General features: G+C 38.9%; 1 protein-coding gene, 1 long non-coding RNA gene and 1 other non-coding gene across 5 annotated transcripts; all 3 read left to right on the top strand.

Annotated features, from left to right (window-relative positions):
- Nucleotides 1-135,125: 135,125 nt before the first annotated feature.
- Nucleotides 135,126-393,999, top strand: APP (amyloid beta precursor protein). Of its 3 annotated transcripts, XM_058522957.1 has the most exons (18): nucleotides 135,127-135,311; nucleotides 189,864-190,031; nucleotides 211,991-212,120; nucleotides 242,089-242,201; nucleotides 244,104-244,297; nucleotides 276,095-276,285; nucleotides 292,163-292,330; nucleotides 294,945-295,001; nucleotides 307,129-307,262; nucleotides 313,115-313,189; nucleotides 313,912-314,070; nucleotides 331,122-331,250; nucleotides 332,154-332,253; nucleotides 365,271-365,492; nucleotides 373,039-373,092; nucleotides 379,133-379,233; nucleotides 382,410-382,556; nucleotides 393,038-393,999. In XM_058522957.1, exons 1-18 carry the CDS (start codon nucleotides 135,255-135,257, stop codon nucleotides 393,137-393,139), a joined length of 2,301 nt encoding a protein of 766 aa, XP_058378940.1. In that variant the 5' UTR covers nucleotides 135,127-135,254; the 3' UTR covers nucleotides 393,140-393,999. The 3 variants fall into 3 exon arrangements, with proteins under 3 accessions (XP_058378942.1, XP_058378940.1, XP_058378941.1); XM_058522958.1 differs by lacking the exon at nucleotides 294,945-295,001 and having other exon boundaries at nucleotides 135,128-135,311; XM_058522959.1 differs by lacking the exons at nucleotides 292,163-292,330; nucleotides 294,945-295,001 and having other exon boundaries at nucleotides 135,126-135,311.
- LOC131393048 (U6 spliceosomal RNA) lies at nucleotides 342,856-342,959 on the top strand. The gene has a single exon (XR_009215838.1). It is a non-coding gene; the product is annotated as a U6 spliceosomal RNA (small nuclear RNA).
- A 16,069-nt stretch (nucleotides 394,000-410,068) lies between the features above and the next one.
- LOC131392798 (uncharacterized) lies at nucleotides 410,069-458,679 on the top strand. The gene is made up of 3 exons (XR_009215786.1): nucleotides 410,069-411,228; nucleotides 431,208-431,361; nucleotides 458,248-458,679. It is a non-coding gene; the product is annotated as an uncharacterized LOC131392798 (long non-coding RNA).
- The last annotated feature ends 18,844 nt before the right edge of the window (nucleotides 458,680-477,523 follow it).

The following is a 477,523-nucleotide window of genomic DNA, read 5'->3' as shown; positions in this document are numbered from 1 at the left end:
TGCAATGAACTGGACAAAACAGTTGTTTTTGTGGGAGGGGATTCACACAAACGATCTCCCTTGAGCTGTAGAAAACGAAGATATACAAGAGGAAGCACAAGACAGAGATTCACACTTTTTCACAGGAAAAAAAAATTATGAGTTTGGGCTCAAGTAATAACAACATGGAAAATTTTCTTGCTAAAAAATAAGAAAGAGAAGTTGTGAGAACATAATATGATTTAGTTCTCAAGATGAAGAAGACAATACCAATTACATAATGCTCTTCATTTCGGGAAACTATTGTCCTAGAAGATAGATTTTGAATGCTGAACAGGAATATGTAGTGATTTAATTCCACGCATTCCGCATCTATTGGGTCCCCACTTTGTCACTACAAATTTTCAAAGGCCCAGGGGAAACAGACATGAAACTGCTTCGCCTCTGCCTTCACTTTAGATATACTCTTATGAGGAAGGCAGATATATACAACAAACGGGCAAACAAAATGCAGAATGCTATAAGGGCTTTCACGGAGGTATCAGAAAGATAAATATAAAGAAATCTGCCTGGGGGAGACAGGAGAAGATCACAGAAAAGTTGATGGCCCCTGGCACAATCTGGACCCCTGGCATTCAAGCTCTTGTATATGGTTTCCTCCCACACTGACTCATGGATGGCCTTGGTGACCAATAGATTACTGAGGAAGTGGCAGTGTGTAGGGTCCAAGGCTAGGTCATAAAAGGTATTTCCACTTCTGCCTTTCTCTCTCTTGAATCACTTTCTCTGGAGGAAGTCAACCTCTGTGTTGTAAGAATACTCAAGCAGCCCTAAGGAGTAGTCAACAACCAAGGAACTGAAGCCTCCTGCCAACAACCAATACCAACTTGCGAGTCATGTGAGTGAGCAATACTCGAAGCAGAATTTCCAGCTCCAAGCCTTCAAACTGACTACATCTTGACTATAGTTGCATGAGAGACCCCAAGCCAGAACCACCCAGCTACGCCAATCCCAAATTCCTGAACTATGTGTGAGATAAATGTTTATTAATGTTTTATGTCACTAATTTGGGAGTTAATTTGCTATACAGCAACAGATAACTAATACAGGTCTTAATGAATCAACTGGAATGAGGTAGATAGAGGAGTGATAAAATTCGTTCTAAGAATAAGAAACAGAATATGCAAAGGCACAGAGATAAAAACCACATGATCATCTCAATAGATGCAGAAAAATCATTTGACAAAATTTAACATCCATTCATGATCAAATCTCTCAACAAAATAGGCATAGATAGAACTTCACATGATACAATAAAAGCCATATATGAAAAGCCCTCTGCTAATATCATGATCAATGGGGGAAAACTGAAAGCTTTATCTCTAACATCTGGTACAAGGCAAGGATGCCCAATCTCACCACTTCTATTCAACATAGTTCTGGAAGTCCTAGCCAGAGCAATTAGACAAGAAAAAGAAATAAAAGGCATCCAAATCAGAAAGGAAGAAGTAAAATTATCTCTGCTTGCAAATGACATGATCTTATATAGAGAAAACCCTAAAGATTCAACAACAACAAAAAACTGTTAGAAATAATAAGTGAATTCAGCAAACTTGCAGAATACAAAATCAACATACAAAAATCAGTGACACTTCTATACACTAACAACAAACTATCCAAAAAAGGAAATTAAGAAAACAATTTCATTTATAATAGCAACAAAAATAATAAAATACTTAGGAATAAACTTAACCAAAGAGGTGAAAGACTTGTACATTTAAAACTAGAAAACATTGATGAAGGAAATTAAAGAAGACATGAATAAATGAAAAGACATCCTGTGCTTATGGACAGGAAGAACTAATATTGTTAAAAGGTCCATACTACACAAAGTGATCTACAGATTCAATACAATCTCTATCAAAATCCCAATGGCATTCTTTGTACAACAAATAGCCAAAGCAATTTGAGCAAGAAGAACAAAGCTGGAAGCATCACACTCCCTGATATCAAAATATATTATAAGCTACGGGAATCAAAACAGCATAGTACTGGCATAAAAATAAACATAGAGAATAATAGAACACAACAGAGAGCCCAGAAATAAATATACACATTTATGATGAACTGATCTTCAACAAGGGAGCCAAGAACATGCAATGGGAAAAGGATAGTCTCTTCAATTAATGGTGTTTGGAAAACTGGATATCCACATGCAGAAGAATGCAAATAAGGTCTTATTTCACACTATATGCAAAAATTAACCCAAAATGGACTAAAGACTTAAAGGTAGAACCTGAAACTGCAAAACTACTAGAAGAAAACATAAGGGAAAAGCTTCTTGACATTGGTCTTTGCAATGATTTTCTAGTTATGTAACCAAAAGTGCAGACAACAAAAGCAAAAATAGACAATGGGATTACATCAAGGCACAGCAAAAGAAACAACCAAAATGAAAAGGCAACCTACAGAATGGGAGAATATATTTGCAACCATATATCTGATAAGGTGTTTATATGCAAAATAAATAATTCATACAACTCAACAGCAAAAAAAAAAACAGAAATAAATCAATTTAGAAATGGACAAAAGGGGCTGGCCCGGTGGCATAGTGGTTAAGTTCACGCATTCCACTTCGGCGGCCCAGGGTTCGCCAGTTTGGATCCCGGACATGGACCTACCCACCACTCATCAAGCCATGCTGAGGTGGGGTCCCACATAGAAGAACTAGTAGGACCTACAACTAGGATATACAACTATGTACTGGGGCTTTGGGGAGGAAAAGAAAAAGAAAAAGAGGAAGATTGGCAACAGATGTTAGCTCAGGGCCAATCTTCCTCAAAAAAAAAAATGGACACAAAACCTGAATAGACATTTCTCAAAAGAAGACATTCAAATGGCCAAAAGTACATGAAAAGGTGCTCAACATCACTAATCATCAGGAAAATACAAACCAAAACCACAATAAGATATCACTTCACACCTGTTAGAATGGCTGTTATCAAAAAGACAACAGATAACAAGTGTTAGTGAGGATGCAGAGAAAAGGAAACCCTTGTGCATTGGTGGGAATGTAAATTGGTACAACCACTACAGAAAACAGTATGGAGGTTCTTCAAAAAATTAAAAATAGAACTATCATATGATTCAGCAATTCCACTTCTGGATATACATCCAAAAGAATGTATCTGCAAGAGAATCTTGCAGAATCTCGAAGAGATAACTGCACTCTCATGCTTATTGCAGCATTATTAACAATGGCCAAGATATGGAAACAACTTAAATGTCCATGGACAGATAAATGGATAAAGAAAATGTGGTATGCGGTATATACATACAAATATTATTCAGCCATAAAAAAGAAGGAAATGCTGCCATTTGCGACAACATGGATGAACTTGAAGAACATTATGCTAACTGAAATAAAGGTAGATACAGAAAGACAAAACTCCATCATCTGTCTTATATGTGGAATCTAAAATAGATGTAAAAGCAGAGAGTAGAATGGTGGTTGCCAGGGGCAGGGGATGGAGGGGGAAATGAAGAGATGTTGATCAAAGGATACAAAGTTTCAGTTGTGCAAGATGAATGAGTCCTGGAGACCTATGGTACAGCACAGTGACTACAGTTAACAATACTATTGTGTACTTGAAATTTGCTAAGAGGGTAAATCTTAAGTGTTCTCAGCACAAGCAAGAAAGAAAACAGTAGCTATCTGAGGTGATGGATATATTAATTAGCTCGATTGTGATGATCATTTCACAATGTATACATATATCAAAATATCTAGTTGTATGTCTTAAATATATAGAATTCCTGTGTGTCAATTATACTTCAATAAAGGTGAAAAAAAGACCAAGCTATGTATGAGGAAAGAGCTCCTTCTCTACATCAATCTTATAGTCAGTTTGGTAGGGTAAAATGAACTGACAGAAGCGTAGAATCAAATATTACATATAGAATAACTCTACATAAGATGGGTAACTCTTTTGATATGTACACTTAAGATCCTATCTGGAGGTTTACCACTTAACTAAATGCTGACTGATACTGCTAATAGCAAATACTTATTGAAAGATTGCTATTGTTATAATAAGTAACAGATGTGTCTATAACCAACGGTCCCTCTGTAGAAAGTTTGGTTTATCACAAGAAAACTCTTCACTCAAAGATATTTTTCGAGTAGCTATAAATTAATCTTATCACCTCACTTGTCTTTTCTGCAGAGATTCTCAGGGAAAACTCCCTCTCTAAATGGAGGCTATGATTTTTGTCACCTTCCCACTGGGAATTCTCAGTGTCTTTGTTTGTATTTCACAAGATGCTTTAAACTCCTAGGGGGAAAAGGCGTTGTGATATTACTATTATTATCCAACTCCTGTTTTCATCTGTCCTTATTTCTCTGCTAAGTCCTATTCATGCTTTCTGTAAAAGCCAAACACAGAACATTACCTTGGGGTGTTAATGAACCATTAAAAAATCAGCCAGAATTGCTTCTGAAGTGAAAGTTAAGTGCAGCAAAAAGAAAAGACCATCTAGAAAGAAAATCAGAATGAATACACTTATTATTTAAAAATAAGCATCCTTTTAACCTTCACCCAAGATGTTTTTAAATAATCAACTAATGACTTAATTTATCACCTTGATAATGAGTTTCCATCAAAAACCACTCCGTCTTGGTTGCACCATCTTATAGAATAAATATGAATAGAGCCAGCAGTGGCCCCTGAGGTACCCAGGGTCTCAATAACAGGGTTTATTATCAGTTTAAGTTCTTCACTCCCTCCTCCACCTGCCCCCACACTGTTTACATACTTTATCATAGCACTTATAATATTGCATTGTGATTGATTTTGTTCTTGTCTGGTTTACCTAGTTTTCCTTAAATTCATCTAAATAACTAACTACCTCTTCTTCATTTTGAATCATTACAGTTCCGAGCAGAGTTCACAATAAAAGAGAAGTAAATGTTCTTATACTAAATTACTCAATTGATCAATTCTACACAAAGATCAGTATAATTGCCTAACATACGTCAGCTCTATCTTCATTTAAAACTAACTTTTTTTTAAATAATTTTATTTATTCATTTATTTTTTCCCCCAAAGCCCCAGTAGATAGTTGTATGTCATAGCTGCACATCCTTCTAGTTGCTGTATGTGAGACGTGGCCTCAGCATGGCGGGAGAAGCGGTGCGTCGGTGCGCGCCTGGGATCCGAACCCAGGCCGCCAGCAGCAGAGCGCGCGCACTTAACTGCTAAGTCACGGTGCTGGCCCTAAAACTACCTTTCTAAAACATGAAAGGCAAAAGTCAAAATTAAGGTAAAAAGAAGTGCTAAATAGAAAATAGGCTGAGTGAGTAGTGTCAGGAATGTGCTTACGGGAGCCTGAAACCCACTAATGGGTCAAGACTCCTTCCTCTCATTACCTCTATGTTAGCATATATCAAATATGTTAATTTGCGCTGCACTAGATTGGAAGTTTCTTGTGCCTTATTCACTTCTGCACCCCAAGTGCCTAGCACAGTGCTTGATATGTGTCCAATAAATTTCAACTATTAAAATTTCAAGTCCTGAGATTTAACTGTATAAGAAAAATAAAGCTCTTAACACTAAAATGGATGAAATTTAATATTTTAATCCATCTTTAAAGAAATAACTTTCCCAGGGCCAGCCTGGTGGTGTAGCGGTTAAATTCACGCACTCCACTTCAGCAGCCCGGGGGTTCACAGGTTCGGATCCCAGGCGCAGACTGAAACAGCACTTGTCAAGCCATGCTGTGGCAGCATCCCATATAAAGTAGAGGAAGATGGGCACGGATGTTAGCTCAGGGCTAATCTTCCTCACACAAAAAAAGAAATAACTTTCCTTCTCTGCTCGTCTTCTCTTAGCATAATAAATTCATTCAAGTTTCTGTTCACTTCTCACCTCCTCCAAGAGGGCTTCTCTGACTGCTTTTTCTAAGTAGCTCCCCACTGTTACCTCTCTATCCTTTCCCTCTATTTCTTTCCTCCCCATTGAACTTAACCCTAGATGAATTGATCTTATCCAGCTGTTTATGGCCCTCCTTTTTCACTCCAGAACGTAAGTTTTCTGTGAGCAAGGCCATCATTGACATGGTGTGCCATTGTATCTGGCATCTAGGACAACTGTGCTCAAACCTGCTCTATACTGGAAACACAGAGAAGCTTTATAAACAGATAGAAGCCCAGGCCCAATCCAAAACAATGAAATCAGACTCTCTGGAGCAAGACACTCAAGCATCACTGTTTCCCCTTGTTTTAAGACTAACAAGTAATTGTAATTTGAAGTCAAGTTTGAGAAACTAGAACATAATAGATGATTAGTAAGTATAAGTTAAAAGAGTGAATAAATGAAAGATCAATTGACGACAGCTCAGTGCTCATTGCTCAGCGTCTGATTTTTATATAGGAAATGTCCCTTTTCTTAGTTTCAAAGCCACAGCTGTAACTCTAAATAGCTGTCTTGGAAATGATGCTTTTGATTTAAGCATCTTTCCTTTACTACCACTGGAAAAGCTACTCGTAGTGGGTCAGTAGCGAATTCTCTTTTTATTAAGAGGAAAGCATTATGGAACCAGAAGGAGTAAAGGGAATCCTCAAAAACTCTGAAGATAAACAATCTTGTATGTGACAAATGGATAGGTGTGATAAGGGAATTGATTAGCACAAACCAAGCTATACACAGATTTTGAAAAATGGGAGATGTCAGCTATCCAGACAAAGCAAATATACAATATCCAAAATCACCATAACGTGAAATCTTTTGAAAATATTCTTGAAAAATATTTATTTTACTCTGCCTTCTCTCAGTCAATAAACTCCTCATGCAGTTCTCAGAGGAGGAGATATTCACAATTATACCTTGCCCTTCGGTGAGCTTCTTGGACTAGATGGATTTATTCCTGTGTTTTGTAAATTATTCCATCATTCACATTCTGCTGCAGTCAGTAGTAGAGAAAACATTAAAAATCCTATCAACTTTTGACCCTCTAAAAGACAGTTACTATTCTCCCTTTGAGTAATCCACATTTTTCCTTAGTTCTTCCCATCAGCCACAGGATAGCCAAACAACAAGCTGATTGAAAAGATGATTTATCCTACTTACTGGAGGAGAATCTTTTGTTTTCTTCACAAAACTCTATTCCCTCCATCCTGGCTACCAGTGCCTGGTGCCAGGCCATGTGGATTTTGACAAGGATCATCATATCTGGTTTCTAAATTGTTAAGGTTCTACAAGTAACAACTAGGAACGATAGTTATTCAATAGAACCAATCATTCTTCAGTGTGGATACAAACTTGGAATTAACTTTGGCTTAAATAATATTGGCTAAACTATTGCTTTCTAAAGTGAGAATGATTTATTTGACTATAGTTAACACTGAAGAAAATAAAAGAGATAGAAAGGAATTCTACAGTTTAAAAGAGATACCAACCAATTGCAATATGTGGATCTTATTTAGAACCCAATTCAAATTAAGTAAAAAATAATTATAAAATTCTAAAAGACAATTGGGGAAATGTGAACACTGACAAGATATTTTCATGATATTAAGGAAATATCAGTTTTTGTGATAACGGTATTAGGTTGTATCACATTTTAAGAATCCTTTTCTTATAGAAATACATACTGAAATATTTACAATGAGATGATATGTCTGGGAATTGCTTCCAAACTATTTAAAAGTGGGAATGGATGGGGGTATTGATGAAACAAAAATGTCCATATATTAATAAGTGTTGAAGCTAGATAATTAGTACATAGGGTTTATTTTACTCCTTTCTCTTTCTCTCTTTCTGTATATTTATATGTATCTATGTGTGTGTATATATATGTAGATATAAATATATATATCTATCTATACTTTTTATATTATAGGAATTTTCAAATATATATATGATATGTATACAGTATATATATATATTTGAAAATTTATATAGTATATATATTGATATGTATTTGAAAATCCCCATATAAAAAAGTAAATAACCAAAAAAAAAACAACCAGATAATACTAAGGCCAATGATTACAATTAGGTATTTCTTGGTTGTGGTAATGCCAGAAGAAAATAGTAAATAAAAAATGTGTATAACAAACTTTGATTACTTATGCCCCACTTTCATATCATTGAATGAAGAACAGATGTCAGTCCAGAACAATTCTATCTTGAACTCTATGCAAGGACACTTAATTCTGAAAGTAACAGAGTCTTATTATATAAGATAGTCCCTCACATGGACTATAGAATAAGGGTCTAAGATACTCTGTTTAAATATTGTACTGTCCTATTTAAACAAATTTCCCTCTATCATTCATTCCTTCAATGAGTGCTCTTCACGGTCTACTATGTCCCAGAGATTGTTCTAGGTGCGGGGGAGGCAAAGATGAATTATATGATCTCTGTCCTGAGGGAGCAGACAGAGTATGGGATAAAAGCTATTGAACAGATAATAAACAAATATATAATTGGATTTGTGATAAGTGCTATAAAGTAATAATCACAAGATATAATGGGAGCTTGTAACAGGGCCATCTAATCTCCTCTACGGGGTGGTGATGAGTGGGTTCATAGAGGAAGATTCCTTGAGTCTTGCTCCTAATAGGAATAGGAAGCAATTGCAAGGTTTTAAGTAGATATGACACAATCAGTTTTTCATTTTTATAAACAACTACAATATGCCAGTAGAGTATAGAGGGTAAGTACATGACAAGTCCTGGTTTTGCTACTTACTAGCTATGTCACCTTCAGTGTCCACATCTTTAAAGCAGTAAAACAATCATGCCTCCTCTGAGGATTGTGTTAAGGATTAAAGGAGACAATCTATAGCAAGTGCTCAAAAATATTACCAATTTTTAACAGAAGAGAAAGAAGAGGGAACTTGGATCAGTCTGGGAAATTCCAAGGGTTTGATTTGATGATGAAAGAAAAACCACATTTCCTTTCCATTAAGTATGCCTTTTTTAAATCAATAATTGACTTTTGAAAGTCTATAAAATTATAAACAATTTTTCAAAATAAAAATAGTCAATTTTCTAACTGGTGACTGATGTAGAATATTCCCATGTTAAAAGATTAATAACACTTCTAAAGAATCTATGTTACATTCATACGCTATGCTCATTGTTCATTTACAAGAATATCAATTCATCTAAAGTGCGTTAATAACACCAAAGTATTCAACCACAGCAATATTTTCCTAACTTCATCATCAGGCTGTGTCATGTCCTTAGTCATGAAAATTACAGCTTGGCTAAGTTAGGAATTAGCCTGCATTTTATAACTCCTACTTAAATATCTCATCTTATACCATTCAAACAATTTCAGATTGTTATAAACCCCCAGATTTTCCATATATTCTATCCTCATTACCACCATAAAAAAAACACACACACAGAAGCCTACTCTCTTTGTTCACCAATTTTAGCTGCTGTGAGCTTCTTGACAAGATAAAGAATTGTTATTCCTTTGCTTCTTAAAAATATTTGACAAATGTTAAAATTTCTCTTCTAATAACATAGCTATGTTTAGAATTCTGTTTCCCTATTTTTGTTTTTCTTGTGTAATAAGTTTCAGTGTTTGTCTATCACATGTTAAAAATGAAGAGCAAAAATGAACGATTCCAGTCACTTTCACTAGTACAGCATCATGCCCGTATCAGAGATTACTTTAGAGAGAAAAGGGAGCTGCCCCAGAAGTGAAGCCAGTTGGCTTCAGGGGGCCTAACTTTGAAATTGATAGTTGTGCGGCTTCAGTAAACTTTTCACTGATGATGGGACTCTGGTCCTATCTGCAAAATAAAGGAGGTTGACTAGATTGAGGGTTACAAATTGGGCATCTAAGGACCAGGTTTCATCGCAAGCCAAATCTGCTGTTTTTTCAGTCTGCAAGATGCTATATAGTCAGGACACTTACTTTCTAGTACACCATAGTCCTACTGCTTTCCTTTAACCTTTTTTAAATTAATAGACAATTTTTTGAACAGTTTTATATTTACAAAAAAATTGACCAGATAGTACCAAGTTCTCATATATCCCCTGCACATAGTTTTCCCTGTTATTAACATCTTATATTGGTATGATACATTTGTTACAAGTAATGAACCGATATTGATACATTATTTAATAACTAAAGTCCATAGTTTATTGGAATTTCCTTACTTGTTGCCTAACGTCCTTTTTCTGTTCCAGGATCCCATCCATCATACCACATGACATTTAGTCATCAGATCTCCTTAGGCTTCTTTGGGCTGGGACAATTTCTCAGATTTTTCTTGTTTTTGATGACCTTGACAGTTTTGAGGAGTACTGGTCAGGTATTTTGTAGGATGCTCATCTATTGGAATTTGTCTGATGTTTTTCTCATAAATAGACTGGGCTTATGGGTTTGAGGGAGGAAGATCACAAAAGTAAAGCACCATTCTCATCATATCACATCAAGAATGCATACCATCAACATCACTTCTGACTATCGATGTTGACCTCATCACCTGGCTGAAGTAGCGTTTGTCAGGCTTTTCCACCACAAAGTTACTCTTTTTTCCCCTTTCCACAGTGTATACTTTAGAAGGAAGTAACTATGTGCAGCCCACATTTAAGAAGCGGGTAGTCATGCTCCTGTTCCTCAAGGTGGAGTATCTATGTAAATTACCTGGAATTCTTCTGCATGGGAGATTTGCCTCTTCTCCCCCTTTTCTAATTTATTCAATCAATTGTATCAGTATAGACTCATAGACGTTTATTTTACACTTCGGGTGTTAATCCAACACGACTTTATTTTATTGTTCGATTGTTCTAGCATTTGCTATTTCAAGCTTTTTCAGTTGGCTCCTGTTCTCCTTTGACATACGCCCATCAATGTGGAGTTTTGGGTGTTTTTTTTTTAGCACTGTCTTACTTTCTGGCACTATACGATGCTCCAGATTCATATTTTATACTTCCTGCCTCAGTCCTATAATCATCCATTTCTCCAAGAGCCCTTATTCCTTTTATTGGATAATGGATGGAACTAAAAACAAAGATCTGGGTGGTAGGTATGCTCATTGCTACTGTTGTTTTTTACGTCCTCTAGATGTCTTCCCTTTAATTTTACACCTGATCCAAGTCACATATTTGGTTACTAGTCTGGCCATTGAAGACATGTGAGTTTTCCTGACCCAGGATCTAGATTACCTCTAAGATTCCTTCCAACTCTAATATCCTTGTTAGGATTTGATCATGCAAGGAAAGGATGGCCAATTATGACCCAAATTGAAATGCAAGAAATGAAGGTGGGGAAATTTCAGGACAAGTTTTTATGGGCTCTACCCAATCAGGCGCATACTTCCATGGGTTCATTCTTTGCAATGACTCTGATATATATTTCTTCCTTTATTTACATTTTACCCTAGTCCAGATCTACCTCATCCCCACAGAACTCCCTAATGCAGGATTTCTCGATATTAACACTATTGACATTTGGGGCTGGATCATTCTTTGTTGTGAGGGACAGTTCTGTGCAATGTAGGATGTGCATCCACGGAGTCTACCCACTAGATGCCAGTAGCACCACCATCCATTTTGGTGTGACGACCAAAATTATCTCCAGACACTACCAAATGTTCTCTAAGGGGCCAAATCACCCTGAGTTGAGAACCACTACTCTAATAAGGAAAGTCAGATTTTCAAAACCCGCTGCCAAATCCTTCTAACACCACCGTTCACCTGCCTGCCTGGACAGACATGTTCCCTGAGAATAGAGTCAGTACCACAATCAGTACTATATTAAACTAGCCCAAACTACTTGCCCTGTCCTGTGATCTCAGGGGTCTGGTTTTCATACACTGTCTTATAAACAACTCATTGTCTCTATACTTTCAGTATTTGTCATGCAGAACCTTGTGCTATTATCTCTTCATGTGAATGCTTCTATCTCGACATCTAAACGGCAAACACTTCAAAGTCAATGACTATAATTTGAGCTTCTCTTTATCTCCAACACGTCTAGAAATGGCTACAATATATAATTGTTGGTTCACTGATCCTTTTTCAACTCTCTACATTAAGAAATCTCAGTACATCAAAAGACTTTTCTAAAAAAAAATCAATAGTAATTGGGAACAAGAGTAAAGCAAGTTTAAGTTATCTTCTTTGCCAAGTTAACGATATTACTTTAACGGAGTAATAAGCCTTTATTGTTCTGGATCTCTTTTCAAAGGTTTATAAGGCGCATTTGGGGAATTATTTTTCCCCAAAATTGATTTTTGAGACCTTTTGCAATCTTTATCTCTTGATCGTGACAAAGATTTTTGTGTAACTGTGGGACTAGGGGAGCAAAAACTTAAAGTTGGAAAAATTCACCTTTTTATATTATCTCTTTATACTCTGGGCTACTACATTTCAGTGATGTCATCTCTATACACAGTGGGCATCTTTTCTGGTCTTCCTAGCACCTGTACATGCTTCTAGCAACAACATACCCTGCCCTCCTTTAGGGAAATACTCCTCTCCCATTCAAGACATGATTATGGATGAGCTGATATCTCAGTGCTCTTCTTTTAACCACATAAAATGGACACATTGCTATGACCAATCAGCCATGTTACTATAAAGCAAAAACTCCTTCTAACAAATCAGTCAATCAGGGATGTTCAAAACTAATACCTGGAAAGAAGTCCTTCTGGTTTTTTATTGCTAATTAGGGGAGTGTAAACCTAGGATTACTGTTGACTTCCTCCTACTTTTCGTAGTTGGAAAGAATACAGCTAAAACAGAGAGAAGCAGAGATGATTACAATTGTGCCCCTATTTCTAGGCCTGTCCTCATCTTCACTGATCCATCACAACATCTGTGGTAGATTCTGTTATCTGTGAACAGATCTGTTCACACTGATCTGTTGCCCTCTCTGTAGGAAAACTCTACGTCCCTCCTATTGTCTTGTCACTTGCAGTACCTCCCTGTGGGTGGTGATACTTCCCTCACCCATTGACATCAGGCTTGGCTATATGGCTTACTTTAACTGATAGAACACAAGCAGAAGTAATTTATGATACACCCGAGCAGAAACTTTAAGAGCCACCTCCTGGCTACATGATTATTTTTTTCCTTCTTCCAAAAGACTGAGATAGGGGCTGCTCCTTCAGCCTAGGTCCCAGAATGAGAAAGTATGTGGAGCAAAGCCACAACCAGAATGTAACATGAACAAGAAACAAAGGTTTGCTATTTTACAACAAAAGCTCCTTCTAATAAATCAATTTCTCTCTTTCTCAATCTCTCCCAGAAGATGCTTGCACATAGGTTTCTATCCCTATTACTGGAAGTGCTCTAACTAATTATGCTATGATTAATATATTCTTTATTCCATGACTAATACATACAATTCAGCAACACATTTGTACAGCAAATTACCAAGGTCAACATGTGTGAACATGTATACATTGAACCAGTCTATCCCAGAAATGGTTATTTTAACGTCTAATAAGAAATTATCTTCAACATTAAACGTATGCTCAGAGATGCTAAGCAAGGTTTCATAGTAACACTAATTTGTTCTAACACTCATGTTTACATTCTAGCTAATGTTTGTTTTAACTCTCTTGTTATCAAATACAATAATTATAATTTGAACTTCCTTTAATAATTCTTTCAATGTATTTTACTATAAATGTTTCTTTTTATAGCTTTATCAAATTTAATTAGCTCTTAAGAATTGTTCAGTTTACTTTGAACATGCAATATTATTTGTTTTATGTTAAAATTGAAACATACTAACATTTTCATATATGTTTAGATATATGTATAGTAAAATGATGAAATTTCTCCATTTCCATTAGCTAATGTATTACAGACTACTAGTGCATATCCATTCCTGCTTCTCCTCTCCTTCCTATAAACACAAAACCATTTTTCCTGAATAATCTTGCAGTTAGAGCTATATGATTAGTTCTAGTTCAGTGGTTTTCAACCAAGAGCAATTCCCCTCCGCCCACCACCACCAGGGGACATTTAGTAATTTCTGGAGACATCTTTGGTTATCGCAGTTGAAGGGGGTGCTAATGGCATCTAGTGTGAAAAGGCCAGGGATGCTGCTACCCATCCTACTAAGCACAAAACAGCCTGCCAACAACAAAGGATTATTCAGTCCAAAATGCCAATAGTGGCAAGGCTGAGAAATCCTTTTCTAAGCAATAAGATTTAAGTGGAAGTAATGTAGGTCACTTCCAAACTGTGGCCTTCCAGAGCCTATCTTCTCTTTAGGAAGCAACCATGGAAGCCATGTGTTGAAATGGAGTTACCCACAAGAAGCAAATGGCCTGGGTTCCTGAGTCATCACATAGAAAAGAGCTACTCTGCAAAGTTGCCTGAGCCTTAACAGTCTACACAATCATTACATAAATCTCTTTTCATCTGTAACCTTTGTTGTATATCTTAAATTGGATTTCAAGGCTAATTTGTTACTCCAGCATAATCAATCCTATCCTTACTAATACAGCTAGTTTCACAAATTTTTGGTTTTGTGCATATAAATGTACTACATTTTTAAAATGCTAGCTTATATCATATGCAGCATCAAGTAGCTTTCAAAGATAACTTATTTTTCAGGCAAATATCTTTTATTATTCCAGGCATTAATATATGCCGAAGATAGAGATGACATTATTCAAGCAAGAACAGGATTTGAAGAATGTATTTTAAAGACCAGTTGGCAGTACACTCAATAATCTAAATGTAGAACATAATTGTATTTGCATGAGAAGAGGAGATCACCCAGGTCTGAAAATGAAACTGAGAAACTATAACTTCCAGGGAGTGTAGAACATTTTTGTCTAAAAGTCATAAGAATATAAAATAAGAAGTTTGAAAATGATTTTTTTCTCAGCAGAGTAGACACTCTGCTGCATTTCACAGCCGCCTAGCTACAGCGAGAGATGGATGTTCAAAACACAGTGGATGGTGTCTTAGGAAGGGAATCCAATAAAATCTATGTTGGAGCCAAGAATAAAATCTGAGGAAAATGCCTTCAGTTAATCACCCTAATCACTCCTCCTTTGTGCCAGAGAAGGGCTCACTTTCAAACTCAGTCTTACTATAAATTATTTAAACTAACCAAAACCAGCACTATAACGTTATGCCCCCAAATTTTTAACTTAGAGGCGAGTTACCTATTTTTTATACTTTTCACTTTTTTCCCTTCTTAAAGGAGTAATAATAATTTGTAAAGCTTTCAATTCATGCTTGAAAGTCTTTAACGTCCATCTTATTCTGAGACATAAAGTTGTTTGAAAAGGAACAAAAAACAGATAAGAAACGCGAGTTCTACTGTGATGACGCCGATGTGCAAAATATTAACAAGTTCCAAAATGGCGATACCTGCAGCAACTGTGTATTTAACGTCAGATTCTCCCAGTGGTTACATTTTATTGCCAAGGACGCCATTAAAACCAGAACTCATACATATCATTTTTTAAAAGCTGAAGTTAATTCTACATGAGCATATCTCATGGCTGGAGATCATTTTGATGTAAGCAAAGGAAAAAGATTCCCTGTCAAGTAAACCTGATCTTGTGATATTGTTCATTTCTCTAATACAGTCCTGTGGAAGTGACACTGTATGAGGTGCACTTGACTGTTAGTTCTGGGATTCGAATTCTGATACTAAAGAACTTTAAGAACTCCAGCGTATTGTGCAAATATTGCTAAGTCTCAGACTGTCTGCACCATAAAACACTAGGTCCTCACTCTCACCTAGAGTAAGAGGAAAAGTCCACATTTGAGACCACTGGATACTCAACTCTGTTGTAGGAGTAGCCAACAAATTAATGTATTTTGTTCAGTGTCATGTAGAGAAGCCAGCCTGGTTCCCACAGGTATGACTACTCAAGAAGGTCCAATCCAAGGGATGGGATGGACCAATGGGAGCATAGGTGACAAGACTGGTTCCCAATGATGCTCAGAAAGGGATGACAATCAAGTAGCTGGAAGTACAGGAAGGATGATATAGCATCACAAGGAAAGCATCAGGGCCTTGACCTCACTGATTGGAATCAGGGCTAGGTTCCACGCACTACAGGAAACTGGAATGATAAAGATACAGAGGCACAAACACAACCCCAAGATCTGGGCTACCTCCGCAGAGGGATGCACAGGTTGTTCAAGCACAAAGAATACTAGGACAGTGTCTGTAATAATTATATCACAATATACCTCCTGGTAAAACTAAAACTCCCAATTTACTCCCCACCCTAGTCAGAACTGGTGTCAAGACCAGAAGTAAGGGATGGTTGTTGCTACTCGCTTCAGATTCAGGGAAAGGCAATGACCAGAAAAATATAAAGAATGACTAAATTTAGCTCCTGAAATTTTTTCGTTTATCTTAATGTTAAAAAAAAATGCTTCTATACTTTCCTTGGTAGTACTAATGTAACATCCTTTTAATCCAAATTCTATTCAACATATAAGCATTCCAGCACTGGGCATAAATGGAATCAGTATTATAATTTCACATTCATAGTACATAAGAAGTTAGAAATTCAAGGATTAATAGTAAGAGAAAATACTCAGATGTTTAAAATTGTTACATAATTAGAAATCAAAATAAATATTGAAATCAGTTTGTTCAAAGAATAAAATAATTTATCATTGTATGAAACATGTTATATTACATGACCTTTATTTTCTGACTGCATTTAAATTGTATCCGCCAGTGCCTTCGTTAGACTGTGACGATGGATAATACATATTATTCATCTCTATAACTCTTCCAGTTACGTGACTCATAGTAGGTACTCCTTTGATTAATGTTCTCCAAAGGAATACATTCAAACTAAGGCAGTGACATTGATGAAAGACATTAGCTTTATGATCTCAATTTTGACAGTAGGTTTACTGTACTGAAAATATGGCTCTTCTACCCACATAGTTGATCAATAGAGCAATAACATTTTTAACAAGTTCAAAATCCCCTGGGGTTTCACGAATTCAGTTCTAATTTTGTCAATAGGGAAAATCATGGTGATTATAGCTCTAAAATATGATTATCAAACTGCAACAATAGACCTTCATGCACTTGATTGGAGTTGGGTCATAGCTGCCCCTTTAACCAAGCATGAGCTCTCTGGTTTCTCATAGTCACAACCACTTCTTGACTCCGAGGTCTGTGCTATTTGCTATTTGTCACTCAATTTGAGCTGTTAAACTCAGCTTACCCAGTTCCTGTGGGCATGTGAGTTTGCCCCTGCAGTTTAGCCTTGACCAAAGAAAGATCCTGCTTTATCTTGCAAGTGTCCTCTCATAGCTCTTGATGTCTCTCTTATCTCTTGCAAAGCTTTAGAAAGGACACTTGGAGTTCTGATGAAGGCGGAGGACACTCACTCGTGTAGCCAGCCAGACCAACTGTCTCAACCCACACTATCAATGGGAACAATATTACACTTAAGATCATCCTTTTTTCATGTTTCATGTGCAGATATCCACGAGGTCAATAGCCTACTTTTAAATGCCTAGTAAGAGTGATTTCCACTAACTATGTATTTTTAAAATGCCAAATATATCAAGAACCAGTTCTTCTATTGTTTTATATTCCAACATTTTTTAAAGGCAAAAATTATAGAGGTTTTCTTGGTATCATGATGTTATCATTACTTATCATCACTTCACAGGCTAGGTAGGTAGTTGCCCAACAAAACTCAAAGATGAGGTCCTCATAAAATAAAGAGAGATAACAGGCCATTGAGAATACATTATTTTACTGAAGGTCCTTAGTCATTCACTAGGTTCATTTTTCTGAATGCCTACTTTTCTCCTTCAGTGGCTTTGATTAAAATTCTGGAAATAGATGCAACTCTCTGGTAATATAGCAGGCACAACGTAAAGCAGACCATATTAATCTGTCACTAAGCTTTAAATATTCCTTCTCTTGTCTCATACAAAACGAGCCTCATCTATCATGTATTTTCATTCCTCTGGCTCCTTTCAGATTATTGATCTTTGTGTTATTTCTGCAAGCACATATGTAGAAAGGTTTTATTATGTATATGAATTAAATCTATGATGCATAGAGGCTGCTTTACTCAGCTGAATATGTCTTTAATACACTTCAAAGTGAATCTTTAAAAAAAAAAATCCTCATTAAGAGCTGTTTCCCATTATAACTTCTAAAGTTACTTGATAGCCTTATGCAGTTTTATAACATGCACTAAATATAAATGAAGAGCAAATAAAAATAAATATTACACATCAGGAGTGCTCATAAAACCACTGTGTAATTGTTCTGTCCTCTAACCAAGCCCAAGAAAGTAGCACCTAAAATTCTACTTTTAATATTCTACACTTTCTATTAAAACCTTGTGACTGCTCCCAAGATAAGGCCATATGTTTAAAACAACATTAGGCAATTTTTCTTTTTCTCCCCATTAAAATAACAAAACAACACAAAAAATCCAGAAGCTAAGCAAATCTTGGCTTTAGCTTTTTAGTATCAACTTTTCTAATTAGGAAGATAAAGCATTTTAATATTAAAAGCAAATTATTTATTCCTCAGGGATTTATTTTTCCATAATATGTAATACTAAATGTTCTAACCACATTATTTTAAATAGTAGATGGGTCTCTTTGCCCTGGGGCATAAATACACACCATGATCTTCTAACAACCAAGAAACAGTTTATTCTCTTAATTACTTACAATGGTTTTATTCTCTAATAACATTTATGATGTGTTAAGAAAATAAACCAAGGGGCCGGCCTGGTGGCGCAGCGGTTAAGTGGGTGCGCTCTGCTTCTGTGGCCCAGGGTTCACAGGTTCGGATCCCAGACACGCACTAAAGCACAGAATGTCAGGCCATGCTGTGGAGGCATCCCATATAAAGTAGAGTAAGTTGGGCACGGATGTTAGCCCAGGGCCAGTCTTCCTCAGCAAAAAGAGGAGGATTGGCATCAGATGTTAGCTCAGGGCTGATCTTCCTCACAAAAAAAAAAAAGGAGAAAAGACACCAAGAACAGTTTCAAAGTAGAAAAATATGGAATAGTCTCTATAGAAGTCACAAAATACAGCTGAATGAGAAATGGAAATCTGAGTAGTTGGGGCTCTTATACTAATCTTGGGTGTCCACCTTCATATAAATCATTTATTCTCTCATTAATTACTATCATTAATAATATTATTACTATAAAATTATAGCAACTATATTAATGTAAATTAATATTTAAGTATTAATCAATATGTAGGAATATATAATCTACATAGCCATCCAAAAGGTTGTGCATTCTGGTAGCACACAATATAACAATAGCTTTGTCATCAACAAGCATTTGGGGGACTAAAATTAACATAGAAAATTGAAGAACCAGAGTCAAAATCCACAATATATACAAAGGTGAACACAAAATGCGGCAAGGCTGAAAGCTCCCCGGGAAGAAATCAATGCACAGAAAACCTCCATTCCGCCCATGAAGGAGTGACTGACTATTTCTGCCTCTGGTTTGCCCAAGTAACAATAGAAAGGAATTTTCAATAAAAAAAGGAAAAAAAAATTTTAATGGGCCAAAGACTTGAACAGGCATTTTATGAAAAATGCTATCAAAATAGCCAATAAGCATATGAAAAAATGCTCAACATCATTACTCAATAGGAAAGTACCAATTAAAACCCAAAATAAGGGGCCAGCCCAGTGGCATAGTGGTTAAGTTCACATGCTCCATTTCGGCAGCCCAGGGTTCGCAGGTTCAGATCTCAGGCGTGGACCTACACATTGCTCGTCAAGCCATGCTGTGGCAGCGACCTACATACAAAAAATAGAGGAAGGTTGGCACAGATGTTAGCTCAAGTGACAATCTTCCTCAAGCAAAAAGAAGAAGATTGGCAACAGATGCTAGCTCAGGGCCAATCTTCCTCACCAAAACAAAATAAAAACAAAATAAGATACCACTAAACACCTACCTGAATGGCTAAAACTAAAAAGGCTAACAATTCTAAGTGTTGACAAGAACATGGAGCAAGTGGAACTCTCATACATTGTTGCCAGCTGTGTGAATTGATAAAATAACTTTTTTTTTTTAAAGATTTTATTTATTTATTTATTTATTTTTCCCCCAAAGCCCCAGTAGATAGGTGTATGTCATAGTTGCACATCCTTCTAGTTGCAGTATGTGGGACGCGGCCTCAGCATGGCCGGAGAAGCGGTGTGTCGGTGCGTGCCCGGGATCCGAACCTGGGCCGCCAGCAGCGAAGCGCGCGCACTTAACCGCTAAGCCACGGGGCCGGCCCGTTAAAATAACTTTGGAATACTAGTCAATAGTACCTGTTAAAACTAAATATGTGCCTACTATGACCAAATAATTCCACTCTTACATATATACCCAAGAGAAATGAATGCATACGTCTGCTAAAAAACAAGACAAGAATTCTTAGAAACTTTCTTCATAATCACCAAAAACTAACAACTCAAATATCCATTAACAGTAGAATAAATAAATATTTTGTGACTGTTTTGTAAATATTTTTTGTATATTTATATTTAAATATAATTTGTAATGTAAATTTATATGTAAATATATTGTAAATATTTTGTAAATATTTTAACTACCTAACAGTTAAAAAGAAAAAGAACTATTGCTTAACACAATTAACATGGATGATTTTTATAGACGTAATCCTGAGCAAAATGACACAAAAGAGTACAACCTGTGTGATTCCCTTTGGGAGGGAATTGTGGATAGGTTGGTTTTGATAGGATAGGGGCACAAGGGAGGCTTCTGATATGCTAGAAATGTTCTATTTCTTCATCTGGGTGGCGGTTACAGCTATGTGTGTGTGTGCGTTTGTGTGTGTGTGTGTAGAAATTCAAAATATATTAATACATAAATATACATGTAAAAAGTCATCACTTGAGATTCGTGTACTTTATAGGGTGTGTGCTATATTCAATAAAAAATTACTAACTAAAGATTTTACATCTTGGTAGTAGAGGTAGGTGTAAGACTTATCAGAGTTCTCCTTTCAGTGGAGAGCACAAAAGATGAACATTCCGGATGACCTTCATAATCAGACTCCATATAATAAAAAAAAGAGAGGGGGCCGGCCTGGTGGCATAGTGGTTAATTTCGCATGCTCTGCTTTGGCGGCCCGGGGTTTGTAGGTTCGGATCCTGGGCATAGACCGATGCACCGCTTGTCAAGCCATGCTGTGGCGGCATCCCATATAAAGTAGAGGAAGATGGGCATAGATGTTAGCCCAGGGCCAGTCTTCCTCAGCGGAAAAAGGAGGATTGGCAATGGATGTTAGCTCAGGGCTAACCTTCCTCACAGAATAAAAAGAGAGAGCAAGAGATTTGCTGTGGTAACCAGGACATATTTACTTATCACCCTTTCATTTATTTAACCAATAGGAACCCTACTAGAAGGATACAGTGTTGCAAGTTTTAGTCCTAGTTTATGAAAAAGAATTGGTTTGAGTTAATTTTAAAGAAGGAGAGTATGACATTTAACTTCTAACTCACTGACTAAGGTGAGTCAGCTAATATGCTGGCGTATTAGCAAATACTGAGCAATTATTTATATAAAACAAAAATCTTACTAACAGAAAAGTATCCTATAAGTAATTTATGGGTATTGTATATTTAAAATGTAATTCTATTTACAAAAATCTGATTTTCATACAACTATTTATCTATGCATAGAACAAGACTCATCTGTGTTACTTATTTAAAATGCAGTGGTTATTGCATTATAAAATAAAACTTTGGCTTTCACCAACAGTGTAAGTGATTATCTCAAACCAAATAACCTTAACTACTCTTTTGTCCTCTCAAACTTAAAAGGGGAATTTCAATTTGCTAAATAGCTGCATGGAAATGGAGAATTGCCTTTTATTGTCGTGCAAAAGACAAGATTCTATGAAAACTGCTAAGAAGCATTTTCCTGCAATAGCATATTATGAGGTGTGGACTTAAAAAGGCTTTTCTATTACCAATATTGTAATGGGCAGATGTCTGCTGTATATACCATGTCTGCATTAAGAGCCAGATTTTCCTAAGAGTTGATTATTGGAAGCATTTTAGATTATAGCACAAAATGCTCATTGATTATTTTGCAAATGAAAATTTTAGTCCGCCTGACAATATTGTAGGTATTTTGGAAGACAGCCTTTAAAATGGAAAGCGTAAGCAATAGGACAAGATGTAGCAAGCCAGATACAAGAACACAAAGGAGAAAAGCAGAAGCTGAGGGCTAGACCTTTCACAAGATCCAGTAGCTGTGTCCTAACTATGGAGGCATTTTCCGAAAGAAATACTGGGATTCCAAATGGTCTGGCAAGATGGGAAGGATGTCAGAAACTCCTTCCAGGGTTAGGAGGGACCACTTGGCTAGGGATGAAAGCTAGGGGAGAAGAGCTAACAGTATAGCACAGTAGTTAAGGTGTGCTTAAGTTTCAGGCAAATTCAAGTAAATTCTATGTCAATCATTTACTAGTTGTGTGACTAGTCAATAATCTATTCTGACATCCTAAGACTTAGTTTTCTTATATGAAAAAAACAGGGATAGAAGTAGTATCTACCTTGTGGAGTTATGATTGGCATTTAGTGAATAGTCAATAAATGGTATTATTATTATCATCATCATTATTATTTTTTATTGCATAGGGAGGCTCATTCAGAATTTATCCCACAATATCAAGAGGGACAGACTCTGCTAGAGACACGTCGTTATGAACTAAATTATGTCCACCTCAAAATTCATATGTTGAAGTCTTAACCCCAGTGAAGTAAGACACAGTTTTAGTTGTTTGTATTTAATTAGCATCTGAGCAGTGACTCCATTGCACAAACAGCAGTTTCTGGAAGGTGGTGCTGTTTGTTACCACATCAGTGGTAGGGCTGGTCACTCTTTTTGGTGTGAGACCTCAGATAACACTTAGTAGTAGGGGAGACATTGGTATTTCAGGAAAGTTATGTATCAGAATCTCATCTGTAGTATTTTTTGTTTGTTTCTTTATCTGTTTCAATAAAAGTACATCTTTTCTATTCCTTCTTTTCTGAAGCAACTCACTAGGGATTCTGATGCTCAACCCCAGAAAAGCCTCCACGCAAAGGAGAGAAGTTTGTCAAGAGCTAAACAGAATATCGAGTCACCACCATGCAGACTAAGATATAGGGCAAATAGAATATGCATTCAGGGATCAACAGAAAGAACCAGATATGCAGATTTGGGAAACTCAACGAGAAGATCGCATCTCTGTGGACATGTGGGTCTTAGAGTCTCAGCCCAGATCCAATTGCTTATCACAGCCCAGATCTCATGCTGATGGGGTCATGACCCTTATTCTATCTCAAGGCTTGTTTAGAATTGGTTCCACAATATCAAGGGGGAAAGACTTTGCTGGACACGGGTTGTTATAGGCTGAATTGTGTCCCCCTCCACCCCCAAATTCATATGTTGAATTCTTAACCTCCAGTGTCTCAGAATATGTCCATATTTGGAGATAGGGTCTTTAAAGAGGTAATTAAGTTAAAGTGGGGCCATTTGGGAAGAACCTAATCCAAAACTACTAGTATTCTTATAAGGAGAAGAAACAGTCCTATAAGTATGGCCTTATAAGTATGTGGCCACGGTCACATACAGAGGGAAGATGATGTGAAGACACGAGAGACAACAGCCATCAACAAGTCAAAGGAGAGAGGCCTGGAACAGATTCTTCCTTCATGGCTCTCAGAAGAAACCAAACCTGAAGATACCTTGATCAAACTTCTAGCCTCCAGAACTGTGAGAAAATAATTTCTATGTTTAAGCCACTCAGCTTGTGGTACTTTGATTTGGCAGCCCTCACAAACCAATACACAGGCTTTCATGGGCTCGGGAGGTACTGACAGGCAGAGAAAAGGGAAGTGTTTCTATATGGAAGATAGCGACTTCTGGTCATGAGTTCTCTACAGGAATAAAAATTAGGGGCAAAAAGAGACATGAGCTCATAAAAGTAGAAATCCTAGGAGAAAATGTGAGGCAGAACAACAGTCTTAGGTGTCCAAAGCTACTGAACATGCTTCTTCTCAGCCCTCCTGTGAGGCATCTTTGAGCCACCACCAAGCATCTGGTATTATTTGGACACTGTTGACTGAAAAATTTCAGCAATCCCAGATCAAAAGGAAGACTTAAAATTAAGGCTAAGAAAGAATAGCATCTAAGTTGCTTCTCGACACTTAACCTGCATTCATAAATAGGAGACACTGGACGTAAAATAATTAGCTTTAAACAATGGCAAGGTATGTTTGATGTGTTGCGTTTTGTTCTTGAGAAAAAAGGACTAGGCTTTCCTAATGTTTTCTTATTGTGACCTTTTCATCTGTCTTCACATAATCTTGATCATGCAAACACACCCACACAAATATATCCTCACAAGTTAGCCCATACAATGGAGCAATATTTTATTGAGTAGATTCCAAGTTACAGATTTTCCTTAGAATCAGGGAAGTTTATTACGACTGTACACCAATGACCCTGAGTCTCAGGCATTTGTTTTGCCACGTATGTTTTAGAGTCATCTGTACTTCTGATTCTGATCCTATAACCCCTATCACTACCAAAAAGTTGATGTTACTGCTAATTAACCAGGTGTGTATTGAAGGTATTTTTGGATGGGGCCTCTAATTATTAGAGATGCAACTGTCTATTTTTAGCTGGAAAGCAAAAAGAACATTGCTTATTTCTTTTCTCTTATAACCGTGAGATTAAAAAATATATGTACGTGTTGGGTAATTAACACATATAATTCTTAAATGTAAATGCTTAAATAATGGTGGTTTTTCCTTCATACAATATACATTTCATTGCAGTCACTGTGCTGGGCATTACGAGTGCCACTAGGTGTGATTCTTGCTGTTAAGGTGCTTACAGTCAGGTGAAGTAGAAAGGAAAATAAATAAGTAAACAAACAAACAGTCAAATAACTAAGCAACTATGAATGGTGGTAGCTGTGTGAAAGAAACTAAGAGACTGAGCTGGAGAATGATAGGGGAGAGTAGCTATTTTAGAGGATAGTCTGGACAGACCTCTCTGATGAGGTCGCATTTCTTTCAATCTTGACAATTAGGCCATAACCATGGTAAATTCTGTTCCATGATCAGAATCCTAACATTTTAGCCATAAGGTACAGTGCAAAAATAACAAGCTTCTTCAACCAAACCAAAGTTACATGCCTCACATCCCTCTAAAAACATTAAGGTTCCTTGGACACTAAAAATTTCATATAAAAAGAGGAAGATAATTGAATAAACTCTGGTGCGTTGTCTTCTAGTTTTATGGAATTCCAAACTTGCTGTAAACAGTTCATAGAAATAGGCAGTTCATTAAGTTCAGTCCCTGGCAGGATTTAGCACACAGCACTTAATCCCAGCCAAAGCACTACTTGTACATTCAAGTCTACAAGAGAAATATGTTTCAGCACTCAATTATCAGCTCTAGTCTCAGTAAATAGAAAAAGAGACAGATGTACTTACCCTGTGTGACAGCAACCTGAGTTCTCAAGCACGTTAGTAAGTTTTAGTAAATTACTAAGTACTTTAGCCAATGGGATAGCCAAATATATATAATATATAAAGTTCTTTCTAAGTTTTCAATGATTTCAATCTGCTCTAGTTTGGAAATATTCCTTTATTAAACAAGCTGTAGCTGTTTATTGTAGAAAGATCTTAAAATGCAAAAAAGTAGAAAAAAAAGAAATAAGAAAAATTAATCCTGAGGTAGATCAAAGGTAATAATGGCCCCAGTTTGTCACTCCTCCCTACCTCTATAACCTTTGTCTGTAACTCTATAGAGCTCTCCCATTCTGTACTCTGCCATTTGACTTGCTTTAGGCCAATGAAATTCTGATGAGTGTGACATAAGCAGAGGCATGAAAGGCATTTGCATGATTGAGCTTACTTGCTCTTACTCTCTGCCACTGCCATGAGAAGGACATACCCAGACTAGCCCTCCCATGCCAGGAGGAGAATGAGAGACACAAGGACCACAGCTGAGTTGCCCCAGTCATCCCAGCGAAGCCCATCTAGAAGCCACCCAGACTTGGAAGAGAGCCTAGCCCAAATCATCAGAGCCACCTACCCAATCTACAGCTGACAGTAAACACATGAGATGAGCCAAATCCAGGCTGAAATGGCTGAACCCTACAGACTTGGAAGCTAAATAAACACTTATTGTTGTATTCCATTGAGACTGTGATTGTTTATTAGGGAGAATTATTGTGAAAATCAATTTCTGATATACACACCACCCTGAAATAGAACAATTTAACAACGCTCTAATTTTACTTTCGCATTTTGTCTAATTTATGGACTTTTTAAAGGTTAAAGATTGCTATCTACAACAGCACAGAGCAGGTTGTTTGGGTTCTAGTTTCCTGGATTTAACCATCACATGGTTCTAGAAGAGAGACTAGGAGAAAGAATCCAACTGAAGCTCTGATAGTGAAAGTTCACTGTAGTAATTAGAGCAATTTCTGATTTGCCATCCAGGCAATCAGCAAGGAAAAATTCTAGGGGGGGAAAGAGTAGACTATGCCACCAAGTCAGGAAAGTAAAACAGGCTAAATGTGGGAAATAAAGCTGGAAGTAGGGTTGGGTTGGAGGGAGACATTCCAAATGGAAGGAACAGTGTGACACTTGGGGCTCTTTCCTTGCAAGCAACTCTGGCCAAGTTAGGTAAACAAAAGAAAGATTGTTATTGGAAAAGAATCTCATTGGAAAGATTCTGGGTAGCTCACAGAATCAAAAAGAAAGCCAATCCAGTAAGGATAGGAAAAGGGTACCTCTAGAGAGCTCAGTAGCAGTGACATGTCTCTTGGATGCTTCCTCTAGAGCAAGTCAGTTTTAATCACCTTTAGCCTAAGTTGTTACTCTGCTCAAAGTCAAAGACCTGGCAAAGATTATCCAAATGGGCGAGGGTCACATACACCCCCTCCCTCCCTTGGTGAGCTGGGGAAGGAGGGCAGGGCACTGTGACTGACAGCCACCCCTGTTCCATGGAGTGAGTAGGAGAAATATCCATAAAGCAAGAGGGAAGCATTTCAGGACTGGCAAAACCAATAAATGTCTACTGGAAACAAGAAGAGCAAGTGAGCAAATGTAGTTTATGTGAGACAATAAAAGGAATCATCTACCCACTTTAGATTGGGCTCCAGCTGAGAAGGGGAATGGTCCATTTGCATCAAGAGACAGATGTCTCCAGGAAGGTCTCTCTGTCTAAGGGAGAGCTGCTCCAACTGACTTGAATGGATAGAAATGAATATCACCATAATTCCTGAGAAGAAATTTTGTATGCCCCATTATTTTTCTCTAAACCAAGTAGACTTAGGTATAACATGAAAAAATTGAATTTCAAAACTTCCATTGGGAAAAATTTTACTTTACAAGGTGTGCCAAATTGGCCCTTGTGCCATGCAAAGTTCTACTGCAGAATTTATCCAGAAATGCTCCAACAGGGATAGGTAACCAGCCACAGCCCCCTACCACATTTGCAGGGCTCAGGGCAAGAGTACAAACAGAGGTCCACATGCCTTCTGTCTAAAGATTTTAAAAGATTGAAAGCAAGCTAATAAACTGTTCAACAAAATAGATTCTACTCTTCTGCCTTGACAAATATCTGGGCATAACAACCTGGGAGGCCAGGTTCTAATTTAGAATTCTCCAGCCCTTTGGGTTACTGTTCCAGAACATGGATTGCAGGGAGAGCCGGCCTCCACCCTTAGGCCTGAGGCCTGCTCCACTTTTTCTCCTCCTAGCTCCATCTTGCACCTCAAAGGCCATCATGAACACACATGTAGAAATTCCAGCTCATGAATTTAAGCTCATCCTCAATGTCCCACATCCCACAGTCAGCCTCCCCTTGGCCACACTTGGGAGCAGAGGTATGTGCACCAGTGCGGTTGTCTCCTCTTATAATGACAGACTCTAGGATGGGGTCTGCTGAAGTGAGCCCTGTGATGTGACACCAAGATCCCCCTAAATGAAAGACTTGTTGCCCCATCTTATGGGAGCGGTGTAGGCAGATAGATAGTTTTTAGTCATTAGCCCCTTTCAGATTGCTTCAGCTGCAGAAAGCTGCCTCATCCAAGGTCATGCTCCTTCCAGGGGCAACACACATTCAATGACTGATTGATGTGAGACTACAAAGGCCTGCCCACCCAGGCCCAATTTGGGACAACTTAGAAAGCTCATTCTAGCTCCAGAGCTCCCATGCAGTCAGCAAGACATTCGCTGGACCTGCAATACAGCTCAACTTCTCCCTCTGCTCAGTCCTGCTTCCTTCCCTGAGCTTCCCCAGGTGTCCTTCTCAAGGCCATCCTTTCTAAACACGCTACATGCTAAACTCCTCAGAGTCTGCTTCCCGGGGAATCCAACCTGAGCATGCACAGAGACACTGGAAGCAGGTTCAGTGCTATATGAACAGGAATTTCAGGATGCTGTGGTCCAAAAAGACAAGGAACAGGCTCGGATGGACATTTTCCCTTCACCCATGGAAACTTCATCCTATGGTGAGAGGCCCTCTAAAGAATGGAGCCTAGATTAGGGATCCTCTTGACTGGATCTAAGTGCACTAATCAGCTCTCCTGCTTTTTAAAGGTCCTCTGTGGTTTTTCCCTTATGTATCATATTAGCTATATCAAATTGCCACACACTTAATAGCTCAAAACAACACAAGTTTATTATCTTACAGGTCTGGAGGTCAGATGTCCAAAACTGGGTTTTATGGGACTAAAATCAAGGCATCAGCAGGGCTGCACTCCTTCTGGAAGCTCCAGGAGAGAATCGTTTTCTTGCATTTTCCAACCTCTAGACGTATCACATTCCTTGGCTGATGGTCCATTCCTCCAACTTCAAAACCAGCAGTGTAGGATCTTCAAATCTCTCTTTGACTCTGACACTGCTTCCTCTCTCTTATAAGGAGACTTGTGATTAGGGCATGCCCAAACAATCCAGGATAATCTCTCCATTTCAAGACCCTTAATTTAATCACACCTGCAAAGTCCCTTTTGCTGTGTAACATAACGGTCACAGGTTTAGGGGATTAGGACATGGACATTTAGAGGAGGATATTATTCTGCCTACCACATCATCTTACAGTGGGACGTCTAAATTTTAGCTAATTTTGTGAGTTTTACTCCATGTTCCAACAGAACAGTGAATCCGCCAAATTGCTCATCTCCACTGATAAGGCTTGAGGTCAAGACTACAGCACGATGTCCTTAAACAACTGGTTTAAAAAAATCCTTGAAAGAGTTATCCTTATTTCCTGCCTCTGATTTCTCTTCCCTTCCTTTATTTAATCTTGAACCCACTCCCATCAGGTGTTCATCCTCATCACTTTACCACTGCAAATCTTGTTAAGGTAACCAATGATCTCCACATTTCTAAACTCAATATTCATCCTCAGTCCTCATCTTATTTGACCTATCAACAGCCTTGACACAATTAATCACTTTCTTCTTTCTTTCTATCTCTTCCTACTTTCTTTACTTCATATGATATCGTCTATTTTTTCTCCATACTCTCCATCACAGTCTTGTTTGCCCATTCCTTCTCATTTCCCCACCACCCTAACTTCAGAATGTCCCAGATATCCACCTGTTATGAGCTGAATTGTATCCCCTCAAAATTCATATGTTGAAGACCTAACTCCTAGTATCTTAGAATGTGACTGTATTTGGGAATAGAGCCTTTAAAAGAGGTAATTAAGGTTAAATGAGGTCATAAGGGTGGGGTCCTAATTCAATATGAGTGAAAAGACACCAGAGATGTGCACATACAGAGAAGAGGCCACGTGAGGACACATGGAGAAGGCCATCTGCAAGACAAGGAGAGAGGCCTCAGAAGAAACCAACCCTGCCGACACCTTGATTTTGGATTTCCAGCCTCCAGAACTGTGAGAAAATACATTTCTGTTTTTTAAACCACCCAGTCTGTGGTATTTTGTTTTGGCAGCCTTAGTAGACTAATATATCATCCTTGGATCTCTTTTCTATCTATATATACTCCCTTGGAACTCTCATCCAAGGGGGTTCAAAATATCATCTGTGTACTAATGATTCCCTAAATTATATCTGCAACTCTGACTTTGTTGCTTAAATCCAGACTCATATAGACGGCCACCTACTTTCCTTGAAACTCCTCATGGGAGCATCTCATATTTAACACGTGGAAAATCAAGCTCCTGATAGACCCGCTCAAACCTTCCCTTCTCATTCACTTCCCCAACTCAGTAAATGGCAAACCCAATTCTTACAGTTTCTCAGACCAAGCACATTAAGACTGTCCATGACTCTTCATCTCTCTCATGCCCCACATCCCACCCATCCAATAGCGAATTCTGTCAAATCCAGCTTCAGAATATACCCAGAATTAGACATTTCTTACTACCTCCACTGCTAAGACTCAGCTCCAAGCCACAATCATCTTTCTTCTAGATTATGGCAACAATCTCCCAACCTTGTCCTCCTAAAGACTATTTTCAGTACAGCAGCCAGAAAAATCGTTTTGGCTGTGAGATTTTTCTGCTCAAAACTCTCCGGTAATTTTCCAGCAAACTCAAAGCAAACACCAAAGACTTTCAAGTTCCTTTGTGATCTGGCATCCTATTCGCTCTCTGACCATACTCTTCCTCTTCTCCTCTATCACTTTGCTTCGGCCACATTGCCCTCCCCAATACTGCTACATACTCCAGGCAGGCTCCTACCTTAGGGCCCATGCATCTGCTGTTTCTTCAGATGGAATATTTTTCCTACAGATATTGACATGGTTCATTCCCTCACCTTCTTCAGATTTTTTTTCAAATGAGACCTTCTCAGTAAGGTCTCCCTTGGCCATGCTATCTCAAATTACAACCCACCCCTTCCCCCATCCCAGATTTCTTATCTCTTTTACTTTTTTCTCCTTGGTACTTATGAAGTCTAATATCTTAGTTATTTATTGTGTTCACTTTCTGCCTCCCTCATGAGAAGGTAGTTCCATGATGGCCAGAATCTGAGCCTGTATCCCCATCCCTCACAAGAGTACTGCCTGGTACATGGTCAGCACTTAATACATAATGGCTGAGTTAGTTAACAGAATGTTCTAGGGTAAGGAGAAGAGCTCAGCATGGCTAGAAGAAGGGAAAAGGATGATGTCTTAGTTAGGGTTCCTCTAAGAGGTGAGCCCAGAATAAAGATTTGGTTACAGTTAGTTTATTTGGAAGCTGATCCTAGGAAGCAGGAGTGAGGGAGGAAAGAGAGTCAGGGAAGGAGGAAAGCCATTATACAGTGATTTATTGAGGTCTCTGCTACAGGCATCAAGAGTGGGATTCTGCCAGAACCTGAGAAGCATGCATAGAATGCTTCCCAGAATTGATCACCTGAAACATGGGAGACTAGAACATTTTTCCACTGGCTCCCATCTCCCATTGGTTGAGGAATCCCCCTAGACATGAATCCCTCCTCCATCCCTGCACCTTTGGGCTGCCCAGTGTGAGCCTGCTGGGAGACGTGTGCATTGGAGAAGGCTCTGGGGAGGAATGCAGAGACAGATGCAACTGCTTGCAGCAAGATCCTGGCAGGGAGAGAAGAGTCTGAGCTTTCACGATCTGTCCACCACAGCTATGATTGAAATTAGAAGAGAGCTGAATAAACGCAACATGGGCACCAAGGGCCTCTTGTCAGATAAGGACAACAAAGCATGGGGTATGATATTTGCAATTGACTATCACTTAATGAAGATTTTCTTGTTCTTGCCTTAACGGCTTAGAAACAATAATAATTCCTAATATATGTATAGTACTTTCATATATATTTGTTTTTCCCAATTTCCCCGTGAGGCAAATATTATCATTATTTTTCAAGGCTAAAAAAAGGAAAGAAAAGGGGCCGGCCCGGTGGCGCAAGCGGTTAAGTGCGCGCGCTCCGCTGCGGCGGCCCGGGGTTCGCTGGTTCGGATCCCGGGCGCGCACCGACGCACTGCTTGGCAAGCCATGCTGTGGCGGCGTCCCATATAAAGTGGAGGAAGATAGGCACAGATGTTAGCCCAGGGCCGTCTTCCTCAGCAAAAAAAGAGGAGGATTGGCGGATGTTAGCACAGGGCTGATCTCCTCACAAAAAAAAAAAAAAAAAGGAAAGGAAAAAGAATATTCCTTATGGAGGAATTTGGCAATCAGAAATAAAAAGATAAAAATAATTAAAACAATCAGAGATAATTTTGCCCAGCAAATTGGCAAAGTTGTATTTAGCATTGCATTCTCCAGCGTCAGTGAGAATACAATGAAATGGCACCCTTGTACACGATGAAGGGAGAAACTAATACATGGCTTCCAGAGGAAAATTTGAAAATGCTCCCCAAATAGCATTTAAAAGTCGTCATTCATGACTTTCGTTCCCGTAATTCCCTCAAAGGTGAGTAGAAAATTGATATACAAAAATATTCATTATAATCTTATTATTTAATAACGAATGATTGGAAACATCTGAAATGCCCAACGTCATAGGATGGTAAAATAAAATATGGTACATCCATGTGTTCTTATCCTCTGGTGCTTTAAAATTCATGTTTTTTGAGGAAGACTCAATGACAAATTGTTAAGTGACAAAACATCATTTAAAACTATTTATCCAGTATACTACATATTGGTTTAGGTATAAACATATACATATATACACATATACCATACACAAGTATGGTATATGGTATATTTATATATGTATTAATATATCTGAATAGAAAAAAAACACTAGAAGCAAGTAGATCAATATATTAATAGTGGATAATTCTGAATAGTTATCACAGTAGTTAACTTGAGTAATAGTAGACAATTCAAGACACTTTTTATTTTGTTTTTATACTGTTCAGTATGTTTTAAATTTTTAGGCATAAATTCAAAAATGACTGTTTTTCTCTAAATATATAAGAGAATCAGTATCAGCTTTCCCAAAATGTATAACCTAAGGGGAAGATTGAATTACCATAACTTTAAAAATCCTAAAAACGGTATCAGAAATTTATACATAAATTATTACACCTCAGTGTCAATGATTCACGGGCTCTTTGTTTAAAGAAAGAGGATGCTAAGTGTTCTGAAGATAAATAAGATACCAAATAATCTGTTTTCCTTTCATTTGGACCCTCTACATTTCTAATTAACTGTTTTTGCTGTATCTGGAAAGACTAAGAAGTAACCTGTGTCTCTGAAAACTAGAATTTTAAATAAATCAATATTGAGGAGGTAAAGTGATCTACTGAGTCCTTTTGGGGGAAAAAACTGTAGACTATATTGATTGTGAAAATTCTTAAGGGCAGATGAAAGGCAAGGCAGGAAAACTTTATGTTTAGTACAGATTCTGGCCTCTAGCTATAACATAGTTATCCAAGCTCACTTCACTTCGGCAAGATCACAGGGGAGTCTGACTGCAAAATTCTTCGAAGGTCAGCCAGGGTCATTGAATCAGTCTGGGTTACAGGATAAGAGTCAGCCTCAAGCAAAATTGGGAAGCCAACAAATTTTGTCTTCTGTGCTGTATGTGGCACACACATGCGGGCAAACCTATCCTTCTTTGGAGTTCCTCCTTCCACTCTATATCTGCAAAGCCCCCGGGTCCTGTATCTGAACACATAGTTACTCTCACCCCAGCTATCAGAGTTGACCCATGATAGTTGACTTCCTAGTACTAACTCCAGCTATGTGACTTTCCCCACTCCTCCCCTTGTGTGTTGTCCTCAATCTCCAATCCATCTGGAGAACTACTTTGCCCTTTAAAAAAGTTTTAATGGCTAATGAGACATGAAAATTGGTTATGGGGTTTCCCTCTTTCAGGCAGCAGACTCAGATTAACAAGGCCCTTCCAGAGGTCATGAGTAAGACAGAAGAATGGCTATAATAGTGAAGTCTGACCAGTGGTGGAAATACTCTGGGCAGACAAGCCTTTTGAGTCACACCATGCCGACAGTCACCCATTCTGACTGCTAGTGCCAAGCCCTGAACAATGGTGTAAATGTTGACAACTACAAAAATAGTTAAGCAGCGTTTTGTTGGAGTTAGTGGAAGTGGTAAAAAGGGAAGAAAAAAGAGAAAGATGAAAGAGAAACAGAAAGATGAATATTCAACTCAACAGGTCATCTGCCGTAAAGCTGAGGTGTAATCTCCCTTTCCATTACCCATGTCCTTCAGTCAAGTTGGTGACTCACACAAATGCCTGTGTGCTCAATGGTCCTCATTGGGAGCAACTAGATGAGAAAAAGGATCAGAATTCTCAAAATGAGTAAATGAGCCATTTCCTGAATTTCTTCAGAAAAAATCAGAGTCTCTGAGACAAAAAAGATTAAAAAAATGTGAGCCAGCTTCTCCCCGGGATCCCTATGTGCTGCTCAGTCTCCTGTCTTCCACCACCATTGCAAAGGGGTTCTAGCCAATTTCATCTGATTCTCACTGGTCTCAGATGACATCTGAGCTACAGAAGCTAAGTTGAAACACAAGTGACATCAATGCCACCACATAGTGTAAGAACATGACCAAGATATTGGGTTCTCATTTCCTATGCAAGTTACTGAACAGCTATCAAGTCATGAATTTCTTTGCTGTCTGTAATTTCACTTAGGTTTTGCCGGACTAGAAGTTCTACCAAGATGTATCTGAGCAAACATCTCCCAGAAATGGTGAGCCCAGGGCAAGCTGATTAGTACCTGTTGTCTAATTACTTTAGATAATTTGAATGCCCAACTGGTCATTATGTTGCTTCTTCGTGTTCATAATGAAGCTACAGAAAATAATCACTCAACGTGCCACTTGCTGGGTGGTTCAAACAAACAGCATCAGCTGGTAGCACACCAATATTTTTACCTCTTTCTTAGTCAACTGCCTTTCCTCTCTCTCCCCTCCCCCCTCAACCCAAATAAAAGTTATCATTTTCCTGAATCTTTCAATCCAAATATCACCCCCTTAACTCACCAATGACTCAACTTGCAACCTAAGTAAGAGTTTATATATGTGTCTCCACTACTTCTCCAAAATGCCTCTTTAGATCAAGGACATGACTTTTACATTTGACACTGAACTTGGCATTTAGGAAATGCCCAATAACTGAATAAATGAAAGGTTCTTTCCCCCTTCAGGGGCTTTGCTCTTCCCCTGGAATTCGTCTTCCACGGCTTTTTGGATGTCTAGAACAATCTTATGCTTCGGTCTTCGACTCAACTGTAACATTTTATTGACTCTTCTTACTACTTTCTCTTCAGCAAGCTTCTGCCCCAGATACTCTCTTAGGCATCACCTCGTTGATTTTCTTCATAGCAATGGTCACAATCTGTAACTATTTTATTTCTTCTGTACTTTGTCATTAATATCTGTCTTATAAATTATCTGAGAGAAGGAGCATTGTGTGTGCTGTTTACAGCTTTCTCCTTAACACACAGAACATAGAAGTCATCAAATTGTTGTTGAAAGGATGATTACGAGGTCTGGGTTGACAACAGAGCTCTGTATTGGAGCTTTCTGCCCACCGCACAAACTAAGAAATACCGGATACCCAGGCAGTAGTTTCTGAGTGTGAATGTTTTTGCTTATGTGCTAGGTTTGCACGTACTTGTGAGGCCTGTGACGTGCGACACTTGATACAACAGTATGAATCTTACCAGATTATTTGCACAGATGTCTATACACAGTGCACCGTTACCAACGGCAAGCCATTGGCAGAGGTCCAAATTCATGTTAGCGCTCTTTACCAGCCAAGAGCTACACAGCTGCGAAACAATGCTGAAGATTTTTCTTTAACACACATATAAATCTTTTGTGGTCTTTGGCTTTATTTTGTTCTGATATATCCAAGCTTTTCCCTAATATTTTTTTTTGTGGTGGGAGGAGAGGATTTGGTTGTTCAATCAAAAATATTTCTAAGTCTTAAAATTAATTTAATCTTGTTCCAAACACACAAAAACAGTGATTTCTTAGGAATGAAACTTATGCTCACATGTGATGATTACTTACCACTTTACCTACTTGAATAAATTTGCCTCTAAAGCTCTGCATGTGTGCATAAGAGCCTTCAAATATCTAGAGAAGCACATTACTTTTTTCTTTTCAGAAAATTCAATTTATATTGTTCATGATTTTTCCTAATCATGGCAAATCTTTTATGATGAAATTAAAATTCCAAATAATGTCATCATGGAAAAACTGGCATTCTTCAAATTCTCTTTAGGGAAAAATTATGGTTTTGAAACATATGTTCATTTCCCTTAAGAGTATGACATTTCTTGATAAAGAGAAAATTTTTTTCCATGAAAATATCTTGCTGCTTCAATTATGTATATAGTTGTTGAATAATCCACGTTAATTTTCTGTCAAAAGCTAATGTGGAAAACATATTTTGTTGTGGTCAAACAAAATTTTATTTTATTTTCATTTGCTTTTCCTTTGTGTGTGCAAATGTCACAAAACTGGTCAGTCAGGAGAAGTAAATTTGTGAGTATTTTTGAAATAAACCATTATCTGCTTAGAAGTAAAAAGCAAATTACGGGAAGAGGGGGAAATGAAAAGCCATGTAGTCTAATATAAAATAAAATTTGACGTAAACTTTTGTCAATAAACATTCCACATCAAGTAGATATTTTTGACTGATGTATTTTTGTTAAAGTTCGGTATTTTTATCAAAACCAGTTCGTAAGTCTACTCACCAATGAGAGAGAAACCATCAGTGATAAAGTCTCTCAACCACCCTTCTCTCCACAGCTCATCCTCAACCTTTCCAATAAAGGAAGGACCCCTCAGCCTGGCGTCCAAGGTCTTCACAGTACAGCGCCTGTGTCCTCTCCCACTCCTCTTTCCCTCATCCTATTTTCCAGGCACACTGGATTATTTTCCAACCTCGGATGATTGGCATAAATATTCAGACTTCTGTGCTTTTCTACATATTTCCTTTTTCTCCTTCCCAACCATTCAGGCTGGAGAAACAATTAATTCCTCTGTGTTCCCATACAACTTGATATATCTATAGTTATCAGATTAATTGTTCATACATCTGTCTCCCCATTTCCCCACCTCCTCAATTCCTCCAGAACAGAAATAATTTCTGATTCTTTTTTGTATTCCTGGTACAGAGCATCATGCTAGCATGCTCTGGCCTATGTAAGCTCTCAAAGGTTGTCTCAACTTTGTTAATTGTTTAAATCTGCATGTATATGTTTCTGCTTTGGTCTGATTTTTCCAACTATCACCAAAAACAGAAAGAAGTTACATCTAACAAAAGTATTGTCAGTTAATTTTTGGTGAGTTAAACAATGGTCAAAGAAAATGGTAGAATTTATACTCCTATGTATTTAAAAAAAAATCCTATTGGCTGACTGTTATGTAATATTATCCAGGTGAGTTGTTGAATTGAATACCCACATCTTCCACCTTCTCTTTAAAACAGAGGGGAAATTATATGCATTATTCTGAAAACTAGGGGGAAAAAATCAATATTGCTCATTCCTTAATAATTCTTACTAATTTAAATAATTCATGTTTTGTGATTAAGTCACTGAAATCAAATGAATACTGGGAAATCAAATGAAGAAGAGCATATTTGCTGAAAGCCCTGATGAAAACATTATAAAAAGGATAAATCTACACCAAGAAATGATGTGTCTATTGTTAGCAATCTATGATTTATATCAAAACAAAATCATAGATCAGATTAGCTGTCTCTGTCAATCTCCCAACATAAATTACCTTTCCACCTTTGCTCAAAATGAAATTTTTATCTCTCTGGTACAAATGGAAAATTGCATAAAATCCAGCTCTTTTTGCTGCAGTCAGATCTATTAATATACATAGAAATGATTTTTTTTATGACCATACCTTCATCTTTGTGTGACTTATAGTGACACTGATGAAAACACTGAGGCTCAGGGTTCAGCAGTGGTTCTTCAAGGCCATGCAAACAGACTGTCTTTGCAGCTGGTGTAATTATACCAGAAGGTCACTCTGAGATTACCATTACTATGTATTTTCCAGCATTATCATATTTACTGAACATATAAAATATTAGAACTCCTGTGTGCATATGAAAGTGTACATATGAAGATTTCTTTTTCTAAATGTCTATTGAAAGAATAAGAGGCATGACTCCACCAACCTCTAAAAACTCTCCTACTATGACATTGTGAGCATCCTTAAATTAAAGCTCATCTTTAAAACTTGGCTTTAATCGAAGCAAAGTCTAAAAGTAAACAGCGAAGTGTTAGAATACACAAATGCCTAGCAGGATCTTTTTCCCATTATGGAACCAACAAATTAGGGAGTTACTTTGAGCAAAACTTATACAGATATGTGCGTACACACATACACACACTGACACACACACACATACACGTATAACATAATGCCTTTCTTTTAAAAAATAGTTTAAAATTCTAAAGATTCTCAAGCTGATAATAGTATAGTACTTTGCCCTCTCCTCTAGAAACCAGATAATATGACACTTCAGAGTATGGGTTCTGAAGGCATACTACTCAGGTTTACATCCTGCCTCTTCCACTAAAGGTGTATGAACTTGGGAAACTTATTTAACTTCACAATTTCTCAGTTTTCTCATATGTAAAATGAGAAAATTGTCGAGAAGTAGCACTTGAAATATGAAAAAAGCAGCACATAAATATTAATATTTTTGTAATAAAAAGAACACTTTTAGTTCTGCTCTAAAATATTGTTTTTGCAGTTTTATTGAGATATAATTGACATACAGCACTAAGTTTAAGATATAAAAAATAATGACGACTTACATATATTGTGAAATGATTACCACAATAAGTTTAATTAACATCCATCATCTCATACAAATACAAACAAAAAGAAAAAAAAATGTTTTTTTCCTTGTGATGAGAACTCTGAGATTTACTCTCTTAACCTTCAAGAATACCATACAGCAGTGTTAACTATAGTCATCATGCTGTACATTACATCCCTAGTGCTTATGTATCTCATAACTAGAAGTTTGTACCTTTGACCACCTGCATCCAAATCCCCCTTCCCCCAATCCCTGCCTCTGATAACCACAAATCTGGTCTCTTTTTCTATGAGTTTGGGTTTGTTTTTTTTTTTAGATTGTTCATATAAGTGAGATCATACAGTATTTGTCTTTCCCTTTCTGCCTTATTTCACATAGCATAATGCCCTCAAGGTCCATCTATGTTGTTGCAGGTGGCAGGGTTGCCTTCCTTTTTATGGCTGAATAATATTCTATTATATATATATATATACCACAACTTCTTCATCCATTTATTTTAGGTTGCTTCCATGTCTAGGCTATTGTCAATAATGCGGCTATGAACATGGGTGTACAGATATATCTCTTCAACATAGTGTTTTCGTTTCCTTTGGTTATATTCCCAGAAGTGGAATTGCTGGACCATATGATAGTTCTATTTTTAATTTTTTAATCCATTTCAAGTTAATTTTTGTGAGTGGTAAAAGATAGGGGTCTAGTTTCGTTTTTTTGCATGTGAATATCTGATTTTCCCAGTACCATTTATTGACAAGACTGTCTTTTCCTCCATTGAGTATCTTGGCTCCCTAGTCAAACATTAATTGATCATATATGCATGAGTTTATTTCTGGGCTCTTGATTCTGTTCCATTGGTTTATGTGTCTGTTTTTATGCCAGTACCATACTGTTTTGATTCCTAAAAGCTTTATAATACAGCTTGAAATCAGAAACTGTGATGCCTCCTGCTTTGTTCTTCTTTCCCAAGATTGCTTTGGCTATTTGGGGTCTTTTATTGTTCCATATAAATTTTAGGGTTGTTTGCTCTATTTCTGTGAAAAATGCCATTGAAATCTTGATAGCGATTACACTAAATCTATAGATGGCTTTGGGTAGTATGGACATTTTAACAGTATTAATTCTTCCAACACAGGAACATGGGATTCCTTTCTATATCTTTGTATCTTTGATTTCATTCATCAATGTCTTGTAGTTTTCACTGTAGATACCTTTCACCTCTTTGGTTAAATTTATTGCTAAGTATTTTATTGTTTTTAATGCTATTGTAAATGGGATAATTTTCTTTATATTTTCAGATAACTCATTGCTAGTATATAGAAACATTACTGATTTTTGTATGTTTATTTTGTATCCTGCAACTTTACTGAATCATTGATTATATCTAACAGTTTTTTGGTGAAGTCTTTAGGATTTTCTATATATAAAATCATATCATCTGCAAATACAGACAATTTTACTTCTTCTTTTCCAATTTCAATACCTTTTATTTCTTTTTCTTGCCTGATTGCTCTGGCTATGACTTCCAGTACTATGTTGAATAGGAGTAGTGAGAGTGGACACCCTTGTCTTGTTCCTGACTTTGGAGGAAACATTTTTAACCTTTCACCTCCATTGAGTATGAGGTTAGCTGTGGGCTTGTCATATACGGCCTTTATTATGTTGAAGTACTTTCCTTCTATACCTAATTTATTAAGAGCTTTTATTGCGAACAGATGTTGAATTTTGTCAAATGCTTTTTCTGCATCTATTGAGATGACCAAATGATTTTTTTTCATTCATGCTATTAATGTGATGTATCACATTTATTGATTTGCATATGTTGATCCATCCTTGCATCCTAGGGATAAATCCCACTTGATCATGGTGAATGATCCTTTTAATGTGCTGCTGAATTCAGTTTGCTAGTATTTTCTTGAGAATTTTTACATCTATATTCATCAGGGATATTGGCTTGTAGTTTTCTTTTCTCATAGTGTCCTTTTCTGGCTTTGGGATCAGGGTAATATTGGCCTCACAAAATGAGTTTGGGTGTGTTCCCTCCTCTTCAATTTTTTGGAAGAGTTTGAGAAGGATTGGTATCAATTATTTAAATGTTTGGTAAAATTCACTAGTGAAGTCATCTGGTCCTAGGTTTTTCTTTGTTGGGAGATTTTTGATTACTGATTCAATCTCCTTACTCATAATTGGTCTGTTCAGATTTTCTATTTCTTCCTGATTCAGTCATAGTAGGTTGTATACACCTAAGAAATTTTCCATTTCTTCTAGGTTGTCTGGTTTGTTGGTGTAGAGCTATTCATAGTAGCCTCTTATGATCCTTTGTATTTCTGTGATATCTGTTGTAATGTCTCTTTTTTCATTTATAATTTTGTTGATTTGTGTCCTCTTTTTTCCCTGGTTAGTCTAGCTAAAGATTTGTCAATTTTGTTTATATTTTCAAAGAATCAACTCTTAGTTTTGTTAATCTTTTCTATTGTTTTCCTAGCCTCTATTTCATTTATTTCTGCTTTAATCTTTATGATTTCCTTCCTTCTGCTAATTTTGGGCTTAGTTTGTTCTTCTTTTTCTAGTTCCTTGAGGCATAGAGTTAGGTTATTTATTTGAGATCTTTCTTGTTTCTTAATGCAGGCATTTATTGCTATGAACTTTCCTCTTAGAACTGCTTTTGCTAAATCCCATAAGTTTTGGTCTGTTGTGTTTTCTTTTTCATTTATCTCAAGATATTTTTTATTTCCCCTTTTATTCTAAAATACTATTAGAAATTAAAAGGTAGACAAAATTTTCATTAGTTATGTAAAAAAGCCACAACTGGCTTATTTTCTTTTTCCAGAAACTAATTATAAGTAGTATCACAAGTGATGAGTTTTCTGTAAACAAGTTTTGTTTGTCACTTATTTTATATGTTCAATGTTTGCTAATTTATTCATTTATTTAGCTAGTGGAGGGGAAAAAAATCTCTGCAAATAATATTTTAATTTTATCCTCATAAATATGTTCAATATTAATAAATCTCTACTCTTTACACATGAAATTATTTTAAAACAGAACATCATTTCTAAAATAGCTGCATTATAATTAAACTTTAGAATAAAATATGCTATCTTTCCTTCATAACTTACCAGTTATTCATATCTTAGGTAATATCTTTCCAAAACATAGAAAAAGTTATAATGGGTCTGCATTACATTGTTAATCAACAATCCAGTTTTTTTTAATCAATCATTTTAGGATCTATATGCTAATAAGTTGTCTAAATCTCATTTGAAGTAGAAAATATTGCTTCTAAGTAAACTGTGAAAAGTTAAGTATGTATATTGTAATCCTTAGCATACCCACTAACTAAACTATATAAAGAAATATGGTTGACACTATAAATCAACAAGAGGAAAGCTGAAAAATTTACAAGCTTGTGGAAACCAAACAACACACTTCTGAACAACCAATGAGTCAAAGAAGAAATCAAAAAGGAAATCAAAAAATATCTCAAAACAAATGAAAATGGAAACACAACACACCAAAACCGATGGAATGCTGTAAAAGCAGTTCTGAGAGGGAAGTTTATAGCAATAAATGTATAGATTCAGAAATAGAAAGATCTCAAATAAATGACCTAACTTTATACCTCAGGGAACTAGAAAAAGAAGAACTAAGCCCAAAGTTAGCAGAAGGAAGGAGATAATAAAGACCAGAGCAGCAATACGTGAAATAAAGACCAGAAAAACAATAGAAAAGATAGCAAAATTAAAAGCTGGTTCTGATGTTGATAAGAATAATAGATTCCAGGTATTAAGTACAAGCTATATACTAGGCATTGAACTAACCACTTTGTAATCATTTTCTTGTTTCATCTTGAAAGGAATATACTGTTATATCACCACTTTACAGATGATAAAATCCAAGGGCCAAGAGAAGGTAATTGTCTGGTCCAAGGGCACACAGCTAGAAAGTTCTATGATAAGCATATAGAACCCAAATAAAATATAACTGTATTGCATAATGTATCTAGCCTACCAAAATGAATATGCCAGCTATAATAACAATTAACAAACCATTTAATTACCAATAATTTAGTTTTCCTTTAAACTTGTAAAAGAAATTTTATGATGATTTGGATGGCTCATTTCAACAAAGTTATTCAGTAAAATTTCAAGCAATAACTTATTTTATTGAGTTTTCCAGTAAAATTCTCTGAGGCAAAAGAAAGTGTTTACGTCAAAGCTTCTCTCAAGGTAGAAATAAATAAATAAACACTGCTCAGTATCATATTAAATTATGTCAATTTTTTTGTTTTGATATTGTACTACAGTTATATAAGCTATCATTCACCATGGGAAACTGGGTGAAGGGTTGAAAGTATTCTGAACTATTTTTGCAACTTCTTATAAGTCTATAATCATTTCAAAATAAAGAGTTAAAATAAGTAAACTTTGCTGCATCCAAATATTTGAAGGTTCTCCAAAGCTAAGATATGGAAGTATGGAGAACTTCCCTACCCTTAGTCCTCTCTATATCCCAAATCACAACTTAGAAACAGCTTTAGAAGAGAAAAGAAGTCTCATATGGGTGTCCATATGTGGGAAAGAGTAGACCAAAGAGCAGTAAATCCTTGGCCTTGGTGCTGTTGAGTTGTTGGGTCTCTCGGAATGATTTCATTTGTAAGTAATAGACAGCCCAACAAAAACTGGCTTTAACTGGAATGCACGGGCACATGCAGCCCAGAGGACATTTAGGCTTCTGGTATGGTTGGATAAGGACTCTGGTTTGTTTCTCTGTAATTGACTGAACTCTGCCCACCCTGGTACATCAGCTTTATCCTCAGACTGGCCTGCCTCATGGTAGCCAAGCATCTGTAGCAGTTTCAGGCCTCACATCAACATGCCACATCATCCAGAAGGAGAGAGAACTTCTCTTCTCCCAAGCCTTGAATAAATGCCATGGGCTTCACTCTGATTAGAACAACTCATGTCATATGATGCTCCTGAACCAATCACTGCGACCAGAGAGATGGGTTTGTACTGTGGGCTAAGCCAAGTAGAATCCACTTCTGAAGCTGGAGCTCATGCCAATTATCTAGATCAGTGGCTACCCTATAATAAAAGAGAGATGGAATTGATGCTAGAGAAGCAACAATAATGTCTACTGCAGACAAACTCACATTTAAATAACAGAGGCTGTGCCTGCCTAACAACCATTTGAATAGTATTAACCAGAAAGCTGTGTTCCTTCATTCATATAACAGATTCATTTAATCAAGTATGCAGGGTGAAAGATATTTCTTACTTAATTGATCAGCCAGTCTTTTTTAAAAATGATTAGAGAATTGAATCATTATTTCACTACTTTAACAAGATGCCTTGATAGAGTGGGTATCCAAATATTTGTTAAATTTATATGAGTGTGTATTCAGACTGTGTTTACATAGGTCTAGTGTTTTTCAAGTTTTACTGTCAATTTAAAAAATCAATTAATTAAAGCAATCAAGTAACTTACTCTTTTTAAGAGGATTAATCAATAACCAAGTACTAACACAATCACATTTTGTCTGCACACTGTAAATTCAACCAGTTGAAAAGTTGAGGAGATTTGGAGAATAAGCAAGTACTTTCTTTCTTCTGCAAGTTGATGTATAACTGATTTATTACTCCTTTCCCCTCCACCCCCAAATTTACTTATAAATTTATCAGATCAACTGGTTGTTTTGACAGCATAGAGCGACAATATATATCCAAGCTGTTTGCTCAATAAATTAACTACAATATTATGGAAGCATTTTTCATATGCATAAGTGCACCAAACTGAAAACCAACAGAAGTTTGCTCTAAAATTTGAAAATTAACTCTTAAAATTGGTCTTCTTTAATAATCTGGTCATAGTGCTAAATAACTTGTAGAAAAGTTGTTTCACATTTTTACTGGCTTGAAAGAGAGTAAATTTTTATTTTCAATATTTTTCATTAATCTTGTATTCAAAGGAACCATTAGAGAGCACTAATATTGTATATCTACTAGGTAAAGCTCTGATACCTACTGTGTATATATACTATTTCTGATCTTCTAGAATTGTTCTTTTCCACATACTCCTACTTAATATTCCATTGTTATTCTCTTCTAGCCACATAGTTCTTTTAAAAAAATGGTTTTATACATTAAAAAAGACCTTCTCATTCCTTTATTCTTTTGATTTATCTTCTTACCCAGACTGATTCATTGTCATCCCCCTCTTTTATTTTAATTATACTGTCATCCTCTACCGGGTCCTCTTTAGCCTATTAAGTACAAAGGACTAAGCATATCCACTGAGTCTCTTTTATTTTATTTTATTTTATTTATTTTTTGTGTGTGTGTGAGGAAGATCAGCCCTGAGCTAGCATCCATGCCAATCCTCCTCTTTTTGCTGAGGAAGACCGGCCCTGGGCTAACATCTGTGCCCATTTTCCTCCACTTTATATGGGACGCCGCCACAGCATGGCCTGACAAGCGGTGCCTCGGTGCGCACCCGGGATCTGCGCCCAGGATCTGAACCTGGGCCGCCAGCAGCAGAGTGCGCGCACTTAACCGCTTCTCCACGGGCCGGCCCCCGAGTCTCTTTTATTTTTAAAACACAATGTAAACATTATTTCTTCCATGATTTCTAGATCAGTATATTTTTCAATAATTGAAGGCTCTTCTTCACAAATTCCCAAAAAGAAATTTTGTTCTTCTGTTTCTCTCAAGATTTAGTCCTCAGTGATAACTTTGAGACTTCCCGGAAGAGAAGAAAGATCTCAAGTCACTTTCTCTATAGAAGAAAGTATGTTAACTGAGCAACTATAAGAACTGTCCAAACGTAAGATTTTAGAAATTTCAAAACCCACATTTATCTTTTTCTCTCTGATCTAAAGGTAGTTCTATTCCATATTATAGTTTTAAAAAAATGCAAAGCTGATTTCCTAAATCAACACAGCATTCTGTAGCAGAAAAGATTAGAAACAGGTCTTCAAGAAGACAATTTCCACCGCCAAAGCGATTTCCTGTAGCTATTTCTTCTTCTATCTCCAAATATCCATGAAAGAACTACAAGACAAGGTGTCTTGAGGCAGACATATGTTGAGAGGGCCAGCCCGGCGGCATAGTGGTTAAGTTTGCGCGCTTGGCTTCCATGGCCCTGAGTTCGCAGGTTCGGATCCTGGGTGCAGACCCACACACCATTTATCAAGCCATGCTGTGGCAGGCATCCCACATATAAAGTAGAGGAAGATGGGCATGGATGTTAGCCCAGGGCCAATCTTCCTCAGCAAAAAGAGGAGGATTGACAACAGATGAGGGCTCCGGGCTAATCTTCCTCAGCAAAAAGAGGAGGATTGGCAACAGATGTTAGCTCAGGGCTAATCTTCCTCACCAAAAAAAATATATATATATAGATTCCCAGTGGCCTCTGGCAAACATTAACACCTTTTCTTACTTATATAACTTAATCATAACCAGCCAAAAAAAAAAGAAAAGAAAAAAAACTGGTGTTTTGAATGATACAGGATAGCTTTGTCTTATACTCTTGAGGAGACATACACCAAGGAATTTAGTAATTATGTGACCAGAGAAATTTTTATACTTTTTGTTCTACTGAATTAATTAACTAACTAACCCAAAGACAAATGGTCCCAAAGAAGGCAAAGCAAATGGTTCTGCTGTCATGAATTGACCCCAGGAGAAACACCTTTGCAGCTGGTCACAGTGAGGAAAGGACTCTGGCTATCCGTATTCTGCACACACATTGTCCAAGCTCAATTGCACCGCAGGGTTCCACCACCCTGCCCCACCCCTGACCCAGCACTGCAACGACATGCAATAATTTAATAGTACTTCATTACAGAGAAAACTAGTTCCCTCTTATATTTTTCTTCAAAAAAACACAACTGAACATTATAATAGCAAACATCTACAAAGCGCTTCCTGCCATGCACACATATTAGTCATTTAATCTTTAACACCCTAGTACAATTATTATTATTATACTCATTTTAGAGATGAGAAAATTGAGTAATAGAGAACTTAATTTTCCCAAGGGAACCAAGCAAAAAAATGGTAGAGCTATGCTCTGAATCAAGCAGAATCTTGACTACTTTTAACTACTACATACTGCCTCCCCATAGATGAGATCCTGGGATTGGGCCATTCTGATGTTATTAATGGCTAGCATTTGATTCCTACAGAATATAACCCAGTTCTTTCCTATGAGACCTCTGTGACGCCCCTCTTGAGATGGCAAGTTGCAATTTTCTATTCAGAGTACATAAAACAGTACATTTTACAACACAGTTGTTTAGCTTTAGGCCCTAACAGTTTGGCCTTCAGCAGCCAGAGAAAGGGCCTTGAAAATAAACATCTTTGATGATTTAAATTATCTTTATGGTTATTAACAAAAATCATCTGGAATGCATTCATTTTCCTCTTCCACTCACAAATAAATACAAGAACTGCTGCAAATCTGCAGAAACTTGAAGCATTTTACACAGGAACTTCTGGAAATGGTACAAGTCTAACATGTCACTGCCATGAAATTAATCACAATCATCTGGTGATGAGAACTAGTCTGATGGATCTTGAGCTTGATTATGATGGGTTTTGAATGGCAATTTATTCCCTCAAAATAAAGCTTCCTTGATCATTTACATTTGATAACCTAGGTTCTATGGTTCTATCTGTGGTGTGTCCTCAGTAGCTAAAAAAACTTCTATGGTAGATTCTTGGTGCACCCCCATCAGAACCGAGACACTTATTCCCCTAGCTGCTGCAAGCATTGATTGCTGAGAGTTCTCAGCTGAGCCTCTCTCCACGAATTGTTTGTGTCTAAGGAGAGTCACTTCACCCAAAGTTCTGCCCCCTCCTTTGGGTCAGCCTATATCCAATGATGGCTAATATTGGGATGTGAGGCCCTAGCCCCTTTGCCTCTGTTTGGTAAACTCTATAGCCATCCCAACTCCACCACACCCCACTGGATCAGCTGAGGCCTTTGTGGGAACCACATCAAAGTTCAACTTCACCCTCTGCCCAATCCTACTTCCTTCATTCTCCCAAAGCTGTTGATCCCAAGAACACTCCCCAGTAAACCTCCTGCCACAAACAAAACCTCTGTTTCAGAGACTTTCCTGGGAACCTGACCTGCAGCAATTGTTTAACAAAAGTCTACATATTTTCTGGGGGAAATATTTCCTGCCTTCTGCAGACCACACCAGCCTCCTCCTCTGTCTTCACATGATGAACAATATTTGTATTCTGTGATATACCGGCACAGTGTTTCTGGCAAGGACATTTTCTGAGGTCAATATAATTATGAAAATTGCTTCAGTCAAGGGCTTTCATTGAAGGACTTTATTGTAAACTCAATGCACAAGTCAATCCAATAACATCATCTAAGAATTCCTTAAAATTTAATGTTGAAACAAATAGTACAGTCTGCAAAAGAAGCAGTAATAACTATACTGGACTACTGACTCAAACTGTGAAATTCAAATCTCTTAACAATGGCCCACAGTCCAAATGAAAATTATGATTTCAATGACCATAAAATTTCATAAACCACTCATCTCAGTTAAATAAGGAGAATATTCTTCTGGAAAATTCTACTTTCCCCCCATTTTTCAAGAGTATACATACATCTCTTTAGAGTTCTCCAATTTGTCTGCTCAAGATTGAGAAGTTCTCATTGTAATAAATGGAGAGAGATGACATCAAAGCAAGGTGTGCTCCACAGCAGGAAGCTTTTTTCAGTTACCAACAAACCCCAAAGTGTCTTCTTTACATACATTGATCTCGTCTAGCTTTTTTCTCAACAAAGTTTCACAAACGGGGGGAAGAAAGTTCCACTGGACTACAGCTTAACAGGCAAAAAAAATAGCATCTCACTAACAACAAAGCTTTTTGCTTTTACGAAACTGCTCTGGGTTTAGAGGACCCTATTGGCAACTATAAAATCTTAAATCAACCTATACATCTGGGACTTCCATGAACCTAAACAATTTTCCAAAGAATCTAAAATCTTAACCTCGGGCTAAGATTAATATATTATTATTGTATTCACCAGCCAAGTTTCCTAGAATCTGTAACTTTTCACCCACTGATTATTTTTTATTAATTTAACATTACCTCTATATTTGGAGATATTTTTACATAATCTCTATATTTCTTTAGTGTTTTATCTCTGGTTCAAAAAATAGAAGTGATTTAAACCCAAATTTGTATTGATTTACTCTTGTTTTACTTATAGCCGACTATATTTTCCAAATATGGCTGCAACAATAGCTCCCATCCCACTGGTTTTTCATACAATGTGATCTTGGACATCCCTCTCATGAATTTATAGTGCCCATGTCATCCTTTCTTTGAAACTTATGACTTGTGACTTGTGACTGCCTTATCCAAGAGGATGGTAGAAGTGCGGCAATGTGACTTTCAAAGCTAGATCATAAAATGCTGCGCACTTCAGCGTTGGTCTCATGGCATTTGGCTCTTGAAACCTAGTTGCCATGCTTTAAGGAAGCCTAAGGAACTTGAGCAAAGGCAACCCTTCATAGGAAAAAAACTCTCTTTGAAGGCCAAAATTGGGTTAGGCCCTCATACACTTTCATAATACTGTGTATTTTTCTTACAAATCCATTAAAAAAATATTAATTAATTAATTACTTGAATATTTATTCATTTACAGACATCTTCTCCGACTAGAATTTAATTCCAGGAGGACATCAACTAAATCTGTCTTATTCTTGTCTCCCTTATGTCTAGAATGCCTGCCATATAATGGGCAGTCAACAAATGTCAACTGAATTAAAGAAGGAACAAAACTGCCCAGCAACTGGCAATACCTCGCATCAGGTATTTAACCTTAAGGATGAGGTACAGCTTTTACAGAAGATTTGAAAGCCTATAAAGGAACCAAGACTACTATACTAAAAATTATATGCTGATAAAGCTTAAATCTGAACAAAGCTGGACACGCAGGAGAGACTTACATGCACCCCACGTTTTCCCGGATCACAGTTCCCTGGCTCCATGCCCCTCTTTCTTGGCAGGAGTACCTTCCCTTTGAAGCCCTCTCACAAAGCTCTGGAGTCCCCATCAGGGTGTTTCACATGTGCCTGTGGAACGGATTATCTCATTGCCCAGAGACACCTCCATTGTCCTCCTTTCTTGTTGGAAATCACTAGAGTGATAGAGTCGTAGATGTAAATTAGTCACAGACCTTGGTACTATTGACATTTTGGGCCAGATAATTCTTTGTTTTGTGGGAGAGGAAGGGACTGTCCTAAGCACCGTGGGACATATAGCAACACCCCTGGCTCCACCCACCAGATGGCAGTACCAACATCTCCCCCCCCCCCGCCCCGCCCCCGCCTCCCACCTCACTCTCCTGAATCGTAATAACTAAAAACGTCTCTGGACACTGCCAGACGTCCCTTGGCAGGGAAAATTGCCACTGCTTGAGAAGCACGAGTCATAGAGAAAACACAGAAAAGCTGCCAGGGAGTCATCAAGCCTCTGACTAACAACAGTGCTGTTCGCGTCGGCAACAAGGGTGTTAGTGCGCACAGTGTGGCTGCTGGCCTTTCCAGCTTCCCATCATAGTCAGGTCCAGGCAGCTTTGGCTTGACACTACACAGTCTCATTTTGACCTATGTAGGGCTCACGTGTCTACTGATCCTCAATAGGTAAGCACTCTTCACCCTCCTCTAAGGCTATACTCTGCAGTAAAACCCTCAAAGTAACGCTCTTGTGCATTAAATACCTTCCAGAGGTTTTAGACAAACAACTCTTTCATATGTGTTCTATCTTTTATTGTAATCCCTCTTCACAGGGTCTGGGATGAGGCCAAATGGCCCATCTAGAGTACAAGTGATAGACACATGCTACACTCAGGACCCCCACTACCTTCTCAAATGGCTCCTTCAGGACTCATCACATACCCAAATATCTATCCAAAGATGAGCATGGCTTAGACTCAGCCTGGCGCCTTTACCATAATCGTGTGTGAAATAAGTAATGCTCATAACAGGACGGAGCAATAAATAACTATATTGAGTTTCTGCTCACATTTTTATTCCCAAATCTTGTTGGAAAGCATTAGCTAAAAATCATTAGCTAACATTGGCTTTATAACAATGATGTTCACTCATGGGGATACCAGGCAAGTTAGTGTCATGAAAAGAGTATCCCTTCACATTCCTTAAAGTAGTCCAGGCTTTTCCAATGATCATATTCCCAATGAGATTTGCTCAAAGACAGTTCCACATTTCAGTGCGTTAAAATTGATGTTGTCTTCCAAGCCCCAGGCAATAGAGATGCAATAACTCGCATGGCTTTCTGCTTTCCTACTGGTCTGTTTATAGAGGAGACAGCCTGCTTACAAATTATTGAAACAGAAAAGCCAGATAATGATGTGTTTTGAGAACAGTCTCAAACATATTGCTTGTGCTCACTCCTTCTTGTGTTTCAGGGCTGTCTATATTCTCTGGCTGTGAGAGTTCTAGTTTAATGGGAGTGATGCCGCTGTGGCCCAGCCCCCACATAGCTCTCTTTAAAAAGCAGGGATCCCTGTGCAGAATATAGACACTCCCAGGAAGCATTTGGAGGCCACCGTCTGTGACTTTAAAGATTATGATTGCAAATATTCTCACCTAGGATTGAAAAGTTAGAATGAGGAGAATTTGTCTTCCTTCTCAATATTTCCCAGTGCTCTGGAGATGAATTTAAGGATGCCTTTCAAGACTGATTGTCTCACCACCTCTTGCCTCAGCTTCTATGTGGAATATCTGAAAATTCTTTAATGTGGTTTAGAAGTTCAGAGAACTCTTTACCTTCAGCGGAGTGATCCGACATTGGAAATCATTTTTTTGGCAACTAGAATATTGAGAGTGAGAATTGAGGTTATTTTCCACTGTGGCAAAATAGGTATATGTGTTATTCTTATTGCATCTGTGAATAGGAAAGTTCTAGAATCTCAAGCAGTCTAGGACATGAATATTCAGGTTTTCTATGATGAAAGAGAACTAATCATTCACATAGATGCGAATGACTCTGAGCTGCCTGCCCTGTATAAAAGGGAACCTGTCAGTGAAGCATTGGGGATGCAGAGCACATGCTACAGAGGGCCATGCAGCTGAGCGCAGCAAAGCCCCAAGCAAGAGGAGCACCCTGTTCCTTCCCAAAGGGGACACGTTAATGGCGAGTCACAGGGCACTGGCCAATAGTCTTTAACAACTGCCTGTATCGTAAACAGTGACAGGCTCATCGGCTTTCATCTGAAGCAATTATTTCTGTCAACCAATTAAAATCCCATTCCAGTGGGAAAATTATTTCAGGCAATGGTGTTCTTTGATTTATCAAAAGAAAAGAAATATAATATTAAAAATAAAAACTCATGACAGACCATGACCTTAGTGTAATTCCGAAGGGAAAAAAATATCATCAAATCTAATAAAATACATAATATATTTTACGTTTTATATAATATATATTTATGTATATATAGCATATATATTTTATATGATATAATAAAATACCATCTGCATAGCCAATCTATAGAGCAGATGTTAAGCCAGCTCATTTGGGGTGAAACTTAACAGCTTCTCTGTCTTATCCATTAGACTTTCCGTGTGCTTGACAGTGGATGTTAGTTTTTGCTTCAAGACTCTCTAGGACGAGAATTGCTGAAATTTTCCACCTAGACTCTTTCCTGAGAACCAAAGTAGGTAAGCCTCACTAGGAATATAAGGGAGAGAAAACGAAATGCAGAAGTCATGGTATTTGAAATCACTAACCCACGCTTGGGGAAGCATTTGGGGTAGATTTCAGAGCTCTTCTGCTTCTATTTATATTGTCAGCTAGCTGCGGAAAAGTAAATATGGTGGAACAAATGAAGTAAAAATGGCAGAGAAAGGAAATTAAATAAGCATATTCTGAAATACTCTCAGGAACAACAGGAGCTATGCCAAATAATAAGCATAAACTAAATGTTAAACTAATTTTAGCCAAAACTGTCAAAACTTTCAATATTTATTTAAATGTCCAATTTTACCATTGCTGTGACCAGTGTTGGAATGTCTTTGTTGCTACTTGGAAATATCCTAGTCTGTGAACTGAAAATTAACGTGCAGGAGAAGAAAATGTTCAAATTCTATTGTTCAGCTGTGTCCATTCTAGTTCATCTTATGCATTCTCAGTAGGACATTAATATCGGGACTGCAATTTGGCTATAGCACTGTGGTGCTCTGTCCAGACCCTTTTTTGAAGGTGGTGAACCCAACTCCCAGTTGCTGAGGGCTCACAGCTGTATCCCACACTGGGAATTGCCTCTGTCACAGAGCATTGCCTTGCCCAAGGTTACACCTCCTGGGAAGCGTGGTCCCACAGCTAAAGACTGGCTTCTAGGAGATACAAAGGCCAAGCCCCCTTGCCTCAATTTGGGAGAACTTAAAGGACCATTCCAGCTCTAGAACTCCCCTTGGGATAACCTGAAGTCTCATTTGCAATGTATTTGAGGTCAGCTTCTTGGTCTTCTCAATCCTACCACCAGACTTCCTCACCAGTGGATTTCCCATGAACGTGCCCCAACAAACCTTCTACTTCTGCCTGCAACTCCTTATCTCAGAATCTCTTTCCAAGGAACCTAATCTAAGTGAGTTGATGCCAGGAATGGTTCCAGGAAGAAGACCTTAAATTGGGATTTTGGAACTGAATGACCTGCCAGCTGGCTGGCAACGAGGAGCCCACCACTAGTGGAAGGTGGAATATAAATAGTATCCGGCATGCTACAGCAGTGCAATTGTTAAAACTTGACAATGGATGTGACACCGGTGGAAGAGGAAGGACTAGCTAATGCAACTTTCCTGGTGTTGGAGAGATATGAGGGAAAAGGAAATTATAAGGATGGAATTGGTTAGCTGTTGAGTGCCATTAATTCATAAAAAGAAGTAATGACTGACTAAGGGTGATTAAGCACCAATTCAAGGCAATAGTGAAAGTACCTATGGTGTGCAGGATCTGGTTAACATATACTACCAGGAACATAGAAAGTAGGCCTGTGAATATGGATTCTAAGGGAATGTTGGATCAAGGGGGAAAGGAGAGGAATGTGAAGTTAGATTGGTTGTTGTTAGTGCCATTGAATGGATTCCAACTCCTAGTGACCCCTGTGTACGGCAAAGTGGAACCCGTCTTTTTGCGCCATCCTCTCACCCTCCAGTGCTGTATCAGACAATGCTCCATTGCTATTCATAGGGTTTTCATGGCCAATTTTTTTGGAAGTGGTTGGCCTCATCCTTCTTCCTAGCCTGTCTTAATCTGTCTTAGTCTGGAAGCTCTGCTGAGACCTGTCCACCATGGGTGACCCTGCTGGTATTGGAAATCCTGGTGGCATAGCTTTCAGTATCACAGCAACACGCAGTCACCACAGTAAGACAACCGACAGACAGGTGGTTTGGTTCTCTGACCAGGAACCAAACCAGGCTGTGGTGGTGAAAGCAGCAAATCTTAACCACTAGACCAAGGCTGGCTGTGAAGTTGGATTATGGAGAGTTTATTAACATGGGAACATTCTCTCAGAAAGCAGACTTAATGCTCTGGCAAGGACCCTGGGAAACAACGTCTATACACTGCTAGAATGGCTCTTGGACGCTCAGACAAAGCACTAGCCCACACCAAGTGAAGTGGAAATGCCAGAACTAATATAATAGTGAGTAGGATGAGGAATCAAAAGACTCAGAGAGGTGGGCATGGTAAAGTGGATATACTACTAGGTAAAGCCTACCGTCTTCTGCAAGGAGGCACACACAACACTCCGTTTGCTGATGCAATAGGAATGCACTGGTGAGAAGGGCACCAGCACCACTGAGAAGCCCAGTGGTGGCTGTCCTCTGAAGAGCAGGGTCAGGATCAGCAACATAAGTTGCAGGGCCCAGTGCAAAATGAAAACATGGAGTCGCTTATTTAAAAAAGAATTTCAAGACTGCAACAGTAGAGCATTAGACAAAGTATGGGGCCCTTCCAAGTGCAGGGCTCTGTGTGACTGCATGGGACACATGTCTGTGAAGCTAGTCGTAAGTAGGGTTAATACAGGTTGTTCTGTAGGTTGTTACAGAACTAGGCTCCCTCATGACAACGGGGATGATAGAATCCTGAAATAATGTGACCACGTGGCAGCACTCAACCCTCAGAAGGAAATGAGCACAATTATCACAATAAGAAACAAGGTTGGAATAGCAGCTGGGAAAGCCTGACTCTCACAGACTATAAAAATGGTCAATAGAAGACAGTGTTCCTAGAAGCAAAATAGATGAGCAGCAAATGAGAGTAGTTCTTAACTTAAATAATCTAGATGATCAGGAAGCTGAGAGCAGCCACCTCAATAGAAACCGGGTCCCTCGCCCAATTTCCAGACATGACCCTGTTCTGAGGCCCAGAACCATTGATTAAAGGAGAGACCAATTTCCTTTGAAGAAAGATTCTAAAATTCCGCAATAAATATATTCAGTAGTAAGTTCCAAAGTCCTTCTTCAAAGAGGTATAACGTCATTTACTTAAGTGACCATGTGTTGAGGACAAGGGAATGCCCAGACCTTTCAAGAATTGAAAGAATCTAACTTGGCCTTGATACCCAGGGACCAAAAGCATCACCATGGTCCCCCATGTTGGGGCACATAGAGACCAGTAATAAATGGAGTCCCAGCCGGGGTCTGTCTCACAGTTCATTCACTGGGTCCATGAACCCACCCAGTGGTCATTTCTATCAGACTCCAAATACATCATTGGAATAGACACACTTGATAGGTGACAACATCCTCACAGTGGTTTCTTAATATGTGGTGTAGGAGCTATCACAGTGAAGAAGGCCAAGCGAAAGCTCTGAAACTGCTCAACCTTGACCAAGATAGTAAATCAAACCAAAGGCTCATAGGGGTGGGGTGGCAGTGCCCCCACCACAAACTTAAAGAAAGGAGAGATGGTAGTCTCTATGATTTCCCAGTTTAATCACCAGTCAGTTTCCTCAAACACCAAATGGATTATGGTGGATGATAATGAACTGCCACTAAATTAAGCCAGTATTAGCCCAATTGAAGCGGCTGTGCCAGATATGGCACCTTTGCTATAGCAAGTTAACAGCTTCTAGCACAGGGCATGCTACCATTACTCTGGCAATTTTGCATTCTTCTCTCTCCCTATCATAAAGAGGATCAGAAGTATTTCGCATTCACATAGAACAGAAAATAGTATGCAGTCATGCATCGCTTCACGTTGTGAGATTAAGCGTTCTTAATCTCAGTTCTGAGAAATGCATCGTTCTGGAATGGACACGTCCTCTGAAACGCATCATTAGGTGATTACGTCATTGTGCAAACATCATAGAGTGTGCCGAGGGGAAAAAAATTTGTCAACCCGAAACATATCTCTTTAACGTGAGGATTATTTTAGGCTGATTATTTTTAAGAAACAAAAATTCAGAAAGTTTTTCTTGTTACTTCCCCCTTAACTACCTAAAAGAATTCAGATAAAAAAAACTTGTCTCAAGAAGAGAGCTCTCACCTTAGCATAACATGAACCACGTGGTAGACAGGGAGGAACCTAGAAAAGCCTGTTTGTTGGGCTCCCTGTGTGTTGTTCTGTTTCTACGTGGCCCCAAAAACACTTGTTTTCCAAACGTTTGCTCCTTTTCACCTACCTGTGAATTGCCTTCCTTCCATTTGAAATCCCTGACTCTCCCCAACCCCAACATCTTCTCTTGTCTTTAGCTAAGGATAGTGTTTAAGGTGAGGGCTTCAGCCATTTTGGCAAGTTACTCAGTTTTTCTGGGTTTCTCCCAGGTATACATCTTATTAAACTTTTGTTTGTTTTTCTCCTGTTAATCTGTCTTATGTCAATTTAATTCTTAGACCAGCCAGAAGAACCTAGAAAAGTAGAAGAAAATTTCTTCCTCTCCTACAGTGCTTACACAAACCTGATGGTATAGCCTACTACACACCTAGGCTGTACGGTACTAATCTTCTGAGACCACTGTCGTATATGCGGTCTGTCATTATCTGGCACATAACTGTACATCTATGGCCTTGCCCCAGGGCTAGATTAACTCTCTCACTCTTGTTATAATACAGTTTGAAGGGACCTGGACTATATTTTTGCAGAATGTCACATTGGTCCACTATATTAATGACATTATATTAATCAAACCAGATGAACAAGAAATGGCACATACATTGGAGGCCTTGGTAAGGCATGGTGGCATAAGGCCACCATATCAGTGATGTTTCCAGGAGTCCAGAAGTCTAGGCTTTGCCAGAACAACTCCTCTGAAATTAAGGGCAAATTATTGCATATTGAACCTCCTAAGACAGAAGCGTGTTGCCTTATAAGCCTTTTCAGGTTTATAATTCCCTACTTGGGAATACTATTTGGACCTATTCAGCAGATGACATGGGAGGCTGGTAGCTTTGATAGAAGCCAAGAGCAGGTCCAGTCTGTGTTTCACACAGCCCTGTCTCTTAGGTCATACAACTTGATAGACATTATGGTCCTAGAGGTATGTGTGGGAAAAGACACCATGCGGAGTTTATGGCTGTTCTGAATAGGAGAATCACAATGTAAGCTCATGGAGTTCTAGTGCAGGGCCATGCAGTCTGCAGTAAAGAACTATACACTCTTCAAAAAGCAGCTTCTAGCATGCTATTGGGCCCTACTACTGTCTGACTGTGGGACCCCAAGTGGGCATGTACCTGGACCATCAAAAGCTGGGTTCTATCACATCCACTAAATTAAAAGGTTAGGCAGGTCCAATAGCAGTCCACCGTAAAATGGAAATGGTAAATCCTGGGTTAGATGCAAGCAAATACAAGTAAGCTGCCTAATCAGGTAACCTAGACTCCCACGTAATCCACAATTATTGCTCCATCACCTCTCCCTCAGTTCTCACCTTTGGCCACATGGAGAGGTCCACTATGACCAGCTGATAAGGGAGCAAAAAGGCCAAGCTTGTTTCTTGGACAAGTCAACTCAGTAGGTTGACTTTATGTTGGCTCTATATTATTTCGTACGATCTCACTCAATCCCCATGGCTAGATGGATTGAAAGCTTCACGAGGTCAGAAAGTTTCCTTGCCTTGTTCACCATTTAATCATTAGGGCCAGTACGGTGTCTATATGGTAGGTATTCTTCCAATAAATATTTATTGATCTCAAAATACATATATGTCAGATCCTGTGCTGTGTACTAGGGATACAGCAGTAAACACAATAGAATTTATTGAGTTATAGTAGATTCAATAAATATTTATTGAAGAATAAGAGAACAACAACATTTTATCATCCAGGATCCCACCAGGAATCAGAATCCAATTCAAATGGCTAAAAATTTTTTCTTATGATATGGTCAGAGACCAGAAATAGTGGGAAGTCTTTATCACCCATAAGCCTAAAAGCAGGAGAGGCAGCGATGGTATTAAGAGTTAGATTTGGAAATATGAACCAGAACCATGAACAGAAGCTGTAGTTGAAGGATCCAAACATTGCATAAAATATGGCCCACAGCAGGAAGAGAGCCTGGAAGAGACACCCCACCTTTCTTTTCCTTTATCCTCTGATCTCCAATGGTGTCTCTCTTTGGCAACAATCGGAGACCAACTAACTGGCACAGGAACCCTGGTGATATGATCTGCAGGCATCTCCCTCCCAAAGAATTGATCAGAGGAGAGAAGATGAAACAATAGATGCGGGAATGGGGGAAAGAGGGCAAAAGAAGAAAACAGAATAAACACTTTTAGAGAAGTATCTTTTTCCCCATTTTAACAGATGAGAAAACTGAGGCTACCCCTGATCACACAAGTAAAATTGCAGAGACAGTATTCAAACCCAGGGCAAATGATTCTAAAGTGCTTGATTTCTGGAAAATTTGAATCTGCATAGATTGCATAAATTGTATTTTATATTCCCACAAGCATCTACGAATTAGAGTCTCGGTAAATGTTAGCTGATAAGATGACAACCCTCTAATGACATACCTGGGAATTTGATCATAAAAAGTCATGCAATGGCCAACTCATTTCAAAGGAGAGTATGCACCAAGTTTGGGGGTTACTGACCCTTACAGAGGACAGTCCTTGCAACACTGGCCTTATTGATAAGCTTGGCATGAGATAGCAAGGGAAAGCATTGTACTCCCTGCCCGTCCTCTGCATCTGGGCTGTATGCTCCTTGGCTGGTACATGAAGACTTCCCAGAAAATATGCATCATGGTGGTTTTAAGTGAGTCCACTTCCAGATCCTCAATTTCCTGCAATAAATTCATCCAATAATGTTTCCGTAGGCTGCTGGTTCTCCTTTACCACTTCTCATCTCATAATCATTGTTTCCCCACTTTATAGAAGAAAGGCATCCCCCTTCTCATCTTGAGACCTACCATGCTACCCTGCCCCATAGTTTACTACCCTCCCTGGCACCAAACAAAAGAACAATTGGAGAGCACATTGTTCTTGAGGGCCTGTCTTTTAAGTACTAATTAAGAAATACTCATGCTCCCTGCTTTAGCTAGCTAGCTAACTAGTTTTCTGAGTATCTGATTAGTTAATCACCCTAGAATTAGTATTCTGAAATGAGATGGTTGTCAACAGGATTCACGTTAACAAATATATTTGAATAAAAAAATAATGTCAAACTTTTCTGATGAAAAATAAATCTGATTTGGCTGAATGATTTAACAATGAGAACTGGCTTTGTTAATCAGATGATGTGGCGACATATACCATAAACTGAACAAGCTAAAATCCACAGTTAATGATAAATATATATTAAAAACCCTCATACAATACACAATATGCTGGAAACCACATCCTTTGTAATGAATTAAACTTACGACATATGGACTTGAAAATGTGGAGGTACGTGCCTGTTTAAAATTCTTTTAGGGAGTACATGAGCAAAACAGTTGGAGGATACTATTCTAGATCCTATAGTAGAACAAATTTTAGATCTGGAAGGGATATAGTTATTTGGTACGACTTTCTTTACAGAGAAGCAAACAAACAGAGAGAAATTAAATGACCTGTGACAGAGCTGACATTAGAACCTCAGCTTCCTGGTCCCTAAGGAATGTTTCCACTTGACACATTTCTCTCCTAGAATTCTGCCCTCTATCCCACCCCCACCAGGCCATCAAGAGCCCCTAACACAGAAAGCAGACATTAGTTAAATAAATGAACAATTCTTTTCAGAATAGAAGTGCCAAAGTAGGCAGAATCTGCTCGATTGCTTACCCTTAATAGGCATTAGCTGTGACACCAATGGGAGGAAGTGGGATGAAATCTCTGGAGTCTGAAGGATTAGTGTGAGTCACAAAAATATCTTGATCGGCCACAGGTTATTTCACAGTCCCGGGCCAGCCATTGAACTGGAAGATCAATTTCATCCAAGCCTCACACAGCGATCACATCTGTCTTCTGAAATGTGTGTACCTTGAGCTTACCCAACTCCTCTCACTCTACTGCCAGACCTCAGCCTGACGCCTGGTAGCTTCCCAATATGTCTCCCTTTCAGATTTAATTAGCATGATGCTCTAGGGGAGCCCCTCACAGAGGTACAGGAGCCCATGTCCCTGAGCACATTTGATCATGATTTTGCCTCATAGGCAATGAAATTATATCCCCCGTTGATCCAGTCATAACTTCTCTATGACATAGTTCATGTTCTCTGCTTTACTTTCTCGATTTTGATTTTTGTATGTGTGTGTGTGCTATTCCAGAGAATTTCTAATTTTCTGTTCAGCTTAACTAAAGATGTTTACCTGCTTTGGGCTCAGAGGAATGACGGCATATAAATTATCTCTGGGAGCAAGTGAGGGAAGGCATTCGAGTTTGTAAGATTCCACTGACTTTTCATTTGCAATGACTAATATTGCTAACTAGATTAAAATCGAAAACTATATATTAATAGCAAAAGAATCGTCCATGTTAATTGGGCATACAATTACAGCAGAACATTTAATAAGCAAACTTCAAGAGCCAAGAGGGTTCACAATAAAAATCATTGCAAGAAGTTCAGTGACCATTGATTTTGAATGGATGGCATTAATTTATGAGTAATCAATACTGTTTTAATTGGAATTTTGCTGTCTCTGGGTACATACACAGCACAGTCTATTAAGGTAAACGATAAGTCCTCTTTGTTTTAGAGCTTACAGCAGGGAATTAGAGATGAGATCTTGGATTAGCGCCTTATTCCATTTGCTGGTATCATTTAGCTATGAAATAAAATCAGAGAAGCAACTCTATTTACACCAGAGACTTCAAATTTAAAGAGGCATTCTCTCCCTCTGTATATATAAATACTGCTGCCCACTCCCCACCCCGCCTCCTTACTCTCCACTGTTTCAGAGAAAGCAAGGCCATGTACTTTAGAGATGGATTTTTTTTTCTGCTTGGGAGATTAGATACTAGAAAAATCTATAGACCAGAGTGAGAGCTCCAGATTTCATTCAGATGCCATCACTTATCACATGTGCGACTTCTCTGAGCTTTAGTTGCATCATCTATAAAATAAGGATAGGAATATTTACTTCCTCAAGAAAATGTTAAGGATTAAATGGCAGAAGCACTATACAGTGTAAGTCAGTGCGATGGCATCTGCAAATTAACCTTTCTGGATGAGGATTTCATTTGCAAGCTTAAATGCTCACCCACTATTCAAAACATAAAAGTACTGGGGTTGGCCCCGTGGTGTAGTGTTTGGGTTCAGTGTGCTCTGCTACAGTGGCTCAGGTTCACAGGTTTGGATCACGGGCGTGCACCTACACCACTCGTCAGCCATGCTGTGGTGGCGACCCACATACAAAGTAGGGGAAGATTGGCACAGATGTTAGCTCAGGGTAAATCTTCCTCAGCAAAAAAACAGAAAAACAAACAAAAAACAGAAAAGTTCCCAAGATTCTAGGGGACCAAGTGGTTCCGTGGGCAGTACAGCACGATCACTTCCATATCACATTTCTGTGCCTTCTCTGCACCTTCAAAATTCACATCATTCCACAGGCCATTCCCAGAAAAAGCCAACTGCCCTCTGAGCTAGCCTGACCCAAGCTCGTTGAACAAAGTCAAATCCTCTGCCAGTTTCAGACAAACTGAAGGACAGGTGGGATGTTGCCCTCAAAATGAGGGAGGGGAGTGAAGGAAGATGCTAGAGAGCCTTGCTGTCCTGACTGGCCTGATTCTAAGGAAATTTTAAACATAATCTCTCCCCTTTCAGGATTAATGTTCAATGGAGAAATATGCGATAGAAACAGCCCCTAAAAAGGATAAGTTGCAGCAAAATTCAGAAAGCCTTGACAATGAGGAAGACAGCTGCCATAAGAAGAAACTAGGAGCATGTTATACCCAAATGCATCATCTGTTCTGACAGGCGAATTTCACAAGGAGCCTAAACTTCACAATTCTCCTCCCCTGTTTTTTAAAACTGCTTCCCTGGCAACCCCTTACTAAGCTGTGGCAGTCACACCACCTTGCAGGTGCACACTTTGCTGTCATCTCCCTCTCCGTGAGGCTAATTTATGCAGATGAGTGGTACAGGTGGAGAGCAACGACGTGGGCAGAAGATGGGAACCGCGGCACATCTCTCCCCTCCCCCAGGGTGAGTCCTAGGCTTTGGGTAAGACAGCACATCTTCCCCTTGCTCAGCTCTTATAATTGACAAATTTTCCATCTCTGAAACGCTATTGAGAGGTAATGAGTTAGTTAGATTATTTGTTTGGGGGTGTTTGTTTTATTTCTTTAATAGTAAGTACGATAGCAAAACAATGCCAAGTCACCATAGGGTGTTGACATATTTTATAAACATTATAGAAAAGCTAGCAACATAATGGCCATATTTCGCACAGTGAGGGTTTTGTATATTTAAATTGTGGTAGTGGGAGGGAATAAAGAAGAAGATTGAAAATAAGTAAACAAAACCTCCATTACAAGTGTTGGCAAGATGATTGTATAAGATGTGAAGCACGTGCACACACATACACACACACACATGCATAGACACAACGAAGTTTAGCAAATATTAGACCACCAGAGAGAAGGGACCCTATCCTTAAAATCTACCATTTTAGCAGATGAAGAGCTAGAGCTCTGAGTTATTTCAATAAATAATTACTTAATATGGCTATCTGAGGTCAAAAGAGGTGAAAGCAACAGAAAGTTTGCCTTTAGGCATGGCTGAAATACTACAGGCGGATGCTAATTCCGTTTTCCTGGATGTTTGCAGCAGTAATAGAAGATATACCTCTCCACTGACCTATGTGTTTGTATTTTTAGCTCTAAACCATCTCTATTGTCTTGACCCAGAAGGGATTTAGGAAGTTGAGCCAGAATATCCCACAGAAATGTATCAGTCCTTGAACCTCTTACACGAGCTTGCTATTTGTCTTAAATGGTAACTCCTTTCTTAAAAGGACAAATGCTAGATTGATGTTTTCCCAATAAATTCAAATAAGTTACATCTCTTGCTCCAAATCCCAATTCCTCTCCCCAGTATGGCTCGCTTGGTCAATAAACATTTATGTACTCTTCCAAATCAAGATGGTGACATAGGAGGCTCCTGAATTTCCCTCCTCCTACAGATGCAGCAAATGTACAGCTAACACACAGAGCAATTCCCTCTGAGAGAAATTCTGAAACCAGCTGAGTGACTCCTACACATGGGATGACTGAGAAAATTCCCACATGGAAACAGGTAAGAAAGGCTGAGATACCTTCTTACCATAAACCCCATCCCAGCACAGCCTCATACAGCAGGGAGGGATCTCCAAGCTCCCAGCTTCTGCCTGAGGAGAAAGGGGTTTGGACAGCACATCTAGCTCCCCAACTTTTAAGACTCTCACTAGATGGATGAGTCTCCAAGTCACTTAGCTCTGATAGCCAGTGGGGCTTTCATTCACCAATCCCACAGGACTATAGCAAACAAAGAAGTGGCTGTCAAGGAAGGGAGTGGGAACTCACCACAGCTATCACAGCCTCAGGGCCCAGTGCAGTGGGAGCAAGTGAAAACACCCATCTCCCAGTCTTTCCCTGAAAGGGGTGTGACTGCATATTTTACAAGCTGCTGCCTGAGAGTCTGGCTTCTAATTAGCACGCACCTAGGTGATGACTGCGATCCTCCCCAGAGCCTGAATGAGCTGGTGAGCACTTCCCCATCCTTCCCCCTCTGGCTCACTCCAACAATAAAACTAGGTCTCCAGTATCTCCCTGGAAGGACCTTGTTCACATAACTGGTGCTCCAACTTGTACAGCAGCCACCTGAGGGACTGGACTCAAAATGACCTCACTCTGGTAGCCAACAGGGCTTGCATTCAAAGTCCCACAGGACTGTAGCAAAGAAGCGGCTTTTAAACCGGTGCAGGAGCACACACATACCCGGTGGCTATACACCCAGGCTCCGCACAGAAGGAGCAGGCAAAAGTGCCCATCTCTCAGTTTCCCCCTGGAAGGAGATTGACTGCATACTTTCCCAGCTGCTGCCTGAGGGTCCAACTTCTAAACAGCCTACATCATCAGGGAAATGCAAGTCAAAACCACAATAAGATATCACCTCACACTTGTTAGGATTTCTATTATCAAAAGACAAAGGTTAGCAAGTGTTGGCAAGGCTATGGAGAAAAGGGAACACTTTTACACTGTTGGTGGGAATGTACATAGATACAGCCACTATGGAAAATGGCATGGAAGTTCCTCAAGAGATTAAAAATAGAACCACCATATGACCCAGCTATCCCACTCCTGGGTACATATCCAAAGGAAACAAAATCATCTTCTCAAAGAAATATCTGCACTCCCATATTCACTGCAGTATTATTCACAATAGCCAAGGTACAGAAACAACCTAAGTGTCCTTTGATGGACGAATGGATAAAGAAAATGTGATACGTATACATATAGTGGAATATTACTCAGCCTTTAAAAAGAAGGAAATCCTGCCATTTGTGACAATATGGATGAACCTGGAGGGCATTATGCTAAGTGAAATAATCCAGACAAAGAAAGACAAATACTACATGGTATCATTTGCATTTGAAATCTTAAAAAAAAAGGTTGAACTCATAGAAACAAAGAGTAGAATGGTGGTTGCTAGGGGCTGGGGAGTGGGGGAAATAGGGAGAGGCTGGTTAAAGGGTACAAACTTTCAGTTATACGATAAGGTCTGAGTATTTAATGTATAACACGGTGACTATGGTTGATCACACTCTATTGTATCATTAAGATTTGCTAAGAGAGCAGAATTTGCATTTTCATCAAAAAAAAAAAAATATGTTGATTAACTCCATGGTGGGAATCCTTTCACAACATAAATGTATATCAAATCATCACGTTGTACACTTTAAATATATTACAACTTTATTTGTCAATTATACCTCAATAAACAATAAGTGAAGAAAACACTTATTTACTGAGCTTTTGTTATGTGCAAGGTACTGAAAAGATATATGAAATTTTAAAAACTAGAACTTGCCCTTAAGGAAATTTCTATTTAATAAAAAAGTTAAGACAGTCAATGAATTGTTATAATTCCAGATTGAAAATAATACACAAATCAAAAATGTAATAATAAAGTACTATAGTGACCAGAGATAAGCGAGATTATTTGCTGGGGTTAAGAAAAATTTTGCAGAAGAAATGACATTTTAACTGGATTTTGAAAGAAAGATAAAATTTGGAAATTTAAATCTAGAAAAGCACTCCAGAAAAGGCAAGAGCTTGAGTAAGGCAGAGAACAGTCGAGAATTGTGAGGATAACAAGTAGTTCAGCCTGGCTGGAATATAAATTTCATGACAGAGAGGTCGGCCTGGTGGTGTAGTGGTTAAGTGCGCACGCTCCGCTGCGGTAGCCCGGTTCAGATCCCGGGTGTGCACCGATGCACCGCTTGTCAAGCCATACTGTGGCTGCGTCCCATATAAAGTAGAGGAAGATGGGCACAGATGTTAGCCCAGGGCCAGTCTTCCTCAGCAAAAAGAGGAGGATTGGTGACAGATGTTAGCTCAGGGCTAATCTTCCTCAAAAAAAAAAATTTTCATGGAAAAGACAGAGAGAAGTAGAGTTGGAAGATTATGGAAGGCCCTAAATGCCAGGATAAGGATTTTGAGTGAAGACTCTCTAAGGTATTTTGAGCAGCAGTTTGGCATAATCAAATGCTTTGGGATGATTGATCCAGCAGCCACAGGTCAGATTTGTGTAGGGAGAGAGGAACCAACTGAAATTGTTTAAGCAAGCAGTCAAAAAGAGCCAAAATAAGGCAGTGAGAATGGAAATGGACAGAGGGGAAGAGAAGTGAGAGCTAGGAAAGCAGAATGGACAGGAGTTGGCATCAGCTGGGGCAAGAGAGAAATTAACAAGGCTCATGAATTTCAGAGCCCACGTGATTAGAAACACCACAATATCTTTGAAAGAAGACAAAGAGCTACTGAGACATGATTCCATCAGGAAGACACTTCCGTGAATAAGTGATGTCAGTGTAACTACTGCCAGGCTACGGTGATGGTTGCCTGTGGGGAGAGTGTTATAAGGCTGCTGAAAGCAAAAATAGCAATTCTTTACACATAAATATGCACACACCTACACACAGAGCCATGGTCTGTTGGAGGTGGGTATTGACATGACAGAGTCACAGTTTGCTTTCAGGAAGAAACAGTGGAGCCTTCCTGCTGAGGACTAGTCAAAATGTGTCAAGGCGATCACAGAGAAAGGACTGAATGAGGCTGGTACTCTCCACTACCTGGTGAGGATATATATTGATTTTACCCTTTGGAAAGCATTTTGGTACAACGTCCGTTAAAAATTTCATAAAATGAGGCCACATTATTTCACTTCCAGGAGCACTGCCTAAGTAAATAATCCAAATATAGGAAAGCTTCTTATAGGTATTCATCACCGCATCACTAAAATGAGTCAAGAAAATATCCTATATCTGGTTGGGGTTGTGGTTACTTGGATGTAAATATTTATCAAAACTCATCAAATTATTCATTTAGGATCTGTACATTTCACTATAAATTTTATCTCAAAAAATTAAATAATTAATGTGTATAAATAAAATTTCCTTCTTAATAATAGAAGAGCCAAATACCAAATTAACCCAAATGGCCCAAAACAGGGAAATATTACCCTTGGAGAATCCATTTCTATATCTTATGGTATTATTAAAGTAAGGATTTGATCATGAGTGTTTCTAATAATATAGGAAATGTGTTAAGATGTAAATTGAAAAATAAATACAAAATGCCTTAGAGAATATAATCACAAGAATGTTAAAATATGAATAAGGAGAAGACTGAAAGTAAATATATCTAAATATTAACAGTAATTCTTGCAACAGGATTATGAATGATTCTTTTCTTCCTTTTATTTTTCTGTTTTTTCTACATGTTATCTAATGAGCCTTATTATAATAAGAAAAAAAGCTTCATTATTTTAAACAGTGAATAAAGTGCTGCTCCCAGGCACACCTGTCCCCTCTCCACTCCACTCTTGAGTAAATCAGCAGATTTGGATGGCACCATCCCTAATCGAGGATAAGAATTAATCGAAAAGGATCTCACATGAAGCCTGTGCATAAATACAATTCAACGCCCCTCCAAAAAGGAAAGAAGTTAGCAAATTTATAATAACATTGGAAACAAGGTACCAGAAGATCAGCAAAATGAGGGGTTGCTAGAAGTGATAGAACAATAGCAAATAGATTGGCAATATATCTCAAAAGAGCTGAGGAAGCCCTCTCAATAGACAAATAAAACACCCCCAAATAGTGCTCTTTCCCAGCAGTATTCCAAAGTAATGCCACAGTCAGAGGCAGTGGAGGCAGGAAGGAGAACGTGACAGTGTTTTAGGTAATTAACTAAAGAATGGCACAGATAAGACAGCAACTCCCCATTCCTGCACCTAACGTATTTGTCCTCAGATCAGAGTTATGACTGCCCCCTCCTGAGAACTCTGATATGCGAGACTACCAGGGCAGCTGTTGAGCAAAAGAAGAGGGGAGTTTGTATCTGCCAGAAGGTAGCAGGAGCCTCATTCCCAGAAGTCAAGCCTCCCTCACACCTTCCTAGACTCGCTTGGTCCTCTTCTCCCGCAGACTCACAGAGGTGACTAGAGTTTTCATCAACTGTCAGACAAACAGGGATCCTCATCTGGGTTGAGAAAATACATTTCCAAAGCAATAAACTGCTCAGTCTAGAACCTCAACCACAAATAAGAGCAAACGAGAAACACTAAGTATTTAAGGAATTTAACACCACAAAAGAGACCATCTCAACTCAATAAATACCTATTACAGGAAAAACTGTAAAATGTTAGGAGAAAAAAATAGGTGTAAACATTGGACAGGGAAAGACAAAACTATTACTATTATCAAACAACGTGAACATCCATCTAGAACACCCAAGAGATTCTACTAATAAACTTTTAGATCAGAGGATTTAATTAGAGGACACAAGATCAACATATGAGAATTAATAGTACTTTTTTTTATTTTTTTGAGGAAGATTGGCCCTGAGCTAACATCTGCTGCCAATCTTCTTCTTCTTTTTTTCTCCCCAAAGCCCCAATATAGTTGTATATACTAGTTGTAGGTCCTTCTAGTTCTTCTATGTGGGATGCCGCCTCAGCATGGCTTTGATGAGCGGTGAGTGGGTCCCCACCCAGGATGCGAACCGGCAAACCTCTGGCTGCCGAAGCGGAACGTGCGAAGTTAACCACTACGCCACCGGGTTGGCCCCAATAGTAGCTTTTACATACCTGAAATAATCAATTAGAAAGTGTTTAAATATCCCATCATAACACTAGAGAAAATAACATATTCATAATTAAATCCAACAAGAGATGTACAATACATTTATGAAGAATGCTGTAAAATTTTACCGAAGAAAGTAAAAGAAGCTCTAAATTAACAGAACGGCAAACCATGTTTCTGGATGGGAAGACTCAATATTAAAAGACATCAGATCTCTACAAATTTATATACAAATTTGATACAATCCCAATCAAAATTCTAAAAAGATGTTTTACGAAATGAAATGAAATTGCCAGTACAATTCTCAAAAGGAAAATAATGAGGAAGGATTTGCCTGGCCATTCTAAATTTGAAGAACAGGGTGGCATTGGTCCAAGAATAGATAAAGAGATCGATATGAAAAGATAAAGCATGTGATATTTCAAATCAGGAGAGAAAAGACCAACAATTCGACAAATGATGTTGGAAAAACAGGCTAGCTATTTGCAGACAGATAAAAAACTAAGCTTAATAAGACAATAAAAGCATTAAAAATGATATAACTATTAGTCAAAATATAGGAGAACTTTATGTCTTAATCTTAAAGTGGGGAATACTCTCATAAGCAAAGACACAAAAGCCATAAAGTTAAAAGATTTGGCTATATAAAAATTCAAATATTTTGAATAATGTAAAAATTATAAATAAAATTCAAAGATGAGAAATGACTGGGAGAAAATATTTCCAGCATCTGTAACAGAGAAGTATTAACAACCAATATAAAAGGCCCCTGGAAATCAATAAGTAAACTGAAAAAAAGCCTACTAAAAATAGACAAAGGAATTCATAGAAGAAATACACGTCTAATGAATATTCTTAAAATATGCAGAAATTCCATTGTCATTTGGAATATGCAAATTTTTAAAATAATGAGTTAAAATGTTTAACTTATCTAATGGGTAAAAATGAGAAAGCAGGATAATACTCTATTTTGACACAGGTATGTGTAGGGAAACAGACTCTCATTAGTGAAACAGTAAACCAAAACAGACTTTTTGAAGTGTAATTTTCCAGTACTTACCAAAATTTTACTTGTGTATTTTCTTATACCTAAAAAATCCACTTCTAGGATTATATGCGATAGAAACTCTCACAGTGGGCCGGCCCCGTGGCTTAGTGGTTAAGTGCACACACTCCCCTGCTGGCGGCCTGGGTTTGGATCCCCGGCGCGCACCGACGCACTGCTTCTCCAGCCATGCTGAGGCCGCGTCCCACATACAGCAACTAGAAGGATGTGCAGCTATGACATACAACTATCTACTGGGGCTTTGGGGGGAAAAATAAATAAAATTATTAAAAAAAAAAAACAGAAATTAAAAAAAAAAAGAGAGAAACTCTCACAGTATCCACATAGAAATCTCTTCGTTGCAGCATCTTAGGGTAAACGTATGGCCAAGAACAGCAGACATTAAATGAACAATAGAGCAGTCTCAGTGTACAATACTACGAAAGTCATTATTATAGTAGAAAAATCGGTACTGGCATAAAAAGATCACCAAGATATTAGTAAAAACAGAAAATTCTTATGTATAAGCATACACAGGAGAAGCTCAAAAAGTAATATCAAAGCATTAAACAGCAGTTACTTCTTAGGGAGGGTGTGAAGGATTGGAAGGAAGTAAAGACTAACTCTCACTTTTACTATTTATATTTTTTATTATTTGATTTTTTTTAAATGAGCATATGTGGAAACCAGCACAAATGGTACACTCAAAAAAGCTTTTAAAGCTTTTCCACTCAGAAAAGCTGTAAGTGTTAACCAAGGTAAAATAAAGAATTTGGTCATTGAAAGCAAAGGTACACTTGATGGCAGTGTGAACATGGTTTCCTAGAGCTTTCCTTGAGTGGGTGAGCTTGTTCAGGTAGGTAGGGTAGGGGTCTTACCACTTAGACCAGCCCTGTTCCTTTCTTCACACTCAGGCTCTTTTTCCTACCAGCCCAGGAAGTCACATCCTAGTGCCAATCCCCGCCTTACACAATGATGCACACCCCTGTCTCTCCCACCATCTAGATCCATTCTTCCTATTATCGATGTCAGATTGCTAGCTCTCCCACCTAGGGATTGCTCTCAATATTGCATAAAGACTTTCCAAGCAGCAGACCTGGCCATGATATACCACAGCATGTATAATTTACCACTTGCATAACTCTTAAACAAAAGGGGAAAAAGCTTAAATGGAATATATATCAGAAGAATGATCATAGGAAACAGAAAAAGAAAATATTTAGACAAATAATTCTCTGCACTCTCAAAGAAATTAAAGAAGGAAAAGAACTATCTGAAAAGGAGAACTTTGTGAGGAGAGATATGAAATTCAAGAGGAAATAAGGAAGATGGAGAATGTGAGCAGGCAGAGTTCACAAAAGATATCAAAGTTAACAATACAAACACCATCGAGATAAAAATGATACGGAAACACAAAAACAATATAATAAATACCATGTTTAAAAAGAATTGGGGGGCTGGCCCCACGGCTTAGTGGTTAAGTGCGCGTGCTCTGCTACTGGCGGCCCGGGTTTGGATCCCGGGCGCACACCGAGGCACCGCTTCTCCGGCCATGCTGAGGCCACATCCCACATACAGCAACTAGAAGGATGTGCAGCTATGACGTACAACTATCTACTGGGGCTTTGGGGGGAAAAAAAAAAGGAGGAGGATTGGCAATAGATGTTAGCTCAGAGCCGGTCTTCCTCAGCAAACAGAGGAAGATTAGCATGGATGTTAGCTCAGGGTTGATCTTCCTCACATTAAAAAAAAAAAAAGAATTGGAAACATGGGAAAAAGGATTATAAAAATCCAAAAACAGAATAGAAAGATAGATATGGGGGAGAGACCAAACAGGGCCAATATAAGCTTGACCAACGAAGAAAATCAAATGGATCCAAAAATAATACTCAAATATGAAATAGAACACGTTTCTGAAATAAAGGGAGACCTGAATCTGAGGATCTAAAGGGCATACCATTTTCGGAGGAAAAGTAATTTGTTCCAGTAATCAACATGTATTCTGGTGAGGCTGCTTACCTTTAAGAACAAAAATAGAATTATATGAGCATTCAGTCAGAAAAAGTAATTCACCTACCAAGGAGGAAAATCAGAGTGGCCTCAGATTTCTTCTTAGTACCAAAAGAATTGTGAGCCAAGAAGTTTATAGACAGCCCTTCTCAGAGAATAAAAAACTACTTGATGATAAATTCTCAGCAAACATGTGCTGTAGTGAAAAGCACGAGAAAGGAAGAATTAATGGCATGAAAGTATTGTTATTTGCACTGAATTGATGAGAACATAGAAGTAAGGTGGAAAATCATGCCAATTTAAAAACATTGAAATGTATAAGTAAGAGTATAGCTAAGAAAAAACGGGCAATGGTGGAAAAAGACAATCAGAAAAAAAGTACAAATATGCCAATTTTTGAATCTTTCATAACAGGAGTTAAAAGAGATTATTTATTCCTGATGTTCCAAATTTCCTTCTGATATTTCCTTTCTGTCTGAAAAAGTTCCTTCAGCAATTCTTTAGCAGTAATGTAAGGTTGGCTTAATATTAGGGAAAAAAAAGTGAGTCATCACATACTCATAGACCAAAAATGAACAACCATATGATCATCTCAATGGATAGAGGAGAAAATATTTTACGAACTTCAACACCCAATTGTGATAGAAACACTTACAGCAAACTAGGCATAAAACAGAACGTCCTTAATCCAGTAGAAAGGCATCTATAAAAAAACTTAAAGACAAAAACCTACTAAATATTGCTGAGGGGAATTAAAGAAGACCAGATAAATGGAGAATCAAAAACTGTAAAATTGTTAAAACAAGATATCAATTCTCCTCAAATTGATCTACAGATTCAACACAATTCCAAAATCCCAAGTGTTTTTTTTGTAGAAATTACGAGTAGATTCTAAAATTTATATAGAATGCAAAACACTTAGACTAGCTAAAATAAAAGAAAAAGAAAAGTTGGTAGACTCTTGAAAAAGAAAAGCAAAGTTAGAAGTCTTAAACTCCCACTCACTGTAAAGTGTACACTTAGACTTGGAATTAAGCTACAGTAATCAAGGTGTTCTGATACTGACACACGGTCAGATGGAACAGAATAGTGGATCCAGAAATAGACCTACACACACACACATAGTTCATTGATTACAAACAAAGCTGTCAACGTATTTCAGTGCGGAAAGGATATCTTTTCAACAAATGGTGTTGGAAAATTAGATAGTCACATACAAAAAACAGTAGAGGGAACCTCAACTCTCATCTTCTCACCATATCCAAAATTTAACTCAAAAGGGATCATAGACCTAAATATAAAACTTTAAAACTTCCAGAGAAAAACATAGGAGAAATATTTTGTTATTTTAGGTACACTAGATTTCTATAAAAGCATAAACCATAAGGGAAAAAAATTAATAAGTGGACTTCAAAAATTAAAAAGTTTGCTCTTCAAAAGATACTGTTAAGAAAAGAAAAAAGCAAGCCATAGACTGGGATAAAATATTGGCAAAACAGCTGCTAAAGGATTAGCTTCAAGAATGTCTAAAGAACTCTTACAACTCAAGACGAACAATCCAATAAAAATATTGGGAAAAAATTTTGAAAAGACACTTTATCAAATAAGATAGATACATGCTAAGTGAGCACATACAAAGATGCTCAACGTTGTTAGTCATTAGGGAAATGCAAATTAAAACCACACTGATATACCACAAAACAGTCACTAGAATGTAAAAAACAAAAAAAAACTAACTCACAATACCAAATGTTGGCGAGAATGTGGAGAAACTGGATCGTTCTTATGTTGCTGGTGGAAATACAAAATGGTACAGTCACAAAAAAAGCAGTTTGGCAGTTTCTTATTAAGTGAAATATACTCTTACCATACAACTCAGCAAGCAATCTCACTCCTAAGTATTTACCCAAGAGAAATGATAACATATGCCCAAAGACATGAATTTGAATGTTAACTTTTTTCATTAATAACCAAACATTTGCAAACAGCCCAAATGTCCATCAACTAATGAATATAAACAAATTGTCTTATATCCATATAATGAAATACTAAGTGAAAAAATCCAGACACAAAAAGACTGCATACTGTATGACTTTATTTACACAAAATTCTAGAAAAGGCAAAACTACGATGACAAAAAACCATTTAGTGGTTGCCAGGGGCCAGGCATAGGGAGAGCAATGGACTGGAAAGGAACAGGAGGGAACTTTCTGGAGTGACGGATATATTCTACATTATGATTGTGGTAGTAATTACACAACTGTAATATAAACTATATTTTGTGTAATTACAGAAAAATACAGTTTATAGCACAAAATACAACTGTATACGTTGTCAAAACTCAGAATTGCAAACTTAAAATTAGCAAATTTTATTGTATGTATATTTTCTTCATTAAAGGTGATATTTTTAACAGCAGGAAATTAGAGGAAAAGGTCATATTCTGCAATAAAATATATTCCATAATAAAAATCTAATTTCATAGATAAGATGCTTTATATCATTTGTAGGTGATTATTGTAAACCTGAAAAACCCATAAGAATCCTCTAAAAATTAACAGAAATAATATGAGATTCAGTAAGATGATTGGTTATGAAACTAATCACAGAGATATTAAGTTTTCCTATATGCAAATAATTAGCAATAAAAAACTATAACGGGAGAAACACATTTAAAAGTTCACAAATATGTAAAATACATACAAACATCTATATGAAGAAAGTTTTTCTTTTTTCTTTTTTTATTTTTTGTGAGGAAGATCAGCCCTGAGCTAACATCCATGCCAATCCTCCTCTTTTTGCTGAGGAAGACTGGCCCTGGGCTAACATCCGTACCCATCTTCCTCCACTTTATATGGGACGCCGCCACAGCATGGCCTGACAAGTGGTGCATTGGGCATGCGCCTGGGATCCCAACCCGGGCCGCCAGCTTCGGAGCATGCGCACTTAACTGCTACGCCACGGGGCGGGCCCCTGAAGAAAGTTTTAAATAACTCCTGAGGAAAAAAGAAAAAACGACTAACTATAAAGATGTTCTCTGTTCTTGGTTAGAAAAACTTGGTATTAAAAGTCTTTTTTTCCCCTAAATTGAGCTATACATTAATTGCAATGTCAATCAATGAAATAGACTCTAGAAATAATCCCAAATATACATTCTAATTTTGAATAGGATTAATAAGTTACTTCAAATCATTAGAGAAAAGACAGATTACTTAATAAATGAAATTGGGATAATTTTAAGCCTTTGGAAAACATACATTTACATGCATACTTCACTCCTTAAGTAACAATAAATTCTGTTTACATCAAAGATTACATGTTACAAATAAAACTATAAAGTTTAGAAGAAAATATGAGTTTTTTTATTATTCTAGAGTTGGGAAAATCTATCTAAGCTTACATAAAGTTCAAAATTCAGAAAGATAAAAACTAATAAATTTGACTACATAAAAATTTTAACTATCTGTGATGCAAAAATTTACTGTAACTAAATTCAGATGATAAATGACAAAATGGGTAAAAACAAATTGGCAACCAAAGAACAAAGGACTAATTTCTTTAAAATTAAAATTGCTCTTACAAGGTAATAAAGTAAAGACAACCAACCAATAGAAAATATGGCAAAGAATATAAAGAAATAATAAGGAAGGGAGAAAAAAGTGCAAACGGCCTATAAAATGAAAAAATGCTCAACTTCGCTTAAAATTAAAAAATTAATATTAAATAGTAATGAGGTGCCATTTTTCAGATAGACAAGAAGCCAAAATTTTTTAATATTTGGCTACGTCCACTGTATGCCTCCTAATGCAGTAAGAAATAGGACACAGAGCTTGACAGCTATGGGGCAGCAGGTGTTGCCCTGTGTGGGAGTAATTACTCCACTGAGTGCCAGTGTGGCCCCTGGCCCATCCAAATGGTGCAAGATGCAGGGAGTATGCAGCCCTGGGCACCTTCAACCTGAACCAGAGAAATTCCAGGTTCACCTCCGAGAGGCATAAAGGAGGCACTGGGAGACTGCGTCCTCACTTTTATCAAGCCCTACTGCACTGGTTCTCAAACTTCCGCGAGCGTCCAAAGGGCCGGCCCGTGGCTTAGTGGTTAAGTGCGCGCGCTCCGCTACTGGCGGTCTGGGTTCGGATCCCAGGCACGCACAGACGCACTTCTCTGACCATACTGAGGCTGCGTCCCACATACAGCAACAAGAAGGATGTGCAACTATGACATACAACTATCTACTGGGGCTTTGGGGAGAAAAAGGGAAAAAAACGAGGAGGATTGGCAATAGATGTTAGCTCAGGGCTGATCTTCCTCAAAAAAAAAAAAAAGAAAGAAAGAAATACATTAAAAAAAAAAAAAAATCACCTGGGAGCCTCGTTAAAACACAGATTGCTGGGTCCTGCAAAGAGAATTTATGATTCAGAGGTCTGGGGTGGAAGCTGACAACTTGCATTTCTAGGTGGTGCTGGTGCTCCTGGACCATCGACCACACTTTGAGAACATCTGGTCTAGTGAATACCCATCGCCCTGCTTGCTTGCTGTTTCAACGGTGAACTGAAGTAAAAGCAACACTGATCAGTGTCCCATTCTTCCTTGCCAATCTTCAAAGCCAGACCAGCCCTCTGTGGTTTGGCTTGGTTTACCAACTGGTAAAGACATAAATAATAAAATACTTTCCCACAGCGCTAGTGAGAGAATAAACATATGCAGCCGTTTTCAATTTGGCAATGTTACTCAAAATTCATATGCATATAACCTTGGCCCAGAAATTCCACTTCTAGGTATTTATCCTGCATATACTTTCCACCCAAAACGCACAAAGATTATGTGGACAGAGATGTTTATTGTAGCATATTGATAATAGCTGAAAATTGGAAACAATTTAAATGTCAGTCAATCGGGAATTGTTTAAATAAATTAGGGTACCTCTCAAGGGAATACTTTGCAGCCGTTAGGATGAATGTGGCAGATTTATCATACTGAAATGGAAATATGCCCACAATGTATAATTAAGTGCAAAAGATAAATTACAAAATAGTATGTAGAATGTGATCCACTTTTTGTCAAAATTAAAAAGATATATCTTATATATGATATGACATATGACATGTATAACGTGATATATACAAAGATATAATTGATACCTATGCACAGTGTATGCATGCATGTGTGTGTTTGCATGCACATGTATGTATACAGAGGTTTCTGAAAACCTCCTTACAGACTTAGCTGGGGGAAAAAGAAAAGGCAGTGACACTGCATGGCTAAGGGGAGAGCAGGTATGACATTGACAGACATGTACTTTAAAATTTTCCTGTTAGAATTATTTTACAACAAGTACATGTACCTTGTTTAATTTATTTTAAAAACTATTTTTTAAAAGTTAAAGCAAGAACAACAACTTAACACCTCTGATGCTTCAGTGTTAAACAATTTTTATCTATTGATTATAGATGGTTTGCCAAAGCCTCTAATTGGGAACATTTTTTTGCTTCGTTTTTAATCACTGTGTATAACTGAAATGAATAAAACAATGTCACATGAAGAAGATAAAAATAAGATAGGAAATAAGATGCATCACCAACAGAGAGGGACCCAGTAGGCCTATGTTTCTGCCATGGCCTGTCCTTTGTCCCCACTTTAATTCTCTCTCTCCAACGTCTTGAAGAAAATTTAGCATCATTACATAATTGAAAATGTAAATGTTTATCTTCAGTATCTGCAAGTTCTCTGTTGACTCAATAATTGCTTCAAAAACCATGTACTGAGTTGATATGTCTCCTGCCTACTTCATGTGGCCACCATTTCTATGAGTTCTGGAAAAGGAACAGTAGCAACAGTATACCATGACAATATATACACCAGGATATGTTAAAAATACTGGGGACCTAGAATCTCCTCCTGGCAAAAGTGTACCTGAAATTACCATTCCTTAGGAGAACAACAGGAAATCACCAACTTGTAAAGAGAAATTAATGAATTCTGTTGTGGGCCTGACATTCAGGAATTCCAGGCAGCTGGGTCAAGCTGGCATTTCAATATGCAAACCTTCTGCTCTGAGGTATAAGGCCAGCTCTCAGGGGGGAGAGAGAGCAGGGCTAGAGGTACAATCCAATCTTAAACTTCTCTGTAGAGTCATGGAAGCTGAAGCCATGAGATAGATATTTATATGCTCTGGATTTTTTAAATAAAAAATCCAAAAAGCCATGATGGAGCAGTATCTCCCATTATTCCTCAACATGAAAGAATAAAATAAGACTTGGAATTCCACAGAATCACATCTTTCCTTATTCTCTCAAAAGCGTATGGAGGAGGCCCTGATGCAATCTCTCATAAAGAGGCGCCGATATTCTCCGTAAAGGTTCTATCATTTGGTGGAAAATTCTGTAAAACTGGACCAAAGACATCAAAATACACCCAAAATTTTATGTGTCAAATAATATGAACTAAGAAATTTCTTTACATCCTGGAACCAGTTACTCTTTTTCTTTAGCAGGCCAAAAGCATCATGTGCTATATGTCATATGGCAAGTGCCAAAGGACACAACATTTTGATTATATAACTGATTGCTTCAGTCACTCACTAATTATCTTTCTCCACGCAAACCACCTTAAGTGTTTTCCTTAGTCACCTAAGACAGACTCAAAATCCTCTAACTCTTCTAATCGTTTACATCTACTCAACAGGTTAATTTGATTATCACACCATCGTTTGGGATACATGATAGAATATCATTGCACCCTTGCAATTGTGTAAAGGCAACTAGGCTGGAATTGGGAAAGCCAGAGGAAAGCAGTTGACCTACAAATAGGAATCAGAGACTCAACCAATGCAAAAAGACTTTCTAATAATCCCAATTAAATCTTTTGTTCCTGGCTTTCTCTAAGGAACTCCAAGTGCTTTACAGCCATTATCAAATGAATCACCCAAACATCCTTGCATATTGGCAGGGAGAACGTACTGTAATAGTCACTTAAGGGATTGGAAAAACCACAGAAAGCTTAAGTGATCTACCAAATATTACAAAATAAGTCAAGATTAGAACAGAAAATAGTGCTAAATTACCCTGATCTGGTCATGGGTCCTAGCTGAATAAGCACCTTCGTTTGTCTCTTTTAACTTTCTCCAGGTGATAGCCACTAGCAGAGGACTTAATCTTCTCCCAGTTGACTGCTGTTTGTTGGTTCTCTTTTGTTCCTCCTTATATTTACTTCATAATAATGGAAATGATGCTAGTAATATTTGGATAGCATCATATCTCACAGAGCGCTTTTACATTTGAAGGGGGAGGAAGAGTATCCTGTAATCACTCTGGGTCCTTCCTGGCTGGGCTACAAACTAAATTGACATGAGATCGAATAGCAGGAGAAAATCAAACAAAGTTTAATAACATGTATACATGAGAGAAATTCAGAAAATAGAAACTGAGCAACTCAAGTCATTCTGACTAAGCTGCTCGCTTAAGTATTTTCAGCTAAAGGCGAGGAGGGTGTTGGGGGGTAGTGGTTTGGGATTTCAGAGGGGAAGAAGACAAGTCACATGGAAGTGGAAATGCAAATGTTTGTCAGACAACTCTTTACAGGGCCACCTATACAAAATGTGGCTGGAGAGAAAGAATTTTTGATAAGATGGGCTTGTTGGTGCCTTTCTTATCGCATCTATTTTACATTATACTACAGCCATCATATGGTAGTGGCTCCTTTCTGTAACAGGCCTTCTATGTTAAATTCTTTAGGTGGTTAGTGGGGGAGGTCAAATATCCATCACAAAAAATAATCAAGGTAAAGAGACATATTTTGAGGTGGCCAACTTTGATCTCCCACACATTCATGATCTCCTCTAATTAAGCAAAGGCCATCTCTGCATTTGATTCAAGTAGGCTTGAAATTGCCAAAAGACACCACACATGAAATACAATAGGGAGAGTGGGATTTCCTCTCAGCCACTATTTTCCTTATAGCTACCTAAGATATCCATGCCATCTTTTGTCCATTCATTCAGCAAACATTCAGTGGGCACCACGGCGTGTGAGACAATGCTAAGTACTAAGGATATGAAGATAATTAAGATAGTCCTTAAAGAAGGAGTTTATGGTCTAAACATGGAAATAATTTGCAAATGTAATATCACAGGTATATCAGTTGAGGTATGAATAAAATTTTCTTGAAACATCAATGAGGAAGAAATGAGCTCTGCCTGGGAGATCAGAAAAAGCTACTGCACTGAACTGTCATCATGTGTGCCCCCCTCCTCCCCATATCCTCTCTCCACCTGCTCTGTACCCCAGGAAGCTAACCATTGTGAATAGCATCTTGCCCTCTAGCTTTTGGTAGTGTTTGGCAATGGACAATTCCAGCAAGAGATCAGAGGACACCCAGAGACAAGTTGGGGTGTTTATTTTCCTGCACCACCCTCTTCCTAGTTTGGCAGTGACTATATTCCTCTATCAAAGGCCAGTGCTCCTGTCCTAAAGTCACAAGTCACTCTGGGTCACTCTTCCCTTACTTGCTTCCTTAGGCCCAGGGGTGGTAGGCTGCCATCCTTACTAGCCCCAGGGAGCTCCACCATCTTTGTATTATCTTAACCCTTTGTAAATAATTTCTGCATTAACATTTTTAAGCAGGAGAGTGACCGAATGAGTTTAGAGTGGGGAGTCATTAAGGAAGGAAGACCCTGGGAGCAGGGGTACTAATTAGAAAGCTGCTGGGATCTTGAATTCCTTTAGAACATGTATTAAGGCAATGGTTGCTCAGGATGGAAAGGAGATAACTGACCTGCAAGGTATTTTTGGAAGCTGAATTGCTAGGCCAGGTGACCAACTGGACACTAAGGAGAGAGAGGGAATGAGTGAAGCTGAAGATAACTTCCAGGCTATTAGAAAAAAAGACGTTCCTTAAAAAATTTTTTTTAAACTAAGTGGTGCTACTTGTGATATATTTTTAATTAAAGATCATTTGGCAAAAATGCTGCTATTTATTAAGCTCCCTGCCCTTGCATTTGGCATGTAATCAATAGTCACCTTCAAGAGGGCTTGCATAGCAAACTGTGCAACCTGAGCAGATGTATCCTTCTCAGGTGCACTCCTCCCACTACTGTGCATGGATGCAAGTAGCAAGGCCTCTTGTGGAGGATATACAGCCATGCAAAGCCATGTAGGAGAACAGAGATCACACACCTTTGGAGTCCAATCTTTTCATGTACATTGAAGTCAATATCTTTGACAGTCTGGACACTGAAATTATCCCTTGGTCTAACTACACTGGAATGTAGATGAGAACATACTACATTCTAACATTCCTGTGAATGGCAAGAAGCCTGGTGTTATTATGCTAATTGAAATAAGCCAGACAGCGAGAAAAATACCATATGATCTCACTTATATGTGGAATCTAAAACAACCAAACTCATAGAAACAGAGATCAGATTTGTGGTTGCCAGAGGGGGTGGGGACGGGGGGAATTGAGTGAAAGTGGTCAAAAGGTACAAACTTCCACTTATAAGATAAATAAGGTGTGGGGATGAAACGTACAACATGATGACTACAGTTAACAATACTGTATTGTATATCTGAAAGTTGCTAAGAGAGTAGATCTTAAAAGTTCTTATCACAAGAAAAAAATTGTAACTACGTGAGGTGATGGATGTTAACTAAACTTATCACAGTAATCATTTCACAATATATACATATATCAAATGATTATGCAGTATACCTGAAACTTATACAATGTTATATGTCAATTATATGTCAATAAAACTGGAAGAAAAACACCTGGCTTTCTCTCTAGGGCTCTGTTGCTCTTTGAGGAGGTCATCAAGAGGACATGTGACCCAGGCAATAGGAGGGTCTTTACCCCCTCCCCCATCCTTGGAATGTATGTTCTGCCCGCTATTCCCATAGCTGGAGCCATTTCAAGGACATAGCCTTCAGAGAGCAATGTGTTGTTGAGACCATCTGGACTGAATACATGACTAAACCCCCTTAAGGCCTCTATATAAACTTTTAAGATTCTGGCAGGTGGGTGTGGAGATCCACTCTTCCTGCAGCTGCCCGAGACAAGCCTCTTTTGTAAGTTTCCTTGCTTGTTAAACCTGCCACCTACCAAGATGGAGTGGTTTACCTCTTGCTTCTGTCTCTCCTTGCCCTTTGTGTATGGGGGTCAGTTTCAGATTTCACCCAGGAAGCTCCCAGCAAACCAAAAGCTACCCACCCACACTTGAAATTTCCGTTAACTTTAAAAGCATAAAGTACAAACAAAGGCTTCTTTAATTTTGTCATCAAACTACTTCTACTTGGTCAAAAGTCCTATAGAAATACTTGTAAAATATATACTTATAAATAGGTATAGGCCTAGGTAAAGGTGAAATCCTGGAAGTCATAAAAAATACATCCTTCTCTCCAGAATATTAATAATTAGATATTATAATCACATTATAGATGCATTCCAATTCTATCAAAGGTGGAAATTGAACCTTAACAAATATTCATACTCAAATAAAAACAGGTTCAAGTGACCTGAATATTCCTTCCATTTATGAAATAGGAGAGAAAGAATTTGTTAGGTCATTATAAGGAAATCCTTTTCTTCAAATAAGATCACATTAAGTCTGGGGGCCAGCCCGGTGGCACAGTGGTTAAGTTTGGCATGTTCTGCTGCGGCAGCCCAGGGTTTGCAGGTTTGGATCCCTGGCACAGACCTATACCACTTATCAAGCCATGCTGTGGTGGCAACCCACATACAAAATAGAGGAAGATGGGCACAGATGTTAGCTCAGGGCCAATCTTCCTCAAACAAAAAGAGGAGGGCCACTCTTCCTCACAAAAAAAAAAAAATCACATTAAGTCTGAGGAACAGCAACTTTTCTGGAGATACTATGGCACAATGCAACGTGTAACATGTGCATAAAAAAATGAATAATGTGCAAAAATGCATGTACAAGGATATTGATGGAATTATTCATAATGGCTAAAACCATATGCATTGGGAGCCAAGGAGACAGTTCTTTTGTTCAGCCTCATGTAGCCAACCCTTAATCCAGCAGCACAGATACAACACTGGGTCACCAGTACAGTCTCTTCTCAAAGAGAACTTCTCTCTGGAGTTCTTGGTGTTCTTTCTCGTCTGCAGCCCTTGATCATTGCAAAAGTTTCCTTAACATTGAATTTTTAAAAGAAAGATTAGTGTCTCTTCCACAAGGCACTGGGGCTTCATATGCAAATTATCACCCCCCACTACCACCAAAATCCGCATACTAAGAGAAAGGGCAGACTTGAAAAGTGATACAGCCTTTTAAAAGTGGCTCAGATGGAAAACATGTGTTTACATCTTCTGTTCTCTCTCAAAATACTGCTACAAGGATGATTTTTTAAAAAATTCATCTGCAAAAACAAGGAGATGAGGAGAGGAGACAAGAGCAATCAAGCCTGGACGCCAGAAAGCAGATGGCAAAGCTGTAACTGAGAGAGAAAAAAAATAGGTCATATTCACAGGTCAGGAATCAGGGGCATCTGCCTTCTTAACAGAAGCACTAGATGCCAGAGCACAATAAAGCAATGCCTTCAAACCCCTGAGGGAAAATGACTTCCAACTGGGAATTCTATATTGAGCTATCACACTCTTATTAGGAAATGAGGGTAAGATAAAGATTTTTCCAAACATGCAAAATTTCGAAGAACTTTACCTCCTACACAGCTTTACTCAGAAAGCTACCAGAATAAGGTGCTCCCCCGAAATGAGAGGGTTTACCAAGAAAGCAAAGAGTAGAAACCTAGGGGTTCATTCAAGACCAGCTACATAATTTGTGGAACCCAGTACAAAATGAAAATGCAGGGCCCGTTGTTCAAAATGTATTAAGAATTTCAAGATGGTGACAGTAGAGCGATAAACCAAATGCAGAGCCCTTCTAAGTATAAGTGCTTAGAACACAGACTCCATGAAACCAGCCCTGGGTCCAATCCAAGAGAGGGAAGAGGGAATTCCCAGAATGAAGGTGAAGGGATACCCCAGGACAACAGATGTGCAGCAAGTCTAGACAATCACCAGTCCACACTGGAGCTAGAAAATGGAGTGCTCCAAGAAAGATATTGATAAATAAATGGCAAGCAATAGTACATATCGGAGTATATGAGGAAGCCATTTGGTGTAAAACTAATTTAGCCTGACCTTGGTTTTCCAAAAGGGCCTGACTGTGGCCTTTGAACATGCATGTATCTCTGCTTTAAGCATTTACCATGTCCCAAAGACAAGAACAAATGCCCTTAAGATAAGGATGCAGGGGCTGGCCCCGTGGTGTAGCAGTTAAGTGTGCATGCTCTGTTGCTGGTGGCCCAGGTTCAGATCCCGGGGGCACACCGACACATCGCTTGTCAAGCCATGCTGTGGTGGCGTCCCATATAAAGTGGAGGAAGATGGGCATGGATGTTAGCTCAGGGCCAGTCTTCCTCAGCAAAAAGAGGAGGATTGGCATGGATGTTAGCTCAGGGCTGATCTTCCTCACAAAAATAAATAAATAAAAAAGATAAGGATGTAACTTCCCCCACATTGGCATTTCCTTAAGGATAAGCATTTCTCTCTAGGCTAGGATTTGATTGCTGCACTCATCCTGTGACCACCCAACTTGAGACAACAGACCTGCTACCTGCTGTGCCCATCTGAGACAGCAGAGCTGCTACCTGCTGTGTCCATCAATCACTGTGCCAACAAGACAATCTCGTAAGTATTGTAAAAGGGACATTGCAATCATATGTGATACATGCTCTTTGATGGTATATGACTGCTCTGTACACCCTACTTCTTTGGTGCCCTTCCTTCCCTGGAGAAGGAAGGCCCCAGGCTATATGGTCCTCAAATTTGGCTCATAATAAACTCACCCCAATTTTGATTTATAGATTGATTATAAATTATTTGCATCTACAATATCTTCAAGGAAAAGAATGAAATATAGAGATTAGCTGATGTGTTTTATTGGGTTGAGAGGACATTTCCACTTCCTGGGGAAACTACATGGAAGAATTAATGATGGGTACAGTTAAAGCAACTTTCCAGACAAATCAATTACCAGCAAGTGTCAATATTTTATGACAATCTTGCTGCAAGAACAAAAGCACAGTGCTCTGGAACTATGAAGAAAGACAAGCAAGAAACTGACCTCCAGACAATTACACAGTCTTGGGAGACATAGAAGTGAATCAAAGCCAGTCTTGGGAGAACAGTGGGACTTTTCTAGGAATTCGAGGTAGAGAGAGGCCTTCTGGCCAAATACAGAACAACATGTACAAAGGCATGACAGAACACAAACAATTCTGAACAAGCCTGGATGAATCAAACCCTCTTGGCTGATGACGACTGTCAGAATGGGGAAATGTCCTAGATTTCTCTCTCATCATTCTCCACAAATTTCCATTCAAAGACAGATGTGCTAGAAATACAACCTAGTAAACAGCTCCAATTTGGGATCCTAGTAGAACCCGTAACACAAGTACACTTTGTTTTGTGCATATTGATTCCAGTGTCTTGATTTTAATTTATTTGCTGTAATTAAACTTGTATAATTATTGCAGGGAAATTCAATGCAAACTGGCTCAGGCATTTCTGTTACACCAGATCTCCATGTTGCTAGAGCTAAATGGGATTCTCTTACAGCTTGAAGGTAGGAATTCAGGGTCAAAGCGGTATGCTCCCCAGGAGTAAGGGGACAGAGTAATAGTCAGGCAGAGTTCAGAGCAGAATTCTCTCTCCTTCAAAAGTAGCTTTATTACTGTTCTTATGATACATGCTGATTTTTTTTTTTTGAAAGCTCTAATAGTAAAGAAAATCTCAAAGGAGAAACAAAAGAGTAATCCCAAATCCCACCACAAAGAAGTAAGCACTGTTCACTTTTACCAGTCATGCTGCTGGACATCTCCCTGTGTACATAAATACAAAGAGAAGAAGGTGAATACTTTCACACACATGGTAAAATGGCATGTTACTCTGGGATCCATTTTGTTCATTCAACAATATAGAATGGGTACTTTTTTTTTATGGTGAACAAGATTAGCCCTGAGCTAACATCTGTTGCCAATCCTCCTCTTTTTCCTGAGGAAGATTGGCCCTGGGCTAACCTCTGTGCCCACCTTCCTCTACTTTATACGTGGGATGCCGCCACAGCATGGCTTGATAAGCAGTGCATAGGTCTGCGCCCAGGATCTGAACCTGCAAACCCCGGGCCACCAAAGTGGAGTGCACGAACTTAACCGCTATGCCACTGGGCCGGCCCCTATAATGGGTACTTTATATGTCAAAATATTTATTTCCACATCATCATTTTTAATAGCTACATACTAGACCTTTTTATGTATACCAATAATTTCTTTTAAAAACTTCTATGCTGAATGTATTTCCAGTTTTTTTTATTATAAAAAAAGCTGCAATAATTTGAGCACATTTCCTTTCATACTTCTCTAATTATCTCAAGGTAAATTCCTTTAAGTGGGTTTGTTGGCTCAAAGACAACAAATTGCCAAACCATCGTCCAGGATTCGTTATTTGTAATCAATTTACACCTTCACTAACAGTATAAGAATATTCAAGTGGCCAATAAGCACATGAAAATATTTCAGCATCATTAGCCATCAGGGAAATGAAATCCAACTACAGTGAGATGGCAATTCACACTCTAGCATGGCTATAATCAAAAAAGACAGATAAAAACAAGTATCGCTGAGGCTATGCAGAAATTGGAGGGCCAGCTCTGATGGTCTAGTGGTTAAGTTCGGCACGCTCCGCTTTGGTGGCCTGGGTTTGGTTCCTGGGCATGGACCTACACCATTCGTCTGTCAGGGGCCATGCTGTGGCAGCAGCTCACATACAAAAAGAGGAAGATTGGCAGTGGATATTAGCTCAGGCTGAATCTTCCTCAGCAAAAAAAAAAAAAAGAAAGAAAGAAATTGGAACCCTCATACACTACTGGTGGGAAGGTAAATTGGGCAGCCACGTTGGAAAACAGTCTGGCAGTTCCTCAAACAGAGTTATCACATGACCCAGAAATTCCACTCCTAGGTATACACACAAAAGAAGTGAAATGAGGCACTCAAACAGATATTTGTATGCCAGTGTTCATTGCATCATTATTCACAATAGCTAAAAAGTAGAAACAACCCAAGTGTCCATCAACAGATAAATGGATAAACAAAATGTGGTATACCCATACAATGGAATATTATTCATCCACTGAAAAGAATGAAGTTCTGATACTCACTGCAACATGCATGAACCCTAAAAACATTATGCTAAGTGAAACAAGCCAGACACAGAAGGACAAATATTGTATGCCTCCACTCATATTAAATATCTAGAATAGGCAAATTCATAGAGACAGAAAGGAGATTAGAGGTTATCAGGGGCTGGGGAGAGCGGGGAATGGAGATCTTCTGTTTGGGGTGATGAAAAATTTTGGGAATAGTTAGTGGTGATTAATACATGACATTGTGGGTGTAATTAATCCCACTAAATTGTACATTTAAAAATGGTTAAAATGGCAAATTTTATGTTATATATATTTTATCACAAGAAAAAAAAAAAATAAGTTCTAAAGTTAAAAAAAACAAGGAATGCAGTACTGACACAGGCTGTGATATGGATAACCCGGAAAATATTTTGCTAAGTGAAATAAGCCAGTCACAAAAGACAACTATGATTCCAATCTATATAAAGTGTCCAGAACTGGCAAATCTATAGAGCCAGAAAGTAAATTAGTGGTTGCCTAGGGCTGGAGGCCAGGGGTAAGATGGGCTGAAAAGAAGATGGTTACTAAAGGGTGTGGGGTTTTTATGGAGGGGTTAAAATGTTCTAAAATTAATTTGTGGTGATGGTTGTACAACTCTGCAAATATACTAAAAACCATTGAAACATACACTCTAAATATGTGAATGATGTGGTATGTGAATTATATCTCAAGAAAGCTGTTTTTTTTTTATTGCATATTTTTCTGATGATGGATGAGTTGGACCATTTTTTCATATTTATTGGCCATTTGTGTTTATTCTATTATAAATGGTTTGTTCATATTCTTTGCTCTGGTTGTTTTGCTGGTTTTGTTTTTAATAATGTAAACATCCATTCAGCGTCTACACTGACAAGTATTTTGTAAGTACATTATGTTCTTGAAGTCGGTGCAAAACACTGCAGGTGGCATGCCTCGAGCCAAAAGAGAAGGTCAGTTCTGAAGATGCTGACACTCTAACAGGTTGAATTAATTTTATTTGTAACAGAGCAAACACAGCATGGAAGGGCAGTGCAAAGAGAATCCTCCTTGAATTTTCAGTACCATCCTAGGCGCTTTACAAATATGATCTCACGTAATCCATCATGCCTATTTACAAAGGAGAGAGGTCAAGTTCCTCAAGGTTACACAGGCAGCTGTTGCAACTGGGATTTGAACCTAGTTCTCTCTGCCTGCAAAGTTCTAGTCCGTCTTAAGAGCCCTCTGAAGAGTATTGATTACATATGCATGACGTATAGGGAGCTATGATGATGCCCTTGGCCTTTATGAGTCCCAGACACCTGTGACTAGGATAGCGCTGAGCAGCCGCTGGCGTTATGAAGTCGGAGCTGTCAGGATGTACATTTCCTTCATTGCTCCCAGGGAGGCCATGCAGAGAAATTTACCAACACAAACATAAATTCTTCAAGGTCCCTTGAATGTCTCTAGGAGAAATTATGAGCCTCCCTGGCTCATAAGGATTGCACTTGGACATCTCTGCTCAGCCAAAGCCCTGATTCAGGACATAGCAGTAATAGGTCACATGTCACACAGACCAGGAAAAGTCAAAGTCACACAACAAACAACACACAGCCATCAAAAGATGCAATGAATATCATGCTTGGGAAATTAATTTGTAGACTCCATAGAATTAGATTACACATTGGTGTAATTATGGATAGTGTCATACAAGGATCATATTTTTAATTTGAAAAGGACCTTAGATTTTATCTATTCAAAGCTTTTACTTTACTGATGCAGAAACTGAGATCCTGAGATTTTAATTAACCATTTTACTTACAAAAATGTCAGTAGGGGAAGACAGCACAATTTCTGCTGACTCCAAACTCTTTGGATTTCTTGCCCTTCCTCCTCACTCTGAAAAATCTCCAAAGTCAGTTTTCAATGGCAAAATCTTAGCCTGAGAATTTAATATTTTCTAGCTCTCTGTGCTGCACTGGGAGTTGTTCAACTCTAACTCCCTTTAGCTATGAGGACTGGAAGAAAATATAATTCTCAACACTGCTCATGTTTTCAAGTCATATGTCCTCAGGTTGCTAAAAATTTCTAGTCTGTAAGGCACGAAATAAAATGCCAGGATGCTATTTTTGATTGACACCAAAAGCAAGGAAGCAGATTTACATCCACTGGCAAAATCTTATGCTGATAAGGAGAAATTGCTAATGATGAGATATAAATGTTACCACATTGCACTGATGAAGATTCCACTTTTCCTATTGATTAGATAAGAGTGCTTCCCGTCGGCCTCCACTTACTAATATTCCAAAATTAGACATTTAATTTTATTTTTAAATTAATTGTAAATGTAATTGTATCATAAGTGTGATTCAGCAAGGAAGAGTAAAAAGAACCAGAAATGGAGCTCAGGAAACATGTTTTTTGGTCATCTTCCTTTTCACCTATGTTTTCCTTCACTTGGAATTTAATATATTTTAATTTTTAAAAATACTTCTATAAATGGGTATGCTCAGAAAATTTATATGAATTAATTTTTCAAGTAGATATTACAAAGGACAAAACCTAGTTTAATAACTAAATATGCTTTTTAATCTCTTTGTACGATCTAGGACAGTAGAATGGATTGCTCTAAAAGATAGAAAATGTTCATTTAACTTTTTTAAAAAGTTAGTATCAGCCAACCCTGTGCCACAGTAGCAGGAAATTCAAGATAAGCACACTTAAAATATAAGGAAAGTGCTTAAAATGTCAAAGTCTGTGGCACATTACACAGCAATATACAACGCTTTGGTTAATGGACATAATGGTCAAACTTAAATATAAGTATTTAATATATATAAATATCTAACATGTTTATATAATATTAAATAATATATACTTATATTTAATATATATTAAATAAATATTTGAGAATATAATGCAATCTGAATCGAATGGAAAGTTCAAAATATAATTCTGTGTACATAGATATATATACTGAATTAAATATATATTACACATACAAATACATGGCAATATAAAATTTATATATACATCAAACAAAAAGCTGACACCTTCCTTTTTTCCATTCAATTAACCGATTGTGAAAATAACCATTTATTTTCACAATCATGTAGATACACATACAAACGAGAATGTGCACTTATATTGCCAAGAAACAACCTGTGGTATTATCTTGTTATTTTAAGTCTTCTTTTATTGTCCTTCATTTCCTAAGGGATTTGACTACTTCTAGACTTCAGTGTGTTTATGTTAGTTTTTACCAAGTTGATTTTGCTTTACTCTTTAAGTTCATGCTATTGTTTGCTGACATAGTGAAATACGATTTGCAGCAGAATAACCAGCCAACTGGAGAACATATTATTTGGAAACTGGGAATGCAAGCAGTAAAGAACGTCAAGATCCACTAAAAATAGAAGGTTTTCTACATCCAGTTTAGTCATCTTTGTTTGGTGTAAAAATCTCTTACTTCAGCTTATCGTGAGTTTTGAGGTGTTTTTTTTTTTAAGCATAGTAGAGGGAACAATTCAATGTGAAAGTTATTTTTCAAAAACTGTTTTTTTAGCACATCAAATTTCGGTATATATGGTTAATAACCACTTCAAATTGCTATGCCAGGAGAAACTACTCTTACCTAATTGCCTGCCAAGGCTCATAAAGTGCCTCTGAGTCATTGGCAATATTTGGTCTATTGATATCATAACTCACATTGATATTTTCTGGCTCTCATTTTTCACTCACACTGATGCTCACTTCCTTTGATTTTTTTACATCCAATAGTTCCAAACTTAAGAGATATGCCTTGGCTATACAATTTTTATAGGTTCTATACAAGTTCTCCTAAGTGGATTTTCTCTTTGTCTACACCACACACATGCGTGCACACATGCACTTTAAATAGTTGAATATATTCTCTTCCAAGTGGAATTTTTTCATTAGACTGAAACATTTTCCTTTCATATTGCTCACAGTGCCTTTTAAAACTACTCCAAAGCCTCCTTATGTGACATCCTGGTGATCAAATCACTTTATCTCGGAATGCCAGAATTTTACAAGATCACAGCTAATGAGTTCGTTTCCAGCGTGGCATCATGAGGCTCAGTTCCCAGAACCAAATCCTATCTGTCAGTCCTTTTCACAGTAGCGCACACCTTCTCTGTTGGTCTAGTGTCATGCAGTGGCCAGCACTGTGCAATGGGAAACAGCTCACATCAGGACATCTCCGTCATTTTCCCCTAGATGACTCTGCCTGATGTGAAGAAAGAATGTTCACATCTGCCAATTCTGCCAAATTCCATCCTCTCATGTTGCACACCAATTAGTTTTACATTCTCTCCGGGAAGGCGAGAGTGTGAAAAGCTGTCTTTGGCAGTGACATGACTGTCCTCTACTACCTCAGAGGAGGCTAGCATTCATCGTCACTTGTAGAATGGAGAAAAGTTTAACATGTGATGGGAAATAGTTCCTGTAGGGAAAAAAGTTTCCTTGGATGTGTCAATTCATTGTTAGCTCAGTAAACATGGCGACTCAGCTCCAGCTGGGTAGAACTCCTCATTCCTCTCAACACCACCTTCTGGGACATTAAATGACCCAAGCAAAGGGTGGAAATGTGGTCGATGAGGGCTGTGTAACCCAAGGCTGGCCAGGTTAAATGCCACAAAGAAATTAGAAAATTGTACAGATATCAGTCCACTTCAGCTATAGGACTGCCACATCAACCACAGCTTACAATTCTGATTAAAAAATGTACATTTGGATCATTTTCCAGAGAGTGGCCAAGACATTACACACCAATTGCATTTGCCTTTGAAAAAAATTACTCCAATATTTTTAAAACTGGACAGCTTACAATGACAAGCTATTGAATTTATTGCCTGCATCTACCTCACAGATCTTAAAGTAACTCGATAGAGCCATCTGAATGACTAAACAGTAATCAAGGAACTGTTTGCAAAATCATTTTCTCCATCAAAGATCATCTCACTAAGCCAGGTCCTCTCTGGACTCTTCCTCCAGGACTGCTACTACTTCTGCCACATTTCCTCTGACGGTTGTGTGAACTTTTTTAATTTTCTAGTTGTTGCTTCATTAAGAGTCATATTCTTGAAAATTTCAAAAGAAATGTTATTGCCGTCAAGTCAGCACTCAGCGTTCGTGTAAGTGATGTTGTGATATTGTGATTTATAATAAGAAATATATATTTGATCTTCCTCCCTGTTTCTGGTACAGAGCTCCTAAAACTCTTGGAATTTCCTAAAGGTGTCTTTCGTTATGTCAATGAGGTGACTTTTGGAAAGCACCTGAGGATGGGGGCTGGTGGCCAGGGGAACCAACCAGGGGATTAGAGGGTTGGAACTTTCAGTCTCACCTCCCCACCTCCAGGAAGACTGAGTTCAATCACCAATGGCCAATGATATAATCAATCATGCCTAGGTAATGAAGCCTCCATAAAAACCCAAAAGAACAGGGTTCAGATGTTGGTAAACATGTGGAGATTCAGGGAGAGTGGTGCACTCACAGACAACATGGAAGCTTCTCGTCCCTCCCCCATGCTGGCCCTATGCATCTCTTCCATCTGGCTGGTCCTGAGTTATATCCTTTTATAATAAATCAGTAATCTAGTAAGTAAAATGTTTCTCTGAGTTCTGTGTTCTCTCTAGCAAATTAATTGAATCCAAGAAGGGCATCATCAGAACCTCAAATCTATAGCTGATCAGTCAGAAGCACAGGTATAAACTGGACTTGTGATTGGCATCTGAAGTGTGTGGAGGGGAGCAGTCTTGTAGGACTGAGCCCTTAACCTGTGGAATCTGACGCTCTCTCCAGGTAGATAGTGTCAGAATTGAGTTGAATTGTAGCACACCCGGCTGGTTTCAGAGACTTGCTTGGTGGTCTGGGGAAACCCCCACACACCTTGAAATTGGAGGCAGAATCGGAGATGTGCCCCGAGGGAAGAAGAACCTGAGACCTAAACGTTGTGAGCTTTTCTGTGTGGGGATGTGACTAGTGGAAAATGGATAGAAGGGTGGTGGGAGGGCATGGAGAAAAGAAAACGTGAGTGAAAACACAAAAACAATCTGGTGAAGGGCCAAGCTTTCCGCCAATTTGTATTTACAAATAAAATTAAAATTAAATCTAAGAAGTCCGAGACATACACAGTATAAGCCCACCGATTCCACACTTAGATGTCGTAGCAATGCCAAATTGCCATCAAGTTTTCTCAATATTTACTCTCAATTACTTGCCTAGGATCTAAGAAGCAATACACAGGCCAACACCCTCACCTCACCAGTGAAATCAGCAGCCAGTTCCCCCGGGCCTGCTTGTTTGATAGGTCTGGTAGAATTTTAGGATCTGAGTTTTCAGTCTTTTCAGCGGCCGTGGCCCCCAGAGAGCAACCCCTTTGCTCTCAGTTGCTGCATTTCAGCTCTGCAGCTACTCTGCCCCTCTGGAGAGTTCTAGAACTCTGATCCTCAGATGAGAAGAGCCTTTCCCAATCTTTGCCAACCTCTCTTTCACTCATCTAGAGATCTCTATGGTCCTGGGGCCCTCAGTTGTGTTCTCCCCTCCTAGCTAGGGCAACTTCCTAAAATACGTGCTTTCTCTGTTAACAACTGCTTTAACTGCTTGGAGAGGCTCAACTTTCTCTATGCTTTCCAACATGCTGAAATGCCCCTTTTATGTGCAATAAGATGATGGACTCCATGATCTTAATTCCTCCCTCTCCCCTTATGCGTTAGATGCATTCCAGAGCTTTCTCTGGGGCCCACTTTGATCCTCCTGCTCATTGTGAGTGTTCAGTCTGAGAAATGCAACATATCCACAGCTTATTCGCAGTTGAGGTGATTTACAGACACCAGACAGATCAGTGCTGGCCTTCACCCGCCCAAATCTCTAATTTCGCTCCTAACTGCAGGATGCTAACTCTTGCCACCCACGATCTTGGCACACAAATTTGACATCAAAAGCCTTCCCCATGCATTCAGGAATGCTGTCACATGTAAAAACAGGACAGCTGTTCTCTCGTATCCCTTCAGGAAGGAAAATGGAAGATTTATGGACTTTCAGTGGAATTTTTCCTGACCCTTGGTGACTGGCTAGACAGAAACAGGGAAGATTTATTTTCTGACTGGCTCTCATATGTGCAAGCTCAGTCATCGGCAACCCAGCTAATTAAAAAGGTCAGTGGTACCTTTTGAGCAAAGCAGAGAAATAGACCTGAGCCAAACTGCAAATGTACATATTACTGATGACTGTGCCGCACTGAAGCAGTGGGAGGACTAAGAATAATGCTCACGCCTAGCAGACAACCTTTGTGGGAAATTTTTTAAGGCAAAGGAGTGAATATTATTGCTGGAGAGGTCACCATCAGCGGGCTCTGTGCAAAATTAATAACACAGCATAATTGGTACTGTGCTTCTTTGTTCCCGTAGAAGGGGATGGCTGCCTTATGAATAAAGAAAAATTATAATAAGAAAGAAAAGATGAAATATTGCAAGCTCAATAACAGACTGTAGCTGAGCAGACAGAAGCTACAAAATGCCACCTAACTCCTTCCTGTAGTGCAATGAAGGGCATCGTATTTCTTAAGTATCCGGTATGTTCTAGACACTGTTGTAAGGTGATTTTCTGTATTATAGGAGTATTATACTGTTGTCCTCTTCTTACAGTTGAGAAAGCAGAGACTGAGCGAAGTTAAATAATATGTCCAAGGTCATACAACCAGCAAGTGGAAAAGCTGGGACCAATTTCTGTCTGAATCCAAAGCCCCTCCTCTCTACTAACTTCCACCCCAAAGCAGATGGATAAAGTGTCTTCGATATCAGATCACTAGATACACCATTGCTACTTCAATTCTACTCTTCTGTGAAAATTAAATAACAATATGAATTAATATTACATTAGATTATAATTAAAGCACTAGGACAGCATCTAGCCCATGTTGGTTAAATAACACGACATCAAAATAATATGCAAAACTTGAACTTATATAAGTACACAGAGAGAAATCCATTTGTCCTACTATGTTATCCAAACGGCTCGATGAAATTTTATTCTATTAGATTACATTCCAATGCGAGAACTACAAGCACACTACAGCCTCAGCACATGTATTTATCTGAGAGAACTTGATGAAAAAATGAAATTTCTCCAGAACATATCAGAATTTGAGAACAACCGGAAATTATGCCACCCATGGAGGCTGGAATATTTTATGAAGCCCTTTGCTAAAGATGTGACTATTGTTTTATTTATAATAGGAAGCTCTACCAAAAATATCCCAGCCCATTTGAGCTGCACGCTCAAAGTTCTACCTTCATTCCCAAGTGGTGGGTTTCATATATCCCCAGGGATAAACATCTGCCAGTGGTGTGAATAAGAACCTTCTAGTATGTTTGTGAACGTGCCGATTCTTAGATCTTACCTCACAAAACTTTTGCTCCTGTCAACCTAAAGTGGGACCCAGGAATCTGCATTTTAACATCCATCAATTTCTGACACAGATGACCTAATGCCTATTGATTGAGAATCACTAGACTTGAAGATCCTTCACTCCCCTTTGGAATGAGTCGCTCAGGTTCATGCTCGTACTCACAGTAGGGCTGTCATAAGGTTTTCCAGCTGGGTCTAAGGTGTTTGAGGTTTTCGCAGATTCTCAAAATGCTGGCGCATCCCTTAACTAAATGGAGTCCACATATGATAAATCTCAAGGACATGTCTGCATGAGACTAGCCTTTACAAGCAGGATTGTTGAAGTTCTGTTCAGATAAGAATTTGCTTCCTTTTATCTGCTCTGGGCTGTTCTCAAAATAAAGCTGTGAACTAGAAGAATTCAGTCTTTGTATCCTACTTCCTATGTCTTCATCACTTCTAGCTTCAATATCCAAACCAGACGTGGGAAACTAAAGCTTCTTGCTGCTCAAGATCATCAACTGAGGCATCTAACCAAAGCAGCCTGGCCCTCCTTCCCATGCTCTGGATTTCTATTTCCTCCATCAAAACGTACTTCATCTATTTCCCATCTGGCCAGGAGTCTAGCATCAGCACAGTGACAAGACTTTAACATGATACACTAAAATGAACTAATGGATTAATACTTTATTTGAGAGCCAGCTAGAACTAAGAGAGGCAGATTTTATCTTGGGTCTCACACACTGCAAAATACAGTTAGTGAATAAAGTTAGAATGATGGTGTCAGGTGATATGGAAATGCAATATGGACATTCCTTCATCTGCTTTTCTGTTAGAATAAAAACATAATTTATCAGTAATCTGCTACCCTTGTCAACAATTCAACAAGATCATAGAAATTAGCCAATTAATAGGACTTGAAAGTCAATATGACAAAACCCGAACTCTAAATAAGTTTTAATTTTTTATAAAGGGAAATTCAGAATAATTTACTAGCATACAAAATATAATCAAAATCAATGATAAGGATCATATACTAAAAATTGCTTGGTTAACCATCAGGTTCCATGGCAATGTACAAAATCACAGTTCCAACCTGCAACCAACTACTGTAGCATTAGGACAGACACAACAGCCGAGCAAAATTCTCAGGGGAAAGCAGAGAAGAAAACCAATTCTCCTATAAAGCATTGAAAAGGAATCAACCTCTTACTATATTTTAGACCATCTTTGATGACCTCACAGTATCTGTCATGATTAACACTGAAATATATCATGAAATGGTAGCAGCTTAGGAAAAGATAAAGGGGAGGAAGGGAGGATCCCATAATTTATTGATATTTTTGCATCATTAGAATCATTTGAACTTTCACCCTGTTCTTGGATTCAGACACATCTAGAAGCCTTTGGCTTCTTAGTAATAAGTCATTTAGCCATAACTTTCAAACTTCATGATTACAATTAACGCTTAAGCCTTAATGGATGCTAATAGATTACTTTTTTTAGGTAGCATGTTATTTTAACAGGGGCTTTTCATTTAGAAGTCTTTATGATTCCAAGGAATGACTCCAACAGTAGAAACTGTAGACACTATAATAAGATAGGAGGAAAGACATCGGGAAGGGAAGTAAGTGGTCTTGTAACCTCTAAAATAAGTAATTCTACATTGTCACCTACTATCCTCAATATATAGAAAAAACCCTTGCTTTATTACAGGGCTTACTACATGGTGCAATTTCAGCAGCAATCTCTAAGGTGGAGAGTAGAAATATGACTCATATTGAAAAAAAGATCCACCAGCAGATAAGCATAATTCTAGCTCAAATGGGTAGAATGTTTAACATCATCAATACCTTTAGGGCAATTCATTTTGCTGTGGCTTGGAAATCTCTCCTTTGGACTGAGCTGCAGATTTCTGATGAGATCTTCATTGGCTTTGGAGAGTAGAAGAAACACGAGGAGTCCTCTGTGCAACCTCATTTCCTGGATTAAGTGAGGTCCTGGGAAGTCGGTATGTCTGGATTGTATATCTTCTATACGTGAGCACATATTTGAGGCTCAAAATGACACAACGGTAGTAATAAATGGTCCTAGCTGCCATTAACTTACAGCCAACCGCTGCACTCAATTCTTCACTGCGTCAAGGCAGTGTAGCTCTGCATTTCTCTCAGCCTTTGCTTCCACATCTGGACGATGGATATGAAGATAATACAGATCTACAAAACCATGGTGAGATGAAATGAGACTGCAAGTAAAAACACTTCACAAACAGTCAAGCATTGCGCAATTCATAAGTAGTTATAATACAAAATCAGGCGATTTTCTCTTCTACGCATATCTTTCCATAAATGAGTAATGGCTCAACCCAAATACAGTGAAGCCTTAAGAATCACAAACAACTAGAATTCTAACACTGGCTCTAGGAGTTGGAATTCAGCCTGACTTGGAACTCAACAATAGGACTTGCAATTCGACATGACAAAACCTGGACTCTAAATATGTTTTAATTTTTTTATAAAGGGAAATTCAGAATAATTTATCAGACAAAATACAATCAAAATCAGTAATAAGGATCATATACAAAAAATTGCTTGGTCTAACACTCTTTAGAAGAGCTTCTGACAAATACAATTGGCAGAATTATTAAATATATTTTAGAGACTTGTGAGGAATTTTGGTGCAATCAAGTAGGAGAATGGCTAAAGAGCCAACACCCCTGGCTGTTCATCTGCAGAAGAACTGATATCAAGTGGTTAATTCTCCAGCGTTATCCCTCTCTCCTGGTGTTCCAAGCCATGTTGACCTTGCGTGCCCTGGTGGCAAACATCCTGCCCTCACTTCACTTAGGTAATATCTCAGTTCAAGGTCATTTTCTCAGGGAAAAGTGAACCACTGACCCTATTCCAGTCTAAGTCAGACCCTTCTGTTATACTCTGTTACATTTTGTATTTTGCTTCTTAGCACCTAGCGTGGTTGATGAATAACATTGATTTGTGTGATTCTTTGACTAACGTCAGCCTCTTCTCAAGTATAAGCTCATTAGGGTTGAAAGCATGACTGTTGAAGTCACCATTATATCAGCCCAGAGCCTAGTACAGGGTCTGGCACATGGGAGGAGCTAAATAAATATCTGGTGCTTTCATGGAGAGTAAGGCCTTGAAGCCAGATCCTCTGACGCCAAAGCCAGGGTTCATTTTACTACCAAAGTAATGGCTCTAAGTGTTACATGGGGAGCCTGGTAAAATACAGATTCCCAGTCCTTGCTATAGAATCAGAAACCCTATAGAATCAGAAACTCCCCAGGCCAAAGGAATCTGTATTTTCCTTGGTTCAGCCAGTCCACGGACCAGCTGTAGGAACTACTGCACTACACCAGCAGATGCATCAGCTCTAACCCCAATGTGCTCAAAAATAGAGGATCCAGGATCCTGGTGTTTTCCCTTCCTACCTTCTGCTCAGTGCTGGAAGGGAAAGCCCTCCAATCTGCCCCATACTGTGTCAAGGAAGCCAACAAATATCAAAAGCAGCTCCCACATCTTCACATAGAACACGCACTGTGTAATCCTTTCCATTAACTGTAAATCACATGCATTAAAAAAAAATGAAACTTTAAAGTGTATTGCTAAAGGAAAGAAACCAGTCTGAAAAGGCTACATACTATGTGATTCCAACTCTATGACATTTGGAAAAGGCAAAACTATAGAGACAGTAAAATGACCTGTGGCTTCCAGGGGCTTTGGGGGAGGGACAGAGTGATGAATAAGTGAAGCACAGGGGATTTGGGGGATGGTGAAATTGTTCTGTTTGAAACTGTAATGATAGATACATGACATCATGCACTTGTCACAACCCAGGAAACCATACAATACACAGAGTGAACCCTAATGTAAATTATGGACTATAGTTAATAATAATGTGTTGATATTGGTTCATTAATTGCAATAAAGGAACCACACTAATGCAAGATATTAAGAATAAGGAAAATAATGGGGGAAATGGGAGGGTGAGAGTGGGGTGGGTCTATGGAACACTAAGTACTCAATTTTTCTGTAAATATAAAACTGTACTTTTTTTAAAGCATAAAAAAATCAAAACATACCAAAAAAATGATTGTGGGAATGAAGCACAATAGCAATCATTACATTCATATTTACTGAGTGATCACTGTGTGAGGAGCATCAAGCTAAAAATTTTCAAATATCGCCTCATTTAACCCCAACAACACCACTCTAAGGTAGCTAATATCAGTGCGTCACATGCACTTGAGGGATGAAGGAACTGAGAGGGTCAGTTAAGTCCTTGCCCAAGGTGACACAGCCAGCCAACGTCACCAGGTTTCAAACTCAAGTCCAGGCTGCCCCAAAGCCCACAGCTTTACCCACGGTGGGAACCTGCTTCGATTTACTTACTTGTATTTGCTTTTGCCCATGCACAAAACGAGTGGGTTACTATGAAGTTTAATCAATATCTATAAGCCAAAATGATTAGAATAGTAAAATGCAAGGTCAGATGAAAAGATTCTCAACAATAAAACAATGCCCACTGCTAAGCCAGGGACACACACACAGTAAAACAAACACGGCCCCCCAGGATGGTGGAGGCCTCAGATGGTGGAAAAGAAGGTCTGGTGAGCAATAGCAAAATGGTGTCAGCACAAAACCATGTATCAAATGTTGAAATAACTTTCTAGGCCCGAGATGGAGCCGCTCTTGCCCGGGCTGCCATGTCAGCAAACGGAAACTTAGAAAACTTTCGTGTCCCGGTAAACCCTTCACTTGAGCAGAAATGCAGTATATCCAGTCCACCAATCTCCAAACGCCAAGCCAACTCTGGGATCTAGCTTATTTCCTTGTTCCTTCGCACAAACAAGGTCGACTGTGTGGCCCCCGCCAATCAGATATTTTCTATTTGTCTCTTTCTTGTTCTTTATTCTTTATCCTATAAAAGCTTCCTGCCTTCCACCCTATTTTGCAGTTCTCCAAAAGGAGACTGTCTGCTTCATGAGGTGTTAAATAAAGTTTGTGTACATCATCTAAATTGTCGTCTTTAATCATTTTTAACACAAATAAGCCAATCACGATAACAATGATGTATAAACTTAAATGACAACGTTTTGCTTAAAACCTACTCTTTAATAACAACAACAACAAAAAGGTCAGAACAAAAAAAGAGAAAGAAAGACTGAGAACCATCACAGATTAAAAGAGACTTAAGGGTCGTATCAGCTTAATATAATGTGTGAGTCTCATATGGATCTTTATTCAAACAAACTGACTAGAGAAATCAGTAAAATTTGAACACAGATTAGACATTATATGATGTTAAGGAATTGTGAAGTTGTAGGTGTAGTAATTTTATTAAAATTAGGATTTAAAAAAAACTATTAAAACTATTAAAGATAAATCTAATAGAGATGAAGTATTATGTCTGGGGTCTGCTTCAAAGCAATTTGAAGAGGGATAGAGAGTGAGTACACGTCAAATAAAATTGGCTGTGAACTGATAATTGTATAATTGTTGGAGCAGTGATGGCTACATGGGGTTCATTACTCTAGTCTCTCTCCCTTGAAATTTTCCATTATGAAAGGGTTTTTTTCTTTTTTTTATTGAGGTAATACAAACGCGTTTTTTTTAAGTCTATCATCTAGCATTAGTTCTAGCGCTTGTCAACTTTGTGCATTGTTTTCATTCAACAAATATAGATACAAACATTAATTATAAAAATAATAATAATTGAAATTAAAACATGAGTACCATATATGAGTATTTTCACTCTGATTGTTTTAATAAATCATGCTCTAAAGTTTCTGTTAACCTTTCCAGGAAGCAGTCCACATCAATCTTCATTGCCTCCGTGGTCCCTCTGTCCTGGGCCTCTCATTATGCCTTTCCCTCAAGTGCCTGTGACCAGAAAGGGGATCCCTGGCAGAAGGCAGGAGTCCAAGGGGTGCTGTTACCTGTTGATATTTTCCCCTCAAGAGGAGGCCAGAATGAAGTCTCAGGGATGCTTGCTGCTGCTCTGAATTCAGTCACAGGTCTCCTTCATGCCTGGGCATCATCTACTGCCACAGACACCCATCAATAGACCTAGGTGATCCAGAGCATCGGAAGAGAGTCTGTATCATCTCCCCTGAGTTTGGACTAGTTCTTCACTTGCGATACCCAGGAAGGATGAGTCCAAGGACTCTGAGTGATTCACAGGAGATGAATAAAGGAAAATGAGGTTCTATCTCCTTCCCAAACAGTGCGGGAAAAGCTCTTGGCTAGCCACGTGAGACAGCCTGGGGCTGGTGCCAAACAGGAGGAAACAGTGGAAATTCCATTTCCCCAGCAACAGAAGTAAAAGCCAAAGTCATGAAGCAACTTCATGAAACCCAATTTCAGAGGCTGAAATTATTTTGTTGCAGAAATGTCTTTGTCAGTAATGCCCTAGGCCTTCACAGACATGGGATGACCACGGTAGTCTAGATCCCACACCACGGCCCCCTTGGATGAAAAAGTTGAGTTTTGTGTTATATATAGCACGTACGAATAAACATGCAGCACATTCTGTTTGCAGTGGTAGCAACAGGTGACTGTGCTTACCTGTTACCCTTTCTCTCCCAAGTTCTCCCTCAGTTCGAGGATGAAAAATTCCACAGACAAGTCAAATGAACATTTCAACTTTGGTTGATTTATTCAGCCAGCTGTTAAAGCATTCTTTTTAAACTCTTGTCATTTACGTTTACAGTTTTGGCTTTTGGTATTCAAAACATTCCAAATGCCTGCATTCATATGCCTTTCCACAAGTTTTTAAAGGTGTCTGGGGAATTTCAGTGATTTAAAATTCTAAAGGTCAGGAAGTGTATCACTTCGTACTTAAACAATGACCCTGCGCGGTACAAAAGTGAAATATTGATTATGCAAATTGACAAGTGGATATTATCTACGATGCTGTTGTAGAATATTGAACTGAATTCCAGGAGGGGCAAGTTCTAGTCCCTGCCTGTCCACTCACAAACTATTTGATGCCAGGTAAATTATTAAATTCCTACGAGCCTCTGTAAAGTAAGGGATACAGATTAGATGGGTGTTGATGGTCATTCAAAATCTCAGATTCAACGAAATGCTTATGACTCTAAAAACTCTACCATTTACAACTACGTGGTTTTTTCCAGGATGATAAGAATTTGAAACATGATAATAAGCTTCACGAGACTGCCTCAGACCAGAGCTTCAATATGCTATTCTACATATTGGGAGCTTTGTCTGAAAAATGGCCATTTGCACAGGACACTCACTTCCTGAGGGTAAGTCCATCTGGAACACCAAATTACGGATCAGATGTGGCTTAATGAATTTAGGAGCAGAACATATGACATTGTGTTTCTGAAAACCTGCTTCCTTCAAACTAAAATGGCTTGTTAGACTTTAGCCATTATAGAAATATATCAATTTAGATACTCTGCATTAATCCTGAGAATCACAGCATTCTCTCTTCTGGTGAATGCTAGAGAAATGCCTTTAATGCTCATTTTCCACTCCATACAGCCCATGACCCTACAACTATGACATTACCTCACCTCAATTATAAATAATTAGATAATGGCTTCTTTACACTATGTTCTTTTTCTTCCCTGTAGCAGACTCTTGTAGTGCCTCAGCCCCATCCGTTGGCCCAATGGATTTCAGCACAGCTGTGAAGGACAATTCCATGCAAGCGACCAGCATCCCACCTCATGCTGTGCTGTGGTGCCTCTCAGATTTAGGGCTTTCTCTGAAGTCATTCAAGGCAGCTCAACTCACAACTCCCCCAAACAGGCACAGCTTGGAAGTGCATGGTGCAAAAGTGCCTCTAGGGGCAACCCTCAACCAACAGGAGACAGGAATTTGTGGATGGTGCACCAGCCTCCCTGTCCTTTGCTGGAACATCTCTGAGGTGAATTCTACAAAGTTCCTTAAAAGGGCTCTGTTACCACACAAAAAAGGGATTTTCCTACCCAATGCCCATAAACAAGCCAATTAATTATGACACCAGCTTTTGGAAAAAGAATGCAGCTTTATTCTGCGAGATTGACATTCAGGGAGACAGGGAGCATGTGCCCTCAGATCTGTCTCCCCAATTCAGGATTTGGGGTGAAATTTAAGAGGTTAGGGAGAACAGGCTAGCATGTGGAAAGACTAGTGGGACAGGTTTTGATTGGTGGGCTTCAAGCATTTATAGTAAGTTTCTAAACATTTATGATCAGCTTCTAAACATTTATGGTAAGGTGGAGAAGGAATTTTAACACCAAATCTTCCTGAATGACAGACTCCTTTCTTCTGATAAGAGTCCAACTTTCAAGTTCTGGTCATGTCCCGGTCCTTTGGTTCCATGAGGAGGAGAATCTTTGGTTCTACAGTCATTTCAGGTCAAGATCTCTTCTGCTGCACATTCTCTGCCTATGTGACTTTGCAAATTTTCTGCAAGACAATTCTTAATCACTCTGTTGATAAGAGATGGGCTCAGTTGAACTGGTCCTGGAGGGCCCGTGGTTACAGCTCCAAGAGAACTGATCACCAATTGTCCACGGAGGTACCCAGCTCAATAACTTGCCATTTCCCCCACTTCATGTCTCACTCCCCTCCTCCCTCACTTCTGCTTCCTGGGATTAACTCCCAAGTAAACTACCTGTGCCCACATCTTTGTCTCAGGCCTGCTTTCATGGAGACTCAAACTAAGTTAATCTTCTTGATGACAGCTGGAAGACACTTCACTCTCAAGAGCAAGACACACTAAGGTCATGGAGCCCTTAAGGGAAACATTTTATTAACCTTTCCCCCCAATTTTGGAATTGCCTCCTGTGTGGTACATACATCCCCCTGCAAGGTAGAAGAATATGCCACCTTAAAATAAGCCCTTTGGCAAAACAATTATTTTGAGCTGGTAATTTGAGGAACAGAAGACACAGGAGATGATCTGAAAACCGAGTAGAAGTTACCCTTTTTCTATTTCTGCAAAAAACATCATTAGGATTTGGATAGGGATTACATTGAATCTGTAGACTGCTTTGGGTAATATTGACACTTTAACAATAGTAAGCCTTCCAATCCATGAACATGGGATGTGTGTCCATTTATGTGCGTCGTCTTTAATTTCTTTCTAAAATGTTTTGTAGTTTTTATGGTGCAAGCCTTTCACCTCCTTGGTTAAGTTAACTCCTAAGCATGTTATTCTTTCTTTTTTTTTAAAGATTGTATTTATTTATTTTTTCCCCCCAAAGTCCCAGTAGATAGTTGTATGTCATAGCTGCACATCCTTCTAGTTGCTGTATGTGGGACGCGGCCTCAGCATGGCCGGAGAAGCGGTGCATCGGTACGCGCCCGGGATCTGAACCCGGGCCGCCAGTAGCGGAGCTCACGCACTTAATCGCTAAGCCACGGGGCCGGCCCCATGTTACTCTTTCTGATACTATTACAAATGAATTGTTTTTGTAATTTCCTTTTCAGAGAGCTCATGGTTCATGTATAGAAATGCAACTGATTTTTGTGTATTGACTTTGTGTCCTGCTACTTTTCTGAATTCATCTGTTAGATCAAATGGTTTTTTTGTGGAGTCTTTTGGATTTTCTACATATGAGATGATATCATCTTCAAACAGACCATTTTACTTTTTTCTTTCCAATTTGGATGCCTTTTATTTATTTATTTTTATTGCCTCGCGGTTCTGGCTTGAACTTTCAGTACTATGTTTAAGAGATGTTTACATTTATAAAGGAAATCTCCACTTATACCAGGAAGTGAAGGATGGCTCTAAATCTCCGGACACTCTCTTCAATGGAGAAGACAATGACTTAAATCTGTATAACAAACCTTAGCCTTGTTTACCATGCTTTTCCTGGTAACCTCCCACAACCTGGCCTCCCCCCTCAACATCTTTCTTTTGTGTGTAGCTGAAGATAGTATTTAAGGTGGTGGTTTGTGTCGTCTTGTAGAGTTACTCATTTTCCCTGGGTATCTCCCATACATACATAAGGTATATATGTTAATATTAATGTCTGTGTTTCTCTTATGTCTTTTAGTATAGGAGTCTCAGCTAAGAACTCAGAAGGGTAGAGGAAAAATTATTTTTCCGACTACCTAATATCACTTTATGATTTCAACAAAATGGTCAGTCATTAAATTGCTAAAAGCCAAAACCAGAATATAGGGCAACCTTACCATGTACCTAAGGAGAGGTCTGTGGCTAGGTTTTCGAAGTGAATGCCAAGATTCTACACAAGTTTTGTTCATAGAGACTACTATGATACTTAATAGGGGAATTAAAAAGACTTTGCTAGGATTTCAAACTGTTCCAACTGGATTTTTCAAATTGAAAAATCAGTACTAATTTCCAATTGTAAGACAGAAGAAGTTAAATACAATGAGTATTTGTTTCAAGGAAAATTAGAACAAGTGAAATTTTTACAACTGTAGAGGAGGAAGAATTATTCTTCTACCCTCTAGGTCCTTCTGGCTGGTCTAAGAATTAAATTGACATGAGACAGAATAACAGGAGAAAATCAAACAAAGTTTAATAACATGTATACATGGGAGAAACCTAGGAAAACTGAGTAACTCGACAACATGGCCAAAGCCTCCACCTTAAATACCAGGGACTTCAAAGGAGAGAAAGGTAATTTACATGGAGATGGAAAAGCAAATGTTTGGTAAACAAATGTCTGCTGAGCTATTTATAGACAATGTGACCTGAGAGAGGACTTTGATAAAATAGGCCTATCAAAGTTCCTCCCAGTCTACCACACCTAGAGTTATCTATGGTGACATGTTCCTGGGAGAGGCGTTCTATCTTAAATTCTTTTAGGCAGTTAGGGGAAAGGTCAAAGTTTCTTTCCAACTCTTGTTGTTAAAAATAATCAAGCCAGGGGCCGGCCTGGTGGCACAAGCGGTTAAGTGCACGTGCTCTGCTGCGGTGGCCCAGGGTTCGCGGGTTTGGATCCCGCGCGTGCACCGAGGCACCGCTTGCCGAGCCATGCTGTGGCGGTGTCCCATGTAGGGTGGAGGCAGATGGGCATGGATGTTAGCCCAGGGCCAGTCTTCCTCAGCAAAAAGAGGAGGATTGGCAGATGTTAGCTCAGGGCCGATCTTCCTCACACACAAAAAAATAATAATCAAGCCAAAGAGACAAATTTTGGGGTGGCAAATTCTGATCCCCCACACAACAAATACATATATTTTTAATCTTGAACTTTAAATCACAACCAATTAAGTAAAAACAGTTCTATTTTAACAAAAAAATCATCATTTAAGAAAATATTTAATTTTTAAATCGTTTCGATTATTTAGGATGATGACAGTCAAGATGCTTCTTCCCTTTGTCTAATATTCCAGGTGTGTTTACGGGAGATAAACATCTTCCAGTCTGCTGGGGCCGGTACAGTTCTCCCAAGATGGAGAATTTTAACACATTCTTAAGTTAACATTGGCTAAAAGAGGTACAATAATTGGCCCATTTTATGGTAATATCTGATTGCTTCTTCTGGAGTCTCTAAATCACTGTTCCTCATTTTCATTGTCTTAGAATACATGCTAGCTCACTTGGAATCAGCTGTTCAATTCATTTTGAATAAGACTTAACACCTCCCCTTACATTAATAGACTCTTAAGACTTATTGCTTAGAAATGGTTTGTGGAATGAATAGGTATATTGTTCTTGAAATTAAACTTACTTTCAAAGCAAGGCAAAGACTTTTCAGAATTAACATTTTTGAAACTTTTTGAAACATACAATAACTACTTAAACATTAAAAGAGTAAATATATTTGCATTTATTAAACCAAAAACAAATTTATACTTGCAAACCAAAATTCTCTCAACAGCTCTTAAGATAATTTTATTTATTACTTTGCTTTCATTTGGATTTTTTCTTAATGAATTGTTTTACCTTTAAGAAATGACTTTTTACAAAATACTAATCATGCTTTACATTTGCATGGTGCTTTCAAGTATTGAAATGACTTTAACTTGAATGTTTTTAACTGAGGCTCAGAAAAAACTTTGTGAGATAATGACAATACCTAGTTTTACAAATAAGGAAACTGAGGCCATATTGCTAGTGAGTAGCAGTGTCATCATTCAAATCTAGGACTTCCAGCTCCAAGTTCAATAATAAGCCATTTGTCTCATAAGTATTAACATTCCGATGAAGAATGCCTTAAAAATCACTTCAAGAATTTCATAGGGTGAAATAGAAGCACACTTCTCAGCAATATTATTTGAAAAAAAGTCAAAAAGTGGGGCCGGCCCAGAGGTAGCAGTTAAGTTCGCACGCTCTGCTTTGGCAGCCCAAGGTTCACAGGTTGGGATCCCGGGCGCGGACGTACACACTGCTTATTAAGCCATGCTGTGGCAGTGTCCCATATAAAGTAGAGGAAGATGGGCATGGATGTTAGCCCAGGGCCAATCTTCCTCAGCAAAAAAGAGGAGGATTGGCCACAGATGTTAGCTCAGGGCTAATCTTCTCCCCCCCCCCCGCACCCCCCCCAAAGAAAAAGTCAAAGAGTGAAGTCTCTCCTTCATGGAATGAACAACAGAAACAAGTAGCTACGCCAATTTGTCAAGAAAACACACTGGTCACCTCCCAGCTGTCTGGATTCTAGGAAAGACGTTTCATTGAGCATGCAACCCTGATAAAACATGAGAACTTTAAAGGACTCATTTTGATTTATCAAATCAATGATCCATAAAGTCAAAAATCTCTCTAAAGTAGAACTTGACATAATAGACTGTTACAATTCTGTGGGAGCCGTTAGGGTTTATCATGTTAATGGCATTCTGCATTTGCCTGATAGACTAGAGCAAATCTTAGAGACATGCTGATGCTCAGGAAAGAAGCAGCCACGGATCAATGACACGACATGGTAGGGTGCCAATGCTGGAGCCCTAGACAAATGCCCCCTGTGGTTCCGCCTGGATACCCCACAACCTGCTTCTGTGTGATGACGTCAACTTTACTATGCTCCTGTCTTTCTCCCCAGCAGTTATATTTTGGGGAAGTGGATCCCCATCCCTCATAGAAAATGTGTTTCTTAGGTACTCTGTGACCTAGTAAAGTAACAAATGTCTTAAAATGACTCAACGCCTCCAAGAAAATATTATTTAAAGGTGTTAAGATTGATGGTACAGAAAGATAAGTCCCTTGCAATCACAAAATCCAGGACCATTTCTCAGTAGCGAAGAAATGAAAGAGAAAAAAATAAGTATGATTAAACGAATCTTGACTTCAGGAAGGGAAATGGGTCCTAAAGCTTTGTCTTTGGTGGAAATTATATTTGGTCGCTCACCTCCACCACCTTTAAGCCATTGATTAAGGCTTTCTCTTCCACAGTGCTACAATTAACTTTGTGAGCAAAGCTTATTCTTCATCTAGCACTCTTTTTATAAACTAATAGCAAAAAAAAAAAAAAAAATTTCCAGAAATCCACTCTACCTCTCTCCTTTAATAATATACTGAGCTGCTTAAATATTTTAGAAGTTTGGCATTTAATTTTAAAATCTAATGAGCTGTTGTCCCCTTTCCCTTCCTGTCCTTCCTGAACAATTTAATCGTAAATCCAATAAAGTAGACGAAGAGACCAGCAGGGTTGGGGGTATGGGGAGCTGAATGGCCCAGCTCTGGGTACCAGAAACTGAGGGGAGTGAGAAGGACATCTGTGTAGGAAGGCTACCCAGAGGGGGGTGTCAGAGCCTAGAAGAGTGAGAGGTCATCCTCATGGAAGGGTGGTCTGCACAGGAGAGTGAGAAGAGCATCCATACAGAGCAGGGAGTGGGAGGAGCAATGGAAGCTTGGTTACATCCAGGCAGGTGATCAAATAAGTACATATGATCAGTACAATTGGAGCCATTCACTGTCAGAGAAGGAAGACACAAATATTGAAATGGAAAGAACTCAATGGCATTGGATTGAAATTGAACGTATTGGTACGAACTCATGGATTTCAATATATATTTCTATCTAGATATAGATGTATACATAAACAGAGACATAAAGTAATGAATAAATACATGTGTGTTTGTGTACCTATTATCATATATTCCTTAGTTTTGTCCTCTAAGACTATCTGGGAGCAGTGATCCTCAAATAGCAATGAGCACATTAAGCACCCAAATCTTGGCTTCTAAATACTATTCTCACTAAAAGGAAACCGGACTCCTCGGAAAAACGATCAACTCGAGGATGGGACAAGGAAAGTATAAGATGAGCCTACAATGTTTTGTTGTGCCAGAAGGTAAAAGAACGTTCAAAGGATAATGGAGACACATCAAAAGAATATAGAAACAATCAAAGTGCCACCTACAACGACAATTTTAGCATGAAAATAAATAATGATAGTAGCAGGTTTTAGTCCACTAAATCAAATAGTAGACCAGAATCTATAAAGACATAAACAAATAAATGAATAACTTGAAAGTTTGAAGAAGAATGAGACGTTTGCTTTGTTTTAAAGTGCTTCACCATGAAATACTCATTATTTACAAAGGAAGAAAGAGTGACTTTACTGTGAAGGAACCTGGCAGACACCACCTTAACCTAGATGTCAAAGTGAACATCATCAATAATTGGATAAGTCGCAATTCTGTATCACAGACAGGATGAAAAAGAAGAAAGTAGCATCACTTTTGTGATATTCCTTTCAAAGATGCATGAATTTTATCGTGGGGTAAAATGTGACAAATCCAAATTGAAGGACATTCCACAAAATAACTGGCCCATAAGCTTCAAAAGTCAAATTTATAAAATTCAAGGAAAGACTGAGGACTTTCCTTAACCTACAGAGGCTAAAGAGACATGGCAACTAAATGCAGTGCATTATTCTAAACTGGATCTTTCTGTTCTAAAGGACATAATTGGGACAAACCGTGAAACTTGAATGGGATTGAGAATTAGACGATAGTAATATATTGATGTTAATTTCCTGATTTTGATGGCTAAATTGCAATTCTGTGGTAGAGTGTCCTGGTTTGTAGTCTATTGAAGTATTCTGGGATCACAGAATACCATGTTGGCAACTTGCTTTCAAATGGATTGGTGGGGGGGGTCGAAAATTCTTTGTACTATTCTTCCAGCTTCCTGTAATTTCACGATTGTTTCAAAAGAAATTTTAAGCCTAATGAGTTGTAATAAATATTCGATATATATTAAGTATACAAAATACATGAACTTCACTTTTCATAAAATAAAATATGTAATACCTGCAAGAGACCCCACACCTTAAATGATGTTCTTATTCTAAACCCTATCCTGAGTTTAGATTAAAACAAATAAAAATGGATTAATTTATTATAAGTATAAATAATAAAGAGAATGGGGAGGAATTAAACAAATTAAATTTGACTCAGCTATTATCTATCCCTCAACCCACACCTAAGAAGTTGAGGAAATCATGCAATCAAATAAATACAGTTCTATGAAGCTTCAAAGCTTTGCAGAATGAGAACTGTTAAACTTCTTGTTTTGACCTCTCTGGGTTATGTACACATAAATTTGACAATGAAACAAGCTAGTCTCACATCATATCAAAAGGAAGAAGGAGAGAATTTTATGGCCAAAGAAAATACCATCCCTTTCCTCTGTATAAAACTTAAATGTGTATAATTTTCAAAAATTTGATTCAATAATTAAATTTCACTGGTAGCATTTGTCTCATTATACCAGTGATTGATAACTGGTAAAAATAAAGTTGCAGATTGTCATTCCAGCTTGCCAAGTCTGAGATGGATGTTCCAGAATGGTGTTTCCTCTCCCAAAGAGTCATGAATATACTAATGTTATTTCAGCCCATGTGTGATGACGGTTCACAATTTTTTCAATTGGTGTTTCTTAAGCAATTACAAGTAAGTGGCATGTGTCCTGTCATAGGAGGCAGTGTTGTGCAATGAAAAGGAGACCGGACAAGAGTTAGGACCGAGTTCTGCCACAGTCTAACCAGGACTTTGGATAAATCACTTAACCCCAACATGTCCATTTCCACTCCTATAAAATTCAAGTACCAAACAAGACAATTTCTAATGCTCCTTTGGACTGTCTTATGTCTTCTTCATTTGCATTCAAGATCTTATCTTAATTAAATTGCAAATGACCAACTCTAATTTCTTTTTCATTTTCTCACAGTGGCTAGTACAGTTTTCTGTTTGCTTGATTTTTGTTTTCATTTTGTTTTTTGCTAATCATAGGGCCTCATGCATGTCAACAAATTGTGAGTATCTTGTCTGCAATTTGTAGAAACTTTTTACAGAAAAGTACAGCAATTATCCACTATAAGCACACATGTGATTTCAGTGTTGTTTCAATTTATGGTTCCAATTTTGCACCTGCTAAGAAAATATATTCTTTATTGGTAATGAGAAAAGCCTGCTAAATTTCAACCATCTCTGTGTTTGTCTTCCGATATGCGTACCTGAGGACCAATGCAATAATATGAATCATGTTAAAAAGTTAAGCTATTTATAGGATACCAATAAATCAGTAAACATAGTAGAAATGTATGTATTGTAGAAGCCACCAATAGAATCTATAAAATGTTAGAAATTCTATAAAACATACCTATGCTATTTCAATACACTCCTAAATTATTTTGCTTATTAAGGCTTTTCTTAGAAAAAACACTTCTCTTAGAAATTAACAATTTAAGTATTGATTTAAAACAAATGAGCTATTTGAATTTTTAATGTTTTAATTTTTAATGTATATAACTTATGCCCATTGTTTCATTATGTGAATTATTTGCAAAATATAAGCTTTCAACAATGTGGTGAAATGAATAGAAGGTTGCTAAAATATCATTTCTTCCTCATAAGTTAACTTTCTCAGAGATTGAATGTCGAAATGAAGAGCTCTTTGTAACATCAAATAAAATATTGCTTTTCTTTTTAATTAGATACCTACTCTTCTACAGAGAATCTACTTGATCCCAATGGATCTTTTAAAATCTAACAACCCATAAATTCCAAGAGTCTCTATGAGCATTAAGTCGACACAGGCACAAACACACCGGTAAGATTCCAGTGACAAAGAGAATTAATATAAAGAATTTGTTTATACACTAAATTAAGGCACAATAATATGAAAGTTCTTCTCAGACAGTGTGGTTTGATAAAAAAGAAGACACGGAAATTCAAAGTACTTGGTTTTCAAAGTCCAAATTTCATTTACATATTTCTATTTAAAAATTAAGATATAAAAATCCTTACAATCATTAAGAAAAAATAACACTCTTCCATTAACAGATGAAAGAACCATCATAAGCAATTTTCTTTAAAGTACTTGGGAAATTTATTCCTATCAGTTTATCTCAGAATTTAGTCACAATATTCATCAAAATGTAACAAGTCTATATTAGCACAATAGAATAAACTCCTGTTCTCTAAGAGGTTACATTCCAGCTGCTCATTTAGAATCCTAACTGCTGTACTCAGCAAAACTACATATGCTGTTAATATATTTAATTTACTAAAATAAAATCCTCCAAGTTTTGACCAATCAGATGTAATGAAAAGATATTTCACAAATACTAGTTGCTGTGATGACTGAAATACAGATGGGTTAGGGACTGAACAGCATAAATAAATCAAGCCACTAAACTCCAATGCATGACACAAGATGGACTAATCTCTCACATGTGTGGGTTCTTGTGTCCAAAAGTCTTAAAATATTTTTCAACTTGGATGCTAACACTCAGCGTAAGACTCCCAGGGATATAAGCAGCATTTTCATTTTTTCAGAGAAAAATAATTAAGAATTAGTTAATTCTTAATAATTAATAATTAACAGAATATTTAATGAAGAATATTCACCCATTAAATTATCATAACTGTAGGGTTGATGGGGCTGGAGGGGAGGAGATCTATTTTTCCCTGTGACAATTCCGGAATATGAATTACCTGAAGAGTTTAAGGCAATCAGGGAAAGCTCAGACATTGTTAAATATTTGAAATCCCTAGGAAACCACACAAATGTAGACAGAGTCTATAAACTCTAGAAATCATTTGCAAAAAGCATAGTCAGACCAGGAATGATTACAATACAGCAAACATGGCATGGAAACTCATTTCTGCCTTCTCATGTCTGTAACCACAGCAACAAGCAAAGGACCTCAGCACAGTAGAGGTGCTCTCTAAATATTGGCTGAATCAATAAATGAATGAGCCTCAATCTCAAATCTGTAGTCTTTTTCTTTTGAAAAATCAGAACAGAACTTCTCGTCCAGTGTCTGACTCAGCATTTGGCATTTCTCTTTCTGCTCATTCCTGCGTTTTGTGCTTTTCTGGACTTACATAAACTCCTCCGGCCAAACTGGCCACGTGAGCACAATATGATGGAGAGACGTGCCTTCCATCCCCTGATCATTTGCAGTAAAATAGGATTGTTTCAATTTCGTTGCCCTTTGGGAACCCTATTTAAAACATTTGTAAATTTTGTCCTCTCCAAACCAACAGTCTTTAGTCAACACTTCATAAAATGTGTTCAAGATTCTGTTTTTACATGATTCATAATGCTAATGAATTCATCAACCCCATTACCACGCATCTTTCTGTAAATGTCAAACAGAATGTAGCTGACACGGTCATGACCATTAAATACAAGTTCATGGACAGACACATCTGTTCTTGTCAGGGTCATCTATGGCTGACCTTCGACTTTCTATGCTTCTATTACTTGAATGTCAGTAATTGTATACAATTTTCACATTACTCTGTCACCATATGTCAAAATTTCCAAACATCTATGCATATTTTTACATATTTCAATGGATATCCTTTATTACTTTGTAAATATCCCTTTTCTGAAAATGGTTTATATCACTTTATTTTAACATTTTTCAAGATTTATCTTCATTTGGGACTAACAAGCATTTTCACAGACAGTCTTAGTTGGGGCTTCCTAGAAGCTGAGCCCGAGATAGGGATTCTTTTGCAAGGGATTTATTAAGGGAGTTTCAGAAGAAATTTGTAAGGACAAGGAGGCGAAGGAAGCAGGATAGGGCAGGGGTGAAGCAAAGCAAAGATGTGGTTTCAGCCTAGTCTCAACCTGGTCCCATGGGGAGTTTTGGAACAAAAGTGACACTGCAAAAATCGCGCCACCTTGAAGCAAAGGAGTCAAGGGGGCGTGTGCTGTCCCTGGTTGGGGGTGGGGTATATCAGACAAGCAACTTCTGGTTGGGTTTCCCCATCTGTTGAGGTCAATTCTTCAGCAAATGGGGCAGCTGTGGCCTTTAGCAGCTAACACTCACAGCATCTGGGGGGCAGGCACACAGTCCTTCCAGAGGGTTTCTTTTCTGACATATAATTTTACAAAAGAAAAATAGAACTTTGTACAGATTGATGGTCTGGTTTTATTGTCTTAGCAATATATGTATGAATCATATATTTCAATAGGTAAACATTTTACTTAAAACAATAAAACTGCAGTGATTTGGTAACCCATCACTGAACAACTAAAGAATTACGAAGCAAATGAAAACAGAATGCTTAAGTGGTGCTCATAATAGTAAAATTTTAAATTCCAAACACAGCCTTATCCTAGGCATTCAGTTCTGGAAATTGCATTCCATGAACAATAACCATGGTGCAAATTCCAGTAGATTATGCAACTTTCAAATTGTGACGTCACAAGTGGTGTAAATTTAGGAAATTGCTGAACCACCTAAGTCAACAGCAGCTTTACCAGCACTGGCGGAAGTTTTACTTTCCCCAGGGTAAGGTCTCCCTTTGTTAATAACAGTGGCCCACTTTAGCAATGGTCCTTCTGGAGGAGGACTGTAATGGAGAAGGCACTTCTATATTATCCTAGAACAACTTGGGAACACAGGCTTTAGTTACTTCATTTAAGCCTGTTCCCTGATATCATAGTGTGCCTCCATTTTTTTCTTTCCATGCCCCTTACATTTAGCGTCTCGCAGGTTCCATCCTGCCTTCTTCCTTGTCCATTTTCCATGCCATAGATTTCTTGTTACTGTTTCGCGGGGATGATTACTAAAAAAGTAAGACAACCTCTCGAGTGGATCAAGTGGGTAGAAGAATCAGAAACAGCTCTATCTCTTTCCTTCTTGTGCTTTTGTATATTTATGACTGAGCCCATCATTTGGGGACAGTTACGTATGGGCATCAAGGCAACACCCTGGTCTTCCTTGTTGTGTTATCAATAGGAAGTAATGGATGAAAGCAAAGGCTCTGGAGGCTGGCACGTGTCCAACCTCAAAGGTTTGCTGTGATACTAGGACTATCAAGCTCTTTCCATTCTATTTGCCTGTATATGGCTGCCTTGAGCTAGAGGCAATAAATGAAGATCAAGCATAAAGATGTACAGCTTTCAAAAAGGAAGAGGGAAACCAGTGACCATGCTAGCAAACATCTAAGAATAAAACATGATGCAGCCCCTACAGAGCCTCCTATATGACCTTAAAGACCTGGAAATATCCAAGTTTTACAGGAGAACATAGCCACCACTTTATCTATGAAGAAATGTGTACAATGGGATATCTACATAGGCTTAGAATGTTATAAACTATCCACAATCTGTAGAGACACATAAAATGTTCCAAAACAACTATTAGGAGAGGGTTTGAAGTCAGATAAAAGGTGTGTCCTTTGCATGAATCATGGAGGGTGGAGTTGGGGAAGGACAAGCGCAGACTTGAAATTGGGGTTTGGGAATTTTGTTCTCTAGGCAGTCAGCATCACTGGGGCACAAAGCCAGGTTTGAAATTCATCTGCTTCCTTTTCTTCCGAGTTCTTCACTTCAATCTGTTTAATCTAATCTATGACATATACCTCCTTCATCTTATATAGTTTTATCTGTCCAAGCCTTGGCTATATTTGGGACAATATTAGAAAGTTTTTTCATGGCTTTTGTGTATATATATATATATATTTTTTTTAGCAATTCATGTATCACTTTAAAAAGGAGATATTCATGAAGTCTATTTCCCACTCAACATTTGATGACAAATGAGGCACAGAGAGGTTAATGGCTTATCTGTTGTCACACAACTATTTAGTAGGCAGTTGTAAATCATTGCATAATCTTTCTTCTCTTAATCATTAATTCCCACAGGCAAGCTACATATTAAGCAATTATATTTCTCCTTTTAAGATTCTTTATCCCAGAAGCACTTTAGGATCCAGAAATACTAAGCTACTTGTACCATGACATTTCTTTCTTCTATGTCTGCCTACACTGTTCCCTTTTCCTGGAAAGTTCTCCACTCCAACCCCAGCCTGTCTCTATATCCACACTCTACATTTCTACCTTTTAGGAAGCCTTCTCCAGTGACCCCAAGATGTGTTAGGAACATCTCATCAATACCATATTGTATTATAACAAGCTATGTATGTATATCTCTCTCCAACAAGAAGTGCATGTCCTATATATCTTGATATCCACCAAGTCTAGTACAGTGATTGATAGAGTGTAGGTGCTTAATATATTTGCACTGAATGAATGGATGAGCAGATTAATGAATACAAATATGAATGCATAAGTAAGCAGTGTGAACAAGAATCTTCCATGAAAGGTTATGGACAGTGTTTATAAGAGGAGCTAAGAAATGATGATAGATTATTTAGATAACCAGAAAGATGCAGGTTAAGTGCTATTTTTGTTTTCCTGCAAAAGATAGTCTACAATTATGTCTGCTTCAGATAAAAGTAGTTATCCTACTCTCAGATTCCATCCAGATCCTGAAGAGACTAGAACCCAAAGTGCCCACCAAAGCTGCCCTGCGCCTAGAACATTACGCGGTTTGCAGTAATTGCTCAGTGATTATTAACTGAGTGAATAAATTCCAGAAAATTTAGGATTATCACATGAAAGTGTTTTAGGGAGATGTGTTTTAGGGAGATCATTAACTCTTAAGAAGGCCAAAATCAAGCAATTCCACTCCTAATTATATACCCAAGAGAAATAAAAACGTATGTCCATACAAAAAACTGTACACTAATGTTCACAGCAGCATTATTCATAATGGCCAAAAGAGAGGAGACAACCCAAATGTCCACCACCAAAACATGGATAAAAAAAATGCAGTAAATCTATACAATGGAATATTTGGCCATAAAAAGGAATGAAATACTGATGCATGCTACCATGTGGATGAACCTTGAAAATATGCTAAGTGAAAGAAGCCTTTTACAAAAGTCCACATATTAACATGATTCCATTCATGTGAACTGTCCAGAACAGGGAAATCCATACAGATAGAAAGTAGATTAGTGGCTGCTTAGGGCTAGAGGGAGGGAGAGAAGGGGGTGATAGCTAAAGGATATGGGGTTTCTTTTAGAGGTGATGAAAATGTTCTAAAATTGACCATGGTGATGGTTGCACATATCTGTGAATATACTAATAACCACTTATTGTACATTTTAAATGGATGACTTGTATAGTATGTGAACTATACCTCAAAAAAGCCGTTAAAAAATGAGAGAGAGAGAGAGAAGGTTGAAAACATCTCAGACTAAAGGCTGCTCATCAGAATCCTCCCAGTATGTTAACAAGATTCATTTCGGGCTTTTGCTGAAGATGTGCCAGTCTGGCCCTCATTTCTACCTTGCAGATTTCTGAGGCCCTGCCTAGAGCTCATTGCTACTCAGCCTCTTTTAGCTGACTATTGCATTGTGAACTCTTCTTTTTTTGTTGTTGTGTATAATAACCAGCCGAACCAGATAAAAAGTCCTTGTCCAAGCCACATCCATAGTTTCAATACCAAACTAGCATTTACTGAATGCCCATTTTGTGCCAACCACTTAGCATATGTCATCTCTAAGCCTCACAATAACCTCAGGAAGTAGGCTGTATTACTTTATTTCATAGAGGAAGATACGATGAGACCAAGCTTAGCTAATTGTCATGGTGTCACTGTGCGGAAACTGACAGACCCAGGTTTAAGGCATGTGTGTAATTCACAATATCTGGGCTGTATTCACAATTTGTGTCCTCAAAGTCTAGCGTGGTAGACAGAAGTGCATAAAAGCAGTACAAGAGAGGGAGAAGGAGAGCATAGAATGTCTGATAAAGACAAATAACCTGATTTAGTGTTCCAGTGTGGAACAGTGATGTGAGAATCCTGTTTTAAAATCCTGCCCTAATGGCCTGCACCGTGACAAAGAGTTCTCTTGGGTCTGGGACTACTCAAGCTGTCTGCTTGAAGAAGGAGCTTTTAAATCTTGTTCTAGCTGAGTAAGCAAGAGCGGACTCCCAAGTCAGTTTCTTTTGAAAAAGACCTACGTTTTTGTTCCTAATTCTAGTTGGCAGTCCCATTCCACTAACACTTGGTGCCATCCCTAAAGCCATATTTACTTCCCGGTGTTAAAATATCAGATTGTATATGTCATACACTATGAGCATTGGTCCACAGACAGCAGAGGCATCATTCCAGTTTTATTCCCGAATCTACATCCTGGTTTTTTTATGTGAGGATGTCTGAGGACTCCCTTTTTTCTGCTGTTTCTCTCTGTGTCACACTCTTTTCTCATCTTCCTTGGTGCACTTTTATCTAGACATTGGCCTCCATCCACTCCCTGTTGGCAATTTTGAAAGTAGATTGACCAATTTCTTGTCATTTGATCCTCCATGAAACGCAAGCTCCTTCTTGATTGTAACATTCTAGAATCCAAAGTTCAGGAACAATAAATCAAATCCAGCTTTGCAACCATCTATATAGCAAGTGGTTGTTCACTTCACCCTCCAAAGTCAGTAACTTCAACTATCAGAAAATAAGAAAATATTACCATGTGGGCTACGTTATTAAAAGATTGGCATAAGGACACACAGAATAAGAAGCAGAGATCTGTGCAAGCCAAAGCTGGCATAGATTTGGGCCAGCCCCGTGGCTTAGCAGTTAAGTGCGCACGCTCCGCTGCTGGCGGCCCGGGTTCAGACCCCGGGCGCGCACCAACACACCGCTTCTCTGGCCATGCTGTATGAGGCCGAGTCCCACATACAGCAACTAGAAGGATGTGCAGCTATGACGTACAACTATCTACTGGGGCTTTGGAGGAAATAAATAAATAAATAAATAAAATTATAAAAAAGCTGGCACAGATTGACCAGGAAACGCATGCCAGACCAAGCCCTATTGGATAAGTGTGGCTGGCAATGCATTTTTGGTCTTTAACAGAGCATATGACTAAGACTCTCATGATACTTTTATGAACAGGCTACATTGGGTTAGATAAGAACATAATTAGTTATAGTCATACCTGGTTGGACAATCATCATAAAAACATGTAACTGATTGGTACTTGGTAGTCCTGCCTTCACAAACTTCCATAAAGATGCCCAAGGCAAGCATATCCAATTTTGGGGTGACTGCGAGGAATATTGTACATGAGAGTAAAATTTTTAAATTATCTCAGTAGAGTGGATAATAACGCAATGTTATTATCAAAATAATTTTAAAATTGGTTATATTCCATATGCCAAGTTAACAAAGGGTTAAGATTGAATATATTACAGCATGTTTGTATTCTGAAAAGAATGTCCCATAGAAATCATGCAACATTTACATCCTCATCACCACCACCTAGACCCACACTGTCCACTATGGGAGCCACCAGCCACACGTGGCTATTGAGCACTTGAAATGCGTCCACTCAGAATTGAGATGTGCTGTAAGTGTAAAATATAAACCAAATTTTGAAGACAAAGTATAAAAAAGGGATGTCAAATATCTCATTAATAACTTTTATACTGATTACATGTCGAAATAATATTTTGCATATATTAAGTAATAGGAAATGTATTATTAAAATTAAGTTCACTTGTTTCTTTTTCATTTTTTTAATGTGGCTACAAAAAATTAGGCCAGCCCTGTGGCGTAGCGGTTAAGTGTGCGCATGCTCCGCTGCAGGTGGCCCAGGTTCGGATCCCAGGCACGCACCAAGGCACCGCTTGTCAGGCCATGCTGTGGCGGCGTCTCACATAAAAGTGGAGGAAGATGGGCACGGATGTTAGGTCAGGGCCAGTCTTTCTCAGCGAAAAGAGGAGGATTGGCATGGATGTTAGCTTAGGGCTGATCTTCCTCACATAAAAAATAAAAAGTAAGTTTAAAATTATCTCTGTAGTTTGCATTATATTCCTGTTGGCTGCACTGATTGAGACCAGCACTGGCAAATCTCATTGTGCCCTTGACCTGGTTTGTATTGGTCACCCAAGAAGCCCTGGATTCTCAGCTCATCCTTCATCACCCATCAGCCTTGAACACCCCCCAATCTGATCCTATCTCCTATCCACAAACCCTGAATCCCTTTCATTGCAGCTTGTGGAGCCCATGGTCCACCATTAGCCAAGTTCCCCTAATCCTCCCCTCTTCTCTGCACATTTCTTCACCTTCTTGCTCTAACTCAGTGGTTCCCAAACAGATCTGTGCATTAGAATCATCTTGGGAGCTTTAAATAGATCAATGTCCAGGCTCCATTTTCAGAATGTTCAATCAGAAACTCTGCAGTGGAGATAAGGCTTCTGAATTTTTTAATAGTTCACCCAGGTGATCTAATTGCAGCTGGGATTGAGAACCACTCATTAAACCAGCTTTGAGTTTCCACCTACTCCAACACTGTATCCATGCTGTGGCTGGAGAAAAATACACAGCGTGCAGACTGGGCTCCTTAAATTACAGACCACTAACCTAAAGTGGATCTTTAAAGCTGTCCAGTAATCCTACCATTTTTCCTTTGTCCATTCACTGCCTTTATCTCCTACAGAAATATCCTTCTCTTCCATCCTCCTCTCAGCCCATGACCTTGCTTCCTAAATTTAAGTGAGAACATAGAAGAAATTAGCAAAGACCTCTCACAAGCTCCCTTCACCACATCTACCCACCTGTCTGCATATGTGTCCATACATATGTCTGCTTTCCCCCATTACAGTCATGTGCCACATAATGACATTTCGGTCAACGACAGACTGCATATACGACAGTGGTCCTACAAGATTAGTACCATATAGCTTAGGTGTGTAGTAAGCTATGCCATCTAGGTTTGTGTAAGTACACTTTATGATGTTCACAGAATGACGAAATCGTCTAGCGACACATTTCTCAGAACATATCTCTGTCGTTAAGCCACACATGACTGTACAATAGCTCAGGCTGTCCAACAGAACTTTCTGTGATGATCAAAACGTTCTATGTTGGTGCTGTCCAGTACTGTAGTCACTAGTTACATGTGGCTATTAAGCACTTGAAATAAGGCTAGCACAACTAGGGAAGTAAACTTTAAATTTTATTTAATTTTAAATTAATTTAAATGTAAATAGCCACATGTAGCTAGTGGCTACTGTATAGGGCAATGCAGCTATACAGGTTGGTCCCATCCAAGACCAACTCCTCCACTTGCATTCTGCGAGCCGTTCCCTCTTACCTACTCTAGGACGTTGTTTCAGCAATTATCCCCTCTCTGTTGCTTCATCAATTTTCCTTTGTTCCTGTATCATTCTGCTCAGCATAATAATATATTGTAATATCTTCCATTAAAAAAATAAACCCTCTCTTGGCCATGCTGTGGCGGCGTCCCATATAAAGTGGAGGAAGATGGGCATAGATGTTAGCCCAGGGCCAGTCTTCCTCAGCAAAAGAAAAAAAGAGGAGGATTGGCAGATGTTAGCACAGGGCTGATCTTTCTCACCAAAAAAAAAAAAAAAAAAAAAAATCCCTCTCTTGGCATTCCCCTTTACTACTACACAATTTCTTTGCTCCTTTTACAGCAAAAGTCCTCAAAAAAATACTGGCATAATTGCTGACTCAAATTCCTGTCCCCAACTCTCTCTTGAGCCCATGTCAATCACACTTCTGTCTCCACCACTCCCTGAACTAGTTCTTGTCAATGTCACCAGTGACCTCTCCATCACTGTTGGTTCCTAACCTCAGGAGCTTCCCAGGTTAAACCATGAAACTGGCTCCCGTACACGGAAAGCAAGGAGAGGCTGAAGAAAGAGGCAGACCACTCCAGATTGGTAAGCAGCAGGTTTATTAATAAGCAAGGGAACTTACATACAAGGCTAGTCTTCGGCAGCCGAGGGATGAGTGGATCTCCACACTCACCAGAATCTTAAAAGTTTATATGGAGGGCTTAACAGGGTTCAGTCATGTATTCAGCCCAGATGGTCTCAACAACACATTACTCTCTCTAGGCTACATCCTTGAAACGGCTCCAGCTATGGGAACGGTGGGTGGAAAGTACATTCCAAGGACTGGGGAAGGGAGGGGATGAGGAGTCTCTGATTGCCCAAGTCCAGCTCGCAGGTCAACTGGCGGTCATGTCCTCTCGATGACCTCCTCCAACAATCACTAAATCCAAGTGAGTCCTTGTCTTACTTGTTGTATCTGCAGCATTTATCCCAGGAATCATTCTCTCCTCATGAAACACTTTCTTGATTTGGGTTCCTAAAAAGCACTCTCCCATTCTCCTCCTACTTCACTTGCTCTTCCTTCTTTGCTTCCTTTCCTAGTTCCTGCTTATCTTACCAACCTTGGAATTTCCGAGTACACTAGGGCTTAATACCAAGTCCTCTCTTTTTGCCCTCATTACACCCTAACTGATCTCATTCAGTACCATCCATGTCTTTACCCTAACCACTCCTCTGAATTCTCAATTCATACACCCAATAGCCTAGTCAGTATTTCAAACTTAAAAATGAGTAGGCATCTCAAACAATGTGTCCAGGATTGAATTTCTGGTCCTCCCCATTAAAACCTGTCCTCCCGTGAAAATACCAATGCATAAAGATGCATGCACCCTTGTGTTCATTGCAGCGTTATGCACAATAGCCAAGACTTGGAAGCAACCTAAGTGCCCACCAAGGGAGGAATGGATAAAGAAGATGTGGTATATACACACAACGGAATACTACATTAAGTAGTAGATAATAACAACAACAAACAATCACACAGAGACAGAGATTGGATTGGTGGTTACCAGAGGAGAAGAGGGGAGGGAGGAGGGGGAAAGGGATAATAAGGCACATGTGTGGTGATGGATTGTAACTAGTATGTGGGTGGTGAACATGAGAACATGATGTAATCCATGCAGAAATAGAAGTATAATGATGTACACCTGAAATTTATACAATGTTATAAACCAATGTTACTGCAATAAAACAAAAAAAAACTCTGTACTCCCCACTAAAACTTGCTACTCCTACAATCTTTCCCATCTCAGTGCCTGTTAATTCCATTCTTCCAATTGCTATGGCCAAAAGCCTTGGGTCATCTTCGACTCCTTTCTCTCTCACACCCCAAATCCAATTCATCAGAAAATCTTTTGGCTCAAACTTCAAAATATATCCCCAAACTTCTCTCTTCTCACCACCTCCCACCCTCACATAAATTTCTGCAATAGCCTCCTAACTGGCTTTCCTTCTGGCCTTGCCTTCCTATGGACTACTTTCAATACAGAAGCTAGAGTGACCCCTTTGAAACATAAGCCAAATCATGCTCTTACTGGGCTCAACCCCACCCTGGCTCCTATTGCACTCAAAGTACTTAAAAGGACTTTCAAAATCCTACATTATCTGGCCCTTTTCACCTCTGTATTAGTTTGCCAGGGCTGCCATAATACAGTACTACAGACTAGGTGGCTTAAACAACGGATATTTATTTTCTCACAATTGGAGGCCAGAAGTCCAAGATCAAAGTGTCAGCAGGGTTGGTTTCCTCTGAGTCCTCTCTCCTTGGCTTGTAGAGAGCTGCCTTCTCCTTGTGTCCTCATATGGTCTTCCCTCTGTGAGTGTCTGTGTCCTAATCTCTTCTTCTTATAAAGTCACCAGCCCTACTGGATTAGGGCCCACTCTAATGACCTCATCTTAATTATCTCTTTAAAGACTCCGTGTCCAAACACATTCACATTCTGAAGTACTGAAGGTTAATACTTTAACACATGAATTTGGGGGGGTGGGGACACAATTCAGCCCGTAATCTCCCTGACTTCACCTCCTACCACTATTCCCCTCATTCCCTCCATTGGAGTCTCTAGGGCCATGTGGCTGTTCTTCAACCATCAGGCTTATTCCTGCCTCCATATCTGCATCCTCTAGCCCCAAACAGTTGCAAACCCTCCTCTCTCATTTCTTTTATATATTTGCTCGAATGTAAGCTTACCAGTGAGGTTATTCCTGATCACTCTGAGCATGATAGCAAGCCTCCGACATCCTGACCATACACATAGTCTCATCTCTCCTTACTCTGCTTAATTTTGCTCCATAGCCTTTATCATTATGTACCACACTATATATTTTCTTATTTACTTGCTTGGTTTTTTTTTTTATGTCACTCAACTTAGTAGATGTTCATTAAATATTTGTTGAATGAGTGGATAAATAGAATACATTCATTTGAAGAAAGGAACACACCCAAAGTTCCACATCATGAGGAATCTCTCAACTATATCCTATAAGCCACAGTTTAGAAAGCCAGATGTTTAGGTTTGAGAAGGAAAAAAAAGCCTAAAGGATAAATGTTTTTAAAACTTCTGAAGGAGTGGCCTGTGGATGAAAGCAAAGTCACTCTGCATTTAACCTTACTCCACGTGGCAGAATTGGGACTAATGGATAGAAGTGAAGAGAAGGTAAACTTTAGCTCATATAACAACAAAAAAATTCTACTGACATGTTTATGTTTCCTGAAGATGGCTCCCAATAATAGAAAATAAAGAAACAGAAGCCACATAATTGTCTCAAGAATATTGCAGGCGAGACACTTGCATTCGTGGGAGGATCAAACAGGTGATTTCTAAGTTGGGTTCCAACTCCAAGTTTCCAGAAAAATAAACCAACTTTAGAAGAGGAAAAATAACACCACTTCGCAAAGTATGGCTGGTCTCCGCGTCCCACTGCTTTCATGACTCAGGTCTGGTGAGATTGCCAGATCTGGGAAGCATCACGAGATGAAATGAGAATGAGAAGTCAAGGTGACTAGGGCCAAGTTTTGCCAATAAATAGTCATATGACCGTATGAAAGTTACTCCACTTCTCTGTCACCAATGAGTCCTCATTAAATAAAAGCCTTGGCCGAGATGAGCACTATATCCACTCCAGTTCTAAACACTGTAATTCTAGGTTCTTTTTCAACTCAGAGGAACTAGAGGAGAGTTGGAGATGAAAGGGTTCAGGCAATCATAGGGTATTATGAGATGGAAGAGGAGGCACCTGGCATGTTCAGAGCAAAGGAAACCATGTTAAATCAAATTCGTCCTTACCAGAGGAGTTCAGAAATGAAAGAAAAAGTTCCTCTGGGCCAGCCATCGAACATCTTCTCTTTAAGTGTGTGAAAGGTGAGAGAGCTCCAAGCTTGAAAACTCAAGACGAAACTGCTACTCATACAGAGAACTGCTTCTTACTCCCAGGGGGCTAATAAAGCTCTAGGTTGGGTTTGGTTCATGGAGACTAAATCTTATACTGAATGATAATCACTGAAGACTAATTCCAAACAGAAGTAAGCCTATGAGTGAATGCACATCATTGTGCTTGCCTGAACTTCTTCATCTTGGTTGAAAAAATATCTCTTGCGGATGTTGTCTAGGTGTTGAATTATTGAGACAAATCAGATGGCATTAAACACCTGAGTTTTTCCAGCTGTTTCTAATATCTTGGTCTACCTTCTTCTAGACACAACCTACATGTGGCTTCTGGAGTTGTTTAAGAGATTTTGGTGGAAAAGCACCAAACAATGTTGATCGAATCTGATTTAAAAAAAAAAATTTCCCAGTAGCTCCCAAGTAGTTGAGGCTGAAATGGTACAATTGAGTTTAAGCAAATCTATGACCTGTTTTCTTATGTAGGCCAAAAATTAGTACTGAATTTTATATTTTCCACAATTTAAGCCAGGGTTGATGCTAGGGCTCTAGAATGATCTGAAAACCAAGATTTGTGTGTTCACCATTTTTCCAGTTTATTTCCATCTCATTTTACCCTTCCTCTGCAAAAGGAAATGGACCTGCCTGGTTCCCATTTTTAGTCAGTCTCTCTTAACCAGGCTTCACAAACTCACCAGAACAAAGTGGTTATCTGGACCCTTGGCCTGTGAGGTTCAGATAACAGAATCTGTTTCACTGATAGTTGAAAAACAGAAATGACAACATGCCTTTTCAGACTAGGCTCCCTAAACCTTCTCCTTATTTTGCTTTTTGCTACAATAACAAGGGCTGACAGGGCCGCTTGACACTATTACCAGTAAATGAATTTTTCAATAAAGACTAACAGAGAAAAACTATGGAAATTCAGATTTATTTTTTTGACCCAGCAAATTCTATATCTCCTTATGCCTCTGCTCTCCATGTATACTTTATCAGAAATTGCAGCACAGTCTTCTTAAAATTAATCCAATAGCTGTCTCCTTCAATTCTCCTTCCTGGAACTCTTCACTCATCTTGGTAGAGGTCCCGGCCCCTTCTTGAGGACCCCTGTCCCGGAGATTAAAGGCAGTGCAGTGAACTCAAGTCTTATCCTGAGGCTTATCTTTGTAAACTTAGCAATACTTCTTCCTTTTCACGTAGGAAAATTTAAAGAGAAGCAGTCTCCAATGTGAATTGGATTCTGTTCCATTTCTCCCCCAAACTGGGAAAAAGCTGGTCATATACTTGCACATTTGTATTATAAATATTCAAAGACTCTAATCCAGTATCTTCCACATAACACACATTTTAACTCCTATTTTAAACTTTCAGAATGCTTTTTATGGCATCTGTTATGCCCTACTTTAAAATGTCTGTCAGCCTAATATTTCTACTTTCTTCCTTTACTAATTTATCTTCAAGGTCATGCGTGGAAACACCTTTCAGTGGAAAGAACGCATCTGCTTTGACAAAAATGTACACTATAAACCTTCATTTCTACCAGAGTCTTAAAAAAGAAATCCAAGAGTCCTTTGAATGAATGCCTTCAAAGCAAAGTTCCCAAAAGCTTGCTTTGTGAAACACTAGCCCCAGGATTCGATGCAATAACAAAAACAATAACAATAACAGAGGAGAGCGAAGGATGCTGCATAAAGAGCTACCATCTTCAAAATTAAAAATGCATGGTAGCATTTTAAAGGGTTGTAGGCATTCTAAAGTAAAAATATTTGTTTAATTTTATTTAACCGCTTATTTCTTAGACTTATTTGGTTACAGAACTTTTTTCACGTATATATGTAACAATTAGTAACATACTGTTGAACTAGGATTCAAAGGTACACAGTTTAGAAATTGTGCTAGAAGACGTTATTCTTCATTTTGCAAAAATTATCATTCTAACACATTCATTAGAATGCACTGATATTGAATCAGGTATTGAAAATAACCTTGAGATATAAATATAACTCGCTTCTTTCTCACACTGTATTTACAGGGGTATTTAGAGTTCATCTCATAAACATCAATTCTCCAAGTGGCTACTTGGTTCTTTTTTTTTTTTTTTTTGTGAGGAGATCAGCCCTGTGCTAACATCTGCCAATCCTCCTGTTTTTTTGCTGAGGAAGACTGGTCCTGGGCTAACATCTGTGCCCATCCTCCTCCACTTTATATGGGACGCCGCCACAGCATGGCTTGCCAACCGGCGTGTCGGTGCGCGCCCGGGATCCCAACCGGCGAACCCCGCGCTGCCACAGTGGAGCGCGCGCACTTAACCTCTTACGCCACTGCGCCGGCCACCCCAGGTTCTATAAGTAAACACAAAACATATCTGCCTTTTTGTAACATCGTGTTAACTTCATCTGAACAGTTTTCAGCTCATCTGTGGAGGATAAATCATTATCACAGAAAACTACTGCAGCCACATCTCCAACATTCCTCTCTCATTCGCCTTCCCTTCAGTCTTCATTCACCATATTCAAGTTACTTCCTATTGTATGTACTTCTAATCCCTAAATACAAACAAACTAAAAATCAAACTTATTATTTCCCTCATTTAAAAAAATCGTAATTAATGGTGTCCAGGTGAGACAGAACCAGACACAAGTCCTCCTTCCTCTACTCCTTTCTGGCTGAGTTACCCTCTCTCATTGGAGGGTTTTGTGACACGGAGGGTTAATCCAACACAACTCACAAGTATTCAGTGAGATCCTGGGTGTAAAGTCCTCAGCTTGACACACAAATCCTTAGGCCTTATTAGTAATGAAGTGTCCTATGATGATTTTTCCACAAACTTTTTACAGGTCTCATCTATGGTCATACCTCTAGAATTTCCTTTCCCTCTTCTTCCTGATCCCAAATTTTTCATCCTCCATGTTTCCCTATACCTTCCCCACTTTCAGTTCTTTCTCTAGAAAAGTTAGAATATGTCAGAGTAACTAGGAAACCTGTAGTGAGTGGTAGCCCACTGCTGCCCATTCCATCTCACCTAAATTCCTCACCTTCTCAAACATTAACACGTCCCCCCACGGCTAACTCCCACGTACCAGCCTCATCACAAACACTCTTGCTGTATTTACACGGTTCTTCCTTAGAACATTCTCCTTCTCGCCCTCTTTTCTTTTGTCTTTAAGGTTGCTACCAAATTCTCCGCAAACAAACCTCTTCCTGACATCCCTAATTTACTCATCCCAGTGCTACAGGTCTGTAATTTTCTTCCGATGAATTTACATATATACCCACCAATACTTTACTCTGTACCAAATTGTACTTACTGACATATGTTTTCTCACTGTCTTTTTTTTCCCCAGATATTTTTCCTTACATAAATATAAGCTTTTTAAGGGGAGGGAATGTATTAGTTTTTTACCCTGCCCACAGTGGAAGCGTAAAAATTTTGATTTGATCCACCAACACTAAACACTTCCATTTCTAAAATTTATACTTACTTTAACTGGAATAAATTACACACGGGACAAAAAAACGTTAATTGAGAGATATGGCAAAGTTGAGTGTTTGCTGAGGGACAAAAGTTGTATCCTGAATGACTATGAGGCTTTAGTTATTTGTTGGTTGGTTTGTGTGTTTGTTGTGTCATTGAGGATGTTTATTTACAAAACGTGTTCATGAATACTCAAGGCTTATCTGCCTGAATCTTCCCATTTATTTTAGGTTTAGGTGACACTTCGGCTACAGTCTTCAGTTGGATTTTGAAAGTTAAGTTACTTATCAAAGACTCTAGAACATCTCTCTTCTTAAGGAGGAGAACATGAAGGACAATCCCTAGGTGTGATACGTGTGGAGACAAAGAGATCTAGTTACCTTGGAGCATAACATCCCTCAGCCTCAATTTTTGTCATCAATGTTGAGTGTTGGCAGTGGCCCCAGGGCACGGCATCTCCTGGTGAGAGCTGTGGTTTCCTGCAGCTGCTCTGGGGAGCGACTCTTTTGACCACGTGACGTGGTCCTGCATTCTGCAGGAAGGGGCCAGCCCCATGCAACCCTCTCACCATCTCTGGCAAGCAGCCTTTCCAAGCACTATGCTATCTGCAAACAGGATGCATATCTTTCACGTACCTGGCACACGCCCTTGGGAGTGGTTTAGGGTTTTGCCTAATCTTAGCATATTGCTTAATTCTACAGCTCCATCCCTTTCTCTCCCATTCAAGGCAGCATATTGGAATACAAATGAGTAGCATGATATAAGGATAACCTTGAGTTTGCTCTCATTTATGTTTTAAAAAAAAGTAAACCACTCACAAATTTGGAACTTTTCTTAGCAACATATTACTTAGGGACCCACCTACGTGACACTGGTTTGAGAGCCACCACTCTAACTGGCAATCCCGGGTAAGGTCAAAGTCAGGATTCCACTAGTCACTTAAGTGACAGCTACTGTGAATTTCTGTTCTCTCAAGAAAAGAGAACTGATTCCTATTATAAACCAGGCACTGTGCTAGGCACCTTCTCAGTTCGTCACCACACCATCTGATGAGGGGGGCATTTTCAGAAATGGAGGCTCTTGTAGGTTCCATAACTATTTCCAGAACTGATATGTAGTGATCAAGCTTTCTCAAAGCCTGAGTCCTTTTCCACCATTGCCTATTGCTGCCCTATTACGCAAGTTCCCTAAAGAAGCCAACCTGTGTAATGCCCAAATGGTTCCATTAAATCTTCCTGCTATTGGATTGATTTCACACTTCCTACCTTCGAGGTTGGCATGTATGGCCTATTTCTTTCTCCTCTCTTGTTCTTCCTTTTTATTCCATAAACTGTAAGAATATTCTTTTAAATTACTCCTTGCGGCAACCTTGGAATTACCATCATTCTTCAAACAAGTTATGTAAACCAGCTGCCAATAGTGCTCCCTGGTTAAACATTTAATTTTTCTGTCCCATAAAGTTGCTACTGAAATACATTTAGCCCATTTGTAAACTATCATTATTTGAATCTGAAGGCTGTCTTTGAAGTAGTTATGTGTAATGATTGCAGAGAAAGACTAAATTTTTAAAGTATGTATCGTTTGAAAATATATGAACACTTCACAGATGCACTACTGAAGTAAAGACCTATGAATGAAGTAGTGACTTAAGAAAAAAGACAAACAAAATGTCACTTCTTCTGTCTGCAAGCAGGTCTATTAGATATGGGTGGTTAAATGTAGGTATGTTAAGTGCTAATTATTAATTAAAATTGTTCTTTGTATCTATTCATTAAAAAGAATGAAAAAAATCTTATGTGAAAGACCATGCCCGTCATTGGAGAAAGGATTTTATTATAAAAAGTTTGAACGTTACTTATAGTTTAGACTTCTGTAGATATTGAAAGCTGCAGATGAGATAAAGAAATTAATAATGCCCTTCTGTCTTAGAGAAGGTAGAATGAGATGAAAGAGAAGACAACTTAGGATCTACTTCTGGTCTACAAACAAGAATTGGCCTGAGGTGCTCGAAGGAAGGACAGGTTAAGAAGTGTACGAAACTCTCAAATATGTCACAGTGTCTGCCATCACTGCTAATACTCAGCAAGGTAGCACCTCTGTAGAAGGTACCATAATTCCCAACACTATTAGAAGTCTGGAATGGCCAAGTAATGCAAATATTCAACCAGCAGGCAGCTAAAGAAACCACTCTGGTTACCTAGAAAGCATTCTGGTTTCAAAATGACATGAATAAAAGGTGGAGAGAATCCACGCTCAAGGACAGAGTTGACGGTAGCTTAAAATGTAAAAATAATTTTAGGGGGTCCATTATGGACTGAATTGTGTTCCTGCAAAAATCATACATTGAAGCCTAACTCCCAGTACCTCAAAACATGACTGTATTTGGGGATAGCTTTTAAGGAGCTAATTAAGTAAAAATGAAGTCATTAGGGAGGACCCTAATCCAATCTGACCAGTGTCTTCATAAAAAGAGATTACGACATACAGAAAGAGATGCCAAGGGTGCACGCTCACAGAGGAAGGACCAAGTGAGGACATAGCAAGAGGGCTGGCATCTGCAAACCAAGGAGAGAGGCCTCAGAGGAATCCAATCCTGCCAGCACCTTGATCTTAGACTTCCACCTTCTGGAACTGTGAGAAAATAAATGTCTGTTGCTTAAGCCACCACTCCATGGTATTTTGTTATAGCATCTCTAGCAAACTAATACAGATTTTAAATGTCAATACAAGTTCAAGGTTTGATAAAATTTTCTAAGGAAAAACGTAACAGGCCATTTTATTTATTTTCAGCACTGGACAATCTTGGGAGGGATGAGCTAGCTGTTGGGGATCATGATGCAATGGTGATGCGTGATGGAGAGAAAGAACTCTTCAATTTCCATTTTTTTCTGTTGAGCTGAATGATTTTCTGTTTGAAAAGGGTAGAATAACCATTGGTCGTTGGTAATAAAGGTCAAAGATTAGTATAGAACAAGTCCTAGCTGCTCCAAATGAGATCCTCTTATGGGCTGAATTGGGTTCGTCTCCCATATTCATATGTTGAAATTCTTATGTTGAAATCCTAATTCCCAATACTTAGAAGTTCATATGTTAAAAGCCTAATCCTCAATATCTCAGAATATGACCATATTTGGAGATAGGGTCTCTAAAGAGGTAATAAGTTAAAATGAAGTCATTAGGGTGGACCCTAATCCAATATGACTGGTGACCTTATAAGAAGAGGACAGGACACAGACACACTGAGGGATGACCACGTAAAGACAGAGGGAGAAGACAGCCATCTGCAAGGCAAGGAGAGAGGCCTCAGAAGAAATCAACCCTGCTGATGCCTTGATCTCGGACTTCTAACTTCTAGAACTGTGAGAAAATAAATGTCTGTTGTTTAAGCCATTTCTGTGTTACTTTGTTACGGCAGCCCTAGCAAACTAATACAGGGCCCATCTCCTGGCTAGATTAAGATTGCTTTTGGTGATATTTGCTGGGCACAGATAACACCCTAAACACAAGATAACAGAGATGTGGCTCGCAGCACTACGCATAAAATAGATTTGGGAGAATTGGTGGCAAGTGTGACCAATCTGAGTCCCCAAAGTCAAATGCAATGTCAGGCTGCAGACAGAGGTGAGCAACAGATTACTCCACGCTGCTCTGAGTGGTCAGAGCACTCCTGGAGTATTGTAAACAGACGTAGACAAACCAGAACACACTTAGAGGAGAATGGCCAGGGTGTGGAAGGACCCAGAAACCATGCCATTTGCACACTGTTGAAGGAAGCGCCGTGTTTCCTCACGAAAAGAGGACTATGGGGGCAGAAGCAGCATGAAAAGTGTTGGCAAATATGTGAAGACCTGTGGTGTGGAAAAGATCTATTCTGCATTGTCACGGGGGTACAACAAGGACATCTGAGTGGGAGGTTAAAGGAAAAGTATGTGGGCTTTAAATGAGGTAAGAACTTCCTAGAAACCAGAAAAGCTCCAAGACAGAATGCACTGTCTGAAGGGCTAGTGAACGTCTTACAAGCCGAGGTATTTAAGCCTAGGCTGGGAATGTCGTGGAGAGTCCAGTGGACGGGTAGTGGGTCCCTTCCCCAGTGTTGCAGGATTCTAAGGAGGGATGTTCTTGTATCTCCTGCTCAGGGGATGCGGAAGATACCTCAGGGCAGGAAATGGCATTAAATGCAGAAGAGAGATAGCGGCTAAGAAGTAAAAGCCATCAGAATCTCTGAGCAGTGATAGCACAGGAGAAAATGTAAAGAATGTCCATCAATCTGACACAGCAGCTAATCATCTTCCCCCAGGGAATATCTTGTCCAGGGAATGTGTGAGTTTGGTGAATTTCAGCATTGGAAAGGCAAGCTGCAAATCTAAGAACTTTTATTTTTATAGATTATAACCTCACCTCTATATTTTTGAATTTTGTGCTCAATAAAAGTCCCTTAGTAAATGGCTTCCTCCCTCCTAGGACTGGCTTCATGGGCGTGGAATTGTGCAATCACACAGCGCCCTGTGCTCAGAAGGGCTCCACGGTTGGTTTAACATTCTGCTGTCACCAACTGAAAATTCTTAATTTCGGAACAATGGGCCCCACCTTTTCATTTTGTACACTACTCCGAAAAGCTTGTAGCTGGCCTTGCTCCCTCCCCATCTCGAGTCACACTCCTCTTTGCATTCAGATGCCTTCCATTGCTCCCACAAACTGGGACAGATGGAATTGGAATTATGGTGGAAGGTAAATGTGTTTGGGAAGCAACTGTTTTGCTGTCACTTAGGCTTTTTCCTGTAGTCCCAACTTCATGTCACTTACTTGTCAGATTTGGAAGAATTTCCTTAGCTTCAGTTTCCTGATTTATAAATGGGAATAATAATAGTAAGGGTCACACTGGCTTTTGTAGAAAGTAAATGACATAAACAAAGCATGTAAAGAAATACTGCATGATAACAAATAATTGTTATTATTTGTTGAAGACTTTCCAAGGACATTCAGGGGAAAAAGTAATCCAAGGATCAGGATTGGATGCCTAGAAGGGGAAAAGATAGAAGAGAACATTTAGGGGAGCTGGCAGAAAGAAGGTGACTTAGAAAGGAAGTCAGCATCCCCCTGGCTGAGCCACGATCTCACCACCAGAATCCCGGGCTATATTCCCTCCCACTAGCCCCACTGCAGACTGAGGCTCAGAGACTGGTGCTCCTTCAGGTCAAGAGCAGGGGATTCATCTGGGCAGTTCTAGACCATTCTAGACTAAGTGGACACTAGCTGCGCACTAGATGAATTGTGTTTAATCTAGGAGAAAGTGGCTTCGCAGAAAGTTCATTTCTGTAATTTAGGACAGACACAACGAAGAACAAGGGCAGAGTTCGAGGTCAGAAGTTCTTAAGTTATGGGGGTCGAGTAAGAATCACCTCTCCAGATCCTTTCCCTCTTAACTTTCACTTCACCCTCATCTCAGAGGTGTGTTACATCCTTGCCTGATAAAAACCCCACCCCAAAATAAATAAATAAAAAATCCTTTTATCTAAGAGAAGTAAATGGGTCGCCAGCTTCTTCCCTAGGTCCGTCGCCTTTTTCCTTTGGTTCGTTCTAAAGATAGAAATTCCAGGTTGCTCGTGGCTGCTTTTGGGAAAAAATGAAGCTTTTGCTCTCTCAACAAGCAAAGCAATCCTATTTCCTTTAAGCTTGTCTTGTTCTCATTCTCTTCCAGAAACGCCTCCCCCATCGCTCCAAACCCAGACAAAAACCGAAATGCGGACAAAAACGCACCCCAGCAGCAGCCTTTTATACAACCCTGAGAGGCCTGCGGGGTCGGATGAGTCAAGCTCACGGGAACGAGCGGAGAGTGCTCTCGACTTTTCTGGAGCCCAAACGTCCTACGACTCACCTTTCCCTGAGCCTGCACCGTCCCTCTCTGGCCCCAGACTCTCCCTCGTACTGCTGGCGGAGCCCAGGTGGCCGGCGGGCGGGGAGGCGCGCGGGGGGCTGGAGGAGCCGGGGGCGCTGCACCTGTGGGCGCCGGGGGCGCCGGCCCCTCCCGCCCGAGCGCGCGCAGCTCCCCGGCGGCTCCGCTAGGGGTCTCTCTCGGGTGCCGAGCGGGGTGGGCCGGATCAGCTGACTGGTCGGGCTCCGAGCCCCGCCGCCGCGCTCCTGCGCCGTCAGTTTCCTCGGCAGCGGTGGCAGAGAGCACTCGGAGCAGCGCGGGGGCCACCACAGGCGGCGGCGGCGACGGCGGCGGCACGGGCAGAGTAAGGGCGCGGCGGATCCCACTCGCACAGCAGCACACTCGGCGCCCCGCGCAGGGTCGCAATGCTGCCCGGTTTGGCACTGGTCCTACTGGCCTCCTGGACGGCTCGAGCGCTGGAGGTGGGTGCCGCGCCTCAGAATGGGGGGGTACAGTGGGGACCCGATCCCCCCAAGTCTTTCATCCCGAGAACCTGGGGGCAGTCAGGGGGACTCCTCTCGGCTCCGCGCCCTACGCCCCCGCTTGCAGGCGCCCTGCGCATCCCCGCCTCCGGCCCAGCCCTGCCCCTGGGACGCGCGCTCCGGCCCACGGAGAGGGAGAGGGCGAGGCGTCCGGTTCCCTGGCCCGCGCTAGTCGGGGGCGAGAAGAGGAGGAGGCGATCCTGAGCTCAGACCCTGACTCAGTCTCTGCCGCGGGGGCCGGGGGCCGGGGGCGGCGAGAGACATCCAAATGGGGGGAAGGGAGAGGGAGCACGTGGGGAAAACTGAAAACGCAGCGTCCCTGGATCCTGTCCTCAGCTCTGAATCGCTGCCCTTCCTTTCTCTCAGGCCCTGGGGAGGAAAGTCGGGACGGTTCGGGAAGCTGGGCGCCCCCCGACCCCCGCTTCCCTTGGGCTTTTCTGCCCGGTTTCACCTTCCTTTCGCATCTCCACGGCCCCTTCCCTGCCCGACCTCCTCCTCCTTCCTCTTGGGGCTGCTCGGGGCGGCCGCCTGAGTGCGACCCCAGCCGGGGTCGCGCGCTACCTTTCGCAGGCAAACTTTGTACATTTCTGCGTCTCCCTTTTGTGTAAGTTGCGAGAGATGGGAGTGGGTTGGAGACCCGCAGCCACCTCACACCGTCCCCAAGCCTGGACGTCCCGGACGTTCGCTCGCACCTTGAGCTTCTCCCATAGAGGGAGAAAGTCCCCGGGAACAAAAGCCGCGACACCCCGCCCTCGCCAGCCCGGGGCGCGGTGGCTGAGCCGCGCTAGTCTGCGCCACCGAGGCTCCCGCCCGACTCCCTTCCCCGCTCTGCGCGTCTGTCCCGGAGGGGGTTGGGGTGCTGCTGGGGCGGCTCTGGCGGAGCCTCGGAACCCCTCCGCTTCCCACCCCCGTCACCTCCGCGACTTGTTAATTCTATGCGGGGCTGTAAAGTCCTTGAGAAGAAATACGCGAAGAGTGGGGTGTGCATTGGAAAGGGCAGTGGCGGGTGGTGGGGAGGCAGGAGCTCTCCCCTCTGTGCATCAAAGGAGGCGTTTGTCTGATTAAGGCGCGGCCTCTTCCCTGGCAGAGCTGGGCACTCTGGTTTAGGCCCCTTGGGGACGCGGGCTGCTGGGGATGGTCTTCAGGGTGTTTTTTTTAGGGTACAGATAAAAGGATTGAATTGAGTGAAGATTAAGACGGAGAAGATGGCGCCTCTGCAGTGCAGCAAAGAAAAGCTGTGTGGAGGCTGCAGCCTGGTGAAATCCACCCACCACTAGGTGTATATAACAAGTCTTCCCCATTCATCCAACTCTCGAACATTCAGCTAACGCCTGTGCAAAATGACTGTTTTTCTTTTCATCTAAAGATGCTTAGAAGTTGTTTGCGTGACAGTTGGCACAGAGGAGGTTGTATTTCGCATCGTTTGGGTTCCCATTCTGTATCTTACTATTGGCAACCTCCCGTCCCCATTTTTTTTCCTCCTTTTCCCCCTACCTCATGGTAATTTTCCAAAAAAGCAATTTCCGGACAAGTGTTTTCCTGTAATTCCACTGAAGCTATGACACCATTACAGTTTTTTAGTTCCTCATTTACAAGGTCATTGAACTTTTTTTTCCCTTCTGGTTTTACCTACAAGAGTGTCTCAGGAATCACCTTAGGGCTAGTTAAGACATTGTTTTAAGAGTTGAAGAATTCGGTTTTCCGTATTTTTTAAAAATGCATTTAATTAAGGGAACTCTAATTTCTCCAATGACTTAAATTTACTCCTACCATTATTTCACTTTTGCTGATTATCTTACTACACGTTGAAAAACACAAATTAAGTAATTAAAAGCAAATCATAGCCTTTATTTGAAGCGTTCATCAAAATATAAGTATTTAACTTTTTTGAGCAATATTTTTTCCTCTATAAAAGAGGCACCATGTAGGCAAATACAATTCGGATTTATTTTTTGGCCTGTTTGATTGCATTTCTTTGCTCTTTCTGCCATCCTTTTGGACATTTTCACTGGCTATTGGCACCTCCCTCAAAGGGTGGAGGTGAGATTTACATTGGTCCATTTTGCAAAGTGTTAGTGGAAGGGTAGGCAGATCACTCTAAGGAGGTTTGAGGGGGATTTATCCAGCTCTATCTGTGTTCACTGAAAAGATGTAATTATGAGTTGACTGTCTTTTGTAGGGCTTAGAAAATAGGCCTGTTGCCGGTGGCTTTAAAAAAGAAATGAATAAGCGCAGTGATAATGGGGCCTCAGTTGGGGGAAACGTGATTACCTGAGTTGATGATTTTGCCTGGTGTATTGATAGACTATGAGTTTAAAAGACCCTGACATTTATTTATTTAAACTTGCTTCTTCTTAAGTTTTATTTTCCTATAGGGGGAATGTTGAACCTAATCACCATTATTTGCTTTGATGGTGGTGCTATTTCACAGATTATACATACATACTCATACTGACTAGTACTGCCCTAATGGTAGACGGCACACACAATAGTGAAGCTCAGATTTGATGGTAATCTATAAGGAGTCACTGTATCTTGCTAATCAATGGGAAGCCGTGATAACCGGCAAGGCACAAAAGCTTCTGTCTTGTCACCCTAACCAGCAGAGGCGCCTGACAGCACTCGCGAGGCTATTAGTACTGCGGGGAAGTCCTCCAGGTAGATTAGGATCCCTGGTTCTGACTGGGGAAATGAAAGGAACATGCAAGTTACATAGATCACAAGGTTAAATGAGCAATGACTGAAAAAAATGAAAAAGAAATAATGTGGTCCATTGAACGTGGGTTTGAAGGAAAACGGGAAGGTTATCTCTATGGGTAAGGCTTTCTCCCTGCTGCTAGAGCATCCATACTTTATGTTACTGTTTATGGCATACTCGTGACTTCTGTACAGATATTTATATGAAGATGAAGGTTGTCAGTCATTCTGGAAATAAGCATGGCTATTATGTGCTTTTCCTGTGGCCACTAAACTATCACTGAAGAAGTGTAACAAAATTAAGTAGAAATGTACATTCTGTTACTGCAAATTCGATCTAGGTAGGGACATGTATTACCTTGAGACTTACAGAGCATCTATCATTAATATATTTCTTTTTTAGTCTCTGCCTCCATTTTATCAATTACAGATGCAAAGATAAACCTTATAAATGTACTTTAAATGTAAAGCTCCGGGATGTAAGGTTTAGTTTGACTGTATCCACCTCATTACCTCCCACCTTCACTCCTCTGCTCCCAGGAAGTTTGCAGCGTAAATAAGACAGGCACATGCTTATAAAAGAAAATAGAAAGTGTTAAGTACCAAGAAGAAAGTACCGATTAAGTGGTATAGTGAGTAAAAGCCTTATAGTGTAAACATCTGTATTTAAGGAATAAAGGAACAATGGGATGAGATAATCCTAGAGAATTTCCTGGTAGTTCATTTCCAGCCAGGTTTGTATCCCAGGTCTAGAGAAGGGAGGTTATTAAGTCTTTGTGTTTACAGTATTTGTTTACATGCCTCTCCCCACCTTTTCCCTCCCAGAGATAGGCAGACAACACACACGAGCGCACACACACACACCCCTGAGGGTGTGGGTGGAGCGAGTGTGGGATTTGATTCTTTCCATCTATTAATTTGGGACATTTTTATTGATTCTCTTTTTGGGCCAAGCTCTGTCTGCAGCTCTGAAGATATTGTGAACAAAACAGCCTTTTCCTTCGTCAAGCTTCCAGTCTAGTGAGGAAGACAGATAATAAACAAATCATTATAAATGTAAATTCGTGAACTGTGACAGATGTTGGGACAGAGAGGACAAGCGCATAGTACACTCTGGAGAGGAGGAGGGAATTCGAAATAAGGCATTGAGGGTCTGAAAGCAGGATCTGAGAGCTCTGATACCATATCTTCAGTATGACCTTGACTGAGGGAGTGAGTACATGATGAAAAACGTGATTCACTGGGCTGCAGCCAGGAGGTTGGGGAAAATACATGTTTCGTTGTGTTTTGTTTTTTTGCTGTTAGTTTTCTACCTCTCTGTTCTACCTGACTATAAAGTGGCTTCTGTTCCATAGTGGCATCCCAGATACAGATGTACGGAATAGGGATGGATGCTAGCGACCATCTTCTGCAAGTCTTTGGAAGTGCTGTCACCCTGTGTCTCACAGCCAGTGTACAGACACACCCTTGTGAGGGGCTGGAGTAAGCTAAGGTGAAGGAATGAGGACGCCCCCTGGATGAGTGGCAACTTTAAGCAGGAAAATATCTTATTTCTTAATTTTTTTGTTGTCATGAATAAAAAGAAAAGCAAATAGTACCTAACCCCTCAAACTGAATTTGCCAATGAAAATCATAGTGAAGGGGAAAATGTTATGTAACTATTTATTCAGTTTAATGTGGATAGTTTAAGAAGTAGCCGTTTCAGTGAGGACACTGGTGTTTTTCTTTGAAAAAAATATTTGGTGAATTTTCCCCTTCAGATTAATCTTGATTAATAGATATGCTTTACTGGTACCTTTGTAGAAGTAGAAATCCACCAAAAATTGCATTAGAATGACTGCTCTAGGGATAAAGAAATTCATTTAAAAAAAAGTCTGGACATGTTCATCAATTAATATTTCTATGAAAAAGGCATGCTTGATAGATTGGTTAGTTGACTGTTCAAAGTGGGATGGATACAGAGGACTCAGGTTCACATGTATGAAATCTTAGCTGCAATAAGAAGCTAAGAGACCATTTTATTTAGATTTAGTTTGTGTGGCTACGTTTTGAAGAAACATAGAATCAGATTCAGCTTGAACTTTGCTAGGATTATAGTATTTCATGAAAAAAGGTAGTGGTTGAAATGGGCAAGGTGAGAGGTTTTTAAAAGCCCAGCTCTATGGAAAGTAATGGAATTGTTCCCACATTTATAATGTTGATTTCCATACCAGCGAGATGTTAGGCCAGCAACACTGAGTCATTGAGTTCTTCACATGTTCAGGGGAGGCAGCATCCTGCACTGATCAAGATCCTGGCCTGGGGCGAGGTGGCCTGGGCTTAAATCCTGGCTCTGTCTCTTTTGAGCTGTGGACTGTGGGCTATCTCCATGCCTCAGTTTTTTCCTTTGTAAAATAGGGATAATAATATTTATGGTTATTGAAGATTAATTGAGTTAATATATACATAAAATGTTTGAAACACAATATAAGTTAATATATATGTATGTAACATGATGCACCTTATAAGCCTTATGTGTTAGTTTTATTGTTAGTGCCATCCATTCAGTTCCAACTCCTAGTGACCCTGTGTACAGCAGAGCGGAACCCTGCCTGGTTTTTCTGTACCATCCTCTCGCCTTCTGGCACTATATCAAACAGTTCTCTGCTGCTATTCACAGGGTTTTCATGACCAATTTTTTCACAAGTGGGTGGCCAGGTCCTCCTTCCTAGTCTGTCTTAGTCTGGAAGCTCTGCTGAAACCTGTCCACCATGGGTGACCCTGCTGGTGTTTGGAATGCCGGTGGCATAGCTTTCACCATCACAGCAACACGCAGCCACCACAGTATGACAGCCGACAGACAGACAGACGGGACAGACAGACAGACAGGCAGGCGGTGTGGTTCCCTGACTGGGAGGGAACCCGGGTCTCAGCAGTGAAATCACTAAATCTTAACCACTAGACTACCATGTATTAGTTAGTTACTACTACTACTAGCTATGATGATGATGATGATGATGGTGTAAAATAGATATATTTAAGTCTCACACATAGTTGAAAGTTAAAAGAAAAATCTATATGATGTTTCACTTATTGACTAATGCACTCACCAACCAGATAAGACTATTGCAGGAAATAGGCTGTTTGTTCTCTATAAGAACGAATGAATTTGATCTAAATTAAAGAAGGACACTGCAGATAAAATTTTTAGAATACATATTTAAAAATTTCATTTGTTAAATATTTATATATATTTTATATTTCAATTGGCTTTTTAAAGAACATTAAAATAATTTCATGCTCACTGAAAAATTTAAACAGTATAGAAATATGTAAAAAGTATAAGCAGTTTTTACACAAATGGGAAAGAACTATTATGTGCATGCTGGCAGCTTGCCACACTTGTCTAATACTGAGCAAGTGTGTATGCTGGCTCGATTATTAACTCAGCTGTTAGTTGACTATCAGCTATGTGTAAGGAGCTGTGAACAAGTTTGGTTTAGTTTTCAACAAAACCTTTTCTAGAAAAATGAATAAACAAGTTTTGTCAATCAAGCAGAAATGGAAGATTTCAAATTCTAGCAAAAGAATTTTGGTCCTATGGAATTATGGTACTAGGAAGAAGAGAAGCTTGAAATGATCTTCACCAGAGGATGAGGAAACCAAAAAGCAGACTACTTGAGAATGCAGCATTTCTATAAGAAATCAGTTTTCAAAATGAAATGAATTATATTACCAGCCAGATGATGGTAAACTTGATAGTGATCTACTGCTTAATTAAAAGCATAAATTTTTTTAATCAGCATATTTTGCTCATTATAAAATAAAAGGTTTTCAATCTCAGTTTCAGAATTAGGCTAAGGATATTGAAGAGTACATGCAATTAGTGATACTGTGGTTAAAGTATGATTAACACACTGAAGAATCAATAAGCAAAGTCCTAAGGAATCTCTGTGGGTTTTTGTTACACCACTTCGTGGATTTATCATTGTCCTGCTCCATCAGAAAAAGTGGGTTCAAGTTGGAGGATGTAATTATTGTAGCCATGTTTGGAATAAACATCCTTCTCCGAGTAGAAAACAGTGAGGAATGAATTAGATGGTACCACAACCACATATGTAGAGTCAATGAGCAGCGACAAGGAATAAGCAAGATAAACCTTACAGAAAGGGAAAAGAACAATAAGTCTGTTTTGTAGATGTCTGAATTCTAAAATTCTTAAGGTTTTATTAGCGATAGACCCCACATAGTGTTTGTATCTCCTAATTTCCAGATGGTCTCTCAATTTTTCTTTTTTCTCCCAAGTTCAGATGATTTTTAGCTGAGGAATTTGATTGAGCAAGAAAAGTTCCTTTTTTTTGGTGATTCATTTTGTTGCTGTGAAATTGTTCTTTGCCTGATTCTCTTTCTTAGAGAATCTAATAATTTGTCTCATGCTCTCAATTCACTTCCACAGAAACCCACATACTATCTTTATTGAAGAAGGTAAGGCATTCTGAATGATAGAGACTGATAAATTACTTTTCAGCCTTAAAGGATACTTATGAGAATAAGAGATCTGCAATATCAAGAAAAGTCATTTGTATTAAGTGAAGAAAAGCATGATTATTCTTGTTGCTTTGCTAAATTTCAAAGCTTTAACGACTGTAATATATTTTGACCCCGTGGAGACATTTTACAGGAAGAAAAACCAGAGGTTTAATCCCACCCTTGAGATACATTTGTGTACTTTAGACCTGACCCCACACCCCCAGTTACCACAAACTCATTTGTTTAGTTTTTCCATGTCTGCACATGCTTGATTACAATAAAATTAATAAGGCAACACAATTCTTATTTTTAATCAAAAATGAAGAAAATAGAATTGTCTATTAAGACTTGATTAGTCCAAAAAAGGGCTTTTAATATCTGCTCTTACTATTGGATGAATTTTCAAAAGCATAATTACTGTTTTATAAATAACACTACTCAGTTATTTTGTAGTGGAATTAATAGGCACACATGATAAAGATAGATATGTGCCATTTCTTAGCCATATTTATTGATTTTTTTATCTTTCAAAAAAAAGAATTCTCATCTTCTCTGAAGGCTGAGCCTTTAAAACTGATGCAAATTTTTTTAAATCTTAGTTTAACTCTTGAGAGACTAATATTAAAACCTATCATATGAAAAGTGATATTTGAGAGCAGATATTCCCCATACTACTGATACTCTTAATCCTTTATTATGATTTGTTTAAAACAAATACAATTTTGTCATTGCAGTATGTTGGTTTGAAGATAGAAGTGATAAATTTTTAAGAAACTCCCATAGAAACTTGCAAATATGCAGATTAACTATTCCAGGAATAATTTATTCACAGATACGTATTAAACTAATTAACAATTTAAAATTAAAATTAAATTTCTATGGAAAAATGACTAGCTTATTTCAGTACAGAGAGAAATCTAGATTTTTCTGAGCACACTCAGAAAAGGAAAATGCACTGCTTCATTTAACAAATGTGTCTGAGGTCCCTGCCCTCAATGGGAACTTACAGTAGATTGAGGGTAGACAGAATAAATAGGAAGTAGTCAGGGACTTAGAAAAAATTATGTTGGGTAAGGGATATAGGGGAATGCTGTGTGGAAGTGTGTTGTGGGTGTGATATTATATGTGGTATTATCAGGAAAGGTCTCTGATCTGGTCACTACCCAAAATGTAAACTTACATATCTGGAGGAGAGAACTATATATTCACCATGATGTAAAAGAATAACTGTGGGCAGGGAATCTACTTCAGAGTGGTTAAATATTGAAAACAAGAATGATGGCGGAGAGATGTTAATACTGATTGTGATCACAAACTATTTCCTATAGTTTGTTTCATCATCAACACAGTACCTTACATCTAGTGTTTACTAAATATTTGATAAATATTTTCAATGAGTACTCTAGGAATTTTGTATTGTGGTGATAAAAGAATTATGTGTTTGATTCTTGACAGTTGAATTAACTTCTCTTAAGTTTAAAAAATTGTGAATGACACCTAACTACAAACGTTAAGAGGAAAATTAAAGCCTTTTAAATAAGACTTATTTTTTCAGCCTCTTTTAGAACATTTTATTGTGAAAAGGTTTCGCAAATGCTGTCAATAACTTAAAAATGGTCAGTTATTTGCAACTCTTTATTTCAGAAATTCAGTTGGCCCGATAAAAATTGCCTCGTTCTTAAAATATTTCCTCTGTCCTCTAATTGGGACACTTTCAATTGAGGGTGCCTAGAAATTATTTTGTTTAAATGAGATAGTGGAGTTTAGAAAGAAAATGTCGTGTATTGGAATTAAATTGAGTGGCCATCCAAATGAATATTTCAATATAGTTGTCTTTTTTGTTTGCTGCTTTTTTGCCGTTTTACAGCTAATTTTTATTTTTTACTTTGGTGTGAACCAGAATCAAAATTGGCCCTTTAAAGAAAATAATTGAATTGTTATTTCTGTTCTCTTAAAAAAATTGTACTTTTCAAGTTCAAGGGCTTGAAGCCAATGCCACTTTATGCTATTAAGTTGACAGGCATTGAAAATCTAATTGAGGTCATTATGATTAGCCTTGTATCTTGCTAGTGTTTTCTCAGGCTTGTTTTTAATGTTTTGTGTCAAGTATTAAATCCTCTTACACCACAGAATCAAGAAAATTTGAATCTAATAAAAGTAAACTGAATTTTATAATCCTATAGTTGTTTTGTGTGGGGGAGGTTCTTGGCTAACTGATAGGACGTTTGAATGTGAAGGCAACTTTTTTTTTTTTTTTTGTGAGGAAGATCAGCCCTGAGCTAACATCCGTGCTAGTCCTCCTCTTTTTGCTGAGGAAGACTGGCTCTGAGCTAATATCTATTGCCAATCCTCCCCCTTTTTTTTTTCCCCAAAGCCCCAGTAGATAGTTGTATGTCATAGTTGCACATCCTTCTAGTTGCTGTATATGGGACACGGCCTCAGCATGGCCGGACAAGTGGTGTGTCAGTGCGTGCCCGGGATCTGAACCCGGGCCACCAGTAGTGGAGTGCGCGCACTCAACTCCTAAGCCACGGGGCCGGCCCAAAGGCAACTTTCATATTGCTGTTAGTTTGAGGAATTGTGATGGGCTCCACTTTCAAGAGTCCATTTGTGACAAAACTGCAATTTTGGAATCACTGCATACTTGTCCAGTGAAGTATGAGAGGAGGGATTCCTCTGAGGGTGGCCATGTGACTGAATGGCTGAAACAGCGGAAGCAAAGGCTGCTGGCTAGAGATGTTGTTAAGACAGTGCAAGTCCCGGGAACTGGGGGTTGAATAATTTATCAGCATGGCCATTCCAGATATCCAGGACAAAGATAGTGAACATTCCCAGGCAGGAAGGACATCCTTCAGTAAACAAGATAGGAAGCTGACCCACCTTGTTTCTAGGCAATTCGTTTCCTTGTGTGTACTTGCCATGTGAATATTTCATTTCACTTTTGTGAGCTGGACTCATAGGTTAAATTTGTGTCATTGTCCATTTTCTGGGTTATGTTGTAAGGACACAGATGGGAAGTATTCAGTTGGTTGGAGTGTATCTTGTGTGTATGTGTTTTTAGTTGTATTTATTGATTTCATAAATAGCCAATAAAGAGATAAGAAAAAATTTTTAGTGTAAGTTTTTCCTGGAGAAAAAAAGACATCAGTTAAAATATCATTCCAAGAGTTTATTACTGTTGTTAAATTATTTATGCTTTTAAAAAGTTTTGACATGTAACCTCATTGCTCATTTGCTCTTTCATCTCAGAAGTAGAACACATGAACATAAACCAGGGCCCATTGATCAATTCTTCTGTTAGCAGATGAGGGGAAGGTTTAATGCAGGGTGTTTAATTGGCTATTTGGATTATATGTTCACCTATTTTGTCTCTTTTCCAGATTTTCTCAATTTGTGATTGACTTCTGTGATGTTGACACTGATTTGGAGTTATTTTTTATTATTATCATTCATTATCTTACTGCATTTTTCTTCCCCTTACCTTGAATTTTTTAAAATATCATTCGTTGTGTGGACATGTACTGGATGCTTCCTGTGTTTTGGTAGTGACAGGAGCCCTAATATCTTTGTGGGATGTGAGTAAACAGAGAAGTAACTCAGTTTGTGCCTTGAAGGATTTTGCAGCCTGATGGGGGAAGAAAGAAAAGCAGAAATAATTAGGCACCATGTGCCAAAGGCTACAATGGAAGAACTTACAAAGTCTTCATAGAGAAGGCAGGCAGCATTTGAACTGGATTTCAAGGATGAGTGGAAGTTAACTGGGGCATGGTAGGGCTTTCCAGACAGAAGGAACAGCTAGGGTGTAGAGGTTCAAAAGAGGAAGCCATGGGAATGTGGGTGGGAGAGGTGGTGTGGGGATGGTAGGAGATTAAAGGGTTTGGATGCCTTGATGAGTTTGAACTTCATTTTCTGAGCAATGGGGTACTCTTAGATGTTCCTAAAATGGGCGTATCATTGATGACTATGGTTCAGTTAGGTTTAGGAGCCTTTGCAGAAGTCCTTGTGAATGTCTACTTAATCTCATTAGCCAGATGGTAGCACCTAGCTGCAAGGGAGGCTGGTACACACCATCCATTAGCTGGGAGTTTTGCCACTAGGAATGCATTGCAGTTTCTCTTCTTAAGGAATAAGGAGAGGTAGGATATTGGATGACAGCTGGCATTCTGGGATGCAGAGTAAATACAATACAAAGGGATGCAGAGAAAAATGGGTAGACTAATAAACGTTCTGAACCAAACCAAAGGAAAGATTCTCCATGAACAATTAGAGTAGGTTTTTGGGATCTGCCCACTTAGTTGCTCACTAACCACATCGGAAGCACATCTTTGGGGAGTGATGGAGGAGGAGACAGGAAATGCTTTTTTATTTTTATGGCAGGAACACCCAAGAGCTTGAGCCTTCACTCCACCTAAGATGATTTAGACTTGTGTTCCTTGGAAGTCCTTCCAATCAGAGTGATAGAAAAAGGGGTAGTTCCAGTGGCTCTGTGGATAGTAATGGCAGTGTCAGTTCACTCTCCCCGTTGGTAAACTATCATTCACTTGATCTGGAGACTTCCCTACAGCAACTTTGTTGTGCTTGTTCTTTGAAAGGAATAGCAGATAAAACAAGCTTGGAGGTTGTTAGAAAGAGCATGATGCTGAGAACGTCTTTTGAGCTAGATTTGCCTACCATGTTCAACTTCTTTTCCATTGCTACGCAGCCATTCAGATCTGTTTATTGCACCCATGTTATTAAAATAGGGTGGAAAGATCTATGGAAAAGAAGAAAATAAACCTTAATATATTTATATCCATAAAAATGGGACTGCCATTTTAAAGTTCATCTTAATTACTTATCTATTTTCTTATTCATTTCAATTATTCTAGAAGTGGTCAAATGAAGATATTTACCAGAAAGTATGTGATGAAATAAAGATGTGGGAAAAACCTAGAGTCCTGAGCAGGCTTGATATAATCATCACCATTAGGGAGTGTTTGGGGTTTTATAGTAGGCATTTTATCAGCACCTAAAGATTTATTTAAAATATGTTCCAATAGTTTGACATATACGTGGTTCTATCTTAAGGGAATATCTAAAATATCAAGGTTCCTTGAAAACTACTGTTGGTTTTATTTTCTGCATTATTTCTTTCTGAACCCGTGGTTCTCTTTAAGAGTAATCAAAGCGTAGTTCAAGTTTGATCATCTTAAATCTTGGCATTTCTTTTCTTTTTTTATTTTGAAGTATCTATCAAGGAAATATTTTCTCTTATCAATTCTAGATACTGTCTTCAGAAAAACAAATGACAAGTTGTATGTGAATCAGAAAGAGTAGCCAATATGTGTTTGAATGTATGTTTCTCTCATATTACCCTGGCCCTATTATGAAATTATACTCTTTTTTTTTTCCTGCTATAAAGAGTGGGTGGTAATTTACCTCTTGTAGATTTGAAAATTTGTTTTAATTATATTAGATAGAATTTGAAAATATAAAGAAAATCTTGTTCTTTAATTCCTGCATAATTTTCTAATGGTCGTATAGTTTATATAATTTGAGAAACTTCATTTTTTTTTAATTTCCCCAAAGAACATATATTTTATTCTGAATTCTGTTGTGTTTTCATGTATCTGAAAATATTTGACGTAATTACTGGCTACAATTTAAGCCCACTCTGAAATGGGTATGCCTTAGTTGGCACTGGATTGCAGAGTTGGAGACAGTTGCTTGCTTTATTTACTTGAAATAATTGGTAGTTGATTTTGCAGGCAATTAGATGTATACCTTTGTTTAAGGTCACCTAGCTGAAAAAGTTGGCGGTCCAGGAATATGTTGAGCAGTATACTTGAGCATTCCCTCTCGACTTACTTGAATCTTATAAGTATTTTGTTGGCTTTGTTCATAGTCTGTTGTATTTCTGAGTAAATGAGCTCTCCAGAAACAATCTCTGCTTCTCTGATCATTTAACATACATTAAATAGATGCATACTGCAAAAATTAGTGGAAAAATTGCTAGTAGATATCAGTGAAATGTGGTCCATCCATGCAAGTTCATTTTAGTTGTTCTTATTAAATTCAAACGTGAGTTTTAAAAAAAGAAGATTGTGATCATCTTTATAAAGTAAACTAAATTATTACTTTCAATATGTGTTCAATTCAAAGGAAACTGAAAACAGGCTACAAGTGCCTGTGTAAAGGTGCATCCGTTTAGCATTATGCTTAGAGCCTACAGTTGATAATTAAGATTTAGCCTTAGAGTAAATGAAGTGACATTGATTATTTTTAGGCCCAATATCATTTGCTATTGATTCACTATTGGTGAGCAAAATGAGGGACCAAAAGCGTGGCTTCGAAACAGTCATTTATAAGTGTTGTATGGAAATGACAAGCTCCAAGTCTTAATGGTGCGGAGCTAGGGAATGGCAGTGTTCCATTGAGATGCTCTTCTAGTGTCAGTTCATCTCAGAATTCCTCTTGCCTTCACTTGATGTCCAGGCCTAACTCTAAAGCAAAGCTGTCCAGTAGTATAATGGGACCAGAGATGTGATTTAAAAATTTCTAGTAACCACCTATCAGAGTAAAAGAAACAGGTGAAACTCGTTTTAATATGTTTTATTGCTCCCAGTAAATCCAAAATATTGTTTCAACATGTGGTCAGTATAAAAATTACTAATGAAATATATTACAATTTTTTTCATTCTATGTCTTCAAAATTATACTCAGCATATTTTAATTCGGACCAGCCACATTCCAAGTACTCAATAGCCACATGTGCCTAGTGGCTACCATATTGGACAGTGCCGCTGTGGAAGGGCCAACTCAACCTACTGTTGCCTAGGGAAAAAAATCATAGGTTTTGGACCAGGTGGTATCCATAAGATCTCTCTAAGCCCCCTCATTTTACAAATAAAGGAACTGGGATCTGGAGACATTGAGTTGCCAATATCACTCAAATATGAAGGGTCAAAGCCCAGTCCCTGTCCTCTGACTTCCAGTCTCTTTCTTTACCCTTTTTCTGTTCCACGTTGCTGTGTTCTTCCTTTTTGTGTTCTGTGTTGCTGTGTCCGTTTCAGTATGTACTAATGTTAGGTGGGTGCTATCAGTGACATATTGAGCCGGGAGCTTTCAGAAAATCTGGCCCACTTGGAAAGGCATGACCTCCTTTGGACAAAACTCTCATTTGGGGCAGGGTAAATAAAATTACCAGGCATATCTAGAATCTTTCTGGAATGGTAATGGGAGGTGATGCTGGGTCCCGTGATCAATTTGTCTTTTTCTGGTGTGGGCGCTGTTGGAGTAGGAATTAGGGGGACCGTTAGGACCCAGGGGATGTGACTCTGAACACTGGTTGAAATGTCAGCTGCCCAAGGAAAGGAGAGATCGACAAGGCATTACTATACACGTTTTGTTGTGTGTATGGGGTCTGTTCCTGGAAACACTGGGGTTAAGCTTTTTTTTTCTTTCAGTTCTTGGAAGGCTGCTGGTATGTGACCATAGTTCTTACCTAATTATACTTAAAGCATGATATTTTTTGACAGCTTAAGCCCAGTGCACTTCTGGCATGTTATTTTCAAAATGTAAGCAAATGTGGAAAGCTTCCCACATGGCGTGGTGGTTTGGTGAAGGCAGAGGATTGGTATGCTCCTGGGATCATTGCTGCAAAGTATTTGTTTTATAATATGAAAATGCATGATGGGTGAACTTTTAGAGTTGGAAGTTGTTTTTCATTTCATTGCTAAAATATTTATCAGCCTGGATGTTGTAGATTGTGTAAGAGTGCTTTGAAGAGAGTTTACCTTTATTCATGTGACTTAGGTTTAGTGATTTTAGATTTCGTGTTAAACTCACCCATTTTTCTGTTTGAGCCTTAGGACTTCTCATCTGTGGCTAGGCTTTACCCAGAAAGGCACTATTGATCCTTAAACATGCACTGTATTTTCTTCATATTCTATGATGAAATAATTATATTTTGCAATGCTGATGTGTAGGACAATACTTAGAGTATTTACGGCTTGCAGGAATGAGTTAAAAGTACAGGAATATATGAATTTCCTTTGGCAGGTGTCTATTAAACTTAAAAAATTGTCTTTTTTGTGTGTGTGTGTGAGGGAGATCAGCCCTGAGCTAACATCCGTGCTAATCCTCCTCTTTTTGCTGAGGAAGACCGGCTCTGAGCTAACATCTATTGCCAATCCTCCTCCTTTTTTCCTTCCCCGAAACCCCAGTAGATAGTTGTATGTCATAGTTGCACAAAAATTGTCTTTAACCTTAAAAAATTCACCATATATTTTTACCAATTTTCTCTGTATTTTTCATAGTAAAATATAACCAAGAGGAACAGAAGTTTAGAGCTTTGAAATGTTTGGGGGACTCATATGTTTTTTATTATGTTTAAGTTAGATTTTTTGAATTAGAAAAGTGTTATAAATATATTGTAGGTTACTTAGAGAAAATTTTAAAAACATGCATAATCCTACCACCCACTGATGTCCGTTTTATATCATTTTTTAAAGCATTTTTGAGATAATTTTATATCTTGCATTTTATTCCTTAACATTAAATGTCATGCTATTATCAGCTCTTTGTAAATTAATGTTTAATGGATATATGAATCTGTTTGGGGCAGTGGGAGCTATGGAATTGTGAGTGTGTGCATTTTTATTTGGCATTTCCAACCCGAAGTTAGGCTGGAGGCAGTGATGTAAGGAAGGCGCGTGTGCCAAATACCTGTGACTATTTTAAGTATTTATTGAGTGATCTAAATTGCTGCTCTCAATAGTATTCAACATGGTGGTCCTTCAGCTATGACGTAGTACTTACAGACGATGAGATGAACCGAAACCATAGAGATTCACCGAAACCATAGAGATTCACAAAGATAAAATAAGGAAAATCTGACGTAGTAATTCACATAAGCAGTCCTCTTATTTAATAGTTTCGTGGTCACTTGTGTCGGCGGAAGTTTGACTGTAAGAAGTGTAGACTTGACAAGCAATCGTAGCCGGGGCTCAAATGTGACCTCAGTGAAATTGTGGTTTCACTTTACTAGAGCCATTTGACGGGAGCATTAATTGGGTTGTGTGATTACACAGATGTAAGTAAAGCACCCTCCTTCCCATTTCCCAACTCTTTAAGCCTTTCCTGATTTTATGTGGTTAATAAGTCAGAAACGTTTATTCTGTGAAGTTCCCAAAAATAAGAACCTTTAGCCACAAAAAAGAACTAGACTTGTCTTTAAATTTAACAATGTGTGACGAGGCGCTGCTTCCGTAGAACCCTTTGTAGGATTATGGAGCCCATTCAGCCAGACCCGTTTAATCTTTGATTACTAACTGCTATTTACTTGGTCAGTTAACTGGTTTTATATTATTATATTTCATATTATAGGTTTTTGGAGCAAGGACTATGTTGTTTATTTATTGTTTACTTATTTTTACTATATATAATACTGTAAATATATAGTGAATAAATGCCACGCCCAGAAGCCCAAACTTCTTTTCCTTTGTCATGTCACATCTCCACAATTTACTACTCTTTGTTAAAATGCACTATAAGCACTGAGGCCTAACTGCTTCTTTGGGGCTTTCACTTCTTTTCTATGAAGCTCCCCCTCCATGTAAAAATATTAACATCAAATAAAACTTGTATGCCTTTTCTCCTGTTGATCTAGCTTTTGTCAGTTTAATTTGCACGGGCCTGGGTTATGAACCTAAGAGGGTAGAGGACAAACTTTTTTCCTCTCCTTTAATATTCAACCTGGAAGGAACAGTAAATGCAAGGCTGTGAGGTGGGAGCATTCTGGGGTGTCTGAGGATGTACATGAACTGTTACAAACATCCCACCAACTATATGTACATAATTTACCAATGACAGTTCACATTGATGAATCATTTATAAAAACTGATGGTAAGTGTCTTCCATGCTGAATTTACTCAGTCTTGGAGAAGAATGTGTGTTTTAAACAAGAGGAATTTATGGAAGACATTTGGTATTCTAAATATCTAAAAGAGCTTTTAGAGTATATAATAATTCATCTTTGCCTCTATATTTTAAAATTTTAAGACAGGAAGAAATCCTGTCTTTTAGTTATTTTAGGTTTGTTGTTTTCTGAGTTGTTTTTTTTTTTTTTTTTTTTTTTTAGTCCCAATCGAAAGAACTTGCATTAGAAACTTGGCAGTCAGTCGTGTCGTATTGTTGTGATTTATTAGATCTGGAATAAACACCTCTGTTGCAGGCATATGTAAAAATAGATGCGTTTGGCTTTTGTAATAATAATAATACACAGGTATATAGCTCTTTCTGTGAGCCGGGCACTGTTGGAAGTGCTTTGCATGTAATCTTCAACAGCAGCCTGTGAGGTATCCTTGTTCCTATATGAAGCTGGTAAAGTATGAGCTAGGAGGGAGCTCACAAACTAAGTTCAACATCCGTGCTCCTAACCACTTATCTGTCCTGCCTCTAGCAAAATGGAATGATGGGTGGAGTTCACGCGGTGTTTCCTGTTTGACTAGGCAATTCGCTCCTTGAGAAAACAAGCCGTTAGAGTGGCTGCTTGATAAGGAATAAGACTAAGCTGTTAGGGCTTCACTTCCTGGCTGTGTCCCCTCCCTCCATGAACCTCTGAGCACTGATGTCTCTACATGGCATCTTCCCCCCCCCCCCCCCCCGATCCTACAATCACTCCTTCCATCCCAATCCCATTCCTTCTTTTTCTCTTAATCGCACATAAGATCGTCCAGAGTGTAGATATTGGAGTCATTCAGACCTTGGATTTGAGTCACAACTCTTTGAATTACTAGAGTTATGACTGCAGGAAAATGACTTAATTTCTCTAAACCTAAATTTCCACATCTACAAAGTATCGTTAAATAGGTTAGTCAGGAGGAAAATTGAATTAAGTATAAGGTACAAAGCCCAGAGCCTGGCCAACAGTAGGCCTTGAGTGAATAATGGCTCTGATTTTCATTTTAAGCCCCTTTGTAACATCTCATCTTCTTGGACCCTTCAGAATGGTCCTTAATGTTCAGATCAGCCACCCTTCACCCCTATGAAAATGCAGAGGCTGGGGAAGAGACCTGGCTGCCTGGGGAACTGTGCCACTTAGCTTTACATTTCAGTGCTCTCAAATGGCTGGAAGGCTGTATCATCTCAACATTTCCTTGATAACGTTTTTGATATCTGAAAACAGGAATGACTTATTTGAATTCTGCATAAACTTTGTTTCTGGTCTAGTTGTTAGAGTTTGAAATGTCTGTGAACCCAGAAGAAAAACCACTTGGAAAGGAATCTAAAGAATGCTTGTCCAGGATGCGGTTCTCCTGCCTGTCCACTTTCCTGCCCCTCCTTGGCATTTTCACTTGACCCTGCACAAGTGACAGCCCTGGCTGCCCGGACCAGCTGGAGACAGCCACAAAGTTCCTGGCTACTATCTCTCAAAGATCTCTGCTAACCCCTTTGAAAACAAAGGGATTGATTACCACATTTCAAAGGGGACTGAGAAGGAGGTAATTGGGAGATCTCTCTGAAGGGACCTGTGGCTTCTAGCACCGGCAGAAGCTTCCTGAAATGGTAGGTAATGCTCGTGCCTTAGGCAGGATGATGTCATCTCCTGGGGACCTGCTCACACATAGCATTGACCGTGTGTTAGAAATGTGCATTTCTTTTTGTGTGTGTGAGGAAGATCAGTCCTGAGCTAACATCCATGCTAATCCTCCTCTTTTCGCTGAGGAAGACCGGCTCTGAGCTAACGTCTATTGCTAATCCGCCTCCTTTTTTTTCCCCAAAGCCCTAGTAGATAGTTGTATGTCATAGCTGCACATCGTTCTAGTTGCTGCATGTGGGAGGCGGTCTCAGCATGGCCGGGGAAGCAGTGCATCGGTGCGCGCCCGGGATCCGAACCCGGGCCGCCAGCAGCGGAGCGCACGCACTTAACCGCTAAGCCACAGGGCCGGCCCGAAATGTGCATTTCTATTCACATTTTATCAGTGTATTTCTATACTCTTGTCGTGCAGACATTAGAGACAGGAGAAAATCATCCTGTACCTTTGGTGGTTTTATTTAATTAATGAAATTAATAAATTTCATTAATTCACAAAACGTGAATCGAATGGAGCAGTCCGTTTTTGTTTTGGGAGGTTTTATTTTAGGATGGGGAGAGATTGAATTTTTCAAGACAACCCAAGAGACTTCGGGGGTTTTTGATGTTTTGATTCTAGAAGGATATACTTGCCCTCCTCTCCATTTCTTCCTTCTGACCTGGCGTGTGTAAGGCCCTATCAGGTGTTAATCTGTTCTGTCCTCTTACACCCACGTCCTGTAGCTGCATCCAAGTGCGTTGAGGCCAGTTTAACACGGATTAATTTAACAGTCGCTCTGTGAAAACGGATGTTCTCTGCTGCTTATTTCTAATCAATTATCAAGCCATATAAAAGATACTTTCCCGTTTAAGAAGTCACATCGTCCTATGAAGCTGTAAACCAATAAAGTAAAACTAAAATGCTTATGACTAAAATTAGAGGATTATATTTAAAACCCTTTGCCTAAGACTGATGATGACATGCTCTTTTATTGAATTTCTAGTCAGGTGCTTATTCATAAAAATAAGGCTTATGTAAATGGTAGTGTTCAAATGTTACACCAGTCTGTTTTGGTAGTTTGACCTTTCACAGTAGCTAAATAAATATTTTTTACAGTGAGAAAAGAATTATTTAACATTTGTGTGCTAGCAGTATGTCAAATGAATTCAGAGTCTGAATGCAACAGATGAGACCGTAGATAGAAACACAAAAACACAGTGATGTAAAACAGAAAATCAGGCTACATGGTGTCAGAGAGACAGCTCTACAGGGAGGGATGTTCATAAGTATAATAGACACTTAGGAAAATTAACACAATTATTCTAAAAGTCATCTGGGAAAATCATTAGCATTAGGTAAGAATAACCAGAAAAAAATCCAAAGAAAAATGTGAAAGTATAGAAATTAAGACTGCATGGCACATGGAAAGACAAATCAATGGGATAAAATAGAAGTCTAGTATATATATTGGAGATTGGTTCAGGATACAGGTGGCTTTCCACATCAGAGGAGAAAGGATGAATTCTTCAATAAATGGTGTTGGGATATCTGTCCATAGAGGGAAAGAAGCTGGGTGATTATTTATGGTGTCTGTAACAAAGGGCAAGTTTCTTTATTCCACAGTGTTCTTACAAATCAATTAGAAATACTGATTATGAATCTCTTAAGAGAAATATAAGTAAAGCATTTTTAAAAAGTTTTATTGGGGCCAGCCTGGTGGTGTAGTGGTTAAACACAGACTCCACCTTAGCGGGCTGGGGTTCTCAGGTTCGAATCCCAGGCGCGGACAAACACACCACTCATCAAGCCATGCTATGGCAGCGTCCCACATACAAAATAGAGGAAGATTGGCAACAGATGTTAGCTCAGAGCCAATCTTCCTCACCAAAAAAAAAAAAAAAACAATTTTATTATGAAAACGTAGGAAAGAGAATATGATGGATCCCCAGGTACCTGTCACCCAGCCTCAGAAATTATAAACTTATCACCAACTTTATTATCTATTATTATCTTGTTGTGTCTGTGACTCTTCCCCTCCCATTCCCCTTTTCCTCACTGGATTATTTTGAAATAAATTCAGTCATATTATTTTATCTATACGTATTTTAGTATGAATCTCTAAAAGAATTTAAAAGAAATAGACTAAAAAAAAAAAAGCAAAGAATTTAACAGATCATATTCAGGAAAAAAACACACATAGCCAATAAACCTATGAAGATATGCTCAATCTTATTAGTAATTAGGGAAATGCAAATTAAAACAGAGAGATAACTTTATTTTTTAACCATATGATTGGCAGAGACTAAACAGTCTTGCCAGAGTTGGCAAGAATGTGAAGAAACACATTTTTTTCTACTATCAGTGGTACAAAAGTTTTCAAGAACAGTTGTTCAAAACTTTGTGCATATCCCTCAATTTAGCTATTCTAGGAACTAGTAACATAGTATATTGTGTAAGTGCCCACTGATGAGGACATTACTGGAGCATTATTTGTATCAATTAAACAAGTCTATTTTTTTACTGTGTTGCACCAAACTGGAATATTATGCCATCATAAAATTAAAATTTTGTATTTTTTTTTGTGAGGAAGATCAGCCCTGAGCTAACATCCATGCCAATCCTTCCCTCTTTTTGCTGAGGAAGACTGGCCCTGGACTAACATCCTCCACTTCCCATCTTCCTCCACTTTTTTTTTTTTTCACATGAGACGCCGCCACAGCGTGGCCTGACAAGCGGTGCCTCGGTGCGCGCCTAGGATCCGAACCCGGGCCATTAGCAGTGGAGAGCGTGCACTTAACTGCTGTGCCACAGGGTCGGCCCCAAAATTAGACTAATTTCTAAGTGAAAAAAGGAATTTGCAGAAAGCAGGCATAATGAGTAATTACATTAAGTAAAATTTTGTATATGAAACAAAATTTATGTGTATAGAATATATCTGCAAGATTCAGGCAAATCTAACAAAATTTGACTCTGGAGATATAGAATGGAAGAGACTAGTACATATGTACTTTTTACATTATCACCTTCTGTATTATTTGAATCTTCTTAACTGCAAGCAGATACCTTAGAGATGTCCCACCACGATGTCCCCCTCATCTCAGATGTGTAGCTCCCTGGTTCTGTCATTCCTGGTAGGTGATCAACTAGTTTCTACCAGTTGGCCCAAGGGGATTCTTTCCACAGGCAAGCCATCCCATTCCATTCAAAACATCCCTAATTTTAGGAAGATGTGTATTTTGATGTGCAATCTAGAATCCTCCCAATTGTTCTTCTAAGGAATGCTACTTTTATAAAGTTGAAAATAGCCAGTTTTATTGTATCATAAAACTAGGTCATTTCAGTGTATTTCCTCTGTTTGTTTTCATGGGTAACTGACTCATATCAAAACTTGCTTTTGAAACTACTGGAAATGTCACTTATTACTTCAGCCTCCTTTGCTTTACGTTGAACTTCAAGAAATAACTCCTTCAATCCAAAATTTCTAGTGTTGGTGCTTGTAATTTCATTTCTCAAATTGACACTAATGCTAGCGATGGGATTCTCATGCTAAGGCAGAAGAAAACAATTTAATGGAGGTATTCTCTCCCATTGAATTCTCCTCACTGAATTTTATACTGAGGTTTGTTATATTTTCTGCATTGTAACCCAGAAAGTTATCAAAAAGAATTGCCTATGATAAAATATTTGTCTTTATCTTATTTCGTATTTTCTTTACAAGTGGAAATTATAACTGACTTTTTAATTTAAGGTTGAGTGTAGGACCTCCTAAGTCTATCACGAATATTTTAATGACTCTTTGAGTATGGGAGATTAGAATAAAAAGCACTTTTGTTTAAGATAGAAAATACTTGTGCGGTAACATCGAGATTGTATCGGGAATAATGTAAACCAAAAGTGAAACACGGAGAAAATTCTTTCCAACTTACGAAGATGTTTGTATTACAAAGATTCGTTTACTAATTTGATATTCTTAATAGCTTCGTAAGAAAGGGAGGGCAAATACTATCTCACAGTGAAATTTGAAGAAAATTAGATTCAATGAGGCTAAATTTGCCCCAAATGGCACTAAACAACAGGATCGAGGCTGGAACCCAGGCTGCTGATACTTAATGTAGAAATGACCCAACCAGAGCACCTCCCTGTAGCTCCTATGGAAAAGTCACAAAGGACAGTAACCAATTACTTTTGATTTTCAGAACTCCGTTATTTTTGAAGGCATCTTCACTACTTACCTTTTTTTGGATTAAATATTTAACTTTTTTTTTAATCTTAAATTGATTTTCCCACTCATTTTATGGATCAATACTGTTATCAGAATCTATTTCTATTCCACAGTGGTTATAAAAGTTGGAGGTTATGGCAAGCAGAGTAATCTTGAATTTTTCTAAAGCTGTCTCTGACCTTGAATACAGGTTTTAAAATTATAACTTGAGTGATTTTTTAAAAAATTCAACCTCTTTTTATAAAAATCCGGTATAGACTGTTTCTTCATAAGTTTTGCCTATGACTGAGATACAGATAGGATTTATTTTTACTAGTTTTCTGAAGTGATGCTGAGTGACATTAGCTTCATTTTGAATAGGTCCTGCAGAAAAGTGGTTATGAAGCTTTACTGCAAATAAGCACAATATACACCCGTATTAGAGAAGTGTTAGTTACTGCAATTAACCAGCAGCGTCCTTCTCAGCAAAGCCGGTAGGAGGCATCAGGCTAGGGCTGGGTGTGGTCCTGCAGCTGCTTGAGTTTCCCTAGTTGGTTGCCAAGATAGTTCACCTGTCCAAGATGGGGCTTTCCAGCTTTAAGGAAGCCCCAGTGAGTATTTACCAAGCCACTTAAACCCATAAACATGTTTCATGAAACCCCAGCATAATCATCAAATGGTTGCAAAAACTCTTTTTGCGGTACCCCATCCTTTCGCCACGTAACATCTGGATTCTGGTACCATTTCTTATCCTTCCATCTTGCAGCCTTGGTCATAGGTGACATAGTGTGACCGGGTATTACACATATGCTCCTTGCAGCCATATAGAGGTGACCTAACTGGGCATACACAGTTGGTTATCTATGAGGTGTTGGCCATCTGTGCAGGTCAAAGGCCTTCCGCGGGTCCAGCCAAGCAGTTCATTGCCTTTCTGAATTCTTGAATGCTTTATTTGTGAAACCCGTGATGTAATAACTGTTTATGTATATATATATTTTTAAAACTCGCCTTACTGTTCTTAGTTTATCTGTAATGTAGAACTAATTAGAAAAGTACCTAACTTGTAGGGTTGTCATGAGGATTAAAAGAAATAATACAGTCTGTAGGACATAATATGTGCTCAGTAAATATTTATTATTGTTATTACTGCTGTAAGCCAGCATTGGTAACTGCTCAAAACATTTGCCAGACATTTTCAGTGGCTCTGCTCATGTACACACCCATGGTGATAAGTGACAGCATGTAATCTTAAGCCTCCGCCTTGTCCTCTAAGTAAAAGAACTCAATCATCCACAACCCAGTCTGGCAAATCTGTTTTTCAGTCGAAAATTAAAAGCAGTCTATTATCTTTCCTTTGGTTTTGTTGTTTTCCTCTGGTAATGTGGCTGTGCCCAAAATGTAGGCAAAACCAGGAAATTGTAAAATACTCTATCAGGCTATTCATAAAACATGAAGCAACATTCAGGTTAATTTGTGGCTTTTACAAACTTTGGAGGCTCATATAATGGACAAATAATATGTAATGTTCTGCAAGTTTTAGACTCTGTGTTGGTATTTGCAACTTCAGATTTCTGTCATCATTAGCATCATTATTTTTGCTTTGTAAGCAATTTACACGCTCATTTAATTCCCAGTCTGTTCCTGTGAGGTGGGTACCATTCTATTCCCAAATTTGCAGATGAGCCCAAATTATAGCCTTTTGTCCACGATCACAGTTAGGTGTTAGAATTTCAGCCTATGCAATCTGATTCCAAACCTTGTATCTTTTCTACTCTGGAATGTCTATGTAAATGATTTATTTTCTTAGACTTCTGGCTAAGAGTTAAAGCTAGAAGGGAACTTGAGAACCTCTGGCTCAACCACACCCCATGAAGTTTGCAATATTTGTTGCCATTCTTTCAATAGATAATATATTTGAATTTAAACTAAGGGAAAGTCTATAAATTGATACCAGCACCAAAACCCCAGTGAGAAGATAATGTAGGCTGCCACTATTTTTTTTTAAGCTAGATTTTTAAAGGTGTTAATTCAGCTATCTTCTACCTAACAGATTTCCTATATCAACTGACTTAAACTATTTTCATTCTGGTGCAGATGCACTAGACTTTGAATTTGTTGAAATCCAAACTGTCATCTTGACTCCAGCTGTTTTTTAGAGGCCTGATTTGGAGGAAGCAGTTACTGGGGGTTAAATCACTGATCAACCTTTGGTGGAATTTCAGCCCCCAGTTCTTTAGGATTCTGTTCCTCCTCCCACACTCTGACACTGGGCTTTGTGTTAAGAAATTTACAAAAGGAAATTGATTTGTTATACCCAGGCTGTGGTTGTCCATTGTTGGCTCTGCATCACCTCTTCACTTGGCCCCAGATCCACACCTAAATAGCACTGCCTTCCTGTGCCTGGTGGAAGTTGGGTTACGTCTGATGCTCTGTTGACTCACCCTGCCAAGGATAGAAGCTCTGACATGGGTCATTTGTGGTCACTGCAGCAACAGTTTGTTGATCACAGGGAGCATTCCACAGCTGCTGATGTGATTGAAGGTGATTGGAGCCAGTTCTCCCCCAGATCCAAATGGACCAATTAGAGGACTTAACACTGAGTATATCAGCTGTTTAAGTGAGTTTTGTGAAGGAGGCATTGTATGAAGACTGTGTTTGGGTAAGGTGAAACTCTGTTCTCTGATATTAGTATCTTTTTGTAAGTTAAAACATTGTAAAAATTTACAATTACCTTAGTAGGGATGAGGTTTACAAATTATTTGGTACCTATTTAATTTGTTAGTCTTTGAAATGTAGTTCTCTAACCAGGGTGATCATTCTCTTTGTCAAACACTCTTACTCTGAAAATTCTGTTTAATAAAATGCTTCTCATAGAATGTGTATTGAGTTTTTAAAAATTGTGGCTGCTTTTAAAATGTGGTAATTTGCAGGAATTGATCATGGAATAAGCCCATGGTTTTCAGTGTGGTCTGGCGGTTGGCCCCACAATCTGACACATCCCTCCAGTTGATTTTGATGAAAGCTCAAGTTGAGAACCACTAAGGTAAACTTACCTGTAGAGTCACAAAATGTTGTCCAGATTTTGAGCTTCTAGAAGAAACAACCGTTTGTATCTTTCATAAGGTAAAGGATGATTTTTTATACAATTATTTGATAATAAGTTAGCTTCGAAATTAAGGTATGTCTGCGGATAAAGTGCATTCTTCTCAAGGTCGAGGGGGATCCACCTTTGGCTCTTCGGTCCTTTTCTTGCCGATTGTTTGGTTTTGTGCATTAACATACCATCTCCCATTACTTATTTCTCATCTTGTACTTACATTTCATCACAGTGTTTCTTGTAGCCCCTCTAGTTCAAGAGATTGGTCAGCCTTTTCTACCATATTAAAATGTACAGACTCCATCTAAAATCATGGAGTTGTGATATATTCAAAAGTATAAGGAAGGATGTCACAGTCTTGCCTCCCAGTGTTCATAAAATTGCAAACACCTTCTTGCTTGCCAAGAAAGTAGGCAATAATGTTGAAGAAAGCCTTCCTTTTCCATTCCTTTGACCAAATAGCAGGCAAACATACATCATTTTGCTTTCTGAGTCATTTAGACTTCTGTTTTGTGTTTACAGTGGATAAATACTGAGTAACATGCTGCGTTGTTGTATCCATTGGAAACTTACCACCTGACAAATTATTTGTGAAATCGAAAGAATGAGGTTTTATAAATTCTTTTAATCCTTTAGTTTAATTCCATATTTTGATCCTTTAACATGTACAATTGTGTATAGGTTAAATAATTTGCCAACCTTCCAAAGGGGTTTTTAAAAACTTTTTATTACGGGAAATTTCAAATATGTATCTTGTCCAACTTCAACAATTGACCTTCTTTTGCCCTTCTTGTTTCCGCAAACACACCCCTAGGCGCATCACATATTTTTTTTTTGTTATTTTCAGTAGTATTTTAAAGCAAGTCCCAAACATCGTATCATTTTACCTGTAAATACTTCTGCCCATAGGTTTCTAAAAGAATTTGATGCATGATTTTATAGTATAACAGTATAGACCAGAAAAAGGCCACCAGATACTAGTACATGTTTTGCTATAAGGTCTTATGAGTTTTCTAAAATATTCATTAGAGCCACAAAAAATACCTATCCGACAGCTCTCACGTAAGAGGAAGATAAGTTCCCTAGGGAAGCCCTTTGTTTATAGAACAAATACGTGTTTTGTTTCGTAGTAAAATCCTAGGCACAGCCATGACTCATACCCACTAAATGAAGGAACAGAAGTGGGATCCCGCCCGTCTATTTATCCCTGGGATGGGAGACCAGAATATTTTTACGTTATTGCTAAGTAATTTTTTTAAAACTCTGACATATTACTTGAATTTCAGAAATATATCCGGTTGTTTTTTTAAACATTCTATCTAGAGTTTCCAAATGAGAGGTTGTAGCTCCCAAAACTTGTCTGGTTTTAGTGTCTTGGTTTCTGCTCTGACCCATGGGAGTGTTCAGTAATTCCCAGCAGGGAAGGGGTCCTGCTGGGAGTGTTTCCATGTTATGAATAGTCTCCCTACCCAGCCCATCCCCCACCTGCTTGTTTTGTGACAGTGAAAATTATACTTATAGCAACTTGAAAACTCTTGGAGTGTGATGTCTACTTCTGATTGTAACATTTTTAGTTAAATTACAGGGCATGGGTTTTCAGTTGGATTAAAAAAAAACGGCAGCATAACCCGTTTTTTCAGACAAAAATACAGATTGGGTAGGATCTCAATCTATAAAATAGGTTAAAAAACCCCATTTGCTTTCACTGAAGCTTTAAAATCCCATTCCCTTATTTGGCCTCCCCTCAAATCCTGAGGCACCTGTAAGGGTTCCTCAGAGCACAGTTTGAAAACCAGTGGTCTAAGGGGACTAGTTTGTGGTTTCTCGGGGGGAAGTCAGTCTAGTCTCTTCCAGAAGACAGATTTGTCTTGGAGTCAGGGCCTGGACTTGACCCTGGGTTAGAAACCAGCTTTATTTTTCCAGGAAACTAGCCTATGTTCTGGGTCCAATATCTGCCTTATAGGTTGCTCAAAGCTTAGATACAAGGAAGTAGTCACAGCCAGCACAGCTATTTTTACAATAGCATTCCTGAAAAAATACATTAGGTGGGCTGAGGAGAACAAACTGCTCTTTAAAAATCTACATTTTGAAATTATGTATGAATCAAATTGCTGTGGAAGCCGAAGATAAGTTATAGAAGTCAGATTTCTGTCTTATAATTCAAATTTCAGTTTTTGTTACAGGGAAAAACATTGCAGTAACCTTACTGAAGCCTGAACCAGCTTGTGCACATTTAAAAAAGGATGTTCCCTAGAGCCTGATGAATCCAGGATGGAGTAGAATCATGAAATCATCTATTATTTTGTAAAGATTTATCATGATTGCCTGGCAATTGCATATTATGTGTGTAGGGGTTGGGTGTGTGGGGTGTGTGGTGGGTGTGTGGTGTGTGTGGGGCGTGTGTGTGTGTGTGTGTTCTCATTCAGAGAGGCAATGTAGTGCAGGATGAGAGGATCACAGATGTGTATGTGACAAAACTGTTTCTAAAAGACAATTCCAGATATTCCTACCAAGGGGTCTCTTTTACTCCTCCTGAGTAATATGCAAAACACTCCTGGTTTAGTGAAGCTGGAAGTCTGGGATGAAAAAGAGGGAAGAGCAGATAGGGCTCATACTTCCAGTATCTTCCAGATAGGGCTTGCATTTAATTTAACCTCTGATGGAGGACTCACCATTTGGCAAAAGATATTTACTTACTTACGAATGAGTTGGAGATAATAGCCGAGTATGTTGACTTCTCTAAGTTGTTTGCATATTTCCTGATGTATGACTAAGGAAATTGAAAATGAAAATTTGGGGTGGTTAAAATGAAAGAGGTCTGTATGAAGTAATTGGATTGAATTTGCATTGAATTACAGAGAAAACTTTTACTTTGTATGTTTTTTCATGGTTCTATGTTTACTAGTTAGGAAGTGGGATAAAATTATTCATGTTTGATATTGAATGTCTTTAAGTTGCAGGAGTCATGCATGTAATGTGGCTTGTTTTCAACCCTAGCTTTCTGGTAGATTGGGGAGATCTTGAATTCCTGGGTGAGGAAAGTCTGGTGCTGCTGTAGAGGTAATCACATTCCCCAGCTTTACCTTCTTGATCAGCTAAGAATTTAAGAAGGTAATTCTAATCCTGGCTTTATCTTTGGCTTGCTATCTGATTATGCACACGGAATAATTATAATACGGGATAATATCTCTTGTGGTCTATCTATTCACTACCAATTGTGTGAGTGCAGGGCTCTTTAAAAATCTTGGGAGATGGGCACCGTTGTATATACAGAGAGATGTGATGAAATGTTAAAATGGTGGAGGATTTTGAGTGAGAATGTTATTGAAATTGGAGTGGTGAAGATTTTATTTTTAATCTTGTGGACACCTTAAATATTTGGAAGCATGTAGGTTATAAGAAATACCAAATTACTCCAAGAAAATGTCAGTAGTGTTTTTTTGGGGGAAATTTTTATAAATCTTGTGTTAAAACCATGTAGTTTCATTCTGAATTTTGCCTTATTTACGATAGATTTTACAAAATAATCATGGAAAATTATTATCATCACTGTTCTGGGGCAAAGGGGAAGGAATTGAAGGGAACAAATGAGTGGCTCTGTATTTTCCGCTAGAATCGCACTTAGAAAATTGCTGTGAAAAGCAAATGGCTTTTTTTCTGTGTGTGAGGAAGATGAGCCCTGAGCTAACATGCTAACATCCGATGCCAGTCTTCCTCTTTTTTTTTTTTTTTTTTTTGCTGAGGAAGACTGGCTCTGAGCTAACATCTGTGCCCATCTTCCTCTACTTTATATGGGACGCCACCACAGCATGGCTTAACAGGTGGTGCGTCAGTGTGCACCTGGGATCCGAACCGACGAACCCTGGGCCGCTGCAGTGGAGTGCACGCACTTAACCGCTTGCGCCACCAGGCCGGCCCCAGCAAATTGTTTTTGAAAGAAAAGGATTCACTCTTTGTGTTAACTAACAAGGGCTGAAAATTCTCATAGGAAGAATTTTCAAGAGTGGATGAATGTTTTTTTTAACTCTGCTTCAGAAAGTGGCCTTGATTGTATTAGTCCATGTTGCCTGATTACCTGTTTAAATTAATTATATACTCTTTTAGGCTGACTTTTAATTGATTTGCAGCCAAGGCTGTCTTATTTGCAGGTATTAGTAAGAGTGATGGTTTCATATTTATTGTTCTCAGTAATTTTCTTTAAGAGTGTATATCAGCATGTTGCTTTTTAGATTGTATAAAATATGGGCTAGAAACTGAAGCAAATAGATAATCATAAATGGGCAAACCTCTCTTTCCCTCTAAATGCTGTACTTCTTTAACATCTTTGGAAATTCCTGCAAAGGATTTCCAACGTCAGAGAAGTCAGTATAAAAAGTTGAATGTCATTGTGTAGATGTCTGAAATTAAACCACGTTAAGTTCTAGATCAGAGCCAGGAAGAGAGATTTATTATCCCGTCACTTGTAACAGATCTCTATTTTGATGAGGGAAATTTTCTTGTATTGGTTCTGATTGGTTTGATACTGAAAGGGGGAGCATTTTCCTTTATTCTAATTGTTAATCGGCCAAAAAGATGTGGAACAAGATTGTACACCTAATCCATAGTCTAGAGATTCATCTCCGTAGTAATTGTAATGAATAATTAAGACATTCAAGCTTAACCTGGATCTAGCATCACGCAAACATTAGGCCAGTCGTAAAATCAGGATGCTGGCAAGTGTGTTCATAAAACTTGCATGTTCAATATTAGTAGATTCCTTCTGATTACTCAGGAACTACTAGATTTTTTATCTTCTCTTTGACATTGAGTTTCAGCAATGAAATATACATAGTGAACTTCGAGTGTAGAAGGCATGAACTAGGAAGACCACTTACCCATTTATTCACTTTTTTATGTCAAATAAAGCCAATTCTTAATTCATTTTGACCTTAGAATTTAACATAGGCACTAAAAAAAAGTTCTGTTGTGAGTCAGCGCAGGTTATTTTCCTTAGAAATGGTTTTACAACTCAAAATACTACAGTCTGTAACATAATTTACTAGTTTTTTTTTTTTTTTAACTAAGTTGAAATAGCCAAATATTTGTGTGTTCTTTGGGCAAGCACATGTCAGTGGATTCAGGACTTGTGGAGATAAATACGTTCCGTGGATGCTAAACAAAGATCTAGGTAATAAGGCAGATATCACATGCTGCACAGTGAAAGTGTCAAGTTCTATGGAGTTGAAGAGTAGGAGAGATTTTTTTTTAATGTGGGGGCGAATTAAATTAATTTCTTAAAGAACAGTGACTTTTATATATTGAACTTTAAAAGTCTAATTCAGTGTAGTGGGGCCTTGTTCCTTTGTAGATTTTGGCTTGAACGGGCTTTGGTTTGCTGGCTTGTCTAATGGGTATAGGGTGCAGATTTAATTATAAGGCCGAGCTACAATCTGAATTCGGGCAAATGGCATATATAATATGAATTTAATTTTTTTCCCTTTAGATTGAGTCATTTCTGGTGAGCCTCTAATGCCACTTCTTACCATGGCAAGGCAATTTTATCTTGAGTTTGTTTGTTTTTAACTGTCCCTGTTTACAAGGTTAATCCTTTGTCTAGTGGCAGAGCTAGATGGATCAGCTGTCATCTAAAGATTAGATGGGGAACTTGTTTATTTATAGCTGTTTAATGTGGTAAGGAGTTTGTTGTTGTAGGGTTTTTTTCCCCTTGATTGAGAAAACAAGATCTGGGTGGAAAAACCTAATTAACTATCACTATCCCCTGGGAAGTAGAGACCCATCTCTATAAATTGGTTGTCAAATTTGAGTTTCATGGTTTATCATTCTGAAGGTTTGAGATTTCAGAGGATGCTCTCTTTTAACCATATTGTGTTACAGATAACGTTTATATTATATAATATTTCTAACTGATGAGAACAATTAGGTGGATCTCTTAGATGGCTTGAAGTAGGTATTAGTTCAAGTCAGTTGTCAATAATTGGGCTTTATAATTCAGAGGAGCTTGTTATGATTGGGTATTTTTCTCAATTATGACTGAGTAGCTCATTTTGGCTATCAAGTAGTGTCCTCCAATGCTTACATTTTATTTGGTACAGTAGACATTTTCGTATTTCCCTTACTATTTAATCATGTGTCCGTCACACAGTTGATGTCTCTGCAGCAGTTGAATAATCATTGTTTTGGCTTAGTAAAAGGAGCCAACAAATATTTTGAGTGACTGGCCGAGTATATTGCTCTAGACTCAATTGTTTTTAGGAAAAAAAAGTTTATAGAACCACTGTGAACTGTAAAATGGTTACATTTGGCTAGAAAAACCTTGGTGCTCCTTCAGTAAATAATGAAGTGTTTTATTTTATGGTCCTTTTCCCTACTTTATTGATAACGTAAAGTTATATTACCCAGGAATAGGTATACTCAAAGGAAAATGATAGAATTTATTCTTAGTAGTGCACGCCCATCTGAAAGATGGTTTGGCAGTGTAAGTAGAATTTTTTTCCTGCTTTGTTCTTTTTTGTGGTGGTGAGGGAGGAAGGAAGGGAAGACTTACTGCTAAAAATATGAATTGCTAAGTAGAAGTCAAGTCTTTGTTTGCCTGTTAAAGCTCACATATTTGTACTGTCCAGACCTGACACATTTAGAAACAGAGTTTGCCTTTAACATAATCTTAGCCAAACGGTTGAGTCATTTCTAAGTATTTTAACGTTATAGAATGTCTTATGGAATATTTTGAATATCGAAAACAGGTTTTCTTGAGGATTTCATGAGTTTTGTAAAATATGGAGAGGTACTTGATTCTCAGAGCCTGTACCTAAAATTCAAAGACAGTTGTTAGTTGGTGTGCTTTTCAGCTATAAGCCATTCTTGTCATGGTCAAGCTTGTCTCCTTATGAAGAGAGGCCTTGTTCTTTTCTGCAAAGATTTTCCCATCTCTTGAAAAGTCAGTGCAGTGCTACCTCCAGAGAAACACTGAGAAACTTGGTGATCTTCAAATGGGAAGTTAAAACAAGAAAAGTTTTCTTTCACAGATGTTTTAAAACTTTTGGCTGAATCTAATCTGTGAGTAACTATGAAGCCCCTAATTATAGCATTTATTTTTAAAAACAGCAATACAAATTCTGCTGTCTTAAACATTACAGAATGGTGCTGTGTCTAGTTTTGTTTGTGAATGTAACCTTCATGTGAATTATATAGTCTATTCATTTCTTTTATTTTCTATTATTTTTTTATTTTTATTGAGGTCACATTGGTTTATAACATTATGTAAATTTCAGGTGTACATCATTATATTTTGGCTTCTGTATCAATCTCTTCATTTCTAATTGGAAGCATCACCAGTCTGGCTTTTGTGTGATGTTGAACACTTTGTAACTTCTTCCTAGTGAAAATTAGCATGACTTTTCTTTTTTCTTTTTTTTTTTTTGTGAGGAGATCAGCCCTGTGCTAACATCTGCCAATCCTCCTCTTTTTTTTTTTTTTTTTTTTTTTGCTGAGGAAGACTGGCCCTGGGCTAACATCCCTGCCCATCTTCCTCCACTTTATATGGGATGCTGCCACAGCGTGACTTGCCAAGCAGTGCGTCGGTGAGCACCCGGGATCCAAACCTGCGAACCCCGGGCTGCCGCAGTGGAGTGCACGCACTTAACCGCTTGCGCCAACAGGCTGGCCCCTAGCATGACTTTTCAATATAATATTTGAGAAAAACATTATTTAAGCAATAGTGAAGTTGTGGGTATATATTACTTATCTTTTAGTTACGTGGTATTTTTTACTTATCACCATAGATGAGCTCCTCAATAACAGAAGACAAATGTCAAGGTCTGTAAAAATCTTCTAAAGGTCTTCCCTTTATAGAAAGGGAAATTTAATTTAGGAGTTGGGCTGAACTCTCTCTCACTTGAGTGAAAATGAGAGAATCAAAAGTAGTTTGTATTTGCTGTTGTGAAATCAGTAGTAACTCATTCTGTGTATTGTGGAAACAAAAGCACTAATTGTTTCTCCTTTCGGGTATGTGCTGCTGTTCAGAGTTGTAATGTCTATGTCTTCTGCCTTTTCTTTTTTTAGTTCTTACTCACCCATTGTTTTTACTTAGTATCACTTTATTGAATTTTACAAATGTGGTTTTGGAATTTAGGGATATGATTTAAGTACCTGCACCTGTAATCACCCTTCTCACATTTATTTCACTAAAGGAAAATCTAAGAGGCCAGCCTGGTGGCGTAGTGGTTAAGTTCATGTGCTCCGCTTCTTCGGGGGCCCTGGGTTTGCAGGTTTGGATCCCAAGCGCGGACCTACGCACCGCTTGTCAAGCCATGCTGTAGCAGGCATCGCACATATAAAGTGGAGGAAGATGGGCATGGATGTTAGCCCAGGGCCAATCTTCCTCAGCAAAAAAAGAGGAGGATTGGCAACAGATGTTAGCTCAGGGCTGATCTTCCTCACACACACAAAAATAAATAAAATAAAATAAAGGAAAATCTAACTTTTCTTTTAACAAACCACCGTGATTCGATTTACCTGTATACTTTAAAAATGCAAAAGACGTGGAATTTTGCACTGTATTGGGACCTTATGAAGTTCTTGATTTTCACTTTTTTGCCTATTTCTGAATGCTCATGATTTGCTTTTGAAGTATTTTGGGCATTTGGAAATACGTCTTCGTTCTTATCATCTCTTTTCTTGCTCTGCATTCTACATGTCACATAATTGTTTTGCCTGGAGCCAAATCTGATGCGTTATTATCATCAGTTCTGCGGGCGCCTGGTAACACTCACTGTTCTTGTTCCCTCTAAGACTTCTTTTTGGTTTTATTTATTTTGTTTTACTCAAAATGACCTGGTTAAATTGTGCTTGATCATCCATTTCTCTTGGAATGTTTTTCAAATTCTCTTCCAAGTATGTTAAATGTGCCACAATGGAAGGGTTCCATGGCCAAATATGTTTGGGAAACCTCGGTGTAAAAAAAGTTATACTGGCTGCATTATTGTAGGCTTTTCTCAAAGCCTCCAATAACCATCTTGAAGGATCCATTTCTCGTATGTGTTTCACAACAGAATTCCCCCCCTCCACCAGGAAATAACTGTTAACATCTTTTGGGAACTTTTTGAGACCACTGATTGAGGAATGAGGTGAGGTGTATGTTTATACTTTGAAAAACACGTCTTAAACTCCACTGGGCCATTTTGAGTATACATTATTAGCGATATATTTAATAATTTATTGGTATGAGCTTGCAACAAAAAATGTCTTATGTAAAAGAAGCTCTGTAAAAAGTGAATTTAACACTGTGAATAAACCAAAAATTAACGTCTTGAAATTGGCTACAGCTCCTTCACCCAGTTTAGAATTGTGATTCACTGATAGTAAACTGTCAGAGTGGACTTCATCAACTTTATGTTAGACATTTTGAAAGGCGTTAAAATTTGCCATTTACCCTGCATGAATTAAAATATCTTAGATGGTTTAAAAATATTACGAAGACTTGGTGAGTCAGATCTGCCACATTGAGCTTACAGGTTGTGCTAGCTACAGGGTCGTTACTAGTCTGCAGACAGACACCTTGCAGATAAAAGAGGAAAGATTGTCTGTTTCAAGTGGCATAAGACACTCTTTAAACCAGTATATCATGTCTGCTTATGTAGTCAGCATTTTCTTTAGAGCAGAAAATCCTCTTAGGATTCCTGAATAAACAAGCAGACATCTTTGCAGGGATAACTCTCAGGAGATTTTAAGTGGTCTGTATTCATTAGTTCAGTCTCTCCAGATGTCTCTGGAAGTTTCTCATATTGGAATTCCTTCTTTCCTTTCCTCCTAGATACAAGCTGAATCAATATGGTTAGCTCTTAAAACAAATTCCTCACTATCCATTTTATGTATATTATTGAATTTTAATCCTCATAATAAATGTGAGGTGAAGTGTTAATATATGCATTTTGAGGATAAAGGACATCAAGAGTTAAGTTAAGAAGTTCTCCCCCAAACAGCTGGTAAACGCTAAACACAGAATTTGACCTTTTCCTTTTGATTCCAAGGTTCATATTGGTACCTTCAGGTGTGGGTTGCCTCAGCCAGTTTCTCCTACAGGTACCCTGAACCAGCTATAAGTCCCCTGAGGTCTCTAGAGCTCTAGGAAGTGATAGACTAGACCAGGTTCATAGTTGCAGGTACAGGACATGAAGAAGTTTTTGGAAACATTTTTTTTCATCATGCCTTTTCATAGCGTTTTTGATTTATGTAACTTGTGAGCATACACTTGTTATTCTAGTAGAGTTGATAAATTATTCAAAGAGATTCCAGTGGTTTATCCCACTCTCTCCTTCTCTAACTTATTCATTATGAAATGACTGGCTAGAATTAGAAAGTCGTTACCCTTGGAGAGATTTGGCTGAATTGCTTGCTCTTGAAACCCTAGTTATGAGTGTGTGATCCCGATTTCATGTGAATTTTGCTCAGAAGCAGTTACCACCCCTTTTGTGTGTGTGTGTGTGTAGTTTGCATAATTAGTCCTCAAGACTTCTTAACTGATAGATTACTGTTATAGATCCACCCATGGGAAGTTAATACAATAAAATTATTTTTTATTATTGTATACAGAATAATTACAGGCCAGTCTTGAGCAGAGGGGTTATTCCACTTAATGTTAATAACCTTTGATATCCCAAGTACCTTTAAAAATTAACATAGATGTACATATTTTTGCATCCGTGGAAGGCAAGCTATATTTTGTCGGATTTACATAGTTACACTGTTTACATTATTTCAACTGGATTATTTCAGTGTGTTCTGGAAGGAAATCTTTTCAATTCAACCAATATTTGAGTGCCAATATTGTTCTGAATATTTTCCTGGAAATATAGAGATAAGTAAGACATTAACTCTCTCCCCCAAGGAAAAAGCTTAGGTCGGAGTTTTCAGCCTAGGCAGTATTGACCATTTTGGGCCAGATAATTCTTTATTATACATCTGTAATGTCCTGTGCATTGTAGGATGTTTAGTAACATCCGTCACCTCCACCTACCAGTAGCACCACCCAAGTTATGACAATAAACTTTCCCAAGCACCTTGAGCCTCCACCTACCAGCAATTCATGGCACTCGAAAAGCAAGGTAGCTTATGATCTTTGTGGGTTAACAAGCTTTTCCCAGTGGAGACCCACTACATAGCTAAACAACATGGGCGAGACTAGTGCCAGGGTAAAGCAACTCTTTACTAAAGAGTGGCTGTGCTTATAAAAAAAGTGAGTGATATGGATATTTGAGAGTTTACCTTCATCAGGACCGAATAGTTTAGTGTTAGGTGTACATCCACGTCATTCCCTCTTTAGAAAAATGCCATGCCTATAAAACACCTTTGAGCAAATCTGAAAAGGTGCCTCCATTCTAGTTATTTAAAATTCTTATGAGAATTAGATACCATGAGCAATTGCAGTAAGGTAGGAAGCCTAAATCCTCATGATGTCGTGTGCGTGTGTGTGTGTGTGAGTGTGTGTGTGAGAGAGAGAGAAATTACAGCTGTGTACTTCTTTGGTTTATTTGAACAAATTTGTTTAAAAAGTTTTGCTTACATAAAGACTGCATGGTTAGATTTCTTGGTAGAACGTAAATCTTTCTAACACAGTATAATGCCTCTCTTCCTCAAGGGAGGATATAAATTGTATTGCATACTCATTCCCTATTTTAGGGCTTATTCTTCTGTAGACATGTCAGTAAGACATCCGTGCAGATCAGGAATGGATGAGCGAGGCAAGATTCCAGATCATTCTTTCCCCAGGTTACATAGGCACGGTGTGCAAAGACAGAATGGCAGCCTTGCACAGCTCTGTTAAACATCTGCTAGTTTTGAAAATTAAAATAATTTCCCATCACTCAAGGCAACAAAATGTAAATGGATTGATCTACCAGATTGACTCAGAACTCCTGGTGTGGTCTGGGGTGCGTAGCAGTAGTGGCGGAATAGGATGTTGACTAATAAATCAGGGAGGTGGTGACTAGTGCCACTGTTTCCTTCTTTCTTCCACCCCTTGGGGACAAAGTTAGTTCTCTTAGCACGATGTGTTCTGACGATTGTTGCTAGCTGGGAAGGCATTGCAAACTCATATTCCGCTGCTGCTGCCCCACCGTGTGCTCTCATCTTTGAAATTTACAAGCCTGATGATCTTCTCCACCTCTACTTCCATTTTCTGCCCTCACTGCTGTTCTGCTTCTGGGGCTTAAGCTCATGCTGTTGTCTTAGCTGTGCACATCTTCCTTTTCACCACTCCCTGAGCTAACTTCTCCATTATGCATAGTAGGCACAGTGCCTTGGGCCTATGATACCTTTAGGGGCCTATGAAAATGTTTCAATTTTAATTTCTTTTGAAATCAGAAGAAAAAAATTGACCATAATAATATATACTAATGAATCCAGCCTGAATTACAGTCATCTTTATATCAAGCCCTAAAATGTAACTTTTAATATCTTCTTAGAGAGGAAGGGGCCCACGGAAGAGTCAGACACCCGTGCATGCCCCTCATACACAGATGGGATGCGGCTCTTGCTCTTTTTGAAACGTGGCACTTACTCCCCGTGTCTTCAGACATTTATTACAAATTCAGGGTCATTTGCACCTAACCCTATCCTACGTTTCACCCCACCTCTCGCCACCCTCATCCAGTGTACCTTTTCTGCCCCAGTCTTTGGTCTGCCTAGTCTGTGCACGCTCCATGCTCCACCCTCCTCCAAATCAAACCAGTCTGCTTTATCGCTCAGCACCTTTTTATTAGTGAGTGGGGCCACCTCATTTTAGTCTTCACCATTATATGTCCATGGAAGTCGAGGATGTTCAGGTCACCCCATGACCTCCAACCTTGAATGTGTTTGGTACTTGAGAAATGTTTATCTTAATATTAGGCATTAAGCCAGAACTTTGCTGAAACTTAACCCAGGAATCAAACAACTCTGAAACCATGTCTATTTGAAGTGGGAAGGACGGGTATTTGATAACTATCAGCATATGCTGTTTGGCTTAGCTGTTCAACAGTCAGTTTCTGTCCCTTCCCCGTGGTATTTTCAGGTGTATTTTTTTACACTAGCCTTCACTTTAGGTGTTAGGTTACACAGAATCTCTGAGAATCAGTTCCGTGCTGCTGAGAGCTTTTAGCTGCAGGAATTTTTTAAACACTTGATTGGATGCTTTATTCAAGGACTCTGGCTGCCTACGCTAATTGTGCAATTCTTGGAGTCTAGTTAGATAAGCTGATTTTTTTAATGCTGCTTGAGTTACAGAATGATGCTCCTCTCAGGAATGTGTTACCAAAGAGTCAAGAAATTAACACTGAAGCTTATTGACCCACATAGATCATAAGCCACCTTGCTTTTTGTTTTTGTTCTCAGAGGAGCCTGAGGTTCTTGAACAAGTTGAGCTGTAGCTGGTATTTGGGAGTTGGTAAAGACAAGGGTGTGGGTGCTGCCTTTTCTGTTCTCCACATTAGGAAATGACTCTCCTGGTGCCCCAATAAAAAGTCTCACAGGTATCTACGTTGGAATTATTTTTCTATGCCTTTATCGTTAATTACATTTTCTACATTCTAGTTTATTATTGCTGTTGTTTTTCATGCCAGGCATTCCTTAATGCTTTCTGTAAATATTTATTGAGTGCTTGCTTGTGGGGGGGAGAGAGAGGTGAGTAGTGAAGAACAAGGAGGATCTCGGATGGACAGTGAAGTAATAATTCTCATCTTGTTTGGGTTTACATAAAAAAAAAGAACTAGGAATCCTTGTTCCACGTGCTTAAAGTGTTTAGATATTATCCTCTTCTACTAACAGATAGAACTTAGATGAATACTTCCAGGTGGTACCATCACCTGCGTCCTCATAGTGATAGCATCCCATTCTTCTACCATTGTCACTTTCAAATCGCCTTCATTTAGATCATATGTGGGCAAACACCTGTTTGGTTCTGTCCTCACTTAGAGATACCTCACTTAGAGATAAAGAAGCTGACTCAGATGTTGTGTCACTGGCACTGACGTTAGAAGTAAGTGAAAGAGAAATTTTTGGCTCCTGGTCTTCTATTGTTTCTGCAACAATTTTTTTATGTAGGCAAGAAAATAGAGATAGAGTCTTCATTGTTACCTCACCTTCAGAATTTTTTTCTCCTAGTATTGTAGTTCCTAATAGTCTTCATTCTGATAGGAAAGGCAATTTGAAAAATTCTTACTGTGAGTCTTAGGGCTGGAGAGAAGGAAAGCTTTGAGAAGTGGCTTGAGGCCTTAGTTAAGAAGGATAATCTATTCGTGCTTATCAAGCAAATAGCCTAAAACTTGAAACGGGGTTATTCTTCAGTGTTTATAACTCTGGAAGAAAAGAAATAATCTTGGATTACACTGAGTGATAAGTTAACAGAATACAATTTGAACAGTGAACAAGAATGCTATTTGAAAGTTACTGTAGATTTTTCACATCAACTTAATATTCTCTCTGAATTTCTATTATGTTTGCAAAGCAGTTTTCACCTTTACCAAAAGTCCTAGTAATAAAAACACAATAGTATGAGAGTTTAATCCAGGCCGAGAAAGGAAGATAAGTAAATATTAAGGAACTTTGAGAGGATATAAGCCAAAGGCTATAATGTAAATATCCTTTCTGCTTATCAAAAATAAAGTAGTTCATGTTCTCTTCCTGAAATAGTTCTGTAAATATTCTAAAAATAGAAAAGTAAAGTTCTAAGACCTTGAATTCTTTGATACCACTTACAGATATTTGAACTCTTATCCCATGTAATGTAGTTATTTATAATCTTTCTTATTCCAACAGACTGTAGGTGGCTTCTCATTTTCTATACATACATGTGAACATGTGTGCATGTATGAAGAGATAAGAACAGATATAAGTGGTAAATATCGAATTCCACTGTCTCCAGTTTTCATGGAGTAAATTCTTTTATTCTTTCTTTTTTCCCTTCCCACTGGCCTGATCTCCTCTAGTATGACTTGCTTTTAAAAACTTTTCCTAAAATTTGTTAATTATCATTCTTCACTTACGATCTTCCTCATACTGTTAGTTGGAAGCAATCTACCAATGGTGAGAACCAGTTGGTACCATTTTATAAAACACAAGCTCATGGGCCTGTACTAAACATACAAGTGCCTTAACTTTGACACTGATAACGACATGCCGACTAACTCTCAGAGTGTTCTGACCCGTCTGCCTCAGGCTGGTAGGAAACCAGAGGGAAAAGACTTCCTAGAGAGAGTTTATCAGGGCTCTGAGGTTGATGTGTGCGCCCCTCATACCCCTGAGAGCTGCTCTGAGATTTTAATGCGCACTGAAGGACAGTATTATATCTTCACTTACCTGGAAAAAGAGCATCTTTGTAAGGGTCTTCAACCTTATTAGTATTTTTATACCATTTTAGTACTAGAAATTATAAAGATATGAAAGGATGTGGACATTCTGGAATGTACCAGGCCCAGATATGGGTGCTGGCTTCCTCACTGCAGCCCAAGACTAGGAATCCCATTAACCACCTCTCCTCATTCTAGTCCTAATTGTCTCTCTACCTACGTTGGTTTCATGATGGCCTGAAGCCTGAAACCTGGTAGAGGCTATAAAGGGAAATAGGAATGAATTTCTGGGCTGACAAAAGGTAGAGAAATATGCCCTTTTTTCCCCCTTCTCCAAGTAGTATGTGTAACTAAGATGCAGATGTCTAAGTAGAGCCCTACTGTACGTGTTCCAATTAATGATAAACTGGCTCCATTTATAAACCCATTACCTCTTCTGGAAGCTTGTTTTCCATTTTTTTCCCCACCTGCAGCTTGTGCAAAGACTTCTTGTTCTCTTCTCTCCGTCTAATGATCCCTTGATGCTTTATTTCTTCTATGCTATACATTGTGAGTGGGTCAACACTGCAGTGGGTAAATGAGAAGTAAAAAGAAAAAAAATAAGAACTAAAAAACTTTTAAATTTGCGCTTATTTGTACCCTAGGAATGTTAGCAAAAGCCTTACACTCTAGAAAATTTATTGTAGGGCTACAGATAAAGTGCTGTTGATAAAGTAAAAGTCCATTTTAGAGCTGTGTCATTAATATATAGTGCTGAATATGATATCGTGTAAAAGATAAGCCCATCTGCCCAGTGATGAGTGAGGTACCACAAATACCATGGCAACATCCAAAGTCTCATATTGAGAAGAGAAATGACCCAGGGAATAGTCATAACAATTTAGCTTGCAAATTACATGGAGATAGTATTTTCCCAGGCGAATAAAATAAACTTTTTCCAGAACTCGTAACTATTCCACTTACTTGGCTCTGTTGTGTGCTAAACCCAGGTGATATTGAGGCTTTAACTCGGGGATTTGTTTGGTGCCACATGGGTGAAATCTGGTATGATCCCAATGTGCGGTATCAAGTGACGGAGTGCTTGACCCAACAACATTCCAGAACTCCACGTGTCCCCATTTGTCACCCCCTCTTCTTCTGTGCACACCTACTTCCTAGAGAGGGCTGGGCCAGGGTTATGTGGGGTAAGAACCCTCACCGCTTGTGTTACATGGATTCCAACAAGCGCCTACTGCTTGGTGGACTGTGGTCTTAGTAGCATGAGTATTTGCTGATGTAATTTGTATGTCCTTTGCCGGGAGAAGTGTAATTAGAATAAGATCCTACATTCACACAGCCACATGTAAAATGTGAATCAGGAGCATAGTCTATTTAATAGCATTAGACTGTTTCAGATTTCACATATTTCCTTTTAAAAACATATTGAGTGAAAACAAAACACATTTAATTAAAAAAAAAAAACCTCTGCATTTAAATAGTTTATCATTTTCAGAGGTATAAAGAGAGAGAGAAAAAAAGTTAAGTCCACAAAATGAATCAGATTTAAAGATCACAACAATTGATTGCCGTCTCCTTAAAAGCTTCAGTGCATGTGTTTGTAGCATCATCTTATTTCCACCTGCTCAGATCCTTCGTTTCCAGTTCTAGGAGATAAAACTAAGAGAGCGTTGCTCATATACCATAACTGAGCCATTTTCTTATCTGATCCCTACCTCATATAATACATTAAATTTCAAATATTTACTAGGTTTCTGAATATAAATGTGCTGGTCTATGCCAATTGAACTAATTGAAATCCTCACTTTCCAAGGGTTGATAAAAAAGGCCAAGAGGCCATAACATGCATGCACTGAGATTAATAAAAGACAAATGGGCAGTACGTTGACATGAACATAATTTTTGTTTGTTTGTTTGTGAGGAAGACCAGCCCTGAGCTAACATCTGATGCCAACCCTCCTCTTTTTTGCTGAAGAAGATTGGCCCTGGGCGAACATCCATGCCATCTTCCTCTGCTTTATATGGGACGCTGCCACAGCATGGCTTAACAAGCGTTGTGTCGGTGCGCGCCCGGGATCCGAAGTGGCGAACCCCAGGACGCCACAGCGGAGTGTGTGCACTTAACCGCTTGCGCCACCTGGCCGGCCTGACATGAACATAATTTATTATTGTGCTGTAAATTTTCTGTTGGCTTATGTCTGGCATGTTTAAGGCAGCACTGTTCAATAGAAATATAATGTAAGGCACATATGCAATTAAAAATTTTCCTGGAGCCACATTAAAAAGCGTAAAAAGAAACAGTTGGAATTAATTTTAATAATATATTTTATTTAACACATTGTTAATATTTCAGCATATACAAATTATTAGTGGGGTATTTTACAACATTTTTCATACTGAGTCATCAAAATCTCAATTGGGATACTCAAGTTTCATCGGAAATCTTTGATAGAGTTCATAAAATTTACAGTCAAAAAGTAGATTTGCTTACCCGGCTTGTTCTAAACGTGTTTAAAGGCTTTTCAATAGTAGGATTGAGTAATTGTTTTTTTAAATTTAATGTTTAATTTAAATAATTACACTTAAATCAAATGAAACATTCAGTTCCTCAGTTGAACTAGCTGGTGCTCACCCTTATTAGATAGTCCAGGGTCAGGGTGCTCAACTGTGCAGTCAGCCATTTTCTTGAGAACTGTGTAAGGGGGCAGAGCTCTCAAGCACACAGGCCCAGCAGGAGCCGAGATTTTTGAGGGTGAGGAGTATTAAGCCCATAGGCTAACAATAGAAAAGACAGTAGAAAAATAAATTTTCTGGGAGACGGTTGCTTCACAAGCTTTTGAGGCTGAAATCCAGGTTCTGAAGGGAGAACTGCCCGCCTGTGAGGGTTTCACCCCAAATTTTATTTGAACACAAGGTCCTACTGCTTAAACACTTTTGAAAACTGTTAACCTCGTCTAACTTCCCACCCAATTGAGCAACCTCTTCTAAAACCCTAATGGATGGTTATCTATCCATTCAAGTGGCTCCTTGATGAGGGACTCACCATCTCGTGATGTTCCTTCACAACCACCCTCCATGACTGTTGGTCATATTTATAGGCTCTTCCCTGTGATTTTCCTTCAGAGGGTGGCTTCCACCCTTATTTTTTCCTGTTTTCTTTCAAGTCCCCTAATGAAATTTTGTTTCTCTCCAAGGTAACCTTTCTTTAATTTTTTAGTGTTTATCTAAAAATGTGAATACATCATTCTAGATGTGATTTGACACAGCTAGATTTCCCCATGATCATCTGGGGCTCAGCTTTTTCTTTCTTTCATTTTTATCTCTTAAAACCTTTGGACCAGGGGAAGAGAATTGAGGAGTGAGCACAAGGGGTGAAGGGGAGCATTTGTATGGTGACTGACAAATAATAATGTACAACTGGCATCTCGCAATGTTATACACTATTATGACATCAATAAAAAAATATATTAAATAAAAAAAAAACAAACCTTTGGAACTTCTTCATATGGAACTGCTACCCAGCTATGCCTTTCCTGTCCTATACTACTTCAAAGAATTGTTTCAGGCAAAATACAGGATCTTGTATATACTTTGAAAAGTCAATTTGAAAAAGTTTCTACCTTTTGAAATAATTTTGAGCCCTGATTCTATCACTTAGTGTTTTAGTTATTCCTACAAATATATGCCTGTATATATTTGCTACAATAATGCTGGAAAGCAGCAACTCACCCCAAAATTCCGTGGCTTAAAATTAGAACCATTTATTATAGCTCATAGGCCTGTGGGGCCAGCAGATCTTGGCCAGATTTGAAAGAAAACAATAAAACTTCAGAAATTGAACTTATATAGAATATCCCTCGTATCTGAAACGGAGAGGAGTAGTAGAATTTGATTTTTCTGTGTTGCATTATGTGCTACATGCTAATCTGCCCTAGCTGTCAGAACCAGTGGAAATCATACTGGAAAACTGTCCATTTGTTACCATCAAATCTCCTTACAATGATTGCCATTCAAGCCAGCATCTCTGAGGAGCCCAATTTCCAAGTCCTCCAGCTTGTTAGCAACATGACTTAAATGCAGTAACTCTAGAATGAGATTTCAGCAAAGCACTGTCATTTGAGATTTGCTCTAATTGATCTCTACCAGTAAACCATGTGTGTGTGTTTATTACTACTACTGGCACCATCACTACATACTATACACATAGCTGTATAGTAGGTATGCATACAGGGATATACACATGCAGGTATATGCTCACTCTTGAAAAATTAGAACATACAGATTCTAATCTGTATGTTACTCCATGCAGTTGGAGTAACAGTTGGAATTTGGGAGATTTTGGACCCCTGCTATGCAGATTCAGTTGGGTGCTTCTGATTTAAGGGAAGAACTAATTTAGGAGAAAGTTTTATATTTGCATGTCAGGGGAGATTTCTTAAAGAGGAAGCTACCAAAATTACTAGATGTTGACATCTAGTAATTTAAATTTAAGAAATGCAGATTAAACATTTAAACTGTAGATTTGTGCCCCCTTTTACTTGCTCTAAAAATAATTTTTTAAAGCCAGTAACAAAGAACTGAAAAATACTACTACCATAGGGGAAAAAAGTTATTTGAAAATAATATTTAAAATTTAAAAATAAAAACACTTGAGAACTAGTAGCAGGAATGTCAGCTGGCTTATTATGAAAAAAGCACGCCTGGGCTATGGAGTCAACAGCCTTGATTATAGGCCTAGGCAGGTTTTAAGGCTTTCTCATTATCTAAGTAGATGTGGAAGTGACTTATCTCGGTTCTTTAGAGAGTCAAATGAGATAAGGAAGGGAAAGGCCTACGTAGATGCTTTGATTTTTGCCCTTAACTCTTTTCCTATCTCCGTGTTCACGAGTTGAAGGCTGGTAAGATATAGCCATATTGAGAGAGTCAAATAGTATAACGATCATATTGTATATTTTTGTATGGTGGCTATATGTAACATGTCAGTAAAACTTAAAATTAAAGACAGAATTAAAGAGATAAACTATTTCTACATCAAAATGACATTGAAAAGAATTTGATTGTTACCAGTGTAAGAGCACATTAGACACAATTATACATGGTATAGTATATATATATATGCATGCAGTTAAAATATAGAACATTAAATGGGCATTAATTGGATCAAAGACTATGTTTTAGGCAAATAGTTTGGTTGCCATACATGAGGATCTGTTTTTTAAAATTCCAGTTTTATATCTGTTCTAGGCAGTGGTAATCATTCTTTCTTGAGCCTGCCCAAAATTCATGCTTTAGACATTGGTAATTAGTTTTGTGGGTGTTGAATAACAAAGGTTTCTATTGAGAGAACTCTTGATTTCCTACTGGGCACCAGCAGCAAGAATTATTTACCAGCCTTACTATGAGATCGAAGGAGTTTTGGGTCCACTTTAGAATATCTATCCTTTGAGTAGAAAGAAAAGCTTGATGTTGTCAATGGCAAAACGATGACAATTTAGTAACAAGTTTGATGACCTTTATCCAGGGGAAAACAATCCAGGGACTGGAGGAGCACAGTGCCTCGCAAGCAGGGGAGCACTGTTCCTGAGGGATTTGAGGCAAGAGCGAGTTGTAGAGAGCATTAGAAGAGGCAGTGTGGAAACAGGCATGATTGGCTAGGAGGTCAGAGATTTCCTTATGAGGCCCTACAGGTCCTGTTTTCTAGGGTCAGGTGAGCTATCTAAAGCTGTGTTGGAGGATTGTAATTGGTGTATGTCAGGTTTCCTTGGCAGATGTTTCCCTTAAGTGCAGGTTGACTTACAGTTAGATTTGTGATGTGGGCCGGACCACTGGGGCAGCCTCCGTTTTGTGGGTCAATATACGAATTAACTTGATCAACAGAGGCCATGTATTTATCCAGGAGCAATAACATGTAATTTGAAGCCAGGTCAACAGTGCCCCCCAAAGAATGTCAATTTCAGGGAGTGAAATATGTCGGTTAGTTCTCTCAGAAGAGTTTTTTCTCTCTTCACTCACTTTTGTGACAAATCGTTTTTAGCCTGAAACTCGAGCTCTGAAATAATTGCACAGCAAAGAGTGGATGTGATGAACTGGCCGACTTTCCACACAGGTAAATTGAAGCTGTGTACAGTTTCAGTAACCACGTTTCATTTTTCTGTATGCTTTAATTAGCTTCTCCATTCTTTCTCACCACAGATACATGCACGCACACATGGGGCAAAACCTTAGAAAATTGCAATTTTCCGTTTTAATTTGAGAGTCAGCCTGGTCACATCAACAAAACCCTTGATGGAGTAGGTCCAACTCTCATCTCTGCCTCTTCGGAATTCTGTGGCCTTGGACCAATCCTTACCAGAGCCTTTTCCTTCTCAGAATCTGGATGCATGATTTTACAGATTCTCCCAGTTCTGTGATTCTAATTTTAATTTCACTTCTCCTCTGTTAGAGATAAAACAGGCAATTGCAGATGTTCTGGTTCTGTTTATGGGTTTTTTTGGCATTTAAAGGAAAACCTTACAGATAGTCTTTTCCTTTGGAGAATGAAAATTTGCTTATATTAAGCATTAAGTGATATACTTAAGTCCCCCTTGAAGGGAGTTCACTCTAAAATCTCCTACGTTATGATTTTAAGAACAGTTAATTACATTCAAAATGGAAAATTTGTATGTTTTAAAAGTAAAAGCATTTTTGTGGGATATAATTGAATTATGCCCAAGTTAAGAGGAAAACCGTATTTATGTGAGGAAACGACGGATGTGATAGAAATAGTATCGCTGTGTGCTTTTAAAAAGATACTTACTGTACAGGAATCTGACCCTGAGGAAATTGTGAACTGATTAAATAGCACCAAATACCCCACTATATGAGACCAGCTATTCAGACCAGTGAGAAGTCCGTTTCAATGCAGAAACCAGATGGTTTTCATTAGCCACAAACCTTAAAATTACATAAATCCACGGATGCAACTAAGCTATGGATCTGTGCTCTCGCCTTGCCAAGCAAGACTTTTCAGCCAGTGAAACAGAGAGTCCCTTGTTCCTTTGCCTTTTAGTTGGGGCTGTGTGGGGGGGAATGCTGCCAAGCCTGCTCTATAAGGAATTTTGATCTCCTTGATGATAATAGAGAGAAACTTTTTGGGGAAAGGGAACACCCAGTTTGAAAGACAGCAGGACAACTTGTTATGAAGTTCTAGAAGCCGATTTTGCACTGGTAAATTGCAGCGATTCTAGGTGTAGGTTTCCAGGTTCACCTCTGCAGATTGGCCCAGATTAGGTATATATATTTATCTTCTCCTTAAGCCCTTTTAAAGCCATTTTCTAGCTAACTTGCTTTGGAAAGTCTGTTTTCACTTTTACTCTATATATTATGACCCTAAGATATTTTTCTGGCAGCAAAGGGTTGTTTTTAAAAGATTTGCAGCATTTTTAGCTGTAATATTTAGGTCTCTGTAGCTCAGAGCACTCTGTAAATAGCCTCTTGCTTTTGAGGCAATGTGTGGATGCACCATTGTTTCAGCCAGTTATTTTGTTCATTGTCACTGAACACTGTTTTCCCATGGGAAAGCATCTCTGCTCTTATGATGTCAGTGGAAAGTCATTCCATTTACAAGAATTGTCTTCATCTTCAGTCCCTCAGAGGTGCATGGACCATGAATAACCAGTGATACCAGGGTTCCCATGTTTTAGGTATTGTCTTGGATTTCTGCAAAGTAATTTTAAGTCACCTTAGATAGTGTTAAGATGAAAACAGAATTAAAATGTAATCGTTGTTTAAGTGGTTATAGTTCGCATCTACTAAAGCTTTTATATTTTTTATTAAAGAGAGAAATGTTTTTAAAAAGTTAGGAATAATCATCTTTAGGACGACTTGGACAGTGTGTGCGTTTTCACCGGCAGCAAGTAACTTACTCTAGGACCCAAAGATTTCAGTTTTAAGAGTGTCCATATTAACAGGTCCTGAATAGGAGCCTGTGTATGACTTATTAAGCCATTTCCTTGAAGCTTCATTCAGAAGAAGGGATTTGAATAAACCTGTTTGGCCTTTGGAAGGCTGTGTATTATCTCCTGTGTGACCACCTTGGCTGGTGATGGTTTCCTTCTGACTGAATGCCAGAGAGTGGGCTGCTAGCAACCAGGCTTTGTTTTTCAAATGGGTTATTTGATGCCGATGAGGATCCTGTGAGTTGTTGGTCTTGCTTTAATTAACTGAGACAGGGATATGTTACTTAAAACTTGAAATTCTTTGCAGGTGGGCTCCAGTAAGAATAGAAAAGCTTCTTGTTCAATTTGCATCTCCCAGCCAATTGCTCTGATCTTCTTGTACATGCCTGGTGTTGGTTTGGGAAAGAATTTTACTGAGAAACATGTTTTTGTGATTTAAGTATTTATTTGTGAAGGGCCTCTTGTAATGTCACATGTAACAGATGTAAACATCCAGCCGATTTAATAATTTCTAGTATAATAATTTGCCCTAATTATTCAGGAATCAAAGTTTGAACTATTAAATAATCTCCACTCTAAAAAAATGGGGCCTGTTGATGACCGTGACTCTCCATGCTTATCTATTAAAGTTAGTATTTGATCTCACCTCGTGGAAAATCCAAAAGGAACTGAAGTGTATGCTTTCTGGTCTAACTCCCATTCTTAAAAGGAAGAGAACATAAGGCAGTTAAAGATGTAATATGATAGGGCCATAATCCATTCATTTGAAGAGATGTGAGAAAGATCATCACCCTGTGGTAGTCGGCATATACAAATATACAAACAAATGGCATTAAAGTAACTGAAAAGTCAGGAAAAGGGAAGGATGACAGAGTGAAGAATGGAAAAAGTAAAAAGAAATTAAGAGATCAAAATAGGAAAAAATGAAGAAGCATTTATTTGGTGTGTTTGTCAGGTAGGGTGACCAGTTGTCTCAGCTTGCCAGGGACTTTCCTGGTTTTAGCACTAAAAGGCTCACATCCTAGAAACTCTTCAGTCTCAGGCCAACTGGGATGATTGATCATCCTGTTGTCAGGGCAGAGACTTGGCCTGATTTACTGTGTTGTCACCAAAACTACATCAGTGCCTAGCATGTGTTGTATACTCAAACTTCTTTTTTTTCTTTTCTTTTTTTTTTTTTGAGGAAGATCAGCCCTGAGCTAACATCTGATGCCAATCCTCCTCTTTTTGTTGAGGAAGATTGGCCCTGGGCTAACATCCGTGCCCATCTTCCTCTACTTTATATGGGACGCCGCCACAGCATGTCTTGACAAGCGTTGCATTGGTGCGCGCCTGGGATCTGAACCTGCGAACCCAGGGCCGCCGAAGTGGAGCGCGCGCACGTAACCGCTGTGCTACCAGGCAGGCCCCGTATGCTCAAACTTTTGAACCAAGAAAGAAATGTTAGCTGCTGCCATTTATTGTTGGTTGTTTTATTGGAGTTGCCTCTCTGCAGCTGTGAGTTGAAAGAGTGAGAACACCAAGACTTTTTCAAGTAGATAAAAGAGAAGCAATGGCCCAATCTTTAGGAATGTCTTATGCTGTGGAATTGAAGGACTGTGAGTTATTAATGGGATAATCAGAGAAGTAAGGAGAGCCGGGAGAGTTCATTGAGACAGAAGCCAAGGGAAAAGACTTCCAAGGAAGAATTCTTACCTGGCAGAGAAGTTGAAAAGGGACCAGTACTGAAGAAAAAGCCTGTGTGGTTTCTCAGGAGGTCATATGGAACCTTTGAGAAAGCAGTGAGTGGGGGGAATGGAAACCAGATTATAGGGGGCTTAACAAGCAGGTGAGAAGGTGGTATCAGTGAGTATTTATTAAATCACCTGCTGATTTAATTTGGCAGTTTGCAGAAATGGGAAAAAGATAGTTCCTCTAGAGCAGGGATAGGCAAACCATGGCCCACTGGTCATATCTGGCCTACTGCCTGTTTTGTAAATAAAATTTTATTGTAAAACAGCCACATCCAGTTTGCATGTTGTCTGAGGCTACTTCTGCATTGCAGCACAGTCGAGTAGTCACAACAGAGACTGTTTGGCTCACAAAACCTAAAATATTTACTATCTGGTCCTTTACAGAAAAACTTTGCTGACCCCCTGCTCTAGAGGATAATAGGATGGAGGAAAGTATTTTTTATGTATTGTTTACTTTTTTCAGTTGAGGAGATCAAAGGCTACTTATGGATGTATTATGGAGCTGGAGAAAAGGAGGAATATATTAGGTATCTGTGGCTGTGGAACAGTTTACCCCAAACTTAGTGGTTTAAAACAACAGATGTTTATCATCTCGGATTCTGTAGGTCAGGAATTTGGGAGTGTCTTCTGGGTGGTTTTGGCTCCAGGTCTCTCTTGAGGTTTCAGTCATGTCTGCCAGAGCTGTAGTCATGTGAAAGCTTGATGAGGGCTTCCAAGGATGTTTCCAGGCTCACTCACAATGCTGTTGACAGGACATCTTGGTTCCTCACTACATGGGCCTCTCCATAGAGCTGCTTGAGTGTCCTCACAACATGGCGACTGACCTCCTCCACAGCAAGTGATTGCAGAGAGCAAGGAAGAAGCCATGGTGCCCTTTATGACCTTGCCTTGGAAGTCACATATCATTTTTGCCGTATTACAAACCCTGATGCATTATGGGATGGCACTGACACTGACAGGAGCGTGAATACCAGGAGGCAGGGATCACTGGGAGCCTTCTTGGAGGCTCTCTACTACCGGGAGAGAAATTGGCACTCAAGTGTTTCTTGAGGGGAGGATATGGAATAAAGGGCATTTGTGTTGACAAGGTAGAAGCTGTACTGAACAGATTGTGGAGAATCTGAGGTGCAGAGAAATTTTGAGGTGGAGATGAGGGAGTTCAGTCCACAAAATGATTACCAGCTGTGGTAAAGGGTCATTCGTCTCTCTGTTCAGTGAGGGATAAAGTACCAAGATTCTGCTAAGACTGGAAATCTTTGGGACAAGAGTAGGTTTGAGCAGAATAAAGTACCATGGGGAATACAGTGGTGATTCCATTACTGGCTTGTAAGTTCCTTGAGGGAAAGGCCCATATTTTATAAATAAAGGAATAAATTTTGTATATTTGTGTATATAATAAAGATGCTTCATATTCTCCGTAGCATCTGATATAGGGCCTTATCTGTAGGTGTCTGATTATTATTTGGCTTCCTTGCAATGTTATTATCTTGCTACTTATTTCAATAAAGTTGAAAAAATTTGTATTCTCATTTTTAGGGTCAAGGCATTGAATTTCCTCAGGAAAGCTGTGAAACTTAAGTTTATAGAGCACTCTGCTTAGGCTGCTTCTTTGCGTCCATTGGAGAATGAGCCCCTCAGTTTCTCGCTTGGAAACTGTAGGAGGTGGCAAGAGGCCCAAATTGGGGAGTTGAGGGGTCCCAGCTGTTCCTTCTGATGATCCGATGCTGTGGCCTCAACTGCTGTTTGTTAGAGGCAGAGTTTTGTTAATTAAATATACCTTATAAAGTCAAATTAGAAATGTAGAAAATGTGGGGCCAGCCCGGTGGTGTAGTGGTTAAGTTTGCGTGCTCCGCTTCAGCGGCCTGGGGTTCGCGGATTCAGATCCCAGGTGAGGACCTACACCACTCATCAAGCCATGCTGTGGCAGCGTTCCACATACAAAATAGAGGAAGATTGACACAGATATTAGGTCAGGGCCAATCTTCCTCACCAAAAAAAAAAAAAAAAAAGAAATGTAGAAAATATTACCTGAGACAGGGTTTTAGAGATTTTTTGCTGGGAGCTTTGGCACTCAGGACTGTGATAGGTCTCAAGTGAGTTCAGTGCAAGATTTTTTTTTAAAGGTCATAAATCCACTGTCGTGGTTGGACAAAATATATATAAATATGACTAGAATGGACAGATGTTTCATCTATTTTTACATTTCTGTGGGAAGAAATGTCAGGAAGCTATTTCTTTAACTGAAATCTCTCAGTGCAATTTTAGTGGTTTTTTTTTTTCTGCTGTGAACAATTTTTAGACATGATGCAAGTTATTATAGAATCATCCAGTTCTCAACTGCATGAATAGCTTTTGTTGGAAATGAACTCTTCTTGGCATTGATATCACAGATTTCCTCATCAGCTGGATTTAACAAGGGAGGAATTATTTTGCTTAATGTATCTTTTGATTCCTTGGTTTCGAATAACACTCCTGTGGATTTATTTTTCATCTCTTGATGATTTTTTTTTTCTTTTTTGAGATAAAAGCACCTGTTTCAGTGAGGGAGTATAGATATTTCAGAACTTCCACTTTCCCTTTTAAAAATATTTATATCAAGGTGATACCCGTGAGCAGAAGGGTTTGGAAATATAGAAGGGCCCCCTTGTCAGAGTTATTTTCATGAATGGTGTATTGCCTACAGTGGTAATAGCTAAGACCTATTGAGAGCTTCCTACACAGCAGACACTCTGCTGGGCTCAGAATGAGAACTTGTTGCCTCCTTCCAGTATGGTTGGGGAGATAGGATACCAGCACCTTTAACGTACCCTTAAGAGCTGAGAGAATGATAACTGGAGAAAGTTCTAGGGAAAACCAGTGGAAGCCAACATATCCAGTTACATTTGTGCATGGTAAACTCTACAGTAATTTTTCTGTTCAAAAAATCATAATGTAGTCACTTGCTAACTAATGCGCACTAACGCTGTACCCTCAGCTCTGGGAGGTGACACACAACATTACTCCCAGGCCTGGTCATCATACAGGGCCTTGGTGGTGTTCTTTGTGTGGGTCAGTTGGAGGTTATTATGAGAATGTGGTTTCCTCCAGAGTGATTATATTTATTTCAGGAAAACATCTTATTTTATTGTCAGAACCTTTTAGCAGGCACTACAGAACCTGCCATGGGGAAATGTATAAACTCTTCAATGCATAAATTCTTCTCACTATTGCTAATTTCTTCATTTCAATGTAAAAAAAAAAAGCACTGTATTATAGGTGGTTGGAGATGTATGTAGCATACATAATACTTAACACCAAGGAGTGCTGAAGGCAGGGCTAGTTCATAATTGAGAATTAGCAAGAATAGAACCATTTTTGGTATTGTTGCCATGTTCCTCTTTACAGCCCTGCCCCAACCTCTACCCAAGAGCTATGGATTTCTATGACTAACCAAAATTTGTTTTTTTTAGGTGCCCACGGATGGCAATGCTGGCCTCCTTGCAGAACCCCAGGTCGCCATGTTCTGTGGCAAACTGAACATGCATATGAATGTGCAGAATGGGAAGTGGGAGTCAGATCCATCGGGGACCAAGACCTGTGTTGGCACCAAGGAGGGCATCCTGCAGTACTGCCAAGAAGTAAGTCCCCTCTGGTGGCCAGTGGTTCATGTTGAATCACATGCATTTATTTATTTTTTTAATTTAACTTCTTACACATTTGTATTTTATCTCTTTCAGTGAAGATCTTAGTTGCTAATGCTTCACCATACCATTAATATATTTGCTTGCTTTACCCTACAATATGCATAAATGTTTTTTAAAATTATGATGTCATATTACAACCATGAATAAACCAACTGGGTAAAGTTGAAGGTATCTTGGCACTTCCTTTTATCTTTAGGATATATCCCACCCCTGCTGTACCATCAAGGTATTGTGTTTAAAAGTGACTGCGATTAATTTTTTCTATTTATGTAACCAATTTTATCTATATTAGTTCATTTATTTGTTTGTATTCAATTTTAGCTTTTCCCTCATTAATTTTATTTTTTTAATTTTTTTTATTTAATTGCTGGGAAAGAGTCTCCCTGAGCTAACATCTGTTGGCAATCTTCCTCTCCTTTGTTTTTTCTCCCCAAAGCCCCAGTACATAGTTGCATGTTCTAGTTGTAGGTCCTTCTAGTTCTTCTATGTGAGCCGCCACCACAGCATGGCTACTGACAGACGAGTGATGTGGTTCCACACCAGGGAACCACACCCGGGTCGCCAAAGCAAAGCATGCCGAGCTTTAACCACTAGGCCATCAGGGCTGGCTCTAATTTTATTTTTTGAAAATGTAAAACATGTACGTTGTTAAAACACCGAAACTCTATAAAAAATTGCACTCAGAAATCTCACTTGCCACTCATCTGTTGGTAAACATTTCCGTTATTCCTAATTTATCCTTCTTGCAAAAGAGAAGGTAGTTGTCCCTGGGTATCTGTGGGGGATTGGTTCCAGGACGCCCACGGATACCAAAATTCGTGGACGCTCCAGTCCCGTATATACAATGGCGTAGTATTTGTGTATAACCTATGCACATCCTCTCTTATACTTTAAATCATTTCTAGATTACTTATGATACCTAATACAATGTAAATGCTATGTAAGTAGTTGTTATACTGTATTGTTTAGGGAATAATAACTAGAAAAAATAGTCTGTAGTTCAGGACAGACACAGCCATCGTAGGCCTTTCTATCCACAGTTGGTTGCATCTGCGGATGTGGAACTCTTGGATACAGAGGGCCAACTGTGTTTTTTTCTTCTTTTTCTTGTAAAAAGGGTGTCGCTTACTGTAAGCACCGTTCTGCACTTCGCTTTTTTAACTTTTATATCCTGGAAATCACGCCCTTGCCATTCATAGAGATCTTCATCCTTTGTGTAATTTTTCCTAGTTTACTTTATTTTTTTATATTTTTATAAAAATATTATTATTTTATAGGGCCAGCCCGAGTGGCCTAGTGGTTAAGTTTGGCGTGCTCTGCTTCGGCAGCCTGGATTCAATTCCCGAGCACGGACCTACACCACTTGTCGGTGGCCGTGCTGTGGTGGTGGCCCACATACAAAATAGAGGAAGATTGGCACAGATATTAGCTCAGGACTAATCTTCCTCAGCAAAAGAAAAAAAATTATTTTATAGATTATTTCTTCCTTATTAATTCAGTTTAAAATAACTGGAGTCCAAAACATTTTATCCCACACTTCTAGACAGTGATCTGTTCTAGGATATGTGGCTATTTGTGTTTTAGGAACATTTAAAGCAGTTAGTCTTATGCTTCTTGGCAAAGCAAAAATTCTTTACTCTCTACAGAAAAAAATGGATAACCTGGCAACATTTTCTTTGTTGTAATCTTTTATGTACTAGAAAATTTCCTTTAACCTTTTTGAATCCAAAATGAGAGTTTAATGAGAAACATTATATATTTTATATATATATATCTATATATATATATCTATACACACACACACGTATGTATGATTTTTTTTGGTAGCACTCTAAGAAAGGACAATCTCTAAATATAAACTTGTGTTTTGAGAAGCAAAAAAGCATCTGCGTTATCAAAATATATTTTTATCTTGAAGGAGTATGAACCATGATGTGAAAAAATTCTTCATATTTAAGTAGAAATTACTAATATTTAAGACCTTTATATTTCTTTTTAAAAACATTTCTTAAATAGTGATTAATAATTAACTTACTTTTGCCCAGCTATGACATTTCTAAAACATACATCTTGGAAATAATATTCACATTGTACTGAAGAGTTCCTCTAGTACAATTTTGCAGATATGTTGAGTTTGGTAAATTGGAAGTCTGTGTGCGTGCTTAGAGGTTTTTGATACCATTTCAGCTTTCTGGATATGCATGCAGATTATGCATTCTGAACGTTAAGTAAAATTTTTTTTGAAAAAGGCTAGAACTCGAAGTTCGTTAATGACGTTGCCCACATCCTCCTTTCCTGTCGAATGGCTATTATGATGTGTGTATCATGGTTTGCATCTAAGTTTTTCCTCCCTTAGTTTCGCTTATGAATAAGCAGATGTTTTTGCATTTGTATGATGACCTTTTAAAAATTACTTTTCTTGACCCTGAGAACAACCCTTATTCCCACTCCACTTAGAGATCCCACTAATGCCTGAGTAGCGTCACTTCCTGTTTTAGCTGTTGTTTGTCCTAGAGCTAAGCCACAGAGTGGTTCTTCCAGGTCCCAGACTTTGTCAGACTGTTGGTGGCCATGGGGTGGGATGAGAAGAGAGTAAATCTGTTGCAATTCTGGTATTATCTGCCTGTCTCAGCTCACCACCCACAGACGTCTTATAGGACGATGCACACAGGCCAGAATCTTACAGTGGATTAGACAAACATTAGACTGGAGAAGTCAGAAAGGGCCAGAACATCAGGCCTTGTGAGCCCTTTTAATAAATTTGGGCTTTATTCTATAACAACAGGAAGTCATTGAAAGTGTTTGTTTATTTTTTTAAAAAGGGGAATGACTGTAGATTTGCATTTCAAAAAGTCCTCCTTTTGCTTTGTCACTCTGATCTTGCATCTAGCTTCTGGGTTCCCTTGGGGCCTACCCTTCTCCTGTGCTGTCCTGACCAGTGGCCACTAGCCTCATGTGGCTGTTGAGCACCTGCAGTGTGGCTAGTCCAAACTAATGTGTGCTGTAAGTGTAAGATAAATACCATATTTCAAAGATTTACATGAAAAAAGAATATAAAATATTTACATAATTTTTATATTGATTTCATAATATTTTGTATATACTGTCTTAAACATCATGTATATGTTACTAAATTGTGAGTATATATGTCATTAAAATGAATCCCCTCTGTTTCTTTTTACTTTTTAATGCGGCTACTATGGAATTTAAAATTACATAGACATTATATTTCTGTTGAACAGTGTTGCTATCCCCCTTTGCTCCGTGCCACCAGTGACTCTGGGCTATAAGGGTCTTAGATCCCATGATCTGGCAAGTGGGAGAAGGAAGCAGAAGTGAGGAATCCTCCCAGACCTTCCACCAGAACTTCACTGGTGTTTGGGAGTCAGGGAGGAAGGCTTGTTTGGGGCTTTTTTAATACATCTTTCATTAAAAATATTTTAGTGCAAGATGATTATATGAACACCTTTCTAGAGCCCAGTGGTTCTCTCTTCCTCTGTCAAACATATATCTTGGGTGCTAAGGATGCAGTGATGAGTAGAACACAGGATCTGTTCTTAAAGGGTGATCTAAGGGGAGAGAAAGGTGTTGGGGGTGAGGGAAAATCCCCTTTTTACCCTTCTTGTGTTCTTATGGCTGGACTAATAATAAAATTGACACAAGACCAGATTAATGGGAGAAAAACCCAGTTTAATGCATACGTATTGGAGATCATAAAGAAATGATGCTCAGAGAGTGAACAAAGCAAGCAGTATGTGTATGTTTTACACAAAGAAACATAAATTTGTGAGGAATGACAGGACAAAGAAACTTTGATTTCAGGTAAGTAGTTAGTGAGGAATTTAAGCAGTGTTTAGGCTTGAGGAAGTAAATTAGCAAGGTTTGCTTATGCAGGCTTCTCAGTACTGAATTCCCTAGCTCTGGTGGTAAGGATGCAGGGAGAGCACCTTTCACATGGGAGATTTATTTCCTGCTTTCAGGGGGAACAGAGACAGGAGGGTGAGACTGCCTTTTGCTTCTCAAGTAACTTTAAATCAAAATAATCAGTATGCTATTGTGGGATATTTTGGGGTGGCCTGCCCTGGGCCCCAACAAAGGCTTATAAAATAATTTTAGCAACATAAAAACCGATGCTGGTGATGATGGTCCTTGGCGACGATGGTGATGGTGATGGTGGTGGTGATGATGGTGGTGGTGATAGTACATGGCGATGGTGATGATGATGATGGTGGTGGTGATAGTACATGGCGATGGTGATGATGATGGTGGTGGTGATAGTACATGGCGATGGTGATGATGATGATGGTGGTGGTGATAGTACATGGCGATGGTGATGATGATGATGAGGATGATGATGCTCCTGCTGCTGCTAATACCAGCTTACTTTTATTGAGCAATAACAAAGTGCCACCTACCTTGCCAAGTACTTGCTCTCATTTCATCATGATGCCTCTGGGGAGGAATCCTAGGAAGGAACTTTGGGGAATTACAACATTTAAGGGGAACAAAGAGAAAGAATGCCATCATGGAGGACAGCAGTGGCCAGAGACCTAGGATCAGAATTGGGAGATGTCACGTATTGAAGTTAAGCTAAGTTAATTTCTAAACTAAGCCAGTCATGAGAGTGCTAGTGTGATGCAGACTGAAAGTGGTTGAAGTATCATTTTTGACAAGGCAAAATCATGACTCTCTTGCAAAATGAACACACATCAAAGATTTTATTTAATTCATTAATTAATGAGGTAACTTGTAAGGTGTTAAAATTCGTCCAGTTTATCTTGGAGAGCTTTAAATTCTTTTCCCAGCAAACTTTATTTACATAGCTGTGGGTAGGAATTATCAGATCTGCATTGCATAGAGCATGCATTGCTTGTTGCTATTTGTTTCTACAGTATTTACCCATACAGAGTTGTAAAAGAGCTTAGTCAATAGCCAGTCAACTTGAAGAACACACCCTGTAGAATCAGATCATCTTTCCCCCTACCACCCCCAGGCTCTGGAAGACAGCACCTGCATTTCACTGGTAGGACACCCAGTAACCTCTTTTGCCCATTTCTAAGTCTTGGACATTGTTTTATAACAAAACAGTCTTCCAATTTGGCAAACAAAAGGTCATTGTTGATCTTTGGGCTAACAATTTAGTGGAATAGAAGTCAGATTGCAGTAGGTAACAGGAAGAATAACAGGAATAGATGGTGAAGACATCTGTGGACTCTTTTAGGAAAGACCTAGAGGCAGAGAGCCTGAGGGCAATTCAAGGAAAAGGGAAGGGCTTTATTTTTTAAAGGGAAGGAACTTAAGCTAAAGGAAGCTCAAGCTCAACTGTGGGAAGGGTAGGTGTCCATCATAAGAAAACTAGGCTCTGGTATGCGTAAGAACTGGGGAAAAACGCGATCCAGTGGATAAATCCTGAGTCTTGGATTGGCTGAGTCTTGGAAAGGAGAGGAAACAGGTGGGGAGATGGTAGGGGTGGGTTAATTAGACAGTTTCTCTTGCCAGGTGACAGAAACCCACTAAACAATATATACATGGGGAATATTTTCTCCCACAGATGAGAAGGATCTTGGGGTGGGGGTAGCTTACAGAATTTTAATGAAGGCATCCAGAAACTGGGTCTTCAGATATTGGAACTGAGACTCAGTGCTACCTGGAATTTCTCTGTGGGGTCTTTCTTATCCATTCTCCTGTTTGTTCATTTTCTTCTAAGGTGGGCTTTTTCTAGGAGGCCAGGGAAGATGGCAGCCGGTAGCTCTGGGAGTGGGTCATCCCAGTTTGACATCCCAACTTCGTCCTGCCAGGGTATTATAATTTCAAGGAGGGATTCTGGTTGGCCCTGCTTTTGGCCACACGTCTACCTTTGGAGCAGTCATCATATCCATAAGGACTCAGTACTGGGACTGGCTGGCCTTGGCCCTGAGGGTGTGTGGCCTGTTTGACAGCTGACCAGAGCCACATGGTGTGGGGAGAGGGGCTCTAGCCAGAAAAGGGATGAAGAGTGGCATGGGGCGACATAGAATAATGACCACAGCCCAACACAGTGGACTTAGAAACACACAGTGGATTAGAAATTTTTATAGGTTGAAGAGTGTGTAGCTGAAGGAATTAATAACGCATCATGATTTTAACCAGCTTTTGGAAAGGTATGGGGAGCAGAGAGATGTTCGCTCAGAACTTATAAACAGTGTTTGACATTTTCTATTGAATGGTGCATCTTGAACTATCTAGGACATTCCTTAGTGATATTTTAGGATCTTCCTGCCACTTCTTACTTTGTAGATATTCTAGTATTTTTCTTTTATAATTAGAAATAGTGGGTAATTTTCATTTGTAGGATTGAATATTTTTGTGTGTTGTTGGAAAATGTTTATTTTCCTTTATTCTTTTTTTTAACTCCGTGTTTTTATTTTAGACAGTATCGCTTGATTCCCTGCTAGGAAAGCCAGGGAAAATAATAATCACAATTTTTCTGCCTCCCCTTCTCACAGGTTTTTTAAGGTATATAAATATATTTTAAACATTGTAATACTTCAGTCTATTCTTCTTTTTTTTTTTTTTTTTGTGAGGAGGACCAGCCCTGAGCTAACATCCAATGCCAATCCTCCTCTTTTTTTTTTTTTTGCTGAGGAAGACTGGCCCTGGGCTAACATCCGTGTCCATCTTCCTCTACTTTATATGGGACGCCGCCACAGCGTGGCTTGACAAGCAGTGCATTGGTGCGCACCCAGGATCCGAACCAGCAAACCCCGGGCCACCGCAGCGGAGTGCACGCGCTTAACTGCTTGTGCCACCGGGCCAGCCCCTATTCTCTTGCCATAATTCTCATAGTTGTAGGTTCTGTCTTTAACTGGATTCATTGTTTACAGCCAATCCTTTCACCACAGCATCTTTATTCCTATATGTATTATTTATTTTGATTACTCTTTTTTTTTTTTTAGATGGCTGTCACCTTAGGTATTTCCGGAAGTAGTTGTTCTTATTGAATAATGGCTTAATTAAGTCTAGCATTCCAGGTTGACAAGCATATTTGTTCAGCACCCTGAAGATATTTATCCACTATATTCTGTCATCTATCATTGTGCAAAATCCTTTTTTTTTTCCTTTGCTGAGGAAGATTGGCCCTGGGCTAACATCCGTGCCCATCTTCCTCTACTTTTTGTATGTGGGATGCCTGCCACGGCATGGCTTTATAAGCGGTGCATAGGTCCGTGCCCAGGATCCGAACCTGTGAACCCTGGGCCGCCTAAGGAGAGTGTGCAAACTTAACCACTACACCACCAGGCTGGCCTCTGCAAACTCCTTTTTAAAAAAAAATGTAGAAATTATTACCATTAGTTGCCATTTACGGTGCTACTCATTTACGATTATTTTTCTCCCAATAGTGACAAATAATTTTTTTCTTTATGTGCTCACTCAGTCCCTCTTGTGACCAAAACACAGATGTTTTAGAGATGGCTGGCTGAGTCAGAGAGGCAAGTGTTAGCAGTCTGTGATCCTGGGACAGAGCAAAACCGACTGAACTCATGACTGTGACCTCATTTTGACCTTTTGCTAACCAGTGTAACTCACTTGTTAAATTTGTTTTTCCAAAAGATTGCCCCGGATAGCTGCACATTGTATCTGTTGGTGCTTAGCTTAATATGACATGTCAAATATTATTATTTTGATGGTGAATTATCTAGTCCATGTCTTTATAATGCCATGTTTCTCTCAATTTGTATTCCTTGCTATTGGTTGTTTTGTTGTTATTATTATGAATATTGTCATTTTTGTCCCCTGATTTCTTCTGTCTTATTCTTGGTCAAGGGCAAAATTAGGGAGAAAAAGTAACAATTGAGTCTTTTATCTTTGTACCTGGTTTAAGCCCTTAATAAAGGTTGATTGGGAAGATAGGTTGAAACTTATGTTTTAACTTGAGTATTTGTTTATGCTGCATTTTATCTGAAATCATCCAAATTCTTGGTGCCCATAAATTCCTTCCTTTTTCCCAGTTGTAATAGTTGTGTTTCTACCCAGTCAAATACTTGTCTTTCTTTGCATTTTTCTTTTTTTATTAACATAGCACCATTTGAGGATTTTCTTTAATTTCTTCATCAAATGTGTATTGAGGACTGCTGTGAACTGAATGCTTGTGTCCTCCCCAAATTCATATGTTGAAGCCCTAACTCCCAGTGTGATGGTATGTGGAGGTGGGGCCTTTGGGAGGTAATTAGGGTTACATGAGGTCATGAGGGTAGGACCCTCATGATGGGATTAGCACCCTTCTAAGAAGAGACACCAAGAGAGCTTGCAAAGAGTCTACTCTCTTTCCCTGCTCACACAAAGAAGTAATGTGAGGACGTAGAGAGATGGCGGCCATCTGCAAGCCAGGAAGAGAGGTCTCACCAGAACCTGACCATGCTGGCACCCTGATCTTGGACTTCCAGTCTCCAGGATTGTGAGAAAATAAATTTCTGTTGTTTAAGCCACCCAGTTTATGTTAATTTGTTATGGCAGCCCGAGCTAGGACTAAGACTTACTGTGGCTCCTGCGGGCAGAAGGATTACAGACCCAAGGCATTGCTGAGGATTATCATTTCTAGGGATCATGCCTTACAAAGCATTTTATCCAACACTTAACTCTGACCCAGAGTACGCTAATAGTCATTTAGTAACTGCTTGTGGATGGCTTGTTGGCATGGAGATTGGAGCAGTATAGGCAGGGTTTCTGCATCCTTCTTTATGCTGAGAGAGCGTACTTTCAAATAGAGCTTGTGGTTTTCTTTTGCAGAGACTGTTTCTTCTTGTTGATGGAATTCTAAAGAGATTTTTAGGCAAGAGTTGGGGGAATGTTGGCACATTGTTCAGATTTGCCCTCAGTTTATTTTTACCTGGTTAAATGCAAGTGCCTTGATATACACTCAGTGGTAGGGGGATAAACATGTAGCACGACTTTAAATATACTAAATGATCACTAAGTACACTTCCTGAAAACATTAAGCCAACCAACTCCCTGGATTGTTCTTTATGTGACCCTGTGTAATATGTTCCATTGTTGCTGTTCATGTATTATGCCTTCCAGTAGTTACACTCTCCCTCGGAATCTTGGTTGGAACTGAGACTTGCTTTAACCAGTAGAGCGGAATGGAAATGACACTGGTCTAGTTCTGGGTCTAAGCCTTAAGACAGCCTTTTGTGTTCTGGGAAGGCAGAACTATGCTATGTAGAAAGTCAGACCACCCGGAGGCTCCCATGCTCTGAGAAAACCCAGGCATTTGGAGAAGCCCAAGTGGAAGAGAATGGAGGCTCTCATTCACTGGCCCTACCTGAGCTCCTAGGCAGCTGCCAGCACCAGCCAGCCATGTATGCAAGGCCAGGTTGGACCTTACAGCCTTCCTTGCAGTAGGTTAGCTTACAAACCCCATCTGAAGAAGAATTGCCCAGTCAACCCACAGAATTGTGAGAAAGTCTAAATTCTTACGTGGTAGCTAGCCTCCAAGCCAGCCCTAGTGGTCTAGTGGTTAAGATTCAGTGTCCTTACCACCGTGGCCTGGATTTTAACCCAGTCAGGGAACCACTGACCCATCTGTTGACTGTCATACTGTGGTGGCTGTGTGTTGCTGGCATGCTGAAAGCTGTGCCACTGGGATTTCAAATACTAGCAGGGTCACCCATGGTAGACAGGTTTCAGCGGAGCTTCCAGACTAAGAAAGACTAGGAAGAAGGACATGGCCACACACTTCTGAAAAACTGGCGATGAAAACCCAAGAATAGCAGTGGACCATTGTCTGATATAGCGCCACAAGGTGAGAGGATGGTTCAAAAAGACCGGGCAGGGCTCCACTCTGCATAAAAGACGTGTGGCTTCTACCTTACATACTTTTACTATGGTGGAAGCCAGCTGCCATGTCGTGAGGACACTCAAGGAGCACTGTGGGGATGTGCCTGAGGTGAGGAACTGAATGCTGCCATCAGCCAGCATTAGCTTGCCAGGTGTGTGAATGAACCACTTGGAAGTGGATCCTGTAGCCTAGTCAAGCCTTCATGTAAGCACGCCTGACATCTTGACTGCGGCTTTGTAAGTCAGGATCACTCACCTAAGCCGCTTCCAGATTCCTGAGCCACAGAAGCTGTGTGAGATAAAAAATGTTTATTGTTTGAAGCTACTCAGTTTTGAGATAGTTTGTGTGTAATAAGAGATGATCACAAGAGATGCTCCCTCAATTATTATTTTCCTCTGTTGTCCTTTGTTGGAAAACAGTTCCATTCCTCCGTTCTATACCAAATGTGGAAAGTGCTGCTATCTTGGAAAGAACTTGAAAATAATCATATAAATTGTGCATCATTTAACAGCCTAAAGTGCCACTTGCCTTAATGAACTCTTGCATTACCCAAACATTGGCCTAAGGAACCTAGGAGTCTTAAAAATATAAATAGAATAAAACTAGGATAATATTCCCCTTGAAACATATATTAAAGCCTAGGAAGAAAAGTGAGAATTTTTAGATTTTTTTTTATGCTCTTTCTTTTGAATGAAATGAGATTTTTAAAAAAATTCTTTTATTTAAACCAAAGGGTTTGAGTCAGAGAAGAAAAAATTGGAAGTGTATTTCAATTCTTCATGTAAAGAATCTTGTTCCTTCCCAAATTTAATTCAGGCAAATTTAGCAAATATTTATTGAGCGTGGTTCAGGATAGGATTTTGTGTCATGTTGCTGAGAGGCAAGACACCATTCTTGCTTCATAAGGAGCTTATAAATATACTGTTAGATAAATTGAGAAGAGAATTTAGAAAATTGAAAAGATAGGATGAGGCTGTAAAGTAGAGGGTCTTGAATGTACATCTACGGATTTTGGATCTAATTCTGGAGGATAAGTAAGAGCTATGGGATTGATTTTTAGCATGTGGGTTTTGTGGTCATGACAATTTTAGAAAAATTAGTCTGTTTCCAAGGGTAGGGTGGACTGGAGAGAGAAGGGAATTCAAATCTCAAGACATTAGTGTGAAAAGGGATGAGCAAGATCACCCTGCCCATCCTCGTCATATAGATGACGGCATACGAGATACTCCAAGATGCTGTGATAACGGAGCCCTTGGGGTCATGTGCAATGAAGGGGGAATATGGGCTTCCCTATGAGACAGAACTCCGTTCGAAGCCAGCCTTTGCTCTTTGAGACCTGAGAAATCCAGGAAAGCTGCCCAACCAGTCTTAAACCATGTCCTCGCTTTATGATAGGAACACACAGATGTGTGCTGTAGAAGTTAAATATTGCCAATTAAATGAGAAATTGCAAGTGCAAGTCCCAGCACTGTTCTTCCTCCTCTTTAAGGGGGGAACTTAAAGCACATGCTTTGCCTGCCTCTGCATCCCTAACGTGCAGAACACCTCATGTGAGGTGGGGGCTTAGAGTAGGTGTTGATGGCTCTGCTAACTCTCACCAAGGAGCAGGTCTCTGGAGGGAGTTTTTAACAGGTTAAGCCTCAAACGCTGGCAGAGATTTCCAGCTGGGAAAGTTAGATGAATGTGGCTTTACTTTTAATCTCTTCTATTAAATTATGGGTATAGTCTCTTTTTCCAAAGTGTTTTTTCCACAGCTAACAATATGTGTGTTCCCTGTTTTTTTAACCTTCTTGCTCTAAATGAACAGTGATTTTGTCTATAAATTCACAGGAACGTGGAACAAAGCATTCCAGTGCCCAAACAAAACAAAAGCCTCCTGTTTGATGACTTTGAACTAAGCTACTTCCTTCTCCCAACTTTCTAGTCTAAAATCTATAGCCGAACGTGGGATGCCCAGACAAGAAATGTTTCTCAACCTTGATGTGTTCATTCCACAGTAATGTGAAATTAAAACTAAATTTAAAAAGCAAACAACACGTGATCTTTTTAATCCAACCAACTTGGAGAGTACGCTGTATCCACAGCGCTGTGATGGAAGCCTGGTACATTCTTGGCCATTGTTCTTTTGCTGTGTGCACCGTCTACCTTTGTCGGTTTAAAAGTGACCCGCAAATTACAGGCACCTATGCCTTGTGGTTTTGATATTTGAAAGATCCAAAAATTCATATTACATGAAACCAATTTTAAATAGAGGTGTCTGGCTCCCTATATATGAGGATGGATATATGTTATGCGTTAATGGTCTGTGTACTTAGAAGGATTGCTTGCAGAACCCATAAGATTTAGAGCTAAAAGAGATGAAACCAGTTTGGATATATATTTTTTTCACATAATTAATCATTTAATCAAATTAATGTTTGATTTAACATTTGTCCTCATTACTGTCTAGCTCTTTTCTAAAATGCATACTCAGTTATTATATATTTGCAGTAATACTGTGGACTTTGATATTTCACATTTTAGTTATTTATTTATTAAAAAATTTTTTCCTGTAATATATTTTCCTTTTAGCTTTATTGAGGTATAATGACAAATAAAATTGTACAGTTTGAATATTTTACAAAGAAGAAAATTATCCATAAGTCAGAGAGAGAAGGAGAATCTAGGATATCTGTATACACATGGTATGTTTTCACATTTGTGTCCTGTGCCATTTATCTTGGTATCCTGTGCCGCCTCCCCCCCCCCCCCCCGTTTGTTTTTACAGTCAGCACTTTGGTATAAGAGTGACTTATACATCAAACAAGATTCTTGGACTGTATTTTCCACCTCTGAGTATGAATGTATGTGTATAGAAATATATTTATATACAGTGTCAGATGAAGAGACTTGGGCCAAATTATTGGGAAATAGGCTAATGCCCTGCAGCATTTTATATCCCCTGCGCTTACGTAGTCATCATTGTGAAAACATAACACTGCTCAGACTTCCCATTATTGCTCTTGTATGTCATCAGCTGTGTATTGCTTCTCAGCACCTCATTAAATTTTAAGCAGAGAACATTTTCAGTTTCCAGTTCTCTTTCTCAATTAAATTAGTTATTGTGTTTCCAGTATCCCTTATTATGAAAAGAATTTATGTTGACAACAGGTTGAGATATGATTTTTCTTTGTATTCCAGAAAATTTTAAAGGAGAAAGTATGCCATTTGAATCCAAAACCAAGTATATTGTCTAGGGCATACTCTGTTTTGGTTTAGACACTGAAGTGGAAGTAGTTTAAAACTTAAAATTAATATACTCTTTGAGTGCTCAGAAATGACACTGACTTGAGCTGTTATGTTCTAGCTTCATCAATTTCATCTTCCATGAAATGGAACCATTACTACCTGATGGAAGATTACTTGACTTGTTACACATAAAACATTTGCAATGATTCCAGCACATAGTAAACCCTCAATTGTGTATTTTTCTTACTCTCCTCTTGGATACATTCTTTGAAAAAGAAATTGATATGTAAAAACTTCACGGGCCGGCCCCGTGGCTTAGTGGTTAAGTGCACACACTCCGCTACTGGTGGCCTGGGTTCAGATCCCGGGTGCGCACCGACACACCACTTCTCCGGCCATGCTGAGGCCGCGTCCCACATATGGCAACTAGCAGGATGTGCAACTGTGACATACAACTATCTACTGGGGCTTTGGGGGAAAAACAAAAGGAGGAGGATTGGCAATAGATGTTAGCTCAGAGCCGGTCTTCCTCAGCAAAAAGAGGAGAATTAGCACGGATGTTAGCTCAGGGCTGATCTTCCTCACCAAAAAAAAAAAAAAAAAAAAAAAATTTCACAAGATGAAAATATCCCATGATTAGGCTCCCTCTATACCATTTCACTACAGAGTTTTTGATTTTTTGTTTCATGTATATGTTCATACATGCTAGTCGCAATCATGCATATACAGTTAGCATCTTGGTTTGTTTGTGTATTAGTTTTTTCACTTGTAATTTAAATTTAGAAATCTGACTTTGTTTCCACTGGACTCGTTTTTTTAACTTTCTTTTTGATTTAAAGTTTCAAGAAAATGTAAAAGTAGAAAGAATAGTATAATGAACGCCCCATGTACCTATCATTCCAATATTTATAAAATCTAGTTCCTCTTGTTTCTAGATAAGTCTGGAAATGCAAGTTCTCTATCCTACCTCCCTCAGAAGCTGCATTATTTTTGGCAAGCCTCTTGTGTAGATATGTTGCTTATCCCTTTTGCAAAGCTGTAAATTGATTAAGAGGAACTAAAGCATCACATTTTATTTATTGACTTCTGACTTACTTATTTAAAACAACATTTTATTAATACTCTGTAATTTCTAGCATATTTTTCCAAAAAAAAAAAATATCCTTGAGGATTTGCTTAAAAATTGATTTCAAAAGTTGAAAGACTGGAACAGTTAGCAAATTATTTTCAGATTTAGTAGCAATTCCCATTACTGTGACCATTAACCTTATTTTCAGCCTTTTCCTGGCCACATTTGATTTTGTGTTCTTGAAATATCCTTGGTCATTCTGAGTTTACGTAAATTAGGACTTTTGGCATTAATCGATTGTCCCAGGTGGCCTGTTTGCGAAAGGGACTTCAAGCACTCCCCTATTTGTTCCTAATATTGTGAATAGAGGAAAGTTTCTGTAGTACTCTGACAACATATGTCTTAAAGAAATATTTTTATATTTCTCTATCTATAACTGCATGTTCTTGGCCTCCTCAAATATCAATGTCTTTTCTTGCTTTGCATATTTAGCAACTTAAATGTGATCTTGTCTGAGATTAATATATTTCCAATTTGGATACATAGAGAGAAAGAAAGAGAGACTTTAGATTTTTAAAATTTAGAGTGGAAATGTTCTGATGGTGACCAAGTTTTAAGATATTTTTCTGTAGTGAGAAAAACCACTTAGGCTACCAACTAGAACCTTCTAATATGGATCTAAGATCGTTTTTACTCTACCACTGTCCTGGCTGTTAGTTATTTGGAATTGCTTCAGCTCTTTCTTTTAAAAAAGTTTAATTTATGAACTAAGACGTTAGCTTTTAAAGATAAAACATGTTTCTATGTCCAGAAGAGTAGGCTGCTTTTCAGGTTCCTGGAAAGCCAGATGGGCTTTCTTAGCCTAAGTGAGAGCCTGGCTTTTAATCCTTCCTAAGCATCTTCCTCAACTGTATGTTTATATTAACAATTATTAACATTAATGTACGGCTTCTTATATAAGATGCTATTATTTGTCAAAGTTGCCACATCCTACTTGGAAGAACGGTATTAGGAGTCATTGAGATGCCTATTTTTCTCAAAAACTTATCATCCAACTATATTATTATACTATTTAGATCATCTTATTTAAGAGATACATTGATAGTACCCAGTGGGAGCTTAACATATACTGAATTTCCCTACAATTAATGGATTTTGATCTTAACCAGAAATATTCATTAAATATTTATCAGGCACTTATTGTGCTGTCAGCATTGGCTACTGTTGAGGGAACACAAAAATGAATCATATTATCCCTTCCTTCAAAAAGTGCATATTCTGATAGGCAGGAAGAAATTTCAGTGTAATAGCAGATAGAAAGTGATTCGTGATTGGAGAAAAGTGCTTGGATAAAATGCTTTGGATTCAGAGATTGAAGGGATCAGGGAGCAAGTATCAGAGAACTAACGTTTGAGATGGGCCTTTTTCTTGGGTTTTGTTCAATTGGAAGGAAACTAAACCTAGGAAAGTAGCTTATGTTTAAGAAGGGGCTTATTGAAGGGGACACACCACGCTTCACTGGAGTTACAGGTAATCAAGTGGTCCCTGTCTTACGCTCTGTCATGTCTGTCTTATTTTCGTCTAGAGTACGCAGCTCTCTCATCTTAGCTTCTCTCTCTGCACATCTTCCTATTTTCCTCCCCTAGAGCAGCTGCTTCTTCCAGATGCCTAGTGTCCGATCATCCATGGGTTTTGACAGACACCGTCTCTGGCTATGACTTATCCTGCCTGCCAGTTGGGTGTCCCCCTCATCTAGCTAGAGCCTGTAAGTGTTAGTTCAAAACTCTTGAGGAAGAGGATGCGATTTATCCTTTGCTTTCCTCTGGCTCTAATCAGCTATAGGGACAGAACTGTAGAGTTAAAATATGGTCACTAATGAGTACTCCTTCAGAGGGCTGGGGGCTGCAGTACCACAAAGCGTGTAGGGGGTTGGCAGCCTCCTGACAGTCTTAAACCAAAGATAATGAATGTGGAGCGCCATAAGGAGGCCACAGGGTGCCAAATTGTGTTTCCTGCTCTTTAGGAAAGTGCATTTCACTGGGAAGGCCGTGCACATATGTACGTTATACAAATGGGAGGCACACTGTGACAAATACCATAAAGCATTCCTAAAGTGGGAGAGAGGGATTAATGTTATATTACACTGTGAGTGGAGGAGGCTTGTCGACGTGGGGCGACTCTAATGGGCTCGGACATTTGATATATTTGGTATAAGGGTCTTATGTAAGAATGTGTTTGAAGCACAGAGTATGTATTTATACAGTGACTCCTCCATGTAGTTGTGATTTAGGAAAGGTTTGTAGGAACTAAGGACAGTTTGCTTTTCAAGTAACTGACACAGGCCTGGATTTGCTTATGCTTTATTTTGTTTTATTTTTTTGGTGAGGAAGATTCATTCTGAGCTAATATCTATTGCCAATCTTCGTCTTTTTTTTTTTTTTTTTTTTTTTTTTTGCTTGAGGAAGATTCACCCTGAGCTAACAACATCTGTGCCAGTCTTCCTCTGTTTTGTATGTGGTCGCCACCACAGCATGGCTTGATGAGTGGTGTAGGTCCATGCCCAGGATCTGAACCCGTGAACCTGGGCCGCTGAAGTGGAGCGTGCTGGACTTTAACCACTACGCCACAGGGCCTGGCCTCTGCTTATTCTTTAAGTATTTAATAATATAGTTATAGTTATCGAAAGTCTTTTTTTTTTAAATAATCAAGAAAATAGTTACTCATAATTGAGGTTCACATAGGAAACATTTTGGAAAGGAGGGGACCCTATAACAGTCAGGATTTGCTACTGCTTGATATATTAGCAAATTATTAGCAATACTTGTTATGTTAGCAATACATATGTTGCATGTGTTGGAAAACATGTAAATGAAATAGCTAAAGGAACTCAGATATCTTTATTTTCTATGTTAAGGTTTGAGATGCCACAAAGAAAATATAAAACATTGAACTGATGCTTGTAATTAATTATGGTGAAAAGTGAGAGACTCAAGTAGCCTTGAGCACATTTGCATGTATAATTTTTTTTTTTTCCTTGGTGAGGAAGATTGTCCCTGACAATCTGTACCACCCTTCCTCTATTTTGTATGTGGGACACCACCACAGCATGGCTTGATGAGCAGTGTGCAGGTCTGCACCCGGGATCCGAACCCACGAACCCCCGGCCTCTGAAGCGGAGCGTGTGAACTTAACCGCTATGCCACTGGGCCAGTCCCAACACATCTACTTATTTTAATTTTTATTCTTGCCCAAAACTGTGAGCCATGCTCTTTTTTCAACATAAAATGCTTATTTGTCTCTGGTCCTACACTGGAGCTGCTTCGTAAAAAATACTAGACATGGGGGCCGGCCCCGTGGCACAAGCCGTTAAGTGCGCGCGCTCCGCTGCGGCGGCCCGGGGTTCACCAGTTCGGATCCTGGGCGCGCACCTACACACTGCTTGTTAAGCCACGCTGTGGCGGCGTCCCATATAAAGTAGAGGAAGATGGGCACGGATGTTAGCCCAGGGCCAGTCTTCCTCAGCAAAAAGAGGAGGATTGGCATCAGATGTTAGCTCAGGGCTGGTCTTCCTCACCAAAAAAAAAAGGTATGATCCTCAGAATTTTTATCAGAAACTTTAATATGTTTTTTATTAAGTTTTTTGGTTTTTTGCTTTCTGAGTTGGGGGTCACTTGTGCATGTGGTAATCACTATGACTAACTGGACTTGGCTGTGCTTCGAAGAGATTGTGTTACCTTGATTGTTGATGTTCCTCACCCTTATTAAATAAGCCTCCTGATTTTAGAACAGCAAAATTTTAATCAACTTTGACAAATCCAATTTAATAACCCCTTGTCTCTAAATAAAAGTAGGTGAATCAGGTTGAAGTTACTGCTTCTATTTTCATTGTTAAGCAGTAGGCAAACTCTGCACAGGATTTACGTGTTAAGATTTTATAATCTCCTCATCCAACTGCATGTTAAAAATTGTCATCGTCAGCATTCTGGAGAGAGAAGTCGAGGGACAGGAAATGACACATATGACGTAGATTGCATGGTGGGAACTGAAAGTCAATTCTGTGTTTGGATGATCACTTCATGAAGCTCTAGTGTGCTTTAGGGGAGAAGCTCTGTCTTCTCTGATTTTAATTTTTTTTTTTTTGGTCAGGAAGCTTGGCCATGAACTAACATCCGTTGCCAGTCTTCCTCTATTTTGTATATGGGATGCCACCACAGCGTGGCTTGATGAGTGGTGCATAGATCCACGCCTGGATCCGGGCCTGCGAACTGGGGGCTGCGGAAGTAGAGTACTCGAACTTAACCACTACGCCCCCAGGCTGGCCCCTCTGATTTTAATTTGTCAGTATGCAACTCTATCTGTTGGAAAATTGCCAACTGAGTAAGTTACTGCTCAGTTGCATTGCACTAAATATTACCATAGGAAACTGAAGATGGTACACGACGTGAACAAGAGATGCTTTTTTCCTGCTTATCAATTTGTACCCTACAAACATTTCTCTGGTTTTGAATTGAAAAGAAAAAAGTGTGACTTGACTGTGTCTGCCACAAGGTTTATAGAAAACTGAAAGCTCCTGAGAAAATCCTCAGCAGGGTAGTATTTCTGTGAAGTGGCAGCTAGAACCCCTTTAGAAAAATGTGGTAACTCACACTTTACTGCACATAAAGTTGTGTCCCTCGGGGCGGACTCTCTAGTGTCATAGAGTTTATGACTCATGAGTGCTATACTTTTGTGACATAATAAACAAGGAAAGGTGATGGGAGAATTATATTCCTGTACAAAGAGTCACTTCACCTTTCATTATATAGAAACAAGCCGGGGGAATATTAAATTTTTAGTGGCATTTTCAAGTTGAGCATATCTGTGACTGGAATGCATGCATTGAGGTGTTAAGATACTTAAGAACGAAATAAAATAAAGTAAAGGTAGCTGGTTCCATTTGGAGCTAAGTTGCTGCAGTGTTTTTGAAGAATAACTTTCTCAGTACCCACCCCCTAGGATTCTGATTTCTTCTTTTTTTGTGTTCTCATAACGTAATACCTCCACCACTGAATTTACCACCCTGCACTGATCAGTGCCTTATTTTTTTTAAGTTTTTAAAAAAAGAGACTTTATTTTTTAGAGCATTTTGGGTTCACAACAAAATGGAGAGGAAGGTGCAGAGATTTCCCATATTCCCCCTGCCCCCTCACATGCATAGTCTCTCCCATTATCAACATCCCCTACTAGAGTAGTACATTTGTTACAAGTGATGAACCTGCATTGATACATCATCATCACCCAAAGTTTGTAGTTTCCATTAGGGTTCACCCTTGGTGTTGTACGTTCTACGGGTTTGCACAAACGTATAATGACATGGATCCACCATTAAAGTATCATATAAAATAATTTAACTGCCCTAAAAATCCTCTGTGCTCCTCCTATTCCTCTCTCCTTCCCCCTAACCCCTGGTAACTACTGGTATTTTTACTGTCACCATAGTTTTCGCTTTTCCAGAATGTCATATAGTTGAATCGTCAGTATGGAGCCTTTTCAGATGGGCTTCTTTGACTGAGTAATATGCATTTAAGGTTCCTCCATGTCTTTTCATGGCTTGATAGCTCATTTCTTTTTAGTGCTGGATAATCCATTGTCTGGATGTACCACATTTTTTATCCATTCTCAGTGCCTTGTTTTTTTTAAGTGATTTATCTCAGGGTTGGGACTAGGGTGAGGTGAGTAAGGCACTCTGGAGTCAAGATAAATAATATTTTAATGCAGTGTTTAAAAAATCAAAATTAATGCCAAAAACTCCACAGTGAGCAAAATATCACCATTTTAAATAAAGACAGGATCATGGCAAGGCCTCTCTGCGTGTCGCTGACAATCATACACAAACTTCCCTATATCCATAACCCACACTGGACGTTATCTTCTCGCTCTGAAACCTGGTTCTCCCTCAGAGGCATTGCTTCCCCTGTAGCCATCTCAGGTAGAAGTTCTTTTCTCAAGTCTGTTAGCATTGTGCCTAGAGGTCGGGATGTCCTCCTTCCTCATTTTTACTTCCAAATCCTTCTTCCCTTCTCCTCCCTAAACTGTCCCCCACCCCAACTGTGAAATATGTTCTCTCAAACTAGATCCCCCCTCTCCTCTATCTGCTGAAGTCATCTGTAGACCTCTTTCCACCTTAGTGGCAAACCCCCTCAATCATTGAAGATTTTAGCTCCCCACCAACCGGGAAGATATTAGCTACTGGCTTTCTGTCATCCAGACAACTGCTCCTTTCATGATTCTTAAATAATTTTAATATCAACCTCGATGATCCTTCCAGTATTTCAGTTTCTCACTTCCTTGATTTTTATTCCTCCAGTAATCTTGCCTTTATCAGTCGTCATCAGCCATTCTCTTCATCGGTCATGTTATAGTCCTCTCAATTACCAATACCTGTAACTCCTCCACAATCTTAATTTCAACTCTGACCCTCCATGTACTACTCCTCACCTCCTCACTTTCTCTGGTACCTTTATGCCAAAATTCTGGAGCCCATACCAGGACTCATTGATGCCACAGCCTTTTAACAGGGCTTCACACCCTTCATGTTCTCACTTCCTTCCGCTTTAGATTTCATGGCCCATCATTATAACCATTCCCTTGCTTATGCCCTCAATTCTCTTATGCTTCTCTCTCTTCATTATCTGGCAACACAGTAACCCTGGTGAAATGTAAGATTTATGTAAAGGAAAGCCCATTTTAGAAATAAATTTTTATGTTTATATTTTTATTTCAAATATCTACTCATTACTGATAATTAGAAGTGATTTGATACTTCACAAATATATTTTAGTTGATCCAGTTTCACATTTCATTCCAAGTGCCCAGTAAGCACCATGATTTACTGAGAACAGTAATCAAAGCAAAGGGCTGTAGTTAGTTATCAAAGAAAGAGATTCATGAATACAGTTTTTTATCTAAATGACACCTGTAATAATGGCTGGATAAATTATTCTTATGTAAATTACTTTGAATAAAGAGAAGAATTTTTATATAGAAAGCTTGCTACGTGTCATATCCTGTATGTAAAATTGTTTACCTAATTAGTAAGATGGGGTGGGTTAAAGGCAATATTATAAGTAATTGAGTAATTAAGTAAAGGTATATCTACTATGACGTTTATTTAGGACATTACGGAATATAATTGTTACACCAGTTTACTTTGCATTGAAAATGACCCCGTGTTTGTAAGAGGGCCCCCTCCCTCTTTTCTATTTTTATTTTTTATTTTTTTGCTGAGGAAGAGTCGCCCTGAGCTAACATCTGTTGCCAATATTCCTCTTTTTTTGCTTGAGGAAGATTAGCCCTGAGCTAACATCTGTGCTAATCTTCCTCTATTTTGTATTTGGGTCTCCGCCACAGCATGGCTGTGGAGTGGTGTAGGTCCGCACCTGGGATCTGAACCTGCACATCCAGGCTGCCGAAGTGAAGCGCACCAAGCTTAACCACTACACCACGGGCCAGCCCCCCTCTTTTCTATTTTCTCTCCCCTGGAAAAATAATGTTTTAAGCCTGAATAGGTGCAGTAAAATAAAATAAAAGTCACATTGCTTTATGTTTTGAATGATTGATAGGTGCTTGTCACTTGCATCTTTTCTTTACCCTGAATTTCCTAAGCTTGATCAGAATCAGAGCAGGCTGGAGGGTTGGGGGATAGCAGTACCTTGGGATAAGAGCAGTGGTAGATCAGGTGCTTGCACATGCCAGCCACTGCCGCAGGTAACAATTTACCCTTTCTGTGTGTTGTCCCAGGTCTACCCTGAACTGCAGATCACCAATGTGGTAGAAGCCAACCAACCAGTGACCATCCAGAACTGGTGCAAGAGGGGACGCAAGCAGTGCAAGACCCACGCCCACATTGTGATTCCCTACCGCTGCCTAGGTGAGCCGGCCAGCTGCAGCCAGCCGTGTGGCTGGCATTGATTGCCCTGGCCTTTGGGGATGAAAAAGAAGGATGCTCTAATTGTGCCAAATACAGTCATGTGCCACATAACGACATTTTGGTCAATAACGGACCACATATACGACAGTGGTCCGGTAAGATTAGTACCATATAGGCTAGGCGTGTAGTAGGCTATACCATCTAGGTTTGTGTAAGTGCACTCTATGATGTTCACACAATGAGGAAATCACCTAACAACACCTTTCTCAGAATGTGTCCCCATTGTGAAGTGACGCATGACTGTATACAGACTTTTCCTTCAGCATATTGCCACTCTGTACTGGGCTATATTTTGGACTATTAAGGTAGCCTGTGTTCTGACAGTACAGGAGTAGTATTTTTGAATTTCCTGGCTCAGAATGAATTTACCCTGTGTGTTTATTAAAATTACAGATTCTTGGACCAGTCCCAAGACTGCTGAATGAAAATGCCTTGGTGGTGGGGCCCAGGAATCCTAATTTTACCAAATTCCATAGGCGAGTCTCATGTACGCTAACTATCTAGACTCGTAGAATTAGGGCCTTGTGTGTTTCTTCACATAGATGTCGCAGAAGAAAGAACCTAATGTGAAGCTCTAGCATTTTGCTGATTTCTTAAAAATCTCTTTGCTGGAACAACTGACTCCTTCTATTTGGCAATAATTGTGGTATTGGAGTCAGGGAATTTATTTTTTCTGCTTCTATCAAACTCGAGGAAACAGTTTGATCCCTGAGGTTTAAATGGGTATTTTTCTCACAGACCTCTAATTTTACTATAACTTTTTATTTTAAAAATTGAGTGGTTTCATGTGTTATCATATTTTTTTCCTCTGGAAACACTATTATACTCCATCTTTAATCTGACTTGGTTATTAGTCTCTTTCTGGTTATTTTTATCTAACCAGGCATTGTGGATATCTAACCAGTCATTAATCAGATAGCTAGCATCTAGATGTTTTCCACAAGTTTATTCATCAGTAAGATGTTTGTAAATAAGGACATAGAGATCTATATATGGAGGCTGTGGACAAATATTTCTCTACATTCCGATGACTTCTTGTAAAGACTAAAAGGGATCTTGAAAAAAATTAAAGTCCCAACAGCAAACTTAGAAAATAAGGGTAATGAAGATTCTAGAGATCTGTATAATGCTTGGTCAAACATGAGTGTCATAAGAGCATACTGATTACTATTCGTGCATGCACATAATTTGAGATATTGATAGAAAACACTGGGCATTAGTTTGAAGATTTCATCTGTGGATTTACTGCTCATAATGTAATTGATAAAGAAAGTGTGGAAAATCAGATTCATAAACGTTTGATAATTCAAGAGTTGCCTTATTCCTCCTAATTCCTTTTTCCTAAATACTTTACAAGGCCTCTCACCCTTCTGTCTCACTGGTCAAGAAGTGAAGATTTAATAAGATGAAAATAAGTAATGTTTAAATACTAGATAGAGAACTCTGACTTCAAGAAAATGTAGAGGTGAGCTGTTTCCAGGAATTGTGTATTTCAGAACAACTTAGTTGTTACACCAAGAGACCGTACAATTCAGTACAAGTTAGGAAGTAGATCACGAATCAGTTAAGATAATGATTTGTGTCTTTGGTTCTCACTTGCCTGTTCTATGAAATGTTTCAAATACATTTTCTTTAGAATCTGAGTTCACTGGAAACAGGAACTAGGTCTTTGGATGAGCGTTATTGCTTATGACACCTGATGTGACGCTCACAACATATCGTTTTGCCTAGATCTTCCAGCTTCATAAATCTATTTCAGAATCATGAGAATTGACTAAAAGGTGGAATCCACATTAAGACTGTAATTCATTACCATAGCACCACTTAGTTGTGACAGATATCCTTTGACTCCAAATCAATTGTATCCCCTCTGCCAGCCACTCTCCCTGCTCTGCTCCACACACCTCCCCGTCTTGGAAAAGCTCTACCCCTGTGGCACGAGTGACTTGAAACTCCAAGGGAAAAAACACTGTGAAAAGGAACAAGAGATGTAGATAATGTCTTCAGATCTAAATATGAAGTCTGAAGACTTTATGATAATGCTATGATTAACAGTCAAAATATTTGTTTTTATTGTGATAAACTGCTTTATGAACCATTTGGGGAAATTCCAGCCTGAGTAGTCTGACTTCACAGGCACCAATACCGTCAGCGAGGTTGGATGTCCGTCTGTAACTCACATAGGTTGTTAGTGGTAGAATCAGGAATGAAGCCCAAGATCTTTCGATTCTCAATCCAGTGTTCCTTATGGTATTAACAAAAGATTGTTTTACAGCAAATAACCACCTGATTTACAAAAATCAAATCATAGAGGAAAGACTGAATTGGAGGCAATAAATAACACCTTTTAAAAAACTCACAGCAGATTGTGTATTCATAAATTAGACAACCATGACCCTGGAACAGGATAAATCTCCACGTTGTAATGTTTTCTACTTTATGGTAGTAATATAGACAACATTCTTATATATTACTTGGTGCTTGAACAAAAAATTACTGTTTAGCATTACCATAAGCACCCTCTAACCTCTCTGGCTGTATCCAAATATATCCTTTACACAGAAGAGGTTATTTTACTGAAGATAATTCTCAGAAAGGAGATACCTAGAAAACAAAATAAGATTATCTTAAACATGAAGCATATTAAAATTCAAAACAAAGCTTGAAGAGAGAAAATTCCTGTTATGTCTAGCATGCAACCTTCTGGACTTTTCTATCAGATGCAGGATCCAGTGTTGGACTGGGTTATTTTCTCTAAACCATGTATTTGTCTTGGGCATACTTGCTCTGCAGTATCTTGCATTCCTTGGCTAGATGGAGAAAGTGTATTAGATTACCGTTGCCACTTTCTTCCCATGGAGCGGATGATTTCCCTTGAGAGTGAATTTGCGTTCTCATTTCACTCTTTGCTTTTGGTTGTGGCTCTAGAAAGACAGTGTAAGATCTGTGTTAATCATTTGAACATTTTATTAATTATCTCATGTGAAATTCAAGCATATCATTATCATTACTCAAAGAGAAAATATTTTCTTTGCAAAGCTTTGACTCCTTTCTTGCAAGGGAGTTGAAACTCCTCTCCATTTGAATGACTTCTCTTCATGGTGTAATAGATCCACTATTGAAACTGACACTTCTGCACTTGTCTGTCCAGTGAAGAGAAGGTACATTACGTAAAATGAATTACTGTTGACTTATGGGGATGAAGTCAGGTTAATAGCTTAATCCAAAATAAATAGAAATTAAAGAATTACTGCCTTAACAGAAAATTCTGTTCCGTTTTAGATTCAAGACTTTTCAAACATACAACTAGTAATGACCAGGAAACTATTCAGATATGATCAGATGAGAAACTAAAAGTATTCAGTTCATCTTCATTTTGATTTTTGTTTTAATAAAATTTTAGGATAAGCATACTTTGTTTTTTAGTGACTGCTTTTGTGTGAATTATGTACAGCTATCTTAATCCTCTTCAGTGTGAAAAGGATGTATTGGATATTCTGACAGATATTGTACCAGAGTAGTTTTTTGGATTTATGCCAAACAGCAATTCTATTGAGGCACATCATACAGCGCAACAATAGTCAAGAATGTTACATAAGACTTCACCAAATTTTAATAGGGGTGCCTTGCAGGACATTTGGTGCTGTGTAAAATGTCCGTAAGACATTCGGTCCATGCCAAAAGGTCCTTGACATTTGGTCCTGTCCAAAACGTCCATGAGCATATTTGGTCCATACCAGATCGTTTTGGACAGGACCAAATGTCAAGGACCTTTTGGCATGGACCGAATGTCGGTTGGATGTTTTAGACAGGACCAAATGGTCCTTCAAATACAAGGAAGTTTTGCCATGGACCAAATGTTTCCATGGACGTTTTGAACAAGACCAAATAAGACCACATATCAAGGACCTTTTGGCGTGGACCAAATACGCTCATGGATGTTTTGGACGGGACCAAATGTCAAGGACATTTTGGTGTGGACCAAATGTCTTATGAACATTTTGGATGGGACCAGATATCAAAGACCTTTTGGCATGGACAAAATGTCTTGTGGACATTTTAGACAGGACCAAATATCAAGAACCTTTTGGTATGGACCGAATATCTTATAAATGTTTGGGATAGGACCAAATTTCTGTGAATCATGGAGGTGGGGATGGGAGAACATTTTTGTTGTAGACTTTAAGGAGTCTTGTAAATGCCCAGATGACCCAGCACAGTAATCCATTGTGATAGCAAGTCAGTGTCTCTGGCTCCTCCAGTCCTCACTGTAGATCCTACCGCTTATGAAGTCCTGGGAGATGCGTGTGCTGGGGTTATATACATGTATACCATGGGAAAGATGCTTGATGAGCCGGGCCTCTGCACACAAGAGGGATGCAAATTCTTAAATAGTCTATATTTTTAAGGATTGTCTACATCATGCTCTCATATGGAATGACCAGAATCCCTAGACATTTCTTCTTCAGGGAAGGCTAATCGCCATCCTTGGAGAGACATCAGACTCCTTTTTATGTGGTCTTCCACGTGGGACCTTTGAATATGCCAAGTTAGTCATACTTCAAAACCAGTATATAGAGTCTGGTTCTCAACTGTGTAAAAAAACAATATGCATGGAAAAGAAGTCTTAGAAGTGTTTATCTCCAAACAGTGGGATTACAGGTGATTTAGATTTTATTTAAGCCTTCCTCTGTTAACTTCTGTAATAAGTGAATAGCTTTTATCATTAGAAAAAGATGGACTAAGAAATCAGTACATAAAATTCTGTATCCACCATCAGGTAGTAGTGGTTGAAAAAAAGTGGAAGGCTTGAAGGAACACGCAGAAGGATTGTCAACTTGTTTTATCCATGGATAGTTGTGCTTTATGAGCGTTGTACGGTAGGAATAACTTCTTAGGGGGAAATAGATTTTATTTTTAAAAACATCATGCTGCCAAATACCTCTCCATTCTTATCTTCGACCCAATTTAACGTTCCAGCTTGACTTGCTTTCTGAAGTTGAAAGTGTTGTTTTGTTTTGTTATTTATAAGTCAAATTTTAAAAAGAAAAATTTAGTGGTTTTTGTTGACTCCAATTCTAATTTAGTTTCATTTTCTTCTTTTAATTATTGTACCTGCTATTATGTCTTCTTTCTGGGACTTTTAATAACTTATATTTCATCTAGGGTAAGGACTTTGATAGCATGAATGATATACGTAGTTAAATATTTAATTTTGTTTATTTTTACTGCAGATAGATTTCAAGAGTCATTGAAAAACATGAGTCATTAAAAAGAAAACAACTTTTGAAAATTTGCTGTTATGCCCTGTGGGTGTGCTCTGTTGTTAGTGTTTTACTACAACAGAAAATTCATCAGCATATGTCCTCGATGACAGACATAAAAAGGGAATCTCAGTTTATTTGACATGATATTGTTCCAGAGCTTCTCAGTAATGCACTGACAGGTGACTAGTGGGGTTCATGGGCATCTCATTTGTAATACCCGCTAAAAATTGCAACTGTGTGTTAGAAACTCTCTGATTACAAAAGTAACACATGTTCATTGTACGAATTTTAGAAAATGTGACCACTACTAAGAAATAATAAACAAAACCATTTGGCTTCCTTTCAGTCTATGTATTTTTTTAAATATACGTTGTGCTTCTATTATTATTATTTGTGTGTGTGTGTGTGTGTGTGTGTGTGTGTGTCTGTGAGGAAGATCAGCCCTGAGCTAACATCCGATGCCAATCCTCCTCTTTTTGCTGAGGAAGATTGGCCCTGGGCTAACATCTGTGCCCATCTTCCTCTACTTTATATTGGACACTGCTGCATCATGGCTTGACAAGCGGTGCATCAGTACACGCCCAGGATCCGAACCTGCGAACCCTCAGGCCACCGAAGCAGAGCGCGCACACTTAACCGCTGCGCCGCAGCACTGGCCCCTTAACAGTTATATAATTCTGTGTTTCCTGTTTTGTGACCTGGTTTTTTTCACCTAATATTTTTATGATACTGTATTCGTGAAATTAAATATTCTTTGAAAGCACAGTTTTTAATCTAGCATTAACACCAGACACTATAATGTGTTTATTCCTTATTTTTGGCAATTAGGTTGTTTCCTTTGTTTTGTTGGGGTGGTTGTAAATGATGCTTAGATAAACATCATAGTAGATACATTTTATTCATTTGATTTTTATAAACAATTATTACCCGGAGACCTTGCAAATGTTATAGTTACTGTAATAAAATATATGTGCTATTTCATTGTGTATATTAAAACATGGAGGAAATTTTTAATACTGACTTGTGATCTGATGTTTAAAATAAAGATAGATACCTCTACATTTAGCTCTGATATTTTTTATTGATAATGAGTAAAAAACATTCATAATTTCTATTATTAATAATAAAGGGACTATTTAAAATAATTTTTTCTCTAAATTTCCAACTTGAGAAATAGTTGACTATTAATGGAAAAATAAATCCTGCAAAAATGACTAATAAAATATCTAATTTATGTGTTTATTGCATAGGTATTTATTGACTGTTACCTGTACTTGACCCTGGAGAAGGTGAGATGTGGTCTCTCCTTCAGAGTTTATAACCTAGGAGTAGGTACAGGTTTTCTAGCTGAGGAATTTAAGGAAGACTTGGCAGGAAGCAGTATTTGAACCAAGATTTCAAGGATGGGGGCAAGAATGGAGATGTATTATTTTAGGTATTTAGACAAAGGGTGAGCTAAGCCCTGAAGCTGGGACCTTAAAGGGTATGTATAGAACGTGGTTCACTGTTTTCAGAAAGAAGAGGTAATTGATCATTATAAGGGTAGTAGTTTTTAAAAAGCATTAGTGTTTTTTTCATTCACCTATAATAGATACTATTATGTTATCATTTTTAATATAACTAATTATTTTCAGGCTAGCATTGAATATATACCTCTTTTCTTTTACATAGATCCACATGGTACTTGACTTTTGTTGATTTGGCAACTAAGGTTAGAAATTTTTTGAGAGTAGGAAACATTTTTAAGCTAATAATTGAATCATTTAAAAAACGTGAATAGAAACTCAGGAAACACCTGCTGCTCTGGTTGCCATTTTAATATGAAATACCAGCACTGTTGAAGTTGCATGCATGTATTGTGGCTCTCTCCGAGAGATAGTGGGAAATGAAAATTAAAAAAAAATTGAAATTATTATGCGTACTCCGTACAAGTGAGTTATGATCCCCATATGTTACTGTTTGCTTTTATAATGAACAGCTAAACTCATGAAAAGCATATTCTGTTTAATTTCTTTTTTATTGCTTTTAGATTGTTTCCATATATAGAGAGACAGAGACAGACAGATGCTGGCATCCAAGAAATAAAAAACGTCCCCTGTAACTTAAATGTCACATGGTCACATTTTCACCTTCTTTCTAAATAAAAGACAAAAATGACTTTAGATTTAATAACATATCAGCTGAATAGAGTAGATATGTGTTGAGTTTTTAATTTCTCTCTCTGGATATTTGGGATTGGTACTGTTGTATCAGATCTGATGGTCTGAAACATTTACTTTTCTGTGCCAACCAGTGAACAGCTGCTTCCCTGTTACATCTGCCTGGTTCAGTCTTGGAAATTATTAGCTCGCCGTTTTAACATAAATCTAATATGAAGAACCGTAATGTTTCCAGCTAAACTCAAGCTGTGTCTTGTGTCACGGAATTTTCTTTTCTCCTGATGTAAATAAATGATTGAAAGTGATTATGCTGGGGAATCAGGAAAGAAATTGACTTTCGTCCAAATTCTCTTCTTCCTCTGGCAACTTCTCAGCATCTTTTTCAGGTGGTGTGCTGCTTGCCATCCCCTCCTACCCCCAGCGGAGACAGGAAACTGATTTTCCCTTTGGTCTTTAGAACTAATTTCTCATCATGTTATTTCCCAAAACAAATCACACACTTGAGACCCTTTCTTGATTTTGTTTACTGTTCTAGCTAGTAAATAGCTTTCCAAAAGGCTATAGTGGAAAATATAATTCGTATATGACAACTGTGCAAGATTTGGGGGATTTAGGGCTCCATGTTTTATGCCACGTGAATAATTGTAACCAGATGAAGAATATAAAATGTAAGGGAAAAATTGAGAGTGGTACAGACAACTATCACTAGGGTCTTTTGGGCGGGAGAGTAGCTTACACCCAACATAAAAAATAGAATTCACTGGGGGCCGGCCGGGTGGCGCAGGCGGTTGGGTGCGCGCGCTCCGCTGCGGCGGCCCGGGGTTCGCTGGTTCGGATCCCGGGCGCGCACCGACGCACTGCTTGGCAAGCCATGCTGTGGCGGCGTCCCATGTAGAGTGGAGGAGGATGGGCACAGATGTTGGCCCGGGGCCGTCTTCCTCAGCAAAAAAAGAGGAGGATTGGCGGATGTTAGCACAGGGCTGATCTCCTCACAAAAAAAAAAAAAATAGAATTCACTGAAACTAACTTACGTTCTTGCCATGAAACTCTAGCTTTCATTATATTTTAATTAGTGAACTACATTTAAAAAGTTGCATAAGTAATATGTAAAATTTATTAAACATAGACTTAATGCCGTCACTAATTATAGGAAATTTTTAAGGTTTTTTCCCAAGGAAAAGAACTGAGAAATGCTTTTTCGTGGACTTAAAAATTTTCAGTTTTGGGGCCAGCCCACTGGTGTACTGTTTAAGTTCATGTACTGTGCTTCAGTGGCCCAGGGTTCGCAGGTTGGTATTCCGGGCACGGACCTACACACTGCTCATCAAGCTATGCTGTGGCAGCATCCCATATACAAAATAGAGGAAGGTGGGCACAGATATTAGCTCAGGGCCAATCTTCCTCAGCAAAAAAAAAAAAAAAATTTCGGTTTTAATACTGTGAATTAGATACAGCATATCTTTATAATATCTCCCAATAGTGCTCATTAAAGTATCACTATATTTATTATGAAGGGAAGAGTTAATTATATCAAGAATACTGAAGTAGAATTAGGGAAAATAATTTTTCTCAGGTATTTTAATACATTTCAAAAAAGTAATTTGGTATTTATATTTAATGAGAGACTTGACTAAAAAGCATTGAGGAAAAAAGTATGCACCAAAAAAGCATCATCAATGTAAGAAATGACATAAAGATCACAGTGAATCTAAAACCTGAGCTAAGATGCATTTTAATTTCAGCATCAAAGGATGTTATGAAATTTTCAAATTTTAACACTTGACACAGAAAGCTCTCAATATGTTTTACTGGAGAATCTAGGGATAAATTGTCTTCTCTTTTTTTTTTTAATCACGGTTGTCACTGAGTGGCTTCCTTTCCCTCTCTTTCACATCCCTTGATAAATTTCAGCTCTTGCTGGTGATGTGCCCCAGGAGTCTTTTTTTTTCTGTCAGCGAGTCTCAGGCTTTAGCTTTGAAACCTGATGGTGAAGGGAAGTCCCCAGGCAACAGCTGTGCGCTGTCTGGAGAGCAGCCAGTCCAGATTGGGGAGGCTCCCAGGAGGGAGGTCTCCAGGAAAAAAATAGCACTGATGCATTACCTGATGGACCTGCCTGTACTTTAAGTGGTTTTAGAGTTCTGTTGCAGAGTAGATGAAGCAAATTTTTAAATTTTAAAATGAAGCAAAATTTTAAATGGCAAGTATTAACTTTAGAAAAAGAAAAACCAAAAGCTAAAAAATGACAAGTTGTAAGATAAAAAGAAAGAATATGTCGTTGTCCACATTTGAGCAATATTGGCATAGTCATAATGCAAATACCATATACATGATAAAACTATACTGGATGGGATGGTGGGAAGGGAAGGGGTGGGGTCAAGTGTGAAATTTCACCTTCCATTGTATGAAGACCTAAAATGGAAAAATCAAGAAAATAGCTATTTAAGCACAGAATTTAGAAATATGGGGGTATGTAGCAGAAGAGACAGCTGTATGAGATGGCAGTGAATGATTTTTATTACTTCTTGCTCTGGAGAAATTTATCAAGTAGGTCTATGGCAGGAAGAAGTTGAGTTTAAGGTTTCCAGGCATTTTTTTTAATCTAGAAAATTTCTTTTAAGATTAAAAGTTGCAAGTCAAGTTGCTGTTTAAGAGGTGTCGTTATTTAGCTCTCTGACTTTGAGTTGAATAAATCTAAACTGTGATTTAATAGAGCTGCACTTGTTGTGTGTTATATATCAACTTTACAAGATGATTGCTTTTTCTTGGGTGTAACTTATGACTATTCATATATAAAATTACTTTCATACCTATATATCATAATTTAGGGCAGAATTTCGCTATCTTAGATGTTGTCAAGGTTTGTAGTTGTGATCATTTTTACTCTGGAAACTTTAGTGTTAGGTGTTTGTTCAGGGACCCAAAGTCAACATGCTTAAAATTAGACTCCTCTTCCCCAGAAGTTCTCCCCTAACCACAAATCCATCTGAATTCCCAATCCTGATTAATAATCTACTTTATGACCGGACGGTATGGACTTTTATGTAAGTAAAATGGGGGATTTCTGTAAGAATAGGAGTTAGGGAGATAATAGTGTGAGCTGGAGCCTAGGGTAGAAGCTTCTTGAAAGAGGGTGAGGCATGATGTGGATCCTAAGGTGTATGTAGAGAAGATGAAGAGATATGAATTAGAAAACATGTATGGAGATGTTCTAAGGACAACAGTTTGTGTTGGTAGTGTTGGTACATAATGTTGGAATATTAGAATAGAACTAAGGTGGTTGATTATTTAAATTTGCAATAGTATAGAAATCACATTTTTTATTTGGAAGGACATTAAATTCATTTGATTATTATTTTATGTGGTGTCCAGAAAAATATCTGAACATTCAGTGTGGTTTTATTTATCTTGTATGTGTCATTAATATGCTAAAATCACCTCTAAGATATACTGCTTTCTTAGTCCTTGTTACAGGGTACATTCTGTGCCTCAGGATAAATCCTTTTATTAAATCAGTTCTTTTAATAGATGGTACAATTGGATTAGAGAAAAAACTGCTTATACTCTAGAGTAATATTTCCATAAACTGTAGTAACCTGGCAATACAGCTCCTCATCGTCATTTGAATTTTAATAGCAAACCCATAAGAGGGTAATAGATTGGGAGAAAGTTTTATAGTTAGTGGATTTCAGGGCATGATGAAGGGAAGGAATGATCATAGAGCTCTATTGGGAATAAACAGTAATGGTGCTGAAGACTAAGAAGGCTTTCCTGCAATGCCTGTAAATTTTTAAAGAATGTTTTTTGTCTGAAATATAAGCTCCACGAAAATTGGGACTTTTGTTTCATTCACTGAAATATCCCCAGACCTTCAAACATGTCACGGCACATAGTAGGTACTTACTAAGTGCATATCGAATCAATGAATTGAGGATGTAGCTGAATATCTTAAAAAGGAAGGAAAACTAAAAGAAGGAATAGCCTAGACACTAGGAAGGTGAAGGGCGTAGAGCAGCAATTTCACATTCCTAAAAGAATCTCTAAGATTATGGTAAATGTGATTTACTTATGTCAATATTGATCAAGAGAGGAAGGGCAGGTTTTATTTAACAACCAGGACGTAACATAGGAGTCTCAGATTAGGAAGAAACCAAGTTTTTTTTGGATCTAGATGAGAGCACATTAAACTCTTATCTCTAGGAAATAGAATCTAACCTATCCTACGAGTGTCTATTTAAAGCCAGTGTATACCAGAGGCATCTGTGTTTAGAGATAAAACATACCATTAGATTAGTTTAGGATAGTTTCATTATCCTTTGCTTTTAATTCTAATGATAAAGGATTGTTTTAACAGAAACCCACTTCTAAATATCATTTATAATGGTAATGGAGCTTAAAAACTTATTTCAGATTTTTATGTTGTACTTTAAGAGTTAGGGTCATATTTATGTATGCTAACCATTAATTCCTATCATATTTAAATGCCTTTATTAAATGATGAGATGAATGTGGTATTCAGTAAGTGCTTGATGTGTAGATATTAAGTACTTTCCTTCTAGAGATTTAAGTCTTTTTATGACATTAATATTGAGGGGCATCCTATTGATTTATTGATTACGTACATGTATTTTCAAGAATGTTACCCAGCTGGAGTTCCCCCTAAATCTTCCCCTTCAGTGTTAACTACTTTGCCAGAATATGGTACAACCTTGTTTTTATTTATTTCTCAAAGGGTTGGCTGTCACTGACGATGCCTTTCTTTATTACATGGTATCTTTATCAGCTCAAGATTGCTGGATTCCTGTGAGTAGGTCATGTGTCTCTTTCCTCATGCTTTATTGAAAACTTAGAATTAATTGTCAGTCAGGGACTTATGATATTCTGTATTCTCTAAGCATATTTAATGTAATATGTTCATGTCCAGTATGCCAAGATGTTATCCTGTGTTTTGTCATTTAAATAATTTGCGCTTATTTTTCTTTTTCCACCTGTGTTCTCCTTTTAAGTTTTTAGTCAAAATTCTCAGTTGAGTCTAGTTCATGGGCACCAATGCACATATTTTCTTTGGTAGATGCTGTAATCTGATTGTGTCTGATCTCTGACTTCATAAAGACATTGGTCAGTAGATCCTTTAGTACATTTCATGTATCAGTAATTTTTAGCCTTCTCATATTTCCCTGTTCATTAGAGACCCCTGGGCCCTCAACGTGAGTCACTTCACCCCATCTCTCTCTCTCACTTTCACCGTTGCTCTACCCATTCACAGCTGTGCTTCTTGATATGGTAGTCAGCCCTTCGTATTTTATCTTCCTAGCCTCCACCTCCCTCCACAGTCAGCTGTTATCAGGCATCCATCCCTTCAACTCCAGTGCATGAGCTCTTTGCTGGCTTTCCCGTTGTCAAAACCACCAGCACCTTTCTGTCCTCATTGTCTCAGTGGTCTCCACCCCTGTTGATCACTGCCTTCTCCCCACACCATTAGTACGCTGCCGCTTCTGTTTTTCTCCCTGCTGACTCTCATTCTCCTTCTTTGGCTCATTTTTCTGCAGCCTACTTGAGAAATTCTCAATATTCGTGTTTTATAGGAATCCTCCTGGGTAGTTCATTTTCTCACATTGACTAGGAAACCTCATCAGTGCAATGGTTTCCCAAAGGCCTGGCTTGATGATTCCTGAGTGATTATATCCAGGCCAGGCCTCCAAGTATTTATTGGTCATCGGACTCGATGTGACTCCCAGAGTGTTGATAATTAGTCTTATCCCTGAAGGGTGAAATTGTTCAGAGTCCTGCTGATAGTGCAGAGTCTTGGCTCTTAGCTTACAGGGATATTTCATCAAAGATGCAGGCCAGTATCAATCCCTGGTGAGGCTGGGCTTCTCAGGTTAAACAAAGAATACATGAGCATGAAATATGCCTCTTCCTTTATTGTTTTTTGTTGGTTTATTGGACTATTTGAGATAAAATCTGTTTCAGGCAAAGGATAAGATTGTTTTCAGCTTTTATTGAAGTCTCCTGGACTCTTGATTTCATGCATAAGAATTAATTGGATTTGAATGAGCTTAATGTAGAAACCCTGCTATTGATGCAGAAATACACCTCAGCTGCGCTATCACAATAATCAAGTGCTTTTGTTGTTGTTTGGTTTGGTTTTGCTTTTTCTGCCAATTAATGACAACTAATATGCAAGAATAAAATGAATCAAGGTTGAATGCCTAGGAAATATTCATGTATTCATTTTTCACATTTTTGAAGAAATGAGGATATACAGTTAAGCCTAATCCTCTCTTAAAATTTGACTTCAGGGGCCGGCCCTGTGGCACAGCGGTTAAGTGCTCGCGCTCCGCTTCGGCAGTCCAGGGTTTGCAGGTTCAGATCCCGAGCGCGCACCAGCGCACCACTTGTCAAGCCATGCTGTGGCGGAGTCCCATATAAAGTAGAGGAAGATGGGCACTGATGTTAGCCCAGGGCCAATCTTTCAAAATATATTTTTTTATATAGATGTGATCTCAGTGTTGGAATTAGCAACGTCCACTGTGAGGAGATCTTATATTTGTACTAAAATTTATAACTGGGAAGAGGAGAATTAAATCATCTGAAACCAAAACACGGCAAACTGTCCTAATGTGGGAATGTCAATTAAACAGCTGCCTAATGAGTCGAGAATGATAAGACGGTCTTTTCGAGTGCTCAGAATTCTAAGCAAATACACATAATCCCTATTATTTATTGTTATAGTGGATGAATGTTCATTTGCACATGTGAACTATTGTCAAAGACATCTTTTGTACTTACTTGATGTGACAGTTTACTGTCCCAAAGAGATGGCCTCTTATATATGGTCTTAAAAATACACAATTTTCTTAGGATTTATAAGATTATAAGATAGCCAGCTCCCCTATTAACAGAAATTTAAAAGCTAAGGCTTTGAGTTATCCAGACAGTTTGAACATCAACTGAAAATGAAACATCTAGAATTGTCAGTAATGGCATGAGTGGGAAGGATGTCAGACCAAGAGAGAGAACCAACCTTCTGCCTTTTTTGCCTGGGAGAAAGGTAGACACATCTTCCTTGTGGGTGACCTTCAGTAAACCGTGCATGAAATGGGTCACCTTAGCTTACATAATGGAGATCCCGTGGCCTGTTAGCCTGATTGCATTGTTAGAAAGTCTGCCTTTGGCCAGAAAATGGCAAATCACTTACACTTTTCTTAGAAGATTCTGATATCCAGATAGTCTCACCAAAAATCAAAGTCTTTCGTCAGCATTTTTCCAAAACCACAACATTTCTGGGTTAAAACAACTGAGACCCTAAGTATAATTTTCCTTTAATCTACATTGTAGTCCTCTTGATAATTTTAAGTGAAACACAGAAACTGTATTATTTGGAAGGAGAAATACCCTAGAATTGTCCTCTGTAATTGAAAACCGTAATCACACACAGTTTCCTCATCTATAAAAGTGTTAAATCTAAAATGAGACATTTGTCTTCTACAGACACCTTTCACATGCCTTCTATGTGCGACAGGGCCTTACTTGGAAAACCTAGTTAAGATTTAGTTTGCTTTAACGGCTGAGCTTCTGCATGCCTGGAATTCTTGCACTTCAAAATATGTGCTCCCTGGAGAAGACAGCTTCCGTGGAGTTTTCATGTGCCTTTGGATTGTTGACCCAGAAGACGTATGGGTAATGGAATGGGCTTTGGCACCGCTCCACTGCTTTCTGTTTGAGGAGGGCCAGGAAAGGAGGGCGGGGCTGACTGTGTTCAGACGGGAAGAACTAGTCTGAAGATGTTTGAAGCCTGAATGCACCTTCATTTGATGCCTTTGCTTTATTGCTTAAGAGAATTTTAAACTGCAGCATCCGTAAATGTGCTGCAGCTGGTAGTGACGCATATTTACATGATTTTCCACCTAACAAAGGCATTCACTCCGCCTGGTGTGTAAAATTTTAATGGCACGTGTGCTCTGTTGGAAAGGGACAGACATTTTCATTATAAAATTCAGTCAAGCAGAAAAGTAGCAAAGTGAGCAGAAATTTTCGTTTACATCCGTGATTGAAGTTGCAGTGATAAAAGAAAATAACTAGGTTCAGGAATAGCCTTGTTCTCATTCTGTTATATGACACTGGGGATTTTGTCCATATGGAAATAGTTTTTAATACTTATGTTATTGAGTAAGCTCTGATCAATAGTCCCAAATTGTGTATATCCTTGAACTGACCTGAGATTTTCCAAGAGTTTTTTGGGTTATCTTTAAACAGATTCCAGGATCCTCTTATCAAGTCCATTATTTATTTGTAATAATGTGGGCTTTATGTTCCATTACCACAGAGATTCACAGTGGTTTCTTAGCTTTTACTTGTGAGTATCAGCAAGTGTAGACAGATAACTCAATTGGGCCAGACCTAGAAACTGTCATAAGACACTGTATTAGAGAAGTGGGATCAGAATTTTCCAGGGGGAATTTTCTACTAAATAGTTGTGATATACCTTTTGGAAGCCTTAATGTAGCAATTTCCTGCCCCAAACCCTCTTCCTTAGAAGTCCAGAAATTCAATTATTTCCATTCTCTCAGGAGTGATAAGTCCTGGCAAAGTGATTTACGATAATGAAACTAAGCCTTGTTTATAAACCTGAGTGGCAATTTCTAAGTCCACAGTGGAATGGTAACAGAGGGAGAGATTCTAATTTAGCTAGAATCCATCTCCATTGAAAGGATCACATGATTTTTGAAACACAACTCAAAGTGGAACTGGGTAATTTCTAAGAGTTATTTTTATTGAAGAGCTTGATGAATCGTGTATACTTATTATATTTTTTATTCTATTAGATCTTGTGTCCTTCTTCCCTAGATAGTGTTGCAGGTACAATGACAGACCTCTAATCCTTTTTTCTGTTTTAACAAAGCCTTGGGAACTTAGAGCAATGTTCTCATAGTAAAAGGTTGTGCTCATTCCAAATACCATATCCTGGTTATTTCTTGGCTAGCTCTTTTGTTAAATGCTGCGATATCCTTTTTCATTTTCTCTTTATCTACTTCCTTTTCCCCTAAGTAGTTTTGCATCTTTACGGATATAAATTCTTTTTTCCTGAGAAGTTTTGAGTTGGAAAACGCCTGAAATATAGAGCAACATTTATTTCCCTGATTGTTAGGAGACAACGGAGTTGTCTCCTAAAGCTGGACATTCAAGTCTAGGCTGTACACAAGAGAATCTAGAAGGGACATTTAATGAACTCTAAAGAGGAGAGGTAGGCCAGAATAACTGAGTCTGGGCACCATGAGCGTATTGATGGTAGTTGGTTATAAGCACAAGTGATGAATGTGTGTGCTGAGGGTCCTAGGCCAGACTGGTGGGGAAATGGAATGAAGGCAGTGAAACCTCCTCTGCTAATCTTAGCAAGTGATGAAGAGTCCAGGGACCTAAGGTCATGATGAGTAGTTGTAGATAACAAGGAGAGGAGAGAACTAGAAGGATAAGTTTCTGAATTTCGGAACATTTCTACATGTGACATGATCTGAGGTCCATCTTCAGGAATTTAGACAGTTTGACTGGAGTAGAGGTACAGCCCACGGGGATAAGGACATTATTGAGAAAATAGAAGCATAGCGTAGTGGGGAAGAGGACCTGGGTTTTACAGCCAAATAGAATTTGTTCAGCAGGCGCCACCATTTTTGGCTCTCCCAAAATGTTGTATGTCAGTTCTGTTCCCTTCTCTTGCTTCCACATAAGATAGATGTCAACCAAATGAGGGATTGCGTATTGTTCCTTGGGTACAGCTGCAGGATTTGATGGTCAGTTGGTACTTAATTCTAGTATGCTTGCTAAAAGCAATACCCTCTAAGAGGGTGTCCAGCAAGGGACCAGAAATGTCAACCAGAAGGTCAACATTGAAAGACTAGAGGAGGTTGTTGAATCCCTAGGCATGGATGATATATCTGAGTGAGAAAGTAAGAGCAGAGGGTAGACGACAGTCTTACTTTATAATCAGAATTATTGCAAGATGGATCAGTGAGAGGCAAAGAATGATTGGCTTAAGGTAGAGAATGCGAGAACAAGTGCTGTCTCAGTTGGTGGAAAGCTGGAGAAGAAGACTGAATTTAAGGAAGAAACTGATGTGGTAGAGAAGCGTACGGTGAACGAGAGGGCTGAGAAGAGACATTTGTTGCTATTGACCTTGAAAGAAGATTTGCAGAAGATTGTGGGAACAAGGCCAAATGGGAATGGGTTGGAAAGAATAGTCAGAGGCGTCAAAGTGACAGTCCACAAGTTTATCTGTGAAAATGGTTCTTCCTGTCTTGATTATAGCCTACCTCACACATGGTTTCTGAGTATGGTATGTGGGAAAAACATACTGTGTGTTTTTACCTCTCTGTATAATTTAAGGTTTTGGTAATAACTGGTGGTTCTCTTGCCTCACGGTACATCAGCCTGATTAGTATTTTATTAGCAATTATGTGGCTTTTTAAAAGCCCCATATATAACCCTCATTAATTGCATCTTTAAAATCTATCAGACTATGAATTTTTTAATAAGTCAGAGAGAAAGTGTTGGGGGAAAGGAGCCAGTGAGGATGCTTGTATTTTCAAGAGACAAAATAGAGAATTTAGGAGGATATCCCTACAATGTCTGCTTTTCAGCTCCTCTCTCAGAATATTGAAGACTGAACTAGGCTAAAGATAAGTAGGTTTAGGTCTAAAGGAAACCTTACTTAAATTGTGCATCTGAATTAATTTTGCATGCTCATAAATACAAGTTATGAGAACCGCAAAAAGAGATATGGGGAAGAAAGGCAGTTTGCTGGTGAATAGGGTTAATGGTAGTAACAAATTGAATGCTAGTGATGATATGCCTTGCAATGATTAAAATGTATGGTATTCTGATAGCATATAGAACTGTGTATACAGTCTTCACAGTGTATTCAGATTTGAGATTTATTTCTCTCTTTAGGCCTGTATCTTTGGATTCAGATTTTCCCCCATAACCTCAACCTGTCCACATTCAACTCATCACTCCTTAAAAGATATTCCAGATCTCTAAAATTCAACACTAATAGGATGCCCAGTGGTGGCCAGCAGCCACCTGTAGCTCTTGAGCACTTGTAGCCTGCTGGTCCAAAGTGATGTGTGCGGTAAATGTAAAATATACACCAGGTATCAAAGAGTTAGTCTAGGGGAAGAAAAAAGAATGTAGACTGTCTTAGTAATAATTTTTTATGTTGATTGCATGTTGAAATGATTAGGTTTAGGATATACTGGGTTAAAGTATATTACTAAAGTTAATTTTACCCATTTCTTTTTACTTTTTTAATGTGGCTACTAGAAATTGAAAACCACATCTGTGGCTTGCATTATGTTTCCATTGGATAGTGCTACTCTAAGCTCTTTTGGTGCAAGACTATGTCTCAGTTCTTTAGTATCCTTCATGGAATAGGGAACTGGGTGATATTCAGAATTAATCAGTGGTAGGAGAGATGATCTCTTAAAATTCAACCACACTGTGTTAGGTTTTAATTTTTATTCTTGCCTCGTATCCTGTTTGAACCTCTCTGGCCAGGAGACGTTGTTAGCCTCAACTTTTCATACATGGAAATCACTATGTCCTCCTGAGCCATCGTGTTGTTTTCCTCCCTTCTGGCCTCAAATCTAGAACTCTTTCTACCGTATTAAAGAAACAAAAGACAAAACAGGAGCAATTTGGCTCTAGGGATGTGTGAAAAGTCGCTTAGTCCTTAAGATGGTGCCAAAGTGACAAATCTATGGGATAGGGCACAGGCTTATGGAAGGAAGGCAAGGAAGATTTGATTATATTTTTTTGTTTTTGGGGGTTTTTTTATTTTTTATTTTTTATTTTTTGGTGAAGATTATATTTTTTTAAAAGGACAAACCAAGCCGATCACAAAAAGACAAACTATATGATTCCACCCTTACGAGGTACCTAGAGTAGTCGAATACATAAAGGCAGAAAGTAGAATGGCCGTTGCCAGGGGCCTGCCAGGGGCCGGGGGAAAGGGAAATGGAATTTGTTGTTTAATGGGTATAGAGTTTCACTTTTGCAAGATGAAAAGAGTTCTGGAGATTGGTTGCACAACAGTGTGTATGAACTTAACACTACTAAACCGTACACTTTAAAATGGTGAAGATGGTAAATTTTATGTGTATTTTAACACAATTAAAAGAAAAAGAAAAGCCATTCTAAAAAGTGTTTTATAATGCAATAACCTGTAACAAAAAAAACAAACACCTCAATAAGATTAGTTATAATGGATTATCTTAAGTGGACCCTTGCTACCTGAGAGCTGAATCAAATCACTTGGGAACTTGTTAGAAAGGCAGAATCGGTCCCACCCTAGACTTGTCCAATCAGAAACTGCATTTTAACAAGATCCCCAGGCAATTCGGATGCACGTTAAAGCTTGAGAAACTCTGCTCCAAACATCATTTCTCAAAGTGTGGTCCATCAAGCACCTGAATCAGCATCCCTCCGGGGAGGTCTGTTTTCAGGCCTCGCCCAGCACGCACAGATCAGGTCCAGGTGCTGGGGCTAGAGGGAGGACCAGTCTATGTTCTGATCAAGGACAGGTGTTTCTGAAGCATATCAGAGTTTGAGAACCCCCTGATCTGGAAAGATTTAACAGCCATTCTTTTCGTAATTCCATCTTTTAACTGGTGTTGGAATTATTACAAATAGGAGTAACAAAAGAAGGCCCATTTTGATAAAATCAAGAATATGAGTACTCACGCAATAAAAAAGAGGCAACAGAAAAAGCACGTGTAACAACTAATCTTGGGTTGGTTAGTGAGGAAGTGGTGATTCAGAATTGGTGGAATATTGTAACACTTTCCTGGGGTGGTGAGCATTACAAGAGAGCCAGGCCTGGTGCTGTTATTAGCTCTGCAGAAACTCTATCAAGCCTGAGATTCCTCATTTGTGAAGGGGAATCGGTTCTATGATCAGTTGTTTGCATTTCTAAGACCAGGTTAAACTTGGAAAGCAAAGAATCTCCTTTGTTATTGATATGTGGAGTTATTATGAAATTCTTGAGGTTTTTAGAAGTTTAAATGCCACACATCACACAAATTGTTGAGTAAGAGATTTGCTAAGAAAATCTAAAACCAAGCTATCTAGTTACTATAATACCATAGAAGAGAAGTGCGAGTTAGTAACATCTTTTTAACTATAGTTCTTTTCAGCTACAATAATTTCATGGATATTTTTTTTTGAAGGCCAGAATGTCACTGTGGGTGGAAATAGCCATGCCCTTATTATATGAAATTTTATATGGAGGCTTCAAAAAAATTTTAAAGTAATTTTGATATATTATTAATTATTTGTATTTATATTAGTTATATTTAATTATATATTGGATTTTATACTATAGTAATAAATATGATATAATATAGTAATATAATAATATAATATATAATAATTAATATAATATATTAATTTTATTAATTAATATTTTATGAAGTGTATACTAATTAATTATACACTGTTAATAATAAAGTCCATACTTTGTTCAGATTTCCTTAGTTTTTTTTTGTAATTTTTTGTTTATTGCAGTAACATTGGTTTACAACATTGTAAAAATTTAAGGTGTACATCACTACACCTCCACTTCTGCACAGATTACATCATGTTCACCACCAAAACACCAACTACAACCCATCACCACACACATGTACCGAACCATCCCCTTCACCCCCCTCCCTCCCTCCCAGCAACCACCAATCCAATCTCTGTCCCTATGTGTTTGTTTATTGTTGTTATTATCTACTACTTAATGAAGGAAATCATACAGTATTTGACCTTCTCCCTCTCACTTATTTCACTTTGCATTATACCCTCAATGTCCATCCACGTTGTCACAAATGGCTGGATTTCATCGTTTTCTTATGGCTGAGTAGTATTCCATTGTGTATATATACCACATCTTCTTTATCCATTCGTCCCTTGATGGGCACTTAGGTTGCTTCCAAGTCTTGGCTATTGTGAATAACGCTGCAATGAACACAGGGGTACATGTACCTTTACAAATTGGTGTTTTCAAGTCCTTTGGATAAATACCCAGCAGTGGAATAGCTGGATCATATGGTAGTTCTATCCTTGATTTTTTGAGGAATCTCCATACAGCTTTCCATATTGGCTGCACCAGTTTGCACTCCCACTAGCAGTGTATGAGAGTTCCCTTCTCTCCACATCCTCTCCAACACATGTTGTTTCCTGTCTTGTTAATTATAGCCATTCTGACAGGCGTGAGGTGATATCTCATTGTAGTTTTGATTTGCATTTCCCTGATAGTGATTTTGAACATCTTTTCATGTGCATGTTGGCCATCTGTATATCTTCTTTGGAGAAATGTCTGTTCAGGTCTTTTGCCCATTTCTTAATTGGGTGGTTAGTTTTTTTGTTGTTGAGATGCATGAGTTCTTTATATATTTTGGAGATTAAGCCCTTATCAGATGTATGGTTTGCAAATATCTTCTCCCAATTGTTAGGTTGTCTTTTCGTTTTGTTGATGGTTTCCTTTGCTGTGCAGAAGCTTTTTAGTTTGATGTAGTCCCATTTGTTTATTTTCTCTATTGTTTCTCTTGCCCCGTCAGACATGGTGTTTGAAAAGATGTTGCTAAGACCGATGTCAAAGAGTGTACTGCCTACGTTTTCTTCTAGAAGTTTCACAGTTTCAGGTCTTACACTCAAGTCTTTAATCCATTTGGAGTTAATTTTTGTGTATGGTGTAAGGTAAGGGTCTACTTTCATTTTTTTACATGTGGCTATCCAGTTTTCCCAAAACCATTTGTTGAAGAGACTTTCTTTTCCCCATTGTATGTTCTTGGCTCCTTTGTCAAAGATTAGCTGTCCATAGATGTGTGGGTTTATTTCTGGGCTTTCGATTCTGTTCCATTGATCTGTATGTCTGTTTTTGTGCCAGTACCATGCTGTTTTGGTTACTATAGCTTTGTAGTATATTTTGAAATCAGGGAGTGTGATACCTCCAGCTTTGTTCTTTTTTCTCAGGATTCCTTTAGCGATTCGGGGTCTTTTGTTGTTCCATATAAATTTTAGGATTCTTTGTTCTATTTCTGTGAAAAATGTTGTTGGAACTTTGATAGGGATTGCATTGAATCTGTAGATGGCTTTAGGAAGTATGGACATCTTAACTATGTTAATTCTTCCAATCCAAGAGCACGGAATATCTTTCCATTTCTTTGTGTCTTCTTCAATTTCTTTCAGAAATGTTTTATAGTTTTCGGTGTACAGATCTTTCACCTCTTTGGTTAAGTTTATTCCTAGATATTTTATTCTTTTTGTTGCAATTGTAAATGGGATGGTATTCTTAATTTCTCTTTCTGCTACTTCGTCGTTAGTGTACAGAAACGCAACTTATTTTTCTATGTTGATTTTGTATCCTGCAACTTTACCATATTCGTTTATTACTTCTAAAAGTTTTCTGGTGGATTCTTTAGGGTTTTCTATATATAAAATCATGTCATCTGCAAATAGTGACAGTTTCACTTCTTCCTTTCCAATTTGGATCCCTTTTACTTCTTTCTCTTGCCTGATTGCTCTGGCTAGGACTTCCAGTACTATGTTAAATAGGAGTGGTGACAGTGGGCATCCTTGTCTGGTTCCTGTTCTTAGAGGGATAGCTTTCAGTTTTTCACCATTGAGGATGATATTAGCTGTGGGTTTGTCATATATGGTCTTTATTATGTTGAGGTACTTTCCTTCTATACCCATTTTATTCAGAGTTTTTATCATAAATGGATGCTGTATCTTGTCAAATGCTTTCTCTGCATCTATTGGGATGATCATGTGATTTTTATTCTTCATTTTATTAATGTGGTGTATCACGTTGATTGATTTGCGAATGTTAAACCATCCCTGCATCCCTGGAATAAATCCCACTTGATCATGGTGTATAATCTTTTTAACGTATTGTTGTATGCGATTTGCTAGTATTTTGTTGAGGATTTTTGCATCGATGTTCATCAGTGATATTGGCCTGTAATTTTCTTTTTTTCTGTTGTCCTTGTCTGGTTTTGGTATCAGGGTAATGTCAGCTTCGTAGAATGAGTTAGGGAGCTTCCCCCCCTCCTCAATTTTTTGGAAGAGTTTGAGAAGGATAGGTATTAAGTCTTCTTTGAATGTTTGATAGAATTCACCAGGAAAGCCGTCTGGTCCTGGACTTTTATTTTTGGGGAGGTTTTTGATTACTGTTTCGATCTCCTTACTGGTGATTGGTCTATTCAAATTCTCTACTTCTTCTTGATCCAGTTTTGGAAGGTTGTATGATTCTAAGAATTTATCCATTTCTTCCAGATTGTCGAATTGGTTGACATATAGCTTTTCATAGTATTTTCTTATAATCTTTTGTATTTCTGAGGTGTCTGTTGTAACCTCTCCTCTTTCATTTGTGATTTTACTTATTTGTGCCTTCTCTCTTTTTTTCTTGGTGAGTCCAGCTAAAGGTTTGTCAATTTTGTTGATTTTTTCAAAGAACCAGCTCTTGGTTTTATTAATTTTTTCTACTGTTTTTTTGGTCTCTATTTTATTTATTTCTGCTCTGATTTTTATTATTTCCCTTCTTCTACTGATTTTGGGCTTTGTTTGTTCTTCTTTTTCCAGTTCCTTTAGGTGCATTGTTAGATTGTTTATTTGAGATTTTTCTTGTTTGTTGAGATAGGCCTGTATCGCTATAAACTTCCCTCTTAGAACCGCTTTTGCTGTATCCCATAAATTCTGGCATGTCGTATTTTGATTTTCATTTGTCTCCAGGTATTTTTTGATTTCTTCTTTGATTTCTTCATTAACCCAGTCGTTGTTCAGTAGCATTTTGTTTAATCTCCACGTATTTGTGGTTTTTCTGATTTTCTTCTTATAGTTGATTTCTAGTTTCATACTGTTGTGGTCAGAAAAGATGTTTGGTATTATTTCAATCTTCTTAAATTTATGGGGACTTGTTTTGTGGCCTAATATGTGATCAATCCTGGAGAATGTTCCATGTGTGTTTGAAAAGAACATGTATTCTTCGGTTTTTGGATGGAATGCTCTGTATATATCTACTAGGTCCATCTGTTCTAGTGTGTCATTTAAGGCCAATGTTTTCTTATTGATCTTCTGTTTGGATGATCTATCCGTTGGTGTAAGTGGAGTGTTAAAGTCCCCTACTATTATCGTGTTACTGTTTATTTCTCTTTTTATGTATTTTACCTAATGTTCTTTCTCTGTTCCAGGATCCCATATCTAGGAAACCACATTACATTTAGTTGTCAAGTCTCCTTAGCCACCTCTTGGCTGTGACAGTTTCTCATACTTTCCTTGTTTAATGACCCTGGCAGTCTTGAGGAATACTGGTCAGGTATTGTGTAGGATGCCGGTCTGTTGGAATTTTCTCATGCTTAGACTCGGGTTATAGGTTTTTGGAAGGAAGACCACCGCGTCCAAGTGGCCTTTTCATCATATGGAGGGCACATACTATCTGTGCGATGTCACTGTTGATGTTGACCACGACCACCTGGCTGGGGTAGTGTTTGTCAGATTTCTCCAGTGGAAAGTGGCTCTTTTCTCCCCCATTGTGTACTGTACTCTTTGGAAGGAAGTCACTATGCATAGCCTACAATTAAGGAGTGGAGAATTATGCCTCACCTCCTTGAGGGCATGGTATCTATGTGGATTATTTGGAATTCTTCTGCACCGAGTTCTGTCTTTCCAGCCATTTATTTATTTATTCAGTCATTTGGACTCGTGGATATTTATTGTTGAATTGACTGCATTACAGATTATAACATTAAAGCCTTTCATAGTCTAAAAGGGAATCTACTTTTATAAAAGCCAAAGAGAATTGGCCAAAAACCCCATTTCGACCAGAGTTTAAATGACAGTGAGTTGTTACCACTCTTGGATGGAGAGCCCGGAGACCCAGATTTTCAGGCCAGTTCTACTGCCAGTTGGCTCTGTGGGCAAGCCACTTGACCCGGGCTCTTTTCTTCCCATCTGAAAAATGAAGTAATTTGAGCTAGACAATCCTCTCAAAGACCACCAAAGAGCCAGTGGAATGAGGCCTGCAGAGTCCCAATTCAATTCAGCATCATTGTTCACCTTGCCAAGATTTTTTAGCCAAGAAGCCAAACCCAGATCTTGTGTGTTAGCTTTGAGAATTCCCTTTCAGTTGGAGCGTGTGTGCGTGTGCACGCGTGTGTGTGTAATATAAATTGTGAATTTTTAAAACAATAAACCGGGTTTTATGGTTATCAATAAATATGCACAGTGTATATCGATGAATTTATCCACTAGGATTAAATGGTGCCAAACTTCCTAAACTTGGGCATAAACAGGAACACGATTTCTCATTATGATACTTAATTTTTGTTCTCTTTCACTTGAATTCTGTTAAGAATTTTTTTACCTAAAGGATCAAACCAAATAAACAGAAAGTTTTTTTTTTTTTTTGTGAGGAAGATCAGCCCTGAGCTAACGTACATGCTAATCCTCCTCTTTTTGCTGAGGAAGACCGGCTCTGAGCTAACATCTATTGCCAATCCTCCTCCTTTTTTTTTCCCCAAAGCCCCAGTAGATAGTTGTATGTCGTAGTTGCACATCCTTCTAGTTGCTGTATGTGGGATGCGGCCTCAGCATGGCTGGGGAAGCGGTGCGTCGGTGCGTGCCCGGGATCCGAACCCGGGCCAGCAGCAGCGGAGTGCACGCACTTAACCACTAAGCACTTAACCGCTAAGCCATGGGGCTGGCCCAGAAAGTTTGTTTTAAAAGTAAAAGTACACACGGTTCTATATGGAAACTGAGTACATACTACCAGATTTTTTTTTAATTAAAAAACTTTTTTAGAGCAATGTTAGGTTCACAGCAAAATTGAGTGGAAAGTACAGAGAGTTCCCATATATCCCTTGTCATATCATAGATTTTTTTAAAATAATTCTTTTAGAATTAAAAAGAGAGAAAATATAAACCGTGTTAAGCTAAACCAATTTGTGAGAAAAGGTTCATTATATTTTTACCACTCCTGTTTAATTCTTTATTAAAATTTTTTAACAGATTTTTGTGGTTTAATTGCTTAAAATTTCTGATGTGTAACATCCTAGTATGTTTCATCAATTTTGAAAGTAATATAAGCAGGGCTGTAAAACCACAGAGTCATTGCTAAATTTTATTTTAATGTTAGAGTACAATGAGTTTTCTATTTTGCCATTAGTCTTGAGGGCTTAATAAATAACCAGTATTAATCCTTTAAAAAAGCAATCCCATTTGGGGGGCATATATTTCTTGGCTCTATACAACACTAGAAACCTAAGAGCATCTTTACAATACTAAATGAAACGTCATTTTGCAAATTGAAAAAAATTCAAATATCCTTTTATAATTAATGCAATATGTGTCCTTTTGTTGAACACTGGGTTTTACAGAGGTAAATGTCTTTCAGTGACTTTGGCTTTGCATTAAAATCTAGTCCTCAGCAGATTGGCCTGAGGGCAAGTAAAATAAGGCACACTGTGGTCTGGCAGCTATTACCCAATTTATGCCACAGGAACTCTTTAGGCGGAGGTCTAGAGTATCCCATATCTGCTCCTGATTATCTTGTGAACTGATTTAAGAGCCTTAGGCCAGGCATTTAATCTTTCCAGTAATTACTTGTAAAATAGAAAAACATGACTTCGTATTTCGGACATTTGTAAATATGGCAATATGGCTTGACTAATCAGAGCTAATAAATGAGGCAGGCATCCTCAGGCCCTTTGGTTACTTCTAGCCTCTTGTGGCCTTGAAAATTGGGGTGCCTCAGGTATCAGTTGTTCTTGCTGACAGCTGCGATTGATTGCCTGTCCTGAGAACCCGTGAAAAGTCTACCTGGGGAAGGTGTATTGGTTTTGGATGAGATTATTTTTATTTTCCATTCTCCTACTCATCTGAGTTTTCGTTTGTTTTTTGTTTTGTTTTAGAGTATTCTATATAAAAGAAAAAGAAAGATGTGACATTACTTGCATTATTATGTTATTTCTTTCCTGACAATTTATATCTTCATGTTTGTCTCTGGGGCTAGGTTATAATCTCCTGAGGGTAGGTGGCCTTAGACGCAGTTCTGGGCAGGCATTTCTCACCTGGGAAGTGAGGTTTATATTATAAGGGATCCGTCACACAGCTCTTGTGGGGCTGAGATGCAGTGATGCACACGGAGCACCAGCCGCTGCCATGGAGTAGGTGCCCGGGACTCACGAGTTCCTTCCCCACCAAGTACCACCCGCAGCCCTTGGGGGCACTGAGTCTCATAATTCATGCATTCTCTGTAACTTAAAATACAATGTTGTGGGCACCATCAGTTGTCTTAAAGATTTAAGGAATGACAAAATGAGAGGCTCTTTATCCTCTATGAGTTGCTTAGGTTTTTATCTAAATATTATTTATTCAAATAGGTACTTTAAAATATCATGAGACATCTTAATGTTGGAGCTAGAAACAGACTAAAGTTTAAACACCTTTATAGAAAGACAGTTTTAAGAAACCCTTTTGTATAAAGAGAATGAAAAGTTTTTTTTCTTACCTAAGAGCCTATGTTACTCTTTATGTTGCATTACCGAAAATTTCATGTAACGTACCATAAAAGAAAAAAATAAATTCTTGACTTTACTGGTGTGTGGACAACTTGTATTCCTTGCTTACTTGGAGTCGTTGATTTGAATCTGTTCTTGCATCCCTGCCTGAAGGATTGCAGTGCCCTCCTCAGTGGTCTCCCTGCTTTCATGGTCTCACTACACTAGTCTATCCTTCACTTGATTATAAAGTATATCTGAGGGCCAGCCCGGTGGCTTATCGGTTAAGTGCGCGCGCTCCGCTACTGGTGGCCTGGGTTGGGATCCCGGGCACGCGCTGACGCACCGCTTGTCCAGCTACGCTGAGGCCGAGTCCCACATACAGCAACTAGAAGGATGTGCAACTGTGACATACAACTATCTACTAGGGCTTTGGGGGAAAAAAAAAGGAGGAGGATTGGCAATAGATGTTAGCTCAGAGCCGGTCTTCCTCAGCAAAAAGAGGAGGATTAGCGTGGATGTTAGCTCAGGGCTGATCTTCCTCACAAAAAAAACACACACACACAAAAAGTATATCTGAAAAACAAACTTGAGCACGTCATTCCTGTTTAACATATCCTTTGGCCTATGTTGTCTCCAAAATGGTATGCAAAACCATAGGCTCTAAATATGCTGGAGTCCAGCATATTTCTCCGTTCTCATTTACTTCTGGACTCTCTTTTCCACTCACCTTGTGTTCCAGCCACAGTGGATTTCTGCCTCTTCTACAAATACGCTTTGCTCTTTGTTTATTCTCTCTTTGCGTAGAAGACTCCTTCATTTTGAAGTGCTTTTTGCCATCCTTCCATCCATCCATCCATCCATCCATCCATCAATCCATGCAGCATGATCATGTTTGCCAGAACTGGGCCAGGGATTGGGAGTAGAATGTTAAACAAGATAAGATACTGTCCTTCCATCTTGGAACTTCCATTCGTTTCCTACATGGCAGACTCCTACTCATCCGTTTAGACTCATCTTTAGTGTTATTTCTGGTTTGAGGTCTTTTCCAGTGCAGCCAAGCAGATTTGTTCACTATGTTGGCCCAGCACTTTCTTCATCTCTACTACAGCATTTAACTTCTTCATTCATCAGGATATTTATTGCCTACTGTGTGCAGAACCTATGCTAAAAGCTGGGGATACTGTAGTGAACAAAACAAATAAAAGATAAGCTCATAGCTTACATATTATATTGTAATTATACTTCTTTCACTCTCATTAGAATGTGAGTTCATGTAGGACTTTACATGATATCTTTTATATCTGGAGTACCAGCAATGCTAGCAGTAATCTGCGTGATACTATACATTTTCATTAAAAATACAGCAAAAGTCTAAGGAGCACTTTTTATAATTTAATTGAATTAAACTCTCTCTGTTATGTATTTTATATATATAATATAAACATGTGTAATGTACATATGCGCATATCTAGATTTCTGTTTGTTTGGGAAGTATAAAAATGCTGAAATTTCTATTAGTTTACAAACAGATTAAAATGTCCAGTGTGGAGGGGTAGACAATGATTTGTATTGATTCTGCTCAGATGATTACCTAGGCAATGTCAATCTGTTTTTTACCCTTGTTGCAATTGAGTGATAATTGATTCTCTAGCTCAGTAGCTTTTTGTATGATTAACCTCGCAGTAAGAGATTCGTATTAATTGAATAAAGATTTCACTTAAAACATGTAGGAAGTATTTTAACCATCAAGGTTGATATAGCAAGGAACTGAGCAGGTTAGTGTAGCAGGACTCAACATTGTAAAAGTACTAGTCTTTCTTGGACTGATGGCTTTGTCATTCAAAAAGCTGTGTAACTTCTCTAAGTCTTTTTAGCCCATCTTTCCTTGATAAGACCACTATGATTCGGGTGGAATGACATGAAGGGTTTTCCTTTCTTGCAGTTGGCGAGTTTGTAAGCGATGCCCTCCTTGTTCCCGACAAGTGCAAATTCTTACACCAGGAGAGGATGGATGTCTGTGAAACACACCTTCACTGGCACACCGTGGCCAAAGAGGTACCAGCCCATATGCTCTTTTTTCTTTTAAAATGAAGTTTTCCTAGGGAATGATGACAGTTTAGAGGGTATTTTGAGGCAAGTGCTGTATTAATAAATTCTCTTTTTTTTTAGTCATTTAAAAAAAAATCCAGGAGTGTTTTTTAAGGAGTCAAAGATAGAGCCTATTTAGTTAGATTCATTGTGTGTCTATGCCGTGTTTTATAAATTAAAAACTATAATCTTACAGTATCTGTAAACCTTAAAATATACCTTTTTTCAAATGATTTTTATTTACCTATTATTTTCTTTTGTCACATACAAAGTTTTAATAATTTAACTTTTTTTCCTTTAATCTATTGGGGGATGCACTGGTAGGACAGGAAGTAGCTTGTCTAGTACCAACATGAAAACTATGGTTAGAATTCCTGTCCAATATTCTGTTCACCAGGCTAGGCTGCCATCTTCATTTTTCCATAGTGGGTGAGTCTCTGCACCAGTCCTAGCCTTTTGCTAACCCCTGCTTTTGACAAAGCTGATAAAAGACATAAGACAATTAGCATAAAATGTTAGTTTTTGATATTAGCACCTTCAGAACTGCTCTGTCTCTTTGATATATTATGAAGCTTTTCTAATAAATGTATATAGCTTTTTTGAGGTGAGATCAGTCTCCTAGAATTAGACTTCTTTATCTAGCTCAGTGGTTCTCAATTAGAGTCAATTTTGCTCCCCTATCCCTTCCTAGGAGCATGTGCCAATGTCTGGAGACAGTTTTGGTTGTCACACTTGGAGGGGCGGTGCTCCTGGCATTTGGTGGCTAGAGGCCAGAGATTCTGCTAAACATCATTCAGGGAACAGGATGGCCCTCTTCCCCTCCCCTCAAGAATTATCTGGTCCAAAATGTCCATACTGTCAAAGTTGAGAAACCCTGATCTAGCTCAGCTTAACCATTGTAGCCTTAAAACTGTTAGGCAGAAAACACCACTTAAGATTTAGCATTATTTTTGCCTTTTTAGAAATAATTCTGATTTACTATAAAACAAAAGTTTCCTTGTATAAAAATATATTTTAGAGGTTTAAGAGCTTATTGAACTTAAGAAAACAAAATAATTTAAAGCCCAGCTACCCATCTGATAACTTCATTTTTCATTTCTTATTGAGTTTTAAAAAAAAAATCCTTCATTACTAAGAAACTAAAACGACTCTAATTCCTAGGAGGTCAAAATACATCTGATATTTTCATTGTTTACCTGTATGTGTTGAATTATTAATCTTTCCTCTGTCACCAGTGGATGCTTTCAGAGCTTTATGTTAATCTAGATTTGTGCAAATTTAGCAAATCCCAGGAAAGCAAAAAGATATTGAAAGAGAAATCTCTAATGACTAGAAGTTCTGGTTCATAGCAGAGGATAATTTCTTCTCTTCCCCAGATTGTTATTCTGGAAGTGAGCCAAGAGTGTTAGCATTTCTAAAATAAGATAGGTCCAAGTGAGAGAAACTTCCAGCTACAGATGGAACTTCCATCTGTAATGGAGGTGGAAGTGAGTTGGGGATATGTACACGGAGCCCTCACTGCTTCCTGATATGCTAATGAAGCCAGAAAGCATTGATTCTCTGATATCTGTTCACACTGCAGGCTTCTACATCTCATTTCCCAATTAGTTTCCACTGCTGTTATTTTTATTAATTTCTATAGTAACAACATATCCTTATTCAATAAGCAATAAAGTTAAAAAATAAAGGTACCGCAGTAGGCTGTGCTAAAGAAACTCTTATAAATCCACTCAAAAAGCAAATGATCTTTTCCATTGTAAAACTGGTTCTTGATAGATTGAGTCTGTGTGTTGATTATTGTATTTGGGATTTTCTTATAATGAAACAACACATCTACTCTGCCACTCTCATTCTTTTCTCCTTTTGTAGACTTGCAGTGAGAAGAGTACCAACTTGCATGACTATGGCATGTTGCTGCCCTGTGGAATTGACAAGTTCCGAGGGGTGGAGTTTGTGTGTTGCCCGCTGGCCGAGGAAAGTGACAATGTGGATTCAGCAGATGCAGAGGAAGATGACTCAGATGTCTGGTGGGGTGGAGCGGATACGGACTATGCAGATGGGAGGTAAGGAGACCTTTGTGTTCAGTCTCTCATAGATGCTGAAACATCTAGCGTATAGTTTTATTTCTTCTATAAGTGTATCTTGCTATTTCTCATTGAAAGGCTCTCTGCCGACTCCCGTCAAAGTGTGCTTTAATGGGAAAAAATCTTACCATGAAGTCCTGTTATGGGTTATGGCCTACTGTTTAACTTGAATATAATTGATCATCCATCACTGAGTTAATTTTAGCTGTTTTATTTTAATCTCAAGAGTTGGGATGAAAATTCCCCAATATTGTAATAAGTCACTGGTAGTTCTACAGGGAATTGAAATCTGAGTGAGTGACATGGCATTCCATTTGGTCTGTAATTTAGAAATATATTTTGAACACTGTTTTGGGATTATTTTGTCAGTTATTAGCTAAATGTGAATTTTTGTTTAGAAAGGTTTGGTTTGGGGGGTTTTTTTGTTTTATTCTTTTTGCCTTTTATCATCTTTTCCTTTGTGAACCAAGTCAGAGGCATTCATAAATGTTTGCTGAAGTTCTTTAACTGTCTTTGTTTTCGTGATTGTTAAAAAATATATTTTCACCTCCTTTTCTTTGGGGTCTCAATCCCATAATTTATCTGATTCTTATTTTTAATTAAAGGCAAACATCTATATTCAAATCATAAAATTATAAAACCAGAATCTTTGGGTTAGAAAGGCCATCTAGTCAGTCATCACTTTCATGCTATATCATTCCTCAAAAGGTGATGATTATTATATCACTTCCCCTTTTCCTTCATATATTTCCTAGTGTTACAGATTTTCAAATAGAACATTAAATATGAATTGCAAGACTTATAGTTATCAGTGTAAAATTTTCTTTTCCTTTTTTGTTTCTTTTTTTGGTGAGGAAGATTAGTCCTGAGCTAACATCTGTTGCCAATCCTCTTCCTTTTGCTGAGGAAGATTGGCCCTGGGCTAACATCAGTGCCCATCTTCCTCGACTTTATATGTGGGATGCCTGCCACAGCATGGCCTGATAAGCAGTGTGCAGGTCCGTGCCCGGGATCTGAACCCTCAAACCCCGGGCCACCAAAGCAGAGCACTCGAACTTAACCACTATGTCACTGGGCCGGCCCCAATATAAAGTTTTCTGACTTATATAGTCAGGCCCAGAATTTTTAATAATATATTTTGTAGAATTAAAAAAATAATTTTACAAAAATACAAATATATTTTACAAATATAGAAGAATCTGTGTGCACTGAGGAACACTAGTTGCCATTTCTTATCAGTTAATAATGCTAGGCTTCTCTTTAGCAGCCATTGCTTAATTTTATCAGGACCCTCTTTTTGTTGGTTAAATTCTTTCATGTTCCCCCTTTACCAGGTTTAGAAAAATCAGGTTCAGTGTAGCAGGGCATAAAGCTAAACAAACAAATAAACTGTAAAGAATGAGAAGAAGAAATAAGCAAAAAGTCAACTGTATGCTTACACATATTTCTCTAAGTTTGTGAAAGTTGAAAATTAAATGGTTTGAACCCTCCTTCTCTCAGGGCAGGAACATCAGTGAGAGCAGAATGAACCAGTTGGAATGATTCTGAGTTTTTTTTTCCCAGGGAATTAATTAGTTGTGTTCTGTGCTATGGCTGGTCCCCCACTCCTGTGTTCCATGTGCTAGATGTAGAAATGTCCACTGGTTTGGTTTGATTTCCACTTTGTCTGAAAGTTGGAATTGCCTAGTTCTTGTTGTTTTTTATAGCTTCTTCATGTCTTCCTCAGTCATATCTAGATTTGAAAGTTACAGAGTGACTTCCTGAAAATATTTTTGTCACCAGGGCTCCTACTACATGATGGCAGTGCAACCAGTATTAAAAAGGGAAATTTGAAGTTGGTTGAGCATTTTCTTTGTTCAGAATCTCTTGGGTACTTTATTTGATCATTTCCCGTTACTGAATGGACTATGTACTGAGTAAACAACCCAAATGATGGCAAGTAAACCAAGACAGCCCTGTGGCTGGGTTTAAAATTATAGGAAACTGGCTGTGTACTTGTAACCCTGTATCAAGGTTGGTGACGCGCCATTCCAGATCATTCATATATGAGGGACTTTTGTAGCTAAAAATGGATATTTTTGCTTTATCATGAGAGGGAGAGGCATTTGCCAGGCTCTCTTTCCCATTTAACACATTTTTTATGTCTTATAAAACCTCTTTTATATTGGGAATAGATTTCAGTGTGTCTTGATCTTTTCCTCCTACACCCCTGCCAACTTACTGACTTAATTGAAAGCATTACTAACATCATATCTTATGAAATCCTCTCAGTGGTCCTTTCTCTTCCTACACCCCTTCTCACCAGCCCTGGATATAGATCCACAGGCTTTCTTTTCTGGCCGTGAGTCCCTCATTTATTTATTACTGTCATCCAGTAGCTGTACCTTATTTGATATTTATCTCTCTGGTTGTATCACCACTATTTGTTCTCTTTGTTACAATCACCAAGCTGTAGGACGCTAGTATACCATTCTTCAACGCTGTTTTTTTTGTATTATCTACTACTAGGGCAACTATACCATTTGTTATCCAAACATGGTTTGACACTAGGACCACAGTCATAAATGAAATGACCCAAACAAATGAGGTCATATGGTCACACGACCTATTTCTGTCTTCAGTTGTATCATTATCCAAGTTGACATGCAATTGAAATGCTAGCCAGCTCCTTCTGGTCACCTTCATTTATGATCCGTTTCTGCTCTCTGAAACTCGGTCATCCCTTGGACTCTGTCATCAGTTAGAAATACTGCACCCATAGGGTTTCCAGCTTTGACATTCCTCTCTGATCAGGTCCTTCTGAATTTCACCCTTCCCTCATAATCACCTCTCCAATTGAGGCTTTTGGTCCATTATCTTCTTTTTGTTGTTTTTCTTTCTAAGCAGAATGGGCTCAATGGATAACCGTTTTTACATATTTGAATATCTTGGACTCGTTGATACCCTTTACATTTTCCAAACATATTTTTGTCAGTCCTCCATATCTAGGAAAAATTAATTTCTCCCTTTAATTGCTTCTGAGTTTTTTAAGGTTGATGTATCATGTCATGTAACCCTACCAGTTAATTCCATTTCTTATTCATGCTGTAACATCAGCTGGGAGCTTAATGTTACTAGATGCACCTACTTATCATTGTTTCGTAACCTATCACCTTACACATGGCCAACTCCATTCTCCTTGGTTTCTAGTATCACTCCTCCTTCATGCTCCACAGGTGACCCCTTCATAGTCATCCATTGTTAATTTTTGCATCATGGTACCTGGCATTGGTAGGCACTCGGTACATGTTGGTTGAATACATTAATGAATTTTCTCTTCTACCTCAACATCTCTCTGTACCTCCATCCATCGTTTTGTTTCCCATCTTCTCTTTTATGAGTATGTTCTGCCTGAACCATTGATCACCACCTCTTCCTTTCTTGTATTTATTTATTTAAGACTTTTTAGTTTTAGAGTAGTTTTAGGTTCACAGCAAACTTGAACAGAAGTTACAGAGATTTCTTATATACCCCCTACCCTATACATGCATGGTCTGCCCCATCATCAACAACTCCCACCAGAGTGGTGCATTTATTATAATTGATGAACTGAAACATTTACACATTATAATCACCCAAAGTTCATAGTTTACATTACAGTTCACCCTTGGTGTTGTACAGTTCTTCGTGTTGTACGTTCTATGGGTTTGGACAAATGTATAATGATGTAACCATCATTATAGTGTCATTCAGAATATTTTCAATGTGTTTTCACTAAAAATCCTCTGTGCTACACCTATTCTGCACTCCCATCCTCCCAATCCCTGGCAACCACTGATCTTTTTATTGTCTCCATAATTTTACCTTTTACCTTTTTCAGAATGGCATATAATTGGAATCAGACAATATGTAGCCTTTTCAGATTGGCTTCTTTCACTTAGTAATATACATTTAAGGTCCTCCATGTCTTTTCATGGCTTGATAGCTCGTTTCTTTTTAGTGCTGAATAATTTTCCATTGTCTGGATGTACCCCAGTTTCTTTATGTATTCATCTACTGAAGAGTATCTTGATTACTTCCAAGTTTTAGCAATTATGAATTAAGCTGCTGTAAACACCTGTGTGCAGGTTTTTGTGTGGACATAGTTTTCAACTCCTTTGGGTAAATACCAAGGAGCTCTGTTGCGGGAGCATATGGTAAAAGTACGTTTAGTTTTGTACGAAACCAACAAACTGTCTTCCAGAGTGGCTGTACCATTTTGCCTTCCCACCAGCAACGAATGAGAGTTCCTGTTTCTCCACGTCCTCATTGGCATTTTGTGTTGTCAGTGTTATAGATTTTGGGCATTCTAATAGATGTGCAGTGGTATCTCATTGTTTTAATTTGCGTTTCCCTGATGACATATGATGTGGAGCATCTTTTCATGTGTTTATGTGCGAACCATGTATCCATTCTTGTATTTTCAGTCTTCCTTATCATTTGCTCCTTCACCTGTACCTACGAACCTGCTGTTTCCTGCACTGCCACTGCCTGAGTTCAGATCATCCTTTACCTCCTACTAGACTAACTTCTTTAATTACTCCTTACTACATCAATGTCTCACTTTCTTCTGTTATCTTTGTACTTGTTTTGCGTTCTTACAGGACTCATTCATACCTTGATTTCTCTTCCCATTACTTGGAATTTGTTCTACCTGCCCCAGAAGCCTTGTTTACTCTCTTCCCAGATAATTCTTCTCCGTGCCTTAGTGATATTTCCATTATGCATTTCTAATCCTTTTGGCACTTAGTAGGAAATATTCGATGGTTCCTGAGTTCCTACAGAAAACTCCAAATTCTCCAGCAGGGCATTCAGAACTCTCCCTACTTGGCCCCAGCCTGCATTTCAGCCTTACACATGTGCCTCACCTTATCTACTGACACCCCTACACCCTCTGGCCTTTGTTTCTCTGGGCTTTTGTTCCCACCTTTGTGCCCCTCTTACAAGTGTTTTTCCTTTTTCATCAAATGGTGTTAATGTACCACAAAGATATTTGTAACTCTAAAGTCCTACACCTTATCATGACCTGTAAAATCCTGTGTATTTTTTAACATTCCATTGAAAAGATACCACCTTTACAAGTCTTCTCTGATTACCCCTTGAAATACTTTGCTATCCTGTGCTACTCTTGCCTTTCCTTTGTATTCTTCTTAAAAGACTCATTCATACTGTGACTTCTCTGCCAATTAGTTGTAGTCATATCTCTTTTTATCTGCTAGAATCCTAACTATACTTCGTGTACCGAGTATGCCTTGCACATAGGTCCTCAATAAATAATGTGTACCGAGTATGCCTTGCACATAGGTCCTCAATAAATAATAGCCAAATTGAATTGTATATTTTAATATTTTTTTCATAGCTTTTGTTAGGGACTTTGTGGCCCATAAATGGAAGTTATAGAACCTCTTGTGTTTTAGCTCAGAGCTGTCCAACAGAAACATAATGTGAACTACTTATGTGGTTTTACATTTTCTAATAGCCACTTTTCAAATAGGAAAAATAAACTGAATTAATTTTAATAACTTATTTAATCCAGTTTATTCAAAATATCATTTAAACATGTAACCAATTGAAAAGTTATTGAGATATTTCACATTCTTTTTTTGTTTGTTTCTTTTATATAAGGTCTTCAAAATCTAGCACATATATTAACACTTACAGCACATCGCATATCAAACTTGCCACCTTTCAAATGCTAACTAGTCATATGTGGCTGATATTTACTGTGTGGTACAATGTTGCCCTAGATACTTGAAATTTCTAATCACCCTTTATTTTCCATTAGACAAATCATTTATATAGCCCAGTAATATATTTTAAGGTTAAAGTCTGAATTTCTATTATTTTTGTAACTGTTTGTCATGTTTTTAAGATTTAAAAGAATTGTTTTGACCTTAATGTAATTAGGATATCAGGTCACTTGCCTCATGTCATTTTTGAACGTGTTTTTCTGTTAGCCGTACAGGCTTGTATGCCCTCATCCCCATCTGGCAAAGCAAGTGGGCAAAGTGAGGGAAACATTGTATCACTGACCCAGACACAAGCTGGGCTTCTGCCAGCTGGTGGCTTTCTAGTTCCAGGAACCAGCCCACCTTGAGACGCTTGAAATGCAGAGTCAGAATAGGAATTTAACACATCTTACTTAGAAGATCCTCAGGGAACACTCTATGACAGTTCTTGAAGACGGGAAAAGGACGGAAACAGATCTTCCCAAAACGAAATTTGATCCACAGTTTAATACACTTGGTTGGTTGGTAGGTAATGAGATTTGTTTTCGTAGGAGGGGAGTGGTTTCCTATTGCTAATGAGGCATTTAGAGAAACATTCTTTGTGGGATGAGCTCTGTTTTATGACCTCATTGAAAAAGAGGTAAATCTTTTAAAAGATTGAATATAGACAAATCAATTGTTCCCAAAATTCATTGGTAAATAGCTCAGTATTTATTTCTGCGGTGTTGCAGTGATTAAGTTCTCAGACAACCTCAAGACACCTATTTATGCAATAAGTAATGTAACTTACTTATGTTAATAGTACCATCATGGGTAAGAATTTTTCCATGGGAAAATTAATTCAGAAAACTAACTTGTAAGACCAGCCACATATCCAGTCTAGCCTTGGGAGTGAGGATCTGGAGGGTGAGTTTGACCCCACCTGGAACTGAGAATCTGACCGAAACCACGTTGTCCACAGGGGTTGTTGAATTATAGAGCACATGAGGGAGACGAAGACCCTCTAATTCTTTGTAACGGCACTTTTCCTCTCGGGAGTAGGTCCTCATACTTTTTTCAGAACAGAATGTCAAATGATATAGTTTCTTGTTTTTAGGGTCGCAGACATTAGTGAGAATGTGCCGAGAGGTATCTTTCTGGGTAATTAGATGATATTTTTTTTCTTTTTAATTAAAAAAATACAGCTGCTTGAGAGAGATGCAGATGAGTGAGTGCTTTTGACTGCATCTCACCATGCCTTTCTTTGTATCTCAGGAGAGTTCTTCAGTTGATTAAAGTCTCTTTAACAGTGTGTGTGTGTGCGCGCTTGCGCGTGTGTGGGAACACACAATACTTTACAATGCTCACTGAACTCAGCAGCTCAATCAGTTGTGTTGAGGTGTCACCCTGCCTTGCACTGTACCAGAACAGCCAGCCAGCATCATTGACTCTCCGGTACAGTTGGACTTTTTTCGTGTGTGTGAGGAAGATGAGCGCTGAGCTAACACCTGTTGTCAATCCTCCTCTTTTTTGCTGAGGAAGATTGGCCCTGGGCTAACATCCGTGCCCATCTTCCTCTGCTTTATGTGGGATGCCTGCCACAGTGTGGCTAGATGAGCGGTGCATAGGTCCGTGCCTGGGATCCAAACCTTCGAACCCCAGGCTGCCAGAAGCAGAGCGCATGAACTTAACCGCTACACCACCAGGCAAGCCCCCAGTGGGACTTTTATATTATTATTATTATTTTGTATTTTTAAATTATTTTACAAAAGTAAGAATAAAGGGATAGTGAGAAATAACTTTATTTAGAAATTTTACTAAGAATTAATATAGTAAATATTTTAATTTGAATTAAAATTTAAATGTAGTAAACTCAGATTTTTATTCCATCTTTTCCTGGTCTGAAAGGGTAGGAATTTCTGAAATGAGCAGTAGCCTTTGAATGTAACTAGCTGCTTATCACCCGCTATGATTGAACCTGGAATAGATCTATATATAATGATTCCAGATTTCAAATACATCTCTCTTATTTAGCCTGTTGTAGTCTTGGTCTTTTTCTTGCACTTGCCTTTTCACTTGATAATTGTAAAAAATCGTGGCTTTTAAAACTTTGAGAGCTCGTAATTTTGTTGACGAGAGAATAGCCATTTTCTGTCTATAATTGCAAAATATTTTTCAGTTTGAGTTTATAAACACCTATTTGACTCTTCAATCCAGTCTTTTTTTTTTTTCATTTCTGCATTGGTTCTTTACTTCTAATAACCTTTGTAGACACTCCTGCATTTGGCATTTGTCTGCTTCTGAGCTATATCAAAAATATTTTGTTGCACAAACATCATAAAATCTGTTGCACAAGCATCATAAAAGAGGAAAGAATACTGTCACACATCTTTTTAGCAATTGTAGCAATAGTTCATATTTTTGTTGCAAAACATTGAATGATGTCGTCCTTCCTGTTGGATGACTAAGTAGGTGAGAGTGCTATATTTCCTTTCTGTTCTTAGAAATACATTGCTGACTTTTAGTTCTTGAGCTTGAGAAAACTTATCTAGGCTAGAGTCGTCTGAAGATTCATGGTCTGAGGTTTTGCTTGTGTGATCAGTTTCATTCATCTTCTGATTTGTCTAATAATTGTGAAATATTTCCTGTCAGTTTTCTCCCATTTGCCATTGTGGAAATTGAAAAGTTTTGATTTTCAATTGTATTCAATTAAAGTCTCTAGACTTCTATATCTTCTTGAAAGATGTTTCGATATTTTTGGAACAGTAATAAAACTGTGATAATTTCCCTATTTCATTATCCTTCTGAGCAATTCCTTCATTCTTTTATTTTCATATTATTTGGTCTTCCTTAGCACCGTTGGAAACGGTTGAGTAATGACGATATAATTCTTGGGATGATAAAAATAGTAAAATGATGCAAAAAAAATCTTAGGTATATAAGAAGTTCCTGTGGACTGATATGGTAGTTAAAAGATAGAATGAGTTTTATTTGATTTTTTAAAAATAAGATTTCTCTAAGAAAGTGTAAAAGTCAGAAATATCGACCCTTACCAGTGGATAGAACTGCGCAAAAGGTGAAATTGTGTCCAGTGGACCCTGATGGTGTTCTGAGGGTTAACAGCCTATCCTACTTACCAGGAGTTTATATTTATTATGAAGTTTGTGTGACTTTACACGTTAAAACGCTTGACACAATTTTCTACAAGCCAGGTGCTCAGCAAATATTTGAGTTGAACTGAATTGGCATTCACGTCAGATACTTATGCAGACGTTAATTGGTAACCCAAGGTTAAACTAATTGGGCTTTTAAAAAAACTACTAAGGAATATCATTCCAGACATGCAATATTTAAGTGAAATTGCATCAGGAATCTCTAAAGCTGGAAAAAAAAATACTGGGACCTTAGAAATATTTATAACAACCTCTTAGCACCTTGACTGTAGTAACTACTTGGATATCTTTTCATTGCTTCAAAAAGTGAAATAGGGGCCGGCCCAAGGGCATAGTGGTTAAGTTCAAGCACTCCTCTTTGGCACCCAGGGCTTGCAGGTTTGGGTCCCAGGCGCAGACCTACATACCACTCATCAAGCCACGCTGTGGCAGCATTCCATATACAAAATAGAGGAGGATGGGCACAGATGTTAGCTCAGGGCCAATCTTCCTCAGCAGAAAGAGGAGAATTGGCAATGGATGTTAGCTCAGGGCTAATCTTTCTCACCAAAAAAAAAAAAAAGTGAAATAAAATGAAATTTCAATTACAAATGAAGGTAAAATTCAGCTGTATTTGAGTCTGGGGATAAAAATCCCTTCTTACAGTGGCTTTCTTATTTGAACCAGCAAGGCTTTACTGTTCCCTAGTGTCAAATTGTAGTTCTTTAATAAGAGTAACAATAGGCAAAAATTTCAGGAAGTACAACTTAGAGTCATGAGACAAGCTCAACTCCATTAGCTGTTGGCAAGCTCTGTGTGATTTAAAAAATGAATAAATAAGCATTGTTGAGAGCAGTGGTTCTCAACCGGGTGAGATTTTGCAGCCCAAGGGACCTTTGAAAATATCTGCAGATATTTTTAAAGTTCTCACAACTAGAGGAATGGGTGCATCTGGCATTCAGTGGGTAGAGGCCAGGGACACTGGTAAACATCCTGCAATACACAAGACAGCCCCACAGCAAAGAATGTCAGTAGGGCCGAGGTGGAGAAACTGGTTTAGAGGTTTCTTCAGCATTGGAGCAAAACTAAGGAAATTATTCTTTTTAAAAAAAGTCTTCCATCTGAGCTTTTGCATCACCATGACCTCCCATGGACAGAAAAGCAAACATTCCAGGAGTATGCCTCTTGAATGCAGCTTCTGCCCAGATGAAAATGTTTGAAATCAAAACAAACCTTCCAAACATAACTTCATCCCTGCTTAAAATACCATTGTCAAAATGTGCTCAAATGCAATGGATGACTAAGGCTTCTTATTTGTACCCAATTGCTTCATAAGTCTAATCATTAGGTCAAATATTTTTCCTTTTATTAGTATCACTTCTGTCCATTTTGACTACAATAAAAATTAGCGTATTTTCTGGGGCAAATTGATCATGTTTTAAAATATTTGATGTATTCAGAGGCATGGGAGACTATCTCCACTTAAAATATTTTTCTCTTGCATGTAATTAGAAAAATGTTTATGATAATTTTTCAGAAGGTTTTGGATCAGGGAAAATCACCTATAATTTGACCTTAATTGTAAGTTTTCTGCTTCTATTTGGTCTTTTTTTCCCCCCCATATGTAAATGTTTCTATTTAGTTGTGATTAGAATATAAAATTTTCATTTTTTAACTACTATTATGCATTTTCCATTTATAATCTTCATATTTATCTCTTTAATTATATATATTATGCCTTTATCAATGTCACAATTGTCAGACTTTCTTTGATTCTGGTTTTTTTTCTTTACATTACAGAAGCCACACTTTTGAATTCCTTAAGAAGTCTAGATTCTTCTCTCATATTATATGATAATTACTTTATCAAGTAATTATAGTATATATATAGTATAGTATAGTAGATTTTCAAAAGTGGGATTACTGGGTTACAAGATATGAATGTTTGACAGCACTTAAAATTTATTTCAATAATGTTTATGCCCATTTACAGTGAGGTATCAACAGTGGATGAAATTATTTTGTCATTGCATAATGACAGTACTGGGTGACATATTGTTGTTATTAATAACATGGCCCCTTCCTCATACTGCCAAGCTTTCATGATCGTTTAGACTGTGAGTTTTATGAGGGTATGGAGTAGGTTTTATTGCTTTCTTGTATTCTTGACTGTGCATGAGTTGTAATAATCATAATAGATATTACATAGTCTTGCTGTAAGCTAACCACTGTTCTGAATACCTTGCATATATTAACCTATTTAATGTTCACAACTTTTTAATATCTATTAGTTATTTGTAGAATGACTTAATGAGTTTTACTTGGGCTTTTCCAAAACTAGGAGTAGATTTGTGCTGATGTATCTATTCTTAAAGTTTTATTTATTTATTTATTTATTTATTGTGAGGAAGATCGGCCCTGAGCTAACATCTGCCAATCCTCCTCTTTTTGCTGAGGAAGACTGGCCCTGGGCTAACGTCCGTGCCCATCTTCCTCCACTTTATATGGGACGCCGCCACAGCATGGCTTGACAAGCAGTGCGTCGGTGCCCGCCCAGGATCCGAGCCTGCGAACCCCGGGCCGCCACAGTGGAGCGCACGCACTTAACTGCTTGTGCCACCGGGCCGGCCCCTCTGTTCTTAAAGTTTTAAGTTTTTTTTCTGTGCCAAGCAAATGTGATAGGTATTTCAAATGTAAAATTTAGCAGAACTCCTCTGCGAATTCTGATTCCATTAATTCTTCATTAGTGAAATGTAATTAATAATCTTTACTTTTCTCATTCAGTTACATTTCTTCCATTCCACCTGAAGAGCACATATAAATCATGACTTTAAAAATGGTTAATTTGTTCGCCTTTGATCATAAAAAGTTTCAGACCAATAAATAACTTGGATTGTATGATTCATATGTTATATGTGAGGGAAGTTCAAATGCTTGAGTTTTGCTTGTAGTATAATGTATGGTGATTCCCTATTGTTTGATCTGCCAGAGTTATGAGACTTCACGTGGGAGGGGTGTGGGGAGGGGGGAGTGGAGTCTAAAGCTTTAGGTTAGTTTAATACAGATGAGAAATATTAAAAAAAAAAAAATGTATGTTGTGACACATGCCTAGAAAAGGCCAGAAACTGCAGGGGGCTAATGTATTTCACTTGAAAAACATCGTTTTGACCTGGAATTCATAAAGCAAGCCATCTGTTTCTCTTAAAGTTCTTTCCTTTTATTTATTTGTTTGGGTGTGAGGAGCTGGGATTAATGGAGAGACAGAGGATTTATAGACCTTACTTCTTTGTTAGTAGAAGTCTATTCAATCTAATTCTCTTAAAAAGGAAAGAAAGGCATCTTATTTATATTTCTGTGCAAAAAGTTCTACAGGTATGTCTTTTTGGTAGAGAATGGGATTGTTAATGAACATAGAGAAATATACATAAAAATCACATGTCCCGTTGATCAATAGCTAGGCCGTTTTAATGTTGTCATTGTTGTTTTCAGGTGAGTTGGTCGTTATTCGAAACAAATTAGATAGAGATGGAGCTAATAATACAGCTTGTGAGCCCATCATGTAAAAACTAACTATTTATGGAGGGAAAATGATAATCCAGTAACCCCAACCGAAGATAACATGCTAAAATATAAAACAACAATGGTGAGCTTACTCTGATTTGAAGACAGTTGTGTTCATGGCTTCATTTGTAGCTGTTGTTGAAGTTCTAGTATAAGTGACAGGAATGTGGTTTCACGATGTCTTGATCTGCCTTTCCTATAAGAACTTGTGGCACAATAAATATGTTGACGTAGCCAAAACTGTTGGGAGCATTTTTGGTACTCTACATATAAGGACGATTATGAGATACTTTAAATCCATTTATCAAACCTTCTAAGTACTTAGACATTACCTCTTCCAGAAACATGGAGGGTACTAATAACACTGGGTGCAGCCCATTTCCAATCATTTCCCAGAAACGAGCAACACCACACTTGCTGGTGTTGAGCATAAGGGATGAAATCTTGATCATGATCATTATTGCATTCAGCATAAAAAGGTCTCATTTAGGCCCAATTTATGGGTAGCACAGTGATAGATATGGTTGAAAGCCAATTTAACTACTGTCTGTGTGCCCCCAAGAACTTTTCTTAGAAAATAATCACCAGATGGTAGTATGGAGGGTGCATGTCACGAATACATTATTTGTCATTTGTAAAAAGTTGTCATTGAATCATGTAGTAAGTTATGCACAGGTTGTCTTCCAGTTAGGCCGGAATGCAGATATAGCTAAACACTCATAGCCATACCTGATCTCAGGCTGTTGTGATGTAATATGTCTACTAGTGGGTCAGGACTGTTCTCTGTCTTTAAAATTGGTTATGAGAGAGAGAGAGGCTTTATTTCACTTTATATCTTATTTGGATCCCTGGAGTTAAAATTCTTTGAATATATGATTTTTCAGCTGCTTTTCTGCCTTGCATTTTAAGAAAGTGGTATTAAATGCTCAAGGGGGAAATAACTTTAGAGAGTCACAGAATAAATCACACAAATGATAAATTACAGCCTTAAATCTTTGCCAGTGGATGAGTCAAGTAAGAAGGGATTTGATGAAACAGCTTAGAGCTTTGAGAAGGAACTGTCGCAGTGCTGGGTTGGCAGCCTCCAGCACCATTTGAGGCAGTAACTATATCACTGAGTCTTGTACTGAAATAAGGGAACTAATTTGAAAATGATGACTAGGAGAGTAGCGGAAGAAGCTTGCATTTTCTCTTGAGGGAACTGGCTGCCAGCTCTGAGGTCTTATGAAAAATGCTGAATTTCTGTATTTAATAAGCTTGGACTGCATGTATGTCAAGAAGACAAACAAAATGGTTTAATGGCCTTAGCCAGATTACAGATGTGCGGCCAAACCAGTGGGGTTTGTTTTGGTTTCCAAGCAGGTGATGGCTGCAAGTGGAGATGGCTTTGAAGTGCAGGCTTGGGTTGCTGCCATCTGAGCTACATCTGGCAGTGATCACCCTGCTTGCTAGGGACCTCATGGCAGAGGCTGCCCCAGTAACGGGGTATGACTGAATGAGAAGTACTGGGGAATGAGTCATTTGTAAGAGCTGTTTGGAGGGTTGGATTATTCAGTGCTGAGAATTTTACACCATTGGGGCATGGAAGGTCTCTCTTTATTCCCCAGTGTCTTTTAATTAAACTGTCCAAATTTCCCAGATTACAAAATAGAAGGAAAAGAGGAAGAAAATACAGATCCTTATGATTCTAGCTGGTTTCTGGCCAACTGGTTTCTCCCCAAACACTAATTTCTCGTTGAAACTAACATCTGGATATTGTTATCTTCATTGTAAAACCCCTAGTTCAGATGAGATTCACCGTTGCTCCATGTAAAGGTGGCCCTTAAAATTGTGTATTTATTTTTTTGTTTTTTCCTTTGTCCTCGACATCTACATATCAGCATATTATGCCCAAAGAGGCTTCCTTTACCTGAGCCACGTGGCTTATCAAATCCTCAGTAACAGTAAACTGCATGCTGGAACTTTATTTGGAAGTTAGTTATATAGAAGTTGGCTTCCAGGAGCCCTAAAATAGGAAGTCGACTGTAGTACATGATGTCCCCCGTCTCAGTCTAAACTAGCACCAACAACGTAACCACAAAGAACTCTGCAAAATTTTAATAAGCATGTGTGTGTTTGGAATGAAGTCAATCATATAGAAAATAATTTACAAATACTCAAAACTGTTTCCTATGATTAGAGATAGAGAGTAAACAAAATCTTTCCTAAGTAGGAGCTAACTTCAGCTTCTGTTTCCACCCTCCGTATTTAAAAAGTAACATTTTCAGTATCTTCATGTGAAGTTATAGGTGGCGGAATTATTGCACTTAGCTGAATTTTATATATTTCCCATATTCGAGATCTATAATGCTTCATTTGTTTCGAAATGGTCCTGACTGGTTTTCTGTACTTTAGTATTCTTTCCATCCTTCAAAAATAGGCTAACTTATCTGAGAATGAAGTTGTTTTGTCACTTAACCTGTAGCAAATTTCCGATATGGAGTGAGACATTAGCAGAACAATCTTAATTAGTTAAAACTCTAGAATGTGCAGTATTTTTAAAGAAATAGTTTATTACAACCAAATAAATATAGTACAAACTAATTATTTTGGAAAGTGTTCAAGTTATTAGTAGTATTTTTTCCAACATTTGTATTATTTTTGTGTATGTATATTTGTTTTATATTATGTACTTATTTATGCAAATAATTTATTTGTAATTAAGCAAAGCAATATGAGCACATTAAACATACCATTGGTGTTGATGGCATTATTGACTTAAGCTCCCTCCTATTCCCCAGTGCCTCCCTCCTCCCGGCATATCATGTAAAGGCGTATTCTTTTCTTTTTTTAAAACTTTATCATTGATCATATTTAAGTGGGTATGATTTTACTTGCACCCGATGTTTTGGTTATCTTTAGTCAATAAGATTATTGTAGGAAATGAAAACATTATACATGTAAAATTTTATCTTTCCTGATCTCTTTCTCTGATTTCTTAGTTGTATACATAAAGCAATATCATACTATTTAATAGCATCACCATATACTTTTTTGAAGGTAGCTGAAAGTGTGAATTATGAATGTTTTTGTTTAAATAATCGTAACCATAGTGGTTCCTTCAGCTCTGCGTTTTATTATTCTCTATGGATTTGTCAAGGTAAAAAATAAGTGAAGACCACACAGACCATCTGGTTATGCTGTCTTGGAAGATACAATGGATGGATCTTCATTGTTGTAATTTACGTTCTGTTTTCCATCAAACACGTTGTGCTGTACAAATAGTTATAAAGAGAACTGAATATTGAGCACATAATAGGCTATAAATGCTTGTGTATTGACTAAATTGTTTTAGTAAAGTATCCTGTGTAATTCTGAAAAAGATTTGCCCAAGGATATTCAAAAGGATAGTATGGAATTGGAAGTTACTTAAAAATATATTGATAGGAGAGCACCGTTTTATTGAGAGCAATAGTAATTCAAACTATATAAATGATTTGCTAGTATTTTAAGTATCTCCTTGTAGCCATTGTTTACTGGTAGTTGAATTTGGTCTTCCAAAATTTTCTTTTTAGCAATGTATGGCCAGTCCGAAATGAAGAGCTATTCCTGTACTTTTGAAGTATGCAGTAGATATTTGCTAGTTCCCTTATGTCACCTGCTCCAATACCAGTAGTAATGAGATTGATGCTGTTGGGTACTAAAAATATTAACACATGTTCGCTACCAAACTGTAAAAGAGATTATCGTTGTGAAGGAAAGGGCAGTATTGCATTTATGGTCATTTAATGATGGAAGCGCTAATCTGGGTAAAAAGGCATTGTTTGGAAACAGAAATCCAGTGTAATAGATACATTCAAGTAGTTTGGGAAAGAAAAAGACATGTTAGTAAATAAGATGATCTTTGCTTCAAAAATGGCTCCAAAGGTTTAAAATGTGCTTTGAACCTAATAAAATTTTCTTGAGCCTGTGTCTTTACATCTAACATGGGAAAAATTGCAATAACATGTATCATAGTACTTGCTTTCAGAACTGAGTTAAATAATAACTATGGAAGCTGGTTGAACTGAAATGTACAGTGGACTTGTTTATAATGCAGAGACTGGAACTGTAAGCGAGGGCAGGCCAGCGTGGGACTGATGTTTTCTTAGTCTGTCCACTTACCACCATTATCTCACACTGTCAAACAGAAAAACTCTCCTTAGGGCATAATGACTAATCTCCCACCTCTGGTTCGATAATCATGGCTATTATAACATGTTCCTTTTTAATTAGGTCTTTAAAAAGTATTGTGGGCCTTGTAATTATTGTAATCAATAGTAACAGATAATGACTTCTTAAGCACTTTCTGTCCTAGATGAGGTTAAGAACATTATTAAAATAGATTTTGGTAGTCAACAACTAATGATATTCTTTTTTTATGAATTTAAATGTGTAGGAGTCCTTTTTATTTTAGGGAAGCAAAAGTATTAGAAAATAAGATTTCTTAGGATTGGAGAATGGCTGTAAAAATTAATGTGGAATTGATTTGGGCTCTTTTGGACATTTTAAATAGAAATTCTATAGGTATTCAAATAGCAGTAAAATCATTCTACTTTCAACTTCTATATATTCGAAGACCTTCAATTTTATATTTAAATTATATTTCAGAAACAGTTATAGAAGAATTATGGTATCTTAAACTTTAAGTAGGAGAAGATAGATCAAAGTTGTAATCTTTTACCTCCTGGAACATGCTGTTCATTTGTTTCCCTTTATGTGTTTGTACATCCTTTGAGTGTTGTCGGTTAGCCTCAAGTGGTTCTGGGGACAATTTTATAGTTACTTTTATTGGAAAATTGGAGCCAAGGAGTCATACGCATGTGGAAGTGGTAATGAAGCACTTTGGGTTTATGAAAATGTTTACAAGGTAGTCACAGGATAGCCACGTTGCATTTAAAGTAATTTAATGATGGTAGAACCAATCACAGAGGAACAGGATGCTGATAGCATCTCTGTGTACCTCAGCCTCTTAGAGTCCAGCCTTATATACAAGTCACTGTTGGTGCTGAAACCGCTTAGCAACACCTAGGTATAGACCGTTCATAACAAGATAATGCTTTCTAACTTCCTTCCATTTGGGAATATTCTTTCCCATCATGCACCTTGATAAGTTGACTCTGTCCCCTCTCTGTCTCAAATACTATATTTAGAACGTCTGTGATCTTTGGCCATGACTCCTAAATAGCACTAAACATGCTTTTGTTGGTATTAGTTGACACATAAGGTAGTACTTTTCCTCATAACCTCTTTATCTACCTAATCAAGGTCCCAGTACAAGCAGTCCCAGTACAAGCAGTCCCAGATGGCCGGGCTGGGGAATGTAAATATTCATAGGATAGCAATTTTGATGTAAAGCACCTTAAGGGCTTAAGGTTAATAAGCCCTTAGAACCGATTATCTTTGCTATTTCTCAGAAGCCCTTTTTCTTATGTAACTTGTATGTCATTGTCATTTCCAGCCGGTCTTTCTTTGCAAAAGGCTTTGGAGATTTTTTGTTCTTTTGTTTTCAGCTGTCCTGCCATCACTTTTTTTGTTGTTGTTGCTTTGTTTTGTTTTTTAAATATTGTTTATTAAATTTCTGACTCTGGTTCTCTCTGTTGGAATCTTATAGTATTTCCCTTCCTGACCCTGTGCTCCCTGGTTGCTGTAATCTGTCCTTGACTTTAAGTACAGTTGTCAATCCAGTAGGCCACGATTTTTAATTTCTCCAGCCCAGACTCTACTTGGATATTATATAGACATTCGAACCCTAACATGTCCAAAAGAGAGTTCTTAATTCCCACTCCCCACACCCACCTTGGTTTTCTCAAAGCTGTTCTACCTCAGTAATGGCCCCACACCCTCTCCTGGGACTTAGAGCCAAGAACCTGGCACTTCTGTAGTCTCTTCCACAAATCCTGACAGTTCTGGATTCATGCACTTCTCTCCTTCTTTTCCTGCACAATCCTAGTCCAAACTACCGTTATTTCTCATTGGAGTTATTGCAGTATCCTGCTAATTTCTGTTCCCATTATCTCTCCCCTATACATCCATTCTTTCCCACACACTCACCTTGAGCCAAGTTCTGTACGGCAGCCAGGATGTGGAGGGTATGTATATGTAAAGCTGATCAATGAACTCCAAAGATTAAGATGTGTTAGTGGCTTTCCAGTACACTTAACAAAACCAGATACACAGAGAAAATACAATGAAGCCTTTTGATGGGATGCTGAGGATGATGTTAAGGGGTAACAGTTATTGAACAGGTACTTTGTGTCAGGCTGTGGTCTACATTGTTTCCAGGTATGAACATATTTGGCCCAGCCCCTCTCTACCTCTCCAAAGTCACCCAGTGCCCCTCTCTTCCCGCTGCTGACTCCGTATGACACAGCTTAACGCAGCACACTTTCCCCACCCCAAGACTGATGAATCTCACTCTCTGTAACGGTTTTCCCCAGGATCTGGTGGGTTTCTTTTCATCTTCACCCTCAGTTTTGCTGTCTTCTTCTCAGGATGAATTCCCTGATCATTCTTTTCAAAACATCGTCCTCCCAATATTCTCAATCATAGCGGCCTATTTATTTCCTCCTGATACTAATTATACCTTTTAGTATAGTCATGCACTGCCAGTCAACGATGGACTGCTTCTACAACGGTGGTCCCATTAGATAGTACCATATGGTCTAGGTGTGCCATAGGCTATACCGTCTAGATTTGTGTAAGTAACACTCTATGATGTTCGAACGACGACGAAATTGCCTAATGATGCATTTCTGAGAATGTATGCCTGTTGTTAAGCGATGCATGACTATATTTTATTTATCATCTTTCTCTCCTCGAATAGAATGTAAGCTCCCTGAGAGCAGGGACTTTATCCTTTTCCCTTTGATTAGAGCCTCAGATCTAGCAGAATATCTGGTACATATATATCCACTAACATTTGTTGAATGAATGACTTTTCTTACACTATTGTTTTAACATAGTAGAATGTGTCTGATTAGGCTCTTTAATTGATACTAGAAAATACCTTCTCAGGATGTTTTTCATATAGGTCTCTGAGTTGGGAAGCAGTCTTGAATTGTGGAGAAAGAGGAGAAGGATGGAGGGACAGCATAATGAGACTTCAGAAAGCTAGATTCTGTTTCTAGGTGCATATGGTATCGTAACAAGACATATTAGCGGTGCAGAAAGTGAGTGGCCGTCTGGCCTGTTACCTGTGGTCTTTCAGGAATGGTAGTTCTTCAGTTTTAAAAAACAACAACAAAAATGTGCAGCGCTGTTTACTTAATGGAAACAGAAAAATAGTACCTGCTAGATCTGTGTATTCGTGGCCCAAATTTCTAGTCTTTCTTTTCCTGCTGTCTGCTGGAGGCCTCTACAACAATGTGTGACAGCATCTGATGTCCATCATGGTCAAAGCTGAACCCATTAAGCTAACCCATTCTGTTCCTCCTCATCCATTCTTCCTGCCCCATCCTCTGTTACCACTGATAACCGTTCTCTACCCAGTCTCTCCATCTCGAAGCAACAGCTTCATCCTCTCACTAACCCTCTTCATCCAGACAGTCACCGGTTGTGTCATGTTATTTTCTCAAAGCTCTCACTTCCCTCGTGCTTCTTGGCCAGGCTTCTCCAGAGCCTTCTCCCCTCCCACCCATCACTTGCCCACCTGTCTGTCCTTCATATTTCTGCCAGCTCATGCTTGTTGAAATACAACGAATCTTAAAACCCTTCTGCTTAAAGCTTTTCTTCTAGGCCCTGACTCACTAGTAGAATAAAGACAAACTCCTTAGCCTTTCAGACAAGGTCCTTCATAATATATCTGGAACCTGTATTCTGCTTGCTTCCCGGTGCCCAAGCCTGTCTTCCAGAATACTGAGTGTCTTGTAGACACTTCATGTATTGACAGGTGCTTTGCCCTGTCTGCAGTGCCCCTGTGCCATCATCTTCTCTGTGGTTGTCTATTCATTCGTCAGTTCCCAGTTCACCTGTTACCTCCTCAACCCGTCCTTCCCAGGCCCTCTGAACAGACTTTCTATTTTTAATCCATTACAGTTAATGTGCACGTCTCTTACAACACTGTTTTATGCTTCTTTACGCGTCCTTCTCTGCAGGACTCTGAGCCTGTGGTCAGCAATTGGGACTTAACCAGGCATAGTACCTAATAAAGAATAGGTCTTCATAGATTTTTTTCTGAAATAATTAACCCCAAGGAAAACACTGTATATGAAAAACAATGATACATTTTTTATACCATTTTCAAAACCTAACAACGTTAAAAGTATAAAACCATATGTCATATGTAAATTTAAGCCATAGTCTAATAACAGCAAATAGGTACAATATTTAGCCTTACCATGTGCTTTTCTAAGTGCTTAACATACATTAACTGCTCACAGCATCTTCTGAGGTGGGAAATGTTATCATCCCATTTTAAAGATGAAGAAACTGGGGCTGGCCTGGTGGCACAAGAGGTTAAGTGTGTGCGCTCCACTGTGGCAGCCCGGGGTTCAGTGGTTCAGATCCCGGGCGCGCACCGATGCACTGCTTGGCAAGCCATGCTGTGGTGGTGTCCCATATAAAGTGGAGGAAGATGGGCACGGATGTTAGCCCAGGGCCAGTCTTCCTCAGCAAAAAAAAAAAAAAAGATGAAGAAACTAAGTCACAGCAGAGTACGTCAGTTGCACACAGTCACACCAGAGCTGGTAGGTGGCTTCCAAAAATGTTGCTTTAATTACCACACCGTACCCCCTCGTTAGGACCCAGAGAACTTGAACATTCAATTAACTGGAGTATCGCAGTATAATTTTTCCTGGAGAATGGGAAAAGAATTCACAAAAACAGCTGTTATCAGCAATTTAACTTAAAAAGTAATGCACTTCCACATTCATTTCCTTGCCCTCTACCTTCAACATTTGTTGCATTGTGCAAGGAGTGTCAGTATTTGATATTTTGACTTCACAAATTTCTCAGATATCAACTACAGAAACTTTCAAAACGTACGCTTAGCAAGGCAAGGAAGTAGGCTTGTTGGAAGAGGAAAAGAGTTGGCTCAATGATGGAAAATGAACCAAAAGTTTTACTTCTCCAGAACGTGCTTTTCCTAAATATTCTGGCTAATCCAGGACTTTCATAGTTGTAGCAGGCTACGTTTGTCTTTACCTTTTGTGTTCACCTTTACCGTAGGGTTGAAAATACTGATTTCAAGCCCTGAGAACACAGGGGCAAGGGAGGCCGTGGGTTATAAGCTCTGCTGCCTCAGCCTTGTGGCTTGTTTCCCCTTGGGGATAAATAGCACTTGGTGCCACCTGAGGATGGGTGCAGATGTGTCCAGATGTATCTGTTTCTCCTGGGAGTGGGGCCGCACCTGAGAACCTGGGGCAGACACGGTCTTGCTGCAGTTTCTGCGTTATGCTAGAATAAGGAGCAGGGTTTGGTGCTGGTGTTGCTTCCCAAGTAGAACCACTTGTTTTTCCACAAGAGAGATGAGGGAAGCCCACAGAAGCAGGCAGCTGCCCTTCCTTCTAAGGAAAAGGTCCTTCACAAGCTGTCCCCACAAGAAAGGATAGGCTGGTGTCTTCTTTGTGACTTTTCTAGAGGGCTTGGGAGCCGTTTTGTACACAGACCATCCATAGCTTTATAGGAGTCCCCATGTGTAGAGACGTAGTGGAAAAGGGTGTTAGACACACAGTTTTTGCTGAAATGACACCTTTCAGGGTATATTGTCTAACTCCTCTCTTTGAAAATTGTAACGGTCCCCCAGATGCCCACTCCAGCATATCTTACCCGGCTCTCCCGTTCTCCTGTTCTCTGTAGCTGTCATCACTTGTAATGTGCTAGCATAACATCTTTTTGTTTTGGTTTCTTACATTTCTTCCCCTTCCTGCCAATAGAATAGAAATGCCAACAGGGCAGAAAATTTTCTTGGTTTCATTTCCCTGTGGTAGCTTCATTGTCTGGAATGGACCCCGGAGCCTAGCGCACACTTAAATATCTGTTAAATGGCTAAACATCTATGTTTCCAACTGTCCACCCCAGATTTACACAGATCACCTGTACTTAGCAGCCGCCAAATCTTTGGATATGAGAAATTGACTCATCAGAGTTTTCTGGCATGGCATCCGATTAACCAAGATTTTGTTTCGCATATCAAGATTTTAAAATGACTCTGAAACTTTTATGGCCTTAGGTGCTTCTCTTTGATCCTAGTTGGTTCATAAAGCTGTCAGGAAAAGAATCTGCTTTTGATTATATATGACTTTTCTTGCCTCCAAGATAGTCTTTAAAACAGCAATTTAACTTTTTACTATAATTATATTCCAAACTTAATATTTCTTAAATCTTGCCAGAATATCATTTTCCCCTTTTCAACTTTCATACTTTTTATGATTTAAAGTATAGTTCAGACAGCAAGTGTACCAAATATTTCAGTCTGTATGTCAAAAATCTTTTATTTTATTTTTTTTAAAGATTTTATTTATTTATTTTCCCCCCAAAGCCCCAGTAGATAGTTGTATGTCATAGTTGCACATTCTTCTAGTTGCTGTATGTGGGACGCGGCCTCAGCATGGCCGGAGAAGGAGTGTGTCGGTGCGCGCCTGGGATCCGAACCCGGGCCGCCAGCAGCGGAGCGCGCGCACTTAACCGCTAAGCCACTGGGCCAGCCCTGTCAAAAATCTAAGTACATTTTTCTACAGAGCCCAAATGACACCACCTCACCCACGAAATTAACCATAATTTTTAAATATCATCAGATACCAATAGTCAGATTTTCCCTGAGTTCCAGAAATGGCCTTCACAGCCTTTCTACACCAGATTCTATCCAGTGCCAGGCCCAGCATCTTACATCCTTAACTCTTAGGCTTCGGAACATCCCTTTTTATATCATGACACCAACATGGTGAAGAAGCTCGGCCGGTTTCCCTATAAACTGCCCCCTCCTTTGATCTGTCTCATGTCTTCGGGCATTATTTATATTGTTTGTCTCTATTGCTGGAATATTATTCTTGCTATGAGTGTGTACTGAGATAGTGGAGAAAAGAGAAATTGTTTTTCAAATGTTCTACCTGGGCTTTTGGTTTATACCAAAAACACGTATTTTTTGAGCTTTGTTTCCTTGTATCTCTTTTGTTTCAAATCAGGACAAAGCAAAGTCTGATGCTCTTCCCATACCCACCCCACATAGCAAACTTTATGTAAAGGGCCAAATAATAAACGTGTTAGGCTCTGCAGGCCACATACCATCTCTGTTACATTTTCTTTTATTTTTTGCTTTTTACAATCTTTTAAAAATGTAAAAACAACCCTTAGCTCACAGGATGTGTAAGAACCAGTCGTGAGCTATAGTGTGCCCCCCTCCCCATGCCATTGTTCATTTGCTCTTTGAGCACTCTTTATGTTCGTGTCAGCAGATTCTGTTTTGGACTCTCAGATTTTCCTCCCTCCTACCGCAGGGCCTTTGCACATGCTGTACCTGCTCTGCCTGGTGCAGAGCTGTCTTTAGCCCCCAGACTTCATTAACTTTGGACCTTCTTTAGGTCACATTTCAGTCACCCGTTCCTCATGGATGCCTCAATGTACACCCCAGATCTGATCAGATCTCATTCTTTTGGATCACTTAGCCATTCACAATTATCTCAGTAGTAATTTCACATTTATGTGATGATGATGTCTTTGTTTGTCCTTTTGGCTCTTAGCCCCGTGAGCTATCCTTGCTCCCCAGTGTCTCTCTAGCTCTTGGCACAGTGTCTCTAACCAGACTCCCAGCTGCCACTCTTGTCTCCCAAGAGTCCACTCTCCACTCAGCAACCAGAGCATCGCTACAGCTTAAGTCTGATTGAGTCATTCCTGTTGCACATAAATAAAAACGCTATTTCTTACCATAACCAATGTGGCCTCACTGGGTCACGCCCTGCCTGCCTGTCTCCACCACCTGAACTTGCCCTTCCCCCCACTTCACTCCCTGCTCAGCTCACTGGCTCTTGGTGGTTTTCTCCTGACCATGCTAAGCTTGCCCTCATACCAGGGCCTTTGCACTCGCTCTTACTCCTGCCCTAACCATCCACCCACCCTGATGCTTTCAATGCTCCGTGTCTCGGTTCCCATGACCCTTCTCGGTGGCCTTCCCCAACCACCCTATTTGAAATGCTACCTCCACACACATCTTTTGTAGTCACTGGTTAAAACATTAGCCCCATTTTCTTTCTCTGCAGTACTTTTGAGCAGTTTTTTCCCCTTATTTATTTGCTTATATTGTGCCTCCCCTACTAAAATATATGTTCCAAGAAAGCAGAGGCTTTGTCATGTTCTCTCATCTACCCTCAGCGCCTGGAATAGCGCCTGGCACTGAGTAAAAGCTCAATGAATGTTGTTGATTGAATGACTAGTGTGTGGCATAGAGAGGCACCTGATAGAATGGTTCGATGGGTGGGTGAATTAGTGCATTACCATTGTTGGGCTCATTATCAATCGGTACATATCCCTGTCAACTCAAATACTTAACTCTCCATTGACTAAAGAAAAAACATCTGAACAGTTGGTCTTTGCAGTTCAGCATACCTCACTGTTAAAACCCAGTACCAGGGCTGGCCCCGTGGCTTAGTGGTTAAGTGCACACGCACCGCTGCTGGCGGCCCGGGTTTGGATCCCGGGCGCGCACCAACGCACCGCTTCTCCGGCCATGCTGAGGCCGAGTCCCACGTACAGCAACTAGAAGGATGTGCAACTATGACACACAACTATCTACTGGGGCTTTGTGGGGGAGGGGGGAATAAAAAAAAAAAAAAAAAAAAACCAGTACCCGTGTGAAATTCTGTTGTAATTAAGCTTATGTACTAATGTTATTCCTGAGTGTGTGTTCTATGGATATTCCTGCCTCATTCTCACACCCACTTTTCACATCCTGCCAGGTCACACACCTCTAGCTCACAAGAATCATTTTCCCCTTTGAATTTCTCAAGCATTTAGTAGGCAGTACATCTGTTACTCATACAGTCATTAGGATAGATTCTCTCACCCAGAGTAGGCATAAATTCATTAATTAGATGTGTAAGAATGATGATACATCCTAATTTCAGATTAAGATTGTGACCAATAGCTCACCCTTAATGCCTGAGTCGTGAATTTTTGGTGTCTCAGTTTTGTCCTCATCCTCCTAAGCAGGAGTCTGTAACCTGGGCCCCGGGAAGCTTGTGAACCGGCCGCAGGGAACGCCTTTAGCTGTGAATAGCAGAAGACCCAGTCATTGGCGGTAGGGAGCCCTGGGCTGGTGCAGTGACGCTGAGATGCCACCTCTCTGTATCTTTCCACCCCACCATCCTTATCAGCTTCCTATCTGCATCCTAATGTTTATCACCTAACGTTTGGCAGGTGGCTGTTACCCTTCCAGGTGGGGAGAAAGTAGAAGGGCGGATGGGTAAAGGAATGAAAACACTCTGACCGCTCGGGATGAGCCTTCTCATCTGGAAAGTAAAAACCTTCCTGGAAGCCCCGCCTAGAAGTCCAAGCAGGTGTCCTCTGGCATTTGATTATCCAGGAATGTGTCAGTCACATGGCCTTCCCTACCTCTAAGGTTTCTTACTTTCTCTGGTCGAAGGAGGGGTGGGAGCGAGGAACCAGGAAAGGCTTTGGGGTCGCTTACCAACAATTTCTGCTGCAGGGCATTTTTTAGGAGCGAAGGTTATTCAAATTCTCAGAGATCCTTTAATTGAAAAATTAGTGGGCCGGCCCCATGGCTTAGCGGTTAAGTGCACGCACTTCGCTACTGGCGGCCCGGTTCGGATCCCAGGCGCGCAGACGCACCGCTTGTCCGGCCATGCTGAGGCCGCGTCCCACATACAGCACCTAGAAGGATGTGCGGCTATGACATACAACTGTCTACTGGGGCTTTGGGGGAAAAAGTAAATAAATAAAATTTAAAGAAAAAGACAAATTAGTAATACCCTCTACCTAAGGAATGTCATCAGAACAGCTGTACTGAAACTCAGTGGACTCGAAGAGAAAATCTGTGGGGATCAGTTTTTAGATGATATTACCTGTAGGTAACACTTTTTTTGTAAGTAATCATCAGCATATGATAGATTGAATCCTCTGAGTGTCAAATTCATTTACAAAATATCTGAATTAATGAATGAATGAATTTGGAGAATTAGTTACTTAACTAATTCAGCCTGGTTAGTGAAGCCCTGACTGAAGGTGTCATAGATTTATTTATTTATATGTTTTATATATATATTTTTATTATTATTATTTTTTCCCCCAAAGCCCCAGTAGATAGTTGTATGTCATAGCTGCACATCCTTCTAGTTGCTGTATGTGGGACGCGGCCTCAGCATGGCCGGACAAGCGGTGCGTCGGTGCGCACCCAGGATCTGAACCCGGGCCGCCAGCAGCGGAGCGCGCACACTTAACTGCTAAGCCACGGGGCCAGCCCTATTTATATGTTATATATATATATATGTACACCATAATTTTTTTTTCTTTTTCTTTCTTTCTTTCTTTTTGCCTCAGTCCCTCATAATTTGTGCCCTTGTGGGGTTGGGGGTTTGGAATGGAGGTATATTTTTTCAGATTTGGAAGCCGTGCAAATATATATTTTATCAAAGAGCTCTTCTTCTAGACCAGTTGTGAGAGTATTTAAGAAGAGACATGACAGTAGCAGTCTTCTCTCCCTTTTAATTCTTTTTACTGACCTGTAATGTTTATAAAGAGAAGTGCACATAACACAGGTGTATAGCTCAATGAATTTTCAAAACAACACAACCAGATAGCCGACACTCAGATCAAAACACAGCCTTGCTAGCCCCCCAGAAGCCTCTCTCCTGTTCCTTCCCAGTCACTAACCCTCCCCTCGCCAACCTGTAACAACTCTGTTGGGTTCTGTCAGCGTGGGGGATGCCTGTTTTCATAGTCGATATCAGTGAAATTGGATGGTGTCTCCTCTTGTGTGTTTGGCTTCTAAGTGGGAAAGAGATCGGCTTTTCCTTACTTAGCTTTCCCCCTCTTAAACCATTTACTTGGAACCACAAAGAATAAGCTTCCTTTCGTTTATATTTTCTCACATTTTCTGGCAAAAATCTTCTAATTTTCCTAATTTAAAAGCAATAATTTCAGATATTGCTTTCCTCTTAGCCAGCCATTGTACCCTCTAGGTTAACTCTAAGAACTGGGGCAGAGAGGGAAAGAACTGTCTAACTTTTTTAAACTGTGCTTTATTTTCTCTGTCTATTCCTGACCGTGGGAGACTCTTTCTTCCCCTTTCTAGATCAATAAACACATACGTGTGTGAGCGTCTTCCTGTTGAGACTTGCCCCTCTGGCCCCTGGTTGGTCGTTACGTTTTGGGAAGTGACAGCTGTTCTGTGTTCAGTCTCCTCATCACTGCAGTAGCTCAAGTCTCTTGATTGTCCAGTTCCCATAAACCATGGGAATGAGAACTTTCTCTCTGCCATTTCCTCTCCTTTGTCCTACAAAGAAAAAGACAAAAATCAATCTTAATGGAGGCTATGAAAGAATAACTATAGCTTTTTTAAGCATGCAGATGGTGAATTATTTTGCGTGACTTAAACAAAAAGGAATTAAAACTGGTATGTGAATCAAAATTTTACACTTTCTAAAGGGACTATCAGGAAGGCAGGTGGAATTTTATCAAGGTCAGCCTCTGTTTAGAAATACAAGAAGAGTCACCTTTGTGATGTAGTATGTCCTTCACCAAACTAAAGTCTTGCACGGTGACACATAAAATTTTATCATCAGTGATTTATTTCCTCACAGTAATGTCCCTTTGACCCTTTAACCTTCTTATTAAATTCAGATACTCTTGAGATGATCAGCATTTTCAGACAGTTCTTTCATTCTTTAGAAGTGTTTCTCATTGTTGGAATTTAAAAGCTGTAAAAGCCGTCTATTATAAATTGACAGGCGCCAAAATGTGTGAATGCGATATGAATATTCCACTGTGTTACCAAGGGATTATTTTGCTGTGGGTTGTGTGATTATTTATAAGGAAACTGCTTTATGATACTCAGCCTTACATTTCCATACACTGGCCCCTCTTTGCATTTTCTTGCACTGTGATCAGCTTTCCAAAATCAGCTCGCCTTAGTCACATCACGGAACAAGTGTCCAGCAATTGAAGAGAAGATGGACGGTAATTTTTTCCCCTTTTCTGTGTTTCTTGCTATTTATGAAAATTGCGATTGGAAGTTGGTATGTTTGGCATTCTTTGGGAAGACACAACATCGTTAAAACATAACTGTGTGCTGCTGTTTTAATAGTGTTCAAATAGATAATTAGATGCACGGACATCTAAATTTAATTCCAGAAATCAAAGCCATGGTAATCAGAACTGGACCTGAGTTCTCTGAGGCCTGGTAATTTAATTCGTCTGCCAGCTGAAGTATTATGTCTCTCTGTTCCTTGTTATTATGCCAGTAAATTGCTCAGGCAGATGCGGTGGTGGATGATGGGCCTACGTTTCACTCTAGACACATACCAGGATGCAAATCGCTTTAAACACAGCTGTTTTCATAAGCATGTTTTCTGTTTGCAGCTTTAAGTATGACATTCAAGTCATAACAGAGAAGGTTGAGGGAGGTTCCTGCAGGTACCCAGGGTTGTGTTTTCACTGTGAAGCACAGTGCTTCTTAACCCTGGATCACATATTTGGACCCATTCATGCTTCAAGACAGCAAGCATACTTCATGGTTTAAGGAGAATACTGGTTTGATTTGATTTTTCTTCCTGGTTTTACCTGGATTTTCCACTTAATTTGGAGAATTAAATAGTATTGGTGCCTATGATTTGATTGAATACAGAAGAGAGCTCAAACACAGTACGTTGGCTGATGACATGCATCGGATCATCATTACTCTCCTCTCTAGTAGTGCAACCCTGAGATTCTGTAAAAAAAATGAGGAGGAAGTCTACTGGGTAAAATTGGGGCCATCTGAGCCACTATTAAGTTTAGGATTCTTTTGAAATATTGCCTCAAGTAGTAGACTTTTGTGCAGGAATTCAGGCAATCAAGAAATCAGTGATTGCGCCCCATTTATCTCTAAACAGATGAAGGCTTATATCATCTGATTTTCAACATCAGTGTTTTCTCTTCCTCTTCTTACCTATTCATGGTCTTGTGGAAATGTTAAAATAACTGGTTAGGGTGTTCTCTGTTTTAATAACACACTAATAAGTTATTATTAATGTTATTCTGCTTAGTAAGTTTCCCTTTATTCTTTTCTTTGGCCACATTCTTCAACTTCTTTAAATGTGTTCATTTGTTATCCCTTGTATCATATTTAATCAGAATTAGAAAGTCATTCCACTGGGAGTTTTACATATTTTTATAGACACTTTGTACAGAAGAGTCCTTTAAGTTCTGAGTTAATGAGAGAATTCCATCTTGTGCTTTATTCATGTCTTTACATATCTTTTCCTTTTTTTCACCCTCAGCAAAATCCCTTGTGGCTGTCCTGTCAGACTTTCAGTTTTTGAAATCCTCTCATCATCTTCCTTTCTGTCTTGCTAGACCATGGAAACCTGTTTTCTTTTCCTAATGTGTTTGAAATCTGATCTCCTATACAATGCTGAACTCACACTAGCATTCCAGGCTTCAGGTCGACTCTGACACAGACTCTCCAGGTTCCCCTTCCTTCTCCCAACAATACTCTTCTCCTTATAGGCAAGAATTAGCCCCGGGGTAACAATTCCCCTCTGCTGTCTCTTTTTTCTGAGGATATTTAAATGTCAGCATGGTAGGCCTCAATCCTATTCCTGTGGTCCGTCTTGTCCTGTAAGACCTGTGGCAGGTGCTCTGGTGAATTGAAATCCTCCACCACATCTGGATCTTTTTTCTGCATTGGTTCTGTGACCTGATCAAGGACGAAACATCTATTTCTCCTCTTGGGCCAGATGGCACGTGATACACTTTCACTACTTAACACTGACATTCCTATCTTCATTTATCATCTTTCAAATGCTCTCGACCATGTCTGCACTGGCAGGTACATGATTTCCACAAGGATGTCTTACTAGGACTTTCTAATTTTGTTCCAGACATGCCCTTCTTTTGCCATCCAGATTTGCTGATTTATTGAGTAATAAAATGTGCATCAGTATATACATATTTAATGTCATAAATATTATTTCTGATCCCCTTCCCAATTATACTGTGACCCACTGGCTATCTGTTACCGTTATTCTCAGTATTGCATATTGCAGTGGTTCTCAGCATATTGTCCCCTGACCATCAGCATTGGCATTATCTGGGAACTTGTTAGAAATACACATTCTCAGGCCCCATCCCAGACGCACTGATTCATAAACTCTGGGGGTGGTGCTGGTGATCTGTGTTTTAATAAGCCTTCCAGGTGATTCTGATACTCGCTGAAATTTGAGAACCACTGAAATACCTGATATTCTACAAAGCTCACACAGTTAGCAAGAGTAGGGAGCTCAACTGTATAGTTTCATAGGCATCTGTGGCCATTGGATATTATAGATTTATTTAAGCCAATTTCTTCTCCCCCGTTTCCAGTTTAAACTTTCAATAGCAATATTTGAACCAATTTCCACTTATTCTTATTGAATATGTACTATGCAGATACTGTGTGGTATTTTCATATATGTTATGAGAAGTCATCCCTATAATACAATAAACTCCATTTTGGTATCCTCCCCTCCCCACCTGTTTAATAGATTTTATGTTTTAGAGTAGTTTTAGCTTTACAAAAAATTTGAGCGAGACATACAGAGAGCTCCCCCTACCCCCTCTCTGCCCACCCCCTCCCTGTTTCCTCTATTGTTAACATTTTGCATTAGTGTGGTACATTTGATCCAGTATTGATATATTATTTTTAACTAAAGTTCATAGTTTACATTAGAGTTCACTTTTTGTGTTTTATAGTTCTATTGCTTGTGACAAATGCATGGTATTGTGTATCCACTGTTACAGTGTCTTAGAGTAATTTCACTGCCTTAAAAATCCCCTGTGCTCTGCCTGTTCATCCCTTCCTTCCTCACCCTGAACCCCTACCAACCACTGATCTTTTCGTGGTCTCCATAATTTTGCCTTTTCCGGGATGTCGTGTAGTAAGAATCACGGTATCCTCTTTTTGCAACTGCTTAAACTAAGAAGAGTTGTGCCCAAGGGTAAAAAGTTGCAGCCCTACTGAGCTGAGATTCATACTTTGATCTGCTGGCTTCAAGCCTTCTGTGTGTTTTTAATTCAAGGCCACGTTCTCTCTCAAATTTCAAAAATTCCTTGCCGTTGATTTTTTTTTTTTTTCCTTTCCTGAAATTTGTTTAAATGACCATTACTGTTATTTCTGTTTCCTGCTCCAGCGAAGACAAAGTAGTGGAAGTAACAGAGGAAGAGGAAGTGGCAGATGTTGAGGAAGAAGAAACTGAGGATGACGAGGACGATGAGGATGGTGACGAGGCAGAGGAACCCTATGAAGAGGCCACAGAGAGAACCACCAGCATTGCCACGACCACAACCACCACCACAGAGTCTGTGGAAGAGGTGGTCCGAGGTAACCCACTGTTTCCTTGGATTTTCTTTCTCAGGGAAAAGGAAAACATCTTACCAGAGTTTGAAATTTCTGTCCAGCCTACCAGCACTGCCTTCCCTAACCAAAAGTAAAAATTCAAAATAATAAGTCTTCTCCTGCTTGTTCAACTCTTTGGTTTAACAAACTGTCCAGCAATTCATTTCAAATCGTGTGAAATCCTGATTATACAGTCTGTTCTCTATGTTCTGTATGCTTCTGGCAAATCCCAACTTGTTCTGTAAAACTCCACCTAACCAGATGCCATGTCGTTGGACAACGGCCAAGTTAGGTGACCTCTTTGGTATCCGACCCCCCGGCCGTGGGTGTTTATTACACTGCATTGTCTGTTGTCTCTTTCACCACCTCGACTATGACTTCCTTGAGGCAAGGACAGGATTTTACTTAATGTCATTCAGAGTGCCTGGCTTATAGAAAGTCTTCAATAAATCTTAGTTGAATGAGTAGTTGCAATTAGATTTTATTAAAGAAGAAGAAGGATATTTGGTGAGTTATCATGTTATTTTTTGAGTGAAATTTACCTTGGATGATTTGTATTGTCTTTACATTATTTTATTGGGGGAAGTGACAGTGCCTTCTTTGAGAGGTAGACGTAGGGTTGACATCTTAAGACTTTCTTTTTCTGTTTAATTAATGCTCCTGTTGAGAATGTTGTGAACTAAAAGACTTTCTTTTTGTCTCCATGAGATAGACGCAAGCATTCAGTTGACATTACACAACCAAATGTTATTACAGCAAGTGAATTGTTGGGTTGCCTTTCTTAAAGGGTATGCATTTGTTCTGCAAATAGTAAAAGATAGTCCTAGAATTAGATTGAATGAATATGGATGGAATTATTGAGTTTTAATGTATTGCAAATACTTTTAAAGCCTATCCACAAATGTTACAACATTGTAAGTCGTCTTCTCACTTTTTATTAAGGTAAAATGATATCAGGTTATTGTTAAATTGGAGCTGGAAGTGGGTTTACTTTTTCTGCCTCAAGTAGATTCCTAATGATCACTGTAGTATCTTATTCCCTTCATTGCATTTTTTTATAACTTTATTGCAGTATAATTTACGTATAAAATTCACTCATTTTAAGTGAATAAGTATGTAATTCAGTGGCTTTAATAAATATACCAAATTGTGCAACCACCACCATAATCCAATCTAAGAGCATTTTCATCATCCTAGTAAGATCCCCTCACACCCATTCACAGTTAATCCCTGTTCTCACCGGCAGCCCCAAGCAACAACTAATCTACTTTGTGTCGCTACAGATTTGCCTTTTCTGGACATTTAATATAAGTGGGACGACTGGTCTTTTGTATCGAGCTTTTTTCACTTAACATAATGTTTCTTTAACTTGAAGCTTTTAATACTGACATTATTCTGAATTGAACACTCCGAGTTAGCTTAAAATCCATTGAAGGCATCATTTATTCTTTTTAAAAAGAATATGTAGTACAAGATGGATTAACTTCATCATTCCCTACTTAATGACAACTTCTTATCCAGTTTAGCGCATTAGTCCTTATGTAAGTAGATACACATTTAAGTAAATGCACATTTTGTTTGAGCCACTGTTTTTCAAATATCCAAGGCATGCTTTCCTAGGGTGTTCTTCCTGTGCCTCTTAGGACCGTCTCTGGCAGACCTGGCTAAGTGAACTGTTAGCTTCCATGTTCCTAGCAGGAAAGACAGATTTTTCAGGGCTTCTCTTGAAACCTAAAAGATGCGTGACTACAAATGACAGCAGCTAGTATTCTGCGGGGGGACTGAAGCTCTTGTGATCTCTTGTCAAGATAGCTGTTTACATAATAATTACTGTCCGCTTATTCAACATGAGTTTTTGGACCATCTGTTTGGTTCAAGCCATTTTGCTAGGCTCAGTGGATCATATGATGAGAACACACAGGATAGCTGACCCTCATGGATGTTAAAATCTAGTAGGAAGTCAAAGACGTACAAAGTCATCTGTGCTGTAAAAACTACAAGCTCAGAGCCTCCTTCAAAGAGTAAGAGATTGATCAGAGAAGGGTCTGGAGGAGATGGCATTTAACTAGAAGTGGAAGGGCTGGTGGTGGGGCTACCAGTGGATTCTGGTATAGTGTACTTCAGTGTCAGTGGGGAGAGCAAAACAAATTTGGTGCCATGGGAAGGTACATGTCATGTTTCAGAGACAGAATCAGTCCGATTTAAACTAGAGCAAATGTCTTACGTAAGAGAGTTACAGGAAATTCGGTTGGTACTAAAATGTGGAGACCTTCAAGGCCAGGCTGGCAAGTAGGGGCGTAGCTGAGACTCATCAATTCAGGAGCTACTATGTGCTGAGGATTTTTCTGGTAGAAACAATGAAGAGATTTTGTTTGGATGTTGAGGAAACGGAGTGACATAACTTAGGCAGTACAATGAGAGAATGCCACATAAACTCATGCCCATATTCCAGACCAAGACAGAATTCTCGTGAGATAATATTGTCTTGTTATGTTCTGAACAAGTCCACTTCTTTTTGCTTTAGTTTTTCTCTAAATGTAGCATGAACATAGAGGAACACATATGTTATAGTATTTTCTATAGAAAGACAAAGGCAGTTAAAAGAGAATTTTAAAAAAATCTAGGCTAGAGATAAGAAAAAGAATCTCGCCTTAAAAGATAAGTTAATAATGATGGTAAGAAGAGCAATAAAAATGACCTTCTAAAAGCAAATACCTGGTCATTTAGAGGTACTGAAAATGCCAGAAATAGAAGAACCTTTAATGGGAACCCATCCATCCTATATTAGACTCTTGAAATGGACAAAAGCTATAATTGAGGCAAATCTTTCTGGAAAAAGAGGCCCAAGAGAGGAAACCTGATATATTGTGTCCATGTCAGAGAGTTTTCTGTATTCCCAGCTAATTCCAATAAAGAAGGAGAAGTTTTAGATGGTAACCTTAAAAGAGCCAGCTGCATGGAACCCTGTCCCTCCACGTCTTTGGTTGTAGAAGATGAGTTATGGTTCTTCCCTGATGGAGAGCAACAGCAGTGCCAGAGGTGATTGCTAACTTTGTAAAGCTCTCATTCCAAGTAGCCGGCTCCCGGGCTGAAAATGAAAATCAGAAGAGACTCGCAAAGAAGAGATATTGAAAAGAGACTTATAATCTAGTTTTCGATGTTAATGTTTCAATGCCTGAGAGAAAATGTAATTTACAACCATACTTAATAAGAAAATTGTTTCTTCATTACCAGCATATTGTGACTAATGCAAATCCTTAATGTACTTCATAAAAAAACTCAATACTTTTGTAACTCATTAAAATTTGAAAAAAAATAGGCAGAGGGAAGAAAAATATAGTACATTTCAGCATGGTCATAAAATTTTCAGCCATTTTGTATTAGAATCAATGATATGGTAGAATGGATAGATAATGGATAGAATGATATGGATAGAATCAACAATCAACTGAAATGGAAGATGTCAGTTCTGTGTTACAGGTTCCAGAGGAGAAACATATTTGTGAGCACACTGCAACATCCATTTGGCTTTAGGATTTATTGTTTTGGGTAATTACAAAAAATTTAGATATTGATCTAGTGGAATAAGCCAATACCAATTTGAGTAAAACAATAGTATTTTAGACACTTGCTCCTAATTTTCTGTAATTTGAAAAGGGATTACACTTCATAAACCCCAGATGTCAGAGTAATTTCTGACTCAACCGTGAATTCTAAACTCTGATTTAACATGGGTATTGCAATGAATGACATAATCTTTGATTTAATCTAGCCTCTTTGGTCCGTCCAGAGAATTGTGTTTTTTTTGCTTTGCTCATTTATTGAGCAAATATTCATTGTGCCCCTGCTGATGGCGAGGTGTGCTGCTACTATGGAAGGTGTAATGGGGACCTGGCCATTCCTGTGTTGGGCTAGAATTCTTGTGTTTTCTAGATCAGCACTCCCCTTGCTCTTTAGGGCAATGGTTTTATCTTTTTTTTTTTTTTTTGAGGAAGATTCGCCCTGAGCTAACATCTGTTGCCAATCTTCCTCCTTTTTTCCTTTTGTTTTTTTCTCCCCAAAGCCCCAGGAGATAGTTGTATGTCATAGTTGTACGTCCTTATAGTTGCTTTATAAGCAACTCACCACCTCAGCATCACTTGATGAGTGGTGCTTAGGTCTGTGCCCAGGATCCAGACCGGCGAACCCTGGGCTCCCGAAGCAGAGTGCATGAACTTAACCACTACGCCACCGGGCCGGCCCCATTATCTTTTAATCCTTGTAACTATGCTATGTGGTGGAAATTTTACTTCCCCATTTAAAGCCAAGCCAACTAAGATTAGAGAAATTTTTTAAAACTTGCCCACCCTCACAAAGCTGGTAAGAGGTGAGGATTTGGACCCAGATGGGCCAGGGTATTTCTATGACACTAATGTCAAATTTTCCTTTTCCTTTTATTTCTAAATACACGCTGTTTCCATTTAACTGTGCTCCCTTGTAAATGTGTATTACTTTGCTATAGGCATATATTCATCTTATTATTATTTCACACTGAGCATTTCCTAAATTTTAGGGTTCTTATTTAAATAAAATAATGATCAAGGATTGGCAAACTGTGACCATGGACCAAATATGGCCTGTCACCTGTTTTGTAATCAAGAAGTTTTATTAGGACGCAGCCAATCCCATTTCTTTACCTGTTGTCTGTGACTGCTTTCATGCTGCAGAGGCAGAGTTGATTAGTTGCAAGAGATACCACATGGCTTGCAAAGCTGAAAATATTGACTATCTGGGCCTTTATAGAAAACTTCAGATATTGATTAGAAAAATATGAGTAAGTTTTTTATATTTCAGATAATACCATACCAAGTTAATTTCATTAAGGTAGTTTTATTATGGTTAGAGGCAGACTAGTAAAGTGTGTGAAAAAATTTTTAATAATTTTATGGCCTTGGGCCAGTTAAATAACCTTGGTAAGTCTGTTTTTTCATGTGTGTAGTATAGATGCTGATATGATGTTGTGTGTTGGCTGTACGAATTACTTTAGATGATCCATGTTTCAGCGTTTACCGTAATACCTGGCACATTGCAAGGGTTTGGTTTGTTTTGCAAGCACAGGCTGCTTGTCCAGAGGCAACTCCTGGCTCTACAATCTGCTAACTGTGTAGTATTGTATCAATCATAACCTTTAAGTCACCTTACTTCCTTCCGTAAAAATAGAGTTAAGTAATACCTACTTTATTTTAAGCATTTTGTGAGGATTAAATGAAGTAATCGGTGGGAAACACTTAGCACAGTTCTGGTAGAGAGTAAGTGCTCAGTTAACCTAAGCTGCTCTCATTGTCATGGTTATAAGCATCATTCTCATCCTCCAGAGAACTAATGTTTACTACTAATTAGGAATGCCAAAGATAAGCCAACAGACTGTCTTTTTTAATCATAAAAAGCCTAAATGAGATGTATCCATTTCTGTTGGCATAATAGAACTGATATATACAGACCTATGTTAAGAATAAAAAATAGCTTAAACTTGGTTTCTTGATTTAAATATTTTTTGTGAATATAGAATGTATATTAAAATATCTCCAGTTAAATTTCATGTCCGGCTGAAAATTGAACCAAGATAGTGTTAAATGCCACTGCATTGCAACACAGCCTTTCATTTCTTGCTGGTGTTTTGATCCTCTTGGAAGTTTATCTTTTAAATGGACAGAGGCACTGACATAGGTGGCTCCTTAAGCATCCCATATGATGATGAAGTTAAAGAGTTTGATCTAAATGTTGCTTGCCTTGAGCTAAGTGACTAAACTCAACAGAATTAAATTATTTTTTTAATTTTTTTTTTTTTGGAGGAAGATTAGCCATGAGCCAACATCCATGCCAATCCTCTTTTTTTTGCTGAGGAAGACTAGCCCTAGGCTAACATCTGTGCCCATCTTCCTCCACTTTATATGGGATGCCGCCACAGTGTGGCCTGCCAAGCAGTGCATTGGTGCGCGCCCAGGATCCGAACCCAGGCCGCCAGCAGCGGAGCGTGTGCACTTAACCGCTATGTCACGGGGCGGGCCCCCAAAATTAAATTATTGTTCTTCTCCCTCTGGTAACAATTTGCGTACCAGAAAGTATAGAATTCGATGGCTTAGTATACTCACAAAGATCTGCATTGCCACATAAACAATTATGTTTTTTAACTTCATTTTGCTTGAAATTACATGACTAGTAGTGCTTAGTTACTTTTCATCTTCCATTTCTACAGTTTTATTTCTGTCCAAGTGCTTTAATTCAATGTTAGAATAGCAAAAAGAATCAGTTAAAGGTATTTTAATGCAATTGTGTCTACATTTATTAAAAATAAAAAACATGTTTAATCCAACTCAATTAAAAACCCGAAGGCAGATTTTTTAAAAAAAATACTAGTCTGTCTCATTTTTCCCCCAAATCAGCTGCTGTTCAAAAAATACACAAATGCCTCAGACACAAGAATCGTGTGCATCTACACAATGCAATTAAGAAAAAAAGCAAACCTAGTAAGATAAATCCAGCAAATGAGAGAACAGTTCATTGAAACATGCTTGTCATTTTCATGAGCACACCTCATTAGCTAATCTATATGTCTGACCCAGTAGAGGCTCAGATTTCTTGGGTAAGTAACAGAGTTGTGGATTTTAATGGAAATCTTTAGTTCCCGTGTAGGAAAGTGCTCTGTGGAGTTTTTAAGCAGGGTGAATTACAACCTGAATACTTGTTTCTCTCAGCCTTGAACCATTTTGCCCTCCTAAAAATTCTTCTTTGGTTTCCAGCCACCTCTTCTAACATGTCTGACCTTCTGTGATTCTGTTAGTCAAAAGAAGAAGAAGTCAAGGCAAGACTGCCCACATCTCATATAAAAATGATGGTCAAGGAAACTCCTCAGCCTTCAAGGCATTAGCAGCCCAAATTTAAAAAATTAAGAGACTCTCAAAATGGTAAAAGGAGCTTAAAACAGAAGAATTGTTAAAGGTGTACTCTATTTAGTTTATAATGGTAAGACTGTTCAGCTGTTTAACTATGAGGTTGGGGTTATTTCTCTTCTTTTTCTTAAATTTATATATGCTCTTGTTAATATGGAAGCGATACAGGATGTGGACAGAAATTTCATGTTGCTTGCATGTGACTTTTAAGTCCCTGATGTTTCATGATAGAAGCAAAGAAAGACCTTATTGTGAACTCTCATGGTTATATCTGTTCTGGAATTGAATAGCTTTTGTTACCCAGGATTTCTTAGGTGTTGGTGACTGCTACACAGTAGCCTCAGTCTCATGAGTGGGCAAAACTGCTAAAAGGCAACATGAATCCTTCTGGTGTTAGCTTGGGCTATGGCAGAATTTCTCAACCTCAGCATTTTTAATGTTTTGGGCTGGACAATTCTTTGTCGTGGGGACTGTACTGTTCACTGTAGGATGTTAAGCGGGATCCCTGGTCTCTACCCGCTAGATGCCAGTAGCATCCCCCCGTTGTGACAACCAAAAATGTCTCTAGTCATCATTAGATATCCCCTAGGAGGGGATAGGGGGCAGAATCTCTCTTGCTGCAAACCACTGGGCTATGACATTGGGATCTGCAAGGATGTCCAGCTTTAAATATATGAGCAAAGAAATAACCCTGCAATTCTGTGTCTCATCTTAGTGTCAGCTGTAATGCTTAACTCAGAGCTTTGTTCATTGTAGGTAGCCAGTGAACATTTTATTTGAGAAGAATAAGTGAGATAAACAAAACATAATGCTGAAACAGAGTTGATAGATACTCATTTAGTAAGATAAAAACAGTTATTTGATGACATGTATAATGTAGTCTCATAGCTTATATTTAAAGACAAATCAGCGTGCAATTTTTATTTTTTTAATATTGCATATGCATTTTTGCCATGTAGGCAGTAAGAGATGGAGGAAAACTGCCTTTTTAGTTTTGTTTTTTATTCTTCTGAAAGAAATTCACTTTTCCCTGGTACACTGATATAAAACAGCAGATGGTGGTTAGCATCCATGTAGCAACCAGAGACACTGATGTTCTCAGCTGGAGGCTGCCCAGTCTTCCCTGCTGGGTACCGTGACAAGAGACCAGTTAACATGATGAGGTAGACACACTCGGTCTCCCCAGAAAAGGAGATGGAACAGCAGGACCATCATTCCAACCCCTGACTCTCACATCTAGAAGCATCCTTTTTTTTGGCAATAACAGAAACGCCATGTAATTCTTTCTTCATGGAGAAGTGGTACAAAGAAAGTAAATTTCAAGTCCAATGATCTTTCTTCAATTGTATGTCAGGGTTCTTCATTATCTTTCCCAGTAAAAATAAAAGCTTTGATATTTCCAATGTTCTGGCATGTTATAAGGACAGTATCACTTAAATTCAGATTTCTGAGAAGTCTGAGTTTTATAGACCTAAGGATGAGTAAGAAAATTATTTTATTGGTATTGGATTTAAGGCAGAAGTATTGAAGCAGCTTTAATGTTGCTTAAGACAGAACTTCAGAGTAAAAGAAATATGTATAGATAATTTCTTAGAATTAATTTTTTGAGGTATATAAATTTGAATCTTACGACTGTAGTAAAATACGTTATATCCCTCATTTCGCAAAAATATGTGCAGTTTTAATAAGCCTATGCAACTTTTGACTAACCCTTTTCCTCTTGTCCTTTTGGAAAGTGATTGAATCTTATATATCTACTTTTGACGTTTCAACTGTACCTGAAAGATATAGTTGAAAAAAATTTTTTTTTAAATATGGTTGATCACGGTGCTTCTCAAACATTCATGTCCATCCGTTCAAGTTACCCCCAAGGTGCTTGCTAAACACAGATTCTGAGACAGTATGCCTAGAGTGGGTCCTGAGTCCCACGTGATGTTGGCCTTACTGGTCCACGGACTGCACTTTGAGGAGTCGTCTCTAGTAGCATTTCATGTCCCCTCCTACTGTGCAAATTTAGGAGATTGAGACAGGGAGTAAGAAACTGAAAGGGAAAACCATCCTTATCTATGGTGGTGCTGTTCTAAATACATTATCAAATGTCACCAAGTGTGAAAGAATCCTGATATGTCTACTCAGTGAATAATTTTGTAAAAATTCAACTCTCAAGACCATGCAAATTAGAAAACTCTTAAAATTTCCCATATTTAATTGTTCCTAGTTTCACTTGTGCCCCTGTTTTCTCTCATTGGTGTGGTGTAGCTAACTCCTGTTAGCCTGTGAAAGCTGACTATTAAAGTATTGAGTAAATTTGTGATCCACAACCATTGGAAGCTTGAAATACCATGGTGAGAGTATTTACACCAAGGAAATTGCGGAACACTATAAATCAGAGTGTTTTATTTTTTGTCTTTCTGGAGACAACCAGTTTCCCAGCACACCCTGCCTCTCAGTCAGTAAGAAAAATTACTTCTCTTATTTCCAGCAAAGGACGTGACATCTTGGCTTATTCAGAGTTGAGAGCCTCTTGTAATATTGTATTGTGCCTCAGACTAACCACACAGCTTAGTGAAAAACAAGTTTATTTCCATAACCAACAGGAAACAAAGGCATCAGGAAAAGTCATAGTGGTGCCCTTTTGTGAATGCTTGCCAACACCGCCAACACAAGAGTACTGATGAGTCTGAATACTTTACAGTTAGATCTGCTTCAGGTGGCATTTTATAAATAATCTTCCATCATGGAGAGATGTGAGAATGGGGTCAGGTATAATTGGAATGACAGATGTATTGGATAGCCTTAGAGAATCAACACAATTCAGTAAAGGGCTAGCCAACTGCAGATATCTTCTAGAGACTTCCGTGACAAATTAGCACCCGTCATTTCGTACTGAGTCAGTTATTTCATTACCATGCACAGCTGTTCTCATCATTTGTTTATATACTTCAACCCATATTTGGGGCTTAAGTGAGATTTGTCGTAAGACTTTAGTTCAAGCTTGCTTGCCTAATTTTACATACCTCTGTTTAGTAACGTATGATTACTAGGGAGTAAATATCTGATCGTTTATTGCCCTGATCACAGTAATTTTCTATTAGACATGTTGTTTGATGACTACTTGTTAATATTTGCAAGCACATTATAAATTCTCTCTTCCTTTAAAAGTACGTGAATCTATTGTTGTGAAAAATACATTCTTAAAACATAACATTTTCTAGTATTTTGACTTTTTAAAATTTTCATCTATAGGAATCACAAGTTTGTCTACTTATTCTTCAACAGAATATAAGATCAATTCTATAACTCAGGCTCATCAAGCTTCACTCTGTACAGTAGTAATATTTAGAATTGCCGCAATAACTTAGGCTGAAAAGTAAAGTTACTATAAACTGCATTGATGTCAGCCATTTTCACTATTAATGGATTAAATGATGAGGCAGATAAATCAAACAATTATTTGAAATACTGAAGATAAGCATATTTAGTAGATTTCAATATTTCTGTCCTTATTTTTATTTTATTTTACTGTTAACATTAAACAGGTAGTTTATCACAAGGTCAAACTGTGTCTGTCTTCTTACATTTGCCCTTTCTACTCTACTTTAAAATTGCAAGATATGTAATTTTTAACTCAAGGTAAGTAAATATATTTGTACTATGTGTGAACTTTAATTGAGCATATATTCTTGCAGCATATGGAGAAAGTATGCTATGTGGGGTTTTTTGTTTATTTTTTACAAAATCAGTATAGACGCTTCCTAGCTTTCTATAAAGAACTCTCTAGTTTGATAATTTAGTTTGATTATTCAAGTGATTGCTTCCTCAAAATTTGTAAGTTTAAAATTTATACATTCCACAAGTACAAGGTTTTATTTTACATATGTTCCTATAGGCTGAGAATAATTGAAATTCAATTATTAAAAATGAAATCGTGATAAAAAGCTTCACATTATTCTAAAATTATTCTTTAGTGCTTGATTTAAAGCTAATTATTTGCTAATCTGTTAACTTTGCTTTTTAAGAAGACATTATAATTATCATTCTTTTGAAAGTGGGGATTTCCTCCCCATCCTGCTTGCCACTTTCACAGCTGTCTTCATGCTTAGTTTTTTTTTAAAGTGTAAAATTAGCTTTCTAACTTTGATCGTCCACAAAAAAATTTGTTCCAATTTGACATCTATTCAGAGTTAATTTTTAGTGGTTAAGCATTATTTTTGGAACAGTGAATTGCATAATCATTTTTATATAATGTAGGCAGCTCTAGCTTTGCTTCTATATTATATTTGTGTAATATTGATTTTTAGAAAATGGAATTTCGTGTTAAAACCAGCAGAAGTCTCAGCAAGGGCCTACCTTCCAAGGATATAAAATGCGTAGAGCTTGTTTTTAGGCACATAAACTCTTTGATACTCCTTTATTACACTAGCATTTCAGTTTATTAAATGGTCTTTTGTCTTGAAGGGTGAATAGAGCCGTTATAAAAGAAGAGATAAGCCTTTCCAGCCAGCAGAATTCGGCTAGATGAATATTAGGAAGCCTATTTGTGATCTTAAAAGTTTAAGAATTAAATATGAATAAACAAAGATTAGCATTCCTTGGATGTCCATGTAAGCCTGTGCCTATGTTTCTCTCTAATTTTAAATATTGTCTAAACATGTTTAAACATGGGAGAGATATCCCTGCTTCTACTATTCTGGGCAGATTTTCTCCTTTGTTGTTATTATTATATGTAACATTTACTTTCAATAGAAACGAAAGTGGATTGGAATTCAAAAAATAGATTTAGCAAATGATTTTAAAATATTAATCTTTTCATATATCAGTTTAGTTTTTTAGAAGAGCATGAAGATGAGGAAGAATGCAGTTTTAATTTTCAGATGAATTCTGTTTGGGGTTACAGTTATATAAGGTCTAATTTTACTTGCTCTATGTTTAGTGGGTGATACTGTAAATAATTTTCCACTGGATGATTATAGTAATTAGTATGAAACACATTTTTCACTGAACTTTTTTAGTGATTTCCGTAGATTAGGAAGGAATTTTTCTATTCAGAAAAATAATAATGTAAACGTAAGCATTTAAAATGTTTCTTTTTCACTGAATCTAATCATATTTCAAGACTCAATGCTTTAAAAACTCCTCTGCTTTGTTAGAATCTTGATTGAATAGATTTCCTGGTAATTTCTCACTGCCAGAAGCAAATTTATAGGAAATTTTCTCAAACTGAGATTTGTAGCCCTTTGGGTGAGTTACTCTGAAACGGCAAGAGATTCAAGGAAATAGACAAGGTTAGAATTCTAAGGCAAACTGAACTACTAACGTTTGTCTTATATGTTTTTTAATGTGGGATTTTTTTTTTTTTTTCATTTTTTGGAGATACTTATAGATTCACATTGCAGTGAAAGAATTAATACAAAGATATCCTGGATAGTTTTCACCCAGTGTTCCCCATCTATAGCACAATATCACAACTATGAAGCCGACATCGATCATTTAACGCTTTTTCAGCCCAAGTCTGAGCCCCTTCTCCTCTCATCTCTTTTACACTTATTAATACCTTGCACAGAAGCATTAGCATAAACACTTTCCCAGTGGTGACCCCATGCCCACCCACAACCTCCCCCAGACTAAGCAAAGGTTCTCTTTTCAACCACATGGACAATTTTTCTGGAATGATGAAGGGAGAAATGGTCAGAGAGATCAAACACTCGTGCACCCTACAGTAGAGTAGCAAAATAGTTGTGAGTAAGATGAAAAATGATTCAATCCACTCAGAGTCCTTTCTGAAATGAGCTTTCTTGCTCTAGGCAGCTGATGTTCTAGTCACAGCCAGAAGGAAAGTGATGAGAAATGCCAGGTTGATGGTTGATCAGCAGTGCTGATAATTGGAGGGATTATAATGAGATGCCCATTCTTGTCTGTTCCAGCTTCCTACGGGGCAGCTGGGATGCACTTCTCCATGTCAACAAATCAGAACCAGCTGGACAGGGTGATTATCTTTGAGAGGTTCCAAAGTGACAGACATACATTGTCACTCCTGTTCTTCTAGGCTCAGATATGTCTGCTCCTTGATACATATGTATTTGGCATTGAATTATCATACACTATTATACCAACTCTGACCACGTTATCTCAAATATCCTTTTGTATGTGAGTACCATGGGATTTGATCATTCTTCCTCATTCTGTCCGCATACACCAAAGTCATGAAACTGTTTGGGGCCATTCAGTGTCAGGAGTGCAGCAGCCCTGATAATGTCAGGAGAGACAACAAAACATACCCAAATGGAGATTATGTCGCTCTTGTCTTTGCCTTTTCAGATTGATGGGTCAAGACTCTTATAACTGGAGACTCGAACAAGAGTTATGGGCTCATCATCTAGTTCTTTCTATTTACTTAGCTGACATATAAATGGATTTTGAGTCCTGAATGCTTTTTCTTATCGATGGGGCCTCTACAAATTTAGTTGTAACAAAGGGTTTCATGGCCATTTAGAATGAGACAGAAGAAAAATACAGTGAATAAAATTTTTTAAAAAAAGAATGTGCCATTATGTTTCACTCTTGGTATAGGAAAACAACAACATATTGTAATGTCGTTTGAGTTCTGGACTGGGAGGTTTTGCCTTTATCAGAAGTAAGAAACTGTCACTAGGTCACACACAAGGGCGAATATCCATCATGGATAACCTCCTTTGATGGTCATTCTTTCATCCCATTACTTAACCTGCACCCACCTGAAATTCTACTACGTTATTGAGTACATAGGAGATATCATAAAGGCATGTTTCCTGCCCATGCATAGCTGTGATGTATACCAAAGAGCCTGTGGTATCTTCTGACAGGTATCAGAAGACACGTATTTGGTGCTCTAAGGGGTATAAAATGTGAGGATCAGCATGAACTGTTGAGGCATGGTGAGTTTTGTTGCCCATGCTCCTGTGACTTAGGGTCGTGCCATGGGGTGAGGCATTCTGTGCCTCCCTTGGTAGCAGTGGCTACTTGTAACTCCAGTCCAACTCCAGCCACAGTGTAGGCTCAGAAGACACCATTGCTTTGTAGTCTTGTTGGAAATAGTACAGCCCAAGGAGGAGATTAATGCTGAGTATTATCATGTCTTAGAAACAAGAAAGAGCACATCACATGAACACAGTTCAAAAATTGGTGAGGGAGATACAGACAGAGAAGGAGGGAAAAGCCAACCTATAGGTGTTTATTACAACTGAAGATGAGATCCAGGAGTGGAGACCACTGATGGCTGTTGTTGGACGGGACCCCACATCTGGGGCTTTTCGTTCTGTAGCCTAGAAGCTGCTTCGTCAGTAACTCACAGGTAATCATACCCCTCAAAACTAACTTACTCTTTATAAGTTAGAATGCTAGTCCTTTAATTTGGGGCGATAAATCATTGCCAAATACGTGGATACTTGTGTCAACAAGTTGGCAGACTTTCCTTGTATAGGATAATTCTGTGCAGAAAGCTAACTAAAAACACATTGTGGCTTGGCAAGTGTGGACTTTTCAAAGCAACTGTCCTGAATGAGATGACCTTAATGATGGGTGACATTGAGCCTGATGCTTCTGGAGCCAGATGTTTCCATCTGAAAACCATCTAAAGAGAGCCCAAATCATCTTAGACATCTGTTACACAGGGCATTTCTCCTGCAGAGGGTTCAACATTCATCGTCTGGGCTCAATGCTGACTGTCTCTCCCTACCCTGTTAAACATCATCATGATTGCAGCAGCTTCTGGTTTTGCCATCACGTCTTTGCCTCAGTTGGAAAGAGCAATGAGTGGCGTGTATAGAGAAGTAATATAGTAATTCACTTTTACGTCAACATTGTGGATCTTTGTCTTTGAGTGATTGATTAGAATCAGTGTGTTGAATATTGCTAATTTGGAAGCTGTGTGATTTGCATGGTTTTCATCTGTTAGAAGAAGGGTGCTTTCCCCTGGCATGTTGGTAAAACTAAGAATGAGCAAGACATCTGTGTGTGCTAAGGCATCTCTGAAAGCCTAGGTAAGGCAAGGCACAAACCCAAAGGGAGAATTGTTTTACTTCTAACAAAAATGGAATATACGTGGGAGGTAGAGTCCTTATTCTAATCACGATGACTTTACAAATGGAATCGGACAGGTACACTGAGTCAGTCAGGGATTCTGAAACTGATCTTGGGGAGGGTGGCAAAGCACGTTGACAGGTAAGATGTGTTTTAATGTAAAACAATGCATGGTATGTATTAACAAATTAGAGCTGGTTAACTATGTTTTATTGTTTGGGACATTATTATCCAAGAGATAGATAAATATACTATCAAAAATTGTCTTTAATTAGAGTTCATGTAATCAACTGTAAGGCACATTTGCAGATATTATGTATGTTTTCTAATATAGTCAGTGGACAGCCTGGCTCTCTCTGAAAACTGGATCACGTTCAGACTATGTGTAATTATTTTATACTTCAAGTCTAGGCAGTTGTTTATTAAGGAAAATAATTAAATGTTTGTGAGAGGTTAAATTTTTGGCATCATAACCAGACACAATCCTTTTACCTTTAAAGTTGATTTGAAGTTATTTTAAAAGAAGCTTATTTTTTATAGTGAAGAAATGTTTTGATGTGCAGACACCTTGAGGCATCTAATATTAATCTAACAGCAGCTAAAGGATCTGTTCACCTCTAGCTGGAATCCTTTTATTACTACTGAGAGCTACATTCATTAAACCAGATGAGAATGCACTGCTTTGTTTCAGAGGTCATTCTAAACTCCTGGTAGGTAATTAAATTCCTCAGTAAATGTTTGGCAGATGCTGCTAATAAACCCACCCAAGTTACCACTGGAAGGACTAATGCGTAAGAAAAGTAAACATGTGTACATGAACAGCGAGCTGGTGCCTTCTCATGCTAAATGTGGTTCCCCACGTCTCCTCTGATTAGAGGTGTGCTCTGAACAAGCCGAGACGGGGCCATGCCGAGCAATGATCTCCCGCTGGTACTTTGATGTGACTGAAGGGAAGTGCGCCCCGTTCTTTTACGGCGGATGTGGCGGCAACCGAAACAACTTTGACACGGAGGAGTACTGCATGGCCGTGTGTGGCAGCGTCAGTAAGTGGACCTTCCTCCAGCCTGGCCACCTTTCGTCTTTCTCGCCACTGACTCTGCTCTTTGTAACAGATTGGTTTTCCTGGTTCTTGGGAACGGGTCTGTTGCTACCACTAACCACATTTCTGTCAATTTCTCTAATTGCCCGGCGTCTGCTCCAGTATGTTCAGCCATGAGCACACATCTCCGTCTGTCTCTAATAAAGCATGGCCGTGGATGTGTTCTTTACTAGCTGTGATGCATCCGTCTTGCAATCTCTAGGGGTTTCTGAGTGCTTCTCCTTATACCAAGCTGGAGTTGCTGCTTTGTCTTCTCAGCTGTTTCTGCAAATGTGTTCTTATGTGTTTGTCCGTGTACGTGTGTGTTCGGGTCTGTGCATGTGCACTACACGTGCAATAAGGTTGACCACTGGAAGCCTGGCTGATGAAGCTTTGGTTGCATTGGCAAGGCGTGTTGCTGTGATGGGTACTTTTATTTTATAACATGTGACTTTTACTGTGGTGGCAAGCAATGTCATTGAATTGAGCACATGCACTTCAAATGCCGGAGAGTAGAAATGACCCTGTGACCCCTGAGCTCACACATAGACATTTGCAATGTCAAGTTTTTGTGTCTTCTCTTGGAAATAGAAGAAAACCCTTGACTTAACATTAGAAACCTTTGATGATGTAAGCCTCAGGGAATATCATTCTCAAAGCCTTTTCTCTTGAACTTGAAGCTTTTCCTAACTCTGGGGGATAAATCAATGAAGTCACGATGACCTAAATGCGAGTTGAAACTTTTTCCACAGAAGTAGTTCTCAAGAGATAATGCACAGACATATGGGACTCCTGTTCTTCTTCACAGCCTTCCACATTAAATTCCCAATTTTATTTTATTTTATTGTTCGTGAGTAGGAAGTTTGAACTGCTCAAATAATTACTCAACTTGATAAATTAAAGATAAAACAATAATTGTGCATTTCTTTTTTTTTTTTTTTTTTTTGTGAGGGAGATCAGCCCTGAGCTAACATCCGTGCTAATCCTCCTCTTTTTGCTGAGGAAGACCGGCTCTGAGCTAACGTCTGTTGCCAATCCTCCTCCTTTTTTTCCATTTTTCTCCCCAAAGCCCCAGCAGATAGTTGTATGTCATAGCTGCACATCCTTCTACTTGCTGTATGTGGGACGCCGCCTCAGCATGGCCGGAGAAGCGGTGCGTTGGTGCGCGCCCGGGATCTGAACCCGGGCCACCAGCAGCAGAGCGCGAGCACTTAACCACTAAGCCATGGGGCCAGCCCCTGTGCATTTCTTTTTTGAGAGACTCCTGCCTTTTCTCCCTTGTTCTTATGAGAGTGGCAGACACCATTTCCTGCCTGGGATTCCTAGGAATTATATAAATTGTTTTCCAGTGTGATCATAGGATTACGCTAGACAACAGAAGGACCTGCACCATTAAGACCTTCTATTGTGAAGCCCAGTATCTAAGTGGAATCTAATGGAAACGTTCCTGTTGGTCTCTTGTGTAAGAGATGACTCCTCTTCTAGCCTGTGTGAGAACAGGTGTAGGAACTGGTAACCCCAAGGGCTTCTTTTCTGGCTCTGATTGGATGATTGCAGAGTCTAGCTCAAAAGACTCCTTTCTTAAGTTTCAAACAAAGAAGTTAATTAGGTCAGGTAACATGGAGCACAATGGGGATTCTGTTTCCTGGAGCCTCTTGAACAAAGGGCTTTTGTTACAGTGACTCTAACTGGTTTAGCTGCTGGGGGAGATTTCCTGGCAGATTTTCAATTTTTTTCTCCCTTTCCCTGAGGAGGATTTATTTTTTGGAATATAGATATGTATACGTGTATTGTATATGTGTGTGTGTGTGTATAATAAAAGAGGGTTTTTAAAAACTATTGGCAGTGATGAATTTGCCTCAAGAATTAGAAATTACCGCCTCCCCCCCCCCAAACCCCTAGTACCACCTCCTACACACTCCCTCTCCATTTGATTAGTTTGATTTGACTTGGGCAGGGATTGAGAGCTGTGGGCACCACAGGTCAGATGGAGCCTGTGGGGGTGCTCCCAGTGGCACACACTTTGCTGAGAGATTTGCAAAAGGTAGATACTCCCAACAAAGGTGTAATTGACAAGTTGGGTTGTACTTATTTTCAGGGGAGGTGGGTTACAGAATAATGTATCAAGAAAGCAAATATGAGAGGCTGAAAGTCAGTTAGAATAGTGGACAGATGTAAGTGGAGAGTAAATCTTCAACAAATAACCAGAGCCAGGAGCCGGAGGCTGCCCTATGAAAGGGTGAAACGAATAGAGATGCCGTGAAGAATGGATCGATGGGCATTGGTGATGCTTGGCACCAAGGAGGGAAAATGGGAGCAAGAAATCCTTCAACAGCGTACTGTGATGTACTACCAGAGACAATATCCAGCATTCTAAGATGTCATTGTGGAAATATGTTTGTATGTTCACTTTGGTTCTATGCTGCAGCCCAATCTCAAGATAGTTGTTTGGTTTTTGTTTTTAATTCAATCTTTTTGTTTTTGTTTTTTTCCTTTGGTCAGTAGAATCGTGTAAGTTTCAGCCATCATTCTCATGTTTCTCTTTTTGTTTTTAGTCACGTCTCTTATTTTCTCCATAGTGGCCCAAAGTTTACTCAAGACTACCCAGGAACCTCTTCCCCCAGATCCTGTTAAACGTATGTTGTAATTCACTTGAGGGAGGGGAGGAGTACATTGCATGGCTGGATTGTAAGTCCAGTACCATCACCTGCTTTGCATGGTTTTGTGTTTCTTGAACACCTGTCTTTTAATAAAATGTTTATTTTCATTGCCTTACTTGTTATAATGTCCAATTTGGCCAGATAACTTCAGATGTCAAGCTAAGAGCATTGATTAAGCTTCTTCTATTTCTGATCAGGTTTTTTTTTTTATTTAGTATGGTTCTGTAAAATACTGTATATAAACATTAGTATTGTATTTTATTTGGCATCACTATTTTATTTCCTAAAGCTAGCAAAATGCCACGATTTAACAAGAAGCCATGCATGTAAGTGACTTGTTTCCCAGAAAAATATTCAATATGTGTGCATTGTACTAACTACAGGGTCTGATGCGGATGCACAGGCTTCAACTATGTGTGTCGTAAGACAACTGTTATGCTTTAGGAAGTGAAAGGTCACTTTTAAAATTAAGGACTACCTCTTCCTCCTCTCCCTGAATGCACACTAGTGGGGCAGAGGTGCCCAACTTCTGATTTTATCATTAAGACATAGAGAAAGAGCTTCCTGTAAAGAAATGTTATATCAACCTACCTTACAGTGTCTGAGCTTTGTGATGATTTCAATAGGCGTGTCAGTCTAGGTTGGTTGAAAAATGTGGTGTCCAGCACACCAATACTCATTTTTAAATTTGGATTATAAGCAGAAATAGATTTATCCAGCATTAGGTTAGAGATCATGTGTGATATTGATGCTTGTGGTTGCTGAAAAAGGAGACACAGTTTCAGTTGTAGCTTAGATATAATGAAAATTAGCGTTTATCTATATTATTCTGAAAAATATCTAGTCTTAAAATTGATGAAACCAATTATATATTTTTTAAAAAGATAAATTATAGTTGGAGAATTATGTAATTTACAAAAGATTTCATCATAAACCATAAAATTTTTTAATGGCCTCTGTATGATTCAAATTCATTAAAAATTATATACAATATTTGAAAGATATGGTTTTTACCACAATAAACATATTTTCTGTGATTGTGAACAAATTTTTTTCTAAGAAATTGAAAGTATGGCAAATGGGCAGACAGAAGTACTAGGAAAAACTCTAGATATTAGAATTGATAATACATTGATCTACATGGTGTGTTACATTTTATCAGGCATTTTCACAGATCATTTATTTTTCTCGGGAATATGTTGTGGGCATTTTCCTCATTTCCTTTGTGCATATGAGAAAATGAAGCTTAAAGAGCCTAGTGACTTGTCCTCAGCCATCAAACGTGGCAGGACCAGATTTGAAACCTAAATGATATTGTGGCTGTGCTCCACACTCCAAATGGCCAAGTATTTGGTTCTGACATTGAGGTTAGAAAAATTATGTTTGAGGTTTAGAAGTACATTGTAAAAATATAGAAAATAGTGAAAAGCGGATGTAGAATATTAAAAACATTTGTTCCCAAATACCATGAATATAGCATGCATCCATAAATTAAATCTTTCCCCTCCTTTTACAAAACAGTAATTATTTTTACTTGGTTTCATTTCATTTTAGTATACAAAGGGATTTTTAAAAATTTTTATTAATTAATGGAAATGAACATCATCGTTTATTTTCATGAAGTACTTGCATCCTCAACTCTTCCAAACAGACGTTGAAAATCGCTAGTCATTTTCTCTTTCCCAGTAATTTTCTCCATCTACTTGTGGTGTGCTTGGAATCCTGACACCTTTCCATTCTAGAATGGTGAGGTGATTTTGCCAGCTATATTTTCTTGTCTACCTAGAGAGACTATTCGATCACGGCAAGTGAAGGGTTTTGCAGTGCTAATACAAACAGACTGGAAAAGCATATAATTTCTAGTTATTTATAGCCTGTGCGCTATGCTATCTTATTTATAGCAAAGCTGCACATTTGAATTGAAAAAAGCCTTGGTCATCTGGAGGTCAAATGCAGATCGCAGACTGGAGTTGGAGAAAATGAGCCAGACTAGAAAGGTGAGCAAGCCCGTTTGATTTGGCAACTTGTGCTTGCACTTGGCCCCTCCACCAACCTAGGTAACCAACCTGGGGCTAGTTGCAGGATATCTCTTTTCACAAAGGTGGTTGGTTTTGCCAGTTTCTCAGTCTGAGTTGCTTCTAGTCAAATAATAAATGTGAAATGAGATAGAACAAGCTCTTCAGTTAAACGGATTTAAGATTATACATATGGAGAAAATGCATCATAAATACAATAATTTTCCTGTCAAGACTTAATTATTATAATTACGCATTTCTGGATTTTAAATCTTTGTCATAAAAAAACCAATTTTGAGCATTGCAATTTTAAGGGACACTGATTTTCTTTTGGTTTTCTTGTTATCATAGATAAGAATCTAAACCACAAGTAGAAAGGATAGAGACTTGAGACTAAGAGCTTTCATTTTACTCAAAAATTTACGGATTTGAATCCTTTGAAAAAATCCATTCCCCTTTGGGATAAGTTATCTTGTGAGACCTGAGTTCTTTCTGACATTAATTTTGTGTCTGCCCATTTGAGTTTAGGACAATACAAGAGTTTCACATTCAGTTTGCCAAGTGCAGTACTTATAAACAGCAAAATTACTATCTAAATATTTATTGATTAGCTTATGTTTCAAATATAAGAGTATGATCATTTTTTTCTTTCATCTCAAAAGGCAAACAGACCGAGTCCTTAATGGCATTTAGGAGCATCATGCCAATTTTTAGTCAGCTGACTGCACCAGGGGTGTGGCCAAAGAGAATGACAAATGACCCATCTTTTCCTCCTTCACTTGCAGTTAATTGTGGCACAAACAACATCTAAACCAAGGTCTTTCAACCTCAACAGTACTGACATTTGGGGCCAGATAATTCATTGTTGTGGGTGTTGTCATGTGCACGGAGGATGTTTAACAGCCTCCCTGGCCTCTACCCACTAGATGCCAGTAACACCACCCCAGCTGTTGTAACTAAAAATGTCTCTAGGCTTTGCCAGATGTGCCGTGAAGGGGGGAAATCACCCCTGGTTGAGAACCTCTGATCTAGACTAGTAGTTTGCCCACATCTGATTCAGAAATATAACTAAGCTGGTATAGACAGATATACTTTCCATGAACTGGAGGGTGTGCTGAGGTGTTAGAAGCCTCCAAATCTTAACATATGTTTATGCAATTGAATTTGTTAGACCACTATTCTAGCTCTCAATATTTACAAGTTAAGATAGAAGTTGCTGTTGCTCTTCTGACTGTAGTATTAGAGGTCTCATAGATTTTCTACTCTAATGTAAGCACTGCTAGAGAAGCAGAGAAGAAACCAAACCAGCAAACCCCTGGGTTGGAAGTGCCTGGTTCACCTGTGCACCACGCTGTCCTCCGTCTGTTTCATCTTAGTTTCATAGAATCTCAGCATATGCTAAAGAAGGACCATCTGTAGAGATGCCACATAGCCTTGCTACACAGGTTACTTGGCATCTAGGATGTACCTTGGGATCCTGTTGATGGCCTTAGGGTCTTTGCAAAGGTTTAGGTCTAGCCTCATGCAGGATTGGGGAAGGGGTAAAGATTGATTTCTACTCACATCACAATGGTCCAGATAGAATAGACTAGATTAGTACACTTCCAGAGAATATAAAAAGAATTGGAACATATCAAATAAGGCCAAACCACCATCGCCAAGTTCTAAGGTTGTTGCCTCAGAAGCTCACAGTTTGCAAACTACATAACTCACTGTGTGGCCTCTCAATAGAATGTGCCACCTTAGCCCCAGAGTTGTCGTATCCTGTCATAATGCCAAGGCCATCTAGTCCTTGGCCAGAATTGAACCATTGTTCTTAATCACACTGTACTTGTTCTTCCGACTGTGAAATAGCAAATATTAGTTCCCATTAGCACATTCTCTAATGCTAATGGAACTCGGATATTTTTATGAAACTGCCAAGCATTATGTAAAACAAAAGCATTAAAAGATGTGGTGGTGCATTAAATTATGTGTCACATCAGTGCCAGTAAAATCTTTTTAGATTGGCAAGTATGAGAAGCCACATCTTTGGTATCTAGAAATGATCAGGATAAAAAGAATGGCTTTTTCCTGCAAGCTATCATAGTGAAATACCCTGAGATTGAAAAGAATTGATTTGCTCAGCAAACTAGCATTAAAAAAAAAAACCTCATTTACTAAGGACAGTAAAAAAAAAATCCTCATTATATGTGTGCTCTGCTCTGTAGCTATTTCCAAGAAGAGTTAAGTAGATAGTTTAATTAAAGGGTCAGCAAAAATTTTCCGTGCAAGGCAAGATCATCAGTGTTTTAGGTTTTACAGGCCACGTGGCCTCTGTTATAAGTACTCAACTTGGGCGTTGGTAGCGTGAAAACAGCCACTGACAATAGGTAAAGGAATAGATACAGCTATCTTCCATCCAATAAAACATTTTTTTACAAAGAGACCAGCAGGCCAACCCCTGGTTTACTGAAGCTGTTACTTTTGAGCCCAGAATGTGCTGGCGCTAAGCTGGTTATTTTGAGGGACACCAGCAAAGTAAACCAAATACCCTGCTTTCAGTAACTTGACAGTTTTATTGATGAGATGAGACCCAAGTATGTGATGGAATTAAATAACAATATAAAGTAAAATATACAAGTGTATATATACAAAGATTGCTCTGGAAGGCCGGGGTAAAATAAAATTCGTTTTATCCTTAAGACCTCCATAGAGGTTAACAGTTCCATCTGGCTTTTACTGCCACAATTTCTCTGAAAGTGGACAATATTGAAGATTTTGACTTTTTGAACTCATCTGTTGAGTGTTGAGCAACAGTGACAGGTCATCCCTTCATGATCCACCATTAATGAAGTTGAGAATAGCTTCTGACAAATTGACAAAAAACAATAACTGAAGGGTAAGACATTCTAGATGCCAGTTATTATTGCTGTTGCTTCACATATGTTTTTTGGCATCAGACTTGAGGATTTGTTTAAATTTTGGTGCATTGTGCTAAGTAGGATCTAGATATTAATAATAACACCAGCATTCATTCTTTCACACTCATTTCACATATTTGACAAAATTCCCACATCAGTATGTGTCCGTAAGACATAAAAAAGAAATGTAGCTTGACTAGAGTAGAGTAAACACAGCATAGATTTCGTTTTTATTACCTTATGTCCACATATTGCATTGATAGTCTGCCAACTGTGATTGCACTGACTATAAAATAAGTGTGATCAAGGACATGTCAGGGGAAAGTGCCTTTGTTCTTTTTTTTTTTTTTTTAGAGTCTGGTACCACATTTAAGGATCACAAAATTTACTTTCACATTATAAATGGTTCCTCTAACTCGGACTTGGAGTGATAAACATTTGAGTTGAGAATGCATTAGGGATTTCAGTTATTTCGGAATTAAAGAAATGGAGAGACTTTTTTTTTCCCTTTTTTTAAAGTTGGCGTGGCAGTCTGCAAGCTCTGCCATGTTTTGAGATTAAATTTTCACATAAAATCTTTCTTTACAGGTTTGTATTTCACCTCTATATAAATTATCCTCGTTGCCACCTCTCATATAAATCATAGCCATTTCGAGTGACAGTATTGCTAGCTCTGTAGAAAATAGCAGTTTCAATGATAAGGCTGTGACTTATATAGGTCTTAATTTACTTTCATCTTCTGTTGTCAATGCTATAGAGATAAATTGACTTTCTGCTGACGAAGGGAGACTAACCAAATGTTCTTGTTAGGATCTAACATTAGTATATCAACTAAATGCCGTTCACAGGCTTCTGTTTAGGGAACCATTCCGCCTCGTGGCCTGCTGTAGATGGTCACAGTTGTTACTGTTTGAAAGTGGGGTTATCCCTCCTCTTGCATCCGGAGCCCATTACGACTGTAAAATTGGTCACCCTAGAGATAGAGGAAACAAACAAATATCAAAATGATAAGAGCAGTTTTTCACAATGTCTCTGTTTTTGACTCCACATTTCTTGCTGTCTTTGGTATGAATATGAAAGGGAGTACTATGCAGTGATTATACAGTCAGAACTAAAATCAGTATTTGGCACACGTACAGTTAAATTAGCTGGTGTCTCTGATACCGAGATCCTCCAAATGGGCAAGGAGAGTGATTTCTACCACATTCCGAGGATAATACCAATTTTCACTTTGTTTTGAAGTAACTTCCCTAAAATTATAAAGTTTTCTCAGGGGAAATGTTTCATTGGCGTTCTGTCCCCAGTGATGGTGGTGTATTTTGTGACAGGAATGTTGGGTGCAGCACCAGCGTTCATTCATAAACTGAAAGCAAACCTGCTACCTCCCCCTCCCCGCAAATAGAGCTCTGGCAGGTACTGAAAGAGGAGATTACAATGTGAAGAAGGACTGTGACAAGCATTGGTGCATCATTATTAAAACTGAAATGAACCCTCACAGATATGTGAAAACAGTATTTGGTTCCCTATGGTTTAGGTAACAGAGTTTTGTGAGGAGAGAAAGAAGCGAATCTGTGATCCTTCTTGTGTCTATGTATGTGGGTATGTGGGGGCCTTCCATGAGAACCCCTCACCACCTCCCTGCTATTTTTCCAAGCCACCCTCATCTTTATCTTTTACTTCTAAAAGATCTTTATTCCACTTTGTACCTTAGCGGACAGGGTGATCCTTTGAAAACATGTCACATCACATTTTTCCCCTCCTCAAAACAACCCCCCTTGGCTCCTGACAGTCCTTACTGTGGCTTCAGGGCCCTTCTTGATCTGCCTCCCATTTCCTTTCTGCCTCTCTCACTCCTCTCTCCCTTGCTTCTTTAGCTCTGGCCACACTGACCTTGCTTGTTCTGGAATTTTCCAGGCTCACTCTCCTCTTAGAGCCTTTGTGCTAGTTTCTTCATCTTCTTGTCATGTTCTTCCAGCAGGTAACTGGGAAGTGGAGCTTCAGCTCATTGTCTAAACGTCACCTTCTAACTTAGACCCAGCCTGGCCACCTACTTACTGCTGTAGGCTCTCCCCCGACTTCCCCGGCACTCTTGTTTCTTCTTAACCCTGCTCTATTTTTCTTTTTCTCCATAATACAAATCACATTCTAACAATGTGATTTATTGTTCTGTTTTTTTGTGTGTGTGTGGTGGTGGTTTCCCTCACTAGAATATAATCCCACAAGGAGAAGGGTCTGTGTTTTGCTCATTGGTGTCTCCCATATGCCTCACGTGTCCTGGGGGCTGTAATATTTTTGTTGAATGGAACAATAGAGGAATAAACAGACACACACAAGGCAGCATAGTCTACATCCAAGCTGCTGTGTTAGCTTCTCAGATACCTCTGACCTGCCAGTGTTGCAGAAACAAAGGATAAGGCTTATATGGAAACCATTAGTCATCCAGAAGGCCGCGAAATTTTTGGAAGCAGAATATTCACCTTGAGGGTATGACTTGAATGTGCTGTGAATTGGAACTGCTTTTCTGTTGCATTTTCTCATTTGGTATTACATTTAGACACCCATTCTCAGTATTAAAAGGTGTGTATCCCACTATATTCGACAAGGCTATTAGGAGACTGAACTAAGAAAATCAATATGAAGGTCATTTGAAAAGTTAAAAGCCCATGCATGTGATGGTGAGAGTGCTGCTAATGATTTGGCAACTACAAATCAAAACCTAGAGCTAAAGATGTTTAACTGTGGGTTTTAAGTCTAGTTTTCTGCAGAAAGGTGAGTATACCCAGCGAGCTTGCTTGCAGAAGGCATGAATGAGCATGGTGGTGCAGGAACTGAAGGCTAAAAGATCATTCAAGTTCCTGTTCTGTGGGATCTTTCACCTGACCCCTGTTGCATAACCCTGCTTCTGCTGAACTTTGGTTGGAGGTCGTTTACCAGATAGCATTCAGGGCAGAAACAGCCGTTTGATAGAACATAGGCCGAGAGATATCATAACAAAGCATATTTTTTGCCAATTCATGTTGTTCATTAACAAAACCAACCGCTTCCAGTGCCCCGGACATGAGGACGGGTTAGCCCTTTACTGCTCTAAATATTAAGTTTACAGCCTTTTCATGGTTTACCTAATTCTAAATTCAGACTCATTTGTGTGTGTCTGGGGATATGTGAGTGAATATGTTAAATGACAGTATTTCTCCTCTATGCAGTATATGGAATAGGGTAATTTTTTCTTCCCCCCACATATTAAATGAGAGCACGTGTGAAGTGTCTAGCACAGTAGATGCTCATGAATGGAGGCTATTATTATTTAGCCAACTTGGAAATCTGAGCCCACATCACAGGACGTAAGGAACCTCAGAGGTGTCTGAACAGGATTAACTGCTTTGTGGTAGCTTAAAAAACAAAACAAAAACAAACCCTCCTAAAGCCATTCTGTTTCCACTTTCTAAGTGGTTAAAATGGCCTGTGTTTTAGGTGACCTGTGATATATAGCTTCCTGTTCCTTTGTGCCCTGGAACATAACCCTGACATTCCTTGAGCCCCTCCTGCCAAAAGGAAGCAGCTTGAAGGGGTGGGGTCGTAGGGCACAGGTTTCCTGCCCCTGCCCACCATCTCCTTATCATTCTCTGGCCTACCACGGACTTTGTCACAAAATGGCAGCCAGTCCTGGTATGACAGTGCCTTTAGGATGCAGAAATATTAGAGAAATAGAAGCTGACCTCTCTGTACAAACTTCTCTTTAAAATGTTCACCTCCTACTCCTCACCACCTGAGGGGAAGTGATAATGAAATACCAAATTCATTTTAAAATATCAACATGTACCATCATTCTTCTCTCCTTGACTAGATAGTGATCTGGTTTGCTGGTTGATATGAATACAGGAAAATTTCACTTACACTGAGATGGAGGGTTAGTATGAATAGCTAAAAAGTTTGAGTTAAAGATTAAAAGAGAGACAACTTTTCAAAGTCCTCAACTGGAGGAAGTACAGAGATCACTAACAAGGATTTACTTGAAGAGAAATTTTTCATGATTAAATGGAATAAATATGTAATGTGGTATTTGTATTTATTTCCTTGTGCCTAAAAAAGAAGGTTTAGTACTTGAAATATTCTTAATCCTGTTAACATACTTCACATGCTCATTTCTTTATTATTATTTTATTCTTAATATTGCAAAGCTATATTTTAACTTAGGCTAATGAGATTACAGTGACTCAGATTTTAGTGTTTATCTCCTTTCCATAACACAGTAGACAATATTTGCAAACCATAAGAGTTGGAGAAAACCATAAAATTTGCAAACCATAGAGTTGAAGAACCTTCCTACTTATATAGTAACTTTTATAATTCCAGTTTTCCAAAGAGGGTACCGTGCTGTGGTTATGACACTTACTGCCGATGGCTATCTTGATCCATGAATATAACCCCAAATATTTATACATTTTCATTTGTTCAAAATGTAAAATATGGTTTGCCTAATTTTGTCATTCTGCCAGATTGTACTGTGCCAAAAGAACTTTAACTTGTTCTCATTTGAGCTGTACCAGTAAAGATGAGGAAATGATTAAAACCGTGGGAAACAGATTTAAAACTCTAAATACCACTTCTCTTTCAAGTTGGGAAATGATTAAGTTAAACATACTTGCATAGTGGTGTGCTTGAGTTTACACAGAAAAAAATTTACCTTTGATTTCTTTTTCACTAAAAGGATTTTAAGTTGAAAATTATTTTTCAGTCTTAAAAAACAGGGGTTCGTTTTCAATTATTTCAGCCTTTGATGTGTGTTATACCACAGATTTTGTAGAAAAATCCATATTTTCCTTTAGGTGGTACTTCGCAGTCCTGTGTGTAATTCATTTTCAGTTGATTTGAAATAAAAGTAGCTCGTTTTTCTTATGGTTAGCATGAACTCTAAGATTTGAGTAGGATGTAATAAGCAAAGGAGCCAGCCTTGATGATCTCATAGTTAAGATTCACAATGCAGCCCAGGTTTGTTTCCTGGTCAGGGAACCACATGACCCATCTGTGGGTTGTCATACTCTGGTGGTTGCTGGGATGCTGAAAGCTATGACCGGTATTTCAAATACCAGCAGGGTCACCCATGGAGGACAGGTTTCAGCAGAGCTTCCAGACTAAGACAGACTAGGAAGAAGGACCTGGCCACCCAATTCCCAAAAAAATTGGCCATGAAAACCCTATGAAAAGCAGCAGAGCGTTGTCTGATACGGTGCCGGAAGGTGAGAGGTTGGCGCAAAAAGACCGGACAGGGTTCTGCTCTGCTGTACACAGGGTTGCTAGGAGTTGGAATCGACTCGAAGGCACCAACAACAAAAGAAGCAACGGAGGAGGAAAGGGTGCTAACGTGCATGACGTACCCTGTGTGCCACACTGTCTGCAGGGTGACTGACACATGGTGTGGCATCTCGTTTTCCCCTCCCTCCTAGTAGGTTGGCATGTTACCGCCACTTGGTACATGAAGAAACTGGAACATAGAGTACTTCAGCTACTTGCCCTGGCTCACAGCTAGTCTAAGAAAGACTAAAATCAAGGTGTGATTCAAATCAGGGTCGCCTAATTGCAAGCTTGTGCTCTTTGCTTCCTTCTCGCTTTTGCTGCTAAAATATGCTCTCCCTTGTCCACTACACGGAAGACGGGGGCAGCTGTTTTTCAATTTGTATGGCCTGTGCCAATCCCAGACCAAGGGACTCAAAATCCTTGGGAGTGGAGGAAGGGAGGGGTGGACACACAAGTATGTTGAAAAACATTCCAGGAATATGCCCTTCCTCCTTCCTTCCGCTTGAAAGCAACATCTGGATAGACATCTAAACTGTTTCTGTTTTTTAAAAAATAATTATAAACAATGATTGAAGTAAAAGGGAAGAAATCAGAATGAATGTTTCTCTTTAAAATTAAGGATATTATTTAATTATGTAACAAAAAAGCCTTCCAGTTTTGCTTCAAATCTTGGAGCCTTTGGATTGGTAAGATTCCAGATGTTTTCTTGAAGTATATATAAAAGGCATTTATCTTAAGAGTTTAGTTTCAAAATGACTCAGCAATAAATTCTTCTCATTCAAGTCCTGTTTGGGATATTATATCTCAAATATAATAGTCAAATAATTAGATAAGATTAGTGAAGAAGAATACTTAAGACATTGGTGATATTTGAATATCCTTTTGAATAAAATGCTTAAATTGATTTGACCTGAGAATATAGTGAAAACACCTAATTTCATTTTTTCAGCTGACGTGCTTTTTTCTTTAAACGAAAATCTCTTTTTCTTTTCATTTTTTTCTTTAATAAGCTCGTAAATGCTCTGAAGTCTCACAGGTCATTACTGATCTTTTGGAAAACTGCTTGTATAGGCATTAAAATTCACTCAGCTCCTGAGTTAAACATTTTTGTTTTATAGTACATGCTTCAATTTTATGGATATTTCTTTCCACATAATATAGCAGTATATGTTGCAACTCAATAATATTGCTCAGCAGTATTAGTGGAATTCAAAATAGAAATCACTTTCGTTTTGACAGCCCGTATAATGAATTGATTGACTATTGCCAAATCTGTGAAGGCAGAAAGGGCCCATTGTGATTTCAAAAATGCGTTTATTGATGTTTATGAGTTTTTTGGTAGTGTTTCAAATACTCTCTCACAAAAGATGGCTTTGTAATCAAGCTGTTTAAAATACATAATGTAGGATTTACCTTTATTCTGAGGTGCAGTTTTTCTGCAATAGACTAATTTTGAGATTTCTTTAGAATAGACTAATTTTAGATTTTTGCAGGAATCTTAAGGTATGATATTGGTGATACCATCATTTACTTTGAAGATTACAAAAACTAGTCTAGCAAAGCATAGGGATTTGGGGCAACATGTTTGTATTAAACACCAACTGTTTTTGCTCTATGCATGCTTGTTTTGCAGAGAATTTTAAGTATAATACTATAATCACAAAACGGACTGTTTTCAAGATTTTCCTTCACCCTGCACTTGACAGGAGTGAAACATATCCTTACTGTGCTGCGAAATGTCTCGTGGTGTTCTCTTAAACAGCATTAACATCTTGTGTGTGCTTCTTTCCTAAATTCTTTGTTCTGGAATAAACGGAAAATATGGCTTTTCTTTGAAATGATTGGGTATTCTGTTTCTCTTCTGAAACCTCCTTCCCTTCTACTTTATAGTTCCTACCACAGCAGCCAGCACCCCTGATGCCGTTGACAAATATCTCGAGACACCTGGAGATGAGAATGAACATGCCCATTTCCAGAAAGCCAAGGAGAGGCTGGAGGCCAAACACCGTGAGAGAATGTCGCAGGTAAAGGTGATTTTCCATCCTTCAGCCCTACCATGTTAGGGAAATCTGGACTTGCCTCTGTCTTGGAGTCTCCCCCGGGGCCTCATGGCCAATGAATGTCTAGAGATGGGTGGGGATCTTTAATTTTAGCCAGATGTTTAAAGACATAAAGTTTTAATTTTAAATGTTTGCTGAAAGGGTACCAATTTTGGTTTTTTTGCATCCTCCTTGAGCATGCCACCTAAGAAACATCCGGGTATAGTAAGAATAGTAGGATTTTGTCAGCACAAATTAAGTTATGTGTACAACATTCTCAGTGGTTTTATTACTCTGTGTATAGAATAGTCCTGTAATCATGATGTTGTAAGTTAAAATCCCTTAAAATGTTCTTTAGTACAGATGAATATTTGTGGATTAAATGCCAAATTATTATAACTTTGAACCTAACATGTCTTACAAAGCTAATTCATAGGACCATAGGAACTTAAAACCAAAGTGAGCTGCAGTGATCATTTCATCTAGTCCCATAAATGATAGATAATGTAACAGAGGTTCAATAGATTGGCTTCCCACTCTAGAACAAAGCCATGTAGGTAACACAGAGATGGCACCTGGAACCCAAGTGTTTCCTGCTCCTAGTACAATGCTCCTTTCACTACATCATGCTGCAAACCCTATTTTTTTAAGCAGGTTTTTTATGAAACAAGTTGAAAAATAACTTGTGTCCAAAACATGGTTAATTTATATATAATAATATCAACTACAATTTAAGCTATGCCTATTACCAGGTGCTGGATGTTGTATGAGAGTTAGATAATACTGAGAATTTTAGCCCTTTCTCAGATTCTTCATTCAACAAATATGTATCTAGTACTTACTTGCCAGTCACTGTTCAGAACCTTGTAGTCTATACACTTGAGAGTGAATGTAGAAAACAAATAAAAGTCAGATTCAAAGAAACATAAATGAGTGAATAAAGAAAGATCTCAGATTAAAGTCAATCATTCTTTTTTGGTGTTAATATTCTGTGTAAATATCAGAAGACGTGACTAATTCTTGTCATATTTAGCACAAATACTTAAAAGTTCTCATGATAAACATTAAACAAGATTCATGAAACAGCCTGCCATATATTTTCTAAGATCATAATCAGTCTTTAGTAGACTGCATTAATCGGACCTTTTTATTTTCTGGAGATGTGACATCTGGGGCCTTACTAACCCTTGGGAGACTGCCTCTCCCTGAGTTAGCCAGTTCCTAGAGGTAGCAAATGACTGGCCTGTAGGCACACCTTTCGTACACAAACCCACCTATCCAAAACCCATACTCCCCAACTATCTTCTTTATCAGGCTCTTACACTCTGGGCCACTATCCGCTTGCCCTACTCACCCCAAACCAGATACCAGACAACTCGGGACAGCCTCTAAACCCCAGAGCCCACCAAAATTATTCAAACTAGCCAATCCTAAGCCTGTTTACCCTGCCTCACTCGTTCATTCCTGCAGAAACCACAGTAAAGGCTCCTGTCCACATTTTCCTCTCACTCCCACTGTCTCCTGACCAACCCTGGTGCTTCCCCGTGTCCCCCTCCACACCCCCCCATGGCGTGGCATGCCACCTCCTCTTGGGAAAGATAACAAACCATCTTTTCAGTGGTAGTCCTCTCCTGATCTGTTGGCTTCGCCATACCTAAATAATAATAAAACCTGTATTTTAAAATATAGAACTACTAGTTTATCTAGAAATGCATGACACAATTACTCTTTTGTTTTGTTTGGTTTTAAAGATGAGTAACCACGGTACTTGAATCTACTTTGGAATAAGAACATTAAGGGGAAAAAAACTTTCATAATACTTTCACTCTGGAATATAATGTGCAGTTCTAGTTGCTGTGCATGATGAAAACTTAAAAGCAAGTTGAACTAGAAATCTAGTCGAATAGTTGAGGTTTCACCTGAAGCCAATTCTTTTGAAAAATGGGACTTTTCGTTAGGAAAGACACAAGCTGGTAAATAATCATGGTTAACAAAGCATAGAGTGACTGTGAGTCCTACTTATTGCCCCTGCAGTGATGTGTTTTAAGCTTAAATCCTATCTCACTGCTTGTTTCTGAAGCTTTCAGAGCCTTCTTACTGCTCTAAAAATCCATTTTTGGGACAATGAAGTCCAAAGAAAGAATAAGAACAAAAATAAACACGACGCTTAGTTTGGCATTTCCAGTGCCTACTCCCGTACCCCAACCCTGTGTACCCTGACTCCTGTCTTCTTACTTCCTCTCCCACCCCGGCTGCTACCACCATCATATCAGCAGCATTAAACGGCGATTCTTGTTTGGCCGCTCCGCTCAACATAGGCTGAACTCATCTTGGACTTCGCTTTGCTCTCCGAGTTGACTTCTGGAAAGATCCTCCCACTCTTGTTCACATTGGCAAATCTCACCAATCCCCTATACCCCACGTAGTCCTCAGAATGGGACGATGGGTCATTGCTCTTTTCATTTATCTCAAATATTTGTTCCTCAGTTTTATTAGTGATTTTTTGATATATGTCTTCTCTCTCCAGCTAGATTGTAAATTTTCAGTCCCTATAAGTTTATATAAGGCAACTTACTAACCTCGCATTTCTTTCGTAGATCCACTTAAATAGTCCTTTTTTTTTAATACAAGTTCAGAAATTTTTCTCCAGTATATTTTGGTCATTTTGATCCTATTAAGAATACTGATTTGAAATACTCTACTAGTTGCAGACACTAGAGATCTCTCCTAGAATAATAACTTTACTTTAGCACATCTGTTTAACCCATAACTTAGTTCATATAAGTTTTGATAGATTTTCTCATTTTGCAGTCACTTGCTATAGCTGAGATGTCTTAAGGGACGTTCTCCGGGAGCAGAGTTGTCTGCTAGATTCCGGTGGTTATAGGCAAGAGAAACGCCTGAGATCAGAGTTTATCTTCATAATCTATGGTGCTGAATTGTGGGGACTGTTTGACTTTGAACTTGCCTGCCTCTTAAATCTCTCTGTATTAGTTGTCATTTTCTCTGCATGAAACAGCCAAGTCTTTGAAGATCCATAAATCTGGATGATACTGATACTTCTGTGTGTGCAGTGGAAAATTGCTTTATCAGAATACGGGGAGCAGCTGCAAAGTCTAGATCCTGAGAATTTTTAGTTAAAAAATTTTAGTGTTGTTAATTGATTTTTAGTAGAGTTTTTATTTCATTTTTTACAAATACAGAGGATTTTGGGGGTTTTTTTGTATTTGGGGTTTTTTATTTGTTGTTGGGGCTCGTGATCACTCTAAACTTACAGATTTCTGTTATGTTATGAGTAGTATCTAGCAAATATTAGAATCTAAACAGTCTATAAATGCTTATATTATTATATATTTACAATAATTATATAATATATTTATATATTATATATATTTCAATATATATAAATATAAGTATGAATTGAGCAGTTTTAACATATCCTTAAAATGAAGTTCTTCAAAATGAAAGTTGACCTTTCTCTAAATTTATTATTTTTAATATAAGCGTCAACATCTTAGTAACAGCCCTTTTTCCTGTCACCAAATATGAATAAACTTAGCTTACCTGTTGGGTCTGCCATTTTTTAGTGGGAAATTGGGCCATAGGGGGCAAAAGGATGGTCTTTAGAGCCACGAAGATCTTGGTTTATATCCTTCTTCATCCATTTTTTTCCTGCATGACCTTGAACAGGTAACTTACCCTGGTCCATAAAATGGGGATGACCATGCCTGAGCTCGCAGGCTGTGGTGGGGAATCAATTAGATGAGATAGATTTTGTAAAGCACTTAATACAGGGTCTGATATGCAGCAGGTCAGCGGTAATGTTATCTCTTATCAGTGTGCCTCGGTGGAAGCCATCATTCAAAGAGAGTTGTTGAGCCTATGTTGTGTGTTTTTACTTTTCAGTAAGTAGGCCTAGCGTGATGGTATAGGTGATGGTATAGGTTTAATTTGTGAGGGTGTAGGATATTATTAAATTCCTCTGAAAATCCAAATTTTATTTCATTTCTATAGGAATGCCTATTTTCAATTCATTAGCTAAATAAATCTCCTTCATTATTCCATGGATTCCCCTGCTCAGAGCTGAAAGTCCAGGTTCTGAATATACAAAGTGAGATGGTAAAAATTTTAATGTAATGCAGGAAATCAGTTTTTCACATTCCAATTAAGACATTTGACTTCTCTCTCAAACCAATTTTAAGATTCCTTGCCTGGAGAATTCGTGGTAGAATACCACCACAGTGAACATTCTCGAAGCAGGAAATTGAAATATTTTTATTGCAAGCCTTATCTCATCTATAAAGCAAAAGTAGTCTTCAATAGCCCCCTCGCCACAGGTGCCCTTCATTAACTCTTGGAGACACCAGAGCATCTGGGGCCATGTGTTTCTTCTGTGTTCTCTTCTTGTTCATGAAGGTGGGGCATTTTTCCTAATTTTGCTGTGAACTTTTTAGGTTATTTTTTACATGCTCTTCAAGTGTAATAGAAAATTCATTCCATCCTATTTTCTGCATAATTTCATGAAAACAACATGGGGAAGCTTGTCTTGAATCTTATATAACGAATTAGTGCTAATAGACAATAAAGTATCTAATTAAAAACCCATATGGTGATTTAATGGGGTATTATCTCATACAACTTTTCTACCAATAGTTATTTATTCCAAGGTTCTTTTTTTATGCGATCTTGAAGGACGTCAGAAAAATCAATTCCTTAGGGATAAATACCTATAAATAACAGGCTCTTACAGTACAGAAATCAAGTTCTCTCATGCTTTGGAAGTCCACAGGTATGCAAGTACATATCTATCAACACACTGATCTTTTGCTTCCTTGATCTTTCTGTTTTTTATTTTACCTAGCTCAGGTACGAGTTGCACTTAAAAAAAATACTGCTTGACAGCAAGTAGTACACTGGAAAAGGAAAAGGCAGCCATAGGTGGTAAGAATCCAAGAATCGTTTTCGTCCAACAAGATGCACAGCTGCAGACGTTTTTCCTCTTCACGTTCAGATCAGTGAATGAACTTGTCTCTGGGAAATCCTGGGTGAACATCAAAGATGGGAAGAGGAAGCTTTATTTGCCTACAAAACAGATTAGCCTGGTTACTAAATTAGCGTTACTTGCCAAGAATACTTTTTGCTACATTCCGAACATTATAATGTGTATACTCTCTTGGGATTTCTGGAGGTATTTAGGATATTCTTGACAGTTCATGATATGAGTTGGCAAGCAAAAGGCCCTAATTACCCATCAGTTCTTTAATGGGGTGGATCTTAGGATTTTAACAACAAAAGTCTTCTTTTCCTGAAGTCTTCTTTTGCTTCCTTCATCATGTACTTCTTTTTGGCACTCTGTTCATGGAATGTGTACACAGGCATAAAATGTTATATATGCTTTTTTCCTGCCATACTGTTTGAAAAATAGATAGTTTGAAATTTTATAACTTGCTTTCCCAAAAGACTAAAACCAGTGTGTTCAATTTAATGTTGGAAAACCTTGTTCAGGAAATATATGCCTTTTATGAATCTTTGACATTTGTGCACATCAAATAAAAGACTTTCAGCCATTTCTCAGGAAAAGAAGAAAGACCAACTTGCTTCAAAGGGCTATACTCCTGCAATAAACATGAACATTTATGTTTAATATGCTGCTATGATAGATTGTTTACATTTTAGTGGGACCTGAAATATTATTGAGATAGGAAGGGAACGTGATAATGTTTTTTAAATGTCTAAAATGTCAAATATAGAAGAAAAACATAATCATCCATCTTATTAAATCTGTATTTGAAAAAAGAACTGATGATTTTAAATTCAAATGTTTTCTCATTTTGTAGGTCATGAGAGAGTGGGAAGAGGCAGAACGTCAAGCAAAGAACTTGCCTAAAGCTGATAAGAAAGCAGTTATCCAGGTAAAAGTCCTCCTCCGCCAAGCAGCACGTGCCAGCAGCCCCTGTTTGTTGAGTGCCTACAAGTTTTCCATCATCTGCTGGAACCTCATGCATGATTGTTCATATACCCATCGTCTTAGAGTATTGCTAATCGTTGTCTAGTAATTGAATTGCTTAAACCCTGTCTTGTATTTGCTCCCAATTAACTCAAGTAATAATTCATTTCCATAAAACTCGTCTTGTTACTTGCAGTCTACTTTTTATCAATAATATATCTTTTTGGTTGCCGTAGTCTTTTGCTACTTCTTTTGCTGGCAAAAATTACATGATAATTAGGTTTTTGACTGGAACGCCCCTCAAAATTGTTTTAAGTAAACCGTGAGATTATAATGGTCATTTTCTTAAATTAAAGTAGTTTCCGTAAGAGAGGAATTTTTTTTAAATACGCGAAGTAATTTAGTTTCCAGAATACAGAAATTTATCCTACGTTATGGTTAGTCAAATCAGTCTTCAGGGACCATATAAAAGAGTGACTTAGAATGAGAAATTAGGTTTGGGGATGGAGTGCAGGGAAGGGAGGTAACCCATAAAACATGCTGAATTAGTCAAAATCTTGGAGCGACTGTGAAATTTTTTAATAGAATAGAATATGATCTATTTTAAAAGACTTGAATTTGCTACCCCGTCCTACTTGTTCATCCTGCTTGCACCTGATTGACACGTGCATGTGTCTGCGATGGCAGCATTTCCAGGAGAAAGTGGAATCTCTGGAGCAGGAGGCAGCCAACGAGAGACAGCAGTTGGTGGAGACGCACATGGCCCGAGTGGAAGCCATGCTCAATGACCGCCGCCGCCTGGCTCTGGAGAACTACATCACCGCGCTGCAGGCTGTTCCCCCTCGGGTAGGTGTTGCCTCACAACTCGCTTCAGAGTACAGCACAGACAGTAGGGGTGGGGGCACTGGGGACCATAAGAAAGAAATCTGGAGAGATGCTATGAGCACTGTTATTCACAGGTTCAGCCTCCTTCCATCCCATCTTGCAAGTTAAAGGGTCACTGGCAGCTGCCTCCACAGGGCCGTCTCAGCACAGTAGATACTTACACCTTTCCACCGAGAAGTCGGACAGGCATCCCAGGGACTCAAAATGCAAGATATACTTGATTTGATATTCCTGAGGCGATGACAATTCCTGACATGGTTGAAGTCGTGGAACCACAAAAGTTGGAAGGACTTTAGACATAACCTAGCCCAGCCCCCTCCTCATGTTAAGCGGTGTAACTGAGGTCAAGAAAAGTTGAATTTGGCTGAGTTACAAGGATTTTTACTGGACCCACAGGAACTAGAACTCAAATTTCCTGCTCAGAGCAGTGGCCATATTCTCTGGAGGGAATGACATGACATCAGCATCAAGGAGGCTTATTTGTGGTTTTTAATGATTAATGCCCCCAAAGGCTTACCAAGCAATGATGGAATAAATTTCCCCAATGAGGCTTCTTGGGATAGTTTACTTTGGGCATAGGGAATGTTCTGAGTATGAGTGTGGACATTATGTCTACTTGTTCTGTCCATTATTGAGCAAGGGATATGACATCTCTGATGATAATTGTGGATTGGTCTGTTTCTCCTGCAGTGCTATCAGGTTTTGTGTATTGTGAGGCTCTGTTTTTTTGGTGCATAAACATTCAGGGTTGTTGTGTCCTCTTTGGCCCCCTGATCATTATGAGATGACCTTCTTTGTCCTTGGTAATATGTTTTGCTCTGAAATCTACTTTGTCTAATATTAATAAAGCTAGTCGAGCTTTCTTTTGATTAATGTTAGTATAGGGTAGCATTTTCCATCCTCGTACTTTTGTTTAACTGATTTGTCTTTATATTTGAAGTGCGTTTCTTGTAGGCAGCGTGTAGTTGTGTCTTGCTTTGTAATTGAGAAAACTGTGTATATTTAATGAAATTATTGATATGATATGGCTAAATCTATCATCTTGTTATTAGTTTTGTTTATTCCATCTGTTCCTTGTTCCATTTTTCCTCTTTTGCCACCTTTTGGACTAATTGCGTATTTTTTAGTATTCTGTTTTATCTCCTTTGTTGGCCTTTTAGCTATAAGTCTGTATTTTGTTATTTTGGTGGTTGCTTTAGGGTTTATGGAAAACGTTTTTAACTTTTCACAATGTTATCATATCAGTACAAGTGATACTATACCACTTCACATATATTACAAGAACCTTGTGATAGAGTTCTTCTGTGTCTCCTCTCCCAGTCTTTGGGCTGTTGCTGTGCTGCTTCAATACTACATTATTGTTATTTTTCTTTAAAGAGTCAGTTATCTTTTAAAGAGTTTTACATACTAAGAAAAATATTTATATACCTATATAGTTACCATTTCTGGTGCTTTTCATTCCTAGTGTAGATCCATTTGGAATCATTTTCCTTTTACCCAAAGAACTTCCTTTAAAACTTCATTCAATGCGTGTAGATTGGTGAAGGGTTCTTTTGCTTGGTATGTCTGAAAATATTTTTTTTTCGCCTTTGCTTTTGAAAGACATTTTTGCTGGCCATAGAATTCTAAGATGAAGTTTTTTTCTTTTACTACTTTAAAGATGATTCTCCATTGTCTTGTTTTCATTGTTTCTAACAAGAATACGGATATCATCCTTTTCTTTATGTCTCTGTAAATAGCATGTCTTTTTTTACCTGACTACTTTTAAGATTTTCTCTTTATTACTATTTTTGAGCAATTTGATGATGATGCACCATAGTGTATTTCAATCTGCTGTTAATCTCATTTGGCTGTTTTTCATCTCAGACATTGTAGTTTTCACATCTGGAAGTTCAATCCAGGTTTCTGTTTGTTTTTTTTTAATATCTTCCATATCTTCACTTAACTATTTGAACCTATGGAATGCATTATAGTTACTTTTAATATCCTTGGTTGCTACTTCTAACATCTGTGTCAGCTTTGGGCCAGTTTTGATTGATTTTTCTTTATTGTGTGTGTTATTTTCTTGCATCATTTCATGCCTAGTAATTTTTTATTGGTTGTTAGACATTGTGAATTTTACCTTGTTGAGTGCTGGGTATTTTTGTACACCTATAAATATCCTTGAGCTTTGTGCTGGAATGTAGTTAAATTACTTGGAAACTGTTTGATCCTTTTGGGTTTTGCTTTTCAGATTTGTTAGGTGGGATCAGAGTAGTTATCAGCCTCTGGCTAGTTATTCCCCACTACTGAGGCAAGATCCTTCTGAAGTAATCTACCACAAAACGTTGTTTTCCCGCCTGGATGATGGGAACAGGTACTATTCCTGACCTTCTATGACTGCCAGACACTGTTACCTCTAATCCTTTTGGACATTTTTTTACCCTGGCCTTAGTCGCTTTCTTTCACATGCATGTGCTGATCATCACTCAGCTACAGTCTCAAGGGGTACTGTCTGGTAATCTTTGGGTTCTCTCTCTGAGCAACTCTCTCCTCTCTGGTACTCTGTCCTGTAAACTCTAGCCACCTTGGTCTCACCAGACCCTCATTCCACATCCTCAACTCTGGGAGTCCACCAGGCTCTGCCTGGGTTTCCCCATCCAAAGCCACAGCCCGGAAACTCAAGGCAGTAAACTTCGGCAATCATAGAGCTCACCATATTTGTTTCCCATTTCTTAGGGATCCCTGTCCTTCACCTGATGTCTAATATCTTGCAGAAACATCGTTCCACATATTTTGTCCATTTTTTTGTTTTGTTTTAGGCAGGAGGATAAATCTGGTTACCATTACTTGAATCTTGGCTGGAAGTGACAATCTAGTGTACATTATGTAACTAAACCAAAAATCGCCCACTTACACTGGTTCACCATTTTGATTTTTCTTTCTATGTTAAAGTTATAGTGCAGACAGCTGTGAGGAACCATAAAAGAGCTTCTGGTACTCTTCCAGGTAGCAGGATAGTATTGAACCTGTTCTGCAGATGACATCACTGAGATTGAGTGGCTGGTCCATGGTGACATCACTAGTAAGGGACAGGGTGGGGCTGTAAACCACAGTTGACCACTGCAGCGCCGTCTTGCTAGACCATACTTCCACTCTGAACAAAAAGCTTTTGAGAAAGAATATTCACATTAGCATTTTAATTTCATTCAGAAAAAAAATCTCTCTCTTAGCACTGCTCAGTAAAATTCTGTTTATATCTCTTTAGAGAAAAAAATTCCTTGGTTTCTCTCTTTTTCTGCAAGACCTGCCTTTTCAGGGTGTGGACATCGGGATCATTTGCCAGAGCAGGGGAGGGTGGTGGGTGTTGAGGCTAGAATCTTAATAGCTGACATTTAGTGAAGCGTTCCAGCTGAAAGTCCAATCTCCGATGTAAGATCCTTGCTAAATGGTCATTGATAGAGCTAAAAATAAGATGAGGACTGAATGGAGTCTTTAACAATTGCACATTTCAAATCTTTTGGTTCAGTCCCATCAGCCACCACAGGAAAGACAGTCACAAGAAGAATGTTTGCCCAAGCTTCATGTACTATCAAAGGGATAATTTCAGATTGGTCATAATCATGTTTATTCTGGGCCTGTTGATCACTTCATGTAGAATTAGACCACATGTTTATTTGAAATAAAAATTAAAAACTGGATTAGGAAGAACTATTTTACTGTCCAAAAAAACCAGATTGTTGTCGCTTGATCCAAGGATTCCTGTTGAATTCTTACCTAGAAATGCATAAAACTCTCCCATGTAATAAAAACTGGGGCTGGATAGTCACAGGCCTGCAATCTTGGCATTACCTGCCATTTTTGTTAAGTTACCATCTTTGTCTGAGTGTTTCATTTAAATTTTCACATATGGCTTAACATGACATTTAGCTCGGCACCTTGGAAAATGCGAGAAAATTCTAAATCCCTTCTTGAGAACTTTTATATGTTGCCTTTGAAAGGCATAAATCAAGAGCTTGCCAGTTATTATCTGAGGAAGGTCATGTCTTACTTCTATTTGAGCCATAAATAAATATTTCTGAGATCTTCATATTTAACACACTGCCTGAAAAATATGAAATATTCCGTAAATGTTAGTTGCATATAAGGAATGAATTAGTCAAAGTGATTTTTCTACTATCAGCTATTGTGTGGCTGATATCACCTTCAGAACAATTAGCCCCTTAGCCCTGACCAAATCTACCATCCAGTCCCAAACTTCTCAGACATAGGATTCTGAAATAACATGGATTGTTTTCACACAGTCTCGTTGAAGCTCAGGTTTAATCCGTGCTTTTATCTATATTTTTAAACCCAAGCTTGGAAGTATCATAAAATGATGTTTTTGTGCAACTAGAATTCCTTGCTCTACTATGAATTTCTGTTGTGAGTCCCCGTGTCTGTGTGTGCTTTCTCTTCCGAATTTCCTTTTTAGTTAATTACATGCCTACTGTCTGATACACTGAATGGCCAAACTAAAATTGCGTTGTTTGACTCCTATTTAGAAATATATATATATATATATTTGGTTTAAATAAATACTTTGAATATTATAATAGTTAAATAATATTTAAAACAGCTTTACTTTCCCTAGGAATAAAAATAAAATACTTGTGTCTTTGCACTCAGGATAAACTCTTAACTCTCTTGAGGGCTAGTGACTCTTCTAAGGACCAGCCCCTTGAACTTTTTCACTTTCCTAAAAATTTCCTTGGAAAATCAACGAGTTACACTTTTTTTCCCCCAAGAAAAGTTACAAATTTCTTTTGAAAGTTACATCACACGTGGTTAACTTCCATCACCCTTGGAGGCCACTGAGCTACCAAACTTTTTAAGTACTACTTAAAGCTAACCTGTCGTCTTTTATCAACCAGCTATCTACAGTTGTGTGCTTCTAGTTTGTTACTTTATCGGAGTTCATATTCAATCAACTCATGGCCTCATGAAATTTGAGCTAAATACTCTCTGGGCCTCTTGTAATTGTCAGGATTCTGCTTCGTAGATGGAGAAAAGACAGCGATATTGCCTGGCTGTTCAACATTCTTTGTAATCTAAAGAGAAATTAGACTTAAGTAGGATCCTGTACAGTTAAACCAAAGTCTGGATAGGAATTTCTGTTTAAAATAAACTTTCCATTGTTGGCTTAGGTCTGGAAAAGCTTAGGAGCGCCTAATTAGTAAGAATTGAAATGTTTTAAAGATGAGAGAGAAATAACCAAACCTTTCTTTATAATTCTGAGATTTTTGGTGTCTTTACAGATACTTAGTCTAAATCTTCCATTAGACAACATCATATTTTCCTGACTTCAGCAACTTTTAAGCATTTTTAAGTGGCAGTGAGAATAAGGAAATGTTTTTGTGTGTATCCAGCTGTCTGTGTGCCAGTAGTGTTGTGTGGTTTTTTCCAGTGTCTCATGATTAGATCCATTTTATCCACACTAAAATTAATTCCATGCTTATATCTACTGCTTCGCACTCAGACTCTCAACATTTATTTTTTTTTTTAATTTTTTATTTATTTATTTTTTTCCCCCAAAGTCCCAGTGGATAGTGTATGTCATAGATGCACATCCTTCTACTTGCTGTACATGGGATGCGGCCTCAGCATGGCCGGAGAAGTGGTGCATCGGTGCGCACCCGGGATGCGAACCCGGGCCGCCAGCAATGGGGCGCGCGCACTTAACCGCTAAGCCACGGGGCCGGCCCCAATAATTTTATTTATTTTTTTCCCCCCAAAGCCCCAGTAGATAGTTGTATGTCATAGCTGCACATCCTTCCAGTTGCTGCATGTGGGACGCGGCCCCAGCATGGCCGGACTAGCGGTGCGTCGGTGCATGCCCGGGATCCGAACCCAGGCCGCCAGCAGCGGAGCTCGTGCACCCAACCGCTAAGCCACAGGGCCGGCCCAGCCTCTCAACATTTAATTGAGCAAAAATAATTTTGGCAGTTTCTTTAGCACCAGCACCCTTTCCTTTCTCATTTCTGAATAGTTCAGCCGAATGTTAAATTTTGCTGAGATTCCTGACAACTTCTTCATAGAATGCTTTGGTAGAACGTTAGTATAATGATTTGTGAGACTTATCCTTAAGGAACATGGTTTTGTTCCTATGTTGAGATTTTGGTGACTTCCATTTGGTGAATTCTAGTAGCAGGGCAATAAATATTCAATAAGAAGCAGCAATCATTGGAGAAAAATAAGAACAGCAATTATTGGCTGTTCAGTGGCAGGCAAACTAGTGATGCATGAGGAGGTGCCAAAGAAATCAATTTTTAGCCAATATGGGATGTCGGTTCTAATTAAATCAGTCTTTAGCCAACACGAATGTTGGTGTAACTATGTTTTCTAAAGCAAAAAGAAATTGAGGTTATTGGCTATTTTAGTTTTTATGATATTGCTAACTGCCCTTTTCTCTACAACCCATCATTTTCTACTGATTACTTTTGGTTGCAAAAGAAATATGAAGCATTTATGGAATGTATGTAGATAGCATATATCTCCAAGTTAAATTTGATACATCTGCATCTTAATATAATGGATGGTAAATAAGTTAAAAATTATTTCCTGAGTTCGTAATATGTGAAGGCATTGAGAGAGATGAGTACTAAGGCGTTTAAGACATTCTATCCTCAAGTTTCGAATATAACCAAAATTTTGTAACACTGATCAGAATGTACTTAAAAGTTAAAGACTGCTAGATTGAAAATCATCAATGAGAGATGTAAATAATTATCTCATACCTATGTATTTATTATTTATTCATTCATCATTCATTTATTTTTAGTGATTTGTATAAATTAGTGAGCACAAGGGAACGCATTAACTTGAGAGCTTTTAAGGACAGACCTGGTAACAAACAATGGATGGAAAGGAAAACAGGAGAATTAACGTTTGTTGAACAAAATCCTATAAACTGTTCTGAGTGGTTTGCATACTATTTCGATAAAGCCTCTCAGTAGTACCTCTTTACCTGGCTTTGAATCTTGACCAAGCTCAATAGACAGATCTTGCTAGAGACCAGCGGGAAGTGTGTAACCAGGGACACTAGTTTTTCTATGTTTAATTGAATTAAGTTAAATAGAAAACTAAGAAGTATGTAGGAAAGGCATTAGCTTGAAAGCTGTCCTGTGCTTCTGAGGCCATATTCCTCACCCAGATTCCCTCCATAGCAGAGGCCCTCCTAGTCACTGCCTTCCAAGTCGGAATAACTCTTCATAGGATGCTGTCAAAACATATAGCACCAGCATGTCATATTTCATTTCAGCAAAAATTGCATGTACATATTTATATGTTGATATGTATTTTTATTTCATCCTTGGAAGTGAAAACCATTATGAAAACATAAATATTTAGTTTTTTTAGGCAAATGCATAGCACATGATTTCATGATCCTGTGGTTGCTTACCTATCCAACGTTAGAGATATCTGCCTTACAGAATACATAGCAGCAAAGGATCTTCTCCCTACAAACATGTGTGCCTTCACACAGAATTACGCTTGGGTTTCAAGGAGTTCACTCATTTTGTGAATCTCATCCATGGATCAGTTTAAAGATCCTAGGTTATATTTGGATTTTTATAAGCTTTATCTTGAGTTTCCTTATGTTGATGTTTCTAATAGGTCAAGGCACCATGGTTAGGTAGAGTATGAGGAGAGGGTGAAATTAAAAGAAATGTAAATGTACATATCTTTGAACATGGTAACCAGTTAGAGGATTTGTGAAACAAAAATGCCAAAATTCAAGTATGAGTGTGCAAAATTAAAGCATATTGTTGTAACACTGTTTTAAAAGTCAAGAATATGTCACAATTTGCATTTGTCGGATGATCAGACCGTTTGACCAATCTTTCCAAAGGTATGTGGTATTTGAAAACATTTTTTGTTTATGATTTCTTCTGTAAGTCTGTGGGATTTGCCTTCTGGATTGCATTAATAATCTTTTTCATCGTTAAGAGCTTCAGCATGTTTTGCTGCTTGACTAAAGGAGGATTGAAGAGGTATAAGTCCAAAAAGTTTCTGGGCCTTCTTTGGTCTCAAATCAGCTGATCTAAGCTCTATATCCAATGTTGGTCCAAAAGCATAAGTCATGGGTTTGGGTCAGGTCCTAAATTTCAATTCTGTATGCTGTCTTCACTAATTTATAGCTGTGGTCTGTGAAACTAAAGGAAAAGCTATTTCCTCTGCTTTCAGTATTCTGACACCAAATATGTGGGGGTTTTTCCCTCACATTAAATAATTCTGACACTAACTACCCGTCGTTACCCACAGGTTAAGGGCTCAGTCCTACAAGAGTGCCCCCCCCGCTTCAGAAGCCAATCACAAGCCCCAGATTTTCACCAGTATTTCTGACTGACCAAGTGTAAATCGGGGGTTCCTGTGACTCACTTCTTGGGTTTGATAATTTACTAGAACAACTCACAGAACTCAGAACAACTCACAGAACTCAGATAGATGCTTTACTTAACTGTTAGCGATTTATTATAAAGGTTCGAACTCAGGAACAGCCACATGGAAGCGATGCAAAGGGCAGAGTATCGGGTAAAGGGTGTAGGGTAGGGTATAGGGTAAAGGGCATGCCCTCTCTGGGCATGTCACTCTCCTGGCACCTCAGTGTCTTCACAGGATGAGGAAGCTCTCCGAACCCCATTGTTTAGCATTTTTGTGGAGGTTGCGTTAAGTAGACATAACTGGTTAAATCATCGCCGCTTGGTGATTGAACTCAATCTCCAGCCCCCTCCTGTCTCTGGAGGTCAGATAATGGGGCTGAAAGTTCCAACCCTCTAATCACATGGTTGGTTCCTCTAACAACCAGTCCCCATCCTCTGGGAGTCACCTTGTTAGCATACAGAAAGACAGTCTGGTCTCTCCAAGGGGTCTTAGAAGCTCTTGTGTTGGGAACCAGGGACTAAGACCAAATATTATAACAAAAGATGCTCCTGTCACCCAATCACTCACTAAATTACAAGAGTTTTAGGAGCTCTAAGTCAGGAACTAGGGGAAGAGACCAAATATATTTCTTATTATGTCACAGTAACCAAAATCAATTATTTCTGAGAACTAGAAAAATATCCCCCCGAAAATTATGAAACCTACCAGATTTGACAAAAGGTCACTAATTTATGAGTGACAGGATTAAAACCACCCTTATTTTCTACTTTTTTTTTTTTTTTTTGAGGAAGATCAGCCCTGAGCTAACATCCATGCTAATCCTCCTCTTTTTGCTGAGGAAGACTGGCTCTGAGCTAACATCTATTGCCAATCCTCCTCCTTTTTTTTTTCCCCCAAAGCCCCAGTAGATAGTTGTACGTCACAGTTGCACATCCTTCTAGTTGCTGTATGTGGGACACGGCCCCAGCATGGCCGGACAAGCGGTGTGTCGGTGCGCGCCCGGGATCCAAACCTGGGCCCCCAGTAGCGGAGCTCATGCACTTAACCGCTAAGCCACGGGGCAGGCCCTCTACATTTTATAGTAGAGTATCAACACCTGTCTTTAATTCCCAGGTTTGCCGTTTATATAACCTGTAACTTGGAACGAGTCACTTAATTAGAAGGATTCTACCTCCTCCGTCTGCAGTTTGGGGTTATTTGTTCTATTCTTTTACAATTAACATTGTTCTAGCTTTTATTAGCCATAATTAGAAAAACAAAAGGATTAATTAAGGTTGAGATGAGATTGTGAAATAGAAGGACATCTTCCTCCCAAAGAAGATAAAAGAATGTTAGGATAGAATATATAGAAGCTTTGGTCCCTTGTCCCTGTTAGGAATTCACTTGCTTCCATGGGGAGGAGGGAGGGGAAGGGAGAGAACTTTAGGTTTGCCTTGATGCTGCTGTATTCTGTTACAACACAAAGCCAGAGCCAAATAGTAATCTTGATATGCTGGGAAGGGATGTAGCTAATGCCTCCATATCATTAAACCTTGAGAAACACTGAATAGGGGCAGACGCGAGAATCTACTGCCATTTTCTCTGTTGCTCTTTCAAGACTTCTATGTTCAAATTGGGATAGAATTGTCATTTGCCTTCATACTCATTTTAAACTGCAAAAATCGTTTATGTGCTCTTCTGAAGAAAGGAATATGGATGAATTTTGCAGTGGACTTTAAAAATTTAGCTCAACTCCTAGCTTTAAAGACGAACATGGCTGTGATTCAAAGATTCCCATGGAAGCTTCCCGACTGTTAATTTTTTTTCAAATTTTTCTTACAGCAGGGAGGGAGCATGTGAAATGCTGAGGCCAACATGGAAAATAAGTTCAGCCAAGACCATCTCAAGCAGAAAGAGGTTTAACTCTCTTAAGTGTGTTTTTTAAATCTGCACACAGAGATTTTATACATTCTACATTTGTATGCTCAAGATTTCTCAAAATCTAATGCGTGGAGCTGTGAAAATAATGGCCCTGAACCTATTCGTGAAAACAGAGAGAATTGGTTTTTCTTGATAGGTGATTAACTTCCCCCTTCACAGGGTTGGAAACCACTAGGGTGCAATTTAATGCTCCAGGAGAGGGTTTTCTGAATAAGTCCTTGTGACCTGGAGAGGTTAGGGTGCTCCCCATAAAATGACTCATTTACTTCCTTCTTCTTGGCAGGATTATGCCTAGGGCTTTTAACAGCTCTTGACAGATCATTCTCTCCCATCAGGAAGTGGTTTAAGGCACAAGTGTCTACTATGATAAGTTGCCAGTTTTCTAGATGGAGCATAAAGCTATGGAGTGGGACAATACGGCTGAATAGTCAAGTTTTAATATACCTCCCACGTGAACTGTGGAATAAAAAGCTACACATTCAGACCGGATTGGCATTGAGTCAGTCAAATGTGTGTGATTGATCCTAAGTCCAGGGGCACCAAATTTATGAAATTGCGTGAAAGAACCAAGTGCAAACAACAATACATATGAAAAATGTGGAAATTAATTTTTTTAAATTACCTTTTATAGGGAAAGGCCATGAAATTTATTTCTAACTTACCTACATCAACCTGACATCAAAACCCAAGCCATAGGAAGATAAACTATGACACCTTTTGAAATCAGTTAAATGAATCTTCTTATTGACACTAGTTTGAACATGCTGTAGAGTCTATTAAAAATTTTCTGGGAAGTATTCCCTGTTAGAACAGCTCCCTTAAGGACCGCAGCACTCTGGATGGATAGATCGAGTGGGGTTGTAAAATTGGGAATGCGTCTCTTCTTAGTAGAGAGATGACTATTTTCAACTCAGATATCATGAAGGGTGTATTTTACTGCTGTAACTACTTATGAAATTATATTCAACTCTAGGTTATTCGTTAATTTAATTAACATTTTTTGGCAACCACATTGTACCAGGAACTGTGTCAGCAGCTAGAGATATGTTATACTCTTGTTCCGAGAGGGGAAAATGGTTAATGTTTCAAAATGTAAGTCTTCTATTTTCAGGTTAAGTCTAATCCATTTTAGAAATACCTACTCTTAATCCTTGAAGAACTTTCTCTTTGAAATGATTTTATAAAATACAGCATGATTGTGAAGTGAATTGAGTGCAAATTGAAAAGTGCCACATCAGATGCAAATAGATACTTTGTAATGACGAGCTAACTCGTAACTCTTTCAGAAACAATAGTGACAGTAAAAAGGATTGGATATAATTAGTTCCCCTGGGACAGATCTTTTGCTTTTATTATCTCTATTTTTTGCTATACATTTTAATAATACGATTGGCATCCAATGCCAGTATAACCGGATTGTAGTATTAATACATAAAATATCTAAATTATGAAATGAGGGAAATTTGGCAGAAAAAAAATATTACTAGTTACAGAAGATGTAAAGACTTGAGAATGACTGAAATTATATGCATAGAGGTTCAACATGTTTCTTAATCTCTACTTACTATCAATATCCTTATGATGAGCCGGTGAATTCTTATGCTGTTTTTCTAATCATGTGAATAATCCTGTCTTAAATATAAGTATTATGACAATAGAAATAGCAGTTACTTTAAGAGAATATATTTCTATAGAGATACCAGGTATTTTTTTTCCTATCACTTCTGTATGAATATTTCTCTGTTTTTAATTAAAATTTTAAGAAGTTCATCTTTGTCCTAGCATAATGAAATGAAACTCCCTAAACAATCAAGATTCCCTTTTATTCTGCAGTACGTGATACAGCTCTAGAAATAACTGGTTTTAAACCTTGGGAATTTTGTATGCTGGCCAGAAGTCGTAAAGGGAATTATTCTTTATTTGAATGAAATGTGCATGAATCATATACCAAGGTAGGGCTCTTTTTTTTTTTAACCAAATGCAAGTGAAAGTATAAAAACACAAGGAAATGTTATCTGTTTTTCTTCCTTAACTAAAAGTAGTATTTGTTCCTGAGGTGTAGACGTTAACTGCCATTTTATTTGGTATGCTTTATCTGCCTACTCCAACATAAGAGCTAATCTGATTTTTTTTTTTCATTTCTAAGAATGATTCTTAGAAATGTGTTTATATGAATAAATCAATCAAGCAGAACCCTGTAATTCATTTATTGAGGGACACTGTAATGTCTTCCTGAATTATCTCACCTCCCGGGACGTCGGCGTTAGGAAGAAAAGGCTTATGTTTATATAGAAGAACGCACAATGTGTATCTGAGCTCACATAAACAATGATGAGGTCATAGCTTACTCTGGGCTCATAGGACTCATTATCCTTGCAGAAGCTTTGTTCCCTGGTAGAGAGAGCAAAAGCCACGCTGAGGCCTGGGGAATCACGAGAGCCTGGTGTGCCACTGTTTCCTTGTCAAGCTCTACGGATTCTGCTGGGGAAGTTAGGAATATATTTCTGAAGCATATAAAGAAATGTTGGTATTAAATGAGATGAGCGATTTTAAATACGTGAACGCATTCACCATTTAATTTTCCGTAGACTTAGAACCAGAATCCATACATGTCACAAAAGCCTAACTTTTAACTAATACCTTTAATCTTTTTCTGGTAATCCTAAACAGATTAACAGAGTTCCTTTCTATCTTGGTATTTCTCTTCCCTCCGACATATGAGCTAAAGCATAGCAGAGTGCCAGAAACCAAGGACAGCAGTTGAGAGATTGAACAGGCCAAATCTGGTGGGGCTTCTGCACAGTTAAAAGAGTGGATATTAGCATGTCGCAAAAGAATATTATCTGAGCTTATAAGAGCTAGAAATTCAGGCGAGAACTCCTTGAACAGAATCTCTTTTCTAGCCATTCAATTATTTCTTTCTGTTTTCAACTCTCTGAGTTACTGTGTAGAACTGTCTTTAGCTTGGTCCATTTTCGAATTTCCTTGAAAGGCAGGATTACGTTCAGTGATAGGAGAACGGGCTCTGGAGCCTGAGAGCTGGGCTACCTGTTCTTGCTCTACCAGTGACTAGTTCTGTAACTCGCTGTGTCACCAGCTACGTCAACTTCAGCCTCCTTTGTGCCTCGTTTGCTGTATCTGTGAAGTGGGAGTAGCAGCTGCACCTCTGTCATAGGATTGATGTGAAGACTTGGTGAGTTGTTACTGTCGGCTGAAATAAAGAGTCTAGGTCGTGCTATTGAAGGAGTTTATTCAGTAATCAGCGTGAGGAGTTCAAACCCTGGGAAATAGTTCAGCAGAGTGCTCTGATGGAACTGCTCCAAGGGGTGTGAAGTTAAGTGCAGCTTATCTCTCTTTCACAAAACAGTGTACATGCAGGTAAGAGGGAAAGAAAAAAACTTATGACTAGATTTCATATATGTCAAAAAAAAAAAGGGATAGAGTATATCTGGGCTTTTCTCTAGATTATACATTGAAGGCAACATAAACAAGAATTTCTTGGTTAGTCATCAAATGAGTTCAGAGATGCTGATGTTTTCTATGCGTGGAGGGAGACAAGGACCAGAGTCGTTAATTCTTCCCTCAATCTCTAAGAAATGCAGCTAGGAAATGTGAGAGCAAGCTACTCTTTATCTTTTCCTGTTGTGCGTCTGTCCAGCTGGCATCTGCAGTCATGAGGTGTGGGGTTGCGAGGTCATTTTGACGCAGGCTGAAGATGGCCCGCACGGCTGCTTCACAGGACAAGCATGGATTTTATTGTACCGACTTAAAGCCTATGTGGTTTGCTTGTTAGATTCGCCTGTTAGACCAGGGAGAGGGGTTCCAAAAATCTGTCCACAATGTGCATAAAGCACTTAAAACACAGTCGCATTCATGTAAGTCAGTAAGTTTTGAGCTATTGCTTAGAGGAAAGAAAAGGTGGGAAAAGTTGGAGGCAAGGACTGAGCAGAAGAAATGAATGTGTATTGAGTACCTGCTATGGACTAAACATTATGCTGGGTAACTAACACGGAACATTTTTAATCCCCACGTACCCTATACGAAAGATAATGTTATCTGAACTGAACAGATGAGAAAATTGAGGCTTAGATAATTTTGAGAATCTCATTCATTTTACAATTGATGTTTATGTTAATAATCAGCACATGGGAATGTAGGCTGTTTGTGGTAGAAGAAAAAGGGAGACCTAGATGGTACTTAAGAGAAATTACCTCCCCATTCTCTAATTTAAGATTTAGCTTAATGCGGTAATGCCAAGGCCAATTTGGAGCCATTACAAGCTGGTTCATATGCTTGGTTGTGACAATCCTTTCAGGATAAAATGCCTTATAGAAACATTTGTAGGTGATTATCTGCAAAGAAAAGAAAAATAGAAGAAGAAAAGAAAGTTATGATGAAAAGTAATGCTATGTTTAATTGAAATATTTTTTCTTTTATGAGCTTTTTAGAAATTTCTTTTTCTTTGAAACAATAAAACCTTTTCAAGAGAAAAAAACTGAAATAACAGCAACTAAGAAAAGACAGTTAAGCCAGTCAGCTGCACAAGTAAGGGGCAGGGAGGGACATTATGGATAAATGCAATTAGCTGCAAGCCGTTCTGTTTGCAACCTTGGAAGTATAATTGCTATAGAACTAGAGGGAATTTTTTAGGCTGGTGTTGAATAACAAGCAAGCATCAGGGGTATGTAATATCCTGATATTGCACAATCCTGCATATAAAATATTTGTCACATTCAACAATAGTCAGCCTTTAGTTTCTGACCTTTTAAAAATTACCTTTTTAAAATTAGTATGTATAAACCTATCATTTTTTAAATATATATATTATAGATGTAACTCGTCAATTGTTATCTCTCTCTACGTTTCTTCTTTGAAGATTTAAAAGACCATTCTCTGATTTGTAGATTCAACCAGATTTCATAGCGCAAATGAGAATTATAATGATGTGCTGTCAAGAGCTATGTTTCAAGCTGTGATGTCTGCCTTTTTTGAGATTATGGAGAAGCACATATCTTCTAGGATAAAACAAATAGACAAGGCAGATGAGCACAGGTTTTTTTTTTTTAATTGTATTTATTTATTTGTTTTCTAAAGTAGGAGAATGTGGCCTGTGGAGGGCAGAAAGCAAGCAAGTACAGAGCACCCTCTCTGAGTCAAGCGCTGTGTCCTGTGTAATTCTTGATAAAGAAAGACCAAATCTGGCCCTGAGGGATTTCAAAGTTGAAGACGGCACTCAGAAGCATAAATAATTTAATAGACTGCGTTCAGTGCAGTAATGGGGATTTGCATAATGTTTCATGAGATCACAGAGAAAGGGCACCATTTCCACCTGGGTTGTCAAGGAGGTGGCCCCTAAGTTAAGCAAAAGGAGACGGGGAGGCACATCCCATAAAATACTGGAAACTCCCCCACCACCACCACCACACACACACACACACATACACACACCATCTCTCTGAATAAATTCTGTACCTTCCAACTGGTTTTCAAGGTGCCCATGACTCAGATTAATAATAACTAGGTTTGCCCAAATGGCAAAATTCTATTCCTGACATGAACTTCCATAGCTGATTTTTTTGTTTGTTTTAATGAAGAAGTAATGGGTATCTATGGAAATCATTTTACAAAATCACACAGAAGCATGCACACAGCAATGGGGTTGTTGAAGACAAAGGAGCCTTTGTCTTTTTTTATTAGAATGAATGTTCTCAAGGAAGACTGGAATAAAAATGAAATGGAACCAATTAGAAAAAAATAGAAGCACTTAAGAAAAAAACTTAATTGTTGCTGAGAGAATTAGCATCTGATGGCGTAGAAAGAATTTAATTAAATTTCAAAGTAAAATAACTACAGTTTCGCCTTGGCCTTTCTCCTAGAAAATAAAATGTCTCTTAGAGCTTATCAGTTATTCCTTAGACTACAAATTAGTAGTGGTTAAGTTGCCTATTATTTTTCTCATTTTGATTATTATACTGTTATATGCTACTGATGACGGGATTATTTGTGCAGCCTTACTGCTGAGATAGCCATTAAGACCATGCACATAGAAATGTAGTCTCATATATGCCCCTGTATATGTGGGTGGGAAAAGGCAAGGACCTAACTTAAATCTGACAGATCCAAAATCAGCTCTCCATCTACAGCAGAATGCCGCTATTTAAAAGGAAAATGTTGATTAAGGAGGACAGTCATTATATATGTCAAATGCTAAATGCTCTTGAGGAAATAAAAAGTGCCCAATTGACTAAGTAATTACCCGTTAAGAAAGGAGTGGGAGAGGGACCAGCCCCATGGCCAAGTGGTTCAAGTTCCACGCACTCCACTTCAGCAGCCAGGGTCACGGGTTCAGATCCCAGGCACAGACCTACACCACTCACCAGCCGTGCTGTGGCGGTGACCCAGATACAAAATAGAGGAAGATTGGCACAGATGTTAGCTCAGGACTAATCTTCCTCAAGCAAAAAAAGAGGGAGATTGGCAACAGATGTTAGTACAGGGCAAATCTTCCTCAGCAAAAAAGAAAGAAAGAAAGAAAGAGAGAAAGGAGTGGGAGAATTGTTTAGAAGGGAGAATTGCAAAAAGATGACCAGGAATGCTTTTACATCAAGGGGTGAATCAATGGGACTTGTGACCCAAAGAAGCAATATTTTGTGCAAACCTAAAAACATTTTTTCACTTTTTCCCCACAGCCTCGTCATGTGTTCAACATGCTAAAGAAGTATGTCCGTGCTGAGCAGAAAGACAGACAGCACACTCTAAAGCATTTTGAACATGTACGCATGGTGGATCCAAAGAAAGCTGCTCAGATTCGGTCCCAGGTAAGCACAGCATGTGATAATCATCTGCAGAGTTGACAGACCCTTGTTCTTGGTCTTTGAGTTGGATCTTTAGGTATTCTCCGAGTAGCTATGAGTATTGTACCTCTGTGGCAAGAGATCTTTAATACCTGGTAAATTCCAAAGGCTTGTCTTAGAGCAACATGTGGTTTGGCATATTCTGAATTACAAAAATAATAAGGAATATAAAAATCTTAAGGGTCTATGGGTACTGATTCTTAAGGAACCATTTAAAAAACTCTCATGACTAAAGTAAAGGGAAAAAAGGTTGTATAAACCAAAACCTCTAAAACTGGTTCAACTAAATTGTGACAGGCAATCATTAACTCCATTGGTACCACACTGCTTGGATATAATATGAGCTTAAATGAAGCCCTACAATAATAGATTTTATACTCCTCCATTCCCAAAGGTTGAAACCTGAGATCTACCTCTGGAAATCTGAAATTTTACATTTCCTTGAATAGAAGAATTTATAAATATATATATGCATATCTCTATCTGTATCATTAAATATCTAGTCAAATTGAAATATGTTTCTATCTATTGGAAAATTTGCAAAGAAATATATTTAGGGCATCAGAGGTTATTTAGGGAGCCACAATATTAGTAATCAAAGTTGGGCAGAAAAGATCTTTTTAATTGGCCTTATATTTTATGGTTATAAGCATACAATATAATACAAAGTTTAAAGCGGTTCCAAATTTAGAGAAGAAAAAAATAGGAGAACAAGAAAAATAAGGATGCCCTTTCAGGTTAGAAGTTCCAGCACCATATTGGTAGGTTTTATTTTGGAGGTTTGTATCTGCTTGCGGTGCTTGGTAAGGAAAATAACTAGTTCTTACTCTGGAGATGATTACCTGCACCTGTCCTCCTTTGATGCAGGTTATGACACACCTCCGTGTGATTTATGAACGCATGAACCAGTCTCTGTCCCTGCTCTACAATGTGCCTGCAGTGGCCGAGGAGATTCAGGATGAAGTGGGTAAGTAAGCTGTTGTTTTGATGCTATATGTATAAACGTATTTTCCCCTGTAGGAGAGAATCAGGGAACTGAGTTCATCTGCATCAGGAATCACCAGTGCTTTAATATGTGGAGGAGAAAAGAACAGATTCCCTTTTACGGTAAAACTCGAGAGGAATGGAATTAGCTCTCCCGTTAGCAATTGCATCCATTCCTAACTATGCATGCTTATAAGACTAGAGGAATGTGGCTTGACTCATGGTATATTTGTGTAATAATGAGCCACTTGTTACTGGATTATACTTGTCAGCAATTTTCCTCTAATTTAGTCCGTCTTGTACATATCATCTTATGATGCTTTGGTACTTTACACTTTAATAAAAACAACACTTTCTTCATCCTTTAATTGTTTATTCCCATAATTTGAGGAGTGGCATGATATCCCATTATACAGTGAAGGAGCTCAAACTTATAAGTAACTTACTTGCACGTCTCACGCATATCTGAAGTAGCACAGCAAAAGCACAAAACTGTGACATCTGACTTTGAAGTGATTGTTATGTTCGGTAAGTCACAACTTTCTTTGATTGCCCCCCAACCCCAGAGCCATGAGTATTCTCAACCACACTGTTGTTTAAGCTTAATTAAATATGTGCCCACTATCTTTCATTAACTTTTATTTTGAAATCATCATACATTCACAAGAAGTTAGAAAAATAATTCAGAGAAGTCCAGTGTACACATCACCCACTTCCTCAGTAGTAACATCTTAATAGCTATAATATGTCACAATACGCATCATAATACAGTCAAAACCAGGACACTGACGTTGTTGCCCACTATTTTTGTGTCCCTACTTTTTCTAATGACAACTTTAATATTCAATATGATTAAGTTCTCCCATTTCTCTTTTTCTGGGAAAGGAGTCAAGTATCGCATAACATAATTCTCCATAAACCCGCAAAATACCCGTATTTGTTTGACTTTGTCTCACAAAAGTGCATAGATAGCAGTTACGCTAGTGAATCCTTGAACATAAAGCTAATGTATGTCTACTGGAGATTTGGTCCATAAACTGTCAGCAGATAAGGAGTGTGTTTGTGATGTATCCCTCCCCATAACGAATCTTGCCTTTTGTTAATCAGGTTAGAGACAAATGCAGGTTATCTGAAATCAGAATACTCGAGATGTTGTAGGTAGGCATACGTGTTACAGGAATTCCTCCTTTGAAGTGCCCGGAACACTGCTTGGCTGACTTTTTACATTTTTTGCCAGTGCTGTTCTATTCTTTCTTTTTTAACTTAATATTGCCTTGTGAGTGTTGATGATATTCTCAAGTATTAAGCATATATCAGGTGATGATGGTCTGTTCCGTACTGTGTACTAATGGGTGGAATCAAGTATACTTTAGGCTGCACACTGGGAAAAGAAACTTCATAATGTGTCATCTAAGCTTTTGTTCTAAAGGGAGAACCCAGTGTTGATCATCATCTTAGGAGGATAGCCAGTTGAGTTTTCAATCTACACCATGGATTGAAGAGGGGATTTCCTATTAATTTCTCACTCCCTTAAAGTTTCTTTAAGAAATGAATAATACTTGTCAGATATATTTGTAAGATAGAAATTGGTAAGGAACCTTTAAAATACTGTATATTAAATAAGTGTAAGAAAGTCCTCCAATAAGTTGTAGAAGGGACAAAATCAAAGAAATCATCACATTCTTAATGAACTGACACTTATTTTCCAGATGAATGTATTTTTGCCTTACAGCTATCTAATCAAGCCTTTTTTCATATGTGACTTCAAGTGAGGTGTTGTCAGTAATACCAAACTATAGAAGAGTGAGCCATTGCAAAGTACTAGAAAGTTGATGACCAATATTTCAGTTTCACCCAGTAATTATGATTGAATTGTTCTAATTAAATTATCAGAACATTTTGTTCAACAAGATACTACTGAAAACAGTGACCACTGAGTCACACTTCCATGGAACAGATAGTGATTCAGATATCTTGAGTGTTGCAAAATGCCCAAGGATAGGGCTACACAGTAAACTTCAAATCTCAGTGACAGGAAAGATATTCAGATCATTAGAATCATGGAATTTTTTTCTTAAAAAAAAAAGGAATGCTCACCTATTAAGTTGGATTAAGAGCATGTTATTTTTAAAAATATTTTTGTCATTCTAAATATGCTAGATTCCAAATCCTGAAAGATAATCTTTTTTTTTAATTGAGGTCATATTGGCTTATAATATTGTGTAAATTTCAGTTGTACATTATTATATTTCAGTTTCTGTATAGACTGCATCGTGTTCAGCACCAGTAGTCTAGTTTTTATGTCTTCCTTGCCTCCATTTTTAAGTGGCCCTTTTCTATAGAAAGAGAAATGTGGATTAATGAACTTACATTAATTAGACCTGTGCACCATTTGGGCTCCTAACCGCAAAGCTGAAGAGAGCTCAGTGGGGAGAATGGCTTTTCTGGATTGAGCTTAGTTTTCTTCTGTAGTTGTTCTTCATTTGAAGGGACACTTAAAAATAACTCACTTTCAAAGCAAGAATATAGATAAAACAAGATTGGCCATGGGTGCTAATTGTTTGAACTGAGTGGTGAGTATTTAGGGGTTCTTTGTGGTATTCTCTTTACTTTTGTATATGTTTGAAGTTTTCCATAATAGAAATTGTTGTTTCCCAGCTTACTTTCTAAGATCTTCACAGATTTCTTCCAATGTGTGTCTTGTACATTTAATAGATTCCGATTGAATGCTTTTGTTATTAGTCTGAATGGCATTTATCTTCCATTTTGTATATAATCAGACTTTATATACCAATCAGACTTGCACTTCAGTGCAAGTAAGAATACTAAAAGGAGAGGATTGGAAAGTACCTACAAATGCATGCCTTTTATGTAAAAGTTTGTGCCTTATAAATGCAGGCAATTAGGATATGTTTAATGCAGTAAAACATCTGGAGAGAAATACAATGGTTTTAGCAAATAAGTGTACCAGGTGCTCTTGAGATGAAGGGTTTTTACCAATCTGAGCAACTGCTGGTAACTTTAGTGACATGGGTCTATCTGCGTCAGTTAATTTATGCTCTCCTAAGGGTAGAATTCTCTATTGTGGATGAAAATGAGGAAGAAGCTTGCCACTCTAGAAGAAGGAAGAGTGAAAGTGGGAATTGGCATCACATTGCTGAGAACCATAAAGTGTAACTGACTAGAGTGTAGAATTCATCATGCCAGCAAATTCCAGCTCTGGCCTTTTTCACTCCTTGTGCTTTCCCAAGGAATCCCATCTGTTTATGTTACTTTACTGTTAACTCTAGTAAATCCCAAATCCATAAGTCTAACAACAGCCTGTCAACTGAGTCTCAGTGACATACTCCACTGTTTCCCACACATTTCCCAAGCTCTGATCAATGTGTATAAAGAACTTGTTGTGTCTCTCTTGAAATTTACTCATTTTACAATCTCAATTATGGATTCTCCCAGTTGTCCTACACTTACCCATGATGGTTTCCTCTCCCTCACGCATGATTCCTTATCAGTCTTAAGTCCTGTATAGTCTGCCTCCTATATTCGTGTGGAATGCTTGCTCTGTACATCCACTGTTTTAGCTCAGATCCTTATCCCTCTCACATGAGTTTCACCAGACTCCTAACTAGTCTGCTTCTTGTCTCACCGTGGTCTCCTCCTACCCAAATTCTTCTTCAGGGCTGCCCGAGGTCCCTGCTAAAATACAAATAACACCTGCACGTGGTTCTTCCTTGCTTGAAAAGTGGCATCCTTCAATATTCCATTGAAATGTCCATGCTACTATAAACCCTTGAGTAATTTGCATGGGGAGCAAGAGAGCAGAGCTGGCATTTAAGTTATATAGCAAACTAATGAGTATACATTACTGATGATGTTGGTGGTCCAAGTTCTTTATGAAAGCTCACCCCTGAGGTTCAGGGCCACCACATATAGATGTGGCAGGTGGTTTAGCAGAAAAGTACAGACTGACATTCATTCTACATCCCACTGATGGAGCTAAGCCCTCTGGCATGGGCTGTGTCCACGTGAAGCAGGACTGTCTTGTAACTCACATGAGTGCAGCATGTGAGATAGTGACAACACTGGTGAATTCAGTGATAGCACCCCCAATTTACAAGTAAAGAAACTTAACCTTAGAGAGAGGTCACTAACTTACCTTAACAGATAGTAAGGTGAGGAAAGTGGAATTGACCCAAGGTCTGCCTGAGCCCAGAATTCATGCTCCCTCAGTGTCTAAAGCACTGTGTATCCACCTCTAATACCATACTCTACTTGGCATTTAATTATTTGTTTACACGTCCATCAACCCCCTGTGAGCTCTTCCAGGCCATGTCGTGGTCATGTTTGTATCCTCAGGATCCAGCAGAGGCCCTCGTACTTTGTAGGTATTAGTAATCATAGACAAGGTTGAAGCAGATCCTCAGGTTGCAAGGTAGATGCTCCTTCACTTAGGTTGATCAGGTGGACTCCTCCATAACCCTAAAGACCCTCCCTGAGCTCCTTCCTTAGCACCTACTGTAGGGTTGCACAAAACAAATCTCTTTCCTCGGCCGCAGCATTTTCTAAAGCTGTAATTGATCAAGCCGACAAAATGGGTGCAGTTGACAAAGCTATCAAAATAAAGAATAAAGCAAAGTTCTAAGGACTGCAATTAATAACATTTTACGCCATTGTCCTATATCAATTCCATGACACTCTGCTATTTGGTTATCTACCCAGTTCATATACTTTAACACTTGATTTATTAAGTGTGTTGTCCGGTTTGACTGTCTCGTCAACTACCGTCTAAGGCTGTTTATTCAATGTGCTTCACCGATAAGTGTGAATTATCAAAACTGCCCTATTAGTTGTTTTGTAAAAGCTTGCCTTTTATTATTTTATAATAATTTTTCCATTCAGTATGAATTATTATGTACAAGCTCCCAGGCACACTCATTTATTATTTAGTGTTTTCCTTTTTTAAAAAAAAATGTTATTTACATGCAAATTATGAAGTTTTCTTGCAAAGAAAGGCTTAAGGCTTTGTTTGTAGAGGGACAAAATCCCCTTATTCATTTAAAACAGCTGTTTAGGACTTTTTATTTTTTATTCCACAAATGAGAGAATCATTATTTTACTGAAAATTTGCCTCCTCTTCAATGTCCATATTCTGTTTTAATCATCTTTTAACTCTTCAAAAAAGCAGAATTCCTTCATCTCTACTTTTGTTCAGCTCAACCTTTGCTTTGTCAAATTGCTATTTAAAAATGATTGGATTTTTTTGCCCTTTGTAATCTTCATTAAATCTACGCTAAAAGGATTCTATTCTCCTTCTCTTGGCACTGAGGTTATTTATCAAAGTGCTTCATTTTGCAGGTACCTCAAGGGTAAAACTATTGTAGCTTTGAATTCAGAGATGGCTGTTTCACAGAATGCTGTAATGGCCAATTTATGAGAAAGGCAGTAGGAAGGAAAGGGAGAAGGAAGGCATAATTGATTCATACCCTGGTTTCTTTTTTTTTAGCATTGAAAATTAATAAAAACATGAATTATTATAAACCATATGGTGGAAGAATCTCTAGTTGAACAAATCCATAGTGAATGGGGTAGGATTGAAATATGTGGCAAGAGATCAAGAAACTTGTGCTAATGAAAGAATGCTTATCATTTTTTATTACAATTTGACTGTGGCCTCTTGATAAAACTTTCTACTCTTTGGGAAAAAATACAGCATCCTTATTTCAAGGACAGTGTTTCCATTCTCTGTTCCTAATAAACCTATTGATTTTTGGATTTAATGAATCCAAAGTAGTCTAGGTTTAAAACAGAATATCTACAGCACTTGCCAGACCAACAAAATGGGACATTCATTACTACTGAGAATTTTAAGTATCCTTATGTATAATTGTTAGTCAAGGAAGGGCATCAAGGAGGAAAAAAATCATGAAAGTAAATAAAGTGAGAGAGCTCTTAACTTATTCTGCTCTTATTCTTTGTTTTTCATAAGACATGACTTTCGAAGGTATATAGATTTTCTATTTTGTAGCTGATTTAAGTGTTTGAAAACAAGAGCATTTTTTCATGTCATAAATTGCCAGAGACATGTTCTTCCTCTGGTTTTATAATCATCTCAGAGCTCCTTACTCATACTTACTTATGAGTATGTTTGTTTGCCTACCTCTAAATGTGCATCTTTGTCCCTCTGTTAGCAAGACAGTTACTCTTCCAAAATGGAGCCACTCATTTTATGAATGAGAAAATGAAAATACGTTGTCAAGTGAACCTGTGTATAAGCATTTTAATCTTTAAAATGGGAAAGTATACTATGACAGTAGCATCTCAGTTTTCTCATGCTTTGACTGCCATGTCTGATATGTCTCTAAACAGCAAGATAGAGATGTGTTAACACCTCTGAGGTGCGTACCTCAGACCCAACTGGTCTGTAAACAGTCTTAGGAGGTTACAGCCTATACATGTTTATCTCGCCCATAGTGTGGCTAGTTTAGTGTTTTGGATACGTTTAGCTCTTTATTTGGATATGATATGTAAGCTGTCTTTTTCTTTCTTGGGAGTTTAATTATTGATTCTGTAAATATGTCTGTGTCATCCAGATGATCTGTGGAAGTCATTGATAAGGTCCTTTAGAAGTTGATGTATGTAACTTGGCATGTGTAAATTATTGACATATACATTATTCAGAAAAATGGCATCAGATATATTTTATTTTCTGTATTTCTTTTTGTGTGTGTGTGAGGAAGATCAGCCCTGGGCTAACATCCGTGCCCATCTTCCTCCACTTTGTATGGGACGCCACCACAGCATGGCTTGCCAAGCGGTGCGTCAGTGCGCGCCCAGGATCCGAACCGGCAAACCCCAGGCCGCTGCAGCCGAGCATGCGCACTTAACCACTTGCGCCACCGGGCCAGCCCCTTTTCTGTATTTCTAATCCATAATTTTAAAGGAAAAGTCAATCCTTTAGCAATATTAAAAAGAATATACTTTCTATGAAGAAGGAAGGTAAAAAAGGTTTCATTTAAAACAAAAAAGTGGGGCCGGCCTGGTGGCGCAGCAGTTAAGTGCACGTGCTCCGCTTTGGCAGCCTGGGGTTCACAGGTTCGGATCCCGGGCATGCACCGATGCACCACTTGTCAAGCCATGTTATGGCAGTGTCATATAAAGTAGAAGAAGATGGGCACAGATGTTAGCCCAGGGCCAATCTTCCTCAGCAAAAAAAAACAAAAAAAAAGAGGAGGATTGGCATTGGATGTTAGCTCAGAGCTAATCTTCCTCGGGGGAAAAAAAAAATTTAAAACAAAAAAAAGCATAATCTCTACCATTCTGGCAGAGAAATTGTTGGCATTAATATGTATAATTCAGTGCAGTATATTGATCTTGTTTATTGTGATCCAAGTGGACACCTTCAGTCATTAGATGATGTAAATATCAACTACATTGTTCACTTCATGCCATTGCAGTGGCTCACTATGGATTAGTTTTTCAGTCTAAATAAATAAGTGGTGTCTATTTAAGTCCTTTGCCCATTTTTTAATTGGGTTGTTTGCCTTTTTATTATTGAGTTGTAAGAGTTCTTTATATAGTCTGGATACTAGACTCTTAGCAAATATATGATGTGCAAATATTTTCTTTCTTTCTATAGATTGTCTTTTCATTTTCTTGATATCCTTTGAACATGCAAAATTTTTAATCTTAGATGAAGTCCAATTTATCAATTTTTCTTATTGTTGCTTGTGCCTTTAGTATTTATCTCTAAGAACCATTGCCCAATTCAAGGTCGAAAGATTTATACCTATGTTTCTTTCTAAGAGTTTTATAGTTTAGCTCTTACAGTTAGATCTTTGATTCATTTTGAGTTAATTTTTATATGTGGTGTGAGGTAAGGGTCCAACTTGATTCTTTTGCATCCAGTGTGCCAACACCATTTATTCAAAAAGACTGTTCTTTCTGCCTTGAGTGCTCTTGGCACCCTTGTCAAAAATCAGTTGACCAGAGATATATGGGTTTATTTCTTGGCTCTCACTTCTATTCCTTTGATCTGTATGTTTGTCTTTACTACAGTACCATACTGTGTTTTAATTACTGTAGTTTTATGCTGAGTTTTGGAATCAGGAAGTGTGAGTCCTTCACCTTTGTTCTTTCTCAAGATTGTTTTGACTATTTGGGGTCCTTTGCTTTTCCATATGAAATTTAAGGTCTATTTTCCCTCATTTCTACAAAAAAAGTAGTTGAAATTTTAATAGGGATTGTATTGGATCTGTAAATCAATTTAGGGAGTATTCCTATTATAATTTTTTAAGTGAAACTTTAAAAACACTATAATCCCTTGAAGAGATTTCTAATATGTGATGATTCTGCTTTGACCCCATTCAGGAGGGTTAATGTTCAGAAGTAGCAAGAAAATGAATTTAGCACACTGTCACCCTTTGCTCCAAATTTTGGTGAGATTCAAGCAAATGTCTTTGTGAACTTTTCCTTAAATCATGATGGCCGTGACACATCCGTGGTTTTTGTCTGTTTTCATGCTGTTCTCTTATTTGTGTGTGTGTGTGTGTGGGCACCTCCACCAAGTTGGTGAAGCCCTGGGCAGTGCCTCCCACACCAGGCTTTGCTGATGCCTGTGATGATCCATGGTGGTTCTAAAGTTTTTTCTTAGCTCACCACTTATGTATGGTCCTGTGATTTGAATCAAAGTCCAAAAAGAAATCCTAACTAAAATGGTTAGGGAGTGAGGTCAGACCACAGTGGTGATCTGCTTCCTGGCATGGAACCTTTATAGCAGATGTGTCCTGATTTTTTTTTGTAGAATCTTGGGAACAACCAATGATTTTAGACTGGAACAAGGGCTGGTTATTTTGTTTTTCACAAGCAACTGCCTTCAAAGTTCATATTTAAAAAGAGGAGGAAAAAAAAAATCATGGTATATTTACCACCCTGAATATAGAGATGCATTCAAATTGAGATTAATTTTGAAATGTATTTCCACAAGGTCTAACTGGGAATGAGATGAATGTGTTTGCATGTGAAGCAGAGTTTGGAAGGAATGTTAATTTGCCTCTTGCTGTTCAAGTCTGAAACAAGACGTATCCCCCAAGTAAGCTTCATTACTCTCGGTTCATGGTTCTCCTGTCATCTAGACTAAGGGCTGCTTTAGAAAGTAAATTATAGAAAGTGAGGTATAGTATCTCATCAAAAATAGGAGATCAATCTGCTAACTTATTCAAAATTACTAACTTATTCAAAATTATGAGGCATGTGTCCAAACAAATGTTGACTTGGTATGAATCAAAACACTGTTCCTAAAGAGTCTCTTGGACTTGGAGCAAGAAACAGGTGTTCAAAGGGCCAACGCTAGGATGTTACTTAATTTCAACTACCGTTGACAAATCTTTGACCTAAGACAATGGCTTTAAAATAGCCTATTTAATGTGTTTACTTTTTTATAATTATTATTCATTTACATGTGCTTGTGAAAGCATGAGTTAAATCTTATTATTTCTTTGAAACAGCAGTTGGTGACTACTTGTATTGTCTTGTGCATGTCTCTGTGTCTTAGCTTTTGGTTTAAGCGGCATTTAGATGCATCTGCCCATCTGCTGAGAGCAGACAGAGGAACTGTGTGTTCAGCTTCCTCTGTAACATTGAACTTGGTAAAGCTGCTCCCAAGGCCAGTAGAGACCAGAGACATCCTGTCTTCAAGAAGGAAGAAGGGGCAGCTGTAGGTTTCATGCCCCTCAGAAGCAATAGCCTGAGCCAGCCTGGCCTTGGCAAACTATTCATTTCTTCTCTTTCACAGGCTGTAATAGTGAAGTGAAGTTCTTAGGCTATAGTGAGTCACTTCTGAAGCTTTGCCAAGATATGAAGGAACTTCCTGGGACATGAGCAGCAGAGACCTAGGGGTGCCAAAAGGGACCTATCATATTAATATGATTATACTTATTAGCATTTCACACTGTTTTTATTTAGGAAATTCTAGAAACAAACTAAATTTCACATTAGGGGTCGGGGGCCAGTTGAGAGAGATTGCTATTTGAAATTCTAAATTAGTTACTCTTTTTCAAAAACCTGCCTTCATTTTGTTGATGACTATTGAACCTTGAAAGAATTAAAATGAATTTACTTTCAAATGATAGTTAATATATTTGATAGAAAGGAAAGTTGCCAAACATGGCCTTTTTGATACGGCATATGCTGTGAGAAAAGTCTCATGTATCTAGCTGCACTTGAAAACATTAATCATTCATAATATGACCTTTCTCTATTACATTAAAACATTTTCTTAAAATTAAAATTTTTTTTTTCATTAAAATTTTTTCTTCATCTAATGCCTATGACAAATAACATATGCTTCTTGCTATTTATAAATGATAATGCCAATAAGCTGTTCTCTAAAATTTTTATATATAAAACGTTAATAGTAGCTATAATTTTAAAATTGTTAAAGTTTTCTAATATCAAACAGCTTTTGTCAAATTAGAAAAACTAACGTTATCGTTGCCTCTGAGATATAATTACATAAATGCCTTAGTTCTCAGTCATCACTCTAATAATTTGTAGAGGAGTCTTGGAGGGTTTTAAAAGTATATATGTGGTGTTCACTTTGGCAACATATATACTAAAATTGGAATAATACAGAGATTAACGTGGCCCTTGACCAAATATGACAGGCAGATTTGTGAAGTGTTTCAGATTTTTTTCTTCCACTTATATGAGGTACCTAGAGAATAAATTCAGGGACTAAAAGTAGAATGGTGGTCGCCAGGGCCTGGGGGAAGGAGGGAGTCGGGGCAGTATGTGTTTAATGAGTACAGAGTTTCAGTTTGGGAAGATGAAAAAGTTCTGGAGATGGATGGTGGTGACGGCTGCACAACATGCGAATGTACTTAATACCACTGAACTGTACACTTAAAAATGTACAGTTTTAGTACATTTAAGTAGTAAAATTTATGTTATATAAAACAGTAAGATTTATGTTATATTTTACCAAAATAAAAAAAACTATATATATATATATTTCATTTGCCATTGTAAATAGCAAGGAGATCCAAAGATTAATCAAGGATATAGTAACTTTAATGAATACTTATTAAACACTTACCATATTCCAGATTCTGTGCTCATCGCCAGGTATATTACAGATATAGGGCACAATCTTTCCTACTCAAATAACTTAGAATCTGCTTGGGGAGACTTTGGATAAACAGAGTGGAGAGAGAGACTGCACTCATCAAGGTGAGGGGTGTTGAATGCCGTGTCTCTTGGCATTAGGTAATATCATCTGACAGCAATTCTTTCCTTCCACCATCACTCACTAAAGATTATTAGAGAAGGAGGGAACCTTAGTTTTCAGCTGGCTCAGCCACGTCATTTCATGGGCTCAGAGAAACTGTGATATGGCCGAGGTCATACAGCTGGTGAATAAGGCTAATCCCAAATCTGTTCTCGTGTCTCCGTATCCATCGGTACTTGTTCTCCTCACTGCTGATGCCAAGTTAAACCAAACTGGCTTTTGGAAGCTGTTTATTCAGCTTCAGCAACATTTCTTTGAAAATGTTATGGGTGCAAGAAACGTCCCTCTTTTAGCTTATGTGACTCAGCATCATGAGATGCTTCCCAAGCTCGGAGACTCAACACCCTTGAATACTTAAGTCAGTGTTAAGGTCTTTATGAAGGACATCAATATATAAGCTACATTGTGCATTTTGTCGGATTTTTGTGTTACATTTGTATTCTGTATTTGCTTAGAAATCATATACCAACACATGAAATATGACAACAGACAAGCCTTTTTCTGTATGATTATTGACATGAGATTTTTCTGTGCAGGATAGATAAAAATTTCTCTGAGAGCGTAAAGTAATGATCTTCAGCCAGGCCTTAACCATTTGCGAGGGATCAGATGTAGAGGGTTTGGCTCTGTGACTGTTAATGGCTGAAGCCCTTCAAATCATACACATCGTTAGGTCATCTCCCAAGCCAGGGCAAGGCATCATTTCATGATTGTGGAGGCACTATTTATGCATTGCCACTCAAGGTATTTAGAACAGGGAAGAGAAGAGGAAAGAAAAAGAATTTAATGAAAGATTTTGTGGATATCTTTTCTTTTTTTTTTTTTTTTTTTTTATTGGTTTATAACATTGTAAAAATTTCAGGTGTACATCATTGTACTTCTATTTCTGCATGGACTACATCATGTTCACCACCAAAATACTAATTACAACCCATCACCACACACATGTACCAAATTATCCCTTTCACCCTCCTCCCTCCCCCCTTCCCCTCTGGTAACCACCAATCCAATCTCTGTCTCTGTGTGTTTGTTTATTGTGATTATTATCTACTACTTAATGAAGGAAATCATACCGTATTTGACCTTCTCCCTCTGACTTATTTCACTTTGCATTATACCCTCAATGTCCATCCATGTTGTCACAAATGCCTGGATTTCATCGTTTCTTATGGCTGAGTAGTATTCCATTGTGTATATACCACATCTTCTTTATCCATTCGTCCCTTGATGGGCACTTAGGTTGCTTCCAAGTCTTGGCTATTGTGAATAACGCTGCAATGAACACAGGGGTGCATGTACCTTTGCAAATTGGTGTTTTCAAGTTCTTTGGATAAATACCCAGCAGTGGAATAGCTGGATCATATGGTAGTTCTATCCTTGATTTTTTGAGGAATCTCCATACTGTTTTCCACAGCGGCTGCACCAGTCTGCCCTCCCACCAGCAGTGTATGAGAGTTCCCTTTTCTTGTGCATATCTTTTCTAAGTTTATATTATTACTCTGTTGTCTTTTTGATGACTTTGCTCTTTTTCTTTTTTTTTTTTAGTCTCATTTGATTTTCAAAAGAACCCTGGACAGTCAAAGCAGGTTTATTCCCTCATTCTCCTTCATGAGCTTGAATTTCCGGGATAGCTGATCTTATATCCACAGCCCTGGATACAGTTATTTATGCCGTTTCATCTGTTCTCTGCCTACAATGCCCACACCCAGTCTTGCCTGATGAAATCTTAGTGAGCTTTTGAAACCCCAATTCTCATGTCACCTCCCCCTTTAAATCTTTGAATTTAGCATCTGTCCTCTGATCATATAGTTTATTTATTACATGTGTCTACTCTTGCTTTGATGTACACGTCAATTGCCACATACTGATTATAAACTCTTTGAGGGTATGAATCAAATCTCATGTGCATTTGTGTCTGCTGAAACAAATTATTAGGTATAAGTAATTAAAAATACTTGCCTTCAGGGACTTTTTCAGTTGGAGCAGTGGTTCTCAAAGTGTGGTCCTCGGACCAGCAGCATCAGCATCCCCAGAGAACTTGTTAGAAATGCACATTGTCTGGTCCCCCCCTGACCTCCTGAATCAGCAATGATGGGGTGGAAGATCAGCAATCTAAGTTTTAACAAGCTATCCGGGTGACTCTGATGCATGCTCAACTCTGAGAATTACTAATTTAGAGAACATTCAATTTACAAAAAGTTAATAAATACGTGAAGAGCTATTCTGGCACCCCAACAAGCCCATTAGATTTACCTATGTTATTATCTTCTAAATCCACATGATTAAAACTATATGCCACAAAAAATATTTAAGGTGAAAACCCAAATGAATTAATGTATTTGATTAATTCATAAAATACAACAGCTCCAATTCACAAAGATACATAATTGGTGAGTAGTCATAGGTGAAAAGATACACAACTTCTTATGATTAAATAGTACAAATTAAAACATAATTTTTTTCGGTTATCAAATTTGTGGTTTTTAAAAATCGGTCATACTATTGTCAGGACAAGGGTGAGTGAAAAGGATCTTTCATAAGCTACTGATTAGTATATGGGCGTAACCTTTTGATGGGACTATTTAACTTGAATAAATTGAAATGCATAGTCTTTTCTAATTTAACACCTTATTCCAACAGATATACTTTAGTTTATATTTCTCTCAATTTGGGTTTCAGGGCCCTTAAAATTATAGGGAAATTGCAATGTGTGATGCTGGCTGGAAATGCAATATTTCAAGAAACTTAGGTGAAAATAGTCTAAGCCACCAGTCTAAATGATCAGTGGAAGTGTTAGATCGTCTCTGTTTCCTTCTTCCAAGGTTTTATCCTCTATTATAACCCTAGAGCTCTCAGTTTCTATGTAATTCTGGTAAAAAGGAAGGAGAGACTTCCTAATACACAATTCCTGCCCTCCTCTCCTATTTATTTAGGTAGTCGATGTCAAAACAACTTCTAGAAGTTCTTGGCAGTTTTTTTAATATTGAGAAGGAACAGTTGAAGCAAACCAGCCAAATTTAAGTGTTTTGAGGATAGTAACAATAACAGGAATAACACCTCAATTTTCTGCTAAGAATCAACAGTTTTGAGACTGCTATTTGCAAGTTATTATTAGGAAAATGGAAGAAAGAAGCTTTTTCAAGCAACGTAGGATTAGGTGGGGGCTGAGGGAAGTATCTTTTCAAGCCAGTATTTAGGCCCTGCCAAAATGTATTTAGATAGGCAAAGTCTCTGCTTCATTTTTCATGCTCTCCTTTTGGCAAAAAACTAATTTCTCGACACTTGAGTACCTTCTTTCCATCTTAAGGGAGAAGCCTCCTTATACTTGAAGTACCTTCTTTAATTTTTTTTTTCCCCCAAAGCCCCAGTAGATAGTTGCATGCCATAGTTGCACATCCTTCTAGCCGCTGCACGTGGGACACGGCCCCAGCGTGTCCGGAGAAGCGGTGCGTCAGTGCGCGCCCGGGATCCGAACCCGGACTGCCAGCAGCGGAGTGCGTGCACCTAACCACTAAGCCATGGCGCCGGCCCTGAAGTACCTTCTTTAGGTATAAGAAGAGAAATTAAGGCAAGACTGTGGATTTACTAAAACACAGTTATCAAAACAAAAAGGGGGCAGGGGAGCCTAAATAGCCTATCTGTTGATTAACATGGTATCCATAAATAAGTCAAATATTGTATGAAAATGCAAGAGAGCCCTTGCTTTCTAGATTGTTTGCTGTGAAATGAAGAGATGGGTCCCTTCCCACATTCAGTGTGGACTTGCATCCCCGTTGCTGCAAAACCTCTTCAAGGGAACAAGAAAGTGGAATCAAACCTCTCAGTTTTCAGGTTAAGGATTCTGGGTGATTAGGTGGCTTGATCAAAATCAGAGACTGTGAATGTGCTGATAATGGTCCAGACCCAAGGAATCCAACATGTTTTGCCAAAGCCCTTCAGAAACTAAAGCAGGTCTCCAAATACTTGGGTCTGAAAAAATATAGTACTTTTTCTTGTAAAAAAAAAAAAAAAGTCATATTAGAGCAGAATTGGGAGCCCTCTATGGAGAGCTGAGTCTCAGTGTTCTAGTTTTATATGAGGCCTTGTTAATCTGAGCCTGAGGTTCTTGGAATCCACTAAGAGGGGAAGCTAGTGTGATGAGCTCATTGACTCCAATCGTAGCTGGAGCTTTCTTCACTGCCCTACATGGTTTCTGTACCTTTGTGCCATCAGCCAGTAGACAGAAAAGAGAATCTGGCATTTGCTGATGTCTTCAGTTTGGTTGCTGTAAGTCCTTGGATGTGAAAGGCACCTGAGGGCTCATCCAGAATTCTCTTAGGAAGAAAATGCACTCTCCATGGAAATTGTCATTCTGGAAGCCGTCCTTTCTTAATGTGTTCTTGGGGCCAAGTGAAGCACAATAATTTGGAGGAGTTCTTGTTAAAAGTATAGATTCCTGGGCCCCACCTGTGACCTACAGAAACCTGCATTTTCCTTATCTCCCCAGGTGATCCTTAAGTATTCAGAAGTTTTAAAACTCACGCTTATATGAAATAGCAAAAATATAGGGATTCTTACAGACTTAGTTGTATTTATGTTGGTCTTGAACATAGAAGAATGGAAGGTGTTGTCATTGAAAATTAATATATTCTGGTAAGTTAGCCATGTGGATTTTTAGTGGTGCTTATTTACAAAGTGGTGATTGTATAAGATATTAAAATGAAGCGTTATTAACCTTGACGTTCAAATGCATTGAGAATTTGTTTAGGTGTGACAGAGTAGATGGCTGTGTTTTATTTATCCAAGTTAAGACTTCTTATTAGCTATGAAAAAGGATTGGCCTAAACTGCTGATTAACTTCAATTAACTATATCTAAAAGGAATAAACAATACTATCACAGGGCAGGCTTCAGTCAGAAAATGCCATCTTTCATAACATTTTTCCCATTTGCTATTTTATTTCCTCTTTTAGGAATTATGAATCTACTACTCTGGTTACCAGAATCTTTTCCTCCCTATTTAGATTCTTTACTTTCTACTATTGATACTGGCATTTTACTTAAAGAAATTATCCATTTAGGCTCTCTTCAAATCCAAAGTGATATCATTTTTATAAGGGATGAAAGGGGAAATTGACAAAATTATGCCTGGAGTTGTCAGCCTTGTAAATGACAAACAGTAAAAGCATAATCTTGGGGGATTGTCAGAGAGCTTAATGTTAGCTCAGGAAGGATGTGTCTTCTTAGAGAAATGACAAAAAAATTACCAAGGAAAGACATGCTGAGTACCAACTCCGGGTGCTAAACCTGAGAGGCAACTCGCTCTGTTGAGCACTAGGATATGTATTTTGCAGGTTATACAGGAAAGCGAATTATATTCCTCTACTTCTTAAAGTGTCCCATGCAGTGACTTGACATAGAAATCATATACCATCTCCTTTTTTGTTCCCCCAAAGCAAATAGACCACATAACTGGAGATGTCCTGACGTAGAAAAATTGTTATTTGGATGGCAGAAGTAACAGAGGGGAGCATTCGAGAACTTTGTTGACAAATGGCCATGAAAAGTAAAGAAAATGGAAAAGCCCCAAAGGTCGAGTACACTTTCAAACCCTGAACTAAGTCACATCTGAAAAGATCACTTTCTTGTCATTTCTATGAAAGAGACAGAATATGACGTTCACTGCACACCCCTGGTGACCCATTGGTAATTTCACACTACTCTTCTCATCTTCAGCTGTCGCCTTTTCAACAAAACTAAAGAAAGATATAAAAATTCCTTAGAAAAAGCTCTTCTGACCTTTGCTCTTCCTTTTAGCTGGGTATCACTAAGTGGGTGTCTTAATCAGCTCGAGCTGCCATAACAAAATGCCACAGACTGGATGGCTTAAGCAAGAGAATTTTTTCTTCACAGTTTTGGAGGCTAGATGTCCAAGATCAGGGTCTCAGTAGGTTTGGTTTCTCCTGAGGCCTCTCTCCTTGACCTGCAGACGACTGTCTTCTCCCTGTGTGTGTCCTCACGTGGCCTTTTCTCTGCATGAGTGAGAGAGATCTCTGATGTCTCTGCCTCTTATCAAGGACACCAGTCCTATTGGAATAGAGCCCCACACTTATGACTTCATTTAACCTTAAGTACCTTCTTATAGGTCCTATCTCCAAATACAGTCACATTGGGGGTTCAAATTCATATGCTTCAACATATGAATTTGGGGAGAATCAATTCAGTCTGTAACATTTGGCTACATCATGCTTTTGTATAGATCCAGTGTACCCACTCTTCAACATTCCTCAACCATCGTCAATTTAGTGCACATGGGATCTTTATCCTAGGAAAGTCAGGAGAGGCCACTAAAGACATTTTTCCTGCATCTGCACCCTAAGTCATTGAAGCTAGGTTTCTCTTTGGCAACCTTTATGAAAGTCAAATATGAGACCTCTTTGGTATAAAGAGGTATATATTTTTTATATAATATATACAATATATACTTGACATGGACAGATTTGATGGATTTTTAAAATTTGTTTTTCACTAATTTATCCACACTCGGATCTTTGTCTCTGAGTGACTAATGCCAAGCATTCCCAGTGTTAAAACATAAAACCAGATCGTATAACAAAGTTTAGCAGGATAAATCCCTAACCAGGTGTTGGTAGCCATGTTTTCTTATATCTTGAGCCAAAGAGTCACAAATAACCTAGAAGTTACTATTAAGCACTCATTCTGGAAAATATTTACTCCAGTCATTCATATTTCATACAACAATAAATGAAAAACGTGTAGTCTACAGGAGAATTTTTTTGTTAATATCCAACTTGTCGAATGTGAACCCTAACTTGAAACTGCTATGCTAAATTTTATAGATTACCCCAGCTGTCCCAACTTCACTCGGTTTAATTGCTGAACGTAGATATGCCAGCAGACTCAGTTCTGGCATTAGAGATGGTTATGTTTTCATCTCCGTGGAGTTAGTGAAACCTGAAACCTGCCAGGCGTTTGCCACACGTTTTGCTGCCAGGGACAGCTCGGCTTCTGGCTTCGTAGAGAGGATATGACATAACCTCTGTGTTGACAGGGTGTTTGAAACTGAGGCCCTTCCACTCCTTGCTGAGCTTGTGAGTTGACGCTGGCGTCCAAAATTCCCACTGTCTTATCAGGACAAGACATGCGGCCACTGATGGTCAAGAAAGGAAAGTGGATGGTATTCCCTGTAGAAGGGAAGAGAGGAGCTGACAGCTGAAAGGAAGGAACCATTTAGTCTCCACTAAAACGTCTCTGCACTAATGGGGCTAGGTTAGACTATTAGATTATAGACTTCTTTATTCTTTTCCCCAATCTACCTATCCCAGCCTTGAATAAAGTGCTCACTCAGAAACCACAGTCTACTCCAGTGTGTTTGTTATAGCCAGAAATGATTATCTTATCAGCAGATGCTTAATATTCACTTATATGGGATTAATATTCACTTATAGGAAACTAGGGCTGCTATAACAAATTAGCACAAACTGGATGGTTAGAAGTCTGAAATCAAGGTGTCCACAGGGCCGTGTTCCCTCTGAAGGCTCTAGAGGAGAAGTTGGTTCATTCCTTTCTCTTGCTTCTGGTGCTGCAGACAATCCTTGGCATTCCTTTGGCTTGTAGATACATCACTCTAATCTCTGCCTCTGTCTTCACATAGTGTTCTTCCCTTGTCTCTGTCTCTGTGTCTTCTCCGATATGGTCAAGAGCCACCTTACTCTAGTAGGGTCCTCCCTTCTCCATACTGGATTGAGGTCCTGTCTTATTCTAGTATGATCTCGTCTTTACTGGATTACATCTGCAAAGACCCTTTTTCCAAATATGGTCTCATTCGTAGGTACTGGGGATTGAACTTCAATATATCTTTTTGGGGAACACAGTTCAACCCATACTAGGCACTTTTATTTTTTCTTTCCCTTGACTCCTACAAATCTAAAAAATTGTCCAAGTTTCTTTATAAAACACTATCAAAGTTAAGTAGTAGGACTACAGGTCTTGAATTTATGACCTCTTCATTTAAAAAAAAAATTTTTCCATATTTAATTGGTTCAAGTTGTGAAAGTCTTTAAATCTTTTCATTTGCTTAATGCTGATTAGTGAGTAAATTTGTACACCATGACTGTTTTAATTAGCCAGGGTTAATTAATGTTTACTCCACTTGGAAGATGAAAAGACATGTATAAATGTACTATAATGTGAAACATTTTTTAATTTGTTGTTGAAGCTTACAGAAGATTGCTTACATTACACTTAAGAAAAAAAGCTATTAGAATTACACTATTGTAATTAGTGTAGAGGGCTCTAAATTTTGAGGTGAATTAATTACATATTATTGAAGATGGTTATGTTTTAATATTGTGTATTCAGAGAAAGGTAGTTACTTTTTTTTTTTTTTTTGAGTAAGATCAGCCCTGAGCTAACATCCATGCCAATCCTCCTCTTTTTGCTGAGGAAGACTGGCCCTGGGCTAACATCCGTGCCCATCTTCCTCCACTTTATATGGGACGCCGCCACAGCATGGCTTGACAAGTGGTGCATCGGTGCGCGCCCGGGATCCAAACCCAGGCCTCCAGCAGCGAAGCGCACGCACTTAACTACTGTGCCACAGGGCCGGCCCCGGTACTTACATTTTTTAATCTGATTATGTGAAATCAGAGCAGGGTAGAGGAGAGAGAAGGTTAACTGTGCTGAGATGAAAGTAACATTTTTAAGCAACTTTTTGAAAGAAAGGAAATGACTAGAATTCCATGTGAATTTTCAACAGGAAAAGCATCAGGGGCTTGGATGAGGTCTAGAGCTGAGACTAGGAAATGTGGAGATTAGAAACAGTTGGAAAGGAAAGACTGGGGCAGAATCCCGCATATGAGGCCATAAACTGTACATCCTGGGAAGCAGTTGTCTCAGGCAGCAAAATTGGTTATCCACTCTTGGTGAGGAAGTGGCCATCTGGGGTAATTTTCCAACACGTTCAATGGAACACACCTTCTGGCACCAGGATTCGTGGTTCACTGAGTGACTGAAAGCAGAGCTGGCCTCGGTGATAACCACCTCCATTTCACTTCTCGGTCTGAAGGGAGAGCATATCTAAAGTCAAATTAACAGAAAGGTTGGATCTACTTTATTTTTTATCTCCTACATAATTTTCTCCTTTGTTCTCTGCAGAAGAAAAATATAAAGTTGCTTTTTTTATCATCTCATGGACACAAATACTGAAATGATTTCATTTTTTTAAAAGCCATAACTCTTTATTTGGATAAGAAATACTTTGCCCCTTATAGTTCTTAACAGTAACCACCAATCTGCTGTTATTGTTAAGCACTACAGTTAGACGCTATAAAGAATTTTCAGCAAGGACATGGCACTTCATTGTAGGTAGAGCTGTTAGCTATCTAGCAGAATTTAATATATGATAAATCTGTTTTGGGGAACCTAATGTGGACTTTTTCATGAAACACCTACAGAATTCTGCTAGAATCTGGAAGACTCCCATTTTCATTTCAGTGCTTCCCTGTGGGCTGTTTCAGCATAGATGTGAGCTCTCCAGGCCTGTGTTTCTAGTTCCCCCAGGACATCTCCACCATGATGTGTTAGAATATCGCAAACTCAACATGTCTAAATAGAGCCTGTCTTTATCCCCCATATTTGCTCTTCTGACAGACAAAACTCAGGGTAGGAATAAAGAATATTATCAGCCACTTGATAGCACCTCTGCCCTGTCCCTGTCACAATCTCCCCCAAACCCTCCCCACCAAAGTAACACTGTCCTTCCTGATATCGTTTTCTTAGATGTCTCTCTGGTTTTATCACCGTAGTATACGTCCTTAGCCGCTATCCTCTTGCCCGTTTTTTAATGTTGACGTATCTCTTAAATATCTTTTAATCTCCAAGCTTCTCCTCCATCCCTCTTTTTACAGTTTACCTATTAATGAACTGCAGGCCGCTCAATCCATAGAATTCCATAGTCTGAATTTTGTTCATTGCATACTCCTAGTACAAGTCAACATATTCTTCTGTTCTGTATCCCACAAACTAAAGGCCCCTGGCTTCTGTCTAAGCTGCTTTCCTTGTCACTTGCCTTGTGCCTCCATAGCCAGAAGAGTCACAGGTCCTGGGCAGCCCATCCTCTGTGCCTTGGTGCATGCACTTGTATCTACTAGGACGGCATTCTCTTTTCTTGTTTCTTTCTCACTCTGTCCATACCCATTACCATAGCACTTGTATGGGAATTATTTTTATGCCCATCTTTCCTCCGGGTCATGAGCTCTGAGTAAAAAGAAATTGCCTTGGTTATTTTGTGCACTGGCATGGAGGACAGTAGGATTGCTGAACAGTTGAATGAATGAATGAGATCATTAATGAATGATAAAGTGGTTTTATTTTTTTTGGCTCCAGATCATTTTCCTTGAAGTAAGTCCTTTCAGCCTCTCCTACTTCTGCGCTGTTAATGCTTCCCTGAAGACAGATGCTTTCCTTTCATCTCTAAGCCCCAAATGCCAAGCACTTTCCATCACCAGGCTTGGTTTCCCCAAACATTGTTAAGGGATCACATGAACAAGCTAATGCAGCAGAAGAAGAAGGATGATTGCTGTATCTATCTAGAAATGTTCACTGGAGAGCAAATTCTGTGTTAAAGAAAACACACGTAGGCCAGCGTGCAGAACACAGAGGGTTGTTGTGGGTTTTTTAATCTACAGAAATAAACATTTCAGGTGAGCTACCATGTCTACAAACATGATGTGCTGTCTACAGGAACAGGAGCTCACTTCCATTGTGAGGACGTATATATATTTGTGCTGATCTTATCCCCACTTGCCTGTTCCCCTCATAATTATCAGCGTAAATCTTTTAGGCTCTTTGAGTGAAATTAACTGTGGATGTTGAAAATCTTTTCTACCATGAGCTAGCCAGCTTTGCCAACCAATACTTGACATCCTTCTAAATATAGAATTCCATCAATTAAGCAGTTATCAGAGATGAATCAGTGAGATTGCACTTTCTTCATAGCATAGCAGAGAATGATAGCTGTTGAGAGGGGCACTGTTTTTCATTCGTTTGGCTTCCTCTGGTCCCCAACCAGGATCTCTCTTGTGTGGGTAAGAAAGACTTCTCTCACAAGTTTAGGAGAGGATGTTGGTCAGGCAGGACCACTACTTACAGTGTGCAGGTGCACAGGACAAGGTTTTAGGGGCGTCACTCAGACTCCCTCCTTTGTCATGTGCAGCTGAGGGTACAAGTTGGAGCTGAAATCCAGTCTACACACAGCCTGACAGGCCATGTGCCCTATATGTGACTTACTCCCCAAAGAAAGCATCATGTGGGCTAGTAAGGGCCTGACCTGATCAGAAGTAAAGGTGATGTTTTAATTTCTACCTGCTCCTTCTTGATTGGTTCAGAGATCAGGTGGAGAAAAGGGGACATTATCAGCTGACACCCAGAACACCCCAACACCAGCGAGAATGTGAGCTCAGATTGTATACAGTCGCCAGAATGACTTTGCCTTTATAAAAATGTATGCAAGAGCAATAAAACTGTCATATGAGTCTTACAAAAAAATAATAATCTTCCTCATTTTACTTTCTTTTGCTCACTAAAAGCATTAGCAGTTTTTAAAAAAAGAAATGTGATACTTCAGAGAGAGCAAACCTCAGGTTGCATTTTGCCAATTTACTCAATATCTAAGAATTTACTTAGGAGTAAAAACAAAAAATTGTACCAATTATGCAGAACAACCTGCTAGAAAATTGAGAAATATGTACCGTAGAATAAAACTGGAGAAAAATTCATCCTTGTGATTCCATCTGTGTCCTCAAACCTGATCATTCCATTTCCAAGGGCCTTTTGCATGCTTCAGTAACCTCACAAAAATTTATTCTCATTGACCATGGTCATAAAAACTAGATAATAAAGGGATGATGGGAAGAGATGAAATAATAAATTCTGGAAAGGATAAAACTATTTTTAAAAAAACACATTATTCTTGGTTATCTGTTGTGGTGGGATTGCAAATGAATTATTGTTATTTCTTTTTTTGTCCATTTTTTGCACTGAATTTATGTTACTCTTGTAATTAGTACCAACAGTTAGATTTTTTTATAAAGGACGGATCACAGTGAAGTCCTAGCTTATGCTGCAGGGGTTAGGCTCTCATAGACAGGTTTGAAGAGAGAATGTCACATAATCATAATTGCTTTGAAAATCCTTGAGCTCAGCCATAAGAGTACACATCTCTCAGTTAGCCCAAGACAGCCAGTTTTTCCTCCAGCTTGTAGGAGACAACTGTTTCCTCTGTTGAAGACCATCTGAAATAGTTGACTTAGGTTTAAGGAATCTGAGACATAAAAATCACCTTCATTTTTATTTTAGTTTGCAGAGGACGGGTAGGTTATATCTGCTTATGTTAATAGTCAAATATGTGTTTTCGCTATATATTGACCAGACAAAAACATCCAGATATATACAGGTTAAAGCTGGCATTACAGTTTTAATGCCTCAGTACTGAACTTTTTATTTTTACATAATTCCAGACTTAAAACTTCCGAAAATATTACACAAAATTTCTTTTTTTGAAAGTAACTTGCAGACCTATTGGCCCTTAACACATAAATTCTTCACTATGTGTTTCCTCAGAACAAGAACATTCATTTATATATGTACATCGTAACCTCGACACAGCTTCCTTTCAGAGATTCTTTCTAGAATATGTAAACTTAGTTTTTCAGTCTAAAACTTTAGAAGATTTTTCCCCTCAGGATTGCTTAGGCTTTTAACAACCCAGGCAGGACCAAGACTCCTAATGTGGTTGGAAATAGGATCAGAACTTTGGCACAAGATCCACAAGTAAACATAAGGAAGGAACTCTTTAATCTGTTTTTAGATGCCAGGGAGCCTGACTCACTTTTATCTTGATTTCTGACTGATGCCATTGGTAGATCTGAGTTGTTTGATCTACGTTGTTTGAAAGTCAAAAGGAAATTTGTCTTAAATGAAAAGGGACTTCTTCCGTACCTCCCGTCTTAAGCGAGACAAGTGATTATTCAGGAAAATGTCACTTGCAATAAGGGATATTCTCACAATGATGTACAGCCGTGTTTGTATGCCCCCCAGGGGCAGTTTGCTGCCATAAGTGGGCAAAGCACACTCCATTTAAAATCCGCGTCCAAGAAATTCCTAAAGAAAAACAAACCCAGATTCAGACATGGAGTCTGAATTTTGACTGTGAGCGATTTTCAAGAATGATAGTGTGGGTAAAAATAAGAGGACTGACCCAATTTTCTGGAGGTCAAAATAAAAATTAGATTTGTGGGACAGTGTTACTTTGTGATATATGTCTATAATTTTTTCCCCAGTTTGGAAAATGTGGCAGTGTTGTTCAGGGATGTGTCACTCTCTGCCATTGAAGTGGTCTGGTCATTGCACCGTTGGTGTAAAGGTATATTTGGGTTGAGTGAGTGTGCAGAATCCACCCACCGTTCAACCATTTAAACAGCTCAGAATCTGAAAGACTCTAAATTATTTTAAGTTTGACTGAGAATTGGTGAAACCTCCTGGCCGTTCATGGAGCTATCATACTTAGGCCAGTTTTCCGGAGAAAGAGAAATGTCGAGAAGGGGGAGTTAGGTGTTCAGAGGGGAAACCATTTTTGAGGATGGACTGGCAGAGCGGAAGTGACAAGTCAGGCCCTGTTAGAGAAGGGAGCAGCGCATGGTGGTGCTCCTGGGAACCACCTGGCTTTTCAGCTCTGCCCCACAGGAAGCTCTGTGACCTTGGACTATGGCTTTTTAACTTCTCACTTTGGTTTCGTCATGTGAAAAATGATACCGTTGAATTCTTCCCTTTCCAAATCTGCCGAAAATAATGGATGCAAAACAGGATGCTTGTGGTGATAGATGGGTTTGTGTGTCTACATTATTAGTTACTAATCAAAGTTAAATAGCCATGTCCTCCATAAAATGGTATTTTTCATGGAATAGTGTGACGGTTGCACTAGGAATCAGGTACTTGGGTTCAGATCCCAGTTCTGCCACTTGGTGATTTTAAATATATTTCTCGAGATGGATGTCACTCTTTGCTCAACTATCAATGGCGGTAGTAATCCCACTGTTATGGTCATCGAATGAGCTAATGGATATGAAAAGGCCAAGAAATGGCAGGTGTCATTGGTATAGTTGATCTCATGCTCTAAGGATGTCGTAGCATGGCACGATTCCATCACAGTATGGCTGTCGCACGAGTCATGCTGATCAAAACATCCCAGCCATGTACAATAATCAGTCACCTGAAGTCCACATAGGTTCTCCCCCAAATCAGTATTTCCAGCAGCTTCTGCTCCATTGAACCATGACTAAGTCTATGCTTCGAAGTAAATTTACTCACCAGCTAGGGCTGGTCCTCAGTAGGGGAGAGCACAGCCATAAAGTGTCTCCTCGAGTGCCCTCTATGCATTTAAGTACATTCTTTTTCTCAGAGTCTGAATAACAGTGACCTCTTTCCTTAGCACTTCCCTGCTCTGGCTCCTGTGTAGTTTCCTGCCTGACAAGTGGTCTGGCGAAAAAGGAAATTCGTAACCAGTCTTTCCTTTCCTGTGGCTCTCTGGTTCAGAAATGTTACTGTGAATGATAGCTTCAAGGCAGCCGAGGGGGTTGGGTTCTAAGAACATGACTTGAAGGTGTTTTGGAGTGTAGTTTCTTCTGGCAGTATAGTTTCTTGGCTGTACTCATCTTTCACGCCTTGTTTTGTTTTTGTGTTTTGTTTTGAGGCATGTTCTGTCTTTTGTGAAAGGCATAACTGAGGCCATTCTGTAGTGTTGTCTTTGTCCAAATTGTGGCAGGAGTGAGACTGTAATGTGCTTAAAAATCACCTGGGGATCACGTTAACATGCAGATTCTCATTCCCCAGCTCTGGGTGGGACCTGAGAATCTGCATTTCTGACGAGCTCCCAGAGGGCACACATGTAGCAAAAGTGTATAAATAACAGGATTCAGAGTGAAGGAACTGCAAGGACCATCCATCCAACCTCCCCTAATACTATGGATGAGGAATACGAGGCTTAGGGAGTCTCAGAGGCCATGGCGACAATGAGTCTAATGGACAGCGTGGCAAGTTATATGCTGAGCCATGAATCAGACATGCACAGAACTGTGGTTGGAAAATTAAATCTGATCTCATAGTTCTGGTGTAGGCAAAATGCCTAGAATGGATGACAGCAGATTTATAGTGGAGTTTCTTGAAAAAAATTACTTCCCTTTTACAAATACTTCCAAGGCAGCTGTGGCAGATGGGGGGGGGGTGGGAATTGTATTATACAGAGGTGTAATCCTCAGTCCTTGCAGATGCGTAAGTAAATGTTTATCAAAAAGATAAGAATTGGTCATATGAGAATCCCCTACTAGACAAGGCTGAAAGGAAATTTCCATTTTGGGGAGAGGCTGTAGGTAGATATATGTATCTTTCTATTAGGAACTGGAAGAATTAGAAAACAGAAAAGAATAATAACAGCAATGCAGGTTTGATCCTAGACGAAGGAAGAACCAGCAAGCCTGGGCAACCTCTTGTTCTCACCAGTCTCCAAACCAGACCCTCAATAGCATGTTTTACAGGGCAAAAGGCTGAGGTTGAACCTCCTCTACGTGAAAGAAATTCTCCTCCCCCTGCCAAATATGTTTAAGGTATAGATGAGGTAGTTCAGTAATTACGACTGAAGCTTCTAAAAGAAAACTGATTTAATGTTGATAAACTTTATTTTCTTGAAGCCTAAAATGTGGCAGTTAAATTTTTAGGAGGAGTCTGGCTAGTGGATTAATAATTAAAAGAAGAATATTAAATGAATTATCTCCAATTCTTCTGTTTCCCATTCAGTTGTCCTTTTATGAGGCCATTTCTCTCAAAGTGAACTATCAAGGAAGTCTATTGCTTCTATAAAAAGCAAAATATCATAGCCATTTGAAGATGAAATCACTACTGGGTGTCTCTGTTGATGTTACTTTCTTTAAAATAGTTTAAATATTGTCAGTGATAGCTAAGTGGTGAGGTTTTGGGGGTTTTTTCTGTTTACTATAAATATGCCTAATATATATCCTCAAAGCATTTTTTTGTGTGTGTGTGAGGAAGATGGGCCCTGAGCTAACATCTGCCAATCCTCCTCTTTTTTTTGCTGAGGAAGACTGGCGCTGGGCTAACATCCATGCCCATCTTACTCTACTTCATACGGGACGCTGCCACAGCATAGCTTGACAAGTGGTGCATCGGTGCACGCCCGAGATCCAAACTGGTTAACCCCGGGCTGCCGCGGTGGAGCATACACACTTAACCACTTGCGCCACCGGGCCAGCCCCCTCAAAGCATTTTTAAAAGGGCAAGCTGGCCCGGTGGCATAGTAGTTAAGTTCACGCACTCTGCTTCTGTGGCCTGGGGTTCACAGGTTCAGATCTCAGGCACAGACCTACACACCGCTCATCAAGCCATGGTGTTGCAGTGTCCCATATACAAAATAGAGGAAGATGGGCACAGATGTTAGCTCTGGGCCAATCTTCCTCACCAAAAAAAAAAAAAAAGAAAGAAAGAAAGAAAAAGGGCAAGGTGATGGGGTTCATTATATGTTTAATATTTGAAATTAAATATGTCTGTTATTGTTTAAACTGTAGTTTAGACATTGCCATCATTGAACTCAGTTAAATATTTCTGTTTATTTAACTGCAAGGCTCATGTTCTTGGGGATTACAGAAGAAGATATTTTACTCCAGAGCTAACTGTTGCAATTTGAGCAATAGCAAATAGCTTTAAAAAAAAAGGAATCTTGGGGGAAAATGAGCCTAGTGTCTTAGTTTAATATGGCAGTTGGCAAATGTAGATGCTTAAAAGCTTTGGAAATCCCCAATATATGCCATCAAAGCATTGTAATAAAATATTAATTGAGATAAAAAGGTAATCCATCAGGGCCACCAATGTAGTAGAAGTGTGGTTTCTGTGTGATTAGTCTCATCCCAGGATTCAAAGATAAAGTCCCACTGAAAATGAACAATGAAATAATCATATTTGGCTCTGGATTTTTTTATCACCAGCAGAATTGCCCAGTGCCAGTTGTGTTAGCATTGGTAAAATCCTGAGCCCTTAATAATGTCAAGAGGTGGCTGGCTGCCTTAGACATTTTATGATCACAAAATCGAATCCTATGCCAGTTAATGGTAATCCATCATTTCCACCCTCTTTTTGTCACTTAGAAACCACACTGACTTCATTGTTCCGAATGAGATTGTTCCGAATGAGATAACCAGAGGTGGTTGTTTCTAAATCTGCTGTGTTAAATTGACATAAGAATGTGGATTTCTGCTATTTCGTACCCCCAAAAAAAGCCTAAGTGCTTTTCACTCTGCCAAAACTGTAACGTTTCTTGAACATTTCATTCTCTCATTTTCTGAAAATGAATATAATAAACCAGGAAAATTAACCACCATGGGGCTCAACATTTGAATGGCCTTTGGGAAGAAATTTCCTGCCAATGGTATAAGAGATAAAAGAGAAAAGGGGGTGCCATGATTTACTGTAACCCAAAATGCCCTGAATATTTTATGAAGTAGAGATGTAAAATTTTCCATTGTGACAATTCACTACTCTACCTTTTTTACTGTCATTGGCTGAGATGGGTACAGGACTCCGTCCAGTTCTCATGCCTGGGAGATCCCTGTTTGAGGGGACAAAACCAGTAACCATTCCATAGGAGTAGTGGCGTTTAAGTCAGCTTGCAACCCCATAGGAGTAGAAGACATTATGGAATAATTATGCTTACAATGCCTGGTTTCTCCATTTACTCTGTAAATGAGCAATCTAGTGATGAGGCTAGGGTGAGCCCCTCCCCTGGTACTGTGGAAACTGGATAGGGGTTACGTGTGGGAAAGTTGGTGTTAGGCAGCCTAGAGCTTGAATTTCAGCACTGATACTTTCTGGCCATGGATCTTGAAGAGATTTCTTCATCTCTCCTAGCCTCAGTTTCTTGTCTCATAAAGTTGTTAAGTGGAAAATCGTAGAGGAGGGGACATTTGAGCTGGGCTTTAAAGAGTTCATGTACTTTAGATAAGCAGAAATGGGTTCCCAGGTAGCAGGAACAGAGAGCAAAGGTGTCCGGATGGGAATGCATGGTCCTCTCTGGGGATAATCCAAGCCGTTCAGTCTGAGAGAGGTGCGGTGTTATTGACGCCAATTCCAATATGTGGGTTTTTTTCCCCACACTACCAAGCAATTCTCAGACATCAGCTGAGTGTCCTACAATTCAACCCAGTTCTGGCGCTATCTACTTGGAGATAGTGTCAGATCTCACAGGTTAAGGGCTAAGTCCCACAAGACTGCCGCCCCCACCCCTTAGCCAGTCACAAGTCCAGGTTGTCACCTGGGTTTCTGATGACCAGCTATAAATCAGAGATTCCAATCACCTCCTCCTTGAGTTTGATTAATTTGCTAGAGTGGCTCACAGAATACAGAGAAACATTTTACTTACCAGATTAGTGGTTTATCATAAAAAGATGTACCTCAGGAACAGCCAGATGGAAAAGATGCATAGGGCAAGGCAAGGGGAAAGGACTTAGAGCTTCCATACCCTCTCCCAGCGCACCACTCTCCCCGCAGCTCCACATGTTCACCAACGGCACAGTTCTCCAAACCCTGTTCTTTTGGGGTTTTATGGAGGCTCCATTACATAGGCATGATGGATTAAATCATTGGCCATTGGCAGTTGAGCTCAATCTCCAGCCTCTCTCCCCTCTCAGGCAGTGGGGAGGGGGGACTTAAATTTCTAACCCTCTAATCACATGGTTGCTTCCTCTGGTGACCAGCCTCCATCCTTAGGTGACCTAGGGGCTTTTCGAAAGTCATCTCATTAACATAATGAAAGACACCTTTATAGCTTTCCTTACTTAGGAAATTGCAAGGGTTTTAGGAGCTCTGTGCCTACGAAGACCAAATATATATTTCTTACTATAAATCACAATATCACGGGTGTATACAGCAAAGAGCTGTGAGCCTCTTGGCTAGAAACATGAGGTGGGCCCAGATCACAGAGGGCCTTTAACATCTGGCAAAGGAGTTTGGGATTCATTCACTAGAAAATGAGGAGCCACTGAAATGGGTTGGAGCCATCCCTCAGTATCAGAAAAAGATCTAGGGAACAGAGAGGGATAAAAATTGGAGTAGGGAAAGCAATGAGGAGACCATCACAATTATCCAGGCAAAAAGTAATGATGGTTCAAGGGAGGTGAGGAGTGGAAAAGGAGAGTGAGAAATAAATAAGAGAGAATCCAAAAAATGGAATTAAAAAGGAGTTCTTGGTAATATAAGCATGGGACATAAACCCAGAGAGTCACAGATGGTTCTGAAGGTTTCAGACCTGTGGCTGGGAGAATGGTTCTGCCATGATTAGAAAACTGGAAGGTAGACTTGAGATCAAGGAGCCCTGAGCACAGTTTTGTACAAACTAAGTTCATGGAAGATCTAAGTTAATAGATCCAGCAAACTGTTAGAAATATATAAACTAGAGTGGGAGGGAGAAGTCGCAGCTGGGGTAGCATGTTTCAGCTTCATCCAAAGGTAAAAGATCCTGAGAGTTTTAAGAGTGGATAGGATTTCCAAATGAAGAATTGCAGAAAGAGATACAAGAAAAAAATGATAGGGATGAAGAGATTAGAAAAAAGGAACAAGAAGAGTTAGTCAGAGAGGTCACAGGGAACAAGCTCAGTACTGTGTATGAGAGACAAAGAGAAAAAATTTCCAGAAGGAAGAGGGGAGGGTAAGTGATGGTAAATGCCTCAAAGACACCGAGAGCAACATGGCGCCTGGTGGGGTCAAGAGCGGATCATGCTGGCAAAGGTCATTCCTTCTCAAGATGAACATGTAAGCCAATACTTATTCCAGAAGATCCACTCTTTAGTATAGTAAGGGCTTAACCATCAGAAGCATAAGATTTATCTAAAGGAAATGCCCATTTAATTTATTAAAGCAGACATTGGCTAAGTTATTAGCCATTACCTATGACTGTAACATGAAAAAGTTGGAAGAAATCTAATGGGGGCCTTTCATCTGTATGGGAAAGGTCATTGCAAGCATCAAATATTGAATTTTAGAATGGTACTACAGTGAATAGATATATATTATTACTCAAATTAGACTTCAGGAGGACTGATTTGCTTGGAATTTCGTTATTTAAAATAATATGTTGCAATAAAACTGACTCCATAGGAGGATATTAATCTCATGCTTTAATGCTATTCTGTCAAATTGGTTTAATATATATATTTGAACAGAATTTTAATTTGTCAGATAATTTTTTTTGTCAATTTAAGAGAGAATGTGAAGGATGACAGTAAACTCTATGTTACAAGTCAAATTTAAATCCTGATTTTATTTTCTTCATTTTCTGTAGCAATACTACTAACCAATGATTGGTTTGAAATATATCATACAGTAAAGTCTTGACAAGAAGTATGATTGTAAAATGAGATATTCTGATTAATATTGTTGTTAATAGCACATATGCTATGTATGGGTCTCTAATTTAAAAATATATATCACACAGAAAAAGTTGGTGAATCTTTGGCAGTATAATAGGAGATTCACAAATCTTGTGATACCCTTTTAGTTTTTTGCTGAGGAAGATTCGCCCTGAGCTAACATCTGTTGCCAATCTTCCCTTTTGCTATGTGGGGCGCCACCACAGCATGGCTTGATGAGCCGTGTGTAGGTCCGCGCCCGGAATACGAACCCATGAACCCTGGGTTGCCAAAGTGGAGCATGCGAACGTAACCACTATGCCACCAGGACCTACCAACCTCTTTTTTCCAGTAAAAAATGCATTTCAGTAATGCAATGTATAACTTGGGAATTTTCACTAGTCTACAAGGACTTCAGATAAGTTGATTATGCTCCATAAAGTTGATTTTGTGTATTCAGTTTTAGAAAGGGGTAACTGATAGCGTTTTGCAAAAAGAGAAGCAGCAGAAGAGAAAGATAGGCTGTTCGGTATGAAGTCACATGAGGAATGTTGGGAGGCAGGGATGTTAAGAAGAGAAGGCTAGAGCAGAGCTTCATGTCTGCAAAGCCACAACTGAAGGGCAAGGGGACTGTTTCTTCGTTGCCTCAGAACATAGATCATGCAGCGCCCGGGGACCCTGTGGGAAGGCAGATTTGTTCAAGGCAAAACAATGAGAACTATTCAAGAGTGGAACATGCCGCCCATCATTGGTGCTTTTCCTGTCCTTACCCATATTCAAGGAAAGACTAGGAATTCACTGGATATGTCCTTCGCCTTGAAAGAAATTCTTGCTTGCATTTTGCCATCACTCTGCCACAAACACCGCACTGAAGCATGCTGCTGATTCCTCTGTGATCATAGGTTACTGGGAGCATCTAACTGTGTTAGAGGAGGAAATGGCAATATAGCTCTTGAGGTCGTTCAACTCTGGGAGGAGTGGTGCAGCAGTTCAGAGCATCAGTCTAGGTCTAAGCCATTCTTCCTGGGCTCAGATCCCACCTTGGGCACTTGCTGGCTGTGACTTTGCATAAGTGGCTTCACTGCCGTGTGCCTCAGTTTTCACATCTGTAAGATGGAGACGATACTGGTACCCACTCGTAGCTCTAAATGAGCTTGTGAGTGTAAAGCAGTTAAAGTCATGCCTGGCAGACAGTAAATGCTGTTGTGATTGTTGCTGTTACTCACCAAAGACATGGCTTTGTTTTGTTTAGATGAGCTGCTGCAGAAAGAGCAAAATTACTCAGATGATGTCTTGGCCAACATGATCAGCGAACCAAGAATCAGTTATGGAAATGATGCTCTCATGCCATCTTTGACTGAAACGAAAACCACTGTGGAGCTGCTTCCCGTGAATGGAGAGTTCAGCCTGGACGATCTCCAGCCCTGGCATCCTTTTGGGGTTGACACTGTGCCGGCCAATACAGAAAACGAAGGTAAAAGAGGCCCAGGAGGGCACAAGAACCTTCTGGGATATACATGTGTCTCTAATGTTTTTGAGTAGTGAGTTTTGGTATAAATTCTGAACAATAGTTTCTGTTTTGTTACTTTGAGAATGAAAGAACAATATTCAACTTGTGTTTATGAGATAGTGACCTAGAATGCCCACCTTTGAAGAAAACGGGTGATAAAATTATGGAAATCACAGTTCACTCAGTGGAGAGAGTTTTGATGGGGCCTATGTAAATGGAGATTTGAAAGGCACCAAAATAGTCATCATTGGTTATTTATTCTGGTGCATTAAATTTCAGATTGCATTAAATATGTTAAAGGCAAACATAGGGAGCCACTTATAAATAAAATGTAATTTTGCTTAAGATTTAAACAATTTTCTATTTAGAAAATTAAATTTAAGGCAGCTGTCAAAATTAAGAAGCACATTGCTCTAAATATTTTTCCCTATGATAGTTTAGAGAAGTAAGATTTTCTCTGTCAACTAGTTTCCACAATGGATGATATACTTTCTTTCATAGGGATTTCTTAGCAGAAACTTTCAAATAATATCTACTTAGGAGAGAGCATCTTTTAGTTCTTTTAATCCATAACATTTTTACATGTTTAAAAGTATAAAATTTTGAACACAGGAACACCTTAATTTCTAGATCTTAATAGCATGTTTTTCAAGAACACAACAGGATTTTACCTGTGATTTTTCTTTGTTAAAGTAGCAAATTTTGATGGTGGTAATATTTATAATATGGATATTTGTAGTATGGATACCTCAAAATGCAATCAGTGTACTCCTCAGACTAAAATTAAATCTAATATTAGACTTAAGTGCACTGGAAAAGCTTTTTCTTTAAAGAACCATTGCAGAAGATCTTTATATAGACTGTTTCATAATATGAGTAATCACCCCAAATTTGTTTCATTAATTTGCAAACAGGCATTTTATAGTAATAATATCAGATGCAAACAGCAGTGTTACTTAAGATATAAAAATAGTTAAGACTTTATAATTTATAAAAATAATTTTTACTCACATAAAGGATAAAAATTTAAGGACTTTAGTTATCAAAGACCTGGGTAGCTTCCTTATTAAATTGTAATAGAGTGCTGGTTGTGTAATTTTTATAGGTAGGTACATTTTGGGCATTCAGAATCCTCATCATTCAGTTTCTAAGGAGAATTGTTTGTGAAAAATGTCCAATCTCATTTTGTAAATTGAATGCACACAAGATTTCCTCTTTTCCTTCAGGACGTTGGACTGTTTAATTGAGGGAGAAATAGTAACATGTCTGAAGTCGAACAAACTTTCTTTGATAGAAAATTACACTCCTTAATGCCCTTTATACCAAATAATGTTAAATGTGTAATTTGTCATTTATGTCCAAGTCTTAGCTTTTTATGAAAAAACTTAAATATATGGATGATACTACATTTTTATTAAAAATTGCCTCAGCCTTTGAGAACTATTCATCTGCAATGTGATTCTAAAACTATGACATAAGGAATTTCCTATCAATTTCTCGTCATTTAAGACCTTTTCACATATCTTTCAATGATATAGTTTCTATAAATGAAATGTTTCCATTTAGTATTTAACATTATTGGTTTTGGAGAAGTAGGATAAAACATACTTTAGAGCTTACCTAAATCATGTTTATGAACACACACACAAATAATAGAAACTATAAATTATAATTTATTTACAGTGAAGTTTATGGAAGGAGATTTAGAAGGCCAAAATAAGCTAACTTAGCAGCAGAGTAACATATAATTTATATAGAAATTACCGTGTATGTTTGTTGTAATACTTGGTTTTTCTCTTAAATGTTGTGAATCCTTTAGAAACATAGACTGTACGGAGTTTAATGAAGATAGAAGACACTCAAGCTCTGTTTGCGTTAACTCTTCAGATTTAGTGAATACAGTGAAATGCGCTGAGCTTGGTGCCACACAGCGCAATAGCGAATAGCAAAACATTATATATCGTCCTAGAAGCTGTTGCATTTCCTCAATTTCAAATTTTCCATGTACTTTCTCACTCTATCAGATTTTTGAGAGCTTAACTGCTTTATAATAAGAATATCAGCCTACATATTTCCTTGGTGTCTTTAATGAGGTAAATTTAACTTTGCATTTATCATATCAGGAGTATAAATAATACCAACAGTTAAATAAATCTGCCTTTATATGCCCTAAGCATTTTATCTTCAATTTATATGTATTCATATGCGTATGTATGGTCTCCATTAAAAATTACATGCATTCTATTAAGCATGCAGTTTATATTAAAAATTTTTAAATAGTAGCCAAACTGATCTATTTTGTTTAGGGGAAAAAAAAGTGGAAGGATACTGAATGCTCCTTTGAAGTAGAAACATGGGAAGGAACTATTTCACCAAAGCAGATTCCAGAAATCCAAACCCTGATGCCATTGTCAACACATCCACTGTCTGCTAGTCTTCTGCCCCTTAACAATCCCCCCAAATCAAATAAGAGGCAAAGAAGTCTTGGTCCAAGTTATGAGGCAGACTGATTCCTCCACCTCTTCCCCTGCCTCTTGCCAAATAATCCAAAGAAAAAAGATTGGATTAACTGTACTGGGTTCCCCCAAAGTGATTAATTTTTGGAAGGCAAAGAACAAAACAGTTTGGAGATACCTCAGAACAGCAGTGGCTAAACACCTCTGCTCAGAAGTAGACTCTGAGAGTGACCTGTGACCATTGGGCTCAGATTGCTAACAGCACATACTGTAGCATCAGCCCTGGGAGATAATCTGCACATGCACAGGCACACACACAACACACCCCCCCCAAGCCCTTGGGTACTGCCAAGATGCCCAGTTGGGCAAAGTCCTTGATTGACTGCCTCTGGATCCTTGACCAAGATACAGCTCTTATATTGCCTGGGCCTCATCAAAAGAGCCGATATCCTTGGGGCCGGCCCCGTGGCCTAGTGCTTGAGTTCGGCGCACTCCGCTTCAGCGGCCCAGGTTCTGTTCCCGGGTGTGGACCTACGCTACTCATCAGTAGCCATGCTGTGGTGACAACCCACATACAAAATAGAGGAAGATTGGCAACAGATGTTAGCTCAGGGCGAATCTTCCTCAGGGAAAAAAAAAAGAGCTGGTATTCTTGTTAAATAAAGATCCGTTATTGAAACAGCAAAATCTTATATAAAAGTACTGGAGGCCATCATATTTAAGATCTCAGAGCTTGAGTTCTGGTTCTCCCCATTATCAGGCCCAACAGCCCTTTTATAACATTTTGGAAAGCCTCCTTAATGATGAAGCTTAAAATAAAATGGGTTGACAGAGTTTAGGGGGGAAATCATTACAATTTATAATAAGTATTTCAACATGGAAGCGTCCAGGCTCAACAACTAGTGGAAGCAGTGGCGTGGTCAGGCGTTGTCCTGTATGGGTGTGACAAATAGATGCAGACTGATAACAAGGGCTGATGGCATGATTCAGGTTCTACAAGCAGCAGCGAAGGGATTTAATAAAATAGTGAGTATCTCTTGGGAAAGCTCTAAATAAAACTATCTTCTCTCAATTTACCCAGTGGTGAGTTCCTGGAATATCCAGGTTACAGTAAGCGCTGTTCAAAAATGATTTGTGTTTCTATATAAAACTGAGTTAGGTTCTAGACCCACATAATCATGAATACATGAATGTCCAGCAGGAATTTAGGAAATCATGTAGGGTGCAGGACAGTTTTTATCTGTGTGAGATTGCCCTGTGCAGGTCCATCCCCATGCACTGAAAGCCAATAGTGTCCACCCTCCCGCTCCTGTCCTAGTGTCAACGAAAAATACCTGCACATTCCCCACCATCCCCAGGAGAGGGTGTGAGTGTTAATGAGATGGCATGCAAAGCTCTTAGCAAAGTGTCTACAACTTAGTAAATGTTTAGTGGTAGCTTTTTTTTTTTTTCCCAATAGAACCAGGATTTTGTTAGAGAGGTTTTACCAGGTTGTCTCAAGGAGAATCATCTTATGGCCCAAACCATATATCCTTAAAATTAATGACTATAACAAGCCATATAATGGTACAACCCTAAAATCTTACCCTCTCTCCTCTCCCCAAAGCCTTGTTCCTTGTTAATCTTACAGACATGTACTCACACACAGAGCTATTGAAAATTCCTAAAATTTCAGGATTTCCTTTCATTGTTCATGCAGTCCTTATCATCATAGCTTCAAACGCTTACCAAAAATTTGTTGTTTTTCTTAAGAACAGTCAGTCAAGTCCAGAGAAAGGATCAGACACTCAGGCCTTTTTTTAGTTTATATTGAAAAAATAAGCATATCACAAACACAGTTTTCCAATATTTTAGGCTCTTCCATCAGCTGTGATTTGCCTTAAGGGATTTTTATTCTATGGTTTTTCCAATCCACAAAACCTAACGGGCGAAACCGAAGCGAAGCTGTTTTTTATAAAACAGTTGCTCTCCTGGATCGTGAAATCATTTTTTTTAATAGCATTTGTATCTGTTCTGCTTTTCCATCCCAGCCTGAGCAGGCCAGCCACGAGGATCAATATGGAATGCAGTGGCCAGCAGAAAGTCTTTGTGGCCGAGTGTCAGCTTCTGTGTATATAATACAGACATAAAATACCATGGTATTCTTAAAGAGGCGCAACAGCTCGTATGAGACTGGATGTATATAATTGCAAAGTGAGGTTGCCCCTGTGGTATATTTTTAATTAGCCATAAAAAAGCAATGATCAAATCACTTTGAATGCTGAAATTGAGATTAAATAATGTCTTTCATTAAACTGCAAACCAGTCCTTTTCAGGGCTCTCTTATCTATGAAAAACTGATTTCCTGCTGATTCCACCTTTAGCCTGGTGGGGAGGTTGTGCTAGGCAGTCTTTAGCTTAGAATTGGTCTATTACAGGGAACGCCAGAGCCAACAAAGTCAAAAGTGTCAGAATTTCGATCATTCTGTTTCTCTCCTCTTGTAGGAAAGGACTTGATTCAAAGCTACTGAAGGCAGGGGAATAATACATTTCTGCTTAAGTTTAATTTTAACTCTTCAAGATGATCTGTTTCTTATTTTTGATTTACTAAACAGCCAATGTAAATGTTTTGAACTCTATGTTGAAGTTACCTTCAACATAGTTCAATGAGTTCAATGAGTAATAGTCCATTTGAAAAATTAGAAAGTATTTGGGGTGGATTGGGAAATAATGCACTACTTTTTCTTGTCACTGTTTGTTCTTTTTTTGCAATGATGTCATAATGGTCTTCTAAAAAAATTTATTGATGTCTGCTCACTGAACCAAGAGTTACTTATTTTTTAAATATTAATTCATGCTGAATCAGCCTCAAACTGTTAAAGTAGTCTAGGGTTTAAGTCACTAAAACTATTATTATTTTATTTTCCTAATAAATAGAAAAGGTTTTATTGCTGTTTGCAAATAATACGCACACATTGGGGAAAAAAAAAGGCAGAAATTTATATGAACAAGCTCCTCACCCAGAAATAACTAGCAATAGCTTTTGTGGTAATATCTCTCAAACTTTTTTCTATACACATTTGATGCTTTTCAATATTCCCAGAGGTGACTGTGGAATAGTGCTTTATCGTTTGTAAGGTTCTTTCTCATATGTGTGTATGTTTGAGCCTTGGAAAAGTCCTATGTACTTGTGACAAAACTAAGGATCAGAAAGAAGGTGGCTTGCCCAAGATCACAGAGAAAATAAGTAGTAACATTAAAGTGGATCCATGGACTGATACGAGCTCGTCAGCCTGCAGTTAAAGCCCATATTCAACCACTTCCCTTTGAGTCAAATGTGGTTTCTGAGGATTGAACCATTGATGAATGTAATCGCCACTTAAAGTTACTTTTTTTGCTCTGTGGCTGTGCCTTGGTATGTTCTTGTCTTCAGCTGAAGCACCATTTGGGGCCCTTCTGAGGAAAATCTCAAGAAGTACCCTTAACTCCGTTTTACGAGGAGTAAGGAAGTTGCAGATGGGGAAAAAGATGAAATATAGAGAAACTGTATAGTTCAAATGTATTTGTGAGTGACAGAAGGAAGTGTGTCTTAATCTGATACCCAAATAAAGTACTAGAGAGGAGTCAACCTCATAGGAATAGTTCTTATAAAATATTTCATAAATGCAGTTTTATAGTATTTGAGAGTTTCTGAAACAGGTTTTAAAATTTTTTGGTTCCTCACTACAATAAAAGATATAGATATTATTATTTCGATTTTATATACGAAGAAACAGAAGAAGTGGTCCTTTGCCCAAAGTTGCTTACATTGTAAATGTTGGGTTTAGATGCCTCCGCTCCCCCCTTCTCTTCCCTGCTGCCAGTCTGCACGACAAAGGACCAAACCATGCTTCTCTTTTGATGCATCCAAATATCTTAGTCTTCTCAGAAACATTATTTTCTCATATTTTGAAGACTTGTCTTGCTGGCACTCTCTTCCCCCTCACTGTTCCTGCCAACGTGTGGCATTGAAGGTCGATTTGGGTTTATAATCCCACCTTTGAATGCCTGGGCTGTGTGCATCAGTAAGCTGTATGGTCTTATTGAAATTGCTGATCCAAAAGGCATCCCATGGCACACACCTTGTCTTCCCATGGACACATTTTTCCTTACCTTCTTATCTTTATATTTCCCAGACCTTACCGAAGAGGCTTCTGCCCTCTCTCGACTTTTATTTGCCCCTTGTCCATTTATTAATCCAAAAAGCTTTGTTTCTCTCCCTGGCCTGTTTCTTCAAAGCCCAGTGTCAAGTTCAAGGTAATATTTTCTGAGAATCAGAAGCACTTTGGAAATGCCAGCTACTGGTGGAATTACCAAACAATGATGGACGCTCTTGTGTCACCCACACTGGTTTTTTTGGGTCAGACCCAGAATACTCACAAATGAAAAACTGTAAAAGTCAACAAATGAGAAAGGAAATATCCACATTTCAACTGTATGTCATCTATTAAATAGAAACCAGCCTTTAAAAATAGAGAAAGAGAGACTTCCGGTTTGCCTCTTTTACCCTCAAACTGGGAACAGTTGGTTTCACTACATGGCAGATTATGTGGTGAAACTTTCCTCTCCTGATAAATTCATATTTGCATTTCCCCTGAGTCCTTTCATAGTTAATTAACTGTAAAATAAGATAAGATCAGACAGTTGTAAAAGAAGGTATCTTTAAGATTTTTCACCAGGCTGGGTATAATATATTTTATTTCTAATCAAAAGCCAAGAAGGTATCTCTAAACTCAGCTGAGAGGAAAATCCGCACTCCCAACCCCTCTTCTTTGATGTTGCTGCGTATCCTGGTGAGTGCTTTTATTAGAAAACGAAGGAGTAGGATTGGCATATCAATAGAGATAAGCCTTTTGAAGTGGTACCCCTCCCATTCCTTGATGCTCAGGATTAACTCACTGTGGTTCTTTTCCAGCTGCTCGTTTTTGATAACTTGTATATTGCACATGCTTTTCCCTGCTCTGCGTTCAGGAGCCGCGACTCACCACCTTGATTTGTCTTGTTTGCTTTCTGTGTATCTTGCTTCCTGTGCCCAGTCGAGCCTGTTGATGCCCGCCCTGCTGCCGACCGAGGACTGACCACTCGACCAGGTACAACCGGGGACCTCCTACCTCTCAGCATCTCGCGCTTGAGCCTGGGCCCGCGCCGCCTCTGTCTTCGTTATTAGCCTCTTTAGATTACCCACATTGAGAAACAGGATTTGAAATGACCGTGGAAAGCAAACTTTTTAAAACTCCCCTTTGTTTCTCCTGCACTTCATTTCCCAAGTTCTTAATTATTTAATCTATTTTTTCTCTCTGAGCTTTCCTTTGGAAATAATAAAAGAGAGCCCTTCCACCTTTTGTGTTTTTCTTTTTTAAGTAGAGAGGACCTTATGGAGCCTGTCTGTCCTCAAAAATGGAAACCCACACAGAGGCAGACTCTATCTGGTGGTGACTTGGTCACTGCTATGAACATCTCGTCCTCCCTGCCTTGTCTGATCCTTTTCTAACTAACTGGGCTCAAACTTCAGTCAGTTCCTCAAGTAGATGTAACTTTCTAAAAAATATCAATATTGGAATATCTCTAGAGCCCAGAAATATTTACATTTTCTCTTTTCTGGGTCGTATATACTTATTCTCCATGAGTGGCTAAAATGACACAACAAATGTACGTGCATAATTTTGCATACGTCCTTTATGTTTTATGATACTTAAAATTCCCATTAACACTGAAATAGACGCTTCTTTTTTTACCGTTTTCCAAGCATTAAGAAGAAATACGTTTTCACCCTTTGCTCTGTATTTAGCCTATGTCTTAAATTTAGTGTTAAGAATAATGTCACAGCACAGCAGAAGCACATGCATGCCTGGGTTTGACTTCGTGCACAACCTCACCCAACTGATAGTAGCCAGTGTTTTCAATGAATTAAAAAGAGGAGAGAAGTTACTGAATTGACAAATCTGCATATTCTGGGGAGATTTTACTCCCAACAGTGCATCTCTTCCCATATTCATTTTCTACTTTATCCTCATAATGTCCCCCGTGCAGTAATCAGGGAACAGGGAGTTAACCTTATTTGAAGATGTTAACACATGGAGGTTGACCCTTTGCTCCCTGGTTCAGATACAGTCAGCAGGGGGCCAGGAGCAGACCCTGCCCCTCTCACTGTCAGTGGGGGCCCAGATCACTTCTGCCTCCAAACACAGTCCTCAAAGAGAACTCAGAGTCTGCCTTGTGGCGTTTTCATGCCTCGGCGCTGTGATTTTCAGGGCAGCAGAGACAGTGGAGTGACACATCTGGACAGCTGATCTCGTTGATTTTATGAATCTCTCTCTGTAGGGCTTTTCAGAGGAACTTAAAGTATAGTAAGTCAGACATGGTTTCAGCTTTCCTAATGTCTTCCTTATTGCCAGTGTCACACGAGTGAATTTCAAGGAGCCCACAGTCAGCATCCCCATCTTACTCAGCTTTCTGGGGGTCCCCAAGCTGAGGGTCAGTCAGTTCCATTCTAACTGCAACCGAGACCAGCTCAAGTTGGTCATTTGCCTTGGGCCTTTTTTTCATGGTGCGTCCTACTTTGTTTTTAAAGGAAGAGATGCTTTTCCTCTACAAGCATAAAATGTGAATTAGAAGCACTCATGCAACCAATTTTATTAAGTTCCTACACTGGGTATGCTGGGCTGATATGTTCCTATTGAAATATCCAGGAAGGGGTGACATTACCAAAGTTGATTATTTTTTTCCTTTTTTTAAAAAAATCTAACATGAAAAGAACTTTTCCGTATATTCCCAAAAATAATCTGTTGTAAAGGAAGAGCTAGAGAGTAGTTAGAGGTATTATATAGATGGGAAGAAGCCATCTAAAGTCTTTGTTGTAACAATAGCAATATTTCATTTTGACATTTCATGAAGATCAATGCACTAAATGCTGTGGAGGGTCAAAGGAAATAAATGATAAGGTCCCTGCTCTCAGGAGCTTGAAGTATAATAGAAGGAACGCACTTTGTGTATTTAGGAAGATGAGATGGAATCAGAAAGGCAGGGAAATACAAAGTACATAAAGTGTAAACCAGGATGTCTGTGATGTGAGCAGATGGGGCACTAATGGCACTTGCTGGAGATGAGCTTCAAGAAAGGTTTTGAAAGATTTGAGTCACATCCATTGGCAAAGAAGAGGGGAACAATTCTATACAGATAAGAGAATGGCCTAGGCCAAGCTCCCTTTCTTATACTATGTAAGGCTTGGGTTCCCCAATAGGAGAAAGCCATAGATGGGAAAGAATGCTCAGATATGAAGTGAGGAAGATTCTAGTTAAGATGTGTTTATGAACAACTGTGTTTGATGGACATGTATTAAGACATATGTATGCTCTATATTTTTGTGCTTGTAGTGCGTCTGTCAAGCATTTGGACCAATTTCCTCCCTATGTTTTACAGCATTAATTTTTATTCTTCCATCATCACACTTTATGAGACTACATGCTTGAGTCTAATGTGCCCAGTTATATCTTTAGACTTTCCAAACTTAGAAACCCTTCCCAGAATTGTCATATCATGTCATTCAATTGGTGGCATTGTTTTTGAATAATCACTGTTGTCACTCTGAAACAAGAAAGGATTCTTGTGTAATCACGACTGAGGAAATTGACTTCTCCTTATCTTTTGTATCTGGAATACCAGGGCACTGTAACTTCTAGAACATAGTGTCAAGTAGGGGACAGAATAATATCAGTGGTGATTTCTGGGCATAGTGGCCATTACAGCTACTCCCATGGCTTATTTCCAAGGAAAAACAGACACTGAAAGACAAGTTACATCATTTGACCAGAATAAAGAAGGAAAATACATTGGCAGGCTCTTCAAAAATACATTAGCAGGGGTAGATAGCTACTCTTTGCACTATAATTTATTACCACTCTTCTCCAGTTCTAATAAAGGAAACCAGGTTCTTGACCCCAAGCCATGTGAAAGGTTTCATGAAGGACATGCCTCCTTTCTCCCTCAAATGAACAACAGACAGTCCTCACGCACCACGACCTAGAGAACTGGAATCACACCAGGGCTCAGGATGAGTTGGCACAATTCAGAAAACGTTGTCTGATGAGTCTATAAACAAAAGTCCCTGCAATTTATTTAAATCTACCCATCACATTTCATGGCATGCAATATCAGCTTACTATTGATGATGTTTCCCTATGTGCAAGCTTACTCATTTTTCTCCCCTTTTAGTGAGATTTGCTTAATGTATAGAAAGCCTTTTCAATAAATGGCTGTACATACTATACAAAAATGAATTAGCAAGTGCTCTTTCTGCTGAGAGTCTTGTAAACTGCTAAGCTATAATTAATTATCTATTCTGACTTGTTACATGAATTTGAATTTTTTTTGAGCATCAAAATTATTCTCCATCTCCTTTCAGAAATAGTGTCAGCTTTTTAAGTTTTGAGTAGAAAGCTCATTCTTTACTCATTTTTTGAGTAGAGAGTAATTATTTGATCCCACAAATCTAAAAGAAAAGACTATTCAAGAGAGTTTTCTTAAATCTTAGAAATGTAATTTTAACTATTGTATTGCTAGATGCTGATGATAAAAAAAGGGTGAGGTATAAAGAAATCACTGTGGTTCTACAAGGATCTCAGATTTTAAAGGGCTTGTAGGAAAATAAAAATCTAGAACCAATGAGAAATAAAAGAGCATTAGTGTCAGGAAGATTAGAGGTCAGAGTGAGGTAAAACTTAACAGAAAATGCTAATAATTTTAAAACAAGAAAATAAATAAGAATAGAGAGCCCTACAGCTCTCTGGATGGGGTTAGGGGCCGCAGGGCAGTCAATAGTCTTTTATGTCTATATTAAAGAGAAGGATCTGATGAAAGGAATTTAAAGCCCAAGGTAATTTAAGATGAGAAAAGAACATACTGGTCCCTTGTATTAGTCATCTATTGCTATGTAACAAATAATCCCATAACTTAGCAATTTAAAGCAACAAGCATTTAGTTTCTTGTGATTTCTGTAAGGCTCAGGATTTCAAGCATGGTTTAGCTCAGTGCTTCTGGCTCAGGGTCTCTCATAAGGTTACAGTCAAGACACCCACCAGAACTGCAGTCATCTGAAGGCTTGAAACTTGAGTGGGGTTGATGGGTCTATTTCCAAGATGGCTCACTCGCATGGCTATTGGCAGGAGACCTCCACACCTCACAGTGTGAACCTTTTTATAGGGCTGCTTGTGTGTCCTCACAACATGGCAGTTAGCTTTCCCCAAACCAAGTGATCCAAGAGAGAGAATAAGAAGGAAGCTGTGATGCCTTTTATGACCTCATCTCAGAAGTCATGCACCATCACTTTCTCCATATTCTGTTCATTAGAAGCGAGTCACTATATCCTGTCCACTCTCAAGGGAAGAGAATTAGTCCTACCTCTTGAAGGGAGGAGTATTAACAAATTTGTGCGTGTATTTTAAATCTACCACACCTGTCTACCCAAGTCCAAGTCCTTGTGACCCAGACAAATCATAGGCTAAGAGAACTTAAGAGTGAAATCATAGGACTACTCTTCATGATCTTGGTGGAACTCTGGACAGCGAAAGAGCTGGGAAGATAGGGATAAGAAAATAATAGTTCTGACAGAGCAGAAAGGAGCGAAGATAGCTTGACAGTCTACAAACCAGGTGTAGACTGACATTGATTTTGGGTCCATTGTCAGAGAGGTTATTAAATGGAAGCTTTGTGAGCAATTGGACAAGGAATCAGTGAGATGTCACAACCAGCATGGGTTCCCTAGGTCTTGTCAAATGATCCTCCTTTTCTTTTCATATAGGCTGTGCTGTTAGACTGGCACATCGCATGCTGTGGACATTGTGCTTTTCAGTTTCAGCAAGATGTGTGACAAGTTTCACAGCACCTTGTAGACCAGACAGAGTGTAGGGCAAAAGCAAGAAATTAGGTCCTATGGGATCTGAAGGAACTGGTAATGTGTAGCCAGAAGAAGAGAAGAATCATCAGGGATATGATGCCTTTCCTTGGGTATCTGATCTGTTCGAGGCTATAATGCGGAAGGGAGAATTAGGCATGTTCTGTGTTGAACAGACTCAGAGAGTAGAAGTTAGAGGGAAACTGATTTAGGCTTAATGGAAGAAAGGCTATTCTTGTAGGCAAAGCTGTCCAAAAATGGAAGCAAGAGGATACATGCCTTTATGTTCAGTCAGGAGCTGAGAGTTGCCCCTGGATGGGAACACCCTAGAGGAGATGATTTCAAAAACCCTTCTCGTTGTAATGCTTTTAGGATGCCTAAAATTCTGACTTTTGATATTTACATGCTACAACATGAAAACTGATATTTATACTTTGTACTTTCATTTTTGTTTTAAACATGACTTTGCATTTTATTTTGAAGCTTCAAATTATTATTTGAAAAATGAAATTCATTATAACAATTAGTGGAAGAATCATATTTCTAGAGAAGGAAGCAGTTTCTAGAGAAGGAAGAGTTAGTAAGTTATAAATTCTGTTAGTCCCAAAGACCTTTTTCCAACAATTATGGACGGCAGCTCTTTATTCAGCAGAGGAACCAATTACATTCTCGATCTATAACTAAATCACTTAACTAAATAAATGATACGATTGTTACAATGCTTCACTGCATAGATACATGATCATAATTTATTTGTAATTGGAACAAAGCCCCAAAGTAGCAGTTTTGTTCTACCAGGTAATTAATGCTCATTTTTAAAGCCTTTTATTATTTTTTCTGAAGGAATGAGGGCGCATGAAAAAAGACATATAGTGAGTTAAACAATAAGCCCTTAAACCAAGCCAGCATATTCTAGAAAAAACTCCTTGCCAACCTCCTAACTAGCATTTAACTTCTGTTTTTCCCTGCTTTAAAAAAAAACAAAAATTATAACATGTGTGTAAGGCAGTGTGTAACTTCAGATTTCTTTAAACTTTAATTTCTTTTTGTTTAAAAGAGGTGGTTAAGGATTTAAATACAAGGTGTCACTTTTCTTGAAGAAAGTCATTAATCTATTTTCCTCTAACTTCAGGCCTAGAAAGAAGTTTTTGGTAGCCTTTGTATTGTAGTGGTTTGTGGATAAAACGAATTGACTGTGCTGTGTATTTTAATTATGATATAATGCTTATGGTATAATACAGGTTCAGGGTTGACAAATATCAAGACGGAGGAGATCTCTGAGGTGAAGATGGATGCAGAGTTCCGACATGATTCAGGATATGAAGTTCATCATCAAAAATTGGTACGTAAAATAATTTACCTCTTGCTGCCGCTCTGTTTGTCAAATGACCTATTAACTCTTGTTCAAGTAAGAAATCCACTTAAGGCGAAGATAAAAACAAAAATAAAACACTTGCCTATTGGGTCATCACAAAAATGTGAAGAAAAGAAAAAGAGGGTCTTTATATGGTATGTATATGTAGGCATGTAGTATATATATATGTAGGCAGCTAAGCCCACACAGGGATTAGAGTTAAATTAATTTGTATTATAACATCCATTTTAACTAACTTTCACTCTATTTTCTAGGAAAGCGCACGGTTTATAATAGGTTTATTCGAAGGATCGAAAATCTCAAATGAACACATACAAACACTACTTGGCTTCGCAGAACACTTTTTTTTTTTTTTAAACAAATCTCTGTTCTTTATTTTTTATTTTTTTATTTTTAAAGATTTTTATTTATTTGTTTTTGTCCCCCCAAATCCCCAGTAGATAGTTGCATATCGGAGCTGCACATCCTTCTAGTTGCTGTATGTGGGACGCGGCCTCAGCATGGCCGGAGAAGCGGTGCATCAGTGCGCGCCCGGGATCCGAACCCGGGCCGCCAGCAGCGGAGCGCGTGCACTTAACCGCTAAGCCATGGGGCCGGCCCTCACAGGACACTTTTTATGGCTTTCACTTAAGTTGATATTTGTGACTGTCACCTTGTGCTGCTTCATCTCTCCCTCTCGCCCTTCTGTCCTGTCCCCTCCCCAACTCCCACATTTTAAGTTCTCCTGCAAGAGTAGGATCTTTGGGTCTCTTCCGAGGTAGGTGGAAGGAGAAGGTGAGCAAGATTCCATGATGTTCCCAGCAGTGTTGTTCATCGAAAGGCTTTGGCCAAGGAAGACAGCAGCTTCCTTTTCAGATGAAGTCACCCTTTTTTTTTTTTTCCTCCAAATGTTCGGGTTAGAATAAATCAAAAAGCACCCATCTCCTTTGCAGGCAGCCTCAGTAGTTATATAAAATCCTTTACCAAAAGCTTCAGATAAATCAAATCCTGCATTATGTGAGGGTGCCTTCCATCTTATCGGTAAGCACAGTAAGGGGGTTAGATTAATAAAAAGACAAATTTATTGCACATTCAGTAGTGAACAAAAATGGTAATAAAATTCTTATAGCAATAATAGTACTTGAGAGATAATCACCCTCAGGCACTTATTTTGTGTGTGTCTGTGTTTACTTTTTTTTTTTTTAATTTTTTTTTAAATTTTATTTATTTTTTCCCCTAAAGCCTCAGTAGACAGTTGCATGTCATAGCTGCACATCCTTCTAGTTGCTGCATGTGGGATGCGGCCTCAGCATGGCCTGACAAGCAGTACATCAGTGCGCTCCCAGGGTTCCGAACCCCGGGCCGCCAGCAGCAGAGCGTGCGCACCCAACCCCCGAGCCACGGGGCCGGCCCTGTGTTTACTCTTTTTTAAGAGTAATATCTTTCCAGGATTTGTAAATAAAATTTATAAATCCAGGTATTAAACTCCCAAAAGAAATGCTTGTACTGTGTATGCCTCTTTTCACTCTAAATAATTGGAACAAATCTAAAACTGACTTGAGATTCAGATTTGCATTTTAGCTCCATGATCTTTTTGGTATAACTGCTGAAGAGTTGGGAGCTGGTGGGGCATAGAGCTGAAGATTAATGTGTGGATTTGCATTTTCTGGGGCCTGTGTCCTAAAAGCCTGTCTCCACAATTTCACTAACTCCTGTAATGCAACAGTGACTAATGGCAGCCACAGCAATTAGGGAAGCAGCTCCCTCTACTGAACTAGTTGATAAGATAATGTCCTGTAATTAGTGCAATGAATATTATAAAATTACAGTATTTTCTTGAAGACATAGGAAGATGTCCAGACTTGCGTTTACTCCTGATTACCTCACACTTGTATCATTAGCTAATTAATGATTTGCTTTTTATACGTATGTTGAGCAAGCATATTTGGTTAGAAAGGAGAATAATTATGAACAGTTTCTAATTTTGTTGCAGATATACCCTGAGTAAAACTCTTTTAGAAATTTGCTGTATTTTATGTTGTGTTTTCAGGTTACTAGGATGTTAATTTTAGCTGTGACAACCGGTCGTTTTAGTATCTTGAGATTATATTAAAAGAATTATTTAGGGAGCTATTTTCCTTAATTTATATAACAAATTTGGTACATGTTTAGTCGTAATTAGGCCAGATGATCTGGCCTAAGATCATCTCCTTATGTAGCAAGATGATAAAAGTTGCAATATGCTCTTGTAATTCCATTTAGGTAGATAAAGCTGAAAAATAATGACTTGCTTTTATAAACAATATGAAGGAATGTAGTGCAATAAATTTATCATGTTGAATAGATTTCTTCTTTATAGTGTTCTCCAAATTCTTTTTATGTTAAATCCAAATAAACAGCAAGAATAAAACATTTTTAGTTGGATTGTAGAAATCCAACTATATAATATGTCTTGAGACAAGCTAGTAAGAAAGTGTGAGTTACGTGTGGCTATTAAGATTCTTACCTTGTTGCCTCTACTTCTTTCCTTTGAAATAACTCTTTTAAGCATTATGCTTCTCACAGTTAATTTGTGTCCTACTAAATTATTGTGGCTAAAAGTAGGTAACAAGATGTCTTGTTTCTTCTGTTTAACTCCTTTGTTTCAGAATGCTTATTCCTATGTATTAATGTCCCTCTAAGGAAATTAGGACATCTGCAGGATTGAAAAGCACCTAAGGCGTAGTTGTCGTGCATCAGGTCTCCCAGTTTTAAGCGTGTTGTGACTGGGAAGATGCTGACCTCCCTCATAATCATGATCTGTGCGTCTATAGCTTTCGCTAGATCCGAGAGCTGCCGTCCCGCCTCTCACTGAATGTTCCACCTGTCAGAGAGTTTCAGGTCCCCCTTGGCTTCTGTTTTGCCTTTCAAGGGACATGTAGGGGGAAAGCAGACTTCCTAGGGCTGGGGAAGCCACATGTTGTACATCGTTCTATAGGCTACAGATGTCACTCTTAGTAAACAGAAGGTGTGATTTTTTTTTTTTCAAGTATACGCCAAATAATGGAATGACCAACAACTCAAACTTAAAGCCTAAGATATATACTGAATAGGCTGAAACTTTTCACATACCTCATCCAAATATCTCCTGCAATTACAATCCTTTTTCTTGACTTGTTTTGAAGGTGTTCTTTGCGGAAGATGTGGGTTCAAACAAAGGTGCCATCATTGGACTCATGGTGGGCGGTGTTGTCATAGCAACAGTGATTGTCATCACCTTGGTGATGCTAAAGAAGAAACAGTACACGTCTATCCATCATGGTGTGGTGGAGGTAGGTAAACTTGGCTGCACGTTTGCAAGTGGGAGTTAAAGACTACAAGGGAGATTTTGCTTGCTGTTAGACTAAGAATCATCCAAGTGTCTCTTCTTTGGAAAAAAATCCACATTCCTGCATGATGCTCAAGTTACAGCTGTTTTCTTGCTTTGGTTTTCATTCATTCTGACTTACTATAAATACTATGATCAAGGCATTGGGGTTGTATGCTGCTACCTTAACTTCTTATAATTTGTATTGAAATATCAAAATAATACTAAGGATCATGCTTGGCTTAAAAATATTGTGATTACCCTCAAATATTTAAAAGGAAAGAAAAAGACAACAGCAGAAGTTAAAAATGAAAAAGGAAGTGGAAGGATGCTTTTTCAAAAAAAAAAACCTAAACAAATTTATTCCCGGATTTTTTTTTTTTTTTTTGTCTTAAATAGTCTGATTTCTAAGTAAAACCAGATAACGGTAAATAATACTAATTTTTCAGTAAAGAGTCTTATCTTTAAAGCTTCATAGGAAATCACGTTGTACCAAATACCTGAGCAAAACAGGCAAGGTTATTGGAGATGTTCATCCTGTTAGCTCACTTGCACCTGAAATATCTTAGTTTTAAGGTGTTAGTGTACTCACACTGAAGGTGGAGAGAAGACCCACAAAGTGACAATCACAATTACTGCACGATTATGCTTCCCCGAGATTTCTCCCCACAGGCCAGTCTGTGACTAACATGAGGGTGTACAGCTCAGAAGGTGTGGGTTACACCAACAAAATAGAATAGCTACAATGTTCAAATATGACTTCCTAAACCCTTTATGACATCTTAAATAGTATGACATAAAATACAGAAAAATAAAATTTACAAAAATTTCTTTTTATGCATTTAAAATGCAGGTTTTGGGGGGGACCTCATAGAATATGTATTTTTTAGGAAACTGTTGCAGAAAGTGAATTAATGTATCTTGAGCAGAAAGAGATCTCAAAGGTAAATCAAGATGATCTTCTCATTTTGTAGATGAGAAAACAGACCCAGACAGAAGTGTTCGCCCAATGTCAGACTAAGTAGGGCCAAGGTCAAAGTAAAGATTTCCCCACATCCTCTCCGTTGCTTTTTCCATCAGAGAAAAGTCCAGATAGTTCCAGTGAGTTCAACTTCTCCCTAACCCCAAGGAAATGTGCTCCAAACCATTCTTGATTATAGAAGGGCAGGAGCAGTTTAAATAAATTACATGTGTGGTGAAGCCAGAAACATCATTTTGTTCAGACTTAAAATCTCCAGGCTCCTGTTTACAGGGGCTGCTGATGGAAATGGGTTTTGAGTCTTATTTCCCCTGTCCATACTGGTGTGGATGTGCTAAAGAGCGGTGAAATGAATGAACCCTGGAAACAGGTAGCAAGATGGAAAAGAGCTGAATGATTGACAGACTAATGTGTGAGCACATAAAATAAGCCATGACAACATCATCAAGTTTGGGGTATTGCTCTTTTCCTAATGGTATTTCTAAGCTGGTATCCTTTGAAACAGTGTTAAGATGTATTATTATTAGCATCAGTTTATCTCATGTCTAGTCAAAATTATTTTTTTCATTTTAATTCTATGTTTAGGCAAATAAAAGTGTTTTCATACTTGAATAATTCAAAAGCCCCTTTTAATTTCTTTGATATAATTGTATGTTTTAAGTGCCTTGGACTGAGGAATCCATCCAAGGGGTAGCTTCCTTTTTATCAGTTAAATTGCCTATCTTTGGGGCCAAAGGCCAAACAGCCTATATTGGTTTGCTCGGACTGCCATAACAAAGCCACAGACTGGGTGGTTTAAACAACAGAAATTTATCTCCCCACAAGGATGGATTTCTGAGATCAAAGTGTCGGCGGGTGTGGTTTCTTCTGAGGCCGCTCTGCTTGGCTCCTCAGTGACCTCCCTGTGCCTTCACATCATTTCTCCTCTGTGCATGTCTACATCCTAATCTCTTCTGGTAAGGAAACCAGTATTATTAGGTTAAGGTCTACCCTAATGACCTCACTGAACCTTAATTACCTCTTTAAAGACCCTGTTTCCAAATACAGTCATATTGTGAGCTACTGGAGGTTAGGACTTTAACATGTGAATTTTTGGAGGACACAGTTCAGCCCTAACAGAGCCCAGTGATGGATCTCTCTCGGCTCTCTCAGAAGGACTCTCTGCCATGGTTGTGTATGAGTCTTACCAGGAACTTATTTAAAAGGGCACATCCCCAGGTCCCACCCCAGACCTAGGGAAACAGAATTTATGAATAGGAGGCTGGGAATCTGAGTATTGAAAATTTTCCCAACTGAATCAGACATGCATTCAAGTTTGAGAATCACAGATATATAGTATTAACACTCCTTCTTTTTAGTTAACTGTCTGAGCAAACCTTAGGGAGTAGAAAATATCTCTTGTCTCCAAGAAAACTAGTTGCCTTTTAAGCCTTCTTGTAGCTGCCTAAGTTAAACTTTTTTTTTGGTTAGTTACCAAGAAAAGTCTCCTTGGATTTGGAATGTCAGAGAAGTTGACACTTTAACACAGATTCTGAAGAAAAGAAATTAATTTTTAAGCCAGGAGACATCCTTGAAGGAACAGAATTGTAAGGAGGGCAGTTACTCAGCACTTCGCTTGGTATTCATTTTGCTAACTACTTGAGAACATCTAGAAACCTCTAGAGTGACTGTCCCACCTGGTTTTGTGTGTTTTTCTTTATTTCCTCTAACTTTCTTCTTCTTTAAAGTAAGGATATTGTGGAAAGCCTGGAAACCATCCCTTTGTCCCTCTTGATGCCTTCCTTTCTCTCCAGTCCATAAGCCACGCTTTGTCGAGTTCCATGTTGAGCTGTGGACAGCGGTGTTGGAACAGAACTTCATCCAAGGTGCTGTTCACCATCTCTGCCCTCAGGAAGATTATAGTCCAGCTGAGATGGTAGAATTTGGACATAATTTGCTGTAACCCAGGCTAGGCACCTAAGCTGTCTCACCTGGCCTAGGTGAGGGAGAATGCTGTAGGGATTCAGAGCATGCAGAGTCTACACTGTATGGAAGTAATCTTCCTGCGAATGTGCTCTGCCCATCTTAGCAGGCTCTCTCACGCTCAAGTGCATGGAAATAAGTGTTTCCAGCTCTGGTTAACCTGCTTCATTAATGAGTAACCCTACTTTACTAAAAACAAAAACAAGTAAATGAGTATTTCCAGTTGAACCTGCCGAAGTCTGTCGGGACAGAATACAGTCGTACTTCACGCCACCAATATGTGAAGAAGAAATCACAATGAAAGCATTGGTTTCTAGGAAATCTGTCATTCTTAGAGTGAAAGATCCCTGCAGAAGTCCACAGAGATGTGGAAATGAAAAGGAGCCTAGTATTTTTATTAGTAGAGTTGTTACTGGGTGGAAATGAGCAGTTGGTAGGTTTTGTTTTTAAAAAATAAGCAATAAATATTGATTTAATGATTTGCTTAGCCATAAGGCCAGAGATTCGTTCTGAAAGCCATTAGCCACACTTTCCCCAGAAGATGACTAAGCTCTATAGTCATGTGCCGCATAACAACATTGTGGTCAACAATGGACCACATGTGCAATGGTGTCCATAAGATTAGTACTGTACAGCCTAGGTGTGTAGTAGGCTATACCATCTAGGTTTATGTAAGTACTGTAGGGGAGGAAGAAATTTTCCTCTACCCTTCTAGGTTCTTCTGGCTAGTCTAAGAATTAAATTGACGTGAGACAGATTAACAGGAGAAAAACAGACAAAAATTTAATAACATGTATACATGGGAGAAACCCAGGAAAACCACATAACTTGCCAAAATGGCCAAAGCCTTCACCTTAAATACCATCCTCAGGTAAAGACAAAAGAAGATGTTGAGGGTGGGGAGAGTCAGGGACTTCAAAGGGAAGGAAGGCAATTCCCAGGTAGGTGAAAAGAAGCAAATATTTGGAAAACAAGTGTTTGGCCACATAGAAACAGAAGAACACAGAGGGGAGCCCAACAAACAGGCTTTTCTAGGTTCCTCCCTGTCTACCACCTAGTTCGTGTTATGCTGAGACAGGCTTTTTTATCTGAGTTCTTTTAGGCAGTTAAGCGGGCAGTAACAAGAAAAACTTTGTGAGTCTTTTGTTTCTTAAAAATAATTAGCCTAAGGTAGTCCTCATGTTAAAGGAGACATTTTGGAGTGGCAAATTTTTTTCCCCTTCAGTACATGCTATGATGTTCGCATAACGACGAAATCACCTAACGATGCATTTCTCAGAATGTGTCTCCATCGTTAAGTGACACATGATTGTATTTGTGCCTCAAGCAGTGACATGATAGCCCTTTACACTGCTTCCCAAATGTGGCCCCCGTCTCTGGTGGCCAAGGGTCCTAGCACCAGTGAATTGTCCACCACTGCTCCTGCTTTACTATGGTCCTGCCAAGCCCACTGGCCCCAGGTTCTGTTTAGTAGCAGATAGGCCTTTTCTATACTGATATCCATTGACACTAGATATTTGAAATAAATATTGTAGCTCTTTCCACTCCTCCTCCCAGATGGAGACATCACCTTTAATGGGGGGTGGGGGGCGCCAATTCTCTTTATCGTAGGGTATAAATAAATTTTCCTTTCACAGATCTGAAAACTAGAACACCAGAAGTCTCCCCACCCCTAGTCATCTCAGTAATGATCTCAATAAGGAAGAGAGTTGCTTATTTAGCTTTTTATGGAGTTATGGCATGTGACTTTTCCTGATGACTGTGCCATCATACTGGTGACATTATAAAAATATGTCGTTAGGGGTTCTTTCTTCCTGGCAAGCAGTTGACCCACCACAACGGAATAACCTAGCAACCACTAACGCAGGTGTTGTAGAGCATTCAGAGGGACTGGTCAGGTTAAGTAGGGAGCAGAGATAAGAAGAAGGGAGGGTGGACTCAAAATCTGCATGTGGCTCCAAGCAAACAGCAGGCCGAGAAATTGGAAAGTCGAAGGAAAGCATCAAAGATGATTACGAAGGGGTAGCAAAGGAGTTCCAGAGCCTGCCTGAAGAATTACTTGTTGTAGGCAATAACCATCAGTGAACTACTTATAAAGACATGGAATTATAATCAAGAAAATGAATGTGTACACAACTGAGCAGAGAACCAGCGCTGGGAGGTTACGAGGAAGGATAAATGTCTAGCTTGAAAGCTTCATTGCTGTTTTCTTTGCTTTTATTTTTCTTCCCGTATTATTGGCTCCTTTGATGTTCTTACACTCTGTTGTTATTATGTACACTTTAGTTTATCTTACCCTCCTTTCCTTGTCCATCTTGGTGACCTGAAATGGAAAATCTTAGAGGCAGGGATTCTGGTTTTTTTCCTAACTCGGTGCCGTGCATAAAGGGACACCCATTACCACACATCCTGCTGGTTACTATACATAATAAAATTAAAATATGGTGTTCACGGCCCCTTCTCCAAGCTTAAGGTTCCTACACGAGATACGATATGATGCAGAGAACTAGAAATTAAGGAGACCCAAATAGAAGAGGCCATAGAGATGGTCTGATGGTTGAGCTATAAACTCCTCTGGATATAGTTAAAGAATAAATGGCTCCACAGAATCAAGTTCAGGGAGAAAGGAGTAAGAAGAAGACATTAGCCAAAGAGTATTCGAAAGTTCTCAAACCTATCTTAGGGTAAGGCAGATCAGGCTGTTTGGGCTCAGCTCTTTACACTGTACATCAGTAGCAGTAGAGAGTTGAAGCCAATCTGCAGTGCAGCGCCGGGGGCCCTGGGGTCCCTCATGAAGACAGTGCACCAAGAGCCAAGTGGAGACTTCAAATCAGTTATTGCTCCTGTCTAATCCAGAAAGTCAGGAGAGGGAATGTTCAGAAGTGGTCTGCGTGTGTGTTTTTATCTGAGCAAGTGAGAGATGTTCCTGCCCAATGGGCAGATAGGGGTTCTGTCCCTGACTGCATTATTCTAAAGTTCCTTCCAGAACAATCACCACTGGCTTCAACTTCCCCCAGGTCTGCTTTATGTGAAAAGTATTGAGGTGTTTGTGCAGAGGCCTTGTCTGCACAGGGTCTAGTGAGGTGGCCTTCACATGGTGGCCCACACCAGTGCTGGAGCTTAGCCATGAGTGACAGATCGCTGAGCCCTGCTGGAGAGGAAGGCTCCCTCTCACCCAATGCTCTTCCTTTAGTGGTAGGTTTATCCATGGACGTGAGTACTCAGTGTTCCACTTTTAGCTTTCAATGATTTGGGGATAAAACGGTACAATCCAAACTCCTTGAGTGCCATGTTGTAAAGATAATCCCATCTCCTATAGCTCCTGAGCCCTCTGAGGTTTGAGGGCCAAGCTGCCCCACTGCAGGAATAGCGAAACGTTAGCTGTCCTCCCCCGTGGCAAAGGGTAATGAGGATTAGCAAGTAGAAAAGAGGCCAAGAAAAGACAGGAAAGTTAGATACTTGGCTTGCACACCAGCCTCTGAGCTTCGCATTCCTGGCAGGGTTCTCCTAACCTAAGCATTTGGCTTTGGCCTTTGAAGAGGAGATAAACTATTAAATTGCCAGGTGTTCTCCTATCCTTGATGAATGTGGATAATTGTTGACAGCCAGTGTGCGGGCTGATGTGGCTCCTGGAGGAGATACAAGTATAATATTCCAAGTTGGTTTTTTCTACATCTAGAAACATAGCTTTGCGTTGATCGCAGCAAGATTTTTTTTTTTAACCTTGACATTCTTTGAAGTCTCAGTCAAGAGGTGGTACGGGGCAAAAAGATGCCCCAGTTGTCTGCTGCAGACAGGCTGGTTCCTGGCAAACAGATTTGGAGAGTGAATGACATCGCTCATTATTGGTGCTTATCTTTAATGATGGTGCTTTAACTTAAAAAGTCCGTGGCTAATTACACAATTGCCAATTAAAGCAAAGTGACCTCATTTGTTGACAATAGAGTAGATAGAGCGAAGGAAGAGGAAGGGATGGGGAAGACATCTGTGATTATTTCCATAGGGACGCTGAGCATCCATTTGAGCAATATCCTCTGAGTCCTGACTCTTGGCAGGAGCTTGTTGGTGGCTTTGTTCTAAGGGGAAGTGCTCAGGCCTGTCAGTGGGAGAATCTGAGGGCTTGCTGCAGGAACACAGGCAGCTCTGACAAGACGGTAGAAAGGGAATGTTCTGTGGGTAGGAACTTAAGAATCAAGGCACACAGTGGACAGCGTGAGGGAGCTGTACATCTTCCTAATCCGGCTACCTTGGGATTAGCGAAGATGGTAATTCCAGTTCCTGCCCAGACTGAAAGAAGTCCATCGGTCCATGAGGTGGGGTCTTACAAAGCGACCATGAGGGAGCCAGCTTATATTGACAAATCTTTTTTCCCCCCAAAGCCCCAGTAGATAGTTGTATGTCATAGCTGCACATCCTTCTAGTTGCTGCATGTGGGACGCGGCCTCAGCATGGCTGGACAAGCGGTGTGTCGGTGCGTGCCTGGGATCTGACCCCGGGCCACCAGCAGCGGAGCACTTAACCACTAAGCCGCGGGGCCGGCCCTCCCCCCAGTTTTATTGAGATATAATTGATATATAACATTGTGTTAGTTTTAAGTGTACAACATGATTTGATATATGTATACATTGTAAAATAATCACCACATTAAGTTTAGTTAACATCCATCACTTCATAGTTACAATTTTTTTCTTGTGATGAGAACTTTTAAGAGCCAGCCCTGATGGCCTAGCAGTTAAAGTTTGGCACACTCTACTTTGGCAGCCCTGGTTGGGTTTCCAGATGTGGAACCACACCACTTATCTGCCAGTAGCCAGGCTGTGGTGGCGACTCACATAAAAGAACTAGAAAAACTTACAGTTATAAAGACAACTATGTACTGGGGCTTTGGTGGGGAAGAAAAAGGAGGAAGATTGGCACAGATGTTAGCGTAGGGCAAATCTTACCCTGCAAAAAAAAAGAAAAAAAAGGCCTTTCAAGACCTCTCAGCAACTTTCAAATATACAGTACAGTATTGTTAACTAGGGTCATCATGCTCTACATTAAACCTTATGACTTAAATTTATTTTATAACTGGAAGTTTGTATCTTTTGACCCCCTTCACCCATTTCACCACGCCCAATCCCGCCACCTCTGGCAACCACCAATCTATTCTCTGTATCTATGCGTTTGGTTTTTTTTAGATTCCACCTATAATTGATATCATACAGTATTTGTCTTTCTTTGTCTGACTTTTTTCACTTAGCATAATGCTCTCAAGTTCCACCCATGTTGTCACAAATGGCAGAATTTCCTTCATTTTTATGGCTGAAATTCCATTGCATTTATACACCACATTGTCTTTATCTTTTTATCCATTTATGGACACTTAGGTTGTTAGTTTACAAGAGTCTTAGCTCTTGTAAATGTTGTTAGTTTACAAGAGTCTTAGCTCTTGTAAATGATGCCGCAGTGAACATGGGAATGCAGGTATCTTTTTGAGATAGTAATTTCATTTCCTTCGGATATATACCCAGAGGAATTGCTGGATCGTGTAGTAGTTCTATTTTTAGTTTATTGGGGAACCTCCATGTTGTTTTCCATCGTGACTGCACCAATCTTTTAATCTAAGTTATTCGTTAACCAGTGTGGTCTAGTCATGGCAAATCAAGCCCCATCCCTAGACCTGGTGTCTCAGCACCAACACACCTGCCCTCTGGTGTTCTTCCTTCATTGGGTTCAGGGGTAACGGAGCAATGGGACAGCTGTGTGGGGTCAGAACTGTACCAGACTGGCTGTGGCAGGGGGAAAAGCTGCCTAAGAAGCTGAACGTCGCTTTCCAATACTCAGCAGTGGGGAATGGGCCTGCAGTATTCTCCTGGAAATGATGCGGAGAGCCCAATTTTATCACGTGCAGAATAGAAAATATCCCTTTGAAGGAAAACCATCTTCTGTACAGTTTATCCTAACTTTTCTGTGGAAAGCATGCGTCTTCATTCTGATTAAATTTGTGTCGATTCTCTTCACCTTCCAGTGGTTTTGCAGAAGAGAAATTTTTTTTGAAAAATAGCAGAACTAAGCTTTCATTCATTCAGCAAAGAGTTAAGTACTTCATCTCTTCTGTGCACTGTGAGAGGGTACAGCAAATACACTAGAAACCTGAACAGCCACTCCCCACGTAATAGATCAGCTTACGTTGCAGAGGGTGAATGCTCCCATACAGCTCTATCCCTACAATGACACTGGGGGTGATACATTTACAACTGCTGGCCTGATCTTGGAGATAAAGCACCATATCCACAGAGAGGATCTGTTTTTAATCCCTTAGCAGGACATACTTCTATAGTATCTCTGTTCGGTTTAAAAAAAAAAAAAGATCATCTATAATCTAGAATGGCGTGTCCTTGCTGTATTTTTCCTTTTCCCCTAAATAATAGCCCCTTTGATATACATATCGTTATTTTCATTAAAAGATTTTCAGGGGCCAACCCAGTGGCATAGGGGTTAAGTTCACGCACTCCACTTTGGCAGCCTGGGGTTCACGGGTTCGGATCCTGGGCGCAGACCTACACACTGCTTGTCAAGCCATGCTGTCGCACGCATCCCACATATAAAGTAGAGGAAAATGAGCACAGATGTTAGCCCAGGGCCAATCTTCCTCAGCAAAAAAAGGAGGATTGGCAACAGATGTTAGCTCAGGGCTAATCTGCTTCACAAAAAAAAAAAAAGATTTTCAGAACTCTCTTCAATATATTAAATTTAGTGACAACAGGAACAAATTCAAATAAGCATGGGAAGATACTCAGCCATCCAGATTGAGGGTCACCCACTGTACTTTGCTAATCTCTCTTCATGACGCTCTTGATTTTTTTTCTAGCTTACCAACCACAGTCTAAAGTAAAACAGTCCTCCATGGTGGCTTTTTGTCCTTTATTGAATCAACAGAGAAGAAAAAAATATTTATCACACTAGACGTATCCAGTTACTATTAAGTTGGGGAAGCAACCAGTTAGCACTTTGCAAGCCGAGGCAGCACGTCAAGGTGTTAAGCGCCACCTGGTGGCTAGATGGAACATCTGCATCACTGGTGGGCACAGGTGATCTGCTCTGAGATGTCAAAGTAGGGGAGAAGGAAGAAAAGATAGTGGGTGTTCTGCAATCTTGGCAAAAGAAGAGTACCATGAACCTTATGTTTTTATTGCTTCTCCATGTATGCTCTTAAAAGATTTTTTTTTCTTTTTTGCTGAGGAAGATTGGCCCTGGGGTAACATCTGTTGCTAATCCTCTTTTTGCTGAGGAAGATTGGCCCTGGGCTAACATCCATGCCCATCTTCCTCTACTTTAGTTGTGGGATGCCTGCCACAGCATGGCTTGATAAGCAATGGGTAGGTCTGCGCCCAGGATCCAAACCCACAAACCCCGGGCTCCCGAAGCGGAGCACATGAACTTAACCACTACGCCACCAGGCCAACCCCAAAAGATTGATTTTTTTTTTTTTTAACTCAACTTTCCTCATCCTTGCCTCTCAGGTTGATGCCGCTGTGACCCCAGAGGAGCGCCACCTCTCCAAGATGCAGCAGAATGGCTATGAAAACCCAACTTACAAGTTCTTTGAGCAGATGCAGAACTAGACTACCACCACAGCAGCCTCTGAAGTCGGACAGCAAAACCATTGCTTCACTACCCATCGGTGTTCATTTACAGAATAACGTGGAAAGAAACAAACCCTTCTCTTTTATTATTTACTCATTATCGCCTTTGACAGCTGTGCTGTAACACAAGTAGATGCCTGAACTTGAATTAATATACAAATCAATAATGTATTCTCTCTCTTTACATTTTGGTCTCTACACTACATTATTAATGGGTTTTGTGTCCTGTAAAGAATTTAGCTGTATCAAACTAGTGCATGAATAGATTCTCTCCTGATTATTTATCACGTAGCCCTTTAGCCGTTGTATATTATTCTTGTGGTTTATGACCCAATTAAGTCCTACTTGAAATATGCTTTAAGAATCGATGGGGGATGCTTCATGTGAACGTGGGAATTTAGCTGCTTTTCTTGCCTACATATTCTTTTCCTGATCACTATGCATTTAAAGTTAAACGTTTTTAAGTATTCCAAATGATTTAGAGAAGTTTTTTTCCATGATTGCATTTTACTGTACAGATTGCTGCTTCTGCTCTATTTGTGATATAGGAATTATGAGGATACACGTTTATTTCTTCGTGCCTGTTTTATGTGCACACATTAGGCATTGAGAATTGACATTTTTTTGGTCCATGTATCTTCAGATCTTTGATAAAGAAAAGAATCCCTGTTCATTGTAAGCACTTTTACTGGTGGGGAGGTGGGGGGAGGGGTGCTCTGCTGGTCTCAAATTACCAAGACTTCTCCAAAAAAATTTTTTTGTGGGATGATTGTACAGAATCATTGCTTATGGCCATGATAGCTTTCTACACTGTATTACATAAATAAATTAAATAAAATAACCCTGGGCAAGAGTTTTCTTTGAAAGATGACTATGGATATTACGTATTCAAAGTACTTTGAAGTAGGGAAAAAGACAGATTCAATTTCCTTTAAGAAGTCTAAAACATTTTATTTATGATACCAAAAGAAGATGAAAGGCGAAGGGGCAAAATCAGGGGATGGAGAAGGCATTCCTGCACAAACTTCTTTAAGAGTTATCTTCGATTTGTATAAAATGGTGTTTTCATGTAAATAAATACATTCTTAGAGGAACGCCACTGTACTGGTGTGAATGATTCCAGTAACCACCTTATGATTATTTAGTCATCTAAAGACTAGTGAGACACCTTCGAATGTTGGGCATCCACACCTGTTGTGTCTTAGCTGCACGTCTGAGTAGGAAATTGGGGCCACATGCATCTTTCAGTGCTGGTAAGATACTTCACAGACCTCATTTACAATTGTAGTCAGTCCAGAGTATTTTGCTGCCATATGTTGGTCCTCAAGTTTGTCCCTGCCTTTCTGTCCAGGCTGCTATAACAAAATAGCACAGACTGGGTAGCTTATAAACAAGAGAAATTTGTTTTTCTCAAGTCTGGAGATGGGTCAGATGAGGGCTCTCTTTCAGATCAAAGACTTCTTTTGTCCTCACATGGCAGAAGGGGCTAGGGAGCTCTCTGGAGCCTGTTTTATAAGGGCACTGATGGCATTTTTGAGGACTCTACCCTCAAGATCTGATCACCTCCCAAGGGCCCACCTCCAAACACCATCATATTGGGCATTAGGATTTCAACATATGAGTGTTGGGGGGACGTAAACATTCAGACAGACCATAACAGTCCCAAATAAGATAGGAAGAGACAAATTCTAGGGAAATAGAAATTAAGACCAGCTGAGTTATCTGTAAAGCGGGATTTCTCAGCCCTGGCACTATTGACGTTCTGTGGGGAATAATTGCTTGTTTGTGGGGGCTGACGTGAGCATTATAGGATATTTAGGAGCATTCCTGGTCTCTACCCGCTAGATACCAGTAGCACTCTCCAGTTACAATCAAACATGTCTGTAGACATTGCCAGATGGCCCTTAGAAGGGGAGCAAAGTCACCCCCATTTGAGAACCACTGCTCTGTATCTATTGTAAGACATTGTCCTATGTCCGTGATTTTTAATTGGAGAAGCCTATCCAGCTGCTCTTCCAAAGGCCTAAGAACACGTTGAGCCTGGTGTGTTGGCTCTGTTATGCTTGGTATCAGTTGAACATGAGAATCAACCAGCACCTTTTAGCTTTAGATGGCAACTTTTTTTGTTTTTTTTTTTGGATTACTTAAGGACTTTTTTTTTTCTTTTAAATACTTTCATGTGTGTGTGTGTGTGTGTGAGGAGATCAGCCCTGTGCTAACATCTGCCAATCTTCCTCTCTTTTTGCCGAGGAAGACTGGCCCTGGGCTAACATCCGTACCCATCCTCCTCCACTTTATATGGGACGCCGCCACAGCATGGCTTGTCAGGCAGTGCGTCGGTACGCGCCCGGGATCCGAACCGGCGAACCCCGGGCTGCCGCAGCAGAGCACGCGCACTTAACTGCTTGTGCCACCAGGCTGGCCCCAGGACTTCTTTTTTTTTGTTTTGTTTTTTGTTTATTGCAGTAATGTTGGTTTATAACATTGTATAAATCTCAGGTGTACATCATTATACTTCTATTTCTGCATGGATTACATCATGTTCTCATGTTCACCACTCAAATACTAATTAACAACCCATCACCACACACATGTGCCTAGTTATCCCTTTCGCCCTCCTCCCTCCCCCCTTCCCCTCTGGTAACCACCAATCCAATCTCTGTTTCTGTGTGTTTGTTTGTTGTTGTTATTATCTACTACTTAATGAGTGAGATCATACGGTATTTGACCTTCTCCGTCTGACTTATTTCACTTTGCATAATACCCTCAATGTCCATCCATGTTGTCACATATGGCTGGATTTCATCGTTTCTTGTGGCTGAGTAGTATTCCATTGTGTGTATATACCACATCTTCTTTATCCATTCGTCCCTTGATGGGCACTTAGGTTGCTTCCAAGTCTTGGCTATTGTGAATAACGCTGCAATGAACACAGGGGTGCGTGTATCTTTATGCATTGGTGTTTTCAAGTTCTTTGGATAAATACCCAGCAGTGGAATAGCTGGATCGTATGGTAGTTCTATCCTTGATTTTTTGAGGAATCTCCATACTGTTTTCCATAGTGGCTGCACCAGTTTGCACTCCCACCAGCAGTGTATGAGAGTTCCCTTCTCTCCACATCTTCTCCAACACTTGTTGTTTCCTGTCTTGTTAATTATAGCCATTCTGACAGGCGTGAGGTGCTATCTCATTGTAGTTTTGATTTGCATCTCCCTGATAGTTAATGATGTTGAACATCTTTTCATGTGCCTGTTGGCCATCTGTATATCTTCTTTGGAGAAATGTCTGTTCAGGTCTTTTGCCCATTTTTTAATTGGGTTGTTAGTTTAGATGGCAACTTCTTAAACTGAAACACTAAGCACAGAAAATTAATCAAAATCGTTCCCTGTCATCACTATGCAGTATGCACACACTCAATGAAAAGTCATCGGAATGTGTCCTATTTTCATGAAAATAAAATAATCATCTCCCTTGCCCTGTGAAGGGCAATTAGACATGACTGCTACATGAAGATGTGTAACATATGACAGCTTATAAGCTACAGTTCATTTTGCCTGACCCAACGAGAGGTAGCTAATGGGGAAAATAAGCTCTGATATAACAGTACGTTTCCAATAACACTAATGAAATGAAACTGAGCTTTCTCAAATGTTTGGGTTGTCACTCCCAGGCCAACCTTTGGTCCCAGTAACTGCAAGCTTTAACTTTGATCATTTCAGAGCTAACGAAAAAAAGATTTAAAGCACCTGGATAGAATTATGAAAAAAGATAATGCCTTATAATCTTGGTTTTCAAATTGAGGTATATTGGAAGGATTCTCCAGATGGTGTGGGGATTAATCAATAGATAATTTACACAAAACTGAAGTGTTACCCAATAGAATTATAGTAGCAGTTACCCAGGCCAAAGATCAATGAGATTTTGACAGAGTTCATGGCCAATCTGATGGGTGAGGAATGGCATCTCAATATAGTTTTAGCTTGTATCTATCTTACTATGAGCAGAGTTGGATATTCTTTCATATGTTCAAGGGTCATTTTATATATCTGAATTTTCTGTTTATGTCTTTTGTTTTGGGCTTGATGTCTACTTTGGTGTCAGGATTGCAACCCCTGCTATCTTACTGTTTCCATATGCCCGAAAAATCTTCATCCACCGCTTTATTTTTAGCTTTTTCAGTTGCTGCGTTTTATCTGTGTGTCTTGCACACAACGCAGAGTTGAGTTTCTGCTATATGAGCCAATTTGAAAATCTTTTAAGAGGCAAGTTAGGCCTATTCAGTTTTATGATATGACTGCTGTTTGCTCTCCATTCGCTCACATCTCCTGTTGTAATTACCGAGTGTATTATATTTACTATGTCTCTATGGGGGGAGGGCTCTTGGTGTGTGTGTGGTTTATAGAAAGCTTGCGTTTTTATTCTGGTAGTTACTTTGGTACTAATGCTTTTTGTGGTGCTCTTAATCTCTTTTTTCTAAAACTTTTACTGTCTGTCTGTCTTTTCTAAATGATATTCTTTGACTCTTGCTACCATCTATACGACAATCAATTGGTCTTAGTTTCCGCATTTTCTTTCCCTTATCCCATTTTTTTCAGTTGTATTTGTTCTACTTCATCCATACATCAATGTCTACATATTTTTCTTCAACTCATGGTCCTACCCCGTTTTAGTCTTAGCTCTCCAGTTGAATAAGTGAAATGCGCTCCACCAGTCGTTTGCTCTCAGACATCTTTTGATTGGATGAAGCTTGCCCTCCAGTAAACTTGGCAAGAACACATGTGCACAGTATTCCTGGAGTTCTGGCAGATTCAAAACTGGTTTTCTATGACCTTGAAACTTAAAGGGCAGCTCATTTTTCCTTAAGTTTCTTGAAAATGCTGCTCAACTGTTTCCTTGCTTTATATGTTATTTTTGAGAAACCTGAGACCAATCTACTTCTCTTTCTTTTGTAAATTTTTTTCATTTTTTTGCCTGGAGTCTCTGAGAATTTTTTTCTTTAAAGTCTAATGATGGTATAAGGCTATGTCTCAGAGTTGATTATTTATGGTCAGTTTTTCTAGGTACCCCCCCGGGCCCTTTCAATGTGTAGATTCAGTTCTTTTATTTCTGGAACTTTCTCTTGGATTAGGGTTTTAAATATTCTGTTCCATTACTTTTATTTGCTTCTGCAGAGACACCAATACTGTGAGCATTCAGCCTCCTTTGCCTCGTTTCCATTTCAACCTCTCTCTCTCTGATCTTTTTTATTTTCTTTATTTCATTTTCATTCTTGGTTGTTTTCCTTCTTTTATTCAGTGCCCTTTATTAAGTTTTTATTTGAACCCATTCTCCTTTGGGCCGCCTATAATCTGTTCTTCGTTACTGATACGATTTTGTGATTTTCTTCTATTTCTTGCCCGAGTTCCATCAGCTCCCGTGTCATCTCTTCTTCCTGGTTTTTCTTGATTTCTCTACTTAGTTTTTGTATGTCTGATTCAGGGTATTTTCCATATCCCCAGATGCATGTTGGAGAATATTTAATTAACACTGAGTGTTGTGTTACAGTTTCCCTCAACTTTATGCTTTTTTTACGGGGCAGACGTCACCAGCAGAGGAATTTTATTCACCATTTCTGACTTTGTAGTCTTTCTCTGTGGAAATAGTCTGCTTTTTTCTGTTCCTATTCACATCACCGTGGGCAAGGTGCTTAGTGAAGAGCACGTTCTGTCCATTCTGCTCTCTTCTGTGCAGTTTCTTTCACGGATGGCATCGGTGGGCAGGAAGAAGAGGGAAAGACCTGGTGCGTCTCCCTCCTGTTTTCTGTAGGATCCTTCGCTTTGCTCCTTATTTCCTTCTTTTCCTTCACTGCGTGTCTCCCAGGAACACCTCACCTCCCCTTCTTCATAAATCCCATTCTCCCTGGAAGCAGTGCTTCTCCCGCTCTGCCCTGTGTCCTGCAGGCTTTCCGGCTTCCTGTGTGTAGCCAGGGCTCTGAACTACCAAGTCCCCCTCTGTGTTCATTATTTGCGTACATTGTTTCACTTTCTCTTTTGGAGGTGGTTTTGTCTGCTTTTTCTCGACGTCGCCTGCTCCCGCACTCTTTTTCCCAGAATTTTCTGATTCCCCTCCCCTGATTTCTGCACCCATCCGTTGTTTTGCGGTGGCAGCAACAGGCCAGCAGTGGACGCTCTGTTGGAATTTTGTTTTGTTTGTTTCCTTTGCTTACACATAATTTGAAGGTTGTGGTTTCTCTTCCTCTTAGTAATGCTGCAGAGGGAGGTTTAACCACCATCACGAGGAGATCTCCACACTAATATGTTTTAAAAGCTCCCCCAGGTGATTCTAATATGCAGTGAAGGCGATGAACCACTTGTATCCCAATGAGCTTTTAATTTGTTTTACAGATATTGTCTCAAAAGTCCTTTGACTTCCTGGCCATGGCTGGTTTTCCTCCTACCTGGCTTCTTCGTGCAGTGCTGTTCTTTAGATCTGTGTTTCTCAAAGGGCTCTCTCATTCACCTGCATCAGAATTACCTGTAAGCCTTACCAAAAAATGCAATTTCCTGGATTGCATCTTGGACTGACTTAGATAATCTCTGGAGACCTAGGACCCTTCATTTTGAATAAGCACTCTCTGCCATGATTATATGAGCCATGAAAGGTCATGAGAATCACCACTTTGGATGTTGGTGAACCCCAAGGCTCTGATTTCTCTCCTATACATGATTTCTGAGTAATCTCAGCCACATGGAAAATATTAGTTATAACTTGTGTGCAAAGCAATAGCTCAAACGTAAACCTTTTCCCCGAGTTCCAGGCCCAGATTCCTATTTTTGTTTCAATAACATGCATTGTGATTATAAATGCAAAGCATGCTTATTGCAGAAAATACAGAATGAAGAAGAAAAAGGATTCACTCATAATCCCACCATCCAGAGAGTAGTATTGTTAAGACTTTTGCATATTTACTTCAGCATTTTTTTTTCCTTTTTTGGTGAGGAAGATTGGCCCTGAGCTAACATCTGTTGTCAATCCTCCTCTTTTTGCTGAGGAAGATTTGCCCTAGGCTAACATCCATGCCCATCTTCCTCTACTTTTATATGTGGGATGCCTGCCACAGCATGGCTTGATAAGTGGTGGGTAGGTCCATGCCTGGGATCCAAACCTGCAAACCCCGGGCCGCCGAAGCAGAGCATGCAAACTTAACCACTATGCCAGTGGGCCAGCCCCTATACTTCAGTATTTTAAATCACACGCATTTACCTCATTCACCATTTTTTTTCATATCTTGTAGACTATATCCTACTTTTTCACTTACTTTAATATGTACGTAGTCTCGTGTCCCTTAAAAATTCCTTAAAATAAACATTTTTAATGACCACATAAGGACATTTAATTCATCTTCTTCTGGAAATTTTTTACTATTATAAATAATGTGTGGACTGATATCTTCGACCACAAATCGTTATTTTGTTTAGCTTTCGTTTTTTAATAAAAGGCAGTTTAGCATCCGCTTCCAAAAAAAAGCCTCATTTGGGTCTTAGTTTCCTCATTTGTAAAATAAGATAATAGTACTTCAGACAGTGGTTGTGAGGATTAAATATGTTAATATCTGTAAAGTGGTTAGAGCATTGTCTGATATATGGTAAAACTATGTAAGTGTTAGCTACTTAGGAGAGTGTCCAAGAGGTAGGAGGTATTTTTAATTCTTATTTCTTCACTCACAGTACCAAATTGATTTCCAAAAATGGAAGTTCACTCCCAGCAGTAGTGTATGTGAGTGGCCTCTCAACATACCACAGGACTACAGGGACTTGGATAATGTCGTGTATCGCCATCAAGTTGAAATGAAGAAAGAGAGACTAATTTTGGCCTCACTTTACACACCATTTTCCTATTAGGCTGGTCGCTCAGGGCTCAAGGATAATTCTCTTGTAGAGGATTCTTGAAAGGTCGCTGAGGCCATTCTCCTTTTATTCCCTCTCCCACAAACATAAAGGCCCTACAGTTGTAGGATTTTCTGCATATAGGAAAAATTGGAGCACAGATCATTTACGTAATTCTCTTGCTTTGATTAAATATATTTACTTTGTGGAATACATTTGCAGATCAAATCAGAATATGAAGCTCTGTTGTGGCTATGAAAGCAACAAAAGCTGTCCTCCATCTTTTCCAGCAAGTAGCAGGCAAGGTCTCATTTCTAACATCCCTCTATTTGAAAAGATTGCAGAGTAATTCCCAAAGTAAATGACTTAATTGTCAATGTTTTCTTAGATAACTAAGTATTCTTGGATAGCCTGGTTTACACTCCTCAGAGCACGCTGAAGAGCATTTTTAACCACCCTGAACTGAGTTTTTCTTAAACTGAACTCTGTTTCTCCAAACTAGGAACCTTTCTTAGTGATCCCAAACTTCTTCCGTTTGTGAGATGGCCACAGCTGCTTCATCTTGGGTCATTCATTCATGTAAAACAGTTGTTGAATGCCTACTGTATGCACTCAGACGATGCCAGGGACAAGAGATACAGTGATTAAAAAAAAAAAAAGACATGGTCCCACTCTCAAAACCTTGCAAGTTAAGTCTCCAAGTAACCATTATTACCCCAAACAGAGATTGTACCCTAACAATTTTTATTTTGCCACAGATCTGCAGTTTGGGTAGGGCTCAATGGAGAAGGTTCGTATCTGCGCCACAGAGCATCAGCTGGGCCAGCTCAACTGAAGTGGAAGATCTGCTTCCAAGATGGCGCACTCACGTGACTGGCGAGTTGGTACCAGCTGTCAGCTTGGGAGTCCAGTTGGGGGCCTCCGTTCCTCTCCACATGTGCCTCTCCATGTGGCCGGGGCTTTCTCATGTCATGGTGGCAGGGTTCCAAGGGTGAGCATCCCAAAAAAGAGGACAGAAACTGTATCACCCTTTATGCCCTAGTTTCGGAAGTTCCGTGACATCACTTCTGTGGTACCCAATTCGTTGAAACAGTCACAAGGGCCTGCCCAGATCCAAGGGAGGGGACACAGACTCCATCTCCTGATGAGAAGCAAGTCAAAGAACTTGTGGACATGTTTTAAAACCACCACATTAGGAAAAATATATATATTCTATTGGAATAAGAAGAGGCGACGGCCATTCCCCTTTCTTGATCTACCTATCATAATTAACTGGTAATGAAAGACTGTTTGGGGTACACGAGGATGTGGCTTAATTCCCTTGGGTAGAGCAATTTCTTTTTAGTTTCCATTCTGGACCTGTCTCCTGAACTCCACATTCGCTGTTGCCTGCTGATAGCCCCATTTAAATATTTAACAGAAATCATACACTTAAAATGTTCAACATCAAACTCCAGATGTCTTGCTCCTCCCTGAGCTTTTCCCTTCTCAATAAAGGACAACTCTTACTTTTCCATTTGCTTAGGTCAAAAATCACAACCCACTGGATATCCATTCAGCTTATTCCCTTGTCTCCTTTAGGTCTTTGATTAAAGGTCATCACTTTGATGATATCGTTCTTGACTCACGCTGGGTAACACTGAACTCGCTCCCTGCACCCAGCATTTCCTACACCCCTTCCTTCCGTCATTTTTCTCCTTGGGTGATGGTTCTGACTCATATATTTTACTCTTTTATTTGCTTATTGCCTCCTCTCATTACAATATAAACTCCACAAAAGCAGAATTCTTTCTCTGTCTTGTTCAATGGTGAATCCTTAGTACCTAGAACAGTGCCTCACACATGGTCATTGCTCAATGAGTATTTGTTAAATAAATGCATGAATTTGAGTTATCACACTTCGGCAACTAGCACAGAGAAAGGATCAAGGAGGAGGAGAAATGGGAGGAAAAGGAATAACTTACTCAAATATTATATAAAAACTAGAGAGAACCAACATATCTTGTTTTGCTTTCTCAAGATCCAGTCGTAGACTAAATAGTCTCAAATATTCTTCATAGTATGTTGGCTGGGCCTAAATAAAATGTCTATGCTTATGTCAGTTTTCTATGGTAGTTTCTTCCACGTGGGCATGGGGGAAATGGGCTGGGAGGGCCTGGCGGAGAAAAATAGGCTTGTGTGGCAAAAAGCAAGCTCCTAAATGACCGCCATCGTATTTATTCATCCTTCCAAACCAGAGGGTTTTATCTACGGCCAAGAACCCTTTCACATCAAGTGATAGAGCTCCAACAGTAAGAAAAGGAAAGCAATCGTTTGATGAAAATTACACCGATTACTGAAGAATTTACTTCAGCTTAGAAATTATGACAAAAGCTTTGGTGAATTGCACCATGAAATATAGATACTTAAGAGGAAAATGACAAATTCAGTGCAATAGAAACACCTCAGGAGTAGTCAGCCAAAGACACGCACAGCATAGAATCTTTAATAAGCTTTAAGAATTGAGGAAGCAAAATTGTCTACAAGGAAATGTGCCTAAGAGAGATGAGTTCCTGGAGACTACACCTTGCCAATTTCAATGTGTATTTATAATCTCGTGTCTGGTCTCTCCTGGCTCGTATTAAACTTTGGCTACTCATAAAAGCTCTGCACATATGGAAAGATATTCTTCTTCAAACAGAAAGATAATCCAGAAAACACTGGACTCCCAGGAGAGACACCACCCCCGACTCCCCCACCCCCACCCCCACCCCCTGCAGCGCGGTCTCTCTGAGCATTCCCTGACAGAAGCCAACATGCATGCAGGGCCTGACCGGGGGACTCGTCGAAGAGTCTCTGAAAATGTTTCTGGCTCAAGATTTTGTATCTTTACCTCTAAGAGAAGAGGAGTTTATTACACTTGACTTCATGGCTGTCTTTAAAAAATGAATGAAGAAAGAGTCCTCAGGTCCCCAAGCTACCTTTCTCACTCGAGTTACCAAAGTTTTGCCCAAATATTTAAGAACAAAAAATATTAAAGGTGCAGGGACATTAGCGATCATTTGGATGGATGCCTGTATTTTACTGAGCAGGAAACTAAGGCCCATTGATCTGAGGTGACTTACTCAGCTCATGGCAGATATGAGAAGTACTCTGCTCAGTTCACTCCTCTCACCACCAACTCACTTGAACACCCATTTCTTTTTCCCTTAAGACTCCTTGTTAGAGCTTGTAATACCTTCCCTTAAAATGAAGTCTTGCCTCCACCAACACTCTACCCTGTCTTCTCCACATAGTTCCCAGCTGCTGCTTCCCCATCTCTACCCAATGGTATAGTGCAGAGGAACCCCCCCCCCAATGGAATCAGGAAACTTTCCCAACAGGATTTAGGGTAATCTCACCAGGAAAGATGACTCATGTCGGGGAAGGAGCCAGAAAGTATTTAGTTTTTCTCCCAGGCACCATGTGGGATAAGGTATGTGCTGCTTTTCACAACGGTAAATGTTGAACTGCCAAGGCCGAGTTCATCTTAAATGTCACAGCCAAGTTATATAAATACATTATGTATTGTTTTCAAATTATGGCAGAAGAAGATTAACTTCAAGGTGCTAAAAAGGTAAAACAGCAAGTCCCCTCTCAGTAGGCCACAGAGATAGGGGACTGGGATAATTATTCCTACAAGATCTTCATGCTATGAAGTTACCCACACTATTCCCAACAGCTAAGTACATACTTAGCCACTGGGCCAAGAGAATGAGTTTACATCCCCAGTTTTCACTACGATGTACAGCAGAGCATGAGATTATCGAAGGGCCAAGGAGGCCAGTTTGGGATGGAAAATTGCTAATGATAACTTACTAGAAGGAATTTTTTAAATCCTCTCGTTCTAACGATATTATTATCTAAAAGGCGAAAACTCGGGAACAAATAGGTAACAAAAGAAAATACATATCGTGCTGGCCCCGATAAGTACGCGTGCTCCGCTGCTGGCGGCCCGGGTTCGGATCCCGGGCACGCACCGACGTGCCGCTTCTCTGGCCATGCTGAGGCCGCGTCCCCCATACAGCAACTAGAAGGATGTGCAGCTATGACATACAACTATCTACTGGGGCTTTGGGGGAAAAAATTTAAAAAAAGAAAAAAAAAGAAAATACATATCATGGTGGTATTCTCCCCTCTTTCCTTTCTAGAAGAAGGTTAAAGGAAGAATTTTGTTGTCGCCATTAAAATGAAGTTGCACGTGCACCATGGGTCTCAGAAGGACACCTGGGCTTTCCCTGCACTGCTCAGAGGTGCTGACATTCGTCGTCTTGCCTTTCAATGTCGAGACGGGAAGGGAGCGCTTCTCAGCCTTATCTAGAAGGATGGACGCAAAACCACAGCAGCAGGCTCCCGAACACCACCATCAGACGGTCATCTGCATGGCAGCACGCGCTTTTGCAGAAAGACACAATCAGAATTCTCTCACTCACTCAAAAGAGAGCGAGAGGGAAATTTTTCTTTTTCCTGTCTTAGACAGTAGACAAAATTCTAACATCAGGAAACTTTGAGGAAAAGGAAAAAAAAAGTAATGGGACACAGATGTTTTCTTTAAAAAAAAAAAAGGACAATAGCCACATATAAAAGAACCCAGAATTAAAGTCCAAAAATGGTTCAATCTGTTGTAATGCAAACTGCTCTGACACCAACGTTCTCATTATGTCTACATTTTACTGAACTAATTTCAATGCTATTGCTGCGTCCTCTGACCATTCATTTTTTTCATCTGTTACTGTCATAGGAATAGTTTCATCTTTTTGCCTCTGGACATTAAAATGCAACTAATCCACCACCCACTAAACCCATTAGCATAAAGAATAAAAGTGCCTGGCTGCTTGCAGTTTCAGACACAGAACTACATGATTTTTTTGTTTTAACGTATGTTGCCTTTGCTGGTTTAACGTTTTGACAACAATAGCCCTCAATTCCACAGAGACTTTTCACAAACAATCCAATGTCTCTTGGATATTTTTCTCTCTACCATCCTCTATATCTTACCTAAAATTACAGATAAGTCTGGCAAGTGTTTATGGTTCACTACATATAAATACGTTTAATTTTCATATATAAGTGAATTAGTTTAAGGGAAAGGAAATAACATGACACTAATAAAAATAATTCTTCATTAAAGGTGGCAAAGTTTTGAGGGGATTAAGGCAAAGGTTCTGGGCTTGCAGATCAGCCAAAACTTGAAGAATATTTACTCTGGCTGCCCAGCGGGTGAGGCTCTCTATCTTAGCGTGATAAAATACTAGATCTTACCCACAACCAGTGTACTGTTTCTTGTCATGGAAAGAAAGAAAAACTTGGCAGTCACAAATGGCCTCGTTAGATTTTTCTCTCCCTGTGGCAAAGCGGAGTCTTCAGTCAGCAACACAAATGCCACAATACTCCGAAAGCTAAGGAAGTAATGATCTGTTCTCAGCTACCCGTGTGGATTAAATTCGGATGGGCCAGAGGCACACGCTGTACCTGTCATACAAACCCAGTGATTTCTGATCATTTCGCTGACAAGGAGGCTCAGATACGTGTTTAAACAACCCAGACAACAGACCTCAAAGGGTTTCTCTCCTTTTTTGTTGGAGTAGGGAGAAAGTAGGATGGAAATGTAAATAGAAAGATCTTAGAGATGCCACAAGTGATTCTTGTAAATAAATCTTTTCCAATCTGAATAGCAAATTGATCCTTGAACATTTCGTGTTTGGCTTTTTCTTTCATTTCTTCAATCAAGAAAACCAAGTTCCTGCCAACAAACCTCTGTAAGCAAGAAAGGTCAACATGAAACTTCTAATGGGTTTTTCTTGTACTCCCCAGTGAAGAACATCCCAGGAGGGATTTGTCTATTGTCATGGAGAACACGAAGCCACTCTTGTGTTTGTCATTGATATGGGAGACAGCAGAGATGGATGACACTGACCACAAACCAACAGCTCCTGATAGGATGCCACACACATTCCCAAAACACACACACACACACACACTCACACATACACACTCACAGTAAAACAAGGCCGGAGAAGTACACTGACAAGAATCCATGAGTTAGAAATGTGATTCTTCAAATGAATCTTCTTGGGGGTTTTGTTTGTTTGTTTGTTTTTATAAAGAAAAATATTTTTTTTATTTTTATAAAGAAATATTTATATTTCTTTCTTGCCTCCAGTTAAAAATAGTCACCACATCTAAGCGGTATGAAAATCACTAAAACAAACCAGAGGCTGGAGTTTGGAACCACCTTGAAATAAATGTCAAGGCTGAACATATTATCTCCATGATATACATATATATACCATGTATATGTAGTTTTTTATTGTAAAGGAATGGTATTAACTGAAAAGGAGGTAAACTTTTTATCAAGTAGAGACTATGCAGCAGCATGAGATGGAGATTTGGGTTATTAATATGAGCCCCTGGCAAGAAGTTTCCAGGAGTTCTTAATACAGGAACAATAAGCCAATATTCTGAGCCCCAGGGCTAAAATGATGACATTTGGCATCAAAGAGCCCAGTGCTATTGAGAAAGGAGAATCCAGCTAAAAGAGCATAGGGCTAGAAAATGAGTCCATTCCCCAGAGCTGCCTGTGACTGGTGGATCCCTCTCTAGAATTCAGTTTTACTTTTTCTGAAGTGGAGAGGAGAGATCTAATGAAATAAGAAAGAAAAGTATGGAAACAGTACCATCAGTGAGGATGCATTATTTTAAATTTGAAACAGTACTATATTCCTGATTTTGATAATTGTGCTATGGTTTTATGTAAGATGCTAACATTAGGGGAAGCTGGGTGAAGGGTCTATGGAGTCCTCTGTTCTATTTTTGCACCTTTTTGTAAGTCTAAAATTATTTCAAAGTAAAAAATTAAAAAACAGTGCTATATGGTACAAGACTTTTTAAAAAAGTTAACAGAGATGTATAAAAGTCCAGACAGAGTCTGTGTGACCTTGTCTCTCTTTTGGGTGATTATCAAGATAATCCTGTGGCCACTGTCATTATTTATAAATAGTTAAATACTCTCATGGGGACTCAATAGCTGTTGCTAATGAAAATCTCTAGGTGTCCCAATTTCAATCAATTTAGATTTCAATCAATTTAGATTGAAATGACACAAAATGTAAATTAAGGAAGAAGCAATTCACCGAGAACAATGAAATTTACTAGATAATCCAGAGACTGAGAAAGAAAAGTTAAATTCACTGTTAGCATGTATTTTATTAGCAGTCTTTTAGAGGGAAATAAATTTGACCAAAAATGGAAGAAAATAGATACCTTTGGGTCCCTATACCTTTTACAAGGTCTCTGTAATTTGCTTCTGACCAGTTTGCTTACTTTTAGCTACCCCACATTTCCCCTTCGATGCACTGATTTTGAACTTGCATTAATGTTTACCATCTCTACAACATGGCAATAATTTTAAACAATTTGCCTGGAGTATTTTACTGTATATTTTTAATTTTCTATACTATTAGTCTTTCATCATCCTCCAAATAAAAAAAATCAATAAATTGTATTTATTAAGAAAACAAATACATTTTATTTGAAATACTCTTATACAGATGTACTGTGTTCCTTGGCATTCTTAATTTTTTAATTATTAAAATTTTATAACTAACACTAAATACATGTTCTGTTGCCCCAAATTGTAGCACCAAAAGGCAGCTGGGAACAGGAAAACAGGTGAATGCAGAGGTTGGAGAAAAAAACCAAAATTTCTTTTGATAACCTTTTCCAAATCCTTGAACAGCAGAGGAATCGTTATATACTTGTTGAAACATATGTCGGCAATAAATGAATAAATGGATGAATGAGTGAAATTTCAAAAGGTTTGCCGCAAGGAGGCACTCCAGGGGCAATGGGAAGAGGAAGGGTGCTTAGTTTCCTCCAAACTTACAGAAATTGACAAATTTGTAGGTGGTTACAAATGAGCAGGTAATCAATGTGAGCCAGTGGATGAAATCAAAAGTGCAGAAACTGTCAATCAGCCAAATATTTGCAAAATTAGAGTTTCTAGCCATTTAAATATTCTGCTCATTTACCTTAATCACATTTGGATCACCAATTCAAAAAAAAAAAAATAGAAATCAACAACATTTAATTCTTATTGAATAAAATTTGGTCTTTGTTTAGCTATTTCATAGAACACCAAGATCTTACAATGCTTTTGTGTGATTTGTTCCTTCATTTAATATATATTTATTGAGTACCTATGATGTTCCAGGTGCTGGGAATAGACTGGTGGACAATGGACCAAACGCCTGCCCTCGTAGACTTTACATTCTAGTGTTAGTATGGTAAATATCCATTATCACACAGATGTTCAGAGAAGTGGGTCTTAATTTCCGGTAGTTCATGGACCACTTGAGAATGTATTGAAAACTGTGGGCCTTCTCCCTTTAACAAAAATAAAGAAAAAGAAAGAAAAATGAATGAACGTATGCATCTGTCGGGGGAAGAGAGAGAATCCCCTCTGCCCTTTCCCTTAAGGTTCTTATGGCTGGCCAAATAATTAACAAGATAGGTTAGCAGGAGAAAATAATACCAAGTTTAATAACATGTATACATGGGAGAAAGCAGGGACACTGCGTTTCTCAACACAATAGCAGAAATTCTCGTCTTAAATACCATCTTCAGCTAAGGACAAAGGAGGATGTTGGGGGTGGGGGGCGTCTGTTACAGGAGATTACCACTAAAGCACAGTAAACAAGAGTAAGGTTATTATGCAGATTTAAGGCCTCACTTTCCACATTGATAAGTTTCTAGAAATGAGGTCATCCCAGCTCTTCCCAAGACAGAGAGGGAGATACCTTTACAAATGGAGATTTCCCTTATAAATGTAAATGTTTGTCTGGCAACTCCTCACAGGGCCATCCAGAGACTGTGGCCAGAGAGACAGAATTTCCCATAAGATGGGCTTGTTGGTGCCTTTCCTATTGTAACATCTATTTTACATTATATCACAGCCATCAGATAGAAGATCTGTTCCAGGAAGGAGTTACTATGTCAAATTCTTTAGGCAGTTAGCAAATGTCCGTCAGAGAAAACAATCAAGGTAAAGAGATGTATTTCAGGGTGGCCAAATCTTGATCTCCCACACATCCAATTTGGTATATCTCAATATCAGTTGTGATCATGATTGCCACACCCTCTGTTTTTTCAGCCCTGAACCTATAATTCATAGATTTATTGGGACAAGACTAGACAGATAAAAATGGGGCTACATCAGCTAATTCCAGATTATTTAAAAAACCACTGAGCTGTCCTCTGGAATGCTGATGTTTATGTATGATATATAATGACAGAAACCCACTGGCTTTCATTTCCTCTGAGTCATATTGCTGAATCATTGGGTATAGACAGACCATTGATTGTTCACTCTTTGGCACATTAAACTGGGTTAAATTTTATTCTAATACACCAAGTCATGCTTTTTAACAGAAAGCAACAATGAATTCCACCAAGAGACCACTGGCTTCAGCCAAAAGAAGAAAACACATCATTAAGTTATTTAGCTTTTAGGACAGCCACGTTTAGAAGGCATATCTTTGGGTTACCAAATATGTCATTTTTAGCTGAAGAAATTAGGGCACAACATTTAGATGAAAGGATAATTAAGAAACATGCTTGGTTGCTGAGTTGTCTTGTCATGAAATTAGGCACTCAGATTTCCATAGCCCAGGCAAAAAAATTTATTTACCACTAAATCAAATTTATTCACCACTAAAAAGTCACTTACATTTTAAAGTGATGTATAGAAAAATGGGTGATGTTTTCATAGGCTGTGTAATCTAATCCTGAGTCAGGTTCCCTTGATGCAAATGCAAGTCTTAACCTTAGATGCCAAGGGCAGGTGGAGGGAGGAGATGGAGAGGGCGAGATCACTAAGTACTAAGATACTGAATTTTAAACTAGTCTGCAAATCACGTTTTACTGTGGTAATGATCATCACCATAATCGCAAAGCAAGTATTTTGTCATGCTCAGTGCAAAAGGTGCAAAATAACCACTTCAGTCTCTATTTCTCAGTGGGGGCACTACCATAAAAACTATCTTCTATGTGGGTCAAGTTTTGAACAGGTAAGTAAGGCCTTCGGAAATGCTGAAGACTCTAAGTATGACTTTGACATCGAGTCTTGTCTGAACTGCGGTGGTCACGAAAATAAAGAAAGAAAAGAAAATATCAGAAGAAAAGAAGGTAAGTAAGGAGAAAAGGAGGGAGGGAGGATGCTTCCTGATCTATATATACTGTAAATTATAACTTTTTCCCTCCTGAATAAGGAAAGGAAGTGACTGGCCTGACTAAGCCAGGAATTCCATTACTTTTATTAAAATTGTCACTTTAATTTATGACCCCTTTGACCAAAACCAAGTCCTTTCATGTCATTTTTTAGAGACTCCCTAACGGTCGATGGATTACATTCTTCGTTAGACTTCTTGACTCTTGTTTCTGTAGCTCAGCTTCTTTGGCTTGGATGGATCATTGACTCTTAGTAGATTCCTACCAGACACAATGCCCAACTCTTTTGTTTGATCAAATTCTGACAAGTTAACGACTTCACAAAAATTTATTCTGACCCAGGCCCTTCTGAGCACACATTTTCAAATGAATAATGTTTTCATACTTGGAGAAGAATAATCACAACAGAGTTTAAAAGATATTGGATTTCCTTCCTTGTCATCCTAGCTAAAAGCTCTCTTAATTCTCCATAGAGGTTGTAAAGGAAATAAGCAAGCATAAATCGCCTGCCTGACTAAACTTAACCTTCACACACTTAGTGGAGTACAGACGATGGTCTTTTCTGATTTCTACTGTACATGTCCCCTGAAGGGGCTAGTCAATAATGAGCCAGTGGAAGCGAGGCAAAAAGCCGATGTGCCGGCCCTGCTGGGTGACCTTGATTAAGCCTTACTTTTTGCTTTCAGGTTCCACATCTCTAAAGTAGAGCAACTAAACTCTCAGGACTTTTCTGAGAAAAAGGCAGAGAGGTGACTGAGGCAGAAGCGACGGAATGTCAGCAGAGGCCATTAGAGGCAGGAAGTTGAGGATCAAAAGGGGTTGCCTGCTCGTCAGCTAGAGTCGGGCGGAACTACAGGGACTCAAAAATCTTAACTCTTTTTCAACATCTGATGTGATAAGGGAAAGACTGTTGGAAAAAAATATTCTATAGTCAAGGTAAATGTAAATTCCAGTTATGGTTTACTGCTGTTACTGTGAAATGCTAAGTTATGAATTCAGCAAGTGTAACATGGTTTTTCAAAATAAAGTTATTCATCTGGATTAAAAATAGGAAAAAAATGAGTAATTATGGCTGTGTTGGTTAAAAACTGAGTTTCTCAAACAGCACCACTGACATTTTGGGCCAGATAATTCTGTGTTGGAAGTACTGTCCTGTGCACTGTAGGATGTTTAGCAGCATCCCTGGCCTCTACTCATTAGATACTAATAGCATCCTACCCCAGTTATGACAAAAAAAATACGTCTCCATACATTGCAAAATGTCCCTTGGAAGACAAAATCACTCCTGGTTGAAACCACTGGTTTTGGTTTTGGTTTAAAGATACGGAGCCACTTATGATACTTTATAAGCACTTTTAGTTTTTGCATGAAACTCTCAGGTCCAAATTTCTGATGCTTTGACTTAGCTCATGGAGGACACGCAAATCTTCTCATTTGAGGGCCTGTCACTTTAAGAAAGCTTTCCAAACATCTGGGAATATGTTAATCACACTAGGCTTGAATGTTTGGAGAGGCAAGGCTGTTCCTTGGGGCAGAGATTATGTATTTCCTATTTATGCTGCAGACCAGCTCCTAGCTAGCACATAGTATGCCCTTAGTAAGTACTTGGATGGGTGGATGGATAGAGGAATGAATAGATGAAAAAGTAAAGAAAGAAAGAAATCAACGTAGGAAGATGGGGATTTATTTTCTTTGGTTGTTTCTTGAGGTATATCAGATCTCCTTTACCTATACCAGGGTACTGGAAAGAGCATCCTAGTGATCAAGGAGACTTAATGTGTCTGACTCTGAAAGAATTTCCCACTGAGCTTCTGAAGTGGTACTTAAAGGACCAGGAACCTACTGTGATACTTTGCGTCTTTCATCCATTCTGCGGTAAATAACGCTGCTAGGTTGAGAATTAAATCAGCCTTGGTTCCAGTCTGGGAAAGTAACGCACACCAGTAGGCACATAAATATACCAACATGGAACAGTCTCTTCTACGACCCGTGTTACCCTGTTCCTTCCCTCTGTGGTTTGGGAACAAAGAGCTTAAAGTGGGTCAGCCATCGGTATTATAAAGATACAAGCTTCTCAGAGAAAGCCTTCAGCTCAGACTGCGCTGAAGGGTCCAAGGCTGGCTGAGGTCTGTAAATTCCTCTTCCACAGCAGTAATCTAATATGCCATCTTCTATTGTGGTTGGCCACGTTTGCCTCAATTACCCCTTCTGCGACACTGAAACTTGACCTTATAGATTTGTTTTTGGAAAATTCTTTTTGTAGTCTGAAATCAGTTGGTTTCCAGTTTGAAGATATCATCTTTATACTATATAAATAAACTTCTGACAAAATACAAACTATCTCAGTGGGCTGTGAGTTTTCTAAAAAAACAAAGTTGGAGCCAGTGAGAGGCTGAGGATGGGCAGTTCCTAATGTTTCCATTTTGTGGGAGGTGTTTTTATTGCTACGGAAGTAGGCAGAATATCCCTACTGGTCCCAATTACCGTGGCCCCTTCATTAATGGGTCCTGCCAGCACCTCATCTCTTCTGTGAGGAAAATGGCTTGTTCACAGAGCCATTCAAGCAGGACTGTTTGGCTCCCACTGACAAATGTCCCATAGCAATCTTCTGCTTCCTGGAAATCACTCTCTTTCTAACTCAGGGGAGAGATTGCTCTTGACTGTTTTAAATGGCACCCTGTGCTCAGCAGGCTAAGCAAAGAAGAGGCGTTAATCATTCCTTTCAAGGATCAAAAATGAGCACCGAGGCAGAGATGGCAAAGAAGGAAAAAAGCTTTTAGAACATTGGGAATGTAAAGAGAAATAATTTAAACATCCCATAGGGTTGCCTTGCAGCATTTCATGACCCAGGTGTGTCTCCAATTTTCTCTGTGCATAGAGCTCCAAAGCTCAAAGATGAGTTAGACCAGGAGATTGGTCCCTGATACTCAAAGATTTCAAATCCTGATGTGCGGTGATGGAGAAATAAGAAATATGTACAATAACAACAAAAACAAGGCAGAATATGCTGACATGAATGCGAAACGAGTCTAAGATGCAGTGGAATAAGAAAACATATTCATTTTGTGGGAAATTTCACAGCATGTGAAGTGGATCTTGAAGAATGGATTGGATTTGGACAGAAAGAGATGAATGTCTGTGTAGGGGAGAGAGGACTGTATTTCATGGGATACAGACAATGAGCAAAGTACAAATGTGGAAAAGTGCTCAGAAGTAGGAAAGAGAACAGGAAGAAGTCCATTTTGTATTTGGAAGTTGCATCATTCAGGGTCCATACAGGAGAGAGAAATCACATCAGTTATTTTAACAGAGAGAAGTCAATATAAAAAATAGCTAACTAATATGAAATTCTGAATGAGGTAAATAAAAAGGCATTGCTGTGCTGAGCCATATTGGAGCCTGAGGCAAAAGGAAAAATTGTGCACCTCTATATACACAATTTTACGTATTTTGTAATGGTGAATTTTTCCAGAACATTAAAGTAGTTGAAAAAATATTGAAAAGTTGAAAAGTAGGTGTATTAAAATTCACAATATTATTTTAAGTTTAAATATTTCATTTATCCCTGAACCTAATTTATTATAATTTTACATCAGCTTAAGCTAATGTAAAATTATTCAAGATCATCCCTTGGAAAGAAGAAATGGTCAAATAGAGCAATTCTCTCAACTGAAAATGAAATAAGCAAAAAAAGAGATTTTGAAAATACTTCCATGAGTTTGTTTCTGTTAAAGCCAGCAGAGCATATTTTTCTTTTTACCTCAGGCTCTAATGTGGCTTAGCGTGGCACTGGTCTCTAAAATTTTGATATTTTGTTCATTAGGGTTTTGTTGCATTTCATTTTGATTTTCTAAAGATATTGCATTAGACATAATTTATCTGGATTCCTAAGTCTTTTGATGCTCCCTTAAATGTTGTGCCTGAGGTGAATGCCTCACTCACCTCACCCTAGTCCCTGCCCTGTGAAAAGGGCAAACGAGAAGTTATCACAGCTGAGGGGAAGAAGCGTCGCTGGCTCCTAGGAGCAGACAGCAGGAGGGAAACTCCCAGGAAGTAGACAGGAAGAAGCAGTCCCGTCTTCCTCCTCCAGTCCTGCAGATACCTTCTACCGCCCCCTATAGGTAGAAGCCTGCAGTCAAAGCAGAAATGCAGATTGCAGAGTCCTGACCCCAGCATTACAGAGTCAACTACAGAAGGGTGAGTCTGGAACCAAAAGATAATGGCCTAATAACTGGCACATAGGTGATTTCCCCTGAGTTGAATCTTGAAGGATAAGTAGAGTAATAATAATCACTTTTTGAGCACTGTGCTAAGCTCTTTACAATGTCACACAGTTGATACATGAAAGTATCCTGGATACAAACCTGGTTGAGTCTCACTGCAAAGTCCATGCTCTCAACCACTATGCCTTAGCGAAGGAGAAGACACTTCAGGCAAAGGAAAACAGAATAGAGCAAGACAAAGAGTTGAAAAATAACATGGCGTATGATGGAAACAAGCAGTCCAGTGTTAATGAAACTAACATCATAGAATATCTATTATGTGCCAGATACTTTCCTAAGTGTTTTATAAAAATTATTTTATTTGATCTTTCTAACAACTCTCTGAGTAGGTGCTCTTTTTATTCCCACTTTACAGATGGGGAAACTAAGTCATAGATCATTAATTAAGTTTGCCCAGGGCCACTCAGCTCATAGATGAAACAACCAGAATACAAATATAGACAATTTGACTCCAGAGCCTTTGCTCTTAGTCACTAGCCATACTGCCTCCCACAGAACATAAAATATATATGATGCCAAAGAGATATGGAAGAGTCAGGTCATGGAGGCCATCCTAAGGAGTATGGACTTTATTCCCTCTTTAAAATTCTCCTAAAGCATTTAAAATAGCATCAGCTTTGTATTTAAATGGATTACACTGGTCTGAGCCCAGTTCGGAGGACAAATTTTAAATATACAAACAGGTATTGGAGAAACCAATTAGGAAGCTATGGCAATGATTTAAATGAGCAATGAGTAGAGTTCTGATAGAGTTAAGAACAGGGAACATATCTAAGAGACTAGAGATATTTATAACACTAGTGATTGGACGTGGAGTAGGAAGAAGGGAAGAATAATGGACTAGCAGGGTATTTTTGGCTGGCCAGGAGATTAGAGGGTCATCTACTGATAGAAATATTAGAAAAGGAACAGTCTGGTGCAGTAGATTAGTTTCAACATTTGAGTTTTCCAGAGCTTTGAGCATACGTAGAAGGGTAAGGCAAGCCAAGTCATATTATCTTAGTTATTGAATGCCAGCTAAGGAATTTTAATTCAATTTTACTGGAACTGAGAATCTCAAACTTTTTTTCTTAATAAAGTGCTCTGACTATAACTGCCTGAAAGAATTCCAAATTTGCTTCTCCCTGGAGAGAAACTCATGTGACATCTCAGGCCTCTAGAATCTCTAAAATGTTCCTTAAAAGAAATGTATCTTGAGACCAATTTTAAATACACATACCTACTGAACTAGTGAGCATCAAGTTACTAAGAACCTGACTAGAACTGTGAAGGGTCTCATATTTTACCCTACTTTCCAGCCAACAAGTTATCCTGCCGCAACTTCACAGATGCGGGCAGAATACACAAGATGCCTGGGTCAGAGACAAAGGACTCAATTACTCATAGCAATAGCAGTAGCCAGAGTATCAACATTTGTTCCTGAGGCCCAATTCCCACAGGATAATGTGAAGAGAGCCAGACTATACCTATATAAGCAATGGAGTGTGTTAAAGGAGTAGAACCCCAAGCTTAGGGGACTCATATATTTTACAATGAGCATTAAACAAACTTGCTCCTTTGTTCCAGGGAACGAGAGATTGGTTTTATCTTCCCAGGCTAAGCAAACCTTCCCTTTGCTCTGGAAAGAGACACTATCTCTAGCTTCGAAGACAAACGTCCTTGAGAAGATAGCCTGGAACAAAGGGTGTAAATTCAAGGGAGTGACTATAATGACGGACTCTGCTTGCAAGACATGTAGAAATATGAGAGACCTGAGGATATGTGTCTCCCAACAATTAAACGCTTTTACAGTTTTCAAGCGACTTTATAGAACTCTTGGCTTTCGCTTGGCAAGTACATGACACAAAAGTTTTGAAAGCATAAAACATAAGGCAAAAGAATTAAGGTGGTTCAACAAATAGAATATGTAGTAATATCTAAAATAAATTAGGTAGTTCAAACTCACTGGAAAATAGAGAGGCAATCACAAATACAGATTCCAACAAACCAACCTCGCAGTGCTTTGGGATGCGAGCAACAGGGGGGCAAGAACGGACCATAAAACGGATGCCGCTTATCTCCAGAAGAAAGAACAAAAGAATTTAGGGAGTGGTTCATTTGCTTGTCGGGCTGACATTTGCAGTTCTGTCTGAAGCAGAATATACCAGAAATTGGAGACCAGTGATTCATATCCTGGCTGCAAAGATACTGCACTAAGGAGTTGGGGATTAGAATGGGTTTAAATGAGAGATAATAATCCTATCTTCTACTCACACTTGACTGTCTGAGATAGTTTTTACATATATCATCTTATATGCTTTCAATCAGCCAGAAAGCAACATAATAAGAGAATACAAGAGGTTCATAGGGAGCTAAAAGAGAAAGGAAGCTCCGCCCTCTCCTCTACTTAGAAAGTGCAAACTTGCACTGGGAAGGATGTTGCTAGGCAACCGCTAACGTCTATAGGCTTTGGGACTATATGTTCTTGCTTTCTAGTAGGAAAAAATATCAGATTGATGGCACAGGACAGAAAAGAATGATTTGCTTATTGACGGTGGTGAACTTGCCTATACCATGAGGGTCACTGGTCATTGGTTTAGCACCAGGGAAAGTCACGGGTCCAAGGCAGGCCTCATATATATCAAATTTTGGAAATTTTTTTTAAGACCTTGTCTAGACAGCTGTAAAATTTATTTTGCCTTTCAGAAATTATCAATCAATCAAACAGAATTACAGCACAGCCTCTGGAGAAACTCATGAGGCAATGTTGAAGTGATACAAGACCAAAGAGTTCAGCTCCCTCTCAGGTGCCCACGTTTTTTATTATAGTGGAGAAGAACAGGGGGAGAGAGAAAACAAAAGGTCAAAGCTCTCTGGGCCATGGATTATTTAAGAAGATAAGAAGAGTGAATATTAAAGCAACTCAAAACTCCATCCAAATATATTAAATTTAGCCTGGTTACATGATTTCTTTCCCCCGGTAATATTCAGCAGCATGTATGCAGGCAAAGAAAAAGGGGATGGTTTTCTAGGGATGTAGATTTACTAAATTGGCTGTACTGGATGGAGAGAGGGATAAGTCATTTGGGTGTGGATTCAAAGGAGTGATTATAAAGATGAACGCAAACATCTAAGGTGGGTAAGGAGGAAAGTAAAAACAAGAAGTGATAAAGAGAAAGAAATAGAGTCAGTGAATTGAATCCCTATGGGATATAGCAAAATTGGTCACAGTTCTTTGCATCTCCTCTCAAGAGGTAAAATTTATTTTCTCACTCCTTAAATTTGAGCTGGCATTATGACTTGCTTTGATCCATAGAGTATGATAGAAGTGATGTGCAAGTTTCAAGCCTAGACCTCCAGAGCCTTGAATGCTTCTTCTTTTGTTGCTTTTGGAACTCTTTAAATTACACATGAACAAGCTCAAGCTGGCCTGAGGGGAGACCACACAGACAGAGACTTCAGTCATCCCAGTAGCCCTGGTTATCCCAATTGAGACCATCATAACCCAGCTAGTTCTAGCCACTCCAACTGCTGACCACAGATGCGTGAGAAAGCACAGCCAAGAGATCAGCCAAGCCTGGCCAAGAATTGAAGAACTTCCCTGCTGAGCCCAGCCCAGATTGTCAACACAGAGAATCATGAGCTGGATAAACAGGTTCTTGTTTTAAGTCACTAAGTTTTGGCATAGTTAGTTATGCAGCAAAAGCTAACTTTTACATTCTAATGAGAGAAAAAAATTATGTGGGTTTTTTTTTGTGTGTGAGGAAGATCAGCCCTATGCTAACATCTGCCAATCCTCCTCTTTTTTCGCTGAGGAGGACTGGCCCTGGGCTGACATGCGTGCCCATCTTCCTCCACTTTATATGGGATGCCACCACAGCATGGCTTGCCAAGTGGTGCGTTGGTGCGCACCCGGGATCCGAACTGGCGAACCCCGGGCCACCGCAGCGGAGCACACGCACTTAACCGCTTGCGCCACCAGGCCGGCCCCTCTGTGGGTTTTTTTTAAGCAAGTGAGCTATAAAGATGGGCAGTTGTATTTGAAGAATAGGATGTCCGAACTTGGGGTGTTCACAAGAGTGTTTCTGTTGAAGACAAGGTCCAGACTGTGATCATTCTTAGCCATGTGGCTAAGAAAGAGTGGATGAAAAAATCTTTGGGAGTGGGGATGTAAAACAACTTAGAAATTAGAGTGAATGATGGCATGTTGACAGTACCAAGGGTGATGACAGGAGTAGGAATAGAGAAGGAGTTTTGGTGTCAAGTGCAAAAAAATTAATGAACAACCAAAGTGAGAGCAAAGTAGAGGGTGGATGGTGGATGAGCCAGATGCCACAGGCCCAGAAGGGGCTGGGGTTTTGTGAATGAGCTGAGGAGTAATGGTCTGAGATGATAGGCATTGGAGAGCAAGAGGACATTGACTTGGACACTGACTAGCCTGAGGTATGGGGTGGGGAAAATACATATCCTGCAATTGAGAAGGATGCAGATGAAGCATATCCTCAGAGGACACTGTTGATGTTAGGGAGAGGAAATCAAAGCTATGGAGTAGATGAGGATGAGATGAAAGAGATGAGAAGGAGAAGGAGATGAAGGCAAGAAGAGTTTGAGGATATATATGGCATCTGTTGCCCACTGAGATGGAGTTCCCAGGGACCTAATAAAATAGGTTCAGGGAGTTGTATGTGGTGGGTAGCAGGTGGTGTAGTGAACAAGGCAGAATAGGGTGAGATTTGGGTCAATAACCAACTAGATAGAGTATAACAAGGAGTTAGTCCTTGGAGTCTCAAATAGAATGGTGAGAACTTGGGCTCAGCGGTGAGATCCTGAAGGTATAAGGCAGTGGCTTGGTGCTGAAGGAGTTGAGATGGTTTATCCTGGGGGAATGCAGGCAGCTGTTCCAGCAGGCCTCCACAGGAAGGTGTCCTGGGTGGAGTACTTTTAGTAAAACTTCCCTGTCTGATAAGCAGGTACTAACTGTCTATAAGCGCCCTGCTCAGCTGCAGGGGAACTAGCCCCACTGGACGGGATGGCACAGGCTCTCCTGCTGTTTAAAGAGGTGACAAGTGTGTGGTCCAGGCAGGGCTATGTTGCATGGTTTCATGGCTGGACCCGGAATCCCAGAGCAGTGCAAGTATGGTCAGTGGTTGTAAGGCCATGGGGACCACACTGCATGATGAAGATGCGAGGCTGTTAGCCCAGTGGAATAGAGAGGTGGCCAAAGGAGGAAGAGATATTTCTGCTGTGTTTCAGAGATGTCCATGAGCCAATTGGAAACCGAGTATAGAAATGGACTTCAGGGCAAAGAAGAAAACTACTCTTATAGAAGCTTAATGTGAAAAATACAGGTTTGGAGAATTAAAGGGTAAAATGTGCATGTAAATGAAGTTCTTATCCAGAGAAAGACTGAGAAGTGGGCCATGAGGCCTCCGCCCAGGATCTCAATCTATGAGAGACACTAAAATGTGATAGAGGAGATGAAAACCTTACCAGACATGAACTGAGATGGAGAAAGGGGTACTTATCAGTATACATCTCAGAGGATGCTCCATGTGATGAGGAAGAAGACTTTGAGCAGCTGCTGTTGATGGGGTGAAGCCCAGAAGACAAGGCCCAGAAACCACCTTCTTAGGAGGGAGGATGTGGTGACCTGCACAGTTTCTCTAGTGATGTGGGTTACACGACTTTGGGACCAAATCTGAGGTGCTTGAAGGAATCGTGAGGAAACTGAGCATAGACGCCATGTCCTTCCTTCTTTCCCTTCACAGCATTTAGACTCTCCTCTTTATCCATGTTGGAAAATATTTAAAGAATTTTTGTTTGAAAGAGTGCCAGACACTGTAATTCTGCCTGTAGTAGCCACATCTCCATCTAGCTCTGACTTCTAGTAGCTTAAAATGGCATTTTTAAGTTCATTAAGGGCTACTCCAAATACTGAGCTGGGCAAACTCTGGAGAGTGTACATCTTCCCTGGCCCTTTACAGTCTGAAACAGAGATCATCAATGCACTGCATTCACAGGAGGGAAAAATCACTCTTTTGAGGAAATGTGCATAACAGATTGGGGAAGCAAATATCACAGAGGCAAAGGCCACTGATAACTTTTTAAATTATGCCTGCCTCATCCAAGAACAGATTCTGATGATGAACAGTCCAGTGTTCTCCAAAACTGAGTAGCTCAGAGAGCAAGTAAATAATCCCTGATCCACTTACAACGGGATATTCACCTGGTTGATCTAAATTACAGTGCTGTTATGACTAATCTCATCAGAGGGATCCTAGGCTGAACTAAAGAAAGGAGATAGAATCATATCACTGAAAAATAATGCTCTAGGAGAACTGAGACTGATTAACCATTAATTTAGGGCAGGTTTCATCACCTGTCATCCTCTATATCTAAATAAAGATGTTTATGCTCCAGAGCAAGAATTTTGAGATAATGAGCATATTTTTTAATAGCATATGATAATTAGGTTATGCAAATTGTTAAATGCAAACAAAGACCAATTTAGTAAAACCAAGTTGACCACCACCATCACCAGCTACAGAGAGCCAGAAGTTTCAGCTGCCCACCTACAGCATCTACACAGCAGGCGACAAGATAAATGTAGAGAAATAAAACATATGGGAATAATCAGCTGTAATTTTCCCCCTAGTATGGGCATTTATAGATATATCTATATCTCTATAGAACCTCTATGGGTGTTTTTCTTTGTTATTAGCTTAAAATAATTCAATGATAAGTGTTCTAGATTCTGGGGATATAAACAAGAATAAATAAAAAGTTGTCCTTGCCCTCAAGGAGCAGAGAGAACAGTAGGGGAGAGAGATATGTGAACACATCATTGCAATATCGAAGGTTAATTACAAGTACAGGGGAGACCTGAAGAAGTTAGGGCAGTTTCTCAGGGGAGAACACATTTGACATTGGTTTAGTTGAATGGACTGAATCTGTGAAACATGAACAAGCACAGAACTTCCAAGCAAGTGCTTTGTGAAGAATTGAGTGAAGACCTCAAATTACAGCTCTTGATAAATGTGGAATATATGACATAGTCAGAGACTCCAGGAAAAAATAATCATCTTGGCACTCAGAGGATAGAGAAGGAGTGATTCCTTGAGCCAAGCCAGACCTTGACTATTAAGTAAAACCATCAGAATTAAAACCCGAACATCATCTCAGAGATTTACTTTAGTTTCGCCCACCATCCAACTAATACATCTATTTATGGTTTGTTTCCTCCATCAGGACACAAGGTATGTAAGGGCAGAGATCACTGAGGTGTCCCCCAAAGCTAGACCATAGCATGGCATTTAAGAGGTCCTCAGTAAATATTGTTGAATGAATGAGTAAAAACTCAAGCGAATAAGACACTGAGTTTTTAAATGTCTTTACCTGTAAGATACCTCAGAAACGAGGCTAGTGAAGACACTGAGATGACTCATATAAAACCAATTCTGTCTAGCACTGTGACTACTGCATAGAAATCACTCAACATTAGCTATTATTTTCAAGAATACAGTCTTCATGAATAGTCTCATCTACAACAAGCCAGGCACTGAGTGAAGTACTTTGCAGTCATTATAGCTTATTCTATCCCTAATCGTCTGAAAAAGTAAGTAGGTAGTGTTATTTTCATTTTACAGATCAGAAATTGAGATTTAGAGAGATTGACTAATTTGCTCAAGGTCGTGGAGAGAGTTGATGAACCATATCTCCAAGGTGACCATATCTCCAGGATTGTGACCATACCTCCAACGCCCACTGTCTCATTCAGTGTAGTATGCTGCCTCCCAGGGTCTACCTTACTGCTATTACAGCAACTATCACATTGTGTGACAGTTAGTTGTGTGTTAAGCACATAACTTTCCTCCGCTCAACTTGAGCTCCCAAAGGGAAGGGGCTGCAGTCTATTCATCTTCGTGGGTTTCCAACCGAACTCTTCAAGCCCAAGAGTTTGTCTGGGAGTCCCCAAGTGACACCCACAGGGAAGGAGAGCGGTTGAGTGCTCTGAGCCCCTTTCTCCCATCTCAGTTACTTGTTTTCCCTGTTGGGTTTCTATACCATTTCCATTGAAGAAAGAATTCTGCTGCTTAAAAAAAAATCAAGCTCGAGCCAGCCCTGATGGCCTAGTGGTTAAAGTTCAGCGCTCTCACCGCTTCAGCAACCCAGGTTCGTTTCCCGGGTGCAGGACCACACCACCACCCTCTGCCAGTAGCCACGCTGTGGTGGCAGCTCACAAAGAAGAACTAGAATGACTTACAACTAGGATATACAACCATGCACGGGGGCTTTGGGGAGGAAGAAAAAAATCAAGCTCTAGAATCTGTCAATGCCCAAGCACTCAGTGCTGGTAAATAAAGACTAGTTAGGAGCAGAGGACAGTCTCTAGAAGTGAGGAGTGTAGAAGGAACCAGCAATCACACATTGGTCATTTCTGTGTTACTTGTGTGAATAAATCTAAAAGTTGAGTTATCTTTGCACATAAAAGGCAGCAGAATACATGCAACATGGATGGATGCAAGAGAGAAGTGAGGTCCCCTATGTCAGCCACTGATGTGAGGCCACCTATAACCCTGGATAAGAAAAGGGAGACCTGAAAACTGATAAAAATCAAGCCCAAAAAGCACACTTCTGTGTGCTTATATAATTGAGAGACAATAGTTCCAAAGGGGTGTGCAAATTTAGTGTCACCCTCAGATTTTAGACTGGGAACATGCCCAAATATAATAGAACAACGAGAAAAAGCACTTTCTCCATAGCAACAACCTGAAAACTCAGTTCCATTCTCTTTACCAGAGAACATTCAACAGAGACCCTGAGAGGCAGTTTTCCCCCAGGGATTTATCAGGTGGCAGAAAGGGAATGTGGAGGAAAAAATTGAAGAAGAGCAGCCCCAGGATATGGAGTTACCAAGGTGCAGGAGGTGCTAAATGGGAGAGAAGTGGAGAGGAATCCACAAAAATTATTTCAAAAATTCAAGAACATTGATGCCATATAGAACGGTTGATGAACCAAGTGCTGAATCACTCACACACAAACCCAAAATCCCTCTGTACCAAAGCAGGGAAGTTGAAAAGCAAATTACTCACTCTCCACAAGGAGGCAACAGCCTGTCCCTCAAAAAGAGTCAGTGACATTGGACTAATTTGTCCCCTGGTATAGGCCAAACATTGATTCCTCCAGATGGGCCCTTGCCAAGGAGGATACAACCCACAGAGCTACTTGAGGCACCATGCTGAGATGCATTACATTTCCAGAAGCACCTCCAGCACAAGAAAGGACACTCAAATGCCCAGGTGGCCACTTTTTATGCCAGTCTGAGCAACTCAGTCAAAGCTGGGGTTAAAATTCATTCATTCATTCAATTCGTTCAAGAAGCATTTATTGAGCTGTTAGGCACTGAGATGGATATTCCAGTAGCAAAGATGAATAACAAGGTCTGGGTGCTCAAGGACCCCATTTGGGAAGGCATTTGGTTGGTACGATGATGGACCGTTGAGCAGAGGGGCAATGGGTCCCTGCAGTCAGAGAGACCTGGGTTCGAGTTCTAGGTCTGCCACTTCCCAACTGTATGCACATTGCTTTAATCTCGCCTGGCCCCAGTGTGGAAAGAGATCATTCTTCCTGGGCAGGGCTGTTTTCAGGCCTTTTGTGCTGGTGTACAGAAGGTTCTCAGCACTGACCTGAAAGCATTGTAATTGCTAAAAAAAAAAAAAGAGGATGAGATTTTGTTCTTTACTATCACGTACAGCGCATTAAGAACACAGAAAATGGCAACGTAACTTGTTTCTCTCTCTACGCTTGGAGATTCTGTTCTCAGACAGCAGTTAGCAGCTGCCACGACACACATAGTAAAAAGGATTAAACTACCTCCCTAGATTTGAACAGCAAATACACAGTGGCCATCGCTAGCGATAGCGCCACGGCATAAAACAACACGCCATCCAGGGTAATGCCAAAATAATTGGCCAACCCTCGCTGCTTGTGTTCTTTCTAACAAGTCTCCGATGTGCGTTAGCGTGTCTTTTGCCACATTGTCCAATTGTATCCTAACTCTAAGGCTTAAGGAGCCCACAATTGAATTCTGCTTAAATTAAGGCTATTCGCTTCCTTTGTCACATCAAAGTGTGAAGGAAACTTCCCAGAGGGAAAGTTTCAAAAACACCCTCATTGCAAATCACTCCAGTCGAAGGCAAGAGAGGGTCTCAATAAGCAACTGTAATGAACAGCAGCCTCTGGACATGCTGTCAAAAATGTCATCTTCTGATGACATCTACCCCTGTTCACTCTCAGTTCATTATTTCTCAGTCTCCAACAGTGACAGAACTGAATTTCAAGAGATCTCCGAACGAGTAATGTGGGCAGAGAATAAGTAATGAGATCCCAAGGCACCAGCTCTCTCAGGAGGTGCTGACCCTACTCAGAAGAGAGTGAAGGGACCCCGGGGCAGAGAGTCAGAGAAGCAGGCTCTGATTCAGCCGGCCACGCTCTGTTGCGTGCCTTGGGCAAGCCCCCACTTTGCTTTCTGCCTTAGTTGTGCCACTTACAAAATGGAACCACTTCCAACTGCCTTCTCGCTTCCTCACAGGGGAATTTGTATCTGCTGGCTGGTTGGTTCCAGCTAGCTAACTTAAACTAAACAGGGCAAGTAGTTGGTAATATTCACGGGTAGCAAATCTGAGCTTCACAAGAGAATAAAATGTAGAACCGGAAAGTGAGGAGCCCGTATGATTTTTCTCCATCTCTCTAGGCTGCTCACCTCTGCCGCTCTCTTCATCTCTACCCCATTCCGTCCTCCCTCTAAAGACCCACTTTCTTTGCTCCCGCGCACACAAGCCAAGGTTGATTTATCACGAAGTTAATGAAGCTTAAGTTTCAGGATCTCTTGCAGGGCCTCTTCCAAATAAGTATTCTTTTTCACACTACATTTTGTGTGTTTTGTTTTTGTTTTTCCTGAAGAGGACCCCTACATTGTACCTGCCTCAGAAACTGGAATCTGCTCCTGCCCACGAACCGTGTGTTGCCATACCTTACAGATTTCACGCTTCACATACCTTTCATTTATGTTACCTAGCCCCCAATTTAAGTGGCTCCCATACCTACAGCCTAAAAGAAGGTGGCTAGACAGTGTTTTTTGCTTTTTAAATGAATGGATTTTATTTTTTCCAGCAGTCTTAGGCTTACAGAGAAATTGAACAGAAAGTACAGAGAGTTCCCATGTATCTCCTCTCCTCCCACATGTGGTCTCCCTTGTTAATATCTTGCATTGGCTTGGTACATTTGTTACAATTGATGAACCAATATTGATACCTTATTATTAACTAAAGTTCATAGTTTATGCTAGGGCACACTCTATGTGTTGGATAGACAGTTTTTGAGTCTCAATTCCAAGTTCCTAAATGAGAAAATCCAATGGGCTTCACTGAGTAGGTGTGTACCACAGCCAGGGGGTGAGACCGTGGGGTCTGCTGCCCCCTCAGCTGGGCTGAGAACAGGTTCTGAGAGGCGGGGGTGTGGCCATGGCTGTGTAAGTGATAGGCAGGGTGTGTGGTGGGCCAGCGTTTGTACAGGGGATCTACCACAGAAAGATAAACCAAACTATGTATAAGAAAATGATTGGCCAGCTCCATAAAAAGAGCATTACGTAGAGAGAGGATGTTATCGTCACACTGCTTTCTCTTGCAATGCATTTGAAAGAACTTTTCTTCCATTCTCCATTGCTGTCTGAATGAGTCAAAACTATTTCTAAGAATCAGCTTTCTGCTTGATGTCCTTCTTAATATCTTTAGCTTTGGTATTTAAGATCAAAGATTGACCAGCTAAAGGAAAAGACTACAATTCCATGCTCAGATTTAGGGGGGATGGTAAAAAATAATAAGACAAAAACAAGGCACAGTTTGAGAATTTGAGTTGCCTCTCACTCCGCCCAGTGCCAGAAAGACTCAGTAAATTGTATTTACTAAGCAGGACAATTCTGGACAAAGCCTCCTACCTTTTCGATCTAAAGAGGACACATAACTGACCCTTGGCAAATATTTGCTCCTTGTGGTAGGCTGAGGAATGGTCCTCCAAAGATGTCCATGCCCCAATCCCCAGAACCTGTGGGTATGTTACGTTAAGTGGCAAGGAGGAGTTAAGGTTGCAGATGGAATTAAGGTTGCTAATCAGCTGGCCTTAAAATGAGATTACCCTGGGTTACCTGGGTGGGTCCAGTGAAATCACAAGAGTCATTAAAAATGGAGGAGGAGGGAGAAGTCAGTGTCAGGCTGAGGAGACATGAGAAAGACTGGATCAGACATTGCTGGCTTTGAAGATGGAAGGGGGACGTGAACCAAGTAATGTGGGCAGTCTCTAGAACCTGGAAAAGGCAAGAAAACGGACTCCTCTTCTAAAGCCCTCCAGAAAGAATCTAGCCATGCCAACACTCTGATTTAAGCCCAATGAGACCTGCATCAGACTTCGCACCTCCAGAACTGTAAGATAATAAATCTGTGTTGTTTGAATCTACTAAATTTATGGTACTTTGTTACAGCAGCAAAAGGAAACTAACACACTCCAGAACATTCTGCTATTCCTACAACTGGCTTATTCTTGTGAGTCCAGGCAATAAGATCCCTGAGGACAGGGATTCTTCAGAGCCTAGATCCTCTGTCACATCACAGCCTTGCTCTGCACTCACCAAGCCTTCAGAAAACAGGGACTGAGTCCTAACTTCCATCTACATGCATATCAACATGAAATGAGAATGTGGAAAGCACTAATTCCATTACTTACCAATTTTGTCTGCTTCCCAAAATGTTTTAATGGGAATTTTGAACACTGATATAAAGGGAAAAGATTGATAATGAAAATTCTTTTTTCAAGGAACTGCTCACCCATTCTGCCAATGTGTTAGAATTTAGTAGACTGAATTACTTGTGACAGCTGGTATGATGAAAATTATTAGTCCTAGCCAGCTCCAAAACATGCGAGTCCCTAGTGAGAGAAATTCAGTTCAGGAGAGTGTTCTGTTTTCTGTGACATCTTTGAGCCCAAGGGAAATAATAGCATAGATGCACAATAATACAAGAATTTTTAAAATTATAAAATGAAATGAAGCCAAAGGTAATGCATAACTAATGTAATGCATAACTCTGAAAGCCAAGTCATTCTAATTATAAGAAAAGAAGAAATATTTGGTTTATTTTGAAAGACCTTATTACTCAGAATACTCTTCATCATGTAAGTCACACAAATACAAAAGGCTAGGTCTGGCAAATTTCCTAAAATAAGCTAAAAAATTCTGAAGAGTTCCAGGTACCATGGGCGGCATCAGGAAAATGACTTTGTAGCCTCAACACACATACAAGAGCAGTCTGAGAGTGGGATATTCAGATTAAAGAGATGCTACTCTCCCAAGGAACAGTGTATTGAAAATGAGTACAATTTTTACTAATTTTAAGTAGTTTGTAGAATTTTAAGAGTGCTTTCCATTGGGCTTTCCGGTTTCCAGGCCAGACTTGCCCAGTTTGAAGAGAGGGGCTATGCTTTTGGTGCTAGACAGAGTGGGCTGATGTGTTCTCCACTAGCAAAAATTTCAGGATATAAGAAATCTATGGGATTTTTAATTTCCCAGAGAAAGCCCAGCTTTGACCAAAGTTTGAATATCCAAAAGTCATAATTTGTTACTCACTATACCAAATTCATGCCTTGCATGCTATATGTGGACTCTTCTGCTGAGCTCATCTAAATACCTATTTCCCAATAGCCTTCTGTTATTGGTTGATTTGAATCCCTCAAAAAGATATGTTGAAGTTCTAACCTCTGGTACAAGTGGATGCAAATCTATTTGGAAATAGGGTACATTGGCAGATGTAATCAAGTTAAGATGAGGTCATACTAGATTAGGGTGGCTCTAATTCCAGTGACTAGTGTCTTTATTAGAAGGCCTTGTGAAGACACAAGGACACAGAGACACATGGGGAGGACACCAAGAGGTGATGGAGGCAGAGACTGGAATGATCCAGTTGTAAGCCAAGGAATGCCAAGGATTGTTGGCAACCATCAGAAGCTAGAAGAGAGACAGATTCTCCTTCAGAGCCTCCAGAAAGAACTAACCTTGCTGACACTTTGATTTTGGACTTCTGGCCTCCATAAACTGTAAGAGACTACATTTCTGCTGTTTTAAGCCACGCAGTTTGTGGTAACTTGTTAAGGCCTTCCTTAGGAAACTAATACACCTTCTACTAGAGATTGCTTCAAAATTAGATCTCTGTTTTTTGCTTTAAGTTGGTTTTCATTTCCAGCAAAATCCTCAGAAGGAATTATTATTGTTATTGCTCTCAGGAAAAGTCAAGCCCTCTTATATAATTGCTCACAAACCAGTAAGATCATGCATACACAATCTCTGTTCTTATGCCAACACACACATAGGGTGTGGATGCCAGAGCCCAAAGAAGAAAGTGTGGGCCAACCACTCAGACTGATTTCATACTACACTTACAAGTCCTCCTGCCTCGGATCACCAATGCATAATACATTTTATAGAGACATTTCTCACCACCACAGATCTGTGCAATTATTATATACTCATGGTGTACTATGTATCAATGTATATCATCAATATTCACAAAAAAAAGGCTAAGACAGCTACCGAGGTTCAAATTGGCAAAACAAAGTTCACTCCTTTAAAATTTTTTATTAACCTCCACTCTGTTCATTATTAGAACTTGGTTTGCATATTTATCTTGGGGACTCGAGGATATACCAATCTGTCGGTTCCAAGGATCTTATTTGAATATGTGGCCTGGAGCTTGTAGGGAGGACATAAAAAGAGGAATATATGAGTCTTTGCAAGTTCTTTAGATACCAGACCTGCAAAATTGGAGAAGGGGACAGACTCCACCCAGCAATAACGGGTTCGAGGTTCAGCTCTGCCTTGGAGAACAGCAGGAAGGTCCAAAGGTGGTTTGAACATGTGTCTCAAAAGAATGCTTCCTCAAAAGGCTCTTCCTGTCATCACTGGTGCCAAAGACTCAGCAAAGACACCTCTGTGGACCCAGATTTCCTCAATGAGGAGTCTGGAAATGGTCCCCATGTAGAGTGCAGACACCTTCCAAGTGGGCCCTGAACTCTGCCCTCAGTGACAGTTGCTCATTTCCAGTGCCATGTGGCATGTCCACATATCTCTCGTCTTTTAAAAAAGAAATTTTCTTTTGGCCCAATCTCTCTTTTAATCAGGAAATCTCTCTCCTCCTTTCAAAGAGATTCTTCTTGAAAGAGAAGTCCATACTCCCCCATCTCTTGTTACTTCTCAAACCATGGCAATCTGGCTTTCCAAAACACTCTCATTCCATCATCCCACAAAAGCTCTCACCAGCATTGACAAAGCATCTCTAGTTACCAAACCAAAAGGGCAGTTTTAGTTGGGATCACTCTGGACCTCGCCGAGGTATTTCATCAATTTTCCCTGGACAATTTCTCCTCTCATGGCTTTTGAAGCACCACTTCCCTGCATTCTGATGCTCATTCGTAATCTCCTTGCAAAGCCCCTCTTGTATCTCTCTTTGATATTTGTGGCTGTGTAATTTCATCCTGACTCTCCTCTCTTTCTATAAACTCTTTCCAAGTGTTTCCATCTAAACCTACAACTTTAATCAAATCTAATTCAACTAACGACATCTCTCCCACTAGCTCCAGACTCACATGTCCCTAGCTGTCAGCTGGGCAAGTCCACAAGCATATCCAGCGTGCAACTCGAAAATCATCGTGCTCAAAACTGGTATCATCTCCCTCCACTTCCCACCTGATCCTTCTCCTGTGATTCCCATCTCAGGAACTGTTCCAGGTAATGGGGCTAAGGAAGTGAATGAAATAGCCAAGGCTCCTACCCTTATGGAGTTTTATTCTAGTTGGGGGAAATGAATAATAAATAAACTACTAAGCATGAAAAACATCAGGTGGGAGGAGGTGCTCAGAAAAAATGGAGCAGAGTGAGCAGATCGAGAGTGATAGAGAGGTGTGTTTTATATGGGTGCTGAGGGAAGTCCTCACTGATAAGATGATATCTGAGTGGAGAGCTGAAGCAAGTGAGGGATGGAACCAGGTGAGCATCAAGGAGAAGACACCTCCAGGCAGAAGAAGAAGCCAGTGCAGAGATCCTGAGGGCAGAGCATCTCAGGCTGGTTTCACTGGAAGACTAAGGAGTTCGGGGTGGCATGAATGGTCAGAGACACAGCACAAAGCCACGTGATGTGAGACCTCATAAGCTAGAGCAGGGACTTTGAATTTTATTTTTATTGACACCAGAAGACACTGTAGATATGATCTGACTTGTTTTAAAACTATAACTCTGCCTGCCATGTGGAGAAGAGACTCAGGGAGTTTACATAGGGTCCAATCAGAGGATAGAAATCACCCTAGGTATTTCAGGATGACCCCGATCGGAGCAAAAAAGGAAAAAGAGAGTCTTTCCTTCTTCCTCTTACTTTCCAGTGTCTCTCTGCTGTGCCCCCATTGTGAGAACCAGCAGGAAGCCAGGAGGCAAAGGAGAAGGGCAGTTTGTGCAAAGAACAGTCCAGAGAGCAGCTTGTATCACTTACGGATGAAATAAAATGCAAGTCCAAGAGACATCCACTAACAGTGGCTTAAATAAGTGAGCATTGGGTTTTTTTCAATAGAAAGAAATGTGGGGGTGAGTGGCTGTGCACACTGATTCAGTTATTTAATGGAGTCAGAGCATGCGTCTTAGAGATTCCCTGGGCTGCTACAGTTCCAGGCATCATATTCAGAGCACCTAGAAGGAAGAAGGGAAGGCATCAGCTCCCAGAGACCGTTAATCATAATTCTTCTAACTTCTCATTGACCACAACAATGTCAAATGGCCACCCCCAGCTGCAAAGAAGACTGGGGAAGCGAGTACTGGTTTTCTTGCTTCTCTAGTGGATGTTGGCAAGGAAACAAGGTGTGAGACACCAGTGTTGAGATAGACAGTAGTGACCACCATATGGTCTAAGGGGAGTAAGCTTTTGAATCTAAGAGTAGAGAATGCTGTGAATGACTCAATGAACAAGGTTACTGAAAGATACTTCTTGAGTAAAGGAAGCTTCTACGTGGCTCTGTCCAGTGCAGTAGACTCTAGCAGCCACATGTGGCTAGTGAGCACTTGAAATGTAGCTAGTTTGAATTGAGGTGTGCTGTAAGTGTAAAGTACACACCAGCTCCCAAATTTGTAATACAAAAAAAAAAAATTTTAATATCTCATCAGTAATTTCTTCTGTTGATTACATGTTGAAATGATATTTTGCATATATTATAAAAATTGATTTCACTTGTTTCTTTTTACTTTGTTTAATGTGACTGCTAAAGAATTGTAAATTAGGGGCCGGCCCCGTGGCTTGGCGGTTAAGTGCACGCGCTCCGCTGCTGGCGGCCCGGGTTCCGATCCCGGGCGCGCACCGACACACCGCTTCTCCGGCTATGTTGAGGCCGCGTCCCACATACAGCAACTAGAAGGATGTGCAGCTATGACATACAACTATCTACTGGGGCTTTGGGGGAAAAAATAAAAAAAATAAAAAAATAAAAGAATTGTAAATTACGTATATGCTCACATTATATCTCTATTGGGTAGCGTTGCTCCAGATTATTGAATGACCCTTTCTTTCTCTAAGGAGAGACCCCAATTTCTTGCCTCTAAGCCAATTTCTCCTCTCTTGAGGATGCTGGTTGACATGGTTTTCTAAACTGGGGAGATCTCACCAGAAGTGCATCTCCCGTGATCTTTGTTGGTCCAACAGCTCAAAAAGCTATTTTCTAGTGATGGCTTTAAAAAAACCCAAATTCTTTTCATAAGAAACTAGCCACAACCACTGTATATATTTCATGCTGAAGTAAATAAGAACAATTATAAAAATGATTAATTTAAGGAAAAAATTAATACCCTGAGGCTGTCAAACGAGATGATTTGAATAAGTATTGGGAGAGGGATTCCAATTTAACTTAGTCCTTTACTTAATCCTTAACTTTTTTTTCATTGGATACAAGGAATCATGAAATTCTAATTTGCTACAAGCTTCTCCATGACTGTGCATTAAAAAATTTCCTCAGTGACTCTGGTGAGAAAATGGATGAGTTGGAACATTAAATCTATAGTCAACCTGTGGTAGGCAGAATAACGGCCCCCATCCCCAAAGATGTCCATGTCTTAATCCCCAGAACCTGTTAATATGTTACCTTATATGGCAAAGGAACTTTACAGGTATGATTAAATTCATGACTTTGAGATGAGGAGATTATCCTGGATTATTTGGGTAAACCCAATCTAATCTCGTAGGTCCTTAAAGCAGAGACTTTTCCCAATTGGAATCAGAGGGAGATGTGATTACAGAAAAAGGGACCAAGTGATGCAACATTGATGGCTTTGAAGATGGAGGAAGGGGCCATCAGCCAAGGAATGTGTGTGGCCTCTTGAATCTGGAAAATGGGTTCTCCAGGAGAGCCTCCAGAGATAAACACAGCCCTGTGACACCTTTATTTTAGCCCAGTATGACCCATGTCACACTTCTAACCTCCAGAACTGTAAAATAATAGATTTGTGTTGTTTTAAGACACTAAGTTTGTCTTAGTAATTTGTTCTAGCAGCTATAGGAAACTAATATACAACCCAAAGAAGATCAACATTAAAACAATAATGAAAACATTGATTTCTGAGAATATCGTTACCCATAAAACTTTTTACCCTCATGAAATTCTCACCAGCCTCCCTGCCAGCTATCAGAAGCTAGAAGTAATAGAGCAACCAGTTTATGAGAAATTATTCTAATGTGATGCTCTTCTTGTCTATTATAACCTCCCCCCACGAACACACAAACACACACAAAAAGCCTCATTAACATTTCCCAGAGGATTAAAAGCAAATTTCCCTCTCATGTTGTTCACTCTTTTCAAATAATATATAGCACTAAGGTTAGGGAGAAAAGTATCTTTTTATTCTCTTGTTTATATCTTATTTTTACTAGCTTATAATTGGCTTCTTTTGCCTTGTAATTTTTCTTAGTTACTTACTTTTCAGCAGTCGTTCTATCCATCCCCCTCAATTGTAGTGTACTTAAACTACCATGCCTTGCTCAACATCTTTTGTCTGTGTAAGAAAATACGTCTGTGCAAGAGAATTCTGCTGTCAGCCAAAAGAAAAAAAAAAAACCTTCTATCCACTTTGTATTTAGACTAAATGAAGTTGAACAAAGTCATAAATGATGAAATACTACCCGCTTCATAAGCAAGAGTTTATTTGAAAATTCAGCTATGTGCTGACAATAAGAATACACAGAACTGGGAAAACATCATCAGGGGAAAAATGGTAAGGAGATATCCATCTGTTATCAAAGTTTCCTTCAGGATTCCGCTTTCAGATCTGTAGGAAGACATGAGAAGGCTATCTCTTACTAATGTCCCTGAACGTCCTTAAGTCTTCCAGTCATTAAATGGGTCCAGATCGAACAAATTAAAGCCCATGCATATAACTGTGGGGATTCCAGCACACTCTCCTACAATTCCGAGGAGTCCCAGAACAACTCCTGCTACTATTTGCCCCTCCATCATGTCTGACACTCTGAATCTATCTCCTGATGCTGCTTTAGGTCTCTTTGATCTGCCTTGTTTCTGTCACAAAACATGACCCACTAACACAAGGCTATAGTGTATGAGGGATTAGGATTGTTAATAACAAGACAAAAGGCCCAAAATGGAGTCTCTTATGCTAAGCCCCCACATCACCAAATTGAGACTTAATTACAGTTTCGGCTCTCCCAGAAATGGACTACATTTAAACCAGTCAGTCAGAAAGCACCTGATCAGGGGCTGGCCCATTGGCCTAGTGGTTAAGTTCATGTGCTCTGCATCCGAGGACCAGGGTTCGTGGGTTCGGTCGCAGGCGCCGACCTCCGCACTGCTCATGCTGCTGCGGCGTCCCATATATAAAGTGGAGGAAGACTGGCACAGATGTTAGCTCAGTGACAATCTTCCTCAAGCAAAAAGAGGAAGATTGGCAACAGATGTTAGCTCAGGGCCAATCTTCCTCACACACACACAAAAAAAGTAAGCACTTGATCAGCACTAGTTAGGTAATCTGCCTGATAGACCCTTGCCATCCCCTAAAGGAAAGGAACCCTGCATTAACCAACCCACTTTTTTGTCTAATATAACCTTTGTGTTCCCGCTCCCTTCTGCCTATAAAAGTCTCTCATTTTATCCAGCTCCTAGGAGCTCCTTTCTATCTGCTAGATTGGAAGCTGCTCGATTTGAATCGATTTTTGCTCAAATAACTCTTAAAATTTTTAATACGCCTCAGTTTATCTTTCATCAGTTCTAAAGCAAATAATTTGAACAGGCAGAATCAGACAGCACTGATCCTGAAGTTGATCCACCACTCCCTGCCCCAGGGACTCTCTCGCCGACTGTCTCTCCTCTAGCCTCCCATTCTTCCCTCACATCACTTCAGCCCATTGCCTCCCTGTCTTCCCTAAGTTCCAGGGATCTCAAACCCGCTCCTTCTGGAGCCCGGTCAAAGGAAGCCCACATAGCAGTTGTCATCTTAGGTCATTCTCTCCGTCGCCGGGAACGACACTATTTCAGTTGGTCATGAAGAGTAGTTTAGTTTGCTTAGTCACTTCCAGACTGGTCCAGGCCTTTTCATTTTATAACCAAAGGGCCCTCTAGTAGTTTATCTAAGCAAAAGCATAAAATTTTCCACGAGGTGAATTCTGCTCTCCCTACAGAATAAAAATGTGGCTAGTCAGTTGAGGTTTTTCTTTAATAATAATATTTTTCTCCCCACTGCAATCTAGGATATATTTTTTCATCTATTTTTGTTGTATAAGCCCACAGATAGTTGCACTACCATGGGATATTGGTTTTAACAAAATGCTATTGCAGCACGTTGGAAAGTGGCCCTGCCCATTAGGCAGGGTACGAAAGGGCTTTTAAGAGGGAGAAAGCATTGGGTTAGATACTAATTGCATGTTACGCCCTGGGATGATGCCAAAAAGGGAAATTCAAAATGAAATTTTCCTCTGCTCCAGCAAAACATAAATGGAAATGGCAACTTCCGAGTGTATCCATAATTTCTTAATTTCCCTTTACGGTTCAGGTCTGTTTTCTCAAAATGTATGCAGTCTAGAGACCAATGGATTAGAATAACCTGTGTTTGTTAAAAATATACATTCCTATCCAGGGTCTTCCTGTCTAAATAAATCAGAATATTCAGCGGGGAGACCAAGGAATGTGCATTTTTAAAGCTGCAATGTGATTTTTATGGTCGGCTAGGCTTAAGAACCATATCCAGAGTAAAATAGCTTCAACACATAGATTAAACCATTGAGCATTCCAGTAAGCATAGGGTATTCTGGAATCCCTTGCATTAATAGTTTCCAGAATAAAAAATAGGGGTCAAAATAAAGAGTAACTTGAGGCTGGCCTGGTGGCCTAGTCGTTGAGTTTGTGTGCTCCACTTCGGTGGTCCGTGGTTCACAAGTTTGGATCCCAGGCGCGGACCTAGATACTGCTTGTCAAGCCATGCTGTGGTGGCATCCCACATACAAAATGGAGGAAGATCAGCTAGATGTTAGCTCAGGGCCAATCTTCCTCACAGAAAGCAAGCAAGCAAGCAAGAAAGAAAGAAAGAGTAACTTTACAGTGGAGACACTTGACAAATACTTCCTCAGCCAGGTGATCAAGGGTAACATCAACAGTGATAAATTATATTGATATTATGTACCTTGATATGATATGATATGATGAAAACAGCACTTTACCTCCGTAGTCTTCCCCCCAAACCCATAACCTCAGTCTAATCATGAGAAAAACAGCAGACAAATCTCAATTGAGAACAGTCTACAAAATCCTGACCAGTTCTCCTCCAAACTGTTAAGGTCATAAAAAACAAGAAAAACTTGAGAACTGTCCCAGCCAAGAGGAGCCTCAGTAATCACACTACTGAATGTAATGTGATTTCCTGGATGGGATCTTGGAACAGAAAAAAGACATTAGGGAAAAACTAAAGAAAGTATGGACTTTAGTTAATAAATTCTATTTAATTTTATATATAATATATTATATAAATAATTTTATATTTAAGTTTATATTTAATATATTAACATTGGTTCACTAACTGTGACAAATGTATCATATTAATGTAAAATGCTAATAACAGGGGAAGTTGGGTGTGGAATTATGGAAACTCTCTGTACTATCTTCACAGCTTTCCTATAAATCTAAACCAGTTCTAAAATTAACAGTTCATTTAAAACATTTTTTATAATTTTATTTATTTATTTATTTTTCCCCCAAAGCCCCAGCAGATAGTTGTATGTCATAGCTGCACATTCTTCTAGTTGCTGTATGTGGGACGCGGCCTCAGAATGGCCAGAGAAGCAGTGCGTCCGTGCGCGCCCGGGATCCAAACCCGGGCTGCCAGCAGCGGAGCGCGTGCACTTAACCGCTAAGCCATGTGGCCAGCCCTAAAACATTTTTTAAAATGCGAGTCAAAGCAAAGAAGATTGATCTATGCTGGTGTTCTTCCCATTGTCTCTAAAAAGCAACTACCTAGCCCCTCAATCAAAACTCCATTCCACACAGGTTAATATCATTAAGATGAGACAATTGGTTAAATGAGTGACATCAAAGTGTGTATAACCAATACGTTTAATTCTTCTATATTGTTTACTCCCATGTTGTATAATTCTAGAAGGTTCTATTCACACAAAGTTGGAGTAAGGGAAAATCATTCCTATAGAACTGTGGGGGAGGAAAGACTTTCCCTCTACCGTCGTAGGTCCAATAGCTGGGTCGCTGAAATTAACTGACAACAGGTAGATTAACAGGAGAAAAGGTTTACAAATTTATTAACTTTTAGTTTTACATGTATGGAGGCATCACGGGAAAAAAAATACTCAAAAAAATGGTGATATTTGAGAGTTTATATACTATCTTAATGGGGGAGAGGGGTGATGTAGGACACTTAAAGGAGAGTAAATGATTTTTAGGAAAGTTAATGGGCCCTTAGAAGAATAGATGGGAGATATGACAGTTTGTGACAAAGCTTGTAAGAGTGCGGTGTCCACTTCTAGCCTCCTCTCCTGTCATAAGAGCTAATCTTCCCTGGTTGATGAAACTCGTGGAGAGAGCATTTATGACAAGTGAATTCCTTTTGGAGGATCTGTCTTTAGGCAGATAAGAGGAGTTCAGAGAAAGCCTCTCCCTGCATTTGCTGTTTTTTAAGTGCCTTTAGTTCAAAATAATCAACATACCAAAGCAAAATATTTTGGGGTGGCATGTCCTGAACTCCTTCAGAACACAATGTGAATATCTCTGGAATTGTTCTAACTATTGGCCTGTTCTACACATTACAAGTAGAAATTATCAACTCAATTGAGCCTCTAGTGGGTAAAATGTACAGATAGGATAGATGCATTTATGTAGGTAGCCAGTGGTGCCCCATATTTATTCTTCAAGTGACTCTACCAAGAGTAAAATAAAGAGCCAGCCCCCAATGTATCTGATCCCTACACCACTAATCTTTACTTATGAATGAAAACTCTATTCACCTTCTCAAGTGAGAAGACACTGCTTCTCTCCATCAGTGGTTATCCACTGCTCTCTTTCCTCCTCACTGCCTTTTAGATAACTCACTCTCCTCCAACTGAGATCCCACTTCTCACCACTCAGATCAATTTTTTTCAATTTTTTTGTGTGTGTGTGGTGAGGAAGATCAGCCCTGAGCTAACATCCATACTAATCCTCCTCTTTTTGCTGAGGAAGACCGGCCCTGAGCTAACATCTATTGCCAATCCTCCTCCTTTTTTTTTTTTTTTTCCCCATAAGCCCCCAGCAGATAGTTGTATGTCATAGCTGCACATCCTTCTAGTTGCTGTATGTGGGATGCGGCCTCAGCATGGCCGGAGAAGCGGTGCGTCAGTGCGCGCCGGGGATCCGAACCCAGGCCGCCAGTAGCGGAGCGGGCGCGCTTAACTGCTAAGCCATGGGGCCGGCCCTCACCACTCAGATCAAAATGGGAAGAGGAGAGAGGGAAGGGAGAAAAGCCCTTGAAGATCTTGTTCCTCCCAATCCCCTGTCCATCTGTGGTACCAAGCACTTATTGGCTTGCTTGCAAGAACCTGTTGTGAAATTTACAGAAGTTTTTAAACTGGTTGTTAAACTGTTAGTAGCTTTAAATCATCATGGTGGGAGTACTTATACTTGAAAATCAGAAAACACTACAAATCGGGACTTGTTGTTTTCCAGCATTACCCACTATGCCTTATTTCATAAATGTATCTACAGGCCTCAGAGCCCTGCTCCTCCTCAGTTTCTGTAAAGCCCTGTGGGGGTTTTCCTCTTAAATAGAGAAGACAGGTTTTTTTGATCCTTAAAGACCCATTGTCTTGGGAAACAACCCTAGCTCCATTGTCTTGGTCAAGGTATTTTGGTCTCAAGAAACCGAGTCCCAGTCATAATAACTCAAATAAAGAGATAAGAGCTGGGACAGTCACTGAAAAGACAGAAGAATCTCAGATAAACCAAGGCGAGAAGTACACAGTCTGACATTAGCATACACTGGAAACCCAACAGGTCTCCACCACTGGGAGTCACCTGATTGGCTGGTCTATGGCATAATCAGCCACGGGCTGGGAAATCTCTTGGTAAATACAGCTGCCAGTACAGGGCCAAGGTTCACACAGGCTGGCGCAGTGAAACATGGCCAGCACATCTTCCTGTAAGATTTACGGCTTGCTGTCTTTCCCTACTGGGTCTGGATGGAAATAGACTCTCTATTTTCATTTAACTGTTTGCAATGACATTCACAAGATGCATCAAAAAGCTGAGTTCTTACTTAAGAGGTAGGAGAGAAACTATCAAAGTATACAATTCTCCTTAACAGATCAGGAAAGATTAGAAACTGGAGAGATTTCATTTCAACGATTATGTGGCCCCTGGTATGTGACAATGCGGTTAGACGGTCATGATAAAGGGTTAATCAAGGATCAGTCTTCCAGGAACTCATCATTTAATGGGAAGCTCATGATCTAATTGGACATAAAGGATAATAACAGTTGAGTTTGTAGCATGCTGTAGATCAAGCCCTGGGAGCCTCAGAAACGCCAGGCTAAGTTCAGAGGTTACCCTGCAGATGGCTCTTGTCTTTCAGGGCTCCTTGTTGTCCCCTGACTTCTCATTCTCATTCTCTCTCTGGTCCAGAGGAGCCACTTTCTACTTCAGTAGAGACTGTAAGCATCATAACTTTCAAAGACAGCCAGTGGAGGGTGGAGAGAAGTGTGGTCCCCAATTTCACTTTTAAGAAAAATGCATTTCTGGCTCCCTAAATGGAGGGTCTAAAAACATCCCAGACAAAGATCATTACAAATGGTGGCTGGATATTCTAGTACTATTCAAATCGAATTACCTTTCATGGATAGTAAGATTAATAAGACTCCTTGGGCTGCTTGTGGAACCTAATACCTAACATTGTTACTCTGGGAAAAAACACTTCAAGTTAAACCATCCAATATGAGCTGGGCTTTTGGAACTAAATGCATCCATCCCAGATGGCAGAACTAGGACAGTTGATCAGAGTTCAAGTTCAACTCCACTGACTTCCCTTCCTCACCTTGGAAGTACACCTGCAATTTAAGAGAAACAAGAAGTTAACTCTGAGCAGGGGATCATAAGTTATTGTGGCAAATTGATTGAATTCTTGACTGGAGACTTCTCAAATGTAGAGGGCTTCCTCTACACATATGGATATATTTCTGTTTTTATTTTCACTCTTCAGTTGTAAGAGTAAAGGAAATCTTGAAGAGCATGGCTGTGAAAATTATGGATTTACAGTCAATCTTTTCAGTGTCTAACACTCCAAGAATAATGTTCTAAGCACTTTTCATTGATGAAAGCAGCTCTGTGGAAACAAACTTCCATCGTCGAAGTTGTGATTACACCACATTGCTGTCTCCCTCTAGAACCTGCTGAGCTCTTTTTATGTTTGGGTTATGAACACAAGCAACCAGCTGCTCCTAATCCCTAAATTACAGAGTGTAGGGAAAATAAGAAATAATGGAGTGACTCCATGTATTCATTCAATTGCTATTGTCACTCACAAACATTTATCGAGCACCACTATTTGCTAGGCACCGTAGTTTGGCCCTGGGGATATACTGGTATGCAAAAAAGATATGTTCCCTGCTAACAGTCCTAAAGAAGTAACAACTAACATTTATATAGTGCTACTAGTTTCAGGGTTGTTCTAAGCATTTTCTTATATTAAACTCATTTAATTAACCTTATGAAGTAGGTACTGTTATTATTTCCAATTTAGAGAGGAGGAAACTGAGGCATACAGAGTTAAAAATGGTAATCACATTATCTCACTAGTGAATACATAATTTCAAACCAATCATCTAAGGTCTCTGAAGGAAAGTAACACTGATGATTCATTTCAAGCAGTGGATCCTGCGATGATAGATGATTCCTTGAACAGGTCTGTGGTGAAGGGCAGATCCAAAAGATGTGTTATTATGCAGGTAGCTTGAGTGCTCAAAAAAGAGCAGTCTTAAAGATAGGGGCATTGTCTCTCAGATTTAGAATGTTAAAACTCCATTCTGTATCTCTGTCATCACCCTATGATGTAATGTCATGAGTCTTGGTCTTCTTGGAAAAACATCTCCTACAAGATTGATGTCTGAATGAAATTTCAGTCATTTTCAGATACTGTTGTAGAGCTAATTAGTAGTTTTGTCTCATCAGCACTGTGCTCTCATCAACCAAACTTACTGGACAAGCTCAAATGCTATTAGTTTCAATGGCAGAGTCTACCTCTCTGAAGAGATGTGGATAGCATTAGCTTACAATTAACATCACTTTGCTGTGTTTTTATGATTTCAAAAGATGGAAACAACATAAGTGTTCAAAATAGGGAAATGGCTAAGTAATTAGGACACAATCGTTTGAAATGTATGCATTCATTAAAAATGATAATAGACTACATAAAAATGTTACCATTAAAGTGCTAATATAAAGATTTTGTAGAAACATAATTTGTGATTTGAACTAATTGGGAAAAAATAGGGTTTAAAACTGTGTGAACTACATTTATAACTAAATGAAGGAACGAAGTACCAAAGACTAGAAAGTCACAAAAAATAAAAAGAGGTCAAGATTGTATCAGAGTGAAGAAATTATGACATTTCCTACATCTTTCTAGCTTTCTGCAATGGCTTTTGTCTTTTTAAATTGAAAGGAAAAAATGTAATGTTTATTTGCTATTTTAAAATGTCAAAGGCCTTGGTTTACTGCTAACTGCTCTTGTCAAAGTTCAGAAACGCAAACCATACCACGTCTAGAGGTATAAATCCACAGAGTCGGCATGTCCTCCCTTATCAAAATGGAAATCCAAAAAAAAAACTCCATACGCATAGCTCCAGAGCACAGAAAATCACATGGTGAATTTGCTTAGTAAGACATACACAGCCATTTTTCAGTTGGGTTCTGGAATAATGCATATTTGTCTCCAGTCTTAAACACGTCTGATGCTTCTCTTGTTAAAGAAGATAAGATCTTGTCAGGATGTTTCTGTCCTCCCAGGCTGCTTCTACCCCCGAAGCCCTGCAATTCAGGGCTATCTGTGTTAGAGAGAGCGCGGATATGGGTGCTACCCCTCAGGCTCGTCCCCAGTCAATATCTCACCTCCCTGGGGAAGGGTATGAAGGAACTAGCAATTCTGAGTCTCTGTTACACCCATATTTATACACTTGATGCAGATAGTTAATGCTATTCAGTGGTTCTCGAAGTGTGGTTCCCTGACCATCAGCATCATCTGGAATCTTGTTAGAAATGCACATTTCTCAAGCTCCGCCCCAGATCTACTGAATCAGAACCTCTGGATAACACCTAGTAATCCAGTAATGTTTAAACGAGACCTCCAGGTGATTCTGATGCACACTATTGAGAACCACAGTGCTGTTCTATAAGCCTAATCATAATACATTTCTACTTAGATACAAACACAGCAGCAAGAATATATTACTTCTAATTTCTAATTTGCTATCATAATCACATATTTTCCTAACATTTAACTTTTGAAATAATTATAGAACTGTGGAAGAATTGTAAAAAAGTAGTGCAAAGGCTTTCCATATACCTTCTACCTAGCTTCCCCTAACGCCAATATCTCACGTAATGATGGGACGTGAATCACAACCAGGAAATTACCTTTGGTATAACACTTTTAACTAAAGCACAGTCTTCATTTGGATTTCACCAGTTTTTCCACCAATGTGCCTTTACTCTTCCAGGATCCAATCCAGGATTCCACATCGCATTTAATTGTCATGTCTCGTTGGTCTCCTCCAATCTGTGACAGTTTCTCGGTCTTCCTTTGCTTTTCATGACCTTGACATTTTTGAAGAGTACTAGTCAGTTCTTTGTAGAATATCCCTCAATTTCAGTTCGTCTGATATTTTCTCATGATGAGACTGAGGTTACACATTTTAGGGAAGCATACCACGGTGGTGACCTGCCTTTCTCATTGCATCATATCAGGTGGTATAATATGTTGAAAATCTTATTGCTGGTGATGTTACCTTGATCACTTGGTTAAGGTGGTATCTGCCAGGTCTCTCTACTATAAAGTTACTATTTTTCTTATTATAATTAATAAATATTTGGAAGGAGACACTTTGAGACTATGCAAATATCTAGTTTCTCTTTAAATTTTCACTCACTAATTTTGGTAGTCATTGGATAATCATATATTTTTAAAATATTTGCCTAAATCTACATCACTAGAGTTTAGGTGGCTCTGGCTAAGACTGGCTGAGAGGGGCACACAGGCCTGGTCTGTGACAATGATGTTTGGGGCATAGTCGCTTGGATCAAAGACAGAAGCCCTGAGGAGACAGAAATAAGAGGATCACAGTTCTCCATGCCAGTCCCGGGAATATGTCTGATCCCCTGTAGAACTGCTACTGAAGTGAGTGATTTCCAGCAGGTATTTTAAGAGATGTGCACTATAGGCCACACTGCTCTGGGGCTCAGACGATAAAATGGAGCCCTGAAGTGGGAAGAGAGGCATACTCACTTCTGTGTGGAAGACCAGAGAAAGAGCAATGACTGAAAAGAAAACACAAGGAACTTTCTGGCAAGACAGCCATGTTCTTCCTCAGGGCAGGTGTGAGGTAGCATCCTCTGGGGACTGGGCATCCACCTTCAGCCAGGATGCCAGAGCCAAGGAAAAGAGTGGTCTTGGTCCAGAGCTGGAGGAGATTGTGTGAGGAAGGTGGAGGCAGGAGGGTGAGGCAGTGAGTAGCCAGGTGAGTGAATAAGCCAGAAAGTTAGGGTAATTAACGTGATGTCACTCCATCTGTGCCAAAGACTATGATGGAGGCACAGAGGAAGGGTCTGGGCATATGACTATGCAATCATACATTCATCACATGACCCAATGCTACTCTATTTTGAGAAAAGCCGATTATATTATCATGGGCCTGGCTGGTCATCTCAGTTACAGTGAATTACCGAAACATAATCTTGAGGTTTATGTGAATTCTATCTTATTATTGGCCTTGAGAGGAAGTGTGAGTTCTGTTCCCATCCCCATCACATCACAAGGAAGTTCTCAAAGTGCATTTTCTTGGTTTTACCCTCTCATCACTGACAGCTGTTGTGCTGATACCCATGTCCTAGTCCTTTACTTTAGATCCTTCCATAGCATCTTCTAAAGTCTGTTGCTTCTGAACCTTTCCAAATGCCATTCACTACAAATGACACTAGAATGATCTTAGATGTTGAGACCGCATGAGCCAACAAGATCATGAGGGAATATCCAGTATCCAATTAGATATCATTTTAGTATCTAGTAGGAGTTGTGACCATACAAGATAAAAAAATATGAAGAGGATGCAGAATGCTCTCAAGTTCAAAGCGTTTAGACCTATCTGTGAAAATGTTTAAATATGTTAAACACCAAAGAAATGTAAAATCCAATCAAGTGAAATAGTATCCTGAGTACAGGTAGCAATTTTTTATTAGCAGATGGAAAAAGGAAGTAATGATGTCAGGCAAACTCAGGTATGATGGTTAACCTTTTGTGTCAACTCGCCTGGATCACAGATGCTCAGATAGTTGGTTAAACAGTATTTCTGGATGTGTCTATGAGAGTGTTTCCTGATGAGATTAGAATTTGAATCAGTCGACTCAGTAAAGCAGATTGTCTTCCCCAGTGTGGGTGGGCATCCTCCAATTCGTTGAGGGCCTGGATAGACAAAAGGCAGAGGAAGGGGGAATTTGCCCCTTTTCTGCGTGACTGTTTAAGCTGAGACATTGGTCTTCTCCGCCCTTGGACTGAGACCTACTCTATCAGCTCCCTTGGTACTCAAGCCTTCAGACTCACAATCAGCTACAGCACCTGCTTCCCTGGGTCTCCAGCTTGCAGATACCAGGTCGTGAGACTTCTCAGCCTCCATAATCGTGTGAGCCAGTTCTTCACAATAAGTTTCTCTGGAAATCCCGCCTAATACACCAGGGAAATGACAACCTCCTTCTCTAACTTTGGAAACGTGATCTAGTGACTGTAAAAAAGCTTGGCCTAGCAATTAGGATTGCGAAAGAATCAAACCAGTCAGCATCCTGGCCAATATTTCTGCTTGTTATGCCATCTCAACCAGTTATTTTCTGGAAAATTTTAGAATTAAGTCCAGAAATGTTTAAAAGATTCAAGCCCATAGTATTACTATTTTTTTGTATTGTGCTGAAGAAAAATATATATAGCATTTGGTACTTACAAACTTGTCATGCTTAAGAGAATTTGGCCTATTACAGAAAGAGTTCAGACTTGTGATTTCAACTTAAATCATATAATTGATGAATTGATCTGAACTCATGATTTTAATGGAAAAGAATGAGAAAAATTCTTACTAAGCTTATGACATTGAAGTTATGAGAGGATCTAGGATATATCATATTAACAAATTTTATATATTAGAGTTATAAGAATTTAAGCACCTTGGAGGTTTTGTTTGTCAGATAATTGAAGTATTTAAAAAGATAATCAAATATTTAAACTGTAGTTTAAATTGTTAAAAGGAGTTTATGTTTGTAAATGAAACGAAGGATTAAACCCCCCTATTAGAGTCTAGGGCTCTTGTAACAAATTAGCACAAACTGGGTGGCTTAAAATAACAAAACTTTAGGGCTAGCCCCGTGGCCTAGTGGTTAAGCTCGGCGCACTCTGCTTTGGCGGCCCTGGGTTCAGTTCCCGGGCGTGGACCTACACCACTCGGCGGCGGCTGTGCTGTGGTGGCAACCCACATACAAAATAGAGGAAGACTGGCAACAGATGTGAGCTCAGGGCAAATCTTCCTCAGCAAAAAAAGGAAAAAAAAAAACAGAAATGTATTGTCTCCCAATTCTGGAGGCTAGAAGCCTGAAATAAAGCTTTCAACAGGGCCACATTCCCTCTGAAGTTTCTAGGAGAGAATCCTTCCCCGCCTCTTCCAGCTTCTGATGACTCCTGGCTTTCCTGGGCTTGTGGCAGCATCACTGTAATCTCTGCCTCCGTCTTCACACGGGCCTCTCTCTGTGCATTCTTTTCTGTCTCTGTACAGGCACTTGCACTGTATTTAGGGCCTGCCCTAGTCCAGTATGATCTCATCTTTATCCTTTCATAAATTTCACCTGTGAAGATCCCATTTCCAATTAAGGTCACATTCTGAGGTTCCAGATGGACATGAATTTTGGGGGGAGGGACACTATTCTACCCATTACCCCCCCTTAAGAGTGATTGTTTAAATTCGCTAGACCTGTGAGTAGAATGATAAGATTTGTAATGTAGAGATTACTAAGAACTAGGCCTTTGGATGTGCTTCCTTAACAAACTGATTATTAATTTGAAAACCAAGGTAACCTCTGAATAATCTATGCTGCACTCATGTCACCCTCAAGGTCACCAAACTCACATTAACATAAAAGAATCCTTTTATTAAAAAGGACCTGGCGAGATGACTTGCCTCATTCTTATTCTACTCCAACGTTTCTCTTTGGTGAGAGCAGAGTTTCTGCCTGACATTCACGTCACCTAAGTTCTGGGTGAAATGAACACCTGTCATGATAAAGCAGCTTAAGAATCAGATTCCCTATCAAAGGCCAGAAGAATACCCAAAACACCGAGATGAAACGGCACTGAAGGACACAGCTGCAAAGATACAGTCTCCTGGGGAGCCAAAAATATTCTTTAGCCGATTAAAGGAAAGCAGACCACAACAAAAACATAATTTGTCAGTTTTTGCTATTTTTAGAGTCTTCAGGAAGCAGAATTATAAGACAGAAATGATTTTCAGATAAAAACATCTTGGCTAACTCCAGTAAATCTTCCAAAAGTCAATGATCCTGAGTAGAAATGAACTCCTTCCAGACTTCTTGGATAATGGCTTTTCCTCCACTGCCAGCTGCTGAGGGCTCAAGGCAGGGGGCTGCAGGTCTGAGGCCTGCCCACTGAGAACAGTCTAGATTTTCATTACTTCCTAGAGATAACCTATAGCAGGACTCTAGAGAAATGGTGTATAACACGGCTGTCTCCAGGCACTGGTCTGCAACAGGGCCAGGTAGGTAATGAGGAAGCTTTTGTCAGAAAGAGATTAGACACCACACAGATGCCACTCAACTTAGCTTTACAAATGGAAAGAGAAGCAAAGGTACCAACAGCAACAATTCTTGAAGGCTGATTTCCCAAAGGAAGTCTACATAGAACTGTAAGAATACATAAAATTGTAAGAAGCAGGCTTCTTTTTTAACATTCACTATATGTAGCTTTTCAAATGTACATCTTTTTCAGACGATTATGGTACTTTTCTAGTAATATCCTCATTCTTTAAGGAGACTGGATGACAAACCCTTTGATTTACAGGTGTAGTTCAAGTTATCTCTTTAGAAAGATTACTGTTATGAGGGCCGGCCCCGTTGCTTAGCGGTTAGGTGCACGCGCTCTGCTGCTGGCGGCCCTGGTTCGAATCCCGGGCATGCACAGACGCACCGCTTCTCTGGCCATGCTGAGGCCACATCCCACATACAGCAACTAGAAGGATGTGCAACTATGACATACAACTATCTACTGGGGCTTTGGGGGAAAAAATAAATAAATAAATAAATAAAAATTAAAAAAAAAAAAAGAAACATTACTGTTATTTATTAAACAGCTCCCAAAATGAATAACAAGCTTCCCTGAGACTGGTACTCTCCTCCAAAGAGCTCAAAGCACTTTATATTAGTTGAAAAAATAGATTTCAGATTGGGGGTGAGGAGAAGAAGAAAACATAGAAAATAAAAAACTTTGATATAATAATGGGGAAGAATTTTCTAGGCATAGAAGAAAAAAAAGATATAAGATGCTATAAACAAATTGAAAGACAAATAACAGACTAAAAAGATGTTTTCAAATAATAAAATGAAGAATAATAGAAACAGTTAACAGCCTTAGTTCATCAAGAGCTCTAAAATCAATGAGAAAATATTAATGGGCCATGGCAATTTGGCAAAAGACTTGAACTAGCATTTCCCAAAAGAAAAAAATTGACCTAAAACATATGAATAAATATTTTACATTATTAGTTGTCAAAGACACCCACAACAGAAACCATTATCACCTATCAACAGGCACAGATTTAATGTGTATATTGCAATTATTAAGCACCATTATATATTATCGTATACAACATAGCATTATATTACATATTACATACTATTATATAGCACTATTCTAAGCGTTTTACATCTGCCAGTCACTTCATCCTCGCAACAACTCAACATTAGTAGGTACTATTATTATCCCCGTTTTACAGATGAGAAAACTGAGACACAGAAATATAAGTAATTTAACCAAGGTCATGTGGCTAGTAATTGGCTGGGCCAGGCTCCAAACCCAATAGTCTGGCTCCCTGCCCATGCTCTTAACCACTATGCTTTATTGCATTTCTGAGCACTTGCAATGGACTGAATGTTTGTGTTCCCTCAAAATTCATATGTTGAAATCCTTACCCCCAACGTGATGGTATTAGGAGATGGGTTGTTTGGGAGGTGATTAGGTCATGACGGTGGATTCTTTGCAAATGGGATCTGTGCCCTTATAAAAGGGACCCCAGAGAGCTCTCTCACCTCTTTTCCAATATGTGAAGACACAATGAAAAGTTGGCAGTCTGCAACCCAGAAGAGGGTCCTCACCAGAACCCAACCATGCAGGAACCCTGACCACGGACTTCCAGCCTCCAGAACCGTGAGACATAAATTTCTGTTGTTTATAAGCTACCCAGTCTATGGGATTCTGTTGTAGCAGCCTGAACTGACGAATACAGCAGTGTTGGGTGCAGTGAAACTCCCTCTCACATGTTGTTGGTGGGCAGGCAAATCGGTACAATTGTCATAATAGGTACAATTGGTAAATGGAGCAGTGGCTTTGTGTAAAAGTTCTGAAATATCTTTGTATGGAGTAAGATTTTTTTTTAAAGGGGATGAAAGCCTTGATGACAATGACTGGCGTATATATGGAATGGCCCCCACTGTAACTGTGGCACCGGGAGTGAACACAGAGAAAGGGGTCTCTACCCAGAGTTAGGCTGCTGGCAAAGCTGGAACTGCAGAAACATAAAAAAGTGAAGGATTGAACTAGTGTAAATGAGGAAGTCACATTTCACGGCCTCATCTTCTCAGTAACAAAAAGTCACTGCCAGAAAGATGAGTTGTGGGACGGGTGAGAGAGAGGATGCCTGGCAAGACCACCACATGGATCGAGGTGGGAATCAGAGAAGATGAATTAAAATTTTTTCTGAGATGCAGAAAGATGAACTTTAAGCCAGGCAATGGGAATTTTCAATGGACTCGGATTTGGTGGTGAGTTATGTCAGCCTCTGTGTTACTCTGGCCTCAGACATTGGATTGAAGACAGAGACAGGGATCCAAGGATTGGAGCTGATGGGAAGTCAAGGGATAACAGACATGAGGATTACTGAGAACGTCAGCATCATGCTGGACCATTACACATGATTCAGGGTCAGTGTCAGTACATAGTACCCAGGAAGACCACACACAAACCCTGCAGTTTCACATTTGTGAATCGCTTCAGTGGAAGTTCTTCAAAGTACCTAACTGAAAATGTCAGGGAACAAATCAATATTCTTACAGAAAACCAAGCATTTAGGAGAAGAAAATGGAAGCAAAGTTCTTACTGTCTCTCATGGGCTCTATCAGAATCTGGGAATCCAGGTTTCACATACTTGTCGGAGAAAGAGCATTGCTTGCTTCCTCCAACACTAAATGCAGATATGGCCACCAACACAATTCAGATAACGAACATTTCCATCACCCTCAGCAGTGTCCTCATGCCCTTTGCAGTCAATTTTCTGTCCTACTCTTCTGGCCTGATCTGCTTTCCACCATTTTAGATTAGTTTTGCTGGTCTAGAAATTCGTATAAATGGAATCATATAGTAAATACTCTTTTGTTCTGACTTCCTTCATTCAGCATGATGTTTTAAAAATTCATCCATGTTTTGTGTATCAATAGTTCACATTCCTTTTTATTGCTAAAAAGTATTTCATTGTGTGAGTATCACAAGTGGTTGATCCATTTACTTGTTGATGGATACCTGGGCCTTTTCTACTTTGGGGCTATTAATCAGGCTGGTGTGAACATTCATGTACAACTAATCTTGAAGAAATGTTTTCATTTCTCTTGGGTAAAAGTGTAGCAGTGGCATTTCCAGGTCTTATGTCAAGTGTACGTTTAACTTTATAGGAAAGTTCCAAATTGTTTTCCAAAGTGGTTATACCATACTATTTTTAACATTTTTTCTTTATTTTTAATTGTGGTAAAATACACATAACATACAATTTACCATATTAACCATTTTTAAGTGCACCGTTCAGTAGTAGTAGTACATTCACATTGTCGTGCAACTAATCTCCAGAACTTTCATTTTGCAAAACTGAAACTCTTTATCCATTAAACAACTGTTTACTTCCCCTCCCCACCCCAGCCCTTGGCAACCACCATTCTACTTTCTGTCTCCACAAATTTGACTACTCCATGTACCTCATATAAGTTGCATGTGGCTTATTTCACTTAGCATAAAGTCCTCAAGTTTCATCCATGTTTTCTTCATTTTTAAGACTGAATAATATTCCATTGTATGTATATATCACATTTTGTTTATATATCCATCTGTTGATGGACACTTAGGTAGCTTCTACTTTTTGGTTATTGTAAATAATGCTGCTAAGAACATGGGTGTACAAATATCTCTTCAAGACCTTGATTTCAATTCTTTTGACTATATGCCCAGAAGTGGAATTGCTAGATCATACAGTAACAATATTTTTAATTTTTTGAAGAACCACCATACCGTTTTCCATAGTGGCTGTACCATTTTACATTCCCACCAACAGTGCTCAAGAGTTTCAATTTCTCCACATCTTCCTCAAGATGTTATTTCCACTGGTTTTTTTTTTTTTTTTTTTTAAAGATTTTATTTATTTTATTTTTTCCCCCCAAAGCCCCAGTGGATAGTTGTATGTCATAGCTGCACATCCTTCTAGTTGCTGTATGTGGGACTCGGCCTCAGGATGAACGGAGAAGTGGTGCCTCGATGCGCACTCGGGATCCGAACCCGGGCCACCAGCATCGCAGCGCACGCACTTAACCACCAAGCCACAGGGCCGGCCGTCCCCTGGTTTTTTAATAGTAGCCATCCTAATGGGTATGAGGTGGTATCTCATTGTGGTTTTGATTTGTATTTCCCTAATGATTACTGATGTTGAGTATCTTTTCATGGGTTTTTTGGCCATTTGTATATCTTCTTTGGAGGAATGTCTATTCAACTCCTTCATTCATCTTTTAGTTGGGTTATTTTTGTTGTTGTTGCTGAGTCGAAAGAGTTCTTTATATATTCTGGATATTAGCCCCTTATTAGATATACGACTTGCAAATGTTTTCCTCCATCCTGTAGGTTGTTTTTTCACTTATTTTAATGAGACATTCAGATTATTTATATGCAAATTTCAGTTTGAGAAGTGCTAGTCTAGATCTTGTTTCTAGGCTAATTGGAACTCATGGTCAATCTTCTTTTATCATTGGAAGCAAATCCAGACACCACATCTTTATATCTGTAAATATATAAGAACACACCCATAAAAAATAAGGACTCTTTTTAAAAATATATCCATGCTGTGTTATCACATTTAAAACAACTAACAATAGCTACATAATATCATCAAATATCTGATGAGTCATGTTGATAGTTGAAGTTGCTGGTCATTATGACAGGAATTGATGTGGTGATAAATGTTGACAGCCAGGAGTTGATTTCCAAGGCATGAGGAGGAAAGACAGATATGTAACCAGATGACCTCATAAAGAGGAGGAAGGTTTTCAGGTAGCCTAAACCTCATATGTGAAACCCATCCACATGCCCGCACCCCCTCCAAGAAAAGTAGAGAAATGGTTTGGAAATGTCAATGAGAAGCAAAGAGGAAACTTGTGAGTCTCATATTCTCACCTTGAGATACAAGGAGTAAAAACAACAAAAACAGCTACCACTTGAGAGATTTGAAGGGAGAAGAGTATTCACAGGGAGAGCCAGGTTTCAGGTGAGTTCAGGAAGTGAAAGAAACATTCATCAAAGAGACTGAATGTATGAGGATCTGCTGATTGCAGACCAAGAGGGCACAATGAAAACTCTGGATACGGGTGAGGATGAGGGGTGTAGAGGATCAAGTTAAATTTATGGGGGGGGGATGTTCTGGACAGTGTGGGTCACGATTAGGGCGATGATCTATCCCTAGTTTTCCCAAGACTGTCCCGGTTTATACCTGTCGTCCTGACATGCAATTTAGTATATGTCCAGGTTCAGACAATAAACTATGTGACCTGCCTAGACGTAAAGGTGACTGAAGAAGATCGTTCTCCAGGCAGTGACTGAGGGAGCAAAGATGTGCAGCATGGCAGGATTGGTCCTGAGAGCCAACCCGTTCTCGCTCCATGTAACCTTGGGGTCACTACCTCTGTGTAGTGCTGGGAGCTGATGTCTGGGATGGTCTTTTCTGCACCAGTGAGTCCATTCGGGTGAAGAATGCTAAACTTTTGACCCAGAAATTCCACAGCTGAGGGTCTCTCCCTAAGGAGGTAATCAGTACTGCAGACAAAGATTATTTACCAAAAAATGCTTGTTCCAGTATTATTTATAACAAGCTGGACTCCCCAGGATAAATTAGAGATTAACCATCTTTAAACAAACTATCTCTACTTCTCCCCTGGGGAACAAACTACACAGAATTACCCATGCCTGAAATGTCTGAGTCTCGAATGACTACCTGCAACTCTCAGCATCTGCCATTGTGACCTTTGACTTGAGACTCATATTTGACATCATTTAAATACCTACCAGGGGAGGCTTTGATAGTATCAGGGAACTTAAAATGCTTACCAATTTTTGAGTTTTTCTATTTTTCTTGAGCTAATTTTAATGCATGTTTTTTCTAGATAATTACAAATGTTGCTTAATTTTTCAAATTTATTGGTATAAAATTACCCACTCATGATTTCTAAATTCCTTATATTTTTATTTGTTCTCTCTCTCTTTTAACTTGATCCAGCTCTAGTTTTTTGACTCAATCATTTCTCATTTTATAGCTCATTCATTTCTCTTTTTTGTGTGTGTGAGGAGATCAGCCCTATGCTAACATCTGCCAATTCTCCTCTTTTTTTTTTGCTGAGGAAGACTGGCCCTGGGCTAACATCCGTGCCCATCTTCCTCCACTTTATATGGGACACCACCACAGCATGGCTTGCCAAGCAGTGCGTCGGTGCACGCCAGGGATCCGAACCAGGGAACCCCTGGCCACTGCAGCGGTGCACGTGCACTTAACCACTTGCACCACTGGGCCGGCCCCAATATAGCTCATTCATTTCTATTCCTGCCTTTATTTCTTTACTTATACTTACCTTATTTATTTATCCAGCTCTTGAGATAACAATTCATTTCTTTTCAATATTTCTTGTTTTTTTTTTAAATGAATGCATTTAAAGTTATAAATTTACTTCTAAATGTGGATAATTGAATTCCACATATTTTGATATACCATACTTTATCATTCAGTTTTAAGTATTTTATAATCCCCTTTTGGGAATTCTTTTGGAGTAAATTTTTAGGATTGTAGCCATATGGATATTTTAAAAAGTTATTTTATTGCTGATTTCTCATTTAATTGAATTATGATGAGAGCACATGGTCTGTATCATGTTGATTCTTTGACAATTGCTGAAATTTCTTAGTGATCTAGTGTGTGGTTAATTTTTGAAATGTCCTGCATACATTTTGTAATGTACCCTTAAAGTGTATAATGTCTATTTGTTGGAGGCAGAGTTCTAGATATCTATTAGATAAAGGTGGTTTATTTTGTAAATCTTCTGATCCTTACTAATTTTTGGTCTAATTTATTACATTCTGATAGAGATATATTAAAATCTATCATTATGATTGTGATTCATCCATCTCTCCTGGTAATTCTATCAGACTTTCCTTCACACAGTTCTGGGTTTTGTCATACGTATTATATTATGATATATAGATATATTATATGTAGTATATTATATATTATCATAAATATTATATTTTCTCAGTGGATTGTTCTTTCAATCATTAGGAATTGATCTCCTTATCCCTATTAATTTTTTTGGTCTTATTTTTAATTTTTTTTGCTACACCCCTTGCTTTTAGTTGATATTTGAATAGTATATCTTTCTTCTATTCTTTTTTTTTTTTCATATAACTTTTTACTTTGAAATAACTACATATTCACAGAAATTTGCAACAACACAAAAAATGTACAGGGAGGTCCTGTGCCTGCTTCACTCAGCCTCCCTCAATGTTCCCATCTTGCATAACTATACTTCCCTTTGTTTTAAATTTCTAAAGTATGCTTCTTGCAAGCAGAATACAGCTAGATTTTGTTTCTTTAGCCAATCTGATAATTTCAGTCATTTAAAAAGGTGAGTTTAATCAGTTTATCTTTAGAGTTGCTATTTATATAGCTGGAATTGTTTCTACTTTCTTATTTTCTTTCTTTCTTTGCTTTTTGTCCCCTGCTCACCACTCTTTTTATTTGTTTCCTTATTTCTTCTTTCCTGCCCTTTCATTTTCTTGTTGCTTAGAGGTATAATTTTATTTTTATAGTCAGTATTACTCTCACCAAACTATTATATCGGTTTCCATCCTTACAGTTATTTCTTGTATCCCAATGCCTTTTCTATGTGTTCAATTTTCTTCCTGCTGTAGTACATCCTTTAATAGTTTTCTTTTTTAATTGATAAGACGTATGTGGTAAATTCTTAGTCTTAGTATATTCATCATTTTCTGAATATAAAACTCTAGGTTGATCATTATTTGCCTTTAGGACATTTAAGATACTATTCCACTGTCTCTATGCATCTATCTTGAGAGAATAACTCTTCAGTCACCAATATATGGTAATCTATCTTTCTCCCTGGTAGCTTTTAAACTTTCTGAGAGAATTTTACTATAATATATCTTGTTTGGCTTTATTTTTATTCATCTTCCTCAGTACTTAGACTACCCTTTTAATGTAAAAACTTATGTTTGGAATCAATTCTGGGAAAGCCTCCACTAATCTTTAAATACAATTTCTTCCCCTTTCCCTCTGTTTTCTTTCTCTTTCTTTATCCAACAGGGATATGGGGAAGGCTTTCAATCTAATCACTATTTCTGGGTAAATATTTTTATTAACTAATTTTTTTCTTCCATTATGTCTAATAGTTTATCTCATTTCTTAAGGTATATTTATGACTACATTGTTCATTTCTAATATTTGTAATTAGTTATATTTCATATCCACCCATTCTTGGCTCCTTTATGCCTATTTTGTTTCCTAATATTTTCTCTCTCTTTTACTTTTTTTTTTCCTGAGGAAGATATTTCCCTGTATTTTATCTTTGTATCTTAAAATATTTATTTTACAGTCTTCTTTTCAGATAGTCTTTTTATGTTTAATTTATCTGAACCGCATTTACTTCATGATTTTGCCAGTTGTCGTTCTTGGCATTATATTTCTAGATGCATTCTAAATATTTGGTTTGCAGGCTCTTTGGGTGTTGTTTTTGTTTCTGTTTTTCACCCTCTTGGCGTGCTCACCCCACACTGTCCGGTGGTTTGGTCATTGCTTCCACTCACTCTCCAGAGCCCCAGTGCAGAACGAATCCACTGCGGGGATCTGCCACTGGAAACACTGCAGTTCAGTCGCTGAGCCGCTAGGCGGCTCCCGCTCATGAGTCTGTGTCCTCGCTCTTCAGGTCTGCAGTGTCACAGAAGCCCTAGTGTCAAGCAGCTGTCAGCAGCAGAAATTCTGAATTATATTTCAGAGGCAGAGGATCCACACAAGCCTCTGCTCCAACAGTGAGCTAACACTGGCCTCTGTCTTTCGTGGAGCAATTTACCTTATCAGAGCCAAACTCCCAGCTCTCTCTGCCGGGTTCCAGAACCACAGTCCTGGGTCTTCAGCTCACTCACCTCCTGCTGGTTCCTAGTCTATGTGGATTTTTATTTTGTTTTTGAGCATAACTGTCTTTTTATTTTTCCATTTGATACTATATCTACCACTGCTCTGTGTTCGGAACAGAAGGAATGTTCCAAAGAGTGAAGTTAACTCTCACTTGAGTGGAGATTCTGTGTTAATTTGGGATCAAAAGACTTAAAAGGAAAAATGTGGTTTTAATGGTTGGAATATTTTATTGTAGTTTTTCAAAAGTGATGCAAAGCATAGTAACCATGTGCTCTGATAAATAAGAGTTTGTAACAACCCTGTGTTCAGTGCCTAATAGGTGGTATTTTAAAAGATTCTATATAGAATCTTTTCTACAGAAACAGCCCACTAAGCATTTTATTAAGTATCTTGTGATTTTTTTCTTTGTGAAAACTGGGACTTTTCCCAAATTTATGTCACACTCATAGTCTTTTCACTTTCTCCAGGATTGCAACAACCGATAAGGAAAATTAAAACCTCAAAGGGCAAATATTTTGCCAAACTAGTAATGGCAGGTATAGAAACCAGCAGAAAAATAGAACATCAGAAGTCAAAGAGTGCCTTTTTCTTTCCTAATTCCATCCTTGTTGGAAGGATGATCTTATTCCTTGGGGGTTACTAGGAGAACGGAGGGGAATCTAATTTCCGTATAGCAATTGGTTATGGGGAGAAAAAAATCTATGCCACAGGGAATAATTTTTTTCTAAAAACATATTTTTAGTTTTAGCTTCATGCTGTTTTAATTCTCTGTGGGTATGATGCCCCTGACATTTACTTCAACAAAATTCATGCTGAAGTGGAAGCTTTTCAAGTGTGCGTTTCTTAACATTAAATTTAGAAATGTTAAGATTCTAAATTTTAAAACATTAATAAAATAGAAATGGCTTGCACATAACTCAGAGCCTTATCTTTAAGGAATTTTCAGGCTGGAGATCATTATACTGATTTCCATGTTATTAGCGTATCAATGATGGTGATGGTGTGAGAGTTTAGTTTAAACATATTAGACAATTTGTCACTGACTAGGTGCCTCTAGAAACTCAAGGGTGGGTTTGGAAGCAATTAACTGTTTTTCCAAGTTGTTTCTTTTCCTTTTGTATGTCAAGGAGATGTAACCACCAGTCATCCTGAAACTGACCAAGCCTCACTGCAAGAGCTACGCCCATGACCTTTGCCTTAATTTTAATGGAAAGATCTCTCCAGGAGGAGCTTAGCCCTCATTATGTGGAAGCATGTTTTCCAACTGAGCCTGTGCAAGCAAATACCCACCTCTCTCTTTTGAATATTCATTCCCCAACCAAATAAAAGTTCCTGCTTCCTTTTTCGGCGACGCCGTGACTTTGGAAATGATTCCTCGTGGCGTCCTATTTGCTGCAAATATGCTTTACTTTGTGAGACAACTTCCGCTGGTGTAGAGTCTTATTTAACTTACCAGGAGGTGAGCCCACTTGGTTTGGTAACAAAGTTACTACTCAAGTAACGGAAGACGTGGAATGGTGAATAAAATCATTGCATGGCTATTGATCCCAATTATCAAAAAGGTGATATAATCTTAAACTCTTTCATTTTCCTGTATGGGTTTAAGAGTTTTATTACTTTTATAAGCAATAAGCTGTATGTTTCTATATGTTGCCAATTAAAAAGAACTTTGGTACTTTTTTTGAAAGAGAGTTTTGTGGATATTGTGTGTGTGCATATGAGTCTATATATACACACAAACACATACATACAACATACATACTGTCTGAGAGAGCTTTGTAAATGAACATCCTAAGCTCCATTCTCTTAGGAGAGCCTTTATAGATTTTTTTTAGCATCCCTGTTTTTAACTATAGAATTGCTAGTTGTGTCAAGAATGCTATAAAATTGCTTGCTGAACATAAAGAGGAATGGTGAAACTCATAAACCTCTTATATTGAAAGCCAAAATATAGCAAGGAGGAAGGATGGGAAGGAAGTATGTTGTGAGAGAGAAAGCACTGGGTTTGGAGCCAGGCAGACTCTGTCTCTGCCACTGATTCACAGTGTAAACTTGTGAACTTCTTTCCATGCATTTCCTTACCTGTAAAGTGAAGACGATTTCTGGCCTACACTTGTGTGACGTCAATGCTCTTTGACCAATAACACATCAGAAACTAAGACAGGGATGCTATCAGAATAAGAAAATATGAAGATGTGTGCATATGAAAATAACATTTCAAAGCAAGTGGTATATGCAATGTAAACCAGGTATCTGAAAACACATGGGCTGTTATCTTCCTGCCTAAGAAAAGCAGTCCTATCTGATGTAACTTAGCTTTAGCTGGTGGATACTGGTCATGAATTTTGTTTCCTGAACTCATCTGTTGTTTCCCACTTCTCAAGACCCCTTGGATGTTACCTACTAAAACTCCTACAGATTATTCTCTATTCAAATGCTCTCTGACTTGGCATCAAGGGAGGGGCACTTATCCCAATGTTCATTAGACAGAAGATTAAGAAACATAGACAGCATATCAACAAATTTTACAGTGTTAGGAGCCCTTTAGTAGCTATAGCAAGGCATCCTTTTAGAAGTTTTAGAAATGAACTTCAAATTGAAACGGCCATCTGGAGAGCAATTCTTAATGCAGCCACAGCAAAACTTTGCTTTAAAAATCTCTGACAATGGTGAAAACTCATAATACACTGAAAACCAAGACTGATATACATCCAGTTGCCTGACGAATCTCAAAGATATACCACAAATTGTAAGAAAGATGAAGCTGAAATAGGAAAATTAATCAGTAGTCTGCCCTCTGCACTAGCCCCAGGGGGCACTTGTGGTAACTTCTAGAATCACCTCCCAAACTATATTGCTCTCAACCCTTAACCAGTATCCCAGGACACAGAACAGGGATATAAACCCAGTCCCACTCAGAGTTAAGTTCTGTCCCCAGACATGAAACTTGCTTTTGTCCCTCACATTTATGCCCAATCCATTCCCCATGCAAAGTCTGAATAACAGTTAAAATGATGAGGAGGATAATCTCAACAGCCCATGAATCAGGTACTGCTGTCATCGATTTTACAGATGAGGAAACCAAGCTCTGGTCAATCTGCCTCCAAATTTGATATGAGAATGAAATAAGCTTTCTTTCTTGTTTAAGCCACTGTTAATTGGGGTGTTTCTGTTTCTAGAAGCCCAAACAGGAAGATATATCAATACAATATCTCATCTTTTCTAAAGCCGATTTTATGTGGTCCATGTTTCTCTTATCCTTCTTTCAAGATTACTTTTTTAAAAAACCAGCTCTTGTTAACCTAAGCAGTTTTTGCAAGTGTCTGGTCATGCTGAACGTACACTTTTTAAATGCTATTTCCAGAGATAACCTTTCCATCTTTTCTCTGTGTCCTTGCCTTTGTGTGCCTTTACATGTGATCTTTTAAAAGCTATAGATTTATTTATATCTTGCCCCATTTGGAAAGGGATGGGAGGTAAGTGATTAGAGATCTTAGATGATTTTGTACTCACGGAACCCAAAATATGCCTTGCCTGAGCCTTCACCAGGTCTGATCTGAGCCATCCCAAATATATATATAATTTAGTGTCATTGTCACACTTCTTTAAAAAAGCAGGTTCTGCCAACTTGCTTAGTAATGAGGTCACCTTCTCAAGCCAGATATTTAATTTCTTTTAAAAAATAAACTTCATTTTTATAACAGTTTTGGATTTACAGAAAATTGGAAAGACATTACAGAGTATTCAAAGAGTTCCAGATACCCCACACCCAAAGCCTATTATTAACATCTTACATTAATTAGTATAGCACATTTGTCACAACTGTTGAACCAGTAGTGACACAATGTTATTAACTAAAGTTCAACTTTTCATTCAAATAGCTTCATTCATTTTCCCTGTTGATTTCCTACTTTCAATTTCAATGATTTCTGCTGTACATTTTATTTTTCTGCTTGCTTTAGCCTTAAATAGCTCTTCTTTATCTAGTTTCCTAAGGTAGGAGTTTAGACTATTGACTTTAGATCTTTCTTCTTTTCTAATATATGGACTTAATGCTATAAATTTTCCTCTAACTGCTTTCACTGCACTCCATGAATTTTGATAAGTTGTGTTTTCATTTTCATTTAGTTCAAAACATTTTAGTATGTCTTGAGACTTCATCTTTGACCCACGGGTTATTTAGGAATGTGTTGCTTAATTTCCAAACATTTGGGGATTTTCCAACTATCTTTCTGTTGTTTATTTCTAACTTAACTCCATTATGATCTGAGAATATGTTTTGTATGATTTCTACTTTTTTGACATTTGTTCAGGTGTGTTCCATGGTCTATCTTGGTATATATTTCATGTAAGCTTGAGAAGAATGTGTATTCTGCTGTTTTGGATGAAGAGTTCTGTAACTGTCAATTAGATTCACCGATTAGATGGGTCCATCGATTAGATCCATCATTAGATCCATCAATTGATGATGCTGTTCAGATCAACTATATCCTTACTGATTTTCTGCCTGCTTAAACTATCAATTACTCAAAGAAGGGAGTGTTGAAGTCTCCAATTACAATAGTGGATTTGTCTATTTCTCCTTGCAGGTCTGTTTTCTCACATGTATTTTGATGCTCTGTTGCTAGGTGCATAAATGTTAAAGATTATTTTGTCTTCTTGGACAGTCAACTCCTTTATGTTTATGTAATGCCCCTCTCTGTCTCTGATAATTTTCCTTCCTCTGAGGTCTGTTTTGTCTGAAATTAACATAGCTACTCCATCTTTTCAAAAAATTAATGTTATAATGTTACCATGGTATATTCTTCTCCATCCCTTTACTTTTAATCTGAGTCTTTATATTTAAAATGAGTTTCTTGTGGACAACATATAACTGAGTCTTGTTTTTTAATACACTTTGACAATGTTTGTCTTTTAATTCATGCATTTAGACCATTCCCATTTAAAGTAACGATTGATATACTTGGATTAATATCTACCATGTTTGTAACTATTTTCTATTTGTTGCTTTTGTTCTTTCTTTTTCCATCTTTTTCTGCCTTCTTTGGTTTTAATTGGGTATTTTATATGATTCCATTTTGCCTCCTTTCTTAGCATATCAATTATACTTCTATTGTTTTGTGGTTGCTCTAGAGTTCGCAATATATATTTTTAACTGATCCAAGTTGATCTTCAGATAACACTATACTACCTCACATATAGTGCAGATACTTTATAACAGAGTATTCCCAATTCCTCCCTCTCATCCCTTATGACATTTCTGTCATTCATTTCACTTATCCATATAATCGCCCAAAACATCATTATTATTACTACTTATAAGACTTTCTTTTAGCTTAAGAATAAGAAAAATAAAATATTTTATTTCATTTATTTCTTCTCCAAGACTCTTCCTTTCTTCATGTGAATCTGACCTATATCATTTTCCTTCTCCTTGAAGAACTTCTTTAAACATTTCTTGTAGTGCTTGTCCGCCGGCATTGAATCCCCTCAATTTTTATTTGTCTGAGAAAGTCTTTATTCCTCCTTTATTTTTAAAGGATAACTTTGTAGGATAAAGAATTCTAGGTTAGTGAAGGGTTTTCTCTCAACACTTCAAATACTTCACTCCGTTCTCTTCTTGCTTGCATGTTTTCTTTTTCCACTGTAATTCTTATCTTTGTTCCTCCATAGGTTAGGAATTTTTTTTTTTATCATGTTTCTTTCAAGATTTTCTCTTTGTCTTTGGTTTTCTGTAGTTTGAATATAATATCTTTATGTGTAGATGTTCTGGTATTTATCTAGCTGAGGTTCTCTAAGCTTCCTAGATCTGTGGTTTTGTGTCTGTCATTAATTTTGGGAAATTCTCAGCTATAATTACTTCAAATATTTCTCCTGCCTCATTCTCTTTCTTCTCCTTCTGGTATTTTAATTATGGGATTATGGGTAACTTCTACCTTTTGAAATTGTTCCACACTTGTTGGATGTTCTGTTCCATTGTGTTCATACTTTTTTCTCTCTGCATTTCATTTTGGAAAGTTTCTCTTGAATCTTCAAGCTCACTGATTCTTTTCTCTGGCAAATGCAATCCATTGATAAGGCCATCATTCTGCATTTCTGTTACACTGTTTTTAATTTCTAGCATTTACTTTTGATTTTTTCTTAGAGTTTTCATCTTTTTGCTTACATTTTCCACCTGTCATTGCATGCTGTCTACTTTTTCCACTAGAGTCCTTGATATATTAATCATAGTTATCTTAGATTTCCTGTCTGATAGTTCCAAAACTTGTGTCATATCTGAGTCTGGTTCTGATGCTTGCTTTGTCTTTCAGGCTTTATGTTTTTCTTCTTTTTTCTTTTCTTTTGTTCCTTGCAGCATGTCTGGAAATTTTTTTGCTGAAAGCTATGCATGATGTATCAGGTAATAGGAGCTGAGGTTATAGGGCTTTAGAGGGAGTTTTTATGTCAATCTGATAAGACATTGAGCTGTGTTTAAAATTTACTGTAACTGTAGGTGTCAAAATCTTCAGATTTCTCTAGTATCCTTGTTTTTGTCTCCCCTGTTGACTTTGGGCTTTCTTAAGAACTCCTCAGATAGAGTCTGCAGCTTGCAGCTCTTTATTTTCTAAGAAAGAAATCAAAAGGAAGCCCTAGGGATACAAAAACATTATGACAGCAATCCGCTGTTACATCGGAGCACTGTTGGTATGGCGGGAAGGTGTGGGGGAAGAGAAGCATTCTGTAATCTTATGATTAAATCCCCGTATTTCTGCGGGCCTGTGTCCCTGGGCTATGACTTTCACAAGGGTTTCTTACCTTGCCCTCCTTAAGTAAGAAGGCTAGAGGGGGCTGGAGTGGGAGAAATGCCTTTCCTCAGTTGAGACAAGGCTCTGGTAAAGTCTTTTCCACCGAAGAGTTCTCCTTTGTCATGGAGATCACTCTGGACATGTTTCATAAGGGCTACTCTTACTCTGTCTCTACCAGAGCCAGGAGGGGATCTTTCTTTTTTTTTTTTTTTGTGAGGAAGATCAGCCCTGAGCTAACATCCATGCTAATCCTCCTCGTTTTGCTGAAGAAGACCAGCTCTGAGCTAACATCTATTGCCAATCCTCCTCCTTTTTTTCCCCCCCCAAAGCTCCAGTAGATAGTTGTGTGTCATAGTTGTACATCCTTCTAGTTGCTGTATGTGGGACGCGGCCTCAGCATGGCCGGAGAAGCGGTGCGTCGGTGCGCACCCGGGATCGGAACCCAGGTCGCTAGTAGCGGAGCACGCGCACTTAACTGCTAAGCCACGGGGCCAGCCCGATCTTTCTTGACTCTTCATCAGGAGAATCTGATGGGATTCCTGGAGATAAAACCGATGACAGAGTGGAAGTCCCCCTTAGACTGGGTCCCAAGAGTTTTTAACTCTTAAGCTAGTCCACAGCAGCCTTAAATTACTAGTTAAGTGTTTCTACCAGTTTATAGCTCTACCGTCTTCTGTTGCAGTTGAGTGGATATTGGCTATGACTCTTCGATTTCACTTGTCTCTCCAGATTTCAGGCAGTACTTCATCCTGTAACTTCAACTGTCTGATGGGTCCAAGAAAAGTCATATATTTTCCGTTTGTTCAGCTTTTTCTTACTGTGAGGACAGGAGTAACAAATTTCAAGCTCTTTACACATCAGAGCTGGAACCAGAAGTCCTCTAGATATTTAATTTTAATTCTTATATTCTTCTAAACTCAAGAAGATGCTGTGAATGTGACATAATATTGCCACAGTAATGATTTATCCCAAGTGTGGGTCGAAATATTTTCAACTTGCCCTAGTACTGTATCCAAAAATAAGCATAAATACATCATATCAAAAAGCACAGTTTTAAGCCAAGAATTTCATGCTGCCAGTGATTTGTTGACGTGGTTGTCACATTTAGACTGCCGTCGCCACTCCAAAGGCTGTAGCTTTTCCTTTCTTCTCTCTTCTTTCTTCCACACCCAATGTTGAATATCATTTACTGAGAAAGTTTTTATATATATTCTGACAGCTCTTAGAGGCATGAAATACCTTTATGTGTTTTGTTAAGCTTTTTCCTACTGTGATATAAAAATCTTATTGTTACATCTCTTCTTTCATTTTCTGTGGACTTGGAAACTTAAAAGTCCCTGTCTCCTCATAAAACAGACCTTGGAATTTTAGAGTTGAAAGAATCAGAATTGATACTAAGGTGCAAAATTTACAGAGGCACCAAAAAAAAACACAAAAATTGAGGTAAATAATATTTCAATGCAATATTTTTTAAATGAATGCAAAAAATCCATGATAAACAAAATATAAATGTTTTAAATGACATCAGGATCGGTATATTATCTTGTCTAAAGATTACAAATACTTCACACGTGGGCCCAGCATGGAAGCAACTCTTTAATTGCTCATAGCACATAGTCTTTAATAAGTCTTTACTCAAGTTCAGGGGTTACAGAAAGTAATTTCAATACAATAGACAAGAAGTTTTATTTTCGCTATCAATGGATACTGCTGCTGTCAGAGCTCTTCAGACAAGAGTCCTCCTTACTGGGTGCCTTGGCCCAACCTGCCTGAAAATAGAGGCTATCTTACCATCTGCTGACCATATCCGTGAGCTTGTCTCCCGTCGTCAGTGTTGCATCCTGCCAGCAAAAGATCTACACAACAGAACCAGGTTCCATCCACTTCCTCCCTAAACCTTCCTCTAGATGGCTTAGATTCCAAGTCAATCTAAGGGCTGGATTATCAATCCTAATTTCCTCCTTTAGTGTGCACTTCCTCTTGGGATGATTGATGTTAAGAACATCCCCTTTGTTCAACAAAAACCTTCCCTACGGGGTTTTGGATTTGAGGTAGGACCTCAGTAGGAAATTATATTAGAATGCTTGAGCACAACATCAGAACATTTCTCCAAATACGGATGATTTTGTTTTAATAGCCTCACAAGCAGCAGATCAACAGCAGAGGCTGAATTCCATCCGGGCAGTTCGGTTCCCTCTTCATGTGAGATGAAGATCAGGCTTCATATGGTTTCCACCAACATCCAGATCTCAGCTCCTGATCATATGAACAACTTCCCAAACAACAGAAGCGACAACAAGAACAACAAGACACACACACACACACACACACACACACACACGCTCTCTCTCTCTCCAGAAAAAAGAGTAGCAGATCACGGGCATAGGGCAGTTTAAATTCAAACAGAGAAATATGATACACTCTCTACAAATGCTACCCTGCCTAAACTCCTCCCTCTCTCTGTCTCTCTCTCCTGAGTATTATTACACAGACTCCCCTACCTCTTTAGGAGCTCCTCTTCTGGTGTAAGGTATCTGCTTCATGTATGCATAGCCAAATAATCCCTTCTGACTGTTTCCCCAGAACAGAGGCCTCAAGATCTATTCAGGTCTTCCCTTCCTGCAAGGTTTCCACCCAGTGTGATTAAGGTGTTGAAAATATCGGAACCAAATTTTAGTTAGGGCACCACGTTACAATAACTTTGTCCTCTATTTTGACAGATCAACACCAGTCATTAATAAAGATTTCAAGATTTCACTGGTCCTAAAAATAAGGACAAATCTATGAGACGTTTATAAAGTTAAATGTATTTAAAGAATACTGCTTTGTTCTTTGATTATGTCCTTATTTCTTCTTTTTTTCTGTTAATAAAGTATTTCTTTTATTAAATTATGATAGTTTCATATGTTGGTTTTTTGTTTTGTTTTGTTTTGTTTTTTGCTGAGGAAGATTCGCCCTGAGCTAACATCTGTGCCAATCTTCCTCTATTTTGTATGTGGGTCGCTGCCGTAGCATGACTGATGAGTGGTGTAGGTCCACGCCCAGGAGCCAAACCCAGGCTGCTAAAGCAGAGTGTGCCAAACTTAACCACTAGGCCATGAGGCCAGCCCAATGCTGGTTTTTTAAAAATTCCTGATTTGGCAAAGTAAGAAGTTTGAAGCCATGTGTCACCCACCTAAGGTTGTTGGTTTATGGGTTTGTTGCTGGCTATGGGCTGAATTGTGTCTCCCCAAAATTCATGTGTTGACATCCTAACCCCCAGTACCTCAGAATGTGATTGTATTTGGACATAGGGTCTTTAAATGGGTAATTAAGTTAAAATGAGGTCATTAGGGTGGACCCTAACCCAATATGACTGGTGTCCTTATAAGAAGAGGCAATTAGGGCACAGACACACCAGAGGGAAGACCATGTGAGAACACATGGAGAAGATAGCCAAGGAGAGAGGCCTCAGAATGAACCAACCTTGCTGACACATTGATCTTGGACTGCTAGCCTACAGAAATGTGACGAAATAAATTTCTGTTGTTTAAGTCACCCAGTGTGTGGTAATTTGTTATATATAGCAGCCCTAGCAAAAAATATGTTGTTGTTTGCATTGTTTTTGTAATTTTATCCTTCCATAAAATCCCAAAATATTAGGAATCTCATCTCGGTTTATTATGGGCCAGTTTTGTCTTGCAAATGCTTCCTTTGTATCTGCTAGCACAGAGTAGACATTTAATCAATATTTGTTGAAACTTCAGGATACAGAAAAAATTCCCAGAAAGATCACTGGGGAAATGCTAGATTAAGAAAATGCTTCAACATACTCCCAGCAGACAAACTGGCAACTGTCTTACTGTCAATACTAAATCCCAATTTTATAAAACAAGATTCGTTTTGACAGAATTTGCTTTACAAGGACCATTTTCCTGTATAGATTTTATTCTGTGAACAGGAATCATCATTTCCTCTTTCTCTTTTTTCTGTACTCCATTTCACCCTTGTCATTATTATTGTCCCACTCCAGGGGATTTTTTTCTCTGCTCCTGCCAAGGGATGAAGTTACCTCACGGATACTTTCTAGGAACCAGCTGTGTCTTCGTCGTTACCTAGTCAAGGAATCTCATTTAAGGCCCATTTGCAATCAAAGTCCTGGTCAAGGCCATGGAAACCCAGGTCCTCTCTATGCCTTTAAAACCCATTTCATTGTTTCAGTGCCTGTTTTTGAAATGCCTATGAGAGCATTGCAAGACTGGTTTTCCCCATTTCTCCATCTCAGACCTGCATGCCTTCCCTGTAAAACCCTACCTTAGGCCTCTCTCTGGGTACCATGACCCTCTCCAACAGAGTACTTCAGCATCCAGAGCTATTGATGGCGATAAAGGGCTGCACAGTCCTGATTTTCTCCAGCAGAATTCCAAATATATGTTGTCCTCCATGCTCGTCATTACTGGTTCATAGGTTTAAAACAGACACAGCAATTCTTAGCTGACGCATTTAGTTACAGCTTGAGTACCAATCACATCTCACAGTCCTGCCTTGAATTTCCTTCAACTTTGCAAAAACCTTTCTTCACTGGGGGCATCCAGTATCTTGATATGGAAAATTGAATTTTAAACAGGTTAGGTTTCCCACTTTTAGGTAGAACAAGCACAGCAAAAAAACCCAGAATAGTTGTTCCTTAAAACAAGGTAAAACGCAACTTATTATTATCTTAGTTAGGAAAGTCACCTTTCGTATCAAGTGCAACAACAGGAAACGGTCTAAATGAGATTCTTCTTGAAAATCCTGGTCCGGTGGAGGCAGGTTTCATAACACAAAACATGTGTGTAACCTCAGCCCGAGCACTTTCCACTTGTGAATATCACAGTCTGTTCTGTGGGGAGTGTTAATGAATACATCTGTTTGCCTCCCTGCACAGCTGAATATCTGAAAACAGATCTGTTTTCCCATTTCAGAAAAATACGCAGTAAATGCTTGTTGATGGACAGTGTTCAGTTTCATAAGTTCCTTTACCTTGCCATTTAAACTAACACTACAAGATACAGGAGTCCCTAAACAGCTGCTAAAATGCAAAGACATATTATTTACTTTGGAGCCTTAATGTGCTCAGGCAGACATTTTTATCCCAACTTCTGTTACTTTTCAGACACTGAACCATTACCACTCCTTTTAATAAACAATGTTGTCCTGGCTTTGGACTTCCTCTGTTATCTGTCCTGACTTCCTGCAGGGAGAGAGACAGTACATCAGCCCATTGCCAGACATTTAGCCTGATGAGGTCCATTTACCACTTTTTAAAGAGCTTGGAAGTCAGCCTAAAAGCTGTGATCGGCTACCTCAATGCATCACGGTAGTTTAGAGTGTGGAAAGATTTATCTGCTATGTCACTGCAAAGAGCAGTCATTTCAGCAGCTTCTAAACTCATTATACATTTGTTTGTTTGTTTGTTTGCTGACTCATGTAAGATTAGATAAATGCATTCACTCAGCCACTCTGATTCCAAGAATTGCATTCTGATGTTTGCCCTGTTCCCCATCCCCATTTTAGCTGCATCCCCCCAAATATGTTTCTTCTTGATTCAGCCACGGTATTAGCTTTGTATCCTCTACTGCTTTATGCCAGACGTTTGAGATACCTTTGCCATAGTGACATCAACTGGAAAAAGTTGGAACTGGAAACTTAAAGCATCATAGAAACCCCCAAATTCATGTTTCTACATTACTTAGAAGTATTACTCAAATAGTCCCTATATAAGTACCACAAAAATAATCCCAGCTAGGGGGCCGGCCCCGTGGCTCAAGCGGTTAAGTGTGCATGCTCCACGGCGGTGGCCAGGGTTCGCCTGTTCGGATCCCCGGCGCACACCGATGCACCACTTGTCAAGCCATGCTGTGGCGGCGTCTCGTATAAAGCGGAGGAAGATGGGCATGGATGTTAGCCCAGGGCCAGTCTTCCTTAGCAAAAAAAAAAGAGGAGGATTGGCAGATGTTAGCTCAGGGCCGATCTTCCTCACACACACACAAAAAAATAATCCCAGCTGGATTTGAAAAAGGACTTTTCAAATTCCAATATTAATAATAAAAATAACTTTTTATTATGAAAATGACCATGAGAACTAACTAGTGCATATTTTTTGACTCATATTTTGGAAAATATACTGGCAATCATGATATGAGTGATTCTTAAGCTGGCCTTCAGATTCTTAAAAAGTAGATTTCTCACATTTATCATGCAAATTCATAGGCAATTAATACTTAATACTTTTGGATAGACTTTATTGGAATAGTCATTCATTTATTTTGAAATCAGATTTGATATTTTGAAATCAGATTATACGTAAGGCATCAACAATGCAAGAGAACTACGAATATGCATAAATCGCTGGTGTTCTGTCTCCTGGGAATTTACAATACAAGTACCTAAAACCTGTTTACAATACAACTGGATAAAACCCACAGAATACAGGCTGTGTTAATTGCCATAAAAGAATGCTACAAGAATTTAAAGGAAGAAAATCAGTTAGCATTTTAGTTGGAATTTGAAGAATGAGTAAGATTTTTTTAATAATGCAAATAAACAATACTTTATTACTTTTTATTCCTATAAGTAGAGTCTTAAGCTTTGTTCTGAAACTAGGCTTGCTTTTTAAGCTTTGTTAGCTGGGACCAAGGCAGCTTACAGTCACTAGTCTTCTGAGATCTCTACTCGATGCCTCGTGAATTATAAGGTTTTCCACTATGGCTGGAGGAAGCACATCTATTCCTGGCCCTGCATGAGCTCTGAGCACTGTTTCCTGTGCTCCTTGTCACATAGTTCTTTCCTTAGCCTTGGGTAGTATCCTCATGTACTTGTACAGATCAGCACTCAGCTGAAGACTCTCAGGGAACCCTCTGCAGTTCTCCCAGGCTCTGTCTCTGTGCAGCCCTCTTCTCTCTGCAAACTCTAGCTGTCTTGGCTTCCCAATCTGTCTCTTCCTGAGTTCCCTCACCATGTAATGCATGCTGGAATCTCAGTCCAGGCAGTGAGCTGGGGCAATCGTAGGCTTACTTCATTCGTTTCCCCCTCTTAGGATCCCTGTCCTATGCTGCCTGGCGTCCAACATCTGAAAAATGTTGTTTCATATTTCTTTATGATTTTACATTTGTTTACGGAGGGAGGGTAAGTCCAGTCCCTGTGTCTTAGCCTGTTCAGGCTGATGTAACAAAATACCATAGACTGAGTGGTTTATAAACAACAGAAATTTATTCTCCCAGTTCTGGAGTTTGGAAGTCTGCGATCAGGGTGCCAGCATGGCTGAGCGATGGCCCTCTTCTGAGCTGCAGACTTCTTGTACCTCACGTGGTGGAAGGGGCACAGGAGCTCTCTCAGGCCTCTTTTACAAGAGCATTACTCTCATTCAGGAGGGCTCTGCCCTCATGACTTACTCACCTCCCAAAGGCTCCACCTCCTAACACCAACGTATTGGGCATTAGGATTTCAACGTATGAATTTTGGGAGGGACACAAATATTCAGACCATAGCATCCTGTTACTCCATCTTGATCATAAGTGGAAGTGTGACTACAGTCATATATTTTTATTGTAGAAAATTTGAAATATACAATTTTTTTTAAAAACCCCCAAATCATAATTCTATCACATGGAGATAACAAATGTTTATATTTTAGCAAATTACCTTCCACTTCTTTAAAAGTCGCACACAGATATCCTCTAATGTACACACACACAAACACAATGTCAGCTGGGAGACTTTCTACTCCTTAAAATGCGGTTGTGTTTCTCAGTTAATTGCCTCCAAATCCACCTATTCAATGCATTGTATGTGAGGCAGAGACCGTGCAGGTGCAGGTAGGGGATAGAGAGGGATATATACTATAGCCATGCCAACATCTTAAATTCCACATTTGGTATGAATCTTGTCAGGATTCTGTAACTCAGGCTTTATAGACACATTACTCAACTCTCCTCTTCTTCTTCCTTATTTTCTGGTTTTACAACAACAGCAAAATTTTATTTTCTTCTACAGAACAACTCAGGTCTCTTCAAACCCTACCTGTAAACACAGTTCTAGGCTTTTCTTCATATACCCAAAGTGATGAAGATTCTGAAGAGAATAAAAAAGTCTGTTAAGGAACAGCATCCACATTTCTTAAAAGTTAGCTGTGGTGTAAATACCACATATACATAAATATGTGCAATTTACATGTGTAGATATAGATGTACATATGCCTCAAAGAGAAATATTTGAATACTGTGCCATAACTTGTTTTCTCCTTAATAAAATGTTGTTTATATGTTCCATCATTTAATATGCAATATCATTTTTAATAGGTTGAATTTTTATGCACTTCCATAATAAATTCAAACAATACCCTTTTGTGAGAAATTTGTGTTATTTCTAACTTTTTGCAATTAAAAAAATCACTGTGATTAATATTTGAAATTAAACAACATATTTTGAAATAATTCAAGGGTGCAAAAGAGAAAATTATAGGAAAACTTAGAATATATTTGAACTGAATTATGGTCATGCGCCACATAACATTTTAGTCAATGACAGACTGTATATAGAACAGTGGTTCCATAAGATCACTACCATATAGCCTAGGCGTGTAGTAGGCTGTACCATCTAGGTTTGTGTGAGTGCATTCGATGATGTTTGCACAACGACAAAATTGCCTAAGGACTCATTTCTCAGAATGTATCCCTGTTGTTAAACAATGCATGACTGTATAATTTTATTTATTTATTTATTTTTCCCCCAAAGCCCCAGTAGATATTTGCATGTCACAGTTGCACATCCTTCTAGTTGCAGTTTGTGGGATGCGGCCTCAGCATGGCCGGAGAAGCGGTGCGTGGGTGCGCGCCCGGGATCCGAACCTGGGCCGCCATCGTCGGAGTGCCAGCACTCAACCGCTAAGCCACGGGGCCGGCCCCCGCGTGACTGTATAATGAGAATACAACATTCTAAAATTTGTGTGATGATGCTGAAGCTATGTTTCAGAGAAACGTACAGCTTTATGTATTTATAGTAAAAAATAATAAATGTGTAAAATCAATGATGTTTCCACCTTAAGAAGCCAGAAAAATATGATTAAACTCAAACAAGAAAGAAGGCAATAAAGAGCATAAATCAGTAAAGTAGAAAACAAATAGTAGAAAAAATTATCCCAGCCAAAAACTGATTCTTTGAAAAGATTAATAAAATTGATAGATTCCTAGCAAGAAAAAAGAAACAAACCCACATTATCTAAATCAAGAATGAAAGCAAGTTATCACTATAGATTCTATAGACATTCAAAGGATAATAGCAACTTTATGCCAACAAATTTGACAATTTCTTGGGGGAAAAAAAATCAACTTATCCAAACTGACTCAAAATGATATAGAAAATCTTAATTTTCCTGTATTTATTTAAGAAAATTGAATTTATTATCAAGAAAAGTCTTCTCACAAAGAAAACTCCAGAGCTAGATGGTTTCAGTGGTGAAATCCACCAAATATTTAAGGAAGAAATAATATCAATATTATCCAGAAATTAGAGAAGGAGGAAACACTTCCAACTTATTTTATGGGGTCAGCATAAACCTGATATCAAAGCCTGACAAGAAAAGAATGTTATAGGACAATATCCCTATGAACATAGACAAAAAAAATAAAATCCTTAATGAAACACTAGTAAACCAAATACAGCAATATACCAAAACAGTAATACACCAGGACCAAGTGGGGTTAATATCAGGAAAGCAAGGTTGGTTTAACATTCAAAATTAATCAGTGTAAATCACCACATAAAAAGAGACTCTTCCAGAAATCCATATAAGTACTTTTGACTTGGACAATGGGGTTAGTAATGGTGAAAATGGAGGAGAGGGGATGGATTTGTGATAGAGATTAGTGATAGAATATTTTCTGATAGCTTAGATGTAAGGATGAGGAAAATAGGGGAATCAAGGAAAATTATAAGGTTTTTTTTTTGAGCAGTTGGGTGGATAGGGGTGCTATTTACTGAGAAGGGAAAACTGGAACGGGTAGAAATGAGCTGGAAAATTAAAAGTACCATTTTACACATATTTAGGTTAAAATATCCTATTATGCATCCTTGTAAGCAGTTGGAGATATTATTCTTGGATTCTGGGAAAGGTCAAGGCTAGGTATTAAGATTTGCAATGGCATAGATGGTTTGTAAAGTTAAAGTCACTTAATGTTAACGTCACTTAATGTGAAGTCAGAGGAAGGAAGGAAGACAGTACTGAGCCCAGAAAACAGGGACCATTGAGGTAGGAAGATCAGGTGTGTGTAATTTCAAAGAAACTGTGTTCCAGAAGAAGGGGAGGGTCAATTCCACACAATAAAGAAAGATAAGATTTTTGACAGGCAGAGAAGTGGGAGGAAAAGGAAGAATAAAGAGAAAAAGTGTTTCAATCAGAGGGGACAGAATGAAGAAATACAGTCCCTATTCACGTTCACCCCAAATGAGACAGTAAATTGATCTTCTACCTATCAACTTTTGGGGAACAGAGAAAATATAGAAAGATTTACTCCAGAAAACTGGTATCCTGTGTCTGGAGTAAAGATTTCCAAGGCACAGCATTAACTCCTTCAGATTTCTAGGACACTGTTTAGTAAACTGAGATCATCATTGACTTTCAGAAGTACATTCAGCTTCTACAATGTATCTAATTTATTCTCAACAGGCCCCACAGGGTGATACAAGTTCAATTATTTGTCAAGTGAGAGAGAACACTCAGGACCATTCTCTTTCAAAGATTGTTTGAAAGAGACTTGAAAATCAAATAGCCACAGGAAATTCTGGTATCTTCACTGAGAAAGTGAATATGTAGAAAACAATCTTACTTTGATTTATCTCTGCAAAGATATGTGGAATTTTATATTTCTCAACAGGGATGAGATGAGCTAATTGTTACACAGGAAATAACTATAAGGGAGAATTTTTTTCCAGCAGTAGGAAAGTTTATCAAATAAATATGGAATATTTCAGCCCTAAATCCACCCAGGTGAATGATTTCAGCTCTGAAATCTTTCTGACTCCCTGTTTGCTGAATTCTTCTGAAGCTACTGCTCACAAATAGTTCATTGCTTTGCTTCATTACTGAGAATCTGACAAGAACTTGTCATAAGAATTCTGCTTGGCAGCTGCTTTGTTCAGCTTATGGAACAAGAAAGGTTAGTATGAATTTTCAGTCCCTGTAATATCTTAGCTGGAGGGTAATCCTGCCATTTCTAGAACTCTGCACCAAAATCTTGATGCAAGAAATAAGACACCACAGATGGTCTGATCCCCTTCGCTTTTTCAAACTTAAACCACTGATCTCAGTCAATATGTTTTCATAATGAGATGTCAGATCAATCAATGCAACAATCTAAAATTTCTATTTAGGAGAGAGTACTTGAATGCAAAATAGTTTCTACAAAGTTACTTCTCAGATTGATTTTAAAAGGCATATAAAAATCAAAAATAATATGGAAAAGAATAAGTATTAAAGTGGTGAAAGGCTTTTTTCCCTTGTGACTTCTGTTACCCAATACGAATCCCTCCACTGAGCATGTTCTACACTACCACAGCATGCCTCTAAAAAAAAAAAAAAATTCCACACAAATTTTATTGTTTTATGTCAGAAAGATAAAATATTTTAATACAAATGTATTTTTAAAATTGACAAATGGACATGATTTCCCTCTCAATTGGATAAACATACATGATCAATAGGATTGTTTCTAATATTTTCAATCAATTTCTTTTTTATCTATTTCCTTATGCTATGCTGATGCTGCCAATAATGTGTTCCAGCAGATCCAAGTTTCAATGGAATTATATCCTAAATAACCACACGAAAGAAGCAGTTCTCTAGTCCAATAATTTTTCTTTATCTAGAAAATAAGTGATGTAAGATGCCATTCACCATGTATTTTGAGGACCAATGCTGCAAATAAAGCATTTCTTATACATTGAGGTCCATTTCATTCTTGTTCTTCCTTCATTTATGCCTAAACTTATACCCTAATTTTCTGTTTATTGAAAGATGATCCTCCTTCATATTTATTGCCTATAACCTTCAATCGCCTTGCTCTCCACCAGCACCCTCCTCCCCAACATACAAACACCAGAAGAACAAGACCCAAAACCATTTACATCAAATGGTCCTAGATTAGGAGTCAAGAGATGGACTCTACAGATTGGTGGTTACCAGAGGGGAAGGGGGTGGGGGGAGGACAAAAGGGGTAAAGGGGCACATTTGTATGGTGATGGATGGAAACTAGACTTTTGGTGGTGAACACGATGTAGTTTATACAGAAGTTGAAATATAATGATATACATCTGAAATTTATACAATGTTATAAACCAATGTGACCTCAATTGAAACAAAGAGAGATGGGTTCTAGCCCTAGCTCTGTCCCTTGCCTTCACTGTAACCCTCATTAAATCACTTAACCTCTTTCTACATCGTTTCTCCCTTTTAGAGAAATGGAAATCAAAATAATGAAATAGAATTTGTGACCTATTATGTTGTAAGAATTTAAGTGTTTCATAATATGCAGTGTTGGAGAGCATGTTTAGAACCAGACATCCTCGTCCCTTGTTTGTGGGAGTATAAATAAATTCAACCCTTAGGTGGGCAATTTGGCAACACGTGGGTAGGGGAGGGAGGCAGGAGGGGGCTGGAGTGGAACATTCGTGTAAGAGGAGTGTATTATTTGTTTTGTATTGCTGTGTAACAAATCACCACAAACGCAGGGGCTCAAAACAACACATATTTATTAGCTCCCATCATTACCTGGGTCCTCCACTACGGGTCTCATGAGGCTGAAAATAAGGTGTTGACCAGCTGTGTCTTCATCTGGAGGCTCAATTAGGGAAAAATCTGCTTCCAAGCTCTCTCAGGTTGTTGGCCAAACTCATCTCCCTCTGATTGTAGGACTGAGGTCGCCTTGTCTTGCTAGTTGTCAGCTGGGGACACCTCCTATCTCCCAGAGGCCGGTCCTTGCCATGTGGCCTTCTCTATAGCCTCTGCCACACTTCCAATCTCTCTGACTTCAGTAAAGGCCCTGTGCCTTTTAAGAGCTCACCTGATTATATCAGGCTCACCTGGATAATCTTCCGTTTCTTTAGCTCAAAATCAGCTGATGAGTAATCTCGGGAGTGCTATCCCGTCATACTCACAGATGTGACTGGCCCTCAAAGCGAGGGGATTGTACAAGGCATGGACGCCAGGGATGGGAATCTTGGGGCCGTCTTAGAATTCTACCTACCACAGGGAGGCAGGAAGACAAGTCCTTGAGGTTGACAGAAGAAAGGGAGATTGGGAAAGCCAGCCAGGATGGAGAAGTGTTTCACCAGGGAGAATGATACCTGTGGATCTTTCCTCACAATTCCTTCCCACCACCCTCCACTTTCTTCCTCCCCTTCCCCCCAAATAAATATCATCAGAACCCGTGCTCCACCCAAATAACCCTTGCCTCTTCTCTTCATGGCAGAATATCTACCTCCCTTTGTTACTGGTCTCTACCAGTTGGGTTAACAATCAAAATATGTTTTGATATAGGTCATGAGGACATTAAATCTATTGCTGACTGCTTCCCTCAGTGGCCATCCTGCAGAACTCCACCTC

Source organism: Diceros bicornis, chromosome 27, assembly GCF_020826845.1.
Source record: "Diceros bicornis minor isolate mBicDic1 chromosome 27, mDicBic1.mat.cur, whole genome shotgun sequence".
In the NCBI taxonomy this organism is placed as follows: domain Eukaryota; kingdom Metazoa; phylum Chordata; class Mammalia; order Perissodactyla; family Rhinocerotidae; genus Diceros; species Diceros bicornis.
This window is presented reverse-complemented; position numbering and strand designations above follow the sequence as displayed.

What these genes read in the sequence shown, in the direction of transcription:
- APP (XM_058522957.1), top strand. Translation starts at nt 135,255, where the DNA reads ATGCTGCCCGGTTTGGCACTGGTCCTACTGGCCTCCTGGACGGCTCGA. An exon ending in TGTGGAAGAGGTGGTCCGAG is followed by an intron (nt 276,286 to 292,162) that starts GTAACCCACTGT and finishes TCCTCTGATTAG; the next exon opens with AGGTGTGCTCTGAACAAGCC. An exon ending in AGGACTGACCACTCGACCAG is followed by an intron (nt 373,093 to 379,132) that starts GTACAACCGGGG and finishes GGTATAATACAG; the next exon opens with GTTCAGGGTTGACAAATATC.